The 576,716-nt window shown below is 39.0% G+C and overlaps 4 protein-coding genes across 13 annotated transcripts; 1 reads left to right on the plus strand and 3 right to left on the minus strand.

Annotated features, from left to right (window-relative positions):
• Positions 1–17,885: 17,885 nt before the first annotated feature.
• ZCRB1 (zinc finger CCHC-type and RNA binding motif containing 1) lies at positions 17,886–33,021 on the minus strand. The gene is made up of 8 exons (XM_082636906.1): positions 32,886–33,021; positions 31,763–31,848; positions 28,675–28,703; positions 22,676–22,787; positions 22,220–22,327; positions 19,479–19,591; positions 19,296–19,371; positions 17,886–18,482 (listed from the first exon to the last, which is right to left on the minus strand). The coding sequence occupies exons 2-8, from the start codon at positions 31,844–31,846 to the stop codon at positions 18,351–18,353; spliced, it is 654 nt and encodes a 217-aa protein (XP_082493032.1). The 5' UTR covers positions 31,847–31,848; positions 32,886–33,021; the 3' UTR covers positions 17,886–18,350.
• An 85-nt stretch (positions 33,022–33,106) lies between these two features.
• Positions 33,107–177,661, plus strand: PPHLN1 (periphilin 1). Of its 7 annotated transcripts, none has more exons than XM_082636901.1 (10): positions 33,107–33,189; positions 47,666–47,757; positions 60,196–60,360; positions 63,011–63,072; positions 93,586–93,797; positions 102,686–102,742; positions 105,451–105,530; positions 114,172–114,291; positions 128,548–128,688; positions 175,289–177,661. In XM_082636901.1, the coding sequence occupies exons 2-10, from the start codon at positions 47,686–47,688 to the stop codon at positions 175,481–175,483; spliced, it is 1,104 nt and encodes a 367-aa protein (XP_082493027.1). In that variant the 5' UTR covers positions 33,107–33,189; positions 47,666–47,685; the 3' UTR covers positions 175,484–177,661. The 7 variants fall into 7 exon arrangements, with proteins under 7 accessions (XP_082493027.1, XP_082493031.1, XP_082493028.1 ...); XM_082636902.1 differs by lacking the exon at positions 33,107–33,189 and adding an exon at positions 33,514–33,648; XM_082636899.1 differs by lacking the exon at positions 33,107–33,189 and adding an exon at positions 33,862–34,088.
• On the minus strand, positions 137,968–139,438 carry LOC309812139 (regulating synaptic membrane exocytosis protein 3-like). Its single transcript, XM_082635651.1, has one exon. The coding sequence runs from the start codon at positions 139,139–139,141 to the stop codon at positions 138,215–138,217; it is 927 nt and encodes a 308-aa protein (XP_082491777.1). The 5' UTR covers positions 139,142–139,438; the 3' UTR covers positions 137,968–138,214.
• Positions 177,662–186,359: 8,698 nt separating the features above from the next.
• On the minus strand, positions 186,360–294,807 carry PRICKLE1 (prickle planar cell polarity protein 1). Of its 4 annotated transcripts, XM_082636756.1 has the most exons (10): positions 294,552–294,807; positions 289,698–289,820; positions 256,916–257,042; positions 197,024–197,209; positions 195,207–195,320; positions 194,405–194,542; positions 193,408–193,611; positions 191,905–192,091; positions 190,094–190,957; positions 186,360–188,068 (listed from the first exon to the last, which is right to left on the minus strand). In XM_082636756.1, exons 4-10 carry the CDS (start codon positions 197,156–197,158, stop codon positions 187,206–187,208), a joined length of 2,505 nt encoding a protein of 834 aa, XP_082492882.1. In that variant the 5' UTR covers positions 197,159–197,209; positions 256,916–257,042; positions 289,698–289,820; positions 294,552–294,807; the 3' UTR covers positions 186,360–187,205. The 4 variants fall into 4 exon arrangements, with proteins under 4 accessions (XP_082492882.1, XP_082492881.1, XP_082492879.1 ...); XM_082636755.1 differs by lacking the exon at positions 256,916–257,042 and having other exon boundaries at positions 197,024–197,206; XM_082636753.1 differs by lacking the exon at positions 256,916–257,042.
• Positions 294,808–576,716: the final 281,909 nt, after the last annotated feature.

A 576,716-nucleotide genomic window follows, 5' to 3' on the forward strand; every position in this document is an offset into this window, starting at 1 on the left:
CCGCTTGATTAATAGATAGAAATCTAGCAAAGAAAGATAGATCTCATTGTTTTTCCTTTGAGTAATTAATGACACCATATGTGAATCTAAGTGATTTCTATAATTTTTAGATTGAGTCTCAGCTATGAGCTAAAACTGTTCATTTTAGCACCTTATAAGGAGGCTTGCATCCCTACAAGTTGCCATTTCATATATTTTAACTCCTTACTGCCAACATTCAGAATAAAGTGTTTTTCAACTCTTAAGGGATGATTTTATTTCCAAGGTAATATGTTTCTTGTGAGGATAAAATCAAAAGAGAAAGAGCTGGTCCCATTTTAAAGGTGTAGTACTAATTCTTAGCTCTTATTGGTATCCCAGTCTTGGTACGGCATTTGATAAATGGCCATACAACGAGCCCCTAGACGTGGCCAATGCAGTGTTCCTTAAACCAAACCAGGCCAAACCAAACTCCTCCTTATAGACTGAGTCAGAGGACAAAAGACTAGAGCAATGAGTACCACCTTTGCCTGTGAGCACCACCTATCTTCCAGGATCGTAATGCTGGTTGGCAGTAATGTATGTAATTACATGGTGCAGAGATCCTCAAATTGTATCTCTTTTTTCATTTTCCTATTATGATTATTTAAGAAAATCCTCTATGCTAGATACAGAAACACACAAAACTGAATGAAAATGCAAAAATTACTTAGTGCTTAATGTAACTATTGCACCTCCCAGAGCTATACTTAGGGCTTAAAATCTAAAGCATGGTTTTATTTTCAGTCTTCTCTGTAATTGGTGGCTACAGGTGGTCAAATACAGTTTTGGAGTATAGAGTTAAGAAACTTAAAATGAGTACAGAATCTGACAACTATGTTCCATCTAGATTTAAGTCACATTTAGAGTTTGGCTGGGATGTTAGCCAAAAGAGATTTGCTATAGTTTCATGAGATAAAATTATGGCATGAATCATCATCTCTCTAGCTTATTCAAGTAAAGATATTTTTTCAGAGGTTATTTTAAAGACGCAGTTCATAATTTGATGTATGTGGGTTTCTACAATTTGATTCTTTAATTTCAAATGATATGGTGAAGGCATACATTATCTAAAGCTATATGTTCAGATTTATCAGATGAGAACTAAATGAAGGTATGCAAGAACATTTTTTAAAAAGGAGTTAGAGGTTCTGTTTAAAAAGAATCTTGACATTTTCAAGGCTAAACTATTATTATAGAACATAGAACTTTTATCAAAATACAGATATCTTTCTGAGCAAGGATTTTAAAGACCAATTATCATACATTCTGACAGTATAAGACAAATGCAGCATGTTGGAAAAGCTCATACTGAGATCATCACCTAATACTGCAGCCATAAAACATTCAAGTCCTACCTTAGAATTCCTGACATTTGCTATGGAGATGAAAATGTGGGTTTCAAAAGACTAGTCCAGTAAGATGTATTTTCTCATTTACGCTGGAATTTTTGATTGCTTAAGTTTTCACAGGCCAATTTAATCTTTATCCTTTAACTTTATCATAACCTTTAGGTATTAGCATCAGGCATTCTACTGAAGTTAATTGCAGTGTCCTTAACAGTCATTTTTAAAGAGGGTATTAGAAAATTATATAACTTATATAATTTAAGTAATTTATATAATTTAAGCAAGATGTGTTATTTAGATTGACTCTGCATAAACTTAAGCATCACCTAGTATTACAGCCATAAAACATGTAGATTACTTAACTTCTCAGTGACTTCGTTTCTTCATCTGTAAAATGGGCATTACCCCTTCCATTCTTAGGAGGATTAAATTAGAAAATACATTTCAAGTGCTTAGAATAGTTCTTGGCACGTTGTAAGCATTCAACATAGGATATATATTATCAGTAGCAGTAGCTGCATATGGGAAATGATAGCTTAATATGTAGTAATATGAAAATAAATAAAGGGCATATTGTTTTAGAATTTACCTGCCTAAAATTTGGAGAAAATATTTTATATTTCCTAATCAATAAAAAATAAAATTTCTTAAAAATAACCTATGCACAATTAATATTTAGTGAGCATTCAGTAATACATTATATAATTACTACCCCTTAAACAAAGGAAACAAAATAAACTTAAAATGTTATACATAATACATAAAGTAGTACTTATTATCACCATACACTTTATTGTTTTAAAAAGTTTTCCCTGAATTAAATGTTCCCTAGAAAATCTTCCATTGTAGATTATTAGTATGTTAAAATCCCTTTATAACACAGCTTGTTTAGTACTTAGATTTGTGTGCTGTGTCAAATCATTTCCACTGAAAGTTATACCTTGTCCTAAAATAAAATCTCATTAATTTATTATTTTATTTAAGCGATGGGTCAGATAATGTTTCCCTGAAAAACAAATATTATAATGTTAGGCTAAAAAAGATATTAATTTTCCTCACCAACACCAGGATTTCTGTATATTTGTGTCTAGTAAGGCAAGTAATTTCCACTATACTATGGCAGTATAATTGGTTTAATTGTTTTCCCAAATTTGTACAAGTTCTGAATCATTGATCTTTAAACTTAAGAGAATAACTTCATAAAATTTGGCCTTAAAAAAATAAAACCACTCTTTTCAATATTCTGCACGTTTTATGTACATTGTTTTCTTTCCTGAATTACAATTGTATTATTTTAGCTCCATTTTCCATCACCTCTTTATAGTCTTTATAGTCTAAAATGGATACTTTCATGTCCAGAGAAAGAAGAATAAGAGCGGCAGTAAAAGGAATAGAAAAATGGAGTTTCGAGAACTCTGAAAATTAATTAGAAAAAGGTGGGAGAAGGATGGCATGAAAAAGAAAAGTTTAAGAGAAGCACTGAGGCTAATCTAGTGCTGATCCTAGCCTGTTCCCGTGTCCAACTGTAAACTTAGGAATTCCATTTTGGGGCTACAGTTATTGGACGATTTAAACAGGTTGGATATCCAAGACAACTTGTTTGCATGGATATTAGCAGACAAGTTGATGCTTGTTGTCTGCTGGGAGCTCAGCTAGAACTTCTGACGAGTGGCAACACATTCTCCATGTGGCTTGTTTAACATGATGGCTGGGCTCCCAAAGGGAGCATCTTGAGTACTAAGCGTCCCAAGAACAAGCATTTCAGGTCAAAGTTGCAGAACTTCTTATGATTTAACCTTGGAAGTCCCAGAACATCACTTCCAATGCATTCTATTAGCCAAACAAATCACTAAAGTCAGCTCAGATTCAGAGAGAGGAGCTGGACTTAATGTCTCAATAGGAACATTAACAAAGAATTTGTGGCTATCCTTAAACAACTGCAAATTTGAAAAAATTCTAGAAATAAAAATCATTATGAACAAAATTAAGACTGCAACATGTTGATTTCACAGAATTTTGGACAAAGTTTAAGAAGTAATTAGTGATTTGGATGATAGAACTGGAAGAGAATATTCAGAATAAAAATCCCAAAGGTAATAATCATATATATATATATATATTTGGCCGTGCTGTGTGGCATGTGGGATTGTAGTTCCCTGACCAGGAATTGAACCCATGCCTCCTGCAGTGGAAGCATGGAGTCTTAACCACTGGACTGCCAGGAAAGTCCCAATAAAATATATTTTTAAAAAGACAATGGAAGCCAGAAGATAATGGAACACACTTTTCAATGAGCTTGAAAGAAAACAACTACCAACCTAAAATTCTGTACCGAGTGAAAATATTCCTCAGGAATGTTTCACACAAATAAAAACTAAGATAATCCATCTTCAGCATACTTGTATTAAAGGAAATACTAATGGGAGTTCTCTAGGTTAAAAAATGAGAATGGTCCTAGGTAGAAGTTTCCAGATGCAAGAAGGAATGAAGAACACAAAAATGGTAAAGCTATGGGTAAATCTGACCAAACAGGGACTGTATCAAATAATAATACTAGGATTTTGGGGGGGGGTTCAAAATATAGAAATTGAAACATGATAACACTAGCATATAAACCAACAGAGAAAGTTAAGTAGAATAAAAGTGCACCAGAGGAAAAGTAAAGTACTAATTATCATTAGAATTTGACAAGTCATGAATATATTTTTGAGTCCAGATATGAACCCTCATATTTATTATGTCGATTTTCAATTAAGGTGCCAAGACAATTCAGTGAGGGAAAGGAAGATTTTTTTTCAACAAATAGTGCTGGAATAATTAGATATCTACATGCAAAATGATGAATTTAGATCCTTGCCTCATACCATACACAAAAATAAACTCAAAATGGATCATAGACATAAATGTAAGACCTAGAATTATGAAAATCCTAACAGAAAACATAGGAGTAAATCTTCATGGTCTTGGGTTAGGCAAAGATTTCTTAGAAAGAACATGAAAATCACAAGCAATGGAAGGAAAAAAGTGATAAATTGGACTTTATTAAAATTAAAAACTTGTCCTTCAGAAAACATAATATGAAAGTGAAAAGACAATCCACAGATTGGAAACTATTTGTAAATCATATATCTGATAAGGGACTTGTATCCATGATATATAAAGAGCTCTTACAACTCAATGATAAGACAAATAATGGGGAAAAGATTTCAATCGACATTTCAGCAAAATGAATATATGAATGGCCAATAAGTACATGAAAAGATGCTCAATATCATTAGTTATTAGGAAAATGCAAATTAAAATTATAATGAGATGATACTTCACACCTACAAAAATGACTCTAATAAAAAAAAGACAATAACAGTTGTTGGTGAGGATGTAGAGAAACTGGAACCCTCATATGTTGTTAGCAGGAATGTAAAATGATACAATCACTTTGGAAAATATTTTGGTAGTTTCTTAAAATGTTAAACATAAATTTACCACATAACCCAAACAATTCTTCTCTTAGGTATTTACCCTCTCAAAATGAAAATATATGTCCATGTAAAGACTTGTATACAAATGGTCATAGAAATATTATCCATAATAGCTAAAAAAGTGGAAATAATTCAAATGTCCATCAACTGGTGGATGGATGTACACAATGGAGTGCAGACATAAAGCAGACTACTGTTAGGCAATGAAAAGAAATGAAGTAATGATACATATTACAACATGAATGAACCTCCAGAATGTTATGCTAAGTGAAAGAAGCCAGACACAAAGACTACATTTTGTATGCTCCTATTTATATGAAATTTCTAGAAAAGGCAAAACTATAGAGATAAAAAGATCAGTGGTTGCCTAGAAATTAGAAACTGCAAATTGGCCACAAGTTTTCTTTTGGGGGCAACAGAAATGTCCTAAAATTAAACTGTGGTGATGATTTCACAACTCTGTAGAATTACTAAAAAACAATTTAATTGTACACTTAAAATGAGTGAATTTTATGGTATGTAATTTACCTCAATAAAGCTGTTAAAAACTGTTATGTAAAATGACATGTTTTGTAATCAGAATTACCTCTAAAACAGTAGCAAAATAAAGGTGAAATAGAATAATAGAAATATTTAACCAAAAAGAAAAGAAAAGAAAAGCTAGAAAGGGGACAAAGAGGAACATAAAACAGGTGAACAAATACCAAGCACACTGTGAGATGGTAGATTTAAACTCAGATATATAAGTAATAACATTAAAGTATAAATGGACTGTGTGTTGTTTTTCAATTTATTGCCTCAGCTCCACATTCATCCTTTTTTCTGTTCTGTGGAAATGGTTCTGGGCCTTTTAAATATTTTTCCTTTGCCAGATGGCACTGAGGCTTTGTCAGTAGAGGGCGCTGGAGAGACATTACAGAGAGAAAGGGTTTTTACATCCTGGTGCCACTGTGCTCACTCTTCAGGCTCTGGCAGCATGCGCAGCTTTCCAGCGTCCAGCTCCTGCAGTGCACATGGCTTCCCCAGCCTCAAGCACTTGTCCTTTCTCCAGCACAAAGTTCCTGCGCGCATGGTGACCAGCTGCACCCAGTGGCCAGCACCTTTCCATTTCTTGGGTGGCGTTTTGAGATGCTTCCCCATGAACAGCTTTCCCCAGCGTCCTGGAGTGAGGATTTCCGGTAGGTTCCAGAGGGTAGACTTCCAGAAAGTTCCACCCACATGGCACCACAGAGAGTTCTCTGCCATCCAGTGAGCCTAGCTATGATCAGCCCTGAGATGGTGGGGGAGGGAGGTGTACTTTTCCTTGGACACTCTGTCTCAGCCCTAGAGTAGTGGCTGAAAACAGAATTGTCATCATTCTATCCCAAATATACCCTGACCACACTTCTGCCTATGTACCTTGAATTATTTGGCATTATGAACAGCATTTAGCGTAGCATCTTTCCCTTTCTTCCTTGGGGAATGAGAGAGAGGTTGGGTTATGAACCAAATTTATTTAACTAATTGATTCTATTTGAGGTGGTATCATACAGTGTTAAGTGTGAGTAAAATAACCAAAGAGGTGGTGGTCAGGTGGTGGCAGGAAGCTATTTAGTTCCTAGGAAAGTACACTTATTATGTAGAAAAAGGGAAAAGATAGTTTTATTCATATTATGTCAAATTAATGAGTCAAAATGAAACATAATGGATTTTCTGGGTTATATACAGTCACACTGATATAATAATGGTTTCCCCACTCCCACCCTGAAACTTTGCAGAATTTAACAATGGAAAGACTTTTAAGTTTTACTATTAGAAAATTCTATGGTCATTGTTAACAGTCTTATGTTAATTTAGAACCTTTTTGAGTTTCCAGAAATCAAGGCAGTGTTAATAGGTAACAGCTATCCTCTGGCAGCTTCTTGAAGACACTGCCATCAGTTTATAATTGCTTTATCAAAATTATTAATTACATAATTTCCTATCTGTTCTTTCCAGTTTAAATAAAAGTGAAAATTTCCATAGCATCAATTTTGGTAAGTGAATCCAGAGCCGAACAATAACAGACTCCATGAAATCTGAATAATACTTTTTATTCAGACAACTTGTTCAAGGAGTTCATTCTTGAGTGTTCTGCTTTTTACCTTAAACATTTAAAAATTAATATTGGCCTGTTTTGGTAAGAAAGAAGCCAAAGGGTTAGTGATTAACCTTAGAAATTTTTTTCACCCTTCTCTGAGTCAAATTCAGTAATAAAAAATACTAGTGTAGGCAATTTATTTCTTCACGTGTCTAGTAATTTTTTATCATATACTGACATGGTGGATGATAAGATGACGAGACTCTGAATTCTAATATCTTCCTCTGGAGAGTGTTGATTTTTGTTCTAGCAGGCAATTATATTATTGGAGAATCATCCTGATCTTCTAGAGTCTTGGTTGTAGGTTTTTTTGGTGTGAATCTGTTTAGGTTTTGTCCTGGAGCCTATTCCTCTCTAGGAACTTGATCTTTATTCATAAGGCCTGGCCCTTCTTGAGTTCAAGGTGTTTACTAAGTTCCTGTGACTTTTATGGTGTGAGGTAAGTGTCTAAATTAATGATTTTGTATGTGGATATCCAATTTTCCCAGAAATATATGTGGAAAAGGCTATCCTTTCCCTATTAGATTGCCATGGGATCTTTGTCAAAGATCAACTGAACATGAGTGTAAGGGTTTATTTCCAGACTCAAAATTCTGTTTCATTTTTTCCATATGCTTATCCTTATGCTACATTCTCTTAATTGTAGTAGCTTTATATTATGTATTGAAATCAGGTAGTATAAGCCCTCTAATTTTGATCTTGTTTTCTTTTTTTTTTTTTTTTTTGCGTTACACGGGCCTCTCACCGTTGTGGCCTCTCCCGTTGCGGAGCACAGGCTCCGGACGTGCAGGCTCAGCGGCCATGGCTCAAGGGCCTAGCCGCTCCGCGGCATGTGGGATCTTCCCGGACCGGGGCACGAACCTGTGTCCCCTGCATCGGCAGGCGGACTCTCAACCACTGCGCCACCAGGGAAGCTCCTTTGATCTTCTTTGCAAGGTTGTTTGGCTATTCTAGGTTCTTTATATCTCCATATACATTTTAGGATTAGCTTGACAATTTCATAAAAATAAGTTTCCTGGCATTTTATAGGGATTGCATTGAACTTATGCGTTAACTTAGGAAGCATTACCATCTTAATAATATTGAATCTTCCAGTCTATGAACATGAAATATCTTCCTACTTATTCAAATCTCTAAAAAATTTCTCAGCAATGTTTTGTATTTTTCAGTGTACAAAATCTTAAACTTTTTTGTTAAATTTATTCCTAAGCATTTTGTTCTTTCTAATTATTTTGTGAATAGAATTGTTTTCTTCTTTTCATTTTCATATTGTTTGTTGCTAGAGGAATGAAGCTGATTATTGTCTATTGGTCTTGAATTAGTGATTTTGCTGAACTTATTTTTTTTAGTTTTGGTTAATTTAATTTTTTGGTGAATGTCTTAGGATTTTCTACATATAGGATTATATTGTCTGCAAATAAAGCTAATTTTATTTCTTTCTTTCCAATCTGGAGACTTAATTTCCTTTTCTTGCCAAATTGTACTGGCTGGAATATCTACTACAACACTGGAGAGGTGAGAGCAGAGATCTTTGCCTTATTCCGAATATTACAGGGAAGGCCTTCAGCATTTCTCCATTAAGTATATGCAAGTTGTAGGATTTTTGTAGATGGCCTTTATCAGGCTGAGAAAGTTATCTCTATTCTAAGTTCCAAGTTTGCTGAGAGATTTTATCATAGATGGGTGTTCGATATGGTTAAATTAAACATTTTTCTGAATGTATGAAGATAATCTTATGTTTTTACCCTATTAAAATGTTGTATTATATTAATTGATTTTTGCATGTTAAACTAACCTTGCACACTGGAATATTTGGTCATGGTGTATAATCTTTTTTTTTATATGCTATTGGACTTGGTTTGCTAATATTTTGTTGAAGATTTTTGTGCCTATATTCATAAGCGATGCTGGTCAGTTTTCGTTTTTAATGATGTTTTTGTCTGGCTTTGATATTAGAGTAATACTAACCTTATAGAATGAGTTTAGAAGTGTTCCCTCATCCTCCATTTTCTGGAAGGATTTGTGAAGGATTGGTATTATTTCTTTGTTAAACATTTGGAAGAATTCACCAGTGAAGCAATCTGAGCCATGGATTTTCTCTGTGGGAAAATTTTTAAACAGTACTTCAGTTTCTTATTATAGGATCTCCCAAAGGCACCCATGTCTTAATCCCCTGAGCCTGTGAATATATTACTTTACATGGCAAAAGAGACTTTGCAAATGTGATTAATTTAAAGACTTTGAGATAGAGAGAATAGCCTCGATTGTTCAGTTGGGCCCAATGTAATGACAAGGGTTTTTAAAAGTGAAAGAGAGGGCTTCCCTGGTGGCGCAGTGGTTGAGAGTCCGCCTGCCAATTCAGGGGACACGGGTTCGTGCCCCGGTCCGGGAAGATCCCACATGCCACGGAGCGGCTGGGCCCATGAGCCATGGCCGCTGAGCCTGTGTGTCTGTAGCCTGTGCTCTGCAACAGGAGAGGCCACAGCAGTGAGAGGCGCCCGTACCACAAAAAAAAAAAAAAAAAAAAAAGTGAAAGAGAAAGGGAGAAGAGTCAGAATGACGTGATATACAAAGCACACCTGCCATTGCTTACTTTGAAGATAGAGGACGGTGTCCATGAGCCAAGCAATGTGTCTAGGTGTCCTCTAGAAGCTGGAAAATTCAAGGAAACAGATTGTCCTCTAGAGCCTCCAGAAGGGGATGTAGTCCTACTATTACTTGGATTTTTTTTTTTTTTTTTTTTGCGGTATGTGGGCCTCTCACTGTTGTGGCCTCTCCCGTTGCGGAGCACAGGCTCCGGACGCACAGGCCCAGCGGCCATGGCTCACGGGCCCAGCCGCTCCGCGGCATGTGGGATCTTCCCAGACCGGGGCACGAACCCGTTTTCCCTGCATCGGCAGGCGGACTCTCAACCACTGCGCCACCAGGGAAGCCCCTGTTACTTGGATTTTAGCCCAGTGAGACATAATCTTTCCTCAGGGAGTTGAACTTCTAACCTGTAAATGTAAGATAATAAATCTGTGGGGTTTTAAGCCACTAAATGTGAGGTAATTTATTACAGCAGCAATAGAAAATGAATACCTAGACTATTCGTATTTTCTATTTCTTCCTCAGTTAGTTTTGCTAACTTGTGTCTTTCAAGGAATTTGTCCATTTCATCTAATTTGTCTAATTTGTTGACACAAAGTTGTTCACAGTATTTCCTAACAATCCTTCAATCCTTTTGGTCTCTTTAAAGTCAGTAGAGACCTGAAAGAGGTCTCTCTCTTTCATTCCTGATTTTGGTTATTTGTATATTCTCTCTTATATTCTCTCTGTCTCTTTCTCTCCCCATCCCTCCCTCCTTCCCTCTCTCCCTCTCTCTGTCTCTGTCTCTGCCTTGGTCTGTATGTCTAAAGGTTCCTCAGTGTTGCTGATCTTTTCAAAGAACCAGTGTTTGTTTCATTGATGTTTTTTCCTGCTCTCTTTCTGTTTTCTATTTCATTGACTTTCACTCTGACCTTTATTATTACTTTTCCTCTACTTGCTTTGGGTTTAGTTTGCTCTTATTTTTCTGGTTTCTTAGGGTGGAAGCATAGGTTGTTTATTTGATACCTTTCATCTTTTCTAATGTAGGCATTTAAATCTGTAAATTTGCATCGAAAGCACTGGTTAGTTATATTCCATACATTTTGAGATGATTTATTAAATTATCATTCAGGTCAAAATGTTTTTTAATTCCCTTGATTTCTTTTTCGACACATGGGTTATATATATATATCACTTCAGGTACAACACAGAAACCTGTCATTTAATCCACCAACCACAAAACACACCAGAAAAAAGGACTACAATAAAGGAATTCTCAATATTCAGCATGCCAATTTGTGACCTTGTAGCACAATTACTGCTGGACCTTTTCACTTTCTTGGTTGAATTCAACATCCATGGAATGTAAGCCATCTTCATCCTTTAAGGGAATGAGTCCCCCCAAAAAGGCTACTTACACTAGGGAAATTATTTTTGCAGAAACTTACTCCTTGGGACACATCACAGATCTACTAAAACTTCCAAGACTCCTGTACAAGGCTCCCTAGGCTAAAGAAACACTGCCCTATAACAATGCTAGTCTTACAAAGCCCACAGAACTTTGGGTACATTAGGCTTCTGTAAATTGTTAGTTTCTGCTAACAAAAATGACAAAATAGTATATATTTGTTCTACTCTCCCCTTTCCATTTCCTGAGTTTAAGTCAGAATACCAAAATAAGTTTGGCAAATGAAGCCCCCAAAATACTGTGTCACCTGCTGTATTTGGAATACTTTTTATCACTATCGCATTTATCTAATGTCATATCAACCTGCTCTAGACTGAAAAAATAAGCACATTTACATGAAAGAGTTGCTTGAATTGCAAATTCTCTAGGATACTTGCAACCATCATGGTCCAAATGAAGGCACTGTCCTGTGATGCTTGAAATTCAAATGATTTTTATTTAAATTGAAAACATATTTAAACATGAAAATATATGAAGGCATATATATATATATATATATATATATATATATATATATATTTATTTATTTATTTGTTATTTTTTTTGCGGTACGCGGGCCTCTCACTGTTGTGGCCTCTCCCGTTGCGGAGCACAGGCTCCGGACACGCAGGCTCAGCGGCCATGGCTCACGGGCCCAGCCGCTCCACGGCATGTGGGATCTTCCCAGACCGGGGCACGAACCCGTGTCCCCTGCATTGGCAGGCGGACTCTCAACCACTGCGCCACCAGGGAAGCCCTGAAGGCATATATTTTGGATATTAACCCCGTATTGGATATATCATTTGCAAATATCTTCTTTCATTGAGTAGGTTGCCTTTTGCTTTGTTGATTGTTTTATCTGCTGTGCAAAAGCTTTTTAGTTTGGGGTAGTCCCATTTGTTTATTTTTGCTTTTGTTTCCCTTGCCTGAGGAGACATATCCAAAGAAATATTGCCAAGACTGATGTCAAAGAGCATACTGCCTGTGTTTTCTTCTAGGAGTTTTATGGTTTCAGATCTACATTTAAGTCTTTAATCCATTTTGAATTTTTTTTTTTTTTTTTGGCTGTGTTGGGTCTTCGCTGCTGTGCGTGGGCTTCCTCTAGTTGCGGCAAGCGGGGGCTACTCTGTTGCAGTGCACGGGCTTCTCATTGCGCTGGCTTCTCTTGTTGCAGAGCATGGGCTCTAGGTGCGCGGTCTTCAGTAGTTGTGGCACACGGGCTTAGTTGCTCTGTGGCATGTGGGATATTCTAGGACCAGGGTTCCAACCTGTGTCCCCTGCATTGGCAGGAGGATTCTTAACCACTACACCACCAGGGAAGTCCTTGAATTTATTTTTATATGTGGTGTAAGAAAGTGGTCCAGTTTTCCCAACACAAGTTATTGAAGAGTCTGTCTTTTCCCCATTGTATATTCTTGGCTCCTTTGTTCGAAATTAATTGACCACATAGGCATGGGTTTATTTCTGGGCTCACTATTCTGTTCCATTTATCTATGTATATGTTTTTATGCCATTACTATACACTTTTGACTACTGTTGTTTTGTGGTATCGTTTGAAATCAGGGAGCATGATACCTCAGTTTTGTTCTTTTTTCTTAATATTGCTCTGGCTATTTGGGTCTTTTGGGTTCCATACAAATTTTAGGGCCATTTGTTCCAGTTCAGTGAAAAATGCCTTTGATATTTTGATGGGGTTTGCATTGAATCTGTAGATGCTTTGGGAAGAGTGGACATTTAAACAGTATTAATTCTTCCAGTCCATGAGCATGTTATATCTTTCCATTTATTTGTGTTGTCTTCAATTTCTTTCTTCAGTGTTGTATAGTTTTCAAAGTACAGGTCTTTCACCTCCTTGGTTATTTTATTCCTATGTATTTTATTCTTTTTGATGCAGTTGTAAATTGCAGATTGCTTTCTTAATTTCTCTTTCTCATAGTTCATTATTTGTTTATAGAAATGCAACAGATTTCTGTATATTGATTTTGTATCTTGCACCTTTACTGAATTCATTTATTCTAATAATTTTTTGGTCAAGTGCTTAGGGATGTCTATATATACTATCATGTCATCAGCCTATAGTGAGTTTTACTTCTTCCTTTCCAATTTGGGTTTCTTTTATTTCTTTCTCTTGTCTGCCGTGGCTAGGAATTCCAATATGATGTTGAATAAAAGTGGTGATAATGGGCATCCCTGTTTTGTTCCTGATCTTAGAGGTAAAGTTTTCAGCTTTTTACCATTGAGTTATGTTAGCTGTGTGTTTGTCACATGTAGCCTTTATTATGTTGAGGTATATTCTCTTTATACCAACTTTGTTGAGAGTTTTTATCATAATTGGATACCAAATTTTGTCAGGTGCTTTTTCTGCATCTATTGAGATGATCATATGATTTTTATCCTTTGTTTTATGTGGTGTTTTGTTGAATCATCCTTCCATCCTGGAATAAATCTCACCAAATTATACCATCTCCTTATTGGTGCTGGAGAGGGTGTGGAGAAAAGGGAACCCTCTTCCACTGTTGGTGGGAATGTAAATTGGTGCAGCCACTATGGAGAACAGTATGGAGGTTCCTGAAAAAACTAAAAGTAGAGTTGCCATATGATCCTGCAAATCCACTGTTGGGCATATATCCAGACAAAACTATAATTCAAAAAGATACATGCACCCCAATGTTCATAGCAGCAATATTTACAATAGCCAAGATGTGGAAACAACCTAAATGTCCATTGACAGAAGAATGGATAAAGAAGATGTGGTACATATATACAATGGAATGTTACTCAGCCATAACAAAGAATGAAATAATGCCATTTACAGCAACGTGGATGGATAGACCTAGAGATTATTATACTAAGTGAAGTAAGTCAGAAAGATATCACTTACATGTGGAATCTAAAATATGACACAAATGAACTTATCTATGAAACAGAAACAGACTCACAGACATAGAGAACAGACTTGTGATTGCCAAGGGGGAGGGGGGTGGGAGAGGGTTGGATTGTTAGTTTGGGACTAGCACATGCAAACAAACTATTATATATAGAATGGATAAACAACAAGGTCCTATTGTATAGCACAGGGAACTGTATTCAATATCCTGTAATAAACCATAATGGAAAAGAAAAATACAGTCAGAGGAAAAAAAAAAGCCATGTATTTGGAAAGATGTAGTGATAAAAAATGCAACAACCCCAGAAAGGAATCTGCTTAAAAGACCACATTCTATAAAAGGTGTTGTATTTCTGGTCTGCTTATTCTAGATACCAGAGCTTAACTAAAATTATTAATTGGTTCTATCTGTAACAGTACCTAAGGATTCTGAAAATTTGGATCTTATAAAAGCAATTTTTAAAATAATTGACAATGGCTAAACCCATCCTGTTGTCTTGGGTTTGCTCTCTGACTGCAGCTGCTTACGTTGTTACTTTAAGTAACAGTGCTTATCAAACTGCTTTCCAAAGAGCCTTTACCCTCCTTCCATGTTTTGCAAGTTATCTGTGAACATTGCTAACTATGGGAAATAGCTTCTTTTTGTTTGGTGCTGCATCTCTGTTTTCTCTGTGCATCCTGCTCAGCTGCCTCAGTATTCTGTCTTTGACAATGATGAAGGGAGAGCCTAATAGGCTTGACAAGATAAGGAACTTCCACATTGATTCCAAACTGAAAATAAATACCACATTGCATGGGAACATCCATGTGAGTTGGGTCGGACTGACCTACTCCTCATCTTCCGGAATGGGGACTGGTACACAGGACTGGCACATCAGGGCTTTTCTTGGGACTTTTGCTGGAACCGTTGGGGGAGATGTGTTCTCATTCTTAGGATTCCTAGCTTTAGAGATACTGGTGGTCATCTCTGCTATCTCATAAAGAAAGTTTGTGGAAAACAAAGGTAGTACAGAGGAAAGCAGTGGTTAAGAGACAAAGAAAAACAGATTTCTAATTAGATTTTTAACCCCTTCATCCATTTCTGAAGCTAAATGTCTCAGTTATGTGATCCAGTGATCCTTTACCTCCCCTTTTAAAATCATGCTTCACTCCTCTGTAAACAATTGTGTCTAAATTACTGATCTAGCTCTGGTATATTCTATGTAAAGCTTTCAAGTACTTCTCTTTTACTATTTACACGTATTAATGCCTAAATATTTTGTGATCACTGTTGTGTACCACAAATTACACACACTTATGGAATATAAAACAAAGAAATGAATTAACAGTTAATACTTATAATATAAATATGTCCTATTATATGTGGCCATCTGTTTTTTGTGATAATCTGAAAATTATAACCAGCAGTTCCAGAATAGGCACCTAGTCAAAAAAACCCCAAAATAACAAATGAGTAAATAAATGATTGCAGAGGGAAAGAAAACATATATCTGGTAGGATGGGCATTCTCTGATTGACAGCTGCTTTTACGTTAGAAATCATCCAGTTTATTACAGGTCCACAGTCCTTTTCCCGGAAACCCAGGGAGTCAGATTTTTAAAGCCAGAATTCCTCAGCTCCTCTAAGCTCCTTTCTTTGTCTAGTCATTTGGATTTCTACTGTTTGAGGACTTCCTCAAACACTTGTTGATGCTGATATGTCTGTTCATTATTTGAATGTGGAGCACTTAGAAGCTGATCAGAAGCATATACCACCACCACCACCTTGGGTATATCAACTTGACGGACTTTATTGTTGAACTGACCTCTTTTTAGGGCCCAAATTTCCAGTGTCTATGTCTTTTCTCCTGGGAAGGAACGACTTCCCCCGCCCCCCTCCCCAATCCCCTGCTCAAGGTGAAATGAACTTATCTGAGAGTGTTTTGGACATTGGCAGGGGAAGGAGACTGCAGGTATCATGGTTCAGCATGACTGGCAGGTGGCAGGGAGGGTCCTGGTGGCTTAACTGCTCTTTACACAAAAATTTTAACCAGCTATGTTTGTATATTTGTGTGTAAATATACATAAAATTTACCATTTTAGGGCTTCCCTGGTGGCGCAGTGGTTGAGAGTCCACCTGCCGATGCAGGGGACACGGGTTTGTGCCCCGGTCCGGGAAGATCCCACATGCTGCAGAGCGGCTGGGCCCATGAGCCGTGGCCGCTGAGCCTGCGCGTCTGGAGCCTGTGCTCCGCAACGGGAGAGGCCACGACAGTGAGAGGCCCACGTACCGCAAAAAAAAAAAAAAAAAAAAAAAATTACCATTTTAACCATTTTTAAGTATACAATTCAGTGGCATTAAGTACATTCACAACGCTGTGTAACCACCACCGTCTACACCTAAAACATTTTCATCATCCCCAACAAAAATTCTGTACCCATTAAACAAGAACACTCCCTTCCCCCTTCCTCCCAGTCCCTGGTAACCTCGATTCTACTCTGTCTCTATCAATTTACCTAATGTAGGTACCTCGTATAAGTAGAATTATACAATATTTGTTCTTTGGCATTGTTTGTACCTTTTTATTTTTCAAAGAACTCAGGTTAAGTAAATGGCCCCAGGCCATCAACTCTAAGTGGAAAGGTGGCCACAGAAACCTAGGTATGTCTGTCAAGAGACTATAGTCTTAACTACTGTGCCATTACTACCTTAGTTGTTGACTTTTCCCATCCATATGCATGTATCTATCCACACACAGCAGGTATTTTGCACTTGCCATTAAATCCAGAATGTTTTTCCATCCCATTAGGAATTCTCTGAAACATTTTAATGCTTTCTAATAATCATTTTGTATGTATCATGCTTTATCTTTTGTTGATATTTAACTCTTTGTTTTGAATTTTAAATAACAATATAAACCTTTGTACATAAATATTTGTATTTCTGACTAGAATCCTAGGATAAAAGAGAATGTTATTTCTAGTTCAAACAATAGAACATACTTAATAGTTGATACTTGTTAAATTACCCTTCAGAAATTAGCCAGTATATAATACAAGTATTCTTATGACATCTTCATCACCACTAATTTTTTTTAATTAGGTAAAAAAAAACTAATGTCCTACTAGTTGAATAGAATCTTTGATAAAATATTTTCATTTACTATTTTAAATTTTCTATATATTGTTTATGTCACTAGCTCATTCTCTATTCTGTTTTAAGGTATTCATATAAACTTTTCTGTATTTTGTGGCATGTTTTTTCCCAATTTTTTTCTTTGCTTTAAATTTGCTGAATTAATGGGTGAAACAGAAAATAGAGTCCAGCATTCAATCTTTTTGTCTGGTTTCCTCACTGAGATCTAGAAGATATTTTGCTGGTAAGGGGTTAACACTTTCATTGCCTTTATAGTTTTCAAAGTGGAAATATTTTTATTGCTTTTAGTAATCAAGAAACTAATAAATAGATGTTCTTTTAAAAAGCATTCAATAGTACAGAAATAGAGAAAGTAGAAAATTAAAGGCTCCATAATCCCATTCCCATATAACCATCTGCAAAAGGTATGGGAAGCTTCGTCATAAATACAAAGAAATATAATACATGAAAAAAAAAGGCAATTATTAACTCTAGGAAAAATGTAATCATAGCACACTCATTAGCTCTGAAGTGAACAGTATTTCAATGGTCCCAAAATAAAAACAATAAAATATGGATTTAACCAAAAATTTTAACATAGCCATGTTGGGAAGGTGGAGGAGGGCAGAGGGGAGTATAGGAGATTGAAAAGTCTTCCTTCATCCTTTTATGGATTAAGTGGCAGAAATATATGTATTTTGTTTAGCAAGATGTATGTACATGTGAAAAGACACAAACATAGAAGCTGGCTGTTTTTGGGGAATGGAACTTTGTGCCAAAGGACAAATTACTGCTCTTTGGTTACAAACCTTTGAGAGCTACTTTACTTTAAATTTTATGGGTAATTACAATGTATCCAGATTGGGATAAAGGTAAAAGAAATAAGATGACAAAAACACCTACATTTAAAAATAAAATTCTCTTGAGAAAATTTTATTAACATTAATAACAATAAATCATTCAACCTTTTCAGTCTTTAAGAGGTTTTTGTTTTAAAGATGAAATTTATTTCAAAAGTCCTCAAGCCAATCATGAATAAACTTTTATAATGAATTTCTCAAACAAATCTTTTTACTTATCTACTTTTTTTCTCGGGATGTCAATAGCATTATTATGATAGTATTAAGTTTTCTTTTTTATTCAAATGAACTGTTTTCAAGGTTAATGATTATTAGCAAATCTTGATGCAAGATAAACATGATACTTTAAAATTACTTTTCAATTTCCTATGAACTAGTTTAAAGTAAAAAACTATTTGGTACTAAGTGTTCTTATGTTCAAATTCTAAAAGTAATCTTTAGTCCCAATGGAACTTGATACTCCAAGATTTAAAAAATTTTTTAATGGTATTGACATAATATATATAATTTTAATCACTAAGTTCCTCCTCATCACTGAAATATGTGCTTTTCTTTATCCTTGGGCGTCTTGAATCATCTGATGTTGAGGGACCCCCTGAACTGGGTTTCCATTTTCTTTGTTCTTCTTCAATTTTGGCTTGCTGTAATGTGGTTCGGAAAACAAACAAAACAAAATCAGGAATCTGTTTAATATTATTTACAGTCCATTGATTCAAAACATGGCAAAACATACATCACAAGTGCCAGCACTCTCTACCCTCCTAGCCCGTGCAGACAGTTCTACTCCATTAAGATGCCATTTCCCCTACCCCCAAGTTTTGTCCCAGTCTTACCATGTTAATCAAAATTATTTTAGACAAGTTCTACTAATTAACAGGCATATGAAATGAAGCCTACTTGTCATCCCTGTTGGATGTGGGAATGTTACATAAAATACATTAGTTAACTAAAAGGAAAAAATAAATTGATGTATGCATTTACAATTTATCAACTACATTAAAACAAAATAAGTGGTTATATAAAATCAGGAAGTTATACACCCTTCTTCAAAAAATGTTTCGTATACTTGTATTAGGATCTTTAATGGTCAAAAATATGTTTTTGGTTTGGTTTTAAAATGAAGCTTCTTTTAAAACAGTATCTGCGATTTAATGAAATCTTTTCCATTGGGCTAAATTCACTTGAATCAAACAGTTCTGTTCAATTCTATAATGAAAACAGATTAAGACAGTAAAAGTGTTGTGGGGCCCTCAAAATCTAGAAAGAACCGATAGGCACTTTTCCACCACAGTGTTCTAAAGACCTTAAAGAAAGAGCCTATCTCCTAAAGTTTAGGGGCAAAGGGGAAGACAGAGGTTGCCATCAGGAGATGATTAATAAAGTAAGCAAGGAATATAAAACTATTAACTCAAGGCAGCTATGGCATGGTGCCTTAGAAAAGAACTATTTAGTACCTGGAAAGCTATGGCCTGACTGAGGCTGTCAAGAGCAGGATCTTCTCCTTCATCATCACTTTCTTCTACTTCTTCACTAAATTATTAAAAAAAAAATCAGAATGCACTTAAAAAATCAGAATGCACTTAGGAAAAAGACAGAAGCTACACAATAATGTATTTGGTAAGAGTGGCTATACATACATTTCTTCTTCTGGTTCAGGAATTTTCTTTTTTTTCTTTTTCTCTTTTTTCTTTGGAGGTTCACGTTCTCCAAGCATATTTTTAGGACAGGCATAACTTAAGTGTCCACTTTCCTTTTGTTTCCCATTAAAAAGGAAAGGAGAAATATTACATTTGTTGTGTTATTAACAGAAACTTGGTGGTTTCTTAAGACTAAAATGTTTTAGAACTTAAGAAAGAATATTGTCACACAGGGGCCTCCCTGGTGGCACAGTGGTTAAGAATCCACCTTCCAATGCAGGGGACATGGGTTTGAGCCCTGGTCCGGGAAGATCCCACATGCTGCAGAGCAACTAAGCCCATGCGCCACAATTACTGAGCCTGGGAGCCACAACTACTGAGCCTGCGAGCCACAACTACTGAAGCCCGTGTGCCTAGAGCCCACGCTCCACAACAAGAGAAGCCACTGCAAAGAGAAGCCCGCGCACGACAACGAAGTGTAGCCCCCGCTCGCCGCAACTAGAGAAAGCCCGCGCACAGCAACAAAGACCCAACACAGCCATAAATAAATAAATAAATAAATAAAAGAATATTGTCCCACAGGGAATATACACAAAGAAATTAAAACCCATTACTTTAATATTTAGAAGGAAGAGATTATGATATTATAACTCCCAATAAGGAAGTATTTTAGTCGTTTCACTAAGAGTAAAAGAAGTTTTCTTCCTTCAAACATTTTAAATCTGAAGGTTCAGGATATAAAATAATTCAAAATTTAAATGGACCATCTACCTTAGTTGTAAAAATTTTAAGTTATTATGATAAAATGGGGACAAAACTATTCCTAACTACCAAGATGTTGCTGAACATTTTCTTTTAAAAACAAATGGAAAATTTAGTCTTCCTCACTTTTCCTATCAATTAATTTCATTTTGCTTCTTTCATATCTAGACTACACCTGCACTGTCCACTTATGGTAGCCACTAGCTATAATTCTCTTGTGGTTACTGAGAACCTGTCTGAATTGATACATACTGGATTGTGAGGACAGTATGAAAAAAGAATGTAAAATATTATGATTAAAAAATTTTTTAATTACATAATTCAAATGAAAATATTTTGAATTAAAATATATTAAGTTTTTACCCTGTTTACTTTTTTAATGTGGCTATTAGAACATTTATAATTAAATCTGTGGCTTGCATATGTTTGTATTTGACAGTGCTGGACTAGCCATAACATTATAATGAGCCATAACATGGTTTGAGTTGTAAAATGAGTAAAATGAGACAATGAATCTGTGTATTAGCTTACCAAAATACCTTTAGAAGTAATATGTGAGAATGAGGGTGTGCGGAGAGGCTGAGCCAGGATTAGAACAGAAAAATAATCATGCTTTTCAAGTATATTTTACAAAGCATCAAACAGACTGTGTATTTTGTATACCTGGGGACATGGCTGAACCGAAGAGGTGTTATTGTTAATGAACTGCTGAGAGGATGTACTTAGAGAACCATTTTTCAAACTGTTTTTGGAATAATGGTATACCAAAACTGTTAACATATCCTATACAAAAAAAAAAAATGGGGGCAGGGGTTTAATAGTGAACTAGCTTTGGGAAAAATCAGGCTAAAATAAACGTAAACAGATTTTTGCAGGGGGATGTTTTAAGAAATATTATAATGAACTAAGTATAATATGACAAATCTATGGATCCATAAACCAAAAAGACAGATTAACAGATTCATCCAGGAGTTCTCGGATAATTTAATATTTATTGTGAATATGTGGATATATACTTATCTATCTGACCATAACAACTCCACCCTCCTTTCTTTTTTTTCTTTTTTTTATGATGGATTCTGGAACACATGTTTTGAAACATTAACTTAGGTGTCAGAATCATAAAAATTTACAGAATGTACCCAGTGCCTTGCTCTCTTTTTCCGTCCATCCATCCATCCATCTATTCACCCACCCATCTGTCTGTATATGTATATATTTTTGAGGGGGAGTGAGTGGCACTGGGGAAAGGACCCCAACACATTTCCTTCTATTTTCCATATGCTCATGTAGCCAGGACAATGTCTCTCAGTAATCTTCTCTTCAGTAGAAAGCTCCCCATTAACCTCTGGATCCTGCTTTTTAGTATATATAAAGACATTTTAGAAATAGGCAGCAACAGACCCAGACTGAAATTCTCTTGATACAATTATGGGCCTTGGGCAAAGTTGTGTTGTGGCTATACATCTCTCCTAATCACCCAAAGTTTAAATGGATAACAACAGATGATGAGAACTAGATAAGAAAATCTGGATATAGTTCAGCTCCTGAACTATCAGCAGTACTAATAGGGGGGAAAACTTTTCAAAACAATATCCCATAGAGGATGGGTCATATCATAATGATTTTACTGATTTGTGATACTTAATCATTGGCAAAATATTACAGAAACACAACAATTTATGGGTCACTAAAATCTTTCAGACAATAAGGTAAGTAATTAGTCTTAAACTTTTTAATCTAACAACTTTCAAAGGTTTGGAAACTGGAGAAAATACCACCCTATATTACCCAACTCAGGTTAACTTTACATATGACATTTCAGTTGAGTTTACTTACATGAGTCTAGAGTCCCAAAGTAAAACTTTCATAACCCGATTTTAGCCATCCAGAAGTCTTGGAGAACACAAATAAAATACTGATGTGAAAAATACCTTCAAGTAAACTATGGAAAATTATACTGTTTTAGGTATACTCACCCCACATTCATAACACTTAGATTTATCAAAGTAGTTTCGTCTTCGGATGAACTCAGCTGCTCTTCCATTGTCAATAGCAATGCTTGCTTTTATCACTCTACCGAATAACTAGAACAGAGAAAAATGCAAATGCAATAGGATGTATTTCACTGAAACCTAAAACTACAGTTATTGGATCCCATTTCCTCAAACCTTCAATTCCATTTTATTTCTTAGATTATTTTAGCAATTGCCCACTTAGGTGTGACAAATTCTTTCCTGTAGAATAGACTTTTATTCCTTATTCTACCAGTGTTTTGGGATCCCAGTACAGTTTTGACCTGTTTTCTGTAAGTTAAATACCCTCAGGACCTACTGATATCCATCAGACTTGACCATCCCCTCATCCCCACATTTTTAGCCTGGATAAACACAAAGGCTTTTGGTTAAAAACCTTGTTGGGAATAAATGGCTTACCTGTTTGTTGTTTATTGCCCTGGTACAGTTTTGTGCAGAGTCTTTATCCAAAAATAAAATAAATGCAACCCCTTTACTCTTCCTGGTATCTTTATCTTTCATTATAGTAACCCTTAAAGCATAAACAAATAGCCAGTTAAAAATAATGAGGCAGCAATAAACAAAATATATGAATAAATACTTGGAAAACTCAAGTGGTCAAAAAGGGTTAATAAAACATTTATAGAGTAAGCAAGGAAATTAATATATTTGACAAATAGCTAACTCTTCAAAGTCATGGGATATCAAGAAGAATGGAAATGGGAAAGTGTGATACTGATTTCACACAAGTGAACACAGCTATGATTAGGAGTATCTGATAAATCTAACATTAATCAGAGTTGAAGGATGAAGAGATTAGAGACAATGGAATCTTGAGGAGTAAGCATAATTCCTCTTCTCTACTGACTCCCTCACTCTGCAGGAAAAACCAAAACAAAACAAAACTGAGATGTTCTCTTCTACCCAAAAAGTAAAGTGATTTACTCAAATTATTTTTTTCTAGGTGTTAGAACATAACTATAATCTTAATATTCTTTTAAAGAATCTCCACTTCTGTGCTTCTCAGCCATACTACCCAAGGTACGTAAGTGGTAGGGAGGGTTGTAAGAGCACAGAGCCTGTTTTTTCTCCTGATGCTTTACCCATCCCTAGTCCTGTGGTCCTCGCTCATCATATGTCATTAAATACAGTTTAATAAAATATTCAACAGGTCTCTTTGGAGAAATGGCTGACTCCAAGGCTGGGATAGGGTATGTACAAGATGAACGTGGAACATCTTGCTATGTCAGAAAGGAAGTACTGGGGCTTCCCTGGTGGCACAGTGGTTGGGAATTCGCCTGCCGATGCAGGGAACAGGGGTTCGAGTCCTGGCCCAGGAGGATCCCACATGCCGCGGAGCGGCTAAGCCCGTACGCCACAAGTACTGAGCCTGCGCTCTAGAGCCCATGAGCCTCAACTACTGAGGCCCGTACGCCTAGAGCCCGTGCTCTGCAACAAGAGAAGCCACCACAATTAAAAACCTGCGTACTGCAACGAAGAGTAGTACCCGCTCGCCGCAACTAGAGAAAGCCTGCGTGCAACAACAAAGACCCAACTCAGCCAAAAATAAATAAATAATTAAAAAAAAAAAAAAAAGAAAGGGAGCACTTGAAAAAAAAAGTAATGATGGGGCATGGCACAAGAATAGAGAAGCCAGTTGGAGGGTGCACCCATTGGCCAAATCTAGGACAGTCTGAGTACCAAAATAATTAAATACAGTAATGAATTATAAACCACATAAAAAAGGAATTCATAAGTCCATACTGATAATAAATAAAAGGGGGAGAAAGGAGAGCTACTGAATGCCAAGGGATGACTGGTGAATGTATAGGGAGTGCTAGAGTTGGAAAATCACCATTTGCAACAATCATGGTACTGGATCAGGCAAGAATTATCAACAAATGCTATGTCTAAAATGAAATTTTTATGTGGAATAGGATGTTTGCATTGTCTTAAGAGTGTCTCCCACTGACTGCTTCTTAGTTGCAAAAGGGAAAAAAGGTAATTATACAGTGGAGAAGTTGGTTAACGTCTTGACTGGGTGATCAAAATTAATTATCACTAATGAGGGACAGATGCATGCTGTATGAATCCAGATGTGACACCCTCAGAACACATCACCTATAGAGTATACCAGCCAAGAATACATAACCACCACATAATCATGAGGCAACATCAGGAAAACACAAAATGAGGGGAAAAAAAGATGGGTTAGAGCTATATTATTTATAAATGTTCCAGATTAAAGGAGGCTAAAAAGATAGGACAGTTAAAATAACATCTAAGTCTAGACTGGATTCTGTACTAGAGGCAAAAAATTCTATGTGGGACATTATTGGGTCAACTGACAAAACTGGAACATGGATGACTGACTCAACAAAAGTACTGTATCAGGATAAATTTATGAGTTTGGTAACTGTACTGTGGTTATATAACATATAACCCTATTGTATTTGTAGGAAATACACACGGAAGTATTTAGGAGTAAAGGGTGATGATGTTCATAACAGCCTCAAATGACTCACAAAAACAAATTGTGTGTGTATGTATACACATAGATATATATATAAACATACTCATATAGGTGTGTGTGTATGTATACACATACACACACATACATGTACACACATTGGGGAGAGAGTGCAAATGATAAAGTAAATGGGGATAAAATGTTAATAAGTGAATCTGGGCAAGGGGTATTTTGAGGTTCTTTGTACTATTTTTGTAACTTATAAATTTGAAATTATTTCCAAATAGCAAAAAAAGAGACAAAGCTCTAAGACAAAGCTTAATAATTTTCTAAAAACTGAATTAACAGGAAAACAGACAAGAGAACATGAATGAATAAATAAACAGAAATTTGATTTAGTATTACATTTCACATATTAAAATTTATTTTATTTGGATTTGGGATTAGGTACCTATAGAGTCATTGGAATGAAATTGGTAAAAAGATGCCACTATATTAAGAAAAGTGATGTCTTATTTCATTAAAAAATATAAGTTACAATAATTTAGGGAAAAATGGGCAACTAAAATGGTTTACTTTCTCAAAAGGCTGCATCTGTTTATTCATTGGACTTAGAAGGAAGGAAGAGAAGTCAAGGACTTGATGCAGCTCAAGTTTAGGCTGGTTTTCTTCAGAGCCACACCAGTTAGCATAAACAGGAAAGTTTTTAACCAATTTTGAAAGAAGTATAAAATAAGATGTTACTTTAACTTTTAAAAAATTTCATAATGTTTGTGATGGTCAGTTAAGGTCATAAATCATTTTTCTGAAAGTACTATTTGGAAGTGTTAGCTTTCTAAGTCATACTCAGTTAATGATCTCTTTCATCTGTCCTCTCTTTTCCATTCCTACTGCTTTTTTTCTTGTCCACGGTGGCATTACTGTTTCCATAATCTATTCTTACTGGTTCCCTTGATGTTAATTTATGCTCATATGCTAGTGGAAAAGTCTTCTACCTGAGGAATAAATAAAATCACTTATTCCTTTGCTCAAAAATCTTTGGTTCTTCAAGTTGCCTATTCTTTGGTCCAGCAATCAATATCCTTCATGATTATGGCTCCCATTTCCCTCATCTTTCACTGCTCCTCACTTGCAAACTATGAGGTCTAGCCACAAGAAGGCACTCAGTGTTCATGGAGCATGGCCTGAACTTCCCCTAAACTGGTGCCTCTGTTCATATGGCTTCTATCCACTTTCAAATCTCAATGTTTTGCCCATTAAAATTTCACTCCTTCTTCAGGGTTCAGAATGTATCAGTTCTTAACTGGAAATAATTTCTTCTCCTTTCTTTTCTGCTTGTCTCCACTGAAATCTCTGTATAAACAATGCCTCATCTCCCCTATTCAAAAAATTTATTTTTACAGTAATAGCAAATCTTTATGCTTGGATACATGTGATGGAATTTTTACTCTATTATTTGCCAGGCACCTCTCTAAGCTTTATCTATAAAATGTTCCTTTCATCTCACCTATTTTGATATAAAAATCCTCTTTAAGATTGTCTCTGTAACCCCTATTAATCCTACCTCAATATGTTAAAACAAAAAGACAGATACAAATGGGAAAGTAGTTTCTCAAAAGCGTGCATCCATTTGTTTGTTCATGTGGCCATTCAGTCTTTCCACTAGCCTCAAGCAAAGGTACTAAGCACTGGCAGTAGGACAGGTTTTTATCCTCAGGAAAAGGCTTACAGTCTAGAGGTGGAGAAAGACCTATAAACCAATGAAAATACATTACTTTGATAGAGGTACCTTCTACGGTAACAGAAAAATAATTACATCAAGGATTTAAGAAGACAAACCTAGGATGATTCCCATGTCTCTAGCATGGGAAAAAAAGCTAGATGGTGGTACCATTTCCTGATATAAGGTAGATGATGTACTCATTTAAGCACATGAAGTGAAGCAGACACTATTCTGGGAAACCTGGGTGTCATCCATAACACCTCCTTCTCGCTCATCCAACCCTTACATACAAAGTAAGTATATCACTAAGTATTACCCATTTTCCTGCCTAATGATCTCTCAAATCTGGCCAGTCTTTACCTCTCTACCTGTATCATCTTAGTCCAAATTTCTCCCCTGGGCTATTGTTATATCTTTTGACTGGTCTCCCTGCATCTGCTCTTGTTCCCCTCCAATCCAATATCTACATTGAAGCTGGATGGAATAAGCTTCTAAAAATTCAAATCATGTCACTCCCTCATTTAAAATTATTTAATGGCTTCTTGGTGTCCTTAGAGGAAACTGCTTCCATCTCTGGACCTGTCTTGTGCTTTCTCCCTCTTGCTCACTCATCTCAAGTCACACTGGCCTTCTTTCTGCTTCTTGATCTCACTTTATTTTCTCTTGCCACAGGGCCTTTGCACAAGCAAGTCCCTCTACCTGAAATGTTCCTCCCATTGTTTTAACCTACTTAACTCTTACTCAGCCTCTAGGTTTCAACTCAAGGGATAATGACTTAGGTAAATCTACTCTGACTCTCTAGACTAGATCAGGTCTTCCCTGTTTACAGGTGCTTATAACTCTGTGTCTAAATTCATAGCATTCTCATGGCTTATAATTATGTATTTGTACGGAAATTCATTCAGCGATTCTGACAGGGAAAAATCAAGAAAAGGTAAAGGTTAAAGGAATAGGCTGGAATCAAACTATTGGATTCAAACCTTGGCTCCACTGCTAACCAGCAATATGATTTTAGGTTTACTGTGTGCTTCAGTTTTGTCATTTATAATATCAGGTTAATAACAGTAGCTACCTTAAAAGGTAGTTGTGAGATTTAATGAGATAATTTATGTAAAGATATTAGAACAATGCATAGCGTATTTATGTATTCACTGTTACATATCATCATTATTAGTGTTCTGATTGATAATGATCAGTTTGAAATTCTGAAGACCTAGTAGCATTTTTTATTATTTTTTAATAAAGAAGTAAGTTTAAAAGAAGTTAACCTCAGGATGCAGATGAACTTCAACTGTTTAACATCCATTTATCAAAGCTAAAAGAAAAACAACTAGGCAAGATAAATATGCTCTAAATTCTTGGGATTTTAAATACGACTTTAAATTTATACCAGAACATATTATTAGTTGTAAGATAGAATAACACTATCTTGCTTTTACTTTACACTCTCATTAACCCTGCATTGTTCAAGAGTCAACTGTGTTTGTTTTTATATTCTATTTGTTTGACAAATAATAATCCATTTATAGTATACTTGATAACACACCTCCTAGTACCTAAAATATATATTTAATCGGAGCCTTTAACTTATGTCTTATATTGGATAACAGGATCAGTTTTAGTTCTTAGTAATATGGTACAAAATTATATTATTTAAATAAGTTAGGCCGTATAAAGGAATACCATGAAATCATTAAATACAAGGATGTATCTATATAGTACATGGAAAGATATTCACGATATAATGTCAAGTTAAAAAAAAGACAACAAAATTGCATGTATAGAATTGTCTTTTAAAACTTGTCTATAGATATTTATGTATATTAAAAAATTACTGAAATATACATAAAATGTTAACAGTAGTATTTTTATTTCTTTTTTATATCAAATATCTGTTTTATGAAAAATAGTAAATCTACTTCCATTAAGAAAATAATGGAGGGCCTCCCTGGTGGCGCAGTGGTTGAGAGTCCGCCTGCCGATGCAGGGGATACGGGTTCGTGCCCCGGTCCGGGAGGATCCCATATGCCGCGGAGCGGCTGGGCCCGTGAGCCATGGCCGCTGGGCCTGCGCGTCCGGAGCCTGTGCTCCGCAGCGGGAGAGGCCACAACAGTGAGAGGCCCGCATACCGCAAAAAGAAAAAAAAAAAAAAAAAAAAAAAGAAAATAATGGAGAAGTAAACTCCGATAGACTTTTAAATGAAGTTTCAAAATCTGATATACTTACTTTACAACTTTGCCATACTTGGAAAATATCTGAAACAAAAGACCACATAATAATTTGCAATTTAATTTAAAATCATAAAAAAACATTAAAATTTCAGGCTGTATATACTGACCACATTGTTTGTTGTAGTTTATGAAAATTTTTAGCCTCTGGTCTGTAAGGCAAGCCCTAGAAGATATATTTTTGTAGTGACTAGCATAATACTCTTTTTTGGCTACTGGTGTCACAGGTATTTGCCTTAGTTCCTAAATTTCTGACAGAAGAGTGTATACAGAGAAAAAAAAACACTCTTCATGTGTGGTAGATTGAAGGCACACACATTGCACAGCTGAGTGTTCCTGTGGTATATCCATGACAACTATCAACCGCACCATAGCTCCAGAGAAACCTTGTGCTTCAACTATCAATGTTGTGGAATATCACTGTTCCTGGCCTACCCCCTCCACCCCATCAAGCAATCACTATGTCAGAAGACAAATCCTTACAGACTGTTCATAAAACAAAAAAGCTTCTATAATGAAAAATCCATTCCCATCAGTCTCCTTCTGCCCACCCTAATATGTTGGTGGTACTTTACAGTTGGCCCTTTCTTCCCTTTTACGTCTACATCTTCACTCTAAGCAATCTTATCTACTTCTACTGTCTCAGCCGGTCCTATTTATTATATAATGCTTGGTACAAAAGTCCTTCAGAATACATTAATGTATGTCATCAGTAATAATAAATGCTTGAGTTCTATAAGTTGTGTAACCATGGAACATAGTATAACTGGATGGCAGTGTTAGTAATACTGAATTCTGAAGACCAAAAAGACAGTTTTCTCTCTTCTTTTTTTTTTGTGTGTGTTTCTTTTTTTTTTCATTTTCTTCCTTTTTTTAAAAAAATTTACTTTATTGCAGTATAGTTGATTTACAATGTTGTGTTAGTTTCTGGTGTACAGCAAACTGTATATGTATATATACACACATATACATGTATATATATATATATATATATATATATATATATATATATATATACACACCCATACTATTTTTCATATTTTTTTTCCATTATGGTTTATTACAGAATATTGAATACAGTTCCCTGTGCTATACAGTAGGACCTTTTTGTTTATCCATTCTGTATATAATAGTTTGCATCTGCTAATCCCAAACTCCCAATCCATCCCTTCCCCACCACTCCTCCCCCTTGGCAACCACAAGTCTGTTTTCTATGGCTGTGAGTCTGTTTCTATTTTGTAGATAAGTTCATTTGTGTCATATTTTAGATTCCATATATTAGTGATATCATACAGTTATTTGTCTCTCTTTCTCACTTACTTCACTTAGTATGATAATCTCTGGGTCCATCCATGTTGCTGCAGATGGCAGTATTTCATTCTTTTCTATGGCTGAGTAGTATTCCATTGTGTGTGTGTGTGTGTGTGTGTGTGTGTGTATCTATCTCACATCTTCTTTATCCATTCATTTGTTGATGGACATATAGGTTATTTCCATGTCTTGGCTATTGTGAATAGTGCTGCTATGAACATAGAGGTGCATGTATCGTTTCAAATTATAGTTTTTTCTGGACATATGCCCAGCACTGGGATTGCAGGATCATATGGCAACTCTATTTTTAGCTTTTTGAGGAACCTCCATATTGTTTTCCGTAGTGGCTGCACCAATTTACATTCCCACCAAAAACGTAGGAGGGTTCCCTTTTCTCCACACCCTCTCCAGCATTTATTGTTTGTGGACTCTTTAACGATGGTCATTCTGGCCAGTGTGAGGTGGTACCTCATTGTAGTTCTGATTTGCATTTCTCTAATAATTAGCTAAGTTTAGCATCTTTTCATGTGCCTATTGGCCATCTGTATGAAAGACAGTTTTCTACATAACAATTCTAATGGCTTCTCATTTCATTCAGAGTCCTTACCATTATCTATGCAAGCCCTATAAGGCACCCCTGAATGGGCTTACCTCTGATTGCCCCTCCTCTTCTCTCCACTTTATTTACTCTGTCTGCCTGAAATGCTTGTCCCCCATAGACATCTGCATAGCTGCCTCTTACTTCCTTCATGTCTCAATCAAAAGTCACCTTCCTAAAGTAAAACTTCACCCCCAACCTAACATTTAATAACCCTCCTTTCCTGCTTTATTTTTTCTCCTTGGCACCTAACACCTTAGCATTAACTTAGTATCTAACAAATAACATCATTTAAATTTTTTATATTTCAAACTGTTTCTCTATCTTGCTACATTGTGAGTGCCAAAAGGGATTTTCATCTTTTTGTTCACTGATGTGTACCTAGTACTTGTAAGTGGTCCTTGGCATATAGTATGTGTTCAATAAAAAGAGATGTCTCTATTTGGATACAAGGAAGGACACTAAAGTTTGTTTTCTTCTCTGTTCGAGACTCAAGCTATCTTAATTAATTAATCAAGTACTATGTATCACCTATGCAGCATCTCTCTACTGTACTTAACATTACCCAAAGTAGCAGAGAAAAGAGGGCACACTTGTAGATAGGACTCATGGCATTCCTTCCAGTCCCTCTCAACCACCCATCTGCAGGACAGGCACAGAAGGAAATTTTGTTCTCTGTAAGGTAACAAGGTGAAAGAAGATGCTGGAAGGGATTTTTTCTCCTCCCATCACCCCTATCCTGAATTGAAAACAAACTTTATTAAACTGTTAAGTTTTTGCCACATATATAAATTAAGATACACTTTTAGGATTGGAGGATTAGGAAAGGGATCTGTTTTGCTTCCATCAGCACTTCCTCCAAAACCTCCACCCCACTACCAGTTTCAAAAGCCAAGTAAACAAGCAGGAAAAATCAGCATCATTATGCTAGTAGTGGCTTCTGTGTTTATAAAAAACTTGTTATCCTCTATAAAGCACTGGGAATTCTCTTTGGAAATTACAAGTGTCTAATTTTTTTCACTTACTTATGTTTACCATAGAGGTCTTTGGTATTAATGATTTAAGTGCATTGTAATGTATTTATTATGAATTTTGCCTAAGAGAACTGTTTGCTTAAGCTACATTTGTATCTCAAATAGAGAATTCAGTGGATAACAATACTAATACAAAAACTTACCCGGTATAAGTCATTGTTGGTCAGGGAAAAGGGCAGGTTCGATACATACACTGTGCTTTTACTTGGGGCCAATCCACCACTCATTTCTAAAAAACAAACAAACAAACCCAGAAGCAATCTAAACCAGGTATTCTTCATTCCAAGTAAAACCAATATTATAGGCAAGTGACAAATTTATATACTTTCCTTCTTAGTAATACTCAGGAACATTGACTCCAGCTGGGTGAATTAAGAAATTCCTTTTCTCCAGACACCACTTAAAAGAGTTTTCTGGTCTTTCTTTCAAGTAGATTCTTTACACTAACCCCTTTCAGTGATGGAATATGGCATGAATGGAGAGGTAAGTTTCAAACAGATGAAGGAAACTCTGAGGCTACTCTTAACCTCCCCTCAGGCTGAGAGCAAGAAAGTGCTTTCAGATATACCTAATACCCTTGCCTACGCACGTGAGAAAGAGCCTGGGAGCTCAGAAAGAACCTTAGCTGTTGATTTTCACTAATTTGGCTGGGTAACTTTTTGGTTATCTTAATATTTTTCTCTGGAGCGGTGCTAAGAGGAAATTTTAGCCTCACATTTTGACGATGCAAATAAAGTTCTTTCAAATCTCTAATTTTGCATATTATTGCTAAATTATGAAATGATACATTTCATTATTGGAATAGTTTTCAGTGCCCTGAAGGGTATTGACCTGTATATGTATTTTTCAGTTTACAAATATAATCTGTAATTCATTTTCATACCGTATATTTCAAAGTCCGCAAATTACCTCTGAAAATTATATCAGACTCAACCAAGTTCAAATTTTCGATTTAAAAAGTGTATGTGGTGTATTTACGATCACAAATGTCAAAATATTGATTCTAAGGCGTGCCAGTTCGCGATGTAATGGGAAAACCGCTTAATACTTGGGATGTTTGGGGGGACAACTTCATCGACAGGTCGCTTTTTAAAAGCTTCCAACTTAAACTCCACACGTTAGCCGTTCTGGTGAGAATGGCGAGGGCAGGCAAAAGTAAAGGTCCTGGAATAAAAAGGGTGGCGGGAGAGAGGGGCAAATGTTTCCGGCAGCTGGGTCTGGGGAGGAGCCCGCAGGGAGAAAGGCCGCAGCTGGGTAGGCGTTTACCTTCAGGTGGGGGAGGCCCGGGAGACTAGAAGAGAGCGAGCCCTCAGCTCACTCGGGGCTCAGCCCCGACTGTTCGTCGCCCCTTGCAGCTGCCTTGGCATCACGGGTCCTGGGACGGGTCAGGAGCCGGCGACAAGAAGTTAGCAGCAGTGCCTCTTCCAGGCTGTCCTTTGACCGAAGTCCCGGAGGCGGGCCTAGGGGCGGGCGCTTTGGTGACGTCTTTGCGCGCGCCGGAAGTGCCTCCCTGGGAGCGCTGCGCGAGTGGACGACTACGTTTACGGGGTCTCCCGGCGGCCCAGAGTCGGTGAGCGCGTTTTACCTTTCCGAGAGGTGGACGGGGATGGGCACGGGCTGCTACACCGGGGAGAGGGGAGCGCACGGGCGGGCGGGCCTTTCCGCGGCGGAACCTGGAGTCTCCCGCTGCATTTGAATCGTGCACCGATTCTGCGCCTGCGGTTGAGGGTGGAGAGACGCAGCGGAGTTTGGAATAAAGTGTTGAGTCTGTTGATACAGGTTCGCTTCTCTTTAGCATCGTAATATGCAAAAAGAGGACTGAACTAGGTGACTTAAATGAGCCGAGGTCAGTTAGTAAGTCGGTAAATTTACTGAATGTGTTCGAAATACCCAGTTCGGTTATAGGCACTTCAGGAGCTACAAAAAAGTGTAAAAGCGGCCCTTTTCTGGAGGATATCTCAGTCTCGTTGGGGAGACAAGGTCAACCTGGGGAGACTTGGATTCACAGAATGACTCATCCTGAATATTGGTATGGACACATGTTAACTTTCTTGGCACCTTTTTTCTTCCTGTAAATCTGTAATGGGCACACACTGCTTTTTCCCCAAGTGGCTGTAAACAGGCCCATCATTCCGACAGAAAAACCAGAAAATAATGCAAGGTAGTTTATACTTAACTTCTACCCACCAGCACACACAGACCAGGCCTCTAACCACTCCCTGGGAGCCTGCGTGCCAGCAGCCTGGAACTCAGAGCCTCTCCTGGAGCCCGCACAATCAATCCAGACTGAAGCCGATGTCTTCTAGAGAGACGGAAGTGCAATCCAGCCAGGGCGCAGCAGAATTTTGAGAGGCCCGAATGCCTCCGCGTCTACCAGGGGACCATTGGGACTAATTCTCTTGGCAAACTTGTGGCCAGCCAAAACTGCCATGCTTCACATCCCTGTTATCCTTGGTTACCGTCCAAGATGTAAGCCCCTTTGGTCTTCTATGCTACACCCCCATCCCCGTGCTGCTTTGTGCTCGCTCCCTCTGCCTTGATTTAGGCTTTCACTGCTTCTCCCTACTTTTCTTCCACATTTCACCCCCCAACACAACAACTGTGCTCTCTGAAACCTTTCTTCCTTGCTTAACAAACTTTTACTTATTCAGCCTCTTTATGGAAATTTTCTTACGTCTCCTGACCCTAACTAACACTTGTTTTTTCCCTCCAGCCCTTTCAATTGAGCCCTTTCTTTTGACACCTGCGTTTGTGGGTGGGTCATGGCTCTAGCCATATGGAACTGATTTCACTTTCTTAATGCTTTTTTCTTCAGGCAGCGTCTTTGCAAAAGTTCATTGATTTTCCTGATTCCTACCCTACCTTTTTCTGGATAATTCCTATACCTGCTAAAGATCTCAGTTTAGTCAATTTCTCTGAGGGGTGTTCCCTGACTTCCCATAGACAGAATTAGGTACCCTTGCTGTGTGCTAAGTGCCCTCTACTTCCCTTTTAGTAGCACTTATAGGATGTATCCTGATTGCTTATCTCTTTGTCTTTGCTACTAAGCTAGGCTTTTGGGGAGGGACTGTATTTGTCTTGTTTACTTTTGTAACTCCAGTGCCTAATAGGCAGTCAAGTATTTCTTGAATCATTGCAGTTGCTGCAGATACAGCCTCAGAAGTCAGGCGGTTGATGTCATCTCCTGACTTTAAAATGTAAAAATCTTTCAAAAGACGTCAGCTGCTACTCAGCTACAGCTGATTGTGGCTGTGTGACTGTGATCCCAGTGTTGCCAGAGTGTCCAGTTTTTTCAAGGAAAGTTGGAAATATAGTTTCTTAAAGGGTTATCTTCCAGTTTTTAAGTGTGGTCAATGGACTAAATTTTTATTAAAAAAAGAGAAACCTGGGCCAAACATAAGTCACACATGGCTTCGCAGTCATTGGTATGGAATCTTTCGTAAGTGTTGTAGGGTTCAGAAATGGGCTTTCTGGAGAATAATAGATTTTGAACTGGGCCTCTATGGATGTTTGGAAGTTGAGTGAGAGAACGGAAAGAGGTATTCCCGTTTGGGAAATAAGACAATTCCAGGGTAGTGTTTGTTACTTTGTGACACAGTGAGGAGGAAGGCATGAATGATCCTTTCCGAGAGAACAGAAGTTTAGGTGAGATGGTAGAAGGGGGCACGTAAAGGGCAGAGATGTTTGGATTTGTTACAGTTAATTAATAAGAAACTATTTGGGTTCTTGATCAGGGAAACTTCAGATATGAATGACATATTAGCAAAGTTAATTGAGTATCCTTTTTTTTTTTTTTTTTTTTTTTTTTTTTTGCGGTTTGCGGGCCTCTCACTGCTGTGGCCTCTCCCGTTGCTGAGCACAGGCTCCGGACGCGCAGGCTCAGCGGCCATGGCTCACGGGCCCAGCCGCTCCGCGGCATGTGGGATCCTCCCGGACCGGGGCATGAACCCATGTCCCCTGCATCGGCAGGCGGACTCTCAACCACTGCGCCACCAGGGAAGCCCTGAGTATCCTTTTTTAAGGGTGAAATGGAGGGTAAAAGACTGGAAGGAGGCTGACCACTAAAGACTGTAAACTCCATCCAGATGTGAAATGAGATTTGAGAATATTACACATAAACTTTGCCTATTTGAGTAATTTCTGTTACTTGATCACTTATGATGAACAATCAAGAATCTACTAAGTATTTAATACTTACATAAAAGAAGTTTCCTTAAAGCAGTGAAAAGTCAAGTAACTTGTGAAACTACTAAAGAATGCAGTACTTTAACAGTACTAAGTTCTGTTGTTCATTATGAAGCAGTCAGTGATCTCCTTTCCTCTAGCCTCTTCACCTTCAGTCCTTCCTGTATACTGCCAGGTTAATGTCATTTGGAATGACATTTTTTCCCCTCACCTTATTTCTAGGTTTAAAAGTCTACAGGGAGGGCCTCCCTGGTGGCGCAGTGGTTGAGAGTCCGCCTGCCGATGCAGGGGATACGGGTTCGTGCCCCGGTCTGGGAGGATCCCATATGCCGCGGAGCGGCTGGGCCCATGAGCCATGGCCGCGGAGCCTGCGCATCCGGAGCCTGCGCATCCGGAGCCTGTGCTCCGCAACGGGGGAGGCCACAACAGTGAGAGGCCCGCATACCGCAAAAAAAAAAAAAAAAAAAAAAAAGAAAAAAAAAAAAAGTCTACAGGGAGCTCCTCCTCTAGTTTTTCGCATTTTTTTTTTTAGAATTTAGTTGACATGTATCTTTATTTTTTTTAATTTATTTATTTTTGGCTGCGTTGGGTCTTCGTTGTTGCGTGGGCTTTCTCTAGTTGCAGTGAGCGGGGGCTACTCTTCGTTGTGGTGCGCGGGCTTCTCATTGTGGTGGCTTCTCTTGTTGCAGAGCACGGGCTTTAGGCACACGGGTTTCAGTAGTTGCAGCATGCAAGCTCAGTAGTTGTGGCACACGGGCTTAGTTGCTCCGCGGCATGTAGGATCTTCCCGGACCAGGGCTCGAACCCTTGTCTCCTGCATTGGCAGGAGGATTCTTAACCACTGCGCCACCAGGCAATTCCCTGTTTTTTTGCTTTGTTGTGCCATTCAATGCCCTTGAATTTTGTTTTCTCTGTCCTTGCCTGTTTGCTTTGTGAAGCAAGGTGATATGGTGGAAAGGGCTTGGTTTTTTAAAGTTATACAGGCCTGAGTCTGATTCCAGGCTCTATATGCCTCTGAGATTTAAGCTTTTCAGAGCCTCTGTGGTTTTTTTTTCTGGAATGGGAGGGATAATATCTTCTTCAGGGGAGGAAATGAAAGCTTGTTGAATACTTATGCAGGCTCATTTCCCACTCCTTTGCAATGCCAATCTTCTGCCCTGGCCCTTTGTATCTTTCTCATGGACGTTTTATCTTCCCCAATTCCTTTCTGTTTTCTTGGATTCTACCATTGACTGTTGTTCATGCACATTCAAGCACTCTCTCAAGATTATATTTAAATTTTCTTGGCTTTTTTTTAAGTATCATTGCCTGCATTTATCTCTCCCTGGGCACTGAACAGTGATTAATTCCTGTGGATTCTTTATTTTGACCATTTTAATTGACATCTAATGTTATTTTATTTATTTTTTTTTTTGCGGTACGCGGGCCTCTCACTGTTGTGGCCTCTCCCGTTGTGGAGCACAGGCTCTGGACGCGCAGGCTCAGCGGCCGTGGCTCACTGGCCCAGCCGCTCCGTGGCACGTGGGATCTTCCCGGACCGGGCACGAACCCGTGTCCCCTGCATTGGCAGGCGGACTCTCAACCACTGCGCCACCAGGGAAGCCCCCAATGTTATTTTTTTCTTCACAGACTTTAACTATATTGTAAAATTCATTTTTGTTTTAGATGTCTGGAATTTTAAACATTTCCAAGTAGAAGTAGTAGTATGTAATTTTTAGGTTCAAGTCGACACTAAAAACTTCTTGTTTTAATTTAGGATATCAGAAATACGTTTACCTTGCTTTAACATCAATGGATCTCATCCCAAGATAAGTTTAAGATTAAAAAAAAAAATGTCCCAGGCAACTGTATAGGGATTTCAGAGAACAAGACCTAGGCATTAGTTTTATTTATTTATTTATTTATTTATTTATTTTTTGCGGTACGCGGGCCTCTCACTGTTGTGGCCTCTCCCATTGCGGAGCGCAGGCTCAGCGGCCATGGCTCACGGGCCCAGCCGCTCCGCAGCATGTGGGATCTTCCCGGACCAGGGCCCGAATCTGTATCCCCTGCATCGGCAGGCAGACTCTCAACCACTGCGCCACCAGGGAAGCCCGGCATTAGTATTTTTTTTTAAAGCTCTTTAGATGATTCTAATGTGCAGACAGGGTTGAGAATCACTGCTTTAGGTGCTAGAGCTAAAGGATTCTCAATGGTACCTTTTGCTCAAAAATCAAGTGGCATCAGTGTCATGAGAAGTGTGATAGGAGCCATAATCTAATAGTGCTCGTTGGAAGTTTTCTGAGTAACCAAAAGGTACAGACTATTATTTAGGTTCTTCAGAATGGCTCATGTAGTGGTCATATGAATAATATATTTATCTGATCAATATTTAATAAGTACCTTTACTGTGCTAAGCAACAGGAGTATGAAAGGTACACATTGATTACCTTTGCAGTGGTGTTTAGATTGGGAGGGAGGAGAGGAAGGAAAGTAAATTGAATGTAATGTTATATAGCACTAGTATAGCAGGGCGCTTTAAGGGGCCCAAAGGTGGAACACTTTATTCTTTCTGGAGAACATAAGAAAAGTTTACATTTGAGCTGAATCCTGAAGGAAGAGTAGAGGGTGAAGGCAAATAAGTAGAAGAAAGATATTCTAGGCAGGAGAAAAGCATGCCATGATATGGTGGTGAGAAGTAGTGGCACACTTGCAGAACAAGATGTAGTTTGTTATGTCTGGAGGTTCTGGAGGCTGTTGGGGAATTGGTAGGAGGTGAAGCTGGAATGGTAGGAGCAAGGTCATAAATAAGCTTTTTCAAGTTTAGGCTGAGGCTTCATTCTTTAGGATATGGGGAATAACTGAGAGATTTTTAAATCAGGTGTCTTATCAGAATGAACACTCTGGCTACAGTTTGCTGAGTGGAAGAGGTGACATCAGAAGCAAGGAAACCAGTGTTTTACTGTTAGGGAGTCCAATGGCTAGATTAAGAGCATATGAACAAAGACAGTGGTAGCTGGGTTAGGGAAGTGGAGATACGTGTACCTTATATATTGAGGTGGTAGATATACCTGGATTTAGTTACTTAGATATGAAAAGTTTGGGGTCTTGTGTGACTCAGGTTTCTGATTTGGGCCTTTGGGTATCTGATATAGTGTCATTGACCAAAATGGGGAAGACAGGAGATAAAGCAGTTTTCTGAGAAGTGTGAAGAGCTGTTCTGGCATATTGAGTTGGAGGTGCTGTGAGATATCCTATTGAAAGGAAGTGGAGATGTGGGAATCATTCATCCAGAGGGGGCATGTTACCAGCTTTAATAGATTTACTCCATGAATACTGAGCACATACATTGTGCAAATTATTCTAGGTGCTTAATATTAATCAGTGAACAATGTAGAGATCCCTGCTTTCATATAGTTCACATTCCTAGTAGCAAGGGACCAATAATATACATCAAAGTTATATAGTATCTTAGATGATTAGTGCTGTGAAAAAAATAGCAAGATTAAGGGGATCTGGTAGAAAAATGACATTAAGAAGACATTGGAGGTGACATTGAAGGGTTAACCATGCAGATACCTGGAGAAAAGCATCCTGGGTGGGCAATTGCCAGTGTGAAGGCCTGTGGCTCATCTAAAGCATGAGGTCAAAGGTGACCTAATTGCTAACCATGGTTTGCTATCAAAATAGTTACTGAATGAATATAAAGAGTGAAAGGAATGCACTTGGGAAGGAGGGAAAGCTATTTATCCTGAGTGTATTTAATACTGGAAGCTGGCTAGAGCAATGTGCAGAGTTTCTCTGTAGTCTAAGCTGCTACTATAACCTTTTAGATAAAATGAAAAACGGATCTTTCTCTGTTGCCTTGCCTGTGGATTCAAAGCGTAAACAGTTTGACAGAAGGATATTGCCTGTGACTTTCCAGTTTCTCAATTTCCAGGCTACTCTTACCGAGAATTCAAGTCCTCCCTGTCATCTTCGCCCTCAATTGAAGCTAACATGACAGTGGTTGGGTAGCTCAATGGAATGCTCTAAGAAAGCTTATTTCTTCCTGGACATAAATATACCATGATGGTATATTAAATGTACTCTATTGAATATGGCATAAGAGGATAAGATTTTTATAATCTACGACCAGTTATTAGCAAACTTCTAAATGAAGCCTACATTCCCCACAGTGAATTCTAATTCTGTTCTCTGCTTAATTGTCATGTAGAGGGGTCCTTCCATTTTTTAGTTGTATTCAGTTTTCATACGGTGTTGGATCAGAGAACTTTACTGGAGCACTTCTGATACTCCCCTAATGGGAGGAGATTAGTGAAGTGATAACAGGGTAAGTAACATGATCACTTCACTGGGAGTCAGAGCACCTTAGTTTAAATTTAGCTGACTGGCTTCAGTTGCAGAACGGGTCAATAGCCTAAATCTGGATAATGTCATAGACATGTGCCGCTAATCAGAAGGTTGCTGTACTCATCAGTTATTTTATTTATTTATTTATTTATTTATTTATTTATTTATTTAACATCTTTATTGGAGTATAATTGCTTTACAATGTTGTGTTAGTTTCTGCTTTATAACAAAGTGAATCAGTTATACATATACATATGTTCCCATATCTCTTCCCTCTTGTGTCTCCCTCCCTCCCACCCTCCCTATCCCACCCCTCTAGGTGGTCACAAAGCATCGAGCTGATCTCCCTGTGCTATGCGGCTGCTTCCCACTAGCTATCTATTTTACATTTGGTAGTGTATATATGTCCATGCCACTTTCTCACTTTGTCACAGGTTACCCTTCCCCCTCCCCGTATCCTCAAGTCCATTCTCTAGTAGGTCTGTGTCTTTATTCCCGTCTTACCCCTAGGTTCTTCATGACATTTTCTTTCTTTCTTAGATTCCATATATATGTGTTAGCATACGGTATTTGTCTTTCTCTTTCTGACTTACTTCACTCTGTATGACAGACTCTAGGTCCATCCACCTCACTACAAATAACTCAATTTTGTTTCTTCTTATGGCTGAGTAATATTCCATTGTATATATGTGTCACATCTTCTTTATCCATTCGTCTGTCGATGGACACTTAGGTTGCTTCCATGTCCTGGCTATTGTAAATAGAGCTGCAATGAACATTTTGGTACATGACTCTTTTTGAATTATGGTTTTCTCAGGGTATATGCCCAGTAGTGGGATTGCTGGGTCATATGGTACTTCTATTTTTAGTTTTTTAAGGAACCTCCATACTGTTCTCCATAGTGGCTGTACCAATTCACATTCCCACCAGCAGTGCAAGAGTGTTCCCTTTTCTCCACACCCTCTCCAGCATTTATTGTTTCTAGATTTTTTGATGATGGCCATTCTCATCAGTTATTTTAAAATCCTTTGAAAGTTACAAAAAGGATTCTTTGAATTCAGGGTGATATTAGCATATTCTTCCCTTATTATCCTATAGTACCTTCGTTATATCCTCCTGCTCTAATACTTTTTCCCTTTTCTGTTGTTTTAATTAAAGATCTGGCTTAAAGCCAATCTTCTTTACAGCCCAATGTTCTTTCTTTTGTATGTAATCATCAAACTGTGTCTTCTGTTTTGTTTTACTAACAGTACAGGGTTGCATATGGAATCGTCTATTTATGTTACTGCCTTCCCCAATTATATAGGCTTCTTTTTTTAAAATTAATTTTTATTGGAGTATAGTTGCTTTACAATGCTGTGTTAGTTTCTACTATACAGCAAAGTGAATCAGCTATACGTATACATATATCCCCTCCTCTTTGGATTTCCTTCCCATTTAGGTCACCACAGAGCATTGAATCGAGTTCCCTGTGCTATACAGTAGGTTCCCATTAGTTATCTATTTAATACATAGTATCAGTAGTGTATATATTTCAATCCCAATCTCCCAATTCATCTCACACCCCCTTCCCCCTTGGTAGTCTAGGTTTCTTTTTTTTTTTTGCGATACGCGGGCCTCTCACTGTCGTGGCCTCTCCCATTGCGGGGCACAGGCTTCGGACGCGCAGGCTTAGCGGCCATGGTTCACGGGCCCAGCCTCTCCGCGGCATGTGGGATCTTCCCGGACCGGGGCACGAACCCGTATCCCCTGCATCGGCAGGCGGATTCTCAACCACTGTGCCACCAGGGAAGCCCTAGGTTTCTTAAGGATAAAAGAAGTTTAATAATTTGGCATGGGCCTCACCAGTGGTGGTTGATTTTTTGCGGTGTTTTCTACTAGTAGGTGCTAATTATTTTGCTATACCAGCTCTATTTAATTTCACCATTACATTGTGTTCTACTATTTTTATGTTCTTATTCTGAAAATACACAGTAATTTGGATAAAATAAAGCATTATATTCTGATATTGCTGTTTTGTAAAAGCAATAGGTATGGTAAGAGTACATTTAAAAACTGAATACCTGCAGATTCTGTAAAGATATTAATATTTCAGTATACTCACTGGTAAGAGGTAACTTAAAAATGAAATAATTGATTATAAGAGATTACTTTATAGCCTAATATTTCTATTTAATCATTGTAATATAGACATGTAAGCAATTTACTTGTTATTTGTAAAGCAAACTAACTTCCTTTTATAAAATTATTCCTATATTTACAGTAATTGAAGTTTTAAATTAAGATCTTTAAAAATTGTCAACTTTTTAAGGTAAAGAAAATTTACCTTATTTACTAAAGATTTTGCTTTAAACTGTGATTTCTGTAACTCCAGGTAAGGTGAATACTCCATTGGGGCATCATCAGGTATGAAGTCAAATATGCAAAGTTGTCATAGGATTAACTATAGGAATTGAAATTTTGGTAACAGTAGTGTAATATCTTGCTGTTTTGTGGATGCTCTCTGTTTCTAGTAGAAATTAAGTTCAAAATACAGATTGATGCCTTACAGAAGTGATTGTTACATTCAGCAAAGTCAGCTGGGAGTTTGATGCCAGATAAACTCACGTTAAAAATTTTTTTTTTAATTGTGGTAAACTATACATAAAATTTTCCTTTTTAACCATTTAAGCATACAGTTCAATGGTGTTAAGTATTTACATTCACACTGTTGTGCAACCATCACCACCACCCAGTGCTTTTCATCTTCCCAAACTGAAACAACATACCTATTAAACAATGACTCCCCATCAGATAAATTTGCTTGTATTTAGGTTTTTTTCTCTGTCTCTGGATTTTAACTCTGATTCATTTGCTTACATTTAGCTCTTCCACAACTGAATTTAATTGGTCTCTTGTCTCTTGATGATGTATATTCTAGACAGTGCTATTTTGACTTTCTGTATGATTATATTTCTGTTTTTTGCCTTGTTCTAGTTGCTTTGTTTCCAATTGCTAGGTTTTCATCAAAATTAAATACTTTTACTTTCTTTGCTGCTTTTTTTTTTAGCTTCTGTAAGCTGTGGATTTATTAATTAAAGTAGAAATACTGTGAGGTAATTGCAAATAAGATTTTTGTTATTTGTCTTCCAAACTGCCAAGCAGAAAAAGGCAACGAGATCAGGAGTGACCTATAAATTTAAGTCTTATAAAAAAAAAAACTATAAATACAGTCTTATTTCTGCACTCAGCTAGTGAGGCAATTCTCAAAATTTCTATAAAGCAATTAGGTGACCCTAGTCTTCCTAGTAGACCCACTCTTCTATCCTTTGAATTTCATGTAAAGTGGTAGGTAGGGCTACAGCCTTGAGTAGATTTGAAGTCACTTTTTTAAAAATGTAAGAATAGTTGACATATTTGGAATTTCCATCGTTAATCGTACATGCCCTTTTTAAAAAAAATTTTACCTAAGCCTGCTCAGTGTACTTTGTATATTTTAAGAGAAAGTCATTAAAAGTTCTCCATCAAACTTATACCTAATAAGTTTGGTGTTCTTTGATGAGTCAATGATTACTGGCTTGATATTGGGATTACTTTTGAACATGGGACCATTTATTGCCAATATAAAACTGTAGGGTTTTCCAGACTGAGGATGCCAGATTTTCTTTCAATATGTGAGGTATTTTAAAGCTAGTGTTTTTAATATTCTAGGTAAAAATGACTTAAACATCTAGTGCAGTCCTTTCAGAGAAGGGATAAGAGTTATGCCCTGTCCAGCTCTCAACTGGCTAAGTTAGGACTAGAAGTCTTCTTGATGTAATTTTGTTGTTCTTACGAAACTTAAGTGGCCTCTGGTGGTCAAAATAATATCTTCTATTTTCAGAGGTGTGTTTGAAGGGAGTCTTGCTTATTAAGGCGCATAATTTTTTATTTTGAGAGTTTTATTTATACAAATAATGAAGATTTAGTTATTTTTCTCCATTCGTACATACAGACACAAATCCTTATGTCTGTATTTTCCCGCCCACCTACAGGAGATTGTTGAAAACTTTAAATTTGATTCCTGAAAAGACTCAAGTAAGTAGTATAGTAATTATTCATACATTCTTTGTGGGCAGCCAGTAGATTTCAGTATTTTATTGCTGTATCTAGTTAAGAAACTATATAGGATTTCTTTAGAATTCTTGGAGTTTATTTTTGTTTCTCATTAATTACAAAATCTTACTTTTCCTTATGTTCTCCTTTAGTTCATTAATTTATAGTCATAATTTTTGCCATCAATTGACACATTATGCTTATTGAATGATTTTCAGGACCTTTAAAAACAGTTTCTTATTTTTATAATAGATAATAAGATGTATAAAACATGCAGTGAAAATATTTACCCTCGTATATTCCAGCCACCCCATTTTTCCCAGACGCAGGCACGGTTATGTTCTCTTGCTTATGCTTCCAGAAGTGGTCTGTGCAAAAGCATATATGTATTCATATCTTGCCTTTTTACTTCCAGAGTGTCAGCATACTCTACATGTTAGACTGCCCTTTGCTCTTTTTTACCTAGCAGTGTATCTTGGCAATCTTTCTATATTGTTATATATGGGATTATTTTTCTTTGAAATGGTTTGCATAGAATTCCTTTATATGAATGTACAGCACTGTATTTAACCTGTTACCATCCTGAGGGACATTTTAGGTTGCTTTCAGTCTTTGCCATGCACATGTACAAGTATACGTAGAAGTGGAATTGCCAGGTCAAAGCATATGTGCATTTAACATTTTCAATAGATATTGTCAAATTGTTCCCAGTCTATTCCAAATTATACTTCCTCCATTAATTATTAGTGTTGCTTTCCTTACTCTCATCAAAACAGTTTGCTTTCTTCAGAGTTTTGGGTATTCCATTATAGTTTTAGTTTTCATCTTCTTTATTTTGAAGAAAGGTGGGCATCTTTTCAAAAGATTGAGCCATTGTGTTTCCTTTTTTGTAAACTGTCTTCATATCATATGCCAATTTTTCTTTGGGTTGTTGATTTTTTCCTGTGATTTGATTTCAGTTTGTTGCTGTTACTATTTCTGTGTACTGTATCTTAAGTAGTATAAAACTTAACTCATTCTTTAGACTGAAACCCTTTTACTGAAACCTGGATTCAGTAAAGGTAGGTGAGAAGAAGCAATGTTGACTATTTCTTTTCCATGTTGACTATTTCTTTTCCTTTTAAGCTTCCATCAGTTCTTCTACCTAAAAGACTGGTTACTTTGAAATAACACTGTTAATGATGTCTGATTGTAGAGTTAGAATTCAGGTTGGTGTATGCATAATGTTAAAAGCTAATTTGTAATTTAAATTAACATTTCCCTAGGCATCTTTGGTTAGTTAGTTCATTTTATTTGGTCTGATTGTATTAGAAAATATTATAGGTTTGTTTGTACAGAGAAAATTAAGATTGATTTTACTATGATAGCATTAAAAAATATTGCTCTCATCTTCCAGTCTTTGTTTTTTCCTTAGCCTAAACTAACCTAAACTATTACAGTTCTATGCTGCCAAAATGGAGTGTCTATTTCTTTTTCTCCCACCTTAGTATTACATCAGAAAGAACCACCAAAAATCTCTTGACATATGGCTTCTCTGAAATATTATCTTCACTCATCTGTGGACTATGTATGTGCACTTGTTGCCTTATTTTCTATGTACTAAAAGGCCATAACTTGGTACCTGTTCCATTTTCACTTCTCGCTCATGATCATCCTTCTACACATCAGGATGGTTCACAGTTCTAACCTGCTCCATGATTACTTCACCCTCTCCCAGTTCTGCCCTGTTAACCATTTGTGATCTACTCCAGGGCTTGTCAAGCTATTCCCTGTGGGCCACCTGCCTGGTTTGGTAAATAAAATGTTTTGGGAACACGGCCACACCCATACATTTATATATATTGCCTATGACTGCTGTCATTTATACTACCAGAATTGAGTAGTCGTGACAGACCTGTGATCTGCAGGGCCAAAAATATTTGTCTGGTCCGTTAAAAAAACATTTGCCGGGCTTCCCTGGTGGCGCAGCGGTTGAGAGTCCGCCTGCCGATGCAGGGGACACGGGTTCGTGCCCCGGTCCGGGAAAATCCCACATGCCGCGGAGCGCCTGGGCCCGTGAGCCATGGCCACTGAGCCTGCGCGTCCGGAGCCTGTGCTCCGCAACGGGAGAGGCCACAACAGTGAGAGGCCCGCATACCCACAAAAAAAAACAAAAAAACAAAAAAACAAACAAACAAAAAAAAACATTTGCCAACCCCTCAATTACTGTATCACCATTTCATGTAAATGACCTTTGGGCTGTTTCCTGTACCCTATTCTCATCTTCTGTCTTATTTGCCTTGTTTACCTGTTCACAGATGCTCTTTCATCTGGACTCTGTAACGCACTGCGTTAGCCCTCTACCCAGAAAATGTCAGCTGTCCGTCAAAGTAGGAAGCCTCTCTCTGCATCCCAAATGGGAAAAATGCCGACAGAGCTTTTAATTTCAAATTTTATGAAGGTGCCTCTGCATTAAAATAAGATTATAATATTAAAAACAAAATCAAGAGTGGTTTGTCTCAGGGTTTGTTGAGTGTGTTTTGTGGGGTTTTTTTTCCTATTTATTTATTTATTTTGGCTGCGTTGGGTCTTTGTTGCTGCGTGCGGGCTTTCTCTAGTTGTGTTGAGTGGGGCTACTCTTCGTTGTGGTGCGCGGCCTCATTGCGGTGGCTTCTCTTGTTGCGGAGCACAGGCTCTAGGTGCGTGGGCTTCAGTAGTTGTGGCATGTGGGCTCAGTAGTTGCAGCACGTGGGCCCTAGAGCGCAGGCTCAGTAGTTGCGGAGCTTGGGCTCTGGGGCACGCTGGCTTCAGTAGTTGTGGCTCGCGGGCTCTAGATCGCAGGCTTAGTAGTTGTGATGCATGGGCTTAGTTGCTCTGTGGTGTGTGGGATCTTCCCGGACCAGAGCTTGAACTCATGTCTCCTGCATTGGCAGGTGGATTCTCAACCACTGCGCCACCAGGGAAGTCCTGTTGAGTGTGTTTTTTACAGGATTGTTTATTTAGTATTTTTTTCAGTTAAAACCACATCATTGGACTTAGAGAGACAGTAAGCTCCAAGGATGTAGAAAAGCTGAAACTACTGTTGTACACACCATCCAGCTTTGCTTATTAGCCTTTTACACCGTTCATTAAAATGAATCTTTTCTGATTTTTACTCTGTGAGAATGAAAAATCTGTGGTCTTATGGATCTTCCCACAGTTGATGAGAATAAGGTCTTTGAAGCTTTAAAATACACTTGGAAATAGAAGGAAGGTGGGGCTTTCTATATTTTTTTTTAAAGAAAATTTCAAATTGTTTTGAAGAATTGCCATAATCATTGTTTTTTCCTTTTGGTCACTTACATTTTTTTTCCCTTAAGTATCTCTGGAAAATATCTGTATTAGAATGTAATCATTTACTTTTTCCTTTTCTTCTTTACTATTTCATAGTAACATAAAACCCATTATTCTTTGATTTCTTTTTTTTTATTCTTTAGTGGCTTACAGAAGAGATGAAATGTGGTCTGAGGGACGATATGACTATGAAAGACCTCCAAGAGAAAGAGTACCTCCTCGAAGTCACCCCAGTGTAAGTTGTTCTTACCTGTAGAATAATTCAGAACCAAGTGTCCAAGTGAATTTTGTCTACCAAAAGCTAGTTGAAATGTACATAGATCAAGCTTATCTTTTAAAAGTCAAAAGTTTGAAAATGAAAGGCAACATTTTATTTATGTAGAAAATCTGTATTTTATATTTCTTGCTTAAATTTCTAAAAGGGAGGATTTATACTTAATTTGTGAAGAAAATTTGAGGTTTGATAAAGCTCAGACCATCAGTTAACAAAGAAATATTTGAGCACCTGCTCCTACTATTATTGGCTGTCACCTGTTTTTCTGTATTCCTAAAAATGTTTGCAAATTGGATATGTGAAATTCTAAAGTAGGAGGAGGTAGGCAGTTTCTGCTTTGCTGTTCTACTGCTTGTCTCTTTGTTGCTCTGGGAATTGGTAATTTTGAACCAGTCCTTTTCTTTTCTAAAGGAGCTTGCTGTTTTGCTTATTATTGTATTCCCAGCACTGTGTTTAGTACCTGGCACATAGTAGGAGCTCACTGTTTATTAAATGTGTGTATGCTCTCTTTCTCTCCTCAGAATCCTCTATAGAGACCCAAGGGAGGGTTTGGGTAAGGTCAAGAAGCTGTCAATCTTATTAAACTTTTGCTTAGGCCCATTCTAAGCACCAAGGGATTGGGCTCATGGTGATGGTATATGGGTATATTATGGATTCATTATATGCTATCAAAGGGCACAAATATTAGTTTATATGTTAGTTATTTTTTGTATATTTTGTAAGTAAATCCTACAACCCACTTAAGTGGGTGATATAATCTTCATGGTTGTCATTTGGCCTAGGTTACAGCTTAGCTTGGGGTTGATCTAAAATGAATTAAGATGGAAAAAATGAAGAAGCCTCCCATATTTCAGAAGGGGCAGACAATTATTACAGAATGTCATTTCTTTCCAGGTTAATTAATAGTCTTGATGTTTCTAATCAAAATCTCAATTTAAAAATTTTTTCAGCTTGATAGGATTATTTTATAGTTTACCTAGAACAAACAAGTGATAGACAAACAAGGTGTAGGACTAACACAGGGATGGGAAAAGGGATGAATTTTTTTTTAATTATTTTTTTAGGTCCCTTACCCTCCCATGGATATATCCCATTAGAAATTTGGGATACTTAAAAGAATTTTCTGTGTGGTTATGCCATTAACTGAATATATAGTTGGGTTTGTTTTACCTTTTTTTAAAAAATTTTATTTATTTATTTGTTTTTATTTTTGGCTGTATTGGGTCTTCATTGCTGTGTGCGGGCTTTTTCTAGTTGCAGCGAGCGGGGGCTACTCTTCGTTGAGTTGCACGGGCTTCTCATTGTCGTGGCTTTTCTTGTTGCAGAGCACAGTCTCTGGGCACGCAGGCTTCAGTAGTTGTGGCACCTGGGCTCAAGTGGCTCACGGGCTCGAGAGCGCAGGCTCAGTAGTTGTGGCACCTGGGCTCAAGTGGCTCACGGGCTCTAGAGCGCAGGCTCATTAGTTGTGGTGCACAGGCTTAGTTGCTCTGCGACATGTGCGATCTTCCTGGGCCAGGGATCGAACCTGTGTCCCCTGCATTGGCAGGCCAATTCTTAACCACTGCCCCACCAGGGAAGCCGTACTTTGTTTTTGATTTGGGGGGTTTGCCTTTTTTTTTTTTTCTTTTCTAATTAGGTTTTTTTTTTAATGTAACACTTTTACATGGCTTCAAATTATAAAATAAGGTAATTTAGAGAGGTGATGACTTACTTTAAATGGAAATTTACTGTAACTATCTATTTAACTTGTACCTACTTACTATAAGTGAGGTATATATCAGCTTCCTAATCTTCAAAACAATTCTGAGTGTTGAATGGTACATTTTTAGAATGTAGTAGAGTGTTTTAGAAGCCTTAAAATGTAGACAGAAATTTATATACAGAAATATAATTTCAGAGAACAATGGGAAATACTCATGATAAAATCATGGGGAAAGTTATGATGTAAAACTTTTAAGACACCATTCTGCATTATGTGTGCATGCTGTGTTATATGATAGAACACACTGCAGTGGGAGTTGGCTTAAAGAGCTGTTAAAACTGGAAGCTGAGGGACCTGCCCAGAGGCTATTGCTTATCAAGGAAGCTTAAATATGCTGGGGGAAGAGTGAGTTTTAAGATGGGAATAATCAATTTATCAGTGTCATAAAGACCAATAAGTAGGGCCCTCTCTATCTCTAGTAAGGTCATTGTCTGTGTGAGAATGGATTTGAGAAGGCTCATATCTAACAGCCTTTATTTTTCTCTCAAGTAAGAGGTGGCAAGATCATCTATTGAAAGTGGAGGAGATTAGAGGGAGACTTGAGGCCATCGAAGTTTGGCGTAGCCATTGTAGGTATCTCCTGACTAGAGATGTTTAAAAAGACTTGCTGAGGGGCTGTGAGCTTATGTACCTTAAATTTTATAGGGGCACCAATCTGCAGGATTGTGTACTTTATTATCTAAGTAGCCCAGGTTGGGAGTAGAGAAAGCAAGTTGTATTGATTTAAGATTCCAAGATGTATGGTGGATCCAGGGAGATAAGAGTATTGAAGAATTATTGAGGCGATATGTGGAATGGGCTGATTAGGAAAGGGAATAAGGCTATGAGATGGACAATGGATTGAAAGAAGTAGGGGGTTGAGGGACAGGAAAGGCTTAATGAGGTTGAAGACCAGGGTATGGTGGAAAGCTAAGCAATCAGTATTTTGGAATGTAGAGTTTCCAAGATGGAACAGTTCTGGGTGACTGAAGTTCAGTATATGGTGGTGGGAATGAGGGTGGGTGAAGGTTATTGGAGCTGAGGTCAACAAAACTTTGAGGTTAGATTTTGGATCAATAATCTAGATTAGGGGCTCTCAGTCCTCACTGTACATTACCTAGAGGGCTCTTAAATACCAGTGAATGGGCCCTAGATAATTAAGTCATAATCTCTGTGGATAAGATCTGGACAATAGTGTTGTTTAAAAGTTCATCAGGTGATTCCTGTATGCAGAGTTAAGAAAGTCAGATTGTAGCTGAACACTGAAGTTGCTGATGATGACAGTTGAGGTAAAGATGACAGGTGAGGGAAGTCCTCAATGAATGAGGATATTGGAGTAAAATTTAAACAAACCCAAATGTTTGCATTTTATACCTTTTGTGTGTGTGTAAAAGTGAAACAGAGGCATTTTTCCTTTGTAAAATAATTTCATCAGTGGTAAGCAGATAGGGAGGTATGTTTTTACCACAAGTGCCCTTAAAATCAGACTAGATGTACTCAACTGTAAGTGCCTAAAGGTAAATCTCACTTCCTTAAGTTCTGTGGCTGCTAGGTTTCTCCTAGATGGGGAGGAGCCCAGACCGCTTTTCTCCTTCTGGAGCATGGAATGTGCCCAGAACTTGTCCAAGTTCATTCCTCTGGTCTTTCTTCTTTTAATTCCATTAGATTGGTCTCTCCAACGCCCCCCCCCCCCAATCAACTTCTGTTACTTTATAAATCCTTCTGTATTCCCACATCCCCCCTCCACAAGACTCAAGACACTACATTTTTTTCTGGTGAACTTGGTCTTGTTATGGTTAGTAATTTAAAGCCTTCCTTTCCTCTCGATATGTTATACCCCTTTGATGGCTCTTGGAAAATTATCCCTTTGCTTTTTATGTTACACCTACATTTTACTTAAAAAAGCATAGGTTCTTAACCTTTTCTGTGCCATGATCCCTTTAGCAGTGTTGTGAAACCTATGGATCTCTTCCTAGAATAGCATTTTGTTTTGTTTTGTTTTTTCGGTATGCGGGCCTCTCACTGTTGTGGCCTCTCCCGTTGCGGAGCACAGGCTCCGGACGCGCAGGCTCAGCGGCCATGGCCCACGGGCCCAGCTGCTTCGCGGCATGTGGGATCCTCCCGGACCGGGGCACGAACCCGTGTCCCCTGCATTGGCAGGCGGACTCTCAACCACTGCGCCACCAGGGAAGCCCTAGAATAGCATTTTTAAAACTATAAAATAAAATACACAGAATTAAAGGAGACCACTTATATTTGAATATAATTATAAAACTATTAGAAACCAAATTTGTGATATAGTAATATATACTTCTTTTAGTAGGTTATTAGATACCAAGCAAGAACTAGTGGTTGGGATTTCATTGCTGTGTTTTCAAAGGAGTGATGAGTGTAAATGATACTTTGAGGTATCTGCAACAGCTATAACATGAACATAAAAATATCTGTGATTTCTGTTAATGGTGAAGCCACAGATACTGCTTTTGCTGTTGTGTTGTTTGTTGCCTACTTTTAGGTGAAAAAGTAATTTTTTATTCACATCTGATTTCATGGACCGACAGAATTCTTGGGTTAAAGTGTTTAAGTGACACTGGAACTAGAAATGTAAATAACTAAAGTTGTAATTCTGACTTTGCATCTAATAAAAACATAATTAAAAGTTTTAAAATACTTGCTTACAAAGCAGAGACCATCTAATGTTATTTTAAAAAGTATATTGGTGTATGATATTGATATGTACAAGAATGTTCCCAAGCAGCATTATTCATAAGAACTCCAAACTGGCAACAATCCAAGTGTCCAACAGCATGGATAAATTAATTGTGCAGTTACACAGCAATGAGAAAGAATGGACTGTTGCCATATGCAGCAACATGTGTGACCCTCACAAACAAAACTGGAAGAAAGAAGAGTGTGTCCTGTATGATGCCTTTTATACAAAGTTTCAAAACAGGCAGAACTAGCCAGGAAAGAGGTTACTTTTGGGAGACAGAGGTAGTGACTGGGAAAGAGCACAGGAAGGCTTTTGCCATGCTAGGAGTGTTCAGTTTCTTGATCTGGGTGGTAGTTACACAGTGTGATTACCTTGTGAAAATTTATCCAGAAATACATTTACGGTTTGTACACTTTTTTATGTGGCTAAATAAAACTTTACCTAAAATTTTGAAAGGACAGAATATATATTTTTTTCTAAATGTAAAACTTTAGCCAATCCTTCATAAAGTGAAAACCCATTCTCATTAGTGTCTGGGATAGACAAAGTTAATGTTCTATTTTATTTTCTATGTTTGGTTTCTGTTCTCTAACAACAAATGATTTTACTGCATTTCTCTTTTTTTTTTCTTACTGTTCCCTTTGTCCCATTCATTCCCAATTCTGTTACATCAGAAATGTGTTTGACAGGGAGATCAGCTCGGTGCTTTGTGACCGCCTGGAGGGGTGGGATGGCGAGGGTGGGAGGGAGGGAGATGCATGAGGGAAGGGATGTGGGAACAGATGTATATGTATGACTGATTCACTTTGTTATAAAGCAGAAACTAATAAAAAAAAAGAGGAAAAAATAATAATAAAAAAAAAAGAAATGTGTTTGAGAAACTATTGCTATGACATAAAGTATGACATCAAATAGGGACTCTAGAAGGTACCTACTACACTAGTATGACCTCAGTTATAAAGCAGCTATTTTGTGAGCTTCTAGCTTTGATAAACCTGGAAGGCAATTGGATACATGTATTTTGGTGCTGATGTTAAATTACACTTAATTTGAGTATTGGAAAGCTTATCCTCAATGTACAACTTGACAAATACATCAATTATTATTTTAGCACTTTAGAGCATTTAAAAATTACTTCTGTATCAATAATAAGTTACTTTTAAGGTGCTTCACATAAATTTTTATTTAGTCTTAAACTTGGGTAGATAAATAGGAGACTTAAACCCAAAGAAGTATACTACACAGAATCTGCATGTAAACATACACATTCCTTTGTTGGGAGGACATTGATTATCACAGAACATCTACATTTAACTTCTAGATGTCTGTAAGACCTTTACTTTTTTTTTTTTTTTTGAGGTACGCGGGCCTCTCACTGTTGTGGTCTCTCCCGTTGCGGAGCACAAGCTCCGGACGCGCAGGCTCAGTGGCCATGGCTCACGGGCCCAGGCGCTCCGCGGCATGTGGGATCTTCCCGGACCGGGGCACGAACCCGTGTCCCCCGCATCGGCAGGCGGACTCTCAACCACTGCGCCACCAGGGAAGCCCAAGGCCTTTACTTTTAATTTTTTTATTTTATTTTTAAAAATATTTATTTATTTATTTGGCTGTGCCAGTATAAATAAAGTTGCAGTATGCAGGATCTTTAGTTGCGGCGTCTTTAGTTGAGGCATGCAGGATCTTTAATTGCGGCACACAGGATTTAGTTCCCTGACGAGGGATTGAACCCGGGCGCCCTGCGCTGGGGACGTAGAGTCTCAACTACTGGACTGCCAGGGAAGTCCCTGTAAGGTCTTTATTTTTAAAATCATGCTTTCTACTTTTTAATCTGTAATTTCTGTGAGCTTGGTTATATGATTTTGTAGCCTTTTTCAAGTTTTGTGACAATGGCTTTTAGATACCAGTAAATTTCCAGTTGCGGAAGTCCGCCTTGTTAGCCTGATAGGGAACAGATAGGTAATGTGGAACATTTTAATGAAGTTGCAACATAAAATGTCCATTTTCCATTGGCTTATTTCAGATTTTTAGAGATGGTAAAGTTTGGAAACTAGGATCAAAACGCTAGCAGCTTATATTTGGGGCACTGTAATGTAACTGGGACTGAAGCAGTCCTATCTACTTCTACCTGCCTTCTTCTTCTGTTTCTTTAACAAATGCATATTAAGTAAAAGATTTTCTAATCTTTGTAGCAGTGAGAATTGTAAAGACTGAGGGTAGTGATGAGCAGCAACATTTAAAAAAAATTTTATGTTTTGGGAGTTCCCTGGCGATCCAGTGGTTAGAACTCGGAGCTTTCACTACCATGGCCTGGGTTCAAACCCTGGTCGGGAAACTAAGATCCTGCACGCTGTGTTGTGCGGCCAAAAAAAAATTTTTTTTTAAAAATTTTTCTGTCACATATAATTAGTTTTGAGTTACATAATTAGGTTTTATAATTAAGTAATTACATAACAGTATTTATTTCCTTGGGTTAGTTGAATGTTTCTACTGTTCTCGTCATTGGTTATTTCCCTCCTGGAGACTCTAGCCAATCAGAAATCAATTAGTGAATTCAGAACATGAGTTTGTTAATTTCTAAGGCCTTATAGGTAATATATGGGACATATATTTGTTCCATATATTCTCATATTTAAATGTACCCAAGATAAAAACAGACATCTGTTTTTAATCCAACTTGAAATAAATAATCAAGTCTACTTCATTTAGCAGTTCAGTTATATACATATTCCAGATACTATTGCTTAAAGTATATTAATGTGGAAATATTCCTTTTCTTCCCACTCTTATTTCATGAAACACTTTTATTAAAAGTGTGCACATGCATAATTTAATTCTTTTTATGCCCCGCATTTTATTGTTTTACCTAGTCAGCGTTCCTGTAAGTTTACCCATGTAAATAAAACTTTTTTCAGTATTTTATTATGAAAGTTTTCAAACCTACAGCAAAGTTGAATTTTATAGTGAACATCCATCCATTTACTCATCATTTAGATTCAACTGTTAACATTTTTACTGAACTTGTTTTTTTTTTTTTTTTTTTGCGGTATGCGGGCCTCTCACTGTTGTGGCCTCTCCCGTTGCGGAGCACAGGCTCCGGATGCGCAGGCTCAGCGGCCATGGTTCACGGGCCCAGCCGCTCCGCGGCATATGGGATCCTCCCGGACCGGGGCACGAACCCGTATCCCCTGCATCGGCAGGCGGACTCTCAACCACTGCGCCACCAGGGAGGCCCTGAACTTGTTTTATCATGTCTTTATCCATCTGTCTGTCCTTTCTGCATACACTTAATCCATCAAATTTTGGGGATGCATTTCAAAGTAAACTGTGGACAACAGTACACTTTACATTACCTACCTAAACATGTATATCATTACCTAAAGTGCAATGTTTTTTTTTACAGTTTACTTGAAATGTGAAAATTACATACGTGAAATACAAAATCTTAAGTGTTCACTTGCTGAATTTTGATTTAATAATGTTCCTTTGTGTAGAGCTGCCCTAAGAGGTGTTTAATTTTTTTGGCTGACAGAATTGCATGAACTTAACTTTCTTTTTGTTGTCACTGTTTCCAGAGAGATTTGATCAATTCTTGGCTACATTCTGTAATATGTCCTAATTTTCTTTTTTTTTTTTTAAATTATTTCATTTATTTTTGGCTGCATTGGGTCTTTGTTGCTATGTGTGGGCTTTCTCTAGTTGTGGTGAGCAGGGGCTACTCTTCGTTGTGGTGCACAGCCTTCTCATTGTGGTGGCTTCTCTTGTGGAGCACGGGCTCTAGGCACGCAAGCCTCAGTAGTTGTGGCACGTGGGCTCAGTAGTTGTGGCTCGCGGGCTCTAGAGCGCAGGCTCAGTAGTTGTGGCACACGGGCTTATTTGCTCCACGGCACGTGGGATCTTCTCGGACCAGGGCTTGAACCCGTGTCCCCTGCATTGGCAGGTGGATTCTTAACCACTGCGCCACCAGGGAAGTCCTGTCCTAATTCTCTGGGGCAGTTCCAGTTTCAGATATTTGACCCATTATTCCCGAAAGCCATTAAAATGACCCAGAAAAATTAATATTTCACTGAAAATTCAGTGAGTGAATTAAACCAATAAGTGCTACAATACAGAGACATGTCATAAAACTTGAGGGATCAGAGTGAGGAAACCTCAGGCTTTTGAAAGCAGAAGTCCACCAGCCTAGTGGGTAATCAAATTTTTTAGTTAGGTGTGGTACTTTTCTAGTAAAAAGCATGTGATGCCAACAGGAGCGTAAAATTGAGATAGCAAAGTGGAATGTATATTATGTATGTGGTGCTTGCTTGCTGTGTGCCAAGTACTGTTCCAGGTGCTGGGAATAGAGCAGTGAATAAGACCAAAGTTTCTGTGCCCATGAAACTTGCATTCATACTAAGTTGATTGTGTCAGGAAATAATGGCATTGAATAGTTACATGTACCATTGTACTTAGTTACTTTGTTGGTAGGTTAATGTTTTAGTTGTTTTTGACTTTTTATAAGGGTAAAAATTAAGTATATGAAAGTAAACAAAATGATGTAATGAACTCCCAAGGACAGATCATTCAAATGGTAATTATCAACTCATGGTCAATGTTGTTTTGTCTATGCCTTCACCACTTTCCTCCCTCCTAGATTATTTTGAAGTAAATCCAAAAAACCTTATTTCAAATGAAAATATTTCAGTATGTGTTCCTAAAAGATAAAGATGCTTAAGGGGGTGCTTATATATTAAAATTTTTATTTTAAATAAAATGTTTTTGTGTTAAAATGGGTACAAAGTATATTTTAAGGACAATGGAAAATAAATGTTTTTAAAGAAATGTAATCCTCATAATCTGTACCCAGTTAGTAATGAGACTAAACATTAGTGTGGGAAATTTGATGTAATTTATATATTGAATCAAAGAAACATCAAACTTGGTGCTTTTACTTAACTAAAATGAAAGTGTTTCTCATAACAGGTAGTTATATTAAATTGGAATTTATAGAAAATGAAGAAATAATTGGTTGTTTTGCAACAAAACACAATCACCATTTCAGATTTCAAAATTGCAAAACTAATTTGATATGTATCTTAATCTGATCAGATTTCTATTAGCACAAGCAAACTGTGAATAGTCCATATTTCAGAAATGCAGACAGCCTTGTGGTAGGAATTGTCTCGTCTCTAAGGTAATGACAATTACAAAAGTGTGGAAAACATAGAACTATAACTTTTCAAAAAAGTGGTTAAGTTTATATACATGTTTTTGCTTTCTGCGTCCTGCCAGAGTGGATAAATGATTAAGTAAAATGGGTTTTTTAATTTATCATTTTTTTTTAATGAACTACATATACTTTTTATTTTTGGTCTGACTGATCATACCATTAATACTAACTTTGGAGAAGCAAGTCTGATGGATCCATCTGCATTTTAAATAATAGAAATGTTTCCATTCCATTGAGTTTATTTTTTAATTAATTTGAAAATGATCCTGTTGTCCTTAAAACCGCTCTATAACATATTCTTCATAAGTCATAATTTTTATTTCTGATTTATGTATTATGGTGCCATTGTTTTCCAAAACATTTCTAAAAAGGAGGTTCCAAACATCAGTATCCGAAGCCTTGTGTACTTCCATTAGCATTTAGGAAGGAAAATTACATATTTATAGCTTAATTTAAGATTTGTACAAGAATTTCAAACAGTGGTGGTGTTTCCATTCAGATCTGGCTTTGTAAGTAATATAAAATACTGTTTGAACTTTCTTAATAATATAAGCTTTTGAAAGAGAAATTCTGAAATCTTTGCCTCTCATCATGGATTTTATTGGAAAGAAAAAAATTCTTGAATGGTATATCTGGATAAGCTATGAACTCTGAAAATACAGTCTTGCTGTGTCACAGACTCCTACAGTCATCTTCGTTTCCTTAAATCTTTTCATAGAATGAGGGAGTTTTCTTTAAGATTAGATGCCTACAGAGCAGAGAAGGTATAATGTTACTTACATTTGAAGACTTTCTCAAAACATAAAGGAAATGCCAATTTCATCTTCATTGCTAGATGTAAGAACTGTCATTAGGAGATTTTTTCTTTTGCTGATAAACAAGTTTGGAATGATTATTTTCATTTATATTATTTTGTAGAAACAATTTGTTAAATATATAACTAAATGTGACTTGAGTTTTACTTCTTTGAAAGTTTTACCATATACATTTTAAAATCCTGAAATAACTTTGTAGTAATTTGGGGGAGTTGAACACAGGAACAGGCTGCTTGGTAAGGTAATAAGCTGTCTATTAATAGAAACGTTTAGGCGTATATGCTCACCCCACCATCCCTTCACCAAAGCATGTACAAACAAGGGTATTGTGGAGTGGAATTTTATGGTTTCCTGAAACTGGAGAAATCAGTGATTCTAATTTTATGTATAATAAATTTTGAAATAGAAAATGCTATAAATTGTAATGTTAATTTTGGCTTAATGCCAATTTTTTTTAAGAAACTCTGTATTTGTTTAGATTTAATTGAAATCTCTGTGAAAGATAGTGTTTAGAAGAAAGAGTCAATAAATTCATTTATGTACTATATTTTATGTAATCATACAGAATATATATTACAATTTAATGTCTAACATACTAAAGAAGGAAACCAAGTTGTATCCCCATGGAAAAAAATTAGGTAGGTCATTTTAACTGTCAAATAGATATGAACTATTGATTTTATCTTTTCCTAGCACATTGACAAATTTCCTACCCATTGGGAAATTTGAATTGGATGTAATTATTTATATCTGAATAGTTGTAGTTATTAATGCTAAAAAGTAATGTAAGGAAATAGACACTTTGAGGAATTTGGTGTTTCACTTAGACTTGCAAAAATAATAATCAAAATAGCAAACATTTTTTGAGCACTTAGTGTGTCCTGCTGTGCTAAATGTTTTACAATTTGGTTTTTATTTAATCCTCACAACTCCATGAGGTAGGTACTAGTATTAATCTCATTTTGCAGATAATGAAACTGAGACTTAAGGTGGTAAAATAACCAGCCCCGAACGTTGGGCATTATATTTTGGTTTTTGATTTTGTCAAATTAATTAACTCATATTGATCATATCTTATACTTAGATAGCTTGCCAGTTTCTTTCACATATACCTCATCTGATATTGATAAACATAGCAAGAGTGCTTAAGACCAGATTGTTTACAGTTACATGTTCTGTAGCTCTCCAGTTCTTCTTGTTGATAATCATTTTTGTTTAGTTATTTTACAGCAGCTTCTTGTCTAAGACAGGTGTTCTTCTCCCTCTGTCCAGTTTCCCAACTCCCACTAAGAATCCATTCAGCTGCTAAAACTTTAAAACATTAACGTATTATTTTGAAAATTAGTTCAGATTTTATAACGAGTTTTATTTTGCTTCAAAACTCATGATATCAAAGTCTCTCCTCTCTAGTGCTGCTGGAGAAATGGCAAAATGTTTTCTCTAGATCTTTCTAGCTCAGTATTACCTCCCTATTTGCTGTTGGTTATGTGTAAAAATCTTATATTTCTTCTGAACAGTACTTCAAACACAGTAGACCAAAGATGTGTGCTATCTTAAATGGTTTTACTTATAAAATTCCTAGACAGTTAGGGATTAGAGCTACTGTAACATTCTCACTTTAGTAGTTTATTTTTTTATTAAAACAATAATATTGTACTTTTTCTTTTACTTATGATTGGTTTTTTGCATTGCTGCATGTTACTTTAAACACCTGGCTTTCTTCATTGAACAGTTTTATTTCCTTTAATTCATGTGAAGACCTTACTATTAGTCATATTCATGTTATTTCATTAATGCATTTTTGTTTGTTTATACATTTACTCTATTTGATTAAGGATAAGAACTCCTGTGCTTTTTAAAAAACCTTTCCAAAACCAAATAGAGAAGTTAGTGATTTTTATATATTTCTTTTTGTCTGTTTTAGGATGGCTACCATAGACTAGTTAATATTGTGCCAAAGAAACCACCACTGCTAGACAGACCTGGTGAAGGAAGCTACAGTAGATATTACAGTCATGTTGATTACCGAGAATATGACGAGGGCCGCAGTTTATCTCATGATCGAAGAAGTGGTCCACCTCACAGAGGAGTATGTAAATTTCCCCCATGTACTAATTGTTATTTTTTATAAGTTTAAAAAATCATGTAATTTTTGGAATTTATGGGACTGGCCATGAAGGCAGTTGAATAAACACTTCCTGCTTGATGCTCTGTTGACTTGCCTGCTGGAGCTGTCAAATGGGAACTGGTAGTCAAGAATCTTGGGTTGCTGGACAAAGTGGGTAAGCCCTCTGGATAGCTCTATCTAAATGACATTAATTCCAACTAGCCTGCTTTTTTATCCCCTAAATTGGCAAGGATTTGCAGAACCAGATAAAGGTAATCTTATCTATTGCTTTTGTATTTAATAAGTGATAACCAGGTAGTTATCTTTTACTGGATGTGCCCACTTACAATTACTTTATTTTTATCATGATGAAATGCTGTGGGTAAGATTGGGTTAAGGTTGTTGAGACTCAGTCTCATTTTTGTTATTATTAAAGTCTACTTCCTAACTCAGATTAGAAAGCCCTCAAAACATTGCCTTCCCTATAATAAGCACTTTTTAAGTGTTAGCCATTATTGCTATTATTATTATGTTTTTTCTCTTGATCATCTTTAGTAATCTAGAAGTATATATTTAATGTTGCAATAATCTGTTATTGAACTTGATTAAACTATTCCTTGATGCACTTCCTTTGACCTAGCTTGCATGTTTATAACATTCCTTTGCTAAACCATTTTCCTACATTTTCTCCTTTTTCTCCTTCCCTTCTCTATAATGTTGTAATTAGCAGTACATATTCAGACATTGCTTATGCTAAATTTGACCTCACAGTAGCCATTGCAATTAGTTTCCTTACTTTACACCTGAGGAAATGGAGCTAAGGTGATTTACCCAAGATGAGTATGTATGGGAGTTTAGTTCTCTTACTACCACATCATTGTGACCCTTGACAATTCTAAAGTGGCAGTGAGACTATTCAATATTTTCTTGTGTTTGTTTTTAGGTTTGAGGTGTTATAGCTTCCTTACTTCTCAATAGAATTGATTTTTATTTTGTTCAATTTTAAATGTCATGCTGTTCCTTTAGGAAGAAGGGTTTGGTATTGAAAAGTAAATACTACGTGTTATCTCTATTTTAGAAATACTGGATTTTGCCATCAGAGCCATTCTTCCAGGTAGTCTCAAGGAGAAACAGTTTGGCCTTTGCATAAACAGTTGTTATCCCTCTTAGGAAAACCCTGTGGCCATTTAGTGTAGACAGGGAATTTTGGATTCATTGGGCCAGTTTGTATTTGAAGCCGTATGGACAAGATTATTTTCTAAAACCTTGCAGCATAATAGTGCCTCGATAATATTTTTTACTATTGTTGTTACAAATTGTGTTTATTCATACTTGACACATTTTCTCTCTAAATTTTCTTCAAACAAGCAAGCAGGCCCACTTGAGATCCTTAGGATTCTCATGACGCTAATTCTTACCTAGAGTTCAGTTAGTATAAAGCAAACTGCTTACTTGATCCAATATTCTATTATAGCTATTGAGTTTTTTCTTTTGTTTGTCAATAGTTTAATGTTGGGAAGGAAAATGATGAATACATTTTACTTATGTAAGAATAGAGTACGTGATGCTAAAGAGGAGGATGAAGATAGTATTTATTTTAGGTGTTTTAGGTGAATCAGTGTTTCTGATTGTAGGTAATGCACATGTTACAGTGGTCCCTCGATATCAGGGGATTAGTTCCAGGACCCACCAGGATACCAAAACCTGAGGCTGCTCAAGTCCCTTATATAAAATGGCATAGTATTTGCATATAACCTATGCATATCTTCCGTATACTTTAAATCATCTCTAGATTATTTATAATAGCTAATACAACATAGTGCTATGTAAATAGTTGCTGGCATGCAGCAAATTTAAGTTTTGCTTTTTGGAACTTTCTAGAATTCCCCCTTCCCCAGTATTTTTGAGCCGATGCAGAACCTGTGGGTATGGACGGCTGATTGTACATTGTTCTTTGTATAATTTTAAAGTAATTGAGTGTGGATTACCATGTGGTTCTTTTATATGTACCTTTTCCAAATTTGTTTTAGAGGTCAAAGTGTGCTTTCTTTGATTAATTTTAAACTTAGTGCCACATCTTGTTCTAATATAGCTTATCAGTAAGTGTTGATTTCTTATTATATTGTTTCCAGTTGTGGTTTTTAATGGGAGGTAGGTTGAGGAAAGGAAACTTGAACAAGAAAAGTGACAAGTTCTTCATTGGGCTTGAATATGAAAATTGCTGAGCAAACTTGACAGAGGAAGAATAAAATGAAAGGTCGAGAAATGTGTGCTTGGCTAAATGTAAATTGAACCTTTGTTCTCGAACAGACTTTCTATGTTGTGAATGTTGGCATGTGCTTTTGGTAATAAGGCTGTTTGGGCCTACCAAAGAAATACTTTAAGTATTTTAATAGAGATAAATGGTACCACAGGTTGTCAGTCTACCAAATTAGTTGTTGAAATGGTTGACTTGCAGTATCCTTTTTACTTTTTTATGCCTTTGAAGCTCAGAGAAATTTAGAAAGGTGTCTTTGCCCTCATATTATTTTGGTCTTAGAGACTAGTTTCCAGTAGTTCTGTTAGATACATATATACCCTACCTGACCAAAATAATGTAAATGAATATCTAAGTAACGTTTTTCTGTTACAGGATGAATCTGGCTATCGGTGGACTAGAGATGATCATTCTGCAAGCCGACAGCCTGAATACAGGTAAAAAGATAAAAATAATATAATTACTTTGATATTTGCCTCACTGAGATGTCTGCTATTGAAATCTAACCTCAAGGCACATCAATGAAATATTTAATAGGATTTAAAAATTTGAAAGCAACTAGCATTATGTTCTTTTTGTGACTGTGTAATATATTAATGGCACTAATAGCTAGAGTTCTGTATCTCTTGGCATTTTGTAATTGACAGTAAAAATACATATTTAAAAATATTTAAACTCTTGTTATATTCTTCTCTAATTATTTAATTATTCTTAATGAGTCATGTGGATTATAAGGTATGTATTTGCTTAATTAGAAAATAAGGCATTTTTTCCAGAAGTATCCTTCTTGAAAATATTTGAGTCATTACAAATTGTCTCCTATTAAAAAGCATCTCTCAGTTGCTTTATTTTGATCAATTAAGTTCTGTTGGGAAAACGCATTTTGGAAGGACCTCGATCATTGTTAGCTTTGGTTACTTAATAGAGGCATTTGATAGAATAGTTAGAAAAAAAAGATGGACATATTTAACCAGGTTGATAGTTGTTTTTTTAAAATGATTTCACTCTGGTAGTGTTGGAAGTTGTAAAAGGAGCCTTTTAAAGATCTCTTATAGACTGTCAGACAAGAACCCCAAACTCATGGAGAATGGCAAGGAGTAACTGCCACAGCTCCATAGGTGCCAGAAGTAGACAGCTGGATTCAGTGGATAAGAGCAGGGCAGTTAATTACTCATAGCACAGCAGTCAGAAGGGGCATCAGCGTAGCAGTATTGGTTTCCTGCCCCCAGGTCCCACAGGGTGATGTGATTGGCAGAGATGGTGGCTATGCATTGCAGCTAAGGAACCCAGAGTTAAGTGCTAGGTACCTTTTGTTGCAATCAGGAAGCAAACCAGTCCTTTCCCAGGGAGTAAGCAGTCACATGGTAATTATGCTGTGGTCACCTTGACCTGTTGAACTGTCTCTATGACCAGTTACAAAAACTCTTCAGTATCACTGGATGGTTAGGTCTTTCAGTTTGGTATGTATGGCAGGCATGTACAGGGATGTTCAGAACTCATGGCAGACTGCCTCTCAAAAGAAGCAGCAGAGATAATAGATGCTGAAAAATACTTTGATAAAACTTAACACTCAGTAATTATAAAAACTGTCAGCCAGCTAGGAATAGAAGAGAATTTCCTTTATTTGATAGGCATTTGCTATACTGAATGGTAAAGTTAGAAGCATTCGCCTTAAAACCAGAACAAAGCAACAATGCCTGTTTTCACTGCTTCTATTCGTTGTGGTAATGGTGGTCTCAACACCTTCAGTAAGACAAGAAAAGTGAAGGTTAAGGGTTAGAAGGAAAGAAACAAAACTATTTACAGATTGTATAATTATCTATGCAGGAAACCCAAAGCAGTCTATAAACTATAGAACTACTAGAATATTAGCAAAGTTCAGTATAATAAAATCAACTATCAGCAGCATAATTAGATAGCGTAATTTAAAAACACTATAGCAGGGACTTCCCTGGTGGCGCAGTGGTTTAGACTCTGCCTGCCAATGCAGGGGATACAGGTTTAAGCCCTGGTCCGGGAAGATCCCACACGCCACGGAGTTACTAAGCCCATGTGCCACAACTACTGAGCCTGCGCTCTAGAGCCCTCAAGCCACAACTACTGAGCCTGCATGCCACAACTACTGAAGCCCGCACGCCTAGAGCCTGTGCTCTGCAACAAGAAAAGCCACCTCAATGAGAAGCCCACGCACCTCAACAAAGAGTAACCCCGGCTCGCTGCAACTACAGAAAGCTCATGCGCAGCAACAAAGACCCAACACAGCCTCTATATATATATATATATATATATAAATATAAATTAATTACAAAAATACTATAGCATGAAAACTATAAGGAGTAATAAGAATAAATTTAACTGAAGTGTGTGAGACCTATTTAGATGAAATTACAAGTCATTTCTAAAGAACATTTTAAAGTCCTGAGTAAAAGGAGCAACACAGCATCCTTGGCTATGAAGAGACAATATTACAAATATGTCATTTCTCTTCAAATTCAGGTGTGAATTCAATGTGGTTCCAGTCTAAATTCCAGGATTTTTTTTTGTTTTTTGCATAGAAGTTGGCAAACTGATTCTAAAGTTAATATGAAGAGTGAAGGGCCAAATAGCAAAAATAGTATTGAAAAATGTGTGAAGACTGAATATGCCATATATCAAAACTTATTAAAGCTGTAGTAATGTAAACAGTGAAACAGAATAGAGAATCTGGAAGCAAACCTAGATATTGAAAAGCATGTGAAGACTGAATATGCCATATATCAAAACTTATTAAAGCTGTAGTAATGTAAACAGTGAAACAGAATAGGGAATCTGGAAGCAAACCTAGATATTGAAAAACATGTGAAGACTGAATATGCCATATATCAAAACTTATTAAAGATGTAATAATGTAAACAGTGAAACAGAATAGGGAATCTGGAAGCAAACCTAGATATATCTAGGAATTTAGGATATTAGTAGTATTAAAAATCAAATGGGGAAAGAATGAACTTTTTAATAAATAGTACTAGGACAAACTGCTATACATTTGGGGGAAAAATGTGAATTTGGAAGCCTGGCATGTCAACATAAATAATCTGATATAATAGAGACCTGAATATGAAAATCAAAATTAAAAAAAAAAAAGCACAGCTTTTGGTTAGGTTAGTTAATGGTTTATATTTCTTCCTAAATAAACAGCTTTTTTGTTTTTTGAAACAGCTCTTGGATTATTTTAATTCTGTTGTTTTTCAGTGTTTAAAATAAGAGTTTGTTTTTATCTTTCTTCTTTTTGTCTTTTTTAGCATTTTTTCCCTGTGCCTGTGTATAATTTTACATAAATGAAATAAAAACGTATATGTGACTCCTCAATCTTAACAGCTATGTTAACAGCTTGGTGTATATTCTACTTTTCTCCATATTCATAGACATTTGGGGTATTTGATTTTTGTTTATGAGATCATGTTATACACACTTTTCTCTAAGTTGCTTTTCTCCGTCAGAGGCTTGTGAAAATCCCTCCAAGTTATTTGGTTTAACTTTAATTTGAATCATTTTAGTGGCCAAGTAATGTTCCATTTTGTGGCTATACCAAATAATTTAGTTGTTCACCTATTGATGAATATTCATGCTGTTTCCAGTACAAAACAGTGCTGCAGTAAATCTGAGTACATAATATCTTTAAGAAACAGTACTTTGGTTTCTATGGGATAGATTGCCAAAAGTGGAGTTTCTGGGTCAAAGGGCATATATATTTAAAATTTTAATAGATGTTTCCAGTTTGCCTTCTAAAGGCCTAAAACCCTTATGCTTTCATTTAAAAAATCTAATATATTAATTCAAGTTTAATTTGTTTTTCTTTTTTATTTCTCATTGGTGAAGCAGTTTTAATTTTTTATTTTTTAAATTTTTATTGGAGTATAGTTGATTTACAATGTTGTGTTAGTTTCAGGTGTACAGCAAAGTGAATCAGTTATACATATATCCACTTTTTTTTTTTCAGATTCTTTCCCCATATAGGCCATTACAGAGTATTGAATAGAGTCCCCTGTGCTATACAGCAGGTTGTTATTAGTTATCTATTTTATATATAGTATTGTAAATGTCAATCCCAACCTCCCAATTTAACCCCCCCCCCAGTCCACTGGTAACCATAAGTTTGCTTTCTACATCCGTGACTTTACTTCTGTTTTGTAAATAATTTCATTTGTACTCTTTTTTTTAGACTCCACATATAAGATTTAGATTCCACAAATATCATGATATTTGTCTTTCTGTGTCTGACTTACTTCACTCAGTATGACAGTCTCTAGGTTCATCCATGTTGCTGCAGATGGCATTATTTTGTTCTTTTTTATGGCTGAGTAATATTCCATTGTATGTATATGTACTATATCTTCTTTACCCATTCCTCTGTTGATGGACATTTAGGTTGCTTCCATGTCCTGGCTATTGTAAATAGCTCTGCAATGAACATTGGAGTGAATGTATCTTTTCGAGTTATGGTTTTCTCTGGGTATATGCCCAGGAGTGGGATTGCTGAGTCATATGGTAGTTCTATTTTTAGTTTTTTAAGGAACCTCCATACTGTTCTCCATAGTGGCTATACCAATTTACATTCCTGCCAGCAGTGTAGGAGGATTCCCTTTTCTCCACACCCTCTCCGCATTTATTGTTTGTAGATGTTTTTGTTGATAGCCATTCTTACCGATGTGAAGTGTTTTTCTTATTTATTAACATAAGTAAAGTTTTGAAATTTCCTTTAAGCATTGTTGTAACTGTATCCCACTGATTCAGATATGTAGCAATTTTATACTGATTCTGACATAGTATATTCTAGTTATTCTGTGATCAGAGAATGTTGCCTGTATTCTTACTCTACTGTTTGAAATGCATTGATCATTAGTTGATCAGTTTTCTTATCTGTACCATGAGCATTAAAATAAGATATTTTCTTTTTGAATATTTTCTGGATATATACATGCACCTCAGTGTTCATAGAAGCACTATTTATAATAGCTAAGATATGGAAGCAACCCAAGTGCCCATCAAAAGACGAATGAATTAAGAAGACATGGTATATATATATACAATAGAATATTACTGAATTATAAAAAAAGAATGAAATACTGCCATTTGCAGCAATGTGGATGGACCTAGAGAATATTATGCTAGGTGAAGTAAGTCAGAGAAAGACAAGTGCTATATCACTTAAATGTGGAAACTAACAAATAATACAAAGGAATGTATATACAAGACAGAAACGATTCACTGTTATAGAAAACAAACTGGTTACCAAAGGGGAGAGGAAAGGTGGAAGGGACAAATTAGAGGTATGGGATTAACAGATACAAACTACTGTGTATCAGTATAAAACAGATAAAAAAATAACTATATACTAGGTTGGCCAAAAGGTTCATTCATTTTTTTTTCCGTAAGATGGCTCTAGTAGAACTTAGTTGTCTTTAACTTCATTCGAGACAATTTTGTTAGATTGTATGTGACCGCTGTCATATCAGCGTGCATTAAAACAAAAGACATCAAAATTGGTGAATTTTTATGTAGCCATTTTAATACTGAAGATGGAAGAAAAAAAGCAACATTTTCGGCATATTATGCTTTATTATTTCAAGAAAGGTGAAAAAGCAACTGAAACGCAAAAAAGATTTATGCACTATATGGAGAAGGTGCTGTGACTGACTGAACGTGTCAAAAGTGGTTTGTGAAGTTTCGTGTTTGAGATTTCTCGTTGGACGATGCTCCACTCGCGGGTAGACCATTTGAAGTTGATAGCGATCAAATTGAGACATTAATTGAGAACAATCAACATTATACCACATGGGAGATAGCTGACATACTCAGAATATCCAAATCAAGCATTGAAAATCAATTGCACCATTTTTCACAGAACTAGAACAAAAAATTTCACAATTTGTATGGAAACACAAAAGACCCCGAATAGCCAAAGCAATCTTGAGAACGAAAAATGGAGCTGGAGGAATCAGGCTCCCTGACTTCAGACTATACTACAAAGCTACAGTAATCAAGACAGTGTGGTACTGGCACAAAAACAGAAAGATAGATCAATGGAACAGGATAGAAAGCCCAGAGATAAACCCATGCACATATGGTCACCTTATCTTTGATAAAGGAGGCAGGAATGTACAGTGGAGAAAGGACAGTCTCTTCAATAAGTGGTGCTGGGCAAACTGGACAGGGACATGTAAAAGTATGAGATTAGATCACTCCCTAACACCATACACAAAAATAAGCTCAAAATGGATTAAAGACCTAAATGTAAGGCCAGACACTATCAAACTCTTAGAGGAAAACATAGGCAGAACACTCTATGACATAAATCACAGCAAGATCCTTTATGACCCACCTCCTAGAGTAATGGAAATAAAAACAAAAATAAACACATGGGACCTAAAGAAACTTCAAAGCTTTTGCACAGCAAAGGAAACCATAAACAAGACCAAAAGACAACCCTCAGAATGGGAGAAAATATTTACAAATGAAGCAACTGACAAAGGATTAATCTGCAAAATTTATAAGCAGCTCATGCAGCTCAATAACAAAAAAACAAACAACCCAATCCAAAAATGGGCAGAAGACCTAAATAGACATTTCTCCAAAGAAGATATACAGACTGCCAACAAACACGTGAAAGGATGCTCAACATCTTTACTCATTAGAGAAATGCAAATCAAAACTACAATGAGATATCATCTCACACCAGTCAGAATGGCCATCATCAAAAAATCTAGAAACAATAAATGCTGGAGAGGGTGTGGAAAAAAGGGAACACTCTTGCACTGCTGGTGGGAATGTGAATTGGTACAGCCACTATGGAGAACGGTATGGAGGTTCCTTAAAAAACTACAAATAGAACTACCATATGACCCAGCAATCCCACTACTGGGCATATACCCTGAGAAAACCATAATTCAAAAAGAGTCATGTACCAAAATGTTCATAGCAGCCCTATTTACAATAGCCCGGAGATGGAAACAACCTAAGTGTCCATCATCGGATGAATGGATAAAGAAGATGTGGCACATATATACAATGGAATATTACTCAGCCATGAAAAGAAATGAAATTGAGCTATTTGTAATGAGGTAGATGGACCTAGAGTCTGTCATACAGAGTGAAGTAAGAAAGAGAAAGACAAATACTGTATGCTGACACATATATATGGAATTTAAGAAAAAAAAAATGTCATGAAGAGCATAGGATAAGACAGGAATAAAGACACAGATCTACTAGAGAATGGACTTGAGGATATGGGGAGGGGGAAGGGTAAGCTGAAAAAAAAAAGAAAGAAAATCAATTGCACCAGCTTGGCTATGTTAATCACTTTGATATTTGGGTTCCACATACGCAAAATGAAAAAAAACTCCTTGATCATATTTCCACATGCGATTCTCTACTTAAACGTAATGAAAACGTTCCGTTTTTAAAACAAATTGTGTTGGGCAATGAAAAGTGGATACTGTACAACAATGTGGAACAAGAGATCGTGGGGCAAGTGAAATGAACCACCACCAACCACACCAAAGGCCGGTCTTCATCAAAGAAGGTGATGTTGTGTATATGGTGGGATTATGAGCTCCTTCTGGAAAACCAAACGATTAATTCCAACAAGTACTACTTCCAATTAGACCAACTGAAAGCAGCACTTGACAAAAAGCATCTGGAATTAGTCAACAGAAAATGCATAATCTTCCATCAGGATAACACAAGAACGCATGTTTCTTTGATGACCAGGCAAAAACTTACAGTTTGGCTGGGAAGTTCTGATTCATCCGTCATATTCACCAGACATTGCACCTTCAGATTTCCATTTATTTCGGTCTTTACAAAATTCTCTTAATGGACAAAATTTCAGTTCCCTGGAAGACTGTAAAAGGCACCTGGAACAGTTCTTTGCTCAAAAAAGATAAAAAGTTTTGGGAAGATGGAATTATGAAGTTGCCTGAAAAATGGCAGAAGGTAGTGAAACAAAAAGGTGAATACGTTGTTCAATAAAGTTCTTGGTGAAAATGAAAAATGTGTCTTTTATTTTTACTTAAAAACCGAAGGCACTTTTTGGCCAGCCCAATACTATATAGCATAGGGAATTATACCTATTATCTTGAAATAACCTGTAATGGAGTATAAACTGCAAAAATACTGAATCACTATGCTGCACACCTGAAACTAACACAATATTGTAAATCAACTATACTTCAACTTTAAAAGGATTAAGTGATTTCACACATACAATGCATATTTTACCATGCCTGTCACATAGTAATTTAATAAATGTTAACTGTGGAAAAAAAGCAAGGTATATTCTCTTTTCAGGGTATGGAGTTAATTCTATATGGTATATTCATTCATTTGGTAAGTGTTTACTATGTCAGGTACTCTTCTAGCCTCTGGAGACAATAAGCTCCTACTTTCACAAAGCCTACATTTTAGTATAGATAGTAAACAGATAAAAAACAAAACATTTTTATGAAGAAAAATAAAACAGGGTAGTGGAGTAGAAAGTGCTTCTACTTCAGCACCTTCCTGTACCTTCACTTGATGTCTGGATGTCTTCAGTAACATTTCACATTTTACACTATCACAAAAGCTATAGCTTTTACTGGCTGGCATCTTTCTGGAGCTTCTACCTAAAAGACTTTGTGAGTGGAAAATAGCTGTTGTTCTAGGGGGAAAAAATTACTGCACTGTAAACCAGACAAAGAGAGTCATGTATTTTTGTAAGAGAATAATGTTCTGAGCAGTTAGGAGAACCATGCTAGTCAGTGTTTTTGTTTTTGTCAGTCGGGTATACATAATAATTCCTTATTGTGGGAAGGAAATATTAGAACATTTAAAATATTTGATTTGAAACAGTTTTTAAAATTTAAAAAAGTTGCAAGAATAATTCAAAGAATTCCTGTAATCCTTCACCAGAGACCCCATTAATGTCTCCAACACTGCCCCAGTAATGCACTTTATAGCAAAAAGATCTATCTGATCTCATAGGTCATGTTTTTGTAGACTTCCTTAATCTGGAACAGTTTCTCAGTCTTTCCTTGATTTTTATGGCTGTTTTTGGCAAAATGAATACAGGACAGACATTTTATAGAATGTTTCTCAATTTGGGTTTGTCTAATGTTTCTTCATGATGAGATCCAGGTTATGCATTTTTTTCTGATGCAGTTTCTGAAGTGATGCTGTGTTCTTTGTATTGCATCCTGTTAGGTTGCACATGCTGTTGATTTGTCCCCTTATTAGTATTGTTGTCTTTTATCACTTGATTAAGATGGGGTCTGTGAAATTTCTTCACTGTGAAGTTAGCCTCCTCCCTTCAAGTACTTAGTGTTTGTGGGGAGATACTTTGAAAGTATGTGATTATGGCATTCTTCATCCCACTTTCACCCCCTAGTTGTAGCATCCATTGATGTTTCTTGCCTGAATTAATTATTAATGAGATGCTTTTAAATGGGTGATTCTGTAATTAGGTGCTTCTTTCTATACTTATTATGCAGGCATTCTGTTGTGAGAAGAGCTTTAGCTTTCTCTTCTCTCCACCAACCCCTTTAAAAAACAAACAAAACTTTGTTCAGTGTGGTATAATCTGTTGCTACTATTATTTTGATGCCCAAATTTGGCCAGTGTGAATCCCTTCAAAGTAACTTCTTTGTTACTTTGTATAACTTTCAGTTATACAGTTCACTGGCATTAATTACATTTACAGTGTTGTACAACCATCTGCACTATTTCCAAAACTTTTTTTTTTTTTTTTTGCGGTACGCGGGCCTCTCACTGTTGTGGCCTCTCCCGTTGCGGAGCACAGACTCCAGACGCACAGGTTCAGCTGCCATGGCTCACGGGCCTAGCCGCTCCGCGGCATGTGGGATCTTCCCGGACCGGGGCACGAACCCGTGTCCCCTGCATCGGCAGGCGGACTCTCAACCACTGCGTCACAAGGGAAGCCCCCTGATCACTTTTTATCCATATTATTTCTCACAGCTGAGTTTGTAGTGAGCACTCTAGAAGGATAAGGTAATATCACCCTCTGTGTCAAAGAATAGGCTTGCTTATTGCTTGAGGTAAAAATAGTGGTTTTTTACTTGGGTTCCCCAAGTTCAGTGTTCCTCAGTTATGAACCAAACCCACGACATGTGCATCCACCTGGGCTCATTTCACATCATCCCTGTGGGACTTGGGACCTGGGGAAACTGACACAAACATGCCAGCACTTATGTTGTTTGCTCTGCTGATGTATTAAGTACTTTGTCTCTGACCCAAGAGTCTTGTGTCTTCTGCAGGCATCCATGAAACAGTAACAGTCTAACTCATTAGCTTGTAAATAGAGTAAAATCTGATCTCTGACCTGAAACCAGCACCCTCAATATATTTGCTTACACTCCTGGACTCCCCAGCACCTTCCTTTTGCAGATTGCCATCACTGGCTGCTACTGGGGTGCCTTGCTTTCACACCATCTTCCACAGGTCTGTTACTGGCAGTGGAACGTTCTGCTTTATGTGTTTCATACTGTAGCACATTACGTACTTTATAAATCTAGCGTGTGTGTGTGTGTGTATTAGTGGTTTATATTCAAATATGTTTTATTAATGGGACTGTGGAATCACTGCAAGCAACTGGATGAAATAACAGCTAACAGAGGAAAAGAGAACGTATCAAGTTTTCTATCATCCTCATGCAACAACCCCCGCCCCCCGCTTGTCACTTTCTTATTTTTTTTAATATCTTTATTGGAGTATAATTGCTTTACAATGTTGTGTTAGTTTCTTCTATACAACAAAGTGAATCAGCTATATGTATACATATGTCCCCATATCCCCTCCCTCACTTTCTTATTTAATAGAGCCACATACCTGGTAATTTGTCTACATTTCAAGTATATCATCACCTACTAATCTTGGTTCTGTATTTACTCAGTGATTATATTATCTATTTGTTCAAAACACACTTGTAGATGAAATTCAGAATATGTTAGGATTTTTTTCGTTTTGTATTCAAGGAACATGTCATACTTTATTGATTTAGATAGAATGAGGTTATTTTTAACAGTCACTTTTCCCCCTGTACTTATGAGGTCTTATAATAAGCCTTAGGATGGAATTTATTTAAACTACTAAATAATATATAAAAATATGGAACAAGAGTGTCACCAAGTGGTCAGTATACTTTATTTTTAAATACTGCTTTTTTCCCCCTGCATTAACATATGGAAAATTTTGATTTAGTTGTTAAGTATTTCATACTTATTGATTTTTTAAAAAGAGTATATTTAATTTTTAATTTTATTATAGCTATTTTATCTTCTTAGGTGATAATCTGATGGAGAAAAATACCGTATAACATCTTTTTTCTTTTTATTTATTTATTTGTTTGTTTTTTTGTTTATTCTCCAGTTGCGGCAAGCGGGGGCCACTCTTAATCGTGGTGTGCGGGCCTTTCACTTTTGCGACCTCTCCCATTGTGGAGCACAGGCTCCAGACGCGCAGGCTCAGTAGTTGTGGCTCACGGGCCTAGCCGCTCTGCGGCATGTGGAATCCCCCCAGACCAGAGCTCGAACCCATGTCCCCCGCATTGGCAGGCAGACTCCCAACCACTGCGCCACCAGGGAAGCCCCATCCTTTTCTATTTAGTTCAGGTGTACAAATATTTATTGAGTGTTTACTATGTGTAGGCCACCGTGTTTGTATCACTGACTTACAGTCTAGGTAGTGAAATAGATGCACAAGTACATAGCATAATATAATACGTGCTGAAGTTTCATCAAGTGCTGAAGACAAATAAGCACTTATCCTGTATTGAGGTTTTATTAAAAGTTTCTGGTAGGGGTGGATAATTTGAACAGAACCTGAAGGAAAAGTAAGAGTTAATCAGAAAAAGAGTAACAGGGACCATATTCCTACAAAGGGAAGAGCATGAGCAAAGCTGTGTAAAGCATGATGTGTAGAGCTATTAATAGGTGATTATGTAAGAGCTGGGGAACTGTGGATTAAACTATAACTAAGAAGTCTGTCTGGGTTTTATTCTATTAACTGCGGGGAACTGAAAAATTTTAGCTTGGTAGAAAGAGGGGGGCTACAGTAACGCAGTCAGGTTGTAGCTTGTCTTCAGTGTAGGGGATGACTTTTAAAGATGGCACTAGGGCTTTCCTGGTGGCGCAGTGGTTAAGAATCTGCCTGCCAATGCAGGGGACACAGGTTCGAGCCCTGGTCCAGGAAGATCCCACATGCCATGGAGCAACTAAGCTCGTGCGCCACAACTACTGAGCCTGTGTTCCAGAGCCCGTGAGCCACAACTCCTGAAGCCCAGGCGCCTAGAGCCCATGCTCTGCAACAAGAGAAGCCACGCAATGAGTAGCCCACACACCACAGCGAAGAGTAGCCCCTGCTCACAGCAACTAGAGAAAGCCCACACACAGCAACAAAGACCCAACGCAGCCAAAAATAAATAAATAAATAAAAAATAAAGATGACACTAGAGATAGAATAAGAAACCATGAATATCTTAATTGGAGAAGGGGAGTTGGGGGTGGAGGAAAAGGGTTAAATTTGATAAATGCTTAGGAAGTGAAAAATCAGCAAGATGTGGTTGTTGGATGTGGAAATAAAGAAGAGGGGAATATCTGGAGTCCGGGCGGCGTCTGGCATGGGAGCCGGGGGACCACGATGGTAAAAAAGCGGAAAGGCCGCGTTGTGATTGACTCAGACACGGAAGACAGTGACAGCGATGAGAACCTGTATCAGGAGACACAGGTTCGATCCCTGGTCCGGGAAGATCCCACATGATGCGGAGCAACTAAGCCTGTGTGCCACAAGTACTGAGCCTATGCTCTAGAGCCTGCGTGCCACAACTATTGAAGCCTGCGTGCCACAACTACTGAAGGCCGTGTGCCTAGAGCCCATGCTCCACCACAAGAGAAGCCACTGCAGTGAGAAGCCTGCACACTGCAATGAAGAATAGTCGCCGCTCGCTGCAACTAGAGAAAGCCTGCACAGCAATGAAGACCCAACGCAGCCAAAAATCAATCAATCAATAAATTTATTTAAAAAAAAAAGAGGGGAATATCTGGATTTTTTGTTTGTTTACTGTGTGTTTACTGTGTGTGTAATAATACCATTATCTGAGATTGGCAGTATAGGAGGAATGGTTTCAAGGGAGGAGCTGCATTCAAAATTGGGGTTGTCCAAGGAGAGGGTATAGTTAGACAAGGTCAGAACCCTAGGGAACACTTTTACGGAAGTGGTGGAAAATAAAGCTTTTTAAACGATATCATGGGTCACCGATGTCAAATGCAACTGAGTATTTCAGTGATATAACGATTAAAATATCTCTTGGGTTTGGCAGTGTCAGGATGAATGACATGTGAAGGGGGTAGATTCAACCTGGGTGGATAACTTTTTAAAAAATACTTAACTGGGATGGAAAGTAGGCAGTGTTGTTAGCTGGAGAAGGACACTGGCTAAAGGGAGATCACCTAAAAGCTTTTTTTAGCTGATCAGTAATTTGAGCATATTTATAGGTTGAAGGGAAAGAAAGGTTGAAGATACAAGACAGAAAAGGGGTAACTGATGAAGCAGGTGAATGAGGACGAGGATGAACACCATTGATAGAAGCGCTAACTTTTTTTTTTTTAGGTAGCTGTGGTATGGCATCCTGACAGATAGTTTTGTTATTTTAACTAACTTTTATTGGAGTATAGTTGATTTACAATGTTGTGTTAGCTTCTGCTGTACAGCAAAGTGATTCAGTTATACATATACATATATCCACTCTTTTAGATTCTTTTCCATTATAGGTCATTACAGAGTTTGAGTACAGTTCCCTGTGCTATACAGTAGTTTCTTACTAGTTATCTGTTTTATATATAGTAGTGTGTATATGTTAATCCCAATCTTCCAATTTAAGAAGGTCTAACTTTTAATGGTGGGGAGGAGAGAGTCATATACCAAGAAAGGAAGGACAAAATTAGGGGTGGGCTGATGAAGGCAAATTGGGGGAGAGGGGTGTGGGCTGGCAGTTGAGGTAGTTCATGCCTAAAGATTGCTGTATTTTTCAGTATGTGAGGTAACTCATTGAGAGTGAAAAGTTTGGTGCTTGGTTAAAGGACTTGGGGAGAATTATCAACATATAGAATACTTGCTGGCATGAATGGGAGATTGAGCTCACTAATGTTAAATAAAAATATTACTAGTGGAGTTGAAGGCACAGTGGAAGTCAGAGACCATGTATCCAAAGGGGGACCAATCTGTAGGCTTGTGTAATTTCTCTATAGGATATGGTAACCCAACTGTATCAGTGAAAAAATCACAGATTTTGGAATTAACTCAGGCTTTGGGTTGCCTTAGACGATGTATCAGAATTGCCAGGAGGGAAAGTTAGTGGTTTTCATAAAGTATTTCAAACACTGTAATTTAGGCTGGAAGCACAATAAGAATGGGGTTCATGGATTGCTAGGAAGTATAGGAGACTTACAGGTATCCATGAGGTGTAGGTGGAGTTATTGTAGGAGTGAGAAAACTGAAGGATAAGACATTGTGATAAGAATGCAGTATTGGATTCTGATGAAGAGCACCTCTGGGTAATAAATGGCAAGGTTTTGGATTTCAGGGAGTGCCTAAGTATTGTGAAGAGGTAGGAGGTGGTCAAGGAATTGTTACCATGCTGCACGGATGATCCACATGAATTCTGAAAGTCACTCATGATGTGGGTAGGATATGTTACAGTACAGACTGTGTCATTGAGTTAAAGCCTTTAGGAAATGTGGGAAAATTCCCAGAAGGTTGGTAATATAGGCAGTGTGGGGTTACAGTGGGATGGCATTAATTTAAATAAGGAGTTGTTGGGCTCTTTCTCCCTTTTCTTAGAGGGTGGAGGATTTAGAATATAATCCTGTGCCCCATGTACCTCAGGAGCTTGAGGTAAAGTCATCAATGTGCACTTACTACTCAGGAGTTTTGAGGGGAGGTAGTATTTGTGTTCCATTGCCAGGTTTCAGTTAAAGGAAATTGGAGGAATTGGTTTATGAAGAAGCTGATATGAAAACATTACAAGATTGACTCAGATTACTATATTTTTGTTACATGAGTGAAACAAATACAGTTATTAAGCATAAAGTACTTGTAATACTTACAGGTGAGTAGTTAACATATTTGTTTATCTGTGGTAATAATGCCCCTGTCTATCAATGGCAGTAACTCATGTGCCTACAGTGGCCAGTTAGGGAATGTAAACGAATGCCAAGGGTCAGATTGGAGCAGCTGCTACCTGATACCAGCTGATCTTTGGTGTTTAATAATATAAGGCCACTGTGGCCTGCTTCAAAAGAAGTCAGAAATCCAGATTTAAAAAAAATGTTAGATCTCTTGATTTTTCAGTGTTCATGACTAATTAAAACAAGGGTTTGTGATCTCTGGAGCAGGGCAATAATCTGGGACTCTGAAATGAAGAGCATGTAAAAGCAGCCGTCTCATAATAGTGTTTCTCAATCCTGGCTGTACCCTGAATTAGGTGTAAAGCTTTTTTTTTAAAAAAAAAAATACTCCATGATTCCTGGTCCTCACACTTGGTGATCTGATGTAATTGGTCTTGGGTGGAACCTGTGCATCAGTATTTTTTAAAAGCTCATCAGATGTTCTAATGTGAAGCTAGACTTGAGAACCGTTGATCTGATAGGTAGTATGGCTCGACAACAGTCCAGAAACTGCAGGATCATGTTAACAGTGACTTCTTGGCACTTTCTCTCATTTGTGCTAACTTCATCTTGAATCTTTATTTTTTATTTTATTTTATTTTATTTTTTTGTGGTATGTGGGCCTCTCACTGTTGTGGCCTCTCCCGTTGCGGAGCACAGGCTCCGGATGCGCAGGCTCAATGGCCATGGCTCACGGGCCCAGCCGCTCCACAGCATGTGGGATCTTCCCGGACTGGGGCACGAACCCGTGTCCCCTGCATCGGCAGGTGGACTCTCAACCACTGCGCCACCAGGGAAGCCCTTGAATCTTTATTTTCTACAGCAGTTATTCCCTTTGCTTATGTTTCTAAAACTTGTGTTCATAAAAATTGGCTTAGTAGCTCATTAAAAATGAAGATTGCCAGTCTTCATCTCAAGAGATTCTGATTCAGTAAATGGAGCCTTAGAATCTGAATCATCTATATTTTTCACAAGCCCCCTGGATGATTGTGATGCAGAGGGTCTGAGGACTGAAGTTTGAGAATCTCTGACCTGTACTGTGTGTTGCTGATGGCAGACAAATCTGTATCTCTGGCCTTGGCTTCTTTTCTGAGCTCTACATTTCCACATCCAACTGCCTATTAGACACATTTTCACTTGGGAATCCCAGACTTTTCATTGAAAACTTTTTATTTCATCATTCTTGAAAAGACTTCAACCTCTTCTTCACACATCTTAGGCATGTAGGTAGACTACTTTTCCCAGCCTTCCTTCCAGCTAGGTGTGGCCATGTAACTATTTATCTCCAGAATAATGTGAGTAGGAGTTCTGTTTCTACACATATTCTTCCACACACATTTACCTTTTCCCATGTTGCAGGGTGGACCCTGGAATGCAATGGCAGCAGGCATGTGACCTTGGAAGCCACATGTTGAAATAGCTGAGTGGTCAGCCAGGGTTCTTGGATGATGCATGGAGCGAGTCTCTCGCCTTGGAAGGCCTGCCCTAGACTGTTTCTTGGTGGTTAGATAGACTTCTTTTGTGTAATGACTCAGCATTACATTTTTTGGTATTTTTGTTATAGCAAGTTAGGAACGTTTTTCCTTAATAACGTTAGGCACTGTTTTAGGTGTCATTGATCAAATTGTGAATAACACAGAAAAGATCTATATTCTAGCTGGGAGATCTCACCCATATCTCATTCCCAGATTACTTTTAACTGTAAAGATGTGGTTTTGTGGAAAGAACTCTGCACTGGGTCGCCAAACTTCTCATCTCAACTCTGGTATAAGACAGTTACTTGATTTTGGGGTACTATAGAATAAAAAGTAATGTGGGAAATCCCTTAGCTTAAGTAACAGTACCCCTCGTTCTCTTGTTCCACATTTAAAAACAGATACTTGAGGTCTGTACTTAACTTATTCTTAACCCTGCTCTACTAGTTACCAAGCTGCTTTCTCTAAATGATTCCTGAAAATTTAATTCCTTTTTGAAGTTCTTGTTGACAAGAAATGAAGTAGCCAGTATTTTGTGTGAAGTATTTCTGAGTGTTGAATGTGGGAAGGAAAGAAAGATGAGGTCCTGAATAAGAAGTAAAATGCTTTCTTTCTCCCCCTTGTTCCCTCCCATTATATCTTTGCCTGATTTTTACTCTTAACCGGTAAACATACATCTGCTGAAACTGAGAGGTTGATCACAATTTGTCTGGTTTGGTGTGAGGGGTGGAATTACTTTGGGGGTGTATATTAACAGGTGAGAATCCTGAACTTCATAAGTCTGCTTTTGAAACCAGGATTCAAGGTAATTATAGTGTAGATTGTCCCAGGTTCACATTTTGAGAAACAGTGCCTTATAGCATGTTAGTTCTTCCCATCTTCCATTCTCTAGGTGGCTTTGCCCCCTATATATATGTCCAGCATTATGGCTGCAATGTTTGTGACACAGCCAAAGATGCTGTCCTAGCTCTCAAGTTATATACTTTTTTAATAATAAAAAGGATCAGTTCTGTTAAGTATATGTTTTTTGGGGGGAGGCCTCATAGTAAGCATTCTAGTTGTACTTATATTTCTTCTTCTCTTTTTGATTGGATTCGTTATGTATCTTGATATCCTCATTTTCGACATAGCTAGAATCTTTATAGTTTGAAGGCTTTTGATTTAAGTTTTCTTTGTGCAGTAAATGGAACTTCGTCTTACTTGCAGTGCAGAGTTATACCCTGTGAATTATGGATTGGCAATTAAAATGTGCTCACGTTCCCAGTATCATGTTGCTGTGGTTAGCATGCTTCAGGGGCATCTTTAAACAAAATTATTTCTTAAAATCAGGATGATACTTACACAAAGAAAATTATACTAGTTGATATTAATTGAATTTTATAGGTAATCATGAGTGTTGGGACTAACACACTTTAAAAGAAAAAAGTATGAATAAAGCTGTGATACTTATTCAATCAATTCTTTTAACTTTTTTGGACAAACTAATGATAAACTATAGAGATTTTATGTTTTGCATTTTAAGTACTAAATGACAGTTGTATATGTGGGTTTGTTTTAATTTGTACCGTTCTTCAGGAGACAGTTCTGTATTTAAGAATGTTTAGCTTAGGGGCTTCCCTGGTGGCGCAGTGGTTGAGAGTCCGCCTGCCGATGCAGGGGACACGGGTTCGTGCCCTGGTCTGGGAGGATCTCACATACCGCGGAGCGGCTGGGCCCATGAGCCATGGCCGCTGAGCCTGCACGTCCGGAGCCTGTGCTCCACAACGGGAGAGGCCACAACAGTGAGAAGCCCGCATACAGCAAAAAAAAAAAAAAAAAAAAAAAAAAAAGAATGTTTAGCTTAAATTTATTTTACTTATGTGATTTTAAATGCTTAGATTTTCTTGTTAAAATGGGATTTTTACATCTGAAATAATTTTAACGAATCTTAATTAGTGATCAAGAAGACAGAAATCTCTAAGTATTTCAAATAGAGGGTTAGTCATTACCAATTCAGGGTCAACCTAAGGGAATTTAGGTCATGTGAAGCCAGGCTATTCTACTTCCAGTTCACCCTGCTCATTGTATAACCCTTAGGAAGATCTTTATATCCTAATTCTGTGAAGCCATCAGAATTATTTCTCAGCTTTTCATCCTCTCAACTACTGCTTCTGAAATTGGCAGATATATAAAAGCAAAAGCTGCCCAAAAAAGACAGGCTCAGCAATCTGGGCTTCCTACTTCTCTTGTACTTTGGATCCATAGTTCTTTACTACGTTTTTAGCTCTCTGATGGCTCTGAGCAGATTACTAAAAAACAAATCTTTTGTCCAGTTTCTCTAGATTTTTTTCAGCAGTCAAGTTAGAATTATTTAGTTCCCCATTTTTGGACATAGAAGTATTTCTTAAATGTAGTAGTGGTATTTTGTTGAAGTAGCAAAAATCGAGGTGAGCCTTTGAAGGAATGGTATCTTTAGGTCAAACTCTATGAAACAGAAATATTTAAAAAATGATATGTCAAAGATTTTATTAGTAGAAAATATCTATTAAATATATGGTACAGAGTAAAACCATGAGTGAGTTTGCAGAAATACAAGCTGTTAAAGCAAGGGCAACGGAAGACTTAAAATTTTTCTGTTAATAATTATTTTGTGGGCTTCCCTGGTGGCGCAGTGGTTGAAAGTCTGCCTGCCGATGCAGGGGACACGGGTTCGTGCCCCGGTCCGGGATCCCACATGCCGCGGAGTGGCTAGGCCCGTGAGCCATGGCTGCTGAGCCTGCACATCTGGAGCCTGTGCTCCGCAGCGGGAGAGGCCACAACAGTGAGAGGCCCGCGTACCGCAAAAAAAAAATAATAATAATAATAAAAATAATTTTGTGTTTGCTTATTCATTAGTCATTTGATAACATTTACTTGCATACATACAGTAGCAGGCACCGGAGATTTAAGAAAAACTATGGGAGACAAAACAATTTTTAAATTTTATATTTTGTTATAAAGGATTATTTTTTAAAATGTTTTATCTATAAAAGATTGTCTTCGAATCTGTGCACTATTCTGCAGGTCAGGTGAAGAGAATCATATTTGGAAATAAAGTTGAAAGTTAAGAATTGCTTTATTAAGGTATAGCATTTTTCTGAATAATGGAAAAATAAATAGCAACAAAATATAAGTTGGATTATTTCTTGGTCAAGACATATTATAAGCTTTGCCTTTGCAGAGAGAATATCCTGAGGTGGAGGAAGCTAATCACGTTGCACTGATTTCTTGGTGATCCTCTGGGAAGATTACCTGACACCACGTCGTTGGTAGTTGAAGTTGACAAGGCTGCCTTCTCTTGGGTTTGGCGAGTAATGCTGTGCTGTTCGGGTGTTTGAAATAAGTCTTTAAAATATAATAATGATTTTTTAGTTAGTAGTTGGTCTTTCCATTTGTTTTCCCTTAAAATAAATATTAAAAATGAAAATTCTTTTCTCGAAGATGAAAGTTCTGTTTGCTTTCTTTAAAAAATCCCTTCACATCATTTTAAGTGATAAGGAGCTAAATTTTTATATATCACATTTTTAGAGGAAAATAAACACCTTTCTTTTTTTTTGCTACGTTGGGTCTTGGTTGTTGCGCACAGGCTTTCTCTAGTTGCGGCGATCGGGGGCTACTCTTCATTGCAGTGCATGGGCTTCTCATAGCAGTGGCTTCTCTTGTGGAGCACCGGCCCTAGAGTGCATGGGCTTCAGTAGTTGTGGCTCATGGGCACTAGAGTGCAGGCTCAGTAGTTGTGGTGCACGGGCTTAGTTGCTCTGCGGCATGTGGGGTCTTCCCGGACCAGGGATCGAACCTGTGTCCCCTGCATTGGCAGATGGATTCTTAACCACTGTGCTACCAGAGAAGTCCCAATAGCTTTCTTTTTCATAGACACTTATTAGGGCATATAACATATATAAAGTACACAAATCAAGGTGTATAGCTCATTGTTAACCGTAAGTGTAACCACATCCAGGTTAAGAAATAGAACATTACTTGCATCCCAGAAGCTTCTTCATGCTCCTATTCAATTATTTTCTTCTTCCTCTCCAAAGGTGATCATTATTCTGACGTAAAGCCATCTTAATAGTCAATGAGAATAATTACAGTCATTGTGACTTGCAAAACTTTTTGTCAGTACATTAAACTCTTTCAATAGAAATGTATAGGGAAGTAAAATAAATGGTGAAACTAATATTCTTTTAATACACTGTAATTTATAACATTAGGAACATTGAGAGTTTGAGTTTTATTTCTTTGTAAAAAAACTTATCAAGAGTAGTTTGAACAGTGTATGTCTTCTTCTTGAAGCAAGCATCTTTTTTATGCCTTGGTGAATGGTCATACGTACTCCATTCTGAGTTTGGATCAGTTTCCAACATTTTATCCTTTGCATTTTCATTGTGAAATTTCTCTGAGAGTTCCTTTAATGTGAATTTTTTTGGTAGCCTCACTTCCTCTGGGACACCTTCATCCTTTTTTGTCACAGTCCCTTTTGTTGTTTGCCTTCAATAAGCTTGCCTTCACCAATTTCCTGAGGCTGCATATCTTGAAGGCAACATTGTCAACATTCCCATGGTCACCTGTTTCTTCCGTAACTCCATTTATGTTCAATTTGAATTCCACTCCTACCGTTGTCACTTCTTTGTTTCTTGGCTGCACTTTTGTCTTTGTTGACTAATTCTCTTTCAATTATCCATTTTTATAAAATATCACATGGGTTTATCACTGGGAACAAGAAGGCAACAAAACTATATGCTTTGTTGTCTGTGTATGAACTGAGTAACAGATGCACCGTGACTAATCCAAAAGCCTTTGAAAAATGCAATGCGATTCGACACTGATGATGATGTGCATTTGTTAGTCCTGTGGTGATTTGTGGACTGAGAGCTAGCAGCTTTGCACCCATTTATATTCCCATCTGCAACACATGTGAATTTCAGTTGTTTCACATCCTTGTCAACACTTGGTATTTTCAGTGGTTTTTTTTAAAATTTGAGTTAATAAGTATGAATACTTATTATGTATTATGAATTATGTAGGCATTATTCCTCTTAATCCATCATTCCCGTTTTATAGATGACGAAACAGGCACAGAGAAGTTAAGTAACTGTCACACCTCTCCCATGGTAACCAAATGATGGAGCCAGGATTTGAACCCTGGCAGACTTGTTCCAGAGTCTGTGCTCTTAACTATTGGACTGTATATAAATTAAAGATTGAAAATAGAGTAGAAAATACTTTACTTGAAAATGTAACATACAGTTTGAATGTTTAGAAGAGTTGAAGGAATTTTAATGCTTGATGTTAGGTATGTTATAAAGTAACATTTTAGAATTGTTAAGTGGTTCCAAGAAAGCTTTAGAATGTTTCTTCTTATTTCTTAAACTGATAGATTAAATTTGAGTGTGTGTGTGTGCCCGCATGGGTGCATGCACGTGTGTCTGTCTCAGGATTTCTGAACTTTGACACTATTGGCATTTTGGGCTGGGCAGTTTTTTATTGAGGGGGTCTGTCCTGTTTATTGTAGGTTGTTTAGCAGCACCTCTGACCTTTACCCACTAGATGCTAGTAGTATCCCCCTGTTGTGACAGTAAAAAATGTCACATCTTCAGATATTGCCACATGTCCTGCTTGGAGCAAAATCTCTGTCACTTGAGAACCATCAGTATACTAAGGAGCCTCACTAATAGAATCCTTTTTTATCCTTGCATATATTTTGACTGTTTTTCATATTCATAATTTGGATAAGTAGGGTTTTTTTTGCCTTTAGGGTATCAGACTCTCAGAGCAGTAATAATAGTTGTACTCGTCACTTGAGTACATTAAGCATCAGGAAACTGTTTCTAGAGGTTGCTTTTCCTCTTTGAAGTATAATTACAGCTACTTAATTACTGTGGAGAATATTAGCTATCCAGATTTCTTTTTGGATTGGAAGGTTGGTGTTGGAGGGAGGTGGCTTTGAGTAGTGGAAGATCAATTTTTAAAATATAAAATAGGGAACTTAAGAAAATATTAACATCAGAAAATATTTAGTTACATAAGTTGTTCATAATAGTCAAACTGATTTACTAAATAATTGTGAAATATTTGGTCTTCCACTTGATAGATAGGAACTATCAATGAAATGAACGAAAAAAAAGCTTAACAACTAATTTCTAATTAAATAAAAATAAAAATTTAAAACTTACATTATGAAGTACTAAATCACATTATAGAAATCATCTGAAAAGAAAGGAAAAAATTCCTTGATTTTACTAGGAATAAGTTTACAGATGAAAGCACTGTTGATTTTCTGTTGAATTACATGCTTTAAAAACTCATTGCACTCTCACATTACATTTTATGCCAAAGCAATAGAAGTAAATGAAAGGGTTTTGTTTAGGTATAAGGTAAAAGATACAAGGTTGCTCAATTTGTCCTTGCCATATTATCTTAATTTAAAGAAAAAAAGAACAAAACAGCTAAGCTCTTATAGTATATCCATTTTTACCTAAGTCTGTCATAAATTATAGCGGAAGACAAAAATTTAAGAAAATTAAGACTCAGTTGTGTCATAAAACTAATATCACGTGCACCAGTGATATACATTAAGACACTCATCTTATTCATGGATTACTGGATTGTTTTGATAACTGTGACTTTTTTCTCTCAAAGAAACTCTTCTGGTTGACATTTGAAACCAAGTGCAAACTAAATTAACCAGGTGTTATGCCAAGAAAAAGAAGGAATTCAAAATATTGTGTAGCATTTTGTAACGTTAGATTGAGCCTAGAAAAAGTGAGATTTGTACAGAATATAAGTAGAGGAAGAGAGAAAGGAAACTTGTTATTTAAAGATAAGAAAGGCCTTCTGACAGTCAGTGTGGACCTTGAAGTCTAACTCTGTTTTATGGACTAGAGTAGTATTTTTAGGACCAGTAAATCCCTAGCAATTTCCAGCCCAACCCAAATTGTGTATTATTCATGATGAGGCTTATATATCCCACCCTAATTTTCACTATTGGATGGGATCATTTGCCTATTTGATAGGGAAAAACTAAAATAACTTGAGTTATATTAAATTTTTAGTGAGATGATACATTTGTCTTTCACTGATTTATCTTCATATCCTTCATCTACTTTTTATTGGTGTTTTCATCTTGTTCAAAGGTTTGTCAACATTCATTAAATTATTAAAAACTAACATTTAAGACTGCCATCAGATGTTGGAATTTTCCCTCTTAATTGGAAATTTGCTTTAAATCTAATTAAATTTTCAACTTTAGGCTCTTTTTTTGTATGTAGTTTAAACTTGGTATTTTGATACACAGTGGTTTCTTCCTGTAGACTTATAATTATTTAGTATGTTTTAAATATATATATATATAGAGAGAGAGAGAGACAGAGACAGAGACAGAGACAGAGAGACAGGTCTTTTTCTCCTATCCCTTCCTTCCAAACATTTAGCTTTTTAGTCAGCCTGAATTTGTCATGGTATGTGTTAACGGAAAGAGAATCTATCACCCTCTTCCCCACATTGTCTCAAAGTTAGGTAAAATATTTTATTATAACTTGAGGATCCATGTGTTTGGGGGAAGGTTAAAAATAAGATAACGGATAATGAAAAGACTAAAGCTTAAAACTAGAGTCATAGATACCATTCATTGCTAAGTTTCTGTGCTTAAAGGAGTTAGGAAGTAAATTAAGATCAAAGGCCATACATGAGCAGATGAACTAATTTTTGAGTCTGTGTCTTCCTGCAGAGAATGCTCTGAGAAGTGTCACTGTAAATAAAGGTGTTTAATTTTATTAAACTCAGTGTTTCCCACAGTTGTGGATTAGTATTTTGTGGAACATATTTTGAGAAAGCCTTTTTTATATTATAAGTAAATAAATATTAAATTTGTATATTTACAATTACATTATAAACATATAAAGTCAGGTCTCTGGTAGGAAAGAAAATATGAATCAGCCAAAACATATTTCTATCATTATGTAACTAATTTGCTCTCCAAAATACAATTAAACTTCTAAAGCATAAAAATCTTGAGATATTGGCAAGGGGTAGGGTGAAAAAAATCCCCATACTTTTCTTTGTGTTCTGTGAGAAAAAGGAAGCTATAGGTAAACTCTTTATTCTTTAATAAATTGTGTTTGGAAACCTTCAAGAAGTACATAATTGTTTACATTGGGATCAGCAAATTATAACCCATGAGCCAAATCTGACCAGCTGTCTATTTTTGTAAATAAAGTTTTATTGGAACACAGCCACACACATTGGTTTACATATCATCTGTGGCTGCTGTTGTGTTAGAGTGGAGTGTTGAGTTGTGATGGAGACCATATAGCCCACAAAACCTAAAATATTTGTAGTTGGACCTTTAAGCAAATGTTTGTTGACCCCTAGTCTAGCGAATGGCCATTCTGCCTACTTTTCACTTTATATGTGTTTCGTCTGTGTACAGAACTCCATAACTGCCATTCTTTACATTGAATTATCCACAGTTCATCTTCTGTAAAGCAAATTGCTTGGGAAGTCAAGTGGAAGTCTTGTTCTGGAGGTTTTATTATTTTGAGTAGGTTGTAGGTTTTTTTTTTTTTTCTTTGTAGTACGCGGGCCTCTCACTGTTGTGGCTTCTCCCGTTGCGGAGCACAGGCTCCGGACGCGCAGGCTCAGCGGCCATGGCTCACGGGCCCAGCTGCTCTGCGGCATGTGGGATCTTCCCGGACCGGGGCACGAACCCGTGTTCCCTGCATCGGCAGGCGGACTCTCAACCACTGCACCACCAGGGAAGCCCTTGAGGAGGTTTTAAATTCTTACAAATATGTAAGATTTCATAGTTTTTCTGAATGACAAAGCTATCAAGCGGTTGTATTGGCACGCTTAGCTAATTTCTTGAATAAGCCTTTATACCAATTTGATGGAAATCATAGTGGGGTAATACTGTCAATAGAATTAGCTAACATCTATTGAGTGCTGTGTACCAGGCCCTGTTCTAGGTGCTTTACATATAATATCTCATTTACTCCTTGCAGCTGTAAGTAGGTACTGTTACTATCCCCACCTTGTAGATGATGAAATTAAGGCATAAGGAGGTTAAGTAACTTGTTCAAGATCATGGAGTCAGTAGTTACTTTGGGAGGGGCTTTTAGTACTTAGGAGGCTAGTTCACATAGGACCTTAACAGTCCCTTTCCTTCCTCTACTACTTATGCTTCTGTTAAGTCCTATACATAGGGCTAGTATTATCTTTGAAATGTTGGTGCTGTATAATTCTATAAATGCCAAGAAAGCTCTCTGACTCATCATGGTATCCTTGGCACCAACATATGATGCCTTCACAGAGCAGTTAGAGTGATCATTGTAAATGTCCATCAGATCTCTCTACTGCCTCATTCTTTGTTGGGTTCCATCCCCTCTGTTACGTCTCTGTTCAGATATTACCTTCTCAGAGATGTTCTTCCTGATCATCCCATCAAAAATAACCTCCCTCACATCTACCTTTCTTTATACTGCCTGTCAATCTGAAATGTTGTATTTATATGTCTTCTCCGTTGCCCAATGAGGGCAAAGACTTGGTCTTTTAGTATCAAAGTAGAGTGGATATATTTTCTATTGTTCTTTCCATCCATTTTCTGCAACAGGAACCTAACTTCCAAGGGTTGAAACCACTTATACCTCCCAACTCACTTGCCTCCTAATTCCTTGATTCTTGAGATGAGTTCTGGGCATACTTCTTGCTCCTTATTACCTCCTCCAAGCCACAGTTCCAGTGTCATCTCTGAACTTCTCCATTTGTACCACCTGTCCTCATCTTTGTACTCTTAGATGAATTTCCAGGACCCCATTTCTTGTTCCTGGATTATTATAGTTTCTGGCATATAGTCTTCTCCTCCATCCCTCCCTATCCTGATTTGATGATGCTTTTAATTAACACCAGTTCTTTCTTCTGTTTTCAATTCTTTAGCTCTCCACTGGCATGGTCGAACCCTACAATCATCATCACTGGAAAATGTTCTGCCTCTCTCATTAGCCCTGAGTTTCTCTTTTTGACTTAAAGATACCATATTTATATGTACACAGCTCTTAGACGTTAGTGAGTTTGTCTAGTTCAGTCCATCTCAAAGTTTCCTGTGCATCAGAATCACCTGGATAGCCTTGTTAAAGCCCAGAATCCTTGGTCTCACTCCCAGAGATTCTGATTCAGTAGGTGTGGTTTGATGCCCTGAATTTGAATTTCTATCACCTTCCCAAGGTAAGGCTGATGAAGGTCTGGGCACCTGCATTTTGAGGAACACTGCTCAGATGAATACTTTCCCCCAAAGGACAGATACTTTCCGCTCTGCCTTAAGCGTCTGTTCATGTCCTTACTTTCTTTACTTTCTATTAATGACTTCTAGAATTATGTTACTGAGGTAAAGGACTTCTGAAGAGAGATTTCTCATATTTTTTCTTCTTGAAATGAAAATTTTCCTCTTTATCCTTTTTGTGTTCTTCTCTTCTTGCCTTCAGTGCTATTCTCCTCTACTTAGTTCCTTTGTCCCATTTTTTCCTGGTGATTTTTGGCTCCTTTTTCAGTTACCATTTTAGTGTCTTGGATTATCAGTTTCTCCTTCTATAGGAAATTAGCCTTTTCCCCCCAACTTTCAAATATGACCAAGTAAGCCCCTTTCCTCAGAGTATTGTCCCAATTCTCTTCCTTCTTCCCTCTGCCAAACTTTTTTTTTTAGAAGAAAAGTAATAGTTTAACTCCATTAGTAGATAGATCATAATTTCTTATAGTCTGATTTGGTTTCCAAAGTTTTACTGGACAGCCCACTCACTGGTCATGTGACTCCTAGGTTTTAAATATGAAGATCTCTTCCAGCCTCTGCAGTATTTGATATTAACTACCTTTTCCCTTTTCAAAAATTTCTTCCTTTGTTTTTTAGTTACTGCTTTTTAAGTTTTCACTGTTTTGACTACTTCTCTTCTTGTTTGCATAATATCCTTTAATCCTTCTCTGCTTTTTCTTGAAGCTTGGAATGCTTTTCCCACCATCTAAATCTGTGCTGTTCATGTAGGAGCCACTAGCTAAATGTGCCTGTTGAGCACTTAAAATGTGGCCAGTTCAGACTGAGACATTGTGTAAGTGTAAAATGCACACTGGATTTTCAAGCTGTAAGATGAAAGGGAGAATATAAACTATCTCACTAAATTTTTTAGTATTGATTACATGTTGCTAATATTTTAGGTATATTGGGTTAAGTAAAATATTGCTAAAATTAATTTCACCTGTTTCTCTTTACTTTTGAAATATGACTACATCATCTGTGCCTTGATTATATTTCCCTTAGACAATATTGATCTAAATTTCACCTTTGCTTAAAGACTCCTTGGTCAGTTTTTCATCTATTAATATGTATATATGTCTCTTCTAAATTACAGTACCAGCCTTCTGGAACATTTACTCCCCATCCCCCCAATTAGATATTAAGCTTCTTCAGAGCCAGAGTAATTCCTCATAGTGCCTTTCATATATTGGGACATAGATATATAGATATGAAAAAATATGTATACATACACACATGAATAAATGACTTGGCTAATATTACCACTTCATCAAACTAGTACCATATACTTATGGTAGATAATGCCTATGGTGATGTTTTTGCTTAATCTGATGGTCAGTAGGAGATGTTGATGTGAAGGAGAGGAGAGACATTACTCTGCTGTATGTTGAAATCTGACATGCACTTCCCTCGTGTATCTAGCCACCCCAAGCCACTCTGATACCTCTGAACTAGGCTGTTGTGATTTTACTGCCATCTGGTGTCAGGATTAGGAAACTGTAGTTCAGCATTTCATCTTTCCATTCCCTCCAGAGAAAATAGGCAGTCTTTCCTCTGAATGTGGGCCTGTTCTCCATTTCCCGAGTAAGTTATCAAGAAGAGCTCATTTACTTTTGCTGTATGAAGCCTTTATTCTGCTTCTTGGAGCACTCTTCCATTGCCTTCCCTGATAACTTACTCACCTGTGCCTCGTGTTTCTGTGGCCACTCTATTTCATTCTTCTCAGACAGCCCATTTCCTTCTCAGTGTGGCAATTTTCTAGCCCTAGATTCTGGGCCTTCTGCACTTTTTATCCTTTGTTTTCATCTGTACCCAAGGCTTTTAAATACTGCCTGTTTACAGACAAATTTATAGTTATAGCCAAAAATCTCTTCTGATATTATCACCAGTATCTGTCATTGCCTACCACGATGTTACATGAGCATCTCAAATATAGCACTATCAGGTCTAAATGTGGATCTCCCACCCTGTCCCTATTTCTCAGATCTCTTTTTCTCATTTCAGTAATCCATTGTGCCAGAATTCTGGGTATCATCTTGTCATCCACCGTCTCTCACACTCATTAGTCAAACATTTACCTTGTCTCGTTGAGTCTACAAAACTGCACTCTTGTGCATGTTGAATTTGTGACCCTTCCTCTGCTCCCGCCTTATCTAAGTCACCACTGTCTCTTGCTGGAACTAAGTAGACTCCTAGTCTCCCTGCACACACCATTGGCTACATGTTTTGTCTGTATGTTTAATATCAGCCTCTCCCACTAGCCTGAGAGTTCCGTAACGGCAGGGACTGCATGCATGTGGTTCACCATTGGGTCCCCAGCGCCTGGTACAGTTCCTAAAATCTGTGTAATACGTATATAGCTACTTACTTCAGCTCTCAGGGATATTGATATGATTCCTATAGCTTTAGTGATTGAACTTGAATATATTGGAATTTCTTTAATGCTTTATTTCAGTATTAGTATTTTGTCTGAGTTTATTTATCATAAATGAGTTTTAACTGTTTTCTACTTTTGCACAGAGAAAATTATATCTGGAAAGAGGATATAGTTTGGGTATTAATCAGTTAATGACAACAACCTACTTATATATTGTGGACTACCAGTCAATATGCTGAAATTATTTTCTGAGCAGTTGAAATTTCATACAATTGGCTCGTCTTTTTAGCATTTTTCTGTCTGAAGATAATGGTCTCTAATTTTAATATGGAGGTACATTTACTAAATCTTCAATTAAAACCTGTTTGACTCCACGTGTTCTTTTAAATAGAGGCTTGTGTCTTTTTTAAAAAAAATAATTAATTTATTTGTTTATTTTTGGCTGCGTTGAGTCTTCATTGCTGCGCGGGCTTTCTCTAGTTGTGGTGAGCGAGGGCTGCTCTTTGTTGCGGTGAGCGGGCTTCTCATTGCAGTGGCTTCTCTCGTTGTGGAGCACGGGCTCTAGGCACGCAGGCTCAGTAGTTGCGGCTCGTGGGCCCTAGAGTGCAGGCTCAGTAGTTGTGGTGCACAGGCTTAGTTGCTCCGCGGCACGTGGGATCTTCCTGGACCAGGGCTTGAACCTGTGTCCCCTGCATTGGTAGGTGGATTCTTAACCACTGCATCACCAGGGAAGTCCGAGGCTTGTGTCTTCATAGTTGTATTTAATAATTTTAATTTGCTTTACTGTTATAAAGATAGTTTTGCTTTATAAATCTTTATTATTTGGGCTTACTTTCTGCTTTGAGTTGATGATATGGCTTAATAAGGAAATTTAATTTATAAAAGTAAAGATTCTATAAAAAGTTGGTATTTAGAGATTGGCAACAATCTGTTATAAATTCAGAGAGCAAGGATTTTATAGGTATATACCAGGGTTTCTCAGCCTTGGCATTGTTAACACTTTGGGTTGCATAGTTTTTTACTGTGTATATGTGTGGGTGTTGTCCTGGGCATTGTAGCATTTTAGGAGCATCCTGCCCCTAACCACTAGGGGCATTCCCTCCTCTCCAGTTGTAACAACAAAAGTGTCTGTAGATGTTGCCAAATTATCACGGGGCGGGGGGGCAGCGGGGAATCACAATAGTTGAAAACCAGTGATACTTAGAAGAGGATAGTAGAACATGAACTGTCTCAGTGGGGAAATCTTTGGCATTCTCTAGGTGTCTTTGAGAGTATGGTAGTTGTGTGGTATGTTGTTAGTAGCAAGCAGAAGTAGAGACTATATGACTTCTTCACATTAAAAAATTTTTGTGCTTGCTTAAAATAAAGTAACTTTTGCACTTAACCACCTGGTTCTACCCCAAACTGAAAAAAATGACATAATTCACTGATAAAGTTTCATTTTGTTGACTGATTTCAGAAGTTAAGTGGTGGTAGAAAAAGGGGACATAAATTACAACACAAACAGTGGTTTGTAACCAGAGCTTTTGCCATTTGTGCTTGTATATATAAAGTGTAGGATATAATTAACTTATTTTATTTTTTCTTCAAAGGGACATGAGAGATGGCTTTAGAAGAAAAAGCTTCTACTCTTCCCATTATGTGAGAGACCGGTCTCCTCATAAAAGAGACACTCCTTTTTTCCGAGAATCACCTGTAGGCCGAAAGGATTCTCCACACAGCAGATCCGGCTCCAGTGTCAGCAGTAGGAGTTACTCCCCAGAAAGAAGCAAAACTTACTCTTTCCATCAGTCTCAACATAGAAGTATGTATTTTTAAGAGTTCTCCTTTTTTTTTTTTTTTTGCAACCTCCACTGATAAGAATGTATTGAGTCAGATTGCCTTATATGTGTTATGAGATATTATTTTTAACTCTTTATTTGAAAAATTTCAAACTTACAGAAAAGTTGAAAGAATAGTATAATGAATGTCATACACACACACACACACACATTTTGAAACCATTTCAAATTGCAGTCTATATGACATTTCACTTCTAGTTCTTCAGCGTGGAAGAGGTTGTAATCATGTTGGAAAGTCACACACCTCCTGTATTTTCTGCTAATTCCTGAGCTGATCCAGCCTCTTTAATCTTCTGTCACTAGGGGAAATCTATTTGTATTTTTCATGAAAAATATTAGTGGATCCCCCTAAATATAAGGTATAGCCTTATAGAATTTAGAGCTAAAACCTACCTTAGGTTCATTCTTTCCCAACCTCCAATTTTTTTTTTTTTTTTAAGTTTGGAGTGCCTGGCCATGCATGGCATTCAGTGCGTGTCATCCTGGCCCAGTTGCTCAGTATGTGCTGGAATAAATAAATGAAGCAACTTTTCTAGGTAACGCTTTCCTGTGTTGTCATTCTAGACTCTACTACCTGCAGTTGAGCTCATTCACAAAACACTTCCTCATGCCTTCTGTGTCCAGGGCACTGTGTTAGAACGATGTCTCTGTCACCAAGGAACTAGAATATATATGTGTATTTTTCCCCAACTGATAACAATTTTATCATTATGTAAATATAACATGTAAAGTATAACTTTGATGTAAGGCTCGTTATGTCGTAAATGAGTTAACATGACATTAGCCGGTCAGGGTAAGAGACTCTCACTCTGGGATAGAAGAACATGCCATGGAGGAAATGACATTTGGGCTTATGTTTTAGTTCAGACTTCTAGGTGGAGAAGTATCTTCTAGGTAGAAGGAATTATAAGCCAATAATTTTTCTTTCCTTTTTAACTTCCTTCCTTTTAACTGTTTTTTTTCAAATAATAAGGTTTTTAGTTCAACAGTCTTTGCCTCCTGCATGTTCGGAGTGATGGAAGATCACTTCAGATCATTAGATTGTCTCCATTGTAGCTGTTGCTGGATTCCTGTATTTAACAAACATTTATCACTTGTCTACTGTTTCCAGAGCTAGGTAGAGTGGGGTTTCCAAAAAACATATTTTTGGATATATGTGTAAGAATGCCATTTGAAGGATTTAAAACAAACATAGTCACTTACACATGCCTGACTGCCTAAAATATTCTTGGAATAGTTCCAGGTAACTGAAAGTTTTGCTGTGGAGTTCAGTGTTAAAAAGTTTGGTATTTTCTCCTATGCTTCACTTCCTTTTTCTCCCCTCACCCTTCAAGTGGGTAAATAGCCTCTAAGTCTAATTTATGCTCACGTGCACAGATCTAAATATCCCAAATTAGCCAGATATACCTTCTAAGACCATATTTTTTTAGATGTGTGTGACTTAAATCCAAATCTATTAATAATTTGGTTAAGAGGAAGAAAGTATCCTTGGAAACTGATTTCGAAGCCTTTTTAACAAAACATGAGTAAAATGGAAGTTTGAGATCCTTCTTTACAGCTTATAGTGAAGCTATTAAGTTACTTAAATTACTGTTGAATTAGCCTTATTTTTTACATTTCTCCTCTAAAACAGATTCCTAGGGAGGCATCTTCTATCTGCCTTTGGCCTGGTAATCAGTGGCCAAAACTCTAAAATCTCAAGATGAAATGTAGAATCACATGGTGATGCTCCTGTCTTAGTGTCTGCGATATGCTTTCCCCATCCTCTGAGGTCTAATACCTTTAATATCTTGCAGTGATGGAAAGATAACAGAGAAAGTTGGGAGACTAAAATCTGGTATGAATTGAATGAAATAGAGTGTATGACTTTGTTAATGCCTTCATGTTTATTTTCTTAAGTCATTTAGCTTTGAAAGTAAAGTTCTTTAATCAAGAAAAAAAAGTTTGTTCTGGGAAAACTCTCTTTACGGGTTACTTTGGTTGATTCCTTAGCTGTTTGGGCTGAACTGTTGAAATGTTTTTCTGTACTGCTTTCATTAAATAGTTTTTAGAATAGTTACATGAGATCATCTTCCAAAAAGTTAACAGTAAAAGTCTTGCTTTAAACAATAAAAGGAAAAAGTAATTGTTATTTTACATATTTGTGATAATGGTTTTGCTTTAAATCTAAATCTCACAAATGTTGATGGCGCCTTGCTTTTCTTCAAAAAAGGACTGAGAAATATCATCCTTCAATTATCAGTCACTTAAACTGGGCTAATTAACAATGATGGGTTAATTTCATTTTCCAATGTAAATTGAAATTTTGACAAAGATTTTAAATGTTTCTGTAACAGGTAAAAAATAATTTTCTTATTCCTTATGCCCTCATTTTGTTAATTCTTTAACTTTTAATTTTTTGCTTCTTGTTCATACTTTTCAGAGTAATTTTATTTATTTTAATAATCACTAGTAGTTTGTCCATGGTAATTATTTTAGGACTAATTCTTCACAATTGTTCTGTGCATTTAATATATCTGTGCTTAATTATAAGCCACAGAATGATTATTACTTTTCCATCTCAGCTGCTTAGTTCCCATTTTGTGCTTACACACATGCACATGTGTGCACACATGTCCACACATGTTATTCAATTAAATTTTTTCTATGTAGCCTTTTGGGTTAAATCTATGGAACTTTGTACTGACATAGACTAATTATCTTCCTAAATCAAACTGTTTACACCTTGTGTTTCACGTTTAAGAATTTTCTGCCTATAACTTAAGTGGACTAACCTGGTCATAACGGTGACTACAATACTATTTTTCATTCCTTGTTGTTCTTCGTATTTACATGCTAACAGTGTAGGTTATCCTTCTTAATCTGCTTATTAACAGATTATTAAGATACTGTTATAGTTAAAATTGTTTTGTTATGTATACGTTGTGTATTTTTACTTGAAGTTTATTTTATTCTAATTAATCTAATGAAGCATCTCTCCATTTGTCAACTATCTCTTAGATATTTACTTCCTTTTTCCCTACCTTCTCTCAAATGAATCTCATTGTTTTCCTATCTTATACTTTTGCTATTTACCTTCTGTTTAGGATAATAGCATTAGTAATGATCACTATATTTAGTCTCCCATATGGGTATGGGAGACTTTTTGTTAAAGTACTTCCTGTGATGTTTACTGTATCCCAGTACAGTCTTTCCATTTTTGTATAGCTCATTTTTAAAAACAGTTAAAATCTTTTCCTGTAATGTCTACTTAATACTAGTTATTTATCTTAGAGCCATAAAGATATTTCTTTTTTTGTTGGAACCGTTTGTGTATTTGAAAAGTATCATCATAATCTTTTCGATTTTTTTTTCCAGGTTTAAATATATTTAGTTCCTTCAGCTGTTCCTTTCATTTGACATGGTTTTCAGACCTTTTGCTTTCCTAATTTTTTTTCTATTCCTTTTAAGTCATGATGCCAGAAGTGAACTTTTATTTTGTCAACCATATTGTATTACGGGTCCTTACTGAAACTGCAGGCAACTGAAACCTAGCCCATTTTCACATATATTACTATGAAACAAAAAGCCGTGCAGCCTGAACTTTTTTCAGCTGCAATTATTTGTTTGTAGTTAATGCATTAAAAAAAAAATCTGGGAATGATATATTTCATGTAGTTAACTTTGGCTTATAATTCTCTTCCATAAAGGTCCTAAAATCTCTTTAGTGATCCGATGTATTTAGCAGCAGATAAAAACAGCTTTGTTTTATCTACAAATGAAGTATGCTTTATGTGTTTTGTATTAATCATTAACATTTATGTTGTGTTATAAAGCAGAAACTAACACACCATTGTAAAGCAATTATACTCCAATAAAGGTGTTAAAAAAATTATGTTGAGTAGCATAAGGCCCAATATAGAAACCTCTAGGCACCTCCCTCTGTGGACCACAACCATTTATCTGCATTGTTTGCTGTTATTCAACCAGTTGTGATTCCCCATCTTGTTTTCTTTTCCACTTGAGGATTACAAAGCATTTCCACTATGGAAACAATGACATAAAGATTGCCTTGCTTTGTTTTGTAAATCTTTGTGGCTCCTAGGGATGATTATGTTAAGTATTTACAAACTCTTTGTTAATTCATTCTAAACATTTTCTACAGATTAATGTCAAATTTACCAGTGATGCTCATATATAAATTAGGTTATGTGACATTTTGGTTGAATTTTTTAAATGTCATTACTATGGAAGATTTGTAAGTTTATTGTTTTTGTTGGTCTATCTGATTTTCTAGAGCTCTGACTTTGGGCCCAGCCTCCCTTTATTTTCTCAATATCAGCAGCCACTATTAAGAATGAAAGATATTTTTAAGAAAGACTTATTCATCAGTGTTTAATCCTTTTTGAAAGCATATCTTCTACAATAACTGAAAATGTACAAGAATTAAAAATACTATTTTGAGAAGAGTGTATTTGGAAGATAGACTCTATTATTGAACTTAAGTATAATGGGAAAAGACACATGTCTTAATACCTGTTGGCTGTGAATGAATTTGGAAGTCCACATGAATTTTTGGATCATAGCTGAAATTCCAATAAAATTTAGAGGTTTAATTCTGCCTTTAGAAAGAAGGATTTTCTGTGCAGGTGTAAGTGATAATGGGAATATGGAAATAAGGCTTTACCATCAGATCATGTTTATTACGCAGTAAGAACCTGTTTTCTTAGCAGCTAAATATTGTAGTGTTTCTTGGCTTTAAAGTCATTGTATTTATGTTCAGTACTCATAAAATTATTCAACAAAAATATATTTCATATAAATGGTTTGCCAAGCAAGACAGATCTAGTCTTTGCCCTCTGAGTTTATGATTTAGAGAAGGAGACAAATCATTACATGGGAATAGGCATTTTAGGTGATATCTGAAGAGTGGGCAGAAGTTGGTGGAAGGATGAAAGTGGAGAAGGATTATTGGGATGAGTTGTTTCATGAGGAATTTAATCTTGGACTGTTAACTGATCCAGGTTGTAAATGTGCTATTGAATTAGATTCTACAATGTATTCTTTTGTGTGAGAATCTATTTATTATATCACAAAGAGCTTTGGCTGTGAGTTTTCTGGGTGAATCCCAGGAGTACAGGTATAGCTTTTCTGGCACCTGAGTGATGGAGGTTCTGAAACAGTAATCAATTAATGGAATTTTCATATGTGTAGGCATTTATAGCATCCCTGCTGCACATGTTCATAATATGTACAGACGATGTAATATTTTACTTATATTTTAAAAAGTGAGCCCATGTGGTTGTAACTGATGTATTAAAGGAAAGTTCTCTTCAGAAATGCACTTCCATGTATTCATAGTTAATATGCCTTTATTTCAACTTGTTGGATCTCTTACCTCCAAAAGTTTGTTATTTGTGGGAAGCAGAGGTGGTACAGAGAGAGCTTTTTCTACCCCTGTGTCTGGTTGTTTTTTTGGTGTCTTTACCACAAGGATCATTTTTCTTGTGTCCCCTCCATTTTTCTGTTCCATACCTTCTTTTTTCTTTTTTTTCTTGGCTGCACCGCATAGCATGCGGGATCTTAGTGCCCTGACCAGGGATGAACCTGTGCCTCCTGCAACAGAAGTGCGGAGTCCTAACCACTCGACCTCCAGAGAATTCCCTGTTTCATACCTTCTTGAATAAATCAGTAGATCTCTGAGAAATCATGTTCTTCCTAACCAAGAGCCCCAAATTTGCATGTCTTCATCCATGATCCAGAAAAATGAATCATTTCTTCAGCATCCTTATAGCCACCACATCTTCATTTGTTCATATCTTAATTTCCCCTTTAATGCTTCAGCTATCAAAGGAGAGATGAATCTACTACCTGCGCTGTTAAGTTTGTTTATTGATAAGACGTTCAGAAGTATCTGGTTTTCTCTTATACATCAGGCACTGTACCAAGAATTTAATAGTTTGCAAGATGTAGCCCCTAATTTTATTATCTCCAGTGATGGTTTTCTTTTAAGATATATATTTTGATGTGGACCATTTTTTTAAAGTCTTTACTGAATTTGTTACAATATTGCTTCTGTTTTATGTTTTTTGGTTTTTTGGCCACAAGGCATGTGGGAACTTAGCTCCCCAACCAGGGATCACACCTGCACCCCCTGCATTGGAAGGCGAAATCTTAACCACTGGACCTCCAGGGAAGTCCCTCTAGGGATGGTTTTAATTTTTTTCCTAGCAGTGTATTTTGTTCCTATATGGCTTATCAATAATTAATAATACTTGATAGGATTGGGTGAGTCTGGTTAAGTTCATCGCTGCTTTCATCAGGAGAACACATCAGCAAGAAAGTATATTTCTGAAAGATCGTATCAGATTTACAGCTATTATATTCAAAGAGACAGCAAATATTGTTAAATTCTTACAGAACTTTTAAATGTTGATTGTAACATTAAGCTGCTTCTCTGGCTTTCATTTCACCTGCGTGGGAAGCACTTTATACCTAGTCTATGGAACCAGTATTTGAAATTCCTGTTCATTGTCTTCCTCACCATTTATTCTTTCATTCACCAATACATTGACTTGGATTTTGATTTCCATATTGCCAACTTTAGAATTTTTCTTTCCTGGTTTCTTTCCTTCATCCTACTTTAGAACTCATTTTCTTTAGCAAGTCACAGCAAAGGCAGGAATGTGTGGAGCCCTCTTGCCCTGCTCTCAAGTAGGAGTTAATTTCTGTTTACTAAGATCACATGTGAGATGAATTTGAGGTAATGGCTAAGTAGCCAAGGAGTAGCCTTCTGTCAATTAGAAATATAGAAGTGTGAGTGAAAGAAGTGGATTTGAGAGACATTTGTCTTCATAGTATTGGTTGGAGCCACGGAAGAATAACAAAACAAAAAGGATTGAGGATAGGAGGAACACTCATATTTAAGGAACAATAACCAACAAAGAAGAAAGAGAAAGGTAGGAAGATGTAGGATGACAAACAGAAACGTACAAAGGCATGAAAAGCAAATGGTAAAATATTAAGAAGAACTTGTGTATGAATCATTAAGCTGCAGTAGTAGAGGACAAGAAGAAAGACCTTCAGTTTTAATATAAGCAGATCATTGGAAACTCTGGGATGAAGAATTTAAGCACAATGGGTTGTTTCTATTATCTCTTGTGTTAAAAAAATACTCTAAAATTTAGTGGACTAAAACAACCACTTACTTGTTTATGATTTTGCAATCTGAGCTGGATTCAGCTGGGTGGTTTTACTGTCTGTTAGGATATTATTAAATAGCCCAGGTTTATTGAAGGTAACATGGATGGGAATCTGTAGTTAAATGCAGTAATTCCTACAGTGTTTCTGAAATTTGGAATCAAAATCAACACAGCACCAGTGGTGTGTTAGTAAACTGACTTTTCAAGGGACAAACACCTGATTGTGACATTTGCCAATATTCGTGGAGTGAATACTTTTACCATGGCTGATTTCAGGCTACCAGTGTGGAGTCACTGAACTTAAGAGTTTGGAAGAGATACAGACAGTTCATTCTCAACAGCTAGTGTGAGCCAGGCCCAAGCCCCAGACACTCCTATAAAAAAAATATCATTGTCCTGATTTCTTCATCTACAAAGAATTTGAGGGAGGTTAACAAAAATAAACACTTATTAAAACAGGATTAAGTAAACGGGTGAAGGATTTTATATAAAAGGGGAATAAGGGTGTGAAAATAAAAGAATAAAGTTAGTAGTTTATGAAATAGATGCCTATGATAAGGATTTCACCAATTACTATAAGTGAGCTAAGGATTTGCCTAAAACAAAGGAAATGAGCAATAAATAGTGTTCATAGTGAAACTTAGATAAAAACACATCAGCTGCTCAGGAGGAACAAAACTTTTTCTGATGACATCAGTGAACAATTAAATAAGGATACTGCGTCTTCAACATTCTTGCAAAAGTAGGATGGCAATATTTGTGTGATATTTCTTGAATTTTTTTTTTAATGCAAGGTGCTGACAGTGCCAAAGTGATTCAGAAAATATTATTTTCTCAGAAAAAAATTGGCAATTTGGGATCTATAATAGAATAATTTGAAATAAATGATAAGAAAACTTATTGGAAATATAGCTGAGAGCCCCTTCTAGTTTATTTAGGCTATTTAGAAAGCCGATTCCATCTGCATCATTAAGAGTTTGCAGGTAAGGAAACTAACAAAATATTTACAAGATTCTAAGTATGGGATAATTAGGAGATCAAGTAGCTGTGGATTTGTTTATAAGGAAAATCCATATATGAGAGAGTTCACATAAAAAAGAATTAGCAAGATTTAGTAACAGGCTACCTGTTGAGAGCAAGTCAGAATGACTACTTGCAGGTAGCCGTCCTATGCTCAGGGAACTGATGTGATATACTATGAAAACTTTCCCGGGTGTCCTTTTTGATTTCTAGTGGTGATTCATCTTTCACTCTTGATTTTTTGGTGTCATTCTTTAATCCTTTGAATATTGACTTTATGGAGGAGATTAGATTAGATGCTTATAGTGATAAGTAAGACGTGTGATCCCCGTCTTTAACTTTTGGTGTCTTATCATAGGATCTTTTCTCATTTCTTTCTGCTCATGCTGTCGTTGGTTAGCCTCATCTTCATACATCATTGTTGTTGGATCCAATCTTAAACAGCGTTTTTCTCCTATTCTGTTATTTATTTCTCTTCATTGGTGTTTGCTCAGTCAGCCCAACTTGAAAGCAGGGTAGGAAGGCAGTTAGGGTCACCGGCAAATGCTCAGAAGTTCCTGTTCTCATTACTCCTACTTCTGGGTTCTTCTCTTGTTCCTCCTGGGCACAGAGGTGCTGGTGTTAATTCCTCCCTGCCCACCTTTCCCTAGAGTCCGTGCGTGCTGGTGCCTCCTACAAACGGCAGAATGAAGGAAAGCCAGAAAGAGGTGAGTTTTGAGCTAGATTGTGATTTGGGATCGTGAAGGGTGGGGGGCTATAATTGATAGAGGTTATAGAAATGGGAAAAGTGTATAACTGCTCCATTAGTCTGCTGTTGGAACCAGAGTTGAACAATAGCAGACTCACGTAGTAGGATTTGGGGAGACATGTGGGTTTGTTGTCTGGGCTAGCCACTCCCCGTCAGCAACTGCCACCTCATAGGAGGTTGAGATCTGTAGAGCAGACAAGTCACTGGCAGAAAGGACCCAACATCAGTAGAATCAGGATACTTCTGTTTACCGTTTTTGTGCTCTTTATGCTGCCATCTGTATCATCCTTTTTCTTTATCCTTTGCTTCTTGCCTGTCCCTGCCCTTCATGCCACCGGTATTTATGAATATATGTTGATATTTGATAAACCACTGCCCTCTCCTTCAGTGTTCCTTTGCTTCTGCACACTGAGATTGGTTGAAATCTGCTTAAATTAGCCTTATGCAGCTAAAATCATGAAAGATCCTAAGACTACACTTGGACACCATACTTGGCATATCCGTAGAGCTGATGTTTTGTTTGTAAAGGAGGTGCTAAATAAGAGATTAACAGCTGCTTGTGAAAGTTTTTTTGCTGTGTTTAGCTGCTGTGTGCCAGAATTGAGCCTATAATTATGTGTTTAATTAACATAGTGTGCTGTGCTGATTGGTCCAGTTCTTCATCTCTCAAGGAAATACTTAATCAGAGTAGACTGGGGAGGTCATTGAATCCTAAGGGTAGAAAGATAATTCAGCTTTTCACAAGTTTGTGAGTGCCTACTCTTTTCCTAAAGGACTTAGCTTGGTAGGCCTTGGGTATTCGGAAAAAAATGAGCTATGATACTTGTTCCTCGAGGGGCTTTTGGTGCAGTGGGATAGACTGACACTGTCACATTATGATATGGAATTTGCCATGTGCGATGGAAATACAGTAGGGAATGACTAAATAAACCATGTTCTTAGCCATTTGGGGATGTAGTAATGGTTGTATCATTTTGCTTTTGATTTTTAAGGTCTGTAAGAACTTTTAAACTTGCTTAGTGTGAAAGTCCCTTAATGGTACCACAAGTTAAAACATTCTAGAGTTAGGTCTTTTTTAAGACTGTTGGAGCTTCACAGTTGGAATATTGTGCCTAGAGCAGCACTACTGACATTTGAGGCTGGATAATTCTTTGTTGTGAGGGCTGTCCTGTGCATTTGTGGCATGTTTAGCAGCATCCCTAACCTTTACTTAACCATGTGCCAGTGGCACTCACCCACTGTGACAATCAGAAATATCTTCACACGTTGCCACGTGTTGTGGGTGTGGGAAGCTGTGGGGGGCGTCTTGAGAAAGCCTTTCCGGCTCTGCAGGACATTGGAAAGAGATGTTATTCACTACGTCCCCAGGTGGTTGGAAGCCCTTGACCTCCAGGCCCTTACTTCGCTGTCTTGACCATAGCAGGAAGAGCTTTAAGAGGCTTTTTGACTGAAGCTGGCTTTGCCTCAGTTTCAAGGTCGTTTTGTCTCCGCTTTTGCCCTTGACTGCTTTCCTGGCCTTAACCCACTATCCAGTCTTGACCAGTTTCTGTGTCACTCCAAACCTGGTGCTACTTTTTCCTCTTCTCTGTAATTAAAGTTTTCCTAGCACTCGAAAGCAGAGGATATCTGTTACAGTTGACATATAGATAATTTAATGAAACGTTTTTCTATTAGCAACAGCTCACTGTTTTTTTTTTTTTTTTTTTTTTTTTTTTTTTGCGGTATGCGGGCCTCTCACTGTTGTGGCCTCCCCCGTTGCGGAGCACAGGCTCCGGATGCGCAGGCCCAGCGGCCATGGCTCACGGGCCCAGCCGCTCCGCGGCATATGGGATCCTCCCAGACCGGGGCACGAACCCGTATCCCCTGCATCGGCAGGCGGACTCTCAACCACTGCGCCACCAGGGAGGCCCTGCTCACTGTTATTTTTAAGATTATATTTAACTAAACCCATTTTTGTTGTTGTTTTCGTTGAACCGGCTAAAATAATATTTAAATTTATTTTCTGGCTTATATTTCCATAAAAACAATAGTATACATAGAGCAGTATGTGAGTGTCTGAAGTGACCAAAGATAAAGCTTAGTGACTTTATCTCATACAGATTTATTTTTCACCATTTAACAAATATTTGGGTACTCATTCATATCAGGTACTGGATTAGTGCTCTCTTATAGTTTTCTAGTTTTAATTTTTTTAAACATTTCATGAATACCTGTTAAGTTTCCTACATACCTTTGTGTTTGAGCTATAGCTTAATTAGCTAATTCTCTTTGGTAGTATCTATATAATAACCTCCATTGGATTTTTACTGTGATGTATTAAAAGTTAACTTTTCGGAACTTGGAGGAGGAAGCATTTATGATTTTAAAATGTTTTTTGCCTTTCCTGAGGTCTTCTCTGTGGTTCCGTGTTTGCTAACTGGCATTGATATGGCCTAGATTGCCATATATGCTGTCCTTTGGTTCTAGGTTATTTGAAATTTTTGATGGTGCCCAGCCTCTAAGACAGATAGGAGGATTTAGATATTAACAGACTTAATTTAATAATGTAATAAAGATTTCACTATTAAAATAGGTTTATGACCTCCACCACTTATTTATTCATTTACAAAATCACTCTAGTTGAAAACAAATAAGCTAGAAAATTACATTTTATATTTTCTTATATAGGTAAAGAAAAACCTGTTCAGTCTTTGAAAACATCAAGAGACACTTCACCCTCAAGTTCTTCAGCAGTTCCTTCATCAAAGGTTTGTTGTACTTCTAAAATCAATTCAAAGAGGAAACACAAAGTAAATGAGATGGACTGTATAGTACAGATGCTTCTATTCTTTACTGTCACACCTAATGGGGGTAATTTGCTGCATTGAAAGCTTGAGTTTTAAGTAACCATAACTTAAAAGTTGCCCCCAGAGTAAATGAGCAGTTTTCTCATAGAATTATTTCCACAGGTTACGCTAAAATTAGTATTTACTGAGCCCCTTCTCATCTTGACCATAGCTGAATAGGAATGAATATCCAGATGAGGCATATTTGAGAGACTGTGCTTTTATTTTGGAAGTGGGGTAATAGGCAGAGACCTAACATTTATTGTATAATTACTTGATTCTATATACTATATTATGTATTTTCTTCTGTTATTAATTCATATAAAAATTATATGGTGTAGGTAAGTATATATTTCCATTTTATATAACAGGCTTAGAAGTTAAATAATTTTCTCAAATTATTTCACTGATGAATTCTCCCAAACATTTAAGAATACCTATACTTCTCAAACACTTCCAAAAAATAGAAGAGGGTTGAACACTTCCAAACTCGTTTTATGAACCTAGAATTATCCTGATACCAAAACCAGACAAGGACATTACAAGAAAAGAAAACTACAGGCCAATATCTCTGATGAAGATAGATGCAGAATTCCTCAGCCAAATGTTAGCAAACCAAATTCATAAGCACATTAAATGGATCATATACCATGATCAAGTGGGATTTATTCCAGGCATGCTAGCATGCATGGTTCAGTATCTGCAGCTCAATCAGTGTGATACACCACATTAATAAAGTAAAGGATAAAAATCATATGATCATCTCAGTAGATGCAGAAAAAGCATTTGAGGAAATTCAGCATCCATTTATGATAAAAACTCAAGAAAGGGGGCATAGAGGGAACATGCCTCAACAAAATAAAGGCTATATATGTCAGTCCGACAGCCGACATCATTCTCAATGGCAAAAAGCTGAAAGCATTTCCTCTAAGATCAGGAACAAGACAAGGATGCCCACTCTCACCAGTTTTATTCAACATAGTATTGGAAGTCCTAGCCAGAGCAATTAGGCAAGAAAAAGAAATAAAAAGCACCCAAATTGGAAAGGAAGAAGTAAAACTGTCACTGTGGATAACATGATTTTATATGTAGAAAACCCTAAAAAGAAATAAAAGCAAAAATAAACAAATGGGAGCTAATTAAACTTAAAAGCTTTTGCAAAACAAAGGAAACCATTGATAAAATAAAAAGACAACCTACAAAATGGGAGAAGATATTTTCAAATGATATGACCAACAAGGGATTAATATCCAAAATATATAAATAGTTCATACAACTCAGTATCAGAGAAGAGGCAGAAGACCCGAATAGGCATTTTTCCAGAGAAGACATACAGATGGCTAACAGGCATATGAAAAGATGCTCAACATTGCTGATTATTAGAGAAGTGCAAATCAAAACCACAGTGAGATATCACCTCACACCAGTCAGAATGACTGTCATTGAAAAGTGTACAAATAACAAATGTTGGAGAGGATATGGAGAAAAGGGAACCCTTGTGTGCTCTTGGTGGGAATGTAAATTGGAAAACAGTATGGGGATTCCTCAAAAAAAAAAAATTAGAACTATCATATCATCCAGCAAGCCACTTCTAGTTATATATGCAAAGGAATTGAAAACAGGGTGAACACATGGCAGCTCTGAGAGTGCAAGGAAGCTCTGCACCCCTTCGCTTAACCTTGCCTAAGCATCTTTTATCATAAAATGCCTCCTATTGACCACAAAACTCAGCCCACGTGTCAACACTGGGAGTTTGGTGTCCATCTGCTGTGATGCTTCAGTATGCACGTATGACCACTGCTCATACTGCTCTCATAAGGAGAGCAGCCAAGATGGCAAGGTAGAAAGACCCTGAGCTTATCTCCTCTCAGGAGCACACCAAAATCACAGTTTCCTGCAGAACAACCATCAGTGAAAAAGAGTGGGACCCACCAGAAAAGATGGACTCGCAGTATAATCATATCCCATACCCCCCAGGTGGACAGCCCACAAATTAGAGGATAATTATATTGCAGAAGTTCTTCCACAGGAGTGAGAGTTCTGAGCCCCATGTCAGGCTCCCCAGCCCAGGGTTCTGGCACCAGGAAGACAAACCCCCAGAGCGTTTGGCTTTGAAGCCCAGCAGGGCTTAATTGCAGGAGCCCCACAGAGTGGGGGAAATAGAGACTTCACTCTTAAAGGGCACACACAAAATCCCACGTGCAGTGGGACCCAGGGCAAAAGCAGTAATTTGATAGGAGCCTGGACAAGACCCACCTACTGGTCTTGGAGAGTCTTCTGGAGAGGCAGGGAGCAGCTGTGGCTCACCCTGGAGACATGGACACTGGTGGCAGACATATTAGGGAACGCTCAAACACATGAACACTATTGCTGGCTGCTGTCATCTTGGCTCATTAGCACCAAGACCTGGCCCCACTCAGCAGCCTGTAGGGGTCAGTGCTGGGGTGCCTCAGGTCAAACAACTAACTGGGCGGGGACACAACCCCATCCAACAGACAGCCTGCCTAAAGACTTCCTGACCTCTAGACACACCCCTAGACACAGCCCTACCCACCAAAGGGCCAAGACCCAGCTCTAACCACCAGAGGACAGTCACCAGTCCTTCCTGCCAGGAAGCCTGCACTAGCCTCTAGACCAGCCTCACCCACCAGGGGGCAGACAGCAGAAGCAAGCCAGACCCTACCCTGGGACCAGCTGTGCCCTGGCCCTGACCACTAGCGGGCCAACACGACCTTCGGGACACCCCAGGCCCCATACCCAACTGTTTCAGGAACTGGCCTCTCCCCTACTCCAGCAATCTGAAATGAGCTCTGGGATCCCTGGCCCTGCAGCCAGACTCCAGGAAGCAGTTCTGCTTGCCAATAGTCCGGCACTAACCCCGGATCTGGCTTCACCTGCCAGTGTGTGGGCAACAGCTCTAGAGTCTTTGAGACCCTGACTCTGCCCACCAGTGAGCCAGCACTAGCTCTGGGGCCCCCGAGGGTTCTGCAACCAGCCACCTTGTGACCAGGCCTCACTAAACAGTAGCCAGCAGCATCTGCACAAGGCAGGGCCTGGCAACCAACTGGACTAGGGGGCAGCCAACTGGACTAGGGGCCAACCAAGCCTACCAGACTACCCACGTAGTTAGCCCACCATAACAGAAGGAACCACACAGGCCTTTTAGGGGGAACGCCTAGAGCATATAGCTTAGGTGATGAGGGGCGGGGGGAGTGTACTGCTAGGACACAATGGACGTCTTCTACAGAAGGCTGCTTCTTCAAGGTGGAGAAACATAACCTACCTACCACATACATAAAAATACAAAGAGTAACTTAGACAAAATGTGGCAGCAGAGGAATATGTTCTAGAAAGGAACAAGCTATAACCTCAGAAGAAGAATTAAGTGAAGATAGGCAGTCTACCTGTAAAAGAGTTCAGAGTAATGATCATAAAGATGATCAAAGAACTTGGGAGGAGAATGGATGCACAGAGTGAGAAGTTAGAAGTTTTTAACAAAGAGTTAGGAAATGTAAAGAACAACCAGAGGTGAAGAATACGATAACTGAAATTAAAAATATGCTAGAATGAGTCAGTAGTAGACTAAATGATACAGAAGAACGGATCAGTGAGCTGGAAGAGAGAGTAGTGGAAATCACTGCCACTGAATAGAAAAAAGAAAAAAGAATGAAAAGAAATTAGGACAGTTTAAGAGACCTCTGGGACAACATGAAGCACACTAATATTCACATTATAGGGGTCTCAGAAGGAGAAGAGAAAGAGAAAAGGGAAGAGAACGTATTTGAAGACATAATAGCTGAAAACTTCCTTAATCTGGAAAAGGAAACAGTTACCCAAGTCCAGGAAGCGCAGAGAGCCCCATTCAGGATTAACCCAAAGAGGAACATGCTGAGACATAGTAATCAAAATGACACAAATTAAAGATAAAGTGAGTATTAAAAGCAGCAAGGGGAATGCAACCAATAACATACAAGGGAACTCCCATAAAACTATCAGCTGATTTTTCAGCAGAAACTCTGCAGGCCAGAGGGTAGTGGCACGGTGTATTTAAAATGATGAAAGGGAAAAACCTGTGACCAAGAATACTTTACCCAGCAAGGCTCTCAGTCAGGTTTGATTTGAAATCAAAAGGTTTACAGACAAGCAAAAGCTAAAAGAATTCAGCACCACCAAACCAGCTTTACAACAAATGGCAAAGGAACTTCTCCAGGTGAAAGAGAAAAGGCCACAACAAGAATACGAGAAAATTATGAAATGAAAAAGCTTACCGGTAAAGGCAAACGTACTGTAAAGGTAGGAAGTCGTCTACACACAAAGCTAGTAAGGAGGTTAAAAGACAAAAGTAGTAAAATCATCTGTATCCACAATAAGCAGTGAAGGGATACACAGAACAATTAGATGTAAAATAAGATAAAGACAGTAATCGTGAGGGGAGGAGGGTACAAATGCAGGGTTTTTAAAATGCATTTGAAATTAAGAGATTAGCAACTTAATATACTGTTATACAGAAACCTCATGGTAACCACAAACCAAAAATCTATAATCTATATACACACAAAAAATAAAAAGGAATCCAAACATAATACTAAGATTAGTCATCAAATCACAAGAGATGAGAAAAAAAGAAGAGGGGGGGAAAGACCTACCAAAACAATTAACAAAATGGCAATAAGAACATACATATTGATAATTACCTTAAGTGTAAACAGACTAAATGCTCCAACCAAAGACATAGAGTGGCTTCATGGATACGATAACAAGACTCATATATATGGTGTCTACAAAAGACTCACTTCAGGTCTAGAGATACAGACTGAAAAGGAGGGCATGGAGAAAGATATTCCATACAAATGGAAATCAAAAGAAAGTTATATAAGTATAGCAGTACTTATATCAGACAAAGTAGACTTTAAATAAAGACTGTCACAAGAGACAAAGAAGGACACTACATAATGATCAAAGGGTCAATCCAAGAAGAAGATGTAACAGTTGTAAATATATATGCACCCAACATTGGAGCACCTCAATGTATAAGGCAAATATTAACAGACATAAAAGGAGAAATCGACAGTAACACAATAATAGGAGGGAAGTTTAACACCTCACTTATTACATCAGTGCACAGATCATCTAGACAGAAAATCAATAAGGAGACATAGGCCTTAAATAACACATTAGACTAAATGGACTTAAATAATTTATAGAGAGCATTCTATCCGGAAAGCAGCAGAATGCATATTCTTTTCAAGTGCACGTGGAACTTTCTCCAGGATAGATGACTTGCTAGGCCACAATTTAAGAAAATTGAAATTGTATCAAACATCTTTTCTGACCACAGGGCTATGAGAGTAGAAATCAACTACAAGGGAAAAACCTGCAAAAAACACAAACACATTGGAGGCAAAACAATATGCTGCTAAACAACCAATGGATCACTAAAGAAATCAAAGGAAATAAAAACAGTATTTCAAGGAGATATCTGCATTTTGTGTGTGTGTGGGGGGGGGATTGAACCTGGCCCATGGCAGTGAAAGCCTGGAATCCTAACCACTAGGCCACCAGGGAACTCCCCTGCATTTCTGTGTTCATTGCAGCATTAGTCACTATAGCCAAGATGTGGAAACAACCTAACCTGCCCTCAATGAATGGATAAAGAAAATATTGTATACATACACGATGGAATATTATTCGACCATGAAAAAGGTGAACGTCTTACCATTTGTGACAACATGGATGGACCTTGAGGGTATTATGCTAAGTGAAATAAGCCAGACAGAGAAAGACAAGTATTCTATGATCCTGCTGACATGTGGAATCTAAAAAAGTCAAATTCACAGAAAGAAGGGTTGTTACCAGAGTCTGGGGGACGGGAGAAAAGGGGAGATGTTGGTCAAAGATTATAAACTTGAAGCTATAATATGAATAAGTTCTGGATATCTAATATATAGCATAGTTATTATAGTTAATAATACTCTCCTGTATAATTGAAATTGCTATGAGATCTTTGATGTTCTCACCACAAAAAAGAAATGGTAATTATGTGACATGATGCAGGTGTTAGCTAATGCTAAGGTTGTGATTATTTTGCAATTTTAAAAAAGTGAGTATATATCTCCATTTTATGGAAAAGGCTTAGATGTTAAGTAATTTTCTCAAGGACATAGCCAGTCTTCACTGCATCATTCTTCTCAGTCCTTCCTTCTCAGCATCCGAAAAGGTGCATGGTTCTAATCCTCAAAACTTAAAACTTTAAAACTTTGGGGTGTTGCTGGGGTTCTCTTCACCAACCTCACACTCTTTCTCCTTCCATAACTGTTGTTACTTCTGCTCTCGTCTTTCTTCACTTCTTTTTGTTTTCTGTCTTTGGTATGTTTGGCTTTTCTGTAAGAAAAGATATCACCTGGTGGTCTGTGCTGGTGTTCAGTGGGCAGCTGCTGCTGCCTCAAATGGAAAAAAGAAAAGGTGTCTTTGTGACAACTTGTGTCTTTGGAGCTTTCCCAGAAGTCTGAAATGCTAGAATGCTGGATTTTGAATAGGAAAGATTGATTGGATTTTTTGGTTCTTTCTTATCATATCAAGGGCGCTTTACCCATCTGAAACCCATCTGAAACACTGGCTTGGTTTTGTTTTCTGTTTTTTTTTCTGTTTTTTTTCCCCAGCTAGAAATGAATGAAGAGTAAATAATACTTACCCATCTAAGTCACTATGAATACTTAAACTATGATGTTTGAAATATTTATTTCCCTTGAACTATAATGTGGTGTGAATATGTTATAGCATAGGACTTTGTGGTACGTGATAAAAATATTTTTTAACCATAAAATCCAACCCTAATGGATTTTAGATATTTTCATCTGACAGTTTATTTTAGATGTTTGCATTTTTGTCTTAGAATGGAATTAGAATTTCAGAATTTTAGATCTATAATCATTTTGTATATTGGGAAAGTATAGCTTCCTGTGTCCTCTTCCCAGGGTTACATGCTAGCTTTATTACCTAGATTTCCTGATATGGTGGAGGACTTTTTCTTTTAAACATTATGGTTACTGTCATGTAGGAATAGTTTTTCAGAGTTTATTTTCTGCTGTTAGAAGTCAGTTTCAAATGAGAGTTTTTTAAGTGTACAGAGTTAATGATGGTTGAATAGAAGGATTCAGTTATAAAAGATTTTGCTTCCTTCTTAACTAGAGATAATTTACAATGTTTTGTTTTGTTTTTGCTCTATAACTTTCTCTTCAAAACAGGTACCAAAGAAAAGTGAGGTGTACATTTAAAAAAATATATTTGTGTGTGTTTCTTATTTTTTAAAAAACTTTTTAACCTTATTACTAAGTAATGGTAAAGGTATTGCTCATATCTTTTTAACCTTATGTATGGGTAGGGCTTTGGAGTAAGATATTGAGGCTTACTCAGTGGCCATGGAAACACTCCATGTAGATACACTGTGATTATCTTCCAGTAAATATTATGGATGGCAAACCAGTTTTTTGGTAAATTGAATTGAAGGTGATCAAGGGCCTTACTCATCTAGAAGACCTAGTTTTAAGTTCCAGCTCAGCATTTATTGGTAACTGTGTGCAAATCACTAACCTTTTGACATTCAGTTTTTTGGTTTATAAGTTGGGGGTGATAAAGTCTAGCCACCTTCATGGAATTCCATTTAATTAAAATAACTTTTTTTGGTTTGCATGTATAAGCGCTTTATAAATGATAGTGTACCATAACATGGGGATTTTTACTGACACTGTCATCCAGAGGAGGTATATTTAGAATCAATGATGTGACTTTATAGAAGTAAGAGATGGAGACAAAATTAAAGTACCAAGCGTTATGCTAGATGCTTTCAGGTCTGTTACTTCCCTTGATTCTCACAACTACTTTAAGAGTGAATATAATATTATTAATCCCTGTTTTGTAAATGAGAAAATGAAAGCTCACAGTGTCATAAGCTATGTATATAAAATCATCTACCCTCACTAGTGATGAAACTGCTATTCAAACCCAGCTTTGTCTGTTAACTCCAAATACTATACTTTGTTTAGTATTGTATGTGGTTGGAGAAGGGAAGTAGTGGTAGTATCAAAAAATGAAATTTAAGTGTATACATTTTGTGTAAAGAGTAGGATTTATATAAACTATTACAAAGTATAAAATAGCATATCTGGACTTTTCTGTTTCATTAGTTAGGAATTTACCTTGATGAAATTTTGGCATTAGTTATTTCATTGAGTATAATTAAAGATACAAAGTTGAAATCAGTATAATGTCTTGTATATTCTAAGTACTATTTAGTATATCAGTTGTCAGTGTCTTTTGTTTCGTTCCTTAGATGAATTTCTAAAGCTTTATATAAATGAAAGTAGGAGTCAGATCTAGTCTATATGTCCCCCCAAAATTGCAATTCTGTGTTGAATATTTTTGAAAAAGCGAAGAATGTACTTGTTCTCTTTATAAATTTGAAGGCTTATATGATTTCATGTGTAAGTGGGGTATACTTCTTGATGTATTTGAAATTTAAAAGCCCTTGAGAACTGTAACAGAACCATTCTTTTGTTTTTATTAGGTGTTAGACAAACCCAGTCGGCTAACGGAAAAGGAACTTGCTGAGGCTGCAAGCAAGTGGGCCGCTGAAAAGCTAGAGAAGGCAGATGAAAGTAACTTACCTGAAATTTCTGAGTATGAGGTAAGGCAAAATTTCTTCTTTATGTTTCACATCTGAGAGTTTTGCCTGGATTTTAAATTATTGATGAAAATTTTAGTTTGTTCTAGTGTTTTAAAGTATATTTGGGGAAAATGTCCTCATGGATTATTAAATTTTACCACACACAATAATAGAATGAATATGAATGACTCTGAATTCAGTAATTATACTATGTCTGAATGTCTCTAGTAGTTTAGAAGTGTAAGAATAGTATAAATATGGAGTATAAGGAAAATGCAATATTTATATCCTTCTTTTGTGAGCTTTTAAAAGTATTTCTAGAAATCATGCTAAGCCACTAGCCATAAATCAGTGAATTCAGAACAAAAATCTAATTAAACCTTGGATCTTGGGCTATATTTATATTGCATGTTATACTCTATGCAAATTATCTCATAAATATTCCAAGAAATGCAATTATGCATTGTTTGGTCTACCTGTACTTTTTGATGAGTCTTGAGTACCGAAAAATGAGAACATTTTTGGGTCCACAGAATACTCTTTATAGAATGCTTTCATTAAAATATTTGAAAATGAACTGAAAAATTTCTCTATAACCTGTAATAGAGGGAAATACAGATATTTTGTGGGCCAAGTTAAGCCTCTAGATTCAGAATTTGTTACTAGAGGAATTATTTTGACCTGGCAGAGAATATAAAAATCTCTGTACGATGACAAATTATGTATATTCAGAGGAGATTTCTCACTTCACAGTATATTTTTGGATGCCTTTTAAGGAAGGTCCTTTGATAAAACAGATCAAACATTAGAATTCAATGTACAAATTATATACCTACATACATCTTAATACACTATGAAAAGATCCTTTCCAAAATAACTAATGTACACTGCTCATAGAAAGTACAAACCAGTACAAACTCTATCCGTACTCAGAAATAGAGCCTTTCTTTTTTAAAATGCTGATCTGTCATTTAGCTATCAGTTGTTCTTAAATAGGTCAAGGTTTCCTTGCTACTGTAGCTATAATAATAGATATTTATGCATATTTTCAAGTAAAGATATAAATATATCAAGCTGTCCTTCTTTGGTACCTTTCTAGCACTATTTAAAAGCATGAACAATACAGTAATACATTTAATAGGGTCATTTTGCCTATTTTTCTTAATAATTTAGAATAATGATTTTTATATCAATAATAGAAATATGTGCTTTAAAATTGCTAATTTGGACAGCTGATAATTTTTCTCAGAGTACTTAAACCAAAAACTTCCAAAAATACTTAATTTTTTGTTTCCTAAATACTATATCTTCAATTAGCAAAGCTTTATTAAGATATATTCATTCTTCCCCCCTCATCACTTTTGATATCTCTTAATTAAAAAAAAATCTCACTATCCACCTTTTCCAGATTTTAAATATTCTATTTATAGTCTTTTTTCATTGCTTGACTGGATTTTGACTCTGAATAGTCAGTGACATTGGGTCTAGAAAGACTTTTTTTCAGGCTCCTTGTTTTTTCTCTAAAATATGCCGAGAATTTGCTAGGTTTTGAATTAATGAGAAGTCAGTAATCCTAAAAATCTATATGTGGGTCATAGGTCAGACATGATTTTTTGTTGGACCAAAGGCAAGGTGAGAACAGGGTTGAGGTTACTTTAGTATGTTTGTTAGTTGGTGTACATCATTAGTGTTGAACAGCATTATCAATCTCGTAGCATCTAAATGTTCTTCAAGTTACATTGATACTTTTCCATACTGGAGATAAAGCAGTTGAGAAATTCTTAACGATACTCTGTCTTTTGGGCACAGATAGTCACATTTGTTCTTGGATAGTTTTTAAATAGTTGCTCATTTCAGTGATCTATGTTTTATGAGAAATAAGCTTTTTGAGAATTTTGACCTTGGTTCTATAAACTCCTTTCTGATTTGAAAGAATAAGGTGGAAGGAAAAAAGGACTTTGATGCTATGGAAGAGTTTGGCATAGTGCTGTGTGTGTGTGTGTGTGTGTGTGTGTGTGTGTGTGTGTTTAAATCTAATTGTGACAATCTTTATATTAGCTGTTGAATAGAGAGGAGATTAAATATTTAAGTTTCCAGTTTATCTTCTCTTGCTGTCATCAATATAGTTTTAAGCAATTTGGTTGGGAGACCATGTAGTTTATAGAGAGTCCAGTGGAATTGAAGGTAAATTCAGTGATATGTTTAAATATTCAGGAATATTATAGTTCATTCTTCTGTAACAGTTTGCATACATTTACCTTTTGGACTCTAATAGAGAATTTCCCAAAGTATTTGATAGAATGATAATTCTGAAGGGTCTTAGTGGTCTGAGGAAGAAAAAAAAGATTCTGTTAGCCCCCTTACATTTGGGAAATGCTAGATTTAAAAGAGGTAGGTTGATTTTGGCACTTTAGCACTTTTCAGAGATTTTAATGTGTTAATATGCTCATCAGTGGTCTGTGACAGGAGGATGAATAATAAAGTTTGCATAATTTATCAAATTTTTGGCTTGAATTTTTTTTCACAGTGCAAATTTTAGGATTAGTGTTTTAAGGCATGTATTTTCAGAAAATAATACTTTACTAGCTTTCTCATAGTTTATTTAAATTCACTAAATATTCATTCTGCGTCTGTTTGTGTCAAACAGTGCATTAGAGACACCATCCTAGCTTTCAAAGAGCTTGCAGTCAAGTTTGGTAGAGATATAATTTACTATCTGTAAATATATGGCCATAAGAGTTTTGCTTTTGGCTATCAAAATGAAAAGCAAATTATTGAGAGATTATTAGAATGTCACAGTAGAGCAGGTTGTTGCTTCAACTGCAGAAGAAAATTTTTAAATGTTTCTTATTTAAATGTGAAAATGTGAATTATGTTGTTTCCATGTATCAGGTGTTATTTTCTGCTTACCTTGTCCTTAGTGAAGTATGCCCAACTTCCATGGCCCTCTTTCAAATTCAGATCCATTCAGTGAAATCAATAGTGCTCGAGATAATAAGACTCAATATCTTTCTTGATTCCACTTTTCTTCCTTTCCTGTTGGAAAGTTTTTTGCCAGTATTTCACTGATGACCTTATATTGCCTTTATTAAAAATTTCTTTTACTTGTCTAGTTATTTAGATAGATAGATAGATAGATAGATAGATAGATAGAATGTATCTCATGTCTTGTTTTCCCTCCAGCACCTTGGATAATATATATATAATGAACTAAACTAAATTTAATTACTAATAAGCTGTTTTTTTCCAGTTTTACTGAAATGTAATTGACATACAGCACTGTATAAGTTTAAGGTGTACAGCATAATGAATTGACCTACATATATTGTGAAATGATTATCAAAGTAAGTTTAGTTAATATCCATTGTCTCATATAAACACCACAAAAAAGAAAAATATTTTTTTCCTTGTGATGAGAACTCTTAGGATTTACTCTCTTGTCAACTTTCAAATACACCATACAGCATTGTTAACTATAAACATCATGTTGTACATTACGTCCTCAGTACTTATTTATCTTATAAGTGGAAGTTTGTACCTTTTGACCACCTTCATCCAATTCCCACCCCACTACTCCCCAGCCCCCACCTCTGGTAACCATGGATATGATCTCTTTTTCTATGAGTTTTTAAAACAGTTCCATATATAAGTGACATCATACAGTTTTTGTCTCTCTCTATCTGGCTTATATCACTTACCATGATGCCCTCAAGGTCCATCCACGTTGTTGCAAATGGCAGAATTTCTTTCTCTTTTATGGCTGAATAATATTTTATTGTGCATGTAACTTCTTTGTGTATCAGTTGATTGATACTTAGGTTGCTTCTGTATCTTGGCTATTGTAAATTATGCAGCTATTAACATTGGGGTGCATGTATGTTTTCGAGTTAGTGTTTTCATTTTCTTCAAATATATACCCAGATGTGGAATTGCTGGATCATATGGTGGTCCTCTTTTTAATATTTTGAGGAATCTCATACTGTTTTCTGTAGCAGCTGTACCAATTTACAATCCCACCAACAGTGCACAAAGTTTCCCTTTTCTCCACATTCCCCCAGCATTTGTTACATCTTGTCCTTTTGAGGCTGGTCATTCTAAGAGGTGTGAGGTGATATCCCATTGTGGTGTTGATTTGCATTTCCCTAATGATTAGTGATGTTGAGCACCTTTTCATGTACCTGTAGGCCATTCATATATCTTCTATGGAAAAATTTATATTCAGGTCCTTTGCCCATTTTTTAATCGTATTATTTGGTTTTGTGTGAGGTTTTTTTGTTTTGTTTTTTGCTATTGAGTTGTATGAGTTCTTTATTTTGGATATTAACTCTTTATCCACATATATGATTTGCAAATATTTTTTCCCATTCTGTAGTTTGTCTTTCATTTTGTTAAACATTTCTTTTGCTGTGTAGAAGGTTCATAGTTTGATATAGTATCACTTGTTTATTTTTTATTTTGTTGGTTGTGTTTTAGATGTCATATCTAAAAAATCATTGCCAAGACCCATATCAAGGAACTCTCTTTCCTGTTTTCTTGTAGGAGTTTTATGGTTTCCAGTCTTACATTTAAGTCTTTAGTGCATTTTGAGTTAATTTTTGTGAATAGTGTATGATAGGGCTCTAGTTTCCTTCTTTGACATGTGAATAACCTGATTTCTTCAGCACCACTTATTGAAGAAACTTTCTTTTCTCCATTGAGTATTCTGGCCTCCTCTGTGAAATATTAGTTGGCTATATATGCATGGGTTTATTTCAGGGCTTTCAGTTCTGTTCCATTTGGCCTATGTGTCTCTTTATGCTGGTATCATACTGTTTTGATTACTGTAGCTAATGAGCTCTTTTATTGTCAATTCAAGTTATTTTTCTCTTCGTTACTTGCCTTTTATTTTCCCAAAACTCATCTACTCTGATGTGTTTATTATGCTCATCAATTTATATTTTTGTATGTAGGTCTAGAATTATGATGAAGCTTGAAGTTCCTATTTTGAGTGTGTTTTAAAACTTTAATAACTTTTTGTTTTGTTTGTTTTGCATTGACCTAACTAAAATGGAATCTAGTGGCAGAATTATTTTGACCGTGGGGTAGTCAGAACACAGTATAAATGATCTTTCTTGACATCATCTGAAACTAACTGTTGTCTATCTAGTGTTGGAAACCTTATACTGATATTGTGATTTATTTCTTAAATTATTTTTTATTGTAGTATAATACATATAACATAAAACTTCCATCTTAACCTTTTTTTTTTTTACATTCGACATCACTTTTATTGCACAGTGGATAGATAATAAAACAATCATTTTTTAAAAGGATACTTATACCAAACAACCATGGGGATTAGGGGGACATACATTCCCAAATGTAAAGAGGAAAAAGGAGACAGTTAACATGACTTTTTCCAGAAGCCAGAATGAGCCCCAGAGTTTTGCCACAGTAAGACTAGTGGTACATAGTTTGATATGGTCACATTTAGCCAGTTTATTGGTATAGTGTCAGCAGTTGGGAAAAAAAGAACTATGCAATAGAGACCTTAATGCTCAAAGAACCATTAGATGGCAGTAGGGACACAGGCATCTTTTTTTTTTTTTTTTAAACAGCAGGTTCTTATTAGTTATCCATTTTATACATATTGGTGTCTACATTTCAATCCCAATCTCCCAATTCATCCCACCATCACAACCCCCACCCCCGCCGCTTTCCCCCTTGATGTCCATATGTTTGTTTTCTACATCTGTGTCTCAGTTTCTGCCCTGCAAACCAGTTCATCTGTACCATTTTTCGAGGTTCCATATATGCATTAATATACAATATTTGTTTTTCTCTTTCTGACTTACTTCACTCTGTATGACAGTCTCTAGATTCATCCACGTCTCTACAAATGACCCAATTTCGTTCCTTTCTATGGCTGAGTAATATTCCATTTCATATATGTACCACATCTTCTTTATCCATTCATCTGTCGATGGGCATTTAGGTTGCTTCCATGACCTGGCTATTGTAAACAGTGCTGCAATGAACACTGGGGGTACATGTGTCTTTTTGAATTATGTTTTTTTCTGGGTATATGCCCAGTAGTGGGATTGCTGGGTCATATGGTAATTCTATTTTTAGTTTTTTAAGGAACCGCCATACTCTTCTCCATAGTAGCTGTATCAATTTACATTCCCACCAACAGTGCAAGAGGGTTCCCTTTTCTCCACACGGTCTCCAGCATTTGTTGTTTGTAGATTTTCTGATGATGCCCATTCTAACTGGTGTGAGGTGATACCTCATTGTAGTTTTGATTTGCCTTTCTCTAATAATTAGTGATGTTGAGCAGCTTTTCATGTACTTCTTGGCCATCTGTATGTCTTCTTTGGAGAAATGTCTATTTAGGTCTTCTGCCCATTATTGGATTGGCTTGTTTGTTTTTTTAATATTGAGCTGCATGAGCTGTTTATATATTTTGGAGATTAATCCTATGTCCGTTGATTCGTTTGCAAATACTTTCTCCCATTCTGAGGGTTGTCTTCTCATCTTGTTTATGGTTTCCTTTGCTGTGCAAAAGCTTTGAAGTTTCATTAGGTCCCATTTGTTTATTTTTGTTTTTATTTCCATTACTCTAGGAGGTGGATCAAAAAAGATCTTGCTCTGATTTATGTCAAACAGTGTTATTCCTGTGTTTTCCTCTAAGAGTTTTATAGTGTCCAGTCTTACATTTAGGTCTCTAATCCATTTTGAGTTTATTTTTGTGTATGGTGCTAGGGAGTGTTCTAATTTCATTCTTTTACATGTAGCTGTCCAGCTTTCCCAGCACCACTTACTGAAGAGACTGTCTTTTCTCCATTGTATATCCTTGCCTCCTTTGTCATAGATGAGTTGACCATAGGTGCGTGGGTTTATCTCTGGGCTTTCTATCCTGTTCCATTGATCTATATTTCTGTTTTTGTGCCAGTACCATACTGTCTTGATTACTGTAGCTTTGTAGTATAGTCTGAAGTCATACAAATTTTAAGATTTTTTTGTTCTAATTCTGTCAAATATGCCATTGGTAATTTGATAGGGATTGCATTGAATCTGTAGATTGGGTAGTATAGTCATTTTCACAATATTGATTCTTCCAATCCAAGAACATGGTATATCTCTCCATCTGTTGGTATCATCTTTAAGTTCCTTCATCAGTGTCTTATAGTTTTCTGCATACAGGTCTTTTGTCTCCCTAGGTAGGTTTATTCCTAGGTATTTTAATCTTTTTGTTGCAATGGTAAATGGGAGTGTTTCCTTAATTTCTCTTTCAGATTTTTCATCATTAGTGTATAGGAATGCAAGAGATTTCTCTGCAATAATTTTGTATCCTGCAACTTTACCAAATTCATTGATTAGCTCTAGTAGTTTTCTGGTGGCATCTTTAGGATTCTCTATGTATAGTATCATGTCATCTGCAAACAGTGACAGTTTCACTTCTTCTTTTCCAATTTTGTTTCTTTTTCTTCTCTGATTGCTGTGGCTAGGACTTCCAAAACTATGTGAATAATAGTGGTGAGAGCGGACATCCTTGTCTTGTTCCTGATCTTAGAGGAAATGCTTTCAGTTTTTCACCATTGAGAATGATGTTTGCTGTGGATTTGTCATATGTGGCCTTTACTATGTTGAGGTAGGTTCCCTTTGTGCCCATTTTCTGGAGAGTTTTTATCATAAATGGGTGTTGAATTTTGTCAAAAGCTTTTTCTGTATCTATTGAGATGATCATATGGTTTTTCTCCTTCAGTTTGTTAATATGGTGTATCACATTGATTGCTTTGCCTATATTGAAGAATCCTTGCATCCCTGGGATAAATCCCACTTGATCATGGTGTGTGATCCTTTTAATGTGTTGTTGGATTCTGTTTGCTAGTATTTCGTTGAGGATTTTTGCATCTATATTCATCAGTGATATTGGTCTGTAATTTTCTTTTTTTGTGGTATCTTTGTCTGGTTTTGGCATCAGGGTGATTGTGGCCTCATAGAATGAGTTTGGGAGTGTTCCTTCCTCTGCAAGTTTTTGGAAGAGTTTGAGAAGGATGGGTGTTAGCTCTTCTCTAAACGTTTGATGGAATTCACCTGTGAAGCCATCTGGTCCTGGACTTTCGTTTGTTGGAAGATTTTTAATCGCAGTTTCAATTTCATTACTTGTGATTTGTCTGTTCACATTTTCTATTTCTTCCTGGTTCAGTCTTGGAAGGTTATACCTTTCTAAAAGTTGGTCCATTTCTTCCAGGTTATCCATTTTATTGGCATAGGGTTGCTTGTAGTAGTCTCTTATGATGCTTTGTATTTCTGCGGTGTCTGTTGTAACTTCTCCTTTTTCATTTCTAATTTTATTGATTTGAGTCCTCTCCCCCTTCTTCTTGATGAGTCTGGCTAATGGTTTATCACTTTTGTTTATCTTCTCAAAGAACCAGCTTTTAGTTTTATTGATCTTTGCTATTGTTTTCTTGGTTTCTATTTCATTTATTTCTGCTCTGATCTTTATGATTTCTTTCCTTCTGGGTTTTGTTTGTTCTTCTTTCTCTAGTTCCTTTAGGTGTAAGTTTAGATTGTTTATTTGAGATTTCTTGTTTCTTGAGGTAGGCTTGTATTGCTATAAACTTCCTTCTTAGAACAGCTTTTGCTGCATCCTGTAGGTTTTGGATTGTCATGTTTTCATTGTCATTTGTCTCTAGGTATTTTTGATTTCCTCTTTGATTTCCTCAGTGATCTCTTGGTTATTTAGTGACGTATTGTTTAGCCTCCTTGTGTTTGTATTTTTTACGTTTTTTTCCCTGTAATTGATTTCTAACCTCATAGCGTTGTGGTCAGAAAAGATGCTTGATATGATTTCAGTTTTCTTAAATTTACTGAGGCTTGATTTGTGACCCAAGATGTGATCTATCATGGAGAATGTTCTATGCGCACCTGAGAAGAAAGTGTAATCTGCTGTTTTTGGATGGAATGTCCTATAAATATCAATTAAATCTATCTAGTCTATTGTGTCATTTAAGGCTCATCTTAACCATTTTAAGTGTATAGTTCAGTGGTATTAAATACATTCACATTATTATGCACATCACCACCCTCCATCCCCTTAACTCTTTTCACCTGTAAAACTGAAACTCTACACCAATTAAACAACTCTCCAAAGCAATTTTGTTGTTTATCAGTTTATCACTATCAGTTTATTCTCCCCCTCCCTCAGTCCCTGGCAACCACTATTATGCTTTCTGTCATTATGATTTTGACTACTTTAAGTACTTAAGTGGAATCATATAGTATTTTTTTTTTGTGACTGGCTTATTTCATTATGCATAATGTCTTCTAGGTTCATCCATGTAGTAGCATATTATAGAATTTCCTTTTTCTTTTGAAAGGCTGAGTAATATTCCATTGTGTATGTGTGTACTATATTTTGTGTGTGTGTGTGTGTCTGTGTGTTTTAAATGCTTTATATTATTTAGAATTCCTGAGTGGATTTTTAAATAGGTTTAAAAGATACTTTAGTGATATTTTGAGAAATTGATTGGGGTTTTCGGATGGGCTAGGAGTACATTGTTTTTTTAAAAAATTTTTTACCGTAAGTCCTTGTTTGTTATCTATTTTAAGTATAGCAGTGTGTGTGTGTACTGCATTTTGTTTTTTGTTCATTGGTATGTTGTGTTTTCATTTTCATTCATCTCTAAGTATTTCTTACTTTCCCTTGTGATTTCTTCTTTGTTTATTTAAAAGTGCATTAATTTCCAGAATTTTGTGAATTTTCCAGATTTTTCTTTTTAAATCTATTGAGACTTAAAATGTGCCCCAATACAGGGAAATGTTCTATGTACACTTGAGAGGAATGTGTACTCTGTTGAAGTTTGGTGGATTGTTCTGTATATGTCTGTTAGATCTAGTTAGTGTACTGTGTTGCTTAAGCCCACTATTCCCTTACTTATCTTACTTATTTCCTTACTTATTATTGTGAAACTGTTTATTTCTCTCTTCAATTTTGTCAGTTTTTGTTTCATATATTTTTATAGTTTGTCATTAGGTGTGTAAATGTTTGTAATTGTTATATCTTCTTGCTTTATTGAAACTTTTATTAATACATAATGTCCTTGTCTCTTGTAACCTTTTTTATTTAAAGTTTATCTGTCTGATATTATTATAGCCACTCTTGCTCTCTTTTGTTTACTATGTGCATGGAATATCTTTTTTCCATCCTTTTTCTTTCCACCTGTTTGTGTCTTTGGGTCTCAAGTGCATCTCTTGTAGATAACATATTGTTGGATCATATGTTTTTATTCATTCTGCCAGTTTCTGTCTTTGGACTGGAGAATTTAAACCATTTACACTTGAAAGTAATTACTGAGGAGGGACTTACTCCTGTCATTGTGCTATTTATTTTCTATATGCCCTGTAGCTTTTTTGTTCCTCATTTCCTGCATTCAGGTCTTCTTTTGTTTTTAGTTGACTTTTTGTAGTGAAATGTTTAAATTTCTATCTTGTTTCCTTTTGTGTATATTTTATAGCTGTTTTCTTTGTGGGTACAATGGAGATGACATTTAACATCCTAAAATTGTAACACTAATTTAAATTTATACCAGCTTACCTGCAATAACATACAAAGCCTGTACACCTTTACAGCTCTGTCTCTACCTCCTCATTTGTTGATATTCCCCAATTACATCGTTATACATTGTGTGCCGCCCCAAACCATAAACTAATAATTATTTTAAATGCATTAGCATATTAAATTATCTAGAAAATAAGACTTGGAGTTATAAACCAACATTGCAGTGATACTAGTTTTTACACTAATAATTTTTTTCTTTAAATGTCATAGTCTCCTAAATCATGTTGCAAGTAAAAAGTGTAGTTTCCACCTATTTACAGTAATACTAGCTGTTTTAACTATGCATTTAACTTTATTGAGCTCTTTATTCCTCCATACAGCTTCAAGTTACCATCTAGTGTCCTTTCATTTCACCTTGCAGGGCTCCCTTAAGCATTTCTTACATGACAGATCTAGTATCATGAACTTCCTCAGCTTTTGTTTAACTGGGAATGTCTTAATTTCTCCCTCACTTATGAAGGACAGTTTTGGTGGATATAGCAGTCTTTGTTGGCAGTTTTTTCTTTTAACACTTTGAACATATCGTCCACTGTCTTCTGGCCTCCAAAGTTTCTGATGAGAAATCTGCTTAATCTTAGTTGAAGACCCCTTGTATTAATGATGATGATTTCTCGCTGCTTTCAAGATTCTCCCTTTGTCTTTATCTTTAAAGTTTGATTATAATGTGTCTTTTGAGCTTCTTTGAGTTCATCTGGGGTTTTTTTGAACTTCTTGGATGTTTATATTCATGTTTTTCATCAGATTTGGGAGTTTTCAGCCATTATTCATTCAAGTATCTTCTCTGCCCCTTTCTCTCTCTCCTCCTTCTGAGATTCCCAGAAGGAGGTATATATTAAGTGTATATTGGTCCACTTAATGGTGCTCCACAGATCCCTTAGGTTCTGTTCACTTTTGTTCAATCTTTTTTCTTTCTGTCCTTCAGATAATAATTTCCTATTTCCTTGTCCTATTTTTCAAGTTCACTGATTCTTTCTTCTGCCTTTGAATCCCTCTAGTGAACTTTTTATTGTAATTATTGGTCTTATTAGCTATGAAATTTCTTTTTGGTTTCCTTTTAGGTTTTTTATTTCTTTATTGATATTTCCATTTTGTTCACACATTGCTTTCTTGGCTTTCTCCACATCTTTATTTAGTTCTTTGTGCATCCTAGAGACGATTATTTTAAAGTTTTTTCATCCAGTAGATCTGCCATTAGGTCTTTTTCAGGAGCAGTTTCTGTTGATTCATTTTTTTTCTTTGAATGAGCAATACTTTGCCGTTTCTTTGTATGATTTGTGATTTTTTTGTTGAACACTGGGCATTTGAATCTAATAATGTGGTAACTCTGTAAGTCAGATTCCCCCTGTTCCCCCGGGCTTGTTGGGTTTGTTGTTGTTGTTGTTATTGTTATTGTTTTTTATTGTGGGCTGTTTCTGTACTGAGGATCAGTCTGAGGTGTAAACAAAGTCTTCCGTGTTCTTTCTGAGCCTTTCCCTTGTTGCGCCCATTTACTTTCTAACTTCCCCCATGTATACAGTTTTTTTTTTTTTTTAACATTCTTATCTTTAATGTCTGGCTCCCAAAAGAGGAAGATGTGAAAAATGAAGGGGGGAGGGCTCTGGTCCTTTATATCCCCTGGAAGTCACTTCAGTCAGAATAAGAGGGGCTTGCAATAATTGGGGGAGGTATAATAATAATAATGGCTGTTCGCCTGTTTGTCTGCCCCTCTGATCAGAAAAAGCAATCAGTGATCGGAGCACAGTTCCCTGATATTTGAAGGGTAGGGTACTTTTTTCCCCAGTCTGACTCCCATGAGCAATGTGTAAGCTGCTCTAGGAACATGTACACAGCTTCCTGCCAAGTGGGTATGGGTGGGAGATGGGCAGCTGCTACTGTGCTAAGAGCTGAATTTAACCTCAGTTTTACCACCCATGTCTTCCTCTGAAGGGGTAAGACTTCAACAGATCCAGAGTTCCACAATAGTTAAATCAGACATTATGCCAGTGTAATTTTTTGTGTAGGTTGGGAGACAGATTGCTAGTGCTTCCTACTCTGCTGTCTTCCCAGAATCCTCTCCCCTTAAATGATTCATATACTTTCAATTTAAATCCCTTAAGGTATATAACTCAGACTTGTAAAAACCAGGTTTTTTAAAAGAGTAGATTATGCATGCACATGTCAGAAATTCAAAAGGCATTGGAATAGGTACAGTGTCTTCTAAGTTATCCGTATTGAGACAGCCTCTTTTATCATTTTTTCCCCCATAGGTAATATCCTTCCAGAGATAGTGTGTTCATATATATGCATAAAGATATATACACCCATGCTTCCCTCTTCCCTTTTGTTTTTGATACAACTGGCAGTATATTTATGGGGAATGACCTTCAGGACTTGCCAGGAGAAAAATTAGGATACATTATGCAATATATTTAGACTGTTCTTATTCTTTTAAATGATTTCTTAGTATTCCATGGTTCTAGATAGTGCATAATTTATTTGATGGACATTTAGGTTGTTTTCAATCATTTGCCATTAATGGCAGCCATATCTTAGTATTTGTTGCTCATGTGTGTATCTGTAGATTAAGTTCCTACAGGTGAAGGTGCTTGGTGAAAGGGATATGTGGTACATTTTGATAAATATTGCCAAATTACTCTCTAAAGAAGTCATGGCAGTGTACAACACATTAGATGTTGGAATGCCACTGCTCTTACTGGTGAAAAATACCACTAATTAATATATATCTTGTGACTTCTGTAAACCTACTGCTGTTTGCTGCTACTTCAATCACAAAAACCATAAGTTTTTTGATAAACTTGTGATAAGTACAGTTTTCTTACTTCCTCCTTCACCTCCCACCCAACTAAAATATACAGCAGTAAAATATATTAGCTCAAACTTTACTCTTCCCAAGTTACTGCTTACTGCCGGCTCCATGAAGGCAAGAACTTCTGTCTGTTCTGTTCATTGATATATCTAGTGTCACTTGAGCAGTGCTTGGCATTTATCATAGAATAAATTTTTGAGTAAACTAATGCATTGTAGTTAAATAATAGCTTTCCCTCATTTATTTAGTTTTCCTCTTTTCATCAAAAGTATTTTTAGAAAGTAAAATAATCGGCCTTGGGCTTTTTATGGGATCATTTACTCATTAATGAACTATTGCAGTATTGTTGAAGTAATAATTATTGCTGTTTGGAGTTGTTTTCTTTTCAGTTATTTCAGTAAATTCTTAGGTTACAGGAGGCAGGGTATTTTTAACTTCTGAAAGTAGAGTCCTTTTCTGTGTTCCTGTGTAATATATTTGCTTATGTGTGTTCACACTTCTCACTTCCAGTTGGACTTTTTTCTTCTGTGTTTCTTAAATAGATTGCTTAAGGAATAGTTACAGAAAATAGTTACACAAAACCTTCTAGCTCTGTCTTAATATAGTATGAAATATAATTTTGGAATGGAATAAACCTAGAGGCTTTGTCTTACCTAAGATTTAAAAAGTAGCCATCATTTCCTCTTTAATCCTCCTCACATATGTTCATTATGCATAGCAAGATTGAAAGTGTTTCTTTTCTTAAGACAGGTTAAATTAAGCACTTTCTCTTGAGATAATCTGCCAATTGGTGCTTATATTCAGTCATCTAAAATGCTGTATGTCCTTTAAGAAAGTAATAAAAGATTTCTAATTCTTTTTAAAGGCGGGATCCACAGCACCATTGTTCATTGACCAGCCAGAAGAACCTGAGAAAAATGCAACAGATGGCATAGAATTATTCGAAGACAGTCAGCTAACCAGTCGCTCTAAAGCAATAGCCTCAAAAACCAAAGAGATTGAACAGGTAAGAATCCAGTCTGCTTAAAGTACAAAATCTTTTGTTCCTGTCATTTTGTACACAGTAGTTACACTAAATATTTATTGAATAAATATATTTCATTTTGTCTTTTTCCATTTGTGACCCTGAAATTACAATGTAAAAAATTCTAAAAAGTGTTTGATTTGATTTCACAGTACTTTTGATCAGTTTGGTCCTCCACCCCTGCTCACTTTTTTTCTTCTTTTTTTTTTAATAAAAAGCAAGCTTCTATTTTAGAGAATATTAATATTCTAGTTAGTGTGGAGCAATTAAAGAACTATTAAACCTAGAGATGGGTTGAAAAATATTAAATATACCAATATGATAGCAAATGTTAGTTTTGAATACTGGGATTACAGATGTTTCTTGATGGTTTTCATTATACTTTTAAGTATTTTTCAAATATTAAAAGATAAAGGATAGGTATTTAAATCTAATTTTAATGATGTCATTTTGAAAAGTCAGGATCTTGTTTTTAATAGATTGAATAGATTGCTTAAGGAATAGTTATAGGACAAAACCTTCTATCTGTATCTTAATACAGTGTGAAATGTAATTTTGGAATAGAATAAGCCTAGAGGCTTTGTCTTACCTAAGATTTAGAAAGTAACCATAATTTCCTCTTTAATCCTCCTCGCATATGCTCATTATGCATAGAAAAGTTGAAAGTGTTTCAATATGGAAATATTACCTGCTTTATAAGGTATTATCACTTTATGAGAACTAAATGAAGTAAATGAAATGTGAAAGGGCTTTATAAAATGTGACATGTTGTACAGCTGTTTGTTTTTGATGTTGTTACTCTCTAGTGCCTTGAGTAAATGTCATTATATTGTTATATAATCTTCTAAAAACTATTGGAAATTAAGAACAAAATTAAACCTTTTCTCAAGGTGCTGTCCATTTCCACATCAATTAAAATCTATTTCTCTTGGTTAAGTAGAAGATCTTATTTAAATCCTAGATATGATTGTGCAGCTTATATAGGAAAACGGTGACTGAGAAAATCCGGTTTAATTTGGTGATGTGAAAGGCAGATTGGTGCCTTTCAAGATATCAATTAAATGGGAATAAATAAATGGTTTGCTCACTAGGTGTGTCTTCCAGTACGAATATGAATATCATTGCCCTATATAAAATTACTGTCTTTTTACTCTGACTTATTTTTCTTTGTAGCTTTTTTTTTTCCCCTACCATTTGACATATGTTTGCTTGTCTCCCTTCCATATGGAAGCTTCATGAGAGCAAGGACTTTGTTTTGTTTACTGCTTTATCTTCGTTACCCAGAATAGTGATTGACATGTAGTGGGCTCACAAGAAATATGTGTTGTGTGGATAGTCACTGAGTCACTTGAAATCAGAGTGTGTCTTAACCTGACCACTTAACAGAGTGCCTAGGCCCAGCACTTAGTAAAGTGCTTGACAAGTGATTGTTAAGTGAATGAATTATTTAATGTTATTTTTCTTTTTCACCTAAATTGCAGCTCTTTAAAGGAGAGGTTTTCTTAAGAATATAACTGGTAGAAAAACTTGACTGACTCCCCTATTGGGAGGGAGGGTTTTGGGTTGTTATTTATTAATATTTGTACTGTCTCCTCTTGTTATTAGTCATAGTTGATCTATTTGATCTTAAAAAGGTGGGTTACCAGTCAGAGGTAGAGCCTAGCTTAGCACACACATAAAATTATTTAGTATGAAACCAGTGTTTGTATACTTTACAGACACCCATATATGTTTGACCTGTAAGTATGACTGTATCTCTGTTTTCATCTGCCCATTGTTCAAACACATGAAAAATCTGATACTAAAGTATACTGAACAAGGACAGATGAACTAAAGAAAGAAAAATAACTCTAAAAGGTCATTACTGTGTTCTGATGTACTAGAGAAGTAAAACCATTATAAAATAGAGAACCTAATGATGTTAAATATTGGAATGTAACTACTGTGCTCTTGCTAGGGTACTTTGGTTTTCATATATTGACAAGAAAATCAAACCAAAACTCCTCAAAATGTCACAAAGCTAGTAAATAATGACATACAATTATTTTATAAATCATGTCTTAATGTTACAGTGATTTTTGAAAATGAAAAAATTAGGTTTAAGGGGATTTCTCTCCAACATTTGCACATTTTATTTTTAGAGATTAAATACCAGATGGATAGGAATATTATAAAGGTTTGAGAAAGCTAGATGGTAGTTATTATACAGCTGTCTAGTAATTTATATTTTTCCATATGCTTGAAATATTGCATGATTTAAAAAATGAACAGTAGCCCCCCCAAAAAGGGCCTGCATAGATGAGGCCAACAAATCAAACTTAGAATAATGTAGGAATGTAAATATTGGTGTTATAGCCAAGTTGCTTTTTCTCCCTGCTATGTCAAGTGCAATATGTTCAGATATCTTATAAATTTCCACATGTAATTTTTTGAGGGTTTATATAAATTAGGTCCTTCAGCCCTTGAATCCAAAGAAAGTCATTAACTTGAGGCAGTATTACAATATGTAATAAACTAAATCTTCAGGCCAAAATTTGATTTAATTCAGAGGGCCTACAAATGTGACTTATTCGATGTTTAAGGGCACACATATGGATATAGGTTGTATCAGAATCACTGCAATAAGTGCAGATTCATGTTCTTTGCCATATTATTGCCTTCTCATTCCTGGGCATATAAGAATTCCGTAGGGTAGAGATACATGTGCCTTTTGAAAAAGCTGCCAGCTTATAGTCGTATATGGTGGAGAACCACTGGTCTAAAATCCTTGAGCCAGAACACATCAGATTGCATCTCTGAATATTATGTTGTTAGAGATCATTTGAATCATCTCACTTTTATGTAAATATCTTTTAGTGGATACGATTCATTCTCTTGCTATGGCACATTTATCCTCCTTATGCTTTGGATCCTGTGGTGTATCTTTTCCCCCTATTTCCCCAGATTATCCCCTCTTACCCAATGTGGGCCACCTTTTACATTCAAATACTGGAATATTTTCCTAGGCTTTCTGGCTTCTGAGCTTAGAGAGGCAAACTTCAGAATTTCTTCTGTCATTATGGTAATTCCTAGAGAGACTTAATCCACAAAAATATAGGTGATGAATTGGGAGATTAGGATTGACATATATACACTAATATGTATAAAATGGATAACTAATAAGAACCTACTGTATAAAAAATAAATAAAATTCTAAAATTCAAAAAAAATATATAGGTGATTCATATTCTGGTTCAGGTATTTGGCATTAACCCCTTGATCGTGATATATATCCCTCAAGTCCTCACATACCTACTACTACTGAACTATTTGATTTGAAAGTGCATCGTACTCCTTGATATTTTACCAGTGAGGAATCTTGGCTTTTAACAAATTGTTACTTTGAATGAACGACGCAAATTGAAATTCTCCATTATTACATACCCTTCTTCCCTCTATTGTACCTTGAGGGATAAAGCAATATTTACTTTAACTCTTTGGAATTCTCTTATTTAAGATTTGCAAAATCCCTCATACTTTGATAAAATTGTGCTTAAACATAGCCTGTCAGCGAGATCCTCTGTTTTCTTAGGGTCCTGGCATCTAATGATATTTAAGTCTTCTTGTAATTTCCCCACTGGCAAGATCTGGCTTTGATTGTTCTATCTTCCTCTTTCTTCAGATGGAATCAGGTAATATGAGTAGATCTGGGGTACACACACACACATATGTATATGTATACATACACAGACAAAAAATATGCATATGCATGGTTGGCCTAGCAGATCATATGACTAAGAGTGTCAGGGTGGCTAAAATCCTTCTAAAGACACAAGAAGTTGTAGAGAAGCAGGTGCCTAGTGAAGCAACTGTGAGGATAGTTGGTGTGTAACTGAAGTTTATTAGGATCTTTTGCTCTGCCGACTAGTCTTAAAAAAAAGAACCTTTCATCTCTTCACTCTCAAGGCACCGTGCTTATATTGTAATTCTCTGCTTTTGTTGTACATCTGTGGGGCTTTTAAAAAGTAGAGCTTGTTGGATATCTGCCACAAATATTCCGGTAAGTTAGTTATCAGAGCTTCTCAAACTTTAATGTGGGTGTAAATCACTGGGGTATCTTGTTAAAATACAGATTTTGATTCAGTAGATCTGGGATAGGGCTTGAGATTGGAATGTCTGACATTCTCCCAGGTGACGCTGATTTTACTAGTCTATGTACCATATTTGGAGTAACAAGGAGTTGGAAGGAGGTGACTGTTTTTTCTTAGGTTCTTCTATACTTTCTAATGTGCTGAAAGGTTGAAAACTATGACCACCTTTTATGTAAATTAAGAGACTTTTGTACTGTTTTTTAGTTGTGGTATAATTAACATGCAATAAAATGCATAGATCTTAAATATTCAGTTGGATAAGTTGTAACAGTTGTAGCACTTTGTAAATATCACCCAAAACAAATATTTATGAAAGTCTTTTCTATTATGTTAAAATACCCTCCAGCCCATCCATTGAAAGCTGTATTTTAAGTGATAAAATACACAAGGATAAAATTCAAAAGGCACAAGAGATTATGCAGAGAAAACAAGTTTCGTTCTCACCTATAATTCTTAGCTGCCCAGTTTCTTTCCCCAGCGTGTAGATATACTGTATATATGGTGTATGTGTATATATGTGTATATATACATATATGTGTGTATACACAGAGTTTATATACAGTATTTATGTATGTGTGTATACATACCTACATACATATACACACACACACATCTGGAGCATGTTTGATTCAGATGAGTGGAGATAAAAGTTGGTGTGTGTGTCTCCATGCTTTTTCTTTAAGTACAGTACCATACTCTGTACCCTGTTCAATGTCTTAGTGACCATTCTGTATCAGTATATATAACTAGTCCCCTATTAATAGACATTTATAATCCCTTGGGAACCGTGTTTCAAAATATAGGTCCTCTGATTTCTCCACATTAAAAAAATGTATATATATGTATTGTTAAAATAAACAAAACATTACATTTAAAATACACAGTTTGGGGCTGTGGAGTTGCTTTAATACTGTGGGTGTCAAATGCCTGTGTTTATGTTTTGTGAAGTGCTGTGCAGGTTTTAATAACTGCATAGGAGATCACCAGAGTGCCTGTTTACCTCTCATGGTTCTAATGGCATGCCAAGTTTGAGCATAACTGTAATATGTGAGTTTGTAGAGAATCTGAATTTCTTGCTTGTACCAATCTTTATCAGCCTTTCTTAAAAATTATGTTAGTAGATGCAATTAATAAAATCTAAGCCAGTCTAATTGCGGGGATGTACCTGATAATATTCTTTAAATGCATTACTCATGATGCTCCTCAAATCGCAGAAAGTCATCATTTGTAAGGGGGAACGTCCATCTCTTCTTTCTTCTTATTTGGTGAGTAATTCAAAAAAGAACAAGTACCACGAAGGCAAATTCATTTTTAAGACCTCTTTGGTTATTTTAGGACACTATCCTAATAACATAAAGCTGTTTTATGAAAAAGCTGATATTTCTACCTGCAAGTTAAGTCTCTCTATTAACAGAATGGTTGATTCCTATGTTTATCTGATAATTTATAATTAAAATATAGACAGGAATCATTTTAGATCCAGAGAGGGTGCCAATCTAATGTTCTAAAACAGAGAGACTACTCAGAGACTCTTGATAGGGGGGATTGTGTATTTTTCTTCTTTCCTTCTTTTAACTTCCAAAGACTTAAACTGAATATACATTTGTTTTGGTAAAGACATTATTTTTTATAGTCAATCATAGCTATGCCAGCCTTGTTATATTGAGGAAATTTTATTTCTTAGCCATGTTGGGGCCACTTTCCTTAATCTAGTTAATAAAAATCAAGTTATTTCAGAAATCATTTTGTTGCCTGTCTAGGTCATCAGTCTTATAGGTTAATACAGTTTTGCTGTAAGTCTAGATCAATCTACTTAATATGTGAGTTTTATTTTAATTTGAATTCTACATGTTAACCATTTTGTGACCGTATGGGCTGCTCACTGGCTTTTCTTCGTTTTCTTCCTTAAAATAAAAAAGTTAAGCTGAATAATCTTAGGTCTCTTCCTAATCTAAATCATGTTAAAAATTAAAAGCTAAATATTGCTTCTTCTGTACACACTATTATATGTGTACATAAAGAAGCTAATTTCAGATTTAACTATAGAATATTTAAGTGTTGATTCTTTTTTAAACCTCTTAATGAGGACACAGTGTACTTACATTAAAATGCTTCTTAAGGGCTTCCCTGGTGGCGCAGTGGTTGAGAGTCCGCCTGCCGATGCAGGGGACACGGGTTTGTGCCCCGGTCTGAGAAGATCCCACATGCCGCGGAGCAGCTAGGCCCGTGAGCCATGGCCGCTGAGCCTGCGCGTCCGGAGCCTGTGCTCCACAACGGGAGAGGCCACAACAGTGAGAGGCCCGCGTACCGCAAAAAAAAAATAAAAATAAAAAAAATAAATAAATAAAAAAAAATAAAATGCTTCTTAAAAACTCAAATATTTATCATTGCTATGCATCAGTCGGTAATTAATTAGTGCTTGTTGAGCTAATGAATTGTGCAGAAAGTGTTTTCTTCAGTAGACAAGATGTTCCGTTTAGTCACCATTCTGCCTGTGGCCCTCTTTTCTTCGAGTGTCTAGTTTCAGTCACCGTCTAACTATATAGCTGATTCTTCCCAGTCCTCTCACTGGGTCTTGCTCTTTCTCCCTCAATATAAAATAGGATATTTTTGTTTTACTTTTACAGAGAAAAGGCTTGAAAATTAATCAAATGAACCATCTTCCTGAAATGTTAACTGGAGTTGCGGACATGGAGAAGAGTCACACATGATGGGTTAAAATGAAATTGTTTCCAAAGTAGTGGCAACTTTATCATTGTATATGCATGATCTAAGCATTTTATACTAGTCCTACATGATAGAAACATTCTTTGTTTTTTCTTTTTATCAGAGCAAGTAACGAACTTTTTAAAAGTGCAGCTCTTACCACTATCTTGTCTAGACATCAAGTCTACCCTACTGTATTTAACAGTCCATTATTACCAACCACTTAATCGGACCTTACATATATAGATTTAGTAAAATATACTCACATAAGATTTACCTCTGAAAAATCTCTTATTCCCAAAACACATTGAAAATAAATCATTTATTTTGGCTAAATTTCAGAGTTTTTGAAAGTTACAATTTATCAGTCAGATTCTGTTCATGCTGTTACTATAGACCCTTGTTGCTGAAACTTAAGTGTAAAGTTTTCACTTTATGGGAGTTTCATCTGGAAGCTGTCTCAGAAGGTAATTTGTATCATATTTGAAATGTCAAAACCAAGTGTCTCAGCTTTTACGTTTAATTAAAAGTAAGTTATTTATACCTGATATAAATCCATAAATACGGAGATTGATGACTCTGTTAAGATACTATTTTTACATAAAATGTAAAATTTGGACAATACAGATACCAAGCCTTATAAAAACCATACTTAAAATGTTGCAATTACCAGAAGAGATGAGGCCATCCTGGACATTATCCCTGGGAATGTCATCATTTAAACAAAAGTACCCAATACAGGTATTCCCCATGGCGTAAGCCCATGCATGAGCTTCCTTCTCTCACCTCCCTTCTTTGTTTCCTGTCAACCAGTGTTAGGTAAGGATTTTCTCTAGTGGTTCCAAATTACTGTCACTTGCTATTCAGTTCCCCTTTTGTAAGTTAACAATTTTATTTAGTCTCTGAGTACTTCACATTGGGAACATTTCTAAGTAGTATGGCATAGAAATTGCTGGATGCTTCCTTTTAGTGCTTTAACTTCTCAGAGCCTTTTCCTCATTTGTTAAATGGGATTAGTTGCATGTTTCCCTGCAGAATTAACAAACTCTTGTATGTGAAAGCCCTTTATATATTGAAAATCACTATACAAGTGGTTATGGTTGTGTTGTATTACTTTGCCTGTTTCTTTGCAACCTTGGAATATTGACTACTTTCAGATTACCTCTTAGGAATATTTTATAGCAAGTTTCCTGTATAAGTTTAACTTTGAGAGCCCATTTTCTCATCAGTGTGAAGATTTGGGCTGTTTACCTCTTGTCATTTTACTTCTGTTTTTATTTTGGGGGATTTCCCCTTTATTTGTTCAAATGAAATGTGAAAATAATTTTACTATGAAATATTTTATTTATTTTGGGGGGCTTTGGAATTTTCCTTTCACATTTTCCATTTGGCTTGCTTTTTTATCTCACTGGTCCTTATCTATTTTTCTAGACATAAGAAGTACCATAAAAGATTAATGTTTCCTTCTCCTTCTTAGAATTCCCTGCTTTCCCTCCCCATTCCTAAAACATAAATTGTTCCCATATATCCCCCTTCACTTGTCATCCCTTATTTTTAAGATGTGATCCCTCCTATAACATCTGCTGTCTTCTCTTAACTGTTGTTTAATTCAAGTATTGTGCAAGGAGATAACAAGCTTGTCTGTTATATACACTCATTTGCTGACTACAGTGTGAGTTAATTGATATTCTCAATTCATTTATAGACGGTGTTTTAAAAGTTACACTTAGATAATCTTATGTTTCTACTTAAAGGTAACTTGAAATTAAACACTAGAAGTGAGTTGATGTTGGGAGTCACTTATATAATTATCTATTTTGTGTGCTTTTCCCTTATTCTTTCTCTTTTTAAAATTTTGTTTTTAAAAAAAGTAGTACAGGAAATTGGACAATGCAGTATATATCATTTCTGTTTAGAATACTTGTTTACTTGAATTAGCCAGGAGATTATTTGGAGATTTTTTTGTCTGCCTCTGAACTGAATCTTAAGATTTCTAATCCTTCAGTTATCTGGACTTGAGGGGAAATGAGCAGTTCAGCATTGTTTAGTTGTCTGGTTAGCTGATGTTCAATTATACTAAACTCTGCTGTGATTGCTAATATGCTCTACTTTAAGAAAGTCACCTTAACGATGTATGACACATGTACAGAGAGAAGTGTTCAAAACAGAGACGTTGTTAACCTGAATGATTTCTCACAAAGCAAGCACTAGTGAAAGCTACTATTCAGGGCAAGAAATAGAGATTACCAGCACCCCAGGAGTCCCATCATACCCCCTCCCTAATCACTGCCCCTCCTTTCCCAAAGGTAACCACTAAATTGGTTCCTAACATTGTAGTATAGTTTTTGAGCTTTACACAAGTGGAATCATACAGTATATATTATTTTGTGCCTAGCTTTTTTTTTTTTTTTTTTGGATTTCAGCCCATATAGTCACTAAGACCAAATACACCCAGACAAATGAACAGATCTAACATGGTCACATACAGACACACACACAAACACACACGCACACATACTAGAGTCTCCACTGCCAGCTGGGACAGGCCCAGTAGCCAACAGGCATGCAGCAAGGCAAGGGGTCCAAAAAGACGTGAAGACTATGTACAGGGGAGGAGACGGGGGGTGGTAGCACCCCTTCCCACACTGCATCCAGGCCTCTTCCTGAGGCCCTTAGGAGCCTGAGGGGCTGGTGGCGCTCTCCAGGGAGGACTGGGACAGGCGCCTGGTGAGGGAGCCGAGCGTAGAGTCTGCCACTGAGGAGGTGGGGAAGAGTTTGTACCAGCCGGTGACCGCGGCACTCAGGTCCAGCTCGTCCAGCATGATCTGGGCCATGCCCATGAAGCACTTGTGGTCCATGCGGCCATAGTCTCCCCAGACGATCACCTGCAGCACCTTGCCCTGGGGCCCCTCGTCAAAGAGCAGAGCCTGCTGGTACAGGGGATCACAGGTCTTCTTGGCCACCTTTGTCTTCTTCTTGGCCAAGCAGGCCCCGTTCTCAAGTAGGTAAACCTTGATATAGGTGGCTGGGAGGGACTTGGAGCCTGGTTTGGGGGTCAGGCCCCGAGCCTCAATCACTTCCACCTCCAGCTGGCCGCTCCGGTCCAGGATGGTAATGTGCACATCCCCCATTGGTGGTGTTGCCAGCGTCTGTCGCCCAACAATCTGGGCTGGTCCCAGGCCATCCAGGAAATCGCTGAACTGGCTTTCACCTCCAAGCCGGGTGGTGGGGAATATGAACGTGCCATCGGAGCTATTGCTGTTGGTGCTCCCGTCCGTGGACTCCCGGCTGCCCTGGCGAGGGACCCGACTCCGCATCTCCACGGCAACACCCGTCTCCGTGCTCCGCCGGATGTTGCTGCGCAGTTTCTTGGTGGCCCCTTCAGCCTGGGGGAGCTGGAGTGTGCCCCTGCTCCACTGGGTCAGGCCCACGATGGCCACCATCTTGGCCCCGAGGCTGCTGCGCCGCTTCTTGGCGGTGGTGGTCCCTGTCCTGTCCCCAGCCTGCTGGGGTCCGCAGATTTCGCCGCTGATGCTGGAGCTCCGCACCACGTTCCTGGAGGCCGCAGCTGAGGCCGGAACTGGCTCCCCGTTAAACATGATCCACGGGGCGGCAGGGCCTCAGGCAACCCCGGAGGTGGGGCCGGGGTCCAGACAGGGAGGGGTCTCCGCTGGCCGAGGCGACTCCGCAAGGCGGGTCAGGTGCTCCGGGACCCCGCCCCGCGGACCCGGCGGAAGGCGCGGCCCGGTCCCAGGAGCGCTGCGGCCTCCGAGGGGCAGGGGCGCGGGGCGGGGAGGGGCGGCGAGAGAGGCTCACGGGGTCATCGCCCGCAACCGGGCCGGGCAGCTCTGCTCCGCCCGCCTGCGCTGCCTGCTCCGCAGCCGCCACGGTTCTCAGCCACCGCCGGGTGCAAAGCCTGTGCCTAGCTTTTTTTTGTTCACCATTTTGTTTATGAGATTCATTGATATTGTTACATGTAATATAGCTCCTTTTGGTTTTAATTTACATTTCCCCGATTACAGATGATGCTGCGGATTTTTTCATATGGTTATTCGCACATAGTACAAGTACTCTTTTGTGAAGTACTTGTTGAGATTCTTGCTTGTTTTCCTGTTGAGTTCTTTTTTTTTTTTTAAATGATGTGTAGAAGTTCTTTATATATTCTGAATACAAGCCCTTTGTTAGTTACGTGTGTTGCAGATATCTTTTCCCATTTTGTGTCTTGCTTTTTCATTCTTTTGATATCCATGGAGGAATAAAAATTCTTACTTTTAGTGTAGCCCAGACTTTTGAGTCTTTTCCTATATTGCTTTTATTTGTCTCCTATTTAAGATATCTTTCTCTTTTATTATCTTCTAGAAGCTTTTCTGTTTTGTCTTTTACATTGAGTTACAATCCATCTGAAAATGATTTTATGTATAATGTATATTAAATGTAGCTGAGATCGAGTTTCACTTTTTTCCATGTGGATATCCATTTGACACTGAACCATCTTTTGGAAAGACCACGTGTTCCTCACTGTTCTGCACTGACACCTGTGTAATAAGTCAGGTGTCCATATATGTGTGAATCTGTTTCTGGACTCTGTTCTATAGTCTATTGGTCTTTTGATTCGTGTAAAAGTACTGCACTGTCCTCATTACTGTAACTTTACAATTAAGTCTTGATATCCAGTAGAGCAAATCCTCCTCCCTGTTGTTTTTTTTTCAAGGGTACCTGTACTTGGAACTGTGAATTTCTGTAGAAACTTTAGAATTGGTTTCTCATGTTCTCAGTATAACAAACAAAGCCTGTTGGGATCTAGGCTCAGGATCTCTCACGAGGCTGCAGTCAAGCTGATAACAAGGGCTATAGTTTCTCAAGATGTGACTGGAGTTGGAAGATCCACTTCCAAGCTCACTCGTGTAGCTATTGGCATGGGTTTCAGTTCCTTGCATGTAATCATTGCCTCCCCCAAGAGTAAGCAAAAAGAGCAATGCTTTGCTGCCTTTTTTGGTCTGTTCTCCGAGTCACATACTGTCTGTCACTTCTACCTTGTTCTGTTAATTACAAGTGAGTCACTAAGCCCAGCCAACACTCAACAGGAAGGGAGTACACAAGGATGAAAATACCAGGAGGGTGGGGATCACTGGGGGCTATCTGGGGGTTGGCTGCCACATCTTCCATGATCATTGTAACCTGAATTTACCCGCTTTATTAGTCTTTTTCAAAGAACCAACTTTTGGTTTTGTTCTTTTTTTTTTCTTGTTTTGATTTTATATTTCATTAAATTCTGCCTTTATTTTCTTTCCTTCTTCATTTTTTGGTTTAATTGCTGTTATTGAAAAAATTTTTGAGATAGATACTTACTGATTTGTAGTTTTTCTTTTAACCTATAAATTCCCTCTCAACATGGCATTAGCTCAGCTTCCAAATGTTGATGTTATTTTTATTGTCATTCAGTTTAGAATATTTTCCTAATATTCCTTGGATTTCTTATTTAGAGTTATTTAGAATATTTCTTAATTTCCAAACATATGGGGATTTTGTAGATTAAAAAAAAATAAATTTCTATTTCTAATCCACTGTAGTCAGAAAACATATTCTTTAGGATTTTAGTCCTATGAAATTTGTTGTAACTTACATTGCGGCCCAACACATCATCAGTTTTTCTTTTTTATTTCCTTTTTTTTTTTTTTTTTTGGCTGCACTGGGTCTTCATTGCTGCACATGGGCTTTCTCTAGTTGCAGTGAGCAGGGGCTCACTCTTTGTTGCAGTGTGTGGGCTTCTCATTGCAGTGGCTTCTCTTGTTGTGGAGCACGGGCTCTAGGCGTGTGGGCTTGAGCAGTTGCAGCACGCGGGCTCAGTAGTTGTGGTGCACGGGCTTAGTTGCTCCACAGCATGTGGGATCTTCCCGGACCAGGGATTGAACCTGTGTCCCCTGCATTGCCAGGTGGATTCTTAACCACTGCGCCACCAGGGAAGTCCAGTCAATTTTTCTAAGTGTTCTGTATACTTGAAAAGAAGGTGTACTTTTTATTTGTTGAGTGCATTGTTCTATTAGTATGTCAATAAGGTAAAGTTTATTATTGTGTCAACTCTTTCATATCCGTATTGATTTTGCTTGTCTTAACAGTTTCTGAGAGTTGTGTCAAAACCTTCAGATATGTTTGTGGATTTGCATATCTCTTTTAAGTGTTTCTATTCCTTTTATATATTGAGGCTATGATGTAAAGTGCATATGAGTTTAGAATTATTTTATGTCTTTATGAAATAGTCCCCTTAATCTCTAATATCTCATATTTATCTAAGTCAGTTTGGGCATGATATCTGTTTTTGTTACCTTACTTTCATTCTTGTATTTAAGTTATTTCTCTTGTAAGCAGCCATATAGTTGAGTTTTTAAAAAATCCATCTTGAATAAAATGTCTTTTCTTTGAATGATTTCCATTTACTGTAGTTACTGTTATATTTATGTTTAGTTGTTCTTCCTGTCTGTAGTCCTTTTCTCTTTCTTTGGTATTTTTAAATTTATCGTTCATCTCCCATACACCCACATTTTCTTTGTAGTTATACATTCTTTACACCATGCATCCTTGACATATTGAAGTTTAATATAAACTAATACTTTTCACTCCTTGATGATCAATGCAGGCACCTTAGATCGTTTGAAATCCATTGAACTTCCTCTTGATTGATTTGATTTAGTTTGTATTTTACTCCCATGTGTATTTTAAACCCCACAAGATACTTAATAGTATTTTATGCAGGTAATGTTCATTTGGTTTATTTAGATATTTACCCTTTTTGTTATTTTCATTGCTTCTTACATTTCTAACTTCCATCAAGGATCATTTTCTTCTACCCGAAGAACAATGACTCAATAGATTCTAGCACACCCACACTATGGAATTCTGTATACTCAGTAGAAGGATTTATGGAGAATTACCACAGTGCTGCTGCAGTATTTTAGAAGTTAGAATAAGTAGTGTAGGAACTGTGGAGTTAGGGGATTTGGCTTGAATCCCAGTTCAGCCACTTGCTGTGCTTCTTTAGGAAAGTCACTTAACTTTTCTGAGCCTTGATTTTTCCTCACTACTCTAATGGGAATGGTGTATTACCCACTTCATAGTAAAGGTAGAATTAAGTGGGAATGCATATTTAAGTTGCCTAGTATATTGTCAGTATCAACATGGCTGCTGTTATTGTTTTGTACTATTTTTCATGGTAGATGAAAAGTATTAAGTCTTGTGTGCTTACAAGATTTTTGTGGATTCGCATGGAATCCCAACTTAGAAAAAATAGGGCTTAAACTGACCAAGTAACTTGTAAGTCACACTGAAAAATAATCTGTTCCTTTGGTAGTCCTGTATTTTAAATTATAATCTTTGTGAATGGGTTGAAATTATAATTAACGTCATTGAAACAAAGGAGGACAAAAATGACAACTCCTCTCACTTTCATCGAGTGAATCCCTCTTACTAGGAGTGAAAGGTAAAAGGCAAAGTAGATATTGAATAACTGAAACATGTAGGATGGTGATAATATGATGCTATATTGTCATCTCCATTTTAACCTTTGATGGTAGTGACTATATTGAGGCTATAGTAGGACTTAATTTATATATATATATATATATATATATATATATATATATATATATATATATCTTTTAAAGATTAATTTGCTTGGAAAAAGTCTATAAATATATATTAGAAATTTTATATTTTGAATAAGGCTTTGTCTTTTATTTATTGCTTTATCCATACAATCCGCATGTTAGATTGATAGGAAGTATTTTATTTCCGGGGATTTTGAAATAATCATTTATGGTATGTGAATTCAAGTTACAAAGTTTTTAAAATTCCATGTCAGCAGATGTAGTAGTATGCCTTTCTCCCGTTAAACCACTTTTTTTTTTTTTGCGGTACGCGCGCCTCTCACTGTTGTGGCCTCTCCCGTTGCGGAGCACAGGCTCCGGACGCGCAGGCTCAGCGGCCATGGCTCACGGGTCTAGCCGCTCCGTGGCACGTGGGATCTTCCCGGACTGGGGCATGAACCCGTGTCCCCTGCCGCGGCAGGCGGACTCTCAACCACTGCGCCACCAGGGAAGCCCAACACAGATTTTTTTAATCTAGAGATTTAAATAGTACTCATTTATTCTGCTTAAGTGTTTAATCACAAACTATGTTAGTAAAAATTCTTGGTACTATTGAAACCAAGCTTGAAGAAATACATCTGATTCTCTCAGTAAAGAATTTGTTCTTACATAAAAATATTTTTCCATTCCTTTTTTTAAAATTAATTAATTTATTTATTTATTTATTTTGGGCTGTGTTGGGTCTTTGTTTCTGTGTGAGGGCTTTCTCACGGGCCCAGTTGCTCCACAGCACGTGGGATCTTCCCAGACCAGGGCTTGAACCCGTGTCCCCTGCATTGGCAGGCAGATTCTCAACCACTGCACCACCGGGGAAGCCCTCCATTCCATTTTTTTAACGTAGTACATTCTTGATTGTAATTGTGAAAGAGATCAGGGCCCCATGTAAAGCAAAAGTGTAAAAAATACTAAATTATTGACTTTCTAGTTGAAACCGGGTATTAAGAGAGGGCAATTTGTTTGCAGCATGTTTACTTTTCTAAATTTTGTTTTATTTATGCTAAAACTTTATTTTTATTCGCTGAATTCATCAGTTGCACAGCCAACTGTTGTTTGCCCATGAAAGTTACACAGCCAAAAGTTAATAACATCTTTTTCTCCTACTCGTAGTTAACATATGTTCATCCACAATGCTATTTACCTTTCTAATAGGCTGAAAGGACAATTACCAATTAATCATCTTTGTATCATCCAGTTCCTTGCCTACAGTAGACTCACAGTGAGTGTTTACCAGTTGAACGAATGGAACTAGAAGCAGTGCCCAAAGCAACCTTGGTCCCACGTAGTTTTTGCTCTGCCATTTTAGCTTCAAGAATCTTTCCCTTCAAAGGATTGGGAACTAAAGGAAGAAGGAAAACCATCTTCATTCATTTTGTTGCAAAAACATAGCCAGATTTTAATGGTTTTCATAGCCTACAAGGTTGAGAGGATTTCTCATATATTTATTGCATATGACTAAAATACATATTAGAAGATTGATGTAAGAAATTGTTATTGATGTAAAAAATTAGACCTTTACAACAACCTATGAAGGGACAAGGAAGAGATTATTATTTTAAAATTTATTTACTTTTGAAGTGCAGTTTCACTATAATGTGTCTAGATAAGGATGTTTTAAAAATTATCCTGTGTAAGATAATTTATGCTTTCTGAGAATTTACATTTTTCATTAGAGCTAGAAAATTATAAACTGTTAACTCTCTGAATTTTGAGTATCCTGTATTTCTACTTTTATGTACTCCAGTTGGACACAGGTTTTCATCCCATCTTTCATTTCTCTTAAATTTTTTTCTTTCCTCTTTTCTATCTTTTTCTATTTGAAATTATGGGTATTTTGTTCAGGACTCCCTCTGAGTCTTCAGTTGTATCTAATTTGTTGTTTAACCTATCCATTGAGTTCTTAATTTCGGTTAATATTTTTCACTTTTAGAAGTTCAATTTGGTTCTTTTTGTAAATCTACCTAGAATTAGATTGTTTATTGCTTATGTTTTCATTCTCTCAGTTGTTTAAACATCTTATTTTCTGTAGCTGATCATTTTAATAGCTGAAGTCTCAGGTCTTTAATCCAGCTGTTGTTTCTGCTAACCCTTGCTTATGGTAGCACGTTCCCTCATGTAATTTGTATTTTGGAGTTGTGATATTATATTTAGAACTACAAGTGCATATGAAGGTAGACTGTGCTTATGAATTCTCAGAGGAAACTGCCTCTCTTCACCTCAAGAGCCTAGACCAAGGCAGAGAAGTTTTCCTGTCATTTTCTTTTACTGACAGGTGATTTTTGTTTGTTTTTTTCTAGTTCGACCTTTCACAAAAATCTTAGCTTTATACAGAGGCCTTAAAACCAACTCTATCTTGAATGAGCCAGAAGTCGTGTCTCTCATTGCCCACCAGGCTGTGAGTTCCTGGCTCTTTGGGGCAGCCATGGCTCAAGATATTAGCTTAGCACTCTGGTTTCTTGCTTCTTTTCTTTCTTCATTTGTGACTGTTGGCAGTTCCCCTTACTTATTTTAACAGCTTAGCTATGCCTCTAAAAGAATGTGTTTCTAAGTTTTTTAAGGAAGGAGAGTTTTCTGGGGAATAATAGTGTGTTGTTTTGCCCTATCTTTATTTTACAAGTTTAAAAAGCTCAAGTGACTTATTCAAGTTTATACTGGAAATGGTAAAAATGTGACTGCTCCTTAACTTATTGCATTCTGTTATTCTTGTTTGCCTTGAAGCTGAGATGTAAAGAATCAGTTTCAGTTAGGAGAACCAGAAAGGTTTCATTTTGGAAGTGACAATTGTTTGGACTCTTAAAATTCAGGTAGGAGTCTCATAGTAGGAATACGAGGTAAAAGATTCTAGATAGTGGTGAATGACATGAACATAAGATGAAAATAAGGACACTGTAGGGAACAATCAACAATTACAAATAGTTTAGTTTAGGTAAAACCATATTCTACATGAATTTTTGGGGGGTTTCTACTTTTTAAAAAAATTTTATTGAAATATAATTGATTTACAACGTTGTGTTAATTTCTGCTTGTACAGCAAAGTGACTCAGGTATACACATATATGTTCTTTTTCATATTGTTTTCCATTATGGTTTATTACAGGATAATGAAGACATTTCCCTGTGTTATACAGTACGACCTTGTTGTTTACCCATCCTTTATATAATTGTTTGCATCTACTAATCCCAAACTCCCAATCCTTCCCTCCCCCACTGCACTCCCCCTTGGCAACCACAAGCCTGTTCTCTGTGTCTGTGAGTCTGTTTCTGTTTTGTAGATAAGTTCATTTGTGTTGTATTTTAGATTCCACATATAAGTAATACCATATGGTATTTGTCTTTCTCTTTCTGACTTACTTCACTTAGTATGATAATCTCTGGGTCCATCCATGTTGCTGCAAATGGCATTGTTTCATTCTTTTTTATGGCTGAATAGTATTTCATTGTATGTATATACCACATCTTCTTTATCCATTCTTCTGTCGATGGACATTTAGGTTGTTTCCATGTCTTAGCTATTGTAAATAGTGCTGCTATGAACATAGGGGTGCATGTATCTTTTTTAATTACAGTTTTGTCTGGTTATATGCCTAAGAGTGGGATTGCTGGCTTATATGGCAACTCTACTTTTAGTTTTTTCAGGAGCCTCCATCCTGTTCTCCATAGTGGCTGCACCAATTTACATTCCCACCAACAGTGCAAGAGGGTTCCCTTTTCTCCACACCCTCTCCAACATTTATTATTTGTAGACATTTGAATGATGGCCATTGTGACCTGTCTGAGGTGGTACCTCATTGTAGGTTTTTTTTTTTAATTGATTTAATTAATTTATTTATTTTTGGCTCTGTTGGGTCTTCGTTGCTGTACGCAGGCTTTCTCTAGTTGCAGCGAGTTGGGGGTTACTCTTCGTTGAGGTGCGCAGGCTTCTTATTGCGGTGGCTTCTCTTGTTGTGAAGCACGGGCTCTAGGTGCGTGGGCTTCATTAGTTGTGGCACGCGGGTTCAGTAGTTGTAGCTTGTGAGCTCTAGAGTGCAGGCTCAGTAGTTGTGGCGCACAGGCTTAGTTGCTCTGCAGCATGTGGGATTTTCTCGGACCAGGACTCGAACCCGTGTCCCCTGCATTGACAGGTGGATTCTTAACCACCGCCCCACCAGGGAAGATCCTCGTTGTAGTTTAGATTTGCATTTCTCTAATAATTAACAATGACAAGTATCTTTTCATGTGCCTGTTGCCCATCTGTACATGAATATTTTTTAATCTTTCCCCCATACCCTTCATTCTCCTATTCCACTCGCCAGCCACAGCATTTATTGCTATGATTTCATAGAGTAGATGTTGACAAAATTTTATTTCCTGTGGTATTTTTAGAAGGATCTTGAATAGTCTCGAGTAATGGGCTTAAGATCTTTGTCTTGCTTTGGTAGAAAGGCTTTGGAAGGAAGTATTTTGTTTCAATCCCAACTGGTATACTACAGTTCTGTTGCTAACCACCAGAGTTAGTGCAGACCCCAGAAGTTAAAGGGCACAACAAGACTGCCCTTACTTTAGATACCAGCTGGCTGTACTTTGGGGCTCCCTGAACTCCTGACCAGTTGGCTGCAAATTTGGGGTTCCCCTTGATCCCATCAGGTCCAGTTATGTGCTAGAACAACTGACAGAACTCAGGAAAGTGCTAAACTTTTGATTACAGTTTTGTTATAAAGGATACAAATCAGGAAGGAAGTGTTCTGTTTCAGCTGGTGTACTGGTGTACTGCAATTCAATTCTGGCATTAACCACTCACAGTTAGTGTAGATCCCACAAGTTAAAGGGCACAGTCTCCAAGTAGAAGATGAGAAACTAAGGTAGTGTGAGAAAGGGTGTGACTATAGATTGTATTTTACAGAAATTTGTTGGTAGGGAAAAGATCGTAGATAGCAAGCCTAGGATAGTTTTCTGAGGATAGGTGGATTGAAGCCAGATTGCTGAAAAATTTAAGTGCCAGAAAAAGAGAGTTTGAATTCTGTTGATAGGCAGTATGGTTTATGGATGAATTTCAAATACATGAGAATTAGGATCAGGATTGTTTTGAAGATGAGTTTGGCTGTGTAGAGCTGTTTGGCTACTCTTCGGGTGAGGGATGATGAGAGCCTGAATTAGATTGGTGAAGTCAGCAATGGAGAACTAGTGTGTGAGAACATGTGGCAAGAGAACAAACAAAACTTGATGCCCTATTTATTTATTTATTTACTTACTTTTGACCATTTGTGAAAGGTTAAGGGTAATATGAGAGAGAGAGAAAAAAAACAGATGAAATAATTGATGAAGCAAGAGAGGCTATCAGTAGCACAGATAGAGGGACTTAACCTTGAAAATTTAGAGAACCCTTTTTTCTGCGACTAGGGCAAAGGAGAATAAAGTGGCAGCATTTTTGAGGTGAAGAGGAGGATCAGTTTAGGAGAGGCAGTTTTGCTTAGAGTTAAGGGGAAATGGATACGGAGGAGAGAGTCCTATCAGCAGTTGGAGTTCCTGATTTGGGCAAGGAAAGGGCTTTAGGATACCCCAAATGGTGCGTGTTGATATAGAACTCAACAGGGAGATTAAAGAGTTTGTGGTGGATCAAATAATTGCAGTTTTGGATTTTTTCCAGCAATTCACAGTATCCTTTGAGTAAGAGTAGAAAAGCAAACCAGATTGTTTATCCATAGCTAACCAAGTAAGAACACTTTAAATATTACTAAACAATCTAAAAAGGCTCACTGATAGATGGTGAAGGTGATGATATTACTGAAAAAAAAAAAAAGACACAAACTTAGTCTCTTTTAAAGGTTTTTAATTCAGTTATTTATATGCCAGGAAGTTTGACCAGTTCTGTTGCCCAGGCTTTTGAACAGCTACATATTGTGCAACTCAAAAACGAAGAGGCAAGTGATAAAAATTAAACTTACATTCATAACTTCGCATAACGGTTGATCATGATGCATTTAAAAGGGGGGAAAAGAAAAAAGTAGTTTTTAATGTTTTTGAGGTGTCTTTTTAAAAATACATATATATTAGCCTTAGGCAGGAAATGGCTAATGTATTTTAGAATTTTCCACCTAAAAGAAACAAATAATAGTATTTTTTTAAATAGGGAATATATACTTTGTTAAAAAAATTTATTTATTTGGCTGCATCAGGTCTTAGCTGCGGCACACGGGATCTTCATTGAGGCACGCAGGATCTTTGTTGTGGCACGTGGGATCTTTGTTGCGGCATGCGGGATCTTTTAGTTGCGGCATGCAAACTCTTAGTTGGGGCGTGTGGGATCTAATCTAGTTCCCTGACCAGGCATTGCGAGCGCGGAGCCTTAGCCACTGGACCACCAGGGAAGTCCCAAACAATAGTATTTTAAACAAGCGAGTTGCAGTGCTCCAGGATGCATTGAATCTCTATCTTTTAGCCAAATGGAATGTTGCTCTGGTTATTTCCTGACTTCTAAACCTGCTAAATATAATGGTTTCCCATTTGAAACCCTCCAGTGGCTTCCCATTATAGTATTTCAGAATAAAAATCCAAAGTCTTTACCGTGGCTGTAGAGATCTGCTGGTTCTTTCTACTACCTCTCCCTCCAAATTTCTTTCGTATTACCCTCGTGGTTCACTGTGCTGCAGTCATACTGGCCTCTTATAGGACACACTTTCTGCCCTCTTGGATGGCCTTTGTTGATGCTATTACTTTTGCCTGGAATGCTCTTGCTGGCCTCTTCTCATCTTTCAGGCCCCTGCTTGAACATTACCCTTTCACTGAAACATTTCCTTATCCCCCTGACCAATCAAAGTAGTTCCCCCATCACTGAACCTACTTTATTTCCTTTATAACACTTCCCACAATTATACATATATTTATATGTTTTTATACTTTTTATTGCATATCTTTCCCACTAAAAAAAAGCTTTCTGAGGATAGGGACTGTATGTTTTTTCGTTCACCACTTGCACAGGGTTTGTACATAGTAAGTCCTCAAATATTTGTTGGCTAGTAGGCCCTCAAATGTTTGTTGAGTGAATGGTTTCTGAGTATTAAGTACTTTATGTTTGCTCTGTCACTTAATACTCATAAAAGCCCTGTGACATAAGGTCCTGTTACAATACCCACACTATAAACAAGGCAGCTGGGGCTTACAGAATTAAATATTGTGCCCAGAGACACACAGTAACCCAAACCTAGGGACTCCATGACCTTAAAATCCATCATCTCCATTACTCTGCCATATTCCCCTTCCATCCTGTTAATAATTTAAATTCTTTCATACACATTTTTAAAAGTAAGAAAAAATAAAACTGGACGTTTAAGATGCTTATGAGCCTACCTTTTATAATAGTGGCATCTGTGGGAATTTTTTAAAGGGTTGGAGAATTAAGATTTTTTTTTTAGTTTTGAATATTGAATTATATTTAAACCACTTATGTTCAGTATGAATGAAAAAATTACTACTTTTGAAGAAAGAAAATGATAAGAAATGATACCTATGATAATTTTTTACATTTTTTTTCCTTTCTTTTTTGGAATACCTGTGGATATAAGTGGCTCATTCCTCAAGGTCATAACAAGTTGATTCTTACTGTGCAAAGGATTTCAATTTGAAGCTTTTACTGTGTAATTATGTCCCACATATGATAGAAGGCTAAGAAAACATAGTTAATCTGATTTTTATATGGATAATTTTCATATGGATAATTCAGAATGTGTTCAGTATGTGAGGAGAATGGTATATTATTCTTTTTTTTTGACAGAGATATAGGATGTTATAGTCAAAATTTGACTTTTAAAGTTGTATTTGGTTTTAACCATTTAATGTGGTTTCTTTTTTCTCTAAAACTGAAATAACTTAAGTCCCATTTAAAGAAAAATACAGAATGCAGCTGCTACACAGTTGAGTTATATGAGATAAATACTGGCTTGAATCACTGGAGATGATTCAGTGTTTGAGGGAAAAATTTAGAGCTTTTCTGTCACACCTACACAGTAGAGACAGAGGCAGAATTTTCCTTTGTTTTACGTGCAATATGTTTACATTTTAATTATTGCTTCATCTTAGTAACATGCAATCCTCTTGACATTTTAAGTACTGTCATCTGAATGGTACCACTTCTGGATGAGTTTTGCTTTGGGTTTTGTGGTTGTTCTTGTGGTTTTGTGTGTATGTTTTGTTTGTTTTCTGTACAAGGCAATATAAATATATTTTTAGACATTTTGCAACTTGTCTCTTTGTATAATAGTCTTTTTTAAAAAAAAAATTATTTTCCCCTTTGGTGTTCAGTTTTAGTAGTGAAAACTATATGAATGTATAGTGAAGCACAGTGTTTCTAATTGAATTTTATTATTTTCTACAATATGATTGTCTTACAAGGAAAAAACTTTAGACCAATTTTTAAAAATTGAGTTATAGTTGATTTACAATATTATTATTATTATTAAGTTTGAGGTGTACAACATAGTGAGTCACAATTTTTAAAGGTTATGTTCCATTTATAGTTATAAACTATTAGCTGTATTCCCTGTGTTGTACAATATATCCTGTAGCTTATTTATTTTATACATAGTAGTTTGTACCTCTTAATCCCCTACTCTTATCATGCCTCTCTCTTTCCCCCTCTCCCCTCTGGTAACCACTAGTTTGTTTTCTATATCTGTGAGTCATGTTTCTTTTTTGTTATATGTTTACTAGTTTGGTGTAGTTTTTAGATTCCATATTTAAGTGATATCATATAGTATTTGTCTTTCTCTGTCAGACTTATTTCACTTAGCATTATACCCTCCAAGTCCATCCATGTTGTTGCACATGACAAAATTTCCTTCTTCTTTATGGCTGAGTAGTATTCCATTGTATATATGTACCACATCTTCTTTATCCTTTAATCTGTTGATGGACACTTAAGTTGGTTCCATATCTTGGCTGTTGTAAATAATGCTGCTGTGAACATTGGGATGCAGGTATCTTTTTTTGTTTGTTTGTTTTCTATTTTTTGGCTGTGCCACATGGCATGTGGGATCTTAGTTCCTCAACCAGGGATCGAACTGGCGCCCCCTGCATTGGAAGTGTGGAGTCTTAACCACTGACTACCAGGGAAGTCCATGGCATGCCTGTATCTTTTTGAATTAGTTTTTTCATTTCCTTCAGATGTATACCCTGGAGTGGAAAAGGGATCATTTGATAGTTCTTTTTTTTTCATTTTTTAAGGAACCTCCACTCTTCTCCACAGTGGCTGTACCAATTTACATTCCCACCAACAGTGTACAAGGATTCCCTTTTCTCAACATCCTCACCAACATTTGTTATTTATAGTCTCTGTGATGATAGCCAAAAGTGTGACAGGTGTGAAGTATGAGGTAATGTCTCATTCTGGTTTTGATTTGCATCTCTCTGATGATTTGCAATGTAGAGCATCTTTTCATGTGCCTGTTGACATCTGCATTTCCTCTTTGGAAAAACGGCTGTTCATATCTTCTGCCCAGTTTTTAATTGGGTTGTTTGTTTTTTGGTATTGACTTGTAGGAGCTGTTTCTATATTTTGCATATTAACCCCTTATTGGTCATATCTCCCATTCTCTAGGTTGTCTTTTTGTTTTGTTGATGCTTTTCTTTGCTGTGCGAAAGCTTTTAAGTTTAATTAGGTCCCGCTTGTTTATTTTTGCTTTTGTTTCCTTTGCCTAGGGAGACAGGCAAAGTGTCTTCTGCCCATGTTTTCCTCTACAAGTTTTATAGTTTATGGTTTTGCTTTTAGGTCTTTAATCCATTTTGAGTTTATTTTTTGTATATGGTGTGGGAAAAATTCTAATTTCATTCTTTTATATGTAGCTATCCAATTTTCCTAGCACCACCTATTAAAGAGACTGTCTTCTCCCCACTGTATATTCTTGCCTCTGTCGTACATTAACTGACTGTAAGTGTGTTGGTTTATTTCTGAGTTCTCTTTCTGTTTCATTGATCTATGTGTCTGTTTTTATGCCAGCACCAAACTGTTTTGAATACTGTAGCTTTGTATTGAATAGTATAGTCTGAAGTCAGGGAGCAGGATACCTCTAGCTCTGTTCTTCTTTCTCAAGATGTTTTGTCTCTTCATGGTCTCTTGTGTTTCCATACAAATTTTAAAATTATTCTAGTTCTGTGGAAAATGCCATAGGTATTTTGATAGGGACTGCCTTAAGTCTAGATTGCCTTGGATAGTGTGGTCATTTTTACAATATTAATTCTTATAATCTGTGAACACAGCATATCTTTCCATCTGTGTCATCTTCAATTTCTTTCATCAGTGTCTTTTAGTTTTCCAAGTACATGTCTTTTACTTCCTTAGGTAGGTTTATTCCTAGGTATTTTATTCTTTTTGATGTGATTGTAAATGTGATGGTTTCCTTAGTTTCTCCTTCTGATAATTCATTGCTAGTGGATAGAAATGCAGCAGATTTCTGTATATTAATTTTGTATCCTGCAGCTTTACTGAATTTTTTCATGAGCTCTAGTAGTTTTTTGGTGGTGTCTTTAGGATTTACTATGAATAGTATCATGTTATCTGCAGATAGTGTCAGTTTACTTCTTCCTTTCCAATTTGGAGTTCTTTTATTTCTTTTTGTTGTCTGATTGCTTTCACTAGGACTTCCAATACTGTGTTGAATAAAAGTGTTGAGGGTGGACATTCTTGTCTTGTTATTGATATTAGAAGAAATGCATCTCACTTTTCACCACTGAGTGTGATGTTGGCTGTCAGCTTTTCATACATGACTTTTATTATGTTGAGAAATATTCCCTCATACCCACTTTCTGGAGAGTTTTTATCATAAATGGATGTTGAGTTTTGTCAAGAGCTTTTTCTTCATGTACTTAGATGATCATATGGTTTTTATTTTTCAGTTTGTTAGTATGGTGTATCACATTGATTTCTGGATGTTGAAACATTCCTTGCATCCCTGGGATAAACCTCACTTGATCATGATGTGTGATCCTTTTCATGTATTGTTGGATTCATTTTGCTAATATTTGACTGAGGATTTTTGCATCTGTGTTCATCAGGAACATTGGCCTGTAATTTTCTTTTGTTTGTGATATCTTTGTCTGGTTTTGGTATCAAGGTAATGCTGGCTTCATAGAATGAGTTTGGAAGCATTCCTTCCTCTGCAATTTTTTGGCATAGCTTGAGAAGGATAGGTGTTAACTCCCATCTAGACGTTTGGTAGAATTCTGTGAAGCCACTTGTTCCTAGACTTTATAGTTTGCTGGAATTTTTTTTTATTACTGATTCGATTTTTATAATAATTGGTGTGTTCATATTTTCTCTTTCCTCCTGGTTCAGTCTTAGGAGTTTGCCCATTTCTTCTTGGTTGTCCATTTTGTTGGCATATAGTTGTTCATAGCAGTCTCTTATGATCCTGTGTATTTCTGTGGTGTCAGTTGTAACTTCTTTTTCATTTCTGATTTTATTGATTTGGGCCCTCTTCCTTTTTCTCTTGTTGAGTCTGGCTAAAGGCTTATCAATTTTGTTTGTCTTTTGAAAGAACCAGCTTTTAGCTTTATTGATCTTTGCCTTTTTGTGTGTGTGTGTGTGTCTGTTTCATTTATTTCTGCTCTGATCTTTATGATTTGCTTCCTTATACTAACTTTGGGTTTTGTTTGTTCTTTCTCTACTTTCTTTTTAGGTGTAAGGTTAGGTTGTTTATTTGAGATTTTTCTTGTTTCTTGAGGTAGGCTTGTATTGCTATAAACTTCCCCCTCAGAACTGTTTTTGCTGCATCCCATAGGTTTTGGATCATTGTGTTTTCATTTTCATTTGTCTCTAGGTATTTTATGATTTCCTCTTTGATTTCTTCAGTGATTCATTGGTTGTTTAGTAGCATATTGTTTAGCCTCCACATATTTGTGTTTTCTGCAGTTTTTGTATGCTTCTGTACTTCCTGGACTTGGATGTATGTTTGCTTTCCAAGGTTAGGAAAATTTTCAGCTATTATGTCTACAAAAACATTCCCTGCCCCTTTTTGTCTGTCTCTTCTCCTTCTGCGACCCCTATAATGTGAATATTAGTACATTTGATGTTGTTTCAATGGTGTCTTAAACTGTCCTAATTTCTTTTTATTCTTTTTTTCTTTTTTTCCTATTCAGCTTCAGTGATTTCCACTACTCTGTCTTCCAGCTCACTGATCTGTTTTCTGTATCGTTTAGTCTACTGTTGATTCCTTCTAGTGTATTTTTCATTTCAGGTATGGTGTTCATCTCCATTTGGTTATTCTTTATTTTTTCTAACCCTTTGTTAGAAACTTCTAACTTCTCGCTCTGTTCATTCATTCTTCTCCCTAGTTCTTTGATCATTTTTACAACTATTACATTTTTACAACTGTTACCTTGTACTCTTTCTCAGGTAGATTGTCTGTCTCCACTTTACTTAGTTGTTCTTCTGGGGTTTTGTTCCTTCATTTTCAACATGTTCCTCTGTTTCCTCATTTTGCCTAACTTGCTGTTTTTGTTTCTATGTATCTGGTAGATTGACTACATTTCCTGACCTTGAAGAAGTGACCTTTTGTAGGAGACATCCTATGGGTCCCAGCAGTGCACTCTTTTTTGGTAACCAGAGTTATCTGCTCTAGGGTTACCTCCTATGTCGGCTGTGTGGGTTGTTCTCTTTTGGCGGGCTGACTACTCTTGGCAGTCTGGTAGGCGTGGCTGGCTCCCAGTCCAGTTGTTTGTCAGGTCCTGCCTTGTGTGGAGGCTGCCTGCTGCTGGTTGGCAGGGTTGCATCATGAGGTACCTGACTGCAGAACCCCAGCGGGCACTGGGGTTAGTGCTGGTTCACTGTTGGGCAGAGTCGGGGTCCAGGAAATCGTGTGGCTGGTGCCTGCCCACAAGTGGATGGATGAAGCAAAGTCCTCAGACTAGTACTAGCCCACTGGGAGGGCAGAGCTGGGTCTTGGCGTCTGGGTGCAAGGCCCAGGGGTCCCAGAGCTGGTGTTGGACTGCTGGTGTGTTCTGCCAGTTCATAACACAGTTGACTGTGTGGTCTGTGATGTCCTGAAGCTTGTGTTGGACTTCTGGTTGGCAGGGCCGTGGCCCATCCCATCCTAGGGCTGGTACTAGCCTGATGGCAGGCTTTGTGGCTGTAGTGGTCCTGGGGCTTGAGTCTACTTCTTGGTGGATGAGACTTTTCCTAATGCTAGATGTGGCTTGCTGGTGGGCGTGGCCAAGTCCCAGGGGATTCTGGACCTACTGTCTGCCCACTGGTGGCTCCTCGTGCTCTGGCTGCAGGGCCTGGGGATCTTGGGTCTAGTACTTGCACAGTGGTGCGTGGGACCAGTTCCTGGGCTCTCTGGTAGGCAGGGCCATGTCCAAGGGCGACTGTGGGCTCAGGTTCAGCTTGTCTGCTGGTGAGTGGGGCTGTGTCCCTGCCCAGTTAGTTGCTTGGCCTGATGTATTCCAGTACTGACGCCTACAGACTGGTGGGTGTGGGCAGGTCTGGTTACACCTTCCTGTAATGCTAAATCAATTAAAAATTTAATTATGATATTTACGTGATCGAGGAACAATATTTATTCACAACACCTATGAACAGATTCATTTACTAATCTCAAAGAATTTGCATTTAGGATCAATTGCAAGGATGGCCAAAATGTCTAAGGAAGTTTGAGCCAAAGTTTGAGCCAGAATATATGTTAAGCCTTCAAATTAATCAGAGAATTAAAGATCCATTTTGTTCCAAGCCTTATACCTACTGGGAGACAGTTACAAAGGAAGCAAAATAAATTGTATTTACCCTCAATATAATAGAGGTAGGATGGCCAGAAATAAATCTTAGATATTTCAAGTAACTGGAAAAATTTGATCTGGGAAAACTTCATGAAATATATCTTGAACAAAATTTTGAATAAATTAAAGTAGAAAAGCAACCAAGGAAATGCAAATGACATATGAGAGCAGGTAAAAGCCTGAAAAATGTATGGTGCATGATATTTTGGTAGGTGATAAGACTATTTTAGTAGCTAAGATTTTATTAAAGAATTTGAGTCAGATCTTGGAAGCCAATAGGATGATGGCTTCTGTGAGCAGGAGAGTTTAGAATAAAAAGACTAGAAACAAAACAATTAGAAAGAAGGCTACTGTGTTATAACAGAGTTGTATTGGTTAGGTTCACACCAGTATTGTGACTGTAGAAATAGCACAATCAAGAAATAAGGAGGTATACAACAGAGTCAGATTTCAGCACTATGGTACTTCCGAAAGTGTGTAATCAGTCCCTTTTAACAGTAGAATACTTTAGCAATTAATTTTTATAGATGATTTCGTGTTTTCTCAGGCAGTAAGTCCTAACCTTCAATATTAATTTCTGGCCTTTTAATTACTATAACATGAAGTACACTGAACCCTCAGAGAGTGAAGCCACATTTTGATATTTATGCTTTTTATTGACATAGGACACTGAAAATATGTATGTGGGAAGAAATGGTTTAATGCATTTTTCCAGGATGTGTTTGTATGAAAAATTTCTGTCTTCTGTTGTATCAACATGAGCATATGAGAATCTTGAATGAAGTAAGGTTAAAGGGGAAACTATAGCCTACAGTTTCTTTTGGCTCTTGTAGTAAGGTGGCCAGCCTTGTGATCATTATTTTATCTGAAACAGTTCAGTGTTCAGTGCTGCTAATCCAAACAAAGATTTAATGTCTGGTTTTCCCCTTTATTCTTACCTAAAATATACCGATCACTCCAATTTTAGTGACTTTTGCCAGCCAAAAAAAAGTTATTAATTTAAAAGTACAGTTTTAGTACTTTCATTTTTATCCTCATAATTTCAAATAAATAGAAATATTTCGTTGTATTGTGTAATAGCAGCTTACCCCAAATTAGAAATACGTAGTCGTATTCTGTAACAGCAGCTTACCCCAAATTATCTGCAAACAGAAAATTTCATTTGACTGGATTCCTATCTCAAATCCTTGGCTGTAGCTAAATTCCATCTTCAAAAAGGCTTTTTTGAGGACCAGATTTACATCTTATTTACGAAAATTTAATAACATCAGACAACAGTTAACACATGGTCCTTATCTTGAACATAAAACGGAAGTAGCGGCATAATTGGTTGATGTAATGATGACAGCATCATGATTCTAGCATGTGTCTGTTCATTTGCGTGCACGGTATTGTTATAAGTGTGTCTCTGATTCTTGGAAGGTACTTCAGTATCATTTGAAAAGTCATTAGTAGTTTTATTTGTAATGTCAAGTAGACATATCAAGACTAATTTTAAATCAGATACCAATTACTCTGTAGACTTTGCTATTAAATGTGTAGACTAGAAAATATTTGCAGAGAGACCTTGGAAATATGTATTTCCATTCATATGTAGTGGGATTTATGGACTTTTCCCACTGTACATAATATAAATACCTTCAGAGATAACAGTAAAATAATAAATTATTTTAAACATTCATGAATTTTAACCTACTTTTAATATACCGGTTATTTTTAAAATGAAGCTGTGCTATTTGTGTTAGTTATGAATAATTCCTTTCTTCTGGAAAGAAAAAAGAACACATATTAGAAGTATTCAGAGTGGTACTATATGTTATCTAATTGAAAAGCTTCTCTCTGGTAGAAGTACAATTAAGTAGACTGATAATATTCTATTTCTTACACTTGCATATGATGAGTTGAAAGCAGATACATTGTTTGTTTGTTTTTCAGTAGGAGTAACGAAAGCTGTATTTTCAATGAACTCCAAGGATTGGCAGTTGTTTAGCTTTCACCATGAAACAGTATAGCCTGTCTTCAACTATGTTGGGTAAAGCCTTGTGAAGCACCTTTTTGATAGGTTTGCAACTGTATTGAAGAGAAAATAGATTTCTACCATCACCTTGGCACTCTTGCCAGTGTGAAAGCACTGCTGATGAGCAGATATGCTGCAGTGCAGGTGTAACGGCACAGGTCTTTGCTGCTCCCAGATCCTCACCCCAGCCCAGAAGGCCAGATGACATCTACTACATGCAGCAGGCTATCATGCTAGGTATCTGGAGGAAGTTCTTTTTGGTTGCAAGTTATAAAACCCACTCAGACTACCTTTAGCAAGTAAAGGGAAAGTACTGAAAGCTTATGGGAATTTCTCATGAAATATAGGGCAAAAACCAGGTTTAGAGTCTGGAACTGGAAGGCTACCAGGCAGTTTCTGAACTTCTTCCTTAATTTTCCTTCTTTCTCCCCATGCCTCCCTCCCCACCAGCTGTCTACTTTTCCTCTTCCTTGGCAATGCAGCATCATAAACCCAATTCATAATCTAGTACGCCCTGGGATTTGTCTTTATCACCAAAATCCCTTAAATTTTATTCTATAAATATATATTTTTCAATTGGAATATAATATAAATATAGCTGCCAGAGGCCTCTCTCAGGATGGGGGTCGGGGTGGGGTGGATAAGGTACAGCTAAGCAGAAACTGCTGAAGCTGCCAGAATACTGAAGTTATAGTTAATTCTGACCACCTTTAGTGCGTCCAACCCCTTCACTGGCACCTTCTGGTTCAGCGACCTCTTCATAACCCCCACTCCCATTACCTTCACTAAAAGAGACAATGGCATACATTTTAAGTCTCCCAAAACTATTAGCAAGGACTTCTTATCTTGAGCTGAAAATTCACAGTACCTTGACACTGTAACGAAAATGAAAGTTTTTCTAAACTGCACTACATACAAAATATTTAAACTGTCTAGTGTCACTGAAAACAGAGGAAAAGAAAAAGTAGCACAACAGCACATATGTGCTGAACCATAACTTAATTTTTTCAGTGTGAGACATGGGGGAATTTCACAGTAGGAAAAGTAATTTCCCTTAAAATCAACTTTACAGTATAGAATTTTAATGTTGAAAGAAATGGGATGATAGAGTGAATCATATAGCAAAAAAGGTGCACTGAATCACCTGGCAAAAAAGCTAGAGAAGAACTAGTTTCCCCTGCAGAATTCATTGAAAATGTCCCATTTCAGCCATAAAATGCTCTTTAAACCGACAGCGTAAGTAGTTTACAGAACAGTAGTGCTTTTTCTCAGCCTGGGGAAGATGGCTGATCTGATTTGTTTATTTTTCATAAATTTATTTTAGTGGCATCCCTGAAGCTGTATGGAAAAATAACCCAAGTTTCAGATTGCACTAGGGGAATGACTTACAAAGTATTAGACATGAAGCACACACACAGAAATAATGTCTCATTTTCTTAAGATAGTTAGGAATCATGATCAGATGACCTGCCTTCCAGGTCATCTTTCTTTACACCACTCTTCAAAACCAAGCAGATTAATTTATCTTTGCCAAAGATTTAGTCTCAGTCGTGGCTTTATTTCTAATTTTGGATTTAAATAATTCTCATGGGTTATAGCAGCAGCATTGTAAGGGTTAAATTAGAAACCTAGGCTGCGAATGTTAGTCATACTTCATGCAACTGTGAACTCCTTTAATCTCTCTGCTTCAGTATTTTTGTAAAATGAGGATAGTCCTGGTACATAAAATAATGTAAAAAGCCTATGTGAAGATGTTGTTAGTGACTTAATGTTTCTAATATGCCAGTAATTTCTAAATGCTATTATGTTTAAACAAACAACAAAAAAAAGCCTGTAGAATTGTAACCCATACCATTTCTAGTCATAGAGACGTTTGCCTAGGATGCCTCCCCATTTTCTTAAAATTCTTCCTGCGTAGTGAGCCCTTCCTGATGGCTCACTGACTGGGCTTAGGTTCTGAGTCCTTCTTCCATATCTTCACAAGGTTAAAGCAACCTTACTTTTGGATTCTCGCCAACCTCTTTTGTGAGAGACGAACCAGGAGGAAGGGGGTGCAGTGGACGGGTCATGAAGTAGCTAAGCTGCTTCCTGCTTAGTCACTCCTAACGGTTTCTCCTGTCAGAGGGTTACTGGGTGGATGGAGGTTGCTCCTCTTATTGCTCTCAAACCAGTGTAAGATTTTACGCTTATGGAACAGGCTGTTGCTAATTATTTACTTTCTTTTAGCCTTATTCAAATCTAAAATGTGACCTTTTGTAAGGCAGGACTTTGTACTTTTCTGATTGATAATGTTAAATCATTTGAGGACTAGACTAACCTCATGAACAATTTAAAATCTATTAATTTCTAAAAAGATTTATTTGGCAGTAATCTTAATTAAAATAAATTTTCTTTGGATAGCACTAACTTAAACTGTAAGGTTTTTCTTTTGGTTGTATACTCATTAGCTTCATTTAATTTTCAACTAATAATAATTTCTTTTATAACAAATAGCTATATGTTAAGAAAAATCAATTCAGTATATACATGAGAACTTTTACATTTGATTTTTTTTTTTATTCAAGGGAAATACTTTCCAAGTGACAAGTATCTTTTAAGGAGCTGACTTGTCATTTTAACCTGTGATCTGTTTTCACGGTGATGAATGTTTTAGACATTAACTTGGGAAAATGTCTAAATTGAGCCTATCCTTCCTGACCTTTATTAAAGAATTTTCATTGTTTTTAGACATGAGAATATTAAAAGCCACCAGATAAATTTTGTCATTTTGCAAAATGCTTATTGTTAACCATTTTCTCAGCAATTAGAATTTTTAAACCTATTTTATTTAATTGCCTTTTATCTTCATTATGACTATTTTTCTTTAGATATAGCCTTTTGTTTTTTTGATTTCTCGTTGTGGAGCACAGGCTCTAGGTGTGTGCGCTTCAGTAGTTGTGGCACACGGGCTCAGTAGTTGTGGCTCGCGGGCTCTAGAGCGCAGGCTTAGTAGTTGTGGCACACGGGCTTAGTTGCTCCGCAGCAACTAATGTATTCTACATAATCTTCCCGGACTTCCCGTACCAGGGCTCGAACCCGTGTCCTCTGCATTGGCAGGTGGATTCCTAACCACTGCGCCATCAGGGAAGTCCCTAGATATAGCCTTTTTATAAAATGTTTTGAATCTTAGAATTTCTTTTCTTAAACTGGCATTGAGCACGAAATTACTTTTCCTGGTCTACTGAATCAGATTTGAAGGGGATATTGGTAATGAATACATTCATTTTCCTCTAATCAGCAGTCTTCAGAGGTTTGTTTGTTGTCTGGTGAATAAGGAAAAAAATGTCTACAATGTAATATAAGTTTGTCTACAATGTAATATAAGTTAAGTCCAAGGAGAAGTTAAACCGTAGGCCAATCATAAGTTATTTCAAGTTCAATCTGTTCATATGTTAGCTCCATTTGATTCTAGTCTATCCATTAGCCATCTTTTCCAAATCTTCCCTATCTTCCAAGATTCATTCTTCTTTCTATGCTTTTTTGTTTGCAATCTTCCAGGATTCCTGAAAATAGTCAGCATTCTAAGTGCTTTTAATCCTCCCCCTCTCCACTCATTATGATCTTTTCTTTGGAATTATTATAATATCAATATTTTGTGTTTGTCTTATGGCATTTACTGTAAAGACATACCTTGTTTTATTGTGCTTCACTTTACTGGGTTTTGCAGATATTTCATTTTTTACAAATTGAAGGTTTGTGGCAACCTTGCATCTAGCAAGTCTGCTGGCACCATTTTTCCAGCAGCGTTTGCTCGCATTGTGTCTCTGTGTCACATTTTAGTAATTCTTGCAATATTTCAAACTTTTTCACTATTATTATATTTGTTATGATGATTTGTGATCTTTGATGTCATTATGGCAAAAAGATTATGACTCACTGAAAGCTCAGATGAAGGTTAGCATTTTTTAGGAGTAAAATATTTTAAAATTAAGGTATATACAATTTTTTAGACATAATGCTATTGCACACTTAATAGACTACAGTATAGTGTAAACATAACTTTTTAAAATTTATTCTTGGCTGCGTTGGGTCTTCGTTGCTGCGCGCGGGCTTTCTCTAGTTGCGGCGCGTGGGGGCTGCTCTTCATTGTGGTGCACGTGCTTCTCATTGCGGTGGCTTCTCTTCTTGCGGAGCAGAGGCTCTAGGCACGTGGGCTTCAGTAGTTGTGGCACGTGGGCTGCAGTAGTTGTGGCTCACAGGCTCTAGAGCGCAGGCTCAGAAGTTGCTCCGCGACATGTGGGATCTTCCCGGACCAGGGATTGAACTGGTGACCCCTGCATTGGCAGGCGGATTCTTAACCACTGCGCCACCAGGGAAGTCCCAACATTGATCTTTTTTTGAAGTGTAGTTGATTTACAATATTGTATTAGTTTCAGATATACAGCAAAGTGATTCAGGTATTTTTTTTTCAGATTCTTTTCCATTATAGGTTATTACCAGATATTGAATGTAGTTCCCTATGCTATATAGTAAATCCTTACTGTTTTATCTATTTTATATATGGTGGTGTGTATCTGTTAATCCCCCCCCCTTCCCCTTTGGTAACCATAAGTTTGTTTTCTATGTCTGTGAGTCTGTTTCTGTTTTGTAAATAAATTTGTTTGTATTATTTTTTAGATTCCACATATAAGTGATGTAATATCTGTCTTTCTCTGTCTGACTGACTTCACTCAGTATGATAATCTCTAGGTCCATCCATGTTGCTGCAAATGGCAATATTTCAGTATTTTTTATGGCTTAGTAGTATTCCATTGTAGATATATACCACATCTTCTTTATCCATTCATCTGTTGGATGGACACTTAGGTTGCTTCCATGTCTTGGCTGTTGTAAATAGTGATGCTATGAACATTGGGGTGCATGTATCTTTTCAAATTAGAGTTTTCATCTTTTCCAGATATATCCCCAGGAGTGGGATTGCTGGATCATATGGTAGCTCTAATTTTAGTTTTTTAAGGAACCTCTACACTGTTTTCCATTGTGGCTATACCAGTTTACATTCTCAGCAACAGTGAAAGAGGGTTCCCTTTTCTCCGCATACTCTTCAGCATTTATTATTTGCAGACTTTTTGATCATGGCCATTCTGACTGGTGTGAGGTGATACTTCATTGTAGTTTTGATTTGCATTTCTCTAATAATTAGCAATATTGAGCATCTTTTCATGTGCCTATTGGCCTGTGCGTTCTCTTTGGAGAAATGTCTGTTTAGCTCTTCTGCCCATTTTGTGATTGGGTTTTTTGGGTTTTTGATATTGAGTTGTATGAGCAGTTTGTGTATTTTGGAAATTAACCACTTGTTGGTTGCATCGTTTGCAAATATTTTCTCCTAGTCCATAGGTTATCTGACATAACTTTTATATGCACTGGCAAGCCAAAAAAATTAATGGGATGTGATATTTGCTTTATTATGATGGTCTGGAACTGAACTCGCAATCTCTGAGGTATTTCTGTATTTTGCCTTGCCTTATGGTTATCTTAAACATATTACTCTTTTTTATTAGAATCTAATTTCCTTGGGCAGGGTCTGCTCTATTACTGACTAAATCCAGTGCCTTGCACATAGTAGGTGAGTTCTAGTTGACGGGCACAGCTATCTATCATTCAAATTTATATTTGCATTTACAGATTCATTAATATCTGTAATTCTCAACCCACTTTGATAAGATGCAAAGTTCAGTACCCAGAGTCCAAGCAAAACAGAGATCCATCTTCATTTGTAAGCTGAGATGCCCAGACCCATATACCCATCATTAGGCCTTATTTTGCTTTAGATGTCTCTTTCCCTTTAGTATTTTATTATAAAAATTCCAAGCATGAGGAATTATATAGTGCAAACCCATATACTGATCACCTAGATTCTCTAATTAATATTTTGTTTTATTTGCTTTGACATATCTATCCATGCTTCTGTTCATCCATTAATTCATCTTACTTTTAGGTGCATGTCAACATATGTTGCCCATCTCGGTATACTTCACTCCTAAATACTTCATGTATGTCATTAACTAGAGTTTAATATTTGTGGCTTCCCCGCCTCCTTTTAAATAAATAAAATATTACAGATGTAGATAAAGCCCCTCGCAGATCCCTGCTGGCTCCCTCCCTTCTCAGGGTTGTCATTCTCATGTATTTTTAGTTTATATGTATGTATACCTAAACGAAATAAACTTTTAAAGACATGCATAAATGGTATCTCTAATTTCCTTTGCAACTTTTTTTTGCTCGGTATTAATTTGAGATTTGTCTTGTTCCTGTATTTAATCTCAGTGGTACCTGGTTTTGGCATCAGCGAAAAATTTTGTAGACTCTTTGGAATTATTTCTTTTATTTTTGTCTGTTGAGTATATTTAAGATTGGAAGAACCAATAAGCTGGAAAGGATAAAATGAAAACATTTAAATATTAATCTTGGATTGAATTGTGTACGTTTATAAACTGATCTATATTTATGGATGAGAATTCTACAAACATGAATTGCTAAGGTTTTTTAGCATTTAACCACTTTATCATTAATTTTGGACTTACTTTTTTATGTGGCCGTAGTAGTTGTACCCACATATTGAATGTAGGCGGTTGAGATCTAATCCATGTATTCATAATTCATTTCTTAGCAACCATCACTGTTCTTTTTAGGAGCTGTGTTTTTAAGAGCCAGTGCAGCTTTGAGGAGGATGTTTCAAAGATATCTTTTTCTATTAATATAGCACAAGGAGCAACATAGATGACAATAGTTTTGACACCTTCTGCATTACCACAGACCCAAATTAAAAGGTTTAAGTTTGCTCCAGTATTTAACATCAGTATGTTGTCACTTTTTTCCCAGCCTCATCAACACAGTAGACATTATGAATGTTCCCTTGTATATTAAGCCTCAATTGGAGTTACTTTTTTTAACTTAATTTTTATGTGAATTTCACCAAAAGATTGTAGAATATTTCACAGGTACTAATATTTCACAATGCTTCTTTAAAAGCGGTAAGCTTTTATTTCTACTTTAATGGTAAAATAGTTGCAAATATATATTAATTAATTTACCAGGTCAACACTTGTCACTTCACTCTTTTTCCACTGCTCAATTTTCTATAACAGCACTGCTTAATAGAATTTTCTGTGACGGTGGAAACGTTTTGTATTTGCACTATCCAATATGGAAGCCACTAAAGTGCAACTGAGGAACTGAATTTTTGATTTAATTAATTAAGATTTAAAGTTAAGTAGGCACATATGGCTAGTGGCTACTGGATTGGGCAGCATAGCTCCATAAGCTCCACCAGCCCAGTAAACTGCTTCTGCAGTTAACCACCTACTCCCTAATTTCCACATCCGATGAACGTGTTTTGTTTGTCAACTTCTTAAACCTTTCTCTGGCATTTGATTGACTGGGTCATTATTTTACAAACTTTCTCCTTCATTCTCTCCTGGTTCTTAGTCTTCCTTATTGTCACTTTTAGGGTTGGTATTGACGTTTTTAGATGTCTACTTTGGGCTGTCTTTTGTTCTTATACTACACATTCTCTCAGAACTGACTTTAGCTATTCATTCAGCATTTACTGAATATCTACTTTATCAGATACTGGAGCTGGAAAGAACTTATCCTGTTCTTCAGGGAACTCCCATGGCCTCAGCTGGCACTGGTGCTGAAAATGATCTCTCTCTCCCCCTCCCTCCCTCCTCTATTTCTTTCTCCTAAAGTCTAGACTCAGTACTCAACTTCCTTTTGATAGGTGCCTCAATTACATATTAGGTACTGACCTTATCTCCCATTCCCAATACCCTCCCCCTTGAAATAAATTAAAACCTTCCACCCATTATTCTTTTTTTTTAACATCTTTATTGGAGTATAATTGCTTTACAATGGTGTGTTAGTTTCTGTTTTATAACAAAGTGAATCAGCTATACATATACATATATCCCCATATCTCCTCCCTCTTGCACCTCTCTCCCATCCTCCCTATCCCACATCTCTAGGTGGTCACAAAGCATCGAGCTGATCTCCCTGTGCTATAGGGCTGCTTCCCACTAGCTATCTATTTTACATTTGGTAGTGTATATATGTCCATGCCACTCTCTCACTTCGTCCCAGCTTACCCTTCCCCCTCCCCGTGCCCTCAAGTCCATTCTCTACATCTGTGTCTTTATTCCTGTCCTGCCCCTAGATTCTTCAGAACCTTTTTTTAAAAAATATATATTCCATATATATGTGTTAGCATATGGTAATTGTTTTTCTCTTTCTGACTTACTTCACTCTGTATGATAGACTATAGGTCCATCCACCTCACTACAAATAACTCAATTTCGTTTCTTTTTATGGCTGAGTAATATTCCATTGTATACACGTGCCACACCTTCTTTATCCATTCGTCTGTCGATGGACACTTAGGTTGCTTCCATGTCCTGGCTATTGTAAATAGAGCTGCAATGAACATTGTGGTACATGACTCTTTTTGAATTATGGTTTTCTCAGGGTATATGCCCAGTAGTGGGACTGCTGGGTCATATGGTAGTTCTATTTTTAGTGTTTTAAGGAACCTCCATACTGTTCTCCATAGTGGCTGTACCAATTTACATTCCCACCAACGGTGCAAGAGTGTTCCCTTTTCTCCACACCCTCTCCAGCATTTATTGTTTCTAGATTTTTTGATGATGGCCATTCTGACTGGTGTGAGGTGATACCTGATTGTAGTTTTGATTTGCATTTCTCTAATGATTAATGATGTTGAGCATCCTTTCATGTGTTTGTTGGCAATCTGTATATCTTCTTTGGACAAATGTCTGTTTAGGTCTTCTGCACATTTTTGGATTGGGTTGTTTGTTTTTTTTATATTATCATATCCATATTGCCTGAATTAAGCCTCTTTCTTTAACGTGGCATTCATAGTTCTGGTTCTCAGGAACCCATAGCATTTATTCCTAACCATTATCTCCCTGATACATCAAAAGGATCCACTTCCTGCTTGTAGCTTTTTACTCATTTGCTAATTGTTAATGTATAAGTTGAGATCTAAACTCCTTGAAAGAAAGCTCTTCATGACCTACTTTGAGGTTAACATGCTTTAACTAGGCCAATCCAATTGAGTTTCCCCAAAATGCTATTTCCTTTTCCTCCTCCATGTTTTCCTTGTGAGAACTCCTCATGTTTAAATAATCAGCTCTTGAGATGGGAAATGTGGTCTTCACATTGATTTTTTTTTTCAGTGTGCACGTGATTAATGTCAGCAGAAAGCAAAGGACTTGAGATAAAACTAAAACCAAAATAAAAGCATTAATGATAAAATTTTAACTGTAGTCTTTGATGTTAGAAATATAATTAGATGTTAAACATTAAAAAGAAGTTACAATATCATTTTCTAATACTCCCTTCTCTAGACAAAGCCAGAAGAGTGTTTTTCTTCTTTCCGTCATCAGCATCACTATCTTTAACATATATTAAATCCTTCCTACAGAGCAGGCACTATACTGAGTGCTGTTTATTATCTCAGTCCTTACAACAGCATAGTTAGGTCTGTAGATACTGAAACTAAGGCACAGAGGGTACCTAACGTTTCCCCTCTTTTTTTCATTTGTGTGATTCTTCTCAGTAGTCTGCCAAAGTGGCCTGTATCATTTTGCATTCCCACCAGCAGTGAATGAGAGTTCCTATTGCTTGCATTCTCACCAGAAATTGGGGTTGTCATTGTTTTGGATTTTAACAATTCTAATAGGTGTGTAGTGGTATCTCATTTCATCATTGTTTTAATACTCAATACCCTTAATGACATATGATGTTGAACATGTTTTCATTTGCTTATTTGCTATCTAAATGTCTTCGTTGGTGAGGTGTCTGTTCAGATCTTTTGCCCATTTATTTAATTGAGCTTGTTTTTGAGTTTTAAGAATTCTTTGTATATTTTGGATACTAGTAATTTGTCAGATATATGCTTTGCAAAGATTTTTCTCCTAGTGTGTAGCTTGTCTGTTTGTTCTCTTAACATTATCTTTCCCAAAGGAGATGTTTTTAATTTTAATGAAATTCAATTTTTTTTTCTTGGAACATGCTTTTGATGTTGTCACCTAGATTTTTTCCTCTGTTATCTTCTAAAAGTATTATAGTTTTGTGTTTTACATTTAGGTCTGTGATCCATTCTGAGTTCATCTCTGTCTAGATTTTGCACATGGATGATCAGTTCTTCCAGCACCATCTGTTGAAGACTATTCTTTCTTCATTGAATTGCCTTTGCTCCTTTGTCAAAGATCAGTTGACTGTTCAACTGTTTGAATCTATTTCTGGGCTATTTATTCTGTACAACTGATCTCTTTGTTCTTTTGAAAATACCATACAGTCTTTATTACTGTGGCTTTATAGTAAGTTGAGTGTCAGTTTTCTGACTTTGTTCTTTTTCTTCAGTATTATGTTGACTCTTCTGGGGTCTTTTACCTTTCCATATAAACTTTAGAATCAGTTTGTCAATATCTACAAAATTACTTGCTGGAATTTTTGTTGTGACTGTGTTGACTTTATAGATCAAGTTGGGAAGAACTGATTTCTTAACAATACTGAATTTTCTTATCCATGGACATGGACTATATCTCCATTTACAAACATACCTAGGAGATATTGCAGGTTCAGTTCCAGGCCACCTTAATAAAGAAAATATCACAATAAAGCAAGTCACATGAATTTTTTGGTTTCCCAATGCATATAAAAGTTATGTTTATACTATACTATAGTCTGTTAAGGGTGTAATGGCAATATGTCTAAAAAAACAATATACATACCTTATTAAAAAATACTTTATTGCTAAAAAATGGTAGCCTTCAGTGAGCCATAATCTTTTTGCTGGTGAAGCATTTGAGGTATGGCATGAATTACCAAAATGTGACACAGAAACACAAAGTGAACAAATGCTGTTGGAAAATGGTGCCAATAGACTTGCTTGATGCAAGGTTGCCACAAACCTTCAATTTGTAAAAAACACTGCAGGCATTGTAAAGTGCAATAAAGCAAAGTGCAATAAAATGAGGTATGCTGGTATTTATATCTTCTTTGATTTATTTCATCAGTGTTTTATAGTTTTTATCATATAGATCTTGTATCTGTTTTGTTAGGTTTATACTATACTTAGTTTTTTTTGGTGCTGTGTTTTGTTTTTAATTTCAAATTACAGTTGTTCATTTCTATTATCTAGGAAAGCAGTTGACTTTTGTATATTAACCTTGTATCCTGCAACCTTGCTCTAATCACTTATTAGTTCCACTAGTGTTTTGGTCAGTTTTGGGATTTTCTACACAGTCATGATATCTGCAAACAAAGAGAGTTTTATTTCTCCCTTCATAATTGGTATACCTTTTCTTGTCTTACTGCATTATCTGTGTTCAGTACGGTGTTGAATAGGAGTTGTAAAAGGGGATATACTTGTCTTGTTTCCTGTCTTGGGAGGAAAGCATCTACTTTCTCACCATGATTTAGCAGTAGGGTTATTGTAGATATTTTTTATCAAGTTGAGGAAGTTCTCCTCTATTCCTAGTTTGCCAGAGACTTTTTGTTGTGAATGAGTGTTGGATTTTTTTCAAATGCTTTTCTGCGTCTATTGATATGATCATGTGATTTTTCTTTTCTAGCACATTGATGTGATGGATGGCATTAACTGATTTTCAAATGTTGAACCAACCTTGCATACCTGCAGTAAATTCCACTTGATTGTGATGTATAATTCTTTTTATTGTATTTTGGATTTCAGATTTTTTTGACATCTGTGTTCATGAGAGATACAGGTCTGTAATTTTTCTTCCTTGTAATGTCTTTGTCTGGTTTGGGTAATAAGGTGATGCTGACCTCATAGAACAGTAGGAAATGTTCCCTCTGCTTCTGTTTACTAGAAGTGATTGTGAAGAATTGGTATCATTTTTTCTTTAAATGTTTGGTAGAATTCACCAGTGAAACCACTTGGGCCTAGTGCTTTCTGTTTTGGTATGTTATTAATTGTTAATTCAATTTCTTTCATAGATATAGGCCTATTTATATTATCTGTTTTTCCTTGTTTGAGTTTTGCTAGACTGTATCTTTCAAGGAATTGGTTCATTTCATCTAATTTATCAAATTAGTGCACATAGAGTTGTCATAATATTCCTTTATTATAAATGCCTGGGAGGTCAGTAGTGGTGACCCCTATTTCAATTTTGATATTAATAATTTGTGTCTTCTCTCTTTTTCTCTTGGTTAGCCTGGCTGGAGGTTTATCAATTTTATTCATCTTTTTAAAGAACCACCTTTTGGTTTTCTTGATTTTCTAATTTTCTTTTCTCAATTTCATTGACTTCTGCTCAAATTTTTATTATTTTCTTCTACTTACTTTGCATTTAATTTGCTCTTCTTTTTCTAGAATCCTAGCTTTGTTTATTTTATATCTTCTTTTCTAACATACTCATTTAATGCTGTAAACTTCTCTCTAAGCACTGCTTTTGCTGCATCTCACAAATTTTGATAAGTTGTATTTTCATTTAGTTCAAAATATTTTAAAATTTCTGATGAGACTTCTTTGATCTGGGTGTTATTTACAAGTATGTTGTTTAATCTCCAAATATCTTGGGATTTTTCTAGCTATCTTTCTTTTGATTTCTAACTTAATTCCACTGTGGTCTGAGAGTATACTTAGTATGATTTCTGTTCTTTTAAATTTGCTAAGGCGTGTTTTATGGCCTGGAATGTGGTGTATCTTGGTGCACGTTCCATGTGAGCTTAAGAAGAATGTGTAAAGTCCCAGAGTGTGTCTGCAAGGGCCGTCCTTACTCCGGAGGCTCTAGGGGAGAATCTCTTTGCTGGCCTTTTTCAGTTTCTGGAGGCTGCGTGTACTCTTTGGCTGGTAGCTCCCTCCTCCATCTTTAAAGGTCATCATTCAACCTCTATTTCTGTGATCACATTTCCTCTCTTTTTCTGCGTTTCTTTTTAAGGACTTTGGCGATTATATTTTATTCACCTGGATAATCCAGGATAATCTCCCTTTCTCAAATCCTTGACATAAACATATCTGCAAAGTCTCTTGTACCGTGTAAGGTAACATATTCCCAGGTTCCAGGCATTAGGATATGGACATCTTGGGGATGGGGTTGGGGTGGAGAACATTATTCAGCCCACCACAGTAGTAGAGTCAGGATTTGAACTCAGTCTTTCTAGCTTCCCTGTCACCTTCCACATCTAGTTATCTCCTTTGGGCTGAGTTTTATTTGTCTGTGTTTACCTTTCCCATTAGGATGTGACTCTCCTGAAATAGGACACATAGGATTTGAACCGAATTAGTTCAGATAAAGGAAATTATATGGAATGTTGAGTTATCAACAATAGAGAAAAATCATTGTTTTTGATTCCTCAGTCTTTTAAGGCTGTGTGCATGTCTGACTTTTGTGGTTTATCCATGTACCTCCTAATATTAATATAAATTATAAATTAAATATTAAGATAAGTATATGCATATTTACCTAAATTTAAGTAGCTTCCTGTGGCTAATGGCTGTGTTATCTCTATCATTCCACCAAACTCCTCTTATGGAGCTCTGATATATATGCTAAAGATGGTTTGTCTGAAATGAAAATTCTAACAACTCATTTTGCCTTAATTTTTGTTTTCTTTTTTTGTGGGAACAGAGGTAAGGTCTACAATGATATACATTTTAGAGGAATTTTATGTCATTATAAGTATGTAGTTTGTTTTGCCAGATATTCTTCTTTCAGTCACTAGACAGCATAATTAATAGTAAAAAGCCATGGTAGTTTATTGTATCATATCCCTTTATTCCTAGAAGTACTTTATGAGAATTCAACTATTAACACAGACTACTATAATAAGAGACTGTGTGAAAGCACATTTGGATAGTGTTTTCATTATGCTGGCAAACTTAACTATGTTTCTATGCAATGTATGTGAGCCCCACCCAAACTTTAACATGTTTCCCATTTTGATGAGGTTCAATCAAGGGAAAATGCAACAACAAAAAATCTTCCTGTGTGGCCTGTAGATATCAGATCTGAAGATTATTAATGCATTTCCAGCTTGGGACCATAAGCAAACAAACTCTTCCACAGATAACTACACCCTTCCTGTTTGGGATTGAGTTTACTGTGGAACAGATTTCGGAAATATGTTTCTGACCGTTGTGAATTTTATTTATAAAAGTTTGGAGGGTGAGGTTCTTCCTTTAACAAAAAACTAATTATTTCCTGTCTAATGCCCAACCATTGCATTTTAAGCAGTCTTTTTAGAAAATCTGTCCTGTAGTAGAGAATTACATTGCTTTGGGCAGTTCTAGTTGTTCTTGTCAACTAATGTACAAAAATTTGTCTATTTCAGTGAATAATTCAAAAAGGATTTACAAGTAAAAAATAAAACACAACCTTTAAATGCTTCAATTATCTTGTCTCCAGAGTGACAGTAGTTTGCAGTTTAAATGTATGAACACATTTTAATACGGTTTTACTTTTGATATGCAAATCTGTAGTACATTTATGTTCTGTAAATATGCTAAACAAAGAGTTACAGTTTAGGTAAAACAGCAGATTTACATCAAAGAATTTGCAGGTTAATTCACAGTGTAACCTTATCCTCATCTAGTTACATCTGCTATAAAAGAAGCCTATAAAATTTAGGCCACCCACAAAGTGGTCTTCTGAGGCCTGTGGTTGGTGTTAGAATGCTGTTATTATGTGGCTTGACTGGTTTGGTAAGGAATTTACCTTCCCCCATGGGGACTGCATTGGCTTCATTAGGTTAGGTACTCTGTGTTTGTTAGGCCAATTCCTGTGCTCTGTTGCCTTGACAGCCTATGTAATATCATGTGAATGGTATACTGTTTCCTAAGTTGGTTTATTAGAGTAGTTAGTAATATCAATTCTGGGTCATGTAAACCTTAAGATAAACTGGAATAAATGTTTGGTTTAAATAGTTGGATTAAACTTAATGGCTATTAGTAAATTTCATCACTATTTAGAAAAACGGGTGTGTGTGTGTGTGTGTGTGTGTGTGTGTGTGTGTTAGTGCTGAGATGGAGAAGGCAGCTGAGGGTTTTATATATTTTAATTTCTAGGTCATTTGAAAAACGTATTCTTTTTAATTTGGGGCTTGTGAATAGTTTTCAAGAGCAAAGAAATGAATTTAGTATAATTTAGCAACCTAGTACTGAGAGTCAAAAATAAATATTCTTCTTTAAATAGCTATTTTAAAGGATAAAAAAAATCTTGCAGACATTTAAAAAATATTAGCAGCAACCACCACAACTAGCAGTGATCATTTGAGGAAGGAAAACTATCATAAGCGAAGCGGTGTCTCAAATTACTTCTTTCTAAGGTTTTAAAAAATGAATAAAATCCTTTTTCAGAGAATAAACATGCTATGTTGATTGTTTTTGTTAAATTTGGAAAAGTTAATGTGACAGTTCTTTTAAATCAGACAATTTGTATTTCACTTAATTTTCATGGAGACTTAACTGTAATATTTCTTTAAATACATGAATTGCAGAGTATGAAAAATAGCATAGAAATCTAAAATGCATTTTGTGACTGTAAACTGAAGAAATAACATTTAGTCTGGAGAAAATTTAGCAATTTTTGGACAGGAAATAATACCTAATTGCCATTGATAAAAATTATATATACATATTGAAGTAAAATAGTACAATATATACATTGAGGTGGAAAAAATATATACATATATACACATGTATACATGTGTGTATCTATATATACATATATGTGTACACACATGCATGAACCATGTACGTGTATAACATACTGTTTTGATCTTAACTCTGCCTTGGTGATTTTAATTATGGTTAAATATTTATAACTTGAAAAGCTTTTTACAAATAAATACTTTCAGCGTTCTTATAGTTGTTTTTTGTATACTAAACAGAATTTTAAATTTGTCATCTGGTCATGATTCAAACAAATAATCTGAGGTTAGGGGCTTGGAAACTTAACTTCTTACAAACAAGTAAAGAATAAAGCCATCAACGTGCCTTACCTAGCTGGCATTTGTTCTCAGTTCTTCTCGTTTCTAGTCTGATGTCCTGTTAGTAGACTGCCTGATGCTAGACAAATGCCATGCCAGATTTCTGTAGTCAGTGATGTGGTGTATCAGTGCTTTTCTATCTACTCATTCAACTTGTCAGCAAATCTCAGAGACAGAGGTTTAAATGGCCTTTGGCAGTAGTATATACTCAGAGCCAGGAGAGGTTCATCAGTATTGTGTCTCCCTTTTAGATTTTAGCACCATAGTTCTGCCAGCTGAATCAGCTCAATGTTTGGCTAATTATTCTTAGCTAACCACAATGTATTTCATCTTTCTAGGTTTACCGACAAGACTGTGAAACTTTTGGGATGGTTGTGAAAATGCTGATTGAAAAAGATCCTTCATTAGAAAAGTCTATACAGTTTGCATTGAGACAGAATTTACATGAAATAGGTGAGCGGTGTGTTGAAGAACTCAAACATTTTATTGCAGAGTATGATACCTCTAGTCAAGATTTTGCAGAGCCTTTTTAGATTACTTGCTCAGGCAAAAAAAAAAAAGTTTCTAGATATTTTCCCCCCTGGATTGTGTAAATCCTTAATATATGGAATTTTTGTGGTGAAGAGAAATACTTTATGATAGTGACCATATTTCCAATATCAGATAAACATCTAAAATAGTCTAAGATATTTTAATTAGAATTTTTTTTTATCTACATGTAGAGCTTCCTAATCCATACTTATCTTTTTTTCCCTCCTAAAATGTTGGGTCAATTAATTTTTCAAGCTTTCTTAAAAATGCAGTCCTGGAGAGCAGCTTTCTGCACTACTCATGTCCTGTAGTCTTCCTTAGTATGCGATCATTTGTTTGGTCACACTAGTGTAATGTATAGGTTAGAGATCATTACACTTAAACATTTATAGTCTTTTTGCATTTCATAGTCAGTGATACCATGTGAAGATGTTAGAATCCTGAGGTGATTTTATTGACTTGTTGCTTGCTTATCTTAGGCTTTGTAACTTTTAATATGTTTAAGTATATTACCCAAATAAACTGAATACTTTGTTATCTTAGAGAATATTTGCTTTGAGGATAATTCTCATTGTGATAAAACAGAGCACTTAAATCTCTAAAAGTCACCCCATAATAAAATCCTGTTTTCCAAGTAAATGAACTTAGTGTCTTCATTAAAATGGTCCTGAAACTCCTGACTAGTCTCACTGATGTGTGAGTTTTAAACAATATCATATATAAGACTAAGAGAAGGGGCAATTTGAGAAGAAAGATGAGGCGTATTTTAAAGTTGAGATTTCTTTAAAACTTTCTAACCAGAGGAGAAAAATTTACAATATGGGGGAGTAGTGGAGTTTCATTTTTTCCATAGGCCCATATTCCCCATCTCAAGAAAGAAGGTGATTGATGACATATCCATAATTAAACCATTTACAGATTATGCCTTTGTTAATCTCTGTTTGTAGTCTAACAGACTCTTTGTTCTGCTGCCCTTTTTAGGGGTGCATAGCCCTCTAAAAGTGTTCTTGAACGAAACGAAGCAGAGTAGGCTGTAAGCCTAGCACAACTACCCTTCACCAAGCAGCCTAGGTAAACAGTCCTTCATGAGCGAGCCATCCAAATCACGGGTTAGTTAAGAATCTAACTGGGACAATTAGGACATTCCACTCATTTCCTGATCACTTCCAGCTGCCCAATGGCATTTAGCCAAAATATGTAATTTCATGGCATGTGTTCGGAAACCTTTAAAAATGTTTGTTATTGCTACCCAATTTCATTATCCTCCCATCCTTTTTCCATTTCTACTCTCTTCTCACTTGAATTCTGGCATTATTTTTAGTGGCCTCTATTGATTATATCCAGAGAGCTACCCCAGAGTAGATAAAAATTATATTAAAAGTGAAAATAGCAGTGTAAATAATTGTAGTGAATCCTGTAATGCGTGCCTCAAAATATGTATTATGCCATTCCACGAATTAAAATTGAAGGCAACAATTATTAAGTTTCCTATATGAGACCACCTTGAATTTAGATATTGTACATAAGCCAAAACTAAACCCTATGTATCATCTTTGCTATTCTTCCCTAATGTGAACAGTGGTTTTATCTGTTATCCACATTAGAAAGACTAAGAAAGTAGTCTTGTTTCTCTCTTGCGCCAATGTTTTTCTTCTTAAATATTCAAATTCCAGGATTCATTTCCTTAAGTCAAGATGTCACAAGTTTAAAAATAAAACTTGAGACTCAACTACCTTGAGGCAAAGGAGTTGTTCACTTTGTTGAAATTCATTAAACTAGAGAAGTTTTACTCACAGATGCATTTAAATGTAGGTTCAACAGATAATTCCTTTTCCCCTTTCCCCAAATTACATTCAACATTTAAAGCTGTTTATAGCTTGCCATCAGCATTATTCTGGTAGGCTTGTCAGTGTTAAATCTGTGTTATTTTTAAAGCTTTTTAAAGTCTTATTTTAAGATACATGAATTCAGATATGTGCCCGAGTATGTATGTTGCAAAGTGTTCTTGATAAAAGAAATTTGTTTGTAAATGATCCATTGTTTTTGAGTGTGCCCAATTCCTGTGATAAAGGTTTCACTGTCTTACCATTAAGCCTTGATGATCAACAGGGGAGGAGCAGATATTGTGAAGCTTTTTGTGAATTTTAAAAGTGCAAAATAAAGCAACTGGGTTTAAATAATTAGATTGTCTTTTTTTTTTTCTTAACAGGCTTAGAGTGTTTTGCTTAAATGTAGATTTTTATTACTCTCTACTGCAAGATTGCTCCTGACTCAGCAGCAGGATGGAGGAAGTTTGAGGATGAGAAACTATTAACTTTGGTGACTTGGGGAGTCTCCACATCTGAGAAAGCAGTGAAGCGAGATAAGATTGATCGTACAGTAGTGCTCAATAATTGTGTAATTAGGAATCTGAGTTTCAGAGAATTATAGAATTAAAATCCTACGTCTTTATAGTAACCTCTGGAGGACAGGAACCACATTGTCTTTGTGACCCCAGTTCCTAGCATGTTTGGAACGTTGTAGGTCCCCCTATTTTTTGATCCTTCACAAAGGAAGTGACATTTGATCCCCTGGGTCTTGGAGGAATAGGACTTATTCAGGGAGAGAAGGAAAAGTATTAGAATTTCAGGTTGGGGAACACAATAGGGGACGAATGTAGGAAAAGGTAGGTTGAGAGCAGAATATGAAGGACTTTGAATCTGAAATCTCCTACTTAAGAATAAGATTTTAAAATAATTACCTTTCTATTTATTCTTGCCAAAAATGTTGATTTCTCACAGCCCCTCAGCCACTTCCCAGCCCTGAGCCAATTCACAGACCCAGAACCTCATGAAGGAAAGGGAGGGCAGATCCCCTTAAGAAAGGACTGTGCTACAATGCCGAAATATTGTATAGTGGTTTCAGCTTCATTTCACACTTTTTCCTACAAGGGGTCCTCAACTCCTAGGAAAATGCTGACAGTTTTTTGGCCACAACTTTGGAGATGGTGATCTGGTCATCCCTGAAATATTCATGGTGGACAATATTCAGTATTTTGGGCAGCCAGCCACCCAAGCGGCATACTGTCTGTCAACTGCTCAGGCTGGCACTGGCACCTCCAGTGAGTAATGGCCACATTCTGCTTGTTAGACCAAGGTTTGTGGGTTAGCATCTCCTTCTTGCCAGTTCTCTTGAGAGCACTGATGGTACCCAATTCAGTGAAAAAGAAAAAAGTGGTGGGGCGGGGGCAGCTAGTAAAACTAAGGTATAGTTAGCAGAATCTGTTCTTCCCTATTTCCGTGGTAATGGAATTGAAATTGAGTCACATGACAGCCTAATTAGGACTATATTTGCTGTGTCCTTCTTGTCACAGGTGTGATCAGGTGACTAAGTTCTCTCCTGTGGAATTTGAGTGGAAGTGCTGCTACTTCTGGGCTGGGACCCTTAGGACAGTGGATGTACCTCCTTCATGCTCTCTCTTATCCCTTCCCTAAAGTAATAGGAATAGCAACCTGGCCTTGAATTGTTGCAGAGCCACAAGATGGAAGGTGCCTGGATCCCTGTGTGACCATATGGAGTGCTGAACTGTTACGTGAAAGAGGAATCAATGTCTTTATGGTTTAAGCCATATTATTGGTTTCTGGTTAGCAGCTCACCTTTTGCTCAAACTAATACAAATGATATTTGAGGGTTAGCTTCACTGAAGTTGGCTTTCAGCAGGCTGCCCCAGTCCTGCATTTCCATTGTACGATAATCATTGATCTTGGAGTAATGGGGACTGATTATATAAAAGGCTACTGAGTCTGTTTCAAGTTGTGTTTAAGATGTCACTTGATGACAGACATTCTTAAGGCTGCGTGCACATTTCTATAGCAGTAGAGACAGCCTGCTTTTTAGAGCATGTTGTTTTTTAAGCTCTGTTCCCATAGATTAATGGTGTTCTAATGTTAGACCATTATTATTGAAATTGTGTAAGGTTTTTGGGGGGGTTTGTGTTTTAATTTATTTTTTAATCGAGGTAACATTTGTTTATATGTTTCATGTGTACAACCTTATATTTCTACTTCTGTATACTCTACAGTGTGCTCACCACCAAAAATTTAGTTTCCATCCCTCACCATACAGTTGATCCTCTTTAGCCATTTCACCCTCCCTCCCACCCCTACCCCTCTGGTAACCACTGCTCCGTTCTCTGAATCTACATGTTTGCTTTTGTTTGGTTTGCTCATTTGTTTTGTTTTTTACATTTCACGTGAGTGAAATCATACGGTATTTGTCTTTTTCCATTTGACTTATTCACTTGGCATGATACCCTCCAGGTTTATCCATGTTGCTGCAAATGGCAAGATATTCTTTTTTATGGTTGAGTAGTAGCCCATTGTATATATGTACCACATCTTTATCCATTCAGCAGATGGGCTTCTAGGTTGTTTTCATATCTTGGCTATTGTGAACATAGGCGTGCATGTATCTTTCTAAATTACTGTTTTCATATTCATTAGATAAATACCAAAAATGGGATAGTTGGATCATATGGTATTTCTAAATTATTCTGAGGAATCTCCATACAGTTTTCCATAGAAGCTGCACCAATTTATATTCCCACCAACAGTGTATGAGAGTTCCTTTTTCTCCACGTCCTCACCAACACTTTTTTTTTTTTTTTTTTTTTTTTGTGGTACGCGGGCCTCTCACTGTTGCGGCCACTCCCATTGCGGAGCACAGGCTCTGGACGCGCAGGCTCAGCGGCCATGGCTCATGGGCCCAGCCGCTCCATGACATGTGGGATCCTCCTGGACCGGGGCACGAACCCGTGTCCCCTGCATCGGCAGGCGGACTCTCAACCACTGCGCCACCAGGGAAGCCCCCAACACTTGTTTAAAATTGTGTAAGGTTTTAAATCTTTTTCCCATTTGTGTGTGTATGTGAGAGAGAGAAAAGGTTGAAGTTTATTGAAATATGAACATTTGAGGACATGTAAGATAGAAAATAACCACAACATATACAGACGCTTGCTGCAAGAGGACATCTGAGATCTCTATCCACCACCTAAGCTGCCCATGTGCTGTCCTGGTTTTCCTGGTTAGAACATGTATGAGATGGGGGGGGCGAGGACAGAGTAGGCCTGGCTGACCGGCACATGCCGTCAGGACTGCACCATCCGGGGAAGCTCCCCCTGCCTCAGGGCCCTGTTCCTGGGACTCCTGCTGGTGCCCCCCCCACCTCAGGCTTTCTGGCTGAGACCCTGCTGTTGTCCTTGAGGGCAGCGAGGGTTCACTGAGAGGGTAAGCCTGGGCAAGCTGCCCAGGGAGAGGGAGAGGACCCGGTGACAAGACATGGTATGCTGTCCCTGCATCCTTCGAGTGGGAAGAGGCCATCCTTCATGACCAAACCCCTGAGAAAGACACACGGACCAGACGTCTCCAAGCAGGCCCAGCACCAGCCGACTGGTGTGCCCACACCCTACTCTTGCCTGAGGCTTCTGAGGCCAGAAAGGGAGTCAGCCCCCAGCAGATGGGGCTGTGTGTGTGTGAGAGAGAGAGAGTGTGGAGGGCTCAGGGAGGGGAGAGAGAAGCTACGGTCCAGCAGAACTGCAGCTCAGCAGGCTGAGGTATGTTTCGTGCTCAAGCGTTCACGTTCCCTTTCCTTTACTGGCCAGGACTGAACCTTAGCCATGATGTGGGCTTGGCCAGTGTGGCTTTCCACCATCCCAGTGGGTGGAGTTCTACTGAACCCTGTGGGGCTTACTCAACTGAGAGGTGAGTCTTGTGTGAAAGTCACCTTTTCTTTCCAACACAAGAGCAACCTGGTCCACCCCAGCGGCCAAGAGGGGAGGCACTGCTTTCTCAACATCTCATCTTCTGGGGCAGCTCAACCTCTGCTGCAAAGGCCACGGCCTCCCTGTCCTGAGGTGGGAATGTTGAGTGAAGGAGATACGCCCTGCAAGCGGGGGGAGGGGCATGGGACTAGTCCCGCCTTGTAGGAATTTCCCATTTTTAAAAACTTTGTATTCTGTTACTTCTGTGTAGACTCTAGTGTACCATATCGGATGTAGCTTACAGTACGTTTCAGGTTTAAGATACTAAATGTAGGATTCAGAGGAACACCATGTTTTTCATTTGTTTCATTATCTGAACAAGGTTAGAATGGCCACACTAGTTTCTTTAGATTCACACACACTTTCACGTGTTATAAGCCAATGAGGATTTTTTTTCTCGCTTTACAGTTAAGGGCAGAAGGTATAAGTCATCTAAGGTCATATAGCAGGAAGGAACAGAGGCAAGGTTTTACCCAAATCTTTCAACTCTACACTCAGTGTTCTTGGAAGAAGTGGAAGTTGGGTGGTCATTCAGAACTAGGTTCCAATCCTGACTCCAGGACACACTAGCTATTGGTATGTACAGTTAAAGCGTGATATGATTGTAATGGGCAATATATAAAAATAACTTCACAAAAAAGTTTCGATAACTTTCAAATCCTAGCTCAGGAGATTTTTCCTGGTTTTCACCTGTCGGTTCCCATGACCTGTGCTTTGGAGTTAGTTAGTTTAGAACACACCTTTGAGGCTCCTAAGAGGCGGTTGTTAAGGGGCAGGTAGCAGGTAGGGTCACAGCGCCCACAGCCAGAGCTCTTTGGCTGCGGTACTTGGACCCATGGTGGTTTGCCAAGAGCCATTTCAGTGGAATGAGCCTGGTAATTCAACCCTCCTATTCTAGGAGCCAAGATTAAACACAGTTAACACTTTTTCAGCTTTGCTTACAACTTGTTCAGAGATTCCAGACTATGCTGCCAATAGCATTGTAGAAAAAAAAATCTTACTTTTCATCCTGTTAATTGGGGAGAAACAATATTTGGGAGGAAAATCTCTTGTCTTCCACATACTCTATGCTATCTCCAGACTGCCTACATGCTCTGATAGGGAGATAGCCATTTCCAAACTTCATGGTTTAGTTTAACCTCTTGCCCATTCAGAGTCCCAAGCATTAATATAAAAAAGCACCAACCGTCTTTACAGTTCCCAAATCCCATGAGCCATGGTGCTTGGAAGGATCACCCTTTTAGGAATCCTTGCCTAATATGTTGGTAAATGAAAGAGTCAGAAAAGGGAAACAACACTTTATGCTGAGTGGGAAGACTCTTCTGTTGGCTGACCCAATAAATCCAGTCTCCACAGAATACAGAAGCTGGAAGGAGACCTTTGAGGTGGCTGAGTACTCTCATTTTACGGAAGTGGAAACTGAGTCAGAGCTTTTAACCTGCCTGAGTTAATGAGAGACGTGAGTGAGTCTCCTAACCCAGATCTCCTGAATCTTGAAGTCCAGTGTGCTTTGCGTCACTCCAAGGTCAGCTTTATGGTAGATTTATATTAGACCAGTAATCACCTTTTCCAACATCAGTTACTTGGTTCATTGACCTAAGAACACTGTAACAAGTATTAGCATTTAAGAGAACTAGTTTCTTATTTTTAGTATTTTTATGTTTGGAATCAAATGCTTCTGGACAATGGGCTGTAAGCTACTTCTAAAGTTGTCCTAACAGCACCTGGCACACACACAGCAGTAGGAATGTGAAATTTCTTTTGCAAAAAGAGAAGTTGAGGCTAAAATGGATCTCTAAAATGGGACTACCTGACCAGCTAGCTGCGTCTGTTGAAAAAGAATAGACTGGCTCTGATCCTGTGACCAAGTCTATACACACCCCCCATGTCTTACTTTTCCTCCACACTTCCTTCCTAAACATTTTGTGGAAGCCACCCTTCAACTTTCTTCCCCTGGTAAAGTTACTGCTTCTGTGACTTTGGCAAAACGTGAGCTCAGAGATGCAAATTTCAGTTGCTCCTGTGTATTTCTCCCGTTTACCTGGAAGCCTTCCTCGTGTGCTTGAAAGTGAACAGAAAACCCATGTGACTGTACAGGAGCATGCCTTGTTTTTAGACAGAAGAATGTCTAGAGAATCTAGGCAATTAGCAATTTTCTCATTTGCCTAATTAAAAAGGCTTTTTATAATTGTGTTGCTAACATTAAATTGGTAATGAGGCTCTTAGTGGAATTTTTTTTTTAATCCCAATAATTTTTCTTCCTTGTGCCTCAAAAAACGGTCACATGTATTTCTGTAAACAGTAATTAGTCGTGCCTCCTCTAGACGGCTCCAAGAGACAGCTTCAAGTGCTTAATTTATAACCCATGCATTGGTGGCTTGCTGATGGCAGGCTCATTTTGTTCAAAGGGTTTCAGAAATGTTTGAATTAGTTGCTAGCATTGAGAATCTGGCAGACGTTTTACAGAAGTTCAAATTCCTGGTTCCTTTTGGAAAGTCTGAAGGTCTAGCATGTACACTGCTTCTCTGTCCACAGCAGCAGTCGAGTGCACCTTAGGAGAGAGCAGGTCAGTCAACCAAAGCCTGCCCACACAGTGTTGACAGTCCTGTGCACTATGCACCCTCGGGCACTCCCCAAACACCTCCACACCCATACTTGCCCAGCCTGTCACCCAAGGACCTTGTGGGGCAGGGCCACATGCCCCACAGGGAAATCTAGCAGTCTTCAGTGCCCATTCCAATTTTACTACCCCTTTAGGATGGCCCGTGCTTTGTATCTAAAGTGAGAGGGGTTAGACGACAGCAAATCTCTCCTTGCACTTCTGGTACTTTTTATTTAACTCAGGAACTGGAAAGCAGAATGCCAAGAAGAGCAAGTGCACACACAAGGTGAATCATTTTCTTTTACTGAGTGCTGAAAGGAGTTCCCATTGACATTTTATCAGCATCCCTACGCGGGCTGTTTGGTCTGAAGTGAGGAAAATGCAATCATTAGGGTTCTGCTTCACCCAGGTAGAGATCAGAGTCAGTGTTTTAATATTTGATATTTACCTTGGGACCAAATTTTAGAGTTTAGTGACTGACTAGACGCTTTGTTAACTAAATCTATATGAACACTTTATAGCAACTGTAGGCCTAGTTTTCTAGCCTAATTCTTTACAGAACTGCAAGGTAGCTGCGTCCCTTTCTTCCTTTGTAGGTAGTCTTCTTTGTTATTGCTATTAACCAAGATTTAAAATCTTTAAAGATTATATTATTATTATGAATAAATATTTCTGCATTCCCTTAAAACCTTTGGCAATCTATATAACCCTTATATAAGGAAATGAAAAGATGAATAGGGTGATTATTGCCAGAAGCAAAAGCAACTATGACTTGAAAACTACAGAGGACAGTGACTTCAGCTTATACCTGCCTTTCTCCAGGTTAAGTAAGGCTGAGTATTACCTGTTTACTATTTGTTATCCATCCTTTCCAAGCAACAGTCTTTTCTAAAAGGATGCCCATTGTTTGCAGCATAGGTTCTGAAAAGGTCTTCAAAAATCAGGAAGTCTGCTCCTGTGTCACGTGAGATTGTGAGGGAAGAAGCACTCCCATATGTTGTAAATGTAGAGCAGGAGATGGCCTTCTGGAGGAAAACTGGTGATAACTATCAAAATTTTAAATGCATAACCCTTGTCCCAGGAACTGTGGTGCTCAGAATTTATGTGCATATGTGCCAGTGCAGGATAAGGTGTCTATGAGGAAATTCAAGCCCATCACTAAAGGACTGGTGACGTAAATTATGGTATATCCAAAAGTAGACTATTATGCAGTCATTGCAAGAACAGAATGAGGCAGACCTATCTGCACTAATGTGGAATGTCCACATGTAAAGTGAAAAAAGCAAGTCTAAGCCGGTCTAGTTGGCTGCCATTTTTAAAAGATACATTAATGTAAATATGGTTTGAACATCTGAAGGATACACTAGAAATGGAGTACAGTGGTTACTTCTAGGGAGGGGAACTGGGGGGTGGAGAGTGGAAAGGAGATTCTTCACTGTTTTTGTTGTTGTTTTTTAACCATGTGTATGCATTTTCTTTTCACTGCTATGTTTTTTAAATGAACCAGACAAGGGAAATGATGATACAGTTACTGAGGAAAGAGCTCTCCCCTCATTGGTGTGTTTCTGAAGGGCCTCTGTCTAGCCCAGATACCAAACCTTGCCCTATCCAGGGGTGGGTATAGTGGATGCTGTCAAGCACTGGTTTTCCTATTGGATTCAGGTCTGCCCTCCCAAGGTCTAACAGCTTTTCCCCATACCAGTAAATACGGACAGCTTTGCTTCTGTGCCTCAACTTCTATTTTGCGCCGAGGTAGGGCAAGTGGATACACAGGAATCAAATGTTGGTCTGTTAATGGTAGGAGAACGGCAAGGTAAATCAAAGGAGCAAAATGGATCCAGTGATCTGGACATGTTTGTTTGCAGAGATCTGTTTTCAGAAAGGTAGTTTGTTATTTATTAAGCATTTATTAAATACCTTCCTAAAGTTCTGAGATACCACTGGGACATTGAGTTAGGACTGAAACATATGTGCAAGAATGGCCCATATCAAAATATTAGCTCATCAGTTCAAATCCAACGTAATTCTCCCTTGAAATAGAACCACATATTAACTTGAAGTAACCAGTAACACAGCATCCTCTAAAGATTTTAAAAGAAAAACATAACCAGAAGGCCCGTTTTCAAAACTGCTGCTAAAGGCCAACAAATTAGCTGGAAAGGAAGGATGAAAAGGAATAAATCTACAAAGTACTCTGCCACAGAAAGCAGATCCTTGTAGTTTTTTTGGTCTCTTTCCATGAGATAATCACTACCTTGCTGAAAATGGGAAAGGCAACCCCTGCCATCCCAAGGGGGAAAAAAAGTATTCACCCAAACAGCTTCTACTTGTTTTTACCATATATTCTAGGTGTACGTGTACGTGTAGGGGGTTTTTTTGTTTGTTTGTTTTTACATTTATACAGTTTACATTGCTTGACCCATAAATAACACTTGTAAGATTAATAGGGCCATAGTTTTAAAGAGTATTTACATAGCCCCACCATGCATACAGAGCCTTTTTAATATTGAAAAAAAAAAAGGGAACTTTCCATCACTAGGCAATATAAATTTGACCATCTAAACTTATAAACCCTGACTAAAATACAAGCAATCATTTCATCCATAAATGCTGTTTCTGGTTCCCTAACAAATCTAGCACTGCAGTGTAACAAACATCTTACATTTCAGGGATATAAAAATATCAGCTTTAAAATCTGAACTGTACAGTATATACATTAATATTTGCACCGTTAAATTAGGAATACACTTAAGTCTATGAAATACTACATTATAAATAGCAATGTTCTTTTCGATCTCTAGCTGGAGCTAATACAATAGAATGTTTACCTGGCTAATGAGAGTTGGAAGGGGACGACGTGGCCTCGCATGATGGGACGCACAGTGTTGGCTGGGTCACATGACTGCGTGCATGCCACACAACAGGACAGACTGTCAGGACCTGGGCCAACCTGGCGCAGATAAAGGACAAACACTAGTGCTTTACAAAGGTGGCTCAAGTTCTCCATTGTCTAAAATCAACACCCCCATCCAATCACCTCTCAACAGGTTCTTGAGGATCTCTTGAGGGTTGGAGATCAAAGCAGCTGTATCAAACTGTGATGCACCCGACAGGCACAAGAGGTCACGTCCACCTGGCACCATCCAAGCAGGGTAAATGGAGAAATCACACCTTCCAAAGGTTAATCTGACACTGTAAACAGCAGTCGGGGTCTCATTTACATGGGCAAAGCACTTGAATCTATTTTAGCAACTCTCCTATGGAAGAAAAAAGATACGATTTAAAATGGTTAATGGCTAAGCTTACGATCTCCACAGCTACTCGGTTAAGAAATGATACAGTTTTTGCCTTTGTGTCCCTTTTTCTTCTTGGATTTAGTTGTCCTCTGGCCAAACTGAGGAGTGGGGAGTGCGGAAGTTGGACTAGAAAGGTCATCTGTATAGTATGCATATCTCTGCGGCCGGGGCTGAGGAATTGGTTGTCCAAGAAAGTATCCTTCTTCTTCTGAGTCGGAGGAGGAGGAGGTGGTGGAGGAGCACCAGGAGCCATCGTCCTCCCCGTAGAGTCCCAGGAATCGAGGCCCCCCCGGGCTCCGCAGGGTGTAGCTGGAAGCGGCGTGGGCGTACTGCCCGTAGAGCTCAGCGTTCCGGACGTAGGCCTGGATCTCCCGGGCACTCTTACTCTGGATAAACTTCTCATAGTTATCAGGGGCGTAAAGCCGCAGCCTGTCCTTGGGAGAGTGTTTTCTTTCTGTAACAAGGTTCAGAGCATTGTCTGAGCGGGACTTCCTACTTCTTCTGCGGCGATGGTGATGAGACCTGGGTCCCCTTTCTTCAAAATGGTACACCCGTCTCCGAGTTCTCTCACTCATCGGCGGCTGCCGGATTTCGATGTTCTCATAGCTTCCGTTGTCAATGACATCATCCGAAAACTTGACCTGCTGTGGCCTGGACTGAGACTTGGACCTTCGGAGCACTGGCAGATGGACTGGTTTCTCCTCAGGCAGGATTTTTTCTGGACACAACTCTGAACTGAGACTCTTCAAGGACTCTGTGCTCCTATGCAGCATGGAAGAGTTCAGAGTCCCCATATTGCTCATTTTCTCACAATCTTCTGCCTCTATTTCCTCAAAGTTTTGCAGAGAATATAACGATGGCCTTGGCTTGCTTTCTCCATCCACCGAAGCCCCTAAAAGAAAAGCCAAGACAAGATGTGATTCTCAGTAATCCTGATACTCTGACAATTATTACCAACAAGCTACTGAAAGGAAGCATTTCAAAGTGAAGTCTCTCAAACCTCAGTATCTGATTAACGATCACTAGGCAAAACCAACATACTATAATATACACTTAATTGACAAGAGGTATGAATTCTGTTATTGAAACAAAGGGCCCAGCATCTCCTACGAGCCCAGCCGTTTTGGAGCCAAACGTGAGTTACAGCCCATGGGATGAGCAGCCAAACTTTAAAAGCTCTTCATAAGAGTCCTGTCATTAGCTTATTGATACGACACACAGAAGCTTCTGTCTCTCAACCCATTAAAGCCAGATTGCTTCATCTGATCGTCTCTCAAAGCAGTCCTTCCCTTTGCTCTCACACGGCTACCATTACGGTCCTCTTCCTACAGCCAGACTAGTCTTATACCTGGTCGTGCAGCCCAAGGGCCACGTCCAGCCCACAGCCTATTTGTGGATAGAGTTTCACTGGGACACAGCTATACCTATTTGCTCCCATGCTATCTATGGTTTCTTCCACAATGACAGAGTTGTAGTTGCAACAAAGACTGTAAGGCCCCAAAGGTCCTCTCTAGCCCTTTACGGAAGAAGTCTGCCAAACCCCCGACCTTGACCTTCATCCAGTCTTCTGCCCCTTCAGCCCATAAACTAATCATGCCACTTCCACATTAATCTCATTTTAAAACGTTTCTCAAAACCAATATTGCACTCCTTGTTATAACAGGGCCCAGGCAAGTTAAGAGAAATGGATGTACCCCAGATAGCTGCAAGGAACAACAGGAAGTGGTGTGAACTGTGGTCAGCTGGAGGCTACACAGCTTCCTACTTTCTAAAGCCTGTTTTTCAGCCCATCATTGTCAAGAAATGTCAGCACCAGCACGTCGTATACCAAATGTTGTCTATTTTTGAAATTAAATGTTAAAACACCTGTCACAGGGCCTAGCAAACAGGAGGTGCTTAATATTTAGTCTTACCCACCATTCCTCAAGTCCCCTTTATTGTAGGCCTTAACGTTGACAAGCCCGACCAAAGCCAGGAGGGTAGCTGTCTTACCCCTCCTTGCCCAGTACCTGGCACAGGGTCCCTCCTGGCAGCGGGCAGCTGCTCAAGCCCTTCCTGCCTGTGTTACAATGTAACATAACCTTTATGAAAGGACTGAATGTCGTTCGTTGGACTATAAAACTAGCCAAGTGACAGCAGTATTTCTGTATCCAAAAACTTACTGCAAATGTAAGATTCAGGAGGGCTGGGTTCCAGGTTCAATCTTGTCTTTAAACACTTACGTAAAGTTGGCATTTAGCCTCTCGGCACCGCTTGCGGTATCTTAGTTCCCTGACCAGGGGTTGAACCCTGGCAGTGAAAGCACCGAGTCCTAACCACTGGACCACCAGGGAATTCCCTAGCCTCTTGGAAATTCAAGTTTCCTCATTTGTAAAATGCAATACTATCCACTCTCTCAGGTCATTTTAAGGATGAAATGTAGATAACTGACATGAATGTGTTTTGAAAACATTAAAGTGAAATTATTTTATAATCTGGGTAAAAAAAAAACTTAGCTATTTTTGAGCTGTCTGTCGCCACAGGGCAATTCAGGAAAATACAAAAAATGTTCTGTGCTTATAGAGTGCACATGTTGATTTTAATATCTTGAAATTCATAGTATGATCCAAAGAGTCCAATATCTTTCTTCAGATACAGATGCAGACTCCATGATCCCAATAAATTCATTTCTCCTCTTCAAAGCAGGGATAATAAGACTTATCCCCAAAGACTGTACCGAAAATATATTTTATATGTATGCACACATGTACACACGTGTTTATTTTGCTACGGGGTTTGGCATTTAACTGAAACTCCTTCCTCTCCTTGGTCTACAGTTGTAAGTAACATAGCCCCCGCTGGTGCTGACCTGTAATTTGTGGAATGAACTTTTTAGTGGCTCCTTTTTCAAATACCCCATAATCCCTAGATTATGTACCTGTGATATTAGACAAAGCCAAAGAATCCATAGAATCCCGAACACTCTGCTCTGGTTTCAAGTCTGACAAACACTCCAGGGAATCTTCATACCACTGTGTTTGATCATGATTATATCCCGAAGCCCCATGGTCCAGATCCAATTCCTGGAGCCTTCGACTGCTCGCAGGGCCCGGGTGGCTGCCATAAGCAGAATCGCCCAGTCCATCTTGTGACTGTGCCCAATACATATCAGATTGGTATTTTTTACTTGCAAGGCTCTGGTTATTTTGCTTTAACTCGGTCTTATTTTTAACCATGTTATCAGATATCCAGTGCTCACTGGCTCGAATGTCCATCTCATTGGGCTGCTGCTGAAAGAGGCTTTTATCACCAAACTTGAGGAGCAGCTGCGTCATATAATCTTCATGCTCAGCCCATTCTTCAGGGTCTTCTGGGGTTTCGTGCTCTACTCTGCCTTTCCAAAATTCTTCATTGACGAAACTTGCTCCTTGCCTGGAAAGACTCAGATCATCCAGTTTCCGAGAAAGCGTGTCGTCAGCATTGCCTGAAAGGCCAGGAAACTTGTAGTTCAGAGCAGGGGACAAGAGGAGAGACTGTCGACACTGATCTGCTGACCGGCTGCTTTTGCCCATCCGGACACTTCTTCTGGAGTCTCTTGATCGAGCCGACTGGAATGCAGAGTCCGAAGAATCCGAGGCATGGACGTCTTCACCGAGGCTGCATGTCTTTGAGCAATAAATCTGACCTTGTTTGGGAAGGAAGGGGCATCCCAACAGAGAGGTTTTGCACTGGGCGCAGGAAAAGCAGGCCTCTGTAGCATGCCAGTGCTGCCCATCGTAGGTCATCTGCGCATGGTCCACACCTGTTTCAAAAAAGGATACAGTAACAGGTCATAGTTCCATCTTGAAACAAAGGCAGAAGAAAGAGAAAAGACAGACTGGGGGCATGAGGGAATGCTTGGGGGTGATGGGACTGTTCCAGATCTTGATAGGGCTGTGAGTTACACAGGGGCAATTAATTCTTATTATTTGCAGATTCCATATTTACACATTTGCCTACGTGCTAAATATTTTGTAGTTCAAAAGTCAATACTCACAGAGCTTTCAAGGTCATTTGTGGACATGTGCAAGGTGGCAAAAAAATTTGAGTCAAGTGATGTGTGTGTGTCCCAGCTGGGGTCAAAGGGCACTACTGCACTCACACCTGCGGCCGACTTAGGGCCATTTTTTCGCATTTTTGTGTGCTTTCTGTTGGTGGTTTTGCTGTTTAAAATGGCCCAAGCATAGAGCTGAAGTGCTGTCTAGTGTACCTAAGCGCAAGCAGGGTGTGATGTGCCTTGGAGAAGCAATCCATGTATTAGATAAGCTTTGTTCAGGCAGGAGTTACAGTGCTGTTGGCTGTGAGTTCAATGTTAATGAATCAACAACATATATTAAATAAGGTATCTTTAAACCAAAACATACACAAAACAAGATTATATATTGATTAGTTGATGACAATGTTGCGACCAGAGGCTCACAGGAACCTAACCCACTGTATCCCTAGGAGCAATGGCTCAGTATGGGGTAATTCAGTGTTCACGGCGACTCTACAGAACACAACTAGCAGAAGTAATGAGAATCCAGTATACACCCATTTATCAGAACTCATCAAACTGAAACATTTAAAACCTATACATTTCACGGTATGTAAACTATCCCTCAATTAAAAAAACAAAAAAAAAAAAGGAAAGAAAGAAAAAAGAGTGTGGGTAATCAGAGACAGACTGATGGATAGGTGACAGACCAACAGGCTGGGCCATGGACGCACCAATATGCTCGCCGCAGGTCTCACAGTACTCGGCGTACAGGGACTCGAAGCAGCCGCAGCAGAACGGGCGGCCGTCCTTCATGATGTACCTCTGTCCCCCCAGGACCGTCTCGCACTCAAGGCAGCAGAAGTGTTTCATGTGCCAATGGCGACCCTCTGCTTCTGTGCACTCATCGGCAAAAATTATCTTCAGAGGAATATGAGGCCATAGGATGAAAAAAAATCATTGTGAACGATTTTAAAGGTCAAGTAACTGCACGTTTGCTGGGCAACTGACAGGCACTGGATCTTAAAGTCGCTTAGACAGTGTACTTTGTTTCTTACAGCCTCAAGCTTAACTGACTAACTTGATTTAGCTATAAAACAACAACAGAAAGTGAAAACGTTGAAAAAGAGAAACTAAGCGCATGCTTATGCTTTAAAAAACAAAACAGAATTCTACATCGGATATAATTCACTTGGTCCTATTTTTGCTCCGCAATCACACTTTGTTGGCATAACCTGGCAAAGAATACATTAACATTGAAATAATTTAGTGGTCTGTGCACCTTTTAATAAAGAAAACTCATTAAAGTGGCTGTGGAGTCAACATAGTTAGCGCTCTCTGAATGCTGGATTATGTGAACACCACTTGTGTAGATAACACTTCGTTTGACGGTGCCATCTCCAGATTAAGGATTTTTAATTTTTTTACATTTTTGGTTTCAAAAAATTTTCAAATAGCACATCACTGAAAAAACTTAAACATATAAAAGTAAAAACTGAAAGTTTACTGTCACTGATTGAAGTAGACTAGGGAGATAATAATCAATAAATGCAATGAGGTTCCCTGGATGGGGTGAATAAATGCAGTGAGGTTCCCTGGATGGGGTCTTGGAATAAAAAAGGGACATCAGTAGAAAAACTGAGGAAATCTAAATAAAATCTATGGTTTAGTTAATGGTATTACACCAGTGTTAACTTCTTAGTTTTGATGCATATACCATGGTAATGTGAGACATTTTAACAATAGGGGAAGCTGGGAGAAGGGTACACAGGGACTCTCTGTATCTTTGCAACTCTTCTATAAATCTAAAATTACCTAAAAATGAAGAGCTTAAGGAAAAAAACTTCACACCACCAGCCCTCCCGAGCTAACGTGCTCACCACGGTTAACTTAGTGTATGTCTTTACATACCATTTCTGAGTGTTTGCAAATAGGTATACAATCTTGTTCTGCCCCCCTTTAACAAAAGTAAGATCAATTGCTGCATACTCTTCTTGCAACTTGCTTTTTTCTCACAGTCCATCAAGGACATGCTACTTATCAATACACAAAGACACCTGCTACTTTCTCTTTATTAGCTGCATATTATTCCATTGTACCAACGTGAAGGGTTATCTTAAAAATGTACACACAGAGCGCAAGCAGGAGAGATTTGTATTTTGCTTAGGTGTGAACAGTGGAATATTGGCTTACTAGCAGCTTATTTTTTTCCAGTGTTAAGGGATGAACTTTTTTACCTCGTCACATGCTGAACACCGGGGTTTGAGCAGCTCAGCATGGTGCCGGCCACAGTGAATTTTTCCATCCTGATAAAAATAGATGAGGTCGACCAGCAGCTCGTTGCACGTGCAGCAGACAAAACAGGATGGGTGCCAGCATACTCCAGGGCCCGCTCGAGAGGCAAACACTGCAATTTCACCTCCATTTATTTTCAACCCACACTAAAAACAAAAGGATTTTGATCTTAAATGACCCCTTTTTAATGACTGGATTCTTAGCCTTTTCCACTTTACGCTAAATCCCAAATTTGTCAGCAAAACTTTAATTTTTGTCCCCTCCTGCTTTTTTTTTTTTTTTTTTTTTTTTGCGGTACGCGGGCCTCTCACTGTTGTGGCCTCTCCCGTTGGGGAGCACAGGCTCCGGACGCTCAGGCTCAGCAGCCATGGCTCACGGGCCCAGCCGCTCCGCGGCATGTGGGATCTTCCCGGACCGGGGCATGAACCCGTGTCCCCTGCATCGGCAGGCGGACTCTCAACCACTGCGCTACCAGGGAAGCCCCCCCTCCTGCTCTTTAATGTTGGATTGTTCGTGATTCTCCACTGGAATGAACATGCCTCAGATTTACTACCACACTGGACTGCTCCTCGGAACATGCGCAGTGGTTTTCTGGAGGCGTCCTCCTGTTGGATATACTCCTACTCTGAGGACAGCCAGTAAGGAGGCCCCGAATGTCTTCATTACGTCCCTGCGTTCTTGAACACTAGGTGCACCCCAGCACCGCGCTCCAAGCCAAGACCCCACAAAAGGCCAGATTTCTCCCGATATTTACATGCCTCCCCCATAATACACAGCAGTGTAGCCAGTTACCAACACGAATCCCCACATAGTAAGAAGCTACGCTGCCTTTCCTTCTCTCAGTTTTTGGAGGCTTTTAGGGCCCACGCCTGTGCTGGCGCTGCCCCCTACCCCCCGAGCTGATCCACGCACATCATTACTCATCCTAGAACGGGCTACCTGCTCGCACACAGCATGCATCACTGCTCTGGACAGAAGTTTAATCGTCCCTCTTCCGAGTGCTTCTTTCTTCCGCTGAGCACTGAACACTTGCAACTCTTTTTTCTCCTCTTCACTCAAAGTCTGGCAATACCGCACCTTCACAGAAAAGAAACAGAAGCACCACTCTGAAGCAAACAGCCTCCGTCACCAATTCTTTATTTCCAGAATCAAGTTTCAGGAAATAAAACAGCAAGTTGAGCTGGCCTGCCCCCGTGAATCGCCAGTTTAAAAATGCCCCGATACGTTTAAAATGACACCAAATCTTGCAGCCTTTCTAGCAAAAGGGAAATGCAATTTGAAGGAATAGACCTTTTTTTTTTTTTTTAAAGATGAAAAGTTTAATTTAAACTCTTAACAGCAGAGACACTAAAAAAAATAAGACATGAACCTTTCTACAAAAGGTTTAAACTTGCTAATTGCCACCTTCATTCTACATTCTACAGGCCCTCAAGTCCACTGCAGGCCTGAGCCACCATAAAGCACTGACTCTGGGTGAAGGGGTAAGGAGATGGCAGGAATTTGTAGGCTCCTGATAACTGGTGGGTGGCTGCAAACACTTTAAAAACCAACTTGTGTTAAGTTTATTGCACTGACACCCTTTTCTCTCTTAAAGAATGGAAAGCTGTATTCTCCGGCCCAATTTTAACTGAAGAAGGGCAAAAGGGCCCTAGCCAGGGAGGAGCTGGGGTTTATGGGAGGCACCACGATGCTCAGGGTGGATTTTTTTTTTTCCTAATTAGCCTTCTTCCTGTTATTTTACCTCATTATCATGTGGTGGCAACTGGTACAAAAGCTGTTTAATTCGGTGTTTCTCTCCAGGGCTGTTAACATAAGGAACCTTTTCCTCTGGTAAGCAAGCAAAATAGAGCTGGATCTGAGAGAGAGAGAAGAGGACATCAGCACACAGGAAGCGAACACTTCAGCTCATTCCATCTTCAAGTTACCCTGCCCTTTAGGTACCGGCTCTGGCCTCTGACAGGATTTGGCTACTCGTAGCTAATGAGAAGAGCAGCTGAACCAACTGAGCAGAACTGCAAACCCTCAGATAGCTAGCATCCAGCTGCTAAATTGCTCTTCAGGAATGCAATTCATAGTGACAATTAGGGGCATCATAAATTATGGACCATGAGACATGCACATTTAATGCTAGGGTCAGCCGAGAGAGTCCTAAATGAATACTGGAAGTGACCACGCAAGGCTGTGTGACACGGTCCACAATCCAGCCACTACACAACACATTGGATTTGCTCTCTGAATTTTACACGTTGCAAAGACAAAAGCTGTTTTGTTAAGCTCTGTAAACTCTCCCTTATCAGGTTCTCTCAAGCTTCAGCTTTCTTTGCTTGCATGGGTGCTATTTTCTAAATATCTGGAGTCAGTTTCCCTAAGGAAACTGGAAGGGAGCTATATTAACCTGTACTTAGTTCACTTTGAAAGGAGAACTCAGTTTTTGTTTGAGATTTTTTTTTTCTTTCTGTTGTATCTAAAGGAAATCCTTAATGAGTACTGCGAAGGATACTGCCGTGCTGAGGAAAGATGAAAATGATTGAAGGAAAAAAAATAGGAGATTAGGGAATTTGGGGCCTGTCTGCTTCAATATCTTAGTGTATCACAAAACCTACTCACCCTAAGCTGCAAGAAGGGTTCTCTCTTAATAAGCAGTTTATCAAAACATTGCTTTCCTACCTGGAGGACCAGCTCGCCACCCTCTTCCATTGTATCAGCTGCAGGAGCTTGTAAGGTTGTAAACACTTACTGAATACTAGCTACCTGTGTGCCAGGTACTGTGCTAGACCCCGGATGAATCGGAAACCCCTCTGCTCAAAGAAGCTCCCATCAAAATGGGAAACACAACCATAACTCAGAAGCAATCATACGCCTAGTTGGCTCTTTTAATTTCAAACTATCTTGGCCCTTATGTCTAACACCAGCAATTTTTAATAAGTTCATCATTATAAGGATATTAGGAAGATAAAAATAGGTACACAGAATGTTCTCATCTTCCTTAAAATAACAATACAACAAAGCACAAAATGAGCCCTTTAATTTTTTTTCCAATTTACACCATGTGGTGACAGAATCTTTCATGTGCAAGGTTACAAAGGTCAAATCCTACGCAATAACACTTCAGATGGTCTCTCACAGCTCTGTATCTCCTCTCTTCCAAAGCAAAGGCACTGCTGAGAACTGACTTGGAAACTTTCCTCTTTCCTTTGATTACCTTTTTGTTGTTACTAAAGTTTTTTAAAAAGTTAAACTCCTCCCACTCTCTCCAAAGAGATACCCAAGTCAGAAATCCACATGACAAATGCATAGGCAGTACTCTGGTCTTCACTTAGTAGGGCAAAAATAGCATCCTTATAGGGCTTCTGGATCCAAGAGTACAAAAGGGATTGAAAACTTCCATGGAGAAGCTAAGTGTGACCTTAAAAGCAAAAATTTAAAACCATCCAAAGAGTGAGGCCCAAGGACACAGCATGTCACTGTGACAGTGATAGTTGATCATTTAAAAATAAAACACCCTTGAAGACCTTAAATCACATTGAAAAACAGAAAAACAGAGGACTCGGTTCCTACCTGCTCGGGTCTGAGGCCTGGGGGGACCCAGGCGTACTCCTCCAGCGCACAGCCCGAGTCGTCATCTGACGTGGAGCTCCGCTGGCACCCGAAGGCAAGTTTGCTCATTTTCGGCTCCATCTCCAAAGGCATCATAACAAAGTCAAACAGCCAGCTTCTCAGTCACAGGACATCAGACAGTGGCTGCTGTGGGCAATATAAGACAAACCGAAGAGATGAACCCGAAGGCATTGCTCGCACCCTCCAAGAGCTTTTACTGAATGCCTGCGTACACATGGTGGGGCCCAGGGAAAGGGACCAAGACGCCAGTGTCACCGTCCCCAGGCCCCGGAACTTAGAATCTAGGGCCGCATGATTTGGAAATAGGCCCTTTACCAGCTCAGCATTTCAGAAAATGCCACCCAAACTAGTTTACTTCCAGATGCCTTTAAAAGGTGCTTCTCTGAACACTGTTCATTAGAAAGGTTCTCAAGAAAACTGCTTTGCTGACTGCCCACAAATGAAATCCTGCAAAGCCTCAGGGGTTGTAGGAAGAAGCTGGGTTTGCGCACCCCCCCTTGCCCACTACTGTGTGCCGTGAAAAGATGGCTCCAGTCACCCCACTTGGTTCCCCATCCATCTTCCCAGCGGAGCACGGCTGCCTGCACAGATTGGGCCAGCTGGGCCACACTGCTTAGGTTTCAGGTTTCCAATAAAGTTTGAGAGGCACTGAACTTCGTTTACTCATGGAGTAGAAATAGCACAGTTAAATCCTTTCACAGCACATTAAATCCGCAAGCCTTTACTATCCATGGGCTAAAGTCAGCCAGACGTTCATTAATGAGTTCCTTCATAAGACAGTAATTGAATCCAAGCACCAGGTTAAAATAAAATCCAGCGTGGTGACAACTCGTGTTTAGCGGTGTTCCTAGAAGGCTTCCACTGAAAAGCTCTGCAGTACCTACTGTACTGCATGCTCTCAGCCTGCTGCGGGGCACAGATTCTTAACCACTGCGCCACCAGGGTAAGTCCGCCTCTGAAAGTCTCCTCAGATGAAGGCCTATAAAGATGTCAAGACAACAGTCCCTGACCTACAGCCCAGGAACTTTGTTATCACCTCGTTATGTTCCTTCTAAGTTTCTTCGGATTCTGAAAAAATCATCCCCTGTCCCCAGGCACTAAGAAGAAAAAAAAAGATACAAGACTTTCAGGATCAGATGCAGCTTTTTATACCTGCCCCTTTCCCTCCACCAAAAAAAAAAGAAAGAAATTTACAGATAATTAGCCCAACCCAATTTTAAAGCAAACAGGGCTTAGGGAAGTTAAGTGACTTGCCTAAGGTCACACAACTAAAAACCAGAGTCTAGTCACACTGTGTGTCTGACACATCAGACTTCCAAAAATTCTTCTGCCTTAAAAAATTCTCTCATTTGCTGCAACAAGTATTAAAGACAGTGGAACGTAAACATTGTCAGTCTGACACTCAGTCATTTGTCAGTGACTCTCACAGTGCAACACTAGATACTTATTGTTAGAACACGGTACCTATTAAAGCCTGTGAGTATGAAAACTGACGATTTTTCTCTGATGAATCAAAGGACACTAAAAAATTAAACTTGTAACAGTTCACGAATGTGAGGCCAAACATCCAATGACTACAATCTTTATTAGGAGGAGCAATGCCCAACAGTAGATATTATTCCAACTAATAAATGTAACTTTCATTCACCCCAAACAAAAAGTAAAGATGACCTCATTTCCTGCCCCACCACTGGGAGGGACTGACCTTTTACACAAGACATAAGTTCACACCGGTGCACTTCATTCACGCCTGAGGAAAGGCTTTCTAAACATTGGCACATTCCTTGTACTCCTCAGTAAAAAAGGACGTGTTAATGAAAGTCAGAACATTTCTTGGATCTAGTCTTTCCCTTTTGTTTTGAAAAAAAAACCCCACTCCCCCCATATGGAAGGAAGAGAACTAGAGGTTAAGAATTTAATCCGTAGCTCAAATACCCGCACCAGGAGAATGGGTGCCTTCAATGCAAATGAACCTGAATCATGAAATACGCACATCTACCCTTTGCCAAATCTGGCAGAGGAGGGAAATGTGAAGGTACCTGCTCTGCACAGACTTACTAAGATCATAAGTATTAACTAGAACCTAAACCTTAAATGTCACTATATTTTAAAACAAGAGAAAACACCACAGATTAAGACAAACTGCAAATTTTCCAGGCTAGAACAAAGATGCAGATTACCAAAGAGCTGAATTGCTTTGACACCTATATTGCTTGGTTAGCCTTCTGTGGAAACTGCACAGAAAATGACTACTGTCATCAAGGGAAATCACTTAGCACTCAGTGCCATGGTCCTGTCCTCCCGATCACCTGGACGTGCCGGCTGCGTCTCCAGCCTGCAGCTCCCACAGCCATCCCAGCCTCGGTTCAAACTGAACTGTCACTCACCACTCATCGGCGAAGCGACGAACTTCGTGATGAACTGAAGGAACATGAGTGACACAGGCGCAGCTTTCAGTGTCCTTTGTTGACACTCTGACAGCTACCTCTCACCTCTGTGCCTAGCCTGGTGTGATCAGTGCTGTGACATCTGATCACCACGTCAGGCAACCCACGCGGGCGTATCTTGCTTAAAACCGAGAAGGAAACCGAGCCTCAGAGCGATCCTCCACGGGTCAGCTGTGCAAGGGCAGTGGCCTTAGAACCAGGCTCATGGGTGACCTTAAACCCCTGCAGCCCTGCACCGCCTCCTGGGTGGAACCTTTACTTTGGTGAAGTAGTCACGCTGCTGCACTGCAAACATGCACGATGACACAGCTGGACAGGGGGGCCAGTCCACTTCACCGAGAGGGGGCATTTTAAGGAGGACATACAGTCAAAAAGGATTATAAAAATTCAATGGCCTCATGAGCTGTTGCTTCAGCATTCTTAATTTGGAGAAAGCCTCTCATTTTCCTTTATATCAGAGGATAATTACTTAAAATGACAAAACATGACATTTACTAACAAGTTCTAAGAGCTGGCCAAAAAATAAACATTAAAAAATATATATATATAGGGCTTCTCTGGTGGCGCAGTGGTTGAGAGTCCGCCTGCCGATGCAGGGGACACGGGTTCGTGCCCCGGTCCGGGAAGATCCCACATGCCGCTGAGCGGCTGGGCCCATGAGCCATGGCCACTAAGCCTGCGCGTCCAGAGCCTGTGCTCTGCAACAGGAGAGGCCACAACAGTGAGAGGCCCGCGTACCGCAAAAAAAAAAAAAAAAAAAAAAAAAAAAAAAAAAATATATATATATATATATATATATATATATATATATATATATATATAGCCTTCCGTGGTGGTCCAGTGGACAAGGCTCTGCGCTCCCAATGCAGGGGGCCCAGGTTCGATCCCTGAGCCGGGAACTAGATCCCACATGCAAGCCGCAACTAACAGTTCGCATGCCATCACTAAGACCCAGCACAACCAAAGAAAGAAAGAAAGAAATATTAAAAAATAATAAGTTACTTCGCGTGACCTCCACGTGCCAGGCGGTGGCACACATGCTGCATTACCACTAGGTATTTTTTCTCTACCTGATAGCATAACAACCTGAAGTTGGATTTTTCTTTTAAAAAGTACCCACCCGTCTTGTCAGCAGGCCCAGAAAGCATACTGTTAAGTATATCGCCATCTCAGACTTCATCATATGGAAGCAGCATGGTTCTTGCACATGTAAGAATGTATAAAATAACAGACAAAAATGTGATCTCTCTTATAACCTTATGTAGACATTTACATTACTACATGGTATTTGCTTTGCGGCACGAGAGAAAGAGGGAAGCCTGGCCATTACTTATGCTCTCTGGGTGATGATGAAGGGTCTTCCGAATGCCATCCACACGTGGTTGTGTTTGCTTTGCCAAAATACTACCTTTTAGGCCAAACATGAAACCAAGGCTGAATTAGATCTAACAGGAAAATTCCATTCATCCTCTTTCCAGGTGCTGTCTCTTAAGGTTGACCCTGTGAAACAGGACCCACAAATCAGGTTTCCAAGTAAGCTGAATGATAACTGAAACAGGACTATTCTGCTGCGGGCTTTGATATGGAGGGAAACAGCTCTTCGAGATTTCTTTTCAGCAGAACCACACTTAACGTGGACAAGAGTGGCCCCGTCCTGTGACTTGTCCTTTAGTCATTTTGTATGTTATTAACTACTTTTGTACATTTTTATTTTGATGTAATTTCAAACTTCAGAGAAGTTGTAAGAAGAGTAAGGAACTCCTAGACAGCCTTTCACCCAGACTCACCAGCTGTTTGCATCTTCTTTCCTTTGCTTTGTCACCCCCACCTCGTCCTCCTCAGCCTCACCAACACACCCACACACTTTTGTGGGAACCATCTGGAAGTATTTTTCACATTCTCTTACCTAACCCCAATTAAATTAAACATGTTCTCTTAAAAAAAAGTTTATTTAAAAACAAATAAAACTATGTGCGGGCTTCCCTGGTGGCGCAGTGGTTGAGAGTCCGCCTGCCGATGCAGGGACACGGGTTCGTGCCCCGGTCCAGGAAGATCCCACGTGCCACAGAGCGGCTGGGCCCGTGAGCCATGGCCACTGAGCCTGCGCGTCCGGAGCCTGTGCTCCGCAGCGGGAGAGGCCACAGCAGTGAGAGGCCAGCATACCGCAAAAAAAAAAAACAAAAAAAAACAACTATGTGCAAGGTACCGTGTTAGATGTTAGAGATAAATAGAATAAAAAAAGCCAAAATAGCTCAGGCCGCCAGTATTCTGTGCTTATTCTGAGGCAGGTTTATTGTCCTGGTCTTGAAATGCTGCCATAAACTGAATGAACTCAATCACAAGTGTTCTGTGCTAGGTTTGTTAAGGAAATGAACCAGTAGGGACCCCACCGCTCCAATGTCTTTATGATTCTGGATGTAAATAAGTCTGATAAGGCAGGGAAAGGAAGTAAAACGGTTTGAGTCTGACCATGAAGGAAATTTGTATGGGAAGCAACATCTTTAAAGCTAAAACCACTGTCAAAGAGGCCTGAGGTTGGGTAAGGAGAGATATATATTTTTCCCAGAAACACGAGGATTCAGGGTTGCTCCCCAAAAGCCATGCAACAAAGTTGAAGAGTTCCATTTCCCCCCTTTGTCCTTTCTTTCCCTTCTTCCTTCAAGATAGTTAAATAGGTACTTCTCACCATTTAAAAAGACTCAGAGACAAACAGCCCGCAGATGTATGACTTCTCAATCATCATATACTTGTCAAGAGAACACCTGATGCAAGGGACAGGAGCAGTGCTGAGGGAAGGCAACCTGTTGCCCCGGGCATTCGGTAAGCTCAGCCCTGAAGTCCTCAGACCTTTGACAAGTCACCAAACATTGTGGGACCTGGTTCTTTAAAACAGCAACTATTTTCCTTCCAAAGATGGCCTAAGGATGTGAAAGTTTTAAAGAAGAAAATAATTATATGAATATAATGAATTAAAGTTACCACTGACATGTACCAATCACCACTGTTACTTCCACTGATTACACACATCTTGAAGCTGACCAGTGACATTCGGAATAAGAACACTTTAGTAACAAAGACAGAATGTTGACGGGGGAATTTCATCTTCTTTGTGAGTTCGGGACACTCTAGCCTCCTGAAGGGCAAACAGTTTTGATAAAACTATTGGCCACTACTGGCCCTCAGAGTGAGCTTCTAACCAGTCCCTACATAAAATCTCTGACACAGACATATACACACACCCCCCATGTCTGTGGAGTATGGCAGGGTCTTTCCAGGTGTCTTTGGCAAAGCAAAAATTGGGAGCACCCAGTACATGACTGGCTGTGAGATGGCACTTGTTCCCCAAATTCATTCACTTAAGGAGGGGTTCCTTGTGAGATTTACTTTCCAGATTCATTTACTTCACTCATTCATGCATCCTTATATTTAAAGACCATTATTGAGTCATTCTGGGAAACATCAAAAATCAAGGAAACTGACATTTATTCCATTAAAAGCTAGAACTTAGAAAACAAAAAAAGTACCAACTGTCATAAGAATGTTTCCAAATTCCATTTGGAATTTCCTTGTTTTCTTTAATGGTGGTATGTGTTTAAGTTATATGTGATTTAGCCTTTGGCAGATCATTTCTTTTCATTTTGAGTAGAAAATGAACAATATAAAGAACACTGGCTTCAGGATTCAAGCAAATGGAGTTCTAAGTCAGCCATCCAGTTAGGAGGAGTTGAGGGCTATCTCACAACGCTGATGTGATGTCCAGAATTGCATGACTTCAGACACGTGCCTTTAATTTGTTGCTTTCAGTATTCTATAAATTAGGCAAATACAGTTTGAAAAGTTGTCCAAAAGTATACAGAATAATTATGCTGTGGACAAGGGCTTAAGCATTCCTCCCATAAGCACAGTAATCACTGGTTAAGGAAGATAACATACAGTATGTGAAGGTGTTATTCAAACTAAAAAACTGCCTTATTATTTTGCTATGCTATTTTGGCCATTTGGAGATCATTTATTTTCTACTGGGCTGTATGCTGCATCCAGGATAGTTAAGGACTATTATTTTGATTGATCTTGACATATACATAAATGAGCCTTTACTATTTTCCCTAAAAAGCTTAACAGGTCAACACAGTATATGAAGGTCCAGAGGCAGTAAAGAGTTGACATTTTGCTGGAAGACACGTTATTCCAAAGAAGCAACAATAGATGACCATGGTCATCTATGCACTGAGTAACATTTTCAAGAATTACACATCTCAAGCAGAAGACTTTGAGCTTAACCCTAATGAGAAAGGACAAGATGCATATGAGTAGGAGGGTGCCACTGCTGGTCTTAAAATTAAAAAAGAAAAGGAAACTGGGAGGGGCCTATTAGCCCACTGTCATCAAGAGAGCCTAAACATGGTGGCTTGGGGAGAGAAAGTAAAAGGAGCCGATAAGAAAGGGGAAAACTGGGTCAAACAGAGTTCTGAGTCCTAGGTGGCTGAAAGATGATGCACCAATATGGAAATACTATATAGGCAAGTCAGAAGGAGAATTAGGATTTGAGAGCATTGCGGAGAATGAGTTCAATCAGATTCAGATTGAGGTTATAACTGTACATCAGTTCTGGTATGGTTCCTATTATTCATCGTTTTCTTGGACCAAGTTACCAAATCAAATTAAAATCATGCAAATAGAAAACAATAATTTTCAGCGCCTGCCATTGAATAATGAAGTCTAAGGTCGTACCCCTAATTACAAATACTTTTCCCAATGAAATTCCACTCTAGTTCCTATGAGAAGACTACCATAGCATTATAGGATCCCTAGAAAAAAGTATTTCTTGTGTGAACACGCCCAGGGAAGTTAGAAGTCCTTTGATCACCACAAACCAGAACAGATACTGATTTGTGAAGTCACTTGGGCTAACATTCCCTAAGCGTCCCCTGCTGCTAAGTGCCGTCCTGTGGGCCACAAGCTGCTTAACAACTTCTTTGTTAAACTGCTTGTTAACAAGGCCTTTGTACATAGAAGATGCAGATCACACACACCCATTCAAGAGCTCCTCTAACTCAGCCGGGCTAAATATGCAGGTGAGTGAAATTTAACTACAGACTAATTTGGTAGTACAGAACCTCCTAACACTTCCATCCTTTTCAACACACACACACACACACACACAATGTATGTACGTATGTATGCATGTATGTGTGTGTGTGTGTGTGTGTGTATATATATATATATATATATATATATATCTCCTAGTTTTATGACGTCCTTAGCTTAAAACTTTAAAAAAGTCAGAGACCTGCAAAAGCCATAGGTCTTAAAACTATTACAATCAAGATTTGAATTCCCTAGTAAATGACACCAAACTGTAATCTCTTTAAAGTTTTCACACAAACAGCACTCAAGCCTACTGTCTGCTAAAGACAATAAAAAAGTCATGGCCAACAGAGGGCAACCCAATTTAACTTATACTGAAATGAATTATGATAACTGTAAAATAAAAACAGAATGAAGGTATCCGAAGATATTGCTTATGGAAACATTCCTTGACTAAAAGGACTTCATACAAGCAATTAGTGGCATTAGGCCATGTGCCCTTTGGCCTTTTCTGTATTTTCCAGGTAAACCTCCATCCAACTTGTACATTTTCCGACAGCTGAATGGCCCGTCAGGCACCATACCATTGCCAAGAAGCTATCCATTTTTCCAAGAGGAAATGTGGAACTCTGCAGGGTTTCAAAGCATTCTTATTTCATGCACAAATACATTCCACGACAGAAAGACAGCCTGCTTAAACAAAAGGAGGAAACATCATGACAAAGCATGGTCCCTTGCTAGAGCGGCGCTTTGGGGGTAAACCGGTCTGTAAAGATAAAATCCGAAACGGTGGCTACGGTGTAAGACGGGCCACGCGAGGCACTGTTCTAATGAATTCACTATTTTCCATAATGGGGGAACGCAGATATTTTCTCAAAATCGTGTTCAAGTCTCCTATTGATTTTTTGAATTTCCATTTTCAACGGCGGCCCAAGGAAACGGCAGCCAGACTTGACTCCAATGTACACACAGACTCGGGTTTCACCCCGTCACCTGTTGGCTCTCGAACAACACTCCTCTTTGTGAAACTTACAGCTCTCATTTGAAACAAGTTTCCAGAGAAAACACTTCAAGAAAGTGTTTGAGAAGTCACGAGACTCGAGTTGTAAAAACAAATTCCACACATAGCCTGACTTAGCTGACACAGATTAATGTGAAAACCCGGGCTTTTAAAAAAGGCCGCGGGAGGGGAGTCGGAGGAAAGGATGCCACCGTCCTTAGGGAAAACCCTGCGGGCTAATTAGAGATGGCCCGCGGGTGATGGGCCGCCGGGCTCCGCCGGGCCCTCCGCGCCCGCCTCGGGAAGACGCTCGGAGCGGGAGCCCGCGCGCCCGCGCCCCGCGCCCCGCAAACCCACCCTCCGCGCCGCGCTGGCTACTCGGGCCGCCAGGGGGCGCCCGGGCCGCGGGTCCCACTCGGCCCCCGGCTCCTCCGCCTCCGTGGCCTCCCGCACCCAGAAGCCGAGCTCCAGACCCAGCGGCGGGGAGAGAAGCCCTCCTCGGCGCCGGCGCGAGGCCCGCGAGGGCAGCCTCCCGACGCCCTCGCCACCTCCAGAGAGGGGCCCGCGCCGCCCTCGGCGCAGCGTCATCTCCAAGGGACCGCACTTGCCCCGCGGCTGGACGCCGGCACGGCGTGGCCGCGGATCCCCGCGTCTATCCCCAGCTTCGGACGCGAAGCCCTCCCCGCAGTCTCAGCGTTCAGCCGCTGCCGCCCGGCTGCTATCGAGCCCCGGGACCCAGACGGCGGCTCCCCACCTGCGGCCGCGCGACCGAACGCGGCCTGCAGCCCCTCCGCGGAGCCCTCGGCGCGCACTCGCCGTCCCCCGCTCTGCGACCGGCCGAGGCTGGCGGCCAGGCGCGGGTGGCTCCCGGAGGAAAACAGGGCTGGGTGCTCTGCGGGTCACCCGCGCCCACCCATTTCCGGAGGAGACCCCAGCAGGGCGGGGACTGAGGGGCGGGGGCAGCGAGCGCGGGGGCCCCGTCGTGGCGCAATGCTGGCCCCACCCGGCGGGCGAGGGGTCGCCACCGCCCGCCGTGACGCGCTCACTGCCGGCCGGTCCTCCGCGAGCCCCTTTTCGGTGCAACGCGGAGATCCTCACCCGCGGCCGCCAGCTAACCTGCCGTGGGGGAACCGGCAAGAGGTCTCCCAGTTCCCCAGACACCCTCTGTCCCCGACGGCGTCGCCGACTCTGCTTCCCCCGTGTTTGAGTCGCCTACCCCAGGCCACAGCGTCCCCCACGCCCCAGCCCCGCGCCTCTCCAAGATCCTTCACCGCGGAAAGAAAAAACCCGTCTCCCCTCTAGCCCCGGGAGCCGGCCCTGGGCCGGCGATCTTCAGAAGTAACCAGAGCCTGCATTAAAGAAAAGTAACCATTTCGCTTCCTGCCGGTCCTGCCCTCCTCGCAGCGCTGCGGGCCGGGAGCCCGGCTTGTGATCCACGCCCTGCTCCGCACCCGGCTCCCGTCCGCAGGAGGCGCTTGCCCGGCCTGATCTCGCTGCCACCCGCTTTTCAGGAACTGTCACTGCAAACCGTGCCCCTGGCAGGTCTCCACGAGGTCCCGCGCACACGCTACTCCTCGAAAAGTTACCCCCCCACTTGGCCAGCCTCGTAGCTCGAGCACCTACCTCGGTCCGCCCGCTCCGTTCCCGGGAGCCCTAGTGAGTGGAGCAGCTGACATGCAAATACCCCAGGAGGCTTATGTAAACTTCCCCCTCCCGCAGGTGCACGCGCGGGCCACAAAACGCTGGGAGCATATGCAAGGCCACCTCTTAAAGAAATCATCTCCACTCTGCCCATAACAATGATGTCAGCAAATGGCACGTTTAACCAAGTTCTCACTTAGAAGGGATCATTAACATATGAATTCTCCTCTTAGGACTTTCCTCGCATTTCGGAGAGATTCCTACTGCTTAGCGCAGGAGATTTATTTTTATCAGTAAATAACAGCAAAAGAAAAGGTACCAGGTCGCGGGATGCACTCAGTCAAGTACATGAATAAGAGTTTTTATAAATAGGTTAAGTGAATATCATTATTCAAACACAAGAACTATGCTCATACTCAAGGCTAATCTTGTTTCTGAGCTACTTATAGGTACACTGAGAGAAAGCGAAGCTTGACATTAGTTGTCTACAGAAAGAAGAGAAGCAAAAACAGGACCTCAAAGCAAGCCCAGAAAGAAACTATAGATTAATAACCCACAGCAGAGGACTGAGTCTTCGGAACTACAAATTTTAATTTCTACAGTAGCCTCCTTATCACAAGGTGAAAAAATGCCAAAGGAAGGGAGAGAAAAACATGCAATATTTAAGAGTTCTATCAGTTTATAAAATGCACATAAATAAAAACAACTTAAAATGGTCACCAGTTCCTTGGGTATCCTACCTCTTTTTCAGGCTATATATTTTTTAAAAATCCTTAAACCATCAGGATTCCTTGGGAGTGATTTGCAACATATATGTTTCTACAGTATACAACTGAACAATAGCCCATTGTAACTGACTTAAAAATACACAAATAAGTTGCCATAAATAGAGCAGTCAAGTAAATAATTCTGCGGCCAATTTCTGTTATCTCCGCTGCAAAGCAAGGCAGCTGAGAAGCTGCTTTTTTTTTTAACTTACTTTTTTAAAGTGGCAGAGACAAGAAAAAAAAAAAAAGGTTGCGACTCGGCTGGTAGACTAGCTTGGAAACACTGATTTAGACAACAGGATTTGTAATTTAAATAGACTCTCTGTTGGCAAATCTAGACCCCAGTTTTGAAGACAGTTCCCAGACAGTTCTCCTATAGAACTCCTCTAGCCTTCAGGTCGTGTGGGGATTTGTGAGAGGGTGGTGGTGGACTTCACAGGTGACCACTTTCCTCTTTGGAAGTGTGAAATTAACCATGAATACCTAGGCCAGATTTCCTTTTTCCTATTTCATTCCCTTTGGGCTTTCTCGGGGAAGTCATCAACTGACAGGGTACAGTCCATTACTGATTTACATCCAACCCTGAACTATCGTATCATTATAATAAAGGGAGTATCAGCACGCCAATGCTTCACGCCTGGTGGATGGATCCTTTTTGAAAGCTTTTAATGCAGAACTACACATTAGCCAAGGCCCCAGAACCCTCCCAACTACAAGCCATAGCAACACTTTCGAGTATTAAATGTCAGCCATTGTAAGTATGCTTCCTCTCATGCAGTTGCTTGTAAATACTGTTTGTTACATTTTCAACCAGTACTGTCAGCTTTATTGCCTATTGTAAGTGTTTTCAGTGATGAAGCAGTTTGGAGGCAGTTAAAAGCTTCCTACTAAACTTCAATCTGAATACAGCAGAGCTTCGTCTGGTCTGAAAGGCACTGTTTTTGTCAAGGGCGAACTTATTCAGGATGGGGAGCAAGACCCCCAACCAGCACCCTTTTGTTTCAGCCAGGAGGAATATTCACTGCTTGCGGATCACACTTGCGAGGAGGTTGAGAAAGGAAGCCCAGAAATTCACAGGATTCGGTTCCCTCTTGCGATCCTGGTCTCTGCCCTGCTGTCACTCAGAGAGGCCTTTTCCAACTACCCACCCCAAATATCACACACCCCCTTTTATTTGTGCTATTGTCTTCACAGCACTTTGTTTGACATTATACGTCTATTTGTTCATGTTTGCTTTCTTCTCCCCTAGAAGGTAGGGACTTCGGGGATTCGTTCCTATATTCTCAGCACTGAGATTCATGCCTGGCACTTAGCAGACAAGTTCAGTAAACACGAGTTAAATGAATGAATGATTTTTGGACATTCCTCTCAGGCCCTCACAGCCATACCATACCTGAACAAGGAATGTTTCTAACCTAAAAGCCAGACTGAACTCCAGAGTCCTAATGGAGGAGACTAAGAGAAAGACAGAAAAATGCCAAGGGCAGAGAAATAAAGGAGGGAGCATTTTGGTTGTCAAATGCCAGTCAGCTAGCTTTATTGGGTCTGGAAGAAAGAGATAAACATACAAAATATAAAGCACACCTGGGTTCTATTCCTTGGTTCTCCTATGATTTGTATATAGTGACCTTGAGGTCTTTTCTGCTCTTTTCTTCTGTTTTTTCATTTGTAAAACAGACCTGCTTTCTAGCTTTAAGAGTAAGAGTTGCTCTTGGTCTCGGCCATTTGGAAGGATTTGTAGCTAAAAGCCAGTCATCTAGGAAGAGTCTATTTAAATGATTGGATGTCTAAGTTTCTGAATAGAAAAGAGAAATCAAGGGCTCTAAAATTCATCAAATGATATTTCACTCACTAAATTGAAGGGGCAATCTGCATAAGTAATGTTAAGTAGGGTGACAGCTTTAGTTTTCAGCACAGCAGTTGGGTAGTTCTGACTATATAGAGATAGGTAACTAAAAGAATCACAACACCTGTAGGACGCAATTTCTAATGAAAATAAAATAGCTTAAAAAATGAATCACAGAGGACTTCCCTGGCGGTCCAGTGGTTAAGACTCCATGCTTCCCATGCAGGGGGCACGGGTTCCATCCCTTGTCAGGGAACTCAGATCCCACATGCCGTTTGGTGTGGCCAAAAACAAACAAAAAAAATCACAGAATCAGGCAATGTTAGAGTTGACAACAACCTGTAGGACCCTACATCTTGTCCAGAAAAAGAAACCGAGATCCAGAAAAACAATCTTAATCGCAATTCTTCATGTTTGTCACCAAATTTGTTACCACTAAAAGTTTACGTAAAATGTTTTACTTTCTTGTTAATTTTAAACATTTGTGTCATATCTCCGATGGGGCAGTATATCCTGCTGGGTCACTGAACATGTGCAAATTCTAGCATTAGCTGAGTCCGTAGCAGCCCCAGGAAAGGGCCCAGAGGAAGATATCAGCTCTTCCGAGAGTTAACAGGCTGGATGGTGTTTTATAATAGGTTGCAGTTTCTCTAGGTCTCAAATTACTTTCTTTCCCCCTTTGATTACATTTAAAGCAATGTGATTAGAGAGCAGTGGTTCTTTAACATTTTCTACACCCAATCCCTCTTCAGATTTACTACTCCAGTCCTCCCAGCCATCCGTCCCCTCCCCCAACTCCTACCTCTGTGAGTGAGGAAAATCCTCCCTGCAAAGTGCCCAGATGCACTGGGTTTGGAGTTGGGAGACTTAAAAGTGTATTCTCTGTCAATTACTAGGCTCTGTGACATTGGGATAAATCACTTCTCTAAGGTATTAGTTTTTTTCATTTCTAAAAATGCTAGTGTTTGGGCTAGGTCAGTGGGTAGAACTTCTGAGGAGGGAACGCAACCAATTTTTCAACTAAAATAGGAATCTTTTTTTAAAAATAAATATATTTATTCATTTTTGGTCGTGTTGGGTCTTCGTTACTGCGCGTGGGCTTTCTCTAGTTGTGGCAAGCGGGGGCTACTCTTCGCTGCAGTGCGCAGGCTTCTCACTGCGGTGGCTTCTCTTGTTGCAGAGCACGGGCTCTAGGCGCATGGGCTTCAGTAGTTGTGACTCACAGGCTCAGTACTTGTGGCACACGGGCTTAGTTGCTCTGTGGCATGTGGGATCTTCCTGGACCAGGGCTCGAACTCGTGTCCCCTGCATTGGCAGGCGGATTCTCAACCACTGTGTCACCAGGGAAGCCCCTAAAATAGGAATCTTAACATAGAAACTGATGAACGTAAAACTGCTCCGTTGAAGCTCTGGGTTGGTTTCTTCCCAAACCCCTCCCACAACTACCTCCCCAAACCTACTCTTCCAACGAGGACCTCAGGCTCCTTCATCTCAGACTAGATGTTCCCAGAGGCTCCTCCAGTTCTAATATTTTTTGAGTCTCTTAAAATTTGTTAGCTGGTTGTGACACTAATACCAGGCAGGTGTCTTTAGTCTACAGCCCAGGCTGGGTGGGAGAATATGGGGTCAGGTCCTTTCATTTGACTCTCGCTCAGGGTTATGACTTCTAGCAGAAAATGGCAACCGTCTTTGCCCATCCCACTCCCCACTTTCAACTGCTCTGAAATAGCCCTTCCCCACCCCAGTAAATGTTTCTTTCTGTGGACAGATAATTAAACCAGCATTCAAGCACATTTCCTTAAGTTCTTCAACTTTCTCTACTCCTGTAGACCTGTGGTTTAATACAAACATACTTAAGATTTCATTGCTGAAAAACTGCCAAAATGTTGAGAAATAAAGAATAAATCTTCCAATAAATATTGAGAGATCTATACATGAAAAGAGATCCAAGACAATATTAAGATGCAAATCCCAATATATAGTATGATCTCATTGTTGTAACTAATAATATATGGGCTAGTGTGTGCATAGCAAACTAGTTAGAGGAATATAAATACCAAACCATTAATATGATTTCTAGGGAATGGCAGATGATGGGAAACTATCACTTTTGAGTTTACAGTTGATCCTTGAACAACGTGGGGATTAATCCATGTATAATTCCCTGTCCTCAGTTCCTCTGCATCCAAAGACTCAACCAACCACAGGCAGTGCAGTACTGTGCAGTGCGCTATTTACTACTGAAAAACATTCAAGTGTAAGTGGACCTGTGCAGTTTCAAACCTGTGTTGTTCAAGCATCAACCGTATATTTGTAAAATAAATGTACTTTTATATGTATCTTCACGTTATTTATAAACTTTTTCTTTTTATAATGATCATACAAGAGTTTTGTAAATGGTTTAAGAAACATTAAAGAAAATATTCTACAATATTAATATAAGGAAGAAAAGCTCAGAAGCAGAAAGTGACTTTCTTAGGTTATTAGTTGATATAGGAAGAAGTATGAATACGTAATTCCTCACTGTGCTATCTTCCGCTCAGTCACAAATTTCAAGGGTGAAACCTCGGCTGCATTATTTATAATACTTTGGGAAGGGCGTGTCACCACTCCCACATTTCCATGGAGCCAGACATATTGGAACAGGAGCTGCCCCAGCTTATGCCTCATGAACCCATCCATTGATTCACCGACAGATTCTTTGGTTGAATCAAAAGATATTTGTTGAAGAGCAGCACTATTGGACCTAGACCCTCCCCTTAACTTAAGGACTTTGTATTTAAATTTCATATTCTATTTATATCTTGATAAAATAGAGGCATAGAAAAGTACACAAGATGAGAGGGGAAAATAAACAACTGGTCTAATTTTCCAAAATACATTACAAACCATGATATGTTGTGATTATACTACAGTTGAGGTGTGGTTAAAATTCTAATACAGGAACAAGAGGAAATGTTGATCAATCAATTCTGGTTAGAAGGTGAGAAGCCAGGAAGGTGAGGTGACATCTGAGCTGGGCCTGTAAGGATTTGAATAGTTAGGGTAATGAGTGGAGTTGGGTGTAGGAACCAGGGCCCAGGTTGAGCCAGTCAAAGCTTGAGGGACAAAACCGTGAGCAGCCCTTAGTAAACCCACAGTGAAGTGATGGGAGGACAGGAGCACAGGGGAGAAAGCAGCACCAGTCTCTAAATGGCTGCGTGTGCCAGGACTGCCGGGACCGCTCAGCTATTCCAGGGGCTACAGGGAGCCACAGAAGCTTAAAAAAGAGTGACATGACTATCTTTGCCCTCGTTAGAAAGAGGGCAGAGAGAACAGTGCAGGGAAACCAGATGGGAAGAGCCTAGAAGCCGCTCCAGGAGTCAAGGGCAGAAAACACAAGACAGTGCGTCTGAGGGCGTGATTTCTGAGGGTGTGATTTCTGAGGGCAGACAGACTGGACTGTGGTGGCCCAGTGTGTATGGTGAGGACTGAGGGGTGGCAGATGGGGGCTGACATTTTGAAGGAGACAGTGTTCCCTTAGTTTACTGGAAAGACAACCAACGCTTTAGCCCTGATATAAGCTCCAGCTTAAAACTGCGGATATATTTCACTGCCCATGGGAGACAAACTCAAGGTAACCTGAAGTATTTACATTTCTAAGCTCAAACTTTATCTCCCTGTTGGAATCCACCCTTAAAATATAGCATTGGCATCCTTCAGTGTTAAAGAGCTCAGGGTCCATCACTATGAAGGAAACAGGCCCATAACTTTCAGGTTGAAAGATAATCTACGCAGAAGAACTACCCAACCAACGCAGCTGCGGAGATGAAGCGGAAGTGGAAACTTACTGTGTTATGTGGGGTCTACACCTAGCAGTTAGTGTTTTGTACAAAACATCTACATAATAAATATTGCTTTGTCTTAAATTTTAAAGTTATAGAATATTTGCTGCTTTACCTCATGAACTACATGATCAAAGCTATTTCACGCACCTGTGTATTTTCTTATGTTATTTAAACTCTCCACTACCTAAGATGGTTGATTCTCCACAATGAAAAATCTGGGCCAATCAAGGCAGGCCAGCTTTTAACAGTTACCGTGTACAATAACTAATCAAGGTGTTCTACAGGGACTCCCCTGGTGGCGCAGTGGTTAAGAATCCGCCTGCCAATGCAGGGGACACAGGTTTGAGCCCTGGTCTGGGAAGATCCCACATGCCTTGGAGCAACTATGCCCGTGTGCTACAACTACTGTGCCTGCACTCTAGAGCCCGCAAGCCACAACTAGTGAGCCCGCGAGTCACAACTACTGAAGCCCGCGTGCCTAGAGCTGGTGCTCCACAAGAGAAGCCACCACAATGAGAAGCCCGCGTACCGCAACGAGAGTAGCCCCCGCTCGCTGCAACCAGAGAAAGCCCGCACGCAGCAATGAAGACCCAACGCAGCCAAAAATAAAAATTAAAAAAAAAATTGTTTAAGTCTGTGGCTTACAAAAAAAAAAAAAAAAAAAAAAGCTTTCTTACCGAGGTGTCAGCAAAGAATTATTTCAAGCAGCCTCTTGCCAAATGAAAAAGGTCAGCCAAGCTTTCCATAACATTTCTTTATCTTATCTAAGATCCCAAGTCCCTTTCTGCAACTGGGAATTTAAACAAGGTGACTTTGTAGTGGGGACTGGTTTACAAGCTTTAATTAGATTGTGCCAGGGCCAGGAGTTAGAATTCAAATTGTTCTGTTGGATTGACTCGCATAGATCTAGATACGTAACTGTCTTTTTTTTTTTTAAATTTATTTTATTGTTTTTTAAACAGCAGGTTCTTATTAGTCATCCATTTTATACCCATCAGTGTATACATGTCAATCCCAATCTCCCCATTCATCCCACCACCACCACCTCCCCCCAGCCCCTGCTTTCCCTTCTTTGTGTCCATACGATTGTTCTCTACATCTGTGTCTCTATTTCTGTCCTACAAACAGGTTCATCTGTACCATTTTTCTCGGTTCCATATATATGCGTTAATATGCGATATGTTTTTCTCTTCAGACTTACTTCACTCTGTATGACAGTCTCTAGATCCATCCAGGTCCCTACAAATGACCCAATTTCATTCCTTTTTATGGCTGAGTAATAATCCACTGTATATGTGTACCACGTCTTCTTTATCCATTTGTCTGTCAATGGGCATTTAGGTTGCTTCCATGTCCTGGCTATTGTAAATAGTGCTGCGATGAACACTGGGGTGTATGTGTCTTTTTGAATTATGGTTTTCTCTGGGTATATGCCCAGTAGTGGGACTGCTGGGTCATATGGTAATTCTATTTTTAGTTTTCTAAGGAACCTCCATACTGTTCTCCATAGTGGCTGTATCAATTAACATTCCCAACAGTGCAAGAGGGTTCCCTTTTCTCCACACCCTCTCCAGCATTTCTTGTTTGTAGACTTTTTGATGATGCCAATTCTAACTGGTGTGAGGTCATACAGCAGCAATTTTGATTTGCATTTCTCTAATAACTAGTGATGTTTCGCAGCTTTTCATGTGCCTTTTGGCTAACTGTATGTCCTCTTTGGAGAAAGGTCTATTTAGGTCTTCTGCCCATTTTTTTGCTTGGGTTGTTTGCTTTTTCAATATTGAGCTGCATGAGCTGTTTATATATATTGGAGATTAATCCTTTGCCTGTTGACTCGTTTGCAAATATTTTCACCCATTCTGAGGGTTGTCTTGTTTTTGTCTTGTTTATAGTTTCCTTTGCTGTGCAAAAGCTTTTAAGTTTCATTAGGTCCCATTTATTTATTTTTGTTTTTATTCCCATTACTCTAGGAGGTGGATCAAAAAAGATCAAGAATGTTCTTCCTACGTTTTCCTCTAAGAGTTTTATAGTGTCTGGTCTTACATATAGGTCTTTAATCCATTTTGAGTTTATTTTTGTGTATGGTGTTAGGGAGTGTTCTAATTACATTCTTTTACATGTAGCTATACACTTTGCCCAGCACCACGTATTGAAGAGACTATTTTTTCTCCATTGTATACCCTTGCCTCCTTTGTCATAGATTAATTGACTGTAGGTGAGTGGGTTTATCTCTGGGCTTTCTATCCTGTTCCATTGATTTATATTTCTGTTTCTGTGCCAGTACCATATTGTCTTCATTACTGTAGCTTTGCAGTATAGTCTGATGTTAGGGAGTCTGATTCCTCCAGCTCCATTTTTTTTCCTCAAGATTGCTTTGGCTACTTGGGGCATTTTGTGTCCCCATACAATTTTAAGATTTTTTGTTCTAGTTCTGTAAAAAATGCCATTGGTAATTTGATAGGGATTGCATTGAATCTGTAGATTGCTTTGGGTATAACAGTCATTTACACAATATTTATTCTTCCAATCCAAGCACATGGTATATCTCTCCAACTGTTTGTGTCATCTTTGATTTCTTTCATCAGTGTTTTTTTGTTTTTTGGGGTTTTTTTTTGTGGTACGCGGGCCTCTCACTGTTGTGGCCTCTCCCGTTGCGGAGCACAGGCTCCGGACGTGCAGGCCCAATGGCCATGGCTCACGGGCCCAGCTGCTCCGTGGCATGTGGGATCCTCCCGGACCGGGGCACAAACCCATGTCCCCTGCATCGGCAGGTGGACTCTCTACCACTGCGCCACCAGGGAAGCCCTCATCAGTGTTTCATAGTTTGCTGAGTAACAGGTCTTTTACCTCCTTAGGTAGATTTACTCCAAGGTATTTTATTCTTTTTGTTGCAGTGGTGAATGGGATTGGTTCCTTAATTTCTCCTTCTGATGTTTCATTGTTAGTGTATAGGAATGCAAGAGATTTCTGTGCATTAATTCTGTACCTGCAACTTTGCCAAATTCATTGATTAGCTCTAGTAGTTTTCTGGTGGCCTCTTTAGGATTTTCTATGTATAGTGTCATGTCATCTGCAAACGGTGACAGTTTCACTTCTTCTTTCCCAATCTGTATTCCTTTTACTTCTTTTTCTTCTCTGATTGCCACGGCTAGGCCTTCCAAAACTATGTTGAATAATAGTGGCAAGAGTGGACATCCTTGTCTTCTTCCTGATCTTAGAGGAAATCCTCTCAGTTTTTCACCACTGAGAATGATGTTTGCTGTGAGTTTGTCATATATGGCCTTTATTATATTGAGGCAGGTTCCCTCTATACCCACTTTCTGGAGAGTGTTTATCATAAATAGGTGTTGAGTTTTGTCAAAAGCTTTTTCTGTTGAGAAATCTATTGAGATTATCATATGGTTTTTATCCTTCAATTTGTTAATATGGTGTATCACACTGATTGATTTGCATATATTGAAGAATCCTTGCATCCCTGGGATCAAATCCCACTTGACCATGGTGTATGATCCCTTTAATGTATTGTTGGATTCTGTTTGCTAGTATTTTGTTGAGGATTTTTGCATCTATATTCGTCAGTGATATTGGTCTGTAATTTTCTTTTTTTGTAGTATCTTTGTCTGGTTTTGGTATCATGGCGATGGTGGCCTCACAGAATGAGTTTGGGAGTGTTCCTTCCTCTGCAATTTTTTGGAAGAGCTTGAGAAGGATGGGTGTTACCTCTTCTCCAAATGTTTGATAGAATTCACCTGTGAAGCCATCTGGTCCTGGACTTTTGTTTGTTGGAAGATTTTTAATCACAGTTTCAATTTCATTACTTGTGACTGGTCTGTTCATATTTTCTATTTCTTCCTGGTTCAGTCTTGGAAGGTTGTAACTTTCTAAGAATTTGTCCATTTCTTCCAGGTTGTCCATTTTATTGGCATAGAGTTGCTTGTAGTAGTCTCTTACGATGCTTTGTATTTCTGCGGTGTCCGTTGTAACTTCTCCTTTTTCATTTCTAATTTTATTGATTTGAGTCCTCTCCCTCTTCTTCTTGATGAGTCTGGCTAGTGGTTTATCAATTTTGTTTATCTTCTCAAAGAACCAGCTTTTAGTTTTATGGATCTATGCTATTGTTTTCTTTGTTTCTATTTCATTTATTTCTGCTCTGATCTTTATGATTTCTTTCCTTCCACTAACTTTGGGTTTTGTTTGTTCTTCTTTCTCTAATTGCTTTAGGTATACGGTTAGGTTGTTTTTTTTTTAATTTATTATTTTTATTTTTGGCTGTGTTGGGCCTTCACACTCTTTGCTGCGGTGCATGGGCTCTAGGTACGCAGGCTTCAGTAGTTGTGGCGTGTGGGCTCAGTATTTGTGGTTCACGGGCTCTAGCGCTCAGGCTCAGTAGTTGTGGTGCACAGTCTTAGTTGCTCCGCGGCATGTGTGATCTTCCCGGCCCAGGGGCTCGAACCCGTGTCCCTGCATTGGCAGGCAGATTCTTAACCACTGCGCCACCAGGAAAGTCCCAGTTAGGTTGTTTATTTGAGATTTTTCTTGTTTCTTGAGGTAGGATTGTATTGCTATAAACTTCCCTCTTAGAACTGCTTTTGTTGCATCCCGTAGGTTTTGGATCATCGTGTTTTCATTGTAATTTGCCTATAGGTATTTTTTGATTTCCTCTTTGATTTCTTCAGTGATCTCTTGGTTATGTAGTAACGTATTGTTTAGCCTCCATGTGTTTGTGTTTTTAACGTTTTTTCCCCCTGTAATTGATTTCTAATCTCATAGTGCTGTGGTCAGAAAAGATGCTTGATATGATTTCAATTTTCTTAAGTTTACCGAGGCTTGATTTGTGACCCAAGATGTGATGTATCCTGGAGAATGTTCTATGGGCACTTGAGAAGAAAGTGTAATCTGCTGTTTTCAGATGGAATGTCCTATAAATACCAATTAAATCTCTCTGGTCTATTGTGTCATTTAAAGCTTGTGTTTCCTTATTAATTTTCTGTCTGGATGATCTGTCCATTGGTGTAAGTGAGGTGTTAAAGTCCCCCACTACTACTGTGTTCCTGTCGATTTCCTATTTTATAGCTGTTAGCATTTGCCTTATGTATTGAGGTCCTCCTATGTTGGGTGCATGTATATTTATAATTGCTATATCTTCTTCTTAGATTGATCCCTTGTTCATTATGCAGTGTCCTTCCTTGTCTCTTGTAACATTCTTTATTTTAGAGTCTATTTTATCTGATATGAGTATTGCTACTCCAGCTTTCTTTTGATTTCCATTTGCATGGAATATCTTTTTCCATCCCCTCCCTTTTAGTATGTATGTGTCCCTAGGTCTGAAGTGGGTCTCTTGTAGACAACATGTATATGGGTCTTGTTTTTGTATCTATTCAGCCAGCCTGTGTCTTTTGGTTGGAGCATTTAATCCATTCACATTTAAGGTAATTATCGATATATATGTTTCTATTACCATTTTTTAAATTGTTTTGGGTTTGTTTTTGTAGGTCCTTTTCTTCTCTTGTGTTTCCCACTTAGAGAAGTTCCTTTAGCATTTGTTGTAGAGCTGGTTTGGTGGTGCTGAATTCTCTTAGCTTTTGCTTGTCTGTAAAGCTTTTGATTTCTCCATCGAATCTGAATGAGATCCTTGCCGGGTAGAGTAATCTTTGTTGTAGGTTCTTCCCTTTCATCACTTTAAATATATCGCATCACTCCCTTCTGGCTTGTAGAGTTTCTGCTGAGAAATCAGTTTTTAACCTTATGGGTGGCTTGTAGAGTTTCTGCTGAGAAATCAGTTTTTAACCTTATGGGACTTCCCTTGTATGTTATTTGTCATTTTCCCTTGTTGCTTTTATTTTATTTTGTTTTGTTTTGTTTTGTTTTGTTTTTGCGGTATGCGGGCCTCTCACTGTTGTGGTCTCTCCCGTTGCGGAGCACAGGCTCCGGACGTGCAGGCTCAGCGGCCATGGCTCACAGGCCCAGCTGCTCCGCGGCATGTGGGATCTTCCCGGACGGGGGCATGAACCCGTGTCCCCTGCATCAGCAGGTGGACTCTCAACCACTGCGTCACCAGGGAAGCCCCCTTGTTGCTTTTAATAAGTTTTCTTTGTCTTTAATTTTTGTCAATTTGATTACTATGTGTCTCGGAGTGTTTCTCCTTGGGTTTATCCTGCCTGGGACTCTGTGCACTTCCTGCACTTCGGTGGTTATTTCCTTTCCCATGTTAGGGAAGTTTTCGACTATCATCTCTTCAAATATTTTCTCACATCCTTTCTCTCTCTCTTCTCCTTCTGGGACCCTTACAATGTGAATGTTGTTGTGTTTAATGTTGTCCCAGAGGTTTCTTAGGCTGTCTTCATTTCTTTTCATTCTTTTTTCTTTATTCTGTTCTGCAGCAGTGAATTCCACCATTCTGTCTTCCAGGTCACTTATCCGTTCTTCTGCCTCAGTTATTCTGCTATTGATTCCTTCTAGAGTATTTTTCATTTCAGTTATTGTATTGTTCATCTCTGTTTGTTCTTTTATTCTTCCAAGTGTTTGTTCGTTAATTCTTCTAGGTCTTTGTTAAACATTTCTTGTATTTTCTCAATCTTTGCCTCCATTCTTTTTCTGAGGTCCTGGATCATCTTCACTATCATTATTCTGAATTCTTTTTCTGGAAGGTTGCCTATCTCCACTTCATTTCATTGTTTTTCTGGGGTTTTATCTTGTTCCTTCATCTGGTCATAGTCCACTGACTTTTCATTTTGTCTGTCTTTCTGTGAATGTGGTTTTCATTCCACCGGCTGCAAGATTGTAGTTCTTCTTGCTTCTGCTCTCTGCCCGCTGGTGGATGAGGCTATCTAACAGGCTCGTGCAAGCTTCCTGATGGGAGGGACTGGTGGTGTGTAGAGCTGGGTGTTGCTCTGGTGGGCAGAGCTCAGTAAAAGTTTAATCCACTTGTCTGCTGATGGGTGGGGCTGAGTTCCCTCCCTGTGGCAACCCAACACTGGAGCCTACCTGGGCTCTTTGGTGGGGCTAATGGTAGACTCACACCAAGAGGTACTTCCCAGAACTTCTGCTGCCAATGTCCTTGTTCCCGCGGTGAGCCACAGCCGCAACTCACGTCTGCAGGAGACCCTCCAACACTAGCAGGTAGGTCTGGTTCAGTCTCTTATGGGGTCACTGTTCCTTCTCCCTGGGTCCTGATGCGCACACTACTTTGTGTGTGCCCTCCAAGAGTGGAGTCTCTGTTTCCCCCAGACCTGTCAAAGCCCTGCAATCAAATCCCGCTAGTCTTCTAAGTCTGATTCTCTGGGAATTCCTCCTCCCGTTGCTGGATCTCCAGGTTGGGAAGCCTGACATGGGGCTCAGAACCTTCACTCCAGTGGGTGGACTTCTGTGGTATAGTTGCTCTCCAGCTTGTGAGTCACCCACGCAATGGTTATGTGATTTGATTTTATTGTGATTGCACCCCTCCTACTGTCTCATTGTGGCTTCTCCTTTGTCTTTGGATATGGGGTATCTTTTTTGGTGAGTTCCAGCATCTTCCTATCGATGATTGTTCAGCAGTTAGTTGTGATTCCGGTGCTCTCACAAGAGGGAGTGAGCACACGTCCTTCTACTCCACCATCTTGAACCAATCTCAGTAACTGTCTTTTGATGAAAGTTACTTTTAATATTTCCTTTCTTCTTTATGCGTGGAGCCCTTGCCTCTTCAGCATAGTATTTGCATTGAATTATACAGGGGCTAAGGGCAGGGATCTCACCTGTTTTGTTTAGTGATGGATTTATCCCAAGTGCTTAGATACACAGGCCTGGTCCATTAGATACTTTGCCTGCTACATAGTGGAGTCTCAGTGAGTATTTGTTGAGTGGTCAATGACTGGTTCATATTTGACCTTCCATAAACCCTGACTCAGACCTCGTTAAACACTCCTATTTTATATCTCAATTATCTATCTACTGATTCTGTTTTTATTTTTATTTGGATAAAAAAAGTGAGTCAACTAATTTAGGGTTCAGTTCTCTTGTTTTAATATTTAAAGGAACCTCATCAAGTTTATCATTTAAGTTACTTGTTCTTTTTAGCATATAAGATCTGATATGAACTCAAACCAATTGGCTAAATTGAAATCTCTTTAGAAAGCTCAAATTGTTAAATCATGTGCTCCACCCACCTCCAGACCAATAGCCTCTTTCCACCTCTATTCCCAGTCTGTTTATGGTACCACCAGTACTCCCAGTAAGCCAGACACCTGACCATCACAGGTGATTCCTTTGTTAGGCGCCCTCCCTCTTGCCTGCCCTCAGTCAGTTGCTTATCAGATCTTTGCATCTTTTCAATTTTCTCTGTTGATTTGTATATCCCTCTCCCACCCCTAAAACTGCTGCCCACCCATCTCCCCAACCCTGGGATGCTACTGTAGCCTAACATCGCCTCGGGCCTTCTCTTCCCTACACTCATTCTCCCTCACTTGACCACCACAAAGCTATGTCATTCTCCTTTAAAATTCCCTCCTTCAGCTTTCCCAACACCTCCATGGAATAAATGAAGGAATAAATGGAATAAATTTAGGGGGGCATGGAATAAATCCAGCCCCCACTGATCCCTCCAACCCTACCTCCATCACTTGTCATACCTCACCTTTGGCTCCAGAACTGGTGGTTTCTAAGTGTATCATGTTGTTTCATGACCCTTTGCCTAATCCCGCTGCTTCCTCTACTTGCAACTGTCTAGCCACTCACTTTTATTTGCCTGGCTAACTCTTACTTCTGACTTAATTTGGGATGGGTCCAGGAATGTTCCCTGAGGCCCCATCAGACCAAAGGTTTCTACGCTGCACTTCCATTGCTCCAAGACCCTCCATTAGCCCCAAGATACCTATCTTATTCAGACCAGTCCCTACACCATAATTACTGCTTATTTTCTTTTTCAATTAGAAATTCTATTAACTCAAGTGATGTGTTTCTCTTCCTCTGTGCACACAGCTTTGGGATAACCCAGAGGGTCAAACTTTCCACTCAGCAGCTACACCAATAAGGACAGGCTGTAGTCACTATTTTGGTTAACATTAGTATATGGAAGATATGTATTTTGAGAAATAGACCTCCTGATGTTTCTAATTCCTTCAAAGAGCTTTGCCAAACAAAAAGCAGTAACATCATCCCGTGATGATCATGGTGAGGAAGCTGTTTGTCAGGGATAAAACTGTGGTCTGGGTGGATCTGGAGGCTACAAACATCCCTAGTGCCCTTTGGGGAAAGGGAGCGCTGCCTCATAGCAGGCCATCGAGTACCTCATTACAGGGCCTTCCTTTCACTGAACATGCAGTGACCTAAAGACGGGGGTGGGATAGAATGAGCAGTCAAGTATGTATGAGAATTGTGTGTCACTTTGGACATATAGTATGATGTTACTGCATTTTATCTGGTGATATATTGAGTAAGAACATAATGTCAAGTGAACCTCTATTATTATTATTATTAAGCAGCTATAACGTATGGAGTCCTTGTACGCTAGGCCTTGTGCTAAATCCTGTATATTAAAAACAATCCTGATAACCACATATAAGGTAGATCTTATATTCCTCATTTTACAAATGAGAAAAGTAAGGTAGGTTGCTCAGTCATCTGATCATCAGTGAATTAGTGCAAGAGCCTGTATTCAGAACTGGGTCTGACATCAAAGCCTACAGTCTTAAACCACTATGTTATTTGCTTTTAAAGCAGAGCTTCTTATAAACAGTGAAATAAAATGCTTTGCTTTCCCTAACTATTCATTCAGTGATATCACCAGAAAGTAGGAAGGATAATTCTAGAAGTTTCATACTGCATTATTTCATCTAGAAATGAAGCAGTGATTTTCGGTCTCACTGAGGGGTGCACAGCCATACACTGGCTGTGCTGACCTCTAGGACCAATATGTTGCACAGCTCAAAGGAGTCGGATCACCCTCAGCCCCCAATCCTGGGGATCCTCAGACAAATGTGACTCTGAGCTTTTGGAAGCAGTTCACTGCACCATTTTAATTTCTACAGATACAAAATCATTTATTGTCCAAATACAACAAAACTGGCCTGTATTTGAAGATCATTTTTATAACAGTTGCTCTGATGCAACTATTCGTCATTACAGTATCAGGGCGTGCTAAGCTCCTACTCAAGTAAGGGTATCACTCTCAGATGGGTTCAGAAGCCCAACCATGAGCTCCTCAACTTAGAGGCAGATTATGCTGAACAAAGGGCAAACCATGAGAATGGTTCGCTTTATAGCTCGTGTGTGACCCATTCTACTGAACACATCTCACACGACACGCTGAAGGCAAAAAGGCACTGAAGTAATAATGCAGCCATTAATAAGCCTGTCAGACAAAATTGATTACAGCTCAACTCCCAGGACCATAATACATTATTATTATTATTTTACTAAGGTCCTTCAGTTCAGTTGTAGCACATGAAAGAAACAAAAGACAACAGAATTAATAGTCTGTCTGGCAGCATTTCTTGGCAATTGTAATTGCCAGTATGTTCCCCAACAAAAATTTGTTGCAGATGAGCACAAATAATAGGAAACTATTAAGACTCATATAATACCACACAGGCTTGTAAAGATAATCTGCTTCTTACTGAAGGGCACACATTTTTTACGTAACACAAACTCTAGCTCTGATTTAAGACTGCTGATTACTTTGTTGCTTATGTAATAGAACAAACCACGTTTCCATTATCCACCATTTCTGAAGTTTTTAGCTTCTCTTTCAATAGATGCTAACAAGATTCCAGGAATCTCTGAAATGCTTCTCTCCACCTTTTGGAAAGGTAAGTTACGGAGGGGGAGTAATTTAGTGAAGACTGAACGTATCATTAGCAAAATAGTTTTATGACATAATGCTTTCAGGATTTAAAGAGTCAAATGTTTTTTGAAAAAATCCAACGACATGGTTAGATAACCTCTTCAAACGGAGCCACCATTCAAAAGATAAAAGAGGAGCACCACTTCCTGCACAAGCAACATTTCTGATCATCTTCTTGTCTTTCCAAGAATCTTTACAGTGACTTTCCTGAACATGTAACTATCTGATTCCTAAGAACACCGTCCATGAAGTGCATTTTTTTTTTTTTTGCACAATCAGGGAAATTAAAGTCTACAGAAAAATGCATGTCACTCTACAGAAAAATGGTTCTCATGCCTCATTAAGAGAGTTCTTAGGGAGAATAAGTATGATGTTCACATACATAACTATTTGGGTTCCTTGAAAGCCTACAGTAGGAACATCTAGGCATTTTGATGCTGATGCTGTGTAATAAAAAATTTAATTTGTAGTGGAATTATAAGGGGAAAAAGAATTCAAGATGACCACTAGTGTGCTAGCTAGGCTGCAAATTTTCTGTGCATCGTGAGGAAGATACTCTCACGACTAACAGTGCTAGGACAAATTAGGAAAAAGTGGGCTGGGACCTCTGCCATGTGACTCCTAGAAGCTTGTCAACAGGTATGGCAGCTAGGACACTCACTGGGTAGATGCTCGGTGGCAGTTTTTGTTTTGAGTAGGTGAGGAACTGACAGTTAATTTAAAGAATGGCTTGGGAATTAATGGACATTTATGGTTCTGGTTTTTTCCCAGAGGGTTTTATGTGTTAGATAGCTCTTAAAGGGGAAATATAGGGGCTACTTACCCAAGGTATTAATAGGCAAGATTTTTTTTTTAAGTATTTGCTTCTCTGCTCCTTTATACTTCCAACTATCAGGGACCCACATTTTACACTGGAATGTATTCTTAGGGCAGATGGGGGAAAAGGGCCAAGTTTCAGATGTCTCTTTTCTCTATTTCTTTCCTTCATTGTAAGGTTTCCTTATGGAGCTTTCAGTCTTAGGTTTCCATAACCTCCTAATGCAAAACAGGCTAAGAGGAGCAGCGAATGTAACAAACCACATGTTGCTCTGCTTTCCTTTTTTTGAGGAGGAAAAATCCAGCTTACAAGAAGAGTATGCAAATTTAGCAGTTCACTGAAATTAAAGATGTTTTAAAGGTTTCTTAACCCCAGTCTTGGCCATCTTGTAATATTTTAAAATATAAATTGAAACATATGATTGTGATAAGCTCTGATTTTACTTAGAAGCACAGAGAAGATGCTAAGACCATGGATAATAGTTTACAAAATTAATTTTGACTTATGGGGCAATCTGAATATTGTCACCTCAGCCAAAGATAAGAGACACACACAAAAAATAAACTGTAAGGATTTCATTGTTTAATTGACACTAGTGCTTTCTGAATCCTGGATTAACAATCTATATCTGGGCTTCAACAGACTTGCATAAATTATTCAAAATTTTTATGGCTCCAGTCACCTGTCAAAGTGAAGGGCCTTTTGACAACACTTCGTACCTGTTACTTATCTAGAACAGTTCTGGGCTTAGCGGCTCCCCACCTGGATGAGCCTGTCCAGACTTTCCTCACACTCATTTCACACAAGGGGATAGATTCTTCGCAGTGCTGGGTAGTAAAGAATTTAAGACACACACTAAAATCCCTGGAATTTTCCCAAATAGACTATCACAATACAGATCTTAACTAAAGTAATCACAGAAAAGAGCACAGACCTTTACAAAACCATCATAAGGGACAGTCCATTTAGAGCTCTTCCATGTAACACTTACACAGAAAACAAACAATTAAAGGCCATAGACTTCAATGTCTGTTCTAAGGAAAGCACCATCCAACCAAAAACAAACAAACAAGTAACAAATTATGAAAGCTGATTTTTCTTCTACGTCTTACAGTCGTAAGAAATGTGAATGTCCAAAATAAATTCTCATCAGAATATTCCCAGCTGGGGTAATGCTCAGCTGTGGAAATCTTTATCCCCACACTTTCTTCCTTCCCTAACTCAATTACCATAATAAAGGGATGAAGCCTAGGTCAAGTTTGAGATTCCCACATCCTCCACAAATCCGTCCCTGCGGTCCTCCCATCATCAATCTGCAAGTAATTCAAAAGGGGGTCCTGGTTATTTAATTAAGTGACAAAGGGGATTCTTGGGGAAAAGAGGTTCGACACAAACAACTAGTTTAAATTTTACGTCTGTGGCAAAAGCAACAACAACAACAAAACCCCCACTTCCTCACAAAAATCATACATGGATTTTAGAGGTTCTAAATGATCACCACACTGGAGTATTAATTCTGCTGATGGTTTTTTAAAAAGGGAAATGAGATGCGAAGAAAAGTGGAGTCCTAGGAAAAGTCTATGTTATAAAATATGAGAGTGTTTAAAAAGCAGGGGATGGGGCTTCCCTGGTGGTGCAGTGGTTGAGAGTCCGCCTGCCGATGCAGGGGACACGGGTTCGTGCCCCGGTCCGGGAAGATCCCACGTGCCGCGGAGCGGCTGGGCCCGTGAGCCATGGCCGCTGAGCCTGCGCGTCTGGAGCCTGCGCGTCTGGAGCCTGTGCTCCGCATCGGGAGAGGCCACAACAGTGAGAGACCCGCGTACCGCAAAAAAAAAGAAAAAAAAAGCAGGGGATGTTAAAAGTTGAATGCAGATTTCTGAAAACAGAGCCAGAGTAAGCTCAGAGGCGCCTCTCCTGGACCAGAGTCCTGGGAGTGGTGCCAGGAAAGGAAACTTCTTGTTCAGGGAAATCTGGTAGGCAGAGTATAGGAAAATTGCTTAGTTATAATCCAAGGGTCTTTAAGGAGAATATTACAATAATGAACAAGTGTACCTGCCAGTGTACCTGCCTCCCAGATGAGCACATTTGGGCAGAACGTCTGAATGGAACTTGGGTCACTCGGAACCGATTCTACAGACGGGGCTACTTCTCCCTTTTGGTGGCATCCAAACATGGTAAGTACATTAGGGAACTATACTGCTGCAAACTGGGCTGTGTTGAAATTAATGAGGTTTGTGTTAGTGAGGACTCTTTTTGTAAGTAACAGAAACCAGATTAATTTAAGGGAAAAAAGGGTGGGGAGTGATCATTTACTGGATGGATACAAGAGGTGTCTCAGGTAACACAGAGCAGGATTGTAGCTGAGCTTCAGAAAATGTGATTCAGAAAGAGAAGGGCTCAGAAATCTAGACAGTATTCTTTCTTCCTCTAGTCTTCCATCTGCTTCTTTCCGGTTAACATTTTGTGCTTCTTTCTTTTCAGACAGGGCTTTGTGGCTCCTTAGTCTACGAGGTTAAAAAATGGCCCCCTCTCAGTTCTGGGGTTGGAATGCAACATGACCGCCAAGGGCCCCACTCCTTGACCATGTATCCACGTGGGTACATGGATTTGGATTTGGGCATGTGTGTTTTATGGGCTGCAGGCCAGTAATTCCCAGCGAAGGTGGAACTGTTTCTGTCCTGCACAGATACTCCAAAAGTGTCTGTTACGTGGATTAAAAAATTCTATTTGTACAATGGGGCAAGAGTACTTGCTATTAGATATTATGGATGGGCATTGTCCCTAATAATGGTAAGCCAGGAGCAATTGATGCTGAGCTGGTTGACAGTTTAAGAATCACCTGGAAAGCCTAAAAATATATAGATGCCTGGACCACATCCCTATGGATTTTGATTCAATAAGTCTGAGTTAGGACCCAGAAATTTGCATTTCAGGCAGTCTTCCCAGGTAATTGCAGTTTGTAACTGGGTTTAGGAACCATGCATTGGTCTATAGACACCATTCACTTTGGTTACTAGCTCTCCTAAGACAGTGGTAAATTTGTGGAATGAAAAAGAGAAGCTACTTCAAGTTCTTATTGAATAGTTGGTCGAAGCACAATTCTACCCTCCAGTGTCTTCAATATTGCTTATGAAGCAGGCATGCTGATGAGTAAATCTCAGATCTCTTTCATAAAAAGTTCTAAAGGGATACATATCATTTTAGGGATCTGACCCACCTTAGTTAAGATGTCTTGCTCAAGTGAAAGTTAACTTCTCTTTTATTATATTAGGTGAAACTATTCTTTTGATGTGGCCTGTGGTGCTGGTTTTAATCCACAAAACATTTGAGAACTATGGTTTCTAGAATGGGTTAGAAAAAAGCATGAAGGGAGAAATTTAGAACTCAAAGCCATTTAATATCTAATATTTAAACCTATAATTTGGGGGACATACAATGCTTAATTTTACTTATGCATAGTTTCTGTCATTTCAACACACTTCCCTGCAAAAGCTCCACTCTCAGGATGCTTTTGAGGTGAGTACTGCTCCCACTGATGTAAATTAACTGCTGTCCTGCTGGGTAAAAGGCTGCTGAAACTTGAAGGCTGCTGGGAAGCTGCTGTCTCCCTGAGTTCTGAGTGTTCATTAGCTTCCCAGCACATGGACACATAGCAAGCAGATCACATGTCATTTTGGGAGACAGGGGATATTTACTGAAAATACTAAGAAGATCAAGGTGTGTAGACAAAGCAGAAAAATAATAAATCACGTGACCCTTATAGACATAAGCGGGGAAGGTGTTTGAACTAAACAAACTAATTCACTGGGAGAGCACTGTCTTGGCAGAGGATAGAAAAGGCCTCCCCTATCCCACAACTTGCTGTCTGTCCCAAAGTAACAACCACGAACGATTCACTGTCCACAACTGTATCTCTTGCTCTTCTCTGCTATAGTATTTTCCCTTTCTTCTTGCACCAGCTTTTTTCGTGCTCAGTCTTCTAATTTGTTTTATTACATGGAAGATTTTTTCCTCCAGATATTATTAATATTACTGTGAGAAAGAATTATTCTGGAGGAACTAACCTCCAATCCCCATCACACCAGCAATGAAGGCTGCATCGTGCTGAGCAGAAAGCAGAGCCTAATGAGGTTGATGGACATTTCCAAAGCCAACGCATCTGTGTTGATTTAATGCAGGGAAACAGAAGATGACTATGGTTAGTCATGTGACAGATGACATAGAAGCTTATCACCAGGCTGAATCACAGTATTGACAGGCTTAGTTTTTCCTCATTAGTCAGAGAACAAGATAAATACATATCTGAGGACACAGAGTAGGATAGGATTACACCTCCTGTTCCTGTGTGATTTTTATCAGGATATGAAATGCAATTACATCAATCTTATTTGAATTAATCCATCAATTTGTCACTATGGGGTTTTACAAAAGTTAACTGTATAAATAAGCAAAAGTGAAAATACACTTTAACGACGATTGAGAACACTGCTTTTACGTTTATAAAAAATCATGAAAAGATAATAATCCTTCTTTTGTAATGGTTAGAGTGGAAAATGAGAAGTATGGAGAATGTGGCTCTGAGAAGGAAGGAGGGAACAGGAAAAGGGGAAGGGGGTGGAATATTTGTCCTAGACTAAGAATTTTTATAAAGGATCCTCCCCACTCATGCTGATTAAGGGCACTAAGAACTTATTATATGGCAATAATCTTAGCACAACATACTTTTCTGTTAGAATATCCTGTACCATGGAGTTTCTTGCCTGAAAACTGAAGTATGCCTGAACATAATGTGTAATGTAATTCCCACAAATGAGCTACTGTTTGGGAGGGAAAAAAGGCAAGTGGTAATAAATCTGTAAATCCCTACTGCAGTTTTTAGGATAACCTTTATTGGTCTGGGCTCAACAGTTTTATGTATGGGTATATAACATATACCAAATTAGAAATTCATCAACGGAACTCATTGATAAAGAACTGTTGCATAAATAGCTTTATTCTTTTTTTTTTTTTTTTTTTTTTTTTTTTTTTTTTGCGGTACGCGGGCCTCTCACTGTTGTGGCCTCTCCCGTTGTGGAGCACAGGCTCCAGACGCGCAGGCTCAGTGGCCATGGCTCACAGGCCCAGCCGCTCCGCGGCACGTGGGATCTTCCCGGACCGGGGCACGAACCCGTGTCCCCTGCATCGGCAGGCGGACTCTCAACCACTGCGCCACCAGGGAAGCCCAAATAGCTTTATTCTTTAGAGTTTTACTTATTACTTAGAGAGCTATTATAAACAGCATTATTATTTAGTTGTTTGTTTAAAGGAAAAACAATATAGAGAGACATTTAGATTAGGTCAAACGTGGGAAATCGCTCACAACTGTGGGCTTCCAACACAGATGGGCAGAGAGGTCCCGGAAGCGGTGAGAATGAAGAAGCGTGATGGAAGTGGGTGGGTGCACTCTCAGGTTCCTGGAGCGGGGGCTGCTCCACTCCAGATGTGGGTCGGAGGGGAGGGCAGGGCTTGGCGTGGTAGTCCTGCCTCTGCCAGTAACTGGCTGGAAGACCTTTACCCTCTGGGCCTCAATTTCTCATCCACAAAATGGTAGATGATATCTGAGGTCTTTTGGCTCAGAGATCCTCTAATTCTCTGAATTCTTCAGTCTAGAAAACCTAGGAATGGAGGTCAGCTGTATGCACAGGGGCCACTTTAACCAAAGGCTGGTTTTAGCATTTATTGCCACACCCCAGCATGGTGAAGTGGACCCAATGCCCGAATTCCCAGCGAGGGCAGCAGGAGAGAAGCCCACACACAGTGATGGGCCTGACCGTCTGTGCAGCCTCACGGACGCTTCTTGTTTCTTTAGGGTTTAGACGGTACAAAACTTCCAATGAAAGTTCCCAGGCATGTACCCTAAATCCCCCATCTCATCTGCGGCTCCTTAGTCTGAATGGAAAATTCTATTTCGGGAAACCATCTAGGGATACATTTAGGCTAACGTGAAGGAACAGTTGGAAAGCAAACTCGGACATAAAACATAGAAACTCTCAAAGAACTGTTGAAAAAGGCAAATGAGATTCTTCCTTTAAAGCACACTCCAGAATAAAGTTCTAAAGGACTTCTTAAGAATAATGTTGCCACAGCACCTCTCACTTCCCTACCATATTCTGTTCACCCTTTAATCATTTGTGTGATGTCTGGGGTCTCTGCTGGCCTGGAGGATCTATGTAGATGGAGAGCGAGATGGTCTTGCTCAGCCCTGCCCCGGAAAACAAGCCTAACACCCCTCACGCCGTCAGGACTGACAAAGGTTTGTTGAGTGACTGAATGGTTGAATGATGAGTGCCATTCATTTTATGAGAATATCCAAGATGTGGAACATTCAGGATATTAAAATGTCAGTTAGGGCTTCCCTGGTGGCGCAGTGGTTGAGCGTCCGCCTGCCGATGCAGGGGACACGGGCTCGTGCCCTGGTCCGGGAGGATCCCACATGCCGCGGAGCGGCTGGGCCCGTGAGCCATGGCTGCTGAGCCTGCGCGTCCGGAGCCTGTGCTCCGCAACGGGAGAGGCCGCAACAGTGAGAGGCCCGTGTACCGCAAAAAAAAAAAAAAAGTCAATTAAAAAATGATTAACATGTACCCAGTTTTTCTACTTTCTGTTCTACTAATGACCTGTATTAAGAAATAAGTCATGCCATTTGGTCTGAAAGATAATCAAGATCATGTTTTAGTCAGAAACATAACATTTTCTTGAAAAAGTCTTTAATTGAGTTTCATTTGTATTTTATCCCTGGTACAATTCATCTTTTTGTTATGAGTAAACAAACAAATCCCCCAAATTGATACTATTTCCCAAAAATCTTCATTGAGATGGGCAACTGGAAGGTTTACATCTTTGTCAAAAAGGAGCTCAGGTCCCAGCCTGTGTCATTACTGAAGAGCTTGAAAAACCTTTATTTACCTGCCTAGCAGGGACACTAACCTGCTCCATTCAGAGCCCTAATAAAAAGTGTGTGATAAAATGCCAAGGCTTGCTTATCTTAAAAGATTCTTCCTAGTTCAAAGGGTCAGTTTCACACCAGGGTCCCAAGTCTTATCAGCTAGCTCTTCAGAGCCCTGCCATTGTAAAACAAAGGATTCCTCCAACTGGCATGACAATGGTACAATCACCAGACGCTTCAAAAGAAGCGGGCACTGCACAGAGGATGCCCTGAGTTTACCCCTCACTGGGATGTTTACACACGCGTTCCAACAGCTCATCCCACAATAAAGGCCAGGCGGGACAGTCAAGGGCATCACGCCTGCAGAGTAGTCAAGGACTCTGTCTTTACCAATAAAGCCAGCGGAAACTTCAGTTTAAACACCATTTACTCCCAACATGGATTTCTCAAAAGCCAGCGTCTCATTTTTCTACTAGGGTGAGGAAGCTTCCAGGGGATGGAAGTGAGCTTCAGCGCAGCGTCCTCAGCATATAATTAGAGAGAGACAGAGAGAGAGAGAGAGAGAGAGAGAGAGAGAGAGAGAGAGAGAGAGAGATGTCTGCAGATAACCCAGAATCATCTGCAGGTGTCCGCATGAAATTTGCAGATGTGGATAAAAATAAAAGTAAAAGTCTACCCTGGCTTAGCAGGATGCAAAGAGAAAGCCTACAGGTATGAGGATAACAGAAGAAAAGAATTTGCTGTATTCCCTCTGAGGGTCTGGCCTTGTGATGGGGGCTCTGATCTGTTGGCCTTGTTTGTTTAACTTCCCTGAAAATCAAAAACAAATACCAACTTTCCCAAATCAAGTTCCACAGGAAAACAGGTATGGAAATGATTGAAAAACTTACCTTTGAGATTCCCCAGGACTTTCTTGGAGATGTGTATTAGAGACATGTATAGAATAGTGTTATTTCAAAGAAACCCAGGCACTTAGATACTGGAAACAGGAGGCCAAATAAGGAACAGCTTGATGTTGTCGACATCAAACAGTAAGTTATAAGGTTTTCTTTATTTTTCAAAGCCTGTACTTTGTATATTCTAGGATATCAAGGGTGTTTTAAAAACAAGCAAACAACCTCCAATTATTATAGGGAACCCTTTGTACTTTGCAAAGAGCTTGGTGGCCTTGCTGAAGACCAATAAGACTGTGAGGTATGGACAGTCCTTTAAGCCATCACTCTACCCCCAGTGGGGTCGTGCCATTCAAGCAACCTCGCCCTAGTTCTTTTCAGGTTCCTGTCTATGCTTCAACCCCAATGAGGAGCCTGAATGCCTGACAGCGCATGTCCTACTAATCCACCAAAGGGGAAAAAAAAAGAGTTCAGACAAGGTTCTCAGGGAGATGGACAGATTTGTTTTTGTCAAGAAATAATTTCAACAGGCATTTTAGCGAGCCCGTTATGTATCCACCCTAGTTAAAATTGCACCCAGCCCTCTCTCTGCCCCTCACTTCTCATCTCTTTCTTCCAAGTTATTTTTCTTCATCGCTCCTAGCCCCATCTCACAGACTATTGTTTTGTTTGGTTCCTGCCTCCATCCCTGCCCCCAACACCACTAGAATGTAAGCTCCACCAGGCAAGGATTTCTGTCAATTTTGTTCACTGATGTAGCTCCAGGACCTGGTGCATAGTAGGTACTCAATTAATATGCATTACATAAATGGATATAAGCAACCGTGCTGGACACTGCGATATAAAGAGGAACAACAGCTGCTTTTTGCTCTGAAGCAACTCACTACTCCCTCTATTTAAATATATACTGTCAATTCTTTCCTCATTTTTATGTCTCTCTTAAAGCTTTAGTGTGTCTCTTTTAAAAAATTATTACACAATAAAACATGGATATAATCTCACTGTATATTAGTGAGCTATTCAATTTAGTATATACAGTAGCCCCAAGACTGTAACCATTCCAATATATATTTGTTGTCCTTAAAAATCCTTTGAGGCATCTTCATTGCAATAAAATAGTCCAACAGTTGTTTGGTATACAAATATATCCCCAAATCATGAAACATTAATGATCTAATAAAAGCAATTAGTTTCAGGTTGCAGCAAATGAAACTATGTCTTCCATTCTGGAATTACAGATCCTTTTATTTTCTGCATTTCATATTTTCCTCTGTGTGTGCTGGGAGACTATTAAATCCCCCACCAGACAGAACTCTTATCTCATGGTTATTCAGTGGAAGAAGAATGATCATCATTTATTTTTTTTTCTGAATTTCTTGTCAGTGTTCTTATAAGAAATAGATATCCAAATACAGCTTAATTTTTGTTACAAGAGAATGATTGCATGCAGACCAACAAAAATGCCTTGGGAAACTCACTGGCTGATGAGCTAAAATTAAATCTGAACAATTTATCTATTATACGTTGTCAAATTGAAAGATCCACATTATCAAAAATGAAAACAAAGTTTCTTTGCCCATCCTGGCCTATTCCACTTTTCAAGTTTCTTTTTTAAAATTTCATTTCATTGAAATTATACAAGCACATACTTTAAAAATCAAACAATTCTAAAAGGCTTTTTTTGAAAAATAGAAGTCCCCTCCTGTGCCTCCCTCTCCCCTTTTCTTCTTCCCAAAGACAGCCAAGTTCATCACTTTTTATTGATCCTTTTACTATTTATCCAACTTATCTAGATAGTGCAGAGATATTAATACTGTGATTCTTCTTTTTTTAAAATGTATTAAAATGTATTATCCTACCCTCACTCTATCTCACGCACCCTTTCATGGGAGGTAAACCTGTCGAAACCTCTCATCCCTGATATTACCATGACCTACCCTTAACTTCAAATGATACTTTGATGGACTAGTGAATTCTAAGCCCAAACTGATTTCTCCAGAGAATTTTGAAGGCACCACTCTGCTGTCCTTTAGCTGCCAGCATTGCCATTCTGATTCTTCATCCTTTACATGAAACCTGTTTTTCTACCCTTTCTGAAAGGTTGTAGGACCTTTTATATTCTTAGCATTCTAAAATTACCTGATTATGTGCCTTCATATTGAGTCTATTTCCATACACTGGACAGGGTATCTGGTGGGCCTTTCAATCCAGAAATTCATTTCCTTCAGTTCAGGAAAATTTATGGAATGATTTCTTTGATGATATTCTCCCCTCCATTTTCTCCTCCTATTTAGATGTTGGTTCCCTGGACCTGACTTCCCATTTTCTCATCTTCTCTCTCATATTTTTCATTTCTTAGTGCTTTCATTTTACTTTCTAGGAGATTTTCTATTATTGTAGCTTCCAAGGCTTCTAGGGGATGGTTTTTCATTTCTTATTTTTAATTTCCAAGAGTTGCTTTGTTTGCCCATGAAGGTTCCTTTTTTGTAGCATTCTGTTCTTGTTTACTGGGTACACTAACTTCTCCTTTCTCAGACAATGTTAATTATATATACATATATTTTTTTTTTCTTTTTCTTTTTTAAGTGTTCTTCTCCTTGGGTAGTATCTGTTCTACTAGTACTCTCTCTCTCTCTCTCTCTCTGTTCATTTCATATTAGATATTTCTTCCAATGTCTTCCAGACATTCTTCTAATGTCTGATGATCCTTGGCTACCTGTTCATATTTCAGAGTGAGACACTAAAAATCTGATTGGATGCTGTTTGTTTTTGGGAGAATGGGATCAGGGGAAGGGAGCTTTTTGACTCTGTCTTCACTCTAGACTAAGATAATACAGGAACCCCCAAAGTCAGTATCTCTAGTTTTGTTTCATCTTTTGCCCACTTTTGGCTAACCAGATTCTCCAGAGAACACTTCCCATCTCCTGCCTACAGGATGATACCCAGCTGAATGATGTGGAAGGCAAGTTGAGGCACGTTGCCTGACTCCTCTGGTTTTGGTTAGGGATCCCTGTATGGTCAGGCCACCCAAGATGCCTGTTCTCTTGCTCTCTGTACAGCCCCTGCTTGACCAGTGTCTGCTTTAGCTACACGCTATTCACATGACTGACCTTCCTACATACTTGCCCCAGGCCCAAAGCTAATGAATGTTCTAGCTTTAGATCAGAACTCTCCACTATACTTATCAAAGGGGTGGTGAGGGCTGTGCCCCTCTGCTAGCTTCCTGGTAACCAATGAGCCAACCTGTTGTCAATTCCCCTTATAACTGGTAAACTCCCTTTCCCCCTGGGAGCAAAGGCTGCCGCCACGTCCTGTCCCCTGTCCACTGCACACAGTGGGTGTCACTCCAGGACCTTACTTCAGACATGTAAGCTCCCCCTGTCCATTAAACCACTGATGTCTCTGCTGCTGACTCCGGGCTCTTTCTTCGCTCTTGAAGCTGGGCAAGTGCAGGCCTAGTGGGCCTGTGGGGTGCAGCCTGACAGCCCCTCCCTCAGTTGTGCTTGGTGTCTCACAGGCTAGAAAGGCTTGTTCTATTCTCACAAGGGTAAACCTTCTTGAGTCTTTTGGGATGTCTACGGAATAACTCAGGTTGCATCTCAACTTTCTCTAGTTCTAGATTAGGATCTGCTTCCTTGAGTCTTCTAAGTCAGTTACCAATTACAGTCATCCCTCAGTATCCACGGGGGATTGGTTCCAGGACCCCCCCATAGAATGTTCAAGTCCCTTTATAGTCCACCCTCTGTATGCGAGAATGCAGAACGCATGGGTACAGAGGGTGACTGTATCCTGCTTCCAGCCTCCAAGATGTGTTATTTTCTTCTCACCCATTCTCATCTTTGTGGGTTATCTCCTTTTAAAAAGTAATTTATTTACTGTCATCTTAGTGAAATTCTGAAAGAGGACAGAGGTAAATGTGCATATTCAATTTGCCGTCTTTAACCAGAGGTCCCTATTTCATTTTTTCCATGGGCTTATTTTTAAGGCCATCCTCGAATACCAGTCTCACTGCCTCCTCCCAGCTCAAGGTCACCTTGCAGCTCTTAAGTCCTGAGTTTGAAGGAAAAGGAAAGGAATTTCTGTTGATAAAAGGCAAATGTGTCCTTAAATACTTAACTGGACACTTAACAAGAAGAGTGGGGGCTTTAGTAGTCTGAAAGGTGTTTCTCTGCATAATAAATGGGTTTCCTTCTGCACATCACATGGACATGAATTTCTAGAGCGCGAAGGAGGAACTAAAAGGTCTCAGGATGTCTCTTCTAGATTTGAGTTTGTAATTCTAAAAATAAGAGAATTAAAAACCCAGCCTCGTGGGCTTCCCTGGTGGCACAGTGGTTGAGAGTCCGCCTGCCGATGCAGGGAACACGGGTTCGTGCCCCGGTCCGGGAAGATCCCACATGCCGCGGAGTGGCTGGGCCCATGAGCCATGGCCACTGGGCCTGCGTGTCTGGAGCCTGTGCTCCGCAACGGGAGAGGCCGCAATAGTGAGATGCCTGCGTACTGCAAAAACAAAACAAAACAAAACAAAAAAACCCCAGCCTCGGGCTTCCCTGGTGGCGCAGTGGTTGAGAGTCCACCTGCCGATGCAGGGGACATGGTTTCATGCCCCGGTCCGGGAAGATCCCACATGCCGCGGAGTGGCTGGGCCTGTGAGCCATGGCCGCTGAGCCTGCGCGTCCGGAGCCTGTGCTCCGCAACGGGAGAGGCCACAACAGTGAGAGGCCCGCACACCGCAAAAAAACAAAACAAAACAAAACAAAAAACCCAGCCTAGTATAATGCCTTCATTTCATAAGCAAGAAAACTGATTTTACTGTAAAAGTTAGCTAAATTAAAAGCATCAGAAATTTTAAAGGACAGATATCTTGATAGCACTATGACTGCTTGCCTGCTAACAAGGACAACGTTTTATACCCTGGAGAATTTCTCATTTTTTTCAACTGATGTGCCTTTCCCTAAAAAGCACAAACAATAAATATACCACATGCTGAAATCCATATGTTGTGGATTTATTTTTTAACGAAGCAAAGTTATTTACGTTCTGACACAACAACAGCTGCCAACTTAATTTTAAAATGTTAAAAATAGCTCAGGGGTCCTTAATTTTTCTATATTTGTCCTTGCATCTGTCTTCCAATCTTAAAATGAAAACACTCTTGAATTCACCCATATAAAAGTCATGAGATGAATTTTAATCCCATTTTTATTTAAAACTGAACTGTATTCTATATTAGCATCTAGTCAAATTGATCCTGAAATTTATTTGGCAATATCTACTCATTGAGGCAAGAATAATACATCTTATATTTCTAAAAAAAAAAAAAAAAAAAAAAAAAACACCTAGCAACAATATCCCTACAGCCTTCCAATAAACTGTAAATTGCGCTTATTGACAAGATAATCTTGGAGCCTTGGTTCACACAGCAGCTTTGTCACTAGTTGCTGTGCCACCTCCCTGTGCCTCTATTTCCTATTCTCTAAAATGGGGGCAATAATAGCACCTACAGAATAACGGTGCTGATGTGGGCAATAAAAATGGTAATTCATATAAAGTAGCAGGTCTTCCACGAGAGGCACTGTGGCTTCATAATGGATAATTCTCTGCTTTATTTAGGAAAGTCAGACCTGAAATGTTGAAAGAATGGCTACTTTATTTCTCCCTCATGTACATAACCCTCAACAGTAATCACTGTCATCTTTAATATTGAAAAATGTCTTCAACATGACCAATTCTTTTTTTTTGTTTTTTGTTTTTATTTTGCGGTACGCGGGCCTCTCACTGTTGTGGCCTCTCTTGTTGCGGAGCACAGGCTCCGGACGCGCAGGCTCAGCGGCCATGGCTCACGGGCCTAACTGCTCCACGGCATGTGGGATCTTCCTGGACTGGGGCACAAACCTGTGTCCCCTGCATCGGCAGGCGGACTCTCAACCACTGCGCCACCAAGGAAGCCCCAACATGACCAATTTTTTTTTTTTTTTTTTTTTTTTAGCATTACGCGGGCCTCTCACGTTGCGGAGCACAGGCTCCATACACGCAGGCTCAGCAGCCATGGCTCACGGGCCCAGCCGCTCTGCGGCATGTGGGATCTTCCCAGACCGGGGCACGAACCCGTGTCCCCTGCATTGGCAGGCGGACTCTCAACCACTGTGCCACCAGGGAAGCCCCATGACCAATTCTTAAATAGCACTCAGGGAACTAAACTATTGCCTCCCCTGTGTTTTTTTGTTTGTTTGTTTGGTTGGGTTTTTTTGGCTGCACCACGTGGCAGGCAGGATCTTAGTACCCTGACCAGGGATTGAACCCACACCCCTGCGGTGGAAGCACAGAGTCTTAACCACTGGACCGCCAGGGAAGTCCCTCCACTGTGTTGTTAATAGACATTTACTGAATTTTTAGCTCTAGCTTTAGACTTTTACCAAAGAAAAGGGATACTTCAAGACTTCTGTGGCTTACGCGGAGCAGCTGGGCCCGTGAGCCATGGCCGCTGAGCCTGCGCGTCTGGAGCCTGTGCTCCGCAACGGGAGAGGCCACAACAGTGAGAGGCCCGCGTACCGCAAAAAAAAAAAAAAAAAAAAAAAAAAAAGACTTCTGTGGCTTAATGTACTTGATCAACTCCAACCCCTTCACTGATCTTGGTGAGTGAATACTGATCAGTGCTGGTGATGGTAACAAAACAGCATTCCAACACTTAGTAAAAAGGCCTATTCTTTTGATTAATCCACAGCTGGATGAACATTGATGCAAGACTGCTTTACAGAATTCTAGACCAGTGATGGGGTAGGTGAGGGAACACCTCTAGAAATGGTTAGCTAAAAGTAGTGGGGGGAAGTTGGGCAGTTTGAAAACAAAGCAGAACTTTCCTGTGGCTTTGAACGTTTTAATCCAGTGTTCACTTTACTTAGCAATTCAAATAACATTAAAGGCAGACCTATGTGTTTAGCAGCATAGGCATGTGCTGTTTTCTTTTTTTTTTTTTTTTGTGGTATGCGGGCCTCTCACTGCTGTGGCCTCTCCCGTTGCGGAGCACAGGCTCCGGATGCGCAGGCTCAGAGGCCATGGCTCACGGGCCCAGCCGCTCCGCGGCATGTGGGATCCTCCCGGACCGGGGCACGATCCTGTGTCCCCTGCATCGGCAGGTGGACTCTCAACCACTGCGCCACCAGGGAAGCCCCTAGGCATGTGCTTTTAAAAACAGTTGAGAAATACTGCTCTAAACCAGAATTTCTCAATCTTCTTTGTCCCAATCAGGATCAGTAGCGGTCCCCAGGATGGTGTATTTCAACCCACAGCACTCCCTACCCTGCAGTTCTGATATGGCACACCCTCGCAGCAACCACTGCTTATGTAACGTAACCCACAGGCCCCATTTTGATTTGGAAAATCTTAGTTTGTGCCGCCTTTCCACATACAATTATTGACGGCACCCTCTTTCAACCTCTCAAGTGTTCAGGTTTGGACAAAAAATGATAAGGTCATGGTATACCTATGAGTCCCCAGATCTATGGTGGATCTGGAGTCCTGGAATTAAGAGAGTTATATGGAATCTGCACAGGAGAACAGATGATTCCCCCAATACACCCTGGCAACCGAACCGCTCACCATGTTTTTCCGACATAACAAACCTAACATGTGGAAAAGAAAGATGCAGGGCCTTCGTGGACAACATACATGAGAAGAATATTAAGAGAGAGTGGACTGTGCAGAAGGACAGCCCTGAGTCAGAATGCCAGCTCTCCCATTTAGTAATTTCCTGATGGGGGGCATCTCACTTCATTTTCTTAGCCTCATTTTCCTCCACTATGCAATGGAAATGTAAAATTTCCTTCACCAAGTTGTGATGGGGATTAAATGAGATGATGCATGAAAAGTGCTTAGCACAGTGGGGAAATTCGGTGAACAAGATCCATGCCAAACAGTCCTTTACATTGTTTTAATTTGATTAAGGCTTCACTTTAGTTTGTGTTATCTGTATAACCTAACAATACGCTTTTTTTTTTTTTGCGGTACGCGGGCCTCTCACTGCTGTGGCCTCTCCTGTTGCGGAGCACAGGCTCTGGACGCACAGGCTCAGCGGCCATGGCTCACGGGCCCAGCCGCTCTGCGGCACGTGGGATCTTCCCGGACCGGGGTAAGAACCCGTGTCCCCTGCATCGGCAGGCAGACTCTCAACCACTGTGCCACCAGGGAAGCCCTAACAATACACTTTTAATTCAAAAGGTTTTGAACTTAAGGAAAAGTTCTTTACTTTAGGCAGAGCCTCAAACTGTCGATTGAATTTGGTTGGTTAGCAATACAGTGAGGTATTGCAAATCAGAATGTAAGCGTCAAAGAAATTTCACTATATGCACAATTTGAATCAGATGTAATGTCATGTTTGGTAGTGTGTGCTTACATCTACTGATACAAGGATAAATGAGTTAATCTAGGCAATTTATATTGTATTAATACAAATGTTGATTATACAATTGAAAGTCAAAAGAGTGATGGCAAAGAAACTTTAAAACCTTATTTTGAGGAACATTATATTTCTTTACTAATTACATAGTTAATGGATGAAGAGAAATACTTTTAAAACCACAATGTATTTCAATTTCAAGACAGTTAGGAAGGGAATACAGTTAAAAGTGATTAACAGTGGAAATTAACCAACCAGTTAAAATTCAGAAGAAATGGTTGCTGCAATCTGTCCCATTTCTCCCAGCACTGAGAATGTCTCCTATGAAGACACTAGCTGTATAAACCAACAGTGAAGAATGAGACAACTACCCTCAGGACAACCCAATTTGGTTTTAATTATCTAAATACTTCAAATGAAATCAGGGTTTTTTTAGGCCTGCCATTTTCTACTTTGCTTGTACAACTAGAATAACGTGGAATTAAATGACTACAGTCCATTTGCAATAGAACCAGATCAAAGCAGACAAGTTTTACTGAGTTTTACTCAGATAATTCAGGCTATATCTTGGCCTTGAAATTTGGAAGTTTGGTATTGTAAACCCTGGTTTCTAAATTATACCACAGCACAGTCCATAGAATTACCACCTAATGTGACAAGAGAAAGTATATTTATCTGACAATGTATCTTGTTTTAATAAATGTAGCCAACAGTCAAAAAATACCCTAAAAATTTGAAAATGAGAGCTATATACATCTGGCGGGGTTTGGGACTTGGCCACATTAATGCTCCTTTCCTTTGCACCTCCTGTGGCACTTTGCCATGGGAAACCCACCACTGCACCAAGTGAGTTTTATTACTTTGGTGGCTGAGCAAAGTTTTCTTTTTTTCCATTAGCAAACAGAATCTTTCTTTAAAGCAAGACACTGGCAAAGTTATTTTTAAAGTGGATATGTTACATAAATTTGATCTTAAGGGATCTAGGAATTTTCAGTGAACTCTCATAAAGAAAGCAAGCTTTGTGCTACTCCCCCTGTTTTATCCTTAACCACTTTAATATAAAGACTGCCCATGTCCCAAAGCAGTTCATGTTAGTTGAAAGGTGATTCTAAAAGAGGTTTTTTTAAAGTTCTTTTTAAACTTGGAGCAGGCATTTAAAGGTTAATCAAGTTGCCCATTTTCTGATTTTCCCTCTAGCCCAATTGATGCAGGGGCACCTCTTGAATTGTGAACAGAACACAGGGAACTAGGTCTTTTAATGGCTACTTTACAAAAAGGTCACCTGGTAAATATTTCAATAAACTCTTTTTCATACAAGTGCATCTGTTCCCAACCTGTGTGAAACAATAGGCTGATACTAACCACCTTTCTTGAGTCTTCAAATGACCAAGAAAGGAAAGAAAGAAGACGGGTGGAAGCAATGGATTTTCATATACATGTCTTTCACATCCTCAGGGTTTCAGATGGTTCAAGGAATGCCCGATTATAAATACGAACCCTCTTGGTGTATTAAAGGGTAAAAATCTGGGGGTCACATTACGTAGTACAGGTGGAAATACATCTTACAAACACAGTCAAAACAGGTGATCTGTATAAACCTGCAACTTTTATCTATCTGCAAACTTAACCAAACTTATCCCATGCTTAAATGAAATTAAACCTCGTCAGCCACAAAGTTCAGGATAAAGATCTTGGATGTCAGGGACTTCCCTGGTGGCGCAGTGGTTAAGAATCCGTCTGCCAATGCAGGGGACATGGTTTCGATCCCTGGTCTGGGAAGATCCCACATGCCATGGAGCAAGTAAGCCCATGTGCCACAACTACTGAAGCCCGTGCACTATAGGGCCCGCGTGCTGCAACTACTGAAGCCCGCGCGACTAGAGCCAGTCTCTGCAATAGGAGAAGCCACCACAATGTGGCCCACACACCACAACGAAGAGTAGCCCCCGCTCACCCCAGCTAGAGAAAGCCGGCGTGCAGCAACAAGACCCAACGCAGCCAAAATAAAAATTAAAAAAAAAAAAAAAGATTTTGGATGTCAAACATAGCATTCGGAAGCAAGTTTTTATTAACTAGGCATTTTGTAAATAACATTTATCCTCAAAGTACCAAACACAGTACTCATTCCCAGGTAAGTAGTAAGTGCCTAGGAACAACAATTCAACAATGTTGAATTAATTTATGACCCTAAACATTCTTTCCTCTGAAATATATTTTAACACTTTAATTGAATTGACCATGGCTTCATTGAGCTAATAAAAGGCACTTCCTATCTTTAAGCTAATTTTATTTCCATTAAAATGGCCTTTGCAACACAGGTAATTTGAAACAGCAAGCACACCTATAATACAGCAGCTTTACAAAGTGTTGTTTTGTATAGAATGTGATTATGAAAATCAAGGCTATTCTGAAACACTGCAAATAATAGAAAAACAAAGAAGCAGTAAGTGCAAGCACTTGAATTTTAGTCATGTAATCCTTTTTAAATTAATTTTTTCCTACTAACCCAATAGTAGATTAAAGTTTTCCTGAAATAAAGACCAAAGTTAAATTATTGAGTAAAAATTGTAATGATTACTGTTTAAAATTTTCACATTTACCTTAAAATTCTTCTTTATTAGTTATGATCCTTTTTAGAAGAAATGTTTGTTTGGAAGACAGTAAGGCACAGTGGTTAAGGACATGGGTTCTAGAATCATCAAGACTTGGTCCATATGGCAGCTCTGCCACTCACTAGCTGTGCCACCTCCCTAGGCCTCCATTTCCTATTCTCTAAAGCAGGGACAATAATGGCACCTACATCAATAGCACCAATAAAAATGATAATTCATATAAAGCACCATGCCTGCTACACAGTAAGTGCTCAACAGATGTTAAATGTCACTATTACGAATGGACCAAAGACCATCACAATGGGCAAGGAGGGGATGAATGCCTTTTCCCAAGAAATCTGCGTGTTTTCCTGCCTAGGGGGTAGTGAGAGGTTCCGTGACTGAGAAACAGAAAGTGCAAGTGCAAAATCGTGGACAGAGAGGCCTAGAGGGTGGGCTGGGACCACTTTGCAAGGGCCTTGCATGAGAACTCCAGTGAAGGGTGATCCAGTGGCATGTTGTAGCAGGGCCAGGCCATGATCAGATTGCCCTTCAGAACAGTGACGATGGCTGCAGTGTGGAATATGGTTCAGAGGAATGCAGAAAGAAACCTAGGCAGAAAGACCAGTTGGGAAGCTGTTAAATAATCACAGTGCCTTAAGCGTGGCAATGAAAATGAGAGGAAGGCTTAGATTTGAGGGTGAGTTCCCAGGAAGACACAATAGTCTATGGTGCTTGAATATTACAGGGGCCATTGTGAGATGGCCTTGTCAAGGACAATGTGTCCAACATCAAACTGTGGACCAGCACTATCTCTACACATTCAGATGATTAAGCAGTTAAGAAAGAAGTGGGGCTTCCCTGGTGGCGCAGTGGTTGGGAGTCCGCCTGCCGATGCAGGGGACGCGGGTTCGTGCCCCGGTCTGGGAGGATCCCGCATGCTGCAGAGCAGCTGGCCCCTGGGCCTGCACGTCCGGAGCCTGTGCTCCGCAACGGGAGAGGCCACAACGGTGACAGGCCCATGTACCGCAAAAAAAAAAAAAAAAAAAAAAAGAAAGAAGTGAGGAAGTCAGATTGGGTCACTGGGAAAGGGTAGAATTTAAGGGTGTGTTTTCCTAAAGGAAAACTGCCTCCTTCTCTCTTCCTTCCAACCCAAGATGCAACTCAAGATTCACTTAGCACGCAACAAGCACTACTGGAGGCCCCAACTCATGACCAGGACACCTTGTCATGAGAAGACTTTACTGGGAGCCCATGAAGACATGGCATGCAGAGGGCACTTAATAAACACGTGTCCGTGAATTTGATAAGCAGGAAGTGAATAAAACAGTGGACTGGGTCTCAAAATTACCTGTGAACTCCTGTGTTTTGATTTTTTTCATTTATAAAACGGAGATGAGGGCTTCCCTGGTGGTGCAGTGGTTAAGAGTCTGCCTGCCAATGCAGGGGACACGAGTTCGAGCCCTGGTCCGAGAAGATCCCACATGCTGCGGAGCAACTAAGCTCATGCGTCACAACTACTGAGCCTGCGCTCCTGAGCCCACGAGCCACAACTACTGAGCCCGCGTGCCACAACTGCTGAAGCCCACATGCCTAGAGCCTGTGCTCCACAACAGGAGAAGCCACTGCAATGAGAAGCCCGTGACAAAGAGGGGCGCCCGCTAACTGCAATTAGATAAAGCCTGCGTGCAGCAACGAAGACCCAGTGCAACCAAAAATAAATAAATAAATAAGTTTATAAAATGGAGATAAAAATGTTAGGAATTAGAGAAAGAAAATTCTTAAAATAAGCAGGACCTGATCAAGAAGTATTGACATTGGAAAGGAGTAAGTACCCAAGTTCTGTATCTGATGATAAGCAATCTATTAAAAATTTTATACATACTCTATACTCTTTAATGTCTATCTAAAGTTTTATTTTGTATCTTTTTGCCATGAAGCAATTAAACAAATAAAATGAAGTGCAAGCTTTCTCAAATTTACATGGGAAAGCTAAATTTGTATGGAAGTCTTACTGTGGAAAAAATTATATTTAAGGAAAGTTTTGAGAAAAACTTCTTAAGTTTGAGAAAAACTGAATATTTGCAAGAAGTCTTCATATTTATAAAGATAAGAACATAATACTTACGGCCTGGTTTTACAGTTGCCTTTAAACATTATTTCATAATAAAACATTATTATTTTAAAGATCTTAGGTATTAGGAAAAAGTTAAATGTATTAAATTTAAAGTGCCAGAAATTTTTATATTCTATCAATCAGGCAGAATTTGATGTAATTAGAAATGTTTGGAATATAACAGTGAGACTCCATTTGATATTCTCACAGTGGCTCAAAAAATACCCACTGACATACCTATTAGAATGGCCAAAATTCAGAAAATTGACAACACCAAATGCTGGTGAAGATGTGGAGCAATAAGAACTCTCATTCATTGCTGGTAGGAATGCAAAATGGTACAGCCACTTTGGAAGACAATTTGGTGGTTTCTTACAAAACTAAACATAATCTTACCATACGATCCAGCACTCACACTCCTTGGTATTTACCCAAAGGAGTTGAAAACTTATGTTTACAGAAATATGGATGTTTATAGCAGCTTTATTCATAATTGCCAAAACTTGAAAGCAACTAAGATGTCCTTCAATAGGTAAATGGGTAAATAAACTATAGTACATTCAGATAATAGAATATTCAGGTCTAAAAGAAAGAAGGTATGAAGCCATGAAAAGACATGGTGGAAACTTAAATGCATATTCCTAGGTGAAAGAAACCAATCAGAAAAGGCTACATACTGTATGATTCCAACAATACGACATTCAGGGAAAGAAGACAGTAAAAAGATGAGTGGTTGTCAGAAGTTGGGGGAAGGTGGAGCACAGACGATCTTTAGGGCAGAGAAAATACTCTGTATACTACAATGATGAATACAGGTGGTCATATCCCATACAATGTACAACACTATGAATGAACTGTATGTAATGTAAACTATGGGCTTTAGGTGATTATGATGCATCAATGTAGGTTCATCAATTGTAACTAACGTACCACTGTGGTGAGGGATGCTGATCGCGGGGGAGGCCGTGCACATGGCGGGGCAGGAGGTATGTGGGAAGTCTCTGTACCTTCCTCTCAGTTTTGCTGTGAACCTAAAACTGTACTAAAATTTTTTTCTTTTAATCTGTTGAGTGTGAAAAAATCAAGAAATAATCATCACATACCTAATATGTAGGTGTACGACGTGCATGTGAATGAGCTGTGCTAGCTAATTTTTTAAGGACTGCACAGCCCTCCAGCATCATAGTTAGAAAGCAGTCCTTGTAGCCTCTCAAATAAATCTTCATGTGAAAACCAAAAGATGGCTCTTTGCCTCTGAAGTACCACCACTAAGGGAAGCTTCCCTTGAAAGCAGCTCCTCTTCCTCTGTACTTTTTTTTTTTAAAGAATGGATGTGTCAGATTTACACCATAATTCAAAAAGAGACATGTACCAAAATGTTCATAGCAGCCCTATTTACAATAGCCTGGAGATGGAAACAACCTAAGTGTCCATCACTGGATGAATGGATAAAGAAGATGTGGCACATATATACAATGGAATATTACTCAGCCATAAAAAGAAATGAAATTGAGCTATTTGTAATGAGGTGGATAGACCTAGAGTCTGTCATACAGAGTGAAGTAAGTCAGAAAGAGAAAGACAAATACTGTATGCTAACACATATATATGGAATTTAAGAAAAAAAATGTCATGAAGAGCATAGGGGTAAGACAGGAATAAAGACACAGACCTACTAGAGAATGGACTTGAGGATATGGGGAGGGGGAAGGGTAGGCTGTGACGAAGTGGGGGAGCGGCATGGACATATGTACACTACCAAACGTAAGGTAGATAGCTAGTGGGAGGCAGCCGCATAGCGCAGGGAGATCAGCTCGGTGCTTTGGTGGTTTGTGACCGCCTGGAGGGGTGGGATGGGGAGGGTGGGAGGGAGACGCAAAAGGGAGGGGATATGGAAACATATGTATATGTATAACTGATTAAATTTGTTATAAAGCAAAAAAAAAAAAAAAAAGAATGGATGTGTCAGATTTACACCTTCTGCTCTGTGGCACTACACACGGAAACACTTATAAAATTACACTAAAAATGGCAGGTTCTTTTTTTAATTAGGAAAAATTTCTAGTCCTTCAAAACTAGATATTTTGCTCTGATTTTATTTGTAATCAAAATATTTCTCTGGAAGCATTTTCTGTAGCTTAATTACTCAATTAAACATGTTCCTATGTGACTTGTACGTCGCCACTGCATGATAATCCTGCAGATGGCAAAGATTTAATATGGAATTAAACTAAGCTATTAGTTATATACACAAGTTAAAATAAATCTAAATGAATGACCTCTAAAAAAAAGTTTCTCATACTTGTCTACTTACCTGGGAGATACAAGAGTCAAGCTAGAAACAGAGTACGAATGAAGTGCTTGTACTTTGCTACTTGTTTTTATGAAATAAAATACTAGCCTTTTATTTAAAATGCCACCATAGGATAAAAATGTGATGCTTACAGAAGTCAGGTCATCTCAGATCTACTGCTGCTATACCCGATCGAAAATTTAAAACTATCCCAAGCTAGTACGACATGGTGTACTTTCATGTACGTTGAACTGAGAGGCAGACAGCGAAGTCTGTAAAAGATGATTTTCACTGAAGACTCATGTTAAAGTGAATAAATGGAGAAACTTTTTTTTGCAATCAGATGGCAAAGATGGGAAACATTCACTGCAAGTTAGGAATAAAAGAGTTATGTAAATATTTTTATCTTGCATGGTTATCTCCTCTGGAGGGAAGACAAAGCAACTAAATAATAATCCAAAATGTATAGATAGTAGAGTCTTACATAACATTATCTTCGGGGACTAAAAATTCTTTTTTGGTAGTTCTGAATACCATTCCATTGAAAGTCAGTCTTCTCTTCTCCCCTCACTCATAAGGGGAAAAATCCAGCTTGGAGTTTCTGTTCATGGAGGTAGGGTTTGGATCAAATTCATTAGATCCAAAGTTAGGAAAAAGGAAGAATTTGTCAAGTTGGATTAAACTATGGATGTTCATTTCTGCTTCTTCCATTGGTAGACAATGTAATTCATTATTTTAAATGAAACACTGACAGAGAACCTGAAACTCTTTCTTTTATACTTTAGAAATGCCATGAATCATTCCCCCTAAATTATATTGAAGTCCCTGTTTAGTGACTTGCTAGCTTCCCTAGTCAAACATAAGCTCTCTTTTTGAATCGGCATTGTCTTTACTACTCCCCTGGGGAAACGAAAGAGAGTTCAGCAACTCCTGAAGGTTCCTGTCTTTTTCTCTAAGAGTCCCTGAGACACTAGAGAAAAGTACAAAAGGCAAAAACCCTAAATAAGCAAGGAAGGTTTCACAGAGGATCTACTGGCCAAGTGACACAAAAAATTAAGTGTATTTTGTCCAGTTAATATTACAAGAAAAGCACAACCTTGTTAATCGAACATATGCCTTATCGCTAAACATCCTAAGGTTTTGTTTTTAATGTACAATAAATAGTGTAAAACAGTGGTACCTTTCCACCAATGATAGATCAAATGCTCTGGATCTCTGATAAATGATCTTTTAGGCTCACAACCCCTTTCCCCTTCACATCATGTAGTTTTACAAAGATAAATCAGAAAGGTTTAAAAAACTATATATTGTTAACCTTTTCCATTTCATGATTGTCTACAAGCAACAACTGAGAAAGCGTATGTGTTTTAATTCAGGAGGAAGAATAATGCTGAGTCCAACTCTTAACCCCTTATGATTCACATAAAACATGAAAATTCAGAGCCAACTTTACAGACAACTTAGAGCTAATTTTGATTTATTTGAATATAGTTGACATAATATTTTTGATTCAATGTAAAATGAGCAACGGTTAATAATCAGAAGCATATCTTTCTCTACGAGGATGATAACATAATGAGAAACGAAAGCATTATTTTTTTCTTCTTCATTTATTTATAACATATTTCTCATTTAAAAATTTATGTTCTCGGGCTTCCCTGTTAGCACTGTGGTTAAGAATCTGCCTGCCAATGTGGGGGACGCAGGTTCGAGCCCTGGTCCGGGAAGATCCCACATGCCGTGGAGCAACTAAGCCCGTGCGCCACAACTACTGAACCTGCGCTCTAGAGCCTTCGAGCCACAGCTACTGAAGGCTGCGTGGCTAGAGCCTGTGCTCCGCAACAAGAGAAGCCACCGCTCACCACAACTAGAGGAAGCCTGTGCGCAGCAATGAAGACCCAAGCAGCCAAAAAACAAAAAGAATTTCCATTCTCCCAGCATTTCTACTTCTAGCAGTAAATCCTAAGGAAGTAATCAGAGATGTGCAAAAAGATTTATGTACAGGGTGTTCCAAGAGTAAATTTTAATACTGAAAAATAAGAAGTACCTTGAAGATTCAACATTATGGGACTGATTAAGAATTAGTTAAATAATTATATTCAAGTGGTATAAAATTGTGCAGCTATAAAAATGATGCTATAGAACCAGTGCTGTCCAACAGAAATAGAGTGTGAATGATATTTGTAACTTTAAATTTTCCAGTAGGTGCATGAAAAAAAGTTTTAAAAAAGTGAAATTAGTTTTATTACTATATCTTATTTAACCCAATATTTCAACAGGTAATCAACGTAAAAATTAATAATGAGGCATTTTCCCTTTTTTCGTACTTCCTCTGGAATTTGATGTGTTTTTTTGTAGTTACAGCACACCTAATTCTAACTAGCCACAATTCTAGTGCTCAACAGCCCATGCTGCTGTGGTGACAGTATTGAACAGCGCAGTTACAGACAATATTTAGATCTAGAAAGTAGTTAATAATGTATGAAAATTTTAAAACAGATTATATGACATACCTATAGTATGATTCTAATCATATGCTTTAAAAATTCATGAACAGGAGAAAAAAGCATAGGAGGGTATATGCCGAAATGCTCACAGTATTATTCTAGGAAGCAGGATTATAGTTATTTTCTTGTTTTCTTTTTTCTCTTCTGTATTTTCTAAATGCTTGAAAATAAACCTGTATTATTTTGAATTTAAGAAATGATTCTGTTAACATGCTCCAATCAGCACTGATTAGATTTATGATGACCTTAGACATTCAACTCTTTCTAAGAATTTGATCCCTGAAAAGTAACTGTATTTATTTTGTATTTCATACTAGTGAATACAAATTTCATTGTCCTTAGAGAATAATTCACCACTATGTACAAGATTTATATTTTGAGCATGAGCCCTAACATTTGGCCCTTAAATGTAGTATATTTACAGTATAAGAACTGTGAGTAAATTATTTCATTGCCTGTTAAATAACCATTTTAAGTCTAGACAAAAATCATAAATAGCCATTATTTATAAAGTTTCCATTCAAGGTACTCGGGAAATTGTATCATAAATAGGCAATGTGAACAACACCTCCTCATACTCCCAAACCACACAAAAAAAAGAGAGAGAAAATATATAAAATTGGCAAAGATGCTAAATACTGACAAAATCCACTTTGAAAAAGTGAGACTAAACTAAAATGACTGTTGCATGCTCTGCATCCACCTTCAAGCAGCAGAGCGCTTACTCTGACGACTCTCTTCATCACTGTAACCCACCCTCCCAAACCCCACACAAAAGGCTCTTAAGACAAACGAGCTTATATTTCCTCTTCAACCATCTCTTCTCAATATTCCCCATCACGAGCTCTGCACTGTCTAGCTCTCTGGCAGTCCTCACTTTATCCTCAACAAAATTCCTGTGACCCTTAAGGAGGTCCAGAAAATGTTTGACATTAATATATTTTAATGATAAATATTTACTGAGCTCCTATTTACTGCATTAAAGTGGGGCTTATATCAGCTAGGAGAAATACACAAAAACATAAAAATACAAAAATAATTTTAAATGGTGGTAAGGAAAATAACGGAAAAGAAGAGAGTGCTATGGAAGAAGATAATAGACTGGGGCTTGGGGCAGGAGCAGGGTGGTGGTCAGGAAAGCCCTCTCCAATGACAAAGAACAAACCCATTGATGCTGAGGCCTGATGGATGAGAGGGAAAAAGCGGGAAGAAGTGCCTTCCTGAAGATGTGCATGTCCCAGCCCCGGGTGGATGGGAGCCCAGGTAAATTCAGGAATCTACGGCTGGCTGGGTTAGGGTTAGGGAGTGGAAGAAGGCTGGAGCCACTGCAGCCCGTGGGAGTCTAGTAGAGGGGCCAGTGTGTAAGCATGGTCATTACTAGTATTAATAACGACAGCAATAGATAAAATATAAGCATTTTTGACAAGCTAGGCACATGCTAAGAGCTTTACACACAATCATGGACTAATTCCTCACAGCAGCCCTTTGAGATGGGGATGATGAGGCACCTGTGAGGTTAGAACCTTGTCTGAGGTGACATGACTTGTAGAGGGCAGGGCAGGGGTCTGCTGACACAGCATCCTCTTGGATGAACTGCCTCTCCTTCCAAGTTTTGCACCCTGGTCCACTGTCACCAGAGTTATGGGCAAAGGCAGAGTGTTTTGAAAGAGGAGACTGGAAAAAAACAAAGAAACTGAGATTTCTGTTCCTAGAAGGAGAAACCTATCTTATGGACACGAAAGACCAAATTCACTCAAGTCTAAACCACAGAGGAAGGACAAAGAAAAATATGTGTAGCACACTATAGTAGATACCTGCAGGTTTTGTCTTCCTGACACATTATGTTCATTTTCTTCTAGTAAAAACTATTTTCTTTGGGCAGCCCTCCCTCCCCCACTCTCAGTCTACAGTGGTTTGGGTAGGGCAGACCCTACCCCTGGCTTTAGGGCTGAGCACATGACTCTTCACACCTAGGCAACTGGAACATTTCATTCCCTAGAGTTACTGGCTGCTTGAGGTGTGCCAGACTCCGCGCTGGGTGCAGGAATATGTTGATGAACAAGACACAGTCCCTTTCCCCCTTGGAGTTCATAGCTACTCCAGAGGGGAAAGGAAGAAAGCACAGGTGAGCGTACCTACATCATAATTTACCTACAAACTGAACACAGTGCAGTAAAAACAGCACCTGATTAAAAAGAAAGTCTTGGTTCTCTGGTCTAGACATAAACATCATCCACTGAGCTCTATAATGAAAGACTCGAAAGTGCAGAGGCCAAAAGACAGGGAGACCTGGAAGATGAGAGACCAGCCCTGGTAGCAGCAACAGCTATGGGCAGAAAGGCTTAGTTAGAACCAGAACTTCAGGAATCTATGTGGACTCCGGTCTGTTTCCAGAAATAAAGTTGCTCAAGAAAGAAATCAATCTAGGAACTGAGAACAGAATGTCAGGGGGGACCCCACAAAGAGCCACAGTGAAAAATGCCTCCAGCTGCTACAAAAGGACATGAACCCTGCAAGACTTTTCTGGCCTTTACCACCATAGCTCTCAGTAGCTCATCTCTCCTCCTGACCAACTACTGGATTTCCCTGAGCAATTCTACATCGGGCTCCCTCCTCAGTAAGGCGGGACATGAACTGCCCTGCCAAACGCAGGATCCAGGGCCCCGGAACTTACCAAGAGCACCTGGCTCCTGGGTTCCTACATTCCTATGTGTCCAGCCTTCAAATGGGGCCTCTTCCCAACTCGCTGTGCAGATGTGTAGGTTTTTCACCCTACTTGCTATGAAGACTCATTAAGTTTCATGCCCAAATCACAGATTTAATTCATAGTTAGTGGAGGTGAATGCTCTTAAATTAACTGTTTGGAAAAACTACATGTAGTCCACCTAAAGAGTTATTTTAGTTCTTCTCCATTCTTATATTTACAAGATCTCAACATAAAGATCCCATTTGGGTGTTGCTAAATTAAAACGCCTCACTCAACACAAATACGCCTCCTGAATTATCTGTTTTGTGTTAACTGGGACCTGAGGGGAGACTATTCTTGAATAAATGCACCAAGGAACAAAAACCAAAACCCAGTAATAATGGATCAAGTCAAACGGACTTAAATACCAACTCTGATGATTTGAGCAGTCATTTAACCATCACATTGATTCACTTATGCAACAAATTTACAGTAAGTGTTTACTGTGTATCAGACAGTGATCTAGGCTTTGGGGATAAAGCGGGAACAAGACATTTTCTGAATATTTTGTATGTACTGAGTACCAAACTATGCTCTCCTCCCTCGTGGAGATAAATCCATCTTTCCCTCTTACTTTATTTACTCTTCCCAGGATATACTCTTACGAATGGCATGTCCATGTCAAGACTCAGTTGTTCAAAGAAGCGTTCTTTCAACAAAAGCAGTGTTGTAACAGTAATACTAAAAAAAAAAAAAAGAAAAAACCCAAAACAAACACAAAAAACCTTTAAGATCATCTAATTCAACCCATCATCTACAGATGACAAACCTGAGGCAAAGTAAGTTAAGGGTACTTCCCCAAGGTGGTCCATATCATTAGTGCTGAAACAAGTATTAAATCTCTTGGTTTTTCATCCAGTGCTTTCTTCTCCTGCACGGTCCAATACGGTAGCCACTAGCCCCATGTGGCTATTTAAGTTTAAATTTAGAATGAAAAATTCAGTTCCTCAGCTGCACTACCTCCATTTCAAGTGCTCAACAGCCACATAAGCTAGTGGCTCTTGTATTGGGCAGCAAACAAAAGAGACTATTTCCATCATTGCAGAAAGTTCATTGGACAGTGCTGTGGGGTCTAAAACACACTGCTTGCGTTAGTCCAGCTCAGCACTTCTCAAACTTTAATAGGCAGAGTACTCAATCTGTGGGGATCATGTACAAATGCTGATGCAGTATAGGTCGGGATGGGGCCTGACATTATACAATCCTCATAAGCTTCCGTCCACAGAACTGCCCTGGGTCTGAGGACCACACTTGGGAGTGTGGAGTGTCAAGGTTCTGGTTCAATGCTGCAGTTAATATTGCAAGAGTTAGTGTCCTAACACTTTAATGTGTATGACGTTTTTGTCTGCCCCATGAGATTTTAAGCTGCTTAAGACAGAGCACCACATCTTATACTTCCCATCCCTCATCATGACTGCACAGCGTAGGGATAGACCAGGGGTAAGTTTTCCTATCTATAAGTGCATTATATTTGGTGCAAGTTACTGCAATGCTACACATAAACGCATACACATAAACAGTTTCTTTCCTTTTTTTTTTTTTTGGCCACACCACACGCCTTGTGGGATCTTAGTTCCCTGACCAGGGACTGAACCCAGGCCCTCAACAGTGAGAGCACGGAGTCCAAGCCACTGGGCCGCTAGGAAATTCCCTCTTTTTCTTTTTAAAAGACACCAGGTCTTTGATCTAACCATTCATTGCCTTTGATTTCCCAAAAGTGAGACACTGGTAGCTGTACTATGTCAACTTCAAGAAAACACATAGGAATTAATTGTATTTAATGGCTTTAAAATGAATTGTGAATTTTACTAAAGCATATGTATTTAAAATAATTTTTAAATAGTTGAGAAAAAACATATAAGGTATATTTGAATGGATGCTAAACAGTTTCCTGAAAGTATAATTGAATATCCAACTTCTCTCTAAAATTAGAAAATGATTAAAATATTTACAAAAATAATACAATCAGAAAGTTTATCTGTGTCTTTAAATTACTGTGGCCTTATTTCCTAGCCTGGAAGCACACAGCACCCTTTCTTAATGGGACAGCTGACAGCTGTCCTGGTGTGAGCAGGCACTTCTATAATTCTTATCATAGTTTTCCATCAGCAATTTCCATTTTCCTAGAAATTTCAGTGATTACTATATGTAGTCAGTTATTAATTAAGAACTTTGCATTAGGTTTAAGAGTTCAATCACTTTTGTATCTAAAAGTCACATATTTATGCATTAAGCTTTCAAAGAAATGAGTCCTTTGTGTCTTTCTAAATATATTCCTTATAAAGCAACAAGAAAAAAAAAAGTTTTATTAATGCACAAGACTGAAAGAAATGTTAAGTATGCTAGAGTTCTGGTTTTGATTTTGGACTTCAGAGAAAGTAAGAGAAGCAGTGGAACAAAAGAGCCCTTTAATTACAATCCAATGTCCTAGAGAAGACTATCTGATATCTATTCCAGTTGGCATTCGAGCCGGTGTAAGAAACTCAACTGCGATGAGTACAACACAAAATCATCCCACCTCGTCAAGATAATCAGGAATTACACTGTGAGTATGTCATGAACCTCCCTAGTTTTGTTTAAGACCTTCTTGGACACATTAAAAGATGGAAATGTTTCAGGAGTTAAATCAATAAATTTATTTATGCTACACAACCTAAACCAATAAAAGTTTGTGCTAAGATTCCTCAAACTCCCACTTCATTTTGGGGAGGGTAACTAAATGAGCATTTTTTCTCCTAGGAGGAGAGTAGACTGCTCCCTGGCAGGAAGATGGCAACAGTATGATGGTTGACGGTTTGAGTCTGGAGTTACGGGCTGCATACAAATTCTCCACTCAGCCTCCTCATCATGTCAGCCTTAGGAAAATTAGCTATCTCTTTAAGACTCAGTTTCTTCATCTGTAAAATGGGAATGAGAATAGTACTGCTGGGAGCATTTAATGCAATACTGATCATATGGCACTTGACACAGTAAATAAGCATGTAGCACACAGGTGCGGGGCAGGGGGGTGGACCAGGTGCGGGGCAGGGGGGCGGCCTGGAGCGAGGAAGAGAAACAGGCTTGACACTGCACATGTGCATAGCACTGTCCCATCTACAAGGTCATAACAGAACTCACTTGACCATGGTCCTCATGAGGTTGGTACAGTTATTTTATCTTGTCAAGAAATGAAGGTCTGAGGGGAAGATGGCATGCCCAAGAAAACCAGCAACGTGGCAGAGGTAGGAACTCCATCCATGTCATTCTGTGGGCAGAGGGCGAGAAAAGCGTTGTGGGGAGGGAAGCACTGAGAACTCGGCTGTGGCAACACTAGATTTCACCAAGATGTGGTTCTTGTGGCCTTTGGTTTTATTTTCTACACTGTCAAAGCAAGTAAGTTTCTAAAACTAGGGTTTTTATATAATTTTCATAATATGATCAAATATTTAATCTCTATTCAAAATTTTCAATTTGTTTTTAAATTTTTTTTTTGGCTGCGCCACTTGGCTTGCGGGATCTTAGTTCCCAGATCAGGGGTTGAACCTGGGCCCTCAGCAGTAACAGTGCAGAGTCCGAACCACTGGACCACCAGGGAATTCCCTAAAATGTTTTAATAGCAGCTTTTTCCTCACCTAACCAGGATCCGAACAAAGTGGTACACTGCGTTTGGTCACTAGGTCTCTTTAGACCTTTTAGACTAGAATAGTGTCCCCATCATTTCTTTAAATCACACTGGCTTTTTGAAGCATCACAACTGTTGTCTTCTAGAAGGGCCTCATTCTGGATTTGATTGTTTCCTTATATCGTCTTTTAACATATTCTGCTAGCCCCTCTATTTCCTGTAACCTGTGTCAGGTTTGACTGGATTCTTGGAAAGAAGATTTCACTGGTGGTGGTATGTTTCACATTGTTTCACACTGCTCACCTTGCTTCCTATTGTTTCACATCAAGAAACACATAAGATTGCCCCACTGTTACTGAATTTCAGAGTGATCACCCAGTTTAGTTGGTGAGCACCATATTTCTCCATTTTAAAAGTAGGTTTTTGGGCTTCCCCGGTGGTGCAGTGGTTGAGAGTCCACCTGCCTATGCAGGGGATGCGGGTTCGTGCCTGGTCTGGGAGGATCCCGCGTGCCGTGGAGTGGCTGGGCCCGTGAGCCATGGCCGCTGGGCCTGCGTGTCTGGAGCCTGTGCTCCGCAGTGGGAGAGGTCACAACAGTGAGAGGCCCGCGTACCGCAAAAAAAAAAAAAAAAAGTGGGTTTTGTTTTGTTTTTGTCAATCGTTAGTATACGTAATTTTCTTGGTACTATGTAGATATGCTATTCCTCAACAATTTCTCAATTTTTGTAGCTATTTTTTTATGTTATGTTTGTAAATCTATCATGTTTTACCAATTAAAATCCTCCTGCAACATTCATTATTTGGGTTGGGAATCTGGTGAGCCAAATCTGCCCTACTCCCACCTCCCAGTGTTACATTCATGGACCCAACCGCAGGTTCAGGCCTTTTCCTCCACCTGCCAAGTAAAGATGGTGGGCCTTACCTTTTGCAGGACAGGGGAGTTCCATCAGGATATGGACAGAATTCAATCTCTACCCAAAACTCTAAGAACAATGCTAACCATCTGGTAAAATTAGTTATGCTTTTGAAAATGTCTATTTTATCAAAGATTTATATACACACACAGACACACATACGCTTTTTAAAAGCAAAGCAATGCTAAAAGGCTCACAACAGACACAGTAGTTATTTGGCCACCCTTGGCCAACAGAGTCAACCACTTTTAACTCTTGTAGTTATTTCTTCCACTACTTACCTCCATATTTCTAAATAATATGTAGAACTATTATACTTAATTTAAAAATTTTAGTCATTACCTCTGACTTCCTCTTATAGTAGATGAGGATTAGCTGCTTTTCCTATTACTGGCTTTGGAGGAGAAGTGAACGTGAACTCCTAAGGTGACCACACTGAATTTTGACAACCACTAGCACATGGTTAGTGGGCCTTAAAAATACTGCTGAATGTCATTGGATGAATGATATAGATATCCAAATGCATAAAGCCAGGATGCATTCTGCAGTTTCTCATAGCAAGTATGCACTGAGCAGAATGTAGGAGAAATACCTAATCTTCCCAAATCACATACATTAAGTTGGCTATTTGTATTTTGTTTTAGTATGTTCTTAGAAAACATTAAAATTCAACACATTAAAATATTTTTAAAAGAGGAATGTCATGAAACTAATTTAAAGGACTCAGTAAAAACATCTCTGTAGCCCAAAGATTTTTTTTCAAGTAAATTCTTAATTGGCAGTAGAGAAAGAAATCTCTACTTTCTTACTTTAGATGTGAGAAAGTAGTCTTTTCTAAACAATGATGAGCAAACATGCTTGAAAATATATGGGAGACCTTCCCTGGAGTCATGCAGGCTCAGAATTCAGCCCTTTGCCTCACAGAATTTCAAAGTTTGATGCTAAGCCAAAAATAAAAAGTATAAGTTATGAATACTCTGAAAAGACTCCCACCTCATTAATATGTCTGAAAACACATTGCTTAAGGGTAAAGTTAATTAAATCACAGTACACATAAATTTGAAATGGACGGATAATCAATCACAGACAAAATTATGTTATACAAAGACAAAATAGGTATAGTGGACATTAATAAAAGTTAAATGAAAACAGATTCATACAATGGAAGGAATTTTTCACCTGACTTGCCGCTGCCTCTTTGTATTATCCAGCTCTCGGGACTATCTGAGGCAAATTGATGAAAGAATTAAATATTCTTCTTTACTTGGAACCCTTTAAAGTGGCAAATCTTCCATTTAGTACTTGAGAATTTCTCAAGCTGACTTCAACCAGCATCAAATTTTCTAACAAGGCACTAAAACTCTTAAATGTACTGGCTGAATCATGTAGCTTTGTGAATTTTCCAAGAAGTCTCTCTCTGTGTTTTGTTGTTGTGTGTCTTTGGGCCTTTCACTTTCATTGCATTTCAACTATTTTGCAAGAAGAGAAAAGAAAGAAAGAAATTGAAACCAGCCATTTTGATTACTTGTTAACAGTTCTGACAAAATAGACCCTGAGTTTTGTTTTTTGTTTTTGTTTTCTGTAATTAGCTGCAGGCTCCAAGTATTCACGTATTATTACTAACAGGAGCAATCTGGAGCAGATTTGAAATTATTTTCTGTAGCTGGAATAATTTCTACCCCCTGTAATATTATTTCCCTTATATGTCTAGCTTTGATAACACTGAATCTCAGAATGGGGAGGCTCTTAGAATGAGCTACTTTCAAACCTCCACCTGAGGCATCTTCCTAGCAAGTGCTGATAATAGGAAGTGGTGTATGGTGGTCAAAAGAGCAAGGGATTGGGAGCCAGATAGTTTTAACTATTTCTAACAGAGGCTAACAGATACCCAGGAAGTACTTGGCAGTTATGTAATGTAATAGACACACAAGAGCCAGCAGCACAATGCAATAGACAAAACCCCAGGATGTGGAGGTGGAGCTTTGTAGACACCTGTGTGCCTCAGGGTAGGTTACTTCTCTTCTCTGAGGCCCAGCTTCCCCAGCTGCCTAATGGAGAAAACAATACACCTAATTCACAATGTTATTTTTAAAAACCAAATGGGATAAAATGTGTGAGGCTCAGAAAGTATGAGCTACCATTATTAGAACAATTCAGATTAAAAACCGGGAACTGGATAAACCTACTTTCAAGGTTCTCAGATTACAGTATTATGTGCCTAATGAAGGCAGTGATATTTATAACTGACAATTTTAATTTATGAGAGAAGAAAATCAAGGTTAAATTTCACAGTATATGTAGTAGAAAACATATCCTCTGTCTTTAAATCTCCCTAATATATTAACAGAAAAATATGTATTCGTGCTTTCTAAGCATAAGCATAATACAGGTGACAAAAGGACAATCCAGGGTCCTCCCCCAAGGACAGTCCATCTAGGAGTACACAGCAGTCACACACACTGGAATAACTAACTACACAAGACCGTATAAGCTAAGTGGTGAATAAAGGGTCCAGAATAATAAGTTCCAAGGAGCAAGGGCTGGCTCCCTTTCAGGAGGTGTGGTCAAAGGGGGGGGGGTGCTTCCCTGGTGGAGCAGTGGTTGAGAGTCCGCCTGCCGATGTGGGGGACACGGGTTCGTGCCCCGGTCCGGGAAGATCCCACATGCCGCGGAGCAGCTGGGCCCGTGAGCCATGACAGCTGAGCCTGCGCATCCGGAGCCTGTGCTCCGCAACGGGAGAGGCCACAACAGTGAGAGGCCAGCGTACCGCAAAAAAAAAAAAAAAAAAAAAAAGAGGAGGGGGAATTTGAGCTGGGCCCTAAAGGTCAGTTTTCCGGAGAGGAGGTGGGGAAGAGGAAGGTCATTATTTCAGATGGGAAGAATGTGCTGGCCTGTCCAACCCCCATCTGCAATTTAAACTAATGATAAAGCTGCAAACCAGAGTCTCAGAAGGTTTCCTGATTTGGCGTAAGAAGAAGGGAGAGAACTTGGGGAGCTTAGAACTTTCTAGATAAGGTCGCCTCCCCCCACAGGAAGCTAGAATAAAGGTATGAGGCGTAACAATTGGCACCCATCCCAGCGTTCCTCATCCGCCAGGGTTCCCAAGCCCTGCGGCATCGAGGGGTCTTGCTAAAGCTGGTCAGAGGTAAGAACATACATCCAACAAGCTACAGCAGAATCCACACCAAATGGGGGTTTGTGAGAATACAAAATAAAGAGTGTAAGAAACCAAGAGGGAAACGGGTTAAAATACCTGTTGTTGTTAAGCTGATCTTGACATAGTTGCATGGGTCATATGCAGAGTTCTCAGAGCGGGGCTTCCAGTGACTCAAAGTCTCCTTTATGCCCTGGGACGGTGTAATGCCCCTATCTTCCACCCTACTGCTACTGACCATCTCCACTTGGGTGACTCCAGGCACCCTTTCCTTTCTCTTTCCACAGTCTATCTCATAGGATATGCATGCCTCCTCCCAACAGTGGCCTAAACCAGAAACCTGAAAGTCCCCATGGACTTCCGTCTCTTCTTTAGACTCTTTAATGGATGGGTCACTATCTCCCCAGTCTGGTCTCACCTCCTATAATCTATACGTTCTCCAGACTGCTGCCACAAAGGGTATCACTTGCAGGATAAAAATCTCAACTCCTTTTTAGCAAGGCAGAAAAGGGCATCATTATCTGGCCCCAGCCGACCAGTCTGACCTGAGCTTCCAACACACTTTCCTTGAAATTTGCATCCTGGCAACATCTAATTACCTGAGAGGTCCCGGATCCCACCCTGCTTTGGGGCCTCCCCACATTGCAAACACTCTCCCCTCCCACTGTGCTGACAACTTGAAACATTTCTATTCATCCTTCTAGCCTTAGCTCAAGTCCCTTCTCTGCTCTGATTCTTTCCTGACACCTGCCCATGTGCTGAGATGCTCCCTGTCCATGTATAGCCTAGAACTGTGACAATTTACAATGTCTGTCTTTGCACCTGCTTTGTAAGCTCCTTGAAATCAGGAACAAAAATCTTTTTCCTTCCAGCTCTAGCATCCTGCACACAGCGCCCACCCGAACAAAACTTTGTTGAGCAAATGACTAATTTTAAAACGAAAAAGAGAGGAATCGATATTATTTGGTTAAAATCAACAAGTCTGAAGAAATCCACTGCGAACATTAGTCTATTTAATTGGAGGTGGGGTGGACTTGCATGGGAATATTCTCCAACAGTTTATCTTTTCTTTGAAACTGTCAAGCCAATGAAATAGACTCACGCATGTTGTACAACAGGGCAAGGAAGCAAAGGAGCATTTGTTTAAAAGAAATGACCTCTATGGTACTACCTGAATTTACAGGGTTTTGGAACTCTTTTCCACCCTGCTGGTATTCAAATTTAACTAGAATATTTTCAACCCCTTCTCTACTACCAAAACAACAAAAATACCACAAAAATTTAGAAGCAGCCAGGCAACAGAGATTTAGCATCAACTTAGCTTTGAGAACTCTCAAAATTACATTCAAAACCCCCCTATAAAATGGGCGATGTTATGAAATTGTCTTTGCATCCCTTGAAGAAAAGGATGACACACAGACTCATGATGGAAATCGTAGGAATGAACTCTAAAATCCTCAAGTTTTGAGTATTTGGTGAATTGCAATCATTTACTTTCCTTGGGAATTAATAGAAACCATCTGCTTAATGATAAAGCCGAGCTCTGCAATTATTTGAGGAAACATGTGCTGTAGTCAGCGTATTACTGAGGAAGCCTGCTAGACATACATATTTTTAATAATTAAAGCCAATCACATTCATTAATTTAAAAATGCTGGGTTTTTTAAATTTATCAGCACCACCCTTGTTAATATGCACCTATGTAACCTTCAATTTTTTTTTTTTTTTTTTGCGTTACGCGGGACTCTCACTGTTGTGGCCTCTCCCGTTGCGGAGCACAGGCTCCGGATGCGCAGGCTCAGCGGCCATGGCTCACGGGCCCAGCCACTCTGCGGCACATGGGATCTTCCCGGACCGGGGCACGAACCCGTGTCCCCCACATCGGCAGGCGGACTCTCAACCACTGCGCCACCAGGGAATCCCCAACCTTCAATTTTAAACTTATGGTAGGTTAAATAGCTATAATTGTACAGATGGCTGTGATCACACATCAGAATGTTGAGGTGATCATGAGAAAAAAATAAAGGTGAGAAATAAATGTCCACTCTGAACCACATACCCGCCTCTGGGTCTCATGCCTGTGTTCGGAGGGGTATTTCCCTCTCCTAGCAAACAGGAAAATGGCTGAGTGCTCCAAACAAAATTCCTTTGAACTGGCCATCTCTCAAAGCTCCTGCTAAATCTAACTGCAGTTCTGCTAGCAGATGTGAAGAAAAACAGGCAGCTTTTGTTACACGGCAGCCTAGAAAACGGGAAGAGCCAACGTCTCCTCTGAATGGCTGTAAATATTGATCCACCTGTAAAGAATAAGGGTGCCATGTCTGAATGGTGGCAAATAAATAAAGCAGGAGGAGAATAGAGGAAAGAGAAACACACACGTTGGGCCAAGAGCTCCAAGCCAGTTTCTTCTGTGTGTGTGTGGCCCAAGGGAGGAGGAGATGTTTATTTGGACATCTTCCCTTCTGAAAAGAAGCCAGCTGACTGTCTGCTTTTGTATGCGTCCACTGTTAGAGCCCAGTTCACTTCGTAGGCAAAGACCATCCAGTTTTTAACCAATGTAACGAAGGATTTTGAATGTTTAAACCAGTTGGTAAGAAACAGCTAATCCTCACCACTCCAGCCCACCAAAAAACCCACTTTGGCTCTACGATGTTTAACTAGTTATTACTATGGTCCTTAACCTACAGAACAGCAGAGGGGTTAAGAAGATGGGTTTTGCAAAGCATGACAGACACTGATTGAAATCTCCATTAGCCATTCACTACCTGTATACACTTAAGAAAGTTACTTAATGTCCTAACACCTTATTTTCTATTTCTGTAAAACGGAGAAAATAATAGTATCTACCACAGAGGGCTGTGAAAGTCAAAAAAGGTAATGGGGCTTCCCTGGTGGCGCAGTGGTTGAGAGTCCGCCTGCCGATGCAGGGGACACGGGTTTGTGCCCCGATCCGGGAGGATCCCACATGCCGCGGAGCAGCTGGGCCCGTGAGCCATGGCCGCTGAGCCTGCGCTCCGCAACGGGAGAGGCCACAACAGTGAGAGGCCCGCGTACCGCAGAAAAAAAAAAAAAGATGATGTATGCAAAGTGCTTAGTCCGGGGCCTGGAGCACAGAAAGTGCCCACAAATATGAGTTATCTTTGTCATTTTTATTCTTATTATCATTATGGCCAGTCTTGTGGTAGAAACTAGCAGGAAAATCTTAGGAATCATCAAGATTCCTGAGGGATCACCCCTGCCAGGGGCATCATTGCCATAAAGAAGGCATCCTCTCTCTTCTTTTGAAAAGGAATCCAGGGAGGAAGTTGAAAGAGTTGGGCTGAGGTAGCTGTGAGCAGTACCACAAGCAGCCGTTTTATCAGAAATGTACATAAAGACCCTGTTTTAAAGTTGAGTAAACACAACAAATCTTTTGGCAAAGAGGGAAGAGGTGTTTTAGAATATGAATATTTGTATGCCGCCCTCAGTTTCTTTTAAAAAAAGTTTCAAACAAATATGTCCATTGTATTATGTTATCAAAAGGCATATGGGTTCTAGAGTCAGAGGGACCAGGGTGCCTCCCCCGTGCTGCCACTTACCCTAGGTGACCTGGGGCAAATCACTGAATGTCTGCCTCAGTTTCCTCCTTTGAAAAATGGTGATAATAAAAATACTCATCAAGTTATGTAAGCATTAAATAAGCTGATACTACAATGGGGCTTAGAACTGAATTCATTTTGCTTATCATTGTAAAGATTAAAAGAGATAATGCATGTAAGCCTTGCATGTATTAAGTGCTCACTACACAGCACCTACCATTCTTACTGTAAAGAAATTAGAAAATAAAATGAACGAGCCAGAAAAAAGTAAAATAACTCAATTTTTAAATGGAAACTTTTACAATTAAATAGTATAAAAATGACCAGAATTGTGGTTGGAGAAAGACACTACTTCCAAGAAAACTATGGAAATTTATTTCCCTAATAATCCTTTAAAAAGGAGTCTGGACTAAGACGTTCCAAAGGTGGGAGATGACTTCTGTGTTTCCCTTTTAGACCCATTAACATTTCACAAATTATTCAGTGGAGGAACTATTAATAGAAACCTGTAAGACAGCAAAAGTATCACACGAAGCAAGGCCAATGCCTACTAAAATGGGAAGCTCCAAGTTCAATAAAGACTTTTAGCCAAACCCGACAGAAGCAAGGGAATGCATTTATTAATGTCAACAAATCCAAGCCCTATTCAAGGTGGAGGTTTTAAAATATGGAACTTTCCCCCTAAAACCCAGGTTCAAGTTCCCTTCATCAACTCTTTCCCTAAGGCACTGGGCAATAATGGGTATTCATATGAAAATTTCTCTAGTCTGAATCACAGAGAATGGACCTAGACCTTTTTTTTTTTTAACCAAGAGTACCATACTAGGTAGTGCAATACAGACACTTGGAGGGGATGGTCCACTTAAAAGTATTGCTTTGAGTGGGCAGCTTTAAAAAATTTTTTCAAACTCCTTTAGAATACACAAATTCTGTTAGATTATAAAGGAAAATAGAAGAAACTTAGCCCAAATATTTTGGGGGGTTTAAATAATATTATTTTGTTTAAATATGTGGAAAACAATCATCTTTCTGTGGGATTATAAAATCAGTTTAGCAATGTTTCTTTGCTTTCCTTTTCTTATCCCCACCTCCAAAATTTAAAATCTTTCACAACATATGTACTGATTACTACATACATATAATTAATTTTTAAAATAAGAATGTACAAAAATAATTGTTTCCAGTGTATTTTCAAGTTTCAAATGACATAAGAGCTCAGGGTTAAATTTTTTCTCATGTCTTTTTATGGTCTGACACATAATTTTGAAATGTGACACATGAGTATTTGTAAGTTATGAGTCTAAATATTTTAACAATAAGAAATAAAGCTTACTTATTCAAGAAGAGCTTTTTAAAATCATCCCTCTACGATCCTTCTAGAATAACCATTATTCCTATACAGCATTTTCTTTGTAGGTTACATGGTTACTCAGAATTAGCAACAACCTTACTCTTATTCCTAGCGCATATAAACCTTTCATTATTCTAGGGAACCCAGAAAGTAAAAAGAATTACACCTTTCAGCATTTAATCACCAAGTTTGATTTTCTTTACAAATAGCCTGAAGGTAGGTCTGTAATATTATGTACCTCTTAATTCCACTTTGAAGGTAAGCAAACATTTACCACCTCACTTAGTTCCTGAATACAATCCATATTCTTTTCCGTGGTTCAGACATAAAGCCCTATTGATTATGTTCAAGTGGCCACTTACAAGGCTGCCTTAAGCAAGTGCTTGTTGAATTCACTGAAGGAGGTTCTCTGGCCTTGGCAGAGGCAAAATGCTACAGACTTCACCATCACCGTGCCCCAGCTTGAAGGCTTTGATGGCTTCCTAGGATGGAGGATGAGGCCCCAAACTGGGAAATGTGGTCCTCCGACCTTTCCGGCTTCATCTCACAACATGCTCATCTTTGTTCTTTCTAATAACCACCAACAGTAATAACTACTACCCACACAGGACCTAAGCACTGGATATAAAGCAAGTAATTTCATCCTTACAACACACTATAGTGGAGGGGCTATTATTACCCCCACTCTACAGAAGAGATTAAATGACCTGCTTGAGATCTGCCAGCTAGCAAGTGTGGCAGCCGGGATTCAAACAAGCACAGTGTGGCTCCAGGTCTGAGCTCTCCCATCTTGACACTTATACAGAGATAGGGTCTGGCACAAAGTAGGACCTCAATAAATCTTTATTAAATGACTGAACAAATGACTTCTACAATTAGTCAAGAAGTCTATACAGTCAATCCTGACTTCCCAGTTTCTACACATAACTCCATTATGAGTTTCAAAGGAGGATTTAAATGGCTAATGCAGAAATTTGCTCAGCAAATATTGCAGAGTACCTACAATGTGCCAGGCACCCAGGCTAGAAGGAGACACTGCCCTGCCTCCAAAAAGCTGATGGCCCAGTGTAGGATGCAGACCAAGAACAGGCCACTAATTGCTACCAGAGTGGTGACGGCTGGGTGCTACTCAGCCACAGAATAGCTCGTCTGAGCTGCAAAGAGCTAAGCCTTGGGGAGGGTTCAAGACAACAGTGAATGCTCTATAGATAAAGCCAGTTTATTCAACACATATTCATTCTGCTTTAGCCTTTTGTGAGGTGGCCTGGGACAGTGCCTGGCCTGAGGAGCAACTCAGTTACTGTTTGTTAAATGGATGAAGGAAGGGATAAATGAAGGAAGCAAGCCAACTGTGACTGGTCACCTTGTTTGATGACCTTGGAAAATGCATTTCAGGTTCTAACCAAACCTGCAGACTCATGTAGTTCAGGTCTCTCATTATATCAGAGCAGGAGAGGAGCCATAGTTAGCAACTCCCTGCCCCCGACATATGCTTCCCTTAAAAATGAGGGGCAAGCCAATAATCAAAATAGCAAATGGAAGTCCAGATTTTATATCACCTATTCACACACCACCCTCTCTTCCTTTCTGCAAATGCTTTATTTTTAAAGATGTCCATGTTTACTTAAAAGATGCTTTAGGGATTGGAAGGGCTGGATCGCTCCTTATGTCATCTGTGACATGGAATACTTGAGTTATTACAATTCTGAGCTTTCTGTGGGAGTCATTTTGTTTTTATAAAACTGGCAAATCAAAATTCTAGGTTTCATGACTGCTTTATGTAACCATGCAAAGTTTTTCTCTCTATATAAAAAAGGTTCCTCATACACATTAAAATATTCCAAAATCATCACAATTTTTTCAATCAAAAACTGAACAGCTTTGACATTTTAAAATAAGAAACTGTCACTTTCAGAATTGGATTAAACTATTCTAATAGCAAGCTGGAGTCATTAAAATTGGCTTTTAGAGAGATACTTCACATGCTTCATAACTGGCATACTGTAGTGGTGACAGCCTCCAAATCAGGCTTCCAAGTAAGAGAGTGTCTCTAAAGACTGGATAAAGGCATGTCACGCACGAGCCGCCCATTAGAAATGTGTTTCAATCTTGTTTAATCATACAAATGCTACATCTTCATAATAAAGTAATGCTATTTTGCATAAATAAAATGTAATATTTACACTTTAGTGCACACATCTTCTTGTGTTAGAAATGGAAAGATATTCTGGGAAACACTTATGCCACCTTAATTCAAAAGTAAAGTACAAAAGAGCATTTCATAATTCTTCTCTTTGTCCATTATTACCATTAAGGGTGAAAAAGGGAGGGAAAAACCAATAATTTGTTAATGGTTTACGAGAGAAATGCCAGGTTAATTAAAACAAAAACGGCACAATGTTTCCTAAGATTTACTACCATTTTATTGCAGGGCAAACTTTCTTTAAAATTCCAGATGTGAAAGTGCCTTAGGAAAATTCCGATGCTGTTGTGGAAAATGCGGTGACGGTCTCCAACAGGATGCGGCTTGTCTGGGTCCCCAGCAGCTCTCCCGGGGACCAGCAGATGCCAGCCGGAGGTGGGCGCTGGACCACAGGCTCACTGGACAAGCATCACTTTTTGCCTTTGGGTCACTAAGCTACAAAAAAATGTTCTGTTTTAAAAGTCTTCTTACAGAAAGTAATAATGTGCTGTTTCTTGGCTTTTACGACCTTATATTCCCCCCCTTTTTTTTTTTTTGGCTGTGCCATGCAGCATGTGGGATCTCAGTTTCCTGACCAGGGATCGAACCTGGGCCTCTTGCAGTGGAAGCACAGAGTCCTAACCACTGGACCGCCAGGGAAGTCCCATGACCTTATATTCTTTTAAAGAACTTCCTTTTCCCATAGAGGAGCCAGAGCTGCTGTATACTGTTGATATGGTATAAGCCACAGCCAAGGGAAGCTAAACTGAGAAGGCAGAAGATACTGTTGGAAGTACAAGTATATTGAATTAGTTAATTTTCTTAGGCCATCAAATAGCTACCAAATAGGCAGGATTTTTTTTTTTTAATCTGACATTTAACCAAGCGTACTGAACTGAATGATTTATTTTACACGTCTTTTTACATTTGTGAGATGTCCTAGCTTTTAGGTTGCAGTGTAGAGGGTAAATTTCTGTAGAAAACTGAGAAATTGGCAGCAGTAAGTAGTTTGAAAGAAAAGAAAATCAAAGGACAATGAGTTCAGGCCTATGTGAAGTGCTAGACATGCACTGAAACTCCTTCAAAGAAATCACTTTTTCTTCTTTGTCACTAATATCATCTCTCATTTCAACAGCCACTCTGTTTCCTGGTGGCCTTTAGAAAATAATGTTAACCTATATAATCCATTTAGCCATCAGAGGTCTTTTATTTAGAAGAGTTATTTTAATGTCAAGATGCTTAAATGCTCCTTCCTAATTAAAATGTACCAAAATAAAACCTACTTAAGACTTTCCATGCGAAGGGAAACATCCTGATCTCTCTTCCCTTAGATATAGGCTACCGACCTGCCCTTGGCTCCAGTATTGATTTTACCTGATTTGATTGACCATAATTAAACAGGCTTTTACCACATTCTCACAGCGGGGGAAGTACATTCCAGGTGCAAAGTCTGGAGCCTGTGCTGAAGGTGTTATACGATATACAAATCACTGGCAAGCAAAACAGCTGTATCCATGCTCCCTAAACATTGCTTCACAAAATTAATGTGCTAACCATTAGTTCTACATACGCCGGAAAAGAAATAAATAGGAACAAGTTCTTCAAACAAAGTGGAGATATAAATTTTTAAATATCACAGATAAAATGGGAAATCATTCAACATTTAGATATTCTTAGTCTTTGAACTCAGTATTCAAACTTATTTATACCATTTCTATTGTCTGAGACTATTTGTTGAAGAGTGTGGAAATAGTGCCAGAGACAGAGTGTGGGAGAGAGAGAATAAGTGATCCAATTTTCCATTAAAGGCAAGCTTTTGTTAATTCTGGACTACGCAGTTATTTAGTTACATCTGTGCTTTGCCGTGGCTGAAGGCAGTAGCCCCAACCCTGGACAGTCACTTCACACATGGCCACTACTGTTCACAAGGAACAGTAGGCAAGAATGGATGTGCATCTGATTCCGGAAAAAATTTCGCTTAATCTTGGCAGGTCCCAAGCACCATCTTCATGCAAGAAACACATGTACCATTGGCAGTTCTGAAAACCAGTAATAATATTGCTAACTTGTGTTAATAATATAAAAAATATTAATAGAATCCTACCCCCCAAAAGAACAAAAATGTCTTCCAGGATTTGTGATGCCTGAAATGCTATAAATCTCTGAAGACAGGTTATATCCTTCCCACTTCCCTGAGGCATTTGTCACATTGCCAGACAAGATTAGAACCAGATAAGCCTCAGACACTTTTTGAAGATATTAGAAAGATCATGTTAGGGGAAATGGCTTAGGGGTTATACTTTATCAAACCAACATCCTTCAAATGCCTCTTACTAATAATACACTGTTGTCTGCTACAGCAAGATGGTGGACACTGAGGCAAGAAGGGAACCATATACTTAGTAATAACCTTTATTCTGTTTTCCTTTTCTGTGTGCTTGTGAGGGAAAGATCTATTAAAAAGATAACACAATAAGACAATAGAAAATAAGACAATAGAAAAGTCTCCAGCACCAAAGGCATTTTTCGTTATGAAAGCCCTTTCTAACCACTCCCAGTCACTTCTCTGACCTTCTTTTTTCTAAACTTTCCTGTTACTCCACCCAAATTTTTCTCCTGAATAGTATTTTTTTTCCTACTCCATTGGACTCACAGTTTTGTAACACTCAGTCACAGAATAGCTTACTACTGGCATCTATCTTGGGTGAATATGTGTTTTCAAATGCGTTATTTACAGTAGAAAGTTAACACTATTCTGTCCAAGAACTAATGAACTAATTTGGTTTAAATTTAAAGGTCATAGTTTAGAAGCCCACAGATGTTTTTCAATTGCAGGCAAGTATATACATTACAAATCCTCACTAGAAATTTTATCAGGGTGTATAATGAAATTTGTCTTATTGTCCATTTTAGATGTCTGTTTTTAATGAAAATGACTCAACGCTTATGTACAGTAACTATGAAAAATCATCTCTAAGAATGGCCAAGATATATTGCTAATTCAAAATCACTGTGGGAAATTTGTCAGTCGTTGAAGTCACCTTACGGTTGCTCCCAGACAAATAGGTGAAAATGTAATGTCTCACCCCCCCATTTTCAAATCAGTCAAAAGGCAAAGATATCTTATCTCATTTATTGTATTAGAAAATTAAAATATATGTGCTAACATGGTAAGATTACAAAGGGAAAGATTAGGAGGGGGAGGGAAACCTCACTAGAGATTGTGTAAAAGAGTGAAACCCATTTTGAAGATGTAAAAGACGTTGATAACAGACTCAAAGTATATTATACACATAACAGAGCTAAAGGAAATTAAGAAAAGTTGCTAATGTACTTGAAATGTTCCTGAAATCAGCTGAAGTGAATTCTGAAATAAAGCACCTCTGGAAGATATCTTAAAAATAAATTTAAAAAAAGAAAAAAATTAGAACTACCAATGAAAGAAATGAGAAATGAATAAATGAATGAAGATATGTAAGAAAAGCCAAGATGAGAAAGAACCAAAGCAAGGCAAAGACCTGCAGATAAAATTTAAATATCAACTTCATACTGTGGTGAAGACATGAACTCTTCTCCTTATATGAAGAGTGTCTTCAGTACCCTAAATCACAGATGGAAAAGAGAAAAAAAGAAATGATGTAACAGTGGAAGAAACTTTGCTGCTAAGACAGATGATGGAGATCACTGGCCAGAAACACTGGATCACCAACAAAGACATAGCTTGCATTCCAATTTTAGCAGATTTAATTAAAATTTTAAAATTGTGATCAGGACAATTTCACAGCTCTGGAAGATAAAGAGCTAAGTTACTGCCACAAACAGAAACTTGCCTGTGGTGAGCCAAGTTCAAGCAGGGTGAGTAAGAATACTGACTGCTTCTTTCTCAAACTACTTACATACTGGAGTTTTTTAAAGCCATTTATATATGTGTATATATATATATTTTTTAAATTTATATATATATATATATATTTTGCATTTCTTTGCAAGACTTAATTACAGACAAACAAAAATCCTGATCAATTCTTTCATAATTAAATAGAATACAGTTGGGAGATCATATAATTTATCATGCAAGCCAGGACATTTTTTGAGTGCAATTAATAACTATGTTGGGACAATAGACATAAACCAGGATGTACAGTCATCCTAAATATAGCACAATTCTAAAGTGAAATAACATTAAAAAAATTGGACTCACCACCCACCCTTCTCCCACTATGAAAAATGTCCCTTTCCAAAATGCTATTGCAATCCTTCTGGAGGTCATATTTTAAAATGTAGGAATAACATTTCCCAAACTTCACTGAAGAATTCAAAGAAATATCCTCAGAAGGGTTAGTTGTAAAAGGATTTAATTTAATTTTTGTCAGTTTCAGAATCATTTGGATTCCAAAGTTCTAGTGGAATGTAAACAAAAGCAAAAGGATACATTTACTGTAATGTATCCAGATGTAGAGCTTAGTGACACTGGTAATAAAGAACAATAATTCAATTATTGCAAAAAGGATTAGCTTGCATTTAATTTGCATTAAATAAATACAAATACATTTTATCTGGGGCAAGACACTAGCACTAGCAAACTGAAAGTAAACAAAGAATCTCAAAAGGAGTTAACATTGATACCACATGTTTGGAAATATCATTCATAAATATCTGAGTCAGTACGGTCAAGGTCAAATACAAATATTAATATCTCAGTTAGGGTTCCCAGATTCAGGGACATCTGAGTTGCTGCTGGATATCACTAGCCTTCTGGGGACAGCAGCTCTTTCTGTGCTGAGGAACATTCAAGCAGCACAGCAGGACTGCCCTGGGTGACGCCTAAGGGGAGAGGCCATCAGCGCTGAAAGTTTTAAAACAGGGGGTTCTTCCAAATTCTCATCAGCCAAGCAAGTTGGAGAGAGGGGAGAGCAGTGTGGGGAAGAAAACCGGTGGGTTGGGTCGCCTTAAGAGCCCAGAGACTCTGGGAAGTACCTCCATCTAGGAGGGGTGTGTTTTGGAGACAGGGGGAATAGAGCAGGGGTGTGGGAAGCAACTGTCCCACCTCAACCTCCCCCCATGTCCCATTCCCAAGGTGGTGCTTTATCAGAGGCCATGAAGACCCTGATGAACTGGCATTAAAGAAAGCAACATGGAATATAGGATGGGATCCTTAAGGGACACAGGGAAAAAGAAGAGGTAAACAAAAAGGGAGCCCTTTTTATGGGTTCACTCTCCCCAACGACCAAAGGACCAAAGCAGCACCTCCTCCTTACTGGTAAAGTCTGGCTAATCTTGCAATTTTTTTTTTTTTTTTTGGCCTCGTGACTTATGGGATCTTAATTCCCAGAGCAGGCAGGTATTGAACCCTGGCCCCAGCAGTGAGAACACCGAGTCCTAACCACTGGACCACCAGGGAATTCCCCAATCCTGCAGTTTTATCCATTTGTTCTGTGTATTTGTTTGCATCTGCTTTTTTTTTGCTAATTGCTTTTCACCCACAGCCAGTTCCCCTAGCTTCCTTTTTTCTTTTTTTTTTTTTCCGGTACGCGGGCCTCTCACTGCTGTGGCCTCTCCCGTTGCGGAGCACAGGCTCCGGACACGCAGGCTCAGCGGCCATGGCTCACGGGCCCAGCCGCTCCACGGCATGTGGGATCTTCCCAGACCGGGGCACGAACCCGCATCCCCTGCATCGGCAGGCGGACTCTCAACCACTGCGCCACCAGGGAAGCCCCCTTTTTTCTTTTTAAATCAGCACTGACCTCATGATCCCAGAGGCTGGTGAGGGAAGGTTGCTGGAGACGGACTGGGCTAAAGGAACTGATGGAAGAACTACAACTACTCTCTGAGGAGCTTTCCTCCAGGTCTCTGGCTTTAAGGCCTGATTCTGTGGCTTTTATACTCACCTACAGTGGGCCAGAATGAGAATCTGGGGGTGGGGGGAGGGGGAGGGAAAATGTGGTTCTGACCTGGAAAGAGACAATCTAAGTAAGATATCGGGGCGCGCTGTCTGGCCTGTGTTGCTAGATGGTTAAAGGCAAAGGAGAGACTTGAGTGAGATGCTTGACGGGGTGGGCTCAAGAACCAGGTCACGGAGGGCTCATAGGAGCAGCACAATTTGAACGAAGCAGTGGCACAGTCAAATTTTCATTTTAGATCACTCTGCACTGGGAAGGCAGCAGGACTAGAGTCCAGCCGTCTGGATGGTGGTTTAGTGAACGAAGATGAAGAACTGAATCTTGGAGAGAAGAGGATGGCTGGTCCCAGAAACATCCAGGAGGTAAATTAGATGGGACTTGTGGTTGAAGGAATGTGAAAAAGAGGAGTGGAGGATAACATTCAGGTTTCTAACTTGGACAACTAGGTGGTTTATGAAGTTACTAACTAAGGACATATATAGATGGTGGGAAAGGTTTGAGGATGGGCAGTGGAAAGCAGAGTGGCTGGCCGGGGAGGTGACAGTGGTGTCTCAGCATAGGCACCCTACGTGTTGATCTCAGGCAAACTAGGGCAAGAACGTACTGGACTCGTGTAAGAAGTCTGGATTCCAGTCTGGTGCTAACATTTAGTAACTGTGTAACCCACAGTGATTCTCTCAACCATGGGGAACCTGATTCTTCATTTATCAAATGAGACAACTGACCCACAGTTTGTTACCAGGACTAAATGAGAATGTGTGTAAAAGCATTTTCAACGCTGAAGCATTGAAAGTCTGAACCTAAGAAAGCCTCCACACCCCCCTACACTCATCAAACGCCTGGTACTATTTTCAGCCAGGAACCAGAGGTACAGAAGTGGACAGTGATCTCACAGGGGCCGATACAGTCATCAGGATCTGGTGTCCCAAACTTGGCTTTTCACTTGAGAAACATTTATTTACTCATCAAGGAAAAAAATTTTGAGCCCCTACTTTACACTTATTCTAAAAACAGAAACACAAGTAACACTGTTTTCCTTAAGGGCCTCAAGCTTCAGGGTGCAGGAGATAAAATATAAAGAGATGAATTATAATATGTGTTCAGCACTGTAACAGAGGTCCGAGGATGAATGCATTGGATGAATTTGCACACCATCTTTGCCAAAGGGTTAGCTAAACCCCTTACTATTCCAATTTCTGTATATGAGGGGCAAAAAGATTATTACTACTATTTTATTTTATTATTTTTTTACTACTTTAATTTTAATTTTATTTTTTTTTGGCCGAGCGGCATGCAGGATCCAAGTTCCCGATCATGGGTTGAACCCATGCCCCCTGCAGTGGAAGCACATAGTCCTAACCACAGGACGGCCAGGGAAGTCCCTATTTTAAATTTTCAATTGAATTATAGTTGCTTTACAATGTTCTGTTAGTTTCAGGTGTACAGCACAGTGATTTAGTTATACATAGGGTAGGTGTGCTGAATGCATTTTCGACTTATGGTATTTTCAATTTACAATGGGTTTATCGAGACACCTAACCTGTGGGCTGAGGAAGATTTGCATATGGAATACTTTTCCATATCAAAAGCAAAATTTTATATTGTGATATTAAGCTTCATAATGCCCTTATATTTGCAATTTTTATAAAGTATAGTTCAAGTCCACGTTCATTTGGAACAGAAGTGACTGCTTTTAGGTAATGCATTTGTTTTAAGAGAGGAAAGGTCATTTCAAGTTTGTTGAAGACTGCCATCTAGTGCCTCCTTTCTCCCTATTGGATGCAGAGGCTTTCTGTGAGCAAGTCAGTTTAAGGAGAGTCTATAGTTAACTTTCTGGATTGGTTAACTCAGGTTTTAGATAGATAGCAGTAACCTTTTTCAGCTTGGATGGCATTCTTACAGTACCAGCTGTGCCGATTAAGGAAATTAATTGTCCTGCTCAGCAGTCTTAGAGAAAAAGTGAGGCACAGACTTGAAGTAAAGTAAAAAGCAGTCATTTATTATCCTTTGTTGACCTATGCAATTAGACATGACCCTCAAAACAAGACAAATTAACTCCTTTGTGGTGATGTAATCCCTATAACAGATGGATCGATGATGGAAACATGTAACCCCACCAAGGTTCAAGTTTAAGATGAGCAGTGTGGCACTGGAAACTCTGTTCTGGCCGGTACAGCTGAAAGATTATGTCAGCTGCTGAAGAGCACAGATTCTGAAATCAGAGTCCTGCAGAGACACCTGCTACAGACTAGATAGTCACTGTGTGACCCAAAGCACTCCTTTGTGAATCAATGTGAAATCAATGTCCCAGCATGATGTTAGGTGGAATTGTGTTAATGGACAAGTAAACCAGTAAGGGACACACAGCAAAGGAGACTTCAGCCTTATGAGCTCATTAGCCAATTGAAACTGGAATAGTTCCAAGACACCTGGGTGGTTATGTCCACCTACCTGAATTACCCTGGAATTTTCAATTGGATACAGTTCCCTTCCATGAGTCATAGATTATTTAAGTTTTACTGTGCACTGTTAAACAATTGTCATATTCCACGCTTAAGTGGCTGCCTTCCAAATGGGGTATGAAGTGATTTTTGTGATAAAATTCACTGGAGTCCTAAAGTATAAACGAAGTGTACTGGTTTTAGATAAAATTCCATCTGGCAGCTCAACTTATCAAGACATTGATTTGATTTCAACAGCTCACAGAATTATGATTAGGCAACTCTGAATGGCACCCATATTTCTCTTTCTAGAAAATACCTAGTTTACTCATAAGTAAAATAAATCTTTAAGAAAGTCCTTTCACATTTATTTCAGTTTAATATCACAAGTTAAAAATTCCAAATTCAGTGAGTTCTTGAAAATTATTATATAAACTTTAAAATATATAGTCAAAAGAAAATATTTAACTTTATTTTGAAACAACTATTTTGTATATTTGGGAAATTATTTTCACAAGCATTTATGTGTTAAGGTCAACAATAACCAGTTTAATTTAATATGCAATCGTTTGTGCGAATGTAACCTTAACCCCAGAAGTTGTCTTAGCAAATATAAAACCTTTAATTTCCTAGGCTTTATCGTGCAAATCCCCTCAAATCACCTGTCAAATTCTACCTTCATCTAGCCACTGAAAAATGTAGAGGAAAATGTAGCCTATTTGAACTGTGAAAGTAAGTATAAACATCATGGATAGGTAATTTTTGCACATGTTAATATTAGAAAAGAAAAACAAATATTTTGGGTTTCTCCATATTATAGACTTGGTATGAGTTTCAGAGTCAACAAAAAAGACCAGTAAAAGGGATTTTATGAAGAAGTTATTTCCTCCTCCAAAAGAATTCAAAAAGAAGCTAATAGGAAAAAGAAAATATCCCTGTAGCTTATATTATATATTGATCAAAACCAAAATCCCTGAAACCAGACTAGGGGAGGGTGAAACCATCCAGCACAAACCCAGTCTGTAGTTAAAGCCAGTGGTGAGAAGCAGACGAACTCCGGGGTCCCAAGCCTTTGGTTTGGAAACAAGCAGGGATTCTGATGGCTTTTCAAATCCAGCTCCTGGGATGGAAGCTTGTGCTTGTTTTTATGGTACAAGACGATGATCCTCCAGCAGGACTCGGGTGACCTGGGTCTTCAGGTCCTGATGTGCCAACAGCCTCGTGAAAGTCACTTTCATTCATTGAGCATCAGAGGGCTCATTTACTAACTGAGGCCAAGCATCCTTCCTCTTGCATGAGTGCATTCCCCAGCCCAGCCCACCACATCGTGGCGTCCTGAAGGATGGAGCAGGTGGGTCACATCTTTGGATCTTCCTTTCCTTTTGCTTCCACTCATCACCCCCTTTCTTGTGTTGTACAGGAATATGTCTATGTTTCTTCAATAAATATTTGTTGAATGAATAAAATGAATGAATGAGAGATAAATTTTAAGTGTGAACAATTCGGGTAGATTTCATATTACAATTAACCTTCAAAGATATATAAGCATTTGCAAATGAAAACTATCTATATTCCAGATGATCTTCATCTATACTTTAGAACATTTAAACAAGGAAATATTTATGGGTTTTCCCCCTGCCAAGAAACATTTAAAATATATCACTAATACTTAATTTCCTTATTTAAAAAGTAACACACCTACAGCACAAACTATGGAAAAAATGAAAAAGGGACACAAAGTCATATCCATTCCTAATCTACCCACCAAGAAATAAACCATTACTAACATTTTGCTGACACAAAAACTTCATGGAGAGTCGGTAGGCCATCCACACAGGGCATCAAACCCAAAGCACCTGGGGAGCCATAGGTCCGGGAGAAGGTCCTCAGTTTCTTGTATGTTTTTAAAAGACTTTTCATCAGTTAATCCAGGGAGTTCCTCGAGCACTGCAGGATTGTTTCATCCTAAAGAAATTTAGTGGCTTCTGATCACTAATTAGACTGTACTCGGTTACACTGAGAAATGTAATGGCCAAATAAATAAGAATATTCCACAAAGGAGTCAGCTTGAGAAATGAAAATAATAATCTGAGGGCTGCTTTAAAATACTGGAGCAAAATAACCGAATTACCTTAACAGGTATTATCTTCAAGCCAGGACCACTAAAACATGTGCATGTCAACTAGACCAAAAGCCAAGGATGGGCCCATGCAGGCACCTCTCCCGTGGATTGCATTAGAATCAGGCTCACAAGCTCCCATCCATTTTTCTCTTTATGGATGGACTCTATTTGGCCAACCTGCAATTCTGATTTACCATCAGTTCTCCTTCCTCTTAAATTGCTGAATTATACGAATAGGTGACTTGACAAACATTGTTCCCAAAGATTGGGAGACTAAAGTATTTTATCCTAAGAAACAAGAAAGGCAAAGCAAAGGCAATAATTCTTTACAACTACCGTGTGCAGCAGTGGATGCATGGTCATGGAGATTCTCTAACACGGCCAAGGAAGTGATAATACTTCCTAAATTTGGACTGAGAAAGAAAACGTATTATTAATTCTCTCTCAGCATTTGTATAGATTTCTTCTATCTGTGGTTTTCAAACTGTGTGCAAGGAACCAGGACCCTCACCTGGCTGAGGAGGAGACAAGGGCACTGAAAGGGCAGGGCTATAAACAGGAACTTTGAGTTGCCAGGTAACATACAGGATGCACGGTTAAGTCTGAATTTCAGACAAACCGTCAATCATATTTTTAGGGACATGCAATATTTGAGACACACTTATACTAAAAATTCTTAATTGTTTACCTGAAATTCAAATCAACTGGGCATCTTGTGTGGTTTTCTTATCTTGACAAATCTGGCAGCCCTATCACTAACTCCCTTTCTCCCTCCCAACAAAAGCAGTTTCTACTTGACGTGCTGGAGTTCCAGATTATCTTGTGTTTGAGAAAAGTGTTCAGCTATCCAAAAAAAGTTTGTAAACCACTTTGCTAGACGAATCTGGGCAACACTCTGAACTCCACTGTCTGTGGACTTCTCATGAATAAAGCAGAGTGCATCTGGTTGCTGTGAAAATTAATTAAAGCTTGTAAAGCCCTTTGCGATTGGCATGTTCAGCCACATATGCTACAAAATATTTATCACACGCCAGACTGCCTGAAAACATACTGATTGCTCAGTGAACAATCAGATGGCAGAAATTCTGAAAGATGTTAAATCACAATCTTAATTTCACCACACTGAAGAACCACATATTGAAACACAGCAGGCCTTGCAGCCTAAGAAGTGAACTTACCTTTGAAAAACAAACATAACGTAATTTGCTTTTAAAAGGTACAGAATTCTAAATTATATTGTTATGGATTTTTTTCAGCTGAATCATAGTTTTTGAAACAGGAGATCAAGAAATAATAATCAGGAAATGAAGAAAATAGTTCATCTCCTACAAGTCTACTGTCTGCTATTTCTGCTTGGTAAGGTTTTTTAGACTAAGAAAAAGTTTTTATGAAAACAAAACAGAGATACCAACACAATAAAACACATCTGGTGGCCACTTTGTGACATTTAGGCTCTTTTTTGTCCCAACCATTAGCTTTCATGGAAAGCACTTACAGTACTAAAGCAGATGTCATAAAAGTGCAACACATTATATAATGTTGTCTAAACACTTGAGTCTGAAATTGAAACCTGGCAGTGAAACTGAAGAGTAAATAAATTTAGATTGTACCAACATAACAATGAAAAGACACAAGTGTAAATAAATACCTGGTGGGTTGGCCAGGTTAATGCAACATTTAAGGAGAAGAGAGAGCCCTTATTCAGAAGCTTAAAGTCAATTACAGAGAAGAAAGACAGGGTCACAATTAAAGTTGTCAAAACTCATCTCTTACTTCTGATTGAAACTGTAGTTTTATAAAGGCGACAATAAGTCCATGACGAAGAGCATAATTAATCTTAGAGCCAGATAGAAAGATTTGCAATTCACTGAGCATCATGCTTGTCTCATGTTTCTTGCCTTTGCACACACTTTGCCTTTTCCCCAACCTGAGTCATTGTCCAATTCTAATGGCTTGGTCAACTCCTATTCAGCCGTCAAGACCCATCTCAACCATATCCTCTTCTCTGGAGGCTTCCTTAACAATTCACACAGAACAAATGACTTCCACTTTTGGCTTTTCACTATTATATCTAGTACATTTCTATTCCTGCCTCTACCACAGTATTTCACAAGTGCTTAAATGCCTTCCTTCCCTACAAAATGGTGAGCTTTTTAAAGACAGGAACCATTCTTATTTGATGTTTGTGTTCCCAGAGCCTAGCACAGTGCCTGGCAAACCACAGGACTCAATGAGGGTGTGCTGAAGTGAAAATGGTGCCCCCAAACTGAAATAAAAATGGGAAGTTTAACATTAAATGGTTAACATGCGTTTATAAGTGCAATTTCTTCTTACCTTTCAGAGGAGAGAAAAGGCGGTAGAGAATATGCAAAATAGCTACCATCACTTTGAAGTGAATAAATGGTCAGGAAATGAGGCAGAAGATGAAAGGTTCTGTATATCCATTTAAGGAGCTAGAACAACAGAAGCCACTGTGAGCTGTCCCTAAAACATCTCTGCAAAAGTATGCCAACTGTAACCTGGAGGGCTGGCCTCCAGACCAAGGAGCAGATGCGACTTTACTTCTATTCCTCCCTCTAACCTTCTGCTGAGAAGGCCCACAAAGGTGTCATTAAGAGATGGAATGCCTTCTTGCAGCACTTTCACACACTCATTACCATCTGATAGCGTTTGATCTCTGAGTCATGGCTGAAGCGACCCAGATTCAAACTGGTGATTATTAATGTCACATTTCTATAGTACTTCCTATTGGAACGGCACTTATAATCACTTGCAAATCTGCTGGGATCAGGGCCACGGCTCATTGAGTTGTTCATCTGAACAACTCACAAACTCCATCTTTGGAGATATAATATAAGTAGTACCCTACTTCCCAGTGGGCGGCTGTAACTTCAGGCTCAGACTAATTAGAAAGTGAATAAGATCCAAGGGCCTGAGAATTTGCGTAAAAGTTAGTGATTTAATTAATCACAAAAATGATTTTTTGCTACAAAAATGGAACAGCCAGGCCAACTGTAGGTATGGTGACACAGGCCAACATGTATTATTTAAGATTAATACAGGAAGAGTTTCACCACTGACTGCATATTTATACCAGCTTTTATTGGGGGGGGGAGATAAGAATATTATAATGGTTTAAAAAAATATTAAGAATGCAACTAAAATGGATGCAGGGCTACTTTTATTTTCCAGCAAACCCTCTCTAAACCTCCCCCAATTAATTCCAATTTGGTCAATGGACACGCACATTTTAAACAAAATTATAATCACTATTGATTACATAAGTAAGTGAACATACTACTTTGAGTCTTACTTTATAAATTTTCCATATTTCCCATGTATAAACACAGTACTCACATTTGTAACTTTTAGTATGAATATAACTATGCCATTGTTGTAACTACATCAGATTAATAATTTGCTCTGAATATTACTGCATTTTTTAAGCTCCTCATATTAAATTATAATGTAAATTATTAAACCAGACTTTTGGTAAGGGGAAGTGTACATTCTCCTAGGTCTTTAAAACACAGCTACTGTTGAATTTTGAATTGGCCACACTGAATCATGAATAAAGAGACCATTTTTAAAAGGTGTACCTGGTTAACATGAATAATTTTGAGTAGATTGTTAAATAATTCTAGTCAGGGACTTAGGTAATGATGAAAATTAATAATAATAACAATATTAGCTCCCATTTATTAACTATTCCCCTAAAGTTTTAGCCTCCAAATCCAGTATTTTAGAATCAAGGAAATTTTGAGCCTAAAATGTCATCAGGCCTCTCACTTATCATTCAGGAAACTGAGGCACAAAGTGGGTAAGAAGTCCAAAAAATTAAGGACTTGTCCAAGATTACATGTAAGTTAGTAGTAGTAGAGGCTATAACTATCTAAAAGCATTTAATATAGAACAAATATAAGCACAGCAATGTTTACAAAACAATAAAACATCATCAAACTATTTTAGATAGATTGTAAGTGCTTGCTTAGTTTTCCTCTTTCGTTTCTTTCTTTAGAAAAATTGAACTACTAATTTATTTAGGAGTCATCAAACCAAAGCTCCTTAGAAGGTGCATCTTGAACGAACAGGCAGCTTCTCCATCAGTAAATTGGGGATAACCTTGGTTAGACCTCTACACAAAGATGCAGTGAAGGTAAATGAGATGAATCTGAAATTGCTTTGTGTACTTCAGAGGTATTAGCCGTATTAGTAATAAAGAACCCCTGAGTTAAAACATGATAATTTCTGGACAAATACATTGGCACAGCTCCTTAACAGGAAAGCTGACTCACTGCCAATTTAGCCCTGGAACCTGAGACATTAAAATAATAATTTCAAGCAACCAGGTTTCCTACTGAGCTGGCTGAAATCACTTAGAGGATTAGCTTTTCACCTCTGGAATTTAAGTCAGGATTTCTTGAGTGAAAGATAGTCCATCATCCTTATTTTAACATAAAAGTCTGTCAGAAGATACTACCTTTTTTTTTTTAAGGTTACAGAGCAGCATGGGTGCATTATGAAGTGGGAAGTCACATAGCTCACAAATATTGGGTCTTACTTCTATTAATATGGCATCCATTCGCTACATGATTACATATCATTGAGCACTTTGTGGTGGAGAGAAGGGAGGAGGGGTATTTGATCAGTTTCTTTCCTCATACTCCGTAAGATTTCTCTGGCTTTATTCAGATAAGGGAGGAAACAGCTCAGAAACTGCACTGTAGCTGCCCCCAGCCAAATACACCAAAAGACTCTGTTTTGGAAATTTTCACTCAGATAAAAACAGCAGTCAGGTCTCTGTTTTGTTTTATCGTTTTTTTTTAAAGGTTATTTTATGACATATAGATTTTTCTTTTTTTTTAAAATTTATTTTTGGCTGCGTTGGGTCTTTGCTGCTGCGCGTGGGCTTTCTCTAGTTGCGGCGCGCGGGCTTCTCATTGCGGTGGCTTCTCCTGTTGCAGAGCACGGGCTCTAGCCACGCGGGCTTCAGTAGTTGTGGCACGTGGGCTCAGCAGTTGTGGCTCGCAGGCTCTAGAGCGCAGGCTCAGTAGTTGTGGCGCACAGGCTTAGTTGCTCCACAACATGCGGCATCTTCCTGGACCGGGGCTCCAACCATGTCCCCTGCACTGGCAGGTGGATTCTTAACCACTGTGCCACCAGGGAAGTCCTGGTTTCCGTTTTTACTTTATATATAACATTAAAATGGTCCATAAATGCCTACCCTGTAAAATGAGGGTGGCCATTTGCTAACTTTATGGTTCTATTATGAGAATGAGAATGTAAGAGTAAAACCCTCTAACTAGCTTATACACATTATTATACATATTATTAGATCAGGGAGGGGTGTTCCAATTCGAAGTTCCCTAAGTATTTGCAATCATTCATTCTGCAGGTATTTATTAAGTAGTGCCCTACTATGTGCCAGACACTACTCTAAAAATGGGCATAAAGCCATATACAAGACAGCATAGGATTTCTTCCTAGAACAAACAGCTACGATAAGTAGATATCCGTCCAGGAGTGGTAAGTGCTATGGAGAAAAGTGAAGCAGGTTAAGGGCTTTTGGGAGTGCTAACTGGTGGCTGGAAAGCCAAGGGCGCTGCTGTTTCATGTAAGGTGATCAGGGAGGGCTTCCCTGGTATCAGATGCCTTTTGAGCTGAGACCTGAAGGGATGGAGTGAGCCATCTTCCCACTTGGAAAAACCAACACGTGTGCTTTTATATTAGCTTGAAGTCCAGAACAAACAAGAAGATTAGCTGTGAAACTTCAGGAAAGTGAAACCTACAAATAATAAGGCTTATACCATACTTTGGACCAGCCCTCAATTTATCTCCAATGATCCTGAAACCCTGTTTAGCGACTACTTAATCTTTTTCCAGACTAAAATGCCTCACAGTAGTATCCCTTCACATAATGACTAAGAGAGAGCTTTCCTGTTACGTTGTACAAACAACCCAAGCAGATAACTGAGGTGTCAGTGTCCACTCTGAGGCCCTGATTAGTTGATTTGGCAGTGGGTGTAGGAAAAAAGAGCTCACGCTAGCTGATTTTGCTACTGGCCATGCCTTCACAGTGAAAAAGTTCAGAGGAAACTGGACAGTTATCCAGGTTTCAGAAAGGTGAATTTTTAAAGTTCTTTTAATTAAAAACAAAACAACACCCTCCCTCCTCTCAAGAACAGCAACATACAATAACAACAAAAAAAATCAAGTAAACTAGGTAAGTATCAAATGTCTCCTTTTGTTCCTATTATGCAGACACAGCCAGCAGTTATACTGATTGGTTTAAGTTCTTTTTATTTAGTCTATGTTCTAAGTAACGGTAATAATGGATAATGATAGGAAATAACCCAATTTTTCAAAGACTGAAGAAAAGAGCAGAGAAACAAAACGGGCAACAAACTCTTTTAATCAGTTTGCACAAAACTATGCAACCAAGAATTTTCCTACCCTTGATAATAAAACTTTCAGATGCATCATAGTTATGAGAAAAACAGAGTGTGCTTCTCATATTTTATTGAGATTTTCTGATTTATCGTAGCTAGAACAATATACATATGTGTGTACATACACATATATCTGTGTATACACACATGCACTGTGGATATGGACACTTTAAAAGCACTTTATATGTTATGAAATATATGATGTGGAATCATGTCTGTAAAAGGATCCAACACAATTGCTGGCTATAAAAAACAATTATAATTAGCAATCGATTTAAAAATTTTGACCTTTGTAATTTAAAATATTTTAAAGTAAGACTTAAAATTGTAATAAAGTTGTAAATTTGTCAGATAAGCTCTGAAACCTTTATAGTGATTTGGTTGGGTTATACTTCTTAAACTGACACACATAGGTCATGGCAGAAAACTGAACAATCATTCATACAACAAATGCAGGAGCCCAAGAGATAAGGAAACATAAGACACATTATGGTTTTCATAGGATAATCTGTTTTTCATAGTACATTAATTGCACTTTCAAGTAATATGCTTAGTATCTTTTTTGTCAACCTCCAGATACCTTTTCAGGTGATGTAACTCCACATTTAAAGCAATGAGACCAATTGTTAATCTGAGAAAAACTACAATTGGTACACTATTGAGTATCCCCAAAGTCTGGAAACATAAGGGAAATAATGTATTTATTATGTTATTTTTCAGATGAACAATTACATCCATTGTTTTCAACTTGGAGGCACTTTACCTGAAAGGTACCTGGAGGCTGACAAAAAACATATTGAGCATATTATTTTACTTTATTTCATTTTTAATTTATCTTTTATTGAGGTAATATTGGCTTATAACATTATATAAGTTTCATGTGTACAGCATATTTATACTTCTGTGTACACTACAGAATGTCAACCATATTATTCTAAAATAACTAACATCACATTTTCAAAGATTCCTGAGTTTTGGGGCTCTCTGTTGTTGAGTGTCCACTATGTGCCAGGCACGGTGTTAGGCGTTGGGTATGAAATGGTGAACTAACGTGGTTCCTCCCTTATATCAATTACCATCTACTCACAGGAGCAGAACATAGATCTTCCCAGAACTGAGTTAAAATGATGTCTATATTTTGACAGCAACACTAGGAATGAACATAGCTGTTAAGAATGAATGAACAAATGAACAAAACAGAAAGGAAGGAAGGAAGGAAGAATGTTCAGTCTAGTAGGATTAGAAACATAAAATTTTAGAACTGGAAGGAAATCTTAGAGATCATCTAATTTAGTGGCTCTTAACCACAGCTGTGTATCAAATTACTTGAAGAGCTTTTTCAAGTTAAATGTGCAAGACCCCACCCCAAACCTGCTGCCTTAAAATTCTCTGTGTATTTGCATTTTGAAAAAGCTCCATAGGTGTTTACGGTTCAAACCTTTGCTTAACATGCACTGACCTGGCCTAATTCCCTTACTTTATATATGAGGAACTGAGGCCCAGAAAGGCTGAGTGGCTGACTAGAAATCACACAGCTATTATATTACAGTCCAAATTTTCTGATTTTCAGAAAATGATGGTAGAAAAACTGACTTTTTCTGTACTATTATATTGCATCACCACTGTCTGTTCTTGAATCTCTGCTCAAGAAGAAACAGGATAAATGGACAAGTACTTGACCAAAAGTTACTGAACCAAAGTAAAAAAAGCTAGTGTGTACAAGCAACATGAACACATAAAAAACAAAGACCCATCATGTACCATTGTAACCTGGTTGCTCCCTGCTTAAACAGCCAAGTCAAGCCAGTTTAAAACTCTCCCACACAAATATCATTATTCTTATCAGTTTCTCATTTCAGCACTGCACTGAATAATAATTTTGGCTTTTGTGGGTAAGGAGAAGAAGAGAGTGATTTTTTCTGGTTTATTGCTAAAATTTAGAAGGTTAAAAAAATATGTTTCCAATACCTCAATATGAAGAAAGCTTGGTGTGCTTTTAACACATTTGGCAGTACTTGAGGACATGTTTTTGGCTATTAGCCTAACAAGCTGTTTAAGCTTATAGAAGACCCACAAAGGGAACTTATATGATTAAGTTAGTTAAACACAAACATCTTCTCTGTATATTTTATTCCCTCCCTTCACATTCACAAAAACATAAAAGGCCAAAGCATTTCAGAACTAGGTGAGGGGGCAAGTTATTTATCACTTCAGCTCCCTTCCCAAGGCTTGTGTAAATAAGAACTGAAGCAACTCAATGAAATTATTCATATGATCCTTGCAAGGAACAAAGCTAAGCAGCAGAAACGAGTTCAAAATTCCTATGAAGCATATGAATTTTCTTACAAGAAACATCTGTGATGCTCTAATGCACTTCAGAGCTAACTTTATCTCTTTCTAAAAATTATGTAACATGCACATACTTCAAGCACTGAACATACTTATTAATTACATAGTCACGGAAGAATTTAAAATGCTGTCTCCTTTTGACACACATTATAACAAGTATTTCAACACTAGAGAACTAAGGAGTCTTCTTACATAAAACCTAACAGTTCCTGAAATTGTTTGGCAGAGGTATTTTATTTATTGATTTTTAGGTCTTTTTAAAAATTAGTTATCCATTTTATACATATTAGTGTATATATGTCAATCCCATCTCCCATTTCATACCATCACCACCCTCCCTTCCCCACTTTCCCCCCTTGGCTTCCATACGTTTGTTCTCTACATCTGTGTCTCTATTTCAAGGCAGAGATATTTTAAAGCAAAACAAAATGCCATGCTATCTAGGTCTTTTTCAGATCCTAACGAAGGAACATAGATTATTCAAGCATGTAAATAACAGAGTTGGAAACATCAATTACAGTTAACAAGTTATGAGTTTCTTCAGAAGAATACCATACTATTTACTTATCACTGAGATAAAAGACAAAAGAAAAAACAAGGACAAATGCCTCTCATGAAACTATAACATTGTCTAAATCAGTTTACTATTATTAGATTAAAAGAATGTTGTGTATGAGTGTGTGTGTGTGTGTGTGTGTATCCAGAAGACTGCACTGCAATGAGGGCAGAGGAGCTGGCCAATATAGAAATGGGTTTTAATAGACTTTCTACTTCAACCGTAGTTACTATAGTGGGTTTTGTCACTATAGCAATGGACCTGGGTGGGCTGAGTACTTGGCAGGCTGGGTGCTCAGCTGGTAAAGCAACATAAATCTCATTCTACCTTGAGTTGTGTAAATTTCCTCTGAGAAGGTTTGCTTAATTGAAAGAGTTTTCAAGGAGAAAGGACACGTCTAAGTGTCGGTTGGTGGGTGCTTCTTACACTAAGGCTAACCTCGCACCCTCTCCTAGCTTTGGTCAAAGCCCCCCACCATCATTCATTAGTGGTAGGACACTGGAAACAGGCAGTAACTTAACCTCCAGGATCTCAATGATCCCTAGCAGCCTGGGTTAATTTCAGCTGTCTCTACAGGGGCTACATGAAACATGGCATTTACAAATTTGGATTATACAGCACTATTTATTACATGATGGAAGATTTCCAAAAATGCCAGAAGAGATGTTGGCATTTATGCAAGTCAACTACTGTTCAACCCAAAGAAGCACTATATTCTATAGGATGTGTTTGCCAGGATTGAAAGAGCCTATGTGAAAACACCCTAATTGGGACCATCTTAGCACCTCAGCTATTGGATACCCTCTAGCTCTAGGTGTTATGTTTCAAATGGGCCAACAAACCATCCTGGAAACAGAACCCCCCAGTCCTGCAACTAATCCCTTCACTCTAAATCCTGAAAGTGTATATTTTCTTATTTTCAGATTTAATAAGTCAAGTATATCTGGTAGCTATTAAAAGATTTAAGCCACTACTGTTTTAAAAGGTTTCAGTGTTCAGAGATTTCAAGCCCACAGAGGGGGTGATCTGGCAGGTTTGGTTACTGTAGAATGGTGAAATTATTTCCATGGTTCCCTCCCTGCCCCGCCCCCACCATGCCCACTGTTTTAAGAATATTCTTATTGACTTTCTCTACCTTTTTAATGTGTCTTTAACATATGTTCATGGGCTCACAAAAAGAAAAGTAGAAGAAGTTGAAGGAAAGACACTGTACCCAATAATCTTCAGTGATCCAAATAGATAATTATAATGACAGATCCCTAAAGAAGGAGGGGGAAAAATTCGAAAACGTTGGCTACTTACAATATGTGATCAGATAACCTTTCCTTCTTTTCTTCTTTGGGGAAATCCAAACTGCTGTACAACGTTTCTTTAAGTTTTCCTTTATTCAACAGTCCTCATGCTTGCACAAAGCCACGGGCCATCCTAGAAAACCAGGGCCAATACTGTATCACATTAAGTGGTGGCTACCTTATATCAGACTTTTTTTAAAAGGTGACAAAAATGGGGTGGGGGAGAGAAGGTGGTTATAAAAAGCTTCCCAGGAAACCAAATAGCCTTTATTTAAATTAAAAGCAATCACAGCCTGATTCTTGGAACACACTTGGAAATGCTTTTTGGCATGCAGCTGCTACATGCCGCCAATATTGTGTGTAATTGGAAACATTTCAAACAGAATTGTTACCAAAGTCAAAGACCATAATTGTAAGCTGTGGGATCTGCACTGCAGATAAAAGCAGGGCAGCTGAGGGAGAGCACGCTGCACCCAGGGGTCTCCTTAAGGCCACATCTGACTACAATATTTTCACCGTATTATTGACAACTCTTTCTTTCCAAAGGCCCAATGAGACAAGAAGGAAACAGAGAGAAGCGTACACAAAGCAAAAGCTGGTGGGTGCTATAAATCAGCAGTCGGGACAAAACTTTTAGAAAGGAGTACATGACTTTAGTACTTGAACAACTGAAATAACACAGCCCGCACTTTTTTTTCTTCTTCTTCTGAAGTGTAATCCACTCGAAATGAAAGGCTTCTCTCCCAAGACTTTAGGACAAACCTACCAGTGAGAAAAAATGCAACTGCAGTCGAACTGGTCAGTTGTTTTTTAGGATCGCTTCAGACGACGTTATGGACAGGAAGGAAGAAGTTAAGTAAAGGGGAATGACAGCTGCTCGCTAGTTTACAGCTCTAAGTTTTAAAATGTTTACACTGGCTTCTGCCTTGCTGGTATTTTTATTTTTATTTTACATTTAAAATCTCTCTTCATAAGGAAATGAATCTGGAGAGGTCTAATCAGTTCAGGCTGGGCAATCGTTCTTGTTCTAGAGAGGTCCCTTCAAAAGTGACCAAAATGCATTTAGAGTTTAGTCTAAACAAGCACACAAAACAGAGACCAGGAAGAATTACTGCATTCTTTTTGAGAGGTTTGAACCCGCCCCCCACCCCCGCCCCCGGGGGACTGGAAATAGAGCCAGTGGACCACTGGCTCAGGAACGGTTCTTGGAAAAATCGTGTCATTCTGGCGCACGGGAGAGGGGTCTGATTATTCTGTCGTGTCTCTGCACCAGGAGTGTCATGACATCAGGGTGCTCCATCTTGTAAAGCCTGTCTCTTCGCACCATCCCTCCTTCAGGAGAGAGGAGAGTGAGGGAAATGGAGAGTGAGGTGGACCCCCATGTGCCATTTCGGGCCAGGCCTCTTCCACTGCTCCAGAATGTTCCTCCACCAGCACACACTTAGTTAACCTCCGCGACTTCAGTTCTGCACGGCCACAGACAGGAAGGTTGGCTATTGGTTGCTGGTGGCGCTGAGGTGCTAGGCTTGTGTGCATCCAGAGACGGAAGAGTCCAGAAGGGGGGCCGGCTGGGTTCTGGCACTCGGCTCTGGCTCCACGTACCGCCTGAGGTTTCGAGGAACTGCATCAAGGCAGGACTTGGCACCAGGACTACTGTACTTCCCTCTCCCAGCTCGTTTGCTAACACGACCTTCTAAAGACATTAGTGTGTAATACGGTACTGCTGTATTCTGTGACCAGAAGACAAAGCAGGAGTGGCCCCTCAAAACACCAACCAACCAATAAATATAACTCATTCACTTTCCTAATTCCTCTTTATTGTGAAATAATTGGACCTGCATTTAAGCAAACTGAATATTCTCACATGAATAAGAGTTAAACAATTAACATTATTTTATGTAACCTGGAGGGAAAAAAAGAGAGAGAGCTATTTTTTTTCCCAAGGGGAAGGAGTATACCCTGGTCTACTGGCATCTTTAACATTTTTATGCACAGATGAGAATCACTTTGATTTTCAAAATTACTTTCCTTCTTTAAAAGGAAAAATTTACTCTTTATAAACTACTTTAATGGGAAAATTAACAGTAGTTAACTAGAATAATCTTTTCTGAAAATTGTTTCCTGTAATATGGACAACCCAAACTATATCACTAAAATAGTTACTTAATTACTGGAGAATCATTTTAAAAATTCTTGTTCCATCTTATGAGTATTATGAAAAGTCACTCATAATACTCAAGTATTTGTATTTGGTTTTCAAGTAATTATAAACGGTTTTAGAGAAATTATCTTACAGTGTCACTTTTTAAAACTTAGATTTCAGCTTACTTTTTAAAATTCTAACTTAAGAAATTTTAAATTGTCACCTTTTTTCTTTTGTGTCTTTTCAGAGTTATCATAGCAGAGGACATTAGGAAGAACCAGACTTTTACCCATATCTGACTCTAAACTTAACAGTTTAGCTATTAACCCTATAAGGGTCTTTTTTTCCTCCAGCTGATATTAGCTTTTATTTGGGTGACCCAAGCTGACTCATTACAACCTCCTTTATTATAGAGACAAATGGTGGTTCCATGGACCTTGATTTTAAAAACATGATAAACTTTTAATTAAAGGTTCAGTGGTATTGCTGGCAGAACTGATTGAATCTGTCACTTGAGTAAAATACATCACTTTTCTTTTAAAAACCTGTGAACCAACAGGCTCCCTCAGTGATAAATCACTAATTAGTACCAAATTAAGGATTGAAAATTAATTTACAAAATCCATTCTCTCACATCAATATAGCTACCCCTATGTCCCATCCAGTCCTTTAGCCCTCTCTCCCTCCCTCCCACACTGATTCACAAGAAGAAGTCACTATTGTTAGCCATGGTTTATTAAAAGAGAGATTTTCAAGTTCATCAGCAAGTGTGCTAACTTTCAACTGTGGGTAACGTCCATTCATCTCTAGCACCTTTTAGTATTAATATGTAGAGCACATGCATTGTTAACCTTTAAATCCTTTGTATAAACATTTCTGGAAGAGCTTGTAAAATATCTCCTTCTGTGTTTCCTGACTCGCCAGTTGATGGCATTTAGGAACCTCCTGGTACCAGCAGGTGCTGTATTTTGTTTTCTTCAGGCTCCAGCTGGGCTACAATGACAGATTCCTGTCCCAGGCCCGGCCCAGCCACCTAGGCTAGGACCACATGGAGGCAAACTGAACCGGGCCCCACCAGACAGCAAGATAAATGGCTGCTGTTTAAGTTTAAAATCCCCTAGTGGGAGTAAATATTGTTCCAAAGAAAAAGGCTTGACAAATATTGCGTCATCCTTCCAGAGCTGTCTTGATTAAAGCAGAATCTTTGGATTAAGTTGGTGCTCAATTCAAAATGTATCTATCTTGCTGTCATGGGATTTTTTTTTCCTTCCTAGAGTCTGAAAACAGACATATTGTTGGGGATGGTGAAACAAGGCTGCCACCTCCCAAGGGGCTAGAGTCCACTCTGATAATAGAAGGCGGCTGAACATTGACACTTCACTGAGGATAATGGAGACAGCAAAGGCTTAGCGGGAAAAGGCCAGTTGTCACCTAAGTGACAGGCAACAGCTGAGCTCACACATCTGGAGCCAGACCAGGGCAAACATTCAGCAACCCTCACCCGTCTACACCTTGGGTTTGTCTGAAGTAACAGACGGAAGCTCCTTTTACTCCAAAGGCACATTATAAATTCACTGATGGTGAACCGCATCAATTACATAACATCAGCTGCAGACAGTGCCTTCTGAAGTCTGGTTAAAATCGGGAGGTAGACAAAACTGTACCGGCATGCACAAATACAATTTCATTACATGTAATCTGTCCTTCATAAAACCCGTCCCCAAAGCCACGTATATATGCGTGCTTTTTATAGCACAAATGCATCTGAACTCCTCGGGAGAGGCAAGATCCTTACATGTTCTTTTCCTTTAGGCAGTTCCCATGCTGTGTTCTTCACCTCGCTCAGGGCCGCAGCTCTGCCTACCATACTCTTCAAAATCAGCAACCAAACGTGTTTGGCTTATGACTCTGAATCCTCCTTAGGGAAGCTGGAACTCAGGGCAGTGCCAGCCATCCTCCCCCCACCCCCACCTCCTTCTTCAGCCTCCTGAAGACAATCTGTGGACAATTTTCCCGAAGTCCCCCAAATAACATGGCACTGCCAACAGTCACTGGCGATGCCGTCTGTTTTTCTTAGAGGGCAATGAAAATTTAACAGCTTTCTGCTGCATCCTGAGTCCCGGTCCTGCTAATTATTAACATGCCCAGTTTCTCCAACTTTTTCTGCCTAAAGGCAAGAAGACGCTCCCACTCTTTCCCATATACGTGCAAAATCCAGAAAACACCACTGCTGGGGCGGGGGCGGGGGTGGGAGGGGGGAGCTGATGCACCTCAGCCAAAAAGCAATCGGCCCTTTCCCCAGAGCGTTAGGAGAGAATAGGCACCCTGCCTCCGGACGCCAGTAGGTGACAGGCGATCCTAAGAGGTGGACACAGACCAATGCACGCCGGCCTCCCCGCGCCCCGCATCGCCCCAACTCTGGGGCCACTGAACGGGTTTCCACGCAGGAGAGAATCAAGGGAAGAGTTGGTTGTGATGCCGCAAGCAGGAGCCGTGCGGGCAGCCTCTCTGAAGCCCTCTTGGTGCTGCAGCCCCAGTATCTGCTTTCACTGTCTACCCAGCCCAACAAACAGATTATGCCCGTCTCCCCCATTTTCTGCGACACCGACCCAGTCTGGGTGTCACAGACCCCCCGCAGTGACGCGGACCGTGCCGGGCCCTTCCCCCTCGGCGCTCGCCCCTCACCGCCTCACCCGCAGCCCCTCTGAGGAGCCCACTCACCCCGGCGAGGGAGCGGGACTCGGCTGGACTGTCGTCGGCGCCGCGGCGGGTCTGCGGACCTGAGGTCCGCGGCGTCAGCGGCGGGCGAGAGTGGGCAGCACGCGAACCATCCGAAGCCCGGGACGTGGCCGTGCCGGCCGCGGTGCCCCTCGCGGAGGTCAGCGCAGGCTGTGCGAGGTGGGCACGCTCCGGGGCGCGCTGTCGGGCGCGGCGGCCGCGGGAGGCGGCGCTCGCTGGGCTGCAGGCGGAGTGCGCCCTGCTCCGCAGCCCGCGCCGCGCTGCCGCGCACCCCGCCCTCGGCAGCCTGCCCGGCGCTAGCGAAAACGCGGAGCGCGGACACCGCCGCGGGATCAGGGCTGTTCGGGCGCCCACGCGCCCCTGGCTCCGCCTGGAAAGGCCGGGTCGGCGACGGCTCCGGCGGCGGGGCGGGCAGGACCGGCTCGGCGCAGCGGGAGGGCTGAGCTGGGCGCGGGGGACCAACTGGATGAAGTTCGCCTGGGCGCAGCCCAGGTTCTCAAGTGCAGTTGGGTCGTCTCCTCTGCCCCGCCCCCGATCTTACGCCTTTTTTTTTTTTTTTTTTTTTTTTTTAAACCAACCATTCTGATGGATTGAAAGACAGGAAGGGTGAAGGGGGGAAAAAGACCCAATTTCCTCTGATCAAACGGTTTGGGGGTTGCCTATTTGGGTTTCTTCTCCTTTGGCGTGTGTGTGTTTGGGGGGGTAGTTAATTAAACTCTTAACTTAGATTCCTTCCGGCGCGCCTCGCCTCACTGGGGACCCGCTTGGACTCGATCCTATCTCGTGTAATCCCACAGGCTGGGCTGTCTCCGCCTCGGAGCACGAAGCCAAAGATTCAGCCTCTAGTCTGTTCCGTCCCTATCCGACGATCCTGGTCATCTCAAAAACGAAACGAAACAAAACAAAACAAAACAAAACAAAACAAAAAAAACAACAGTCTCTAAGTCTGGGGAGTGCACGTGAGAACCTCAACCCATCGCAATGTCCCCAACCTGACCCAAGTTAGCGTGGAGAACTTAAAGCCGTGTTCAAAGTGTTAATTTGATCACGTTGATCATTTTTCATTGGCCAAGCTACTCTCCGTGTTTTCATTCTGCCCAGTTCCCAGGGCTGGGCTCTCAGGCGCTTTCGCTCAGGAGGAACTCGGACTTAGCCTGTTTGAAAGTTCTGCCCTGACATCTGGGTTACCTTAGAACCTTAAAACCCTTCACTCGTTCCAGTTCCAGATCAGTGGAGTCTCACACCGTGGGAGTACTGTTTCCCCCGTTGCAGAGGGTGAATCCGACAGCAGCTGCGGAGCCCAACTTGACAGGTGTCTCTGCAAAGCTGGGGCTTCGTTGACCTCTCAATCCCTCCTACAACCCTCTAAGACACTGTAACATCTTCCAGAAAGATGAGGATGTGTGTATGCATGTGTGCGTGTGTGTGGGGGGGGATGTTGATCGATGCATTTTTTTATTCCTTTAAGAAAAATCAAAACAGCCAATTTCAGGATATTTCAGAGCACCAAATCTCCTCGATTTTCATTGGGAGTAAAACAAGGGAATACTAAATAAATTCGGAGCCGATGAAAAAGAGGATGTAAAGCAATAACATCTAAAGGCAGAAGGAAGGAGAAAAAGTACAAATCTAGGAAAATGTTTGACCACAGCCCTGTGCTCTGCGATTCCAAGTCAGATTCAGATCTCCCTGCACTGTCGAAACTTTCTCCCCTCTCGATTCACCACTGAGTTTCTAAACCTCTGAGCATAGATCCCTCAGGAAACAAGGTTGTTGCTTTTGAAATAACTCCACTTGTTCCTGGTGTTTGTAACTGATGGGAATCTAGGGAAAAACAATCTGGGCTGTCTTGCTCCTCGGCATTTTATTGGAGTTGGCCTTTTAAGTTGTGTCTGTTTATCTTGCCAGGGTTACAAATGCTTCTATTAAGCTGTAAACTTTTATCTTCTACCTAAACTCCAGAAATGCCAAGAAGACTGACAAAATGATTTATTCCACCCATGGAGGTCATGAAAATTAGTACTTATAAGGGCAAAGAGTCCACTCTCCTATTAGCATCTGTGGGTGCCTATCTGTCTATTGTCTCAATGGAGACATTCAAATGAAAGCAGTTTCCCAACAGACTGAATGACTCAGTGGAATAGAATCAGTGGAGGATGGAGTGGAGGACAGCATCATTGAACTCCTGCAGCTGTGTCTTCATGAGAAAGTCCTCTTTGATGGGCCCGTAGACATTTGTAGCAGGCAGAACCGAGTATGGAGAAGCTCAAGAGAAGGATATTTATGGAAACTGCACTTGGCTCTCCCTATTAACTGGAGACAATGCTACTTTCTTATGATTAGAAATGAATCTGAGATCAGAGGACTTACAGCTCTATGGTGACTTCACAAAGTTTTGTTTGTTGAGCACCTATTGTTTGGTATCAAACATATTGGGCACAGGAGGACATTCATAATTGTCCCTTAAGAGGATTGTTGCCTCTTTGGACAGTGTGCTGGGTGGCATCTTTTGGACCCATGGCAAAGACGAACCCTTGGGCTTCAACCAGGACTCACAAAATTACTTTGGATGGTACATGTAATAATTTGTGGTCAGAGAAATTTGAGTTCAAATCTCAGCCCAACTGCTTACCAAATGCAGCCTAGAATAATATAGTTAGGATTAAAGTGGTGCTTAGCTTCTTGATCTGTAAATGAGGATAGTAATATCCACCTCAGAGAGCTGTTGGGAGGATTGAATGCTAGGTATGCAGAAAAGACTCAGTAGGTGGAAAGTTTATACAATGCCGTTGTATAAGGCATTATCTCACACCACCCTTCTCTACACCGGCCTCCATGCAAAATCCTACAAATTAGCAAAGAACAATTTTGAACGTAATCTGAAAAAGCATTCTTCATTGTGGACTATTCGGTTGCTTCTGGGTCTTTTATATTAATGGTGTTATTTTCTTTGTCTTTACAAACCAACAAGTACCAAATCTTTTATAAATAAATCAATTCACTTAGGGAATGTCTACTTTTCTTTTAAAGCTTTGATAACAAATGCATCTTTTTGTAAATGATACCTTTATGCATTGAAGTGTCCTCCAAATATTCATGTGTTGGAGTTCTTGCTTCCAGTATCTTGGAATGCAACCTAATTTGGAAATAGGGTCTTTACAGAGATAATCAGGGAAAAAATTAGGTCACTGGGTGAGCCCTAATCCAGCATGACTGGTGTTCTTCTAGAAAGTGCAAACAGACACGCACATAGGGAGAATAGCATGTGAAGAAGGCAGAGGTCAGGGTGATGTGTCTTATAGATAAGCCAAGGAACCACCAGAAACTAGGCATGAGACTTGAAACAGATTCTTCCTGTGGTTCTCAGAAGGAACCAACCTTGCTGACACCTTGATCTTAGACTTCTAGCCTCTAGAGCTGTGAGACAATATCTCTTGTTTAAGCCACCCAGTTTGTGTGCTTTGTTATGGCAGCCCCACTCACAAATACAATTCCCAGTCAAGTCATGCTATGAATGCCTTGGCTCACTGAAGAGTACTTTCACGTGAAGATGAGGAGTTCACGATGGTTTAGGCCACAAGCTTGGGACTTTAAAAAGGAAGAACCTGATGGTGTTGTCAGGCTCTGTTTGATTCCCAGGTCTGCTGGGTTCCTAGGCTTTGCTTGGTGCCTGTTCCTTGTATCTCTTGTTTGCCCACATCTGGGACTCTTTTCCCTGACCTGCTGACTCAGCCCTACTTAATGTTTCCAGAATGAATCATCTTGACCCTGTAATGACCTGCATGGGCTTAGCTGTAAGGCATGTTCCCCTGTTGAGGAATCCTACATAGACTTCCCAGTGCTTTCTGGATAGAGTGCACCCTATCTGGTGAGCCTAAAAGGTCTTTCATATTTTCACTCTGCTTATCTTTCTAGTTTATTTTCCTACCACTCCCCACCCTATTTGCTCTTACCATATTAAGCTATTTACAATTCCTTGAAAGTATCAAGCTATTTTATGCCTCTGTGCTTTGAACACACCTAGAACATTACCCACTGAAAAAAGGTCCTCTTCATTAGCTAATTCCTGCTTATCCTTTAAAATACAACTCAAGCATCAACTTCTTGACAGCCCATTGATTTGCATATTTGTTGTTTTGTCTGCCCAGCATTTGTTTCTCCTTTGTAACACCCCAGATTTCCTTTGGGGAACCACCTTCCTTCACTGTGAGTGCACAAGCTTTCATTGCAGACTCATCCCTGGTTTTGCTGTTGGGATCATGTGACCCAGACCTGGAAAGGGAGAGCTCTGAATCCCCCTGATCAAAAGATTGATTCAGGGAAGGGTATGTGATCCAAGTCAGGTCCTGAGATTTGTGCACGAGCTTTTAGGAATTCCACAACAACAAATTCAACAAATATGTACTGAGCACTGATGTACCAGCCACCTTTTTACTGGAAATCCAACAGTAAACCAAACAGACAAAGTCTCTACCCTTGTGGATCTTCTTTGAGCCCCTGGATCAAACCCTACCTGAAAACAATCACCACTGAACTTGTCAGATTACATCAATATCTTGTTGTTGTTATTTAAGCCAATTAGGGGTTTAAATGACTTAAAATTAAAGAATACTAACTGGTATATCCCTCCCCCATTTAGATGCCACTTTTCTCTGTTCAACTTTCTACTCCTTTATCACTTTGCTTAATTAATTAAACCTGACGTTATTCCAGAAAAGATTTAAGTCCACTTACAATTACGCAACAATAAAATGCAGCAAGTTAATGTGAAATTGTAATTTGAAAATAGTTACGAAATGTGAAACAGAAATGAGACAAATTCATAAAATTCATCCCATAAGGAGTGGGACACAATTTAGCTTCTAGGTTTCTAGCAGTCAGTATAGTAAGGGTTACATAATTCTTACACAATTTAAAATGTATTTAAGGTAAAACAATCCTATTAAGAGAAGCACAACTATTGCTAAATCAAAGAGCAGAAAGTAACACGCTCACCCCAGGTCTTTATGAAGAAGGCTCTAGAAAACTGACAAACAATATCCTCAACAAAATGGTCACAGAAGCACACAACAATGTGTCTCTTGAGGCTGTTTCTCAGAGCATCCCTCAATTCACTCTTCAGAAAATCCACGTTTCGTCCAATAAAGATGTTAAAAAAAAAAAAGGAAAATCCATGTTTCAGAAGGAGCGATTTAATTCACTTCATTTTGTGACCAGCACTTCACAGAGTGTAAGCAATGACATTAAAGTGAGAGGTCCAGAGTGCTTTGGTAGTGCATAGCAGAGGCAAGTTACATAGTTGGAGGGGATAGAGGTAGAGTGAGGGAAGGCTTCCTAGAAGAAGAGTCACCTGAAAGATGAGTTAACCTAGAGAAAGATGTATGTGTGTGAGTGTGTGTGTGTGTGTGTGTGTGTGAGTGTACATGTGTTTAAGCATTTTAGGCAGAGCGGACATCACGTGTAAAAGTGAGGAGGTGAGTGTAAATACGGCGAATCTGAGAAACTGAAACATGTTCCGTCTGGCTGCAGTCTGAGGTACTGGGGGAGAGTGACGGTGGAGGCTTGGATGAGCCTCGAGAGATGGGCAGAGGCTGGGTCATGAATGAGCTTAAACGCAGGGACAGGTTTGTTGGGGGAAGATTCGGTTTTGGAAGACAAGAGAAAGTAACCTTCAATATTAACTAAGAAGTAGTTAAAGCAAGTGGAAGGAGCTAGGGAGAAAGCAGTGAGCAAGAATTCAAAAGAAAAGAGTATTTCGAGAAGAGAGTAGTACCTACCCTCTTCTGCTAAATTTTAGACTGTCCAGAGCAGATTATGTTCCATGGAGCCCTAAGAGTTCTATTGAACCCCTAAACTAAGAGGTTTGATGGTGGCTCTCAGAGGGCCTGACGGGCGAGTTCCGGGCACCTCGAGGGGTTTCAGCAGTTTATTTATATCCATAAAGTGGACCAACAGATCTGCGTATCCTTTAGGCAATCCTCCTTAAATAAAAGTGTACTAGGCTTTGGGGAGTTTGACCAGCAGTGATCTTGAAATTATAATCCCTGGGAAATACTCACCTATTCCATGTTGCTCATTTTAAAAGGAATTATATATTATTTTAACAGTCAGCTGAGCCCAGCTGATGATCTCTTGTAAAAATTGTGCCTACTCAGGACACCTGAGAATGGAAGGCCATTTCAAAGGTGAGTGGAAGGAGACCACTGGGTCAGGGTCCACTCGTCCATCACAGCAATCTTTGTGGTCTTTAATTTGCTGTCTCTTCCACTAGTCTGGTCCTTGAAGGCAGTGTTGCCTCTTTCAATGTTGTGACTCCAGTGCTTTGCACAGAGACTGGAACCCAGTTGGTGCTCAATATACACAGAATGATAAGTGAACACTGGGACCCAATGGAGAGCTGTTGGGGAGGAGGGAGAGAGGTGGAGGCAGGTAGGGCTGGTCTGCCCACCCTAAGGTGATCCAGCTAAGGCTAGTGTGGTCCTCAATCTGCAGGAGCTCAGAACCAGGCCTTTGGGCAGTAGGGACTCCATAGATGGAGAGGCAGTGGGCTAGGTGAAGCAGCAATCGGGGTTTACGGGCAGGGTCTAACATCCCAGGAAGATGGAGTGTCAGGTTGTCAGTGTTCAACCAAAGGAGCTGAGGTTGAAGGGTGGACCAGAGTCCCAGTGACCAAATTAGAAATCAGGGTGAAAGTCCAGTGGTGTCTCTACGTGATAGAGGCACAGCTGCTGCTTAGAGAAGCCCTATAGGAGATCCCCAACTTTGGAGAACAAGATGAATTCCAGACCTCCACAGCCAAAATGAGGAGCTGGTCTGGAGAATAGATTGGTGTTTTATTTATTTTGGTTCTCTGATTCTGGCTTCCTTCTTTATACTTCAAACCAGACACTATCGATTTCACATACCTGTGAGTTTGAGAAAAAGAGAGGGAGGAAACGTTAATGTCCTCTCGCTCACAGCTATCTATCTATTTTATTTCAGGTCTTTGTGCTATGTAGAGGCGCTAAGACTAATTCCTTCACTTTGACAGCTTACAGAACTTAAGACAGTGGCCTGATGGCTTCTAATGACCTTTCTGGAAATATCCTGGGTTAAAGGGTGTTTTATTTTCTCTTTTTTTTTTTTTTGTCTGAAAGGAACTTTGGAACTTGTAGTTGAATCACTGAAGGAAGACTAAAGTCAACCCTTTGTCTCGCTAATCTTAGATTTTACTACCTCTTCTCTCTTTTTTAGAAAAAGTAGCAATTCCTGCTTCAGAATGTGGCTTATTCTTTTGGCCCCAGGCTTGAAGATCTCCTACAGATAACACATGGCATTCCATAAATATCTTCAGGTATGACCTGCAATGTCTGAATTAGCTTTTCCCCTCACTAGTGCTTTGGCTGGGACAGAAGTTCCCAGATGTTGGAGTTTAAACCCCATGTCCCAACTCACACCCTGAGCCCAGCATTCGTGGGCCATTAAAATAAAGCAAAGCTCGGGCTTTCCTGGTGGCGCAGTGGTTGAGAGTCCGCCTGCCGATGCAGGGGACACGGGTTCGTGCCCCAGTCCGGGAAGATCCCACATGCCGCGGAGCGGCTGGGCCCGTGAGCCATGGCCGCTGAGCCTGCACGTCCGGAGCCTTTGCTCCACAATGGGAGAGGCCACAGCGGTGAGAGGCCCACGTACCGCAAAAACAAACAAACAAACAAATAAATAAAACAAAGCTCAAGCAAGCATTAAAAAAAATGACACGCTCAGTAGTGTGGTTATGGGCTATAAGGGTCAAAAAGGAGCAACTTTCAAATAGAGATTGCTAGATTTACATCCATTTTCTTCTGGAGTTTAAGATGGGAAGGACGAAATTGTGGGGGTGCTGACTGCATGCCATTTCATGAGCAAAAAAAGGAACTGTTGGCTTTGCTTACCAACGCTGAAAATTCAGATACAAGCCACAGGGCAGAAAGAGGATGAGGGCAGCATTTCTGATCCCCTGGGAACGGGCTCCCAGGCCGGCACCCTCCACCAGGATGTGGTTTTCTGGTGAGTGAGAGCCACTGATGGGCCTGGAAATTAGCCTTTTATGTTAATGTGTTGACCACGTGACTCTCCATTACTGTCCTAAAGCATTAGCAAAATGACCTGTCACTCGTGATGTGGTTGAGAGAAATGTACAAAGGAAATGAGTTTACTAACTCCATTAGGTTAAAAGGCAAATGGGAGATTGAAACCATAATCAAATGGTAATATTTTAATTTTCAGAATTAGTTATCTGACAGGGTATTTCTCTTTTAATTTAGCACTCTATATGGTGAAATGATGAAGTTTAAGGAGCTTAATAGAGAAACAGAGGAAATTAGGGTGCCAAGCAAATCAACACGCTTAATCCTCTTTATAGAGTTTCAGAGTTACAACCCATTCTTGCTAAAAAGTACTATTCCAGGCCCCAAAGCAGAATAAGTCAATATGAGAAAAAGGAAAAAAAAAATCCCACAAAAAACCCACCTCAAACCCCACACAGGAGCTGAAAATGAAATCAATGAATTTTCCCAAATGAATGACCCGAGATGGTGAGATCCCAGCCCATGCTTCTGCATGACGCTTGAACTTCTATGTTTGCAAGTTATATGAAATCTCTTCTAGTCTGAAATTGGAGTTTGCCTGGAAGCAGCTATAATTCTCTTACTGACTCATTAAATAGGTTAAAACAGGCAGGCAGTCCTGTCAGCAGGGCCTAGGAGAAATGTGAATACAGTGGGAAGTTGATGTCTCTGCACAGCGATTCTCTGCAAGAATCAGCAAAGGTGTGTGGGTGACAGTAATAAGGAGGAAAAGGAAGAGAAAGGAGAGGAAACTCTCAAAACACAGCCAAAGGAAATGGAGCTCTTGTCACAACCCGGCGGGAATATACTGATACTATTTTTCCCCAATTGAGGTGGATGCCTCTGTCAAGGAAGCGCTCTCTGTGGGAGCAAAGTCCTTGGAAACAGATCTAAGCCATTCATTTACAGTGCAAATGCCTATCAATGGACTCAGTGACCGGCGCTGGGCAAATTGTTATTGTTACTCTTATCGACAGTATTTTTATTGGATTCTTGAGGTTTAATACTGGAGGATGAAGTTTTCTTCTCACTTTTAGGATTTGATGCTGAAATTGATTTAAAATGTTTAAACAAAAACCTTAGCTTATTCACTGATTTATGAGCATCTTAAGGATGGGACGCTAGGTGTGTTATTGTTAGTATTTAAGTGGTGCCTTCTCTCTCTATTCTGTTTAGGAGTGAGGTTTGCTGACACAGCAGCTATGTGGTGGCAAAGTTTTTACCATCTCTCCCTCTCATCTGGCACTTTGCACATCTGCTTTCTTTCTTTTTTTTTTTAAAGGATACATTTCTTTTTTTAAAAATTAATTAATTAATTAATTTTATTTTTGGCTGTGTTGCATCTTCATTGCTGCGCATGGGCTGTCTCTAGCTGCGGCGAGCGGGGGCTACTCTTCGCTGTGGTGCGCGGGCTTCCCTTTGCGGTGGCTTCTCTTGTCGCAGAGCACGGGCTCTAGGCACACGGGCTTCAGTAGTTGTGGTGCACAGGCTTAGTTGTTCCGTGGCATGTGGAATCTTCCTGGACCAGGGCTTGAACCTATGTCCCCTAAATTGGCAGGAGGATTCTTAACCACTGTGCCGCCAGGGAAGTCCTGCACATCTGCTTTCATATTATTTGGCATGGTTTGTGCGCTTTAAAGCTCCGCCGATTAGATTGTTAGCCCTTGGAAGGCAGGGGTCATTTCCAAGATTTCTTTCTATCCCTCCCATATACCTATGCACGTGGAACTGTGTCTTCACCCTGTCGGAAAGCAATACATGCTGGTTGATGACTCATACTGATTAAGTGAGTATTTCCACATCCTCAATGTACTCTGAACACAAAATCATAGAAGAGTCGTGGGAGACTCATTTTATAGAAGAGAAAACTGAGAAGAAAGAGAAAAACTGTGCTCATAGGCACAACACCAAACGGAGATTAGAACTCAGCTGTCAGACCTCTATGATTTCCTTTTGTTCCTTCCCAGTTGGAGAAACTGGTTTCATTAAGGAAAGTTCAAGAGACTAGGGGCTGGTGGTAAAACGAATTCATGGCACATATCCTGGGATGCTAAGGCATCATTCTTAGCTTTGAGTGTGATGGCTGTTTTATAAGTAGAGCACAGGGTGTTCTGCATGTCACTTAGGACCCAGGGCTATCGGGAATGCTTCTCTGCCTTGATATGGGGCAAAGAGAACGTTCCACTCAGCAGTAGCTCCCAGGCATGAGCCTAAAGAGAAAGAAGAGAACGTGACAGCCAAAAGTGTGCCTGCTGGCTTTCTTACCCGAGGCCTAGGCTGCCTGGTTTTCTGTGAAGTTTCTTTTTAAGCAGCTATTTCTGGGCACTGGCCGCAGGGGAAACATTTTTTTCTTTGACCACAATCCAAAGGCAAACATATAGGAGGGCTTTTTTCTGTTTGCATCCCAAATAATGGCCTCTTTTCCTCCCTCTCTTCCTTCTTTCCTTCTGAGAATATTTGTTGATCACCTACTATACGCTGAGCACAAAGCGGAGTAGATGATGGGCAGACAGTTATGAAAAACCTCTGCCCTACTCTGGAGCGCCTGGGTTTATTAGGGAGATGAATGTCACCATTATTCACCCAGCAGTGAGATAAATACTGAAAGAGGCATCTCCGAAGTGGGAGCACAAAGGAAGGGACAGCTAATGACGTCTATGAGGCCAGGCGAGAGTTTTCGAGGAAGTGACATTGAGTCTTCATGGAAGAGTTATCGGGTCAGGTTTCGCTGGAAGAGAGATGTCCCTGGCGGAGGGGGTAGCATGTGCAGCTGCAGGAAAACCCGGAATGCTTAGGAACCCAGAAATGTTTTGGGGTGGTAGAAAGTGAGGAGTTGTGTGGAGGGGACCTGAGAGCCAAGGCAGAAAAGAAGAAATCTAAAGGACATTGGATGCTGTGCTAAGGAGTTTATATTTTACCTCAAGGTGATGGGGAGGAAAGAACCAGCAGAGCAGAAACCTACAATAATAATGTTCTTTTCCTCAAAGTAATACACGTTGCTGAATATAAATAGCTCTGCTAAAGAAAAAATAGATCCGGGCTCATTTTATTTTCCTATAAAGATGAAAATTAGTTCTTGGAGATACCTTTTGCTTTTGCAATCATTAAGTTTTTCCCAGTGGTATACAATAGTACTTTTATAAAGAAATCATGTTTTTCATGGACTTAAAATGTAAAGACTGTCATACAGAGTGAAGTAAGTCAGAAAGAGAAAAACAAATATCGTATATTAACGCATATATGTGGAATCTAGAAAAATGCTATAGATGATCTTATTTGCAAAGCAGAAATAGAGGCACAGACGTAGAGAACAAACGTATGGATACCAAGAGGGAAGAGGGTGTGGGACGAACTGGAAGATTGGGATTGACATATACACTACTGTGTATAAAATAGGTAACTAAAGAGAACCTACTGTATAGCACAGGGAACTCTACTCAATGCTCTGTGGTGACCTAAATGGGAAGGAAATCCAAAAAAGAGAGGATATATGTGTACGTATAGCTGATTGTCTTTGCTGTACAGCAAAGACTAACACAATACTATAAAGCAACTAACTCAAATAAAAATTAATTTTAAAAATAATAAATAAATAAATTAATTAATAAAAATTAAAACAACAACAAAAAGTTAATGGAAAGGGCAATGGAATGGAAATTGTGAGACCTGGGTTCTGGGTTCCTCATTCATCAGGTCAGGGGATTGGAAGAGGAGCCTTCCAGGGATCTTTCAGCATTAAGATTGGAGTGTGTAACTTGTGTGTGTGTGTGACGTGTTTCTGTCTGTCTGTATTTGTGTATTTATATCTAGTCTAATTCCAATAAGAATGTGAGCCAGGGCTTCCCTGGTGGCGCAGTGGTTGAGAGTCTGCCTGCCGATGCAGGGGACACGGGTTCGTGCCCTGGTCTGGGAAGATCCCACATGCCGCGGAGGGGCTAGGCCCCTGAGCCATGGCCGCTGAGTCTGCGCATCCGGAGCCTGTGCTCCGCAACGGGAGTGGCCGCAACAGTGAGAGGCCCGCGTACCACAAAAAAAAAAAAAAAAAAAAAGAATGTGAGGCAGCTTAGAATAAAAGGCACTGATTCAATAAGAGTCAAAATCTTAAACTTAATAAGGTTATTATAAAAATAAACAAAGCAAAGTAAAACAGCCTACTGATTCTCACCATAACCAGGGAAAGGAATAATATCAGAATAAAGAATGGTCTTCCAAGTTGCCATCATCATGCCATCTTATTTAAAGTTTATTAATTTTTTAGATAGATGATACATGCATAAGTTTCAAAATTTGAAAGTTAAAACATACATACAATAAAAAGCCTCCGTCTCACCCTTTCTCCTAGCCACCCAGGCTTCCTCTGCCAGGCAGGCACTATACCCTCTAGCTGCCCAGATGAAGTTGGAAATGGGACAATTTACAAAGGTCTCAAGGATCAAGGTTTATCACAAAAGAAAGGCACTTTTTTTTTTTTTTGCGGTACACGGGCCTCTCACTGCTGTGGCCTCTCCCGTTGCGGAGCACAGGCTCCGGACGTGCAGACTCAGCGGCCATGGCTCACGGGCCCAGCCGCTCCGCGGCATGTGGGATCCTCCCGGACTGGGGCACGAACCCGTGTCCCCTGTATTGGCAGGCGGACTCTCAACCACTGCGCCACCAGGGAAGCCCACTTTTTTTTTTTTTTGAGGGAGGAGAATTTTAAGCTCAAAGAAATTTGTCAAAAGGATGCCTACACAGCAAATGCTCTTGAATAAAATCATGGAAAATAAACTCAGTAATATCTATGGACAACGTAAGGAGTTCCTCATTTCTGAGCTCTTCATCTGTTTCAGAATTTAAAGAAATACTTTGTTGAATTCCCCAAATTCTGTCCCATTAAAAAAAATCAAGAAGAACAGACTTTGACCTGGGTATTTTGAGGGAAAAATTTACCCCAAACCTCATTTATTTCTGCCCTCGAGGAACCTTAGCTCCTGAGTTATGTTTAATTTTGAAAAGGACTACAACCTGATTTGATTCTAAGACAATTCGTCCCCCAGATGGAGCGCTGTATAACTGAATGGGGAAATCTTTTGGCTAAAATTGTTTAGTGTTATCCATTTACATATGACAATGCAACTGACAAGAGTTTGGTTTGACATAATTACTATTTAGCTGTTCTCCTAGGCAGTAATTGGTCAACAGGTTCAACTGCTTTTAGAGGCCACTCCTGGAATGTGAAAGTGGTGCCATGTGATCAGCATAAAAAGGGTCCTTCTCTTCTGTTGGCCAAATGGACACCTTGGATTTGGAGCTAGTACCAAATAGTCCAGGTACAAGTTAAACTCAGAATGGGTTGTGTGCCCCTGAAAAGATGCTATAGTTGTCAGAAAGTGAATCCTGTCAGCTCTGATTCTCAGACCTGTAGGGAATTAAATGCGGTAAAGTGGTATTAAAAACCTTGGGTCAACGCACATTATGTAATCTGGCCATAAATCATTGCCTGTAGAATGAAGGACTGACACCAGATCAATAATTGCCAGAAAAATTAAAATTTTCATTAAGTGAAACAAAAAGCAACATTTGAACAGTTAAACCTCAAACCAGCCTGCTTTCCAGGGGGGATAAGAGGCAGAGTGACCCAGGCCTGGGCTTTGCTGAGCAGAACTGGCATAGAATTCCGAGGAAATGAGAGGAGGTGAAATGGGTCTATATCTCATTTTTGTTTTTAATGGTCTTTGGGTCCATCTAGTTAATGGAGGTACAGATTTCTCCAAAAATCAGACCTGTAAATTGCAGTAGGTTAAAGAGCTCCCAGGGCAGGGCTTCCTTGGGACCCTTCTCTGGCTTAAGACTTGTCTTAGGGAGTGTTCTGGAAGCAAAACAAGAGCCCTTGTCCCGAAGCTGCAGCAGCAGAGCCGAGCCTTGACAGAGATCTGTGTCACAGTTCCTCCCATCACAGTCCTGTGAAAACAAAGCCCCAGCCACCAAGTACAGTCTAAGGGCCAGGCCTCCCACTGAGGTCTGTGGGAGCCCCACCCCTGCCCCTCCTCCCCTGCCATGTGTGAACCCAAGGCAGCTTTCTCAGAAGTACACAAAAACCACGTGCTTCCTTTCTAGTCTGCATCTTTTTCTTGGCTCCCTAACAGTTCCTTCCCAGACATGGGGCAGAAAAAAAGGGGTTGGATTCTCCACCAGAAAGCTCTCTTTCTAGGTGTAATGGATCACTAGTTCATGGTGGCACTGGCTCTTTGGCCCACCCTGGCCTCCTCTCATCTTTCAGCCAAATAGTTAATAACCTGTAAACAAATAAACAGCTGTCCAAGGGGATCCAGATATTAAAAAAGCCCTGAGGTGAATCTTTTGTGAAGCAAAGCATCTTTTTTTGTGATGCAGATATGCTTCCTCTGATTCATCTGTTTTATAGGTTAGTATGATATAGGGCTTTCCAACCATAAAGGTATCATTTGTCCTTGTAGTCAGAAGAATGCTGATGAGGTTTCCAGTTCAATTCAGATAAAATGAGGTCCAATTTCCTTATCATGGCATAATGACCATTACCTTAAAATGTCTCATTCCAACAACCCATTCTGTAGCGCTGTTCCACATTAAAGATCAGTGTTTTAATGGTTTCGAGTAGCAGGAACAAGATGAGTCTCCTCTCCACCAGGGAACCTCACATTCCTCCTGCCCCTTTTGTTGCCTGGAGAGGTGGGTGAAGATCCTTTGTGACGAAAGTAATGAACTTGGAGAGAGGAACTTCTGGAAGGAGGTGCCCTATCACAGGCAAACTGGGAGATAGTGCCAGTGTTGGAGCTGAGTCTCTATTTGTCCACCCCTGGTCTTTAAACCTCCAAGAATGCAATGTATGGTTGGAATGCTTTATCTTTGTTAAGAGAAGTATTATTCCACAAGGAAAAATATTATATGAATACACAAAGATGAATAGGCTGTTTAAAAAGGAGTAGTGTTTGGATAACTCCCATTCTATGGTTTCTCTCCTACTGAAAGAATATGCTCATTATCAAACTTTTGAAAAATATAAAAAAGCACAAAGAAAATGTGTTCTCTGGTCTTTTTTTTCCCCTGGACATATGTATATTACAGACATTGATCACATTGGACAAGTGAAACTTGCTTTTCAGTTAATATATAATGAACATTTCTCCATATCAGTATTATTTTACAACCATTATTTTATAGCTATAAGATACATTTGTTGCCCATTAACATTAAAATAATTTTGAAAAAATAAACATTCTTTAACTGGTGATGAGCATTCTTTAGCTAACTCTTTGTGCTCATTCATTATTTTCATAGGATAAACTTGTAAAAGGATTTCTGTTTTCTAAAACTGTATTTACCCAAAGTGAAGGGAAGAAGACTCACTAGCCCTGACTGCTAGGTACTAATATCGGGGGGCAACATAACACAGTATTTAAAAAACATGGAATTTGCAGTCACACTGCCCTCATTTAAACTCCACTTCTACCTTATGGATGCTCAGTTTCCTCAGCTGTAAAATGGGGATAATAATGGTACCTATATTCTAGGTTTGCTGGGGGATACAAATGACTTAGTATAGAAATGTGTATCTGGCCCATGATTGTATTTTCCTCCTTTATTACCATTAATGGCTCAGTTAGATGGTATTATTATGGCTAAATTGCAGAGGAGGAAGCAGATGCCCAGAAATGAGAAGTGACTCACCCAAAGCAGTTAAACACAGATTCTGTGTGTCTAGATCCAAAGTGCATTCTTTCCCCTTTTATACAATAATTATTAATTTAATCCATGTAGAAACTCGAATGGAGCATTAGTTCTAGAAGTACAGTTTTTCAGTCTCCCTTCAGATCTCTGCCAAAGTATCACTGCCCCAGAAAAGAGCAGCTGCCTATCACATCACTCTGTGTTTTCATCCCAGCATGTGTTGCAACTTTTATGATCTCTTAAACTCATTTTCTATTTATTGTCTGTCTTTCCCATTGGAATATATGCTATCTGAGGGAGAGCCGTGTCTTTTCAATGATTTAGCACCAAATCTGGCACTTAGAATATATATTTTTTAATTTATTTATTTATATTTTATTTTTGGCTGCGTTGCGGCGCACGGGCTTCTCATTGCAGTGGCTTCTTTTTCTGTGGAGCACGGGCTCTAGGCATGCAGGCTTCAGTTGTTGTGGCACACGGGCTCAGTAGTTGTGATTCGCGGGCTCTAGAGCGCAGGCTCAGCGGCCATGGCTCACGGGCCCAGCCGCTCCGCGGCATGTGGGATCTTTCCGGACCGGGGCACGATCCTGTGTCCCCTGCATCGGCAGGTGGACTCTCAACCACTGCGCCACCAGGGAAGCCCCGGCAGGTGGATTCTTAACCACTGTGCTACCAGGGAAGTCCAAAGACTTTTTTCTGATAAATAAATCTTATCATTCAGGTGTGTACATGGCCTAAATTACATTATTGCTAAATTATTTCCTTTTGCTTATGCAATAAAGATTATCTATAAATATCAAATTACCTGGATAATTTCCATCTTTTCCTTTTCCTTTTTACTAAAGGCATCCTTGGTTCTTAGATTTAAAAAGCAACCAGACAATAAATACATTGATAAAATCTTAAACTGAATATGTATATAAAACTTGATTGAAAGTGGTGGTAAACTTCTGCCCTCATATCAAATACTTTTGAGGAATCTTCTCCAAACAGATAAAGGGCTTAAATATGAAAACATTCCTAGAAACACTCTCATTTCTTAAAGCCCAGAGTTATATTTGCCTGGTACAGGTTGCATATACAGGCATAATCACCTTGACCGAGTTGCCTGACTGATCTAAACAACTGGATAATTCCACAGAAAAGAATAAGTAAAATCATGTTTCAGCCCCTTTGTTTTGACTGATTGGCTGTGTTGCCTTTTCTTCCTCTATCTCTTAAAGAATTCCCATTTATTGTTCGAGTCTCCATTTGAAAATCTGTCTAAAGCCTTCTCTTATTCCCCTTTTGCTCTGGGAAGGAATTCAGCTCTCTGTTCTTGGTGCTCCCATGACACCTTGTACATAGTATGATATGGCTCTGAGGGCTTTGTTATTTTTAAAATCTGTGTCCTCATTTGGACTGAGATTCTTTAGTGCAGTGATCATGGCCTTGCGTTCCCATGGCCAAGAACGTTAAAGCATGTTGTAGGTTCTGCTGAATGAATGAATGAATGGACAAATGAATTAATGAACAAACTATTTGTGTGAAAATGTACACTTAGATTTTGTTAAGAGAGCAACAAGGCACCAAGGGACGTCTCTATTTTCTTTCTCCAGATTCATTAAAATGTAACTGACATAAAACATTATGTAATTTTAAGGTGTTCAACATGTTGATTTGATGCATTTATATGCTGCAAAATGACTACCACCACCCAAGGGAGGTTTTTAAGTAAGGGAATAGCAGGTTCCAATTTATGGTTTAGGTCTACATGTTTGACTGTACTCAGCTCCACCCTAGTCCTAGCATTCAGCCTCTTAGGCACATGCAAAAATGCTGAAACTTACTTTTCTACCTTACACATTTCGTTTGAAAATATTTTGTTTCATTTATGGGTGCCTCTGTAGCCTGGCCCTTCTTTCTGAAGATTGTAATTTATTTACTTTTTTTCCACTAGATTTTCTTCAAATGTTGGGTGGTACTTTATCTTGATATTTGGTACTTCCAAAATGTCATCTTTCATAGCACTGAAGCAATTTGACAGAGGACAGCAGGCGGAAAATGTGCCACATGCTTCTCAAATAAGGTTAGGACTTTCAGGCAGGATTGCCAAGTTTCTAGGGGGTTCCAAGCAGGAATATTGCATATTGTTTCTATCATGGGTTCTCCTCCACCCACTGAAACCCCCTTAAGAGCAGTTTTGATATCTTATTTCTTGTTTCATCTCCAGCATCTAGTGCAATGCCTGGTACATAGTAAATGTGGAGGGAAACAGTGTTCAATAAATTAATGAAAGACTGACTGACGGATGGAAGGAGAGCTCATCTGGATTTCAGTAATACTGATAGTCCCCAGAAGGGCAAGAGTGACAGAAGCTAAAATACTGTAGGTTTGTAACAAGGCCCTGCCACCAGTACCCCCTTTGGAGATAAATGGTCCTAGGGTCTTTGGAAAACTCTTCGGCAAGAAGTCAAGTAAGCCCATGAAGTTCATCTTCTTTCACAGGGAATTTATAAACTCTGAAGCATATTTCTCATTACCAAGTTGAATAGTAATGTCATCTGTAGGCTTTTGCTTTGGGAATTAGAAGTCAGCAACACCGTTCCTTTATTTTAAATGGGTTCATGTTTGCCCTGGTACTGTTGATTCCTCTTTTTTCCTCTCCTAATGTCTCAAATAATACTTGCTGTGCAACTGGAGCTTCTAGGAGGGGAGAAGAGAAGCAGAGAGGGCAAGGATCTGTTGAGACCTGTATCTTTCTCGTGGAGAATGGGTGTTCTGCTGGGACAGATGGGAGGACGGTGACACATCGGGTTTCTGAGTCCTGGGAGTGGGCTGCAGTTGACGTGGGCAATCCAGCAGCCTGCTCACAGCTAAGCGCTTAACACTGTTGGCTGGCTGCTGCCTTTGCATTCATCGCTGTGATTTAGATTTGGGCCTTCTAGAATGGACGCTCTTTCATACACAGTAAGTGTACATTGTTAGATTTCATGCTGGTCCCCAGAGACATTCTAAGTCCATTCATATCTTAAAAAAAATTCTACCCACAAGGCCCTGCCCTTGTTCACAGCTGGGTTCCGGCCTTTGAGTTTAAGTCTGGGAGGGTCCCTTAGGGAATGTGAATGTAAGGTGACAGCCTTGTGTGGTACATTGCACATCCTTACCCTTTGCAAAGACACTTCATTTTCTCAACATCCCGCTTATGTTTGGGAGATGCTATTGCCACGGTGACATTTAACAGACATGCAGGAACTTAGGACACCCAGTGGGCTGGATTCTGGGTCTGGGAGATGTTAAGTGGTGAGAGCTGTCTCTACCCAGAGCCTGGTTTCGAACTGTTCTTTGCTTTAGGCTGAAGGGATCACAGCCAAAGAAGCAGACTGAGGTGGAGCTGACTGCTGAAGACGCGGGTTTTCCCACAGCCTGGACGAGAAGGTCCCGCTCCTTTGGTTTTCAGGGCACAGCAGAGTGGAGCTCTGTTACACCTCAGTCAAACGCTTTCTTCTAAAGCTGCCCCCCTGTGCCCTCATCCTCCTCCCCCTCACTGACCCCAACTCTCCCACAAAGTTTAAAAAGAAAACTGTCAGAGAGTTCACGAAGCCTCACCCTATGTCAACTGCAATTCAGGGGGATCATTTTCCTGGGGATTTCTGAGAAGAGATGAGAAATGCTTCCTCACAGGTCACCCAGGTTACACATTTAATCTTTCTATTATGCTGGATTCTATGTGATTTACAGTTATTTAAGCCTTGTCTGTCGCAAATATATATTTTTCTGATAGATAAAATAGTCGGTTTCTCTTTCCTGTCACCCTGACTCCACTTCCTGGTTAGTTTTCTTGGTTCAGTCACCGGGTTGTTGCTTATCTTGTGTCTGTCCAGCACGTCACCACTCGCTCGGCCCTTCTGAACAGTGGGCTCCCAGCAGTTCTAGGGGAGATGACCCATCCTCCCCAGACACCGCTGATTAGGCCAAGGGTGTGCAGTAGGGCCAATCAGAACCCCTTCTGTGGGATTGTGAGGAAGAGTCTCTCAGAGGGGCTGGAACTTTAAGAGCTGAATCCGGGAGCAACGGGTGTCCATCGTATATTCACTCGGTTAAAGAAAGTAACACCACGGGCTTCCCTGGTGGCGCAGTGGTTGAGAGTCTGCCTGCCGATGCACGGGACACGGGTTCGTGCCCCGGTCCGGGAAGATCCCACATGCCGCGGGGTGGCTGGGCCCATGAGCCATGGCCGCTGAGCCTGTGCTCCGCAACGGGAGAGGCCACAGCAGTGAGAAGCCCGTGTGCGCAAAAAAAAAAAAAAAAAAGAAAGAAAGTACCACCATGTTACAGAGGAAGAGGCCTAAGAGTCTGGAGGAGAGGTGGAGAAATTCCTGACCCCTTTGCATTCTCGTTCTTGTATTCCTGAAGCCTGGTCACATTCCTGTTCTCGGAGTGTGTGATCACCTCCGTATCATTATGATAACACTCCCACTTTTTTTTTTTTTTCTTTGATTTGAGCAGGTGTGAAGTTTTCTTCTGTCACTTCTAATCCAAAGAATCCTAACTAGTCCGTATTTACCCAGTCCTTATTTCATTTGGCACTCTGCCACAACTCCAAGGGAGCAGAGAAAGGTAGAGGAAGACAGAGCAGTATAAACAAAGAGGTCTTCATCAAACCGGGAAATGGGAGGTTTTCTTCCTTTCTTTATCACAGTCACACAGTCCCTCCTTGAGGGAAACTTTGTGGTGTGTGTGTGAGAGGTTGGAGCCCAGAGCCCATGGCAACAAATCACACAGAGCATGATGTAGCTACAGTCAGGAAAGAAATACGTTTTGAAAGACAGGGTCCAAGTGTAAGGTTTCACATGTGCAGAGTGTATGCCCAACAGAAAGATCCTGGTCCTCTTGGGCAGATCAAATGTTGGCTCTTGGATCCCTCCACAGGACACATACCATTGGTAGGAGCCAGGAATGATTTGTTCTTCAAGGTCTGATTATGATATTTTGAAATTTGCATATTGTCATCTTATTTGCATTCTGGGGGAACTGAGAGGGCCTTGAAAGTTGTTTTGATAATTACCACTCCCTTTTTCCACACTGGACATAGATAATTCATATCCCAATTATGAAGTGACTGATTCAAATATGATTATTATTCAAACATAAATAGTCTTGTGTTTTCTTTGCTAGAAAATAACTTTCTACTTGATAGAGCCAAGTTATGGAAAAGTCAGCACTGTCTGTTTTTCATAAAGCACATTCTTTCTCTGCTTCATGCCAAAATTCTGTCTCAGTTGAAAATAAAGTGGAAAAATCTTCATTGTGGTTGATGTATAGCTTTTTATGAGAAGGGACATATTATGATTCTAACTCTATCCTTTGACCTTCTGTTCTGATTTAAGGTTACATGCACAGAATATTTAAAAATCAGAGAGACTACTTGGAATATGGATATAAAAGAGAAATATTAGGTATTTTTTATTTTGACATTAAAATATTTTTAAAAGTTATCCAAAAACTTAAAGAAAAATCTTCCATAGGACAGTTTTTTCTTTCACTTTGGAAGATCAAAGCAATGTTATTTATCGATTATATCAGGCAGAGGTGCAAATTTTCTCCCCAACGAACTTCATTAAAAATGTTGCTTACCACAAACTTCTCTTGGCAAAACTTAATTTCAGACCTTGAATTTCAATATTATGTACACAGACTGGGATATGGGTGTTTCTATCACTAATCTAGGCTGTTCTACTTTCTATTCCAAGTTAACTAGATGGATTGGAGTATATCATCTTCCATTTTTATATTCCTTCCCAACCTGAAATGAGCAAATGTTTCATGGATTTTTCCTTCTTGCTTTGGTTTCTCCTTGTTACACATTTTGCCAGATGGCTGAGTTTCATTTAGAGAAGAATTTTCCACAATAACATATCACTTGGTACTCATGGCCAATGGTCCCACTCCCCACTGCCATCTGCAGGAGCCATGGGTTGGAGGAAAGTGGCAAATGAGTCAAGCCTAGCAGAGCCTGGAGGAAGAGGGAGAGGAGAGATGCAACAAATGGGGGAGGCTTGGATTGGGAGAGACAAGGAAAAGCCTATCACAGCAAGGGCTGAGTGGGGTTGCTGGGGGGAGGAGAGGGGGAGACAAGGTGAGAGGGAGAAAGGTAGAGAGAAAGGACGGAGGGTGAGAGAGAGAGTGCCACGTGCACATGCTCAGGAGGAATTGTGTATGTAAGTATTTTGGAGTGTGTAGCTGCTGGAGGGCATTCTGACAGATGTGGAACATGTGTGGCCCAACTTCATACAAGGGAGGGGAGGACTGGGGGAGAGAGGAATATCACTGAGCTGCCAGAAGAGACGAGGCTAAGATCCTTGGGTGTGCCAGGGAGGGCTTGGTGAGGGAAACAGTACTAAGAAGATAGGACAAACTCACGTCACGCCATTCGCCGTGTTTGCCAAATTTTCATGATTAGAACAACAACAAAGAAGAAATGAAACTCTTTACCCAGAGCCTGAGTTTATAATTTTCAAGAAATTGCATGACTCATGGAGTCTGCAGGCAGAGTCACCATCACACAAAATCTAAACAAGGGGCTTGCTTCTGGAACCAGAACCTCCACTCTGCCCAGTACAAAACAGGTAACTTGCAAATATGGTATTCATTTAGACTGGAGTTCCTGAGAGCTAACTTTTCGACTTAGTGACTTTCAGCATATTATATAACCTCTCTGAGCTTCAATTTCCTCAATCAAAAACAAAGCAGTTGGTCTAGAGAAGTGTTCTCTAAACCGTTCTCTACGATTCCTACTAGAAAGTGCCTCTCCCTCACTTTCAGGGTTCAAGCAGAGCTAATAGGGCTTTTCCCACTTATATCTTAGTCTTTAAAGAAGGCATTCCACTGATTAAAAGGAAAAAGAGATTTGGGATTCGCCAGTTTGAACTTTAAGTTCCCTTCTAGCTGTTATCCTAAATATGTTCACCTCGGGGTTGATGTGAACACATTCTGATCCATTCAGTCAGTCAACAAACACCACCGAGCATCTGTTATTCACTAGGCACAGTTATAGGCATGGAGAGTAAAGCAGGAAAGGAGACAAAGTCCTTCGACATTCTAGTTGAAGGAAAGATAATAAATGAAGTAATTACAGATGGTGCTTGGTATTTGAAAGCAGGACATAGAGAGCTCCCCAGGGTGACATTTGAACAGACACCTGAACAAAGCGAGAGAAAGATTGTAAGGATGTGGGGAAGAGCATTCCACAATGCTCTTCCCACAATGGGGAAGAGCGTAGAGGGAATAGTGAGCAGAAGATCTTGGGCAGATACACGCCTGTAGATTTATTTTCCTACATGACCTGATCTTGGTCTTCAGGCTCCAGGCTCCCTTAAGGAAGGAAACGCTTGGTTTGCTGACGAATGACATTGGAGTCTCTTCTGCTTTTGGTAATGCCTTGTCTTAGTGGGTCCTTCTTGCCCTTCTCCAGGGGCTCCTTCCACCTCGCCTACACAGCATGGTGCTCACTTCCAGCCGAGGGAAGAGTCTGGTCCTGTTCTGTCCCTGGGGCTCAGCCTCTGTCCTTGCTCTGTCTGCCGAGGTTCATGCAATGTGCCCTGACCCTGTTCTCCTCTTCCACACTTGAATCTGGTCACCACCACTGATAACCACTGGCCTGACTACTGCTCTCAGTCCCCAGGATCCCTTGCCCAGCAGCTTGGGGCTCTCTGTACAGACTACAGGCCTCTTTGGTCCCCTCAGCTCTGCTCAGGCATGGAGACTTGATCTTTGCTGGAGGGGGCGTGAGAGGCACTGGGACCCAAGCTCCCGATCCTCAGCTCTTGGGTTTGCGTTCTGGTTCTGTGGAGCCCAGTGACCTCGAGTCTCTTTGTGTTTTTCTTTGTCTCAGTTGTTCAATCTAGAAAAGAAGGGTGATCATGATGGTAACTCTACCTTAGATGGTTGTTGTCAGGTATAAATAGGTTAACATATGCAAAATGCTTTTGAGAGTGCATGATACATAGTAAATAGCTGATAGCTTTTTGGTTTATAAGACAACCCGAGGACACTGCCCTGGGTTTCTTGCTCAACATTGCTGTTCACCTGCCCTGTAGCCCACAGAACTCCTACTTCTCTGAGAGGCTCAGAGTACCCCAGAGTGGGCTGCAGGAAGTGATGCTTTAGCTGCCGTGGTCTAGGTTTTCCTCAACTGAATGGGACCCTCATTTAGAATTTAACGTCCAACCACAGATGGTTTGTACTTAACAATATTTTCACGAGTTATTTTATTGACTCCCCAGCATGACATTGTGAGGTTTGAATTATTTACTCCACGTTACACGTGAGACTTAGAGAGGTTGTGACTTGATCGCACAGGTCATCAATAGCCAAATTCATACTTTTTAAAAAAAGGATTCTGCTTACAGAGTTCCTTTCAGTATACCTCAGCTATCTCTAAGAAAATCTTTGGAAAAACCCACAGGTCAGAATATCAGGCAGATGAACTGGCTAAATCCAAGTATAGAAATAACCTGTTTTATCAAAGTCTTGCTTCTTTGTTTTCCCACCCTATTTTTCATGTCATTACTTAGCCTGGTCCTCAGTCACTGAAATGTCATGAGTGAAAATGGAGTAGACAATATAACTTTGAATTATTTTAGTACTTTTGTGTATTATTTTAAACACCATTTAAATAAGGCTCATTAAAAAAAAAACTTCTTGGAAGAATTCCCTCTCTCTTTTTTATTAAATTTAAAAGTAAATTAAAAAATAAAATCACTAAATCAATAGATTGATTATTCATCAGAGACTTGTGACAGGTCAAGAAATCAATTACTCATCATTCTAATTGTGAGAGAATGGTCTATGGAAAGAATAAAACTGTTAAGATAAATACTGTTGGGTTTCATACCAACCAATCCCTTTCAAATGACAAGTTTTACAATTAAACCACAGGGCAATTAAAATGTGAATGGACTGATTGCATAGAGTTTCTATCTGCAGAGTCCTGGTCCCAGACAGTGAAGCCAACGCTGCCACATTGACTCATTTTCTGTAGCCATGACTCCAGTCAAAACCCAAGGATATTCCAGTAATTACTGTCTTTTTTTCCCCCCAAAGATCAAGTACAGTTAGTATACAGTATCTTTTGATAGAATATCTAATTGTTAAAAGTAGTTTTTAGGAGAACATTTTAAATGTATAACACAATCTTGGAGGCAAAGTCCTCTGTTTTATTGTGTGAGAATTTTTTTGGCTTGGCTTTTCAAGACCACTGTCTGAGTTTTGTCGACTATTAGAAAGCTGCTCATAGTTTGGAGAGTAGGGCTTTGGCTCTGACTGTGCAGCTGGCTTTAGAGAGCCTCGGTGGTAATGTTCGTTGGGTGAGATCCTGGCTTATGCTGCAGCTCTGCTCTTGCAGCCATCGCCATGTGGACTTGTTATTTGCACGTGCCGCTAGCCCGTTTGCTCTGGCAATGATGGTTAGAGATGATGCCCCTCCCCAACCCCATGGTACCCAGGTCTACATCTCAATGACGCAACCTGAGCTTTGGCCAGCGGCTTCCATTTTCTCCATCTGAAGCTCCTATTAATTCATGTCAAGTAATTTCAAAGCTGAAGTCTTTCTTTTCTTTCTAGACATCTTGCCAAGTGCATTCCTGCCTATGTATGAAGGGAACTGGGATGTCACTGCAAGAAAGTTCAGAAGGATAAAAGAAACATTCCAATTTCCCTGATGTTGACCAAGAGTGGCCACACGCGTTACTTTACAAGGGGTATCATTTAGGTCTTCATTTTAATCTGTGTCACTGTTTGTGGTAGGAAACTAGGCCTTTTCGCAGCTCCTTGCTTTACAGGAAATCTCTATGGGCCTTTACTAGGAGTCTGTGCACCCGTTTTAAAAAGAAATGCAACTTTCTCTTCTTTTTACGCTCACACATCTGAAAGGAACACTGTATTTTGAGAGCACCACCGTACAGAGCAGAGTTAACTTTAATTATCTCCTTGAGGTGTCAACCATTAGGGAAACTGAGGAAGTCTCAACTTCTGAGATGAGAGAGGCTTTTCAGGTAACTCTAAGAGGTTTTAAAAGGTACCTTGCCGCTTTCGTGAGTGCAGTTTCCCAACTGCTGTTTAATTATCTGTCATGAATGCACACGAAGAAAGCATTGAGACAACTGAACTTGTCTGAGAGAATAAAAGAATACATTTTTCTGGTGAAATAGCTAAAATTGAAGCTGCTTTAAGGCATTAAGTGGGGAAAATTGATTTTAGTCTGTTTTCTCTCTGTTGCAGTTTTTCCAGGTGACCAAGAGCAAATTATTTTAAGAGAGGGTGACAATTCTGCCCAGCTGCCTTTTAAAACATAGAAACCAAGTTCATTCTTACTGGAAGATTTATTTTTACGTGTGTTCACCTTGGGTTAGGAGCTGTAGCCTAACATGGCTCCATCATCTTCAGGCTTCCATTTCTAAGAATGATCAACCCAGGAAGAGAGGAATTTTCTTCTCCTCAGTTACATACTAATATTTCCCTTTCTTTACAACTCAGCCTCTGTCACTATCCTACTCCATTAAAATTAGGATAATTGGGCTTCCCTGGTGGCGCAGTGGTTGAGAGTCCGCCTGCCGATGCAGGGGACACGGGTTCGTGCCCCGATCCCGGAAGATCCCACATGCCGTGGAGCGGCTGGGCCCGCGAGCCATGGCCGCGGAGCCTGTGTGTCCGGAGCCTGTGCTCCGCAACGGGAGAGGCCACAGCAGTGAGAGGCCCGCGTACAGAAAAAAAAAAAAAAAAAAAAAAAATTAGGATAATTATCTCGGACTCCAGGCCCATCGCATAGACTTGCCTTTCACTGTCCAAGAGCAGCTTTGTATTCTGAAACCTAATCAGAGGTTTCAGATTAGGTTCACCCCCAAAATGTTTCTTTTCGCAATGCTTATTGAAGAACAGTAGGCAAGGCTCCATACCAGACGCTGGAGTAAAGTGGGGAACCAAATAGAGAAAGATCCCTGCCCTCCTGGAGCTTATGCTCAAGAGGAGGGGAGGTCAGCTTCTTACTGAAAATATAGGTTGGTCTACCTTATATCTTCCCGAGCTTTCTCATCCCAAGATGTGTACTGGTGGAGTTTATACACATTTTACTGAGCTCAGGACAGAATTCTTATTAAGAGAAAATTGTGTTCATTATGTTAAGATTTTGGTAATTCAGAGCCAAGAGCGTTTTCTGCTATAGATATATTAGTCTGGTCATCAAGATTACATGAGAACTGGGGCTTCCCTGGTGCGCAGCAACTAAGCCCGTGCGCCACAACTACTAAGCCTGCGCTCTAAAACCCACAAGCCACAACTACTGAGCCCATGTGTCACAACTACTGAAGCCCATGTGCCTAGAGCCTGCGCTCCACCACAAGAGAAGCCACCACAGTGAGAAGCCCACGCACCACAATGAAGAGTAGCCCCTGCTCGCCACAACTAGAGAAAGCCCATGCACAGCAACAAAGACCCAACACAGCCAAAAATAAATAAATAAATTTATAAATAAATAAATAGATAAATTCACTTAAAGGAAAGCTTATAAATGCAAATTTTAAAACACACAAACGCACTTTGATTCTGCAAGTCGTAATGAATTTTTAGGCTACCAAACTCATCTAATTGAAAATGAAATATCCACCAACACACATAGCAAGGAGCCCTTGAAATTAGAAATCCATTTCCCTAGAAATGTATTTATTTTGCCATTAAATAGTAAGTGACAGAGTGAAAGAAGAAACAAGGACGCTTCTAAAGAAATGTTAGCTTCAGGGCCCAGATTTTTAAATTACAGCTATTGCATCAGAAAGAGGACTATACTTGGAAATTGAAAATAAGAATTTGGGTCCTGGCTTTGCTATTTACCAGCTCTATTACCTTGGAAAAATAACTTTACTGCAGTATTTCAGTCTTAAAATATGTATAAAATCGTAACAACTATACAGTTGTTACAAGCACAATGACTGGTATATATGGGATGCTCAATAAGTATTGGTTAAATGAATTAAGGGTGTTTGTGAGATTACTTTGCAAACTGTGTAGACGACAGTACTTCCATAGCACTTAACAGCACCTGACACAATGACACATATTACTCATTTGTATTTTGTTTTCTGCCTCCCCCCAACTAAATGCAAGCTCTATGAAAGCAGGAATTTTTTTTGTCTTTTCTGGTTTTGCTTCTCAATTGTCTTCACCTTTAAATTTAAATTTAAATTTAAAACAAGCATCTCAGGGGTTTCAGGCCCTCTGTTCTCATGTAATCTTTTTTTCTTTTCTTTCTTTTTTTTTTTTTTTTTTTTTTTTTTTTTTGCGGTACACGGGCCTCTCACTGTTGTGGCCTCTTCCGTTGCGGAGCACAGGCTCCGGACGCGCAGGCTCAGCGGCCATGGCTCACGGGCCCAGCCGCTCCGCGGCATGTGGGATCTTCCCGGACCGGGGCACGAACCCGTGTCCCCTGAATCGGCAGGCGGACTCTCAACCACTGTGCCACAAGGGAAGTCTCTAAGTGAATTTAAAGGGAATCATTTACCATAATCTTCCCCTCCCTGTTTCATATCCTTTAGTTAATTTTATTTCTTCAGTTTCCTCTGGTTAAATGAATTCAAAATTCGATCTTTTGGCTCTTTTCTAAACTGTATTTGGAGAGTCTTTCAAACCTGTCTTTGCTGGATTCTTAAAAGTCCATGTCATTCTGAATTCATCGTTTATGTGGGAAACAAGAGAGATTCTTGGAAATAATCTGAGTTGACGTCTATTTCTGCTGTTTTACAAAAGTTTCCCAAAATAGGCAGTATAAAATAAAATTAGAACAATTGTGGAAAAGTCAGCACAGAGTTGTAAATTGTAGTGTTTGCAGGTTAGGGAAATCAGGCTTCTTTTACTGAATTTTTACATAGGGATTTTCCTTGAGTTGTGTTTTTAAAACTCTTCTCATTTCTTTTATTTTTGCCGCGTGGCGGATCCATCTCCACTAAAAAGTTTTAAACTGATTTTACAGCAGGATGAATGCAGCAATGGAGATGTGAAGAAAGTCAGGACATTACAGTGGACAGAGCACAGCAATTTAAAAAATAATTGAGCAGCTTGTATAATTATTAATCTTTAAAAACAAACAAAATAATAATCTTTAAAAAATACAAAAGCAACTTTTGTTCAATGTAGAGATTATTACTGTTAATATCTTGGTATGGTCTATCCTTTTGGTCATATTTTCCTCCTACAAAAATATGTGATCGTATATTATGGACTCTTCTGTGTTAATTCCTTTTCTTTTTTTGGTTTGCCTCATTTTTATGGCTCTTTAGTAGACTGATGTATTATGATTTCTGTAACTATTTGTCTACTATTGACCATTTAAGTTATTTCTATTTTTTCGCTCTTATTAATAATGCTACAATAAATATCCTTAAAGCAAAATTTTTAAGCACTTCAGTGATTTGTTCCTTAAACTAATTCACAGAAGTTAAGTTGTTAGGTCAAAGGGTATATAGGATTTTAAGGCTTTTGTTAGTTTTGTCAAATTATTCTCAGAATTCTATATTCCCACCAGTAATAAATGTTGAGCTAAAACATTGGATAAGAAACCTTAAAATGTAGAAAGTATAACACATAGATTGAAAAAGTAGATTTCAGTTAATTTCAACAACTAAGTATGCTCTGATTCTTTATTTTTGGAGATTTTCTATTAGACAACCTTCCCGAAGAAAGAAAAATGGAACACCATTACAACTGAGAAGCTCTGTAGAGTGCGTTAAATTGGCAGTCAGGAAATTGGTCTCTAGTCCTGGTCCTGGTACTTACTGATGTGTGAGATTCTAAGCCAGCCAGTTAGCCTGCCTGGGCCTTAGATTCCTTATTTGGTTCCAGCACAATAATTACTAGCATCTTACCTTACTCTCAAAGTGGACCACAAATCCTATGCTTACCCTACTTATCTATATGGGAGGTATTTCACCTGTTGACATGGATGTCTGTTGTTTTGGCTGCCTTGCCTGTTTTTCTCATTATGTGTTGCGGACCCCTCTTTCCCACCATCACAGACTCTTTCCCAGGCTACACCTTGCAGTCTTACTTTATCCCAAGGCACATGACCAGGCTTGGCCAGTCAGAGCATCACATCCCCTCTGCCTCAGAGATGGGTCTAAACGTGGGTGTGTGACCCAAGCCAGGCTCTTGTGAACTGTCCTCCTGGATTTCTGATGGAACTGGCTCACAGGGCCTGCAAAAGCCAATGTTAATTTCTAGGAATTTTGCCAATCAGTTGTTAAACACAGATTATTAAAAAATTAGATTATATAAATTTACAATTAAATTCTGTTAAAATAAAGGTACTGAATACTCAAAATTTACAGCTTTCTAGTTATTGTACTCCATTTTATTATTATCTATTCTCTTAAAGTTATATATGTGTGTCGTACCTTTATGTATGGTGGAAATACTAAACAATCCACCCTCCATATTGAAGGGTTCCACGTTCGCGGATTCAACCAAGAGATGACTGCAATTAAAACTGGAAACCCCTGGATAGGAGCCAACTCTACTAGCCATTTTATATAAGGGACTTGAGCATCCACGGATTTTGGTATCCAAGGGGTTGGTCCTGGAACCAATCCCCCAGGGACACCGAGGGACGACTGTATAAGGGACTAGTGCCCTTCCCAGCTCCACATTTAGTGATGTCAAGTTAGTAGGTTGAAACTGGCCACCGTAGGAGTACTTACACCATGGAAATTTGCGAATGCTACAAACCAGAATTTTTTTTCTGGAAAGCCAGTTGTCAAATATTTACATTATTCCATTGGCTGAAACTACTGGGAGAAGAACTTTTGCTTTTTTACTTTGTTGCTAGGCTAGTAAAATATAATCCTGGAGTAGCCAAAGGGCCATTTTAGTCATTTGTGGAGAGCTTGCCCCAAGAATAATGCCAAGAAAAAGGAAAGTAGAGCTGAGGGAGGCAGAGAGACAAGATTCTTAAGGTCAGGTAAGCATTTGGAATTTTAGTTGGATGAGAAACAGGCTCAAACCACGTTAAGTTTCTATAACTTATGAATGAAAGTCTTTTGATAATACAGATTTCGTCATCTCTAAAACTCCCTCATAGCTTTGATAATACATTTATTAATATAAGATTCCAGACTATGTAAAAGGGGAACTCCTTAGCTAGATATTTCAGTGCCCATAGTTGCTATCTTTGAAAGAAGTCAACTAAAAATAGTCTCTAGTGAACTCATCCAACCTGTCATCACTCAAATATTCAGTTCTGTATAATGTTAGCATTAAAAGTCTTATAACTGAATTTTAAAGTCATAATATAAATGGAATAAACTTATGTTAATAATTTTCAGTTCATTTTACAAAAATTTTCTCCTTCCTTTTAAAATGAAATATTGTTTTTAAGTTGATAACTTTACAAGATTTTAAAAACCTATTTTTAATTATCCTCAGAAAATGAGTCTTACCTATATTAAATCATAGCACTCTTTCCAGAGAACCAGTTAGAATATAGTTACTCTGCATTTTAAGAACACTGCATTTTCCCTCTTTGAATTGTTGATTTCAGTTTACCAAAGCGCTGCCTGCCAACGTGTACCCCAAGGTCCTGTTTCTTAATTAGCGATTGAGTCTGGAGTAGGTCCTACTAAGTAAGTAGGAATACTCTTCAATTTGACACTGTTCCAGTGTGTATTTAACACCTTATTTTGTCTCACTACAGCTATGACCCATTTCACATATTGTTGATTCAAAAGAACCAAAATCCCTTTGGTATGTTTACTTTCTGGTACTTGACTATTGATAACTCAGAGGTGTTAGTGGTTAACTGTCACCGTTCATGAAAACCTTGGGACCAAACTTGACAATATGCCAAGTGTTAACATGGTTTAAATTTACGCCCCCCCCCCAAATATAGTGTTCTCTTCTTTCTCTGCCTTTAAAAAGATGTTGGAGAAAGTCTGTTTAGAGTTGGATGATCATATTTAAAAATAAACTCAACAGTGAAAATCTTGACACTAGTATTATTAGCTCTGCTAGAATTCCTTTTGGGGTCTTGTTGCCAATAGCTAGCTGCCCTCTTTCAATTCTATTGCTGGTTTGCCCCCTTGTCATTAATGAGGTCTTATCTTGAAGCTATAAGAAAACTGGTTCAAATTCATATGAATGAGCACCATTGTGTAGTGGAACAAATCAGCATATCTTTTTTTTACTAAACTTGAGTTAATTCCCTACACCAGCATTTGCATTTCCTAAAGTGTATTCTGAGGAGCCTACTTAGGGAAACTGTCCAGATCAGTGTTTTCAACGTGCTGGTCGTCTGCATCTGAGCCTCCTGGGGTGTCTGTTAAAATAGAGACTCCAGGGTTGCTGTGGACTCCCATTCTCTGGGAGTGGGGCTTGGCAATCTAGATTTTTAACAGTTCCTCAGGGTGATTCATAATCCTCTGGGAATAAAGGGTCCAATAAATTTGTGACCCACTTTCTTGAAGATTTACAAATCAAAGTAGCACATTAAAGGCTCTGAGAAGTCCTGTAGTAGGGACTGCTTAACTTTTTAAACCCAGGATTTCCCCAAATTATTTCATTACAAAACTTTTTTGGGGGGAGAATATCTGTTATTTGACCAAATACTATTGGGAAAGTTTACTCTAAACAATAGCATAAGAATTGTAGATTGTTTCAGGGGCTTGCTAGTTTGATACTAATGAATTAATGTCATATCTTAGTAGGTACATTAGACAGGAAGATCTAAGTGTGAATCCTGGATTTTGTACTGTTGGTTCAGTTGCTGACCTTCGTCCCAAGGGAGATGGGATAAAAACATGAGTTAGTACCAACCCAGAACCATTGCTAGAAAACTAATTTAAAGGGAAAGGCCCTTTGGTAATGTCATCTTTTATGAAGAGCAACCCATTCATACTTATGGGAATGTACTTTGGCCAGACATTCTACCTCCTCTCTCTACATCCCCAGGGAAGAGATCTGGTTACTATTTTACAACGGAAGATATGGAGAGAGGAGGAAGGAGCTATTCTAGAGATGCCAAGCAAGTTGAACACTGGGAAAAAAAGAAATATATTTGAACAGGAAATTGCATGGAAGTGAAAGAATTCTTTACCCTGTAGCAGAAAGGGAGAAAGGCGACCCCAGTCTTCCGTTCCACACTTCCTCCTATTAGGCACAAAAAACACAGAGACAAGGAAGGTGCAGGGAGTAAAGAAGTAAGTGAGCATGAACTGGGGAGACTTCAGTAGGTCCTTCTCTCTGGGTGGGGCCGCCTTTTGCTTGGCTCTAGAAATAGAGGGTGCCCAGATGGGTCCAGATAAAGGAGGTAGGGGAGACATGAGCTGTAGGGAGAAAGATAAGGAGACCTTGGGGTTTCCTTTTAGATTGCCTGGGCTGGTTCACTGGGGTAGAGAGGGAGGCAAGGTCTTGAGAGCATTTTTTCCTCCCCCAGCCCCCCCAGGCATTTCATACCCCAGTGACTTTGCACATGTTGCCTCTTTTGTTTCAAATGCCCTGGCCTTTTTCTCTCCTACTTTGTGTTCATGGAACTTGACTGATTCTGCTAGTTTAATCCCATAATATTATATTAATAGTATGTGGTTGGATTGGGAGTTCTTTAAGGGCAGGGATATATATATATTTGTTCACATCTTTATTGGAGTATAAATGCTTTACATGTTGTGTTAGTTTCTGCTGTACAACAAAGTTAATCAGCTATATGTATACATATATCCCCATATCCCCTCCCTCTTGAGCCTACCTCCCACCCTCCCTATCCCAACCCTCTAGGTCATCACAAAGCACCGAGCTGATCTCCCTGTGCTATGTGGCTACTTCCCACTAGCCATCCATTCTACATTTGGTAGTGTATATACATCAATGCTACTCTCTCACTTCATCCCAGCTTCCCCTTCTCCCCATGACCTCAAGACTGTTCTCTACGTTTGCGTTTTTAGTGCTGCCCTGCCACTAGGTTCATCAGTACTACTTTTTAAAATTCCATATATATGCATTAGCATACGGCATTTCTTTTTCTCTTTCTGACTTACTTCACTTCTCTATGACAGATTCTAGGTCCATCTACCTCGCTACAAATAACTCAATTTTGTTCCTTTTTATGGCTGAGTAATATTCCATTGTATATAAGTGCCACATCTTTAAAAATTTTTTAAATTAAATTAAACTTATTTTTTTATACAGCAGGTTCTTATTAGTCATCAATTTTATACATATCAGTGTATACATGTCAATCCCAATCACTCAATTCATCACAACCCCCCCACCCCCCGCGGCTTTACCCACTTGGTGTCCATACATTTGTTCTCTACATCTGTGTCTCTATTTCTGTCCTGCAAACTGGTTCATCTGTAGCATTTTTCTAGGTTCCACATATATGCATTAATATACAATATTTGTTTTTCTCTTTCTGACTTACTTCACTCTGTATGACAGTCTCTAGACCCACCCACGTCTCTACAAATGACCCAATTTCATTCCTTTTTGTGGTTGAGTAATATTCAATTGTATATATGTACCACATCTTCTTTATCCATTCGCCTGTCGATGGGCATTCAGGTTGTTTCCATGAACTGGCTATTGTAAATAGTGCTGCAGTGAACACTGGGGTGCATGTGTCTTTTTGAATTATGGTTTTCTCTGGGTATATGCCCAGTAGTGGGATTGCTGGATCATATGGCAATTCTATTTTTATTTTTTAAGGAACCTCCATACTGTTCTCTCCATAGTGGCTGTACCAGTTTACATTCCCACCAACAGTGCAAGAGTGTTCCCTTTTCTCCACACCCTCTCCAGCATTTGTTGTTTGTACATTTTCTGATGATGCCCATTCTAATTGGTGTGAGGTGATACCTCATTATAGTTTTGATTTGTATTTCTCTAATAATTAGTGATGTTGAGCAGCTTTTCATGTGCTTCTTGGACATCTGTATGTCTTCTTTGGAGAAATGTCTATTTAGGTCTTCCGCCCATTTTTTGATTGGGTTGTTTGTTTTTTTAAAATTGAGTTGAATGAGTTGTTTATATATTTTGGAGATTAATCCTTTGCCCGTTGATTCTTCGGCAAATATTTTCTCCCATTATGAGGGTTGTCTTTTCATCTTGTTTATGGTTTCCTTTGCTGTACAAAAGCTTTGAAGTTTCATTAGGTCCCATTTGTTTATTTTTGTTTTTATTTCCATTACTCTGGAGGTGGGTCAAAAAAGATCTTGCTGTGATTTATGTCAAAGAGTGTTCTTCCTATGTTTTCCTCTAAGAGTTTTATAGTGTCCAGTCTTACATTTAGGTCTCTAATCCATTTCGAGTTTATTTTTGTGTATGGTGTTAGGAAGTGTTCTGATTTCATTCTTTTACATGTAGCTGTCCAGTTTTCCCAGCACCACTTATTGAAGAGACTGTCTTTTCTCCACTGTGTATCCTTGCCTCCTTTGTCATAGATGAGTTGACCATAGGTGTGTGGGTTTATCCATGGGCTTTCTATCCTGTTCCATTGATCTATGTTTCTGTTTTGGTGTCAGTACCATATTGTCTTGATTACTGTAGCTTTGTAGTATAGTCTGAAGTCAGGGAGTCTGATTCCTCCAGCTCCGTTTTTTTCCCTCAAGACTGCTTTTGCTATTTGGGGTCTTTTGTGTCTCCATACAAATTTTAAGATTTTTTGTTCTAGTTCTGTAAAAAATGCCATTGATAATTTGATAGGGATTGCTTTGAATCTGTAGATTGCTTTGGGTAGTATAGTCATTTTCACAACATTGATTCTTCCAATCCAAGAACACAGTACATCTCTCCATCTGTTGATACCATCTTTAGTTTCTTTCATCAGTGTCTTATAGTTTTTTGCATACAGGTCTTTTGTCTCCTTAGGAAGGTTTATACCTAGGTATTTTATTCTTTTTGTTGCAATGGTAAATGGGAGTGTTTCCTTAATTTCTCTTTAGATTTTTCATAATTAGTGTATAGGAATGCAAGAGATTTCTGTGCATTAATTTTGTATCCTGCAGCTTTATGAAATAAATTGATTAGCTGTAGTAATTTTCTGGTGGTATCTTTAGGATTCTCTATGTATGGTATCATGTCATCTGCAAACAGTGACAGTTTCACTTCTTCTTTTCCAATTTGTATTCCTTTTATTTCTTTTTCTTCTCTGATTGTCATGGCTAGGACTTCCAAAACTATGTTGAATAATAGTGGTGAAAGTAGACAACTTTGTCTTGTTCCTGATCTTAGAGGAAATGCTTTCAGTTTTTCACCACTGAGAATGATGTTTGCTGTGGATTTGTCATATGTGGCCTTTACTATGTTGAGGTAGGTTCCCACCATGCCCACTTTCTGGAGAGTTTTTGTCATAAATGGGTGTTGAATTTTGTCAAAAGCTTTTTCTGCATCTATTGAGATGATCATATGGTTTTTATTCTTCAGTTGGTTAATATGGTGTATCACATTGATTAATTTGTGTATATTGAAGATTCCTTTCATCCCTGGGATAAATCCCACTTGATCATGGTGTATGATCCTTTTAATGTGTTGTTGGATTCGGTTTGCTAGTATTTTGTTGAGGATTTTTGCATCTATATTCATCAGTGATATTGGTTGTAATTTTCTTCTTTTGTAGTATCTTTGTCTGGTTTTGGTATCAGGGTGATGGTGGCCTCACAGAATGAGTTTGGGAGTTTTCCTTCCTCTGCATTTTTTGCAAGAGTTTGAGAAGGATGGGTGTTATCTCTCTTTAAATGTTTGATAGAATTCACCTGTGATGCCATCTGGTCCTGGGCTTTTTTTAAAATTTATTATTTATTTATTTATTTTTGGCTGCATTGGGTCTTCGTTGCTGCACGTAGCCTCTCTCTAGTTACAGCGAGCAGGGGCTACCCTTTGCTCCGGTGCGCGGGCTTCTCATTGTGGTGGCTTCTCTTGTTGTGGAGCACAGGCTCTAGGCGTGCAGTATTCAGTAGTTGTGGTACACAGGCTCAGTATTTGTGGCTCACGGGCTGTAGAGTGCAGGCTCAGTAGTTGTGGCGCACAGGCTTAGTTGCTCTGCAGCATGTGGGATATTTCCTGGCTAGGGCTCAAACCCGTGTCGCCTGCATTGGCAGGTGGATTCTTAACCACTGCGCCACTGGGGAAGCCCTGGTCCTGGGCTTTTGTTTGTTGGAAGATTTATAATCTCAGTCTCAATTTCAGTACTTGTGATCGGTGTGTTCATATTTTCTATTTCTTCCTGTTTCAGTCTTGGAAGGTTATACCTTTCTAAGAATTTTTCCATTTCTTCCAGGTTGTCCATTTTATTGGCATAGAGCTGCTTGTAGTAGTCTCTTAGGATGCTTTGTATTTTTGCGATGTCTATTGTAACTTCTCCTTTTTCTTTTCTAATTTTATTGATTTGAGTCCTCTCCCTCTTTTTCTTGATGAGTCTGGCTAATGGTTTATCAATTTTGTTATCTTCTCAAAGAACCAGCTTTCAGTTTTATTAATCTTTGCTATTGTTTTCTTTGTTTCTATTTCATTTATTTCTGCTCTGATTTTTAGGATTTCTTTCCTTCTACTAATTTTGTGTTTTGTTTGTTCTTCTTTCTCTAGTTCCTTTAGGTGTAAGGTTAGATTGTTTATTTGAGATTTTTCTTGTTTCTTGAAGTAGGCTTGTATACCTATAAACTTCCCTCTTAGAAGTGCTTTTGCTGCATCCCATAGGTTTTGGATCATCATGTTTTCATTGTCATTTGTCTCTAGGTATTTTTTGATTTCCTCTTTGATTTCTTCAGTGATCTCTTGGTTATTTAGTAACGTATTGTTTAGCCTCTATGTGTTTGTGCTTTTTACATTTTTTTCCCTGTAATTCATTTCTAATCTCATAGTGTTGTGGTCAGAAAAGATGCTTGATATGATTTCAGTTTTTGAAAATTTACTGAGGCTTGATTTGTGACCCGAGATGTGATCTGTCCTGGAGAATTTTCTCTGCAGACTTGAGAAGAAATTGTAATATGCTGTTTGTGGATGGAATGTCCTATAAATACCAGTTAAATCTATCTGGTCTATTGTGTCATTTAAAGCTTCTGTTTTCTTATTTATTTTCATTTTGGATGATCTGTCCATTGGTGTAAGTGAGGTGTTAAAGTCCCCCACTATTATTGTGTTACTGTCAATTTCCTCTTTTATAGCTGTTAGAAGTTGCCTTATGTATTGCGGTGCTCCAATGTTGGGGGCATATATATATGTATAATTGTTATATCTTCTTCTTGGATTGATCCCTTAATCATTATGTAGTGTCCTTCCTTGTCTCTTGTAACATTCTTTATTTTAAAGTCTATTTTATCTGATATGAGTATAGCTAGTCCAGCTTTCTTTTGATTTCCATTTGCATGGAATATCTTTTTCCATCCCCTCACTTTCTGTCTGTATGTATGTCTAGGCCTGAAGTGGGTCTCTTGTAGACAACCTATATATGGGTCTTGTTTTTGTATCCATTCAGCAAGCCTGTGTCTTTTGGTTTGAGCATTTAATCCATTCACATTTAAGGTAATTATTGATATGTATGTTGCTATGACCATTTTCTTAATTGTGTTGGGTTGTTTTTGTAGGTCCTTTTCTTCTCTTGTGTTTCCCACTTAGAGAAGTTCCTTTAGCATTTGTTGTAGAGCTGGTTTGGTGGTACTGAATTCTCTTAGCTTTTGCTTGTCTGTAAAGCTTTTGATTTCTCCATGGAATCTGAATGGGATCCTTGCTGGTTAGAGTAATCTTGGTTGTAGGTTCTTCCCTTTCATCACTCTAAGTATATCATGCCACTCCCTTCTGGCTTGTAGAGTTTCTGCTGAGAAATCAGCTGTTAACTTTATGGAAGTTCCCTTGTATTTATTTGTCATTTTTCCCTTGCTGCTTTCAATAATTTTTCTTTGTCTTTAATTTTTGCCAGTTTGATTACTATCTGTCTCAGCATGTTTCTCCTTGAGTTTATCCTGGATGGGACTCGCTGCACTCCCTGGACTTGGGTGACTATTTCCTTTCCCATGTTAGGGAAGTTTTCGACTATCGTCTCTTCAAATATTTTCTCCGGTACTTTCTCTCTCTCTTCTCCTTTTGGGACCCCTATAATGCGAATGTTGTTGCATTTAATGTTGTTCCAGACATCTCTTAGGCTGTCTTTATTTCTTTTCGTTCTTTTTTCTTTATTCTGTTCTGCAGCAGTGAATTCCACCATTCTGTCTTCCAGGTCACTTATTCGTTCTTCTGCCTCAGTTATTCTGCTATTGATTCCTTCTAGTGTAGTTTTCATTTCAGTTATTGTATTGTTCATCTCTGTGTGTTTGTTCTTTAATTCTTCTAGGTCTTTGTTAAACATTTCTTGCATCTTCTCGATCTTTGCCTCCATTCTTTTTCCGAGGTCCTGGATCACCTTCTCTATCATTATTCTGAATTCTTTTTCTGGAAGGTTGCCTATCTCCACTTCATTTAGTTGTTTTTCTGGGGTTTTATCTTGTTCCTTCATCTGGTACATAGCCCTCTGCCTTTTCATCTTGTCTATCTTTCTGTGAATATGGTTTTTGGTCCACAGGCTGCAGGATTGTAGTTCTTCTTGTTTCTGCTGTCTGCCCTCTGGTGGATGAGACTATCTAAGAGGCTGGTGCAAGTTTCCTAATGGGAGGGACTGTTGGTGGGTAGAGCTGACTGTTGCTCTGGTGGGCAGAGCTCAGTAAACTTTAATCTGTCTGACTGCTGATGGGTGTGTCTGGGTTCCCTTCCTGTTGGTTGTTTGGCCCGAGGCAACCCAACACTGGAGCTTACCTGGGCTCTTTGGTGGGGCTAATGGCAGTCTCTCAGAGGACTCATGCCAAGGAGTACTTCCAGTTCTTCTGCTGACAGTGTCCTTGTCCTCATCATGAGCCACAGCCACCCCCCGCCTCTGTAGGAGACCCTCTAACAGTAGCAGGTATGTCTGATTCAGTCTCCCCTGGGGTCACTGCTCCTTCCCCTGGTTCCTGATGTGCACAGTACTTTGTGTGTGCCCTCCAAGAGTGGAGTCTCTGTTTCCCCCAGTTCTGTAAAAGTTCTGCAATCAAATCCCACTAACCTTCAAAGTCTGATTCTCTAGGAATTCCTCCTCCCATTGCCAGACCTCCAGGTTGGGAAGCCTGACGTAGGGCTCAGAACCTTCTCTCTAGTGGGTGGACTTCTGTGGTATAAGTGTTCTCCAGTCTGTGAGTCACCCACCCAACAGTTATGGGATTTGATTTTACTGTGATTGCGCCCCTCCTACCATCTTATTGTGGCTTCTCCTTTGTCTTTGGTTGTGGGGTATCTTTTTTGGTTGGTTCCAGTGTCTTCCTGTCGATGATTGTCCAGCAGCTAGTTGTGATTCTGGTGTTCTCACAAGAGGGAGTGAGAGCACATCCTTCTACTCTGCCATCTTGGTTCAGGGCCACAAATTTCTCTTCTTCCTTAATTTTCTCCCACCAAAAGTATAAGCTCTGTGTAGGCACTGTCAGTGGCTGCTTGCTTGTTGTATTTCCAGCGCCTCACTCTGTGCATTTCTGGAGAGGAGAGGGCTCCACACCGTGCAGGGCTGCACAGGGGAAAGGTGAGTGTGGTCTCTGGGCACAGAGAAAGAGGCAACTTAAGGGCAGGGATATTGTCTTCTTTATTTTGAACATCTTTCATGAGGCTTAGCTCCTAGCATAAAACAGCATTTCAATACATGTTTCTTTGTGATAGCCAGGTTGCCAGAAACCTGAATGGGGTGCCCCTAAACTGTCTTCAGAGTATTCGTCTAGCGTTCCATGGATGCAGAATTTTAGAACTAGAGGGCACCTGGTAGATCCTCCTTATTTACAAATAAGAAAGTGATAGTTCACACAGGAAGCAACTGCTGGCCTAGGACTCAAGCACCCTAGTTCCCAGGCCAATGTTCTTTGGACTACCCCAGGGTGGTTTGTGTCATTAAAGAATAAAATGTCTTACACTACCCAATGCTGTCAGGACCTTTTCTGAATTATGGTATAAACCAGCATTTAAATTAATATTTGCATCAGTGAAAAATGCAGAATCATTGGATTAGAAAGTGATTTAAGGAGGATATTCCACCTTCAAATAGAATTTGTTCCATCTCTTTTTTTCACTCCTTGAATTTTTGCATCCCATAGTACTCCTTTCTGATTCTTGGCTTAGCTTGGAAGCTACAGTTAAAAACTGCTGGGTGAGAAGCTATTCTCCAGGTACTCTCAACTTTATTGGAAAGAGAAGCTCTCATAAATCACATAAGGGAACTGGGGCCTGTGGGATTACTTAGTTGCCAAGTGAATTCTTATTGATTGCTTTGGAAAATATGTACATTTTCCAGGAGCTTATCTGAAATAAAATAAAAGATTCATACTTTCTCAGACCGAGCTCTCTCTCCACCAAATTTCAATGATAGTCTGTTCATTTTAATACAGTGAAAGGGCAGTTAAATGAACAGCATAAGCATTAAAAGTTTAGTAAAAAACTTGGATAGCAGAGCACAAATGTTTTTCCAAATGGAGAAAGGTTTGGAACAACAAAGTGTCCCTAACTAAACATAAAATCAGAACCAGATTCAGGTTATAGGACTCATGTTGACTTTCTCAAACTTATTCCTAAAAATGTTCAGCATAGTAGAGGAATTGTTAGGAAAATCATGATATTAGATACAGTTATCACTTCCATATCAGGAAGTGGTATGAATTAGGGTTTCAGGGGAACTGAAATTGTGTATGTCCAAGAATAGTGAAATAAGTGGGAGGAAGGCATTTGGATCTTAATCCTTTAGGCCACAGAATCTGTTGAAAATTTCTAAAAGCAGTGATCCTTTTCCCTGGAAAAATTCACATAGACATAAAAGCCTTCAGGCTATTTCAGGGAGTTCACAGACCCCCAGACACACAGGAATGTGGGACTCCATATTAAGGGCCCCTTATTTAGCTATTCCCCTCAAAGTTCCTGCTTTCTTCATGTGGCAGCTCTGCCTGGCTGGCATCTGGGACTTCTAACCCTGTTACAGACACACAGACACACAGACACACAGACACACACACACACGGCCAGGTCCTAGCAAATGGAAAGGATGGAACATATGCTATGAGGCTGATTCAATTTTATTCAGAGTGAACAGAAGTGGCCTTAATCCTCACAGATTTCCTTAACTTTTGTTGTGTGGTGAGATCATCTGGGGGAGATTTAGACTTCTCTTAGCATTTATTTACACTTTCCTTTATAGTATGTCTGAAAGGAAAATGCAAACTTTTAATTGGACTAACTTGGTCATTTGTTTCTGTGGTAGACTAGGTTTAGAATTGTCTCCATACCCATTCAGTGGTTGATTACAATTCACATGGGTAGGAGGCTCTGCTTGATCCTGGAGATATACAGCTCAAAGGATTTTCTAGTCTTCAGTCATTTCCATCTTATTGAATTCACTGGTGAACTAAGGAATTCTTTCTGTATTATTAGCCTAGCAAACATGGTGGTGCATCTCTGAACAGACATGGGAAGGGAGGGTGGATAATAACAGTCTACAGCACTTTTCATTTATCCAGAAATCAACCATCCACAGGAGGCTGATGTGTAATCCCATGCTTAATCTGTCATCCATACTTTATGTAATAATAATAATAATGATAATGATAATGATTTACACTTAAACAGCCACTTTCATCTAGGGAATCTCAACTCTTTACAAAACTCTAATTTTCCTAGTGTCCCTGTGAACTAGGTGAGGCCCATTTTACAGGTGAGGCAATTGAGGCACAGGAAGGACAAGTGGCTTTCTCAAGGCCATGGGGTAGCTGATGGCAGAGCCCAGAAGCCTGGAGAGCTCTGTACCTTCCAGGTGTCCAGAGCCAGCTGCATCTTGTGGGTGAGGGAGTGGGAGGGATCACACTAGAATGAAGCCCTCGCTCTTCTGGGTCTCATTTACCTAAGCCCAGCAGTTCGTAGAAATGCAGGGCGGGTTTCCAAAGTAAACACTTTCCCATCTCCACACGACTTGCACAGCCTGTGACGGGTTGTTTTTGAGGTCTAAGCAGTAGAGGGGGAGCTAAAATTGGCTGTCATATGTGTTTGGATAGGAAGGAGAGGAATGAATTTGGGTGGAAAATTGCCTTTTCGGTGGATGCTGCTGAGAAGCATTGCCCACTCTGTGCCAAATCAGAGCAATCGTGGCCTTGGGCCTGTTTTATTCTGTTCCACCATATGAACAATCTGATATGCACATAACAAGGATGAAATAATTAAAGAGAGTCCCATGTGTAATTTGCCAGGGACCAAGTGGAAAATAGCTTCTCACTATTTACAGGCTTTTCCATTGCAGAGAATTCTTAAAATTCCCCAAAAGAGGTGGTGCTGAGTTCCAGGTAATATGATGGTCTATATGAGTGCTTCTCAAACTTTAAGATGCATACAGATAACTTAGGGATCTGTTAACGTGCAGATGCTGCCTCAGTAATTCTGGAGCGTGGCCCAAGATTATGTTTCCAGGTGATGCTGACGCTAATGGTCCCTACATCATACTCAGAGTAGCAAGATGTTAATGCTACTATTTATCAATCTGATAGGTCCATTCTCAACACCTAATGCTCTGGAGAAAGTTTTGGCCTCTTAGAAGGAGGCTTGGGTTTAGAGGACTAAGGCCTGGGTTTGAAAATTGATTCTGTTACATATTAGCTGAGAGAGTTGGGACACCAAACCTTTCTGAACTTCACTTTCCATACCATAAATGAATTCCTCCCTCTTAGGGTTGAAGATGAATAAGAAAAACCAATAGGAAGAGTCTGTCCCAAGGTGGGACTCCACACATGGGCTCCCCAGTTCAGCCGGTCTGGCTGTCTTCCCTAACAAATACTGAATAGTTTCCCTCTGTGTCTGCCATAATTACCAGCTACATTTGATCTATATTGCCTTTTTCACGTAACTTTATCTCTATACACTTTCTCTTCCACATGTAAAAGCCAGTATCAAATGTCACCTTTTTCATTATCAAAATGCTTTTCTTGAGCTAATTTCTTGTCTCCTTAACTATTACAATGTGTCCCTGCCTTCCTGGGTTCTCATTTGATCTAGGCTACACAATGGAAGTGAGATTATAGAGTATTCATTTAGTAGATAAATGGTTATTAAACACCTACTATTCTAGGCCCTGGGTATACCACTGAGAATAAAATAGACTTCTTTCTTTTTTTTCTGTTGTTTTTGTAGCCTCTGTTTAACTCTCTGGATCACAGTGAAGTCTTCCTTTAATTCTTCATTTGTTGATGGCTTTAGACTTTTCTCTCATCTCCTAGTTTCATGTTCTCTATTCTTACTGCCCATACTAATCCTTTGGTTCTTTTTCCTCTGAATATAGTGGGCTGACCTAAAGCTTCTCTCCTAAAAATCTTCATAAAACTCATTTTGTGTGAATGTCTCTGTGTAAAACTGTTTTTTAAAAAAATAACAACACTTAAAGTCATGTACAGTATATACATAGGAAAAAAATCTTGAATAACACACACCTCACTGTCAGCACTGGAACTGTGAGAGGGAACTCTCAATTTTTTCTTTATGTACTTTGGCATTTTTTGAAAAAAAAATTCTCCTTTATAGTCAGCAAATTTTATTCTGTAGCACAGGAAAAAAATAAGGAGAAAAAAATTTAACTGCATGGATTAATGAATAACACAAGGAAAGATGAAGAAACATGAAAATAAAACTTACAGTCTTCAAATCTTCCCACATTCTCACTTGTAGTTTTATGTCTCAATTTCTGGGTCTGTCTTATTTAAGTTTCAAGTCACTGGTGCAGAACTCTGTCTTCCCGGCATTACACAGTGTCAGGAACACTGTTGGCATGAAAGCAACACTAATAGTAAAGCAACAGGAGGCATTTTTACAAGAGAGAGCACAACCGAGATGGATTTTGATAAGGTTGGTATGTGCCCCAAGAGGTCATAATTACCCACATCAAAGAAGGAGTGGCTTCCTAAGCAAGTGGACTTTATCTTGCCATCTGCCAAAAATGTACCAAATGCTCTTACTTTGTTGAAAAACATGTGCACTCTTGGAACCAAGTCTTCACAGCTTTGGACTGATGAAAAGGACTGAAGAAATACTTTTATTCCTGACGCGTTTCACCTCCCAGCCTTTATTTGGCACCTTGCTTCTCTTATGTTCTCCTAGTTTGGGCACATCATCTGCAATTTGCATAAACGAGATAGGATTGGGTCATGGTTGAACTGGGAACAGAGAGAAGTTATCTGATGAAAACAGTGCAGGAAGAATTTAATTTTCCCAGCTCAACGGTCAATTTTCACTCTACCAGCTGGAATGCCGGGCTGAGTAGTGGTCAGAGAATTGAGATGGCAGGCTAAACTGTATTAGAATTTAGCTAGGACTCAGTGTGGTTTCTTTTTCTTTTTTTTTTTTTTAATTTATTTTTTATTTTTTTATTTTTTTGCTTTATAACAAATTTAATCAGTTATACATATACATATGTTTCCATATCCCCTCCCTTTTGCGTCTCCCTCCCACCCTCCCTATCCCACCCCTCCAGGCAGTCACAAAGTATCGAGCTGATCTCCCTGTGCTATGCGGCTGCTTCCCACTAGCTATCTACCTCACGTTTGGTAGTGTATATATGTCCATGCCGCTCTTTCACTTTGTCACAGCTTACCCTTCCCCCTCCCCATATCCTCAAGTCCATTCTCTAGTAGGTCTGTGTCTTTATTCCTGTCTTACCCCTATGTTCTTCATGACATTTTTTTTTCTTAAATTCCATATATATGTGTTAGCATACAGTATTTGTCTTTCTCTTTCTGACTTACTTCACTCTGTATGACAGACTCTAGGTCTATCCACCTCATTACAAATAGCTCAATTTCATTTCTTTTTATGGCTGAGTAATATTCCATTGTATATATGTGCCACATCTTCTTTATCCATTCATCCGATGATGGACACTTAGGTTGTTTCCATCTCCGGGCTATTGTAAATAGGGCTGCTATGAACATTTTGGTACATGTCTCTTTTTGAATTATGGTTTCCTCAGGGTATATGCCCAGTAGTGGGATTGCTGGGTCATATGGTAGTTCTATTTGTAGTTTTTTAAGGAACCTCCATACCGTTCTCCATAGCGGCTGTACCAATTCACATTCCCACCAGCAGTGCAAGAGTGTTCCCTTTTTTCCACACCCTCTCCAGCATTTATTGTTTCTAGATTTTTTGATGATGGCCATTCTGACTGGTGTGAGATGATATCTCATGGTAGTTTTGATTTGCATTTCTCTAATGAGTAAAGATGTTGAGCATCCTTTCATGTGTTTGTTGGCAGTCTGTATATCTTCTGTGGAGAAATGTCTATTTAGGTCTTCTGCCCATTTTTGGATTGGGTTGTTTGTTTTTTTGTTATTGAGCTGCATGAGCTGCTTATAAATTTTGGAGATTAATCCTTTGTCAGTTGCTTCATTTGCAAATATTTTCTCCCATTCTGAGGGTTGTCTTTTGGTCTTGTTTATGGTTTCCTTTGCTGTGCAAAAGCTTTGAAGTTTCATTAGGTCCCATGTGTTTATTTTTGTCTTTATTTCCATTTCTCTAGGAGGTGGGTCAAAAAGGATCTTGCTGTGATTTATGTCATAGAGTGTTCTGCCTATGTTTTCCTCTAAGAGTTTGATAGTGTCTGGCCTTACATTTAGGTCTTTAATCCATTTTGAGCTTATTTTTGTGTATGGTGTTAGGGAGTGATCTAATCTCATACTTTTACATGTCCCTATCCAGTTTTCCCAGCACCACTTATTGAAGAGACTGTCCTTTCTCCACTGTACATTCCTGCCTCCTTTATCAAAGATAAGGTGACCATATGTCCGTGGGTTTAACTCTGGGCTTTCTATCCTGTTCCATTGATCTATCTTTCTGTTTTTGTGCCAGTACCATACTGTCTTGATTACTGTAGCTTTGTAGTATAGTCTGAAGTCAGGGAGCCTGATTCCTCCAGCTCCATTTTTCGTTCTCAAGATTGCTTTGGCTATTCGGGGTCTTTTGTGTTTCCATACAAATTGTGAAAGTTTTTGTTCCAGTTCTGTGAAAAATGCCAGTGGTAGTTTGATAGGGATTGCATTGAACCTGTAGATTGCTTTGGGTAGTAGAGTCATTTTCACAATGTTGATTCTTCCAATTCAAGAACATGGTACATCTCTCCATCTATTTGTATCATCTTTAATTTCTTTCATCAGTGTCTTATAATTTTCTGCATACAGGTCTTTTGTCTCCTTAGGTAGGTTTATTCCTAGATATTTTATTCTTTTGGTTGCAATGGTAAATGGGAGTGTTTCCTTGATTTCACTTTCAGATTTTTCATCATCAGTATATAGGAATGCCAGAGATTTCTGTGCATTAATTTTGTATCCTGCAACTTTACCAAATTCATTGATTAACTCTAGGAGTTTTCTGGTAGCATCTTTAGGATTCTCTATGTATAGTATCATGTCATCTGCAAATAGTGACAGCTTTACTTCTTCTTTTCCAATTTGGATTCCTTTTATTTCCTTTTCTTCTCTGATTGCTGTGGCTAAAACTTCCAAAACTAGGTTGAATAAGAGTGGTGAGAGTGGGCAACCTTGTCTTGTTCCTGATCTTAGTGGAAATGGTTTCAGTTTTTCACCATTGAGGACGATGCTGGCTGTGGGTTTGTCATATATGGCCTTTATTATGTTGAGGAAAGTTCCCTCTATGCCTACTTTCTGCAGGGTTTTTATCATAAATGGGTGTTGAATTTTGTCGAAAGCTTTCTCTGCATCTATTGAGATGATCATATGGTTTTTCTCCTTCAATTTGTTAATATGGTGTATCACGTTGATTGATTTGCGTATATTGAAGAATCCTTGCATTCCTGGAATAAACCCCACTTGATCATGGTGTATGATCCTTTTAATGTGCTGTTGGATTCTGTTTGCTAGTATTTTGTTGAGGATTTTTGCATCTATGTTCATCAGTGATATTGGCCTGTAGTTTTCTTTCTTTGTGACATCCTTGTCTGGTTTTGGTATCAAGGTGATGGTGGACTCGTAGAATGAATTTGGGAGTGTTCCTCCCTCTGCTATATTTTGGAAGAGTTTCAGAAGGATGGGTGTTAGCTCTTCTCTAAATGCTTGATAGAATTCGCCTGTGAAGCCATCTGGTCCTGGGCCTTTGTTTGTTGGAAGATTTTTTATCACAGTTTCAATTTCAGTGCTTGTGATTGGTCTGTTCATATTTTCTATTTCTTCCTGATTCAGTCTTGGCAGGTTGTGCATTTCTAAGAATTTGTCCATTTCTTCCAGGTTGTCCATTTTATTGGCATAGAGTTGCTTATAGTAATCTCTTATGATCTTTTGTATTTCTGCAGTGTCAGTTGTTACTTCTCCTTTTTCATTTCTAATTCTATTGATTTGAGTCTTCTCCCTTTTTTTCTTGATGAGTCTGGCTAATGGTTTATCAATTTTGTTTATCTTCTCAAAGAACCAGCTTTTAGTTTTATTGATCTTTGCTATCGTTTCCTTCATTTCTTTTTCATTTATTTCTGATCTGATTTTTATGATTTCTTTCCTTCTGCTAACTTTGGGATGTTTTTGTTCTTCTTTCTCTAATTGCTTTAGGTGCAAGGTTAGGTTGTTTATTCGAGATGTTTCCTGTTTCTTAAGGTGGGATTGTATTGCTATAAACTTCCCTCTTAGAACTGCTTTTGCTGCATCCCATAGGTTTTGGGTCGTCGTGTCTCCATTGTCATTCGTTTCTAGGTATTTTTTAATTTCCTCTTTGATTTCTTCGGTGATCACTTCGTTATTAAGTAGTGTATTGTTTAGCCTCCATGTGTTTGTATTTTTTACAGCTCTTTTCCTGTAATTGATATCTAGTCTCATAGCATTGTGGTCGGAAAAGATACTTGATACAATTTCAATTTTCTTAAATTTACCAAGGCTTGATTTGTGACCCAAGATATGATCTATCCTGGAGAATGTTCCATGAGCACTTGAGAAAAATGTGTATTCTGTTGTTTTTGGATGGAATGTCCTATAAATATCAATTAAGTCCATCTTGTTTAATGTATCATTTAAAGCTTGTGTTTCCTTATTTATTTTCATTTTGGATGATCTGTCCATTGGTGAAAGTGGGGTGTTAAAGTCCCCTACTATGAGTGTGTTACTGTCGATTTCTCCTTTTATGGCTGTTAGTATTTTCCTTATGTATTGAGGTGCTCCTATGTTGGGTGCATAAATATTTACAATTGTTATATCTTCTTCTTGGATCGATCCCTTGATCATTATATAGTGTCCTTCTTTATCTCTTCTAGTAGTCTTTATTTTAAAGTCTATTTTGTCTGATATGAGAATTGCTACTCCAGCTTTCTTTTGGTTTCCATTTGCATGGAATATCTTTTTCCATCCCCTTACTTTCAGTCTGTATGTGTCTCTAGGTCTGAAGTGGGTCTCTTGTAGACAGCATATATATGGGTCTTGTTTTTGTATCCATTCAGCCACTCTGTGTCTTTTGGTGGGAGCATTTAGTCCATTTACATTTAAGGTAATTATCGATATGTATGTTCCTATTCCCATTTTCTTAATTGTTTTGGGTTCGTTATTGTAGGTCTTTTCCTTCTGTTGTGTTTCTTGCCTAGAGAAGTTCCTTTAGCATTTGTTGTAAAGCTGGTTTGGTGGTGCTGAACTCTCTCAGCTTTTGCTTGTCTGTAAAGGTTTTAATTTCTCCATCAAATCTGAATGAGATCCTTGCTGGGTAGAGTAATCTTGGTTGCAGGTTTTTCTCCTTCATCACTTTAATTATGTCCTGCCACTCCCTTCTGGCTTGTAGAGTTTCTGCTGAGAGATCAGCTGTTATCTTGATGGGGATTCCCTTGTGTGTTATTTGTTGTTTTTGCCTTGCTGCTTTTAATATGATTTCTTTGTGTTTAATTTTTGACAGTTTGATTAATATGTGTCTTGGCGTATTTCTCCTTGGATTTATTCTGTATGGGACTCTCTGTGCCTCCTGGACTTGATTAACTATTTCCTTTCCCATATTAGGGAAGTTTTCAACTATAATCTCTTCAAATATTTTCTCAGTCCCTTTCCTTTTCTCTTCTTCTTCTGGAACCCCTATAATTCGAATGTTGGTGCGTTTAATGTTGTCCCAGAGGTCTCTGAGACTGTCCTCTGTTCTTTTCATTCTTTTTTCTTTATTTTGCTCTGCAGCAGTTATTTCCACTATTTTATCTTCCACCTCACTTATGCGTTCTTCTGCCTCAGTTATTCTGCTATTGATCCCGTCTAGAGTATTTTTTATTTCATGTATTGTGTTTTTAATCGATGCTTGATTCATCTTTAGTTCTTCTAGGTCCTTGTTAACTGTTTCTTGCATTTTGTCTATTCTATTTCCAAGATTATGGATCTGGGAAATAGAATCTTGGATCATCTTTACCATCATTATTCTGAATTCTTTTTCAGGTAGAGTGCCTATTACCTCTTCATTTGTTAGGTCTGGTGGGTTTTTATCTTGCTCCTTCTCCTGCTGTGTGTTTTCCTGTCTTCTCATTTTGCTTATGTTACTGTGTTTGGGGTCTCCTTTTTGCAGGCTGCAGGTTCGTAGTTCCTGTTGTTTTTGGTGTCTGTCCCCAGTGGCTAAGGTTGGTTTAGTGGGATGTGTAGGCTTCCTGGTAGAGGGGACTAGTGCCTGTGTTCTGGTGGATGAGGCTGGATCTTGTCTTTCTGGTGGGCAGGTCCACGTCTGGTGGTGTGTTTTGGGGTGTCTGTGGACTTTTTATGATTTTAGGCCACCTCTCTGCTAATGGGTGGCGTTGTGTTCCTGTCTTGCTAGTTGTTTGGCTTAGGGTGTCCAGCACTGTAGCCTGCTGGTCGTTGAGTGAAGCTGGGTGCTGGTGTTGAGATGGAGATCTCTGGAAGATTTTCGCCGTTTGATATTATGTGGAGCTGGGAGGTCTCTTGTGGACCAGTGTCCTGAAGTTGGCTCTCCCACCTCAGAGGCACAGCACTGACTCCGGGCTCCTCAATTTGGGATGATGTGTTGTCTATTCATGTATTCCACAGATGCAGGGTACATCAAGTTGATTGTGGAGCTTTAATCCGCTGCTTCTGAGGCTGCTGGGAGAGGTTTCCCTTTCTCTTCTTTGTTCTCACAGCTCCTGGGTCTCAGCTTTGGATTTGGCCCCGCCTCTGCGTGTAGGTCGCCGGAGGGCGTCTGTTCTTCGCTCAGACAGGACAGGGTTAAAGGAGCAGCCTCTTCGGGGACTCTGGCTCACTCAGGCCGGGAGGGAGGGAGGGGCACGGAGTGCGGGGTGGGCCTGCAGCGGCAGAGGTCGGCGTGACGTTGCACCAGCCCGAGGCGCGCCGTGCGTTCTCCCAGGGAAGCCGCCCCTGGATCCCGGGACCCCGGCAGTGGCGGGCTGCACAGGCTCCCGGAAGGGCGGTGTGGGCAGTGACCTGCGCTCGCACACAGGCTTCTTGGCGGCGGCAGCAGCAGCCCCAGCGTCCCACGCCTGTCACTGGGCTCCGCGCTTTCAGTCGTGACTCGCGCCCGTCTGTGGAGCCCCTTTAAGCAGCGCTCTTAATCCCCTCTCCTCGCGCACCAGGAAACCAAGAGGGAAGAAAAAGTCTCTTGCCTCTTCGGCAGCTCCAGAGTTTTCCCGGACTCCCTCCCGGCTAGCTGTGGCACATTAGCCCCCTTCAGGCTGAGTTCTCGCCGCCAGCCCCAGTCCTCTCCCTGCGCTCTGACCGAAGCCCGAGCCTCAGCTTCCAGTGCCGACTGCCCCGGCGGGCGAGCAGACAAGCCTCTCGGGCTGGTGAGTGCCGCTCGGCACCGATCCTCTGTGTAGGGATCTCTCCGCTTTGCCCTACCCAGGTATGTGGGGAGTTTCTTGCCTTTTGTGAGGTCTGGGGTCTCCTGCCAGCGTTCAGTAGGTGTTCTGTAGGAGTTGTTCCACGTGTAGCTGTATTTCTGGTGTATCCGTGGGGAGGAAGGTGATCTCCGCGTCTTACTCTTCCGCCATCTTGAAGTGCTGATCTCAGTGTAGTTTCTTATTAGAGTACCCTAGAGAGGCTGTTTTAGCCAGAGAGCTTGATTTAATCAGCCAAACTTTGGAATTAATAAAAACAACAATAAACAAGTCAAAACAAAACAAAACATCAAGCGCAAAGTCCCACAACTCTCCAAGTGTCTGTTGTGCGCAGCCAGGAGAGCGACTCCTGGGACCGTAAGAGGCCTTTGAATAGCATGGCTTTTTATTAGAGATCACACAGTTCTCCAAAGGAAGACTAGACACTGCTGAACTCCATTCTTGTCCTGTGACTTTTGGTTTCATGTACATTGGAAAAGTAATCAGATAGGTAGAAAAATAAATTAGAATAGTCCAAGAATATGTTGAACATTTATAATTGTGTTTCAGGCTTGGTACTTTTTATTTTATATATATATATATAAAACTCTACTATTATGTTTCTCTCCAAATAAGTCTGATTTCTTAGATATTACTTAATGAAGTGTTCCCCCTATTGTTTCAGCAATAATTGTTATCAATCTTTAAAAAAACACAGGATGAAAATGTGTTTATCCTCACACTGGAGTTTCTGCCACTGGGGTCATCTTAAGATTTTTGCCTGCTTCTCCTTTTCAGAGGTGCCATACTTGTCAGATTTTTCATGGATTTGATAAAAGTGTTTGAGGCTAATTTTGTTTCTTTGTGGTTTTAATTCTCTTTATTTCCAGTATTACTTGGGGGTATATTTGGCTGTGTTGTTTCCTACTCCACCACTTTCCAGGGAGTTCTGGGCATAACCTTTTAGAAGGTACCCCCATGGTGGATAATCTGGATGTCAAAGTATCTGAAAATGATGCTGAGTGATGAAGATTTGAAGGAAATAGAGGCAAATGTCTTAGAAAAATTATGGTGTGAAATTGTAAGGTGATGGCTTCTTTAGTATATTTACTTTCTTAATGAATATTTTCTTTCTAAATTAAAGAAAACTTAGATCCTCCAAGGTTTTAACCCTTGTTCCTTGATGTGCAACTTTCTTTAGGGCAAGGATGGTACTCATCATTCATCTATGCTGCTCCCTCTGTCATAGTAATGATCTATAGCAGTAACTGATCAAAGCATTCTTTTCTGTTGAATCTGGATATGGCCTCAGAATCTTTCTCAACAGTACTCCAGGCAGCCACTACTAATTGATTGCTACTGGCATTAAAGATGACTCTTATTTGCAATCCTTACCTTAAAGCTCTATTGCTAAGTACTGCTTCCAGGAGGATAATTCTGCCCTTCAACCACCAAAGGCTTTATGATCCTTATTTGAATACCTAGATAACAGTTGAGTCAAGATTGGAATATTTTACTAGGACTACAATCAAGGCTAGGTGAGTAACAAAGTGGAAACAGAGTAACAGAACACTAGACAGTTTCTGCCCATTTTTCTCTACCCCATTCTTAGCCTGTGATCCTCTAGAAGGATACATCCCTGAATAGCGCCTGGTCTTCCTCCATGAAGAGGAAACCATTTTTAACTCCAGCTTTCTGGAAATACTTTTAGTACCTCCAGGACTTCGAAATTTAGATCCAAGAAAATGAAGCCCTGAGAGAGAGAGGAATTGCTCTGTTTGTTGCCTTCTGAGTTGTAAGTGAATTGCTTGACATTTCTTTGAAGATCGGCAACAGAATGTTCATATGACTTGTCTTTAAGAGAAACCACACTTCATTACCATTCAGTCATGATCTCAAAGTCCCAACATTCTTTCAGGAGATTCACACATGTCAAGGTTATAAATGCTGTCTTCAAATATTTGAAGAGTTACTGTGGAGAAGAGGGTGTACGGTTATTGTGTATTGCTGCTGAGGGTTAACTAGACCAGTGAGTAGAAATTAGAGGGGGGCAAACTTGGGTTTGATAGGAGGGTATATTTTCTATTAATAAGAGCTTCCTTAACATGAACAAACTGTCTAATGTTATAGAATGCTCTCAGTCACTGGGACAAATAAGGCAAAGTCTGGATTGAGAGATGGAGTTCAATGGATTCCTATCTTAGATGGAAAATTGAATGAACACTTCTTTCCAGAGGGAGACCCTGGTGAGTTAGATATAACTGAGCTATGTAGTACAATATGTATGCTTGTATTGAGGTAGTCCATAGACCTTTTGACCTTTTCTATCCTGACATCTGCTGGCCAACACATGACTCATCATAGGTCATGATGATATATCTGCAGCTTCTGAATGGGAAGATCTTTGAGTGGGAACTGAAAAGACAAGGTGATGGAAAAATAACCAGGGGTAATATATATTGGCACAGATTTATAAGTGAATACAACCTAGTTGTGTTATAATATATAAATGAAGTCATATATAATCTGTAGTTACAACTTTATAAGTGAATGCAACATAGTCAATTTTAAAAGACTTCTAAACATAATTTTGAACTTACAGTTATGAGATGGAATATTATGTAGCCTAAATAACACTGCTATAGAAAATATATAGTAACTTGGGGAAATATTCACACAACACAGAAGAAAAGAGATTATAAAAATATCATGTGAAGTATGATTCCAACTTTTGATCGGGAAAAGCCTATCTTTGTGTTTTTAAAAACAGATTGGTTAAAGGTTTGCTTTAATTTTGTAAGAAAAAAAAAGACTGGAAGGATATACCCTGAACAGTTAATAATGGATATTATGCGATACTAGAATTCTGGGTGATTTTTGTTTCCTTTTTAAATGTTTCCCCAAATTTCCAAAATTCCTAAGATAAACACACATTACTTTGGTGGTGAATTAGCTTTGTATTGCTGTCATAACAAATGATGACAGACTTAACGGCTTAAAAAAACACAGATGTATTATTTTATGTTTCTGTGGGTTAGGAGTCAAGTGTGAGCTCACTGGGTTAAAATCAAGATGTCAACAGTGCTGCCTTCCCTTCTGGAGACTCTGGGGGAAATTCATTTCCTCACATTTTTCAGCTTTTAGAGGCCACTTGAATTTCCTGGCTTGTGGCCCCTTCCTTCATCTTTAAAGACAGCAATGTTAACATCTCTCTGATATTCTTCCATAGTTACATCTCCCACTGCCTGGCTTCAACTGGAAAAGCTTCTCTGCTTTTCGGGATTCTCATGATTACATTGGGTTTACTTGAATAATCCAGGATAATCTCTCCATCTCAAAGTCCTTAACTTTAATCACATCTGCAAAGTCCCTTCTGCCAGGTGAGATAACATATCCACAGGTTCCGGGGATTAGGCCATGGATATAATTGGGGAGGACATTCTTATGCCTACCTCAAGTGGTCAGGATAATAAATTATTTTGTAAAGCTGCATTGAACCCCTACTGAACTCATACTGCACTTTCCAATAGAAGCAATGCCATGCAGGAGGTCACGCTCCCAGGCCAGCCATCAGAACTTACATGACCTGTGATAGAAGAGACTTTGCTCTTTTAAATACTGCAGTAAAGAACACTGATGGTAGGGAGGGTGGGAGGGAGGGAGATGCAAGAGGGAAGAGATATGGGAACATATGTATATGTATAACTGATTCACTTTGTTATAAAGCAGAAACTAGCACACCATTGTAAAGCAATTATACTCCAATAAAGAGGTAAAAAAAAAAAAAAAGAACACTGATGGGACTATTTGATACAAAAACCAAGAATAACATTTTGTTTTAGAAAAATGTGTTCAGAGTTCTCAAGAGGATATCCCTTCCCCTGTCTCCTCAGCCTTTTCCCCCCTTATCCTTATTATTGCCTCTCCCCTCTCCTCCTATGTTTGGGGATTGTGAATAGAGGGCTCAATTTCTAAGTTATGGTGGTGGCTGCCATGGTCTGCGGCATGGGTTTGAGCAGGGTGGGCGTTGGGAGGCGAGGGACAACTGAGGAACTAGGTGACTCTGAAAGAAGGTGGCTGTGGGAACTTTTCCTGGTATGAATGAAATCTCTGGGGGATACCCTAGGAGGATTCTGGATCTTTCCTTTAGTTCTCCCAGGGGCCTCAATGATGGGCTCACTTGCTCCTTTCTAGTTGCCTTTGCTGGTCTCAACAAAGGCTTCTCTCCTTATTTGCTCACTGGGGGATAAGATATATGATTGTGGGATGTCCCTGGTGGTCCAGTGGTTAAGACTTCGCCTTCCAATGTAGGGGGTGTGGGTTTGATCCCTGGTCGGGGAGCTAAGATCTCACAGGCCTCGCAGCCAAAAAACCAAAACATAAAACAGAAACAATATTGTAACAAATTCAATAAAGACTTTAAAAATGGTCCACGTCAAAAAAAAAAAAAAAGATATATGGTTGTTCACACAAGCCAAAGCCCTTCTGGAGTTTTCTGAGGGCTTTTGTTTCCAGCAACTAGGGGAGAAAAAAGCGCTCTCCCCTGCTCCCTTCTATTTATTTTTACTCGTATTATGTGGGGATCACACACATAGGAGCGCTGTACAGAAAGGACGGCCTTGGAAGGCGAGGGATGCAGAAAGGCTCTGTAGCGGGGTCAGGAACAGCGGGTCTGAGGGAGGAGAAGGGCTGACGGGGTGGGCGCTCCTCCAGCCCTGGCCACCACAGTCCCACAGGATCCCAACCAACAGAGCAAGTCTGTCTCTTGGCAGAGTTCAAAGGTGGCGAACCTATTGTTTTCTCACCTCCTGAGCTTCTCTGCGGTGAGCTAAGGGAGTGTGTGGAGAAGTCTTGTTTTGGAGAAGTTTCTTCTTTTGGGGTAGTTAAGGGGAACATTGCTTCTGACTGGCATCTAGGGCTCCCTTCCCAATAATCATGAGGATAATGATACAAGTAGAATTGCTTACTCAATTCTAACACTGTGCTAGTGTCTACATGCATCGTCTAGTCAAATCCTCACGATGATACTATGACACAAGAACCAATGTATCGTTGTTTTGTGCCAATGAATTCAAAATACCACAGAAAAATATACAAAAGTGTGTACTAAATCGGTGTGATATATAAGCCATTCAAAAATTATTGCAGGTGGTAGGATGAATTGGGAGATTGGGATTGACATATATACGTTACTATGTATAAAATAGATAGCTAATAAGAACCTGCTGTGTAAAAAATAAATAAAATAGAATTCAAAAAAATAATTATTGGGAATAAGATACACTGAATAAAGCACTGAAGTCATGGAAAGGGCTTAGCTTGGTTGTTCCAGGCCCTGGAATAACACTCATAAAATAAAATCTGGAGTCCTTGCCTCTCCCCCTGTTGCTGCCCCTTGACTCACTTTTGCTCGGCCCACCGTGGCCATTCTAGTGCTCTTTCTGCCCCCTGAACATACCAAGCTTGCAATGAGCTGAACACTGTGCCCCACGTTCACATGTTGAAGCCCTAACCCCAGTGCCTCAGAATGGGACTGTATTTGGAAATGGGGTCCTTAAGGAGGTCCTCAGTTAGGGTAAGATGAGGTCATTAGGGTGGGGCCTGATCCAATGTGACTGGTGTCCTTATGAAAAGAGATTAGGACACAGACACACTCAGAGGGAGGTCCATGAGAAGATGTAAAGAGAAGGTGGCATCTACGAGCCAAGGAGGGAGGCCTCAGGAAGAACAACCCTGCTGACGCCTTGATCTCAGACTCACGGCTTCCAGAACTGTGAGGAAATACATTTCTGTTGTTTAAGCCACTGAGTCTGTGGCGTGTGTTACGGCAGCCCTAGCAAACTAATAGAAAGTTTTTTTTTTTTGCTGTACGCGGGCCTCTCACTGTTGTGGCCTCTCCCGTTGCGGAGCACAGGCTCCGGACACGCAGGCTCAGCAGCCATGGCTCACGGGCCTAGCCGCTCCATGGCATGTGGGATCTTCCCGGACCAGGGCACGAACCCGTGTCCCCTGCATTGGCAGGCGGACTCTCAACCACTGCGCCACCAGGGAAGCCCCAGAAAGTATTTTTAATGTCCCAGGGACTTTGTGCTCTGTACTATTTGGTTGGAATTCTTTGCTCCAAATTTCAGTTCAAGTATTCCCTCCTCAGAGAGGCTGTCTCCACCAGTCTTTAGTAAAATCAATGCTCCCATCCCTCAGTCAACCTCAGGCACCTGAGCCTGTTCTGTGTTTTTCTTACTTTGACTAGCACCTGGGCTACTTACCTGTCTGAGTGTTTATTTTCTCTCCCCTGATCCCTTCTAGAATGTAAGCTCCTCGAAGGCAGTTTCTCATTCCTTTCCACTAAGTAACACTTGATAAAGGGAATAGTTCCAGTCTCCCTGAAGCCACTGGTGCAAAGTCCAGGACATTGTGGTATCAGTTGGCTTCCCTCCCATGTGGTCTGCAAATGCTGGTTGCCTGTTCCCCCATCAACCACAATGGCTGCATGTTAATGGCGGGACACCCTCACCCTCCTGGACTTTCCTGTGCGCTTCTGCCTTTGCATATGCTCTGGTCTGTGTGTTGTCCTGATGGACTCAACATTCTGTGTGCCGTGGTACTGGGAGGGGAGTAAGAAACCCCCTCTGGCAGGGAAAGCTACTCTGTGCTTGGAGTCAGAGCTGAAAATAGATTTTTTCACTGGACAGCAATTTGGATGCCAAGAAGTCTCTTGTCACCCCATTTAACACCCATCCCCCCACCTGGGGAGCAGTAGCTCAGGGATATTATTTGAACATTTTTTTGCCCATTATGGTGAGGACTACATAGCCACAGGGACAGACATACAGTAGAGTATTAGAAATGGTGGAAATTCCATTTATTGTGTAACTAAACCGATCTCGCCAATCATTTACCAGTCAGGCTAGCTGGCCTCACAATTTTAGATTGATATATTGTACTTGAAGATTGATGATCTTTCATAATTTTGTTGCTGGCATGGGCAAAAGGCAATCTGAGAGCTACCAGATGAAATAAAGACCCAGGATAATCTATTTTATTCCTGGGAAGAAAAATGAAGCCTACTGCAAAAAGACAGATCAGCCTGCTAACGTTTCAAAAAAGATCTTATTAAAAATGAATACAATTTCAGGAAAATTCCAATGGTGTTTAATTTAGGTAATATCACTGCTTCATAGAAACAGATGCATTCCACTATGTGACAGGTTACCCTTTACACTTATTAAATGTGTCATAGGATTTTTCAACTCCTGAAACAGGGCAGAAAATATAAAAACTTCCTTTTTTTTGTATAAAAAGAAGCAGAAGGGGGCTTCCCTGGTGGCGCAGTGGTTGAGAGTCCGCCTGCCGATGCAGGGGACGCGGATTCGTGCCCCGGTCCGGGAAGATCCCACATGCCGCGGAGCGGCTGGGCCCGTGAGCCATGGCCGCTGGGCCTGCGCGTCCGACCCCTGTGCTCTGCAACGGGAGAGGCCACAACAGTGAGAGGCCCGCGTACCGCAAAAAAAAAAAAAAAAAAAAAAAAAAAGAAGCAGAAGGTAAAACAAGGGACAAAATGTTACCAGACAAATAAGGCACAAAATGCCAAATTCCAAACTCAAAACACTGAGGGTACTAATTTGCTAATTAGAATGTTCCTGGGACCTTCATTGCTTTAAAACTATGGACTGAACCATGAGCTGTTCCCCTTTATGGCTCATGATTCCAGACTGACAACTGCCATTTTTCCTTAGCAGACGGAGGCACTTCCTTTTTCTGCATTTCAGATGCTGAGCCTGCTCAGTGAATGCTGGGAAAGCAGGTCACTGATGTGAACACAGACAGATGAACGATTTACACTGCAATGGCACAAAACCAAGCCCCAGTTTTGGACTTTGGTCTGACAGCAAAATTTAACGTTGAGGTACTGATTAAAGCAAAACCTCCCCGTTTCAAGAGGCTTATTCATTAAAAAAAAAAAAAAAAAAAGCCTATTAGGAACCCAATGAGTTTACAGTTCTGAATAACTGTATGTATGGTGTATAGTAAACAACCTGAATAGCCATTCTAAATGAGTTCTTTATATTCTGCTTCTAGAAACTTGTAATTACATTGGAAGCAGGACATGTGATACAGAAGATATATAAAGCTATTCAGCCCCAACTGCCACTTGAATGCAATGAAGGCAGTCCAGCGAGATCAGTGGAACACATGAGAAAATCACTGCAATTAATCATCTCTTAAAGTTGAACTGAGGAAAGCTTTTCCTTAAAAACAAATAGATTTAACTCTTTTTCATTAGTCCTGGGCTTTTAAGATAAATTGTGATGGCGTTGCATTTTCAGCAGCAATTGATCTTTTTTGTCATACATATTCTATCTTTCTTGGTGATGTTAGAAAATTATAAACATAAATACTGTCATAGCATTTCAGTTTGAAAAGTGAAGGTCTGAGAAGAGAGTTAGAAAAAAAAGTATGCTTTGATTTTCAACAACTCTGAAATCAAATGTGTGGCTACTTCAAGAATTTCTCCCCATCTTGAGCTAGGGAAGCATGATCTAGGAGAAGACATATATGCCCAAGAAAATTTAGAAATTTAAATATGAACAATCTTTGAATCAATAGGCCATGTTTTAAATGTCTTTATGTTAACAAAAATATGGCAACTTTGAAAGAATCTTCTTTCCAGAGAGACTGACCAAAAATCTAACAGTTTGCTGCTAATAACTTTAGCAACCTGCAAAAATTTGATCAACTTTATTCTTCCCATCATGAATTCATTATTTCAAAAAAACATTTATTGAGCTTCACTCAGTTCTATAGCTAACGGCAGTGAACATTAAGGGTCTGAAGTTTCTTATTCATATTTCGGAATATACAGTCAATTTATCTTCTAATCTTTTAGGTTAGAATTAGGTCCGACCTAATTTCTTTCTGGTCTTGGCTCTCCTGGGCCATGTCAATTATAATCAAAGTCAACCCTCCCCTTACAAGCCTGGGACACTGATTGGCGTGAGCTGACGCTGGAGAGTCATGCAGAAGAGATAAAGAACCACACAGAAGCAGTGTGTAGGTGGTGTTGCAATCACAAACCACAGCATATGCTGCCCAAATGGGTCATCGCTACATAACTGGACTATTCACTGTTCTCCTAACCAGGCACCTCATTTGCTTGTTTCTGATGTTTGCACACGCCTTTTTGTCTGCCTTCTCCAATTTCAGTGCTTTGAATTTTAAACCATTCTATAAGACACAGAGCTCAAATAATTTTCCTTCATTAAAGCATCTTTAATTTACCCTCTTTATTCTCTTCCCAAGGTAATTTCTTCTCTTTAAGTTTCCATTTATTTATATTTTTCTTTTGGTTCACATCAGAAGTGTGAACCAAAAGAAAAATACAAATAAATGGAAATTATTTTGTGTGTATGGTAGGTATTTTCTCCTTTGTATTCCTACTAACTGTGAGTTCTTTGAAAATAATGTTGTTTCTTATTTGTCTTAGTAGCCCCTGGAAAATTTTGTTTTTTGTCTTTCAAACAGAAGGTACCTGATAAATATTAGTGGACAAAATTGGGAAAATTGGATGCAATGTTGGTGACATGTATCTGGCATATGGGTTTTACTTTTACTGTTATTTTCTCTTCCATCAATATAAATGGTAAAAAAAAAAAAAAAAGGAATCCCCATATCAAGACTTCATTTATAGTCAAAGAATCCTTAAATTAGAGTGAAACAACTGAGGCTAGAATTTAGCTCTTTATGTTACATTTGTGGAACTAATTTTTCTAGTGGCAGTTTGGGAAGTCACCAACACAGACATAACGTCATTGCAAACCAGGAGGCCAAGCATAGCTGTGGGAAAGAGAGCCCATGTTCAAAAGGAAATATCCAAAATAATAGAATGGAGGGTCTAGAAAATCACCACCATGAATGCCTTTTTTGTGGTCTCATTTCCCCCAAGGTTGCTCTAGTATGAAAGTCTTTCTTTAAGGAGATAACATAAAAAGAAGTAAGTGGTGGCAAAAAAAGTCCACTCGTGTAATGGCCTTGTGTATTCTTTGGCTATTTCAATGTAATGTTTATCTAATAAATAGCATTTCAGTGTTAAACAGTGGAGCTGTGTCTGCATTCCTGGGCCAAACGGCTGAACCTCCTTCAGGTCTTGCCATGCTCTTACTGCTGAAAAAAAGTCCTGTTTTAATGAAAAGAGATACTATGTGCCTGGAGCCAGCACCAGCGATGACTGCTTAATGTTTTCATGCTTCTGGGTAGTATTGAAGTCTTCAGACAGAATCACAAGTTCGTGTGTGTGTGTGTGCATACATTTATGAAAAAATGTAATTTTAGTAAAAATTCATAGTTCTTGAATAATAAAAATCACCCAGATAATACTTTTTCAAAATATAATTCTTTGTAATTACTTCCTGTACTAAACGACTTGAAAGTTGTCTGTGATGTGATTGCTACACTTGTATAATAACGTGAGGGAATATTTTGATGTCAATGTTAAAATAGAAGGAAAAAAGAAGACTAATGTGTGGTTGTGAAGTTTAAAGAAATGCTAATTCCAGAAGAGGGGAAATGAAACCTATGTCCAATTACCCACATCAACCTTTAGATGGTCAACACATTTAGATAGTATCCGAGTCAGAGTAAATTCTAGAACTGTAGTGCCTGACCTTGCTATTCTCCAGTAGAGGGAAATGTGTTCTGAGAAGAGTTAGGTGGATTTCCAACATGGTGGAGCAAAGAGGTGACTGGGAGAGGGTAGGTCAGGTGGAGATGGACATTAAAGAGGATAAAATGTAGTGCATTAAAAATGGCCTCAACCACAGAGAGAAATATATGATATTGTCTTGTTTATTTAACCTGTCTCTGTAAACTCAGAAGGAGATGTTTGTGTGGTTCTAAGGCAGTGTTTCTACTCTGACAAAGTATATGGATTTGGTTTATGGACCATGGAGTTTCAGGCAGAAAAATGGGAAAGAGAAACTTGGGAGGGCATTTGGTTAAAGGGTTCTTATCATCAGTCTGAACTTCTTACTAAACCCTTGCATACTCATTCCTACATTCCATTCATTTAAAAAACTATTAGGCACCTTCTGGGAGCATTAGAAAAGATGGTGACACTGAAATGCACAGGTCCTGTCCCTGAGGAACTTAAAATTAGTCAGGTTTAAATTATAGGACTGGTTAGGCATCATCCATATGCCCTGCAGCTGGAGCTTATTTTGTTTAATTATTTAATTAATTGCTTTGGGGGATTTTAATTTTGATCCTGAAACATCCAGCCTCTAGCAGTCAGCAGGCTATTCCATGTAAGGTTGGCATCCCTGCAGAATTCCATTGCAACCGGAGTACTTGATCACATATTCATAGGCCGTTTCCTATATTCACTCAGTAAATACCTGCTGACTACGTGCCGGCACAGTTCTAGACACTGGGCAGAGTGAACAAACAGTTCAGCTATTTACACCCACTGAGCTTATATCCTTGTTTTGGAATAATGATGGTGAGGCCCCAAAATGATCAGCCCACAAATTATAAGAGAAACAGCTTTTTACAGGAAAAGTCAGATGTGGTAGCAGAAAGAGGAAAGGGGTGATAGGAAAGCAAAAGTGACAGATGTCTGTTACAGTCCTCACCTGACATTCAGCTTGACACATCTTGTGTCTGTCACCCAGCATTTGACTCCTGTCCTTGTTGTTTTCTTCTTTCCTTCCTGGCTCGGCACACTCCTAGGAAACTCTCCAGGTAACATCCCTCTTGCTTTAACCCGACCCCAAGACCCCTTCTTTTTGTACCCTGATCCAGTGGACAGTCCCTATTCCAGGGTGTACTGGCCATTAGGAGTCAGGGTGTAGGGGTGATGGCAGCGGGATGAGAGGAGACAGGACTGGGGAAGGGAGGGATTCATTGCAAAGAAATGAGGGCAACTTTACAAATACAGATGATAAAGTACAATACATGGCAGTAACTCCAATGAAAACTAAATCATTTTAAAACAGGAAGAAATTAAGGGAATACTATTATTTTTTAATGAATAAAAAGCAGAGAATAAAGTATCGCGAAGGAAAGGGATGGGAAGAGAAGTCTACCGCAGCATTTCTCAGAGTGTGGGCTGAGGATCACAGCATCAGCATCACCTGGGAGTTTGTTTAAAACTTTGCACTTGTCAGAAATCCTGAGGCTGGAATCCTCCAGGTGAACCTGATGTAGGACCTTTTTCAGGCCTTTCATTCTAGAGGATGATGGATCCTACCTACCTGGTGATCCATTTCTTCTTTTAAAACAAGGTGCTGATACTCATCTTTTAGCAATTTGTAAGATGATTCCCTTCTAGTCCCTTCTTTCTATTCTTTCTTCCTTATATTTTGTAATTTTGATCTGTAGCCCATGAGCATTACACAAACTGTCAAGGTGCAGGTCAATGAACATAGCTAGAAATAAGAAAAAGATAAAGAACAGCTTGCTAGTTCTCAGTGTATACTTAGCAAGGAGAAATCACTTGAATCCATCCAGTCTTCAGCTGGTGAACTGCTTGCTCACAAAAATGCATCAGTCATTTATTTGAGTAGACATGTAGCGCACAGTCTTTTTTGTACACTATCTTACACAGATACAGAGACACATGCAAATATTGTAGAGCTCGAACATTAAAGTTTCCCATCTGAAATGAAAGAATAATATATTTTTTAAATATACCATTTTTTAACAAATAATATGATAATGTTTTAACTTGGCAAATGTGCAGAGACTTGTTCAATATGAAGGAAAAAGACATCAGTTACAGGTCAAGAGCAAAGAAACCCATAACAATGAACACTTACATGATATTTACATGCCAGGTCTTATCCTAAGTGTTTGACTTATAGGAATTTGTTCAGTCCTCACAATGCCCCTGAGAGTTACATGCTGCTAGCTGGCCCATTTTAAAGATGAGGATGAGGCACTGAGAGGCTGTATCTTGCTGAGATCACACAGTCTGGATTTGAAGCCAGGCAGTACAGCCCAAGAACCTCTGCTCTTAACCTCCCCACCACCTTAGCCTCTGTTTCTAACCACTCTTCACTCCCACTTCTTTTTTTTTTTAAATAAATTTATTTATTTATTTTTGGCTGCATTGGGTCTTCATTGCTGTATGCGGGCTTTCTCTAGTTGTGGTGGCTTCTCTTGCTGTGGAGCATGGGCTCTAGGTGTGTGGGCTTCAGTAGTTGTGGCACACGGGCTCAGTAGTTGTGGCTTGTGGGCTCTAGAGCGCAGCCTCAGTAGCTGTGGCGCACGGGCTTAGTTACTCTGTGGTATGTGGGAATCTTCCTGGACCAGGGATCGAACATGTGTCCCCTGCATTGGCAAGCAGATTCTTAACCCCTGCGCCACCAGGGAAGCCCTTCACTCCCACTTCTGAGCACAGTTTAATGCTATTACTGTAGCTTTAGTCAGCTGGAGGGCAGTGAAAGAGCAGGTGGGAGGAGGCAGAGCAGAGATACTGAAGGAAACAGAGGAAGGAGGGGTGAGACTGGACAACAGGACACAAAGAGGAGCAGAAGCCAAAGGAAGGGACGTGGAGTGGAGGTGGGAGAAGCTAGGAGTGGGCCGACGGGGTTGATGTGCAAGAATGAAACTCAGGTGGTTGGGAGAGAGTAAAGGAGGTATGAGAATGAGCTTGGATGCTGAGGCGTGGGAACAGCAGGAAGGGGCGTGGAGGGGCAGGTCCTCGGAGGTACAGCCAAGGAGAGATGAGTTTAGAAAAGACGATCTGGGTCCAGAAAGATAAAATAGAAAGAAAAGAAAAAGAAAAGGACACAATGAAAAAAGAAGGTCCTGTCCTTGGGCATTCAAAATGCCATCATGCCCTGTGGTCCTCGGCTAGTATGCGATAAAAACAGCATTTTAATAAAGAGCATGGTATCAGCCTCATAGCACAGACAGGACAGCATTCGTTATGAAAATAAAAATGACTGGAATCCAGCAGCAATGTCTTTTCATTTTGTCCCTCCACTCTCCAACAACTCGTGTGCTTTTGTTGCTTTAATATGAAACACAAGAGACCAAGACTGGCATTCCCTGACCACTCAAAACATGTCCCAGCCCTGCCACTGGGGCAGCCAAGAGGAAGCCATGAGCAATAGAATACTGGTTTGAATTGCCTTCAGAGGACTATCTAAACCTTCCTCTGAGAACACAGCCCAGTTCAGCACAATAAGAGCATTTAACACGGCAGCTGCCTCCTCGGGTTGGGCTATGAGTATCCACACTTCACAGCCTCTTAGTTGCTCAATGAAGGCATATGGGGGCCTGGTGTTGCATTTACCTGACAGGCCTGGGTTCTCAAAGTTCTTCAAGAATGTGATTTAGGACTTCCCTGGTGGTACAGTTGTTGAGAATCCACCTGCCAATGCAGGGGACACGGTTGGAGCCCTGGTCCGGGAAGATTTCACATGCCGCAGAGCAACTAAGCCCATGGGCCACAGCTACTGAGCCTGAGCTCTAGAGCCCACGAGCCACAACTACTGAGCCCATGTGCCACAACTGCTGAGCCTGTGTGCCACAACTACTGAAGCCCTTGCACCTAGAGCCCATGCTCCACAATGAGAGAGGCCACTGCAATGAGAAGCCCACGCACCACAGTAAAGAGTAGCCCCCGCTCTCCACAACTAGAGAAAAGTCCACACGTAGCAATGAAGACCCTGTGCAGCCAAAAGTAAATAAATAAATTAAAAAGAATAAAGAATGTGATTTAACACAGACATAGAGAACAGACTGGTGGTTGCCGACAGGGAGGGGGTTGGGGGAAGAATGGAGGGGGAGGTTGGGGTGAGCAGAAATAAGCTTCTATATACAGAATGGATAAACAAGGTCCTACTGCATACCACAGAGAACTATAATCAGTATCCTACGAGAAACCATAATGGAAAAGAATATTAAAAAAAAAGAATGTATATGTAACTGAATCACTTTGCTGTACAGCAGTAATTAGCACATGTTGTAAATCAACTATACTTCAACTGAAAACAATGTGATTTAACAAAGGGATACAGCCAAAAATAAAAAAATCAGAAATATTTTGCTTATTGACCTGAAAGTGAAAATTCTTACTTGCAAATGGATTGCCTCCTGAATAAAAACCAAATGCAAGGACTTCCTCAATCCTGTGCCTCACATTCTCACATTCTAGTGTTCCCCAAACTTACCGGCTATTAGCAATCACTTTGAGTGCTTATTTAAAGAAGAAAAATGTTTGCCAAAAATATATTCTGGAGATTTTTTTTTTTTTTTTTTTTTTTTTTGCGGTGCGCGGACCTCTCACTGTTGTGGCCTCTCCTGTTGCGGAGCACAGGCTCTGGACGTGCAGGCCCAGCGACCATGGCTCACGAGCCTAGCCCCTCCGTGGCTTGTGGGATCTTCCTAGACCGGGGCACGAACCCGTGTCCCCTGCATCGGCAGGCAGACTCCCAACCACTGTGCCACCAAGGAAGCCCATTCTGGAGATTTTGAATCAATAAGTCTAGGTGGGGCTGAGGAATCCATTTTTCTCCCCCTGGGTACACGCACATACACACAAGTAATTCTTTTGCTCTGACATGTTGGGAGACACTGATATACCTTATACACCAACTCAAGTGCATTCCTTTTTGCTCAAAGATTTTCTACTCGTCTCCTGCTCTACACTTTACATCCAATAGCTCCATAGGCTGACCTCTAGTTTCCTCAAATTCTACCCACCAATACCATCTCCTCCTGTTGAAATGCTAACCATTTTTCAAATGAGTAGGATTTCTTGACCTTCCCAGTTGAAAATGGTCTCTTCCTCTCTGCTCTCATATGAAATTTTGTTGGTGTTTATCATGTAGCGCTGCTCACATTTTACCTTGGATTGTGGGTACAGTACCCATCATCTCCTTTTTACTCTATTGCAAACTTGTTGAAAGTAGTAATCATGTCTTCAAATAGCCCCACAGATATAAAATGTCTGGCACTGTGCTTTGGACACTGTATCTCATACTTCTCATTGCATCTCATCCCTTTCCTTCCCTTTTCCTTTTTGTATCCTTTTGGTACATAGCAAGGTGTTTTGCTTGTAGTATATGTTTACTAAATGTATGTTAAGTAAATGAATAACGGATACAGGAACTTTGGGAGGCTGTTTTTACTTTGTATTACTTTTTGGTCTAGGTAAAACAAACTTAGAAAAAAGTACCTGGAGGCATTTAGAATGCAGAATGGTGAGGTTTTATCTTTCTTTACAGGCAATCATAAATTACAATGCTAAGGTCTTGGCTTGGTTTAATTTGGGGACACTTTTAGAAGAAACAAGCATTTAATTGAGTATATGGGAGGCATAAACATCTCTCCAGAGAACTAAGGAAGGACACAAAATAAATGGTGAAATGTTCTCTCATCCTCATCAACCGTTTTGTTTAAACATGAGAAAGGTAATACCAAATATCTTCTGATATAGTTCTCACACCTAATTGCTTCAGATTTCTGTCTGATTCTATTTGTTTAGTATATCCTTAGGTCAAGTACAGCTTTACTTCCATTACTGTAATTCTAAGGAGATCAATATTTTTCATCAATTTTTATAGTGATTTCCCTTAGTGAAAATTTCAGGCTATGTGTTTCGCTTGTTTTAGGTGACAGGGTTATCCTATGAATCTTTATAACCCTCTGGATCACTTTCCAGTTCCTTGAATCGAAATTGTGTCCTTCAATTCCATCTTGATGTGTAACCCTGAGTTTGCAAGGTGCCTCCTGTAAAACATCAGCTTAATTGGATAATGATCACTCATCCATGTCATTTTCTTATAAGCATCCCTTATACAACTGGAGGCAATTTCTTCAGAAATCAAGGAGGATTCTACCTGGGAAAGAGATCTCTTCCAGATATACTTTAGAGAGTATGTTCTAGTATTATGATATAAAACTACAAAACAGTCATGTTCTGATGTTGACTAGGTAGCCATGGCCACATGATAGCAAGCATAAAAACCCAACTTTAAAAATGCACTCAATTATCCAAATGTTTCTTAACATCCAGATGTTTGGCATTACCAGAACAAAACATATGGATAGCCATAAAATGTTTTTAGTTATCACCAGCGTATTTTGCTTCCTATAAGACCGTATAAGAGTCTTAAAGATATTATCAAATTTTTCTGATAATCACTTCCACAGTCAATGTAATCAAGGTCACAGAAATTTTAAACGTGAATCGTTTCCCACTTTTGAACAATGCTCTGTGTTGTGAGCTCTCACCCAGCATGAATGCATAGCATGTACATTTCTTCTGAATGCACTGCATTCCAATCTCACAAGTGAGGACTTTAAATAGCAGCTTATCATTATGTCAAAATTCCTTAATGCTTTTACACCAGAAAGAAGGCATATAAGGAAAATAATAAATCAAACTGTTCTAGACCATCACACTGCTATTTTTGTGGTTCAATGGGACACACAGTGACCTCTGAGAATCATAATTGTTCAACTATACAAGACAGCTGGTACAGTTAAAAGATGAGTTCTCTAGGAATTGGTTAAACAAAAAGATTCATTCGGAACTAGTTCTAATGCCTTTCTGTTACCTAATGTCAGATGTGAAAAAATTCTATGCATATGCCCTATAGCATTATATAAAAATAGCATCTCTCAGGGCAGCTGATCATCGGGTAATGATACTGAAGGTAGAAACAGGTAACAAGTAAGAGTAATTTGTGGCTATGCAGCTCTTAACAACAATAACCAAAAAAGGCAACCTAGTGAACTCTCTTTAGTGAGCAATCAGGCTCCTTTCATTCTTTTGAATTATAAATTTCAAGAGAAGAAAAGAGGGAAACGACCCACAAATATTTTACCTCAATTAATTTCGACAGGATGCTGGAATGCATGTGTCAGACTCGACCCTTATTAAACCTGGTATGTAATTACAGCAAAACATCTTGCAGGATCTTGAAGCAATCATTTTCATTTTTTATTCTTCTTTGGTGACCAAAAATTACCATTTCAGATTTCAGTGAGTAATCCACATCAATTTTGGATATTTAAGAAGTCACAGAGACCTAAATATGGAATAAAATCTACAAAAGTATTCAGGTGGAGCTATATGTTGTTCTTGGATAGGACACGTCAAGGTTAGTACTGCTTTACTTAGAATGATACATACTTGGTAAATAGAAAAAATACGTACCCTTTACTACTCCTCAATTTTATCTACTTTATAGGACTGAGATAGCACCTGAGGCTGAATATGCTGGATTGGGGCAAAATAATAATTTTACTATGTGATGTATGCAAGTAAGGAGAGCTGAGACTTTCTCGCTCACCAGAGTGTAAGCTCTTTGAGGGCACAGGTCTAATTTTCATGGTTTGCTTCTGATCTCCTCTCTGCCTAGAGTAGTATGTGGCACATAGTAGGTGCTCACTAAATATTTGTTGAATGAATGAATGAATTCAATTTTTCAGTAAACATGTCTTGAGAGTCTGCTCATTAGAAGACGCTTCTAGATATCAAGGGAGAGGCAAAATCTGGATGAATGTACCCAGATCTGTGATGAAGTTGGTCTATTAGAGAAAAAAAAAAAGATCTCATTGGAATACAGGTCAGTGGGGGTTAAATATCACAGGAGTGGTACTCAAACCTGGGATGCTAGGATGCTTGGCCTTCAGGGGAAGGAGAGAGCATTTCAAATGAGGGTGACCACAAACACACACCTAGATAATTTAAAACAAAAGAAAGATAATTTGCACTCTAGATAATTTAAAATAAAAGAAAGAAAAGAAAAGAATTGAACCCATAGCTCTGGTTCCTTTTTAGAGAAGAGAAAGGTGAAAATAACCTAGGAAGAGTGGAGAGAAAGTTCAGGAAAGCTAGGCAGCTGTGTGTGGACATTTTGGGGGAGGGAAGGGACTGGCAAGATGTCACTTGATCATAGGAGTGACCATTTCATTGTTGGTTTTTAACTGTTGTAGAATCTCTAAATTTCTGATTTCTGGAAGGGGCTACAGCAGAAGTGTTAAATATCCTGAGAGAAGGAGGAAATCATGTTGTCCTAAGAGTTCCAGTCCAGTTTTTCTAGACTGCAGAGACAAAATGTTTGCCTGAGGGATGAAACTTTTGGGTGGTCATCCAAGATAAGCCGGAAAGGCTTCTGAGGTTCTCCAATTGCTACTTATCATTCACCATAATTCTTATAATTATAGGTTTGTCTGATATGATCCTTGATCTATTATGTCCTTTACACATATTTCAATTTTTCTATCTTATAACTGTCCTAGGAGTGATTTAAAGTTGTGCTATTATAGAATTTAAATCAGAAAAATAAATTTAGAAAATGTTACAAAAATGTTACCTCTGAAATGTATATTTATCCTTTATATAACTATCTCTGATTCATTTCAGTGGGTTTAGCATAGTGGGATGTGTTAAAATATAAGTGAAGTGTGACTTTTTCTGTGATTGGTAAAAATCTTTTCCTAAGATTTGCTTAAACTCTTGCAGTGTGCAATTGCTGATGGATTTCACGAGAAGATGTGTTGGATGCTAGCTAATCTGAATTCCCAGAGATTCAGGCTGCAGGAATTGTTTGAGGCACTCAGACCAATCAGAAGAAAAGACAACCAACAGGCAGAAGTGCTAGAGGACTGTCACACTTTATCTGCTTCTTTTTTCACGATACCGTTGGGAAGATCAATTCAGGAATTGTCCCTGCTGATTGCTTCATGTACACGCAGTGTTACCCTGCAGCACCTCATGCTTGTTTTCTTCCTCTGGGCTAAGGCAGAAAGCATGCCCGTCTCTCACTGCTCCATTCTAGGCTTTGCTTGATGCTGTGGACCCAGACAGTGCCCCAACCTAAGCTACGCCTAAGTCAGCCTACTTTGGTATAAAAAGACACAAGAGTGCTTGCTTTCCCTCTGGGGTGAATTCTCACAGCTGTGAGGAGGAATAAACATTGAGTAAGACAAATTATCAATGGCTACTTCTTTTAGATAAGAATACTCTTTTGATTTGCTTTTAGATGAGTGAGCTCTGGGGCACTAGAAGAGCCATTTCTATAGCATCACTTATTCTGGAGTAATGTAAAATGGTTTGGCAATTTCTTACAATTATTTTTATTTTATATTATTTGATACATTTATCATAGGACCCAGCCATTCCACTCTGAAGTATTTACCCACGATAAAACTTAGGTTCACACAATAAAGGGGACACCTCTATTCATAATCACCCAACATAGGAGACAGTCCAAATGCCCTTCCAAATGAGTAAGCCTCTATTCGATGGAATATCACTTAGCAATAAAAAGGAACAAACTATTAATACATGTAACAACTTGTGTGAATCCCAAAAGCATTATGCTGAATGAAAGAAACCAGTCTCAGAGTTACATACTGGATGATTTCATTTATATGACATTCTCAAAAATATATATTTATAACTATAGCAACAGAGAATGGATCACTGTTTGCCAGGAGTTAGGTGTGAGGGCCGGGGATTGACTGAGAGAGTCATGGAACTAGTCTGTATTCTTATTGGGGTGTCAAAACACAGTGTTACAGACATAGAGAACAGACTTGTGGTTGCCAAGGGGGAGAGGGTGTCGGGGAGGGATGGGTTGGGAGTTTGGGATTAGCAGATGCAAACTGTTATATATAGGATGGATACACGACAAGATCCTACGTACAGCACAGGGAACTATATTCAATATCCTGTGATAAACCATAATGGAAAAGAATACGAAAAAGAATGTCTGTGTATGTATAACTGACTCACTTTGCTGTTCTGCAGAGTTTAACACAACATCGTAGATAAACTATACTTCAATAAAATAAATTAAAAAAAAAACGTGTTAAAACTCATAGGATGGTACACCCAGAAAAGTCAATTTTACTATTTGTGAATTTTTTTTGTGTGTGTGGTACGTGGGCCCCTCACTGCTGTGGCCTCTCCCGTTGCGGAGCACAAGCTCCGGATGCGCAGGCTCAGCAGCCATAGCTCACGTGCCTAGTTGCTCCGCGGCATGTGGGATCCTCCCGGACCGGGACACGAACCTGTGTCCCCTGCATTGGCAGGCGGACTCTCAACCACTGCGCCACCAGGGAAGCCCACTATTTGTGAATTTAATTAAACACACACACGTACACAGTGGCATCAGCAGCAGCTTAGGGAAGGAGCCTGGAGTACAGGGGTCAATGGATCCTAGCACGACCTCCAAGTTCTCCAGGGGCTCCTGAAATGGGTTGATGGGGCAGCTGCCATGCTTCTGGATGTACGCAGAAGCCACGCAGCGCGACTTCTATCTAGGATAGCTCCAGTGACTGCCCGCCCCCCTTATCCTGCCATAATCCGTGACACTGTTAGTGTTAGAGCATCCTCTGCTCCCCACCCCCAGCTTAAGGTAGTTTGCCTTCGTTGTGTTATTCCAATATTATCTAGGGAAAAGAATCCATTAACCCCTTAGCAAGAAAGATGTTCCTTGGATGAAGTAGACTCAGAGAATTCCGGGAAGACAGTGCACACAACTGCTGTCTTTATTTTTATTTTTTCATTTTTTATTATTATTTCTTTTTGCGGTACGCGGGCCTCTCACTGTCGTGGCCTCTCCCGTTGCGGAGCACAGGCTCTGGACGCGCAGGCTCAGCGGCCACGGCTCACGGGCCCAGCCGCTCCGCGGCATGTGGGATCTTCCCGGACCGGGGCACAAACCCGTGTCCCCTGCATCGGCAGGAGGACTCTCAACCACTGCGCCACCAGGGAAGCCCCTGCTGTCTTTTTTAGAAGGACAGGGAGAAGGAGGCTGGAACAAGGTAGGCTCCCAAGTAAGGGAGACCTAGGGAAGTCAGTAGAGGCCACAAAGGCTGCCCCCACCAGTCAGGACCGTTCCCTAAAAAAGGGGCAAAGCAGCTCCTTTCCCATAAACATAAATACCAGGTCTGTGTCAATCAACCTTATAAGAAGACCCAGTTGACAGGTCACAAAACTCTAGCTACTGGAAATGGGTTATTAAAACTGCTTTTCTGAAGCATACTCACACCAGAGAGGTACACACAATTTATTTATAATTGCTGGAGAGCAGATTCTGCCCATTAGTCCTTGTAGGACACCCCAGAGACTCCTATCCACTGCCAGACTCAGTGGTTATGGAATGACTGAAGTAACTCCCTCCAAGGGCCCCAGTGACTTACTGTCCACTCGTAATAAAACCCACACTATGTCTCATGGCCTTTGAGGCCCTACATGGCCTGGCCCCTGCCTGACTCTTAGATGTGGTGCCTGCCCCGCCTTGTTTATTATTCAGTCTGTCTGACTGTCCTGCTGGTCCTTGAACACACCGAGCTCAGTCCTACCTCAGGGTTTTTGCACTTTCGGTTCCACCTGACTGAACAATGTTCCCACAAACCTCATCCTTCCAGCCTTAATTCTAGTGTTCTTTACCTCCTCAGAAAGGCCTTTCCCGACTTCCCGTCTAATGCGGCCTCCACACACCAAGGCATACTCACATCACCCCCTTTGATTTTCTTCATTGTCTGGCCATTGTCTGAAATTATTTGCCTATTTGTTTAGAGTGTAGTTTGAGTCCACTGATCCTGGAATGAGATGCTTGCTCTGAATCCCAGCATCACCACTTTCTGTGTGACCTTAGGAAAGTGACAGCCTGTCTGTGCCTTGGTTTCTCATTTGTCAAATGGGGATAATGAGAGCACCTACCTTAAGTGCTATGTTTTCAGTTGAGAGACAACACGTGGACTGTTTAGAATAGTGGTGTTGTTAAGTGCTGCGTAAGTGTTTACTCAGATTATTACCATAAGAGCTCTAAGCTTTTCAGGCAGAGTAGCTCATGCCCTGCCTGGTCAAGGTGACTTGTCACTGGGGGGACATGTGACCCCAGCTGCACTATTCTGAGCCCTTCCTGAAGCCTGATATGGAGGGAAGGAGAGGACCACTCTCCTTTGGAAAGTTCAGGAGCTAAGATCACGCACCTCAGGGCTTGCCAGGGGAGGACATAGACTTCCATTTGGAGAAAGCAGGGGAGAGAGAGAGAGAGAGAGAGAGAGAGAGAGATTGGGAATTCTCTTATTATTTGAATCCCTGATTCTAGCTATGCCAGAAGCCAAACTACTATTAGAGGTTTTAGTTATAGGAGCCAATTAGGACTCTCTTTTGGTGAAACTAGATAAATTGGGTTTTTGTCATTTGTAACAGAAAACTGTGTCCAGAAGAATATACAAGATGCCGTTTTGGCTACTGAGCATTCATTTAATCACCCCCTTGGTTTTCTGTTTGGAACCCATGCACCTCTTCACTCTTAAGTCATGGGTGGTGGCACTTGGCTTGGACAATCAGTGAATTCCATCTTCTTGGCTACAATAATTGGTTCAGGGACTGGCACAAGGCAAAATCCATGTCAGAGAGACTGAGCTAAGGATTTTTATAGGAACTCTTGGAAATATGAAGCGAGATTTTCTATAGAATTACAATACTGGAGTTGCCAGCCCAGAGCTGGTGGGGCCATTAATGTGGAAAAGGACTGTCTGGAAGCAAAGCTCACAGAGAAAATTTGAACATAGAGAGATCAAGGCTGATGACATCAAGGTTCAGAACAGCTAAGGTTAAGCGGTTCAGAGAGCTTAAAAAGCACATTAAAGAGAGGTGTTGGGCTTCCCTGGTGGCGCAGTGGTTGAGAGTCCTCCTGCCGATGCAGGGGACACGGGTTCGTGCCCCGGTCCGGGAAGATCCCACATGCCACGGAGCGGCTGGGCCTGTGAGCCATGGCCTCTGAGCCTGCGCGTCTGGAGCCTGTGCTCCGCAACAGGAGAGGCCACAACAGTGAGAGGCCCGCATACCGAAAAAAAAAAAAAAAAGAGAGGTGTTAATCAGCTGCAGAGCACACATGTTTAGAATCTCGCTAAATCATGGTCAACTTAAGCAGATTTTCCCACTTGGTTTTGTGATCCAGAGGAAGACTTTAGATGCAGTGTGAGTCAAAGGAGAACTTATTTCTGCCATTTCCTCCATTATATAGATGGGTTAAGGCCATTCTTTTTGAAAATTATGATAGAATCAGAATTTCAGAGCTGAAAGGGATCTTAGAATTTATCTGGACTGGTGGTTTCCAAGCTATGTGCCATATAGTTTTGGGGTTTTGTTGTTGTTGTTTTTTATGTGGACCACTTTTAAAGTCTTTATTGAATTTGCTACAGCACTGCTTCTGTTTTATGCTTTGGTCCTTTGGCCCTGAGGCATGTGGGATCCTAATTCCCCGACCAGGGATCGAACCCAAACCCCCTGCATTGGAAGGTGAAGTCTCAACCACTGGACCTCCAGGGAACTCCCATGCACTGCATAGTTTTTACAAGTGGTCCTTAAATCTATATAGGTCACAAACTTTGCCCTGCAGATGAAAGAAAGTGCAAATCTGGCACACATATGTGAATTATACTTTTTCAGATGTACATATCAATAGATGCTACTATAATTTACTTTGCTAAGATTCACTTAAAGTCTGGACTGAAAGCATAGTAGCTATTTATCATTATATTTATCATTATATCTCAATCAGGATTGAGTAAAAGTACTACCAAACTTTGGTAGGGAGGAAGGTTGGAAAATTTTTTGATGCTAAAAAATTTCACCTAATTGAAAAGATTTTAAAACATTGACCTTGGCCAAAATGTTGATTTCTATTAATTGAAGAAACTAAGAGTTTGCATGACCTGCCTGAATGTTTGTCTGTGATACTTCTGTTACCATGCATGGCTACTGAAAGGCAGCTGCCTAAATGACATGGTACCGAGGAGGTAAATGGGGACTCGAGAGCCATATGGACCATTATATCTTCCCAAGCCGTATCCTTACCATTGGTGGCCAGGTCCTGCAGCACTGGCCCTGGTACGTCTCCTCCTCCATCATCTTGTCCCCATTGTGCCTTGCTCTCTGCACTTCTGTCACATTGAGTTTCTTGCAATGTTTTGGAAAGGCTCGGCTTTCTTTTATCACAGGGCTGTGATTGCCTCTGACTGAAATGGTCTCCACCCCCTGCCCCTCTTTCCTCAGTGCTCAGCTCAGGAATCATGTCCCCATCAGGGCAGAGTATCCCAGCTCCTGTCCAAGTCAAGTCCTTTGTTATGTGTCTTCCATGACAGTACAGCTTTCCTTCTGAGCACTGCTCTCAACATCTCATGCTGCTCTTGGGCTGTGGTTTGACCAGGTCTGATTTTCCCATGAGGGTGGAAGTGTCCTGAGAACAGGAACTGTGTCCGTTTTTGTGCATCTTCGTCTTTGCAGTGCCTGCACCTAATAAAGTTTGTTGCACCAACGAAGCGGGCCACTAAGGTGTCTTAAATTCCTGCTGTCTCTGCTCCTCTGCCTCCGTTATGCCTCTTTTTTACATTCTTTTGCCCGATTTCTACTTTTTCTGTCCCTGTAACTAGTCTTGGAACCCTTCAAGGGCAGAAACTGTATTGCGTTTATCTTTCTATCACCAATACATGTATCTATTTTTATTCAAAATGTGAATAGAAGGCACACCTGCAAGATTGTGACATAACCAGAAAACTATGTCCTATATACAGCCCTGTTCTAAAAATAGCCTGGCACATGCTCTGGTTTAATCTGACTCAGATGCTTCATACTGTAGCATTTCAGGAATAGGCCTGTTTTTATATACTAGTTAAAACTCAGGAATTGAGTTAGTACATTCAAGTGGCCGCTCAGATAAGATCAATATATTACTCCTGGGTTTAACTAGAAGCAAAGGATCCTTAAGCCTTCTGTGGCTTCACAAAGACCCCTTTCTCTACTCAACCTTAAGTGAAAGCTACAGGAATGAGGGACACGTGGCCTGGGAGACCACCCAAGAATACTGCGGCATTTACCCCCGTGCCTAAGCAAAACTTTTGGAGTTACGCACACTAGGTTTGAACCTAGCTTTGCTACTGACCAGCTGTGTGGCTTTAGCTGGCTACCAGATATCTCTGAGCTTTGTTTTCTTCATAGCTAACGGGAGAGGACAATAGTACCTCCCCCACAGGGCTGAAGGGAACACGGCTGAAACCATGCAAGTAAAATGCTCTGCCCAAGGCCAGATGGAGGTTCATTGTCATAATCTCTGCTTCTCCTCTGAGCTCAGGAGGGGTGGGTGGGGACTGGTGTAGCCTGAATGGGACCAATATTCCGGACTGGGGCAAGTCTACCAAGTATTTTTCTGCAGCCAGAGTGGTAAATGGGAAAGGATTAAAAAAGATCCCGGGGGGCTTCCCTGGTGGCGCAGTGGTTGGGAGTCTGCCTGCTAATGCAGAGGACACGGGTTCGAGCCCTGGTCTGGGAGGATCCCACATGCCGCGGAGCGACTAGGCCCGTGAGCCACGACTACTGAGCCTGCGCGTCTGGAGCTTGTGCTCCACAACGAGAGAGGCCGCGACAGTGAGAGGCCCGCGCACTGCGATGAAGAGTGGCCCCCGCTCGCTGCAACTAGAGAAAGCCCTTGCACAGAAATGAAGATCCAACATAGCCAAAAATAAATAAATAAATAAATTAATTAAAAAAAAAGATCCCGGGGATAGAGAACAGCTCTGTTTAAGCCATCAGTGACCATTTGGTCTTTTTTGGGGTAAAAGTCAGTGAGCTGGGAGTGTTGGGGTGTGATAGCTTGAAGATAAAGATGGGACAACCGACTGACCTTTGGGGACAGCAGTAAGCTTGTTCCAATAAGAATAAAGTCTCAAAAGACCTCGAGGAAAGAAGTTGGAGCAGATACATTTACAATACAGTTCAGTACAGATCCTATGATAAACATTAAGCGCCTCAGAGCTTCCTGGCAACTGCAGACTGTTGGTATTTTTATTGTAGATTTTAAGCGGGGCTCGCATTTGTGATGTTTTCTTTGCATGATGCCTCACTTACATGCTCATTTCCTCTGAAATCTGATGTCTAATTATTGCCGTTTTAAATGGTGAGGATTCAGATTAGATAATGGAGTGAGAGAGTAAGTTATAAAGTACAACACAAATGTGAAGAATAATCATTAAAACTTTCTAGCTCCAACAGACTGTCTCCATCACTTCTTCCTAATCCATTCTCCAGACTCACCATGGGGGCTGTTCCTAAAACACCGTCTGCTCACATCTTCCCCTTGCTGGTAGTCCCTCTGTCTCAATACTTAGAGCAGTAAATGTGATTTTCTTTAAATTCTTAAGTTTTTGTTGAATGGTTGAAAGCATCAAATGGTACAGAAAAGCAACAAACCTTTTACCTTTCTTCATCCTTCCCCAGTCCTGCTCCTCCGAGGAAACCACTTTCAATTCTCTTAGCTCTTCAATTTCTTTTTGGGTTCTATATCAATAATATGCTAATAATAGTATTTGATTTATCAATTTTTGGCCATATCTGTTGACTTTCAGCACACACACAAGCAATTATTCTTTTTCTTTTCTTAAGTCATTTGAGAGTAGGCTGTAAATATCCTGCTCCCTTACTCTTTAATACTTCAGTGTGTATTTCTTAAGAACAAGGGTGCTCTCTTATGTAATCACAGTACAGTTATCAAATCTAGAAAACTGTACATTTGTATAATATGTTATCTAATCTGTAGTCCATTTGCCATTTTAAAAATAAATTTATTTATTTTATTTATTTTATTTTTGGCTGTGTTGGCTCTGTTGCTGCGCGCAGGTTTTCTCTAGTTGAGGCGAGTGGGGGCTACTCTTCGTTGAGGTGTGCAGGCTTCTCATTGCGGTGGCTTCTCTTGTTGCAGAGCACAGGCTCTAGGCGTACGGACTTCAGTAGTTGTGGCATGCGGGCTCAGTAGTTGTGGCTCACGGGGTCTAGAGTGCAGGCTCAGTAGTTGTGGCGCACGGGTTTAGTTGTTCCGTGGCATGTGGGGTCTTCCCGGACCAGGGCTTGAACCCGTGTCCCCTGCATTGGTAGGAGAATTCTTAACCACTGCACCACCAGGGAAGTCCGAGGCTTGTGGAGCACGGGCTCTGGGTGCGCGGGCTTCAGTAGTTGTGGTGCGTGGCCTCAGTAGTTGTGGCTTGTGGGGTCTAGAGTGCAGGCTCAGTAGTTGTGGTGCATGGGCTTAGTTGCTCAGTGGCCTGTGGGATCTTCCTGGACCAGGGCTCAAAACCGTATCACCTGCATTGGCAGGTGGATTCTAAACAACTGCACCAAGAGGGAAGTCCCCATTTGCCACTTTTATCCATTGTTGTAGTAGTGTATTTTTCAGAAGCTTTTTTTCCTTCAGTACAGGATCTAGGACCACATATTGCATCTTGCAGGGGGGGCGTCACATTTCTTTAGTCTGTTAACTTGGAATAGTTCCTCAGCTTTTCTTTGTTTTTCATGACATTGGCATTTAAAAAAAAAGGATTATAGGCCCCTAGTTTTATAGAGTGTTTCTCAATGTGAATTTTATGATACTTTGTCATGATTGGATTCAGTTGTACATTTCCAGCATGGATACTACAAAAGGAATGCTGTGTCCTTCTCAGGGCATCACATCCGGAGGCTTTTGACATTCATTCTGATCATGGGGTTGTCCAGTTTCTTCACTGAGTCTACAGTTACTATTTTTCCCTTGCAGTCCTTGGAAAAACACTTTAAGAACATGTATATATCTGGCTCCACATCAAACTTTCTCCCCTAGATTGAGCATCCATTGATGATTTTCGATTAAGCCAGTCTTTGCTATTATGGTTACAAAAATGGTGATTTTCCACATCCATCATAGCCTCCACTTTTATTAACTGACATTCCACTCTAAGGAAGAGCCCTCCTCCTACTTTCCTCTCCCCCATTGTCTCTCTTTCCTCTCCCAGCTCTGAGAGCCAATCTATGTGAAAGGCTGCTGCTCACTTTCAGTGGTGCCAAGTCAGAGGGATGAAGGTGAGGGCAACCAGTCTCCTTTAGACCATGCCACCTGAATGCGTGCACACACACACGCACACATACACACAGTTTAAAGGACAGCTTAAAAGGGAAATTTTAACATAGACTCGCCTTTAATCTCCTACTGCACACAGTCAGAAGGTAGCCTTTGGATCTATATTTGTCATAAGTATATGACTTGTTCAGTGCTTCAAATTTGAAACAAAATGTATACAATGATGTTACTGAATGCAAGTTCATGTGCCCAAAGCACAGTGAGGCCAAACAATACCGAAACTTTGGAGTTTGGAGCAGCCAAATTTTACTGCAGGGTCATGCAAGGAGAATAGGCAACTCATGCCTCAAAAACCCAGAAGGATTTCAACAAAGCATTTTTAAAGGCAAGATGAGGGAAGGGAGAGGTTAGCTGTTGCAAACTTCTTGGTGCAGGAATCCTTTGTCCATGTAGGTCAGGTACTGATGTTCCTGTAAACATCCAACAAGACAAATGTTATTCTTTGTTTTGCAGCTTTTTATCTCTGTGTGAATGGAAAAGTGTTATACTCTTAAAGGTCAGAGCCTTGAGAATGGACGATCCTGTATATTTCAGGCTATAGGCAACATTCTTAACTCTAAGCAAAAGCAATAGAATACAAAGGTTAAAGTAAAAGAAACATCTAATATGGAGTGAGATTTGTTCTTCCTTATTACAATGCTTTCAAGATCCATTTATCTCAGGAGCAGGAGATTGCAAAGTAAAGTCTTGGGGGCAAACCAAAACAAACCCAAAACAAAAACAACCCTGGTATGATTTGAAGTTCCTAAGTTTTTTGAATTAGAATTTTTCTTGATTCTGCACAAACTAGAATACAGAAATAAATTGCTTGCTGAGGCTACTACATGATTGCAACTATTATCCATAAACCTCAGTTTCAAATTGTGTACTTATACTTTTGTATTTGTCTTTTTATTTATACTTTATGTTTACCCAAACAGCCTAATTTTTTTCCCCATTGTTTGACCTTAGAGAAACTGAATTTGAACATTGTAAAATCCATTCTAAGTTTCTGTATCAAGACCTTATTCTTTGGTTTTCTTATAATTCTAATTAAAATGGAAAGATTAAAAAAACTCAAACTCTTTGAATCACTACCTGAAGCCCAAGCTCCTTACGAGGACACACAAGGGTCTTTATGATCTGGTTTCTTCCTAACATTCCAACCTTGTATCCTGATCCTACTTTTTTCAAACTACTTGAAACTCCTTGACTATGCTGAGGTTTTCTTGCTCTCCTGTCTTTGCCTGATGGTCCCTGCCTGGAATGTCCTTTCTTGACTTGCTTGCCTGATGAAATTGTGCTCATGCCTCCAGACTCAGTTCAGAAGTATAGTCCTTGGGGAAATGACCCAGAGGGAGTCTGTTCACCTCTTCTGGCTGCATACGGCCCCTCATGCACCCTATGACCCTGGGGTGTGCTCATTTTCAGTACCTGCTCCTTTTCCATGATTCTTTTTCACAGCAATTAAAGGGCTTGGGCATCTTGCCTCTCTTCCTCCCCCGTGCCTAGCATGGTTGCAGGCATGTGCCAAGCACACAGTAACTGTAATTATTTGACAAAATGTATAATGGTATGCTATTTTCATGAAGTCTGTTCAAATGCTGCCTTCATATTGAGAAACACATCTCCTATTGAAGAAATTGAAGTGTCAAAAGTATGGATGAGGCTACCTCTTTAGCTATTTGTAAAACTTCCTCAGTGTTGAAGCTCTCACGACACTCTAATGCATTGGTGGGGTTTCAAGGACTTTAAAATGTTATTTTTAAAATATAGCTATATCATAACCACTTTATAGCAAGTTTGGAACTTACCAAAAAGGAAAAATATGCCTTTGCTTTTATTGCCCTAACAGTACCACAGTTTACTTAAGCATTTCCATATTGTTGGCTGTCCCCCACAATAAGACAATTATTCTCTTAATTTTGAGACATTTAAATTGTTTCCAATTCTGTTACTATAAATAATCTTATGGAAAGCATCTTTTCCCATATATTTTAAAATGATTTCCTTAGGATTGATTATCCAAATTGTAAAAGCTGGACCAAACAGTACAAATGCCTTTATGAATCATGATACTTATTACCAAACTACCTTCGAAAATGATTTTGCCAATGCACTATACTACCAGAAATACATGAGTGCCCTTTGCACCTCACTTTTGCTGTTTTAAAAAAATTTTTGAATAATATTTAATATATAAATAAATAATATTGAGATAAATAATATCTCAATCGAGGTCTCAATCGAGGTCTTTTGTTTTGAATCATCTATAAATTTGTCTAATTATTACTCTTGGTGGGAAACTTACTGAGACATAAAATGTAAAAGTCTACTTTTAAACTTAGATCTCTTTTACAGTTCAAAATACTAGAACTTGACTGCTTTCCAACTCCTAATTATCAAATTCTGGATATGATGAGTTCTAGCATCATTTTCTCATAAATTCACGTCCTGCAGCTTGTTGCCATAGTAAAAGTTACTGTGAATCACATGCCATCCATCCTGTGTTGGACAAGAAATAACTCCATCTCTGCAGTTGTCTGGCACATCTTGACTAAATATAAGGGGAAGCTTAGAAGTGTCTCAAAGTTTTCTAGTTCCAAAATTTGGGAAAAAACTGAGTTGTTTGCAAAAGCAGGCATAAAATGATTCACTTGGTATTAGTGCCTTTAGGTTCTTTGATTGAAGAGTGTGTATGAGGGAATGGAAAATGTCCTCATTTAAATGTAATTAAAGGCTTGATATTTTTTTCCTTTTTGTTCACTGGAAGAGATTGATAGTATGGTAAACAGAGATTCTAAACTGACTCTCAGGCATTGTATTTACATGATGCCAACTTTTCCAAGTGAACTGTAAATTTTGTTCTCAGACAGTTGCACGGATGGCTGATCAAATTGATCCACTTGCCTTAATGGATCATTGTGTAACAGGGTGGAAAAACAGGAAACCTGATTGAGGCACCATTTTGATCAGAGACTGAAATCAAATGACATGAGTGCTCAGGTCACTTTGATGTCCTCCAGTAAGTCCGTCCTGTGTGACTTCATCTCCGAGTAGAGTGGGAAGCTCTGCTAACCTCACCTCAGTCACGCTCATGACTAATAGAATCATTTTTCATGGTATCAACATTTGATGTCTTTGACAAAGGGTTCAGTTTTCCCAAAGACATATTATACATGCAATACTTTTTTTGTTTTGAGAATTTTGATAATTTTCTGGATAACTTTTGAATGAGGAGAATATACGTGGTTAGCTCAAGGGTGAGAAATAAACAACAATTCTCAACAAATCAGAATTTGTTGTGAAAAAATGCATTTTAATTTTATAGTTGTTTATCTCTGTACACTCTTAGCTCATTCTCAGCTTCTCTATATACCTACTGGCTCACCCACTACCTCATCCATCTACCCACTGCACCCCAGAACTTGTACGACTCCCGAGAAAACACAAGGTGTCCTCTCCCTGATAGCAAGAAGGGTTTGGAAAGCATCTTCTCCTGTAAGCGTTATTCCTTAAACAGTTGTTTCATACCATTCTTCAGGAGCAAATAAAAGAGCTGCTATAAGGAACCAAACAGTTATGTGAGTGAATAGACAAATTGACCCACCTACCTCAATGGATCATTATATAACTGAGTTCAAAACAACAATAAAACACCCCTTTTTGCATTTAAGCTCTAGGGCTGCAGTGCCTGGAGGTCAGCCACATCTTTCCTGCTCAGTGATGATGAGCATGTGACAGCTTCCTGAACCAATCCTCGTCTTGGGAGGAACTTGGGATTTAGGTGAGGGTGTGGAGGTTGAGAGAGGGAATCTGCCTGTTTGGCCTCCCTCTGCTAAAATCTTCACCATGATCTTTTAGTTATCTTCTTTCTTATTTTTTTTTCTTCTTGACACTCCTCCCGTGCCCCCGACCACCCTAGCATGCGTAATTAGCATGTCCTTTTCCCCTACTTCCTCCAACCCCTGAAAGTCTTATGCAGAAGTTTCCTTAGCTCAGTCTCCTTGAGATGGACATGTCCCCAGAATTACAGCAGAGCTTCATTTCTTTCTTCACGAGGGCCGTATCTCTGCCACAACAGTTTTTCCTGCTCCTACTGCCCTTTCACCAGGTTGTTCTATTGTCACTTTCCCCATGTTAGGCAGTCAGTGCTGTGCTGTGATTAGGTCAACATTCTTTTGGGAGGTATTTTGACATTTGCCTGAGTTGTTAGGATGCTGGGCGCAGGGGTATCTTCTCTGTAGTCTATGTAGGTAAATGACTCTGTCAAAAAGTGGTACAAAAAATGATGTGAAAACGCACATTTGTAAAATAAAGCCAATATAAATGTGAATTATGCTACTGACTTTTCTTAATAGGAACAAAGTTTTCTGGCAACAGGGAATAGAAACATAAATTTAGTTTCTGGTGATTCATTACTTAATAGGAAATGTTCCATTTCAATATTTGTAAACAAAGTAAAACTGCAATTTATTCATTTATTCATCCATTTAGTCAGCATATATTAGTTAGTCATCTTTTATGAGTTGGATTTTGCACTGAATAATGGAGATACAAAGATGAATAAAATAGTTCCCACCCACAGGGATGTAAGAGTGTAAGGGAAGAGACAGATACAAAATGAGGTCATTTGCACAGATGTAGAGAACACACGTATGGACACCAAGGGGGGGAAACCGCGGGGGGGTGGGCATGGTGGTGTGTTGAATTGGGCTATTGGGATTGACATGTATACACTCATGTGTATAAAATTGATGACTAATAAGAAGCTGCAGTATAAAAAAGCAAACAAACAAAACAACTAATACTAAACTTTCTTTGGGTTATTTGTATGGAAATATGTTAATATAAATGTTTCAGACATTACATGAAATTTCTAAAAATCTTATATGTTCTGGTATAATGTTATAAGTCATAATTCTAGTTATTACTTTAAAATGTATATCTCAGAAATAACTAAATTTCCTTGTCAATTGCATTATTATGAACTTTCATCAAATCTTTAACCGTGGTCATTTTTAAGTCATTGTAAGTCTTGTCACTTACAGACCGTTCTGGGTGTACTCGGATGCTTTTGCAAATATGTTCCTATAAAAGGGTTTCATCTTCAAAGAATTCGTGGAAAAGACTCTGACAAGTACAGGTTTCTGGTAACTGACTGTACTGCTGAACTGAATGAATAAGCATTTTCAGAACTCTAATGGAAAACTGATGAACTCATAAAAATGCTAACAAAAGATCAAGATGAGAAAAAATTAATTACATGGGACTGAGTAAACTGATGAGGATGATTATAATTTTTGTGACTTTCTGTTTGAATAAAAAAATAATCTTCCCCCCCAAGAAAGAGGTCATTTAAAAACAACGTGATTCTATCAACAGGATATACACAGGAGCTTAGGGAGTATGAATAAATGAATAATGGAATGAGTGAATGAATCTACCCATCTATTTCCTTTAATATAATGAAGAGCAAGTAATTCAGTTGTAACTATGCTGCTTACTGGATGTGGCAGTTTGAAACCACATCTGCAGTTTTTTTTTTTTAATAGTCCCCCTATCAAGAGATGGGGTTTATGCTCTTTTTCTTGAAGTTGGGAAGGATTTTTGACTATTTGCCCAATGGAGTGTGGTGGAAGTGATGCTATGTGACTTCCAAAGAGAAGACGTAAGGGAGATGCAGTGCTGCCTCGCTTGCTGGAACACTCATGCTGGAGCCCCAGGTGCCATCTGTGAGGAAGTCCAAGTTAGCCCTTGTATAGAGACTTCATGGAGAAGCCCTAGGGCTACGAGAGAGAGAGAGAGAGAGAGAGAGATGCCTAGCTAGCCCCCAGTTGCTCCAACCCCACTACTGTTGAGCTTCAGTCACTATTTGACAGCAACCACATGGGAGCCCCCAAGCCAGAATTACCCAGTGAAGCCCTTCTCAGATTCCTGACCCTCAGAAACCATAAGACATAATAAAATGTTAGCCGTTGTTTGAAGACAGTAAGTATTGGGGAGATTTGTTACACATCGATAGATAAATGGAACAGATTTTTGTTTTCATCTTTTTTTTTTTGGAGTGAGGTTCTGCTATAACAAAAACTTAAAACATGTGGCATTAGCTTTGGGTCTGGGCAGCAGACAGATGCTAGAAGAGCCTTGAAGAAATTGTTAGCAGAAGCTTGATGGACCTTGAGGAATCTCTTGTAAAAGTTTAAAGGAAAATGAGAAAAATTTTATTGAAAGCTGGAGGAAAGGGGACCTTTGTTAGACGGTGATAGAAAGTGTAGCAGAATTGTCACCTAGAGTCATGTGGAAAAGAAAACATACCAAATGAACGATGGATCCGGCTGAGAAAATTTGCAGGCAGAAGGCTGAAAAGGCCAACTGCTTTCTTTTAGATGTGCGGGCTAAGATACAAATGGAGAGAGATAAGTCCAAAATGCAACTGTTCACTTTTCAATAAAAATTTAGAGGAAGTATTAAGATGCCAAGGCTCTCTGTGCTTGAGAACTAAACTGTTTCTTATTTGTAATCTAACTAGATGACAAAAAAAAAAAAACCTCTCAAATTTAGTAATAGTTTGAGGGCAAAGATCAAATCCATGGAGGTCCTGTAATGTCTTTGGTTAAGACCTCAGAAAAATGTCAGGTGGTACCTCTTAGATCATTTCAAACAGACAAAACATCTTGTAAGGATTTTGAGGGCGTGCCTCACAGCCTCTCTCTGTTAAACAGAGAGAGGCTGTTTAAATAGGACTTTTAAGAGTCTTAAGAGAATTTTCCAATAGCAACTTCACAGGAAGCCCAAGGTAGAGAAGGCTTGTCTTAAAGAGATTTGTATAGCTTATGTTCAGTGGAGTGGATTATACATTAATATACAAAAATCCCACAAAAATTTTAAAGGAACTGTATCAGATTGAACTGAAAACAACAAAGACAAAACAAAATGAAAAGAGGCCTATGTTTCTTCAAACTAATATGACCAAGAAGGAGGCTGAGAAAACTACTCAGCTGCAAATAGGCTGTTTTTTACGGAAAAGTAAAAATGACTTGGTAAAACCAAGAGTGTAGGGAGTGAAGCCAAGAACCACAGAAAAACATTCCCTGGTAGAAGGATTGGATCTGCAGCAAGGAACTGGCAACATGTGCCCAGCTGGGTTTCAGCTGCATGGACTAGAGACTGCTATGTGCTTCTTGTTTTCCCCTTTATGAAAGGGAGTGTCTATAATGGTTGTCCTATGCCTCTTCCACCACTGTTTATTAAGTATGTGGGACAGACAACTTGTCATTCTATTTCATAATTGAGAAAATTTTTTTCTCATTGAGAGGGACTGTACACAAAATACCACGCCCAAGGAATTGGACCCAAGGGATACCATAGTACTTGGATTTGATTTAGATAATGTCTTGAACCTCAAGCTTGATACCATAATGTAATGAAAATATAGTGGTCTTGTGAAGAGGGTAAATGAATTTTGCTTGTATATTTTGTGCTCAGAAAGTGAACTGTGGTGGTTTAAAAACACATCTGAAATCACTTTGGCACTCCTCCTGCCAAGAGGGCTTTTGAAATTGTTTGACCAATAGAGTAGGGAAGAGGGATGCTATGTGATTTCTAAGGTAGATCATAAATGGTAATGCAAATTCTACCTTTGCTGGAACATTGCACTGGGGTCCTGTGCAGGCAGGTAAGCCATCTGACTGCCCTGGAGCCAACATGCTATAAGGAAACACAACTAGTGCATGACATAAAGGAGCCCTGAAGCAATATCTCTATCTACATATCTCTGTTTCTAGGTTTCTATCTATCATCTGTTTATCTAGTTTAGCTATCTATCCATCTACACATATACAGTCATCCCTTAGTATCCTTGGGGGATTGGTTCCAGGACTCGCCACAGATACCAAAATCCAGGGATGCTCAAATCCCTTTTATAAAATGGTGTAGTACTTGCATATAATGTTTGCACATCCACCCGTATACTTTAAACCATCTCTAGATTACTTATAATATCTAATACAATGTAAATGCTACATAAATAGTTGAGGCACATGGCAAATTCAAATTTTCCTTTTTTGGTACTTTTTGGAATTTTGGGGGGGAATATTTTCAATCCGTGGTTGGTTGTATCTGTGGATAGAGAGGGCTGACTGTTTAGAGAGATGCCCGGCCAATCCCCTGTTACCCCAGACCTTCCACTGTTCATGCTCCAGCCCCCTTCTGACTGGATGAGGAATCCCAAGCCAGAGCTGCCCAGCAGAGCCCTTCCCCAATACCTGACTCACAGGAACTAAGTTTTGGGGTGATTTGTTGTAGGGTCATAGCTAACCAGAATACTGGCCATGTGTACTTAAACAGTATATAACTTATATTTCCAAATGGGAAAATAGATATTAATTTATTCATTCATTTACTCTTTACTTTATATCAGATACCTTGCAAGCAATGTGTTGAATGATTGAATCAATGAATATCCCTGTTTTAGAGAAAACAGAGCCATAGAGAGATTAAGAAATTTATGTAAGGTCACAAGGTAAGGAAGGCCACACCTGGATGGGGGACATCCCAAAAGCCATTCAGTAAAGTTTCATTCATTCAACAAATTCTTTATTATGTTTCAACTATGTGCCAGGCGCTGTGCCAGGCAATGGGGCTATAATGGGGAACATGACAGTGATAGTTCCTGCTTTCATGGAGCTTACATTCTCATGAGAAACCAACAATAAACAAGAAGTAATTATACATTTTGATAACTGCAGAGAAGAAATGTAAGAGAATGCCATGAAAGATTTCGTCAGGGAATGCTTACTCTAGTGAAGGTGTCTGGAAAGTTCTCTCTAGGGGGGGAGACGTTTGAGCTAGATCCTGAAGGCTGAGGAGTAGCCAATTATGTGAAGGGAACACTTAGCATTTTTTTGAGAGGTTGTGTATAAAGTTTTCCACCCAGTACCTAGGCGTGTGGCTGCCCTTTCCAGAGCCTCAGATGAGTAGGACTGGCAATGAAGATGCTTTGCAGTGGGCGCTCTGACCGGAGGTGTTTCTTTAAATTTTGCACCTTTGACATCTCTCCCTCACCCTAGACCTGGCCCTGCTTGTGAACTTCCACATTTAGGTCTGTGATGCATGACTGTTTACCAAGTTTAAGACTCGATTAGTGCAATGAAAGAATCGACACAGACACAGACACACACAGACACATGGACCTAGGAAAAAGTCAAAGGATTGATAAAAATTATGGTGTTTTAAAATAGAACTAGTGGGAATCTTATGAAAAGTAGCAGGAGAACTGGCTCTTACATTTGGGGACAGGACTTGCTAAGGTACGAGGTTGGGGTTACACTGTGGTGTGAGCCATCTCCTTACACTCGTAATGTTTTAGTACCTGGTTGGTGATGAACTGATCAGCTGCAGGTGGGCAAAAAGCAGTGATATCTTCTGAAACTCAGAGAAAAAAAAGTAGTGTTGGGCCAATGATCTCGGTGAGACATTGTGAGTGCTGCTCCAGCAGAGGACTTTTGGAAAATTTTAATATGCACAAAGTCCTCTTCTGTAACACAAATACTTGTTTTGGTCAAGCTCTTAGAAAATCCCTCTTTCAGTGATTCGAAGAGCATGTGTTACTGTCCTAGGATTCAGAATGTATCATGGCCAAGTTGAACTCCCTTCATCAGTGGAATAATTTTACCCCTCACGGGTTCGAAATCATTCTTGGGACACTGAAGACATTAGCCGAGGTGAAACTACATGACTTGCAGACACGGGGGTGGGGTGGGGGGAGGTGGTGCCGAGCAACAGACCTGAAACAAACCTGTACTTTGGGAAGAGATAATGTGCGTCCCCTCACTTCATGCTTTACCTTCCAAGTATTCTTTTGGTATAAGCAGCTTTGCTTATCCTACCATTGTTCATTTTTCTTTTGCTTTCTTTTTAAATTTATGTATTTATTTATTTATTTTTGGCTGCATTGGGTCTTTGTTGCTGCGCACGGGCTTTCTCTAGTTGCGGTGAGCAAGGGCTACTCTTCGCTCTGGTGCCCGGGCTTCTCACTGCAGTGGATTCTCTTGTTGCAGAGCACAGGCTCTAGGCGTACGGGCTTCAGTAGCTGTGGCATGCGGGCTCAGTAGTTGTGGCTCGTGGGCTCTAGAGCGCAGGCTCAGTAGTTGTGTTGCACAGGCTTAGTTGCTCCATGGCATATTGGATCTTCCCAGACCAGCGCCCAAACCTGTGTCCCCTGCTTTGGCAGGCAGATTCTTAACCAATGCACCACCAGGGAAGTCCCTCTTTTGCTTTCTTTGAGGGATTGTTTTTTCAGAGGAAAATGTAGTTCAAGGTCATTTCTAATTCCCCATATTTGTTACTGTTGGGTTATTAATGTCTTTTTACTCTACGTATACCCTTTTTTTTTTTCTTCTCTCTATGAGAACTTTATGCATATAACTTTTCTTCTTTACACACACTTCCTATTACAGGCCTCACTGCAGCCTAATCAGACCCAGGACTCAGAGGAGACTAAGGAAAGCCTGGATTCTGCTCTTCTGAAAAGCTCAGGCTAACACAGGTTTATTGAGTAACTCCTTGAGCCGGGCATTGTCTCCTCGGTGCTGGGGGATCTAGAATTTAGTGGGTCCCTGGAAGAACTCACAGACTAATGTAATTACCCATTTACATAAATATCTACAGTAGAGAGGTAATTATAACACTAGTTTATAGATATCAAAAAAGCATAGAGTATGTGCTTGGAGTGAGCTGCTTACATGTGGGGTGATGCTGAGCACTCTTCTGAAGGATAATTTGGAGTTTTCTAAGTGTATCAATAGGGCATTCCAGATCAGGAGATTTATTAGGTCATTAGTTTGTCTTTCTTTTCTTTTCTTTCTTTCCTGCCTCTTTCTCTTTCTTTCTTTCTTTCTTCCTTTTTCTTTCTTTTTTCCTTTTTCTTTTTCTTTCTTTCTTCTTTCTTTCTTTCTTTCTTTCTCCTTTCTTTCTTTCTCTTTCTTTCTTTCTTTCTTTCTTCCCCTTCCTTCCTTCCTTCCTTCCTTCCCTCCCTCTCTCTCTCTCTCCCTCCCTCCCTCCTTCCCTCACCTACTGAAGGACATCTTTGCTGTCTCAAGTTTTGGCAACTATGAATAAAGCTGCTATGAACATGAGGTTCATTTCTTTTCATTCGAGGTTGCATTTTAGAAAGCTTGCTCTGTCAACAACGTGGGAAAATGTATTGGAGAGACAAGAAAAGAATTGGTAGAATTTTTCTCAATTAATTTATCTCTTACTGTTTCAGGACAAGCTGTACATAATAAGTAGGTACATGGAAAAAGCATTTCCAACACAGTGATTGCTAGCATACATGAAGTAATTTAAATGATTTGACTGAGTGGTAAAGTATTTAAAAAACACATCAATCAGCCTATTGGATGTCAGACTCAGTGATTTGGCCACAACACAGCCTGAACCTTATTTGACCCTTTTTATTGCTTAGTGGATATAAGTAATTTAAAAGGAAGAATGTTTTCTCTTTTATGTCCCATAATTGTATACTGAATAAAATGATTAGTAGAGGATTTGCTAGTACTCAGGGTGGTGTCATATTATGGGAAGATGGATTTACTTTGATTAATGGGTTAAAAAACTCTTAAGAAAATCTAGGTGTTGGCTTATGAGATCAAATACCTGACACTTGTTGTCATTTACTCTGTAGACAGCAGAGATGATACATAGGAAAATGCAGCTATTTCTTTTGCCTACCTTAAAGTCACATTTTCAGTGAATAAATAAAGCCTGTGTGTTTCTTAACTTTCATTAAAATTGATTTAGAAGCAGTCAAGTGAGATGTAAAATTAGAGAAGAGGAATTTAGGCTGTGGAATCTGACCACTCAGGTTCAAATCCTAGTTTCACTAACTATTTGACATTGGGAAAGGTACTTAAATCCTGTGACCTCATTTCCTCCTTTGTAAAGTAGGAATGATGTCTATAGTACTTTTTTTTAGGATTCTTGTGAAAGTTAATTGAAATAATATCTTAAAATACTTAACCAAGACCAATATATAGTATGTGATCAATAAATATCATCTATAGTAAACATTAACAAAATTAAGAGCCTACTTTAAGGCACTGTGCAGGAATATAGTGATGAAATACTATATCACTTCCTCAGGGATTTTGCATTTTGCAATCTATTTGGAATGGCAGCTATGCAAAGAGCTAGCACTTAAAACACAACCAGAATGAAATAAATGTTATATTATTTTTACAAGATGAGGGGAAGCTAGTGTGATTAAGGATCCCTGGGTAGATTAGACGATGCTTCAGCCAAGGATGGCATTTGATCTAGATCTTGGAAGAGGATGATGGGTGCTGTAAATGGAGAAGCAGAGGAGAATGGCCCAGACATGGGTCCAGAAAGGGTTTAGAGAGGGATTCTCTTGAGCTTAAGAGTAGAAAGGGTAAGGGTGATGGAGAAAGAAGTGATGGGAAGGGCAAGTAAAGAGTAGATTGTAGGAACTTCCAGAGTTCCACTGGTGGTCCAGTGGTTAAGACTCTGTGCTCCCAGTGCAGGGGACCCAGGTTCGATCCCTGGTCGGGGAAGTAGATCCTGTATACCACAACTAAAAAGATCCTGTACGTGGTAACTAAGACCTGGTGCAGCCAAATAAATATTAAAAAAAAAAAGAGTAGATTATGAAGGGCCCAGGATGCCAAGGGGAGAGGTGGGTTGGGTTTGGTTCTAATTATTCTCAATGCTTTATAATTTTTTCATATCAGTGTTCTGAAAAAGCCGTCTTGGAAGAGAATGCATACAAAGTTTTATTTCCCTTCCTTTGGAAAAAAAGCCCCCACCCTTGTAAATCATTAATGGTCCCTTTAAAAAGGAGATTACAGTCTTGAGAGTTACTATTTTTCTGTTCAATAAAGAAATAAAAAGAAGCATACTGAATTATGTGAAATATGAATTGGTCTCTGTGCTCCAGTACCTATCTGGGACAGATTTATAAATACTAAAATGATATAAATGGTCATCATTCAGCTCATTTAATGTTAAAGAACTTCTAATGTTAAATCAAGAATACTGAAAGAGAAAGTTTTAGGGAAAAACAGTCATAGTCTGGAAGCCTTGAGGTTATTCTTGTTTTCATCTGTGTTCATTTATGTCTAACCAATACTTGAAGATTTTTAGTTTTCTGCCTACTCTGCCAATTCTTAGAACATCTGAGGAACTGAGAATTTACTTACTCATTTATTAGTCCCTAAATACATTTTAAAGGTCACAGTGAGATCTTAAAATTATTTGATCACTTTTCATTGTACAGTTCATTGAGGTAGAACTAATATTCAGATAATTAATTTCCAAGAAAGGTTTAATGTGTATGTATAGCTGATACACTTTGTTATAAAGCAGAAACTAACACACCATTGTAAAACAATTACCCTCCAATAAAGAGGCTAAAAAAAAATGACAGAAGATTGCTTTCCTCAAAAGTTTAATCCAATGCCTCCTGGAATAATACCGGCGAGTAGTGTTGGGAGGAGATGACAAGAAATTGTTTCAAATTCTAGATCAGGCAAACAGTGCTCTCATTAGTAGACTGTAGTGGAAGGAAAAATTGTCCAAAGAATTAAACATGAAAACCAAATCTTTCAGTGTTCCAAGGATGTTTAATTCTCTTAGATAGGTTTACCTATATCTCAACTGGGAATTATTTAAATTGTCTATGAAATCTTCAAGTTATTATTGAAAAGAAAAATAGAAATAAAAACTCCTCCCCTCAAAAGCTTTATAGAGGAAAATTTGGAAGCACTCACAATTTTATCGTTAGCCTTGACCCATTCCTCCCCCATTTCAGAGTCCAAATTGGCCATCAGAGTTTTCTACTGTGGTATTTTTCCAGGCTTACCCTCCAAAGGAATTTTCTTGTTTTATCAAAACTAAGTTAAGCCATTTCCTTAGCGCTCTGATAAATGATTGCCAGTTAGAGCCTAGTGTTTATTCATTTGTTCATTCACTTAGTATTTATTGATTTCTGTGAATGTATTTATCATCATCTATTGGATAAACACGTTTTCACTTACTTAAAAGGAAGTGTGAAAATAATATAGACTTTATTTTTTATTATTTTTTAATTTTTATCTTATATTGGAGTATAGTTGATTAACAATGTGTTAGTTTCAGGTGTATAGCAAAGTGATTCAGTTATACATATACATGTATCTATTCTTTTTCAAATTCTTTTTCTTTTAGGTTGTTACATAATATTGAACAGAGTTCCCTGTGCTATACAGTAGGGTCCTTTTTGGTTATCCATTTTAAATAGAGCAGTGTGTACGTGTCAATCCCAAACTCCCTAACTAACACATCCTAACTTGGGATGTGTGGCAGATAGTATGTTCTAAAGATGGCTGAAGTAATATCTCCTATCTCATGTGCTCTTCTTGCACTGTGATCTTGACACACCTCCCATTGAGAGATGTGGTCTATGTCTCCTGTTGGACATGGGTGATGTTGTGACTACCTCAACTAAGCAAGTATGGCAAGACTGATATTATATGAATTCTGAAACTAGATTATGCAATGCCATGCACTTCTGTCTTGCTTTCTTGGAACACTCACACTTGGAAGCCAGCCTCAATGCTGTGAGCAAGCCCCTGTTGGTCCATGTGAAGAGGCCACATGTAGGTGTACTGGTGGACAGCCTAGCTGAGGTCCCAGCTGACGGCCAGCATCAACCACCAGTGACTGAAAATGCCTCCAGATGATACTAGCCTGCCTCTGGCCTTTGAATCTCCTCAAGGAGCAGAGATATGCATTATATCCTGTGCCCTCTCCAAATTCCTAACCTACTCGAATCCATGAACAAAGTAAAATAATTGTTTCATGCCATCAAGTTTTAAGGCAATTTGTTACACAGCAACAGCTAACCAGGACAAGATCAGAGGATTCATCTATTTTAAAACTATTCTTAACATTTTAGTATGGTTGTAAAGAAAATTGGAACTATGTTACTTCTATTATTTTAATAGCTCTATCTTGTGATAGAAAGCTGTAGTTATTGCTTACTGGAACTCCAGAGCAAAGCAGTGATTTAAAAATATTGGAGTTCCCTAATGGCAGGGCAGGAATAAAGACACAGACATAGAGACGGACTTGAGGACACAGGGGAGGAAGGGGAAGCTGGGACAAAGTAAGAGAGTGGCATGGACATATATACACTACCAAATGTAAAATAGATAGCTAGTGGGAAGCAGCCACATAGCACAGGGAGATCAGCTCGGTGATTTGTGACCACCTAGAGGGATGGGCTAGGGAGCGTGGGAGGGAGATGCAAGAGGGAGGAGATATGGGGATATATGTATACGTATAGCTGGTTCACTTTGTTGTACAGCAGAAACTAACACAACTTTGTAAAGCAGTTATACTCCAATAAAGATATTTAAAAAAAAAATTGGCATTCCTACTTTTTCTCAAGCAGGACCAAATATAATGATGGTAGTTGTCATAGTCACCTCCACCAGCATGTCCCTAACTGTTCAATGGAGGGCCTGAGGTATTCCGGTTTGCTTCCACTTTTCCAAGGAATGAGTAGTGAGCCTCTTCACCCCCCTGAATGTCTTCAGAGTGGAATCCAATGGGAATTGTTTTTTGGTGCTACCATCTCCGGCATTTCATCTTTCAGAACGAGTGGCAAGCAGAAAGCAGACGCTTTTTGAATCATTTGGGAAGAGAAGAGAAGAAGTATTTTATTCTCTTTGCAGCTTGATAAGATACATTTGGCTTTTCCCAAACCCAGATGTTTCAGTTCTATAGTCCATCTCCTTCATCAGTTCAAGAAGATTATAAGCTTTCTCTAAACCTCTGGACCTTTGCTCAAATGATTTATTCTACTGCGAATGACTCCCTTTACCCCTTAGCCTTTAAAATCCAGTAGAAACTTACTTTCTTCATGAAAGTTTCATGAGTTAGAGGTAGCACTTAAACCTTCTTAGCACTTTGTTGGCACTTCTCTTAGAATTCTTAACACCACCAATGCCTGTTTCCCTGATTAGGTTTCAATGCCGTTCTTGGCAGGGTCACTGTCTTGCTCTCCTTCATGACCCCTACTGTGGTTTCTCAGGAAATGCTTGTTGAATTCCATAAGGCAGCTTGAGGTGATGCCAAAATTGTGCAATCAGAGTCAAGAGACTTGGCTGCCAGTCTCAGGCCTGAGCCAGTCTGTCAATAAGCAGACCCTGAAAATGGTGTTGGGAACCTAGAAGATTCGTCATCTTTCTGGGCCTCAGTTTGCTCCTCTGGGAAACAAGAAGTTTAGAGTAGGTCAGATGTTCTCAACTAGGGAAGCTTTTTCAATACCACTGGTGCCCAGAGGGTCTGGCACATCCTTGGTTGTACATCCTTGACTGGATATGCAACTTATAAGATGCCTTCTGGTTTCAGAAATATACACGGGTTGTTGGATATTGCTGTGGCTTGTGTAGTTGGATGCAAGTGAGCAGATTGGAATTACAGGTTAGCACTTCAGAGGCACAACAAAACAGCGAATTGAGGCAACTCTCTAAATAATAATAGCTAACGTTTATTAATCCAGGCATTGTGCTCAGGGCTTGAAATAATTCCTATTAAATACTCACAATACTCTTATGAGGCAGGTACTATTATTACCCCTATTTTTATAGATGAAGAAACTGAGGCTTAGAGAGGTTAAACAATGAACCAAATTGCTAAACTAGGTTACTAAGCACTGGGACAGATCAAACCCAAGATCCCCGACTCCAGAACCTGTATTTCTAAGCACCCACCAACTGCTTCTTTCTTAGTTTTTGCTTGTGTAGTGGGACATATGCTTATGTTGTAGGGATTTGTCACATAGTTGTTAAAAATACTGACTTTACTAGTCTCTGCAATTCCTCTTTCTCACTGGTGACTGGTAAGTGATGCGTGCACTCATAAGTAATAATAATTTTTATGAAGACAGGCCATGGAGAGAGACATCATCAGGCCATTTAATTTTTGAAAATTGCAGAGCCACTCCAGATTGATGCAAGAGCGGCATCTTTTTATTTTATCATACATACCAGGACAGACTTTGTAATATGAAAGGAATTTGCTTTCTGAAGGAAATGCCTGGAGTTAAAGGCAGAGCTGGTGTTACAAGATCACCAAAGACCAGGAAATGCAGCAAATCTTGTGGAAACTCACCTAGAGTTCTCATTAGTGGTGAAGGAAATGATGCTCTGTAATTGCATAGATAGAACAATGATAACCCACTTCCATTTGCAAAATGTTTCACCCCACAGTGTGATCAAGCAGTTAGCACTCACTGCACCCCAGACATTGTTCCTGTTTCTCTACGTGAACAACTCCCAGATCTACCCTTTTACCCCCAATTTTCCTATCATTTCATCATTTCTAGCTGCCTCTGTAATGACTCTGCCTGCTGAAATGACTTTTGGCTTCTGCTGAGCACAACTGATTTTCCCCTCAGGTGTTTCGAACACCCAATTTCCTAGTTTTTGTGGGCAGAGCACCTTTGCCTGTGTCCGATAAGTACTTTGTCTTAAGGTCAGTTTGGCTCTTAGCCATTTGTGCTTTATCTTCTGATTGCTGTCTGATCTGGTGACTTTTACCTCCATGACGTTTCTAAAATCTCTTCTCACACTCTCCCTTTCTACCAGGTCCACCTTTTAGATTTAACAGCTCTAAGTCACATCCTTTCCTACAGGATTATGAAGTGCCACCCCCCCACCCCGCCCCTGTCCTGAGCCCCCAGTGTTCATTCTCTACCCTTGCCCTCTTTAACCTCTGATCAGTAGAAAAAATCCTCTTACAAACTGGTAAAGTGATGCTCTCCCTTCTAAGGAGGGTGTGAAATAGTGTAAGTGGGCCCAGTGTGATCAGCCCTTGTGCTTGGGGGTCACAGGAGACAAAGGAAAGACAAGGCAATTGGAAAGGACTCCAGTAGAGTGGTGGAGGGCTGGCTTCAGGCATTGGTCAAAGCCTCTGGCCCCCATAGAGGGCCTGCTCCTGGGAACCTGGCACATGATGTCAGGGTCAGGACATGCAGCCCTGCCCAAGAGAGGGCTTGAAGACTTGGGCGAGTAAGTCACTAACGTCTCAGGGCTTCAGTCTCTGTATGAGAGAGACCTCCCTAGTGGCCAATCTCCCTTCCTTATATTATTGGAGGTGACAAAATGCCTCACCAAAAAAGTGTATTTCCCAGCCTCCTTGGCAGGAAGTGTAGCCTCATATGTCTGGCTGGGGAGATCTCAGTGAAGTTCTGTGTGGACTTATGGCGACTTAGGGCTGCTTCAAAGTAGGTGGTAACTGAGTGGGAGGGCTTCCTTTTTGCCTTTCCTTCCTTCTTTCCTGCTACCTGGTGTGCAGATGTCAGAATTTCAACAGCCAACTTGCACCTTGAGGTGCTCGGGAATAAAAGGTATGCCTAGTGTATTCATTTCCTACCACTGTGTAACAAATTACTACAGATTTAGTGGCTCAAAGCAACACAAGTTTATTGTCTTACAGTTTCTCTGGCTCTGAGTTCTGGGTAGGAGGTAGCTGGATTTTCTGCTCGAGGTCTCATGAGGCTGAAATCAAGGTGTCAGCTGGGCTATGTTCTCATCTGGAACTTGGGCACCTCTTCCAAGCTCATTCAGATTTTGGTTGAATTCAGTTTCTTGCAGTTGTGGGACTGAGGTCTTGTTTTCCTGCTCAGCTCCTAGAGGCCACTTTCAGGTCCTAGTGCCCTGGCCCTCTCACACATGGCAGCTTTCTTCATAAAGGCCAGCTGGTGAATCTCACTCAGAAAGGTTTAAAAGCTAGCTTTGAACATCTTCCTTTAGGAAGATCCCAGCACCTTTTAAGGGTTCACCTAACTAGGTCAGGCCCACCTAACTAGGTCAGGCCCATCCAGGATAGTCTCCATTTTGATTAAGTCAAAATCAACTGACTTGGGACTTTAACTGCATTGGAAAATCTCTTCACCTATTTCATATAATGTAACCTAATCATGATGGTGAGAGCCATCCAATTCACAGCACTGTCCACACTCACAGGGAGGGGGTTATTCTGGGCATGTACACAAGGGGCAAGAATCTTGGGGACCATCTTAGAGTTCTGCCCACCACACAAAAGATGGTGGAGTTGAAGGATGCAGAAAGCCTGGTTCTTAATGACCCAGGAGCCTCCGCACAACCTATAGGCTGTTCTTCTTTAAAATGAACTTCTTTTATCTTTTTTTAATGTTGTCAGATATTTTTATTTTATTTTATCTCATTGGTATGTAGGGATATCTCATTTGGGTTTTAAAAATCTTTTTTAATTTTTAATTTTTATTTTATATTGGAGTATAGTTGATTTACAATGTTGTGTTAGTTTCAGGTGTACAGCAAAGTGATTCAGTTATACATACACATATATGTATTCCTTTTCAGGTTCTTTTCCCATATAGGTTATTACATATAGAACTATATTCCTATATAGAACTACTGAGTAAGGTTCCCTGTGCTATACAGTAGGTCCTTGTTGGTTATCTATTTTATATATAGTCGTGTGTATATGTTACTCCCAACCTCCTAATTTATCCCCCCCCCCATCTTTCCCCTTTGGTAGCCATAAGTTTGTTTTCTAAGTCTGTGAGTCTGTTTCTGTTTTGTAAATAAGTTTGTTTATATGATTTTTTTAAGATTCCACATATAAACGATATCATATGATACTTGACTTTGTCTGACTTACTTCACTTAGTATGATAACCTCTAGGTCCATCCATGTTGCTGTAAATGGCATTATTTCATTCTTTTTTATGGCTGAGTAATATTCATGCACTTCTTTTAGGTAAGAGACATATCCTTGTTTTATGGAAGCCACTGTATTCGGGCTTTTTTTTTTTAACCAGCAGCTGAAAACTATTCCTAACTAATCCAGTGAGGGAGTTGGATCAGACAGTTTTTTTCATTCTCTGGGGACATTCTCTTTGGCATGTGCACGTTGGCCGATACCATGTCCTGGAATTCAAAACTCTTTTGCATGACATTCACAGCTCTGCTCATCCCAGGTCTAAACTTCTTTACCTCTCACAGGTCTCCAGAAGCAGTTTTCTGTTTGATGGAGAGAAGAAGACATGGAATCTGAAGTCAAAAGACCTAGCTTCCAGGGCTTCCCTGGTGGCGCAGTGGTTGAGAGTCTGCCTGCCCATGCAGGGGACACGGGTTCGTGCCCCGGTCCCGGAAGATCCCACATGCCGCGGAGCGCCTGGGCCCGTGAGCCATGGCCGCTGGGCATGCGCATCTGGAGCCTGTGCTCCGCAATGGGAGAGGCCACAATCGTGAGAGGCCCGCGTACCGAAAAAAAAAAAAAGACCTAGTTTCCAGGTTAGGCTTCTTCAGTTATTAGCTTTGTAACCTTGAGCAAGTTACTCCCTATAGTTGAACTTGAATGTCTTAATTTAAAATTTAAAATGGGGATAGTAATCATACCTGCCTCACCAGCTGTAGAGGGTTGATGTCAGGAATAAACAAGAGAAATATGTGAAGGTGTTTTGAACACCATAAATCTGTAAGCAACTGCTAATGACATGCCACGACCCACCCACCCTTTCTCCCTTCCTCCCTCCCTTCCTTCTTTCCCTCCTTCCTTCCTTCCACAAATATTTACTCTGCACCAACTATTTGTCGAGCACTGAAATAGTGCTGGGGACTCTAAGACTTGTAAGAGAGAGTTCCTGGTTCCTTCCAGATGATAAAATAACTGAGTAGATTAGGTAGCAAAGATATGGAAGGAGGTAAGAGAGAGTTGTGCAGATGTTGGGAAGAAGAACATTCCAGGCAGTGGCAACAGCACTTGCAAAGGCCCCGAGGAAGGAGTGGGCCTGGCATCTCGGAGTTTTCCTGAGTGGCCGGTAGCAGGAGGTGACCTCTGAGAGGCAGTGGTAGTGTGGGCTGGCAAGCCATTTAGGGCTTTTTTGATCATTTGAAAGATTTTGGCTCTTTATTAGGAGTGAGATGGGAAATCACTAGAGGATTTTCAGCAGAGAAGTGACATTGTATGTGGCTGAACCACGCTGGCTCCATTTTTGTCAGCTCCATCTTAGGCCCGCTGTCCTACCCCAGCCCTTTCTGTGTGACTGAGCTTTAGCCTAACTTCCAAGGAATGCACCCAAGCCAGATATGTTCCCTATCAGCTTATACCCTTGCCTTCATCTGATATGAAACCTGGAAGAATGCCTTTTGCTGGCACAGATGGTTCACGGTCATGAGACACCCTGGGGGGAAGGAAAAGCCCCGGATCCTGTGGCTGTGGACGTGCTTCTCACTTGGTTGTCAGATTCTATTTTTAGCTTTGGCCCCTTTAAATGCCCCTGTACCCCCTTTACAGCTGAGAATGCCTCTGGATTGTTGTCTGCCCAATCCTGCCCATATGCAAGTTACCCACGATAAATGTTAAAATTGCACTTTATGGAGTTGCCTGCTTCATTTTTCAGTCTCAAAGTTCCTTCTCAGTTTGGAGGATATGGTTCAATATTTCCTCCTCCCAACACATCATTTCCTTATGTTTTATAAGGATCGCTCTGGCTGCTGTGTTGAGAATAGACTCTGGGAGGGATGAAGTTTGGACAAATGTGGAAGCAGGGAGAGCATCTAGGAAGCTATTGCAATAATGGAGGTGAGGAATGATGGTGGCTTGGGAGAGCATATTAATGGAGATAGTAAGCAGTTGGCCAGACTCTGGATATATCTTGAAGACTGAACCTGAAGGATTTCCCAATAGATTATACAAGGAAGACTCCAAGATTTTTGTCCTGAGCAATGGGACAACCCCTTACCCTTTGTCCTTAAGAAAAGGACCTGGTTTTAATTTTCTTTGTATGTTTCTTAATTCCAAGTACAGTTTGGAGTGAATTTCAAGCTTTCGATAGAAACTATTTGAATTTAATGGAAAGATTTGCAGCCTCTAAGCATATAGCTACATGTAAAAGAATGAAATTAGAACACTTAACACCATACACAAAAATAAACTAAAAATTGATTAAAGACCTAAATGTAAGACTGGACATTATAAAACTCTTAGAGGAAAACATAGGAAGAACACTCTTTGACATAAATCACAGCAAGATCTTTTTTGACCCACCTCCTAGAGTAATGGAAATAAAAACAAAAATAAACAAATGGGACCTAATGAAACTTCAAAGCTTTTGTACAACAAAGGAAACCGTAAACAAGATAAAAAGACATCCCTCAGAATGGGAGAAAATATTTGCAAACGAATCAACTGACAAAGGATTAATCTCCAAAATATGTAAACAGTTCATGCAGCTCAATGTCAAAAAAACAAATAACCCATTCAAAAAATGGGTGGAAGACCTAAATAGACATTTCTCCAAAGAACACATACAGATGGCCAAGAAACACATGAAGAGCAGCTCAACATCACTAATTATTAGAGAAATGCAGATCAAAACTACAATGAGGTATCACCTCACATAGGTTAGAATGGGCATCATCAGAAAATCTACAACAGTAAATTCTGGAGAGGGTGTGGAGAAAAGGGAACCCTCTTGCACTGTTGGTGGGAATGTAAATTGATACAGCCACTATGGAGAACAGTATGGAGGTTCCTAAAAAAACTAAAAATAGAATTACCATATGACCCAGCAATCCCACTACTGGGCATGTATACCCAGAGAAAACCATAATTCAAAAAGACACATGCACCCCAATGTTCATTGCAGCACTATTTAAGATAGCCAGGTTATGGAAGCAACCTAAATGCCCATCGACAGATGAATGGATAAAGAAGTTGTGGTACATATATACAGTGGAATGTTACTCAGCCATAAAAGGAACAAAATTGGGTCATTTGTAGAGATGTGGGTAAACCTAGAGACTATCATATAGAGTGAAGGAAGTCAGAAAAAGAAAAACAAATATTGTATATTAATGCATGTATGTGGAATCTAAAAAAATGGTACAGACAAACCAGTTTGCAAGGCAGAAATAGAGACACAGATGTAGAGAACAAATGTATGGACACTAAGGGGGGAAAGAGGGAGGTGGGATGAATTGGGAGATTGGGATTGACATATATACGCTACTATGTATAAAATAGATAACTAATGAGAACCTACTGTGTAGCACAGGGAACTCCACTTCGCTGTACAGTAGAAACCAACACAACATTGTAAAACAACTATACCCCAAATTAAAAAAAAACAGATAAATAAAGGAAAAAAAATAAAACCCACCAAAAAAACTTAAGAAAAAAAATAAAATTGGGGGCTTTCAACTAAACTCACAAACAATATACTAATTTGAGGCTTAAACCTGGTCACAAAGAAAGGTTTGAGTAGATTAAAGAAATTCTGTCCCTTCTGGTAAAGGAAGTTTCTTTATTGAGTTACCAGTTGACAAGCTGAGATTTTTTTTTCTTGTTTGTTTGTTTGTTTTTTAAGAAAGTGAGGCAGCCACAAGGGGCTAGCAGCTTAGTTCTCCACGTTTATCTTTGATTTGCCTAAACCCAGATACATACCTTTGAGACCCAAGCTAATAACAATAACATGCCAATAACATGAAAACCACAAAGGCAAAGTAGAATGTGGAGAACAAGCAGATTTTATGCCAGGGATTAAACTGCAGCCTGAGGATGTATCTGAATACCCTGGTCACCAGCGGTGTATTCCAGATGATTTCAAGCGTGAATTGAATTCAATAATTATGTATTGAGCACCTATTATGTGCTCAGTGTCAGACACTGTCTCGAGGGAGTTTCACCTTTGGAAGAGGGGAATGGCAGTACAAATTCCCAACTCAGTAAATGGTAAAGAGCTTGGGGAGGAGCCCAGGGCTGGGCTGCCTGGCTTCTATTCCTGGTTCTACTGTTTAAACACTGTGTGATCTTGGGGAAGTTATCAGCTCTCCTTTGGCCTCAGTTTCCTAGTCTGTAGAAAGGGTATAAGATCCTATGGAGTTGGTGGGAGAATTCAATGAGTTATCATTTGAGATGTGTGTGGAACACTGCCTGGGACTTGGGACAACCACGGTGCTGTTCCAAGTCCTCCTCCGGGAGCGGGGGTGGTGGAGGGTAATCGGCAGCATTGGCACGTGTCCCCTGTATGGGCAGGGACTTTCTAGCTTCCAGCTCTCGGTGACTTTCTGACCTTGCTCTTGGCCTTCGGTGTTAGTCCCTAGCCTGTCATTCTGCTGGGGGTTGATGCAGCACAAGGCTAAGTGCTGTGCCAGACAGAGAGTTCTAAGAAATGGTCCTTCCCTGATATACTGGGCCTGTGAGGGTCAAAGACATCTGGCCCAGGAAGAGATGGGCCTTAGAGCAGAATGCAGGCATGCGTGTGGGGTTCCCAGAGTTACTGTCCTTAGAAGTAGTGAAAGGAGCCCTAGCCCTTGAGAATGAGCCTTAGCAACTGCACAGTTGCCAGAACAAGCCCTATGTACTCCCAGAAAATCCGGCCTTTCACCCAAATTCAGGATTCTTTGGACACTATGCTTTGAGAGATAGTCATTGAGCTCCTGCTGGAACATTTCATTCATTCATTCACTCAGTCACTTGCTGGGTGAGGATGGTCATGGGGACTTCACTACCTGTCCTGTCAGACAGCACCGGAAATCCACCCAAACAACTTCCACCCGGTGGTTCTTGCTCTGGTTTTGCAAAAAACAAGTCAGATCTCTATTGTATATATTTAATGGCATACATTTTCTTCCTAAATCTTTTCCTTTGCACACTCATCTTCCAGATTCAGCTCATTCAATATATATGGCACAAGTTCCCCACGCTCTGCCTTTCTGATTGCCTTTCTTGAGAAGAATCTCAGTCTGGGAATCTCCTTTTTAAAATTCGGCATAAAGATTTAGTTTCAACATACCACACGTAGACTGAGTCTCCTTGATGTTCTACATCTACTAATGTAACCTAAGACTTTTAACTTTTAAAGCAAAATGTATGTAAGAGCCATTATCCACTCAGCTTTCTTCCACCCCATAGTTGTATAATTGACTTTGTGAGCCTGAATACAACTACTTACATGAATTTATTTTAAATAATTTCAGCTCACCTATCCTCTGATGTAATTTTGAATTTGTTAGTTAGAGGAATTTGTGCCATCTGTAATTTTTTAGCATAGACTAAATAAGAAAAGGCAAAGCCAACACACTCCAGCACCCCACCACAAATTTTACTCTGAGGTTTTGCCCATCTAATAATCAACAATTCTTGGCTTTTGGATTCAACCAGTTGATTTTTCCTACAAATTGGAGTCACCATTCAGTTTGAAGTTCTTTACTGATTAGCAGACTGACATTGGGGGAGTTATGGAACCTCTCTGAACCCCAGTTTCATCAACTGTAAAGTGAGTAAATATCTATCTACTAGAGTTGCAGTGAGGGATATATAAGATAAATTATGTAAAGGGTTTATCATAGTGTCAAACAAATGGCAAGCATTTAATGTCAGTTATTTAATATATTTCTTTTGTTCATCATATCCTATAGATATCACAAAGACTCATTATCATAGTTACAATATTTTCTTATATTTGCTCTTCTGGAGCTTCCTCATTTTTGAAGAGTTTTAAAGGATTAATTGGCAATGACCTTGAAATGAGCCTAGAGGCTTGTTTGAAGTAGGAACCGAGAGCAATTATGACTTCCTACAGAGCCCTAGATTAGCCTAGTGACACATACAAATAATATCATTAATTGGGTGTTTGGGGGAGAGGGAAGGCTAATTCGGCTCCACAAGAGCTGAAAATCAAACCTAGAAGTCAGACAATAGGTTTTTTTTTTTAATTAGATATGCCAAAATTGAAGATAATACAGGGTGATTTTTATTAGATTAGATTACAGAACAATCAGCAGGACTCAGGGGTTGTTGCTCAGAGTGTGATGGCTGATTGTTGGCTTCACCTTGCACACTGTTTATCCAATAGCATGATCATGATTAAGGGCTTCTGGGGTCAGACTGTCCTGACTCAACCATTTATTACCTTGGCTAAGCTCATAGCTGAAATCTTGGACTGAGTCTCAGATCATCATCTGAATGATGTCAAGAATATAAGGTGGTTTGATTCCAGTAGAACTATGCACATGTATTTCTTTCTCTTTTTTTTTTTTTTTTTTGCGGTACGCGGGCCCCTCACTGTTGTGGCCTCTCCCGTTGTGGAGCACAGGCTCCGGACGCGCAGGCTCAGCGGCCATGGCTCACGGGCCCAGCCGCTCCACGGCATGTGGGATCTTCCCGGACAGGGGCACGAACTCGTGTCTCCTGCATTGGCAGGTGGACTCTCAACCACTGTGCCACCAGGGAAGCCCGCACATGTATTTCTAAAAAGACACATTGTAGAATGTTCATAGCAATACTATTTGTAGTGGTGCTAAATTGGAAATTATTGAAAAGTCTATACCAATAGAATATATAAGTCAGTTATGATAGATACATATTCTACAGCATTGGAGCATTGAGAATAAACTATCTACAATTATATAAATACTGAAAAAAAATATAAGGTGGTTTAAGGATGATGGGAGAAAGGGCATTTAAAGTATATGTTTTGGTTCCTACTGAGTCCATAGTCAGTATTCAATAAATGGTAGCCATAATTTTAATTATGCTAAGAGAAAATTTCACAAAGGAAGTGCCCACAAAACACCACTTATTTGCAGCTGAAAATTATAACTGGTGCCTTTTCCAGAATACTTGCTTTTTTTCTGGTCAAGTGTATAACATTGTGACTGAATGACAGAAAGAGAGTGCTTTCTATCAGCAGCCCCCAGATTTCTCTTTCACTGGAATTCAGCTTATTAGCTGCGTGGCCAGCTCCGAGAGCCAGGAAACCATGTCCCACACATGACACCGTTGTCAAGCAGAGGAGACAGATGTTTCTCAGCTTCCCCTTTCTGGGACTTAATAGCTGTTGAAGGGTAACCCTTATTGACTCATTAAACCGTGTCCACCTGGGGGTCAGTGGCGGCAAAGCTTGTGTTAACCTCAGCAAGCAGCCGTCACCAAGCTTTACAAAGGGAGACGCTGCATTTAGGAGAAAGACAGGTGATACAACACACGCGCTCTATGGCCATGGTTCCCTGGAGATGAGGACAAAATACGTGTTTTCTTAAAGGATTTGAAAAGAAAACCTTTTGCTTTTTTCTGGGTGGCTTATTGATAGGAGATCTCAATATTGGATCCCTTGTTCTCTCTCTGTCTTTAATCCCTCTATTTGCTAAGGAGGACCACTCACATCCAGCATCTACGATGGTGAGCAGCCGAGAGGTGGGGTGCTGTGGTTACTGCTGGAGGCGTAATGAAACCCACTGGGAAAGGAGGAAAAAACAATGTTATTCTCTCTTTCAGTGAAGCATTGAAAATAACTGGTCTTATTTTCTCCTTTCTCTCTCCGGTGTCCCATGTAGGCAGTGATGGGAATGGAAATTAGTGCATTTGATGTTCCCAACTGAATTATTCCTAATCTATTCTGATGTGCTTCTATTTTTTGCTTACTGAATCTGGAGGCACCTAATTTCTATGCTGTTCTGCTGCTAGTTCCCCAGGCTCAGGTCACGCTTCCTCTCTTGTGATCCCTTTGGACATCAGGCTGTTTCTGGGAGAGAAGCGCATGGATGAGGTGAAAGTGTGCTGTCATCAGCAGCAGAGAATATTTACTGAGTGATTGTAAGATGGTCTCTGGAGAGGTTCCCATGACGTTCTCTTAGTGAGCCAATGCGGTCTTCTGGTGAACAGTCTTTAGTACGTGTCAGAAATCAGTTCTGTAATAATCTATCCTAGAACTTTGTTAGGCTTAAGCTTTATGATAGTGTGTGTGCATTTCTAATTATCACCTGTAATAATTCCTCTGGAACTGTAGACTTCAATTTATTCAAAGGGGAAATGCTTGTTCCCTTGGGCTTCTGGTCTGTTTTATGTGGTTCACTCTATGCTTTACAATTTGAAGAACGTTTTCTTTGGTGGCCAAATAAGGAGTAGGTTTCCTGGTACTACTAACAGAATGGTCAAAAAGGTTAGAGACATGGATGGGGTTAGAACTGTGCTTTCCAGTATGGTACGTGTGGCTAGTGGCTACCATTTTGGACAGGGCAGAGAGAGAACATTTCCATCATCACAAAAAGCTCTATGGAACAACACCGGGTTAGATGGTCAAAAGAGTAGGACCCCCTTCTTCTGGCCTGGAGGTCTCCATCAGTAGAAGTCAAGCGAGTGCAGTAGAATTCTTCAGGCTCCTATAACCAGCCCTGCCCACCTCCCTGCCAACACATACCTTCTTTACCTCCTCTGTGGCCTTGGGACCACCAGGGCTACTCTTACCATGTCACTCATCACACGAAGTCCAAGACGGCCTGGCCATCTTCGTCCCTAGACACTAATTCCCCTATGATTCTGCGTCTCCTCTTTAAAGGATTTCACTGGCCCTTTGGAATTTAAGGTCAACTGTCAGCCTAATCCCCCGTATCCTCAAGGCTTTGCTGAATCTTCTCTTCACCTCCTTGTTCTCCCCAAGACACTGCTTCCCTGCAGCCCTCTCAGGAGATTGCTGCTTTCTCTTCCTGCCCTGTTGCACTGCTGGACCTGGAGGTGAAGTAGGTATATTCTTTTACTCATTTCCTCCTCTGGACCATACTCTCTCTCTCTCTCTTCCACTAAAATCACTCAGCTATGAATCTCACTAGTCCCCACTCCCTCGTTGCAGTCAATTAGCACAACTTGGACCACTCAGCCTAATTTCTTGAAGACGTTAGCTTTGGCTCACTGCCATTCCCTCATCACTCTTTCTTTACTGTTGGCAATTTGAATAGACATATAGAGGATTCTTGACTTTCTCTCCTCTAATTATCTTGTCTTCTGTCCTAGGTCAGCAACTCCCTCTAATGGGTGATGTAGACCATGACGTGGGACACAGACTAAATTTCAGCCACCACTTACCCTTTTTCAGCTGGGTACTTCTGTGCAGCACACAAGCTTCACAAGTGTACATGAAAGCCCTGTTTCAGTCTATTCATTCTGTCACATTTTAGTTGTTCCTCACCAGCATCCTCAGTATCTTGCTTCCCTCTTTACCTAGTTTAAATTCCATGACCAATCATTATCATCACCCCTTTGTGTATACCCTCAACTCCCACGACTCTCCTTTGCTTTACTGTACTTTCTTGGCTAAACTCTAACTCTGGTTAAATCCCCTCATTTTTTCCTTCTTGCCTATAGTTCCACCATTAACATGGCTAAGAAAAAACACTTACCTGTGCTGCCTGTTCTCACTTCAAATTCATGATCACTAACCCTAAGTGGGTCATAACCTCACCCATCAATTGTACTGTATTTTCTCATTGAATATGATTTTCTATTTTTCTAGACAATTCTTTGATTTCCTCTTCCTTCTCTTTGAAACTTTAACTCCTCCTTCACTGAGTTTCAACTGGTGACCTTGCGTTCCACTTCGCTGAGGAAATTGAAGCCATCAGAAGGTGCTCCCACACGTTCATTCCAGCCCACTTACCCTCCTGCCTGTGTCCATACACTAGGGCTTCTCTTCTGCCTGCTCCCTCCACTTGGGTACCGGGTCTCCCTGCTTTTGCCTACTCGGGGACGCTCCCCGCTCTTTTCTGTGCTACCAAATAATGCCTTTTCATCAGATCTTCTTACCAGAGTATAGACAAGATTTCCTTCACTTTGAACACAGGCCTCCAGAGACCACATTTCCCTCTTCAGTTACTGCTCCATTTTCCTATTTCCTTTCACAGGAAAAGTCTCTGAATGTGTGGTCTGTACTTGAGCTCTCCATGACTCTGGTCAGGCTTTCCCCTCCTCACTCCACCAAAACTTCTTTTGTTGAGGCCACCAATATCACCCACGTTGCTAAATCCTTGCTCCATGATCATTCTACTCCTTGGCCCATTAGAGGCATTTAACATAGTGAGTTGGTGTCTCTTTCTTGGAATATTTTTTCACTTAACTTCCAAGATGCCTGCTTTTCTGATTTCTTCTGACCTACTTTTCTCCATGCACTGTGACTTCTCCTTTACGGTTTTTCCTCACCTCTAACCTCTAAATATTGGAATGCCCCAGGGTCAGTCCTTGGTGTTCTTTCCTGTTGCTCCCCACCTGGTCTCCAGGCTTCAAGTAACTCTTCTATGTTGGTGATTTTGAAATTCATGGCTGTAGCCCAGATGCTCCCCAGAACTTTACACTTATGTTTCATACTTCAATTGCCTACTTAGCATCTCTACTTGAATATCAAATAGGTATCACAAACTGAACAAGCTCAAACTGAGCACCCGATATGCCTCCCTTCCCCAACCTGAAATCTGCTCCCTTATCTCGATGATGGCAATTCCATTTTTTTAATTCATTAGCCCCCAAACCTTGGAGTCATTGATTTATATTATTTCTCATAACATCAACAAATTTTACTGGCTCTGCCTTTAAAATATGTTCAGGGGCTTCCCTGGGGGCTCAGTGGTTGAGAGTCCGCCTACCGATGCAGGGGACATGGGTTCGTGCCCCAGTCCGGGAGGATCCCACATGCCGCGGAGTGGCTGGGCCCGTGAGCCATGGCCGCTGAGCCTGCGCGTCCGGAGCCTGTGCTCCACAGTGGGAGAGGCCACGACAGTGAGAGGCCCGCGTACCGCAAAAACAAAACAAAACAAAAAAATGTTCAGAATCAAATCACTCCTCACCCCTTTTACTGCTACCACCCTGGATGAGCTTCCCTTTTCTCTTATTAGATGCTTGTAACAACAGTCTCCTAACAGGTCTCCCTGTTTTCACCCTTGCTCTGTTTCAGTCTGTTTTCCACAGACCAGCCAGGCTGATCCTTCTCAAACATGTCATTCCCCTCCTTATAGCCCTGCAATGGCTTCCCAGCTCACTCAGAATAAAAGCCAATGTCCTGTCCATAACCTACTATATGATCTGGCTCCCTGTTACTTCTATGCCCAATAACTCTCTGGCCTCCTCTCCTACTAGTTTTCCTCTCTCACTCTATTTCAGCCACACTTCCTCCTTGAATTCATCAGCCAGCCTACTGCCTCAGGACCTTTGCATTGGCTGTTCCTATGCCCTAAATGCTCTTCATCCAGATACCCACATGACTCATGCCCTCACTCCTTTCATCTCTTCATTTAAAAGTCTCAGTGAAGCCTTTTGTAGATCTCCTATCTAAAATTTCATTCTCCTGTGCATGCTTTCTGTCTCTTCCTTGCTTCTCTTTCTTGGCTGCTTAATTTTTCTACTTAGTACTATCTAACATAGCAGGTATTTTATATTATCTTGTTTTTTATTATCTCACTCTCCTACAAGAATTTAAGTTCCACAAGAGCAGGGCTTTTCATTTGTCTGTGTTTGTTTTGCTCACTGTTGTATCTCCAGTGCCTAGAAAGTGCCAGGCCCCCAGCAGGTAGTTAACAAATCATTGCCAAATGACCAATTGAAGGTAAAGAGGAATTGACCAGTACTACCTCTTTTTGGAAGGAATCATAACCTACTGCCTAAGAGCATGGTTTCAAAATCCTGCCTGTGTAACCTTGGGTAGGTTACTTAATCTGTTTCCTCCTTTGTAAAATGGGGCAATAAGAGTTCCTACAGTAGATTGATGGTAAGATTAAATGAGATAATATATGTGGGGAAATCCATGGAGATTAGGTCTGCAGAGATGACACACATAGAGTAAGTGCACAGTAGGCCTGCCTTCTCACCATGATTGTTGTCCTCTGTGAACACCATGTCACCTTCCCATCTTCCCCTGACGCTTTCCTCCTAAGTTGTTTAAAAGTACAATATAAACCCATTTATAGGGATCCCAGCTCTGCTGCTCATTAACTGTGTGATTTAAGGCAATTCACTTAATTTTTCTGAACTTCAAGGGTCTCACTTTTAGACTAGAGATGGTACTTTACAGAGTTGTGGTGAGCAGTGTGAGTGAATGCTATGTAAAGAGCAGTTTGGTATCATTCCCTTACACATAGTAAATGCTCAATTAATCATAGCTCTTAGCTGTGCTGTGGTGGTGCAGGATGTGGAAGAGGCATTCGGGCTGGGGAAGCATGAGCCCGGCCATGGAGTCAGCTGGACTGTTCACATTCAGGTTCTTCTAAAACTGGAGTTTCTCTGAGAGCAGCCTGTGCAGTCATGGTTTTTAACTCAGTTCTTCCTTTTTCTCACCAAGATCCCTCCAAGCTTTTTTTTAAAAATTTATTTAATTTATTTATTTTTTATTTTTTAGCAGGGATTGTAATTTTTAGAGTTTCTTCACATGTGTTTCTTTTTATAGTTTCTCTCCTCCATAAGCTCTTTTCTCTGATTTTTAAACATCCTATATATAGTATAGGAAAATAACAATCCCTTCTTTCTTTGTTTTTGTTCAACTTCAAGAAACACTGTCTCTCTCTTCCAAGGTTCCAGTCTCTTCCATATCACTAACCAGTTGTTCCTTGTTGATTAGAATCACACAGACAGCAGCAAATCCACTTGTTCCCACCTCTACTCTTTAAGCATCCAGCAATGAGATTGACATTATTTATAGATTATAGGGCAACTACATGAAGATGTCTAAATTGACCTGTTTTAAACCAGTGTTCCCTCCAGCCAGACTTAACCAGCTTTAGTACAGTCCTGAGACTACGCAGTAAGCTGATTATTCAATACCACCCACTTTCACCCTCATATATTCTTCAGTATTGTTGCCCAAACTCATCTGCTGTCCTGATTTCCGAAGGAACTCCATGAATGGAAGAATCCCTTAGGGGACAGAAGTGAGAGTTAAATCCTACACTAAATACATAAGCTCATCTTTTTAGAATCCTGCAGAGCAGAAAGTGGAATTTTACCAACACTTCACATTGACCAGGCAAACTTTCAATATGGTCTATTTCCTTTCTCTTACAAGGATTCAGTATCTTTAGAAAAACCTGCTATAAAACTATAGCAGAGAAAGACTCCCTCATTCTAGTCATGGCTCTAATTTTTTTAAATTGAAGTATAGTTGATTTACAATGTTGTGTTAGTTTCAGGTGTATAGGAAAGTGATTCAGTTATACATACATATATATATTTTTTCAGATTCTTTTCCCTTATAGGTTATTACAAAATATTGAATACAGTTCCTTGTGCTATACAGTAGGTCCTTGTCGGTTATCTATTCTGTGTATAGCAGTGTGTATATGTTGATTCCAAACTCCTAATTTATCCCTCCCCTTGCCCTTTCCCTTTGGTAACCATAAGTTTGTTTTCTATGTCTGAGGGTCTATTTCTGTTTTGTGTATAAGTTTATTTGTATCATTTTTTTAAGATTCCACACATAAATGATATCATGTGATATTTGTCTTTCTTTGTCTTACTTACTTCACTTAGTATGATAATCTCTAGGTCCATCCATGTTGCTGCAAATGTCATTATTTCATTCTTTTTATGGCTGAGTCATGTTCATTGTATAAATATACCACATCTTCTTCATCCATTCGTCTGTTGATGGACATTTATGTTGCTTCCATGTCTTGGCTATTGCAAAATAGTTCGTGGCTCTAATTTTTTTTTAACATCTTTATTGGAGTATAATTGCTTTACAATGGTGTGTTAGTTTCTGTTGTATAACAAAGTGAGTCAGCTATATGTATACATATATCCCCATATACCCGCCCTCTTGCGTCTCCCTCCCACCATCCCTATCCCACCTCTCTAGGTGGTCACAAAACACCGAGCTGATCTCCCTGTGTTATGTAGGTGCTTCCTAGCCATCTATTTTACATTTGGTAGTGTATATATATCCATGCCACTCTCTCACTTCATCCCAGCTTACCCTTCTCCTTCCCCATGTCCTCAAGTCCATTCTCTATGTCTGCGTCTTTATTCCTGTCCTGTTGTGGCTCTAATTTTAAGTGAGTGTGCAAAATGAGGAAAAATGGTTAAACACAGAGAAAAATTTTTGAATATGATTTTTAGAATGAATTTTTCCCTTAAGTAAAAATGTTGAGGTTGGGTGGTAACATAATCCTTGGAGCTGATAAGGGACTTTCCAGTTGTGGAATATAACATATTTTGTAATACATTTTGTGCCATAGTATGATACAGTTTTAGAAGGAGGTGAACATGATTGCTAATTAGCTTGAATTTATTTAATTTCTGAAATAAAAACTTTTTCAGTATTCTGTTGCATAAAAGTGACTTTCCTTGAGCAGAAATGAAATAAATACTAATTGAATTGACAGTTTTCCTTCTAATGAAGTGAAAACTTGTTAACTTCACCCCCTCAAATCTGTCTTCTTTTTATGTAATTCATAAGTATCCATCCTGATTTCATTTCTCCCACATTCATGCAGCTCTTGAAAACAAGCTAAAAAAATAGATATGGAATTTTTGAAGTTGTTTTGCTCTGTCACATTTGTTTTTAAAGAAACACTTCAAAAATCAATTCATTTCTCCAGAAACTTCTTTTAACAGTGCCTCTCTGGGGTAGGTCATGCCATGAGAAGAGGTCAGACTTTTGAAATCAGGACACATTTTTTTCTGAGGTGTTGAGGATATCAACAGTATTGGTAACTCACTGCTCAGTCAAATGGGTTGATACACAGGGGAAAGTTCTTTAGTTCTACTTTTGTGGCACCAACTTTTCCTCTCTTCATATCAAGCTCAAAGGTGAACTATAGCCCCAGGCACACTTAGCCTTCTCCATTCAATGCACTCCCAAAGTGCTCAAGAGTTCCTATGCTCACTTTAACCATATTGGCTATATCATTAGCAATATCTTTCCCATTCAGTAGGTGACATTTTCATTTTGTTGATGGTTTCCTTCGTTATACAAAAGCCTTCTAGTCTGATGTAGTCCCATGTTTATTTTTCCTTTTGTTGCCCTTGCCTGAGGAGACAGATCCAAAAAATATTGCTAAAACTAATGTCAAAGAGTGAACTGTCTACATTTTCTTCTAGGAGTTTTATGATTTCAGGTGTTACATTTAAATCTTTAGTCCATTTTAATTTTCTATGTGGTGAAAAATCATCCAGTCTTATTCTTTTAAACACAGCGGTCCAGTTTTCCCAAAATCATTTATTGAAGAGACTGTCTTATCCCCACTGTATATTCATGGGTCCTTTGTCATAAATTAATTGACCATATAAATGTGGGTTTACCTCTGTGTTCTCTATTCTGTTCCTTTGATCTATGTGTCTGTTTTTGTGCCAGTACCAGACAGTTTTGATTACTATAGTTTGTAGTATAGTTTGAAATTAAGGATCATGATACCTCAACTTTGTTCTTCTTTCTTAAGATTGATTTGGCTATTCAGGGTCTTTTATGTTTCCACACAACTTTTAGGATTATTTGTTCCAGTTCTGTGAAAAATGCCATTGGTATTTTGATAGTGATTTCATTGAATCTGCAGATTGCTTTGGGTAGCATGGACGTTTTAACAATCATAATCCTTCCAATCCATGAGAATGGTATATCTTTTCATTTATTTGTGTCATCTTCAATTTCTTTCATCAATGTCTTATAGATTTCAGAGTATGGGTCTTTCACCTTCTTGGTTAACCTTTTTCCTAGGTATTTTTTTCTTTTTGATGCCATTGTAAAAGAGATTATTTTCTTTATTTCTCTTTCTGTTAGTTCATTATTAGTGTATAGAAACACAAATGATTTCTGTATATTGATTTTGTATCCTGCAACTTACTTGAATTCATTTATTAGTTCTAGTAGTTTTTTTGGTGGAGTCTTTAGGGTTTTCTATAATAGTATCATGTCATCTGCAAATAGTGAGTTTTGCTTCTTCTTTTCAAATTTGGATGAATTTTATAGCTTTTTCTTGATTGATTGTTGTGACTAAGGCTTCCAATACTATGTTGAATAAAAGAGGCAAGAGCAGGCATCCCTGTCTTCTCATCTCAGGGAAAAAGGTTTCATACTTTCAATATTGAGTATTATGTTAACTGTGGGTTTGTCACATGTGACCTTCATTATGTTGAGGCACTTTCCCTCTATACTCACTTTGTTGAGAGTTTTTATCATAAATGGTTGTTGAATTTTGTCAAACGTTTTTCCTGCATCTATTGAGATGATCATATGATCTTTATCCTTTGTTTTGTTAAGGTGGTGTATCACATTGATTGATTGTAGATATTGAATCATCTTTGCATTCCTGGGGTAATCCAAAGGTAAGTCCCACTTAATCATGGTGTACGACTGTTTTAATGTATTTTTGAATCCAGTTTCCTAATATTGTGCTGAGGATTTTTACATCTATGTTCATCAGGTATATTGGCTTGTAGTTTTCTTTTTTGTAGGGTTTTTATCTGGTTTTGGCATAAGGGTAATGCTGCCTTCATCAAATAAGTTTGGACATGTTCCTTCTTCAATTTTTTGGAATAGTGTGAGAGGAATAGGTGTTAACACTTCCTTAAATGTTTTATAAAATTTACCTGTGAAGCTGTCTGGTCCTGGATTTTTGTTTGTTGGGAGATTTTTTTTAAAAATTACTAATTCAATTTCATTACTAGTGATTCGCCTGTTCAGTTTTTCCTTTTCTTCCTGATTTAGCCTTGGAAGATTTTATGTTTCTAGGAATTTATTCATTTCTTCTAGGTTGTTTTATTTGTTGGCATATACTTGTTCATAGTAATCTCTTATGATCCTTTGTATTTCTGTGGTGTCACTTATAAGTTCTCTTTTATTTCTGATTTTATTTCTTTGGCCTCTCCCTGCCCCCTCCCCCACACCCCCCCAAATCTGGTTAAAGATTTATCAGTTTTGTTTACCTATTCAAAGAAGTAGCTTTTAGTTTCATTAATCTTTTCTATTGTTTTTTAGTCTCTATTTCATTAATTTCTGCTCTTATCTTTATTTTCTTCCTTCCACTAACTTTGGGCTTTGTTCTTTTTCTGGTTCTTTTAGGTGTAAGGTTAGATTGTTTATTTGAGATTTTTCTTGTTTTCTGAGGTAGGCCTGTGTGGCTATAAACTTTCCTCTTAAAATTGTTCTTGCTATGTCCACAGATTTTAGAATATTGTGTTTCTATTTTAATTTGTCTCTAGGTATTTTTAAATTTCTTCTTTGATTTCTTCACTGACTCACTAGTTATTTAGAAACATTTTGCTTAGCCTCTGTGTGTTTGTGTTTTTTCCAGTTTTCTTCCTGTAGTTGATCTCTAGTTTTATAACAATGTGTTTGGAAAGGATACTTGATATGATTTCAATCTTCTTAAATTTATTGAGACTTGTTTTGTGGTCTAACATGTGATCTGTCCTGGAGAATGTTCCATGTGCACTTGAAAAGAATGTGTTTTCTGCTGTTTTGGGATGGAATATTCTGTATAAATCTACTAATTTTATCTGGTCTAACATGTCATCTAATGCCAGTGTTTCCTTATTGATTTTCAGTCTGGATGATCTAGCCATTGATGTTAGTGGGATGTTAAAGTTCCCTATTATTATTGTATTACTGTCAAATTTTCTCTTTATGTCTGTTAATATTTGCTTCATTAATTTAGGTACTTCTTTGTTGGGTGCATAGATATTTACAAGTGTTATATTCTATTGCTGGATTGATCCCTTTATCATTATGTCATGTCCTACTTTGTCTTTGTTTTAAAGTTTGTTTTGTCTGATATAAGTGTTACTATCCTAGCTTTCTTTTTCCTTTTTTTCCATTTGTATGGAATACCTTTTTCCATTCCCTCACTTCAGTCTGTGTGTGTCTTTAGATGTGAAGTGAGTCTCTTGTAGGCAGCATGTAGGTGGGTCTCATTTTTTCTATCCAGTCAGCCACTTTAAGCCTTTTGATTGGAACATTTAGTTTATTACATTTAAAATAACTATTGATAGATGTGTGCTTATCGCCATTTTGTTAATTGTTTTCTAGTTGTTTTTGTAGTTCTTTTCAGTTCCTTTCTTCTTCTCTTGTTCTTTACACTTGTGATTTGATGACTATTTTTAGTGTTATGTTTGGATTACCTTCTCTTTATTTTTTATATATACATTATAGGCATTTGGTTACTATGAGGTTCATATACAACAACCTATATATATATATGTGTCTATTTTAAGTTGATGATGTCTTAAGTCCAAATGCATTCTAAAAGCCCTACATTTAACTCCCACCTCCATGTGTCTTTTACATCATATTTTACATCTTTTAATTTTGGGTATTCCTTAACTACTTACTGTACATATAGATAATTTTACTACTTTTGTTTTTTATACTAACTTTATAAGTAGTTGATCCACTACCTTTATCATATGTTTGCCTTTACCAGTGAGATTTTTTTCTTTCATAATTTTCTTATTTCTAGTAGTGACCTTTTCTTTTCCATTTAAAGAAATCCTTTAAGTTTCTTCTAAAGGTGGTTTAGTGGTGATGACTGCTTTAGCTTTTGTTTGTCTGGGAAACTTTTTATCTCTCCTTCAATTCTGAATGATAACCTTGTTGGGTGGGTATTCTTGGTTGTACTTTTAGTACTTTGAGTATACCATGCCAGTCCCTTCTGGCCTGTAAAGTTTCTGCTGAAAAAACAGTTGATAGTCTTAGGGTGGTTCCTTTGTATGTAACTAGTTGTTTTTCCTTGCTGCTTTTAAGATTATTTTAAATTTTGATGTTTTAGTTATAATGTGTCTTGGTGTGAGTTTCTTTGGGTTCATCTTTTTTTGGGAGTCTCTGTGCTTCCTGGACCAAATGTCGTTTCCTTTGCTAGGTTAAAGATGTTTTCAGCTATTATTTCTTCAAATAAATTCTCTGCCCCTTTCTATCTCTATTCTCCTTCTGGGTCCTCTATAACACAAATGTTAGAATTCTGATGTTGTTTCAGAGGTCCTTTAAACTATCCTCTTTAAAATTTTTTTTTTCCGCTCTGATTGGGTGATTTCTACTACCGTGTCTTCCAGATTTCTGATCTGTTCTTCTGCATCCTTTAATCTGCTGTTGATTCCCTTTAATATACTTTTCATTTCAGTTTTTGTATTCTTCAGTTATGATTGGTTATTTTTTTATATATTCTATCTCATTGTTGAAGGTCTTACTGAATTCATCCATTCTTCTCCCTAGTTTGGTTAGCATCTTTATGACTATTCCTTTGAACTATTTATCTTTTTTTTTTTCTTTTTCTGAGGTTTTGTCTTGTTTGTTCATTTGGAAAGTATTTCTTTTCCTCCTCATTTTGTCTAACTCTCTATGTTTGTTTCTATGTATTAGGTACATGAGCTATATCTCCCAGTCTTGAAAGAGTGGCCTTATGTAGAAGGTGTTCTGTGGGGCCCGGTGGAGCAATCTTCTGGGTCACCAGAGCCAGGTGTTCCAAGGGGTATTCTCTATGTGGGCTCTGTGTACCCTCTGTTATGGTTGGGTTTGTTTGTTGCAGGTGCACTTCAGGGCATGGTTTGCCCCAGGCCAGCTGGCTGAGAGGTCTGGCTGTGACTGCTGCAGGCAAACTGATGTGTGGGGCTTGTCTTCAGTATGCTTGGCTGTGAGTCTTGGCTGCAACTATTGTAGGCAGGCTGGAGTATAGGGCTGATTCCCTGGAATGGGAGCCTCTTTAGAGGGGCCCCAGTGCAGGTTGACACAGCCTGCCCAGGTGGGGTGGGGCAAGAACCACTTTGCTGGGGCCAGCAAGGGCAAGTGGGTTGTGGGGGGGGTGGTCCCCAGGAAATGCCAGATTAAGGCACACAGCATTAGCTAGATTGATGGAGAGTGACAGAAATGATGGAGACTGATGGGCCAGCTAGGTGAAAGGAGAGTAAAATAAATGGCACCCTCCAGTGCTTTTGTTCCCAGAGAAAGTTCCACCAGATCCCTGCCCTCTGGCATATGCCCTAAAATTAGTTAATAAATTTCCTTCTTGTATGATCCAGGCACTTTTCAACCTGCTGCCTCTGTGCTGGGACTTGGAATGAGTGAGTTTGTGCACAAGCCCTTCAAGAGCAGAGTCTCAGTTTCCCACAGCCCTCTGGCTCTCCTGGATGTAAGTCTCACTGGCTTTCAAAGCCAGACGTCATGGGAGCTTGTCTTCCTGGTGCAGGTCCCCCAGACTGGGGATTTTGATGTGGGTCTCAGACCCCTCACTTCTGAGCAGGGTTGGGGTCTGCATAGTTATGATATCCCTCCCACTTGTGGGTTACTGCACCAGGGGTATTTGTTCTGATAAGGTTGTATCTTTGACCCTCCTACCTATATTGATGTGACCTTTTCTTTATATCCTTAGTTGTAGAAAATCTGTTCTGCTAGTCTTCCTCAGAGATAGTCGTCCTATATATAATTGTAGTGTTGCTGTGTCTGTGGAAGGCGGTGACCTCAGGATCCTCCTCCTTTTCCATCTTGATCTGGACCCCTCAGGATTTACTGTCCTATCTCCTCAACCAGATTGTCATACCTCACCTTGTGGGAAGACACTAACTCTTTTTAAAAAAATTTTATTGAAGTATAGTTTATTTACAGTGCTCTTTTAATTTCTGATGTACAGCTAAATGACTCAGATATGTGTGTATATATATTCCTTTTCATATTCTTTTCCATGATGGTTTGTTACAGGATATTGAATATAGCTCCCTGTGCTATATAGTAGGACCTTGTTGTTTATCCACTCTGTATATGATAGTTTACATCTGCTAGTCCCAAACTCCCAATCCTTCCCTCCCCCCCAACCTTGGCAACCACAGGTTTATGGAAGAGACTAACTCTTAACCATTTCTCTCGAGGTGGATACTTTAATGAGAATTTCTCAAAGTGTGGTCCTCAATATCCTATGTCAGGAACATCTAGAAAGTCTAGCTAAAAATGCAGATTCTAAGGCCCTACCCATTTTACTAATCCATTACTGGCTGTCGTGAGGACCAAGAATCTGGATTTTAACAATCTCCCCAGGTGATGCCTATGCATACCAAACTTTGAGAACCACAGCCTCATAGGCATGAGGCAGATATCTGATGACTGGCCTGGACTGCTTCCCACTGAATCCCTTCAGATACCCTCAGGATAAGTCTTTGAGGGCCATAAGGACCAGTAGGCTGGGCCTAAGAGTAGAATTTATACATGCATTCATTTAACAAACAGTCATGAACTTACTCTGATGGGTATGGGTATACGATGGGGAGTTAGAAAGTCTCTGCCCCTGTGGATCGTATAACTGAAGGAACATGGAAATAGTCCCTTCACCAGCATTTTTCTTCATTTCCCCTTTTGATTTCTCATATATTTTATGAGTATCTTCTATTAGCCAGACTGTGTTCTATTATGAACAAGACAGATAAAGAGCCCTCCCCTCTTCTAGAGTTTACATTTCAGTAAGGAGAAAAGGAAAATAAACAAGTAAACCCAAACCACCAAGTTAATTACAGATTGTGGCAATTGCAAGGAAGTAAATAAACAAAGTAATGTGTGGAGAGATTGACTTTAAAGGGTGAGGTGGCATTAGAGCTAAGAATTGATGGATGAAGGTCTTTGGGTCATGACTGCAACGGGGCAGGTTGATGAGGCATTTGAAGCACACAGGCCTAAGATGGAATGATGATGATGATGATAATGACAGCCATTACTTAGTGAGCATTGCCTGTGCATCAGACTGTGTGTTAAAAATTTTATGGGCTCTATTGTATTTAATCTTGGCAGGAAGCCTAGGAGGTAGATGTTATTACTCCCACTTTCAGATGAAGAAACTGAGGAAGACCAGACATTTTAGATGTCTTGTTCAGGTCACACAGCTAATAAGTGGCAGACTGAACAATTAAATGTAGCTCTGTGTGATGGCAAAGGCTTCACTGTTTGGCACGACACTGTTTCCCTTTTTAGCGACGCGAGACTGCTGCTGCTGACTGCAGAAGAAGCATGATGAAATAAAAAGTGCACAGGCTTGTTATGACTATGAGGGTGGTTAATATTAAAAACATATAGGGCTTACCTGGTGGCACAGTGGTTGAGGATCTGCCTGCCAGTGCAGGGGACACGAGTTCGAGCCCTGGTCTGGGAGGATCCCACATGCCGCGGCGCAACTGGGCCCATGAGCAACAACTACTGAACCTGTGCGTCTGGAGCTTGTGCTCTGCAAAAAGAGAGGCTGCGACCCCCGCACCACGATGAAGAGTGGCCCCGCTCGCCGCAACTAGAGAAAGCCCTCGCACAGAAACGAAGACCCAACACAGCCAAAAAATAAATAAATTAATTAAAAAAAAATAATAGTAATTATTTAACACTGTTGAGCATCAAGTCTGTGCAAGGCAGTGTGCAAAACACCTTATTCTTTTTTTTTTAACATCTTTATTGGAGTATAATTGCTTTACAATGGTGTGTTAGTTTCTGCTTTATAACAAAGTGAATCAGTTATACATATACATATGTCCCCATATCTCTTCCCTCTTGTGTCTCCCTCCCTCCCACCCTCCCTATCCCACTCCTCTAGGTGGTCACAAAGCCCCAAGCTGATCTCCCTGTGCTATGTGGCTGCTTCCCACTAGCTATCTATTTTACGTTTGGTAGTGTATATACACTAGTCCATGTCACTCTCTCACTTTGTCCCAGCTTACCCTTGCCCCTCCCCGTATCATCAAGTCCATTCTCTAGTAGGTCTGTGTCTTTATTCCTGTCTTACCCCTAGGTTCTTCATGACCTTTTTTTGTTTGTTTTTTTAGATTCCATATATATGTGTTAGCATACAGTATTTCTTTTTCTCTTTCTGACTTACTTCACTCTGTATGACAGACTCTAGGTCCATCCACCTCACTACAAATAACTGAGTAATATTCCATTGTATATATGTGCCACATCTTCTTTATCCATTCATCTGTTGATGGACACTTAGGTTGCTTCCATGTCCTGGCTATTGTAAATAGAGCTGCAATGAACATTTTGGTACATGACTCTTTTTGAATTCTGGTTTTCTCAGGGTATATGCCCAGTAGTGGGATTGCTGGGTCCTATGGTAGTTCTATTTGTAGTTTTTTAAGGAACCTCCATACTGTTCTCCATGGTGGCTGTACCAATTCACATTCCCACCAACAGTGCAAGAGTGTTCCCTTTTCTCCACACCCTCTCCAGCATTTATTGTTTCTAGATTTTTTTGATGATGGTCATTCTGACCAGTGTGAGATGATATCTCATTGTAGTTTTGATTTGCATTTCTCTAATGATTAATGATGTTGAGAATTCTTTCATGAAAACACCTTATTCTTATTAACTCATGATCCTTGGGACAATCCTTTGAGATACAGGTGATGAAGTTGGGGTTTAGAGATGTTAAGCAACTTGGCCAGGGTCACTCAACTGGTAAGCGGTAGAACCAGACTCACATTTACAAGGTCTGATCCTGAATCTTGATTCTCTCCTCTCTGCTTCCCTGATGAAAGGAGCTAAGGTCTGTGCAAGAGCCTTGGACACACTTACACACAGGAAAGCTCAAAATAATCAACCTGCCCCTGAGCCCACCATAGCTCGTTTTCATCTGGCCTGGCTTCTGATGCCTATGACCTCCTCCTCTCACTTTTTGGGGCATTTGCTACAGAACCATCAAGCTTTTCCTCTCCTATGCTGACTTCTGAGAGGTGACTGTTATTGGCAAGTACCTGGTCATGTCACAGGAGATTTGGCCACTTTTTTCTATCTTTAGAATGAATGCTGTCAATCCACTGTTAAATCACCTTCAGTCATTAACAAGCCAGTATGGTTTTGTCTGTCACCATCTTTCCACAGGGAAGGGATTGCTGAAAGGAGAGCACAGAGGAGCTAGTTGTGGTGGGAGGCTGCCTCCTGCCTGGTACAGAGGCTGTGGCAGGCTCAGGGAGTGAAGTTGTAACAAGGACTCTGAAAAACTGAGCCCGAGAGGAAGGTGGAGACTCCCAGGGTTGTGATTTCCCCAGGAAGGCACGAGCCTCCTTGGAATGGAAGGTAGATGGAGAACCAAAGTAAACGTCAATGTTTTTCCTAGTGTGGTCCTTTCTGCTCGTTCATACTGAATCAACAACGGCACCACAACAATAGCCTCAGTCTTATTATACATCTCTATATAACAGCAATGATGGCATCAGATGGCAGTGAATACCCAGTTTATGGTTCCATGGTGTTTATTTGCTTTTCAATATTAATTAAAATCTGAGACCTGGCAAATCTAGTACTTTTAGAGTTTTTGACCTGTTCTGCTTGGGCTGTTCTGTGGTTTGGATGGGATTACATGGGGGGGATGACCTGGCCCCATTCCCTTCACCCTCTGTGTTGATTTGGGTTGGGATTAGTGGGATATGGCTTCATTCCCTGTGATTTGGGGTTGAGCTGGATTGGGTTTGGGAGAAAACTAGAGCTCATTCCCTATCCACCAACCCTAAATTTTCAGGTCCCTACCTACCAGTGTGATTTCAACATCTGCCAACTGGTCACACATTTTGAAGTTCCTATTACATTTTCAAACTTAAATCTGGTAAGATGATTGGATCTTATGGATTCTAAGAGTGGTTTTTAGCTTTACCTTAATCTTGGACTTTGGTACGAAAAAATATTTTATCATCAGTGTTCCGTTTTCTTTTCTATCTGGGTTAATTGTATGTAAGTAGCTATTCATACGACAAGCATTTAAAACTACTCATTGTCAAAAAAGGGTTAAAACTAGGTTTGTGTACTATTTTACAGCATAGTTTCATTAGCAGGACTTTTTGAGAAAGCTAAGAATATATAGGTGGTATCTCTAATGTGTGGAGGTTGGAAAGAGTAGTAAACCAGGGGTCATTGACCTGGGCTCTGGTTCTTGCTTTGGCACCAACTAGCTGTTTGACAGTGGGCAAATACCCTTGTCTTTTTTTTTCCCCCATAAATTTATTTACTTATTTATTTAATTTTGGCTGCATTGGGTCTTCATTGCTGCAGGCCGGCTTTCTCTAGTTGTGGCGAGCAGGGGCTACTATTCATTGTGGTGTGAAGGCTTCTCATTGCGGTGGTCTGTCTTGTGGAGCACGGGCTCTAGGTGCATGGGCTTCAGCAGTTGCAGACCATGGGCTTAGTAGTTGTGGCTCACGGGCTCTAGAGCACAGGCTCAGTAGTTGTGGCGCAAGGGCTTAGCATTGGCAGATGGATTCTTAACCACTACGTCACCAGGGAATTTCCCCCCTGCCCCCTTGTTTTTTATGCCTCAGCTTCCACATTTGCAAAGAAAGGTCAGAGGTGAAGGGTGGAGGATGAGAGGCTGCACTAGCTGACCCCTACGCATCCTTCCAACCATGATTATTTTTTCATGAAAGTGACTTTTGACCTCTACAAACTGTGTCCCTGTCAGAGGCAGTGACTTGACTTGAATGCACTTATATTTTAGCACACTTACGTATGGTTTCTATCCTTATTTTAAAATAATGATGGCAATATTTGCAATAAATTAAGATTCCAGCCTTGCCTCTCAGTCTCTGATTGCTTTGGTGTGTTATTTGGGTGAAAATGTTTCCACTGATTCTTTTAAATTGTAGGACATGTCTCCTCTTCGGGTTTCCAAATTGCAACTCTGAGCATAATCTTTTCTTCTTAGCCCAGGCTTTGTTGAAGTCTTAGGCAGCAGATATCAAAAATCAACCAGCTTTATGCACTGACTTTTTTTCTTTAAAAAGCTTTGGCAAGTTTCACTGTGCTCATCTCACCCTAATACACAAGGGGACTAATTTCCCAATTAATAGAAGAGCTAAAGACCAGGCTAACAGGTTTGCTGCCGTGTTAATATGGAATAATCTCTGATAACTATAATTAACTTGTATGTGCCTGATATAGGTTGACTCACCAGAACATTCACACCCTGCAGGATTGCTATTTCTCTTTGAGATGCAAGCAGATGCTTCCACCAGCTATCTAGAGCCCCAACGCTGCAGCCTCAGTTTTGTATGCATTTATCCTTGGCAGGAGCACCATTTATTTTAGGAAGGTGTTTTGACATGTCACCTCTGGGCTACAGGGTCTCCAAAAATGCACTCAGTGAATAGAACAGCCCTCTCTCCCATGTGACCATCAGCCCCAGCATGTGCAGTGGCACAGGAAGCTGGCCCAAGACCAAAGTAGATCATCAGCACTGGATTTATTCTGGGACTCAAGGAAGATTCCTGGCCATTCACTGACAGCTCTGCCCAGGCTTCCTCTCCTGGTAGCCAGTCCTGTTACACAGAAAGGCTGGACAATGTGCTTGGGAATTCTCACCAGGGTGCATTCCATGAAAATGAGTATGTTGCTGGGCTTCACGTTCAGGCTCTTCTGAGGACACTTTAGAAGAAAAACCTTTTTCCTGGTAATCCTGTGGGCTGCCTTGCTCCTCAGGGAAAGCTGTGCTTCCTTGCATGGGTTTAGAAGGGTGTTAGGGAGGCTATCTGTTTCTTCCCTCTGTGGCAAAGGTGAGAATCAGGATGAGGAAGCATTTAGAAAACAAGGGAAATAGCACAGGTCTATTTAACATGCAAATAAATGTGCATAGAGATAAAAATTAAGAGATGTATATGAAACAAGGCCATGGTTTATTTTCTAGATCTGGGCAAAATGGAATTGTATCAGACAAGACAAATCTAATCCAATGAGAACAAATTAGTGAAGTTTACATAGGAAATAGTAGTGAGGGAGTGTTTCAAACGGGTTTCTTAATGGAATGAACTCCAGGGATGGTGTTATGGTCATATTTTTCTAAACTATTACTTGGTTTCCTGGAAGTCCATCTTCTTCACATTCTCAACCCTAACCCACCAGCATCTAAGCCACTTTAGTAAGAGAATCTGCTGTTGAGTGCTAGTGACTTTTACCAAAAACAAAGTGCCTTAAAGGAAAAAGAAGTCTACTGCTCTTTATAGTAAATATTTTTAAAATTACAGAGTAGCAGCTGTCAAGTTTTCTGATGTAAAGGAACGTTTTATTTGTTTTCAGGCATCTTAGGAAAGTCTTAACTGGCTCTTTCTGATATTTTCCTTCATCTTTTTTTTTTTTAAGGATCATGAATTCCCCCCAAATGGTTTCCTGTAAGTCAGTCATTAGAAGTGGTACAGAGCAGAGAGGGCAGACAGCAGAAGCAAGAAGAACTACAATCCTGCAACTTGTGGAACAAAAACCACATTCGCAGAAAGATAGACAAGATGAAAAGGCAGAGGGCTATGTACCAGATGAAGGAACAAGATAAAACCCCAGAAAAACAACCAAATGAAGTGGAGATAGGCAACATTCCAGAAAAAGAATTCAGAACAATGATAGTGAAGATGATCCAGGACCTCAGAAAAACAATGGAGGCAAAGATTGAGAAGATGCATGAAATGTTTAAAAAAGACCTAGAAGAATTAAAGAACAAACAAACAGAGATGAACAATACAATGACTGAAATGAAAACTACACTAGAAGGAATCAATAGCAGAATAACTGAACAGAAAAACGGATAAGTGACCTGGAAGACAGAATGGTGGAATTCAAGGCTGCAGAACAGAATAAAGAAAAAAGAATGAAAAGAAATGAAGACAGCCTAGGAGACCTCTGGGACAAAATTAAATGCAACAACATTCACATTATAGGGGTCCCAGAAGGAGAAGAGAGAGAGAAAGTACCCGAGAAAATATTTGAAGAGATGATAGTCAAAAACTTCCCTAACATGGGAAAGGAAATAGTCACCCAAATCCAGGAAGTGCAGTGAGTCCCATACAGGATAAACCCAAGGAGAAACAAGTCGAGACACATAGTAATCAAATTGGCAAAAATTAAAGACAAAGAAAAATTATTGAAAGCAGCAAGGGAAAAATGACAAATAAATACAAGGGAACTTCCATAAGGTTAACAGCTGATTTCTCAGCAGAAACTCTACAAACCAGAAGGGAGTGGCATGATATACTTAAAGTGATGAAAGGGAAGAACCTACAATCAAGATTACTGTACCCGGCAAGAATCTCATTCAGATTCGATGGAGAAATCAAAAGCTTTACAGACAAGCAAAAGTGAAGAGAATTCAGCACCACCAAACCAGCTCTACAACAAATGCTAAAGGAACTTCTCTAAGTGGGAAACACAAGAGAAGAAAAGGACGTACAAAAACAACCCTAAAACAATTAAGAAAATGGACATAGCAACATACATATTGATAATTACCTTAAACGTGAATGGATTAAATGCTCCAACCAAAAGACACAGGCTTGCTGAATGGATACAAAAACAAGACCCATATATATGCTGTCTACAAGAGACCCACTTCAGACCTAGACACACATACAGACTGAAAGTGAGGGGATGGGAAAAGATATTCCATGCAAATGGAAATCAAAAGAAAGCTGGACTAGCTATACTCATATCAGATAAAATAGACTTTAAAATAAAGAATGTTACAAGAGACAAGGAAGGAGACTACATAATGATCAATGGATCAATTCAAGAAGAAGATATAACAATTATACATATATATGCACCCAATATAGGAGCACCTCAATACATAAGGAAACTGCTAACAGCTGTAAAAGAGGAAATCGACAGTAACACAGTGATAGTGGGGGACTTTAACACTTCACTTACACCAATGGACAGATCATCCAAAATGAAAATAAATAAAGAAACAGAAGCTTTAAATGACACAGTAGACCAGAGAGATTTAATCGATATTTATAGGACTTCCATCCAAAAATAGCAGATTACACTTTCTTCTCAAGTGAGCACAGAATATTCTCCAGGGCTGATCACACTTGGATCACAAATTAAGCCTCAGTACATTTAAGAAAATTGAAATCATATCAAGCATCTTTTCTGACCACAACACTTTGAGATTAGAAATGAATTATAGGGGAAAAAACGTAAAAAACACAAACACATGGAGGCTAAACACTACGTTACTAAATAACCAAGAGATCACTGAAGAAATCAAAGAGGAAATCAAAAAATACCTGGAGACAAATGACAATGAAAACATGACAATGTAAAACCTATGGGATGCATCAAAGGCAGTTCTAAGAGGGACGTTTATAGCTATACAAGCCTACCTCAAGAAACAAGCAAAATCTCAAATAAACAATCTAACCTTACACCTAAAGCAACTAGAGAAACAAAACAAACAAAACCCAAAGTTGACAGAAGGAAAGAAATCATAAAGATCGGAGCAAAAATAACTGAAATAGAAACAATGAAAACAATAGCAAAGATTAATAAAACCAAAAGCTGGTTCTTTGAGAAGATAAACAAAATTGATAAACCTTTAGTCAGACTCCTCAAGAAAAACAGGGAGAGGACTCAAATCAATAAAATTAGAAATGAAAAAGAAGTTACAACAGACACCGCAGAAATACAAAGCATCCTAAGAGACTACTACAAGCAACTCTATGCCAATAAAATGAACAACATGGAAGAAATGGACAAATTCTTAGAAAGGTATAACCTTCAAAGACTGAACCAGGAAGAAATAGAAAATATGAACAGACCCATCACAAGTAATGAAATTGAAACTGTGGTTAAAAATCTTCCAACAAACAAAAGTCCAGGACCAGATGGCTTCACAGGTGAATTCTATCAAACATTTAGAGAAGAGCTAACACCCATCCTTCTCAAACTCTTCCAAAAAATTGCAGAGGAAGGAACACTCCCAAACACATTCTGTGAGGCCACCGTCACCCTGATACAAAAACCAGACAAAGATACTATAAAAAAAGAAAATTACAGACCAATATCACTGACGAATATAGATGCAAAAATCCTCAACAAAATACTAGCAAACAGAATCCAACAACACATTAAAAGGATCATACACCATGACCAAGTGGGATTTATCCCAGGAATGCAAGGATTCTTCAATATATGCAAATCAATCAATGTGATACACCATATTAACAAATTGAAGAATAAAAACCATATGATCATCTCAATAGATGCAGAAAAAGCTTTTGACAAAATTCAAAAGTGATTTATGATAAAAAGTCTCCAGAAAGTGGGCATAGAGGGAACTTTCCTCAGCATAATAAAGGCCATACATGACAAACCCCCAGCCAACATCATCCTCAATGGTGAAAAACTGAAAACATTTCCTCTAAGATCAGGAACAAGACAAGGTTGCCCACTCTCACCACTATTATTCAACATAGTTTTGGAAGTCCTAAGCTAGGCAATCAGAGAAGAAAAAGAAATAAAAGAATACAAATTGGAAAAGAAGAAGTAAAACTGTCACTGTTGGAGATGACATGACACTATACATAGAGAATCCTAAGGATGCTACCAGAAAACTACTAGAGCTAATCAATGAATTTGTAGCAGGTAACAAACTTAATGCACAGAAAACTCTTGCATTCCTATAAACTAATGATGAAAAATCTGAAAGTGAAATTAGAAAACACTCCCATTTACCATTTCAAAAGAAAAGAATAACATATCTGGGAATAAACCTACATAAGGAGACAAAAGACCTGTATATAGAAAATTATAAGACACTGATGAAAGAAATTAAAGATGATACTAATAGATGGAGAGATATACCATGTTCTTGGATTGGAAGAATCAACAATGTGAAAATGACTGTACTACCCAAAGCAATCTACAGATTCAATGCCATCCCTATCAAACTACCACTGGCATTTTTCACAGAACTAGAACAAAAAATTTCAAAATTTGTACTGAGACACAAAAGACCCCAAATAGCCAAAGCAGTCTTGAGAAAGAAAAACAGAGCTGGAGGAATCAGGCTCCCTGACTTCAGACTATACTACAAAGCTACAGTAATCAAGACAGTATGATAGTGGCACAAAAACAGAAATATAGATCAATGGAACAGAATAGAAAGCCCAGAGATAAACCCACGCACATATGGTCTCCTTATATTTGATAAAGGGGGCAAAATATACAGAGGAGAAAAGACAGTCTCTTCAATAAGTGGTGCTGGGAAAACTGGACAGCTATATGTAAAAGAATGAAATTAGAACACTTCCTAACACCACACACAAAAATAAACTCAAAATGGGTTAAATACCTAAATGTAAGACCAGACACTGTCAAACTCTTAGAGGAAAACATAGGCAGAACACTCTATGACATAAGTCACAGCAAGATCCTTTTTGACTGACCTCCTAGAGAAATGGAAATAAAAGCAAAAATAAACAAATGGGACCTAATGAAACTTAAAAGCTTTTGCATAGCAAAGGAAGCTACAAACAAGACAAAAAGACAACCTTCAGAATGGGAGAAAATATTTGCAAACAAATCAACGGACAAAGGATTAATCTCCAAAATATATAAACAGCTCATGCAGCTCAATATTAAAAAAACAAACAACCCAATCCAAAAATGGGCGGAAGACCTAAATACATATCTCTCCAAAGAAGACATACAGATGGCGAAGAAGCACATGAAAAGCTGGTCAACGTCACTAAATATTAGAGAAATGCATATCAAAACTACAATGAGTATCACCTCATACCAGTTAGAATGGGCATCATCAGAAAATCTACAAACAGCAAATGCTGGAGAGGATGTGGAGAAAAGGAAACCCTCTTGCACTGTTGGTGATAATGTAAATTGATGCAGTCACTATGGAGAACAGTATGGAGGTTCCTTAAAAAACTAAAAATAGAATTACCATATGATCCAGCAATCCCACTACTGGGCATATACCCAGAGAAAACCATAATTCAAAAAGACACATGCACCCCATTATTTATTGCAGTACTATTTACAATAGCCAGGTCATGGAACCAACCTAAATGTCCATCGACAGATGAGTGGATAAAGAAGATGTGGTACATATATACAGTGGAATATTACTCAGCCGTAAAAAGGAACGAAATTGGGTCATTTGTAGAGACGTGGGTGGATCTAGAGTCTGTCATATAGAGTAAGTCAGAAAGAGAAAAACAAATATCGTATATTAATGCATATATGTGGAACTTAGAAAAATGGTACAGATGAACTGGTTTAGGGCAGAAATAGAGACACATATGTAGAGAACAAACGTATGGACACCAAGTGGGGAAAATAGCGGAGGATGGTGGTGGGATGAATTGGAGATTGCGATTGACATATATACAGTAATATGTATAAAATGGGTAACAAATAAGAACCTGCTGTATAAATAAAATTCAAGAAAAAAATAAAAGAGGAAAAATAAAGAAAAGAAGTCATACAAATTCATAAATCTCTCTAACATTATCCTGTGGGAAGGCATGTCTCACCCCAGGGCTCCATGTGTCCTGAGTCAGAAAAGCTATAGAAACTGTTGACAGGAATGTCTATGTGATCAATCACCTTGGCAAACAAAACAAAACAAAACAAAATGCCCCCAAAACAAAAACCAAGAACAACAACAACCAGAAACAAATCACTATTAGACTGGTCATATATATATTTTTTGGAGTTATCAAATATGACTGATGAGATTTTCTGTGAATCTTTGGTGGTGCCAGCTGGAGGAGAAACCAGAGATTTTTCTAGATCTGAGAAATATCTGTCAATGTCTCCCAGGCAACTACATGAAGACATCCAGGTATTGACAGCTCAAAGATTTTAAGAGAGACCTTCTGTTGCAAGATTTAGGAAAAAAATGACAGAGGATCAGGACATTTCCTGAGGATAAACTACCTGCTGGAAGGAATTCACAGCATTAACTTCAACCAAGTGCCATTAACCCACCATTCCCTGGAATTGCTCTAGGCAGCTCGCCATTTATGCCAGACACATGTGTTACTTCTGATCCAGGTGAACTGGAGAAGGAGATGGAACAATTGTTTCTGGAAAATATGTTCCATAATATTATTTTTGAGAGTTTGAAAACTTCATTTAATGCAGGTCCCATTAGCAGGGAAGTTTCATACTGTCACAAGCAGTTGAGGCTGGAAGGGCAGACCAGCAGGCAGTACGGTGCCTCCGGTCTGCTGACTGTACCAGTATTCTCCAAGCTCTATGCCATGTTCCTGGGGTGGTCATCAAATCCATAATCTTGAAAATCTCAGTGCTTGAACCTACCTTAGGGCAACTTTTTGAAAGTTATATCAAATAAGTTTTAGAGGAAGTAACAGTGATGGAATTAAATTAGGGGAAAGGAGAGTAAGAATTAACTTCCTGGTAGTCTTCATAAAACTAACGTTATTTCTTTGTAAGGTCTTTTGCAATTGTACTTTAAAGCCAGGCAGCATCTTCAAAACTTCCCTATTTTCTTTTAACCATTAATGATAGTCTCTATTTGTTATTGTTTTGAAGTGCAGCATTTTCAGAGTGAATGAATAGGAATTCTTATTAAGGAGATAAGCAAGGCAGCACTGCAAAGAAGACAGTGCAATTTCTAGATGGGATAATCTGTTGTTACTTTAATTACAATATTTGCAGTTAAATTGTTTTGATTACTGGCCCACTGCAAAATACAGTACAATTTACATTTTTAGAGTTTAAACAAAGCATATTTTAAATGATAGCAAAAATTACACTCCAACATTTCCACCTTTAGAATTCTTATTTTAGTTTTCTTCTGATTAAATGGGATCTCAAAAAACAGTATATCTGAGTATAAAAAGAAATATCTGGAGTACAATTACTTAAAAATATTCCATTTTGCATTTATAATACATTTCAAAATGTGGAATGAATATTTTATGCAGAATCTACTTTTGACTTGAAGAAGGTTTTATATTTAAGTCTCTACCCAAATGTATTCTCAAAAAGAATATATTCAGCCACCCATTGTTCTCATGTCCAAAGTACTGTCCGAAGAAGGGAGTATTTGGTGGTATTCCAAGAGTAATTTTTCCATTTGTAAAAAAGATAAATTAGATCTTTATGCTAATGTGGTATGCTCAGCTGACCTTTAATTCTTCATATGGTTGAGTAAATAGATGGCATATTTTCTAGGTTTTCCTATGAAAATGAAAGCATCACACCTCTATCCAGTCTCCAAAGGTGGAAAATTCAGATTGTAATACTATTTATTGAACATCAAGTACAGTATATGCTATGGACTCCCCTCATAGTATCTTAGTTTTCACGGAAAATAGGTAAATGTGTGAATGGTGTGGATAAAGGCAGAAATGTCTTGATAAAGTAGTGTTTGGCATGGCGTATTATCTGTGTGGTTTGTTCTGCCCTCTGTTCTCTAATTCCATCTCTGTGCTTGGTCGGGCTGGAGCTCCTGCTCTCTGAGCTCTCCCTTCCCTCCAGGCTCTAGTGGTGGGAAGGTTTGTGAGCTGCTGCTTTTGGCACAAGGGTAACTGAGCTGAAACATATCCTCCATTGAGCCAAAGCTTGAAAGCTCTACCACTTTCCGTGAAAAGCCATGTCTCCTGCCAATACCTGACTAAATCAGCTAAAAGATACTACTGTGTAGTCCTGTTACTGAACACAAGTTCACGTGCCTGATGCACAGAGAGGCCAAACAATATCAAAACGTGGGAGTTTTGAGCAGAGAAAGGTTTATTGCAGGGCCATGCAAGGAGAATGGGTGGCTCATGTCCCCCCAAACCCTGAACTCCTCAAAGGGTTTCAGCAAGGCATTTTTTTTTTCATTTTCACCAAGGACTTTATTGAACAATGTATTCACCTTTTTGTTCCACTACCCTCCCTCTGCCATTTTCAGGCAACTTCATAATTCCATCTTCCCAAAACTTTTTATCTTTTTGAGCAAAGAACTGTTCCAGGTGTCTTTTACAGTCTTTCAGGGAATTGAAATTTTTTCCATTAAGAGAATTTTGTAAAGATCAAAATAAATGGAAATCCAAAGGTGCAATGTCTGGTGAATATGGTGAATGAATCAGAACTTCCCAGCCAAGCTGTAACAGTTTTTGCCTGGTCATCGAAGAAACATGTGGTCTTACGTTATCCTGATGGAAGATTATGTGTTTTCTGTTGACTAATTCTGGACGATTTTCGAGGAGTGCTGCTTGAAGTTGGTCTACTTGGGAGCAGTACTTGTTGGAATTAATCGTTTGGTTTTCCAGAAGGAGCTCATAATAGCGGACTCCCTTACAATCCCACCATATGCACAACATCACCTTCTTTGGATGAAGACTGGCTTTTGGTGTGGTTGGTTCATTTCACTTGCTCCATGATCTCTTCCATTCCATGTTATTGTACAGTATCCACTTTTCATCACCCTGTCACAATTTGTTTTAAAAACGGAACATTTTCATTATGTTTAAGTAGAGAATCGCATGTGGAAATATGGTCAAGAAGGGTTTTTTCGATTAACTTATGTGGAACCTAAACATCAAAGTGATGAACATAACCATGCTGGTGCAAATGATTTTCAATGCTTGATTTGGATATTTTGAATATGTCGGCTATCTCCTGCATGGTATAACATTCATTGTTCTCAATTAATGTCTTGATTTGATCGCTATCAACTTCAACTTGTCTTCCCGGCCTTGGAGCATCATCCAGCGAGAAATCTCCAGCACGAAACTTCGCAAACCACTTTTCACATGTTTGATCAGTCACAGAACGTTCTCCATACACTGCACAAATCTTTTTTTTTTTTTTTGCATTTCAGTTGCTTTTTTACTTTTCTTGAAATATTAAAGCATAATATGCCGAAAATGTTCCTTTTTTCTTCCATCTTCAATATTAAGATGGCTACACAAAAATTCACCAATTTTGATAAGTTTTTTTGAATGCACACTGATATAACAGCTGTCACAATACAATCTAACAAAATTGTTTCGAATGAAGTTAAAGACAACCAAGTGCTACTAGAGCCATCTTATGGAAAAAACAGAATGAACATTTTGGCCAATCCAATATTATTATTGTTTACATGTTATAACTTTTCCAATACATACAGTAAATTTACACTTGTTAAAATTGAAATTAGATTTAAAGAAAACCACGTTCCATTTATTTTTGAGGGGTAACCCACTGTAGTAACGGGTCCTGTTGATTATCCATTCATGCAGTGAAGGATGTTGGAGTACCATCCAGGTTTTGGCAATTATAAATTGAGCTTCTAAGAAGCATTTCTACCTGCAGGTTTCATGAATGTAAGTTTTTATTCCTGAAAAGCAATTATCTTGAGTGGGAAAGTTGCATCAGTTGTTTGTATGATATAATAATATAAAAGAAAATACTGCACTGATATCTCAAGTGATTGTACTATTTTGCATTCCCACCAGCAATGGATGAGAGATCCAGTTGCTCCACGGCTTAAACAGCCTTTAGTATCGTCAGCAATTTTCACTGTGGCCATTTTTATGGGTATGTATTATGCAATTAATGTGCTTCTGATATGGAAGTTTGAAGGCATAAATAATATAATGATTCCATTCAGCAATCCCACTCCTGGGCATATATCTGGACAAAACCATAATTCAAAAAGACACATGCATCCCAATGATCATAGCAGCACCATTCACAATAGCCAAGACATGGAAGCAACCCAAATGTCCATCCACAGACAAATGGACAAAGAAGATGTGGCACATACACACAATGGAATACTCCTCAGCCATAAAAAGGAATGAAACAATGCCATTTGCAGCAACATGGATGGACCTAGAGACCATCATACTAAGCGAAGTCAGTCAGAAAGAGAAAGACAAATACCATATGGTATCATTTACATGTGGAATCTAAAATATGACACAAATGAACTTATCTAGGAAACAGAAACAGACTCACAGACATAGAGAACAGACTTGCAGACTTGTGGTTGCCGAGGGGAAGTGGGGCGTGGGGGAGGGATGGATTGGGAGTTGCGGATTAGCAGATGCAAACTATCACATAGAGAATGGATAAACAATAAAGTCCTACTGTATAACACAGGGAACTATTGAATATATTAAATAATCTGTAATGAACCATAAGGAAAAGAATATGATAAATATGAAATGGAACCACTTTGCTGTACAGCAGGAATTAACACAATATTGTAAATCAACTGTACTTCAATAAAATAAATTAAAAAGTACATAATGATTCTACATAAAAAAGGGAGATGATAGGATAATATATATATATTTTTTGTTTTTGTTTTTTTTACACACACACACTGTATTTTATTTTTACAAGAGATAAATAGACTGACACCAAGCATTGTAAATGGATGACCACAGCAAAAACAACGATTGCAATTACCAAACACTAAACACACTCATACTATGTCATAATATTGACATGCAGTCCAGTAATCCTCCACTGTAACAGCTCCTTTACTTTGCAGTGAAAATTGATTTGTATATTTTTTGCCTCTGAGTCCTTGTGGGATTGTTTTTTTTTTTTATTCAAACAGAAAGTCACAAAAATTATAATCATCCTCATCAGTTCACTCAGTCCCATGTAATTAATTTTTTCTCATCTTGATCTTTTGTTAGCACTTTTATGAGTTCATCAGTTTTCCATTAGAGTTCTGAAAATGCTTATTCATTCAGTTCAGCAGTACAGTCAGTTACCAGAAACCTGTACTTGTCAGAGTCTTTTCCACGAATTCTTTGAAGATGAAACCCTTTTATAGGAACATATTTGCAAAAGCATCCGAGTACACCCAGAACGGTCTGTAAGTGACAAGACTTACAATGACTTAAAAATGACCACGGTTAAAGATTTGATGAAAGTTCATAATAATGCAATTGACAAGGAAATTTAGTTATTTCTGAGATATACATTTTAAAGTAATAACTAGAATTATGACTTATAACATTATACCAGAACATATAAGATTTTTAGAAATTTCATGTAATGTCTGAAACATTTATATTAACATATTTCCATACAAATAACCCAAAGAAAGTTTAGTATTAGTTGTTTGTTTGTTTGTTTGTTTGCTTTTTTATACTGCAGCTTCTTATTAGTCATCAATTTTATACACATGAGTGTATACATGTCAATCCCAATCCCCACCCCACTGCAGTTTGCCCCCCTTGGTGTCCATACGTCTGTTCTCTACATCTGTGTCTCAACTTCTTCCCTGCAAACCGTCTCATCTGTACCATTTTTCTAGGTTCCACATACATGCGTTAATATATGATATTTGTTTTTCTCTTTCTGACTCACTCCACTCTGCATGACAGTCTCTAGATCCATCCACGTCTCAACAAATGACTCAATTTCGTTCCTTTTTATGGCTGAGTAATACTCCACCGTCTAGATGCACCACAACTTCTCCATCCATTCAGCTGTCAATGGGCATTTAGGCCACCCCCATGACCCGGCTACTGTAAATAGTGCTGCAATGAACACTGGGGTGCATGTGTCTCTCTGAATCATGGTTTTCTCCGGGTATATGCCCAGTAGTAGGATTGCTGGATCATATTGTAATTCTATTTTTAGTTTTTTAAGGAACCTCCATACTGTTCTCCATAGTGGCTGTATCAATTTACATTCCCACCAACAGTGCAAGAGGGTTCCCTTTTCTCCACACCCTCTCCAGCATTTGTTGTTTGTAGATTTTCTGATGATGAGCAAGGCATTTTTAAAGGCCAGGTGAGGGAGGGGTGAGATTGGTTGTTGCAGACTTCTTGATGTAGTAATCCTTTGTTCTTGAAGCTGTTCCGTAGGTCAGGTCATGATGTTCCTGTAAACCTCCAATAAGACAAATGGTATTCTCTGTTCTGCCACTTTTATCTTTATATGAATGGAAAAATGTTATACCCTTAAAAGTCAGAGCCTTGAGAATGGACTTTCCTGTATATTTAAGGCTATAGGCAACATTCTTAACTGGATGCAAAAGCAATAGAATACAAAGGTTAAAGTAAAAGAAGCAGATCTAATATGGAGTCAGATTTGTTCTTCCCTATTACAGTCCTGTTGTATCCCATATTACATGGGTTACAGGTGTACCTAACCATATACAGGACTTATAGAGTTATAGAAGTTCAGGGCTGTAAGGAACCTTTGACATCATTTAGTGCAGTGGGTTTCAGAGTTTCCCAGGGTATGGGTGTTGGGGAAGGGGGCAGAAAGGAAGGCTTGGTCCCTTTCAACAAGAACAGGTCAGCTTTTGTTTTATATATTGTTGTTCTGAGTAGGATTTATTTAGGGAAGAAATGTTTTGCCATTTTTTCCACTAAAATATTTGAGAACCTCTGAGCTGTCTTTTTACAGGTAAGGAAATAGAAGACCAGAGTGATGTTGTGTCTCATTTCAATGTCCCTTGCAAATACAGAGATTTTATCTAGGCTGGAAATTCTTGCATAGCTAGTATGTAATAAATGTATCACTTCAGGGGAAACTTCCTGGCCAGAAAGCCATGAACAGAACATCTATATGGCCCATTTCTGTGCCATTGTTCCAGTCCTGAAATACACAACCTCAGCACATGAGAATGTGTGTGTGGGGGAGTGTGTGGGCACATATGTGTTGCTTGCATTAAGCTGTGGGAGCCATTGATGCAACAAGTCTGTAGAACTTAGGGGTCAGTTTGGTCCCCTCAGTAGCTCAGGGGACAGTGCTAGAAACACTTCCTAATTTTTCCATGATAAGGCAGGCACTACTTGCAGCAGGAATCAGATGAAAAATACAATCCCAAATCTCTTGGCCCCTATTGCCACCAACATGGCTTTAATACTTGTGTTGATTGAAGACCTTTGGATGTTTGGGAGAAGCCATTAATTTAATGAGAGTGTTTTGTGCTGCATGTGGTACCCAGGCCCTTGAGTGCACAGCATGTTTGGGAGAGGCAACAGGACATTGCCACCCAATGCCAGTGTGGCAAAGAAGCCTTTGTCCATGGTTATAATCTGATCGAAATTTGTTGTTTCTAAGTTTTCCAGTAGTCACAAAATGCTAAACTCAGTATCCACTTTCCCTCCTGTGTACTGCATTCCAGTCAATTTGGTCCGGCAAACATTTCTGCGTGCCTGCTCTGCGCCAGGCACAGGCCATGAACCACATGTGAAGGACTCTGTGTTACCTTAGGCCAGGATGTGCATATTTCTTCCTAATAGATTATTTAAAAATAGGTTTAAATGGGATTGAAAACTTAATGTCTATCAGAACAAATTGTAAATGAATGGAGTAGGGAAGTGGTGAAGCCCATCCAAGGGGTGAGTCAATTCCAGCCCATCGTTGGGTAGGCTTTGTTGTTGCCAGATCATCTAAATCATGTGAAGCAAGAAATCCAGATTTTTTAAATGTTGCGTATCCCAGTTTTTAAATATTGGCAACTAAGTAAAAAAAACTTTAAAAGCCCATGTCAGTGAGCTGTTATCTCATTCCCAGAAAGCTTAGTTTGTGACTAATGTTTTAAACTCACATTTGAAGGTGACCCGCTCATTTGTAGTTGCCTGTCCTGCTACAGGAAACATATTGTCTGAGTCCATGATGCTAGAAAGCTTGTGCTTCACATATGGTTTTGTGAACATATTGTGGGCAGCCAATGAATATTAATTATTGGCAGCAGTTTTATCATCATTATGCAAGCATGAGAAAGGCATTGTAGAGCAGTTAGTAGCAAACCTGCAACAGTAATTGTGGGACTGCTTTGGAAAATGATGATCCAGAAATAGATCTCACTCACACACTTAAAAGCAATTATAAGCCATGAGAGAGAAATATGATAACAGTATGGTCCAAAGGCTGAGATATTTTAAAGTAATTTTTTATGGATTGAAGAACTGCATACCTTGCCTTCCATGAAAACTTAGTACAGGTGATTATAAAAATATATATTTTGGCTACTTGGTTTCATGGAAACCATGAAATGCTTACTTGCTTGATTGGTATGGCTGCTGCAGCTGCTGCTTCTCTATTATACACAATCAAAAGCACTATCTTTCTAGATTTTACAATTGTAGAGACAAAGTTTAAGAGATTAGTCCCTAAAGAGAATAAAAAATATGTTTTTTATGAAAATGAATTGAGGGTACAATATGTACATCACTCCTAACAAATAAATGTCCTTGATATAGACTGAAAGTTTGTGTTCTAAAATTCATATGATGGTGTTTGGAGGTGGATGGTATTTGATGGTATTTGGATGGTATCTGGTCCATTCATATGATGGCCCTCTGGGAGGTGACTAGGTCATGAGAATGCAACCCTCATCTGGTCTAATGTGTCATTTAAGGCTTGTGTTTCCTTATTAATTTTCTGTCTGGATGATCTATCCATTGGTGCAAGTGGGGTGTTAAAAGTCCCCCACTATCATTGTGTTACTGTAGATTTCCCCTTTTATGGCTGTTAGCATTTGCCTTATATATTGAGGTGCTTCTATGTTGGGTGCATATATATTTACAATTGTTATGTCTTCTTCTTGGATTGATCCCTCGATCATAATGTAGTGTCCTTCCTTATCTCTTGTAATAGTCTTTATTTTAAAGTCTATTTTGTCTGATATGAGAATTTCTACTACAGTTTTCTTTTGATTTCCATCTGCATGGAATATCTTTTTCCATCCCCTCACTTTCAGTCTGTATGTGTTCCTAGGTCTGAAGTGGGTCTCTTGTAGACAGCATATATATGGGTCTTGTTTTTGTATCCATTCAGCCAGTCTGTATCTTTTGGTTGGAACATTTAATACATTTACATTTAAGGTAATTATCAATATGTATGTTCCTATTGCCATTTTCTTAATTGCTTTTGGTTTTTTTGTAAGTCTTTTTCTTCTCTTGTGTTTCCCACCTAGAGAACTTCCTTTAGCATTTGTTGTAGAGCTGGTTTGGTGGTGCTGAATTCTCTTAGCTTTTGCTTGTCTGTAGAGCTTTTGATTTCTCCATTGAGTCTGAATGAGATCCTTGCTGGGTAGAGTAATCTTGGTGGTTGATTTTTCCCTTTCATCACTTTAAATATATCGTGCCACTCCCTGAGAATGCAACCCTCATGAGTGGGATTAGTGGCCTTATACAAGAGGCCCCAAAGGGCTCCCTTACTCCTTCCACTATGTGAGGACACAATGAAAAGATGGCCATCTGTGAATCAGGAAGAAGGGCCTCACCAGACACCAAATTTGTGCCTCATACATGTACTTCCCAGCCTCCAGAACTGTGAGAAATAAATTTCTGTTGTTTATATGCCAACTAGTCTATGGTATTTTACTATAAAAACCTGAAGAGACTATGACAACCCTTAAAATTAAAATTTGCATTTCCTAAGCTGCCCTTAATAGAATACTTAATAGAATCAGTATTTAGAGCCAGGAACAATCTTACAGATGATCTACCTTAACTCTCGGATGAGTAAATGAAGACACAGAGAAGTCAAGTGATTGACCCAGTGCCACACAGCCAAACAGTACTAGAATTTAAGTCTCCAGCACCAGGTATAGGAATCTATGACATTTATAGATTTAATACTTGTAGTTTCAATTACATACCAATGACCTAAAACCCATGGCATGTAGTATTTATAATTTTGCTGAAGCAGGGATTTGAACGCATGCATAGTGATGCTGGTACATTGAGATGAGTCACTTCACTGCTAAATGAGCTTACCTGACTGCTTGGTATCCAATCTCAACCCAGCTGTGCTGTTTTCTGCTCTAAAAGGGTCACTTAAATTGTTTGGTTTTATTTTATTGCCTGCCTGTAGCAAGATTTCAATAAGATGTTTCTTAAATGAAGGAGCGAATGAAAGACTACATTTTATAGAGAAAATTATATGTTACAGTTGCAAATATGACTTCATAATTTCTCATGATGTTAGTCTTTGTGAACGCTAAGTGTCAACTGTAGTTTGTGTTAATAGAAAAGATCTTCAGATAAGGAGGTAGTCTCCAGTGATTTCTCCCAAGGGAATCTGAACCAGGCTCATGATTTTGTGGGGTTAAAAGGTAAGACTAAAATAAAGACTTACAAATATTGAATCAGATTCCTCCAGTTCTAAAACTAGTCCCTGAGATTAAGTTAGGGACCTACGAAAGCTGCATCAGACTGTTCCAGTAAATCTACGTTCTGTTCAATAAATTATTGCTTTAGGGATAAAAAATTTCATGCCTAGATACTGTACAGTGTCATGTGATTAAGGGTCACCTTCTGAATATATATGTTTGACTTGGGCAAGGCACTTAGCCTTTCTAATTCCCAGTTTTCTCATCTATAAAATTGACAATGACATCTGGTGCTAGAGGGTGTCTGGAAATGGGAAGGACCTATTATAATTCCATCTAGGGACTCTGTTTTTTTAAATTGATGGTAGTAAGTATTCCTTGACCTTGATGCTCTGACTTCCAGCATTTAGTTCTGACCCCACAAAAAGGAAGATGGAGAACACTTATGATCCATGTGTAGGGAATTTTGGTATGTGACTTGACCGTCAATATGTTATTGGGTTGGCATGTCCTGAGCAGGGCTTTGGGGTTGGCCTACCCTTGAGGAAATCTGGACTTTTTTGTACTTTTCTAGTAGAAGCCAGGGATCTGTTCTCTCCTTCAGAGTTAAATAATATTACCATTGAATAATGTAGCCATTAAATAGTATAGTCATAGAGGGACCAGCATAGTTTATGGCTCAGTGAATCTCAGCAAGTACTGGTTTAACTGTCCCCTTGTAAACCTCCCAAACTCAGTTGAATATTTCTGGTATTGGTGCTTTTCCTGTCTGACTTCACCTAGGGTCTTTACGTATGATTTGGGAAAACTTCTCTTCATATTAGTCATAAGTGAGATCCACCATGGCCTCACCCTTCTAAATTTTGGGTTGGCTTTAGTCTACCCAATGGTGGGTTGAAAGCCATTGGTGACCCTGGGCAATGCTGGATCCAAAGGTTGGTTTTTTCCAGGCCCGTGGACTGTGAGGGACCCTCCCAGTGGGTGGGAGTGAGAGGCTTTTGTGTGTCCCTCCCTTTGCTGACAGGGTATGTGGCTGTGCCCTCTTATTCCTGGTGCAACCTCCTTGCTGCCCTCTCTCGCCTCATGATAGCTTCCTCCTCTGTTCCACAAAGAGCACACCCGTCCTTCCTGCTCAAGAACTTACCCCTATTAGCCCAACAAATACACTCAGCTCAGTGGAGAAAGGTAGGGAGGTTTTGTGTGTGTGTGTGTGTGTGTTTGTGTGTGTGTGTGTACATGGTATACAACAAAGAGGCGTTCCTCCTTGGATTTTGTAGTGGGTCACATTCAAGCTTGTTGTGTTATGTCACTGCTCCACATTATAACAAAGGTCATTGTTTCAAAGACTGTCTTCTCAGGGCTTTTGTCAAGCAAAAAATAACAAAGATTATAGAAAATTAGAGAAGCAGAATTGGGAAAGTCCATGGCTCTGAGATTACGTATAATACAATAATGTGTTTACTTGTTATACTATTTTATGGTTTTGTTCTCCCCAAAGCACAATTTACAATGGTTTTACTAAAGGTTTTCAAGTCATCTTGGTATGTGATCTTTTGTTTATGTGTCTTTTAATTACTCAGATCGGTTTTTCCTTGACTTCAGCTCATCTTAAAAACTTTCAGAGGCTGTGCCAGGGTGGCTTAGGGGGCACCAGGTTTCTTGCTAGACAGCCAGAAAAACCACTATACATTTGTTCTGGGGAATCGTAAAAAAATTAAAAGGTGTAAGGGAGTGGTCTTTGTAATCATACACTATTGTTGAGCCCCAAACCAGTTGTGTGCTCTCTCCTAAGCTAAATCCAAAGCTATGTATGGTATTGGTATGAAACAGCATCATGCTAGAGATAATTATGTCTGTCTTGAGGACTTGACACAACCAGGCTGATACTTCATAAGGAAAGTCTTGTGATGCTGGCGTACTTGGCATTTGCCTGGGGCTTTTTGCAAATTCACTCTGTTAAAGACACAGGCTCTTCTGAGAGAAATGTTCTGTCCTTGGAACTCCTCAAAACTTTTTACTTTAAGCTAATTGCAGCCTTTCATGTGGGCACAGAATCAATTAAATATACATTTAAAGTGAACTTCTGATGTCCACTCATAAACATATAATTTAGTCCAGAATGACTTAAAACTGAACTCTTGGTTCACTATTGATGCTCCAATCAAATTGTACTTAGGTGTGCAGTGCTCTGTGCCCTTGTTCCCAACTGCCTTTCTCCATCTTCATATATTCCTACATTTGACCTTTGACCAAAATATCTAAGTCATCTATGTCAGTCCCTTTCCATTTAGGCCATTCCCCACACCTAAATCTTCTCTGTCCTCAAACGAACCTCATTCCCTTATATATTTATACTTTTCTAAGCTTCTTCACATAGTTTTACTTACTCTGGCATTTGCATCCTATTCTTTTAACCTTGACCTGTCACTGCGGTTTCTAGCTGGCTGGCTTTGGGTGACTTGGATAAATCACCCTCTGCCTCTGAGCTGTGGTCTTTAAGGTGGCAGATAAGAACCACTTATGCAAAGTGCTTAAAAGAGTGGCTGGCATGTAGGAAATGTTAAATACAGGCTGGTTAAGTGTTCTCTCCATTACAGACAGGTAGCTCTGCTTTAAGAATTGTCCTGTTTCCCATTCTGCTATATGGGCAAAGGGCTCCAGTTGTGGGTAGAATGAAAATAATCCCATTTTCAGAGGACCTTCTCTGCTAAGCACTTATATTATTTCACTTAGTCCTTCCAACAATCCCCCAAGAGACTGACACCATCACATCATTACAGGTTTGGGTTAATGACTAGTTTGGGGTTCAGGAAGTATTTTTCCTCCCTTGCTTCCCAGAAACCATGTCTCTGAACATGTCCTACGCCACCTTTGTGCTTGCTTGAGGTGCCAGTGGGCTTCTGTAGGTTGTCTTGTGGACTTCCATGTGAGAAGAGATCAGTGAGCTGGAGCAGGGACAGTCTTTGGGGACGCCGTAGGAGGCTTTCAGTGTTTTGGAGGAGTGTAGGGCATTCTTGGCAGTGTGGTTACAGAATTGTATATACCTCCTGGATACTTTCTGGAAAAAAGATCTCTAGAGTCCAGAGAGAGATTAGGGAGTGGTGAGCATCGTGAGAGAATGTTAATAAAAAATAGAATAATTTTGTGAAAATAATTTGCTTGCTTCTGTTCCTGGGATGAATCGTTGAGGGTATTTGAAAAGGACTGGACGCTCTTAGTAACTCCTTGATCTGAAAATGAGGAACTGAGTGTCAGGGAGCCCTGGGACCTGCCCATCATCAATTCTTGGCAGTGACCCTGCCAGAACCTGCATGGTGGATTCTCCAGGACTGGGGCAAGGTCTGGACCAGGTGTTCTTCAGGTATTCTGCTATGTCTCTTATGGAAAAAGTGACAGGGCAGGGAATCGTGGGGTTACTTTTGGCTCCATTTCCAAGGAATGTGCATTTGCTAAGTATTAAGACTTCTGTTAGAGAGCTGGAGAGGAAAATAGAACACTTACCCCTAAACCCTAATGTTCAACTCTTTCACAATTGCTACTGTAGGTTCTAAAGAGAAGAGAACAGAGGAAACCATCTGGGAAAATTCAGCCTGTTTGTTGTTACGGGGCTTTGGTCTCGAATCACAGTGGTTGGGATGAGCTAGGTTGGAGCATGTGTCAGCGGTGAGCCTACCATTTGCCTGTCTAGGTTCAGGTGGAAGATGAAAAGCTGAAAGATAAGTTCAAGGTAAAATAAGTCTAAATACGGATAAGAGCCAATAAAGCATAATCCTAAAGTCAGATGTGAAAGGGAGAGAATTTTATGCTCATGAATGAGATAGAGCATGAGACTGACCTTACAGGCATTTCCAGTTTCCATGCTGGACTTGACTTCGTTTTGTGTAGAACCATCTCAAGCATGGTGCTGGCATGCTCCCTCCTCAGGAAATAGTGAAATTAAGTGGGAGAAAACTTGAGTTTCTCCCAATAGCTGAAATGTGCCTAAAACACTCATTACAGAATTCTTAGAGGGAGTTCTCTAAGGAAAGTTGTATTCCCTGGAGCTGGCAATCTTAGTAGACTACAGTCATTTTCAAACTTTCTTTTTTGCAAAGAGATACTTCTTTCAGGCATAAAACTTATATAGAACTCTAATATGTAAACTATTAAAAATGTATTCTATTTGTATAAATTTATTTTATGAACTCAAATGTAGTGAAGCTTTGCTGCATACTCTCTTTGCTGGATACATAAAATGTGAAGGTTGGCGGGGAGATATTTGTTCACTGAAAAGGAGGCTGCAAACCAAATTTCCAAAAGAAATGAAGAAATCAAAAGTTCAGTAATACACTTATAAAAAACCAGACTGAACATGAGTTTTCTCCATGAAGTAGTCTAAGACATTAACAGAGAATGCTCAGAGATAAATGAAAGAATGATTTTCATTGAAAAGGGCAAGAAATTATGAAACAAGATCTGGTAAAAATGAAAAAAAGTTTAAGGAAAAAAAGAGCAGTTAAGAAAATGGAGAATCAATTGCAATGCTCCAAAATATCTTTAATAGGAAATTCAAGAAGAATAAAATAGAGGTAATGGTGGAGAATCAATATTTTGAAAGGTGATAATCAAAAAATGTACCAGAATTGAAGAAAGACATAGGTCTTTGAGTACTCTGAGTACTAATCCCAGAATGAATAAAAATAAGTTAATAAGTAGACACATGATGGTGAAACTGCAGAGTATCAAGGTGTATTAGTTTGCTAGGGCTGCCATAACAAAGTATCACTGGCTAGGTGGCTTAACAAGAGAAATTTATTTTCATACCAATCTGGAGGCTAGAAATCCAAGACCAAGGTGCCAGCAGAGTTGGTTTCTTCTGAGGTCTCTCTCCTTGGCTTGCAAGTGGCTGCCTTCTCACTGTATCTGCACAGGTCTTTGCTCAGTGCTTATCTGTGTCTCAATCTCCTTCTTATAAGGATATCAAGGTTGGATTAGGTCCACCCTAATGGCCTATTTTTAACTTAATCATCGCATTATTGGCTCTATCTCCAAATACAGTCACATTCTGAAATGTTGAGCTTCAACAATATGAATTTTGAGGAGCGTACAACTAAGCCTGTAATACAAGAATAAGGAACAAATTCTTCAGACTACCAATCAGAAAGACTGTCACAAAGGAGTGGCCATCAGACTTTACCTTGGTCACAATAGATGTCAGAGGACAAGGGAGCATGAGTTTCCATTTACTGAGAAGGGATAGTAGCTGTCTGTAGAGTTTAAAATGAAGCTAGAATATTGTTAAAAACAAAGCACAGGTAAGTTAGGTATTTTTGTTGAGGCTGCAAAACTAATAAGTGATAGGGTTAGGCTTTGATTTTAGGAATCTGACCCCAGAGCCTATACTTTTAATCATTATGCTGTTAGGAACAAAAAGGGTAATAACTACAGTTATGATTTTAAAAAATAACAAGGAAATATCACCAACAAGTTGGTGTTAATAAATTGAAAACTTAAGTGAAATCTGTACTTTTTAGAAAAATATAAATTATTAACATTGACACAAAGGAAATAGAAAACCTGATTAAATTTCAATTACTACAGATATTTAATGCTAAGTCAAAAATCTTCTCTTCTCCAAAGTATACAGGCCCAGATGATTTTACAGACAATTTTAAATGACATGTTCAAAACAGATAATTTTTATGTTATATAAATAGTATCAAAGAATTAAAAAACAAAAACAAAAACCAGGAAACCCACTTAGCTTGTGTTATAACACTAGGAGAATTTTGACACTTAAGCCAGACAAGAGCAGCATAAGAAAAAAAGGTTTGGGTCATTTTCATTTTTACACAAATTTCAAAAAAAAGAAAAGCTTAAATAAGCTGATTCCAGCACTTCAAAATTAAACCACGGCCATGGCCAGAAATATAGGGATAATTTATCATCCAAAAATCTATTAAAAGGTACATACATTAATAGGGCTTCCCTGGTCGCGCAGTGGTTGAGAGTTTGCCTGCCGATGCAGGGGACACGGGTTCGTGTCCCAGTCCGGGAGGATCCCACATGCCGCGGAGCAACTAGGCCCGTGAGCTATGGCCGCTGAGCCTGCGCATCCGAAGCCTGTGCTCCACAATGGGAGAGGCCACAACAGTGAGAGGCCCACGTACCTCAAAAAAAAAAAAAAAAAAAAAAAGGTACATACATTAATAGATTAAATTTAAAAATTATCTCAAAAGATGCAGAAAAAGCATTTGATGAAATTTAATAACAATTCTCAATTATAATGAGTATACAATATGGATAGAAGGAGATTTCCTTTCCCTAATAAAGTGTGTCTACTAAACTTCCACAGTAATGTCATATAACAGTGAGACCTTAGAATCATGTTCATTAAAGTCAGGAAGAACACAAGGATGCCCTTAGTCAACATTTCTTTTGAACTTGGTACTTGAGATTCTAGACAATGAATGAGACAAGTCAAAGAAAAATGGTAAAAAGGGAGAGATCAAACTATCCTTATCTGCAGGTGATAGAATTCACTCCCAGAAAATTAAAAAGAATTTACAAGTAAATTCTTAGAAATAATAAGCATTTAGCAACATTGATTGTTGACTATAAGATCAACATAAAAATATCAATAACTTTCTGTACAGATAGAAAGTGAAATAGATTGAAAGATCCCTTTTACAATAAGAACCAAAAATAGAAGGTAGATAGAAATAAATCTAACAAAGAATGTGCAGAATCTTCATGGAGAAAATTACCAAAGACTGAAGGACAAAAAAGAAAACTGAATAAATGGAGAGATATATAATGTATGTGACTACGACAACTCAGTATTGTAAAGATGGCAGTTCTCCTCAAATTAATCCATACATTTAATGTAATTCTAATCAGATGTTATAAGGATATTTTGTGGCACTCAATCTGAAAATTAACATTAAACAGCAAACTGTGAAAAATAGGAAAACTTTAACAACATGGGGGGGACTTGTGCTATCATATCTCAAGGCCTATTATATACTATAGCAACCAGTCAGAAAAATTGAGAGCCTGGAAACAGACAATGTGTGTGCATTTCACATAAGTAGAAGAAAGGAGAGAATATTCAATATTTTTTTTTCTGGGACAATTGCTTAGCCACATATAAAAAAGTAAATCCTTACTTCAAACTATACAAAAACCATTCCAGGTATATTCAAGGCCTAAATAACAAAGTAAGATTTTAGATGAACATATAGGAAAATGTCTGTATAACCTTAGAGTAGGAAAGAAATTGGTAGAGATACCACAAAAAACACAAAGCATGAAGACTGATATATTTGACTATGTTAACACTTAAAATAAATGTTCAATAGAAGGCACTATCAGAAAGTTAAAAGAGAAGTCACAGAAGAGAAGGAGATATTTGTCAGGCATGTAACTGACAAAAAATATTAAAGAGACTCTTTATATAAAGCTTTACATGAAGTAATCTTACAAATTAAGAAGAAAAGGAAAACCCAAGAGAAAATGGGCAAAAGAAACAGAAAGGTAATTCTAAGAAGAGGGAGTTAAAAATGGACAATTAAACATAAGAAAAGATGTTCAAACTAACAAGTAATTTGGGAAATATAAATTAAAAGAAAGTGAGCTATAATATCATGCCTATCAGAGAGGCAAAAATGAACAATACCAAGTGCTGTAGAGATCGTGGAGCTGTTGTAATCCTCATACAACATAGAGAACATATAATGCTAAGGTGAACACTTTGGAGAGTACTCTTTGACAATATCTTATAATTTTGTATCTGAGTATTCTCTGTGAAGCAGCTATTCTACATATAGGTATAACCCTTAGAGAAACCTTACACTTGTGAACAAGACTTCTCATTTATTGTTGCATTGTTATTAACTGAGGAAGTTCATGGCCTCAGTGTCTATTAACAGGAGAACGAATAAATAGCGATATAGTCATGCAACGGTGACAACTAACCTACCAGTTTAAAATGAATTAATTACAACTAGGTGTATCAATAAGGAGAAATCTCAAAAAAGATGGCTTGGCAAAAAAAAAAAAAGGTACAGCATGGTTATCATAAATATAAAACTGTATATATATTAAAACTTTACTATATATAACTATATATATGAGTTGTAATATTATTAAAGCTGTATGAAATGAAAAACAGAATATATTAAAGAGGTTTGCTCTGTAGTAGAAAGAATGGAATGGGATTGGGAAATGACAAGCTAGAATTTTCAACTGTATCCGTAATGTTTTATTTCCAAACAAAACAAAGCATAATAAAACAGGCAAATATGGCAAAATGTTCAAGAATGTTTATTGTTATATTCTATAATGTCAATAGAAAAATTTTCAATTTCAATTGAAATATTTCATAGTTAAAAACAAAGAACAACACTTATTTAGAAGAAAGTCTCTCAATGAGAAAAATGGACTGAGTGAAAGTCTTAATATGTCACAATGGATGGATCGGTTTACCACATGATCTGGATAAAAGCAAAGTACAGTGCCTTTTAACTGCATCATTCTAGAGCACTGATTTTCAAGCATTTAGAAATGTATTAAGCCAAACTCCAATATATAAAATAGAGTAGTGGTAGTTTACTGAGGTAATTTATTTCATAAGAATATGTATTCTTATGAAATACATATATGAATATACAAAAATGAATATATATTCATCAAAATGCAAGGAGACTAGATTAAGCATTCCTATTATCTGTGAAAAAGAAGAACCCAATAGAAAAATTCTCAGAGGATATCCAAATGGCCAGTAAACATATGAAAAAGTGTTTAACCTCGCTAGTATGCCGGAGGACCATATATCCTGGTAATAGTCCCAGTTTACTCTGCTTAACTCACTAAAATTTTAAAAACACCCCCTTTCACTTTTGGTTTGGATGATACATTTTGTGGTTGCCCTACTTATACCAGGGACCTACAAACTAAAATCCCAGTGAAACACCACCACGTATCAGAATTGAAAAGACTGGCAATGCCAAAGGTTGGCAAGGATGGGAGAGGATACTAACCTCAACTGTGAACAGCAGACAGAGCCCCATGGCTCATTCACGATGCTCTCATACTGGAACCTATTTGGGGAGGTGGAGAGGAGTGACTACTTTTGGAACTTTAGAACCCTTTCTCACGAGGTGGGCCTGAGTCTTTGCTTAAAGTTATGGGAGCTTTGCTTAGGGAGTCTGTTTCAAAGCTGGTGTAACTTAATTGGCTGTTTATGATACATACCAATAAGCAATTTAGTTATGGTTAAGCATTAATTCAGAACGGAGTAAAACTTTGTTCAAATGGGGTATGTCCCCAGTCCTGAACTTCCAAATCAGCTAAGTTACAGAAATCTTGATGGATAGGAAGCGGGTATCAGATGCCTGCTGGGGACACAGCCTCCCTGTATTTTTCCAGGTCTCTATGATCTCACTTCCCCAGGGTACACAATGAATGAGGTCAGTCTGTGAAATCTTCTTCCTGGAGGCCAGCTCTAACTTGTTTCATTCATCTATTCAGGGCTGCTGCGTGGTCCCTTACAGGAAAAGAGGAGCTGAGATCTCAGACTATCTTATTCTTTGGCCCAACACTGAGACCTCCTTCCAAAATCCAAGAGAACCAACTAATTGCCCCAGCCTCCAAATAACCCTCTGTGTCTACTTTCAAGCCACCAAAAAGAGCAAATTCACCCCAAATCTCTATCACTTTCTGGTTCTTCATTCAAGGAGAAATATATATCTTTTTCTAATTTAAATTAAATTGCAAAAGTCAGGGTCAACAAGTCACCTGGGATTCCCGGCTGCACTCCACTTTCCTCACTTTGTGGCTCCAAGTGGAACAATGACTGTGCCTTCAATATGCATGTGTGGTGAAAATGGATTCTTGTTTGACTCCATCACTCTTGTATCAGACACGAACACGGCCTGGCGTCTTCTGCCCTGTTCCCTTTTTGATTACCTTTGCTTTGATGCTTGAGGATTTATTAACCAGCCAAGCGCTCCCCGGGAACCTCAGCGCTGGGAGCCTGGTGCCAAAATCACAAGGTGCTCCTTCCGTCACACAAGGCTTTTGTTTAAAACATTTCCCAAGCAGCGAACTCGCCTGTCAAGGCTGATTCTGTGGGAGAACATATTTGTAAGACAAAGCAAGGCTGCGGCCGACCAGGAAGGCTATGACTCGCGCGGTGAATTATTCGCTCCCGGCCATGCAGGGTCACCGATGCTCACAGCGGGAGCGAGGCGTTATTCATTACCAGGCTTGGGTTTGCTGTCTTCAGAGATCCCCCTTCCTCCTTTCATTGCCCCTTCAGGTTTTAACAAGACATCACATTCTTTTAAACTTCCCCTGGGCGGCAAAGGTCTCCCCCTCAGCACCACCCCGCCCTCCTTTTTTTCCACAGGCAGAAGGTACAATTGTAGCTAGAAAGCTGGAGCTGTTGTAAACTGCAGCAGTTAACGTGAAATTGATGGAGCAGTGATCAAATGAAGTTCATAACCACACAATGCAACCTGAGGGCGGAATGCTGTTTCAAACATTTCTTTTTTTTTTTTTTTTTCTTTTTTTTTTTTTTTTGCTGTACGCGGGCCTCTCACTGCTGTGGCCTCTCCCGTTGCGGAGCACAGGCTCCGGACACACAGGCTCCGCGGCCATGGCTCGCGGGCCCAGCCGCTCCGCGGCATGTGGGATCTTCCGGGATCGGGGCACGAACCCGTGTCCCCCGCATCGGCAGGCGGACTCTCAACCACTGCGCCACCAGGGAAGCCCCTGTTTCAAACATTTCTAATGACAGGGTTATAAAATCATAAAAACGGAGCCCCTCCCCACCCCCAGCAATAAAAAGACTTCATGTGGGTGACCAAAACTATTAATGAGGATAAGAGTGGACATTGGTTTTGGGATGGTGGTGCCCCAGTCAGAACTTCAGCTTTGGGACATCCTCAAAGTTAGGATTTTCCCAGCTCTCTACCTCCTGGTTTTCTAACCTTGACTGCAGGAATAACAGGGAAAGTTCACTGGTCTAGAAAAGCAACGGTGGCAAATTGCTGAGCTGTCTGCCTAGCTCTGGCATACAGCATAGTCCATTCACAAAACAGAATGAGGGACAATGTCACACAATTAATGGGCAGCGAAACATTTAAAAACCTACTAAACTAGACGGTGCGCAGCTGACTTCCAGCTGTCTCTTTAGCTGTGGACAGCAGAAGGAAAAGTGATTAGACACAAGAAAACATTACCATAAAAAGAGTCAGAGAATAATATTGAACATAGCCCATTGTTACTTTCATATAGAGGGGAAGAACAGATCCACTCACTTTTAGCTTATTATAGTTCTCCCCTCCAATGGAGGTAAATGGTATAAGAATAATATGGCTTCTTTAGAATGACTTAGTTGCAGGGAAAGGAAGAAATTGAACTTGGTGGCAAGAATAATAATGTGAGATGAACGACAGAGGCCACTGAAATGACAGTTAGGGTCTCCTCTCTCTGCTGCTCTTACTCTGACTGCATGGTCTGCCAGCTGTGTCTGTTGTTAATATCCAAGCAGAAAAGTGAATTGTCAACTTGTTTTCAAGGAGGCCCCCTCCTGCCTTTAGGGATGTATCTTCTAACTGTTGAAATTGTGGTTTGCGGAAATAACCACTTTATTCAAGACTAGAAATAGCCACGGAAATGACTGAGCCTGTAAAATAGGAAAATGCACAGAAGACTGTATAGATAAACATATATGAAAGTATATCAAGTGCACAAAAGAATGACTTAGGTTTATGGGGCTTGTGTACAGAGCACAGAAAATCACATGTGACTGGGTTTTTCTGACAAGCAGTTTTGGTTTGCCCTTAATTACCTAAACAATTCAGGACCTAGTTGAGCCATTTATGACGGACCATCATTTGGGTAGTTCCCTTTGATTGTGTGGACCTGGGTATGTAATATGTTATATTTCAGTTCCTATAATTTCAAGGCTTATGTGTAGGCTAAGTATCATCAAGTAGCATATGGTTCCTGGAGGATGCCAGCATTCTCCCAATAATTGACCTGCTAAGAACCAGCAGCAACATGCTCTCCAGTAGTGGTCTGGAGGCTGAATTAAAATAAAAACCCACACTAGTGTCTTATTTAGATTTGTCTGATTACAAAACTCACATACAAAGCTGATGAGACTCACTTTAGTTGCAAGTTAACGCTTGCTGGCTTCTTGCAGTCAACTCACCAGCCCCACTCAGTCAACAAACAAGAACTTGCTCTCCTTTCCCTTGGACCCTTGGTCACCTCCAGAACCCAGACCACAGGTTTTCCATGTGTAAAGTGGAGGAAGTGACCTGGACCTCATAGATGGTTGTGATGTACACAGGAGATAAAGTTTGAGACTATCTCCCCACAATCAAGTCATTGGTACTGAGAAGACTGATGTTTGCCAGCCATTTACTGGGCAGCACATCACAGTAGGGATTTGTGCTGGGAGAGGACCCTGTGAGAATATGACCAGGGATGTTCCTCTCCCTTGAGATACTGTCTAGACTCCAGTAAATGGATCTCTAGGTAGCAGGAAAGCAATTGTGTCTGACTTATGGGATGTTGGGCCCCACTTAGAAATAGAATATCTTTAATAAGGTTTTTGACAGTTCCCTTCCAATTTGAGGCAAGTCTGCTTTGAGAGAAATCTGATGCCTTGGGCCTTGGGAAGCAGAATTAGCATATGTCTCTTAATCTTAAAGAATAAGGAGTTTTAGTTCACAACCACCCAGTGCATCTTGTCTAGGCCTCCTGATATACTATGTTCAGGTATAATCCTATCAAATGGGAAAATCAAATCAGTTCTGGCTGATTCAAAATGTCCTGGCTGAAAGGCAGAGGTGATGTCAGTTGACACTTCAGGCTCATGGAAAAGGGCTTAGGTGCAGCTTCGACTGCTTCTTCCGTTCTAATCAGAGAGGTCCTCTGTGGGTCATAAGACAAGAAACAAGAGGTTTAGAGAGCCCCTCAAGAACAAGGGGGCCAAAAACTGGATCTGAAGAGCCAAACACTTAAACAAGCTCTGGCTGAGAAGTGAAGGTTAAATGACTCCAGGAATGCACCAGCTCATCCTGAAGCAACTTCCTTGGTTTTGAGCCAGAGGGCCAGTTGCCCAGTGCCTGTGAATATACAGGATTTAAGGCAGACTGCTGCGCTCGAGAACCTTCTGTGCTTTTTAGCTCAGCCTTGGAGGAGTTTTATTCCATAAATTGTATATTTTGAAAGGCAAACCTATGACCTGCTTGGTCCTGGACACAGAACCCATGCTATGAGAAAAGGGACTTGACCAGTAATAAAATGCTTTGAGATTTAGTCCCAGCAAAAAGATAAAAATCTTAAGTTGCCAGCATCATAAGTTTTAATTTTATTTAATCATAGACATGGTTCCGGCTATAACTTTTTAAAGATGTTCTACATTTGAAAAGAATTAGGACAATCCTGTATCTTTGATCAACTCAACGTCTCTTTAGGGGAAAAGATTTAACACTGTCGTTTTTAAACAGAAGTATAAATATGATCAGCTAACAGTTTCCCAAATTAGGCAGCAAAACTTTATGATTTCCTGACATCCAAATGAATAGGAGGCCTGTTTTGTACTTAGAAGTGACTGTCTTTTAACTAAATACACTGGAGCGAGGGGGTTTTGTGTGTCATTATTTTTGACACAACTTGTCATTAGTTTTAACTTTGACTGGGTTGTAATGAGGAATTTGGTTGTGCAAGTTTACCTACTGTTTATCTATACCCAGACTTAATTATTGTTTCACAGGTCAATCATCACCATTTTAAGTGGAAAGAAACGGCCTTTACCCATGGGATGATTCCCACAGAGTTTATTATATGTAGTTAGACCATGAGGTCAGATGTATAGCTGGAGTGGGCAGAGTGTTCTGGGGGTAGGGATGGGGTGGGATGTGAGCCAGTTACCGGCGGGGGGGGGGAAGATGGAGGTACAAGGCTTTCTCCCTTTCAGAAACACTCCAGGGAGATGGACCAGTCAAAGACTACATAGGGGAGGAAGAGTGGCCGTCATATGCCATCTCAGAAAAGTCCTTTCTGTGTCCCCACCATAAGGCATTTTGAAATTTCCGCTCTTAAAGAACTCCTTACAATGAGAAGCCCTATTGACATGATGGCAGGGTCATTCTTGTTGTGTGGAATTTCCTGAGTATTGCAGGATGTTTATTGTCTCTGACGCTCTCCTCCCAGTTATTTTGGCAATAACAATGTCTCCAAAATGTTCAAGAATTACTAAACACATTAACCGAGTCAGTAGAGAGCCATGCATGACCCAGGCTGAAAGGCCACAGACATTTTCTTGGGGAAAGAGAGGAGAGGGAAACTTCAGAGCAAGTGATAGATCATGTCAAGAGGTAGAGACACTAAAAAGAGCACAGGCAAACAATTTGCCTGTGAGAATGTGGCCAAGTGTGCCCCCTGTTGTGTAGGGAGGTGAGGAAGAAATAACATTTACTGAGTACCTATTATGTGCCAGTATTTTGTAATAATTATTTAAATTAATCATCATTATTTTGTGAATTAGGTGTAATTATTCTATCTGCACATAAAGAAATTGAATCAGAGAGAGCTGACAGTGACAAAGGCAGGATGGGAATCCCAGGCCGTGTGAATGCTTTCTCTTTTTAAAGATGTGGACTTATGATGAAGTGTTCCCTGCATTCCAAGTTCAATGTTTTTCTTGTCATCCTGTGCGTCCAAGGTTGCATGAGCAAATAAGAAAGCTAGTGGTTCTGTTACTGTAACTTGGACAAGTAACCTCTTCCACGAACCTGGTAGAACATTAGCCACACAAGGTATAATGTGTACCTCTTTCTCCAGTGCCAGTCAGAGATACATTTGCTCAGTGCCTGTTGTGACAATTATTGCATAATTATTTCTGGCAACATTAGGCCATACTTCACACTGAGGTCACCATAATTTTCTTCTCTGCGGCTAATAAAACACAGTTGTCAAGTGACTGTTGATAAGGTATTAATGATACTACTGATGGGCTGGAAGTTGGGTCTACAGAAATGTGTCAGAGACTGGCTAGGTGTTTGCCAAAACTGTTTTCTTCTCCACCAGTACATGCAGCTAGACAACAGCCCCCATCCTCCCTAGCAGTGAGGTGTAACTGTGAACTGAATTTTGGCCAATGGAATGTGACTGGAAGTGTACATATCACTCCTAGGCCTGACCCATAAGATCCTCCTTGGGATCCTATACTCTCCACTTTCCCTGTCTGCTGCCTGGATGTTGGCATCAAGATGACCCTGGGAACCATGTGTTGAACGTGGTGGAGCCTTCATCACCTTGGGTCCCTGTGAAGCAAACTTCTCTCCTCAGCCTTTCCCACTGTTGACTGGATTTTATGCATTGGGTTAAGTCCATTGGGGTATTGTCTCTGGCTTGTACTGGTTGGCAAGAGGTGACTGTTAAATTTTAAGGAATTTTGTGGCTCATTGACATCAAGTTGATGGCTTCAAATCATCACGATTGGAGCATTTACAGCACAGAAATTGGCAAATGCCACAAACCAGAGCTTTTATTTTGGGGAGTCATTTTACTAGCACATCACTGGTTAAGCCACCGAGATTTTATTTGTATACAGGTAGCATTACCATAATTAATATACATACTGTGACTCGAAGTGATGTTCTTCTTTAATAAAGCCTAAAAGATGTGAAATTGGCTTGATGGTTGGGTGGAGGTTGGCAAGAGCTGGGCATCAAGGAAATGGATATCAGAAACTGGAAAAGCAGTGACTCATTTTACGTAGTGGCAAAATATTTGGTAAAACCATTATCTGTAATAACTCAGAAGGCAGACTAAGTGCCTATGCAGCCTCTACCTCTTGGAGAAGTGGTTGGAAAACAGAATGGTAGGTAATGTGTACTGTTTATTACTGGCTGTGACTAAAAAGTATTAAAACATGAGGTGAACTCAGGCATGGACTTGTTTATAAATAGAAATAAAAGTAGAGGTAAAAAATATAAAGATTTGTAAAACTGGAAAAGTTTACTACGTTAGGACCCCAAATAGTAGGAAATAAAGCAGGAAAAGCTTTTGCATGCCAACGACTCTATTCAAAAGTGAATCTGTACTCTGGTGGGTTTATTTATTTTTATTACATTCTTTTAAATCATCACAAACATTTTTAAGATGGGGAGTGTTTGAATGCATGGAAATTGAGTCTCTCTTTGAATCAATGAGAGAGCAAGATGAGCCATCCTGGTTAACTCCTGCCATAGCACTGCTATTCCCGTTACCTTTTGTCATATAACAAACCACCCTAAAACCTAGTGGCTTAAAACAACAATCATTTATTTTGCCCATGAATTTGTGATTTGGGCAGAGCGTGGTGAGGAAGGCTTGTCTCTGCTCCATGCAGTGTCAGCTTGACTGAGGGCAGAAAGGGCTGCTTCCAAGATGACTCACATGCCTAGCAAATAGGCACTGGTTGTCGGCTGGGAGCTTGGCTGGGACTGAGGGTGGGGGGCTTTGCTTCCTCCCCCCATGGCTTTCTCAACGTGGTTTGGGCTTCCTCAAAGAATGGTGGCTGGGTTCTAATAGCATGTATCCTAAGAGAGAGTCAGTAAGCTGTATTGCCTTTTATACACTAACTTGGAAATCACAGAGCATCACTTCACCTGTACTCTGTTATTCAAAGTAGTCACAAAGGTCTGCCCAGCTTCAAGGGGGGAAAACATAGATTCTACTTTTTGATAGGGGGCCTCAAGGTTCTGGAAGAGCCTGTGGGGTACGAAGTATCATTGTGGCTGCTTGCTACACTTATTTTGCTGGGGAGTGAGAATTCATTTAGCCAAGTTCATTTAAGAACCCATCTTTGTTAAATGATCAAAAGGAATTTGATATCTCAAAGTTAGTGCTAAATTTTCTACTTGTTTAAGATAACCATAATAAGGCAACTTATTATCCAGTAACAATCAGAATACCTTCTATAGGAAAATAAGTCCTGAAGGGGTGCCAGGGATATTTAGAGAGGAAAAATGAGTCATAATTGGATAAGGCAGAGGTGACACTCATGATGATACATGTCTGTGGTGAACACTTGTTGAAGGCCTTCAGTATGTCAAGCACCATTCAAGTCACTAAGAAGATAAAAATGAATGATTTATTTCTGTTCCCAAGGAAACTAACAGTGGTATGGGGGGTGAGGGTTAGAGGTGAATTGGGAGACATCAGTAGGTTAACAAATTACTATAGACCCAATGATAGAGATGGAAACAGTGCTTGAGAAGTACCAAGAAGGTCTCATTCTACTTGGGATAGTTGTGAAAGCTGGAGGGAATTTGCCCTGAATCTTCACTTATCAAAGATCATGAGTCAGTTTCCTAGCAGAGTCAGAGCCGCAGACCCAGCTTTCCTGACTTAGAGTCAGTGCTCTTTCCACATCACACAAGTTTTTAGGTTGAGTTGTGTTGTATAGATTATATATATTATAGATTATAAGTGTGCTGGCAGCTCAGCTGTTAACATTTCTTGTGCTGTTGTGTCTGCTCCAAACCCCAAGGAGATTCAGCTCAGGGTCTTCATTAGATGTGTTAACGATGAACGGGAAGAGCAGGAAAAGAGACCATGTTCAGAATGAGCAGAAATCTCCTTGAACTGGAGAGTTTGTATCCTCTCTGACTAAATTGTCACAAGAATTGTTAAGATACCAAAGAGACTTATTTCCATTTTATTGCGTTCCTTTCCATTATCAATATTCTGAAAGAAACAGTAATAATCATCATAATGGTCAAAAGGTGAACAGGAAAAATATAAAGACATGTATGTGTTGCCAGTTCAGAAATTAGGAATTAACTAAACAATGACATGTATTTTTCATAAGAACTCATATATTCATGATCCTGAAAACAGTTGACCCTAAATATTTGACATAGAATTTTCTTTTTCTCCTCCATCCTTTGTAAGTTTTGTGTATTTTGTCCAGAGTCCTTAGTCTGACCAAGATCAAAAACAGTGATTACTTGACTCTACTTTGGCAAAAATCCTAGGGTATTTTTGCTTACCTTAAAGGTATCTAAGTTTCTTGAAATTGAAAAATTTTAAATTAAACTCATTTTTAATTTTAAAAGTGGCATGCCCCTTATGAAGTGAACATAGGAGAAATTAAGTGAATTTAAGAGAAAAAGAAAAATATTAGTAAATGCAGCAAATGATAACTGGGCTTGAAAACACTGAAAATGTTTGCAATTCCTGGCATATGGGGTGGGAGATGAAAAGTTTTAAGAAATTATGGACTCATTGTGACATTTCTTGTGTCTGGAAACTTTACTTAACCTAAATTTCTACTTTCCCCAACTTTGCCTTAAAGCAGTCTTCTGGTGAACTGTGTTCTGATCTTATACCATCTTATCATTGTACAGAGAGCCGAGAAGAGCTCGATGTGTCTTCCTAAGCCTGTGACAGTTCATGGAGATCAGAGCATCAGCCCATTTCAATAATCATGCTGTAAATAATGTGACTTTGTAACAAGATGGCGGTTGCTGGCCAAGTATGAAAAAACATGCTAATTTTAATAGAAAACTCTATTTTCAAGTGCATTTCACAGTTTATACTGAGTGAGAAATGCCTAATTCTCACCATGTGAACTTCCAGATTGCTTATGTTGAATGGTGCAGATGTGGCTGTCTTGAGAACCTTGAAGCCAAAATTCAGCTTTTATCTCAAAACGTCTTACTTTTACAATAACATGTGAGAAGCGGTGATCTGTCTTAGCATCATGAATAAGTTTTCCATCACTGCTGAAGCCATGTGTTGAGCCACATACCATGTGTAACATCATGCCTGTTTGATTCTAAAAGTCTGCACTAGAGTTTGTGGATAAAAGGTTTAGGCCTATCTGACAGCTGTTAAATTACAAAGGCTATTGGATTGTGAATCAGATGCAGAATGTATTTATTTAGTGGTCTAGTGGATTTGAATTCTATACTGTATATTATGTAGATGTTTACAGTGGATGATATCCCAGAAAAATCTAGAAACACTCAGTAAATTAATTAATTGCTTGAGTCAATGACTTCTTGTTGCTTTTAGGATAAAGCCTATAGTTTCCAAGTTAATATACTAGTCCCTGCAGGGTCTCTCTAGACTCATTTGACCTTATTCTTCCCTCTCTGTCTGTGTACAAGCTATGATAGACTTAGTTTCTTGACTGTTGCATGCTCTGTCCTGCCCCAGAGTCTTTGCACTTGCTGGTTCCTTTAGCTGAAAACTTCTCTTTCTCTTGGTCCCCTAGTTCACTATTATTCATCCTTTAGATTTTGGCTCAAATGCCACTTCTGCTGGGAAGCTGACCCTTACACATCGTTGTACACTCTAGTCACACTGTATAACTTTCCTTCATAGTGCTTAGCACAGTGTGTAATTATTCACTTACTTCTGTGTCTATTTGATTTGGTGTTTGGCTCTTATGCAGGACTCCATGAGAATAGAGACCTTGTTTCTTTTGCTTATCATTTATATTTCCAGTGTCTAGTAAAGTGCCTGGCTTATGGGTAATGCTCCACAAATATTTGTTGAATAAAAAGATTTCATAAAGCACCTAGCAGAGTGGCTGATATGCAGGAGGCTCTAAGTAAAGAGCAGCTATTAGACTGGTCTTCTCAAGAAGCCTGACAATTTAGCTCCTGTGGATAGTTTTCTCTTTTACTTTAATGGTTAATTTTACTTCGCACTTCTGGTTTTTTTACACAATGACTTCCTGGACAAACCTGGAAGGTCACTTCCTTAGTGCCTCAATTTTCCCAAGAATGGGTTGATAGATATCAGTAGTTGCATCAGCCAATCCCTAGGGAAGCATGAATGCCAAACTGATGCTGAGATGTGAATATATTTTGGGAAATAATTCTTGTACTGTGTAAACCTATGAACACTAGTATTGGGTCCTAAACTCTTTTTCCCGTTCTTTTATGCTGTCCTTTCTCTCTCTTCATTCTAGGCTTAATGCCTTTGAAAGGAAAGTTGTAGGGCAGTAATGTCTCTTTCCCTTTCTCTGTGCCACACCATTTTATGTATAGTGTTTCATTTTTAATATTCTCTCCAACTTTTTGAGACAGGTATTTTGATCTCCATTTAATGGATAAGGAAATTGAGGCCCAGAGAGGTTAAGAATTTGCCTAAGGTAATTTAGATAGAAAATGATAGAGTTGGAGTTTAAGTAAAGGTCTCTCTTATTGCAGATTTTGTGATAGTTCCCCTTATTCTAGTTAGCTTTTCAAGTGTCTCTAACACCTAGAGGATTAGTTGTCTGCTCTAATCCAAACAGGGTAGAAGTTGGGGCGACTGGAGTTGGGGTGCAGTTCTCCTCATGATTACATTTTCTTGCCTCAGTGAACCCACAGGGGAGAAATGTGAACTTGGCCAGGCTGATCAAAATCTGTTTGACTAGGGTAACCAAGATGGAGTTTGCTGTTGCACCATTTAGAGACCCAGAAGACCTCTAGAGAGAGCTCACCAAAGTGGAAGAGAAGGCTGGCTTACAGAGTCAGACCCAGCGCTGGCCCAGAGGTCAGAGGGGAGAAGTATGGCAGTTGACAGTCATGGAACCCATTCCAACTCAAGCACCCTGGGAAAGAGTCAGCCTGTCGAGAGGAAGACCATGGTCAAGCCAGATGACTTGGCCCCAAACTGAAGCTGATACAGAAAGAATAGTCTCTCACTCAGCTGTCATGTGATACACCAGTTTTACTGACAGAATTTTCAGGGAGCAGTGTCACAGAAGCAGAATCTCTGACCCAGAGTTGTCTTCCATGAGATTTTGTGTGGTCCTGGGTGACCTGATAGTGATGGAGAACTATGGCCAGGTATATTTGTCCTGAAGATTCCTTCACATATTTGTGACTGAAGGGAGATTAAGTTTCCACACCTTTTGGAGTCAAAGACAAGTGCTATTAACAGTGGAGTGGATCTATCTCTATTCACCGTTTAATGAAGCCTGAGATACTTGGGCTACATCTGGGATAACAAGATTAATGAACCAGATTCTCTCGACAGGCAGGTTCTATTAGGCATAAGGGACCAGGGCTGTAGGAGAGGGGATACATTATCTTTTAGTTTGTGTGTGGAATTTTCACCTTCTCTTAATTAAGAAACTCTATTTTGAACAGAATACTCCCTTAAGATTCTGACCAATTTGTTAATATAAGTAGAGAAGGGTTAACTCAGGTTTCCATAGTGAAATAGATAAAAAGAATTGGACTGGAGTCAGGAGACGTGAGTAAGAGATAAATAAATCTATCTAGTAAATTGTTACTCAAATTTAGCATTCTAGGGCGTGCTGGGGATGCAATGGTGTCTTCATGAAGCTGATCAACTAGCGGGGAAGATACACATTAAAACTGATTGTACAATCTTGTATAATTAAAGAACTACATGAATACATGTAAAATTATTGGAGTGGGAAGTGCTGTGAAGTTAATGGTGTGGGCAGAGCCTTGAATAGGGGAATGTGGCTTAGCCAGGGAAGTCAAGCAAGGCTTCCTGAATGAGAATAAGCCTCTACATAAGGATTTGGGTTGGGGGTGGGGACAGCTGGCAGAGTGTTTTTATTAAGTGGGACCAGCAAGACCAAAAGCTCAATGATGAGGGGAAGCAAGCATTTCCTAGTCTTACCTCTACCAGTAAAACCAGGGTATTGAACAAGAGGATTCCTTGACTTCTTTTTCAATCTAAGAGTCCCTGAGTTGTTTACATTTGAAGGTATGTTTTCTAATCATGTGTGAGAACATGAGTTTGCATTTCCCCTCTACCACATCCTAGCTTTAAACTTCCTCTGTTGTAAAATAGGGATGAAAATATATGTTTTACCCACATTCCAAAGTTACCCTGTGGATCAAACAAAATAATACAGCCTGTATATGACCCTATAAATGTAAAATATTTTCTTAAGTTCATGTACAATTTCAACCTGATCCATCTGAAGGCAGACATTCTAGGTCTGGAGCACTGGGCTATGATTCTCACAAGGTGGTGAAAGTGGCAAAATTTAACACATTGTTCTTTGGAGAAATGTTTCAGAATTCTCATGGTGCACAGGTGGTGTCACTCAGGGAACTAGGAATAGAGATTTGTCATCACCTACAAATACAATTCAGGGCCCTATAATGTTGGAGTTAAAGAAGAGTTTTCCTCTGGCCCTTTGTCCCAGTATATATTTTTAAGTGAATGAAGTTCTAAATGAATGCTTTTTAAAACATTTTTTCATGGAAAAAAAAAAAAGTCCTTTCAAATATCTCACGACAGAAAATGACTGTGCAAGATAGACTATTGGAATGGATGATGGATAAGGAGCCTTAAGACCTGCACTCTGATTGGGGTTCTGTTATCAATGAGGAGGTGGCATAAATGATATCTAAGCCCTCAGGAGGCGTATCTTTTCTGTTTAATGTTTTATGTGGTATCACAGATTCTTTTGGCTATCTCTCGTCTGCAGTATGTCCCAGCTTTCACCGGCCTTTGAATACTAATGAGGCATTCATTTCAAATCTCACTAGCTTTGAGTCTCCACCAGTTTACAAAGAAAGTCCCATTTTTTTCCTGGGAGCCCCTCTTCAAATAGTTCCATGGTGCCCGCAAATCAATCCTTAGCACCCAAGCTAGCAGTGGAGCCCCAATCCTGAAACTTCTGCACTGATGTCGCTGGCACAGGAAGGACGCCATTGGTGAACACAGAGCCGAGATGGGTAAGGTGGGCCCCTGCCTTGGGAAAAACCCCAGTGCAGGACCATCTCTAAGTCAGATTTCAATAAAGCTCTGATACAAGGGATAACACAAGGAGACAAATGGTGGAGCTAAATTACCTCCTGCTGGGAGCTGTGGAAGGCTTGCTACATAGAAGAATTGGTATTTAAACCAAAATTTGAAGGATGGACAGGATTTTGATGGGTGTAAATGAAAATAAAATGCATTTAGAGTAGAGGGAACATCTAGGAAAAGGGAGCAAAAACATGAAAACAAGAAAAATTTGTGGCAACAGAAGTAGGCCAGATTGGTTGAAAGATCAGGTTTTTAGGGGGTGTAGTGTTGATGAAACTGCAAAGTCTGGAAAATGTCAAGTGAAGGAGAGATATTTGAAAGTCAAATAAGAATTTGGGCTTCATTTTATTCACCTGTGTTGCCACTGACAGCATTTGAGTAGAGGAGTGACAGCACAAGATCACTCTAGCAGGGCAATGGACTGACAGGGAGAAGATTCTAGAGCAGTGCTATCTATGGAAATATAATGTGAGCAACAAAGTGTGGCCAGGTGTAATTTTAAATTTCCTTATAGCCACATGTATTAGTTGTCTGTTGCTACTGTAACAAGTTACCATAAACTTAGGGGCCTAAAAAACACAAATTTATTCTCTTACAGTTCTGGAGGTAGAAGTCTAAAATCAAGGTGTTGGCTGGACTGTTTTCCTTCTGGAGTCTTTAGATAAGAATCTGTTTCCCTGACAACTCTGGCTTTTAGGGACCACCTATATTTTTTGGGTCACGGCCCCTTCCTCTACCTTCAGAGTTAGTAGTAATAGCATCTTCTGTAGTCAACTCTCCCTCCATCTCCCTTTAATAAGGACCTTGTGATTACATTAGGCTTAACCAGATGATCCAGGACAATCTCCCCACCTCAAGATCTTTAACTTAATCACATCTCCAAAGTCCCTTCTGCCCTGTTAGGTAAATACTCACAGGTTCTCGGGATTTGGATGTTGATATCATTGGGATGCCATTATGCAGCCACATTAAAATATATAAAATGAAACTGGTGAGATATTTTAGTATTTTAACCCAATAAATTAAACATAATAATTTCAACATGCTATCAATATACAAGTTATTAATGAGATCTTTTATATTCTTTTTTCCCTACCAAGTCTTGGAATGCAGTGTGTCTTTTTTTTGTTTTTTTTTTTGTGGTACGCGAGCCTCTCACTGTTGTGGCCTCTCCCGTTGCAGAGCACAGGCTCCGGATGCGCAGGCTCTGGATGCGCAGGCTCAGCGGCCATGGCTCACGGGCCCAGCCGCTCCGTGGCATGTGGGATCTTCCCGGACCGGGGCATGAACCCGTGTCCCCTGCATTGGCAGGCGGACTCTCAACCACTGTGCCACCAGGGAAGCCCTGCAGTATGTCTTTATACTCACAGCATGTCTCATTTCAGATGAGGCACATTTCAAGGACCTCATCACCACATGTGGCTCATGGCTCCAGTACTGGGCAGCACAGTCCCAGAGGCTGGGTGACTTGCTGGGAGTTGGAAATCTAGGTGGGCTGTAATATGAAGGGAGGAAGGGAAAAAAAAGTGAAGATCTTGAAATCAGCATTAGGTGAATGTTGGGATGTGCTAGGAAGTGGTGGGGAGTGCTGGATGACAGAGAAGATGGCTGTTAGCTACAATCACTGACATGGGAATTTTTGTTTCTTTGAGGGAGAAGCATATGAGTCCTTTTCTGGACAAATGAATGAACTGTCCAGTAGAAAGTTAGAAATGGGGGTCTGGAAGTCAGGGGAGGGGTCAGGCTGGAGAATTACAATTAGAATTGCTTTATGATAGATGGCTGGATCCATGATGGTGGCTGAGGACCAGAACCTTGGAAATGTCCATGTGGAAAGGGCAGGTGGAGGCAGGGGAGACTGAGGAGAAAGTGTGGAAAGCAAGGGCACTTCTAAGACTAGAGGAAGGAGAAATGGTAGCAGCAGGTGGGTGCAGGGCTTTTCTAATTCCCAGCAGTATTTCTGACGTAGCCATGATGAGTCTCCTCATGGGTTTGGAGTCCTTCACTTCAGGTCTGAGGTAATTACTCAGCCTGCCACACAGAGGTGCTTTCTAGTCCTCAGTGGAAGTGGGAATGGGAAGATGCTTGCTTACAAAACTGTTTATCTTTAGAGAATAACTTAATGGCTATATCTACCAAGATGGGTTTAGCATTTGACAATTACATGGTTAATTTGATGAGTATAGTTAGTAGAAGGGGAGGTTTCAGGCTCCTTTCTCCTCAACTCCAAAGGAATTTCTCTCTATACAGGTAAAATTAACAGAGTAATTGCCAGGTCTTCCTTCAGTGTGACAAGATTTAAATTGATCTATCACTTCTTTGGGACAAATGATCCTATTTCCTTCCTAGATTCTTGCTTTTAATCTCTCAAAGGGCACTCTGTGCAATAGGTGAGTGTTGAGTTTGGAAGTCAAACTAGCAGGGTTCAAATCCCAGCTCTCACTCTTACTAACTGACTTTGAACTAGTCACTTAATCTTTTTGTACCTCAGTTTCTCATCAGAAAATTATGGATAATCACAGTATCTACCTCGGGATTGCTATGAGAATTAAATGTATGCGTATATTTATATCTGTATACATTGCTTTCCTCTGAACCCTCTGCAAGAGTTTAGAACATTCTGTCTCCATTTTAACAGTATGGAATGACTCCTTTGTTGATTAGATATTTCATGTGTCCTATTACCTTAAGTAATTCTACTTCCAGTCCCTCCCAATCCAACTCTCCCGTCTCTGGCTCTGCATTAAAATGCTTGAAGATATTTGCTTGTACTTCACCTATAACATCATGTTTAGTTACAAATAAGTGTAATATCCAGACAAAGACTTCATTGATTAATCCCTGTGTAACTGACTCAAGCTAGATTAAAAAAAATTTAAAAAGACAAAGGTGAAAAATAAGATCAAACATACCTAAATCAATATTGCTATATTGTGCAGCTATTTCTTCATTTTATAATTTTATTAAAGCCAAAAACTTTGCAGAATTAAAACAGTTCTGCAAGACTCAAACAGAATTTACCAATAGATATTTCCTTCACACTTTTTCAGAAAATTGTTTCTTACATATTGGTACTAAGTATATTTGAGATGGGAAGCCATCTAAATATCTTCAAGTTTTACTGTCTGATTTATTTGCACCAAAAAAGTAGCCCTTATGGGTAGAAATGGGAAATTGAGTTTTTCTCATTCCCATAACTTATTCTGTGTTAAGAATATTCAAATGAAAATGTGTATACTTCCTATGTGCATGCATAGGAAGAGGCAAACTAATTCCCAAGGTTGAAATGATTTCACTTCAAAAAAAATCAATCCCAGCTAAAGGTGGCTGTCAGAAGTTCTAGGTGAGTGGTCTAAGTTGCGGGGGGTTGGGTGGGTGGGTGGGGGCAATGGTCTGATCATTTTATTTAATACAAAGATTAAATTAAAAACAGATATAAAACATCCAGCACAGTACAGTATATCACCTGCAGTAGAATCTCAGAAAATTTCAGTTATTTTAACTTTGTAAACTTAGGATCTGAGCTGCAAACTGGATAATTCACATATTAAGAGGAAAGGGATTTTCTGCTTATTTCCTAGGTAGAGAGCAGGAAAAAGTTCAGTCACAAGAACCTCCTTTTTTTTCTGCACTGGTTGATGCTGCTCGGCTTCACGTTGGTTGCCATGTTGAATATACCCACTCATTTGATCTAGATTTTTCTTTATAAAGCTCTGGCTGTGTATGCTGTGTCCCTAATAGGCAGGCCATAACCATGATGAAGCAGGCTAAGGAGACTTTCCTTCTGTCCATGGTCTCTTGACCATATTTTCATCTCTTTTTTTTTTTTTTTTGCGGTACGCGTGCCTCTCACTGTTGTGGCCTCTTCCGTTGCGGGGCACAGGCTCCAGACGCGCAGGCTCAGCAGCCATGGCTCACGGGCCCAGCCGCTCCGTGGCATGTGGGATCTTCCTGGACCGGGGCATAAACCCATGTCCCCTGCATTGGCAGGCGGGCCCCCAACCACTGCGTCACCAAGGAAGCCCTATTTTCATCTCTTTTTAGCTCTCCTCTTGATCTGTGCACATCAGGAACTAAAGGTCTCTGTAGGTATCAGAAGAGACACACCAGCTGGGAAGGCAGTGAGGTGATTAGCTGGAGAACCTAGATTCCAATCGTGGTTTTTGCCTCTGAAGTTATATGACCCTAGACTCTGTGATACTTAACCTTTTGTTTACCTCTGACCTCAGCTTGACCATAATGGTTATTAGGAAATTCACCACAGTCCAAAAGGAATGTTTGGAAGGTTAATGACATAATTGTGCCTAATCCTGGTGATGAGGAGAGAGTAAATGTCTACGTTTTGGAAATGCATAATAAATCTTCCAGGTAAATTACATTTCATTTATTGAACTAAATGTATCCTAAAGGGAAATATATGAAGAGTTTTCAGTTTTAAAGTTTTTGTTCCCTTTAGTGGCCTGAGAGAGTTCCAGAGCTTCTAAAGTAGGGCAAATATATTCTTAGTACAACTGGAACTTCTGATATTAAAGAGCTGTGAGTTCCCTGCAAGGAAGGCACCTTTGTAATTATCTAGTTAGATTAACAGACAGCATTTTCCTTGAGTCTGCCCTGAGCCCATTACCACACCTGTCTGCAAAGCGAAGAAACTCAGATTTTTCAGCTTGTGTTTTATTTTTTCTGGATTAAAGACCTCACAGACCACTTCCTCTACCTCATTCTGCTTTAGAATACCAAGGTGAACCAAAAATCTAGACTATCCTAAAAACATGTTGCTTGTCTGTAGGAAGGTACCCTTTTAACTCCTTGAAATCTCAGTTATCTGAGATCAAATTTTTATTTGACCTGAAGAATAAGGGAAGAATGGAGGGCAGAAATGTGAGGATGAGACCTGGCTACCTGGAGAATGTGGGGAAAATGGGAGAGGGGTGCAAAGTGCTCCAAGCTCCCCAGCATCAGCTGTGAATTTTAAGCAAAGAATTCACTCTACACAAAGAAGAAAGCTAAGTATTTATGAGCAAGTACTATTTTCCCAGCGTGATGTGAGGTATTTTCACATACATTATTCTGGCTTAATCTTTGCATCAGTTTTCTGAAGGGTATTATTATCACCATTCTTAGTGATTAAGAAAGAGTAGCTCAATCAATCGCTTGCCCAAGGTCACACAGCTCCGTAAATAAGAGCTAGGATTCAAATCCAGATTAGTCTGACTCCTAAATCCACACTGTTTTTCATAAACCACCATCCTTTTACAAACAGCAAAACTCCCTCACCTTTCTCTTCTTCTCAGTTATCACATCCCTTTGTGACTTTTCTAAGGATTTTGGACAATTCAGTTGTACACATGAACATGTGAAAATGGAGGCAGCAAGCTTTTTGCAAACTTGATGGTAACCACTTGCAAAATGCTTAGTATAGGAATGCAACCCTATTATTACCTAGTAATGGTGTGTATTATTATAATAACATACAATTATTTAGCTTGGGTAAATTAGAATGGTATATATTTAAGATGTCATCCCGGTTCTATTTTTCGAGACACCCTGGAATATACTGTTACATTTAATAAATTGCATCATAATCTGTAACACATAGGAAGTTGATTTACATTAGATTTTCACCTTAGGAATTTCCTGTTTTGTAGTAAGCTTTACCAATTTGAATTTATTAACACTGAAAATGCATTAATCAAATAACATACAGATCTTATACAATTCTTGATATGAGGAGTATCCATGGGAACAATTTGGCCCAGCTAGCTAAATGTCTAATGTGTTTGAGAGAGAAAAAGTTGCTTTGAGATGTATCTGCCCCCAGCTCCAGACTGCTGGGCAGCAAGCCCAGAGACCAGGTGCTGACACGCAGAGACCTCCAAAACCGTCAAAACCTTTCCCGTTGCAGCAAGCTTACTAAGTAGCTCTGCTAGTACAGAAAATACTCAATTTACCAGGCAATAATTTTTCTGCTCTTTTGCTAAACCTTTGAGTTTTAAGGGATGTCTCTCCTTCCCCCTCTGTGCCCATTAGAAGATTGATTAGAAGAGGTGGTTAGAGCCAATATATATCATTCTGAAACATCTTAGTGGTGGTTAAAAAAATTGGTGGTAGATAGTTTTGAAATAATAAGCCCAAATTAGTTTTTTAAAAATGTCATTGTTTTGAGAAATTCACGATTTCTCTGACTTTATTTGATGAACATGAATTTATTGGTCAGCTATGATGCATCCACTCCTAGCTTATACTAGGATATACAAGTAAATTCAATGTAATATACAAGTAAGTTGAATACAAGGGAGTATGTAATCTGTGGTATGTACCACACTACCAGCCAGGATAATTAAGTTCAGTGAAGGTTTGCTGCTTACACATTGTGTGCCAGACTCAATGCTGGGTTCTAGGGATACCAAAGTGAACGGAAAATTGATTCTAAGCACCACCCCCTCAATTTATCAGATAGCCAGAGTTTCAATAAAAAATGTCTTGTAATGGGTGATAGATACAGATGAAATTTATGTATTTAGGACAAGTTTAGTCTCGAATATGGTATTTGAGGGACATATAAAACTTTGAAGCTTCGGTCATCAGTCTGGGAGTCAGCGTATTCAGGAACGTGCCGGGGTTCCTTGCCCCTCAGAAATCCTGGCTGGGTGCTGATGCCAGCTTCTGCTCCTATTTGCTTAAGAGTATCCTGTCTAATTTCTGGCTCCCTCCAGTCTGCGAGTCTCCAGGGAAGCTGCTTGTTTGCTAGTAGAGGAGAGAGTGAGGGTATGTAGTGTCAGTATCACCCTTGAGGAGACGCCAGGGCTGACCTGAGTTCCTGGGAACCATTCAGGGCATGAAGATTTACTAGGGCTTGGACCTCATCCACCATTGTAGCCAGGGGCCCAGAATCAAATTGGATAATGGAGACTGGATCCAGCTTGCCTGAGGGGCTTGGCAAGAAGGCAAGTGTCTGTGTGCCTGCTGGTGCATCATGTTGGCTCTGCCTGCTGCAGAGAAACTCTGAGGTTGCTGTTGATTAACATGCATGCAACTGTTGGACCTCCATCCAAGTGACATGGTTCAGTGCCCTGGACAGTGCAGGTGGGGCCAGGACCCCCTCTGCCCACGCTTCCTCTTGTTAGGCTTCTTCTTGCTCTCAGATGTTTGCCCTGGTGGGGTGTGTGTGTGCAAATTCTTTTTGGTTGCTGGTTGCCCCAAGGGACAGGGTGAGTCTTGTTAAGCAAGGAAGAAGCTGCTGGTGAATCTAGCTTTTGTTTTGCAATCCTTTGGGACAGGCTTACAACAGAGGATTTCATGATGAGTAGATTTTGGTCATTCTATAAGAAAAATACACCTACTGATGTATTTGTCTCCTGGCTGTGGTTTCTGAAGTCATATTAAATTACATTAAGAGCCTTTCTCTCATTGCCACTGGTCTTTTAGTATTCAGTAGACATTTAGAAAGATGATATGTGGGTGAAAGATAAAAAGCTGAATGATGGTCACTGCCTTGGGGAAGATGGTCTCTTATGGAGGATGTGCACTGCTGGGCAGAGCAGGGAGGTCATTTTTGGGCAGCGGGATGGTTAGAATTCTATCTTCTGCTGCTCTGCTGTCGCTCAAAGTGTAGCTGAGCATTGCCAGACTAGTTATTTTAAGCTCTCGCAAACAATCTCATAGCTTTATTTTTGCCCTGGCTCTAGCAAATTGGGGACCCCATGCAGTGTGCTGTTGGCATTAAAATAAATCTGAGCTGCTTAAGGGCTGGGATATGGAGGGATGGCACAGTGGGGAGGGCAGACAACAGGGTAGGACCATTCAAGGATAGAGCATAAAGGATGCTTCTTTAGGAATCTACAGGGCTACAAGGACAGTTCTGTAGTGTGTGAATGCGAGCATTGGTTTGAAAGCCTTTCCAATACTCTCAGAAAAAGAGATCTTTTCAGGTACTTTGTGTTTCAGTTCCTTTTGTTCTTTTGTTTGAAAATTTGTATTTCCCCTTTATGATAGGTTTTTAAAATCTATCTATCTACATCTATCTATCTATCTATCTATCTATCTATCATCTATCTAATATATCTATCCATCCATCCATCCATCCTCTCAATTAGTTTTGGAGAGAGAACTCAGTAGTGAGAGAAAGATGTTGAGAAAGGTATTTTGAGCGTACTGCTTATGAGTTTCAGTCAGTGGTAAAAGCAGCACACAAGAGAGGATAGTGCTGGCCTGTTATTAGTTAGAACACTTAAATTGCTCATAAGAAACAAGCACAAATGGTGGGCTGCAGTTTCCCATACATCTGGAGTCCGTGGGGACACACTAGGCTGAGGAAAAACTGTCCTCATTCTTACCATCTGTGCATCCTCTGTGATACATAGGGGATAAGGCAGGCTCGAAATGAGTAGACGGATTAATTTGAGGGAATCTGGACTAGGTTATTTCCTCACTGGCTCAAGATTCCCTCAAATCTCATTGCTAGGCTGTTTTTCTTTGGCTTGTGACCTTGTTAATATCCCATAGCTGCCTTATCAGGTTTTTACACCTTAGTGTGAATTAGTTTATTGGCTTCTTTCCTTAGATCCAGAGAGAATGATGAGTGGATGATGAGGCGAGAGGTCAAAGGGAAAAAGGGTAGGAAAGCGGGTGCTTGGGTGTACCGTAGGTCAACTTCTACCTGAAAACTTTGCTGAGGAGTGGTCGTGCCTGTGGGCTCCACCGCAGGGCCTGCCAGCTGCAAGCACTTCCTGTGCCCTTCAGCAGTTCTCCAAGCAGAACCTTCTTTCCATTCTTGAGATGTGACATCTGTTTTAAATTATGTCAATTGTACCTAGATAGTCAAGTGATTGACACCATCTTCAGAATATGTGCAGAAACTATAGTAAAAGTGAGGAGCCAGATGCTTCCAGGAGAGTAAATTATTCCCTGCCTGTAAGTTAGTCATGGGGTTGATGCATTCACTTTTTTAGGTCACCAATAAATTACTCCTGTAGAGTAGTTAATGGACCCAGTGTGGCCTGAAGTCCTTGTACATGTAAAGAATGGGGACTCTTGCCTCTATGTAATATCTTTTCTCTAAATAATTAAAAATGCTTAATACTTGGGATTTGCATGTTGATTTACCAGCATCTTTTAATCAGTTTCCTTAAAATCTTTGTAAGGTCCTTAAGCAGGTGACTGTATTATTCATCAAATTTTTCTAAAAGGTAAGCCCCTGAAGCTAGGCAAACAGCTTACCATAATAAATTATTATACTTATTTTTGTCTTTTGGGTGAATTCTCTCACCTCTAGGACTATATAAATTTTACACACCTCCAGGTCACATTTAAGTCATGTCATATTTTATATATATATACACATACATACATACACACAAACTGTGATGGGTTTGTGATGGCTTTGTGATGTGTCCAGTTAGCTACTCTGGAACTACATTTCCCAGAACTCCCTTCCCTGTATGGTTTTTGGTTATTGTCACCACAGGAGATGTTTTACCCAAGATTTGGAAAGTTCAGGTGAAGTGGAGGTCACATTGAGTTCTGAAGGTCGGTCCTGGGCATCGGCACTGTGGCGACTCATGTATGTTGGTGCAGGTCTGCTGGCTTGCCTGGTTGGTACAGGGCAGTTCCCAGTCCTGTGGCCCCACCAACTCTCATCAGATGCCCCCCATCAGCTTCCCCAAGTGCTAAGACAACTGAATGTGCAGCACCAGCAGATCACCTAGGGCATCAAGGTTGAGATGGTGAGAGACAGACTCGATTCCCAGGTCATCCTAATGGTTTTCTGCTGTCTTTCTTCTCACCTACATTCAGTGTTTCTTCCCAGCTGTCAGTCTGGCTGATCTATAATGAGTTAACTATAGCTAACTAGTCACAAAGGCAACAACCTGCATAGACTTCTCCATCAGCCCCACATAGACTAGTCCCACAACTTCATATGCTCTAATCCCTACAATAAACCTCTTTTTTGTATTATTTGGAATGATACAGTGATGCAACCCTGACTGATACATAAAAATTTAGATTTTTTAAAGAAGCATGTGGAATGCAAGCTACATGAAGGTAGCAATCCTTTAAAGTTTCTTTTTTCACTGCTCTATCTCCTGTCCCTAGCATAGTGCTTGACACATAATAACCCCTCACTAAATATTAATTGGATGAGAATCACAAGTTTGGGCTCTTTATCTATAGAGAAACAAGACACGCAGTTCCTTAAGTTTTTATTTTATCTTGCATTTCAGATACCTATGGTACTTCCAGCTAGAGATTTGGTAACTGGTTATATATATCTGGAGATCTGTAGAAAAATCTGGATTGAAGCTATAGATGTGGACATCATTAACATATAACAGGTATAGATAAGAACACAGGAAGAGACGAGAAGGAGCAAGGGCTGAGAAAAGAACCTTGGAAAACAAAATTGAATGGTTGTTCTGAATCATTTACTTCTTGGTAATTGAATTTTATATCCACACCCTTGCAGTAGTTTCATGGTGGGTGAATGATACAGCCATACCTTGACATTGGGCTGGACTCTATTACTTCCTTTGGCTGAGGTATAGGATATGAGCAGATGCTTGAAATGTGCTTGTGCACTTGGGCTTCCTCTTTTATGTTCTGGTCATCTGCTATGAGAGAAACCAATTGTCCCCAGTTGCCACTGTCCCTTCAGGCTGGGCCCCGAATAAAAACAGGCAGAGAGGACCTGAACACAACTTGCAACCTGGGCTCAAGTCCAACTTATGTATGCACTGTCTGAAGCTGAGACCACCCTAGTTAGATCAAACTACAGTTCATCTGCAGATATGAAAGTGTGATGATATTAAAGATATTAAAGTGAGGAAAGGGAAAAACCTACAAACAAGAATATTCTATCCAGCAAGGCTCTCACTCAGATTTTATGGAGAGATCAAAAGTTTACAGACAAGCAAAAGCTAAAAGAGTTCAGCACCACCAAATTAGCTTTACAACAAATGTTAAAGGAATGTCTCTAGGTGAAAAAGAAAAGTCCACAGCTAGAAACAAGAAAATTATGAAATGAAAAAGCTCATCAGTAAAGACAAACACACAATAAAGTTAGGAAATCATCTACATACAAAGCTAGTAGGAAAGTTAAAAACAAAAGTAGTAAAGTCATCTATATCCACGATAAACAAACAAGGGATATACAAAACAGTTAGATATAAAATATGCTATCAAAAACAGTAATAATGAGGGGAGGAGAGTACAAATGCAGGGTTTTAGAAATGCATTTGAAATTAAGAGATCAGCAACTTCAAACACACACACACACACACACACACACAAACATACATATATATATATATATATACACACACCTCGTGGTAACCACAAACCCAAAACCTATAATAGATATACACACACACAAAAAGAAAAAGGAAACCAAACATAGCACTAAAGATAGTCATCAAATCACAAGAGAACTAAAGAAGAAGAAAGGAAAAAAAAAGACCTACAAAAACAATCCCCAAACAGTTTACGATATGGTAATAAGAACAAACATATTAATAATAACCTTGAATGTACATGGACTAAATGCTCCAATTAAAAGGCATAGAGTGGCTGAATGGATACAGAAACAAGACACGTATGTATGCTGCCTACAAATACTCATTTCAGAGCTAAAAACTCACACAGGCTGAAAATGAGGGGATGGAAAAAGGCATTCTATCCAAATGGAAATCAAAAGAAAGCTGGAGCAGTGATACACATATCAGATGAAATAGGCTTTAAAATAAAGACTGTTACAAGAGACAAAGAAGGACACTACATAATGATTAAGGGATCAAACCAAGAAAAAGATATAACAATTGTAAATATATATGCACTCAACATAGCAGCACCTAAGAGCATACAGCAAATATTAATGGGCATAAAGGAGAAATCAATAATAGAAGGGGACTGTAACACCCCACTTACATCAATGGACATATCATTCAGACAGAAAATCAATAATGAAGCACTGGCCTTAAATGACACATTAGACCAGATGGACTTAATTGATATACATAGAGCACTCCATCTGAAAGCAGCAGAATAAACATTCTTTTTAAGCACACATGGAATATTCTCCAGGAAAGATCACATGCTAGGCCACAAAACATACCTAGGTAAATTTTCTTTTTCTTTTTTTTATTGACGCCTTGGTACATTTTTTAAAAATTAAAATCATAGCAAGCATCTTTTCCAACCACAAAGCTGTAAGACTCTAGTCAACTACAAGAAAAAGCTGCAAAAAACACAAACACATGGAGGCTAAATAATATGCTATTAAACAACCAATGCATCACTGAAGAAATCAAAAAGCACCTAGAGACAAATGAAAATGAAAACACAACAATTCAAAACCTATGGGATGCAGCAAAAGCAGTTCTAAGAGGGAATTTTATAGTGATACAAGTCTACCTCAAGAAACAAGAAAAATCTCAAAGAAACAGCTTATCTTCACACCTAAAGAAACTAGAGAAAGAAGAACAAATAAAAACCCAGAATTAGTGGAAGGAAAGAAATCATAAAGATGAGAGCATAAATGAATGAACTAGAAATAGAAAAGATCAATGAAGCCAAAAGCTAGTTCTTTGAAGAGATAAACAAAATTGATAAACCTTTAACCAGACTCATCAAGAAGGAAAGGAAGAGCGCCCAAATCAACAAAATCAGAAATGAAAAAGGAGAAACTGACATCACAGAAATACAAAGGATCATAAGAGATTACTATGCAAAACTAATGAAATGGACAACTTAGAAGATTTCTAAATTCTTAGAAAGGTACAATCTTTCAAGACTGAACCAGGAAGAAATAGAAAATATGAACAGACAAATTACCAGTAATGGAATTGAATCAGTAACTTAAAAACTCCCAACAAACAAAAGTCCAGGAGCAGATGGCCTCACAGGTGGATTCTACTAAACATTTAGAGAAGAGTTAACACCTATCCTTCTCAAATGAATCCAAAAAATTGCAGAGGGAGGAAAATTTTCAAATTCATTCTATGAGGCCAGCATTACCCTGATACCAAAACTAGACAAAATATCACAAACAAAGAAAATTACAGGCCAATATCACTGATGAACAGAGGTTGTCTTATATTCTTTACTTTTATATGCTTTTATCTCTCTATATATATATCCATCCACACATTTTTGGCTCTATCCTTCCATCCATCTGTGCATGCATGCATCCATCATCCATCCATTCCTCCTCCACATTATTCCTTCAAGGCTGTCAGGGAACTAACAGACAATATTATATTGAAATATTAAGTTAAAAATAAAAATATCAATGCACAGAAATCTCTTGCATTCCTATACACTAATGATGAAAAATCTGAAAGAGAAATTAAAGAAACACTCCTATTTACCATTGCAACAAGAAGAATAAAATACCTAGGAATAAACCTACCTAAGGAGACAAAAGACCTGTATGCAGAAAACTATAAGACACTGATGAAAAAATTAAAGATGATACAAATAGATGGAGAGATAGACCATGTTCTTGGTTTGGAAGAATCAATATTGTGAAAATGACTATACTACCCAAAGCAATCTACAGATTCAAGGCAATGCCTATCAAACTACCAATGGCATTTTTCACAGAACTAGAACAAAAATATTTTACAATTTGTATGGAAACACAAAAGACCCCGAATAGCCAAAACAACCTTGAGAAAGAAAACTGGAGCTGGAGGAATCAGGCTCCCTGACTTCAGACTATACTACAAAGCTACAGTAATCAAGACAATATGGTACTGGCACAAAAACAGAAATATAGATCAATGGGACAGGATAGAAAGCTCAGAGAGAAACTCATGTACATATGGTCACCTTATCATTGATAAAGAAGGCAAGAATATTCAGTGGAGAAAAGACAGCCTCTTCAACAAGTGGTGCTGGGAAAACTGGACAGCCACATGTAAAAGAATGAAATTAGAACACTCCCTAACACCATACACAAAAATAAACTCAAAATGGATTAAAGACCTAAATGTAAGGCCAGACACTATCAAACTCTTAGAGGAAAACATAGGCAGAACACTCTATGACATATATCACAGCAAATTCCTTTTAGACCCACCTCCTAGAGAAATGGAAATAAAAACAAAAATAAACAAATGGGACCTAATGAAACTTAAAAGTTTTTGCACAGCAAAGGAAGCCATAAAAAAGACGAAAAGACAACCCTCAGAATGGGAGAACATATTTGCAAATGAAGCAACTGACAAAGGATTAATCTCCAAAATATACAAGTAGCTCGTGCAGCTCAATATCAAAAAAACAAACAACCCAAGCCAAAAATGGGCAGAAGACCTAAATAGACATTTCTCCAAAGAAGATATACAGATTGCCAACATCACTGAAAGGATGAAAGGATGCTCAACATCACTAATCATTAGAGAAATGCAAATCAGAACTACAATGAGGTATCACCTCACACCGTTCAGAATGGCCGTCATCAAAAAATCTACAAACAATAAATGCTGGAGAGGGTGTGGAAAAAAGGGAACCCTCTTGCACTGTTGGTGGGAATGTAAATTGATACAACCACTATGGAGAACAGTATGGAGGTTCCTTAAAACACTAAAAATAGAACTACCATATGACCCAGCAATCCCACTACTGGACATATACCCTGAGAAAACCATAATTCAAAAAGAGTCATGTACCAAAATGTTCATTGCAGCACTAGTTACAATAGCCAGGACAAGGAAGCAACCTAAGTGTCCATTGACAGAAGAATGAATAAAGAAGATGTGGCACATATATACAATGGAATATTACTCAGCCATAAAAACAAACAGAATTGAGTTATTTGTAGTGAGGTGGATGGACCTGGAGTCTGTCACACAGAGTGAAGTAAGTCAGCAAGAGAAAAACACATACCGTATGCTAACACATATATATGGAATCTAAAAAAAATAAAATGTTTCTGAAGAACCTAGGGGCAGACAGGAATAAAGATGCAGATGTAGAGAATGGATTTGAGGACACGGGGAGGGGGAATGGTAAGCTGGGATTAAGTGAGAGAGTGGCATTGACATATGTACACTACCAAATGTAAAACAGATAGCTAGTGGGAAGTAACCACATAACATAGGGAGAACAGCTCAGTGCTTTGTGACCACCTAGAGGGGTGGGATAGGGAGGGTGGGAGGGAGATGCAAGAGGGAGGTAATATGGAGATATATGTATATATATATCTGATTCACTTTGTTATACAGCAGAAGCTAACACAGCAATGTAAAGCAATTATGCTCCAATAAAGATGTTATTAATTTTTTAAATAAAAATAAAAAATAAAAATATCAGAATCAAGAAAAATATAGATAAGAACATATGTAGACACATGGTGAATGCCCCAAACAATTTTTTGACTGAGTGATTGAATAGCAACCCAGCAAGAAAATTATGCTCTTAGACCCCATTCTAGAGCTCTGGATTTACCGTTTAGAAATCTACCATTGCAATTAGGTTATATTTTAAGATATAAAAGGGAATTTGAGTAAGTTAGCATGAAAAGAAAGTAATATTTAAATCATAAATGCTCACTATGGAAAGCCTTTAGTTAAAACAAATTCTCCTTTGTGTCTTAAATTACACAGAGAAAGAAGTTATTTTTATGTAATTTCCTCCATTCTTACCAGACCGTATGATCTGTTTCTCTTGTCATACCTGTTCCTTAGGTCGGATAAAACAAGTAAGGTTGTCAGTTGTTAGACCTTAGAGAATAGAGAATATATTACTATTTATCTTCTTCAGAGATGGAGAAAGGACTGCAAAATACACATTGAATTCTGATTTTTTCATATACAAAAATATTATCGGGCTTCCCTGGTGGCACAGTGGTTGAGAGTCCGCCTGCCAATGCAGGGGAAGTGGGTTCGTGCCCCGGTCCAGGAGGATCCCACATGCCACGGAGCGGCTGTGCCCGTGAGCCATGGCCACTGAGCCTGCGCGTCTGGAGCCTGTGCCCTGCAACGGGAGAGGCCACAGCAGTGAGAGTCCCGTGCAATGGGGAAAAAAAAGAAAAAGAAGATCGGTTTTTCATTTCACATACTTATGTTTATAATTTTTTTTTAGATACAGAAATAAATAAACAAATAAACAGAATAAATAAATAAGAGGGTAGTCATTACTTAGGGACTGATGCCCCTGAAGCTGAATAATATACTTGCTTATTACTACTGACAAAATATTAGCTGAATTAATACAATAAATTCTGTGATTAAAATTGAAATAAGAGCCTTCTGAAATGACTAAAGACATATGTGCAAGGGTGATAGGGCATCTGAGTCAATGAGAAACATTTCAAGGTGACCCCAGGCCTCCATCCATAATTCTTTTTTTTTTTTAATGTTTATCCATTCTATTTATTTATTTATTTATTTTCTGCTTTATAACAAATTTAATCAGTTATACATAAACATATGTTCCCATATCCCCTCTCTTTTGTGTCTCCCTCCCACCCTCCCTATCCTACCCCTCCAGGCGGTCACAAAGCACGGAGCTGATCTCCCTGTGCTATGCGGCTGCTTCCCACTAGCTATCTACCTTACGTTTGGTAGTGTATATATGTCCATGCTGCTCTTTCACTTTGTCACAGCTTCCCCTTCCCCTTCCCCATATCCTCAAGTCCATTCTCTAGTAGGTCTGTGTCTTTATTCCTGTCTTACCCCTATGTTCTTAATGACATTATTTTTTCTTAAATTCCATATATATGTGTCAGCATACAGTATTTGTCTTTCTCTTTCTGACTTACTTCACTCTGTATGACAGGCTCTAGGTCCATCCACCTCATTACAAATAGCTCAATTTTGTTTCTTTTTATGGCTGAGTAATATTCCATTGTATTTATGTGCCACATCTTCTTTATCCATTCATCTGTCAATGGACACTTAGGTTGCTTCCATCTCCTGGCTATTGTAAATAGAGCTGCAATGAACTTTGTGGTAGATGACTCTTTTTGAATTATGGTTTTCTCAGGGTATATGCCCAGTAGTGGTATTGCTGGGTCATATGGTAGTTCTATTTGTAGTTTTTTAAGGAACTTCCATACTGTTCTCCATAGCGGCTGTACCAATTCACATTCCCACCAGCAGTGCAAGAGGGTTCCCTTTTCTCCACACCCTCTCCAACATTTATTGTTTTTATATATATATATATATATATATATGTGTGTGTGTGTGTGTGTGTGTGTGTGTGTGTGTGTGTGTGGTACACGGGCCTCTCACTGTTGTGGCCTCTCCCACTGCGGAGCACAGGCTCCGGACGCGCAGGCTCAGCGAACGTGGCTCATGGGCCCAGCCGCTTTGCGGCATGTGGGATCTTCCTGGACTGGGGCATGAACCCGTGTCCCCTGCATCAGCAGGCGGACTCTCAACCACTGCGCCACCAGGGAAGCCCTGTTTCTATATTTTTTGATGATGGCTATTCTGACTCACCAGTGTGAGATTTTATCTCATTGTAGTTTTGATTTGCATTTCTCTAATGATTAATGATGTTGAGTATTCTTTCATGTGTTTGTTGGCAATCTGTATATCTTTTTTTTTTTTTTTTTTTGTGGTACGCGGGCCTCTCACTGTTGTGGCCTCTCCCGTTGTGGAGCACAGGGTCCGGAAGTGCAGGCTCAGCGACCATGGCTCACTGGCCCAGCTGCTCCGCAGCATGTGGGATCTTCCCGGACCGGGGCATGAACCCATGTCCCCTGCATCGGCAGGCGGACTCTCAACCACTGCGCCACTAGGGAAGCCCTGTATATCTTCTTTGGAGAAAAGTCTGTTTAGGTCTTCTGCCCATTTTTGGCTTGGGTTGTTTGTGTATTTGTTATTGAGCTGCATGAGCTGCTTGTAAATTTTGGAGATTAATCCTTTGTCAGTTGCTTCATTTGCAAATATTTTCTCCCATTCTGAGGGTTGTCTCTTGGTCTTGTTTATGGTTTCCTTTGCTTTGCAAAAGCTTTTCAGTTTCATTAGGTCCCATTTGTTTATTTTTGTTTTTATTTCCATTTCTCTAGGAGGTGGGTCAAAAAGGATCTTGCTGTGATTTATGTCATAGAGTGTTCTGCCTATGTTTTCCTCTAAGAGTTTGATAGTGTCTGGCCTTACATTTAGGTCTTTAATCCATTTTGAACTTATTTTTGTGTATGGTGTTAGGGAGTGTTCTAATCTCATACCTTTACATGTCCCTGTCCAGTTTTCCCAACACCACTTATTGAAGAGGCTGTCCTTTCTCCACTGTACATTCCTGACTCCTTTATCAAAGATAAGGTGACCATATGTGCATGGGATTATCTCTGGGTTTTCTATATTGTTCCATTGATCTATCTTTTTGTTTTTGTGCCAGTACCATACTGTCTTGATTACTGTAGCTTTGTAGTATAGTATGAAGTCAGGGAGCCTGATTCCTCCAGCTCCGTTTTTCATTGTCAAGATTGTTTTGGCTATTCGGGGTCTTTTGTGTGTCCACACAAATTGTGAAATTTTTTGTTCTAGTTCCGTGAAAAATCCCAGTGGTAGTTTGACAGGGATTGCACTGAATCTGTAGATTGCTTTGGGTAGTACAGTCATTTTCACAATGTTGATTCTTCCAATCCAAGAACATGGTATATCTCTCCATCTATTTGTATCATCTTTAATTTCTTTCATCAGTGTCTTATAATTTTCTGCATACAGGTCTTTTGTCCCCTTAGGTAGGTTTATTCCTAGATATTTTATTCTTTTTGTTGCAATGGTAAATGGGAGTGTTTTCTTGATTTCACTTTCAGATTTTTCATCATTAGTATATAGGAATGCCAGAGATTTCTGTGCATTAATTTTGTAACCTGATGATACTTTACCAAATTCATTGATTAGCTCTAGTAGTTTTCTGGTAGCATCTTTAGGATTCTCTATGTATAGTATCATGTCATCTGTAAACAGTGACAGCTTTACTTCTTCTTTTCCGATTTGGATTCCTTTTATTTCCTTTTCTTCTCTGATTGCTGTGGCTAAAACTTCCAAAACTATGTTGAATAAGAGTGGTGAGAGTGGGCAACCTTGTCTTGTTCCTGATCTTAGTGGAAATGGTTTTAGTTTTTCACCATTGAGGACAATGTTGGCAGTGGGTTTGTCATATATGGCCTTTATTATGTTGAGGAAAGTTCCCTCTATGCCTACTTTCTGCAGGGTTCTTATAAATGGGTGTTGAATTTTGTCGAAATCTTTTTCTGCATCTACTGAGATGATCATATGTTTTTTCTCCTTCAGTTGGTTAATATGGTGTATCACATTGATTGATTTGCATATATTGAAGAATTCTTGCATTCCTGGAATAAACCCTACTTGATCATGGTGTATGATCCTTTTTATGTGCTGTTGGATTCTGTTTGCTAGCATTTTGTTGAGGATTTTTGCATCTATGTTCATCAGTGATATTGGCCTGTAGTTTTCTTTCTTTGTGACATCCTTGTCTGGTTTTGGTATCAGGGTGATGGTGGCCTCGTAGAATGAGTTTGGGAGTGTTCCTCCCTCTGCTATATTTTGGAAGAGTTTGAGAAGGATAGGTGTTAGCTCTTCTCTAAATGCTTGATAGAATTCCCCTGTGAAGCCATCTGGTCATGGGCTTTTGTTTGTTGGAAGATTTTTTATCACAGTTTCAATTTCAGTGCTTGGGATTGGTCTGTTCATATTTTCTATTTCTTCCTGATTCAGTCTTGGCAGTTTGTGCATTTTGAAGAATTTGTCCATTTCTTCCAGGTTGTCCATTTTATTGGCATAGAGTTGCTTGTAGTAATCTCTCATGATCTTTTGTTTTTCTGCAGTGTCAGTTGTTACTTCTCCTTTTTCATTTCTAATTCTATTGATTTGAGTCTTCTCCCTTTTTTTCTTGATGAGTCTGGCTAATAGTTTATCAATTTTGTTTATCTTCTCAAAGAACCAGCTTTTAGTTTTATTGATATGCTTTTATTATTAACATTTAGTAGCATTCTGATAGATTCCATGTAAGTCAAAATGCATGGGTCTGCACTTAAAATTATAGGGTAATTTTCCTTTGAAAGGAGTTTGTACATTGTTTCTGTTCAAAAAACTTAGTTCTGTTTCTATGTTAGTGATTATTCAGGGATGCTATTCCATAAAATCCCTTTTTTCATTACCCTTAAGTGGATGATAACTATCATCTGAGAGCTTACAATACCTAGTCAGTCCCTATTTGTACCCTCAGCTCCTGAAGTAAGGGGATGCCCAGCTACATGTGATGGCAGAATATAATTTAGAAAATTCCAAGGGCGGGGAGTTTTTTAACCCCATTAACAATTATCTAAATGGAACATAAAAATATTCAAGCAATGTTAAGCACAGTAACCATCTGGATTATTTGCAGGTTGGATTTTCAGTTTTAAAAATGGGCCATTTGTACTCCCAGGATGCGAGGAGTCATGGAGGATATATGGCAATCACGCTTTAATGTCAGTGAAAATTAGAAAATGAAAACAAATACTATGTATTGGATAGAATAAAATTTGTATGCATATTTAAGCAAAAACTTCAAAGAAATTCCAGGCTTGAGGCTGGGCACTGCCTTGAGATGTGCTAGGGAACCTTCCAGGCTCTGGCAATCTCCCTTTTCTGTCTTCAAGGGCTACTTTGGTGGAAACATTTGGAAAGCATTGCACCTGGGAAATGCTCCAAAGAGCTAGAAACCTGAAGCTGTTCTCTCCCTACTAGATTTTGAGCATTTGCCTGGGAGATTGAGAAGTTTCTTTTGTGAGATTTCCTTGTGGTAGTTTGTGGACTCTTGGGTATATTCTGGTACTCCCTATCACCCCATTATGACAGTGATTGTATTTTTCTTTGTTCAGTTTATAGCAAAGTGCTTATTACACATAAGGAGTTGAAGACATTTGCAATAGTTACTATGCTCTCTCTGGGATTTTCTGTCTACAGGTTGTAAACCACAAAATAGTTGAAGTTCCTTTCATCTGATCATCTCATTCTCATCATCTCCTGTTCTCTTTTTACCAGTGTATCAAGTCCACTCATTCATTCAACAACATTGCTGGGTCCCTCAAATGCAAGGAATCATCCACATGTGATTGGAAGCTCTAAATATGCTTTTCCACAACTCTCTTTTCTATTAAATGTGACATCTCCTTGCCTTTGGTTTCAATGCATTATCTATTTAATGTGGGTTCATTAGCCTTAATGTCTGCTTTAGTCGGACTGAATCAGTAAGCTCGATAGCCAATTTGGACCAGATCTCTAGATTACCTTTCCAATTTTGTGGCCAGTTAAATCAGCAGGCCAAATAACCAGATTTGGGCCCAGAGACATGAGCCCATTTATCTTCTCAGTCTTCCCAAGCCTCTTGTAAATTCATCTGCCAACATCTTGTGTCTATCATTTGCCTGACTCTGCCTTTGAATAGTGCTTCTCAGAGCAGGTGGTGGTAGAGCAGCAGGTGTGAATTTAGGACCTCCGCTGGTATGTGTATTTGTATATTTTGAAGTATATTCTAAAATTATCATGACCTGAGTTATTTCAAATCTTAATACTTAATTTAATGTTTTTCAAGTAACAATAAAGGAAGGTGGGTAATTTTATGTTTTTAAAAGAAGACATGGGTTTAAAGAGGTTGTAAAAGATGGCCTTAGAATTTACAGAGAGGATGAGATCTTGTCTGCCTTTCAGATTTCACCCAGCACCACACACAGTGATAACACTTTACTTTTAAAGCTCCATTCCTGAGAATTCAGGGTAATTGTGGCTTATCAGAAGGTCAGATTTCCAGCAATCTCTACATCTTAAGAACAAGGAAATAATTAAATAAACAGAAACCTTTAGAGACTTTGTGTATATATGTAATATGCTGGTAGGAAAATCATGCCTCTATTTTAGTTACGTATAGTTAAATGGCTGTTTTGGTCCACAAACTGTAACAGAAATGTTGTTAGAACTTTTAGGACAGTAAGAAGAAAGTCCTATCCCCGTTCCTTCTTTCTGCTGCTTGGAATGGGACTGTAATGGTTAGAACTCCAGAGCCTTATTTTTTTATTCTATTTTTTTTTTTGCGGTACGCTGGCCTCTCACTGTTGTGGCCTCTCCCGTTGCGGAGCACAGGCTCCAGACGTGCAGGCTCAGCGGCCATGGCTCATGGGCCCAGCCGCTCCGCGGCACGTGCGATCTTCCCAGACCGGGGCACGAACCCGTGTCCCCTGCATAGGCAGGCGGACTCTCAACCACTGCGCCACCAGGGAAGCCCCCAGAGCCTTTTAGAGTATGACAAGTCACAAAGGGCAGAGAAAAGACAGAGGCCTCTAATAGCATTGTGGAGTCCTCCTACGTGGATTGCTTACCTCTACACTACCTTTATACAAGTGAATACACCTTTGCATTTAAGCTACTGCTGTTGGGTTTCTGTTACTCACAGCTGAACCTAACTTTAACTGATACACCTTGTTAATTTGATTTCTCAGTAGCTTAAAAGGACCAAATTAGAAGGAGGAAGGGCTGCTTCTGGTAGCAAGTGAGGAAACAGAAAATTATTATAAGCCAGGAAACCAGTTAATGGTGATTTGGCTGACGTCAATACAGCAAGAAGGCAGGAAAAGGTGTGGAATATTTCACAAAGTTTTTTTATTGAAGATGGTTGATGTTTAAAAAACTCTGACAGATAGGGTAAACTTCAGTTACTTTTAGGTTTGACACTTTAGACACTTAATTCCCCTTATCACCCTTTTTGTCAACAACATTGATGGAGCTAGCCATTGTGTGAATGGGGACAGAAAACAAACACACTATAACTCTGCATTCAAGCTGTTCACCATACATCCTGGGAGGGTGAGACATTGTCTGAGTGAGTATTCAGGGGTGTGGATGTACATTTATTTTGTGTAAGTGGGTAGTCAGGACAGCTTATTATTTCAGAGAATGCTCCTCTGGCTACCCATAGCTGTGTAAGTTGTCCTAGGTCAAGTGGGGAGACAGTGGTTGAATGTGAAACCCAATAGTCCAAGCTCCTAGTTTGGTCCTCTAACAAATGACACTGCCTGGCTTGTCCTAAACTCTCTTTAAATAACTACAATTTATTTCCTTCTTGACTACATTCTGACAAAGGGGCTCCTGTTCTCTTCCTTTCTGTCACTCCCAGAAATACCAGCACAAGAAAGCTTCATCATCAACAAGGGTCAGTGTCAGACAAAGCTTTTTGTCTGGGTTGGTGATTTTATTTCAGGAAGAGAGCTCTTAAAATAATACCACAATACCAAAAAGCAGAGCTGGAACTTATTCATCTCTGAACCTTTCACAGTTCTATTTTGTAAACCCAACACACTGAATAATTAATTTTCAAAATCTATGGGACTCCTTGGTAACTACCCATTTGTGGGTAGAGATAATTCCTTGAATGGAACATGAGCAGAGAGTTGATTTTAAGTAAGGAAATGGGGTCAGGGAGAGGTTAAGTGGCCGGCCTGGGGTCAGATAGCAAGCTGGTGACTCAAGGTTGCAGCTCCTGGATCTGAGTTCTGCAAAGAAAACCAGAGCCCATTTCCTCTTGATAAGTTAGCTACCCCATATCTGTGGTCTGTGAAAGCTTTTAAGAGCCACATTCCTTTTCTGATTGCAGACCTGAGCTCCCGTGACTTTCATCGGAGTCTGGAAAACACTTTCAAGGTCAGACTGTGGTATACAGAGGACAGAACAGCACTTCATTTACCAGTGAAAATCATTATGAAATTCATAGGAGTTGCCATCTTTTTGGTGTCTTACGATCTACATCCAGTACATATTCCCAATACCCAGTCTATAGAACAGAGGGTGATGCCTCAGAAAAGATGATGACCTGTGTTTATGGAGAGCTTGCTATGTGTCAGCTACTCCATGAAGAGTTTCACATGGATCATCCCATTTGATCCCCACCATGACCTTGTGGGGTCCTTTTAACCAATGAGGATGCTGAGAATTTTCAGGGGTAAGTACCAAGCCCACATTGACACTGCTAGAAGGCGACTCTGTGATACAAAATTCCTGTACACTCCTATTGACATTTCCCTCTCAATTCTGTTATTTCAGTATTTTTGTAGATTAAAACTGTGTGTGGCTATAATTTTCATTCTAGCCTTAAGCAAAAGTTCTGACTAAAAAAAAAATTGAGATTTTAATAGTGAGGTTGATTGTCCTTCCTGCAAACAGATCAACAATGCCTCTCATTGGCTGCTGTTTGAGATCTTAGTTGTAGTCTTCATAAAATAACTTTTTCCAAACTAAAAGGCTGAAAATAAAAATATTTGAAAGTGGAACTCTATTTGAAAGTTCATGATGTATGGTGACCCTTCCCCAGTCTTTCTTAGATTTCTTCCAATAATCTTCATTTTCTGGAAAACACGACCCATTAAACTAAAAAATATGATGGAATGGATGTCTATGGAAGTTTTTGTTACTTGAAAACTTTTCTTCTAAAAAATGGACTTAATGTAGGTTTGTTGGAGAAGCATCTATTTCTTTTTAATGGGAGACAACAATTACAGATGAATAAGAAAAATACAACTCAAGTCTCAGAATTTTTATTGTTTTAGGTGTCAAAATGTCATCTTAGAAACCAATTGTTAGACATTGTAAATTGAGTCAAAACTTTTAGTAAGAAATGATTTTATTAAACAACGTATTGAGCAAATGTGTGTGTGTGTGTGTGTGTGTGTGTGTGTATGTGAGACTTTGGAGCATTGGTAGACTTCAGAGTTCAGTTAAGCCAACTCTCATCAAATCAACTACAAATGCAAGAGGGAGGGGACCAAGAGAAAATGAAAAGAATGAGAGGGGCATACTGTAATTCTTCAAGATATGAAATTTTGAGCTTTTTAAAATAGTACACATTATGAACTAACTTGCAAGGATATAAAATGTTAAGTTGGAGACTCAGGACCTCTTTATTAAGACAAAATGGCTAAAGCATCCCACCACCTCTGGCAGCAGACCTAAACTGTAGGCTACTCTTTTGGAGATTGTGAGCAAATTTCCTAAAAGCTAAAACTATAATTTTTAAAGCTATTAAAATAACTCTTAAAAAAAGTTGTAAAAGCAACGTTCATTGTGAAAAAATAAAATAGAAAGCACAGATAAGTGAAAAGGAGGAAGTAAGAGTTACAGTCTTATCACCTAGAATAGCCACTGTTAATACCTTGGGGTTTGTCCTTGCAGGTCCTCCATAACTGTGTGTCCACACACAAACAAGCACACATTTAGATAATTTTACATACTATTTTATAACAAACTTCTTCCATTTCATTATAAACCATGATTATGATGTTAATATCCATAAGTGTTTTTATATTATATAATTTTCCATGGCTGTAGTTGGACATTTAAGATTGTTTTTGATATTTTGCTTCTATAAAAACTGTTCCTTTTAGGAAAACTTTGAAGCTTCTAATTATTTTCTTAGGCTGAGTTCTTATTTTTATAATTTCTGGATTAAAGGGAATGCAGAGGCAACCCTCAGAATGGTAGAAAATATTTGCAAACAAAGCAACTGACAAGAAACTAATTTCCAAAATATACAAACAGCTCATGCAGCTCTATGTCAAAAAAAAACAAACAACCCAGTCAAAAAATGGGTGGAAGATCTAAAAAGACATTTCTCCAAAGAAGACATACAGATGGCCAACAAACACATGAAAAGATGCTCAACATCACTAATTGTTAGAGAAATGCAAATCAAAACTACAATGAGGTATCACCTCATACGGGTCAGAATGATCATCATCAAAAAATCTACAAACAAATGCTAGAGAGGGTGTGGAGAAAAGGGAACCCTCCTACACTGTTGGTAAAAATATAAATTGGTACAGCCACTATGGAGAACAGCATGGAGGGTCCTTAAAAAACTAAAAATAGAGTTACCATATGACCCAGCAATTCCACTCCTAGGCATATATCTGGAGAAAGCCAGAATTTGAAAGGATGCATGCATCCCGATATTCATTGAAGCACTATTTACAATAGCCAGGTCATGGAACCAACCTAAATGTCCATTGACAGAGGAATGGATAAAGAAGATGTGGTACATATATTCAATGGAATATTACTCAGTCATAGAAAGGAATGAAATAGTGCCATTTGCAGAGACGTGGATGGACCTAGAGATTGTCATACAGAGTGAAGTAAGTCAGAAAGAGAAAGACAAATATATATTAACGCATATATGTGGAATCTAGAAAAATGGCACAGATGAACTTATATGCAAAGCAGAAATAGAGTCACAGATATAGAGAATAAACTTATGGTTACCAAGGGGGGAGGGAGGAGTGGGATGAATTGGGATATTGGGATTGACATACATACATTACTATGTATAAAATAGATAACTAATGAGAACCTACTGTATAGCACAGGGAACTCTATTCAGTGAGTAGAAATCTGAAAAAGAATGGATATATGTACACGTGTAACTGATTCATTTTCCTGCACAGCAGAAACTAACACAACATTGTAAAGCAACTATACTCCAATAAAAATTAATAAAAAAAATAAAGGAAATGCAGATTTGGAGACTTTTGAAACAGTTCTATAGTGCCCACCGGAGAGGTTTACCAGTTTACACCATGATTATTGGTATGTATAAGCCAAGGTTAGCTTGGAAAGTCTGAGGAATTATTTTTGGTGAAAACTGTGACTGCATTGAAAATTGTGAATGTTAGAAATAATATCTTTTGTGTGGTTAGCTTAGAGTAAAAGATGTCACTACATGATATATATTATTATTAATAGTTAATATTGAGATCTAAGATTTTTTAGAGGTCTAATTGAATGTCATGCAAATTCACTGACTGCTGGTCTTTCTAAGTCATGAACATTTAGCAAGTTTAGATATAATTAACATATGATATCTGAAGAAATTTTGAAAAAACTGGCATATGTGGAAAGCAGATGCTTTGTACTGATAACAGCTAAGGTTTGCATTTGGAATGTTGAACCATAAGGATAAGACTAATATCTTTGAGAATATGTGGATGTTTTTAGCAAGGAAGCATATGTTTAAGAGAAAAAAATCCCTCACATAATTTTAATAGTTAATTTTTAGTGGAATATTCTTTCCTAATGATGCTTGAATTATTTAATACTCTCCCTTTATGGAACTATCATACGATACATAGGGTTGTATTTTAATTGTGGAATTTGCATTTTAGCTCTTTTAATCAGAGCAATAAGTCTATATCATTAACATTTGTACGTCTTTGTTTAAAATGGTGTTTAAATTTTGTTGACATTTTCCCCAGTCACCTCAGTGGACCAGAAAAATACATATAGTGAGGTAAAATTATGTAGAGGTAATTCAATATATCTAGGCTTCTTGTAGATGAATGACTCACTCAGTCCTTCATCTATCCATTCACCCATCCATCCAACCACCCACCTACCCATTCACCTAATACGTTTTTATTGAACACCGAGTTTGTATTAAGTCAGTGTAAGGACCTGTGTCTTACGGAAGAAAAGGCATTGAATTAGACCCACTGGCAACAATGGAAATTTAGAAAATTACAAGAGTAAATTTGCGTGCGTAAATAGAAAGTTAAAGAATTTGGGATGAAAAAGTCACCCTTGTCTGTATTTCTGAAAGTTTTAGATAGGTTACTTTTTGCAATAGCACAGCAGGCTGTCCCTATTCATTCTCATTACTTGAGATTAGGTGGAACTCCATTTTATATTAATTAATTAATTAGTTTATTCAATCAACATGTTTATCAGATATCTACTGTGAACCAGGTCCTGTTTAAATCACTAGCAACACGGGACTTCCGGGTAAGATGGCGGAAGAGTAAGACGCGGAGATCACCTTCCTTCCCACGGATACACCAGAAATACAGCTACACGTGGAACAACTCCTACAGAACACCTACTGAATGCTGGCAGAAGACCTCAGACCTCCCAAAAGGCAAGAAACTCCCCACATACCTGGGTAGGGCAAAGCGGAGAGATTCCCGCACAGAGGATCGGTGCCGAGCGGCACTCACCAGCCTGAGGGGCTTGTCTGCTCGCCCGCCGGGGCGGGCGGCGCTGGAAGCTGAGGCTCGGGCTTCGGTCAGAGCGCAGGGAGAGGACTGGGGCTGGCAGCGAGAACTCAGCCTGAAGGGGGCTAATGTGCCACAGCTAGCCGGGAGGGAGTCCGGGAAAACTCTGGAGCTGCCGAAGAGGCAAGAGACTTTTTCTTCCCTCTTGGTTTCCTGGTGCGCGAGGAGAGGGGATTAAGAGCGCTGCTTAAAGGGGCTCCACAGACGGGCGCGAGTCACGACTGAAAGCGCGGAGCCCAGTGACGGACGTGGGACGCTGGGGCTGCTGCTGCCGCCGCCAAGAAGCCTGTGTGCGAGCGCAGGTCACTGTCCACACCGCCCTTCTGGGAACCTGTGCAGCCCGCCACTGCCAGGGTCCCGGGATCCAGGGGCGGCTTCCCTGGGAGAACGCACGGCGCGCCTCGGGCTGGTGCAACGTCACGCCAAACTCTGCCGCTGCAGGCTCGCCCCGCACTCCGTGCCCCTCCCTCCCGCCCGGCCTGAGTGAGCCAGAGTCCCCGAAGAGGCTGCTCCTTTAACCCTGTCCTGTCTGAGCGAAGAACAGATGCCCTCCAGCGACCTACACGCAGAGGCGGGGCCAAATCCAAAGCTGAGACCCAGGAGCTGTGAGAACAAAGAAGAGAAAGGGAAACCTCTCCCAGCAGCCTCAGAAGCAGCGGATTAAAGCTCCACAATCAACTTGATGTACCCTGCATCTGTGGAATACATGAATAGACAACAAATCATCCCAAATTGAGGAGCCAGGAGTCAGTGCTGTGCCTCTGAGGTGGGAGAGCCAACTTCAGGACACTGGTCCACAAGAGACCTCCCAGCTCCACATAATATCAAACGGCGAAAATCTTCCAGAGATCTCCATCTCAACAGCAGCACCCAGCTTCACTCAACGACCAGCAAGATACAGTGCTGGACACCCTATGCCAAACAACTAGCAAGACAGGAACACAACGCCACCCATTAGCAGAGAGGCTGCCTAAAATCATAAAAAGTCCGCAGACACCCCAAAACACACCACCAGACGTGGACCTGCCCACCAGAAAGACAAGATCCAGCCTCATCCACCAGAACACAGGCACTAGTCCCCTCCACCAGGAAGCCTACACAACCCACTGAACCAACCTTAGCCACTGGGGACAGACACCAAAAACAACGGGAACTACGAACCTGCAGCGTGCAAAAAGGAGACCCCAAACACAGTAACATAAGCAAAATGAGAAGACAGAAAAACACACAGCAGGAGAAGGAGCAAGATAAAAACCCATCAGACCTAACAAATGAAGAGGTAATAGGCAGTCTATCTGAAAAAGAATTCAGAATAATGATAGTAAAGATGATCCAAGAGTCTATTTCCAAGATCCAAAATCTTGGAAATAGAATAGACAAAATGCAAGAAACGGTTAACAAGACCTAGAAGAACTAAAGATGAATCAAGCATCGATTAAAAACACAATAAATGAAATGAAAAATACTCTAGATGGGATCAATAGCAGAATAACTGAGGCAGAAGAACAGATAAGTGAGGTGGAAGATAAAATAGTGGAAATAACTGCTGCAGAGCAAAATAAAGAAAAAAGAATGAAAAGAACAGAGGACAGTCTCAGAGACCTCTGGGACAACATTAAACGCACCAACATTCGAATTATAGGGGTTCCAGAAGAAGAAGAGAAAAGGAAAGGGACTGAGAAAATATTTGAAGAGATTATAGTTGAAAACTTCCCTAATATGGGAAAGGAAATAGTTAATCAAGTCCAGGAGGCACAGAGAGTCCCATACAGAATAAATCCAAGGAGAAATACGCCAAGACACATATTAATCAAACTGTCAAAAATTAAAAACAAAGAAATCATATTAAAAGCAGCAAGGCAAAACCAACAAATAACACACAAGGGAATCCCCATCAGGATAACAGCTGAACTCTCAGCAGAAACTCTACAAGCCAGAAGGGAGTGGCAGGACATAATTAAAGTGATGAAGGAGAAAAAGCTGCAACCAAGATTACTCTACCCAGCAAGGATCTCACTCAGATTTGATGGAGAAATTAAAACGTTTACAGACAAGCAAAAGCTGAGAGAGTTCAGCACCACCAAACCAGCTTTACAACAAATGCTAAAGGAACTTCTCTAGGCAAGAAACACAACAGAAGGAAAAGACCTACAATAACAACCCCAAAACAATTAAGAAAATGGGAATAGGAACATACATATCGGTAATTTCCTTAAATGTAAATGGACTAAATGCTCCCACCAAAAGACACAGATTGGCTGAATGGACACAAAAACAAGACCCATATATATGCTGTCTACAAGAGACCCACTTCAGACCTAGAGACACATACAGACTGAAAGTAAGGGGATGGAAAAAGATATTCCATGCAAATGGAAAACAAAAGAAAGCTGGAGTAGCAATTCTCATATGAGACAATATAGACTTTAAAATAAAGACTACTAGAAGAGACAAAGAAGGACACTCCATAATGATCAAGGGATTGATCCAAGAAGAAGATATAACAATTGTAAATATTTATGCACCCAACATAGGAGCACCTCAATACATAAGGCAAATTCTAACAGCCATAAAAGGAGAAATCAACAGTAACACAATCATAGTAGGGGACTTTAACACCCCACTTTCACCAATGGACAGATCATCCAAAATGAAAATAAATAAGGAAACACAAGCTTTAAATGATACATTAAACAAGATGGACTTAATTGATATTTATAGGACATTCCATCCAAAAACAACAGAATACACATTTTTCTCAAGTGCTCATGGAACATTCTGCAGGATAGATCATATCTTGGGTCACAAATCAAGCCTTGGTAAATTTAAGAAAATTGAAATTGTATCAAGTATCTTTTCCGACCACAATGCTATGAGACTAGATATCAATTACAGGAAAAGATCTGTAAAAAATACAAACACATGGAGGCTAAACAATACACTACTTAATAACAAAGTGATCACTGAAGAAATCAAAGGGGAAATTAAAAAATACCTAGAAACAAATGACAATGAAGACACGATGACCCAAAACCTATGGGATGCAGCAAAAGCAGTTCTAAGAGGGAAGTTTATAGCAATACAATCCCACCTTAAGAAACAGGAAACATCTCGAATAAACAACCTAACCTTGCACCTAAAGCAATTAGAGAAAGAAGAACAAAAACATCCCAAAGTTAGCAGAAGGAAAGAAATCATAAAAATCAGATCAGAAATAAATGAAAAAGAAATGAAGGAAATGATAGCTAAGATCAATAAAACTAAAAGCTGGTTCTTTGAGAAGATAAACAAAATTGATAAACCATTAGCCAGACTCATCAAGAAAAAAAGGGAGAAGACTCAAATCAATAGAATTAGAAATGAAAAAGGAGAAGTAACAACTGACACTGCAGAAATACAAAACACCATGAGAGATTACTACAAGCAACTCTATGCCAATAAAATGGACAACCTGAAAGAAATGGACAAATTCTTCGAAATGCACAACCTGCCAAGACTGAATCAGGAAGAAATAGAAAATATGAACAGACCAATCACAAGCACTGAAATTGAAACTGTGATAAAAAATCTTCCAACAAACAAAAGCCCAGGACCAGATGGCTTCACAGGTGAATTCTATCAAGCATTTAGAGAAGAGCTAACACCTATCCTTCTCAAACTCTTCCAAAATATAGCAGAGGGAGGAACACTCCCAAACTCATTCTACGAGGCCACCATCACCCTGATACCAAAACCAGACAAGGATGTCACAAAGAAAGAAAACTACAGGCCAATATCACTGATGAACATAGATGCAAAAATCCTCAACAAAATACTAGCAAACAGAATCCAACAGCACATTAAAAGGATCATACACCATGATCAAGTGGGGTTTATTCCAGGAATGCAAGGATTCTTCAATATATGCAAATCAATCAACGTGCTACACCATATTAACAAATTGAAGGAGAAAAACCATATGATCATCTCAATAGATGCAGAGAAAGCTTTCGACAAAATTCAACCCCCATTTATGATAAAAACCCTGCAGAAAGTAGGCATAGAGGGAACTTTCCTCAACATAATAAAGGCCATATATGACAAACCCACAGCCAGCCTCGTCCTCAGTGGTGAAAAACTGAAACCATTTCCACTAAGATCAGGAACAAGACAAGGTTGCCCACTCTCACCACTCTTATTCAACATAGTTTTGGAAGTTTTAGCCACAGCAATCAGAGAAGAAAAGGAAATAAAAGGAATCCAAATCGGAAAAGAAGTAAAGCTGTCACTGTTTGCAGATGACATGATACTATACATAGAGAATCCTAAAGATGCTACCAGAAAACTACTAGAGCTAATCAATGAATTTTGTAAAGTTGCAGGATACAAAATTAATGCACAGAAATCTCTGGCATTCCTATATACTAATGATGAAAAATCTGAAAGTGAAATCAAGGAAACACTCCCATTTACCATTGCAACAAAAAGAATAAAATATCTAGGAATAAACCTACCTAAGGGGACAAAAGACCTGTATGCAGAAAATTATAAGACACTGATGAAAGAAATTAAAGATAATACAAATAGATGGAGAGATGTACCATGTTCTTGGATTGGAAGAATCAACATTGTGAAAATGACTCTACTACCCAAAGCAATCTACAGATTCAATGCAATCCCTATCAAACTACCACTGGCATTTTTCATAGAACTAGAGCAAAAAATTTCACAATTTGTATGGAAACACAAAAGACCCCGAATAGCCAAAGCAATCTTGAGAACGAAAAATGGAGCTGGAGGAATCAGGCTCCCTGACTTCAGACTATACTACAAAGCTACAGTAATCAAGACAGTATGGTACTGGCACAAAAACAGAAAGATAGATCAATGGAACAGGATAGAAAGCCCAGAGATAAACCCACGGACATATGGTCACCTTATCTTTGATAAAGGAGGCAGGAATATACAGTGGAGAAAGGACAGTGTCTTCAATAAGTGGTGCTGGGAAAACTGGATAGGGACATGTAAAAGTATGAGATTAGATCACTCCCTAACACCATACACAAAAATAAGCTCAAAATGGATTAAAGACCTAAATGTAAGGCCAGACACTATCAAACTCTTAGAGGAAAACATAGGCAGAACACTCTATGACATAAATCACAGCAAGATCCTTTTTGACCCACCTCCTAGAGAAATGGAAATAAAGACAAAAATAAACAAATAGGACCTAATGAAACTTCAAAGCTTTTGCACAGCCAAGGAAACCATAAACAAGACCAAAAGACAACCCTCAGAATGGGAGAAAATATTTGCAAATGAAGCAACTGACAAAGGATTAATCTGCAAAATTTATAAGCAGCTCATGCAGCTCAATAACAAAAAAACAAGCAACCCAATCCAAAAATGGGCAGAGGACCTAAATAGACATTTCTCCACAGAAGATATACAGACTGCCAACAAACACATGGAAAGGTGCTCAACATCTTTACTCATTAGAGAAATGCAAATCAAAACTACAATGAGATATCATCTCACACCAGTCAGAATGGCCATCATCAAAAAATCTAGAAACAATAAATGCTGGAGAGGGTGTGGAAAAAAGGGAACACTCTTGCACTGTTGGTGGGAATGTGAATTGGTACAGCCACTATGGAGAACGGTATGGAGGTTCCTTAAAAAACTACAAATAGAAGTACCATATGACCCAGCAATCCCACTACTGGGCATATACCCTGAGAAAACCATAATTCAAAAAGAGACATGTACCAAAATGTTCATAGCAGCCCTATTTACAATAGCCCGGAGATGGAAGCAACCTAAGTGTCCATCATCGGATGAATGGATAAAGAAGATGTGGCACATATATACAATGGAATATTACTCAGCCATAAAAAGAAATGAAATTGAGCTATTTGTAATGAGGTGGATGGACCTAGAGTCTGTCATACAGAGTGAAGTAAGTCAGAAAGAGAAAGACAAATACTGTATGCTGACACATATATATGGAATTTAAGATAAAAAATGTCATGAAGAACATAGGGGTAAGACAGGAATACAGACACAGACCTACTAGAGAATGGACTTGAGGATATGGGGAGGGGGAAGGGTAAGCTGTGACAAAGCGAAAGAGCGGCATGGACATATACACACTACCAAACGTAAGGTAGATAGCTAGTGGGAAGCAGCCGCATAGCACAGGGAGATCAGCTCGGTGCTTTGTGACCGCCTGGAGGGGTGGGATAGGGAGGGTGGGAGGGAGACGCAAAGGGAGGGGATATGGGAACATATGTATATGTATAACTGATTAAATTTGTTATAAAGCAAAAAATAAAAAATAAAAAATAAAAAAAATAAATAAATCACTAGCAACAGAGGGATGAACAGGAAACACCAGTTTTTCTCTCATGGTATATAACATCTGAACAATACACTCTCCCCCACCAACCTCCCCTGAGCTAGCATTCTGTATTTCCACTGCTTCACTGGATTGTAATTGCCTGTTTATCAGCCAGTCTCTTCACCACGCTGCTAATCTCCTTAAGGGTAGAGCCTCTCTCAGGCTTTCTGCTCTGTTTTCAGCCTCTGGCACAGTCCCAACTAAAGCTGTCCCATCTATATGTATTGGATGGATGAATGTTCATTTACTATCCCTTCAGTTTACTTTAGAGCTATGTTTACCTTGTCTAAAACAATTGTGTATAACTCACAACCACAAGAAATTTCTGTTTGACTTCAATTTAACTTTTCCAGGTTAAAGTCCTACTGCATCCCCTCACGCACCCTATGCTAAAGCACTTGTAGTTCTCCAAGTGGGTCCTATTCCTTTACTGATACTTTCCCATTGCCTAGAATAACAATCTCTCTTTGTTTCTCTTCTTCAAGGCCTAGCTTACATTAACCTGCTCTGTGAAGCCTTCCCTAGTTGCCCTGCTTAGAAACTATCACTATTTACTCCTCTCATGCTGCTATAGAGCACTGATTGAACGTCTTTAGAGTACTTTTCTCTTTTTTTCCCCCTGCCTTCCCCAACATCAAATAATAATTCCTTGTTATTAGTCTTGTTTAGTCTGTGTCTTCCTTCCTTGAATGTAAGCTCCTTTGAGTAAGGAGCAGGTCTCATTCATTTTGGTTTCTTCCACAATGTCCAATGGGCTTTGGACATAGTAGGAGGCCAGTAAATGCTTACCAAATGAATGAATGAATGAATATATGAATATACTCTCCACAGTGAATGGACTTCATGTGTAACTCAGTGGGAGAAGCTTCAAATGTGTACTTGGGATTAATAACATTAGACAAAGGGAAGGGCAGTCCATGGGGAGGGACACGGGAAGGATATGCATGGACCAGAGAAGGAAAGGTGTTTATGCAGAGAGCAATAAAGGAATAAGACTGACTAACAGGTGAGTTTAGAGTCCAGAGGGCTTTGGGTATGGGACCGAGGAACCTGGCCTTGGCCCAAGGTGAGCCACGTCCTTGGTTCTTGAATCGAGTGTCAGGTATCCAGATATGTGTGGCACCAACTCATGTTCTCTTCCATCTATTCCTATGTTCTTGACCAATGCATTCAGTAGGATATATGTCACAGCTATAGAAGATTTTGGTGATAACTTTCATCTAACCAAAGCAGGTGTTATATTCACCTGGTGGTTATGGGAAAATGATACTTCTAATAGTACTTTACATTTGAATGACACTTTAAAGTATACAAGCTGTTTTCTAGTATATTATGTTTTTACCTGCACAAGAAATCTGAAAGATGCTGAAGGGGAAACTGAGTCCAAGGTAGCACAAATAGTATAATACTAGAGTTAAGACTTCTGGGGATACTGAAACCAAGTCTAGTATTTTTTCTCTACAATTCTCTTATCTTTGCAATCATGAAGGTAGTTGGGAAAGACAAGGAATGGACGATGAGAGAAGAGTGGAAGAAAAAGGGTAGGTGAAACTGTGATTTATTCTTTCACTTAGTGATTGTGTATCAAGCACTCTTCCTCTGCTCTCCCCTCCCCATACCAGCCCGTGTCTCAGTCCTCAAAGATACTCCAGGCAGGCAATTGAAAGACAGAGGGATAAGGGCCTTGGGAGCACTCAGTGGGATACCTAGTCTAGTTTTGGAAAGTCAGGAAAGCTTTTTAGAGAAAGAGACATCAAGACTGAGACTTAAGGAAGACAAAGGAGAACCTAGGTGAATGGGGCTGGATGTTGAGGGTGGGGAAAAAGTTTCAAGCCAGGTCGTAAAATTGCACAACTGATCTAGGACAAAAAAAAAAACACCCTAGAATGGAAAGATAACTTTCAGAATGTGGGTAAAATGGGCAGAATGAGTCTTGAATCTCTGTTTCCTAGGGTTGCTCTTTTCCTGACCCCCATCCCTCACCCCATGTGCTCTTTTTTTTTTTTTTTCCTCAATGAGGAGTGGTAATAAGCATCTGGCCTCTTTGGCCCAAGGTCTACTGTGTTTTTTACTGAAAGGCCCATGGGAGAGTAATTAATTGTGTTCCTGACCTTATTTTATCAATGAATTTTCTATTCCAGCCCCAGTGGTGCCCATAGTGATCTAACCTGATGTGGCTCACACTTCCTACATTCTCTGCAAGCTTGGATGCAAGACTCTATTAATAGTCAACCAGGTTGAAGATGTAGTTGCTTCTCTTTGGAAGAGATTGGCATCCATAACTCAGAGAACAGATAGAAAATATACACTGGGAGGAAAGGAGTAGATGTGATGCTGGGTTATAGATGGGAAAAAGAAAAAGTTAATAATTTTGAAGATGTTGCGTGATTACATTATTTTAGTGATTAAAAAATACTTCTTGTAGTATTTGCAATGATTGATGTTTACAGAATCTATGTATATTCTGATTACTGTACTCTTTTTTCTTCCCATTAAAAATTAATTCTCTGCTTCGATGAGGCTCTTAAATTTTATTTCTCATTAAGGTAATATGGCTGAAAGCTAAAGCAGCATAGCTGAATTTATGTTTGAACTGTATTTTAAAAGAATTTTCTTAAAATGTAAAACAAAATTACCTATTTTTGAATTCAGAAGTCAGTATATGTTCCACAATGGCTCTGAAAATCAGAATCTCAGTATATCAGTTGAACACTGACTTTTAAAAAATGTATGAGTTAATTTAACCTATTTACAGACTGCCAGAATGCAAGAAAAAAGATTTCTTCCAGAGTTGAGCTCAAAGAGTCTATTCTGCCAGAAAAATAGAGCCAAACATATTAATATCCAGTGACTTTTCAAAGTCCAGGCAACTGGAGAAATGCGTTTGAAGGAGAGGAATTCATTGTTTTAGTCAGTCTGGCAAATAGGAACGGAAAAGTCAGTGACCTCTCAGCAAATCCTTTCCTACACACCCTGATAACCAATATTAGCCCATTTGCAGGGCTCCCATTTCCCCTTTGTCTGGAGATATGAAGAACTCAGTGGCATAGCAAATAGTCTTTGCCGTGAAGAAATGTACATGTCCTAGCTATGTTTATGCGTTGGAACAAAGGTGCTCCAGTCCGAACTACAAGGGCCGTGTTACAAGTTCGAAGGTGTAAAATTCAACCTAACCACATACATGGTATCTACATGTAATAGAATGACCATGATATCTACATGTAATAGAATTTTCTTGCATAGTTTATGGAAATTGAGCTTATTACACTATGGCAGCCCAGACAAATGAAGATTTTAACTAAATTCTACTATTCGAGTGTAACTTAAAGCTAGATTGTGTACAGTCCTCTCTCTGTATACACGGGGGATTGGTTCCAGAGCCCCAGGGACTACCCCAAACCGCGAATGCTCAAGCCTTACATAGAACGGCAAAGTACAGTAGGTCGTGTGTGTCCGTGGGTCCTGCGTCTGTGGATTCAGCCAACCTTGGATCAAAACTCGCAGATACGGAGGGCTGACAATACGTGGAACATTGACCATTCAACTCCAGAGTATAATATAGAAAGTTTCATACATTTTATATTGTTGAATCAGAGCAGGCAAAATCTCCGTTCTGGGCTGGGAGAATCATATTCCATATACGTGGAGGGAAGACTAGACTTGTGGATGCCCAAAACGTGTATTTTTTCCCGTATAGAACAAAAGAGTTCATTCTTTTCTTCTCCAAAATGTGGAGATTCAGAAGTGACTGCTTCACTGCTGGGACATTTCTCCTGTAGAAATACTACTCCACGGGCTCCAATGTGCTGAGAAGCATTAGAAAATGAAGGGAAGGGTCAAGGAGCTTGCCTCCTCGCCTAAGGAAAGGTGAAACAAGTCAACTTTCTGACAACTTGGACAATAATCTTCCTCCCTCCCTTCTTCTCCCTACCTCTCACTCTTCCTTCTTGCCCATCCTTCCCTTTTCCCCTTCCTTCTCTTTCTTCTTTCTCTTCTCACCCCTTCCCTTTCCTTCCTTCTTCCCTCCCTCCCTCCCTCCCTCCCTTCCTTCCTTCCTTCCTGTAAGCACTTTTCCACACACTACTGAAAGAGATAAGACACAAAGATCAGACTAAACAGGGTATATACATTGTAGCAGTCTTTCAAAGTAGTTTCGTTCTGAGCTTTGTAACTTAAACTCAAAGTAAATTCTTTAAGGTTAAACCTTGGCCCTTTCAAGGTATTGATTTTACAGCTTGGCAATGATTTGTGTTAAAACCTTATATAATATTAAACTTCATACAGAACTGTAACTCTTTAGATTGAAGGGGAAAATGTATATGTGACTTTTAATCTTATCACTTCAAAGGAGATTTGTGTTAGAAATGGAAAATGTACGGGGCATTGACCAATTAGGTGAGCTGGGGCTTTGAGGTTTTGGAGAAAGAAAAGAACTCTTTATAAAAACTGGAAACAAGGATATTGGGTATTATCCAAGAAGCTTTCGTAATGCAACTGTGTTCCTCAAATGGTTATCTTGGTGTGCTTTAATTTATGGTCTCTAATGGGTAGGAAATCTCTAAGTAAGAACAAAGAGTTATGAACCCACTAAGAAGGTTATAAATGGGTCTTGACAAGGTAGCTTAAAAGGAGACATTATGGCATCCAGAGGACAAGAATTTATATCTTGTTCTTAGAATGTATAATTTGCCTCAAAATCATCAAAGTTATCATCAGATAATATTTCTTAAGCTCTTTTAAGAACCGGGTATCTTAAGATCTATACAAAATCAAACACATAATCACACATAGTTAATGTAAGTCACTTTACATTTTTATGTTGTTAACAATCTTTTCCCAAAATGTCTTAACTCTAAATTTCTAAATACCAACCTCACAGAAAGAATTTTTCAAATACCATTTTCCATACTGATAGAAATGAAAGTATATATATATGACAAACCAGAAACTTGCAAATCCCTGGTATTGGAATATAATACTTGCTGTAAATAGTTCAGGTCCAATTATGGAAAACGCAGGAAAAATCAGTGCAAAAAACCCCCAACAACAACAAAACTACTGTAGACTACTAAACTCTAAAGAGAAAGAGATTTGCAAAAAAAAAAAACTTTTTAAAGTAAACCACACTCGAGAGAGAACAACTGCGATCATGAAGTTGTCATTCTAGCAATCCAAGGGTGATTGACTTGGTCAATTTGGACTTACAAGAGAGTACTTTTCATACATTTCAGGGTACTCTCTGGAGGGAAGATAATGGGGTTGTGTTTGTAATCCCCTCAACTGAGTTCTAAGAGAACCTCACAAAACCTTGAGGTATGAGGGTTGATAGATGAAACTGGAGTGCTCAAGACAGTGAAAAACCTTGTCAGAAATATGGACATTCTCTGTATTAAGACTTCATGAATAAGTTGCTTGGTCTCAGGCAAAGCATAATATTTGCAATTGCTCCAATACTGAGGGTCCACTATATAGATTTCTTGGCACTAAATACCTTGGATACAGTGAGCACAACAAAACAGCCAGGCTGTATTATTTTCCTTGTTTTATAGTTTAGAAAACTGAGAGATACAGACTTACTTTTTGACTCCCTCCTCAGCTAAAAGTTGGTAAGAAGACAGGAGCTTTAGGGCAATGACTACAGGGCCACACAAAGTGAGGGGAATTGGAGCACTCTGACTCTGAGCACTGCACAGCCCTGACTTCTGGGGCAGTATGAGCTTTCACTTCTGCATTTCAGTATATTCTTTCTTCATCTCTGTTGGGGGAGGCTGGGAAGGTATCTCAGCTCCATTTTTCAGCTAGGGAATGTGGTCACAGGGAGGTTTTGGATTTACACATGGTGAATGGGATTGTGCTAACACAGATCCCACTGCCTTCCCTCAAACAGACAACCTCCGTCTCCTAGAGTCATGGAAATAAAAACAAAAATAAACAAATGGGACCTAATTAAACTTAAAAGCTTTTGTGCAGCAAAGAAAATCATAAACAAAACAAAGAAACAACCTATGGACTGGGAGAAAATATTTGCAAATGATGCTACTGACAAGAGATTAATTTCCAAAAAATAAAAACAGCTCATATAGCTTAATATCAAAAAAACAAGCAACCTAATCCAAAAATGGGCAGAAGACCTAAATAGACATTTCTTCAAAGAAGACATACAGATGGCCAACAGGTACATTAAAAAATGATCAACATTGCTAATTATTAGAGAAATGCAAATCAAAACTACAATGATGTACCACCTCACATGAGTCAGAATGGCCATCATTAAAAAGTCTACAAATAATAAATGCTGGAGAGTGTGTGAGGAAAAGGGAACCCCCCCCACACTGTTGGTGGGAATGTAAACTGGTACAGCCACAATGGAGAACAGTATGGAGGTTCCTTACAAAGCTAAAAACAGAGGTACCATATGATCCCACAGTTCCACTCCTGGGCATATATCCAGAGAAAAGTCTAATTTGAAAAGATACAGGCACGCTACATTCATAGCAGCAGTATTTGCAATAGCCAAGACATTGAAGCAAACTAAATGTCCGTCGACAGATGAATGGATAGAGAAGATGTAGTACATATATACAATGGAATATTATTCAGCCATAAAAAAGCAGGAAATGATGCCATTTGCTGCAACATGGATGGACCTAGAGATTATCATACTAAGTGAAGTAAATAAGACAAAGACAAATATCATATGATATCACTTATATGTGGAATCTAAACAAATCATATAACTGAACTTATTTACAAAACAGAAACAGACTCACAGACTTAGAAAACAAACTTATGGTTACAAGGGGAAAGAATGAAGGGGAGGGATAAATTAGGAGGTTGGAATTAACATATACAAACTACTATATATAAAATAGATTAACAAAAAAGACCTACTGTATAGCACTGGTAACTATATTCAGTGTCTTGTAATAACCTATAATGGAAAAGAACCTGAAAAAGAATATATAAAACTGAATCACTTTGCTGTACACCTGAAACTAACACAACATTGTAAATTAACTATACTGCAATTAAAAAATTATTGAAAAAAAGAACTAATTTATCCCAGTATCACACATTACCCTCAATATTGACTTTGTATGCACTGCTCCTATATTTTCAGAAGAACATGAATCATAAAGGTTAAGAAAAATGACAATTTCTTTAGAGAATGAAGCTAACAGTTACTGGTTGCTTTTTCTTTTTATATAGTTGATTTCTATGCTTCTAAACATGAGAAGAGTGGCCTTAAATTGGTTCAGACTGCTTTAGGAATGTGTTCTTTAGGAGCTGTGTCTGAAGCGCTCTCAACTGTGGTCAGGTTAAAAATGCTTCTGTATTTTTGTTTTATTTTTCTATAACTAAGAAAAAGAGTGTGTTCTATATGTTCTGTGAGCAAGCCTTGGTATAACAATAACTATCACATATAATCATATAAATAGAGACATTTTCTGGGCCTCAAAAAAAAAAAAAAAACCCAAACCCCTCAAAACAGACAACCTCCAAAGAATGCCAAGCAGTGAGGCCCAGGGTCCGAGGATCAGGCTGAGGGAGGGTTATGGACCAGGTGCTCTGACAACACTCAAAAGGTCTTTAGATAAACATTTCATACTAATTTGGATTCTGTACATGCACACAACTCAAGGCTACAAATTACTATAAGGTAATTTATTTTATTGAAAGAACAATAAGCCACCCCCCTCAAATGAGGACAAACATTTCACTTAATATAGTTAATGTAGTCAGGTGTGGAAAATTTTGAACTTTTGAAAAATATATCCCGAAGTTCTTAGTCTTGTGCAAGCATACACACTAATAGAAATCGGAGCTCCCCAGGCTCTTTCTCTTAGAGGATATATATTTTTTTGCTTCTTTGTTTGGGTCTGCTTAACCTACATCTTTCAGGCTCAAAGTCCCTTTGAAGGCTCTAAAAGTAATCAGAAGGCAGAAGTGTTAAGATTTCTCCATGATATCATTAATAAGGCAGCACTGACCTCATAACTTAATTCACCTTGAACAGCTTGTCAGTGAGGAGAGAAAATGTCATTTTCTGTTGGTAAGGAGAGAACAGAGTGGGGCAGAGAGAGGGAGAGGGTCAGTGTCTGGCTTCCTGACAGCTGGATCATTGTGAGAAGTGTCAGATGACTCCCATCCCTGCCAAACAGGCTTTCCCCAGTTGTTTCAGCGTCTTCAAAATGCTAATAAAAATACTTTCACATTTTCATTGGTACTGGCTGGGGCTTGTATTAGTTAAGGTACTGCCAGCTGCTACAATAGATAAAATTTGAAATTTTCGTGGCTTAACACAATGGAAGTTTCTCAGAAAGCCCAAGAAGGTAAGGAGGTACCTTCTCGGAGGTAAGGGTCATAGGAAGGAGAGGAAGAGGTGACACTCTGGTCCACACAGTTATTCAGGGATCCAAGCTGATGGAGACACTGCCATTTCGACATGTGGTACCCAAGGTGGCCCTCAGTGTCAACACCTACTTTACCCACACGGGGAAAAAGAGAGGGTGGAGAAGGCACACCTATTTCTTAACCGCTTGGTTCTAAAGATGACACAGATCGCTGCCATTCATATTCTATAAATGAGAGCTAGTTATGAGAACACACAAGAGTGGCAGGGCACTGGGAAATGGAGTCCCAGCTGACAGCATCTCTCAGAAGCAACTTTGTACTCTGGAAGAAGAACACAGATGGAGAGTTTGCATGCTCTGCTACAACATTCTTTAGTGCAAGCAATAGAAGCTAACTGGTGACCTTTCATAATAAGATGAATTTATTAGGAGGATATTAGGTGACTCAAAGAACCAGAGGAACATTTCTGGGGTGAAGTGGTAGAAACTACCTGAAGGTTTTGTCAAGATGAGGCTGCCACAATAAAGAAACAAACATTTTTTTATCTTTTTGTTCAGCAATTCAAATTCCCAGGAGGAGTATATGACTGGCTTAGCTTGGGTCCTTTGCCGGCTCCTCAGGCTGTATCCAGAGGTAACTCCTCAGAGGGAAAGAATATTCAGTAATGAAAGGAAATGAAATGAATGTGAAACAGCCACAGCAACAAATATTCACTCACCATCTTTCACAGAAAATGCATATTTTGAGGTAAGAAAGAGAAGAAAATCAGTTTCTACCTCATGAAGATTATTGTTTATGAAGTATAAAGGACAGCACATTGGAAATTGTCTTTGAAAGTATGACAGACCTCAGCAGAGTCAGAGAATGTAATAACTGCTTTTATAATCATCACAATATATTTCTTTTCTTATTGCTGTTCTTCAGAGATAACATGTATAGTTATCATCTTTCAGACCCATGAAGTACCTCTTTCCATGGTTATCTGAGTGCCATCATGATGTTGTCTTTGATGCCTTGGTCATTTGAGAGAGAAACACAAGAAGCCACATCTTTCCCCTCCGTCAGATGGAGGGAGTAGAGATCACATATGTTGTGCACTTTAAACAGATTGAGAAGATGCAGTGCATTAGGACTCTCAGTTGTGAGAGTTGGAAACCCAATTTCAAACAGCTTAAACAAGAGGAATTGTGAAGTCCGAGAACTTACAGTGTCATTAGATCCAGGGGTTCACATGATATGAAAAATTAATCTCTTTTTCCCCCCATCTCTTGGTTTTGCTTTCTCTATGTTGTTTTCATTCTTAGCAGGCTCTTATCAGTTGGTAATAAATATGGCTTCAGGTGCTCAGAAGGAAAGAACCACAGAAAGAGAGAGAGCCTTTTTTGGTTAGTGTCCAGACCAATGTCAGATAAAGGATTCTCATTGTCCTTACCAGGGTCCCAGCCCACTGCTGTTTCCAGGGGCTTAGGGTTCTTTGTTAGTCCAGCCTATGTCACATGTGCACCTCTGAGGTGGGAAAGTAGGAGTTATGTGATTGATAGGCCCACCACACAGCAGTAGTGTCATTCCTGGATGGAAAAAATACTGAGGTGATCAAAGTGTGCATTTCACATAATCTTAGCAAAACAAATAAACAAAACCTCCAAACTAAATGGCTTAAAACAACAAACACTTATTATTTCTCCTGATTTTGTGGGCCAGCTGGGAGTATTTTTAGGTTTGGACTGGCTCTGCTGATTCTGTAAACAGCTGGTGGCTCAGCTGGGCTCGATGGCCTGGGCTGGTCTCATTCACATACCTGTTGATTGGCAGGCTGGTTATATGGTGGGAAGGGGGTGTTTCCGCGGCTACACATTACTGCTCTCTCTGGTCTCACATTCTCCAGTAGGTTAGCCCGGGCTTCTTCACATGGTAGTCTCAGGATTCCAAAGACCAGTAAGAGAGAGGGCAAACTCTAATGCAGAAGCAATTTTTAAGCTTCCGCTTGTGTCACGTGGCCAAAGCAAGCTGAATGACCCAGTCTAGATTCAAAGTATGAAGATATAAACTTCACCTTGATGTGAGGAGCTGCAAAATCACATTGCAAAGGTGCTTGCCTAGAGGGATGGGAAGGATCTTGACCATTTGTGCAATCTACTGCAGAGCTCGTTCTCTCTTCACCTCCTCCTCATGCTTTGCTTTGCCTTGTCTGTAAGTGACCTCACATGTCCAGTGCCCACTACAACTTGGCTATGGTCTCTTTATCTCTTAGTTCAAAAGTGTGTGGTGTGTGTGTGTGTGTGTGTGTGTGAGAGAGAGAGAGAGAGAGGGGGGGGAGGGAGAGAGAGAAGGAGAGAGAGAGAGAAAGAGATTGAGAGAGAAGGGTCAAGTATGCACAATGGACCTAAGCAGCTCTTGTTGGGGGCAAGTAGGGTCACACTGTAAAGTAAGGTTATGCCTTTCATGGGACATGGATGGAATCAGTTAAATTAGAAAATTAGAAGAGGATAGTGGGCCTGGCAGACCAAGTGGCTGATGACTGTCATTGAACATAAACGGGACTGAATCCAAAGTCATTTCTCTTAAGCCCTTGGATTCTGTTATGGACTGTTATGCAACTGTTACTATGTGAACACACCTTAATATAGTGCTCTGCACATGAAAGAAACTAAAATTCCAACCAGACTATCTGCTCTGATGGTTAGATATTATGTTTACATGTGCTGAGGCAGAGTAGGAGCTCACAAATTCTTGAAGGCAATTGAATGGGGAGAAAACCTAAGGAGAAATCATGAAGCAAGCATAAATGAAGTTTAGTAAAGTCCAGCTTACCAACAGTGTTTGTTTATTTGTTTGATTCTCTGGAGAAGGCCAAATTCAATACAATAAAAAACCTTTTCAGAAGGATATCTTACATTTAAAGGCAGTTCAGAATATCGTGTTCCTTAGATTATTAGGTAAATAAAAGGAGTGAGAAGAGATAAAATAGACAATCTGGGAAATTTTGTGAGGATTATACAGACTACACAAATCTTAGAAAGTGGAACAAACTGTGAGAATTAAAATTCAGTTTGACTTAATTCCAAGATAGAACATTTTTATTTTTATTTTTTTTAGGTTGAAGTTCTGTTCTTTATTTTGTATCAGAAGAAGTTACTATTAAAACTGGACATAAACTGGGCCTTGAGTAAATGTCCCTTCATCCTTAAGTGGTGCATGGATTGAGACGGAAGTCAGACACAAGGAAAAAATTGTCTTTCTTGACAGAATATCTGGATAAGAAATGAGGATATTCTAGAATGAGAAAATAATGCCTTCAGGACATTTCCCCTGCTTGTCATAATGTAACTCCTTAGTACAACTCTTCTTTTTCACATGAAAAACACTGAATTTGCATATTTCATTTCTCAGTGGTTCATGGTGAAGGGAAAAGGAAAATGAGTGGGGAGGAGAGCATGAAAGAATATAGTCGGCCCTCTGTATCCTTTGGTTCGATATCCTCAGAGTTAACCAACCATGGATTGAAAATACCTGGGAAAAAGTTTTTAAAGAAAGTTCCAAAAAGCAAAACTTGAATTTGCTGGGCCCAGGCAACTATTATATAGCATATACATTGTATTTACAATGATTTACATATAATTTATGTTGTATTTAAAAGTATTTACCTAGCACTTACATTGTATTAGGTGATGTAAAAAATCTCAAGATGATTTACAGTGTATGGGAGGATGTGTGTAGGTTATATGCAAATCCTATGCCATTTTATATTAGGGAGCTATACATCCACAGATTTTTGGTATTCATTGGGGTCCTGGAACCAATACCCCATGGATCTGAGGGATGATTGTATAGATAATTGGTATCAACAGATACTTTCCAAGCCTCATTTCTTCATTTCATCCATTAATTTTAATATCTCCTTCATTCTATCTGATCTTACACAGAATTGCAACAAACAGCTCATAAACATTGCTTTGATTTTTAGTTATTTTTTCAAAGTGATGTGATGTGGTTTTTAAAAGGTACAAAGAGACACAAAAGCAGCTTGCCAGAAAGAAGGAAAAATAAGGATGTGAAAATTTCACATTATCTAAGAGTGGCCTCTGTTAGATGTGAACTGGTTTATTGGGAAAAGGTCAGTCATGGTAATTGTGTTCCATGATCTCAGCCTTGGATGACTGATATGATGGACACAAAATCACCTGGAGAAGGGTTGGAGAATGGCACTGAGAAGAAAAAACTCTGTAATAAAAAGTGATAAGAACTAACTGAACAAATTGGATTACTTAGATGTCAATGCTAAGGGTGGCAAATAAATCAAGATGATAACAACAGCAACAATTTCTCCATTTATTGAGTGCCTACCCAATGGTATAACAGGCCCAACTCCACTACCATGGTTAAGACGCTAAAAGCAGCCCTATGGGATAGACCGTATTCCCCAAGCTGTGCATAGAATTCCAGTCTTGAGAAAGTCTTGCCTCTTCCCACTTGAGGAGATAAACCTTAGCCTTAACACCTGGATTTCACGAGCCTTAGGGCAAGTCTTGTTTATATCCATCAGTAACAGCTGGGGATATTCAGGACTGAACCTTGTCACAAAGAATGTGATCAGCAGGCTATGGGGGGGTCTCTGTAAGACCAGAGGTATCAGGAGAGAAAGCAAGAGCCTGCAACCCAAGTCTTTCATGTCGTTTGGAAAATATGGTTCTAATTTAAAAGTGAGATTGCTTTACTTTATCATTCTTTCGCCAAATCAACTCCTTTGAGAAGGGAGGCCATGTTATTCTTTTTATTGCAACTTGTCCATAGGTTCCTTTATGAAAGACCATTTAAGATAAACTGGATCTGGATAATTCTGAGAGCAGCTTGACAACAGCTCGGCATTCACAACCTTCGTTTCAATACAAGATCATGCATTTACAAGGCACATATTATATGACCAACAGGGTACTGGGCTTTGTAATGTGCAGTGAAAGAAATACAAACCCTTGTCATTTTACTAAGTTACCCTTTGGCTAGAAAAGTATACAATATCTAATAATGTGCAAACTTGCGTGACATGCATTGTATATGTAATAAAGGTTCTGAAGAGAGAATAATGTGTGAGGGCTGGAATTGTGAAGAAGGCTTTTGAGGAAGTTAGAGTCTGGGCCTTAGAAGATAAACAGGGAATATATAGGCAGAAAGAAGAGGAGAGAAGACTAAGAGTGAGACTTTGGGGCCCAGAAGTTTCTTCCTGCCTGGTGGGGCCATGGTGCTTTCCATGATTAAATGTTGACTTGTTTCAGGGATTGTATGGGTTTAGGAATGCCTGATGCCTGGTTCTGCAATGGCAAATATATGGCACATGTGTTTCTCAGCACACTGTTTGGTGTAGCCCCTGCCAATGTTTTAAAATCAGAGTTGAAATTTATTTGTTGACTTTTTTGGATACTTCCTCCAAGACCACAGCTGTAGAGATTTATATATGTGGGCAACATAGGCAAACTCCTCTCTCTTTGAAAAAGATCTGTCCCACTGCTCCTTAGTTCCTTTTGTTTTTCTACTCCCATTAAGGAAAAGTAATGAGAAATACATTTAGCTTTAAATAAACACCTAGGTTGTGCTAAATAACACATACTCTCTATCTTAATTCTCTGAAACATCTTAAGATTAAAATCTGCCTTGTTGGGGGGCCAGTGGGTCCCACTATTCTCCACACTTTTTATAAGCAGGACCATGTGTTCAATACAAACTGACTTGCAAAATCCATGGACCAATGACCTAGCTGATGTATAGGATAAATCATTCCTGACACAAGTATCTAAATTTATGCAGGATATTCTACCACAAAATCAAAACATTGGATTTCTCCTTGTTGTGGGTTCCCTGAACTAGCTCTCTAAAAAACTGTTCTCTGTTCACACATTATTCCCAAACAATATTAACAAAATATTTAAAGAATGTTTACACAATGCTTTTAGCTACTAATAGCTTCTGAGCTTTGGGAGGAATTTGACATGACACAAACCTGTCCACTATGCTCTGCTGGTAACTGGCTTCGAGAGGTAACTTGAATTATTGGATTCATTAAAATATGGACCAAATCTTATTGAATAAATCGATTTTACTTGATTATATTTATATTGTCATCTGTCTAGGAGAACATAAGGTGGAAAAATAGCATTAGAACAATTTATAAATACTGTAGAACAATTTTCAGAGTTAGCCAGAGTTTAAACCCAAGCCAACTATTACTCCCTTGAAGTTCTTTAAAAGAAAATATAAAAAGACAAGATAATTTCAGTTGGTAAATTATGGGTGTCAAGCCACACTTAACCTTTGGCTGTTACAAGTTTCTGTCATCAGATTCATAGCTTTTAAATCAAACTGTTGATGTTTTTAGTCGATCCAATAACCCCAATGAAATACTTCATTCAATGTTGTCCTTTATCTTTCAAATGGGGTCTTCTGAGGGCTGTGTGTTGAGAGCAGGTGCTGCACTTTACTCTTCTTTGAATCTCCTGTAACACCTGGCCCAGTGCCTGGTACCATGCAATAGTCATGGAATTAAATAGGTTTGAAATACTGCTTCCTGCCACAAAGTCTTCTTTATATTTAATCACATGTCATGAATTTGAGTGAAATATAATGGAATATATATGTTACATCATAGTAATATAAGGAATCTAAGGAGCTGAGAATACTGGTTCCAGGTAATATTTGAGACCAAAATCTTAAAGGAAACTAATTTATATTAGAAAACTTTAATTACTTCCTCTTACTGCACATATGTCAGTCATCACTAAGCCAAATCAGTATAATAAACACGATTGAAGGTATAAGACATACATGGATTTATTGATATTGATTAAGGTCTAGATTCAAATTCTTGATTAGGTTTTTGCCATCGATAATGTATATAATGGCTCTGGAAGATTTGTGTCTATAAAAGAGACATAAATGATTAACGGTTTAGACTGATAGTTTGGTTAAATGAAGTTCTATTAGTGTGTAAATGATAAAAAATTGTGAGCGAATGTCTACATTAAAAATTAAAAATGGGTCTTCCCTGGTGGCACAGTGGTTGAGAGGCTGCCTGCCGATGCAGGGGACGTGGGTTCGTGCCCCGGTCCGGGAGCATTCCACATGCCTCAGAGCGGCTGGGCCTGTGAGCCATGGCTGCTGAGCCTGCGCGTCCAGAGCCTGTGCTCCTCAACGGGAGAGGCCACAACAGTGAGAGGCCCGCGTACCGCAAAAAAAAAAAAAAAAAAAAAAAAAATTGAAAATAATGAGCTGGTATTGCCATGATGTGATGGGAAATACTTAGAATTCCTACTCTTTTTTTTTCAGTGTGGAAATTAATTCCTAGTCATTAACTCAACAAATACTTATTGAGCACCTATTACGTACTTGGAATTGTTTTAGCCTCTTGCGATGGAATGTTGAAAACTGTCTGACTCTTAAGAAGCTTTTATTTTGGTGGGATAGAGACACACTATAAAAAAATTAAATAAATAAAAATAATTTCAGATAGTGCTCTAAAAACAATAGAACAAGATAATGTGGTAGAGTGAGCTGGTATGTAGGGGACTCTTATGACTTGTGTGGTTAGGGTAGGTCTTCTTCTGGAGGAGATAACATTTGAGACAAACTATTATGGCCAGTAGTCATGGAAATATTTTGAGCAAGAGCATTCTGCATAAAGAACAGCAAGTCAAAGACACAGAGGTGAAACATTTTCAGTAAGTTCAAGAAACAGAAACAAGTTTAGTATGACTGGAGTGTAGTGAGATGGGGCAATGGGGTGGGGAGGCTGGGGACTGTAGGATATGAGTGTGAAATACTAATCTCAGAGAGTGAGAAATTACTAAGTGAATATGAAGGGATTGCAGGTAGTGTCGAGTACTCATTTACAATTCGTAGTCATCACAGACCTAGAGAAGAGACTTGTGGTTGCCAAGGGGAAAGAGGGAGGGGGAGGGATGGATTGTGAATTTGGGATTAGCAAATGCAAACTATTATATATAGAATGGATAAGCAACAAGGTCCTACTTTTTAGCACAGGGAACTAGAGTCAATATCCTGTGATAAACCATAATGAAAAAGAATATGAAAAAGAGTGTATATATGTGTATAACTGAATCACTTTTCTGTACAGTAGAAACTAACACAACATTGTAAATCAACTACACTTCAATAAAATAAATTAAAACAATTCATAGTCATGACTTTCTCCAGTAAAGATTTCTTGTTGCATTTGTGGAATAGATAGCTAAGTTTAACAAATTGTGCTTTCTGCAAAGGTAGGATGATGGAAACGAGGGGCAAGGTGGTAAAGTGTTTGTTAAGTGATGACTGCAATGATGAATCATGGAATCTAGGATAGGTTATGAGGACTGGTGTTTTGATTGTCTCTTCTTCACCTCATTGGTGAGGGAGGGATTCCTGCCCTGGGGTGATGAGGGTGGCTGGACACATGACACTCAACACTGAACGGTGAACAGATGAGATTGACAGCAGTTTATTAGTCACATATACTGATAGCCAGGAGAAGGAAGATGACACCTGATGCTGTGCAGGGTCACACAAGGGTTGTACTTGAAAACAGAGTACACAGCCGGTGGTTGATGGAAGCAGGCTTTGTAGTAGTATCAAGGGGGTAAGGTGCTCCTTAGTTCCTGCTGGAGGATGTTGTTAGCTTTTTAAAATACTTTTGCAGGCTTGTACAGAAGTAAAAACTGCTTCTCAGGGATAAGCAGGAACTGTGCCTTGTTCCTATGATCAGGAGGGTTACTTGGCTAGAGGACCTTATCTGTGGCTGTAGAGTGGAGATGGGAACTTGTGGTTAGGCCATTTGAGGTTCTCCTGATTGTCCCCAGATGTTAAAGCAACACCATGTTGAATCTTAATTTTAGATCTCAAACCACAGCTGGGAAGGTAAGAGAGGTGATGCACAGGAACCATGCAGTAATGGATTAGAGATCTCTATATGTTTTAAGGATTACTGGAATGGGAATAATAGCACAATTGAGATGAGAGGCTAGGAGATAGTTGTGAGTGGGGTGATTGAAGTTGTGATCTCAGAGGAGTTTCAATTGTTTGAGAATTGAAAATGAAGGATATGACTTTGGAAGTGGAAAGCTGCAGTGGAATTGGGTAACAGTAGGCAATGATGAGTGACAATAGATGACCTTGGAGATGGGGAATTCTGTTGGTGACCGAGTTGTGAGGCATGATAGGGTTAGTTTTAAAATCATTTAGACATAGGTAAGCAATCAGACTACTGTTATAGTCATTCATTGAGAAAATGTGAGCCCACTGGCTGACTCTTCTCTTCTGGGAGAGAGAATCTCAAGGGGGCACAAGGATCTGGGATGGCCAGGTGGAGGTGTGTTCTCACCAGCAGCACCACAGGTCCCAGACCACATCTGCTGCGGGTCATTGCCCTGCCATTAGGTGGAGGGTGCTCAGTGAATGTTGGTCAAAAGGATTTGAATTGAATGTATTCATTAAATAGAACACTGCCAATGCCTATTTCTGGAACTCCATCTTTACCCTTAGGGGATTTCTGGATTGATCAGAGAACTATTTCTTTTAGCTCTGTCAGGTTATGAGATCCTCTTGGGTACCAGGCTCAACTTAATTCAATTATTTAACACACATTTAATTTGTGTCTACTAGATGCCAGACACGGTACTAAGTTCTGAGGATATAATGGAGAATAAGATAGAGATAGACCACCTGCTCCCCCCTGCTCCAAGAAGGACTTTTTGTAGCCTATATATTTGGAAAATTTGAAAAATATATTTGGCAATAGGCAATTATGACACAGTATAATAGGTGTTATGATAGGACAAGTACAGTTACTTAGAAGGGGCATTTAACCTAGAGTCAGGCTAAGGGATGTCTCCATGGAAGGGGTAATACCTAAGCTGGAATCTGAAAGATGAATAGAGTTTGATTGCAGGGGTTGGAGTCAGGGGCTAAGGAGTAGGCAAGTGTGTTCCAGAATAAGGAAAATAGAATATATCCTAACCCTTTTGGGCACTTTCTTTGCCTTTCATCCTTAAAATGCTTTTATCCTTGTCCTTACATAGTTAAAAGTATGCATTATATTAATTCATATAATGATTTTACAACTTTATTCTTCTGTTTATTAAATGTATGTTCTGTACATCCATAAGCTCTTGGGGGTCTAGCCTATCTAGTTCTTCAGAAACCTATGAAATTGGGTGCTTACTAAATGATGAGGCAGATAACTTTCTATTACAGTATAAAAGTATATGCATCTGAACAATAGCAGCACAAGTAGGAAATAGAAATAACTTACACATAAAGAGTGAATGTTTAATAAACAGACCCACATGTACAAATTCAAAGGTAAATGCTTTAACTTAGAGTTTGTGGGAGCTATAATTCCTTGAATTTCTAGAGAATAAAAACAAAATCCAGACTTTCAAAAATTCCGTTTCTACCCAAGGTAGAAACAGCTAGCAAGAAAACAGGGCCTTAATAACACAAGCTTGGAAGAAGATTTTTTTCCCTGTTGGAGCCTCTAGATGAGAACACAGCCAGCTGATATTTTGCTTTCAGCCTTGTGGAATCTTGAGCAGAGAATTCAGCCAAAATGTACCAGATCCCTGACCCGTGTAAACTTTGTGCTAAGCTTGTGATGATTTGTTATGCAGTGATGGAAAATTCATACTAAATGATAATTACACTTTTCCCCAGGGTTGTTTTGAGGTACACATGACATAATCCGTGCAAAATAGTTAGCATAGCACCTGACACACAGTAAACACAGCAAGTATTAGTTACTTAACAGTATTAGTTTGATTTTAGGCAAGTTCTTTAATCTAGCTAGATCTTGGTTATTTGTATCCCTGATATGAGAACATTAAATTAGACTAAACTTCTATAGACTCTGAAATTTGATTAAAAATGTACAAGGATTTCTAAAAGGCCAAACCTCTGTTAGGATGTTGTATGAAAGAACTGTGTGATGCTTCAGAAGCAGGAACTGCTAATACAGGCAATTCAGGTTTTTTGGGGGGGTGTGTGTGTGTGATGACTGTTTTTTTTTTTCATTGTTTGTTTTTTATATGAATGTTTTTGGAGAGAACAAAAGTTAGAATGCCTTGTGTCTGTGGAACACTGTGCTGTAAGCATTTAGCAGTGGCTCATCATTTCTTTCAGAAAATAGGGTTCTTTTTAAAAGGTGAATTCAAAAGGTTAAGCTTTATTAGCCAATTAATGCTGAACAAAGAGCATCCCAAATCAAACAAAAAAAGCTATGGTATGTTTTAAAACTCTTTTAAAACATCAGTGTACCAACAGAAGCCACCTGGTCCTAGGCTGAAAGTAAGATGCATGATTTCAACTGTTGAAAGTAAAATTTAGAGAGTGTATCAACTAGGTGCTAATATATCTTTATTAGGGCCCATAACTTCAAAATTAAGTTTTCAGAAAGTGCTCAGATTGGATCCCATTAACTATTCTCCTCTTTCAGGATGAGATATTAGAAGTCGGTGAATTCTCACAGCTGTTTAAAAGCAGGGTTCCTGGATTTCACGGTGTTTGTTAACAATGAGTAAAGATCAGCTATAAAACCTAATGTGTTGGACCAAGTCAGTATGACATCCCAGCCCTGATGAAACGTTCTTTTACCATACGCTCATTACAGAGCCCGCGTGCAGTAAGCATAAAGGAGCAAGGATAAATCAACCTTCCAGCAACCTGTAGTGGAAAATTCTGCTTTTTTTATGTTGGCAGCCTTGCAGGAATGGCTTCCTTAATTCCTTTGGTGGAGATTTTATGTAAGCTGTGATAAGTGGAGAAAGAAACTAGGAAAACAAGCCTTGGTAAGGACATGGTGAGGTTACTCATTTTTTCAAATAGGTGTGTACATTTCAAATTCAAGAGGATCACCAGCAGTTACCCCCTCCCTATTTGTCTGTTATTAATTTAACTTTACTTATTATAGTTTATGTTTCTGTATATGTGGTTATATTTATCTTTGTCTTTGAAGGTTACAGCCTGTTAAGCATTTACCTATGTATTTCTGCAGCAATCCATTGGCCACTAGTGCCTCAAAGAGAATTGTCAAAAGGGTTACTGGGTGGAGATCTTTATTGAGTGGAGCTGAGCTTTTCAATCAATAGCCCTTGAATACCGCAGGCCTGCCATGTTTATTGGTCTAGTACTTGTACCTCCTTTTCCCCCTAATTCAGCCCCTCTACAGCAACTGTGATTTCTGATGGGAGACAGCCTTATTTACTGCTCTCATTTGCTGCTGTGCATTGCTTGAAGTCTCTTTCCTAAATGATTTGTTGAAAGGTGGTAATTTTCTTCCCAACTTTACTTATACCCAACATGCTCACTCTTCACTTACCACCTGGTACAATGTATTTAACCTTTTATTGCTTATAATATAAAACTATGAAATCTGCATATAGAGACCACCCTGGGTTCTAAAATTAAGTGGTCTTTCTGGCAGGTGGTCATCCATTTAACAATACTCCCTGTAGTTTATGCTTCTAACACACGTGGAATGATTCTTCAGGGCTTCGTAACCAATTATTATGCTAGAGTCAATGTAGATGGCCCTGAAAATCCCCCAAATTATCCCAAGGATTTTCTGGGTGATCTTGTGTGGAGTGGGGTCCCCATAATCAACCCCAGGAAATCTGCAACCAGTTTATTCATCGTATTAACCATTAAGTAGGGCCATTGCTTGGCATTAGGGTCTGAAAACTTAGCAGGGAAGCTTAAAACCTCATGTGGGGTGGTTTTAAGAAAAGCATGGCTTATGCAGAGAGGCATATGTGAAGCTGGAGCTGGCTAGGCAATGCATTTTGTTTAACTCTTTTTCTCAAAAAAAAATTCTTTTGAAAAGGGCCTATGTTCATGTTAGGCAGGTGGTCTCTTAAGGTAGGTTCAAAACACATTATTTTGATGGGAAATAAGCTACATGCTCAGAGTCCTTAGCTATTTTAGAAAGTGGTCTCTAGATATAGGTGGTCTCTTTAGTAATTTTTATGTTACACATTTAATGTATATATGTGGTCAGTACGGCTTCACTTGTCTGTGTATCCTGTGTCTGCTTACAAATGGACTGAGAACTGTCTTTTGTCATGCCTATTTAATATGCATAAAATGTGCTGGTTATGTTAAGTTTGTGGGTGGTGTGAGATAAAGGGGCTTACTAGGCATATGACTGATTGAACAAAGTCAAGTTTCCCAGCTAGAGCATGGGGTAGGGAATTCAGATGGTTTATCCAGAGGGCTAGAGATGCGCCCATATGAGAAGCCAGGTACCAGGTCTAAAATAGAAAGAGATGACAAAGGGTAAGTCAAATCTCCATTGATCAAAGTATCACAGTGTGAAGCAAATACTGAGGCAAAGTCTGGCTTAACCAGGGTCCAGAGCATGGTCTAGTCTCGTGACTATAAGATGACCTTGGCCTTCAAGTGACTTGAAATAAGTGGCTACATCAGGCAAGGAGGAATATGGGAGTACAGGTGTGTTCTTGGAATTTTTCTGCCATATTTTCCATTCTGCTTCTCCCGCACTTAAGCAAGACCACCTTACTCTTTAGTTTCAAAGAACTTTGCTATCCCTCTTCTTTAAATATTAACACAGGGGCAGCTTTGGTGTTAACAGGGGTGGACTGACCATCTGTGTTCTGACATCTTAGTTGTGAAATGATTGCACCTGACATTTGATGTAGTGTGAGGCCTGGAGGTGCTGATGACCAGTTCAGCTTCTTACCATGTTGGTGGCCCTTCCCTTGACCAACACCCCCACCCCCCATAGTCACTTGGATCCTCCACAGATTCCTCAAACTCAGAATGGTCAAAACTAAATCCATTGTATTTTACTCTAAAACTTATGGATGAATTATCCATCTTAGGAAACAGAACTACTATCATCCCAGGAATTTGAGAGACATGGATGACCCCTGCCTTTCCTTATCCCTCACTCCTTCAGCCAATCAAGCACTAAAGTCAATTGCTCCTACCTTCCTCCAGCTCCCATTCTCGAGCTACTGCCCTGGATTGGCCCTTATTATCTCCAACGTGGATTGTTCCAATCCTCCTCTGGCCTCCTTGCCTCTAGGTTTGATCCCTCCAACCCATTCTCAACAAGCTGCTAGAAGAATTTTTCTAAAACCCAGATCTGGTCATGTCTCTCCCTTGATAAAGCCTTTCAATGACCACAAGTGTTCTTAAGATAAGACCCAAATCCTTATCATAGACTATAATCTGGCCCACGTTTACCTTTGCAGTCTCATCTCTTGCTATGTTCTTTCTTGTATACCATGAAGTAGTTGCATTGAACTATTCATAATTACTTGAATAAATCATACTATTTCATGCTTTCTGCCTTTGTTTAGGCTCCACATCAACCCTCCTCTCCCTCCTTATCTGGAGAACACCCCTGCTTAACTGGGAACATCTTTCTTTGCTAAGCTCAATGATTACCTTCTTTGTAAAGCTGAACATTCCCTCACATTCCCTCACCTTCCTCATCCAGCAACTGGAAGAACTAACTATACCCTCCTTTACATTTTCACTGCACAAATGTCTATAATAGTAACTATATCACTTCATTTCTTCTATTTGTGTGTGTCACTCTATCCCTTTACTAGACTGAAGAGCAAGCATCATGTCTTATTCATCTTGCATGGTGTACAGTGCCTAGTAGGGATCACACATATTTGTTGAAAAGAAAAAAAAAGAATAGACTTGTGGCATACCTAGTGACCTCAGGTATAAGATTGATGAGAATTCTTATTACATCTGGACTGAATAGGTGACTGAGCCCAGTTAAGGCTACTTTCTACATAAACTTTTAAGATTCTGGTGGGTGGATGCAGAGATCTACACATCTTATGATTGCCCAAGACAAGACTCATATGTAATTTCTCTTGCTTATCAAACCTGCCACCTACCAATCTGGAGTGGTTTGCCTCTTTCTTTGGTTTCTCTTTGCCCTCCATGTACAAGGACCTGTTGCAGATTTCACCCTGTGAACTCTCGAGGTTTTGAACCAACAATTGGTGAGCCAGCCAGGAGACAGAAGAAATGGGTCTTGGGAAAGAGGCATTCAATAGGAAATCCCAAGTTGGCTGCCAATCTCTGTGTAGGGAGGGGTGGCCCACATGTTAGATGTTTATGGACTGCCATATGGATACAGGGACACCCTGAAAACACTGACTGGTTTAATGAATTTATCTGAGAAACTGCGCAGAGGGCACTGTGGCAAAGAAGGGAAATGAATGCCTGCTGTGGTGGGCTGGCATCTACTCTGGGCAGGTCAGTGGCCACTGATGCCCAACTAGAGATTGAAGCCCCAACTGGAGAGTTGGAAGCAGAGCTGAGGTTAGAGAAGGACACGTGGGTGTTAGCTACTCTGCTATCTTTGGAGCTGGTGACAAGGTGGGAGAGCGTGACAATAAGTTGGAGAACTTAGTGTGCCATTTTACAAAGCTAGGAGGGCACAAATTGCTATGGATTAAGATCTGGGAGCTTGTGACAAAGTTTGATTAGGACACTAAGAGGTGGAATCCCTGGGAAAGTGAGAAGAACAAAGAGGAGGGTGTTGTGGTGATAGACAGTGAAACAGATGAAGTGCCAAAAGCCATCTGACTCTTAATACAAAGGTGTGGAAGCCACGGCGGTTGGCAGTCATTGCCCCCACTTGCATGGTGGATCAACATGTTATGCTGCTGAGAACACCAAGCTCCGTCACACCTGGGAAAGGTGTTATCCACTGAGATTTGTGTTACGACTTCCACTGGGATGGGTGACTCACTTTGCATGGGTAGGGGTGTAGTTTCCACTAGGATCCTGTTGTCCTGCTGCAAGATGGAACTGTTGAAACATACTATGCCTGGAATGGAACATGCACCATCGAAAGGGGGGAGGAGGGAGGGACTCTGGTCTGACATATTCTTCCCTAGTCCATTTTCTCATGCCTGACAATGCTTCCTCCCCTGGCTAACATAAGTGGTATGCACAATAAGGTCAAGTTCCTAAAGCTGCCAACTTCCCTCTCCTCAAGGCTAGCTGGGCACATTATTTTCCATGGGTACAATCATTTGGCTGCCACCTTTGTTCCCTCCACTGGCTAGGAGACATTATAGGATGCATAGAAGCCCTTACCAAATTCACCCAGCAAACAAATGATAGCTAGCAAAACCTGTCCTTACTGAAAACTGAAATGTCTCTAGCGAGAAAAGTTGTCTTCCAAAATAGAATGGCCTTGGACACTATGACTGCCTTGAAAGGAGGCACCTGTGCCATTATCTAAACAGAATGTTGTATGTTCATATCTGATGAGTCTGTTAATGTGTCATCTGTATTAAATCACATAAGGACATAAGTGAAAACCATGAGTAATGCAACCCCCAGCTTAGGAGAGTTAGTAAATTGATGGTTTGGATCATGGGGCTCTCAGTAGAAAAAATTGTTACATATATTGAGAGTCATTATCTTAATCTGTGTTTTCTCTTGCATGTGCTTATTCTGTTGCTGTGGCATCTGCTTCCAATGCAGCCAGATAATCACCAAAGGAGCCACCTCCCTGCTAATAAAACCCTTTGCTGATTGCTCAGACACATTATGGAAGAAGGGGACTTATAAGATTGTAAGAGATGGTCATAAGGAGTAGAGTATTGGAGGAGGTCATTGAGAAGACATGACTGCCAGTTGACCCTGGAGCTGGACCCGGGCAATCAGAGCCTTCTTATTTCCTCCCCTGTCCATGGAATGTTTCACCTACTAATACCATGTTAGCAGCTATTTCAAGGATGTAACCTTGAGAGAGTGATGTGGTGTTAAGACCATCAGACTGTATATGTGACTGAATCCAGTTAAGGCCTCTACATAAGTTTTTAAGATTCTGGTATGCAGGTGAGGAGATCCACTATCTTGTGACCACTCATGACAAACCTTGGATGTAAGTTCCCTTGCTTATTAAACTTGGTCTGCCTCTTTCTTCGGTCTCTCCTTGTTCTCCATGTGTGGCAGCCAGTTTCAGATATCACCCGGGAAGCTCCTGAGGAGGTTTGGAATCAACACTCTAGCTAAATGCTAAATGTCTTACCAATTCCATTTTGAGTTCTTGTTTGAACCTTGAATATGTTGGTGCTAGATCATGCTTTCTGGATACTGTTCTGATTTTCTTTTAAGCATATATTACTATATTCTGAGATAGATGTTGTGATAACTATAACTTCATTTTTTCCCAAGTACACATTAATTTCATTTTTGGTATGTATTTTTTTATGTTTTTAAGATGTGCATGAGAGTAAGAAAATTGAAGTCCATATTAATTTTTTTTCTGAAAAACGGATATAGAAAGAAAGTTGGATAATATATGCTTGTTGAGTAAAATGCCTTAAAACTTTATTTCTATACAGTTTACTTTGTACATCATGTTATTGCCTTTGTCCTTAAAGCTATTTAAAATTTTTTTTCTTCATTTTTCTTTTTTTAATTGAAGTATTGTTGATTTACAATATTATGTTAATTTCAGGTGTACAGCATAGTGATTTAGTATTTTTAGATTATACTCCATTAAGTTATTACAAAATAATGGCTATAATTCCCTGTATGCTACAGTATATACTGTTGCTTATCTATTTTATACACAGAAGCTTGTATTTCCTAATCTGACACTCTTATCTTGCCTCTCCTCCCTTCTCTCTGCCACTGGTAACCACTAGTTTGTTTTCTATTACCGTGAGTCTGTTTCTGTTTTGCTGTATACATTGGTTTGTTTTATTTTTTAGATTCCACAAATAAATGATATCATATAGTATTTGTCTTTCTCCATATGACTTATTCCATTAGGTATAATACTCTTTAGCTCCATGTACTTTGCTGCAAATGGCAGAATTTCATTTTTTTTAAGGCTGAGTGATATTCCACTGTGTGTATGTATGTGTGTGTGTGTGTGTGTATATATATATATATATATACACACACACACACACATACATACCACATCTTCTTTATCAATTCTTCTCTCTTTTTTGTTATACAGCAGGTTCTTATAGGTCATCCATTTGATAAATATTGGTGTATATATGTCAATCCCAATCTCCCAATTCATCACAACACACCCCTGCCCACCACTTTCCTCCCTTGGTGTCCATACGTTTGTTCTCCACATCTGCATCTCAATGTCTGCCCTGCAAACTGGTTCATCTGCAACATTTTTCTAGGTTCCAGATATATGCTTTAATATACAATAATTTTTTTCTCTTTCTGACTTACTTCACTCTGTATGACAGTCTCTAGATCCATCCACGTCTCAACAAATGACCCAATTTCATTCCTTTTTATGGCTGAGTAATATTCCACTGTATATATGTACCACAACTTCTTTATCCATTCATCTGTCAATGGGCATTTAGATTGCTTCCATGTCCTGGCTATTGTAAACAATGCTGCAATGAACATTGGGGTGCATGTGTCTTATTGAATTATAGCTTTCCCTTGGTATATGCTCAGTAGTGGGATTGCTGGATCATATGGTAATTTTATTTTTAGTTTTTTAAGGAACCTCCATACTGTTCTCCATAGTGGCTGTATCAGTTTACATTCCCACCAACAATGCAAGAGGGTTCCCTTTTCTCCACACCCTCTCCAGCATTTGTTGTTTGTAGAATTTCTGATGATGCCCATTCTAATTGGTGTGAGGTGATACCACATTGTAGTTTTGATTTGCATTTCTCTAATAATTAGTGATGTTGAGCAGCTTTTCATGTGCTTCTTGGCCATCTGTATGTCTTCTTTGGAGAAATGCCTATTTAGGTCTTCTGCCCATTTTTGGATTGGGTTGTTTGTTTTTTTAATGTTGAGCTGCATGAGCTGTTTATATATTTTGGAGATTAATCTTTTGTCTGTTGATTCATTTGCAAATATTTTCTCCCATTCTGAGGGTTGTCTTCTCCTCTCGTTTGCAGTTTCCTTTGCTGTGCAAAAACTTTTAACTTTCATTAGGTTCCATTTGCTTATTTTTGTTTTTATTTCCATTACTCTAGGAGGTGGATAAAGAAAGATCTTGCTGTGATGTATGTCAAAGGGTGTTCTTCCTATGTTTTCCTCTATGAGTTCTATAGTGTTCTGTCTTACATTTAGGTCTCTGATCCATTTTGAGTTTATTTTTGTGTATGGTGTTAGGGAGTGTTCTAATTTCATTCTTTCACATGTAGCTGTCCAGTTTTCCCAGCACCACTTATTGAAGACACTGATTTTTCTCCATTGTATATCCTTGCCTCCTTTGTCATAGATGAGTTGACCATAGGTGTGTGGGTTTATCTCTGGGCTTTCTATCCTGTTCCATTGATCTATATTTCTGTTTTTGTGCCAGTACCATATTGTCTTGATTACTGTAGCTTTGTAGTATAGTCTGAAGTCAGGGAGCCTGATTCCTCCAGCTCGGTTTTATCCCTCAGTATTGCTTTGGCTATTCAGGGTCTTTTGTGTCTACATACAAATTTTAAGATTTTTTTCTTCTAGTTCCGTAAAAAATGCCATTGGTAATTTGATAAGGATTGCATTGAGTCTGTAGATTGTTTTTGGTAGTATAGTCATTTTCACAATACTGATTCTTCCAATTCAAGAACATGGTATATCTCTCCATCTGTTGGTACCACCTTTAATTTCTTTCATCAGTGTCTTATAGTTTTCTGCATACAGGTCCTTTGTATCCCATGGTAGGTTAATTCCTAGGTGTTTTATTATTTTTTTTGCAATAGTAAATGGGAGTTTTTCCTTAATTTCACTTTCAGATTTTCATCATTAGTGTATAGGAACGCAAGAGATTTCTGTGCATTAATTTTGTATCCTGCAACTTTACCAAATTCATTGATTAGGTCTAGTGGTTTTCTGGTGGCAACTTTAGGATTCTCTATGTATAGTAGCATGTCATCTTCAAACAGTGACAGTTTTACTTCTTCTTTTCCAATTTGTATTCCTTTTATTTCTTTTTCTTCTCTGATTGCCGTGGCTAGGACTTCCAAAACTATATTGAATAGTAGTGGTGAGAGTGGACATCCTTGTCTTCTTCCTGATACTAGACGAAATCCTTTCAGTTTTTCACCATTGAGAATGATGTTGGCTGTGGGTTTGTCATATATGGCCTTTATTATGTTGAGGTAGGTTCCCTCTATGCCCACTTTCTGGAGAGTTTTTATCATAAATGGGTGTTGAATTTTGTCAAAAGTTTTTTCTATTGAGATGATCATATGGTTTTTATTCTTCAATATGTTAATATGGTGTATCACATTGATTGATTTGCATATATTGAAGAATTCTTGCATCCCTGGGATAAATCCCACTTGATTATGGTGTATGATCCTTTTAATGAGTTGTTGGATTCTGTTTGTAGTATTTTGCTGAGGATTTTTGCATCTATATTTATCAGTGATATTGGTCTGTAATTTTCCTTTTTTGTAGTATCTTGTTTGGTTTTGGTATCAGGGTGATGGTTGTCTCATAGAATGAGTTTTTGTATGTTCCTTCCTCCACAATTTTTTGGAAGAGTTTGAGAAGGATGGGTGTCAGCTCTTCTATAAGTGTTTGATGGAATTCACCTGTGAAGCCATCTGGTCCTGGACTTTTATTTGTTGGAAGATTTTTAAACACAGTTTCAATTTCATTACTTGTGATTGGTGTATTCATATTTTCTATTTCTTCCTGGTTCAGTCTTGGAAGGTTTTACCTTTCTAAGAATTTGTCCATTTCTTCCAGGTTGTCCATTTTATTGGCATAGAGCTTCTTGTAGTAGTCCCTTAGGATGCTTTGTATTTCTGTGGTGTCTGTTGTAACTTCTCCTTTTTCTTTTCCAATTTTATTGATTTGAGTCCTCTCCCTCTTTTTCTTGATGAGTCTGGCTAATGGTTTATCAATTTTGTTTATCTTCTCAAAGAAGCAGCTTTTAGTTTTATTGATTTTTGCTATTGTTTTATTTGTTTCTATTTCATTTATTTCTGCTATGATATTTATGATTTCTTTCCTTGTACTAACTATGGGTTTTGATTGTTCTTTTTCTAGTTCTTTCAGGTGTAAAGTTAGATTGTTTATTTGAGATTTTTGTTGTTTCTTGAGGTAGGCTTGTATAGCTATAAACTTCCCTCTTAGAACTGCTTTTGCTGCATCCCATAGGTTTTGCATCATCGTGTTTTCATTGTCATTTGCCTATAGGTATTTTTTGATTTCCTCTTTGATTTCTTCAGTGATCTCTTGGTTATTTAGTAATGTATTGTTTAGTCTCCATGTGTTTGTGTTTTTTAAGTTTTTTTCCAGTAATTGATTTCTAATCTCATAGCATTGTGGTCAGAAAAGATGCTGGATATGATTTCAATTTTCTTAAACTTACTGATGCTTGATTTGTGACCCAAGGTGTGATCAGCTCTGGAGAATGTTCCGTGAGCACTTGAGAAGAAAGTGTAATCTGCTGTTTTTGGATTCAATGTTCTATAAATATCAATTATATCTATCTGGTCTATTGTGTCATTTAAAGCTTGTGTTTCCTTATTAATTTTCTGTTTGGATGATCTGTCCATTGGTGTAAGTGAGGTGTTAAAGTCCCCCACTATTATTGTGTTATTGTCAATTTCCTCTTTTATAGCTGTTAGCAGTTGCCTTATGTATTGAGGTGCTCCTATGTTGGATGCGTATATATTTATAATTGTTATATCTTCTTCTTGAATTGATCCCTTGATCATTATGAAGTATCCTTCCTTGTCTCTTGTAACATTCTTTATTTTAATATCTATTTTATCTGATATGAGTATTGCTACTCCAGCTCTCTTTTGATTTCCATTTGCTTGTAATATCTTTTTCCATCCCCTCACTTTCAGTCTGTATGTGTCCCTAGGTCTGAAGTGGGTCTCTTGTAGACAGCATATATATGGGTCTTGTTTTTGTATCCATTCAGTGCGCCTGTGTCTTTTGGTTGGAACATTTAATCCATTCACGTTTAAGGTAATTATTGATATGTATGCTCCTATTACCATTTTCTTAATTGTTTTGGGTTTGTTTTTGTAGGTCCTTTTCTTCTCTTGTGTTTCCCACTTAGAGCAGTTCCTTTCAGTGTTTGTTGTAGAGCTGGTTTGGTGGTGCTGAATTCTCTAAGCTTTTGCTTGTCTGTAAAGCTTTCGATTTCTCCATTGAATCTGAATGAGATCCTTGCCAGGTAGAGTAATCTTGGTTGTAGGTTCTTCCCTTTAATCACTTTAAATATGTCATGCCACTCCCTTCTGGCTTGTAGAGTTTCTGCTGAGAAATCAGCTATTAACCTTATGGGACTTCCCTTGTATGTTATTTGTCATTTTTCCCTTGTTGCTTTCAATAATTTTTCTTTGTGTTTAATTTTTGTCAGTTTCATTACTATGTGTCTCACTGTGTTTCTCCTTGGGTTTATCCTGTATGGGACTGTCTGTGCTTCCTGGACTTGGGCTGCTATTGCCTTTCCCATGTTAGGAAAATTTTCAACTATAATCTCTTCAAATATTTTCTTGGGTCCCTTCTCTCTCTCTTCTCCTTCTGGGAACCCTATAATGTGAATGTTGGTGCGTTTAATGTTGCCCCAGAGGTCTCTTAGGCTGTCTTCATTTCTTTTCATTCTTTTTTCTTTATTCTGTTCCACAGCAGTGAATTCCACCATTGTGTCTTCCAGGTCACTTATCCGTTCTTCTGCCTCAGTTATTCTGCTATTGATTCCTTCTAGTGTAGTTTTCATTTTAGTTATTGTATTGTTCATCTCTGTTTGTTTGTTCTTTAATTCTTCTAGGTCTTTGTTAAACATTTGTTGCATTTTCTTGATCTTTGCCTCCATAGTTTTTCCGTGGTCCTGGATTATCTTCACTATCATTATTCTGAATTCTTTTTCTGGAAGGTTGCCTATCTCCACTTCATGTAGTTGTTTTTCTGGGGTTTTGTCTTGTTTCTTCATCTGGTACATAGCCCTCTGCCTTTTCATCTTGTCTATCTTTCTGTGAATGTGTTTTTTTTTCTACAGGCTGCACAGTTGTAGTTCTTCTTGCTTCTGTTGTCTGTCCTCTGGTGGATTAGGGTATCTAAGAGGCTTGTGCAAGTTTCCTGATAGGAGTGACTGGTGGTGGGTAGAGCTGACTGTTCCTCTGGTGGGCAGAACTCAGTAAAACTTTAATCCACTTTTCTGGTGATGGGTGGGGCTGGGTCCCCTCCCTGTTGGTTGTTTGGCCTGAGGCGATCCAACCCTCGAGCCTACCCTGGCTCCTTGATGGGGCTAATGGCAGACTCTGGGAGGGCTCACGCCAAGGAATACTTCCCAGAACTTCTGCTGCCAGTGTCCTTTTCCTCACAGTGAGCCACAGCCACCCCCCTGCCTCTGCAGGAGACCCTCCAACACTAGCAGGTAGGTCTGGTTCAGTATCCTATGGGATCACTTCTCCTTCCCCTGGGTCCTGATGCTCACACTACTTTATGTGTGCCCTTCAAGAGTGGGGTCTCTGTTTCCCCCAGTCTTGTCGAAGACCTGCAATCAAATCCTGCTAGCCTTCAAAGTCTGATTGTCTGGGAATTCCTCCTCCCATTGCTGGACCCCCAGGTTGGGCAGCCTGATGCAGGGCTCAGAACCTTCACTCCAGTGGGTGTACTTTTGTGGTATAATTGTTCTCCAGTTTGTGAGTCACCCACCCAGAGGTTATGGGATTTGCTTTTATTGTGATTGCACCCCTCCTACCATCTCATTGCAACTTCTCCTTTGTCTTTGGATGTGGGGTATCTTTTCTGGTGAGTTCCAGTGTCTTCCTTTCGATGATTGTTCAGCAGTTAGTTGTGATTCCGGTGCTCTTGCAAGAGGGCGTCAGCCACTGAGTCTTGACTAACGTTTTTGTTCCAAGTAGCTTAAAGTGACCTGGCACAAAGTAATCTCACTGCTCCACACACCATCTGGAAAGGCCTTGAGTTGGAACCAGAAGCCCTATCACTTCTTCTCTTGATGGACACTTGGTTTGCTTCCATATCTTGGCTATTGCATATAGTGCTGCTATGAATATTGGGTTGTATATATCTTTTTGAATTAGTGTTTTCCATTTTTTTCCCAGATATATACCCAGGAGTGGAATTGCTTGATCATGTGGTAGTTCTAGTTTTAGTTTTCTGAGGCCCTTCCATACTGTTTTCCATGGTAACTGCACCAATTTACATTCCCACCAACAGTGTACAAGGGTACACTCCACATCCTCACCAACATTTGTTTTTTGTAGACTTTTTGTTGGTAGCCATTCTTACAGGTATGATGGTTTATCTCACTGTTGTTTTGATTTACATTTCTCTAATAGTTAGTGATGTTGAGCATTTTTTCATGTCACTGTTAGCTATCTGTATATCTTCTTTGGAAGAATGTCTATTCAGGTCTTCTGACCATTTAAAAATCAGGTTGCTTGTTATTTTAGTTTTGAGTTATATGAGCTGTTTATATATTTTGGATATTAAGCCATTGTTGCTTGCATCACTTGTAAATATTTTCTGTCATTCAGTAGGTTGTCTTTTCATTTTGTTGATGGTTTCCTTTGCTGTGCAAAACCTTTTAAGTTTAATTAGGTCCCATTTGTTTATTTTTGCTTTTATTTCTTTTGACTTAGGAGACAGAATCAAGAGAATATTACTACAGTTTATGTCAAATAATGTTCTGCATATGTTCTCTTCTAGGAGTTTTATGGTTTCAGGTCTTACATTTAGGTCTTTAAACTATTTTGAGTTTAGTTTTTGTATGTAGTGTGAAGAAATGTTACAATGATATAATTGTTTTACATGTGGCTGTCCAGTTTTCCCAGCACCATTTATTGAAGAGACTGTCTTTTCTTCATTGTATATTCTCACTCCCTTTGTCATAGATTAATTGACCATAAGTGTGTGGGTTTGTTTCTGTTCCATTGATCTATGTGTCTGTTTTTGTGTCAGTACATACCATACTGTTTTGATTACTGTAGTTTTGTAATATAGTCTGAAGTCAAGGACCATGATACCTCCAACTTTGTTCTTTTCTTCTAATGATTGTTTTGGCAGTTTGGGGTCTTTTGTGGTTTCATACAAATTTTAGGATTATTTGTTCTAATTCAGTGAAAAATGTCATGGTATTTTGATAGGGATTGCATTAAACTTATAGATTGCCTTGGGTAGTAAGGGCATTTTAGCAATATTAATTCTTCCAATCCAAGAGTATGGGATATCTTTCCATTTTTTGTATCATCTTCAATTTCCTTCATCAATGATTCATAGTTTTCAGAGTATAGGATTTTTACCTCCTTGGTTAACTTTATTCCTAGGTATTTTATTCTTTTTGATGTTATTTTAAATGAGATTTTTTTGCTTTGTCTTTCTGATAGTTCATTAGTAGAGTACAGACAAACAACAGACTTATGTATATTAATTTTGTGTCCTGCAACTTTATTGAATTCATTTATTAGTTCTAACTGTTTTTCAGTGGAGACTTTAGGGTTTTCTATACATGGTATAATGTCATGTGCAAATAGTGATAGTTTTACTTCTTCCCTTTCAATATGGATGATTTTATTTCTTTTTCTTGTCTGATTGCTGTGGCTAGGCCTTACAACACAGTGTTAAATAGAAGTGGTGAGAGTGAGCATCCTTGTTTTGTTTCTGAATTTAGAAAGGGACCTTCAGCTTTACACCACTGAGTATGGTGTTAGCTGTATTGTCATAAATGGCCTTTATTATATTGAGATATGTTCCGTCTATACCCACTTTGATTAGAGTTTTTATTATGAATGGATTTTGAATTTTGTCAGATGCTTTATCTGTGTCTATTGAGATAGTCATGTGATTTTTATCCTTCCTTTTGTTAATGTAGTGTGTCACGTTGATTGATTTATAAGTATTAAACCATCCTGGCATACCTGAAATAAATCAGACTTGATCACATTGGTATGATCCTTTTAATATATTGTTGGGTTCAGTTTGCTAATATTTTGTTGAAGGTTTTTGCAGCTTTATTCATCAAAGATATTTTCCTGTTATATATATATTTTTTGTAGTGTCTGGTTTTGGTATCAGGGTAATTATGGCCTTGTAGCATGAATTTGGGAGTGTTCCCTCATCTTCAATTTTTTGCAATAGTTTGGGAAGGAGCGGTTTTAGCTTTGCTTTGTATGTTTGGTAGAATTTTCCTTTGAAGTCATCCAGCTCTGGACTTTTGTTTGCTGGGAGCTTTCTAAATTACAAATTCAATTTCACTACTAGTGATCAGTCTGTTCAAAGTGTTTTTCCTTGATTCAGTCTTGGCAGGTGGTAAGTTTGTAAAAATTTGTCCGTTTCTTCTAGGTTGTTCACTTTTAACAAATTATATGAACATATAATTGTTCATAGAGTTCTCTTATGATTTTTTTGTGTCTCTCTGGTATCAGTTGTTATTTCTCCTCTTTTATTTCTTATTTTGTTTACTTGGGTCCTCTCACTTTTCTTCTTGGTGAGCCTGGCTAAAGGTTTATCAGTTTTATTTATCTTTTCAAAAAAGCAGCTCTTGGTTTCATTGATCTTCACTATTGTTTTTTTGGTCTCTATTTTATTTATTTCCTCTGTGATATTTATTACTTCCTTCCTCCTGCTGACTTTGGGCTTTGCTTGTTCTTATTTTTCTAATTCTTTTAAATGTTAGATTAGATTGTTTATTTGAGATTTTTCTTGTTTCTTGAGGAAGGCCTATATTGATATAAACTTCCCTTTTAGAACTGTTTCACTGCACCCCATAGATTATGGAAAGTTGTGTTTTAATTTTTATTTGTTTTGAGTTTTTTCTCTGACTTGCTCTTTGATATTTTTCATTGACTCATTGATTTTTTTTAATAGCATGTTGTTTAGTCTTCATGTGTTTGTACTTTTCCCTTTTGTCTTTCTGTAATTGATTTCTAGTTTCATACCATGGTGATTGGAAAAACTGCTTGGTATAATTTCTATCCTCCTAAATTTATTGGGACTTGTTTTGTGCATAGCATGTGATCTATCCTGGAGAATACTCCATGTGCACTTGAAAAGAATGTGTGTTCTGCTGTTTTTGGATGGAATGTCCTGTAGATGTTGTCCAATTGGTCTATGATGTCATTTAAAACCACTGTTGCTTTATTAATTTTTTGCATGGATGATCTGTCCATTGATGTCAGTGGGGCGTTCAAGTCTCCTACTATTATTGTATTACTGTCAATTTCTCTCTGTCTGTTAATATTTGCTTTATATATTCAGGTGCTCCTGTGATCCCTTTATAATGCCCTTCTTTGTCTTTTGTTATAGCCTTTATTTGAAGTCTATTTTGTCTGATATGAGTATTCCTACCCATCTTCTTGTTGTTTCCATTTGCATGAGATACCTTTTTCCATACCCTCACTTTCAGATTGTGTGTGTCTTTAGTTCTGAAGTGAGCCTCTTGTAGGCAGCATATCAATAGGTCTTTTTTTTTTTTTAATCCAGTCAGCCACCCTATGTCTTTTGATTGGAGCAATTAGTCCATTGCCTTTATTTATTTATTTATTTATTTATTATTTTGGGGGTCCATTTAAAGTGATTATTGATATGTGTGTACTTATTTTATTATTTGTATTTATTGATATATATGCATATTTTATTAATTTTTTTCTGCTTGTTTTCATAATTCTTTACTCATTTCTTCTTTTTGTTTCTTCCCTTGTGGTTTGATGATTTTCTTTAGTATTATGTTTGAGTTCTTTTCTTTTTAATTTTTGTGTATTTGTTATAGGATTTTGAATTATGGTTACCATGTGGTTCATATATGTTGACCATATCTACTTGTTTTAAACTGGTAGTGTTTTAAGTTTAAATGCCTTCTAAAAGGTCTACTATTTTTACTCCCTTTCCCTGCATTTTATGTTTTTGATGTCATATTTTACATCTTCATGTTTTTCCTTAACTCTTCATAGATGCTATTATAATTTTTTGTCTTTTACTCTTTATACTAGCTTATTTAAGTGGCTGATCCTCAGGCCTTATTATATATTTGCCTTTCCTAGTGGATTTTCCCTTACCTTTTACACTTAGGGAAGATCCTTTAACCTTTCTTTTAGGGTAGGTTTGGTATTGCTGAATTCTTTTAATTTTTGCTTGTCTCAGAAGTTCTTTATCTCTCCTATTCTAAATGATAATCTTGTTGGGCTGAGTATCCTTGTTGCAGGTTTTTCCTTTTCAGCACTTTGAATATATCATGTCACTCCCTTCTGGCCTGCAAAGTTTCTGCAGAGAATTCAGCGATAGCCTTATGAGGATTCCCTTGTATATGACTCTTTGTTTTTCCTCTAGCTGCCTTTAGAACTATCTTTCACTTTTGTCATTTTAATTATGATATGTCTTGCTGAAATGCTCACTGAGTTCATCTATTCTTTTCTCTAATTCAGCTAGCAATCTTATTCCTAAAGCTTTGAATTCTTTATCTGGCAAATTGTTTATTTCTGTTTCATTATTTTTTCAAAGGTTTTTTCTTGCTCTTTCAGTTGAGACCAGTTCCTGTGCCTTTTCATTTTGCTTAACTTTCTCTACCTCTAGGAGTTTAGGTTTGAAACAGCTACCTGTTTATGGTCTTGAAGGGGTGTCCTTATGTGGGAGTATTCCTATACAGACTGTTTGTTTCCAATGCCTTTGGTGGGAGAGCTGGATTTGACGTGGATACAAGTTACATCTTTCCTCAGAGTGTGCTGGCAGCTGTCACTTTGGTAGGAGGTGGGGGTGGAGGTAGAATGGGTAGAGCTGGAGCTGCATGTGAGGTGGGCTTTTCCCCCTGCTCAGTGGCTGTCACCACCCAATTGTGGGTGGGTTCTCATCCCAAGTTGCTGGAGCAGAAGCTCTGAGCATTGAGCCCATGCTGGCTCTGTTCCCTTTAACTGTGTGCTTTCCTCTCTCCCAGCACCAGGACCCTTGTCCCAGAGGGGGGTAGTGCAGAAGCAAGGGGTGCCCCTTTGTGCTCTTCGCTCATGTTGGCCTCAGACAGTGGCCCACGATGTTTCCTATGCGCTGGCTGTGCAGGCGCCAGCAATTGTTTCCATCACTCTGCTCAGACACAGTGGGTTTAAGTCCCTTTTGTCCCTCACAACCTATCACTGCCCCCAGCCTCTGCCACCTCTGCCCTGTTTGGAGCCACACTGCAGGGCCAGTTTGCCCCATGTGGACTCTCAGCATATATCAGGGTGTGAGCTGGATGGAGTGGCCAGCACCAGAGTCCTGGGCTGCTTCTGATGCGCTGCTTGAGAAAGCATCAACAATGGCTGCAGTCACCCCACCCAGATGCTGCCCTAGGATCGAGCCACTTTCGCCTTCTGCAGCTGAGCTTTCTCCCTGGCCATGGCAGCCCTAGATCCAAGCCATCCTGTGATGTGGAGTAAGCGGGTCTGGAGTGTTTGCTAGGCTCAGGCTGGGGCACCGGCCAAGGCAGTCATGGGAAACCTGTCAGCCACTGGGACAGTCCTCCAATCTCCACCTCAGGGGCAAGCCAGCACGTGTGCTTCCCATGAGTGGGGTCCAGGCTTCCCACAGCCCTCCTGTTAGTTCCAGGGGTCCTCCAACCAGCCAAGGGGGCTCATCTCTCCTGTGTAGGACCCCAAGAGTGGGGTGCCCAATCTGTGGCTTTACTGCTCACTCCCCAATGTAGGTCCCTTCCCAGGGGCACAGGTCCTGACCTGACTGCTTTTCCTCCCTTCCTACCTAATTCTCTGTGGATCTTACAGCCTTGGTAGTACAGGACCTTTCTGACAGTTTCCAGTTCCACATGTAGATGTATTTTTGATGTATTTGTGGGGTGAGATGCATTCTCCTACCCTGCCATCTTGATCCTCTCCTTGAACATTTTAAAACAAAACTTTTTTTTCTCTCCCCATGTTCAGTGCAGCCTTTTAATAATAGCATAGAATGGAAATAAGTTTACTTGGGAAATGTAGACTGATTTGTTATGAATACCAAGAATTATCAGCAAGGACCCCATTCATACATTTTGAGCACAGGAAAGAACATTTCAAACTTAGAACTCATTTCACCTCTTGGAGTGTAAAGTAATCACTCTTGGACTTTTGGATTTGTTCATGAAGCTATTATTTCAACTGAAATAAAGTTGAACAAAAAAGCCCATCAGGGCTTCCCTGGTGGCGCAGTGGTTGAGAGTCTGCCTGCCGATGCAGGGGACATGGGTTCGTGCCCTTGTCCAGGAGGATCCCACATGCCGCGGAGCGGCTGGGCCCATGAGCCTGCGCATCTGGAGCCTGTGCTCCGCAGCGGGAGAGGCCACAACAGTGAGAGGCCCGTGTACCGCGAAAAAAAAAAAAGCCCATCATTACAATTATACCAATTATAACCATTTATAGTAAACAGTTTTCATACATTTAATTTGTTTGCATCCCAGAAATTAAATCTTTTCAGCTCTTTAATTCATAGCAAGTTTATTTTTATTCATTCAAAACGTTTTGATAAGATTTCCTACCAGACATTCTTTTTCCCGACTTGGCGTCATTTCTTCTGTTTTGTCCCATTCTCCCTCTCTTTGCTCCCGCACTTTAAAAGTAAAGCCTGTTATCCCCTGTCCTTTGTCTGCAGTGTGAGAAGGCTCACTGTATGGCTGTCTAATGAGGAAGCCCCCGGGGATGGTGGTGACAGTCACTCCCCTTTGCCATTGCAGGCTTGTTCCACTTACTGACCAAGAACTTGGGTGGGGTCTGCAGCACATATGTTCTTCTGATGGCCTCATTTGGGATAATGTTTAAGAAAAGCGTGCTATAGCAATTCCCAATTGCATGACCCATAATTAGTCTGAATAACATTTTCCATTTTAAACCCTGATTTTACAGGGATTACTACTTGGCAAATAAAATCTTGTTCCAAGCTTAGACTTGGCGTAGATTTTCGCATAAGCAAATTTACCATAGCAATAAATCATCAGCTCAGTTCTTGAACCTATGGCATGGAGAGAAAACTCATGTTAAGTGACAGGGAAAAGCACCCGCAGGTTTGGGAGAGGGTGGCAGCATCCTTGCTGTTGCTAGTTTTGTGCACAAGCTGTGCAACATCAGCATCAGGCCTGACTGTGGAGGTCCAAAGTGGGATTCAGAAAATGGAAGGCATAGGTGATGCTCTTGTCCTCAGGGGAGTAAAGAAGTGGTTAAAGACTTCTCTGAGAAAGAATAACAATGACATGATCTGGGGGAGTCTCTGCCCTATGGATTTGATAAATGAGCACAGGAGCTCTCTGAAAAAAAAAAAAACTTACCTAGGACTGGTATATTTTTTGTGATAAAACATGTCTATTTGAGTACCATCACCTGTTTTTTTTTTCTCTCACCTCAGAACATTAGCCAACACCACTAAATATTTCTTTCTCAAATTATTTATTTGACAGGGCCATCTATGGGAGGAAGTATCAGTATTTTAGCATCAGTTAGTGGACTATAATGTGGTCATTGTCACCTGGGAACTCATTAAAACTGCAAATTCTTGGGACCTCCTCCCTGAGACCAACTGAATCAGAAACTGTGGAGTGAGGCCCAGGAATCTGCATTTTTATCAGTGATTCTAATGCCTGCAGAAGTTTGAGAACCACTGGTACACCAGTTAGGATAATGGGCTTTGTGATTAGGTGGGTCTACTTTCTCTCTTGGCTCTTGGCTCTTCTTTTGCAGATTATTGAACTTCCCTGAGACTCAATACCTTAGTTATTTATTTGCATACATGTACATGTATGTGTACTGATGATGATGATACTGTAGAAATAATAAAGATACTGATAATAGCCACATCATAGGGTTTTTATAATTATGAAGTGAGCTAATGTACATAGAGCCCTTGAGACATTTTCTGGTAGATAATTAGTGCTTAATAAATAATTACTGTTATATTCATACAAATAGAGAAGAAAGGGAGAAATGGCAGAGGCATTTTGAATTTACCAAGATATGATATGAAGATTCCTTATTCCTTTTAACCCACGTGGCACATTTTGTGGGGATGTAGGTTTTAAAGTAGTTGGATCAGTAGCTTGTGTCCTGTGTAGCTAAGGCGATTCACCTCTCACTTTTGCTGTTGAAGGCTAATAACTCTGTCTTTACATAATGTAAGCCCAGACAACGAGGAGAGTGAAGGATGGGTCTGGATAGAATACTCTCCAAATAATAGAGGCAATTGAAACAAAGAACAACTAACAAAGAAGTTGTCTTCCCAAAGCCTGAAAAAACAATCTTCAGATTTTATTTTCATGTTAGATGATTTCTCAGTTGTTTTTCAAGTTATTTAAATAGAAATTAAGCAACTAATGGAAAGTATATAAAGTGTTAATAAGGCATGAGGGCTCTACTTATTCATATGATTTGTGAGGATATTTTAAAGCATTAATCAGCTAATGCTTTGAAGATGAGTGTTACTATATAAGTTACAAAAATTATTATGTCATAGATTATGAATCTGTCATTACCCATAACAATTGTAATCTGCAGCTCTACTATTGCCTATAATCACACATATTTATTTCACAATTTAGCAGCAAAGGAAACTTAGATTCCTTGAAGATTTAAATATAACTTCCATAAAGAGAAATTATTCTAAGTAAATAAACACTGTAATGGTAAATTCTTAAACAATTATCTGTGATATTTGGCATGTCAAAAGTTTGTCATTACTACTCTCATTAAAAACAAGTGATGTTTCACTTTGAACTTTGGAATTTATATTCATATTCTGAAATCTTTTCTTATTGTGAAAGCAGCTTGAATTGACACTCTCTCTGTAAACAAACACACACACACACACACACACACTCACACACACAAGCTTGCACATGCCCACACAGACTTTTCTCCCAAAAGTTGAATTCTTTATATATGTATACAATATATATACACAATATTAAAGAGTTATTTTTCAAAATAAAATAACTACATGGACACAATTCAAAGTTTTCTTTCCTCAAATTTGATCTAAGTGTAGAGATGAAGACTAATAATAATAAGGAAACCTAAGTCATTTCATTTTGGGGTACAACATTATTAACTAGGTATGGTACAGTGATATAAATAATTTCACGGATAAGATAACCCTCAGAAAACAGCATCCCCTGTGTGAATGAGAGTGGGGAGAATATTTAGGAAAGAGATGCCTGGATTCCATCATAAAGTCCTTCCATGGTGATGGTGCAATGTGGGGAGCTGGGAAATGTCCTCTTCCTGTAGGTACAGTAGAAAGCGGGAGGGCAGCCTCTCAGGGAAGACAGGCCTCTTTCCCCTCTCCCTCTTAATTCCTTGACTGGAGGAGAAGATGCTGGGAAGTAGCATGATGTATGGAATTACAAGAATGAGATGTGAAATCATTTGGATCTAGGGTTGAGTCTCCTCTTCACTACTTTCTAGCTGTGTGACCTTGGGTGAGTTGCTTAAAGTCTCTGAGCCTTAGTGTTCTGAAGGTTGTTAAGTGGGAACATTGAGCTCATTTGAGATAATATATATGAAAACGGGTGGTAAAACTACAAAAGCTAGATGTTATTATCAAAGATGTCATCTAACATTATGCTAATTTCCTCTTTTCCTGGAAAACAATTAGTAGGCCAAGGAGTTTGTTACCTTTCTCTCACCCTTAACATTCCAAGGAAGGCAGACTGGACACCTAAAGCATTTGAGCTCATAAGGTGACCATGATGCTCGGATATGGCCTTGATTCCCTGAATTTTAAATCATCATGCTTAAGAATACATATAAATGCCAGTTGGGTGAACTGGTACATTTTCCCAAATACCCACATCAACTCAAATATATAAAGGTTTCCATCTTTTCTCTAACTCAGGAGACACCACTTGGGAGCATTTCTAAATGTTATCTTTAGGGTCCATGCTGAAGGGAAGCTTCAGAAGCAAAACATTTTGTAGAAAAGAATCCTGCTCAGTCTCCTACCCTAGATGGGATTGGAGGTGCCAGACCTTGATGTGACTTTTTACCTGTTAACATCTTTAGGATGCTGAGGTTTCTGCACATGGTGGTGTTTTTTTTTGATCTGTCTGAGGATTTAGCAGAGGGTTGGAAGGCCCAGCCAAGCTACTTTTAGGAACAAATATACAATACAATGACTTTTCTCTTCCTCTCATTTTGTTTTCTTTTTTGTTTCTCATTATGTAAATTCCAGAAAATTAATCATGTGTTACAATAGGACAAGCAGGGTCTTTTTGGTTCACAGTCCTTAATTCATCTGTGGTAGATGCTCAAGCACATATTCAGCATTGTATTTTAATTTCTTGAGGAGAAGGGAGATTGAAGATATTCCAGAATATCTTTGATTTAGTAAAGGAAAAATATCAGGCCCAGAATGTTTCAGAATACAGGGCTGACAACAGAATACTGCAATTAGTCACATTAGGAAAGAGGGAGTTTAGCCTTCTCATAGGAGTCTAAAGATTGAAACACTTTAAACAAATATATCAAAGAATGTTCTTTCTGGTGTTCACATTTTTTGATTTTCACTAACCCATGAAAAAACTCTGGCTTTAAGTAAATCTAATTCCTGATTTTTTTTTTCCTGAAAACCCTCTGCCAAATAATTTTGGGGTAGATTGGGCTATTAATGCCCTGCTTCACTTCTTTTTCTATTTTCTCCTTTTTAAAAAATATTCCTCCGAAGTTCAGCTATTTGGCCCCCATCTATAACTATTAATTATCAACCATGTAATATGAACTGGCCAAAGTGTTAGGAGTACTTATCATGTATAATCCTATTTTCGTTTTGCGGTAATTCTGAGTGCAGATGCTATAATTAACCCTATTTTATAGAAAAGGAAATTGAGGTGTGAAAGATTAAATAAATTTTCCAAGGTCTCTCAGCTAGTAAGTGGTGGAATAAGGATCAACTCCTACATTGCTTTTCACTTAAGAACCTAAGACCTATCTGGTCCCTAATTAGGAGGAAAATAAAGAACCTAGTTTGATAGTCAGGTGACTTGGTTCCAACTCAGCTTTTCTGTATTAGTCCTGTTTCAGTTCCACAGCTTTGCTTTGTTCGTGTGATTAACTCCTAGCCCTTGATTCTGTGTCATAGTTCTTATAACTGTCTTTATCTTATTCCCTATACTGGGCTTTCTCAGTGGTAGCATTATTTTGGGCAGAGAATTCTTTGGTATTTGGGGCTGTTCTGTAGATTGTAGGGTGTGTGGCGGCTTCCCTGGGCTCTACCCATTAGATGCCACTGGTGCACTCCTCTAGCATGACAACCAAAGTGTCTCCAGGCACTGCTAAGTGTTCCCAGCGGGGAAAATTGCCCTTGGTTGGAAATCTCTGCCTTATAGCCACGCCCCTGACTGGGTGCTCTGTTGATGACTTTGTCCTGCCCAGACTGTGACTGTCTTGTTGGGTCCCTAGCCCTGAGTGTCAGTCCTGTGCCTGGGCCCTCTTAATATCACAGCTCCCTGAGGTCAGCTGCTTGCTGTAATCCCTGCATATTTTCTAGGTCTGAACTCCCCATCACCATGTACCTGTCCTTGGGACACACCAGTTGGCCATCTACCAGCAGCCACTTAACTTGATGACAAATTCTCACTACTGTGCTAAACTCCCTGAATAGATTTCCTCTGACTGCCGTCGCCACCTGCATCCATCGTCTCATCTCTCTCAATTTGTTCTATTACATGGGTGGCTGGGACTCTGTTCCAATATAGCCTTTGTCTCCCTGAGGGCTACCACTCCTGAATTACTTAACTCAAGTTAATTCTCTACTTTGATCCTTGCTTGTATTTAAATTTTAACCTTTGATATAGTTGGAATTGTGCATTCTGTGGGAATTGGGTAGCTCCCCAAGTCGGCGGGAAAGGCAAACATTTATACAGTCAAATTTTCTCTTGAAAATTTCCTATGAAACAGCTAGCTGAAGATTATTTTCATCTTTCCATGAATCCAACCCAGTCATAATTCAAAGTCTTGTCCGATAACTTAGTCTCACAAAATTTATTATTTCAAATAATAGAGCATAAGCTTTCCCTATAGAGATTCAATACTTCTTCAGGACAGATTCTGAGAAGTAGAACTTAAGGATCTAAGGTGTTCACATTTAAACTTTAATACAAACTGCTAAGTTACCATCCTTAAAGAGAGATCTAATTTAAAATTCTACCAATGGTATGAGTCTTTCCTATACCAATACCCTGACCAAAACTGGCTATTAATAATCAAATTTCTGCTAGTCAAGTGGGTGAAAAATTATATTTTGTTACTTTCATTTAATTTTCCTGATCATTGGTGACATTTATCAGCTTTCCAAATATTTACTAGGCATTTATATTTCTGCTGTGAATTGCTTTTTCACACACTTAGTTTATTTTTTTCTTCCTGGTTGCTTAACTTTTCATATTGATTTTCAGAAATTATTTCCTGAATACTTTTCTTATAGTTGCTTGTGTTGTATATATTGCATTACAGTCTGTAGTTCACCTTCTAACTTTATGATTTCTTTAATTGTGTGGAAGTAAATATTTAGGTACTAAAATCTCTTACTCTTTTCCTATCTGATTTTAGGGTGTTGTGTTTTGCTTGGGAAGGTCTTCTTCACTATAATATTTTGTAAATATTCTTTTAAAACAGTATTTTATATTAAATTTTTGTTTAGATATTACTTCCACATATGGTAAGAATTTTTCTTACCATATTTTTTCCCTATTTTTTCTATTTTTCCTAAATATACAGTCTGTTTTTTTAAGACCATTTTTTGAATAATTCATTATTCCCTTGTTGAGTTCATATGCCACATTTTTCATTTGTTAAATTTCTATATATAATTGGTCAACTTCTGCACTCTGTATTTTGTTTATTCATTTATTTATTATTGTACCAATAGCAAAATATTTTAATTGATTTTAAAGTATGTTACATTTCCCACTCTGTTCTTTTTAAAATTATTTCTTGGCTCTTTTTTACATTTTGTTTTCCAGATGAATGTTAGAGTTTGTCAGGTATGACAAATATTTGGTTGGTTACAGATTAAAACTATATTAAAATTATAGGCTACCATGAAGTAATTGATAATTTAAAAATACAAGTTTTCTTAACCAGGAATATACTCTTTCTCTCCATTTATTCTGGTCTTTTCTCTTAATAAAGTTACCTTCAAATAGGTATTGAACATTTTTGTTAGTTTTATAATTTTTGTTGCTATTGTTAATTGGATCTTTTAAAACACACTTTTTAATTGCTTATTCCAATGAATGCTATTGATTTTTGTGTATTTATATTGTAATCAGCCACCTTATTACACACTTTCATTTTTCTTAACATTTTTCAGGTGATGCTTTTGGAGCCCTTTGATTCTTATGGAATGCATCTAGGTCTGATGTGAGATGAGTTATAAAATAACTGTCAGTATCCTTACGGTCCCTAGCTCTCTCACAACAGTGATGCACCCACACATCACACAAACAGCCATGGCCCCATCGCAGACATTTTCCCAGGACTCCTCTTGTTTCCCTGCACTCCTTCCTCCTCATGCTTCCCTGCCTTATCCACATCCTGACTCCTGTGATCTACTTTATTTAGGTAACCCATTAGGGTCCTATATCCCAATCGCACCTCTGTCTACCCGCTTGGTTTCAGTGCGCCTCCAGATCCAAGTACGATATGATCCTCTACCAGCCTCAGCTCTTCAGAGCCCTGTCTGCCCCTCCTCCTCCACAACCTGGGCTAGACCATTGAAAGTACAGTGGTGAACTTGAACACCCTATCTCTCCCTGTGTGGTTTTCCCAAACACCTCCAAAAAATGGCTTAACAATAATGATAACGATTTTACTTGAGCATTTGCTAGGTTCTAGGCATTTGACTAGGCTCTAGGGAAAGAGTCATGACTACTGCAGACATGCTCTCTATCTTCAGGGAGCTTGTATTCTGTGGGGAGTCCAACACAGAAGGGGAAGTCTTCCACACTTTTCCAGGGGTTCCTGTTAGTGCTGGGATTTTCCAGGTCTTCAGGCCCTCAACCATCTCCCGGGAAGCATTTACCTTCACGTCTGCTGTCAATGTTTGGGAGAGTGGTGAGTTAAAACCAAATGGAAATTAACTGTTTTCATTTAAAATAAATAAATAAATAAATAAACCTTGCTGAAACTTTGCACTTCTGTACAACTTTGGACAGTATTTATGCCCACGGTTTATTTTTATTTGTAGTAGTATTTCCTCTACTTGTCTGTAAATTCCCACAGGAGCAAGCACTTAGCTCATATACTTTTCATTCTCTTGAGCATAGCCAGGAGTCTTGTACAGAATTGCTGCTCTGTAAGTATTTGTTGTCTCTCTCTGGATGGGGTAACTTGATAATATCCCTCAAAGTCTTATTTCATCCCATTTAGTTAGTTTCCTAAGGCACTTCAAGTGACTACCTACTGCACTTTCCTTGAAGTTGGGAGTTTAAAAAAAGCAAGGGGAAAAGTTGGGCATGCTATTGTGGTCTTGTGTGGCATATCTTGTGTTAAATGAGAGAAGTCACTCTCATCTGTGGTTTGCTAATTATTGTTTTTTTTTTCTTGCAGAACAAAGAAGAAAAAGTTTCTTTTAAAGAAAAGCCAAAAAATTATTATAGATCTTTTCTTTTGACATTCCTAAACAAGAACAGGCCTAGATGGTGTCATGTTTAATTCTTGCCCTAACTGGTATTGCTTGATTTGTTTTTTTGCAGATTGCCCTGAATTTTTGCCCAATTCTGTGTGTTGGGTGAACACTACCTCTACATGGAACAACTAAGGTTTCTTAAGCGTCTGCTTATATACAAAATAGTGTATTGTCTTCTTCTGAGTTTAACAACTAACTTTATGTATGATGTTAGTTATCCTTTGAGTTTTTCTTTTTGAAAGGATGTACTAACATCTTAGGCCCCCAGAGACAAAGAATCCATGGAGATTGTATTTGGAATTTTCCCCTTATTATCTCCATATGGCAAAATCACAACTCAAAAGAAAACTGGATGTTGTATTATATGATTTGGAGATTTGTACTTTTGTTTTAGATTTCGTATGCTTTCTTTCTAGATTTTCTTTCTATCCATCTGGCTTAAGAGCCTTTTTTGGTACTAAGGAAAGTTGTAGAATAAGTCTCATAAGGAGCTTATGAAAAACTGCAAAATCAGTTTTTCAAGCTTCAAAAATTACATCAGGGATTTATAAAACTATGAGGGGAGATTTGCTATTTCATTTGTCATATTCAAACCAGAAACACACTGAAGTTCTAATAGCTTAGTGTTGGACTGAAAGTTTCTCAAAGCAGATTTCAAATATAGGAACAAATAAAATGTACAAGTGTCATTTTAAATTCTAATTTGTGTTGGTCACACAGCACAGAGGTGACAGAGGACTAGTCTTAGAACAAAGAGCAACCAGTGAACAGTCCTTATTTAAGCTGTTCATCTTTTTGTCTTGATTGGCTGATCATTTTAGCTCTCTTTCCAAGGGTGTCAAATCCATTTAAGATCAGAATAAAAACATCTAGCCAAGTAAACTAGACATGCTTCATAATAAATAATTACATTTAGCGTATGGCAAAGATTGGGAAGATGATGGTCAAAAGCCACCTCAGTGTATCTCAGGGGAAACTTCCTTTTGAGAATTAACAAAGCTGGGATTTGAAGACAATGTCTGGGTACCCAGATGTCTTACTTAGGTTGTAACTGATTTTTAAGCTGAGTTTATAAATTCCTGCTCACTTGTTTAAGTCTCTTGGCAAATGTGTTTGTGAGAAGGAAAGAGGGGGAGACACAAGGATTTTGGTTTTAAGCATTTTTGTATGGTGCAGTCACCCAGTGAATAAAGAAGAGGAATTACAGCCAGGGAAACAGTATGGTGGAAAGATGGACCGTGAACTCAGTGCATGTGATTTTAAACATGTGATCTTCCCTTATGTTTTCTGAAGATATAGCTAACTTGTTCTTGAATTCATACATAATATTTTAGAATTGCTAAATATGCTTTTCTTTCATCTCCTGAAATAAATGAAATGCTTATGTGCCCAAGGGTCAAACATGAACTCAAGAGTTGAGTGGTTGCTTAGACACTGGTGTGCTTTTATTGATACAATTAAACTTTGCCCTCTTCCCTTCCCCACCTCCAGAGATTTTTGGTGGCCTTGCACTTTTGAGGTTTTCTATAAATGCAGTTTTTTAAAAATGCAGTATGAAAAAGAGGATTCTTAAACCCTTTCAGGCACTGAGATCTAAATTCTGGAGTTAGATTATGTTAATAAGTTACTAATCTTTATTGATACCAGGTGCTAGATAGTGTGCTAAACATTGTATAAACGTTATGTAATTTAATCCACAGAGCTACCTTATGGGGTAGGTAGTATTTGTTCTGACTTATACACATGAGGAAATTTAGGCACAGAAATGTTAAGTAACTTGTTTAAAGTTATGCAGCTAGAAAAGGGCAGAGCCTGGATTTGAACCTTGGCATAATGAACCTAGGCAGAGCCATAGTCTTAACTACGGTCGGATAGTGCCTTCTTTCCTGACCAATCAAGCCCCCATTAGAGAGAAGCTATCAAAAGGAAAGTCAAAGTACTTGTATGCTCTGGTGTGATCAACACTTGGTTGTTTACCCAAGAGCCATTTCCACTTTCCCTCCAATTTTGTTCAGGTGTTGGGCAGCCAAGAACTTCAAGCACAGTCCCAGTCTCAGGCAGTTAAATAGCAATTAATCTAACCAAGACTGGTAAATCCATTATATTTCTTTTAATTGATTTAGGAATGGTCTTGTGGCAGAATTCTTGTGAATAAGACATAAAGATAATTCTACATGATGGCATCTGGAAAAGTGTACTTTGCTCTGAAAACTGGATAAGAAAGAGATGCACTCTGTCTTCCCTTCCTAAGATTGACGAGTGGGCTATGAAGCCTGGAGCAGCTGCAGCCAGCTTGCAACCATGAAGACGTAAGACTGAAGAAAACAATCCCTTGAAGATGGCGGAAAGAACTTGAATTCTGGCAGCTGTTGTTAAGCTGCTGCATTAATTAATCTTGGAGTCTCTAAACTTCTTAATTTGGAGAAAATAAGTATGCCTAACTGATTAAGCCATTTTGAGCTGAGTTTCTTTTTTTGTAGCTTAAAACGTTCTAATTGATACATCTGGGTTCCAGACTATGTACCTATCCCATATCTTCCACGTTTTATCCCCTTATAGGTGATATCACTTTATGTTTTTCTTTATAGTTTTTCTTTAGGTTAGAAACTGGCTATAAGATTTTCTAAACAGATGTTTGAAACTTTTCCAAACAGAGGTATTTTGAACAAAAGTGGATAGTTTTGACTTTAAGAACTAAATATTTACAGTTTCTCCAAGCCTCTAAAGCTGTCCAGGAAGAAAATTGTGAGTGAATGTTCTATCACATACGGAGTGGAATAAACAACACACACAAGAGCCCTCAGGGGACTGTCAAACTATATGAAAATTTACACATCTTTAAGCAAATCCACAGAGTCCAGTGCAAAATGGGCAATCAGAGCTGTGAGTGGTTTTGGGATGCTCCCTAAGGAGTTCTCCCCTCTCTTGGGAATATCCATCAGTGATCGATGTTGTTCAGCCACAAACAGACTCATTATCATCAGGAGACAGTTTAAAGAATTCAGATGGAGTAGACAAATTTCTCAGTTGAAGTTTAAAATATTCTTGACTTTATTTATGTCTAACCCCATGTGTGAAGAGACAACAACTAATTGGAAAGTGTTCATGAAGGTGAAGGGCAGGTTTAACTGTTTATCTATCATCTATCTATCTATCTATCATCTATCACCTATCTATGAAGCATCTTGGATGCCTCTTAGGAAAGTTAAATGCATGTTGTAAGTCTTCCTCAGCTGTGGCCTGTTATCACCAGCTGTGACATGATTTTTATGTCAGTAGTACGTATGTCATATTTCATGAAATGGAACTCAGAGTGCTTTCTTTTGAAATGTAACCCCTTGGTGTCAAGGAACATTTCTTATGACTTGGTTTTCTAAGGATGGGACATCTCAGACTCTATCCTCAAAAATAGGCTTGGAATTATCTCTAAGACTGGCTCAGATAACCTGGTAAATTATGAATGCTGAGTTATTTTTTCCCCTGGATCCACAAAATCAAATATACACTGTGCCTGGAGACCTTTCCTGTGGGTCTTGGGGGTACTCTAACTCCTTCTGATAAGATATCTGACCACATAGTAAATGTCTCCTCTAGTTTGTTCTGCTTCAATTAGTGACCAAGGATGGTGAGTTTATGTTTGTTTATGAGGGCGTCTCCCTCAGTAGATGGTGATTTCTTGAGGAAAAAGACACTTGTGCTTTTGCCTTCCCAGCATGTAGCACAGTGTCTGGTACACAGTTGCAGGTGATCAGCCAGTTCCATAACCCTTTTTCTCCCTTCAGTTGTATGAAGGCACAAGAAAGAGGTAAAGACAAATACAGCAATGTGTTCTAGTCTGATCCTTTGCCAGAGAGTAGAATGGGCTAAGTAGACTCCAACCCAGTTGGTGTTCTGTATGCAGCCAAAGATTTCAAGGAGATGGATAGTCGCCTGGAACTGATTTGTCCTGGACAACAAAGGCAAAAAGCCAGATGTGTATTTGTAGGAAATTCATGGTGCTCTTGTTACAGCTCAAGGCCCAAAGCAAAAGATCCCTCCCTTCCATCTAAGCACTGAAATTTGGAATTGGCAGACACATCATAGGGCATGTCTATGGTTACTAAAGAATGGAAAACTACAAAAATATTAAATCTAGGGTTATAATTATCTGATTAACCACAAATGGTACAAAAATTGAAAATCTAATAAGAAAGCTGGCATGGCAAGTAGGATTGAGACTTTCATAAAACTGATCAACGTATCGAAACAGAAATGCATTGAGTGTGGTACTAGTGACTTGACAAGATTAAGATTCCCCCCACCCAGAATCATTCGTAATGCAACCCCAGTGATAAGGAAATTCCCCAAATGTCATGTGCTTCATCATGCCTCTCCTAGTGATCAAAATTCAGAATGCTCTTGCACAGGGTAAGGAAAGCTGCATGGGTATAATTACAAGCAGAATGTCTTTGTTGGAATATTACTTATTTTTTTTGATCATAGGATACCTTCCTTCTCAAAATGCTCTGGGAAGCATATAAAAATATGAAAACACATTACCTGATGAAGGAAACCAACACAGAGTAGAATGAAGCAGGAGAAGAAAGCTGGCTCAGAAGATGAAACTTGACTCCCCTTCTGTGAAAGGGACCAGGGAATATATAGTGTTTAAACAGGCCAAAGGAGCATTCATTTTAAAATCTAAATTATATTCCAGATCAGAATGACTTGTAAGCACTTAACTTCGGGATGTTGTTTGTCAATACATGCTCAGGGTTTCTTAAGCTACTGGGATTCTATTCGTAAAAATGAGTATCTTGCAGTTTTGTTTTCTCCCTATCCCGCTGTTGCAGCAAAGCACTAATTTCTCAATATTACACTTCAGTGAACAGTGACTGGGAGAGAGCAGGACGTTCAAAGATAAGACTGTACTTATAAGGAGCTCTGATGAGTGTTTCTTCAATAACCTCTGCCCTTCCTCCCCACTCTTGCTTGTAAAGCACAGGCTCCAGAAGTGGTGGCGTTTCCAGTTTGGGGATATGGGCTTGGGAGAGGTGAGGTATAAAGCCCAGGCAGTGTCTGTGGAATGGTTATAGAGCTGTTCATTTCTAACAGAGAGTTCCCATGAGGGATTAATGGGATAGAAGTCTTGAAAGGAAATCCTGATGGCTACCATTGATCCTTGATTTTATGTCTGCCACTGTTCTAAGTGCTTGGCTTATATAATTTTATTTAATCCTTATGACAAGCTTATTAGTTAGGTACCTGTCAGCATTTTAAAGGCCCAGATAGGATAGGTAACAGGTTAAGACCACAGTATTAGCAAGGATGGGCCCTGGAATTGAGCACAAGTAATCTCACCTGGGACTGAACTCAACTACCACACTTCAGCTGCCTCTATCAGTAACGTAAGATCAGACCACGGACACCTTGAACATTATACTTATTATTTATTTACTCTTTATTCTGATTGTAGATAAATGATTTGGAAACATTTTAAAGGTTGTGGAATGCTCTTTCAAATGGCATTTTGCCCATATATGAAACAGATAAAAGTGAAAGTGCCTATCTACTAAGCAGGGACACTGACTAACAGACCAAGTGCACATGATCTGGTTGAAGTGGACAGGTACCTGGGCCCCATCTACTCTGCTGTGCTCTCTGCCGTGGCCTGGGAGACTCATCCGTGACACTCTTGGGAACAAGGTTGACAATAATGGCTGTGTGCAAGGGGAATGCTGGAGTTCTTGAATAAAGTAGTATATCACTGAATGGGGTATTTTCTAGAATAGAGAATAGAATAGGGTCTCTTTAGAACTGATGTGCAAGATGATAGGAAGACAGAGAGAGAGTAGGCAGATGACAACCAGTCACGGGGTCACTGTAGGGGCCCAAGCTTGATTTGACGAAGGCTTGTTCTAGGTGACAGAAACAGAGCAAGAGGTGGATGTGAAGGAAGAATTAAGCAAAGGATAAATGGTTGACAGAGAAGAATTACAAAAGGAGAGAAGGTAAATATTTCACCCAAGAATATATATTTTTTCTTTTTTTATGGTTTCCTTTGCTGTGCAAAAGCTTATAAGTCTGATTAGGTCCCATTTGCTTATTTTTGCTTTTACTTCTATTGCCTTGGGAGACTGACCTAAGCAAAGAAAAAATTTTTTTAATTAAAAAAACGAGGTGTCAACAGTCATAGGGCTGTTTTGCTGATTTTTTTTTTTTTTTTTTAGTTCATTCATTTAGTTCATTTTCTTTCAGAGCAATTTTTTTCTTCAAAACTTTTTTTGGTTAAAATTTTTAATGTTTTCCTTCCATATTTCATTTTAAAAGGCAGGTTTAAGATGCAGGATATATAGAACATGTTGTAATCTCAAGCACTCAGGCATTAACTAAAAAGCACACGATTAATTTAAACCTCAGAATGGTCTGTCACTACTCTCTGATATCAAACAAATGAGAGATTGATAGAGCAGTACCAGACCCACAGAGGGAAACCCAAGTGTGTGGAGTGAGCAGAAGGGTTGTGGTTCCACAGACCTGACTTCAAGGAATGTACTCCTGGTTTTAAGAATCAAATAGAGCTTTTATGTTGATTGTATCAAGCTCCTGAATCTCTTTCACCTCTTGATGTCAACCAATCAGATTATGGAGTTTTTGTAAAAAACTTCAGTCCAAAGTTAGATGGATATGTTGCTATGTGGATGGATGAACTTTCCCCCATCTTAGACCCAGAATCATAAATCATTCTTTTTTTTTTTTTTTTGCGGTATGCGGGCCTCTCACTGTTGTGGCCTCCCCCGTTGCGGAGCACAGGCTCCGGACACGCAGGCCCAGCGGCCATGGCTCACGGGCCCAGCCGCTCCGCGGCATATGGGATCCTCCCAGACCGGGGCACGAACCCGTATCCCCTGCATCGGCAGGCGGACTCTCAACCACTTGCGCCACCAGGGAGGCCCATAAATCATTCTTAATTGACTAAAGCTGGTCCCTGAAGAAGAATAATCAAAATTTAGTGCAGGCTAATGAATCCACTGTGAAAGACAATTGTAACTCTTCTGATGGATGCCATTGTTTTTAAATGACCACTAAATTGTTTCAATTAATTTCATTTGGATTTATGAATAAACACTCATTCTCCTTTGGGCTTTCTAACCTGTCTTTGCCTTAGAAAAGTCACCTCAGCTCCATCAATCCATGATATATTTTTTTCCAGTGATAAGATTTATACACTCAGGATTTTCTAATTTCTGTTTTTTCAAAAGCCTATCTCCGGGGACATCACGTTCTTGGGCAGTTAAAGCAGTCTACTGGGTAAAATATATGAGGATGACTTAAAAGCAGGAGATGTTAATGTAAAGAGAAAGTGTGATTTAACGAGCTCTTTTGAAACAAGTTAGAACATTGACATTGTTGGGGAAGGGGGATTCCCAACACACTCCTGGCTTCAGGACTATTCCAGAAGCTGTAGTGAAGTATTTCTTTAAAGCACAAGAGTGTGAAATCTTTCTAAAGCTTCACAGAAAGCAAAAGAGGAAAACTAATGAACATAAACTACAATACAATTCCAATTTTACAGCACACTTAACGTTGCCGATTGCTCCTTAGAGCATAATTAAGTCAAGTCGGAAGGAGATTCTAGTAGAGCAATAGTCCTCTTGGCTGACAAAGTGGATACTCATTTAAATATTATTTACCCTAGGCTGACGATGCACAAGCCAACACTGTGGAGTTTATATGGGGGACTGCAGGAGCTATTCAAACTGTTCTGAGTATCTAGTGATTTCCTTTACAGTATGAAGAAACATCTACTTTGGGATGAGAGAAGAAAAGGGGCAATTATGTTTACACACTTAAATTCTCTCAATAGAAGACTAAAAAAGGCAGTACTATCGCTCCAAAAATATAATGTAGTTTTCAAATAAGAAGTTGCTTAAATTAACTTAGAGAGCAGTATTATAGATGAGTGCATTGACTTTTAAAAGCAAATTTCCCTGAGTACTTTACTTTTTCTCTCTTCTTGAGCTTCATAAAATGGAAAAGGCTGTACTCATTTTTTTCCCAGTGGGCCGCTATGTTGTAGTTTTAAAATGCTGGTTAAAAAGGAAGGGTAGTGTCATTAAGCTTTGAAAAGAAAAATCAGGAAATCTAACCATGTAACTTCAAATGAATTACTGAAATGATTCTCCTCCACTGTGATGATCCCCCGTAGAACCTGATGGCTTCATCTTTACCCTGTTGCCTGCTGCTGTACTTTTCAGCTCTCAGGGTTCTTTCTGCTGGTTTCGCAGAAATTCCACTGAATTGGATCTGCCTCTCAATACTTCCCCCTTCCCCTTCTCTAGTTAGCCTTGCCCAGCAGCAGCTGACTGGGCCATGTCCACTTGGGAAAGGGATTTCAAATCTGCCTGATTCTCTCCTGTCTTTCCTCATCCCACTTCTTTAATTTTTAAAGACCTTATTTACGTCCTAGAACTTCCGAGGTACTGATCAAAACATTGCACTGAGGTACAACAGAAATAGCAAATGGCCTTATGTCAATGAAGGAGTTAAAGGACATATTTTCCAGGCACTTGGCCTCAGATTAGCACTCTGGAATGTGGGGAATGTTTTAAACATAAAAAAAGTTGAGTTGCATATTATAATACATGGTAACTTTTTAAATGTTAGGGTTTCATATCACAGAACGTACACACTGAAAATTAAGTGACCCATTGTTTTGAAACTTCTGCTGTTCAGATACTTCCTTAAGCACTAGTTAGAGCTGATTTAAAGACAGGGGTGGGGACCTCAAATGCCTTGTGTATGATTTGAGGTTCTGCTTCCATTACTTTTTATAAAAGCTTGGACAAGCCAAATTCCCAAACATTGGTCTGAAGATTGAGGGCTTATTTTACCATTACCTGTGGATCAGTTGGGTGTTTAATTTCTTGAAAAGTGGGAGAAAACAAAACACTATAGCCAATAGAGTAACAGATTGATTTTCAATCTGCCGTTTGATGAAAAAGGTTTTTTTGTTTTTTTTTTTTTGGTACATCAGGTAGGTTTCAAAGTATGAGTTTTCCACCATGGAAAATTATCCTCTACACTCTTGGAGAATACGAAATATATCTTATGTCTTCTTATAAACCTCACATAATTGTTTAGTTTGCTTTGAGGAAGTAGATAGTGATCTTGGAAGAGTTCAGAGAGTCTTGTGATGGTGCAGCTGCCCAGTCAGTGGTCAGTCTGGTAGTGTCCCGAGGCAATGGCTTGGGAAGGACCACAAAGCCTGCCTCCTTCCTAAATGCCTGCCCACACTTTACCATTTCTTTCATCCAGCAGCTTCCTCTTTTCCCTACTCCAGAGATTGCTCTTTCATGAAGGTCAAGTTCCCCCGCCTGGAGGTACTCCCTTTGTTACTTCCAGAAGGTGACCTAAAGCTAAGTCCTGGCCAAATGGGAGCCAGAGGGGATCAAAATTTTCATTCCTCCTTTCTTTCCCTTTCTTTCTTCCCCTTCTTTTTTTTTTTTTCTATTTTACCTCTTTCAGAAAGAATTTATGATAGTGCTTCATTAATTCATTGACTTGGACACTTTGGATAAGATTAGGTGATTTAGGGAGGGAAAGGAAGAATTCAGGGCATGACTCTTGCTTTTTTTCATCCTCTAACAAATGAGTAGATACCTTCCTTCACGTTGTCAGCTCTGCTGGGTTTTCTTAACACCTTTCAAATTATCCATATTTATTATGAGTTTCCCTATGAAAGATACTAGTAAGCCAGGGAGCAATGTGGAAGCAACTGGCTTCTCTCCGCCACCCCCATTTCCTGGGGAGGGAAGGCTTGATAATAAAAGCAGTAAGTTTCAAGAGTAGGATTATAGGCAGTCATTGAGTGGGAAACTTCATCCTCGTCAAAATAAAACATGTGCTGAAAGAATGACTAAAAAACTTTGCTTAGGGTTTTCCTTTTGGTAGTGCATGATGCAGCAGGAAAGAAGAAGATGGTTTTGGATAGCTAAGAAACCCACTGATGGAGCCAAAAGAGATGCAGAATTAGGTGAACTCAAAGTAAAAAGAGAATTTTACAAGATACAAATGAGTATGTCTGAATGCAATGGAGTCCTTCAGGCATCTGCCTATATCCTCAGGCAGAAACTGTATAAATAAACCAGAACCATTAGGCTATTCTGAAAGCTCATCTAAAATTGTTATGTTTATTTAATCACACTTTCATTTTAGGAAGATAATAGAATCTGCCAGAAAATTTGAGAACATAAATAGTGATCAAATTTGTTGTCTTATACAAGATTTCTGTCTATTATCTATCTATCTATCTATCATCTATTGACTTAATTTCTGCTGTGAATTTAGAAAACTTGATGGTGTCGGTGTTGTCCTAAAACTAACGCAACTGGCATGACATTTCTCCAGACTAGTCTCTGCTAGGCCACATTCTATGTTTTGGGTTTTCAGGCATGCTAGAAATTTTTCTCCTCCTCCCTTAAAATGCTAGCCGTCATTCTGACAACTGTTCTAATGCGTAAACTTCATTATTCTTGTTGTATTATAAATAAACTTAAGAAGAACATTCCAGAGAACAGGATTGACAATGAGAAGGATAGAAAGTTGCCTGCAAGGGGGGAAAGAGTAAGTAAAATGGAAATTGGCTAAGTCAGAAAGAGAAAAACAAATACCGTATGCTAACACATATATAGGGAATCTTAAAAAAAACGGTTCTGAAGCACCTAGGGTCAGGACAGGAATAAAGACAGAGATGTAGAGAATGGACTTGAGGACATGGGGAGGGGGAAGGGTAAGCTGGGATGAAGTGAGAGAGTGGCATTGACATATATACACTACCAAATATAAAATAGATAGCTAGTGGGAAGCAACGGCAGAGCACAGGGAGACCAGCTCAGTGCTTTGTGACCACCTAGGGGGTGGGATAGGGAGGGTGGAAGAGAGACGCAAGAGGGAGGAGATATGGGGATATATGTATATGTATAGCTGATTCACTTTGTTGTAAAGCAGAAACTAACACATCATTGTAAAGCAATTATACTCCAATAAAGATATTTAAAAAAATGGAAATTGGGGTCTTGTAATACTCCACTTTATAATTTTGTCAATAGCCATTGCCATAGTTATCTTAGAGGAGAATAAAGAAAGAAGTTAAATGATAGATGATCTTACATGCTTCCTCATACCTACTGACGTGTGAGGAAGTACATTCAGTGGAACATGGATTACCATTAATTGATGTGGGTTTTGGAGACCTCTTTCTTAAGAGAAGCCTTGGTTTTAAGATTGGAAGGTGGTTGTATTAAAGAGCAATGTTTTGTCTTTTGTTTCTGTCACCATGAGAGAGACTGAGGTGGGATACGCAGGGTAAGCAGGGAGGAAAAACCAATCTTAAAAATCTTATAGGTAGGGCTTCCCTGGTGGCGCAGTGGTTGAGAGTCCGCCTGCCGATGCAGGGGACACGGGTTCGTGCCCCGGTCTGGGAAGATCCCACATGCCGCGGAGCGGCTGGGCCCATGAGCCATGGCCGCTGAGCCTGCGCGTCTGGAGCCTGTGCTCTGCAACGCGAGAGGCCACAACAGTGAGAGGCCCGCGTACTGCAAAAAAAAAAAAAACAAAAAAACAAAAAAACAACTTATAGGTATAAAGAGCAAAAACTTCCCTCTGCAATCCTGGTTCTAGAAGAAATATCAGTGTAACTATGGTACATAATAACTATAATAATAGGTTCCTGAATCATTAAACAGTACTGCCTTATTCTTTTGTTCTTGCTGTTAGATTTTTTTACTCCTTGTTAAACATTTAACTCTTCATAGGCATGGGCTTTATGGGTTTAAATACCAAGCTAGATCTTTGTACAAATCCATCATTAGAATGAATTTGTAGAAGTGGAATTGCTAGGGATTTTGGTACTTACTGACAATCTGCAATCCACCAGGGTTATACTGATTTATATGGTCACCAGTAGTGTTTTTTCCCTCAAATACTTGCCAATAATAAGTATTCTAGGACTTCCCTGGTGGCACAGTGGTTAAGTATTCGCCTGCCAATGTAGGGGACGTGGTTCAATCTCTGTTCTGGGAAGATCCCACACTTGGTGGAGCAACTAAGCCTGTGGGCCACAGCTACTGAGCCCATGTGCTACAACTACTGAAGCCTGCACTCCCTAGAGACTGTGCTCTGCAACAAGAAGCCACTGCAATGAGAAGCCTGCGCACCACAGCGAAGAGTAGCCCCTGCTCACCGCAACTAGAGAAAGCCTGCACACAGAAACGAAGACCCAATGCAGCCAAAAAATAAAATAAAAAAAGTATTCTAATTCTTTTCAATATTTGTTAGTGTCAGAGGTGAAAGATTAGATACCTAATTTAATTTTCTTAGCTTTTTGAAGCAAATACTTTATTTTCATTTATTCTTTTTTTTTTTTTTGCAATAAAGCATTTAGGCTACAAATTTTCCTCTGAGCATAGCTTTTACCATTTCTTTTGATAGTTAGCTCCCACTGTTGTTATTCTTTAAATAGTTAATATTGATAATTAAAATTTTTTAGCTCAAATTACTTTTGCATATTTTAAAATTGCTGTATAGTTGTTCTTAGTTGAAATTAAGCTATAAAACATTTTTTAAAAGTCACACAATGAGGCCCATGTTATGGCACTTTTTTTTGAAGTTTTCCTTATAGCGTTTCATTTTTTGTTTTGGTAAACATTCCAAGGATATTTACAGTTTGCAGATTTTGACAGGCATCTATTACTAAGGCTTCTAATGTTATCCAAAACTATTACATTCCTTTTTATTGTTTATTTAATCAGTCAGAGATAAGCCCACTGACAATTGCAATCTTAAAAATTATTTGTTGTGTTTTTGCTTTATATATTTTGATATTTGATATTTGGCATGTCTGTATTTAGTCCTATAATATCTTCACTGTAGAGTATAACTATCTGACAAAATAGCTCTCTTTTCTTCACTTTTGACTTGAATTCTACTCTGTCTGATATTAATAGGACTACTTCTTTCTTTTTCTTTTGAATACTTTTATGCCATTTTAATTTAGTGTGTCTTTTAAATAACATACACAATTGCGGTTTTGTGGGGGGGTTGTTTGTTTGTTTATTTACTTTGCCTAACTAGAGAGAGTGTTTGGCTTTCATGGAGGAGTTTGATTCATTTACCTTTCTCATGATGATTGATACGTTTGACTTTACTTCTGCATCTTATTGTATGTCTGCATGCTGCCCTCTCTTTTGTTCTTTTCCTATCTTTGCTGTATTGATTAGATTTTCTTAGTTTTCTTTGTCATTACTTTGGAAGTTATGAGCTCCATATTTGTATAACTATTGGTTAGCTTAAAAATTTAAATAACATATTTCAACCTATATTTATTTATCAACATAAAGGATGAAACAGTATCTACTTATTATTTAATAGCCGTGTATGAAAATTAATGTTTTTAAAAAACACTATGCCATCAGTTTTTCTTAAAAAGTTTTGGGTTATTAGATCTTAAGGCAATCCATATCAGGGCATAATGGAGAAAAACATGAGAGATATACTAGAAAGATTGAAGTTGTTTATAAACAATGTTAGAGTTAGGAGTGAAAAAATTATATTAGGTAGCTAGAGCAAAGGGACTAATTTGAGGAATAATCTATATGAATAAAATTAAAGATTTCATTATTATTTTAAGTTGATATGGTGGGATATATTTTCAACATCTGGGTTTGTTTAGGATGGTCTGATTTAAAATAGAGGCCATGTAGTAGGGCCACCAGAGAGAGGCACCTCAGTGACTTCATCATCCAGACTGGTCACCTGTGTGGGTTTGCAACAGAGATTCTTGATGCAAGCAGGTCTCAGTGAAACCTGATCCAAGATGAGCAGAAATGGGGTCTTACCTATTTCCTGATGCACAATTGGCAACATAGAATAACTTACTAGAGCACAATAAAGTTAGATATACTGTAGGGACCAGGTAAACACACTCCACAAATCCTAGGACTCAGAGTTAAGATTTAATCTGATGGCTAGGAATGCATTTCTGGTTCCCAAGAAAGAAGTAAAGTCTGGACCAAACAGTGTCTATTATAGTTCTCTGTCTCCATTAGGTCTTTGGAAAATTCTAAGAAGAATCATACATTTCTCACTCTTGTGTTCACTTTAGGAAATGTACTCAAATATAGGATTTATGGTATGCACAGGCAGTATTACTTCCACAAAACATTTTGTTTAAATTCTAGTTATTAGGATTTTAATTCCACACAGATGTAGTTCTTATGAAGCATTCTATCCACTCAAGAAAGAGTCATGATTTGGGGCCATCTGTGGTATATTTAGGTGTGCCTGAACTGTTTCCTGTAAAACTACAGAAAAATTCTACTCCATTTTTTTCTGATTTTACAGGCATCTCTTTAATCAGTTAATAAGATCTATGGTGAAACTATGACTTGCCTGACCAGTCCTCTGTTTACTGAAAAGGTTAAAATGATCTAAGAACATTGTTTTGGAAATGAACCAATGCTTGCCTCATCAGGAGTCAAAGCAAAAGGAAGAATCCGGAAGTATCAGTTAAATGTAGTGAGTGGGTGTATGTGTGTGTGAGGTGTATGTGAGGAGGTGCAGGGCAGAGATAAGTTCTTAATTGGTCTTAAGGAAAGCAAGTGAAGAAGAGTATCAGGCCACTGAGTTTGGTTTCAGGCATGTTTAGTGTCTGTAACAATTAGTAGTAGAAAACCTCTTAGACTATCACAAAATGTTTCTAAAACAGGGTTATTATCATATAATATAACTGTTACCCAACCAAATGATAATATTTGGAATATGAGCATGAACTATCTTACCTCCTATTAACCAACTATCTAAAATGCTATTCATTTTCCTTGGTGAGGCCTTTCTCTTACTCCTCAAATCAGAGTTTTTTTGTCCTTTCATTTGACTTCCCACAATATGTTGCTTAGATACCCATTGTAGCATTTTATGAGGTATAATCTACATACAATAAAATTCACTCTTTTTAAGTGTACAGTTTGGTGCAAATGTGTACAGTTATGTAACTATCATTACATTCAAGATACAGAACATTTCTATCATCCCCTCAAGCCCCTTTATACCTCCATCTACCCCAAGATCCCAGCAGCCAGTGCTCTTATTTTCTGTCCTCACAGGTTTTTTTTTTTTCTTAAATTTAAATGTCTTAGGAAGGAAACGTTGCATAGATCCTGTATGATGCACAGGTTAAAAGAATGGATCTCTCTCTATATATTTTTGCTTTTTATAGAATGTCTTATCAATAGAATTATACAGTTTGTAGTATTTTTAGTCTTTTAGCTTCTTTTCCTTAGCATAATGCTTTTGAAAGTCATCCATGTCATTGCATGTGTCCAAAGTTCAATCTTTTTTATTGCTGTGCAGTATTCCATTTTATGGATATACCATAATTTGTTTTGTGTTATTTATCTTCATTAAAAATAACCCTGTTGGACTTCCCTGGTGGTGCAGTTGTTAAGAATCCACCTGTCAATGCAGGGGACATGGGTTTGAGCCCTGGTCCGGGAGGATTCCACATGCTGTGGAGCAACTCAGCCCATGTGCCACAGCTACTGAGCCTACACTCTAGAGCCCATGCACCACAACAAGAGAAGCCACCACAATGAAAAGCCTGTGTACCGCAAGAAAGAGTAGCCCCTGCTCGCCGCAACTAGAGAAAAGCCTGCGTGCAGCAACAAAGGCCCAATGAAGCCATAAATAAATAAATAAATAAATAAATAAATAATCCTGTTACCTGTAGGCATAAGGTGACCATTTACCTTAAGCTAGGCTTGTCATGGGTGCTGGAGATAAAAAAGTTAAGACATAGTTCTGATACTTCTGAGATTTTTATATAAACAGAAGATGTTAATATAATAAGGCTGGGACAGGGTGAGGTATGTTCTATGAGTATAGAGAAGGGACATTTAGAATAAATTGAGCCTTTCAAGAGAATAAGAATTAGCATAGCAAAGAAAGGTGGAGAAAAGCAGAACAAGGAGAGGAACGAGCCTGAATAAAGGCATGAAGACAGATAATAGCATAGAAAATGCTAAGAACTTAACTAGAGCATTAAGTTTAAAGCCTGAGCTGGCAAAGAAGGCTAAGAAAATATGTAGTAGCTAGAACTTGGGAGACTTTAAATGTCATGGAAGGAGCTTATTCTTTATTATGTCATGTGAGGGAGTCTTTGATGTATTTTAAGATGGGAGAGACAGTCTGATTTGCATGTTAGACTAAATTCAGTGTGGCAAATGGAGTACAAAAAACCAGTTTTAGATGGTCTTTGCCTTATTGCTGGCCAGTAATAATGAGGACCTGAATCAGAACAGGAGTCTAAAGGGTAGAGAAGTAAGAATCAATTTGAGAAATCTTTAGAAAAGAACTTTGTTATTGAGTGGTTGTAGATAGAAAAGCATAGAGAGACAGAGAGGATGACTCCCATGTTTCCAGAAAGGATGTTTGGATGGATATTTGTGTAGGTTTGAGGAAGGGAGGTAACTTTAGTTTTGGACATAGTGGGCTTGAGATATCTACTGTGTTTTCAAGAGGAGATTTTTAGTAGGCATTTGTGTTTATGAATCATGACGATGTGTGAAGATAAGGCTGAGTTTAGGAATAATTAGCATATAAGTAAAATACATGGAAATTGAAGAGTTAAAGTTCTTGGAGAATAGGGACAAAAATCCTACTCATGTCTGTGTTTTTCATGGCTCACAATACAGAGGCTGAAATGGAGAAGATGCTCCAAAATATTTGTTGAGAAGATGAATAGATGCTTATTTCCAAATTAAATTCTGTCTTATGCCCTGCACACTGGAATTCATGGGATTTAGACATATAACTAAGGCATGGAATTGCATGACTTATTTAAAGGCAGCTGGATAATATTCTCTATCTATGGCAGATAGAGCTTTGTACAATGAACACACAATAACCTTATAGTTATTTTCTGCTTCTGGGTTGTTGAGGGAAAGAGAGAAGGCCACCTGGAGCCTGGGTTGCACGGATTGCCAAACCACCACTATGTCTACCGTTTAGTTCTACCCTGATTAGGCCAGAACTGGGTAAATGAATGTTTAATCTTGCATCTGTCCACATAAACAGATGTTCTTACCCACAGATAAATTTAGAAAACTGTGTGGTTTTATAGAAAAGGGAGGCTATTTTTTCTAGTTAGGAAAAAGGTGGCTGTGTATCTTTACTCTTAAAGACATGTTCATTTTTCAAAACCCAGGTAAAACCAATCCCAGATCTTCCAAGAAGCCTTCTCAGATCTTTCCAGTTGGAATTAATCTCTATCTACCATTTACTCTTATATTATTTGTTTTGGAAGCTGCCCGATACATTGGAAAGAGCCTGGATTTTGGACTTGGGTAGTCATAGGTCCTATTTTGGTGTTGGTAGTTACTAAACTTCTCTGAATCTCACTCTCCTTATCTGTAAATTACCTGTAATGATGCATATTAGGGTGGGAGGGGGTCTGTTAAATAATTGTTTCCCATTCTTAAATCCCAAACCTTGAAAGATACATATAGGAGAGAGATGGACCTAAAATACTGGGTGTTCCTTCCTAATTCATTAATCAGTTAAACCTCTCCTTCTTTTGCAAGAGATTGATGGAAAAGCTGCTAGTGCAAGTCATATACTTTTCTTTCCTTCAGAGTAGAGTAGAAGTGGGGAATAAATCGTCCCTCATAAAAATACCTGCTTTTAAGTTTATTTATCTGAAGGGCTATGAATAGCATGAGGGATGTTGGGAGCGCAGGAGAGGGGCAGGCAGGATAAAGCTTCTGTCTTTCTTTCCTTAGAGCTCTTTATAGCACTAAGTATTGTGCTTTAATATGCAGGTCATCATTTGATATTTGTTGAAATGAGGTAGAAACAAATCTAATTTGTTTCATTAATGTTAGATATTGAATTTCTCTCCAGAATTATTATGCTTCTTTTCCTATATGATCTTTAGACATGGTAGGTCTATACAATTTGTTTTTCTTTCTTACTTAAAAGTAACTCCTAATTTGAAGTATAGATATACATACAGAAACGTACAAAAATCACAAATATACAGCTTGAGGAATCATGACAAATTGAACACACCTGTGTAACCATCACCCAGATGAAACAATAGAACACTACCCGCATCCTGGAATACCCTCTTGAGTCCCTTCCAGAGGAGACCATTAGCTTTATTGCTAACCTTATATTAACTTTTTTTTTTAACATCTTCATTGGAGTATAATTGCTTTACAATGTGTTAGTTTCTGCTGTATAATGAAGTGAATCAGCTTAACTTTGTTTTTGAAGTGTGTATATGTGTGGTCTTATTCAGGTTATGTGCATGAGATGCATTTACTTCATTTTCTATAAAAATAATGTGTTCATTTTTCTTTGCTGTGTCATTTTCTATTGTATAAAGGTATTACCATTTATATATAGAATCTACTGTTAATGGACATTTGGACAGTTTCCAGTACTCTGCTATTATGAATAAACTTGCAATGAAGATTCTTAAACATTTTTTGGATATTTATCTTGAGTACATACATAAGAGGGAGATTGCTGGGACACAGTGTAAGTATATATTTAGCTTCAGTAGATAATGCAAAAATAATTTTCCTGGTTGTACCAATTTACATTCCCACTAGCCTTGTATGAAAATTCTGTTGTCCCATATTGTCACCAACACTGGGTAATCTCAGGCTTCTGAATATTAGCTACTCTGTTGAACATGTAGTGATATCTCATTGTTGTTTGAGTTTGCATTTACCTGATGATTAATAAAGTTAAGCATATATTCATCACAATTTTTTTTGTCACTTGGCATTCTATCATGTGAAATTCTTATTCATGACTTTCACCTATTTTATGAGGTTATCTGTATTTTATTATTAATTTTCAATCTAATTTAGAACCCATTTTTTTATGATTAGTGCTTTTTCGTGTCCTAGTTTAATAAAGTGTTGCCTAACTTATGTCATTAAGATATACTTGTCTGTTACCTTCTGGAAACTTCCCCTGCCTCTATTTCATATACATCTACATTAATCCCAGAATTGATTTTCTGTGTATGGTATGAGATAGGGTCTAGGTTCATTTTTTATATGAATAACCAATTGAGCAGGACTCTTTATTAAAATGAACATCTTTTAAATTTCCCCATTGTTCATTGGTTTCCCTTTGTCATACATCAATAGTCTATATATAGAGATCTGTTTCTGGACTTCCTATTATATTCCATTGTTCTGCTGATTTATTCTTGATAACCACAATGTTTTAAAGCTATAGATTTGCAATGTCCTGATGTCTTGTGGCATAAGTCTTCTAGTTTTTCTTTCAGATTGTTGGTTATTCTTAGCCCACAGCATTTCTATGTAAATTTTAGAGTTATCTTGTCAATTTCTGCAAAAAAATCTGTTGGCAAATTAAATTTTTTTAAAATTTTGGGATAATTTTATACTTACAGAAAAATTCCATAGATAACAGAATTCTCATATGTCCCTCATCCAGTTTCTCAAAATAACATCTTACATATTACTATGGTACATTTATCAAAACTAAGAAACTGACAGTGATATATTATTGTTAACTAAACTCCAGACTTTATTTGGATTTCACTAGTTTTTTCCATTAATGTCCTCTTTCTTTACAGGATTCAATTCAGCATACCACATTGCATTTGGTTGTCATGTCTGTCTAGTCTCCTCTGGTCAATGATGGTTTCTCAGCCTTTATTTTTCATCATGATTTTGATAGTCTTAAGGAGTACTGACCAATTATTCTGTAGAATGTTTCCCATCTCAGGTTTTCTATTTTTTTTTTTTATGATTATTCCGGGGTTTTGGTAAAGAATACAACAGAGTTGAGTGCACTTCTCATCACATTATATCAGGGAGTACATGATACACACATGAAATTGCTGGTGATGTTAACCTTCATCACTTGGTTAAAGTAGTGTTTGCCAGGTTTCACCATTTTAAAGTTATATTTTTTTCTTTTCTTACACCATTCTTTGGAAGTGAGTCATTAAGTCTGGCCCACCCTGGTGGTGGTGGTGAGGGGGTGGTATTAACCTCTACCTCGTGATTCACATATTATTTGGAATTCTTCTGTAAGAAAGATTTGTTTCTTTTCTGTTTATTCATTCATTCATTCATCCATTCATTCATATCAGTAGGGACTCATGTATGTTTACATTATATTTTGGGTTATAATCCAATACCACTTTATTTATTTTGTTGCTCAGATTGTCCCAGCTTTGGCCAAGGAGAAATTTTTCAGCTTGGTTCCTGTGTCTTGAGGTCCCTATAATTTTGTTTTTGAAGCATTTCCTTACTTTTTGGCACTGTAAGATGCTCCAGGCCCATCTTTTATATGCTCTGCCTCAGACCTAGAATCAGTGATTTCTCCAATGAGCCCTTGTTCCTTTTATTGGAGAGTGATATTTAGAAACCAAGATCTGGGAATTTGGTATGCTTATGGTTACTATTGCTTCTAGGCCCTCTCAGTGAATAGTACTGAATATAATATATTTATATATGCAGACACACATGCATACACATACATATACACACAAATGTATGTATATATACATGTATGTATATATATGTATGTCTATGTATACTAACCCATGCATATACACATTTATAATTGTTCTGCATCTATCCATCTGTGTATATATATATGTGTGTATATATATATATATATATATATATATATATATATATATGCTAAACATGAGTTTATACTGATATTTCTGACTTATTAATTTAAATCCAAAAAACTGACAGTAAATGTTGGCAAGGTTGCAGATCAACAGGAACTCTCATTAAATGCTGGTAGTAATGAAAATAGTACAACCACTTTGGAAAACATTTGGCAGTTCTTATAAAGTTAAACACAGACCCACCATACCACTCAGCAATCACACTCCTAGGAATTTACCAAAGTGACTTGAAAATTTATGTCCCAACAAAAGCTGCTAAATGTTTCTGACAGCTTTATTCCTAATTGCTAAAAATTGGAAGCAACCAAGTTGTCCTTTAACAAGGGAATAGATAAACTGACACATCCATGCGATGAACTACTATTCAGCTACAAAAATGAATAAGCTACTGATTCATACATTGACATAAATGAATCTTTAATGCTTTGTATTAAGTGAAAGAAGCTATACCCAAAAGACTACTTAGTGTATGATTTCATTCATATGACATTCTGGAAAAGGTAAAAATATAAGGAATGAAGACAGACTAGTGGTTGCCAAAGTTTAGGGGTGGGGAATGGTTGACTACAAAGAAACCTACAGAGGAAGTATAGGGTGAAAGAACTGTTGTGGAGTGATGGACAAATGACTGTAAGCATTTGTCAAGACTCAGATCTATACATTACAAAAAGTGAATATTAATGTGTGCAAACTAATTCACACATTTGAAAATTGATGTTTTGACTAAAAATTATAAGGTTACATGCAAGGAACTGTACATAAACACTGTACTCTAGTTGATGAATTTCTTTCTCATAGATAGAGCAAACAATTCCGAAACTGCTTTAATTGTATACTTATTAAACAAATAAGTAAATAGATAATAGATGGTGAATACCAGGTTTCTCACCAGGGGAAGGATTACAGATAAACAAGAAAGGAAGACTAAAATGAACCAGGTAGTAACGGATTAGAGTAAGAAATATCAGTATAAACTCATGTTTAGCTCTATATACTTCTTATTATATTCACATTTATTAGTATGAAGTTGTTTGTAATCCTTTTATTAATGTCTGTAGGGTATATAGTGATGCCTAAATTTTAGTTTTTAATATATTGGTAAGTTATGGTTCCCATCTACTTTTTTCTTGGTAGTCTTACTAGAGGTTTATTAATTTTATTAGACTTTTGAATAAACCGGCTTTTGGCTTTATTGTATATTTGTTTTATATTATATTGTTAATTTATTTTTATCTTCATACATTTTTTCTATTTTAAACTTATTGTTCTTTTTTCTGACATTGAAATAGACACTTGGACAATTATTTTAAGCTTTTATTTTTCCTAATAAATGCATTCAAGACTATAAATTTCCCTGTAAGCACTGCTGCAGCTCACAAATTTTGAGACATTATGGTTTTTGTTTACCATTTAGTTAAAGATATTTCTAATTTCTATTATAATTTCTTCTTCTATCCGTAAGTTATTTGGAAATAAATTCATTTCCTAAAATTACATCTTTAAATAATATTTTTCTTATGATTTTTAATTTAATTTTACTACATTAGAGAATACTCTGTATGTTTTTTGTTTTTTTTTTGTTTTTTTTTTGCTGTACGCGGGCCTCTCACTGCTGTGGCCTCTCCCGTTGCGGAGCACAGGCTCCGGACACACAGGCTCCGCGGCCATGGCTCGCGGGCCCAGCCGCTCCGCGGCATGTGGGATCTTCCGGGACCGGGGCACGAACCCGTGTCCCCTGCATCGGCAGGCGGACTCTCAACCACTGCGCCACCAGGGAAGCCCTCTGTATGTTTTTAAACTTAGAGATTTGTTAAACTTTTCTTTTGGCTAAGTATATGTTTGATTTTGGTACATGTTCCTTGTACACTTGAAAAGGATGTGCATACTGGCATTTGTAGGTGGAATGGTCTATATATGTTAATTAGGTTAAGTTCTGTATATGTTATTTGTAGCACTCAACTCTGTATTCTTAATAAGATTTTAGCAGCTTGCTCTATCAGTTACTGAGAAGAATGTGTTAAGGTCTACCACTCTTTTGGATTTATCTATTTATCCTTTAATTCTGTTGTTTGCGTTATACATTTTATTTTATTTATTTTATTTTTTAAATTTATTTTTTATTGAAGTGTTATTAGGTGCAAACAAATTAAAAATTATATCTTATTGGTACATTGAACTATGTATCATTATGATTTGTCCGTTTTATCTCTTATAATGCTTCCTATTCTAAAATCTACTTTATTTGATATTAATATAGCTACACTAGCTTACTTTTTATCAGTATTTTCATTACATAAACACATATATATACAGTTTGCCCTTGAACAACTCGGGGGTTAGGAACACCGACCCTCTGTGCTGCTGAAAACTTGCATATAATTTATAGTCGGCGCCCTGTATCCACAGTTCCTCCACAGCCATAGTTCTGCATCTGCAGATTCAACCAACCATGAATTGTGTCGTACTGTAGTACTTATTATTGAAAAAGATCTGCATATAAGTGGACTTGCACTGTTCAAACCCATGTTGTACAAGGGTCAACTGTGTGTGTGTGTGTGTGTATGTATACATATATATTTTTCTACATTTCTGTATTCTAATATTTGACGTTTGTCTCCTAAAGCATCATAAAGTTTATTTATTTATTTTATTTATTTATTTTTTTTGTGGTACGTGGGCCTCTCACTGTTGTGGCCTCTCCCGTTGCGAAGCACAGGCTCCGGATGCGCAGTCTCAGTGGCCATGGCTCACGGGCCCAGCCGCTCCGCAGCATGTGGGATCCTCCTGGACCGGGGCGCGAACCCGTGTCCCCTGCATCGGCAGGCGGACTCAACCACTGCGCCACCAGGGAAGCCCATAAAGTTTATTTTTTAATGCAAGGTTTCACTTATATTTAATTGGAGTATTTAGCCTATTTTCAATAAAAAGTTACAGATGTATTTGTATTTACATTTATGATTTGTTTTCTGTTTGTTCCAAGTCTTCTATGCTTATTTGTTTTTAATCCTTTCTTAACTTCTTTTGAATTAAATCTTTTTTATTTTTTATTTCCCCTCTCTGTTGACTGGTCAGTTACATATAATTTTGCTTTTTGTTTGATAGTTACTCTAGAGATTTCAACATAGTCTTGACTCATTAATGTCTAATATAAATTAGTACTTTTATCATTTCCCAGATAATGAAATGATCTTAGAACACTTTAACTCCATTTTCTCCCTCACATCTTTTATTCTTGTTGTCATGTATTTTTATGCTATAGGTTTTTAAGCCCACAGACATTCTTATTTCATACTGTCTATATTAATTTAGATGCACTTACATGTCTACCCTTTATATTGTTCTTTATTCCTTTATTCCTTCCTGCATTTTCATACTATCATCTTGTTCCTCCTTCCTGCTTTAATGTTTCCTTTAATATGGATCTAATTTTATTTGCCTGAGAATGTCTTTTTTGCCTTTGCTTTTGATAAATATTTTTGTTGGAAACAGATTCTAGATTGGCATTTAGTAATTAGTTATTTTCTCTCAGCACTTGTAATTTTCATTATTGTCATCTGGATTCCATTGTTTCTGCTAAGTAGTCAGCCCTCAGTCTTTTAAAAAAAACTTTATTGAAGTATAGCTGATTTACAACATTGTGTTAATTCCTGCTGTAAAACAAAGTGATTCTTATACACATATATATTCTTTTTCATATTCTTTTCCATTATGGTTTATCACAGGATATTGAATATAGTTCCCTATGCTATAAAGTAAGACTTTGTTGTTTACCCATTCTATACATAATTGTTCAGTCAGCCCTCAGTCCTACTTTTTAAAGGAAATATTTCTTTTTTTTTCCCCTCCGGTTGCTTCAATATTCTCGTCTTTGGTTTTCAGTAGTTTTACTATCATTCTTAGGTATAGTTTTCTTCAAACTTATTTTGATTAGGATTTGTAGCACTTTTCAATTTTGTGGCTTGGTAGCTTCTTTCAGTGTAGCAAACTTTAAGGCCATTACTTTCTCAAAATTACTTTTGAACTATTCTCTCTTTCTCCTCCTTCTGGGATTCCAAACATTATCCTGGGATACCGTATATCTTTTACATTCCCTCATCCTGTATTTTCCATCCTTTTGTCTTGTGTGCACCAATCTGAATACTTTCTTTTGAACTTTTGTTTCACTACTCATCCCTTTGTGTCTATTTCTGTTAACTTATTTATTAAAGTTTTAATATTAGCTAATGCATTTCTCAGGTCTAGAATTTTTCTTGGACAAAATTCTTCATCTCTTCATCTAATTTCTTCAGCATATTAATAAGAGATATTTAAAAGTACATGTCTAATAACTTATATCTTTTCTTCTATGGGTCTGTTTCTGTTTTATTTATCTTGGTTTTTAGCTACATAGTCTTGTTTTCCGATATGCCTAGTAACGTTTGATTGACTGTAGGATCTGATATGAACAACTGTGGAGATAATTGAGCATTTGGATGGTGCTTTCTGCATCCCTAGAGAATTTAGTTTTGCATTTGTCAGGCAGTGAGGGTCAATCGGCTTAATCCAATCAGAGACTGAGTTAATTCAAGACTGGGCTTCAATCTTTGCAAGCACTGATTTAATTTTGGTTTCTCTCTATTCCTAAGGTGAAGGGTTTTTGTGGGCTGAAATGAAGGTCTCGGTAGTTTAATATGGACTTTTCCTTTTGAACTCCAACTTTTGTCCCTCAGTCATAAAACTGTGAGAAGTTTCCTCAGCTTTTTAGCCTCTTAAGTTGCCACTTTTTGCTCAGCTTCCTGATATCTCAGCAGTCACCTGAGAACCCAAAAATGATTTAAGGGGAAAAGCAGTACCAAATGTTGCTGTTATCCCTTTTCTTTTTGGAATCTTTGCCACATGGATTTGGAAACCTCTCATGTCTTCAAAGAAATAATATATGTATATATGTATATACACATAGTTTGGCTTTTCTTGTTTTTCGTCATGAAAGAGTGGTCCACAACACATTTGTCCATTATTATGGAAAGAAGTTATTATCTGTATGATTCTTGTACATCATATATATCTGTAAGATGAGTATAATAATACTGAAGATTATTGTGAGACTCAAATTAGATCATAATGGGAAAGCACTGAGCAAACTGCAAAGCTTTATGAAAATATCAAGTATTATTATTATCCTAGTATAGAACATGATCTCTTTGAAATCTGCAGCAGTGTGGCAAAGAAGTATTTAATAATTTCTTATCTGTTATTTTAAAAAATATGGATTTTCTTAATGGGCTTGGGTCAATCTAGTGAAGGTGCTACTCAGTGTAGAAGTTGGAATGGTATAAAGGTAGGGGTCCCTATGTCTGGTAAAACTGAGAGATATATTTCCCCATGGAAACCCAAAGGTAGAGGTTATCCCTCAAGAGGAACTTAGACAGTCCCAGGTGTCAAATCCCAGCAGTGAGAATGAGCAGCAGGTCACTAGCATGTGTAATAAAGTCAGAAGCTGGGTGAACAAGGATAGAAAGGAAGGAAATTGGCAGGTGGCGTAGGTGATGAGCAGTGAGAGATACTAGAGTTTATCTGGTACATTTCATGGGGCATGGCTGTGAGACTTAAAGAAACTCTATGGGGTCTCTAATTTACAACCTGTTGTAGTTTTCATGGACTTTTAATTTTACATGTCCTCAAGGTATCTACTAGAATTATTTCTTTTCTGCTATTGTCTTATACCCAAGTTAGAGATTGGGATGTATGTCAGCAATATTATTGAAATGCATTGAATATTATTAAGCATATTTCTGGATATTGGTGCTGTGCTGTAGGAAAGATGTGGGTACACAAAGGAAGATGTGTGAAAATGAACAGAAGGACAATATGCCAGGGTTGAAGTGGTCTATCAGTCAATTTAATTTAAAAAATCAACACAATGTACTTTCTGCTTAATATTGAAAATATGTCATTTTCTTTTTTTTTTAACATCTTTATTGGAGTATAAGTTCTTTACAATGGTGTGTTAGTTTCTGCTTTATAACAAAGTGAATCTGTTATACATATACATATGTCCCCATGTCTCTTCCCTCTTGCGTCTCCCTCCCTCCCACCCTCCCTATCATTTTCATTATTGTAGTTACTATTATTGTTATTTGTTTGTTGTTTATGAATCCATAGAGTCTATCTATGGTGGTGGAATGCTATTTTGATAGATATCCAAGATAGGTGCTACAATATATCTCTTTCTCTCAGGTCTGCTTGTCACGATTCTTAGTGAGGAATGGCTCCGGACTGTAACCCACCCACTCTGTCATTCCTTCTTTCCAGTCTTGCTCAGGGATTTCACTGCTAGCAATCCTCCACTTACCCTTTCTTTCCTACTTCCTACTAGTCCTAACTCCTCTCTGAGCTCAAGCTTTTTTGTACATTAGAAGTTTTCAAAGGCAAAAGGATGGGAATTAGCATTCCTTTCATGCCAAACACTGTCTCTTGATATATAGTATCTCATAAAGTAAAAAGGCATTTCCAAATAAATCTTACCTATTTTTAAAAGCAGATCTTATAAATAACTGTAAAGAACACTGTGTATTAGCCTAGATTGAGTTTATATATGTTCTTATATATTAATTATTCAGAGTTATAAAGGCCACCTCAAATGATGAATAAAAGAACTGTCAACAGTTATATAAAAAACAAATAGAGATTTAGAGTGAGTATGGGAGGTGGGTCCTAATTGAAGTACATTATTTGTCATAAAAGGGAAAAAATAGATGTAGTTTTATAAATCAAGGAGTAGAGATAAAAGCATTTTATGTAATGTGATAATGGAAACTCCCCAGAAGAACTAAGGCTAGAAACCACTGAGTGGTTATCTTATGGAAGGGGGACTGGGAGTGCTAAGGGGAGAGAGACTTTTTCTTTTAACCTGTTATCATTCTGTACTCTGACTTTTTAATTTACCATGTAAAGTCTTTCTTTTATAATAAAAATAGTTTTAAAAATAAGTGGATGTATTAGACAAATGCACAAAATGTAAAATAAAGATAGCAATTATAATAACAGAAATCAATATTTAAAAAAAACCCTAAAGATGTGAAAGTGCATACATTCATAATTTCTTCAGTAAAGGAGGAAATCAAAACCATCCGTATAGTACTCTTCAGAATTGACAAATATACCGTTGCATAGAAAAGCTGTACTGTGCAGTTATTGGTTATATTACTGTGTAAATAGCTATTCACCTGTTAATGGGCATTTGGATTGTTTTCAGTTTGGGACTAATACAAATATCTTATTCATTTGCCTATGTAGGTGTCCTGACCTACATAGGATATGATTTTCATTCTGCCTGAAGGACTTTCTTTAACATTTCTTATGGTAGGGGTCTATTAGTCATCAGACCCATTCTTCAAGCTTTTGTATGTCTGAAAGAGTCTTTATTTAACCCTCATTTTTGAAAGATATTTTCATGAGATATACAATGCTAGGTTGACAGCTATTTGCTCTTAGTTCTCTCAAGGTGTTTCTCAGCTATCTTCTCATTTGCATTGTTTGCAATGAGAAATCTTCCAGACTCCTTATCTAGGTCCCTCTGTGTATAATATGTCCTCTTTTCTCTGGCCATCTTTAAGGTATTCTATTTATCACTCATTCTGAGCAATTTGACTATGATGTACCTTGGTGTAGTTTTCTCTGTGGATACTTTTGTATTCCTATAAATATTCTTGAACTTTGTTCAAGAAATTAATTTCTATTACTATATGTTCATGTTCACTAATCTTTTCTTCTGTAGTGTCTAGCCTACTATTGATCCCATTCAGTGTATTATTCATACCAGACATAGTTGTTTTCATCTTTAGAAGTTTAAATTGTGTATTTTTGGATCTTCTCTGTCTCGACTTAACTTTTGAATGTATGGAATAGAGTTATATTAGTTGTTTTTGTTCTTGTCTGCTAACACTATGTGTGTGTCAGTTATTGTTGATATCAATTAGTTCATTTTTATCTTCATTATGGGTTACATTTTCCTGCTTCTTTCCATGCCTGGTAATTTTCAGTTGGTTGCCAGATATTGTGAAATTAAATTGTAGGATGTTGGATATTCTTGTATTCCTTTTGGGGTCTTTTAAAAATCTTTTCTATATTTTGACTTAATTTTTTGAACATAACTTTTATAATGTTTTCATGTACTCATTCTAACATCTGCATCAGTTCTCAGTTAGTTTTTTGATTGATTAATTTTTTCCTTATTATGAGTCATATTTTCCCTTATTATGGGTCATTTTTCCCTGCTGCTTTGTATGCCTGAGAATCTTTGATTGGATGCCAAACATTATAAATTGTACCTTTTTGAGTACTAGATACTTTTGTAGTCCTATCATCTTGAGCTTTGATCTGGGGCATAATTAAGTTACTTGTAATCAGTTAGTCCTTTTGGGTTTTATTTTTGAGATTTGTTAGGTGGGACCAGAGCACTTTTTAATCTAAGGCTAGTTATTCCACACTACTGATGCAAATCCCTTCCGAATACTCAATGCTTTGCAAAAATAAGGTTTTTCACCCCGGCTAGTGGGAACAGGCAGTATTTCTTGCTCTGTGTGATGCTGGGTAATGTTTCCTCTAATACTTTGGGTAGTTCTTTCCCTGGCCTCAAGTAGTTTTTTCACACATTTGCCCTGATTAGTATGCTACTGACTCAAGGTGACCTCTAGAGATCTCTGGAGTTCCTTTGTGTGCAATTCTTTCCTCTCCAGGACTCTATCCACCTTGGTTTCCATAGACTATTCACTTTGTCTCCTCAACTCAGACAGTCCACCAGCCTCTGCCTAGTGTTTCCCATTTTTCTCTACCACTTCCTAGAAACTCCCTCAAAGAAGTAAGTTGGGGCAATCAGAGTGCTCACCTCCTTTGTTTTCCATCTCTGCCCCAATGTCCAGTGTCTTGACTACTGCTGTTTCAGAATTTTTTTTCTTTTTGATTGTTTTAGGCAGGAGAGTATGTCTGGTTCTTTTTACTTCATTTTGGTCCAAAGTGGAAGATAATAAATTCATCTTAAAGTGTTAATTTTAGACAGTATTTCAAGAAAGATGTCCTTAAATAATGAGATAGCAAAAGAAGTATACTATCTTGCAACTGGATATTAAATCATTCTAGGGTGGGATTACTGTTAGACATTTGCTTTTATGAAGATACAGACTTTGTAAAATTTTCAAGCTTTCCCAAAAATGATCTATAATAATTGTAGTTCTGTAAGTTGAAGTTTGACCAATACATCTGTGTATTTTTTGAGTATACTAAGTGTAAAAACATATCACAACTTACATAAGGATCAGAATATCTAGATTGAAAAAAGAAGCCTGATTTTATGCTCCAGGCATCTTATTTTAAAACATCAATCTCTTTTAGAAATATTTCTTTTATAATTCCCTTTAACACATTGCCTTTGATTTATAGTATCTGCTGATAACACTAGAAATCCAATACATTTATTAATTTGACACTGCTTTAGGATATTTCAGGACATTCTTAATAAATATGAAATGGAAAATGGTAATGAGGCACACCCTAGTTCTTGTTAAGTGTATATACAATGAACCCAGTTTTGATCTTTAATAATGATTTATTTTAATTTAGTTGCAAAATTTATGTGTTTTTTCATGTGTTCTGTGCAAAATGTATGGATAAGCTTGTGATAAATAAGACATCAATTAAAGTGATAAATTATACATCAATAATTATAAAGTAATTTCAGTTTGAAATCAGCTTGGTTTTAAAATATTTCTGAGTTAGTACATGTAAAATGCTTAGAACAGGATCTGGAATGTAATGAGTTCGATAGAGGTTAAAAATGAAATGATTTCCTCCTGTTTGATTTATCTTTTTTTTTTGAGATGTGTATGATTGTAGTGTAACTGAAGTAATGACACTGATTCTGTAAGTTACTAGATCCTTGCACTGATGACAGATTGCATTCATTACTACCAGTCAGTGTTTGACTTGAGACCAAGGTGAGTCACATGCCAATATGGAGGCTTTTTAGTCTCTTTCACACATTGTTGATAGTTTTTCATTTTAATTCCTGATCCTGTGGTAGAGCTTTCACTCGAAACTGACACTGGGTTAGGAAGAATGTTAAAGTAAGGAGCTGTGAGGAAAGAGGAGGATGGAGAATAGATATGTAAGGCAGGAAGGACATTTCTACAGAGGAGGCAAGGGAGCAGTACAGAATCAAGATTCATTTCTTGCATATTAACTTTGCCAGAGACTTCTCAGGGGAAATTCTTGCCCTGGAAATACAGTTAGGAGATAGAGGACCAGTAGAATTTTAAAGCTGGAATAAACCTTAAAGTCTGCCAGATGAAAGCAATTTAAACAGGTGAGAGTAGTGTTTGCAAGAGCTGTAGTGGGAAAATTAGTACAAAAAGCTAGCAATCCAAGAACAGCATCACTTATTGAGCCTATACTATATGAAAGTTTCTTTGCTGTATATAAATTATAAAGTATAGCATTTTCTTCAATTTTTAAAAATTGAAGTATAGTTGACTTACAATATTATGTTAGTTTCAGGTATACAGCACAGTGATTCAGTTGTATATACATATCTCTCTATATATTTTTTTCAGATTATTTTCCCTTGTAGCTTATTACAAAATATTGAGTATAGTTCCCTGTGTTATACATGAAAAAATGTTCAACATCACTAATTATTAGAGAAATGAGAATCAAAACTAAAATGAGGTATCGTCTCGCTCTGGTCAGAATGGCCATCATCAAAAAATCTACAAATAATAAATGCTGGAGAGGGTGTGGAGAAAAAGGACCCCCCCACACACTGCTGGTGAGAATGTAAATTGGTACAGTCACTGTGGAGAACAGTATGGAGGTTCCTTAAAAATCTGAAAATAGAGTTGCCATATGATCCTGCAATTCCACTCCTGGGCATATACCCAGAGGAAACTCGAATTCCAAAAGATACATGCACCCCAGTGCTCATAGCAGCACTACGTACAATAGCCAAGACATGGAAGCAACCTAAATATCCATCAACAGATGAATGGATATAGAAGATGCAATATATATATATATATATATGTATATATATATATGTGTATATATATATATATATATATATATATATATATACACACAATGGAATATTATTCAGCCATAAAATGAATGAAATAATGCCATTTGCAGCAACATGGGTGGACCTAGAGATTATCATACTAAGTGAAGTAAGCCAAACAAAGAAAGACAAATATCATCTGATATTACTTATAGGTGGAATCTTAAAAAAAAAGATATAAATAAACTTATTTACAAAATGGAAATAGACCCACAGACACAGAAAACAAAGTTATGGTACCAAAGGGGAAAGGGTGGAGGGATAAATTAGGAGGTTGGGATTAATATATACACACTGCTATATATAAGACAGATAACCAATAGGGAACTACTGTAGAGTAAAGTATAGCGTTTCTTTAAATAATTCTTCTTGGTTGTTTTTTGCTTGTTTGTTTTTTTGTAAGGCAGATCCTACATGAACAGTAATATAGTCATTATTGACATGAATAATTTTTTATTTCTTTTTAGATGCAGAATATCAATGTTTTCCAAAAATAGGAATCTACTCAATAGCATTGTCAAAAGGTAATCATTGAAAACGTACCACATTTACTCAATTTTTGGACTGCCATGGGGCTACAGATTCTTCTTTATACTAAACTTAATTATCTCTCTGCTACATTCATCCATTGTAGTTCAGTATTTTTTGGAGTGAAATAGAATAAGCCTTATCCATTTCAGGTCTTGAAGATAGCTATGCAACCCCCATTACCCTTTAAGTTTTCATCATATGACATGGCCCCTTTCCCCTCACAATCCTGATTATCTTTCTAGGTACTGAACTGATTGCCAAGGTCTATCTTGAGACTACAGTTAAGAAAGAAATATAAAATGGGCTCCATACCATTAAAGTACTTACAAAATATTGATTTTCCCCCCAGTTTTTGTTGTGTATTTTTGTGCCCAACAGGTATGACAGGTAAGCAGCTACAAAAGAGGAATTCTAAAAAATAAAATCAGTTTAAGGGGCCTGATGAGTTCTAAGTGGCAGTGAAAGTTTCATTGCAGCATGTGCTGCCCAGACACATACATCCCAGTAGAAAAGGACGAATGCCAATGATCTAATTCATTCAAACATTATTTTATTCATTCATTCAGTCTTGTAATATTTCTCAAAATGTGTTCTGGGGACCACTCTGCTGAGAATAGTTTTCTGTTGCTAAGTAAAATCTACATACTGTGTTGCCCCTTTGAGTTTCTTTGTATAATTTTCACTTAAAATATTCTAGTCAATCCTATAGTAAAGAAGCTCCATTAACATTGTTTCAATCAGCTCTTCCAAACTTTATTTTGCTACAGTAAATTTTGTGTGTAACATTCATTGACTTCTTGCTGAAAATATTTTGGAAAAATACTGCCTTAAAACATTGAACCACAGGTTTGATCCCTGGTCTGGGAAGATCCCACATGCTGCAGAGCAACTAAGCCCATGTGCCACAACAACTGAGCCTGCGTTCTAGAGCCTGACAGCCACAACTACTGAGCCTGCGTGCCACAACTACTGAAGCCTGTGTGCCCAGAGCCCGTGCTCCCCAACAAGAGGAGCCACCAAAATGAGAGGCCCATGCACTGCAACGAAGAGATGCCCATGCACCACAACGAAGAGCAGCCCCTGCTCACCGCAACTAGAGAAAGCCCATGCACACAGCAATGAAGACCCAACACAGCCAAAAAAAAAAAAAAAAAATTGTCGTTTCTCAAACCACTAAAAAAAAACATGGACCCACAGAATTTACTGGACTTTTTATTCCACACATTTCAATGTGAATATAACCATTTTCATGAAAAATGGTTCTCATAGGAAGAATAAGTGACATCTGAACTTGACTCCTATTTCTAGTGAAGATTTATCACAAAACCCCATGAGAAGGGAACTGAATGAGGCCTATGGAAGAGAGGAAACCAGCAAAGTATAGCAGCATGTGATTTTGGGGGAAAATCATGAATGAGCCAGAAAAGCAGGAAATCTAAAACTGGGAAGAACTCTGGGAGATTTTTGTGTCTATTCCATGGCTTTACTTTAATTAGGACAGTATTTTTTAAACAATCATCCATCATGTAAAGAAGATGTGTTACATATATACAATGGAATATTACTCAGCCATAAAAAAGAATGAAATGACACCATTTACAGCAACATGGGTGGACCTAGAGACTGTCATACTAAGTGAAGTAAGCCAGACAGAGGAAGACAAATATCATGTGATATCACTCACATGTGGAGTCTAAAAAAAAAAAAAAAGACACAAATGAACTTATTTACAGAACAGAAATAGACCCACAGACATAGAAAACAAATTTATGGTTACCAAAGGGGAAAAGGAGGGGAGGGAAAAATTAGGAGGTTCAGATTAACATATACACACTACTATGTATAAAATAGATAACCAACAAGGACCTACTGTATAGCACAGGGAACTCAATATTTTGTCATAACTTATAAGGGAAAAGAATCTGAAAAAAAGATATATATGTATGTATAACTGAATCACTTTGCTGTACACCTGAAACTAACACAACATTGTAAATCAACTATATTTCAATAAAAAACCCAAAAGCCAAGGAAAAAAAAACCCAATCATCATCATGAACGTATTTGATTAAGTTAGAGTATTTATAGATAACTATCTACAAGGTGATATAAATGGAGAAAAAACTGTTATGCCAAAGAGCTCATAATTTAACCACAGAGGAAAGCTGTACATCCAGGAAATAATCAGATAATGATATAAGGCAGTGTAATTAGCTGTTGAGTTGCGTGGCTCAGGTTATAAATAGCCTGGAGAGGAGAGAAGGAAGTCATACCTGTGAATGGAGTTAGAGAAGGTTTTCTATTTTTTTTTTTTAAAGAAAAAAATAGGGAGTAGGAGTTTATTAATTAATTAGTTTATTTTTGCTGTGTTGGGTCTTCGTTTCTGTGCGAGAGCTTTCTCTAGCTGTGGCAAGCGGGGGCCACTCTTCATCGTGGTGCGCGGGCCTCTCACTATCGCGGCCTCTCTTGTTGCGGAGCACAGGCTCCAGACGCGCAGGCTCAGTAGTTGTGGCTCATGGGCCCAGCTGCTCCGCGGTGTGTGGGA

This window comes from Mesoplodon mirus, assembly GCF_964341445.2.
Source record: "Mesoplodon mirus genome assembly, chromosome: 11".
In the NCBI taxonomy this organism is placed as follows: Eukaryota; Metazoa; Chordata; class Mammalia; order Artiodactyla; family Ziphiidae; genus Mesoplodon; species Mesoplodon mirus.

What these genes read in the sequence shown, in the direction of transcription:
- ZCRB1 (XM_082636906.1), bottom strand. Translation starts at nt 31,846, where the DNA reads ATGAGTGGTGGATTGGCCCCAAGTAAAAGCACAGTGTATGTATCGAAC. An exon ending in GGGCAATAAACAACAAACAG is followed by an intron (nt 22,328 to 22,675) that starts GTAAGCCATTTA and finishes TCTCTGTTCTAG; the next exon opens with TTATTCGGTAGAGTGATAAA. An exon ending in CTAAGTGTTATGAATGTGGG is followed by an intron (nt 19,592 to 22,219) that starts GTGAGTATACCT and finishes GGGAAACAAAAG; the next exon opens with GAAAGTGGACACTTAAGTTA.
- LOC309812139 (XM_082635651.1), bottom strand. Translation starts at nt 139,141, where the DNA reads ATGTTTAACGGGGAGCCAGTTCCGGCCTCAGCTGCGGCCTCCAGGAAC.
- PRICKLE1 (XM_082636755.1), bottom strand. Translation starts at nt 197,158, where the DNA reads ATGATGCCTTTGGAGATGGAGCCGAAAATGAGCAAACTTGCCTTCGGG. An exon ending in TGCCACCACATGATAATGAG is followed by an intron (nt 194,543 to 195,206) that starts GTAAAATAACAG and finishes TTTTCTGTGAAG; the next exon opens with GTGCGGTATTGCCAGACTTT. An exon ending in TGCATGCTGTGTGCGAGCAG is followed by an intron (nt 193,612 to 194,404) that starts GTAGCCCGTTCT and finishes TTTTGTTTTTAG; the next exon opens with TGTGGGTTGAAAATAAATGG.
- PPHLN1 (XM_082636899.1), top strand. Translation starts at nt 34,049, where the DNA reads ATGCTTCACATCCCTGTTATCCTTGGTTACCGTCCAAGAT. An exon ending in TGAAGGAAAGCCAGAAAGAG is followed by an intron (nt 102,743 to 105,450) that starts GTGAGTTTTGAG and finishes TTTCTTATATAG; the next exon opens with GTAAAGAAAAACCTGTTCAG. An exon ending in CAGCAGTTCCTTCATCAAAG is followed by an intron (nt 105,531 to 114,171) that starts GTTTGTTGTACT and finishes TGTTTTTATTAG; the next exon opens with GTGTTAGACAAACCCAGTCG.